The sequence below is a fragment of the Ixodes scapularis genome, unplaced genomic scaffold (genome assembly GCF_016920785.2).
Source record: "Ixodes scapularis isolate PalLabHiFi unplaced genomic scaffold, ASM1692078v2 PGA_scaffold10__122_contigs__length_95168666, whole genome shotgun sequence".
NCBI lineage: Eukaryota > Metazoa > Arthropoda > Arachnida > Ixodida > Ixodidae > Ixodes > Ixodes scapularis.
This window is the reverse complement of record NW_024609836.1, coordinates 19,598,269-20,171,381: the sequence shown is the minus strand read 5'-3', so window position 1 is coordinate 20,171,381 and position 573,113 is coordinate 19,598,269. Positions and strand designations below refer to the sequence as shown.

The following is a 573,113-nucleotide window of genomic DNA, read 5'->3' as shown; positions in this document are numbered from 1 at the left end:
TATTATTAAAACATTTATAAAGTGTTTAGCGCTTTACTAACTTCACGACAGGCTAGTTTTGAAAAATGTGAACTCGCCGCTAGTTTTTTAATCAGCCGTGCTTTGTCGATCTCCATGTATTCTCCCATAGGGCGGGCCGCCTCCTGGAACCCTGAGTACCACGTGACTCGCGCCGAGCCGCTCTGTCGGCCATGTTGTCGGCAAAACACGGGGTTCAAAGGATTGCGCTACTCTGCTCCGTAGGAGCTATATAGTGCTCTAGCTCTACCTTTGTGCGGAGAATGAGCGTTCGGCGATGCCTAGTTTGTTTTTGCTGTGAAAAAGACCGTGTAAATTTTCTTTTGTGACACCCTGTACTTCGACTTCCACCGTCAAAATATCTCAAAAACTTCTAACCTCCTTGTTCAAGGGACCATGAAATGACTTTTTTACTTTTTCCAGATAACTTTTACATTAAACCGTCAATGTTCACTGAATGCCGAACAGGCATCCGTTTTCGTCTCGGTTTATTAACTTCTACACAAAAAAATTAATGAAATATCGACTTTTTCTTGACCGCAAAACAAGCCGTGACGTACGCTGCTTCCGGAACCGGAAGTTCTCTCGGCAGTTGGAGATGGGAGCGTTAGCGGCGACGAGTTGGGGTGTGCCGGTAGGTTTTACTGCTTGTTAAAACAGAAGTTCGGGCGAGTTGGTAGTTCATGACGCACGAGGACACAGCGCACACGTAACAAACACTAGGACAGGGTGTAAGATAGACAGGTGGGGAAACGAGAGCGAAATGAGCGACCGGATTGTGTCCCCCTCGGGTTTCTCTTTTTCTGTGGCGCCATCTATGTGGAGCACCGCGAACTCTCACTCTGGGTGGGCGACCGGTAGCGACCGGCTAAATTGACGGAGATAGTTTCTCGTGGCTTTTCAATGAAGGACTGTCGTGCTCTCAGTTTATTTTGCACACTTTCCCATAAAGTTCCATGCAAATACGAATTCCGATTTTTTTCCTCTCGCCGCAGCGCCATCTGTCGCAAATCGAGGGTACCCGCAAGCAGACGAGTACACAATCCGGTCACGGCGCTGCGGTAGGCTTCTATGGGCCGTTTCCCCACCTGTCTATCTTACACCCTGCACTAGGACAACGTTCACAGTCACACCAAAAGAAAGGGACACTTACACAGCGCTGTGTAAGTGTCCCTTTCTTTTGGTGTGACTGTGAACGTTGTCCTAGTGTTTTTTTATTTTTATTTATTTATTTATTTGAAATACTATCGGTCCTACACAGGACCAAGATAGGAGTGGATTTTTCACAACACAAAAAAAATACACACGTGTTTGTTACGTGTGCGCTGTGTCCTCGTGCGGTTTTACTGCGCCGATGTCACCGACGTATTTTCTGAATCGGCGCCTCTCATCGCCGCATCGCAGCTGAGCGAAATTCAATGAGATACGTTGCGCTACAGCGACAGCATGGGACTAGTCCCATACGCCGTTATGCCTGTTGGGAAGTGCAGCGAGTCTTCCGGTGAAGACTCCAGAAGTTAACCCAACTGTCATTGTTGGTAAAAGGCGGCCAGTGTCAGTCGTTTGCAAAGCGACGTAGATGGAAACAAATTGCCGCGGCGTTTTTCGCGGTTTTGGAGATGCAGGAGCGAGCCGACGTTAAAAAAGATACGTTTGAACTACGAGTGTCAGCAAGAGCCACGTAAATACCTGTTCACACTCGGAGCGGACGCGCGCGTTTGATGGAAGTGCTGTATTCGCGCTGTTGGTAAGCGCTTCGGGACCTATCTTTTACGATTGCAACTCGATACTGACGCGACACTCGGCAAAGAAAGGTTGGACCGGTATTGCGCGTATACCTCCCACGAACTGTTACAGCTCGACAGTGACGTGCAGTCTGTCAGAATAAAAATGGCATACCAATAACAAAGTGTACATACCGTGTTACGAAGGTAATCCATACAGCGTTTATTTCAGCTCTATATCACACAAAACAAGAGAGAATTGACGAGGGTCCCTTTTCGACGAGTGTTCGTCAACCCTGCCTCGGAAAACAAGGGGAAGAGATTGACCTCACCTCTTAACCTAAAATTGAGGTCAGCGATCAAACTATAATACGGGAAGGGTCCACAAGGGTAGCGCGGGCATATTCCATTCAGCACGCCAGCCGGTCGTAGGCAGACAGACGGTCTTGTGACGAAGCAACGCTGCGCCGAGTCGGAGTGCCTGCTAGGCCTATATCCTGAGAGCTTCGTAGGAGCGGGATTCGCGGCTGTTGTCGCTCTTCTCGGGTGTTTGTGGATCCAGCGTTCTTGTTCGTCGTGATCTGTTTTAAGTACTTTTTTTTCTTGCTGCTTGAAGTCGGCACGCGCGAGATGAAGACGTAGAAAAATAAACGTTCAGTCAGTCAGAGTTCTCAGAGGAAGGAAACCAAAGGAAATCACCGTTCTGAACTCGGCCCTACCCTACTACGCACGCGCAGTGGTTGCTTCGTTTACCACACGATAGATGGCGCTTGGCTCTCAGCATTATCAAATTTGGCAATTTTCGCCACATATCTCTAATTATGCTACAAAATGTGGATCTGAATATTATTTAACAAAACTTTTAGGAAACATTCGCCGGCTATTTATTGTTTACGATCGCGGTGCTGGTGAGGTAGGCTTTTACCCAATAGGCGACCTGGATTTGGCTGACGTACTCCATTTCCGCGGATGCATCGTAGTGAACAGGCGAAGGAAGGAAGGCGCAAAAGAGTCCAGTTTTCTTTTAAAAGTTCTATAGCAAATAATTTTTTTTGGCTCCCTAGTTTTGTGTTTTTGTGTTTCTTTTCACACCTTTTACGACGTGCGGTGGATGAAATTCGATTTTAAAATCATTTCATGGTCCCTTTCAGTGCCGCCAGCCGTCGCAGTGGTAGTCGTTTTGTGGTTGCGTTGGCTGCGTTCTGTTTAATTTCTGATGGTGTTGTGTTGGCGTTTTGACAGATAGACTGACACGTTGTTTACAAAGAAGCCCGCGTTCGCCCACACCAGGTGTGTGCACTGCGCGTGCGCACAAACCGAAGCGAAACCAGCGAAACGGCCCTGACGTCGACAGCGCCACCGCAGTTGCGTGACATCAGGGCCGCGTGGGCCGCGGTTTGGTTTCACCGGTTTCGCCACGTTCGAACCAACGTTACTAGTTGGTTCAAACTTGGTTTCACCGTTTCACCTCAAGACAACGTTACTAGAACCACTCAGTTGGGAAACTGCCATAGAGACTGCTCTGAAAAAGTGGCTCCGACCTGTCCTCGAGTACCGAGCTAATGACGAACACAACGCCGCCATTTCTCCCGCCGCGGCCACCCCAGGAAGTGTACGTGACATCTTATTTGGGCTTTAATCAGCCATTTTGGCGCCGAAACAGATGCTGCGGAAGAAGTTACAAGGGTGCCACCCCCGTCTCCCCGGCGGACGCGCCGCATCTTACTACAGAAGTTAAAATGCACCTAGGTCGGGACGCGCTACATGAAAGCACCGCTGAGGCATGGTTGTATAAAAACAATATGTACCGGCGTGCGTTCGTGTATCACTACTGCGTGGTGCACGTTAAAGACCCCAGGCTAGCGGTTGTACCGCACTGGCTAAATTTCTCATCTACAGCTGGGAGACTCGTCGCCCCTGTGAGGCAGACCAAGTTCTAGGCTGTATAAACATACATTCAACCCAATTAAAAAAAAAAAAGCAATATTTATCGTGCCGCAAAACCTTGCAAACTAAAGATTTTAAAAACATTAAGCGCCCTTCATTTTGTACTAAACTCCAACATATTTCATACAAAAAGAGTCTTTTCCGTTTGTTTTTACGCAAAAACAGGCTTTCTAAAAGCTCAAGTTGACCACATTACAGACAAATGATAAAGAGTGGTGCGATGCACTCTGGGAGAGAACTCGAACGGTGCCAGTGCGTGTGAAACGAACTCGCTATTAGTAACGTTGCCTCAAGAAGAAAGCAAGTTTTGCGCATTGTTTAAACGCGGCGCAAAGTAGTTCTTACGAGATTTGGTTGTTCAAAAGAAAAAGCGATAGTTCTGGGCGAGCGCATCGCCACGCGCTCGCTCGGCGATGCGCGTGGCGATATCACGGATACAAGTTACAAAACATTTCTGGGACAGAGATAAAGGGGCGGCGGAGAAAAGCTCACCGGAGAAAGGCTCACCGGAAAAAAGCTCACCGGAGATAAGCTCACCGGAGAAAAGCCCACGGCAAAACCGGCAGATGCGGAGAAAAGCTCACCGGCCTTTGAGCAAATGCAAAAAAAAAAGCTCACCGATTTTTTTTTTTTTTTTAACTTAGAGGATTTTGCGTCAAACGTGGCAATCTAAGACAATTCGCATTCGTCACTTCATTAGAAATATTTCCTATTTTTTGTAATATTCTTGAAGTTCATTGGGAATATTTAATAATTCCTCGGAAATTTGTAATCACCCATTCTGTATATTAATGAAGCCGCATGGGTATAGTATCAGAACATCGTGCACCGGTAAAAAAAATACAACGCTTTATTGACAGCTGACAGTGCGCCGTCAGTAGCTCTGTCAGATAAAGAGGTTTGTTATTTGCGAGCTAATATGAATAGCGGTATGTGAACCATTTCAGCTCCAAATATTATGTAGTGCGTAATAGGTAAGTAGGTGTTTGTTGATGTAATCAGTGTCAGCTAAGCTGTTTTCTTCCTGTTAATTTCACTAACAAAAATTTAGTTGCGAGAACAGCTTCGTCCTGTCGTGTTTGTTGTCTTCACTCCGTCGTCGTCGTTTGAGCGGTTTTCATCCGGCATGTCCTTTACCAACTCGCCCTATTCGCTACCTTACAGAGGACCACTTCTTATATAGGACACGAGTAAAAACGGTGCCAATGTGCGGCTCTGAAAGTCATGGGTGGCTCGCCATAGGAGGGCACTATCACACAAAGGCAACGTGTGGAAACACCAGCACGAACGGCTAAAAAACGTGCATGTCCGTGGAAGAAAGCAGCCTTGATATCCTACTGACTGTTTTATCCTGTTTTCAAAGGTTAACAAAAGCTTCAAAGCTAATTTCAGGCACCGCGTTGTTGCGCATGCACTTTCGGATTTTCGGCATTTACAGTTTGAATTTTTCGGTTTTAGGCAGACATATCATTACGTTTTCGAACTTTTTCCTGTTCTTCAAGTTCACAAAGTTTTCAAGGCTTTCGTTGCTTAGAGAGTAAGTCACAGAAAACACTCACCCGCAATTATTGATGTGGCTAAGCTGAACAAATGTTACAAAAAAAAAAAGACATTTTATTTTTACAAAGCCGGCCATTTTTAATGATAATAAATTGCCATATGTTACGCGTAATTTAACAGCCTCTATATAAAAAGAAGAAAAAAAAATCGGTGAGCTTTTCTCCGCATACGCTCAATGGCCGGTGAGCTTTTCGCCGCATCCGCCGGTTTTGCGGTGAGCTTTTCTCCTGTGAGCTTATCTCCAGTGAGCTTTTCTCTGGTGAGCTTTTCTCCGGTGAGCTTTTCTCCGAGATTCGAAATAAAGAGGTCGCTTTAGCTATAGTGAAATAGCTGAATATCACGTCCTGCGGCGCACCTTAGACGCACCGTTTAACTACAATCCATTTTCCCTAAATGGGGAGTTCACTATAAACGAACTTGGGATACTGATATGAGTGAATGGTTAACAAAGAAAACCCAGATAAAAGCTATCGGCAGTGGTCGCACCTTCAAGTTGGTTGCGTTCAGAAAGGCACTCAGCGTTGGGGGGCGCTTTGTTGGGATTTTGAGAAGTCATCTAGCTTTTAGCTCGTTTCCTGTCCTGTCCTCCGCTTATCAAAGTTCGCTTACCGACATTGTCCGCAAGAGCAATAAATGCCGGACTGACGACAAAAAAAAAAATAGGCAAAAGGAAGCCTAGACGTTTTGCCGTAGGGGGGTCAAATATATAACAAGCAAAACAAAAATGCTTTCTTTTTTTTCTGTCCAATTCTCTCTTTTTTTATTTGTTATATTCTTGACACTCAAGTCTGCATTGTTGTCATAGGTCGTTTCTCGGTCTGCGTCGCGCCTCAGTGTGGCATTCAATCCTAACTTCCGTAAAACCGCCCCTTTTGTTTGAGGATTTTGAGGGGAAACTCTAGGAAACAAAAAGCGCCTTTGGGAAGGCGAGGGGAAAAAAATTCATTGTACGAACTTTATGCTGAAATATGAGTCAGAATCGGCAAAAAAGTGATGTTTTTCTTACGAGCTCACCCAAAGGGGTTCACCAACCAAGGTCATCTTAGCTAATCGGAGCTAGCAACAGGATATGGTTGCTCGAAAGAATATTCACGTTTGCTCGTGCCACGCCCACGCCACTCCACACCGAAAAACTCGAAAAATGGCGGAATGTCAAAAATGTATTTGAGATAAGAAGTATAAGATACTCAGAAACGTAATTAAGATAGAGTATTAAATACTCTCCGTCAAAAGTATTTGCAAGATACCAAGATACTTTAAAAAGTATTTGCAATACAGTATCCTGTGTAGAGTATTTGAGATAGGCACAAGTCTGGCCATGTAGTGAACGCAAGGAAGTTATAATGGACAAGAGGTGTAACGGAAGTAGGCGTGGCCACGAAATGTCCCCATCAATCCCTCAGATATTGAGATGATTTCTTTTTTTTTTTTTTTTACTATGTTACTCGCGTTTTTTTTTACCACAGTCTCGGGTAGTTTTCATTATCATCAGGAAACTCAGTTAAGGAACGCCACCATAAAAAAAAGAACAGGACAAAGAACCGCGTTGCCATAGCACTGCCAAGCCAACGCAGTTATTTGCCCCGTATTTTCGTGGCGGCGTCCACTGAATCGGGGTCGAACAGGTGAGATTTGGAACCCAACACTTGCCTGAACAGTACACGCAGTCGGCGTGTAGAGAAACTCGACACCGCGCCGGCAACGTCATCTAAGCGAGTCGTCATCGCGCGGCTTTGGAAAGCGATCGTGTCAGGCGTCGTACGAACAAATGACACCCTGGTTTGAGAAAGCCGTACAAGCCCTGCTTTCAGCAGGTGTCAGCTGCCCTCCGCAGTGATCAAAATGCGGGTTCGCATCTTCGTTTTGTGCTCCGATCGTATCGAAAGTCAGCTGCGACAGCGGGCAGTTGAAGCAGACCGCAGGCACGGAGCAGACGATGGGAGTTTGGTTGAGGGCCCGTCGGTGCTCAAGGAGTCTGGGATTGAGTTCTTTTTTCGGCGTCGTTGAGCCTGACGTCATGCCGGGTCCAGCCCTATTTAAACGTCCTTGAGTAATAATATTAATACTACTTTTATTGTTTTAAACATTTACAATGTTGGAAAGGCGACAAGGGAAAAAAGCTGTGAACAGAAACGCCTAAACCGGGAACCGAGAGCAACTTCACAAAAGCCGCTAGGTCCGCTGACAGCCGAGCAAGCTACTGGGGCCTATGGTGGTGGCCACTCTTTGTGTTACACCCTATGCGTATGACAACTATCCCCCTGGCGGCCCAATTCCCGAACTAATTGCTTGAATTCATGGGCTCACACGACGTGCTGCAGCGGGGTAGGAACTGTTAGATTTGTGCCGCACAAAATGTGCGGAAGTTACGAAGGACTTTCTTGGACCCGCACGTTTATGCAGTCATGCCAGGAACGGCCGGGATACATTTATCCGCGTGGCTGATAAAAAAGTACTTGGTTTTCCTGCTGTCCCTAATTTATACTTCTCGACGTTATTCACCCACTTTTCAGGATTAAAAGTGCTAAGAAACGAGCCCAGTAAAAGAAGACACACACGCAGTAGAGTGTACTTGCAGCTGAGGTTTAATATGACTTAAACCAAAGAAGAAACATATATGCCTTATCAACAGCCATTCACGTCATGTACACACATTGTGTAATAATCTACATATAAACTTTCTAGCTTGAGCTAACAAAGGACTGTAGATGCGCCACTTCTGAATCGTACAATGCTATCGATGGCGCGCTAACGCACGTGTCGCCGACGCACTTCCTAATGAAAAGCGCCTCCGAAATTTCTCTAGTCATTTTGTTACGATTCCTACTCAGGATAATAGTTTCTTGAAGCCTTGTGCCACAGTCGCATCGGTTGCAGTGCATCGCAATATTACCCGAGGGCGAAGATCTTACTGCCAGTGCGTGCTCTCTTAGTCTGTCGTTGATGCACCTTCTGGTTTGTCCTATGTAAAGCCTCCCACACGTTATAGGTATTCTATGCACCACCCCTTCCTTGTATTCCACACATTTAGTGCCATGCTTCTTCTTACATATACCCACCCTTAAATCTCCCTTTTTTATGCTTGCACACAGTTTACTCAATTTTTGAGGCGTTGAGAGTAGTACCGGTACTCCATGTTTTCCGCCCGCTTTTTTCAGACTATGGCTAAATTTGTGCACATATTGTATCACGGTCGGTCTAACATTCCGCGTGACCTTTTCACTACCCTTCCCCGTCCCCAAATGTTTCGTAACAATCCTTCTGCCGCATGTTTAATAAGCGTAAGAGGGTATACCCTCCATCCCCTAGTTTCTTCAATTGTATACCACCAAAGCCGTTCTCTATTTTGTGTGAGCAGGACTTAGTCAGCGAGGCTCCCAAGCACGTAGTGGCAATACCTCTTAATAATTTTAGAGTGGTTTGAGTCGTAGAGTAACACCGCTTTCCTTGCTCTGGGGGAGTACATCCAATATTCATGGGACGGCAGGAATATCAGTTTCAGGTCCAAAATTTGTAAAATGCACTGTACAGGACCTTCTTAGTGAACCTCAGACCCTGACGGAGCAATTCTTAAAAACATCCCACTTTTTTTTTTTTTTTTTAATAGACTCTGCTCTTTTACTTCCTTCCCCCGAGGGGAACAGTACCAGGTAGTCTTCTACATACCTCAATAACCGGATGATATTACTATCACAGTATCTAGTTTAGCTTCAATATCTATGTCACTGGTGGTTGATAAGGAGGGTAACTTTGTCCTTGTCCCTGAGGGTGATTTTCTAGAAAGAAGTAAACAGGCGGCCATAAAGAATTTAAAGAAGGGAAAAAGATCTCCCTTACGAAGGTAAAGGATAGGGCCGTCGAAATGTGTCGCAGTCTGGGCCTTGACAGGCTAAAGACCTCAAGAGTACGGACTAAGGATCTTCATCTTAAGATTTTTTTCTCAGTAAAACACATAAAGAGAGTATGCCATTCAGGGCCATAGTTACACAGAGGGGATCATGGAAACTACAGATGTTATCTTCAAAGACACCTGTCGCGTCTTCAGTGCCAGGACCCTTTCAAGGTGTGTAACTCAGAGGGTGTAAATCAATTTCTCAGAAACTCTAACCCTGGTTCCTGTCGAGCGGTTTCCTTTGATGTGGAAAGCTTATTTTACTCGATACCTCATAGGGAACTCTTCGAAAGTGTACGAGAAGCAGTCGATACGTACGGGGAAGTTAAGTTCCAAAATGGATGTAGTATCCATGGAAGGAGTTTCTTGGAGATGTTGAGCTTCTATCTGGAGTCCACCTATATTGCGTTCGAAGGTTCGCAATGCATACAGAAGGAAGATATATGTATTGGGACGAACGTGGCTCCAGTTCTGATTGATTTATTTTTGGCAAAATGCGACAGAGATATTGAAGCTAAACTAGATAGAATATCATCCGAATATTTAGGTATGTAGATGACTACCTGGTACTGCTCCACTCGGGGGAAGAAAGTAAAAGAGCAGAGTTTATTAAAAAAAAAAAAAAAAAGTTGGATGTTTTTAAAAACTGCTCCGCCGGTCTGAGGTTCACTACAGAAGACCCTGTACAGTGCATTTTACAATTTTTGGACCTGAAACTGATATTTCTGCCGTCCCATGCGTGTTGGATGTACTCCTCCAGAGCAAGGAAAGCGGTGTTACTCTACGACTCAAACCACTCTAAAATTATTAAGAGAGGTATTGCCACTACGTGCTTCGGAGCCTCGCTGACTGAGTCGTGCTCACACAAAATAGTGGACGGTTTTGGTATACAGTTGAAGAAACTAGAGGATGGAGGGTACCCTTTTACGCTTATTAAACATGTGGCAGAAAGATTGTTACGGAAACTTCGGGGAGGGAGAAGGGGTAGTGTAGTGGGAAGGTCAAGCGGAATGTTAGACCGACCGTGATACCATATGTGTACAAATTTAGCCATAGTCTGAAAAAAGTGCACGAAAAACGTGGAGTACCGGCACTACTCTCAACGCCTCAGAAATTGAGTAAACTGTGTGCAAGCATAAAAAAGGGAGATTTAAGGGTGGGTATATGTAAGAAGAAGCATGGAACTAAATGTGTGGAATACAAGGAAGGGGTGGTGTATAGAATACATTTAACGTGTGTGAGGGTTTACATAGGACAAACCGGAAGGTGCATCAACGACAAACTAAGGGAACACACACTGGCAGTAAGATCTTCGCCCTCTGGTAATCTTGCGATACACTGCAACCGATGCGATTGTGCCCCAAAGCTTCAGGAAACTGTTATCCTGAGCAGGAATCGTAACAAAATGACTAGGAAAAGTTCGAAGGCGTTTTTCAAAAGGAAGTGCAACGGCGACACGTGCGTTAGCGCCCCATCGATAGCATTGTACGATTCGGAAGTGACGTATCTACAGTCCTTTGTTAGCTCAAGCTAGAAAGATCATACATAGATTATTGGACAATGTGTTTACATGACGTGGATGGTTGTTGACAAGGCATATATGTTTCTTCTTTGATTTAAGTCCGATTAAACCTCAGTTCCAAGTGCGCTCTACTGTGTGTCTGTCTTCTTTTACTAGTCCTCGTTTTTTTTTAGCGCTTTTAACCCTGAAATGTACATACCACCAACTAGCCCAAGTGAATGCCCTTTTATTGTTCACCCACGTCGTTTGCAGACGGTGTAGGCGTTGATTTACGATCATCGGGGCCTTTAGCACCGAGCGTCGCCTCCTATTTTGAAGCTCTGGCCCCTTGCCAACAGCGCCACGAGTGTGCTTTCCCTGCTCGACGAGGGACGTGGAGTTTCAGCCCCGGGCGTGACAAGCCCCGTTTGGAATAAGAAAGGAGGTATGCCAGAGCGGCGAGGACCGCGCTTCGGCTTGGTCCCATTACAAGACGTGCCGACGAACCATAAGCGCAGCAAACAAGTTGGCCAGCCTGCGGAGTTAACCCCCGCTCCTTGCAGCTCGCATTCTCGTGACATGTGACGTTGGTTTCGTGCTTCAAGACCCCCTGGATACCTGCGCGATTCTGGGACAACGTGAGTCCTGCCTAACGTGCCTGCACAACATCCGCAAGCTTGTGAAAAGTTCGACTGTGATTTTTTCTGTGCTAACTGGCGAGGATCTCTCGCCTTAGCCGCTCTATCAGAATCAGCTGCATTACCCACCCTGTGGCGACTGCGATTTCTTCTTGTTTCAACCGGGAGTGTAAAAAACTGACTTTTGTATGAGGACAGTTCCTACGCAGAAGAGGAGAGCTCAATCCTCCGTTATGTGATATACAGGGTCAATGGACTTTTTTCATTCTTAAGCTGTCATGTGAAGGAAAGGAGCTGTGCCACCGAAAGGAGATTATACGGTGTTTTTTTTTATTGCCAACACTAAAGTGTTTGTAATAAGTATAGTTTCTACCGGAATCAGTTATATCCGGCAAGGTATTATTCTGCGGCTGTAAAACTGCGTGTCGGTTGCGCATTGAGTACTCGACGATTTGAAATGCTTGGTGACGATATCGTGTAATTAATTCCTTTGACATTGTCTTCAGATAATGTCGATATCTGAGTCGTCTGTCCGGAGAAGATATCAAATTTCTGCAGGAAAGCATTCATCTTTCCTAATTTCATATCCATTCTTTTTAGCTCCCTCTAGAACCTCCCCAACGCAGTACCCAACCAGATTTTGTGGTCCCTTCCGCTTTCTTTTTTCCTAACCTCATGTGAACCGGTCCCGATTCAGGATCACGTTTCGTTCTAAAGAAGTATTAGTTCTCGTTGAATTAAAGTGTCTTCTTTAGCAGCTCACAGGACTCTCCATTTAAAGGTATCATGATCGTCTATGGATCCCACTGAGTTTGAGTGAGGTTTAAGTGCAGTTTGTGTAGTCCTGACGGCATGATCTTTCAACTTAACTGGAGACTGTACCAGATCACTTCAGTAACAAAGCTCTAGACATTTCTATCGGGCCATTCTTCATTTGGTTTCCAAGAACACCCGTCTCGAGCTGTTGCAGGTTTAAAGGGTTAGTAATTGAAGAGGACTAAGAGACTGAAAACAATATAATATTCAAAGGTCAACATGAAACCTCTGTGTCTGTGAATGAAGGCTCCCAAAAAGTGCATCGTCGAACTACAGTGAAAGATGTGGCTCCTTCTGGTCGCGGCTTCTGGTGTGGTCCTGCTCGTGTGCCGTTGGCTCCTGGACAGATCGGAGCAGCCGCGAACGAATGAGGCCGACTTTGCACCGGGACCCCAGGGGCTACCCCTCGTGGGATACTCTCTAGGTGCACAACCCTTAGAGAAGCTGAACGTCCTTGCGGAGCAGTACGGCCCCGTGTTCGCGTTCAGATTCCTGGGCCGGGACTACGTGCATCTAGGGACGTACTCCGCCATTCGAGAAGCCTACATCAAGCTTGGAGACTGCTTCGTTGGGAGACCCAGGATTCCATCGGCCATGGCTTACCTCCTGGACTGCCAAGGTATTCGCAATTTTCATGGCCTATAGAGGGCGCACTTGTTTCTTTTCAAAATGGTTGTCATCTGGATGATCACCGCAGAATTGTGGTGACTGGAGCGTGTCTTCGACTGGTGTGTTTAGCGTCCAATGCTGCCCAAGCATAAAAAGTGTTTCCGAAGGGGCAGAAAATGACGTCACAGAAGTCCAAGTGTCGTGCTGTTGCATGTTACGATCCTGGCGGTTGGTTGTAGAAATGCTAACGAAAGGCTGCGAGTAGCACGAGTGAACGTGAGTGTCGCTTTCGTCACCGCGTCCCAACTTCTGGCTGCCGAAGCTCCCGTGGACTGCCACACTGGAGAGGGACCTGCAGCAGAACAGGCGTCTGCCACATGCACCACAGCTATTCAGACGTCACCAGGATCACGACCGGCGACAGCGTGACACTCCTATGACGTCATCGGGCGGAAATCGACTACAACTTCTTTTTTTGCATGCGGTAAACACACCAGTCGAAGACGCCTTCCAGGCACCATAGTAGAACAGCAGTACGAGGTTGGGTCTGGAAAGCGTAAGTAAATCCAACTTAGTGAATTACGAGCGATATAGGAGCCTTATATCATACTTCCACGTCAGTAACGTGTAAGCGAGCACTTTCATTCTGAAGCCAATCACCCAGGAGCTGGGGACTGTCATTCTCACACCGCTGTACCACCATCACTGAAGGTTGCGAATGACGATGCAACGTTAAGATGGTCCGCGTGTTTCCAGCTTAGGGTGCCCGTCGCGCGAGCGCTCGTGCAACAGAAACGTGTGCCAGGTAGACAAGGTCGTGCTTTTTGTTGCCAGTGTACTGCTCAGTCGGGGTAAATCTAGCATGGCATCAATTGACCCCGTGTGGCGTCACTGCTCCAAACAAACCGTTGCTAGGGGCCTTGCAATAGACGAATACGTGAGACTGGACTTTGCTCCGAAAGAACCATTGTCCGGAAATCGGACATGTAATTTAGACGTCTAAAAAGAGTAGATATGGGACGTTTAGATTTTAAACTTAACAAGACAAAAGTTTGCCGAGAATCGGCTCTTTCTGAAAAAAATTACAGGAGGACACTTAAGACTGCTTACGCGCGTAGGAATGCAGAAGCATTTCCCCACGCAGATCATTCCTACAAGCAGCGCGCCCCACTGTCCTCCGCAGAGGCTAGCTGGGCGGCGCGACATGGCTGAAAGCATAGTGTAGAACTCGTGATACAGTAGTGCACAGGGAGAGGGAGTGGGAAATTCCCGCTCCTCCTTCTCCTCGCCCCCCTCTTCCGGCCACGTCTGACACCATATCTACGGCCGCGCGCGTGCCAGCCTCTCCCTCCTTCTACCGGCGGCCGCAGCGCCACGAAGAGGGCTTCTCTGTGGGATGACGTTCCTTGGAACTATGACACCTCGCAGTCAGTGGCTCTATAGGTGCCTTTTCACTCAGCCAATGGGAAAATGGGAATTTAGGTGGTGTTTCTCGCTGTTTAGAGGCCGCCCGCTTTGCTCCATGAGACAGTTAAAGGGGCCCTCCGGAGCTTTCTGCGATCGTCTGTTTATGTTGTTATATTGCGTAGTAGGTGCAAGTTAATATGTATACAAAGTTTTAGATTACAAAACCGTTTATTAGGCAGATGGCAGAAAAAATAAATCGGGACTATTTTCTCTTGGAAGACAATCCCCCATTCTTTGCCCGCTAAAACTTGACCAATGGAAATGCTGCATCTCGCGGTGAATGCGAGCGTTATTATTGAAACACTTTTTAAGCTTGTTGTAAATTAGAGCTTGAGAAAAACGTAAACTGATTGTGGTGCGGGATACATAGTCCGCAATTATCGCTCCAAAACCAGCGAACTAAGTTTTCTCCGCAAGCTTGTTGCTAGGGGGTGATGCGTCGGCGCGTCGTCTCGTCTGCTTCCCGGGGCGTCTACAGGCGTGCGTTTGCGGGACGCGTGTTCCTCCTTCCCGTGGATCCCGACTCCGAAGCCAGCTTTGCGATCCTTCCACGTCAACGAGTCAAACTTTTCCTTGTCATCTGTGGAATGCGACTGCGTATTGCAGTAGCAGCGCGACGGTGCGGTGCGACGAACGACGGCTGCCGAGCACAAAGTCCGCAGAGATTCCTCCGCGGGTCGGCGGTCGGCCGCGTTGGTGGCGCGCAGTGACGCCGGAATCCTTCGCTTGCTATTGGCTGACGCGTAAAGAGATGCCCCTCCCGTTTTCCGGGGTCATCTCAAAAAGAGAGGCGTGCCGGGGACTTTGATAGCAATATTAGTAGGGAAATCCGCCGCGCATGACCGTAATTTTATGATTTTTAGGATTCTTAGGGCCTGTAGATTGAGTTACCGCCATAAATAGACCATCGCAGAACGCTCCGGGGGGCCCCTTTAATGCTTTCGCAATAATATTTGCGGCGGCAACTTTCGGTCCTCGAGACGTCTCAAGATGCATGCTGCTTACGACAAACGCGTGCCAGTCTTCCCTTGTGAGCTCTATGTCTAATTTTCGATCCCAAAACCTGATAAAACATTGAGATAGTCGGTAACTCCATATTTGGACACGCTCATCGCGTCAATATTAAAATGTGCCTTTAGAAAGAAAGAAACGTTCGTCCTAAAAGCAGGGCAGCAAAGTTCCTACGACGGCTGCATCTCATTATGGCGGCCCCGAATCGGGCCAATCGAGCTCAATAAGGCATAACGAGGACGCTACGTCTATTGAACGGGGCGAGAGGAGCAGCAAATAAAAGCGTAACAAAAGCTTTCCGCGAACAGTATTTATTTCCGAAGTCGGCTTCCTCCCGTAGTTAAAGAAACTTGCGTTTTGAAAGCAGTCACTCAGTCTTCTCATCGTCAGCATTCCGATGTTAAACGGAGACAACCGGTACCCATTTACTCCGCGCACTTTACGTTTCACCTTTGCTATTCCTCGAACCACAATTCCTTCGTCAACTGCACATCACGGAGGAGTGGTAAACCATTCGCAAAACCAAAAACCGCTCTCAAAAGCGCTAATTCGATGCAGCCTATTGGACGGCACCGCGAAGCCTGAAAAGAAGGTTAAATCGCTCGCCACGAATGACAGTGTCAAGCAGAGTAATTGCAAGTAGCTAGGCCAGGTGGCAGTAAGTAATGCCCAATTTATGGGCTATAAAAATAATTTCATTGGCTCACGCCACCATTGCGCTTCGGGTCCTTCAAGTACCTTTGTGCACCTTTATCATACACACATGTAGATACATTGCGCACACCACTACCATCAGCTGAACATTGATATTGAGCGCCTACACATACACTGCACATAAAAACATCAATTCGCGACTCCAATTTACTATAGGTGGCACCACTCGTTTTCTAAAATGGCGGTTTTAGTGAGGGTCGGAGATGCGTGCCGGTATACCAGCTGCTGAGCCTGTCTACTTTGCTGGCTTCACTGAGCGACACAAACTATTCCTGCTATACGAGGAAGCTAGGGTGTTATAAACACCGGTCACCTCCTAATACTAAAAATAAACGGTGTTTAGCGTAATATTTACGCTAGGAGGAACGCCTTAATTCTGGAAGGAAAGCGAAACTAAACTCTATTTTGAATTTAACTTCTCGGTATTGGTGTTAATTTCGGCTTCTTTTATAAATTAAGATGTGTCTCACAGCGTACTTATTTAGCTAGAGAAGTTATTTGCGGAAAACCTATTTTGTGTAGTACGCCTCCGATCCAGGCAGTTAAAGATACTTTGGAGACCAGTGTCCCTTTTAAGACAGGGCTTTTCATGCCCCTTAGAGGTAACATAGAATATTGAATTTGTTGAAAAAAATCAGTGCTGATATTTGTGTGTTTTTACTACCTTTTCTCGCTCGGATAATTGTCACGTGAAATAATGAACTGCGGGCCTTTTAATGAGTTTGCAGGTATTCATATGAATAATTGCTTTATCATTATTCCCAAGCACAATAATAACAAAATCAATCTGAACTTTACAAAATATCGCCACTGATGAAGAGTTTAGAATATGATAATAAAACGTATAAATCAAGAAACGCTGTTTTCACTACGATGCCCAAAGAAAAAATCGGAGTCAGACACCAAAAGTGTGTTCTGTTTTAAAGCTACGAATAGGAATTTATATTGCATCCAGCTTTGACTTTTTGTCTACCTTGATGACGATTTCATAGTTTTTATATGCTTAAAAGAAAGCAAAATAAGACCTTCCTGGAAAGACTGTTGTTGTTAAATGGCGTATATTTGCGATCGTCTCGTTTATTGGAAGCCTACATTGCCGCAATTTGTAATAATGATAATAATAATAAGAATAAGAATACAATTAAGCCATTTTAATATGTAGTTTTTCAAACTCTGATACAATTTGTTGCCTATAATCTAATTTCAAAGGCTCGAACAAGTATGGCACTCAAAAATGTACAAATTGTCATCACTGGTGTGAACTACAGCATTTTTAATTAACAAGTTATAAAATGAAAATAGTCAATTAATCAATGAGAACATTATATAGCCAATTTGTGAAATCCATGTAAAAATACACAAATTGCAGTGCGTAAAGCTATCAAACTCGCAACTTTTGACAACCGAAAAAACTTCCCAGGGCGCTGTCAATTCTTCCAAAAAATACTTTAAAAAAGACATGATATTTTCTTTCGATATTAATTTTTTTAGAACAATTTGTTTCTTCAATCCTTACGTGCCGTCGTGGTGCCAATTTCAGCCTTTCCAGTTCGAAGGAACGCTTACCCGCTTGCCCGTCTGCTCACTGCAACACGTTTCATTGGCGTTAAAAACCGGTGAAAGAGTAGTGAGTTTTAGTATTGTGTATACGAGCAAACGCAAGTACTGTATGTTGTATTGTCTTTCCTCACATTAAACGAACTTTTAGGGAAACAAAAGACTTTAATACAGGAAAATTAAATTAAAGGTTACACGTGCGGCGAACGCACACTTGCATGGCTTTGCCCGCATTTCCGGCCGTCTGCCCAATGTTGCTCCCTTCGTTTGCGGATTTCGCTAACACTCGGCCACTCCTGGCAGCGAACTGTCCTCAGTTCATGTGGCGTAGTCCTCAAGGTACGAAGGTCTTTTGGGCACACGCATGCTACGTCTCGGCACACTGTCTTCTTCGTCGGTGCTTGATTGGTCTGACGGTTCTTGGCATCTTCCACCCCATCTCTTCAGTTGGCTGATGTGGGCGGTTGTTGAGTAGACCCTCTTCTTCCCATTCATTTCGGTCACTCTGTAGGTGTCCGCTGGGAGTACTTCCGTCACAGTCAGTGGGCCTCTGAACTTCTTCTGGGTTTTTGTTGGGACGCCGGTGTGCTCTGGAATGCAGCGCATGACGACTACGTCTCCAACGCTCAGCCCTTCCGCTGCGAAGTGATGCCTGTCGAAGTACTGCTTCGACTTTCCTTGCTGGGTCATTATGTCATTTTGAGCCGTCTCTTGAAGTTGCTCTGGACATACCCACTCATCATTCTCCGTGTTTAGCCATCTGAGGACACCGTCTTGCATCCTTGGTTGATATCCATGCAGAAGCCTGAAGGGGCTAGTGCCTGTTGAGGCATTATATGCTATGTTTAGGTAGCTCTCTACCTCCTTGATGTTCTGATCCCAATCCTTGTGAGTTGGATCCTCGATTGTAGCCATAATGCACGGTACAAGGGTTCGGTTTACTCGCTCTACCTGGCCGTTCGCCCTTGGATGGTGTGACGAGTTCAGTGTGTGGGCTACACCATTTTCCCGGCAGAAGGCTTCAAAGCTGTGGGATGTGAAACAGGAACCACGGTCCGAAATGATGCGTTCAGGTAGTCCAAACTCTGTGACAAAACTCTGCACGCACCGTAGTACATTCCTTGCTGAAGTGTCTCGCACGGGGTAGAGGCGTACAAACTTAGTCAGATTGTCCACCAGCACCAAGATCCACTGGTTTTTCTTGGAACTTCTCACAAACGGACCAACATGGTCCACGTGTACAACTTGAAATGGCCTCTTCCCAGGCGGTATAGAGTGCAGAAGTCCAGGCTTCTTCCCTTCTGGTACCTTCGTGAACAGACACTCGAAACACATACGGATGTGCTGATGCACATAGCGCTTCATCCGAGGAAACCAATAGAGTTCCTTGATTTTCGACACAGTTCGGTCTGTGCTGAAATGTCCCTGCAAGTCGTGAAACTTGACACACAGTGTTTTACGCATGCTCTTGGGCATCACAAAAAAGAGCCGTCCGTCTTCCTCCACGTAAAACAGCTTTCCATCCTTCAGTCGTAGATTCTTGACCTTGATACTTTCCTCTTTGGTCCTTTTCTTCATTGGCTTCTCCAGAATCTATGCGAGGTTAGCCAAGTCTGCGCCAGATCGCTGGATGACCACAACTTGGTCTTCTAACCCTAAAGTGAGGCAAACCTCAACCCTGGTTTCGACGACCTCATCAAGGGTGTCCTCCGACGCCCCTACGGGTTCGCGACTCAGGTAGTCCACATGAGCCATTTTCTCACCTGCACGGTGCTTCACCTCAAAGTCATACTCCTGTAGTAAGTCAAACCACCTTGCTATTTGTGGTTTAAGAGTCTTGTGTGCATTAAGGTACACGATTGATTGACAATCTGTTACCAGCGTGAACGGAATGCCTAGAAGGAATGGACGCAGTCTTTCCATACTCCAGACTACTGCCATGAGCTCTAGTTTTCCTGCATGGTAGTTCTTCTCGGCATCAGTAGTGCGCTTACTGACACAAAACACCAGGTGCCAGCGTCCTGACTCGTCTTGCTGAAGAATCATTCCCGTAAGTCCATGCATACTTGCGTCCGTGTGGAGTTCAGTTGGGGCTGAAGGGTCAAACAACTTCAGTATCGGGGGTTTTGTTAGTTCTTTTCGGAGCTGGTCGAAAGCCCCCTGTTGCTCAATTCCCCATGTAAAGTTTGTGTCTTTCTTGGTCAGACGAGTAAGAGGTTCTGACTTCAGTGCATAGTGCGGGATGAACCGTCTGAAAAATCCTGTCAGGCCCAGAAACCTCTTGACCCCGTGAACATCGGTCGGCGGGCTAGCTTCCAGTATGGCTTGTTGCTTCACTTCACCTGGCTTTAGGTAGCCCTTCACAATCTTGAAGCCTAAGTAATCAAGTTCATCACTTCCGAACACACACTTGGAGAGTTTCAGGGTTAGTCCGGCAGCCCGCAGAGCATCCAGGACTTGTTTGAGCTGAACCAGCAAGTCCTCCCAGTCCTTGGCTGGAATCATCAAGTCGTCCATGTAGCACAATGCTACACTGTTGCGCAGAGTCCCAAGGACTTTGTTCATCAGACGTTGAAATACAGCCGGGCCATTTCTCAGCCCAAACACCATACGTTCAAACTGTCCAGTCTCATCAGGCGTGATGAATGCAGTTTTGGCCTTCGATTCCTCACTCAGTGGAAGCTGGAGGTATCCGTTTGCACAGTCTAACACACAGTACATTCGTGCACCGGACAGTCGTTGCAGCTGGTCGTCAATGTTTTGGTAATGGGAAGTGTTCTGGCACAGTCTGGCTGTCAAGCCATCGATAGTCTATGACAAGACGATTTTCTCCATTTTTCTTTTTCACGAGTAGCACTGGGCTAGCATATGGCGACGTTGTTTCGGTGACGATACCAGTCGCTTTCCACTCTTCGACAATTTTCTGGATCGCTTCCCTTTCCGCCGCATTAGTCTTGTACGGCTTGCAGCTGACTGGGGTACTTCCAGGTTTTTCTGTGATGGTCATTTCTAGATGGTTGCAACACCCCAACTCAGACAAATTCAGTGCGAAGCAGTCCCTATACTCATTCAGCATCTTCAGCAGTGCATCCACTTGCTGTTCATTGATGTCTTTTCCGACATTCAGCATGCCACGATCTATGGGCTCTTGCTGAGGCACAGTCCTCACTGGGGTTAACTCTTCCCTCTCCGAGAGCAATTCTGCGTGAGCAAACAAACTTCCCTTGAGCAGCTGTTGGTCTTCATCCTTGTCGTTCAACACAGGTATCTCAACCCTTCCGTGTTCAATGTGAAGCAGCATTCCCTTGTCGGTCCCACCAGGTACGATGAGACTTCCTTCACTCTTACCAGTCTCCACTGTCACCCAACACACAGTTTTTTTGGGCAGCACCATGGTTTCCTTGACACGCAGAGGTTCCTTGGAAGGCTTTATCTGGGCAAGGTCGATGTCACAAAACGGAAGGTCATCACGGTAGCCAATCCTGAGCTCATCTCCCATGCGCAGGTACGCAATGTGGTCTTGTTCCGTCCAGGTCCTACCGACCAGCATGTCCACAGGCAGGGCACTGTCGTTGACGACAATCACCTTGACCTTATGGCACACCACATCGTCGATTTCAATGTCGACCTCCGAAGTTCCGATGGACCGCACTGTAGATGTGTCGGTGTTCCCAAAGCCATACAAGTCTTGGCCCTTGCACACAACATGTAGGTTAAACTATTCAGCCGCTCGATGACGCAATATACAGTCTGAACTTCCAGGGTCAATCATCACTGAGAACTGGTGAGTTCCATTGATAAGAGCAGCCTTCAGGAATTTAGCTGGATCACTGTCACCTGAACTCTGATTCACCACAAAGTTGCCAACAGGGTTTGCTGCTGCGCAGTTTCTCGCCATGTGTCCATACTTTCCGCAACTGTAGCGTTTTCGCTCAGCTTGATCTCGCTTCAAGGATTCCGATGTTTTCTTGGGTGGTCCCCCAGCACTTGCCTGATCCGTCGGTTTGATCATGTTACTTCCCTGACTTATTGAGCCTCTGGCCACACTCTTCTGATCTGTGAGGCGTATTCCACTAGTTGTCTGCTCGGTTGGACGTGCAGTAGCCCATGACCTTGAGGTTGTTGACCCGACGCGAGGTGTTGCACCTGGATCACCGCTGTGTGGCTTGCCCCTTGGAGACATCTGAATCCTTGATTCACTTATTCTCTCCAGCCTTCGCAAGTCTGCCAACAATTCATCCTCGTCCCTGTGCTCCTTTGCCGTCAAGGAGATGCACGCATCTCTAGACCGCAGCCCAACCAAAACTTGCTCCTTGGTATCTTGCATACCAAGACCCAATTCCTTGCACAACAAGGTCTTTTCGAGGAAGTAAGCAGTGGTAGACTCTCCCCTCATCTGGATTCTCTCCTGCATCTGCTTCCATTTTTCGGCTGTGCTTGTTTCGCCCACAAAGGTTTTTCTAAAGGCCACCTTGAAGTCCTCCCACGTAGTAAGGTCTTCGACACGGGCCTGAAGCCAAAATCGAGCAGGTCCCTTCATGTGGAGCCTGGCGCTCTCTAGCCTGAAGCTGTCCGGCCAGCCGTGCAGAACTGCCATGGAGTCAATACTCTTGAGCCACGCCCCGGCCTCGTGTGACGACCCCTCGCCGTCGAAGTCGCGAACAGCCTTATTGAGGTCCGGCATAACATGAAACGTTTCTGGTTTCCTCTCGACGTGGTCGAGTAACCTTCGGTTTTGTTCCAGTAGCGCTTGCATTATCTCGTTTCCGTTGTCGTTAGCCATCTTGGGGTTGTCTAGACGTCTTCCTAGGCGTACACACAGTTGCCGTTTTTGTTGTTTGTTTTTTTTCGCCTTCGGTTATGCGTCCAGGCCTACAGACGTCACACAGAGCGTCCGCACGCACGGTCCCCACGAGGCAGCACGAAGACTCGCGTTTCCGCCGTCGGCACCTCACGAAGACGGTACCCGTTGAGACAGCGTCCACATACACGCAGTCTGCAGGCGACACAAAGAGCCCACTTTCCACGGCCGCTACCTCACGACGACGGCACGGGCTCGGCACTGTCCGTAACGTCAATTGAAAAGTCAGCGAGCATCACCGTCGGCGCAATCCGACGACATCGGCTTCCAGGATCACCTCACCACGAAGGTTTCGGTGAATCCCACTTCTGAGATGTTGTCTTTCCTCACATTAAACGAACTTTTAGGAAAACAAAATACTTTAATACAGGAAAATTAAATTAAAGGTTACACGTGCGGCGAACGCACACTTGCATGCCGCCATCTTGCCCGCATTTCTGGCCGTCTGCCCGATGTTGCTCCCTTCGTTTTCGGATTTCGCTAACAGTTGGTGTTGCGTATTCTACACAGCGCGTGAAAAAAAAAAAGCGGTCTTGGCTTGGAGCTTGGCGACGACGCGCAGGCACCAGCGTGGAGCACGCAACTCTAACACAAACGCACAGCACTTTCGTGTGCTTCTACACGCAATACTAAAACTTTCTAATAAGGTACATTCCCATACCGGGTGCAGCACTCCATTTGGGACAATGAAGAGTGTTGTTTGCATTCGGAAATGTCATTTCACGAGCCATGATCGCGAGCAATTCAGCCGTGCCCGCTGAGTGGGGGAGCCGGGTGACCCTCACTGGAGCGCCTCCATTTTCCACCGCGGGAGGGCGAGTAACGAGCTGGAAACGCGAATACACTAGCACACAAACCCGATCACCACTTCCGAGCTCTGCATTTTCGCCTTTTATACTATTTTGAAAGTGCGGATTTTCTCGGTGACCACCTAGGCAATAAATAATATTCCCAGCAAGTTCATTTTTTTTAGTAGTATCCATCTCTGAGGTTATTTTGAACAGCCCAGGGGATGATTCTCTTAGTAAAAAGTAAACGCTTATAACATAATTATTTGAAAGCCAATAAATCAAGCCGCTCCACTGCGGTTCCAAGCCATGTTTTCGCTTCCCCGCACGGCCGTCGTAGCCGTTTTTTTTTTTTTTTCTGTTTGTGTTGTTTGCGTGCGGCTGCAACTGTCGGTATAGGAGGGGGGGGGGGGGGGGGGGGGAGTATTCACCCAGTTGGAATCGATGCTTCACGGGGAGAGAGATCGCTGTCGATCTACTTGAATGCAGTCAAAGCCGCGACTTGCGACAAGTGTTGTACGGAGCTACGCCGTGGTGAGCTCGAAAACGTCTAGCGCTCATCCCAACGCGCCACTTGGAGGGCAGTTTCTCCAGGAACCTTAGTATATTTAAACAAAAAAATAAAAGATAACTTTTTTTTGTCGATTATACTTATTATTTTTCTTCACTGCTGGAATTCAAAACTGTAAATATGCGTACTTTCCGTCATATTCCCGTGCTATTCAGTCCTTTCCTCAGTGCGCAATAGCTCTCGGGGTTGAGACAACAGGACGTCGCAGAGCACAGTCTCATTGGCCACTGTACGATAGGAGCTACGGTTCAGACCAGCGTTCCAACATGACTGCCCGCAGGTCGATCGACTGCACCTTAATCGCTCAAGCGGTTACGGTGCAGCGACGTGACTGTATATATATATATATTCATATTCAACATGCAACAGCCTCACGGGTGGTGGGAGGGGAAACAAGGGGGGGGGGGGGGGGGGCGGTTGAAACAGCTTTATGTGTAGTGGCATGCACCCCCCCCCCCCCCCCCCCCCCACACACACACACACAGACACTGTCCCCCATCCTTCCCGGTTCCGGAGCCCCTGACATCAATAAATCAGCACAAATTTGTTACACACTTCCTTGGATGCGCATGGTCTTTATAAAACCGCATCAGTTCCATGAACTGCCACTGCTTGCGTCTGATGAAGCCGCTCCCGCTCCTTGTCGCTCCTTCGAGGGCGCGCAGCTCCCGGACGTACCGGTCCTTGATGCTCTTTCAGTGTTTTTTCACGTCTTCGACTGAAGTAGAGGTTACATTACTGTGAGGGATTTAGATTTCTGCTTTCGGCGGACATTATAGTTGAGGTTACATTACTGTTACGTGGTTTAGATTTCTGCTTTCCGCGGGACATGATAGTTGTATTTATATTTTTGTTTTTACTCTTTCATGGGATATTTACACGCAACAGAAGAGACGGCGAGAAAGGGTCCCGTCTCTGGCATCCTTTTTTGTGTTGTTCTCTTTTTTTTTTTTTTTTTTATAGATATCTGCGCACTCTGCCGCTCGAAAATCATATCAATGCCGCGAAGGAAGTATCTCTGCCGCGAGGGAAGCATCTCTACCATGAGGGAAGCATCACTTACCGGTCTTGAAAAAGCAGATTACTCTGACGACTTCCAGGGCGTTTTCTTTCCTGATTGAGTCCCTGTACTCCATCGAGCCCATGTCGTAAACAGACGGGTGTTCTCTGATCGCTTCGATCAGCCGTTCCGCTTCTTCAGTCGTAAGGTCGCTTCCACCTCGCGCCATTTTTCGATTTCGCTTTTAGGCGCCCGGCCACCCGACCGGCACGCACTCGCGCGAGGGCTGCTGTGATAGCCTGCGTCGGGTGCGCCGTCGTGGAACGTTTGACATAGAGCATGTCCAAGTCCTGGGTCCGGACATTTCGTCGAACGCCGTTTCATTGAAGCCGTTTCATCAGACACCGCTTCATCGAACGCCGTTTCATCGAACGCCGTTTCATCGAACGCCGTTTCATCGAACGCCGTTTCATCGAACGCCTTTTCATCGAACGCCGTCACACCCTGTAATATTTTTGTAATTTATTTTAATTTTTATACACAACTTCATCTAATTTTTCGTTTTTTATATCACAGGGTGCAGTGTCGAGATAAGTTCCATCGTGAACATTTCTTACTTCGAGAAGAAAACCTCCATGAAACAATGACCCCTCTCCGTGTGACATGAAACAATTAAAAATGAGAGAGAAAAAAAAGAGAAAGCACGATGTTCTTTCTGAGAAGCGGGTAGTGTTTCATTGTCTGACAGCGTGTACGTGTAATTTTGGGTTATGTGAGGATCCTTCTTTTTGGGTGACAGAGTACACCTGCAGGGCTTCACTGTTGTCTGCAGGTGCGGGTTCGCCTTCCAGAAAGCGCCCTGATGATCATTCATAGGCAAAAGGGTCGGCGATAAAGATGACAGTGAAGGGGAGGTAATTCCAGTCCGGGTGTAACCCGAAACAATGTTGGCAGACCCTTGTGCAACTTTTGTCTCTATAAAGTTTGAAAAAAAAAAAAATGAACCAGATAAGTTTAATCTGAGCATAAAGTCGATAATCAGAGCATCATTATATTTTATTTCGCGTGCCCTCCTGGCAGAGTATCGTTATACTATAAATGTGCTGTCCCGGCAGTTAAATGCTTTCCGTGAATAAACCATGAACTAAGCGTAAGGGCGCACGCGCTAGCGTGACCGCGTGCGCTCGTTGACGTTACGACGGAGTATAAACAGCCCTTAAAGCGCGAGACACATGGACGGCAGAATCGTCCGATCCGACGTCCGATCCGACGTCCGATCCGACAGTCCGAACGCCGCTCCGAATTGCCGCACGCGACAGTTTGAGACACACGCTTCCGACCTTGCATGCGACACGACGATCCGTTCGGCTCCGCCCAGGACATCCAAGCACTCCAGGGGAGGTCCGCGTTCATAGATTTCTGGTCCCAGATTGACGGTTTAGCTCGCACGAGCGAGGTTAGGAGCTCGTTCTCGCTAGCGCGTGCATTCTTTGCCCGAGCCATCTGTTTCGAATGGGTCAGCGGGATTCACGCGTCCGGCTTCCCGTCGCCCGTCCCGTTTTCTTATTCGTCCCGCCATTATGACGTTCGCGCTAGCTGTGCTGTCATTGGCTTGACGCTTCCGACAGTCCGTCCACCGTGCGAAACTATCTGTCACGTTGGACGCACGCCGGATCACCGATCCGACGTCTGAAGCGACCAAATTTTTCGGATCAGGCAGTCGTACTGCCAGATCGGACGTCGGATCGGATGGATTTTTCTCGCATGTGTCTCGCGCTTAATTGTGCATGCTTTCGCATTCACAACTCATGAGAAGTGCTTAGGTGTACCTCGAGCATTTTTGCTTAGCGATTGAAGAAACGTTCTGCAGCCTGGTGTTAATTGTTGTAGTCGACAATTATACTTGTCCCCTTTGGAAAAGACTGTTCCCTGCATATTGTTTCACCCCCACCCCATTTCCACCCTTTTTTCCCCCCTGCTCTCTGAACTTTTTTTAGTTTTGTCCGCTGCTTAACCCTAAATCGCTCTGGCCACCCCTGGTTTAGATTATGACAACGGAAGTTATTGTTCACGGGAGACCCGCCGGCAGGAAGTAGACCGTTACGTTACGATGCTTCACGAACTTGGACGGCAAATATTCCTAGAATTTCCGTAGCAGTTCTAGGCAGTTTAGTAAAGAATCATTCGTGTGGTACAAGATGACGTAAAATGCGTTCGCATTTTAACGACAATCTGCGCAGCGATTTCGGGTATCTTAGAAAAGTACCACCGCCTGGGGGAGCTGGAGCACGAAAGAAAGAATTGGGCTCTTTGTGCTGGGCAGCCGAGCCACGGAGTGCTTTGCCCACCGACACAATCTCGGAGACCTCACAAGTCGAGTGTCGCACAAACAGCGAGCCCTCGACCCGGGAAAGACACTTTCCTGGGAACATCCGGGAATTTGGAGCCTGTCAGCCGAACCTGGGGCTGCTTTTAGAACCGCCGGAGTTTCGAGTCGTTTTCTGAAACTAAAAGTGCCAACACCTCGCGACGAGTCAGGCGCTCACGCAGGAGGCCTTATTGCACGTATTGTCTGTTTAAAGGCGACCTCGGGCGTGCGAATAAAAATAACTAATCTCAACGACGTCGCCAGACTGCTGACACTCAGAAATAGATCCTTTCCCAAAGTGCACGCCATCTCTCGAGCGCCAATCATGTGAGGCCTGCCCACTGTAGGCGTGCACCCTGACCGTGCATGCACTGAGCACGAGTGTTGTGTTGCGGTGATAGGGGTCAATCACTCTATGGACAACTCGGATCCCAGGATTCGTGCAGACACTGGTGAAACGTCACACCGGAAGTGACAGCCCATACTCTCGAGGGGTCGGGCGCAGACAGCAATGCCAACTCAGAAAGCAAGAAGTCTTTTTTTAGACCGGTTGGCACGTTCGAATTTGTGTTTTTTTGTGTTTTTTTTTTTTTTTTTTTTTTTTTGTATGACTCGCGCAGTTTGGGAATGTTTGCAATTTTTCGCTGTCGCTCTGGAGGAGGCAGTGGGGGTTGAAGGCCTTCATACAATAAACAACAAACAAACGAGCTCCAAGTGATGAACGAGGAAACCGTTGGTTATACCTTCCGGCTGCGAGAGAGCAAAGCAGTGTAGCGAATCACACGTTGCGCCAGCACGTATTACATTCGCGAGGCGCGTCGGATCAGTTGTTGCAAGAAAACGGAAGGAGAGTAATAGAGTGCCTGTCAGGCCGTTTGTCACTTCACTGAAAGGCACGTTTACCTCTTCCAGGAGCCTCCACTGCCAGCCGATGCACTTGCGCGCGTGGCTTGTTTTACTTATATTATCTGACGCCACTGTTTAGATTACAAAACTGACAAAACTTCGCAGACCTACCATAAAACAAAAACAAATGCTTAAAAAAAAAGAAAAAAAACTGAGATATTATATTATGGCAGCAATGAAACCGCTGACTTGTGGACTGTGAGGATAAAATCATGTCGGAAATAGCTCACTCTGAAAATGCCCTCTCATCGGATATCACTCACGTCGCGCTAACTTACAACTCAGTTAATATTTTCGTCTTGTTCATTTTTTTTTTACTCGTATGAAACTTGATTATATCTTTCTTCTTTGTCCTCTGTACCAAACAAAAGGCGATGTCTTTCACACATATTACCTTTGAGTGTCAAGATATAACTCTTTTTTAGTTATCGTATAGACGGACTATTAAAGGGGCACTGAAGTTGACTCTGGGATCATCCTTTTGTGGTGACAAATCAATCTTGACGCTCTAAGCATCTCAACAAACCCGAAATCACGATCGTGCGTAGCTTTATTGCTCGTTAAAAGCGTGTTCGAAGATCGCGACACACCCTTTTTTAGGAAGAATTTTCTTCCGAGTGAAGTGGTCGACAAAGGGCGCTTGTCGGCGGGTTGCAAGCGATGGCTTCATCCGCGGAAAAAAAGAGGAGTCTTATCCGATTCCATACCTACCAGACTCTCTCCGAAACGAGTTATGATAAAATCATTTGGAGTCTGCGCGTATTGTACGGCTTTCATTGGTCCAAACAATGTAATCCGCGAGAAAAAAGAGTCCACATTTTTTTCTATCGTCCTGTAATGAATAGGCAGTTTTGTAATATAGGGCTTGGTTTATGTGGGAACTAACACATTTTAAACAATATAAGATAAAAAAACTATTTTTTCCAAAAATGACTTCCATGCCCCTTTAACATAAGTATCACTCATTTTAATGATGTTGGCTGCCTCAATGATCTCACGTGTTAATTGGTGATAGTTCTTTCCCATTACGGTGCTATTTTTGAAGTCCGCAGTGCACCCACAGTCACGGCAGTGAATGCCCAAAAGCCCTGAGGTAGCTATTCGGGTGTTGGTATGTGCTCTTAATCTGTCATTTACACATCTTCCACTTTGTCCTATGTACTGTTTGCCGCTTGAAAGGGGAAAAAAATAAACCACCCCTTCTGACCAAGGACAGAACTATCTCCAATTAACACGTGAGATTATTGAGGCAGCTAACATCATGAAAATAAGTGATACTTGTGTTAGTAATCCCTCTATTACGTTTACTGAAAAAGGGTTGTTATAGACGCTTTGCAGCAGCTGTGCATGGACGCCGCCATAACTGACCTTCAGTTTTTGTTTCCTCTTATTTCGTTTATTTCACTTCATCATTACCATAGCAGGCCAGGTTATTGCCACATTAGATTCAACTGTGTCCTTTTCTAAAGCATCGGCCTTTGTAAAGGATCGTCAACTACCGTTTCAGTTGCTCGGCATTTCGGTAAGACAAAAGAAGGTCAGCAATGGCGGCTGTAATTTGGCGCGTGTGTAAAGCGTCTATATCTTGACACTCGAAGGTAATATGTGTGATAGACGTTGCCTTTTGTTTGGTACAAAAAACGAAGAAGTGAGACATAATCAATGTTCATACGGGTAAAATAAAAAGGAAGAAGACGAAAATACAACCATAGTTCTACGTCATAGAGTTATTATAATGTACGCTAGAGGTTCAAGTGGCACTAGTGTGCTGCTGCAAATTGAAGCAGACAGCAACCAGTCAGAAATTGGCTTCCAATAATGCGTTTCTATAGGAAAAAGCGAATGCATTTTTTTCTCTGCGCTCGATTATAAGAACAAATATCACAAATAATTTCTACGTACGTATGCACGTATCATCATCATCAAAGCAGGGATAGAAGCACAACCGCCCTATGGACTCTCCACGTTTGGGCGCGAGACTGCATAGATTCTTGCATCTATTTTGTCGCATAGTATATTGGTAAGAAAACTAAAATTAAGTAAAACGCTCGTGTGGATACGTCGTCTGCTCTAAACAGACGTTGGGAAGCATGAATCACCACGGCGGATGCCTGCCTCCAGCTAAACTGCATTATTTTTGTTAAATATCTGCTTCTTCTAAAATGGAAGTATCGGTTCATCAGCGTGAGAATTAAACAAAACAGTGAACTCCAACCCGGATAACATAATATTGGTACTGTGGACTGAAATCGCAGGTTCTATGCGTTTCAATGATATTGTAGTGAGTGCGCAGGCGAGCTGGTGGAAATTAACCATTCTGATGTTAGCCTGAGACTGAGGCAGGAAAAGAGGTAGTTTCAAAGTAGAAGAAAAAGGAACAGTCGAGGATACGTCTCTAACACAGCTAAAGACAAGTTTATTCGGTCACCCTCTTATATACACTCCACAATCTTCACCACAGAACCTTCGCGACCTCCAAAGCCAAAAGATAACAAAGAACTCATCTCTTTCCACCACAATAATCAAACGACCTTGACAATCCTACAAAGCCCCCTCACCAACACAACCTATCTCCTCTCTCCCGGAAGACGATCGACCTTCGCGTACATAGCACACCCTCCTCCTCTCCTCCCCGGCCCACAATCCCGAAACAACCCGGCAACAAAAGATACCAATCCACCTGATCCAAACCAAAGACACAAAGGAGGAAACCACTTACACCCTTTCACAATCAACAACCACTTAACAAAACTCTCAAATCCGCAAGAAGGTTTTTGCACTGCTGCTAAGCTGTAACGACACTTGACTAATGCAGTTGCCCATTGATTTCATTCTTATTGTTTCCTTTACAACCCTTTTGATGTCGTTTACTTCCCTGTGTATTATTTCTGTTTCGGACCAACGTGGTATACAATTATTACATTCTTGAACATGTTTCGCTATTTCCGAATCAGTCGCGTTGTTTTTGACATTTCTTTTGTGTTCAGTCAATCTATCATTTATACACCTCGACGTTTGACCCACATACTTAAAACCACATTCTAGGGGAATTTCGTATACCACTCCATTATCACACGGAATAGACTTTTCTCGATGCATTTTTGTGCATTCCCTTACACTCTTGTGGAAGGGCGTGAGCTTACTCAATTTATAGTCGGAACTAAAAACCAGATCAACATCGAACTTTTTTGCACAAGCCTTCAAGTTGTGAGAAATTTTGTGATAGTACGGAATTACAGTAGTTCTATGTTTTGGCCTTTGCTTTGGTTCTGCTCTACATTTGTCTGCGAATTTTACGGATAACTGTTTCCCTACGAATTCATCCTGATAACCAGCACTGTTTAGCCTTCTCCACTGCCTTTTCACTGATTCAGCCAAGAAATGAGTACATGATCTATCCATTGCATTTGTGATTAAAGACCTGACAATACCTGCTTTGACTGTTTTTGAATGGCAACTGTTTTTTGATAGCAGCGGTTTTGCGTTTTCTTTTCCATATTCCCAACATAGCCCGTTTTCATTGTGAATCATAAGCTCTAAAAACTGCAGTTTACCATTCATGGGTCGTTCGACTGTAAACCTCAGTTCTGGGGCAGCCGATCTGATCAATGCTTCCAGAGTGTCAGACAATCCCTCCCGAAAAGAACAGATCAAAATGTCATCGACATATCTTTTCACAAAACAGGATTCGGACGTCAATTCTTGCAACTTATCAGATACAATGCAATCCAAAGAATTTAGGTAAATTTCCGCTAACGCCGGTGCTACACTCGACCCAATGCATACTCCCTCTTTCTGTAAATACTTTTTTCCTTGATACTCTACTATTGTTGACTGCAAGTAATAATCAAGAACGGCAAGAAAACTGTCCACCGATATGCCTGACCGCGATTGGAACCTTACCAAATTCATTTCAAGCACCCCTTTTACCCTTTCCAACAGACGACTCTTCTCTAATGAGTAATAAAGATCCTTGATGTCCATTGACAACATATCTCCTTCCTTTCCATGATGACCTTCGAGTACCGTGATCAACTCACTCGAATTTCTCAGTGACAAAGACTTATCTAGAATTGCATGATTTAAACCTTTTTGAAGAAACACGGAAACTACCTTCTGCCAAGTGCCATTCTCATTGATCACCACTCTAAGTGGCATCTCCGGTTTATGATCCTTAATGAAGAACTTTACGCTCAACGCTGATTTCGACAGATTTACCATGGTCTTTGCTACGTCCTTAAATTCGTCTTCCTCTAAAATTGAAACTATATTTTTCTTTAACTTTCCGATGTTTCCACCCCATTCTTGAAACAAGGATTCCATCGCTTCACCCGTTTTCGTTTGAAATGACGATTTTGAAAGAACCGCGAATCTACCGGATTTATCCGTTTGTAGCAATTGTAATGACCGATCCTCTAACTCTTTTCTAACCGAACTGACGACACGAAAATCCCTTTTCTCATTTGGGTATCCAATGCCCATTACGTTTTCCATTCTGCCAACAGCCTGTTCAATAAACGCCGCTCTTTCCTCATGCCTGACCATTCTTGCAACCGACTGTATAGAAGAAAATACATCCACCCTTGACGGTTTTACATCAATACAAAACTTCGGTCCGTTTTCCAACACTGCTTGCGTCTTCCTTGATAACACTACGCCACCCGGATTGATAACAGAACCTCCACACATCCGATCGAAAAAACTAAAAACCCGTGAGTCTCTATCCCTTCCCTCCTGAGATTTCATCTTAATGCTATCCAGAACATGCCTTCGTTTGACATACCACATACGGTTGAAAACTGTCCTCCTGATGCTGTTCCAAATGATGTAGTCCCTGTGCCGCTTGAAATCACCTCCCACCAGGAGCTCCCAAAGACTTTCGGAAGCGCTGCGTATTTCTTTGATCCGGTGACTTGAGGCTTCTCTGTACGCCTTGAGGATCCTCTTCTTGCCGCTCCAATGGCTTCCCGACGCTGACAGATGTTTGAATGCAGCTGGGTCCACGAACCTTTTTCGGAGGCAGATGCCGAAATATGCAACCTCGGCCTCCAGCTCCGCCAGTCGACGTCCCAGTCGGTCCAGTACTTCTACTGCTTGAGAAATCCAGGCGGTCGGTGTCGTTGATGATGCGGTTGTACATGAGAAGGGGACCAAGCCTGCTTCAGGTATAATCAATGATATTGTAGTGAGTGCGCAGGCGAGCTGGTGGAAATTAACCATTCTGATGTTAGCCTGAGACTGAGGCAGGAAAAGAGGTAGTTTCAAAGTAGAAGAAAAAGGAACAGTCGAGGATACGTCTCTAACACGTCTCTAACACCTGAAGCAGGCTTGGTCCCCTTCTCATGTACAACCGCATCATCAACGACACCGACCGCCTGGATTTCTCAAGCAGTAGAAGTACTGGACCGACTGGGACGTCGACTGGCGGAGCTGGAGGCCGAGGTTGCATATTTCGGCATCTGCCTCCGAAAAAGGTTCGTGGACCCAGCTGCATTCAAACATCTGTCAGCGTCGGGAAGCCATTGGAGCGGCAAGAAGAGGATCCTCAAGGCGTACAGAGAAGCCTCAAGTCACCGGATCAAAGAAATACGCAGCGCTTCCGAAAGTCTTTGGGAGCTCCTGGTGGGAGGTGATTTCAAGCGGCACAGGGACTACATCATTTGGAACAGCATCAGGAGGACAGTTTTCAACCGTATGTGGTATGTCAAACGAAGGCATGTTCTGGATAGCATTAAGATGAAATCTCAGGAGGGAAGGGATAGAGACTCACGGGTTTTTAGTTTTTTCGATCGGATGTGTGGAGGTTCTGTTATCAATCCGGGTGGCGTAGTGTTATCAAGGAAGACGCAAGCAGTGTTGGAAAACGGACCGAAGTTTTGTATTGATGTAAAACCGTCAAGGGTGGATGTATTTTCTTCTATACAGTCGGTTGCAAGAATGGTCAGGCATGAGGAAAGAGCGGCGTTTATTGAACAGGCTGTTGGCAGAATGGAAAACGTAATGGGCATTGGATACCCAAATGAGAAAAGGGATTTTCGTGTCGTCAGTTCGGTTAGAAAAGAGTTAGAGGATCGGTCATTACAATTGCTACAAACGGATAAATCCGGTAGATTCGCGGTTCTTTCAAAATCGTCATTTCAAACGAAAACGGGTGAAGCGATGGAATCCTTGTTTCAAGAATGGGGTGGAAACATCGGAAAGTTAAAGAAAAATATAGTTTCAATTTTAGAGGAAGACGAATTTAAGGACGTAGCAAAGACCATGGTAAATCTGTCGAAATCAGCGTTGAGCGTAAAGTTCTTCATTAAGGATCATAAACCGGAGATGCCACTTAGAGTGGTGATCAATGAGAATGGCACTTGGCAGAAGGTAGTTTCCGTGTTTCTTCAAAAAGGTTTAAATCATGCAATTCTAGATAAGTCTTTGTCACTGAGAAATTCGAGTGAGTTGATCACGGTACTCGAAGGTCATCATGGAAAGGAAGGAGATATGTTGTCAATGGACATCAAGGATCTTTATTACTCATTAGAGAAGAGTCGTCTGTTGGAAAGGGTAAAAGGGGTGCTTGAAATGAATTTGGTAAGGTTCCAATCGCGGTCAGGCATATCGGTGGACAGTTTTCTTGCCGTTCTTGATTATTACTTGCAGTCAACAATAGTAGAGTATCAAGGAAAAAAGTATTTACAGAAAGAGGGAGTATGCATTGGGTCGAGTGTAGCACCGGCGTTAGCGGAAATTTACCTAAATTCTTTGGATTGCATTGTATCTGATAAGTTGCAAGAATTGACGTCCGAATCCTGTTTTGTGAAAAGATATGTCGATGACATTTTGATCTGTTCTTTTCGGGAGGGATTGTCTGACACTCTGGAAGCATTGATCAGATCGGCTGCCCCAGAACTGAGGTTTACAGTCGAACGACCCATGAATGGTAAACTGCAGTTTTTAGAGCTTATGATTCACAATGAAAACGGGCTATGTTGGGAATATGGAAAAGAAAACGCAAAACCGCTGCTATCAAAAAACAGTTGCCATTCAAAAACAGTCAAAGCAGGTATTGTCAGGTCTTTAATCACAAATGCAATGGATAGATCATGTACTCATTTCTTGGCTGAATCAGTGAAAAGGCAGTGGAGAAGGCTAAACAGTGCTGGTTATCAGGATGAATTCGTAGGGAAACAGTTATCCGTAAAATTCGCAGACAAATGTAGAGCAGAACCAAAGCAAAGGCCAAAACATAGAACTACTGTAATTCCGTACTATCACAAAATTTCTCACAACTTGAAGGCTTGTGCAAAAAAGTTCGATGTTGATCTGGTTTTTAGTTCCGACTATAAATTGAGTAAGCTCACGCCCTTCCACAAGAGTGTAAGGGAATGCACAAAAATGCATCGAGAAAAGTCTATTCCGTGTGATAATGGAGTGGTATACGAAATTCCCCTAGAATGTGGTTTTAAGTATGTGGGTCAAACGTCGAGGTGTATAAATGATAGATTGACTGAACACAAAAGAAATGTCAAAAACAACGCGACTGATTCGGAAATAGCGAAACATGTTCAAGAATGTAATAATTGTATACCACGTTGGTCCGAAACAGAAATAATACACAGGGAAGTAAACGACATCAAAAGGGTTGTAAAGGAAACAATAAGAATGAAATCAATGGGCAACTGCATTAGTCAAGTGTCGTTACAGCTTAGCAGCAGTGCAAAAACCTTCTTGCGGATTTGAGAGTTTTGTTAAGTGGTTGTTGATTGTGAAAGGGTGTAAGTGGTTTCCTCCTTTGTGTCTTTGGTTTGGATCAGGTGGATTGGTATCTTTTGTTGCCGGGTTGTTTCGGGATTGTGGGCCGGGGAGGAGAGGAGGAGGGTGTGCTATGTACGCGAAGGTCGATCGTCTTCCGGGAGAGAGGAGATAGGTTGTGTTGGTGAGGGGGCTTTGTAGGATTGTCAAGGTCGTTTGATTATTGTGGTGGAAAGAGATGAGTTCTTTGTTATCTTTTGGCTTTGGAGGTCGCGAAGGTTCTGTGGTGAAGATTGTGGAGTGTATATAAGAGGGTGACCGAATAAACTTGTCTTTAGCTGTGTTAGAGACGTATCCTCGACTGTTCCTTTTTCTTCTACTTTGAAACTACCTCTTTTCCTGCCTCAGTCTCAGGCTAACATCAGAATGGTTCTATGCGTTTCCTTTTTATTAACTTATAGCTTTTGCAGAAATATAAATATTTAGTATCAAGAGAAGTTAGTGCTGTATTGGAAATTACCTTGCTATTGCGTTCCTCTGCAGCCAATGTTTCCCTCTACTGTGCCATGGTGCGGGTAAGTTTTCCGGAATCTGAGCAATTCTACTATACGTTGCGATGAGCAGAAAGTGCCTCTTCTAGTTACGATCCGCTAACTGCACGGTTTGCAGGACAACTGAAACAAGTGAAAGAAACTGTTCTAATATATCTGCCGTGACTGTAATAAACGAGTGTGACCGAGCAACGCAGCAATATTTGTGTTGTTAAATGCTTTTCTCGATAGTGTGGGTTCACCCGCTTCAATTATCTTGGTGAGGGCCGCGATTTTCAAGAGGCTAATACCATAAATTTCTGGTTAAATATTCTTCTATTCGAGCAGAGTAGACTCTGCAACTCCAGCGAACAACCCGCACCACGACACAGACAGCATCGGCCGCAGCGATACTCTGGTGATGAGGGCTAGCGACCTTTACGAGACTTTCCGATCACCCTTCGCCCTCACCTAACGTATATCGAGTCTGGGCAGTTCATAGATTAACCTTCAGATTATTCGAGTGATGCTTTAATTGCGATTTTCTTTTCAGTTTAATTGAAAGCTTGTGCTGGAGAAAGTCAAGAAAAAGTAAAAAATGCCTGCTTTAATATTTTTGACGTTGTTATTTCTTTTATGACACAGGCTTCCACGGTAAACCATTTCAGCGTGCTTCTCATTGTCGGTGAGGGGGATTATACTGTTCAAATAATAACTTACAAATTACTTCATTTTAAAAGGCTACCCATGTTCATATTTCTGTAGGCCTCACAACGTGAAGTTTAAAATGGGAATGCAATGTCATTTATGGCGTAGTAAAACTAGTAAAAACAATTGTAGTTTTAACGTCTTTTGTACAATATGACCGGCGAAAAATCAACTACCGTATTTATCGATTGATTATAGTTTATTAAAAACTAGCGATCAGTCGGGTTAATTTTCTGGTGAAACCACAAATCCAATCAACGTTCAATGTTTTATGAAGGCTATGGTTTGTGCGAGATAACAAATATACGTGGGACCAGCGGTGAAACTTAAATGAAAAAATTTAAATACTACACAATTCTTCTACTGTCGATGTGTCATCAGGTGTCCCACAAGGCTCTGTTCTCGGTCCGCTTCTTTTCTTGCTCTACGTGAACGACTTACCAGGCAACATCGCCACTAAAATCCGTCTTTACGCTGACGTCTGTGTCCTGCACCACACGATTAATTCCCCTGGAGACCATAACTTCCTTAACAGTTCATTTGCAAGTTTCTGCACCTGGTGTAAGGCCTAGCAAATGACCATAACCTTTCGCAAAACCGTCTTAATGTCCTTTTCTAAGCGTATGGTTCCTTTTATGTTTACATATTCATTCAATGGCGGCACATTGGAAAGAGTTTCTAAATGCAAGTATCTTGGTCTTTTTTTCTCGCAAGACATGTCTTGGTCAAGACACATCGATTCCACTTCTAACAAAGCACTTCAAAAACTCGGCTATCTTCAACGTACCCTTCGTGTTGGCCCGCAAGAAACCAGACCTCTAACATATAAAACAGTAATACGCCCTATCCTTGAGTACGGTTCAACAACATGGAATCCCTGGAAACAATGTGATATTAGCAAAATCGAATCAGTCCAGGAAAAAAGCAGGACGTTTTATTTTCCGTCGCTACGACAGAGATTTTTCCCTATCCTCTAACCTTTCTGCTCTCAGCTTAAGTCCTCTTTCCAATAGACGTCACACTGAGAGCCTTAAAGTCCTTTACGGTCTGGTTAACTCACCACGTCTCACCTCATTAGACGCATACATAAGGTTTCACATAGAGTCATGAACAAGGAGCCACCATGACCTAAACATTTCACCATTTTATGCACGCACTGACATATTCAAATACAGTTTTTTCTCTAGATCGCTTGAACATTGGAATCTGCTACCCGGTAACATCCGTTCATTACCTCCAGACGAATTTCTGTGTGCGGTTGACAGCGGTTGATCCTATTTTACGATTTTTTTTTCTGTCTTATTCAATATTGAATTCTGTGAACTGTGATTTTTCCCCCCACACCTGCAATAGCCCCGACGGGGCTGCAGTATGTAAAAATAAAATAAATAAAATATCCGTCGGTAATGTTCTACAAACGCCTCCTCGATGTTTGTGCTATCCGCGGTGAGGGTGCCATTTCTCTCGATTTCGGTTATTTCTTTGGACAGAGCTTATCTTTTTTTCAGCTAGCTTGCTTAGTAGGTTGTTCGCCACAAAGAACACCTTTGCGTCCTTGCACGGACCACAGCACCGACATATCGCGCTTTCTGAAAGTGTTCGAGTTGTGCTTTGATATTTTCTATGCCTTTTACACCTTGACCAGGGTTAGTACATTCTGTTTCACTCAGAGCATGTAAATTCTGCTGCAGTTTTTGCTCTTCTGCCCTGGCGTAGAACTTGAGCGTGCTCGATCTTTCAATTTCCGTCATTTTAGCCTCCTCTTTGAACCGCTCCCACCGTTCTAAGGGGCACATCCAGCTTTGCTCAACCATTTTATCAAGGATATCGTCCACTGCAGCTTCAAATGTCTTGTCTTTAAGTAGGCCTGCGTTCAACTTCCATAATCGCCAGTTAAACTTTGACCTCGGGGTTTGGGTTTCTCCAATTGTAACATTTACAAGACAGTGGTCACTAAAGAACACAGGTTTTACGTGATACGATTCGATGTTATTTACAATGTCGCTAGAAAAATAAATGCGGTCAAGGCGTGCGTAAGAGGATGTCTGAAAATGTGTGAACTGAATTTCTTTGTACTTTTTGAAGTTTAAAAAACATCTTGCAAATTATTCTCAGCGATTATTTCACTCAGCACATTTGCACTAGAATCACTTGCGCGCGTGAATGGAGTTCTGTCTCTTGCTTCACAAATGCAATTAAAGTCGCCTAGAAGTATTGTGGTCCGATCAGATTACTGTAATGTGAAATACTTCGGAAGAATGCCTCCGGTTCACTAACCTTACAAGGGGCATAGATGCAAATTACTCTCTACTGTTCTTCCATCAAATTAAAGTCACACAAAATAAAACGCCCATGGACATCGGTAATGACACTCACGTCTGAAAGGGGAACAGACTTTTTCAGGAATAAAAAACAACCCCCTGCAGTTCCAACTGCATGCGTTACGCATACCTCGTACGAGGTAAGAAAAGGCTGTAACGCCCTCGTAACGCGCTCTTTCTCCGCCATTTTTGTTTTCTTGTAAGGCCAAAAAGTCTAATTGCTCCTCGTGAAGCAAACTTAGCAGCTGGTACTGTTTTCGACTAGAGTTTAGTCCTCTAATGTTGAGGGTTCCAAATGTTAAACCTTTAGTGGAAGGGCCAGTTTTTTTTTTTTTAGTCGGAAGCGTTGTTGGGATTGGAGGGGGAAGCGTGCATTGGAAGACGACATATAAACAACCTCACATGGAAATTACATTATGCATAACTTTGCAACTGGCTCTAGTAAAGAGGAAGTGGAACTAAGAAAGACATGGCCTAAAGCGATCGCAGTTTGAATGTAACCAGAAAGTAACCACCTCCTACGAGGTTCGCTCTCATCCATTGCCTGGGGGAGGGCGGGGCTTGCACCGTTTCTTCCTCCCGTGAACTGGAGTCCAGTCAGGCCCCTCCTCTACGAGGTCCAAAGGCCTCTTTGAGGGGTCAGCGCCGTCCTCCATTTCCAGGTCGTCTTCGGACGTGATGTCCGAATGGTGATCGCTCATGCAAGCTGGCTTCGTTAACTGCCCTTTGAGCGGTCAGAGGCAGGACCGTTGACGTCCGGACTGATGCTCCCAGCCGCGGGGTTGTCAGCTCCCAGGCAACTTGTCAAGGTGGTGTCGATCTCCCGTGCTAGGTCTCCCTCTCGACCGGCCAGGGGACTAGATGAGGTGGTGTCGTTCTTCCGGGATAGGTCTCTTTCACGACCAGCTTGACAATTAGACGCCAAAGTGTCGTCCTCTCGTGCAGGAACAATTTGGGACAGTTGGACAACTTGACAAGGTGGTGTCATTCTTCCGTTCTAGGTGTTCTTGTCGTCCGTCTGAAACTTTTGGATCACCGGTAGTGACTGGACGTCGAATGTCGTCTTCGCCTTTCTCAGCTTCTTCATCGATGAAGAACTACGAGTTGTCGTCCCCGGGAGCAGGCGGTGGCATATGTTCGAATGCAGTCCTCCTGCTCGTGGCCATAACGATTGCACTTGTCGCAGTGGGGAACTCGGCACTCCCTGCGAATGTGGCCTGTCCTCTTGCATCGGAGGCAGAGTGGTGCACTCCCTGGAACGACGACCAGGACCTTGCTGCCGAACATAACCAGCTGTTGCGGGAGGTGATCTTTTGTTGTGTCCTCCTTGAGGTTCATTTTAACGAATCTCGTTGTCGTCTGAACATTCTGGAATCCTTCCACCCTCCACGTGTTTCGGGACACTTCGTTCACCTTCCCGTAAAGCTCCAGGGCCCTCCGTACTGCGCGGTCGCTTATGTGAATCGGTGTCCAGTGCAGTCGTAGTCGGACCTCGCATTCATCAGGGTCGATGAGCAAACAACGTTTTTCTTTCACGTCCAGTTCTTTTATCGCAAGAAGCTTCCTCTTCGCAGTCAGAGAGTTAAACCTGAAGAGCCAAACATGGTTCATTTGGTACTGGCCAGCTCCAATCAAATCTTCTAGAACGCCATGGCGTTCCATTTGTGTTTGAAGATCGTCTATCTTGTATGGGCGTCACAATGCGCAAATACAGAGTTCGAAACTTCGGTACCTGTGGGCAGAGACGGCAGAACCACTCGGTAGGAATCCTGAGACATTTCAGTAGATGAACCACGGCCGGTGAAAGCCGTTGCAGACGCTCCTCGGGAGCTAATCAAACTTGCGACCGTTCCGAACGCTGGCACGCGCTTCTCCCCGGCCACTGCTTCAAGAAACGGGAGACAATGATAAATAGGCTGGCACTCTGAAAACGCTGTGGTTTCAAGCAATTGATCTTGACACTGGCTGTAAAATTTAATTTGAAATCTGGCGGAAAAAAAATACCGGCAAGCTTTAAATTGTCGCTTTAAAGGAAGAATTTGATTTCGAATTTATTTTTGGGTGTGCGAGAACCTTAATTCACGATTGGGCTTATACTTAGAAAGCTGAGCAAATAAAATGGTTAGTACCTGTTTGAATACGGCGGCGCGTCTATATTTTTTTTTAAAATTATTTTGCGAACTAAAACGAGCAACAACCAGCATGTCCTCACCGACGCATTCTTCGCCTTCAAAGCAGGGGTGATTGCCGTACTGGTTCTGATCTCTAAAAATGTAGTTTTTCTATTTCCCCGCTGCTCATCAGTAGACCCTCTAGCTGGTGACATGTTCAGAGTTCAGGGGAAGCTTCTCCCACCTTTTTATTTCGGCAGAAAAAAACGCTGGAGAACAGGCGACCAATTCATCAGCGATGACGATAATAATCCCTCGAGAAGGAAAATAAGGAGGGACAAAGGAAAAACACATATCTCCAAACACATCTAGTGACTGGTGCGCACACAGCCAGTCACGTAGCTGTGTTTGGAAATTTGTTTGCCTTTGTCCTCCTTGTTTCCCTTTTCCAGGGATTATTATCGCTACTCTTGTCCAGATCGCTCTAACCTTTTTATTAACTGCATTATCATCATAACCTTAAAATTCAGGCTGTTCACCTTTGTTGGTGTTAGACTGGTGGCAGATGATAAAACCCGTTTGCTCTAATGACGTCTAACCCCTGGTTAGCTCAGTTGGTATTGCGCTCCACTGGAAATGGAGAGGTCCCTGGTTCAATACCAGGACCAGGCGGATTTTCCAGTCACGCACCGGTCACCTAGCTGTGTCTGGAGATATGTGTTTGTCCTTTGTCCCCCTTGTTCCCCTTCTCCGTGAATTATTACCGTCATTCTTGTCCAGCTCACTCGCACTTTTGCATTAATTGCATCATCACAACTCATCAGCGTTCGCTCTGCTAGCTCTTAACCTGGTCTCTAAACGTGCCATCAACTACAGTACCACTCTTCTGCGACCTCAACTCTGGGCGTGCCTACCAACGCGCACGAATTCTCTGATTAAAAAAAAGAAGTTTGTTTTGGAGACTTTTCAGTGTTCGTGAGCAAGGGTATTAGTGTGCGTCTGAGAACACGGGCAGTTTCCAAGACCGCGTGTGCTGCAGGCATCTCTGAGTGCGAGGGCCAGCACTGGACCGAGCATCGGCGGTTCGTACTGCACACCCTGCGGGACTTCTGCTTCGGCAAGCTCAGCGTCGAGGACCGGGTACACGAGGCGGCCGACCGACTCGTGGCTCGCCTGGAAGGCGCTGCGGGCAGGGCCCTGGACCCGGAACCCCTGCTGAACGAGGCCGTGGTCTCTGTGCTGGCTAGCCTGCTCTTCGACGTCCCTTCGAGCGACGACCAGGGAGACCTGGCGCGGCTCATCCGCCTGGTGAACGGGGCCACGCCGTTCCTCCACGCAACTATGCCCAACCTTTGGACATGGTGCGTCGCACCGAACTGCGTTTACTACTAAAGAAGCACGAGGCTGCTTTCTTCTCATTTCAGCTGACGATGCAGCAGACGACTTACGCGCCCAGCCAATCTGTCAGTGTATCACGTGACACCCTCCAAAGTCACCTGACACTCACATGCCATGGGATTGGTTCCGGTGGCTCTCGTAGCATCGAAATTCACTGGATTCTGGCAAAGTAGCACCAAGCTTCCCGTTATCTGGTGTTCATTTTGGTATATTTCAGGGGTGGCCAGGCTGACCCGGCCTAAGAGCCGCAAACAAAACTACGAAACTCCTAAGAGCCGCGGAGAGGGGGGGGGGGACTTTTGTTTAGAGAAATAAACGAAACTCAAACTACTTTCGATCTATCCGAGTCAAAAGCAGTCTAACGGTACGTAAGGTAGCAGTAACACAAGACTACGAAACCACAACCTGTCTTTCGATTTAGGACGCGTTCCATTTATCTTTTTGTGGAAGTGCTCGCGTGACCGGGAGGAAGGTGGGGGTTAGGGGAAGGTGCCGCGAGCCGCACTTTCACACGCGAAGAGCCGCAGCTTGGCCACCCCTGGTATATGGAATGCGCAGTTTCTTCATGGGGGATCTCTCAATTCCTGGTGCGCGGATCATAATTCTCGGTAACAGGTAGATTTCTAAAAAAATTTCTGGTATACCGAGATTTGTTGCCCACAAACCGGGGAAGCACTCCCACTCCTTCGCACGCCACCACATGCGTCATCGATGCTTGGCGCGGTAGAGACGCTTGGCGGCATTGAAACACAGTTTTATTTTCTCAATATACGCAAGAATAGTAATGTCACTGTGAGAGATCTGAGGAGATAGGCATGGCTGATATGTTGATTAAATACACCGCGAACATTTTTTTTTTTTTCGAGTAACGCTTCTACTACAATAACGCTCCATAGCGACCTTGGCGCGACTCGTTCCGAGCGACCCCTTCGAAGATTTGAAAGAAGCGAAATAACCATTGCCGTGGAGAAAAAAAAAGGCCTCGCAGGTTTTGGTTGTTTGTATGTTAGTATATGTTTGCGTCCTGTTAGGAGGCAGGCAAGGCAACAACACTGTTTGACAGGCAGCGTCATTGCCTTGCAGGCAGGTGCGGAAGTGACACTAGACCCTTTTAGTAGACTATTCTAGAGCTACGCTTTGCTAGAGGGAGCTCGTGCCGCCACTTTGGTGTGAAGCATGGATTGAGCAGGCGCCCGCTGGGTCCACTCTCCGCAACGTACGGTTTACTGAAAGTCCCCATTAGTGGCATCTGTTGCAGTCCACCGTAAGGTGAAGCAAAGCAAAAAAAAAAAAAAAGAGGGACATTTTCGTAGGTCATGGCTCCCCTTCCGCTACGCTGTTCGAAATGAAGACGCCGACAGTGCGCGTACAAGCCACTGGCTTTACCTGAAGTGTTCCCGGGATCTCATGGCTGGTTGCGGAATGCGTTGCAGGACGGAAGAAACGATATACGAAAAGTCCCCGTGAAAACGTTTGTTTTAAAATCGAATTATACCGTAATCTCTATTACGAGTTTTGGAAGATAGTTCAGACACCTTGGATAACGACACTCTATCGGCGCCGTTGCATCCCTGTAAAGGCACCTAAGCACAGTAACGTTTTAGAGCGTTTGACTGCGTTGCGGCTGCGAGAAACCAGGACATCCCTGCTTCTTATGTTGCGTGCAAAGCCATTTCTTGAAATCGATTCCACACTTCATACAAAGCACCGATTTGCCGCTTACTCTCTTTCGTTTCTCGACGCAACGCAGTCAAACGCACTCAAATGCTCTCCGACACAAATGTGCATAGAGGCCTTAAGTTCGGCGTGTTTTGTGCAGCGTGACTCCGATTGAGCTGAGTGCGGGCTTCTCGGAGCTGCAGAGCCTCAAGCGGGACTTTCACGCGCTGCTGGACAAGCTGGTGGCCGAGCACGAGCGCAGCCTCGACGAGTCCCGGCTGCGGGACTACATGGACGTGTACCTGGACGAGCGCCGGAGGGCCATGGAGGAGGGCAGCCTGGACGGGAGCACATTCACCAGTGAGCTCCTTCTATCGTCGTCTCTCCAAGGTTCCGGGGGGCTACGAAAATTAGCTTTAACGGCCACAGTATATGCCATATGCAAAATTAATGACAGCTATCAGCATCATGACATTAGGAGCCGCCATACTGGGCGGGGGTGAGGTCTTGTCTTCCAGTTGCAGAGGTCGGCATTTTAGGTCCCCCTCACTCACCCTCACCCTCACAGCCACACTCACCTAAGCCAATTACTCACCCTCACCCTCACAGCTGCACTCACCCTCAACCCCTCACTCACCCTCACCCTCACAGCTACACTCACCCTCAGCCCCTCACTCACCCTTATCCTCATAGTCACACTCACCTTCAGCCCTTCACTTACTTTCACTGAACATCACGGCCCTCTCGCCCCTCACGCACTCGTTGCCCTCATGCCACTCACCGCCCTCACGCCCCTCACGCACTCATGACCCTCACACCCCTCACGCACTCACCACCTTCACGCCCCTCACGGCCCTCACGCCACTCACACACTCACCGCCCTCGCGCCCTTCACGCACTCATGGCCCTCACACCCGTCACGCACTCATACCCCTTACGCCCCTCACGGCCCTCATGCCACTCACACACTCACCACCCTCACGCCCCTCACGCTCTCATGGCCCTCACACCCCTCACGCACTCACCGCCCTCACGGCCCTCACGCACTCTACCCGTCACGCCCCTCATGGCCCTCATGCCACTCACGCACTCCCCGCCCTCACGCCCCTCATGCACTCATGGCCCTCACACCCCTCACACACTCACCGCCTTCACGGCCCTCACGCACTCACGGTCCTCACAGCCCTCACGGCACTCACTCACCTTACGGTGTGGTTTGGAAGCTCACTCACCCTCATCTCACCTGTGAAGATGAGGGTGAGTGAGGGCCCTCATGAGTTAGATTTGCGGAGGTATGTCCAGTTGTGGATGAGGCGCATCTTCATTTAACTCGGTTTTCATAATTTTAGGACAGTGTATCTGGGCACTCACCGCGAAATTACAAGGTCGCAACAAGGTCGCAGCAACAAAGTCAGTGAGTGGTTTTTATGGAGGACGTTCTGTGAAGGGTTCGTACTGGATTTACAGCAGGCGATCATATTTTAGTCATTTGACTCCCACTTTTCTGGGGCCCTTGTCTCTTGGACAAAACTAGCGGTACGGGAACCCTCCAATATGACGGAAATTTGACGATGGATTTTGACTACACTATAGTTCGTTGCAACTCAAAAAGGTAGGGCTAAGTTAAGACGGGCTGGGGAGGAGGAAGCAGACGGAACGCTAAAGGGAAGAGGACGTTTAGCCCTCCAGCGTTCCGTCTGCTTTCTCCTCCCCGGCCCGTCTTACCCTCGCCCTACATTCTTGAGTTGCAACGGACTGTAGATGGCGCTTTTCTTTTTGCATATAGTCACGCCAGTTTCTGCTGCAGAGGCACTACCTCCCCGTTTTTCACCTACATGCCTTTTTACTGCTGGTGACGTCAAATCCCCTGAAATTGCCAATAGCGACGAACAAGGAGGTGCTTTAGCCCTTATAATAATTTATTTAGACTATATAACCGTTTTGTTCAAAAGCCTCTGGCGCCGATGCGGCTCTGGAGCTTGTGTATCCTGTGACATTTTTTTATAACGAAAGCTTTATAGGCCCAGCCACGCTCAAGATCACGTAATAAAGGTCACGTAACGCCCGTGGCTGAAGCGATGAAGGCGGAAGCGTAAGCGCCGATCGCGTAAGCTGGTAAGCGCCGGTACTTGAAGCTTACGTGACCTGACATCCCTGGTGTCATACTCGACGTCGTGCTATAGGTCGTCCGTGAGGTCGCCCTGGACGACATCCTTGACGTAGTCCTCTAGGACGTCGTCCTTGAGGTTCTACCAGAGCTCTTCCTTGAGGTCGTCCTAGACGTCGTTCTCTAAGACGTCGTCCTCGACGTTGTTCTAGACACCGTCGTTTACGTCGTCCTCGAACGTCGTTCTTGACGTCGTCCTCTATGACGTCATCCTCAACGTCACCCTAGACGTCGTCCTTAACGCCGACCTACAAAATCATTTTCCGTAAGCTAGGAAAATCCTCCTCACCATCCTTCTCTTTTCCTCCTCTCCCACTGCCATCTTGACAGCAGGGTGACACCTCCTGTTGCTACATCTTGGGGCTGTATCAGCCGGGAGCTTACCCCAGCTTATCCAGCCCTAACCGCGAGGGCCGGCGCTGGCCAATCGCAGCCGCTTATCAGCAGTCGCGAATGGCCAGCACCGACCCTGGCGCCTTCCTTAAGGCACGAGTACGAGATTTTCATTCATTCATTTAATGATCAGGAAAAAACAGAGAAATTAACCGAAGAAGTCTCGGTTGGCTACTCTGCGTGGGGACGGGGAGTGGGATAACAGAGGACAGGGAAGAGGAAAAAATAAAGGTAGCAAAACACAGAGCGCATACAGTCTGGTGCAAAAAAAAAATCAGTTATCACAGAATAGTGAGAATTTGTAAATATATACACAATGAATGGAAGAAAAAAAAGATCGCTTTTGTAATGCGACACTGTTAGAGTTAAAAAGCCCATCTTCATGTATAACAGTCTGTAGCATTCAACATTGTGTTCTGTCGAGTTCAACCGTGAGGTCTCCGGACACTTCGCACCGTCACATAAGAGATGTCACAATGAAGCAGATATTCAGATATTCCTACAGTAAAGAAAGATGGGGGCTCAGTGACTGCCGTTTCCGCCTCATAAAGTATACTGCACACAGCGTCACTTCCCTGCCTTATCAAGAGCTAGAAGTTATTCGGGAAAGGATTTTAAGTCAAAGACGGCTAATTAGGTCTGTTTTCTCTAAGTAGACCACTAAGGCGTCTATAGCGGTCTGTTGGCTTTTTCGATCGTTCCAAGGGCCAAGGATCTTGTTTAGGCTCAATGGATCGCTACTTAATTTCTGAATAGTGTCGTGAAGTGCGCGTCTCTCAGTGTTAAACAACTCGCACTCACAGATGACGTGGTGGAGGTCTTCAGGGACGTTGCATTGTAAACAGTTCGGACTTGAAATAAACCCGAATTTGTGCATCTGAATATTTGTGAAAGCAGAATTCAAGCGACATCTATGCAAACAAGTTTCCACGTTTCGAGGTAATTTTTTAGGAATAGAGTTTTCTAGTCCCGGGTCGATTTGATGGAGGTATGGGTAGCAGTTTTGGTGGACGACCATTCACCCAGGAAAGTGTTTTTACCGAATGATGCCACATGTCTTGCAGCCTCTTGTCGAGTGAAAGGAATGTTTTCAGATGGAGCAAGGTTATGCGCATTTTCTGCTTCAGCGTCAGCCGACTCGTTCCCAGGAATTCCTGTGTGTCCGGGTACCCATTGAAAGTCAACTGTATGACCCTTGTTTGTTGCTGCGGCATAGTTGCAAAGTGTTTTCATAACCAGCACTGGGTTTGATGATTTTAAAGGTGACCGTTGTAGCATTTGTAATGCCGCTCGTGAGTCGGTGAATATCGTCCACCTCCATCTCCTTGTAGACTTGGTAATGTAGCATAGGGCCATGTTCTGCGCGCAGAGTTCTGCTGCGGTAGAGGAGACAACTCGACAGTGTTTCAGTGCCTCCACAACACCTAGTCTGGGTATGACGAATGCAGATGATGAACTTTCCGAGCGCGTGGACCCGTCAGAGTAAACATGAGTACTGTTACGGTACTTGTCATGTAGAAGGTTTAGTACGTGTTGCAGTACGACTGGTTGAGCTTGAGCAGTCTTTTTTGTAAATCCAGGAATATTAAAATTTACGTGGGGTACGGCTAGAGTTCACGGGGGGCATCCTGAGACTGCATGGAATTCAGCATAATTTGGAACGTTGCTGGTACATATAAATAATATTCTGCCAAAACTTGACATTGGTCGCAGATTTGTTATGTCTGACAAGTGATGTTGACGGTGTTGTAATTTGTGTCTCAAGTGAATACGTAATGCTTCTTGTTTTGCCATAATTGCTAGAGGCAATGCCCTTGCTTCGGCAATAGTGCAGATACTTGATGTGCCCGGGGGTACACCTAGGCAAGTCCTGAGGGACTTACAAAGCTCTGCCTCAATGATTTTTGTGCCCGATACACATATGTTAGTTAAAACTGGCAAGCTATATCTGAGAAGGCTATTAATTAAAGACGTTTGCAGCATTAGCATAGATTTAAAGGATTTTTCCCACGTGGTGCCAGTCAGGAAGCGTAGCACGTTGCCGGCTGAGGCCAGCTTGGATTTTAGTTCTTTTGTATGGTGATTCCAGGCTAGGTGTTTGTCTATTGTAAAACCGAGAAATTTGTGTTTTACAACAAATGGAATTACTCGTCCACCAAAGACGATAGGAAATCGCTTCATCGACATTCGAGTAAAGGCGATGGCTACTGTCTTCTCGACCGACAGGCTCATACCACAACGGTTAAGAAAATTACTGATTTTTATGGGTGATTTATGGAGTCTCCTTTGAGTGACAAAGCGATTTGCATTGGTGGCCCATAAGCAAATATCGTCAGCATATAGTGAAAGGCGGACGTCTTTAGAAACCTGACGGGGTAAGTTGAAGAGCGCGAGATTAAAAAGCAGCGGACTCAGGGCTCCCCCTTGTGGTACTCCTCTTTTTACATTATGTAAGGTTGTTCGGCCCTCAATCGTTTCCATAAAAACCGTACGTTCACTTAAGTAGTTTTGAACCCAGTTGAATATTCTACCTCCAAAACCTTGATTTTTTATGGCGTTTAGGATACAGTGATGGTCAATTGAGTCAAATGCTTTCTCTATTTCTAGAAAAACGGCCGACGTTATCTTGCGTTCATGCAGGCCTTGTTCGATAGAGCTGATAAGTTCAATGACGTTGTCTACAGTTGAGCGTCCTGCTCTGAAGCCAGCCATCTCCTTTGGATATATTGATCTGTTCTCGAGAAACCATGACATTCTTGCGAGTATCATGCGTTCCATGACCTTACATATGCAGCTAGTGAGTGCAATGGGTCTGAATGATCTAAGGTCGAGAGGAGACCGACCGGGTTTAAGGATAGGGACAATTTTTGCCTGCTTCCACTCTGTGGGAAGTGTGCCCGTGAGGAATGATGTATTATAATATTCCAGGAGTCTAAGTCTTGCAGATTCGTTTAAACAGGCCAACGCAGAATAAGTGACCCCGTCTGGGCCAGGGGAAGTGTGCTTTTTGATATCTTGTAAAGCGTAGTTTAGTTCATTTAATGTGAGCGGAAGGTCTAAGGAAGCATCACGTGTTAGGGGCGCAAGATTTTGGAATGGTTGATCTTTAAGTTGTGGGTGACATAATTGTGTAATTTGCTTGCAAAAAGCTTCAGCGATTTCAATGTCTGAGCATCCGTAGTACAGACTTAATGCTCTGAATGGGTGGCGTTGTTGCGCTCGAGTTTTCAGGCCTCTCACGACCCTCCATGCATGAGATAGACCTTTCGCAGTGTCAAGAGAGTTACAGAATTCGCGCCATCGACGACGGCTAAGAGCGTCTAAATAGCGGTGAACCTTTTTTTGTGCCTTCCGAGCTGCACGAGAATCCTCTAAAGTTTTTGTTCGTCTTGCTTTCCGCTCAGCTCGTCTTTGAATAGCTCGCAATCTTTCATATTCAGCATCAATGTCAGTACAATGGAAAGGTACATGTATCTGTTTTGTCGACAGTTTTAGGCAGTGAGCAATAGACGGTGCAAACTCCTCGTTTGTTGTTGCTGCTGTTATACATTTCCCTGCTAGTTCTGAAAAAAGGTTCCAGTCAGTACATGAAAGGGCGTTGGATGTCTTACAACCGGCAAAATCACGAACTGTGAGAAGAATAGGATAATGATCACTACCTCGAGTTTCGAGATCTGTAGTCCATGAAACGTTTTGAAGAAAGCTTGAAGAGACAAAACTCAGATCGAGAGCACTGCTCACCGTTGTTCCTCTATAGAACGTGGGGCTTCCGTCATTGAGTAGCACCAGATTCAATTTTGAGGTGAGTTCGCTAATCGTGTTACCCCGTTTATCATTTCGGGTGCCACCCCAAAGCTCGTGATGTGCATTAAAGTCTCCGCAAAGTATATGAGGGGAAGGAGTGTCTTGAATAAGCCTTTCTAGTCGTTGGGTATCGAATGTTGCTCTTGGTTGTATGTACGCCGATATCAACGTACACTTGCGCGATTTACTTTTAACTGTTATGCAAGCATATTCATTTGTGTCATGAGGTGCCACTTCATGGTCTATGTAACTTAAATCTTTTCTTACGCCTATTAGAACTCTGCTCACCCCATTTGACCTTTGTGAGGTAACGAAGGTATATCCTGAAAGCTTTATGGCATTTTTGTCTGGAATTCCAGACTCTGATATTGTAATTAAAGGAAATTGGTGTTTCCACGTGAACTGTCTTAGATCTCCAAGCCTTGATTTAAGTCCATTAGCATTCCACTGGAAAATAGTCGCTGCATTTAGAATAAGTTCAAATGGGTCTAAATTACCAAGGTGTAGATGTACGGGAGTGCGAAGTCGACTAGTTTAAGTAAAACTTTCGCCCACTCTGATTGGCTGTCATTGAGTAAGCGGCGAACATAATCAATTACGACATTAATTGCTGTCCTACAAAATGACCCTGTTTCTTGTTTAGCGTTATCAGTAGAGGGCTCATTTGTTGTTCGGTCTTTGTTTACCTTAGTATGTTCTTGTGTATTTGATTGCATTGCTGCAGTTGGGGTGCTACGTGGGGGCGTAGGTGGATGTTTCTTGTCCTGCACATTTTTTAGAGCGTCTCTATAGCTACACTGTGGAGGCCCCCTTTCCTTGCGGGGCTCAAGATTGGGTGTCATTGCTTGAGCAGCTGGGTGCTGGATGGCAGTTTCCTTGCTGGCTTGTTTGAGTGGTTGTAGGGGCCTTAAAATCTCTAGAGGTGGCCCCACTTCTGGCGTGTATTTGTGGCCGCTCTGATCGTTGTTGTGAAATCTTCTTTTGTTCTTGGCAAGTTCTCTTTGTTCAACTTGTTTGGGACAGGAAGCTACAAGGGCATCATGTTCACTGCCGCAGTTAACACACAGGGGAGAAGCGTCGCAGCTCGCTCGACTGTGGCTGCCTCCACATCGACTGCACATCTGATTCTTCGTACAGACCACAGTCTTGTGGCCAAAACGGCCACAGTTGGCGCACTGCAAGGGGCGCTCTTCGAAATCCCAAACTTGGTACCTGACCCGTGAGAGCGGCACGTACTTGGGTATTTTTGACCCATTAAAAAGGATACTGACTACTTGAGATTTACCTAGTATTCTGGCGTGGACCACGGGTATCTCCGAGGTTAGCCCAGCTTTTAGGAGAGCATCATCAACGTCGTCGCCAACACCCTTGATGACGCCGACGGCTCCATCGCGGGGTCCGGGCTCGTACGACTTCACAGTGACTCCGCACAGTGATGTTAGTTTTAGAAGCGATCGAGTAGCCTGCCGGTTTCTGGTGTCTACTGCGATCAAGTTCAGTCGGTTGTTTGGGCGTATCATCTGGATGCTTTCTGGGCAGTGGTTTTCCAGCTCGGAGGAAACACTCATGATGCTAAGTTTGGTGAGGGAATCCGTGTGGTTCGCTGGTACAAATATGACAGTTTGTCCTACTTGTGGAGCCTTAGGCGGTGACTCGCTTGGTTTGGGACGCTTTTTCGATGGTACCAGTGTGTAGCGGTCGTGCTCAGATCTTTGAGCTGTTGCAGATTCTTCCATGTCGTCGTCGGTACCACGAGGTGTGCCTTGGCCGGGTGTCAATGACGCTTCACTGCCTTGTGAAAGTGATGAAGGAAGAAGGTCTGCAGCACTAGAATCCATAGGAACGTCATTTGGGTTGCTCGGTTCAGCAGAGTAAGAATGTTCTATTACTTGCTCTGACGAGTGTGTTCCCTGATCGTTCAGCTCGGTGTTTTGCATGGTGTTGAAGAGCCAAAAGCCCCACACGCGCTCAGGGCGTGGGGCGAAGGATTGTAAATATGAAGTGCTGCAGTTGTAGTTAGTAGGCGAATAAATTATACGATTACTTCAGTTGATATGAAGGAAGGGATCAGAAAAGTCACCTACTGTTCTGACTCGTCGTCGTCGTTTTTCCGAGTACGAGAAAATCGCGGAGCTTCATTGTCTTCTTTTTTGGATAATGTTTTTGATGACGTCGACTTGCTCGGGTACGGGCTGAATTCCTTGGGTGTCATCCGGTGGCCTAGAGAATCGAGCTCGTTGACACTGAACTACCCCTTGGTGGGATTCACGACGAGTTTGTATTCTCTCAATTGCGAGAAGAGCTGTCGCAGATGGTCGGCGTGCTTTTCGGGCGTGTTAATTGCTGAACACGAGGATATGCCATCGCTCTAGGCATACGTGAATTACAAACCTCAGAGCGCTTTCTTCACAAAGCACTGGAAGGTCTAAGCGGCGTTGCGGAGCCCAAAGGGCATTCTCAAGAACTGAAACAGCTCAAACGCCATGATGACAATGGTCTTCGGAATGTCCGTCGGTTTAATGGACGTTTGGTGATAGGCTTTTACCAAATCCAGTTTTCTTGAGATCATTCCAGCCTGCAGATTGCCATTGAAGTCTCGGATATGGAGAATGGGGTGACGGCTTGGCATGATACATTTTCTTAATACCCGATAATGCCAGCAGGGGTGCCAGTTTCCGGTTCTCTTTGGGGCCATGTGAAGCGCCGATAACCGTGAACTCGAAGATGGCCGGATGTAACACAGTTCAAGCATGTGGTCGAACTAATTTTTGGTTATCTGGTGACGATCGGTTTCCAGGCGTTGTGGTCTTGCGAAGGCCGGATCGCCCTTTGTTTCAATATGATGAATAATGGTATGTTAGACATGTGTGACGGTGTCGCGTGAACGCTGGAAGAAAAAGGAAAGGAAGAGAAAGATCGAGCTGGAAAAGAAAAAAGAATGTCACCACGCCTCAACGGAGCCGAACATTAAAAGATATATTTCGACGACCAAACGAGCTTCGTCGCACTTGGCGCCCGAACGGGGACTCCGTAATGAGGTAAATTTATGTGGGGACGGCGGTCATTATCAAATCGCCCATTGAGCTCTTCGCATCAACGAGAAGGCTTCACTACAACGTCAGCAACGATGGATGAAGACGGCGCAAAAAGCGGCAGTGACGCGTCGTTTCAAGCTAAAGTTGAGGCGGCAGTTGCACGGAGCGAAGAACTTCAGCAGATCCTTTCGAGGAGGGACGAAGAAATCGCTGAATTGAGGCAACGCATCGCAGAGCTTCTTAGCCGACAACAGACTGTACCCGCACCGACGCCTGCCTATTCTGCAAGTGCTGCTGGGGATAGCGCTTCTCTGAAAGCCATGGAGACCCTGGTGTGCGGATTACTGTCCCTAGTAATCGAGAGACTCAACTGCTTGGAGGCCGCGAGCTCGAGAAGCAACTCTGAAAGCAGCGACGAGGGCTCCAAGCACCAAGGGCAACAGAATATAATATCAAAGAAAAAGAAACGGCAGCAGCGGTCGCTGCATACCGAACTACAAGAGAGCGTTCCAAACTCATGCAGCACATCTGAAAGCAGAGACAAGGGCTCGAACCAGCAAAGCCAGGGGAGAAGACCGGGAGATACCATCAACCATCGAGTTCAGCCATCCACCGCGGTCGTAAGTGCAGCTCCCCTCCTTGCCACTGACGTAATTGGTTGGTTCCATCAGGTCGAATTTTGGCTGAAAATTTACGGGCTGCCGGAAGATATCGCACTGCCGCTGCTGATATCAAAGCTACTTTCCAAAGATTTTGCTTGGATGCGCTTCGAGCTTAACTCCAAGAAGATGAGCACTTGGAATGATGTTAAGTCCGCGTTTCGGCGGCACTACAATTTAGAAAGCCCTGTCGAAAATCAAAGAGCAATGTTCGCTCGAAGACAGACCTCCACAGAAACGTGCATGGAGTACGCTATTCAGAAGCTGCAACTGATAGAAGAATGTGTCTTCACAGGAAGCGAAGCCGAGAAGTGCGAATTGCTTCTTGAATCGCTGAACGACAAGGCAAAGCGGATGTATTTCGATAGAAGCTTCACATCGCTTGATGACTTGCTCGACTCTTTTATGAAGTTTGATCGAGCAAGCGGAAAAGCCAAGAAGCCCGAAGAGAAGTCATTAAAAGTTTCAAACTTCCACGAAGGAGGGGCCGATGAGCTGTGCAGTTTCGTCAAACTTGATCGGCAACAGGAGCCTGGGGAAAAACGTCAGGAATACGATGCAGCGAGCAGTGCGAATGACAAACCACGACCAAGTCTGACCTACCAAAAGGAATTCCGTCGCCAGAACAATGCAGCCCAGACCAAGGCTCAAGGATCCCGTCGGAAAGTACTCAAGCTTTGCCTAAATTGCAAACAGGAAGGCCGCTTTGTTACATGGTGCCCCCAGCCTCTCACGCAAGAATTTCTTGAATGGCAGCGCGCATTTCAAGCGGAGCCTAACGTTCCGACTGACCTGGAAAACTCCGACCTGGTGTCTTCGGAGCCTCCGGGGAGACACCAGTAGTGCAGCGCGTTAGCTGTGAATCTTCTGTGGGCGTCAAACGGGTCCCAGTCTTTATGGGATCCCTGGAACTCAGTGCAGTTTTGGATTCTGGTTCCACCAGAAGCCTTGTGAATGAAGCTGTTTGCCAGAGACTTCAGATGACACCTTCAAAATCTTCCCTGAAACTTGTGGGAGCAAATGGGCTGCCACTTGAAAATAATGGAGAAGTGAGTGTCGACATTACGGTGGACGGAAGGTAATTCCGACAGACTTTTGTGGTTATCCCACATTTAAAGGAAGACTTAGTGTTACTTGGAGATGACTTTATACGCTCTTCAAAAGCATTTATCGACTGGGGTAGAAACACGTTTTCGATCAAACCACTCAAGGTTTATGCAACGACCACCCAAGTAGTACCGCCTCTTTTCCGGAAAGTCATCGAAGTCGTTTTGGAAGTCTCAGACGGCGAGACAAGTCGCGATATCTTATACGTAACAGGTTCTCAATCAGCTATTGAACGGTACCTGTTGGAACTGCAACAGACAGTCATCGATGCAGGAACAAAGACTTTCAAACTTTTTGCTACAAACTTTTCCTTGAGGCCATCCAAAATACCTGCGAGGGCATCTTTAGGATCAGCAGAAAAGGTAAAAAGGTAGAAGCTGTTGAAGCGGTTGACTTGTCTCCCATCGAATGGGAATCAGTCCTGCAATGTTCCAGTTTTTCTGATCTTGAGAACCAGGAAGATGTGCCGAAAGTCCGCAACGAAACGCAGCAGATAATAATTGATGAGTTGAGCTTCAACCTGGGAGCTTCGCTGAACTCCGAAGAGCTGGAGGCAGTAAAACAACTCTTGATGAGATATCGTTCTAGTTTTGCAACTGACACTGCACACCTGGGATCTTGTACGATAGAGAAACATTCCATTTCTACTGGTGGTGCAAAACCAATTGCACAATACCCAAAGCGAATTTCACCGGCTCAAAGAGATTTGGTGAAGGCAATGATAAAAGACCTAATGGATGCAAAAAATTATCCAGCCCTCCAAAAGCTCCTGGGCATCACCACTGGTTCTAGTTCAAAAAAAGGACAAGTCGACAAGGATGTGTGTAGGCTACAGGAAGCTAAATGCTGTAACTGAAAACGTTGTCTATCCACTACCACGAATCGATGACGCTCTGGCGGCATTGAGTGGGAGCAAGTATTTCTCAACATTGGACCTCCTTTCAGGATTCTACCAAACAGAGGTGGAACCTGGCGACACCGCTAAGACAGCTTTTGTTACGTAGTGGGGGCTGTATGAATTTCTGAGAATGCCGTTCGGGTTAAAAGGGGCACCGGCAACGTGCCAGCGAACTGTAGATGCCATTATCGGTGATCTAAAGTATCGCAACGCACTGGTCTACATGGACGACTGCATTGTTTATAGCACAACGTTCCAAGATCACCTTCGACAACTGGGAAATATTTTCGCGCGTTTTGAGGCCGCAAATCTCAAGTTCAAACCGCAGAAGTGCCATTCTTTTGCACCAGAGTGACTTACCTTGGACATATTGTATCCCAGAAAGGTATTGCACCTGATCCAGAGGAAGTCGATGCCGTAACGCGATTCCCCGTTCCTAGAACTGCGGCTGAAGTTCAATCGTTCTTGGGACTGACGTCCTATTTCCGAAAGTTCATTTGGAACCATAGTGCCATCGCAGCCCCCTTGAGAAAGCTCCTGAAAAAAGAAGAAGCCTTCACATGGGGTGCTCCACAAGAACACGGCTTCCATGAACTGAAATCTGCCTTATGTGGACCTCCCGTCTTGAAGCACTTTTCAGAGGACTCTAAATACGGCCTCCAGGTCCACACTGATGCTTCCAGAACCGGCCTCGGCGCCATCCTCCTCCAGGAAGATGAAACTGGGGATTACAGGCCTGTTGTATACCTCAGCCGTTCTCTTCACGGAGCTGAAGAGAACTACACATCCACTGAACTTGAGGCCCTTGCAGTTAAGTGGTCCCTGGAACAACTACGTCCCTACCTAATGGGCAGAAAGTTTCATGTTGTTACAGATCACCATGCGCTCTGCTGGGTTCTTCGTTACAAGGAGGGAAACCAACGCCTGCTCAGGTGGTTTCTCCTGCTCCAAGAATTCGACTTTGAAGTTGTGTACAAGTCTGGCGCATGTCACACTGCCCCCGGTTGTCTGTCCCATATTCCAAGCCGCTTCTGCTCAGGGAAACCTTCGAGTACCAACGGCTCTGGAGAGACTGGGAGGACCTGCACTTGCGATGTGTTTGAGGTCAAAGAGCCCAACTTAACCTCCGAGCAGGAGGAGGACTCGTTCTGTACAAAAATCATAAAGATACTGCAGAAAAAGGCTGGTACAAAGAAACAGCAGAAGAGAGCAAGTAAACAATTCGTGCTTTTTCATAATGTATTGTACAAAAGGGATGCAGGACCAACGCATGAACGATTTGTTTTATGCTTGCCGGCGACGAAGCGAGCGGAAGTACTTCACGAATTTCATGGAAGTCGATTCGGAGCACACATGGGAATCCGTCGCACATACGAGAAAATCCACAGTAAATATTTCTGGCCTCGACAGTATCTGGATGTCCAATGGTTCGTGAAAAGCTGTGACCTCTGTCAACGGATGAAGATGACTACGACGTGCCCTTACGGACTGCTGCAGCCAGTTGAAGTCGATGTGCCATTTCATACAGTTGGACTCGACATAATTGGGCCCTTCCAGGCTTCACGAAGGTACAAGTTTGTCATAGTTGCCGTAGACTACCTAACCAAGTTTGTTGAGGCGAAAGCTGTTCGTAACATTGAGGCTTCCACGGTGCAGAAGTTCATCGAGAGGAGAATTATCCTCAAGCACGGATGCCCCACAGTACTAGTTACGGACAGGGGCACACAGATGACTGCCAGATCAACTTCCGATTACCTCAAGTACCGTGGTATACGTCACGCAACGACTACAGCTTATCACCCAGCTGCCAACGGCCTCGTCGAACGAGCCAACAAAAAGCTCAAACAGATGATGCGAATCATTACCTCATCTGGAGAGAAGTGGGCTGATGTTTTGCCCTATATACTGTTCTGCTATAACACAGGATATCAGGACACAGTTCGTACTTCTCCTTTTTTCCTTCTGTATGGACGTGACCCTGTTTTCCCCTTGGATGTGGCTTATAACAGGAAAGAGCTGCAAGAACTGCAAGCAAGCTCCGAATACGCGGTGCTCGTGCGTGAGCGCTTGAACGAAGCGCGTAGATTGGCTGCACGACACATCAAGTTGGCTCAGGAGAAGCAGAAGAGACTATTTGACGAACACCGAACTGACAACGTTAGAACGAGACCAGTTGGTGCTGTTGAGGGCCCCGCCAGTGGGGCTTAAAAAACGGACAATGTGCACTGGGCCTCATCGAGTTGTGGCCAAGCTATCGCCGGTGAATTATGAAATAGAGTTCGGTGATGGTTCAGGGCGGGACATGGGCACGTAGAAAAACTGAAACCGTATCTAGAGCCTGTTGCAGAATTTTCACTCTCCTAAAACTGTTCAATAGAATACTGTTTTATACTTGTACAGGAGTTGCAATTACCACGTGGGACGATTGTGTCGTGTCTGTACTTGAATGTTGTATTATATATGTACAGGACTTCCAATTACCGCTTCGGACGATTGTGTTTTGCGTGGACTTGAATACTGTTTTATACGTGTACAGCACTTGCAACTATCGCGTGTTTTGTGTGTGCTTTAAAGTCTCTTCATAACACCAGTTTCCTTGCGTGTTGTGTGCGTCGGGTCGACGACTTTTTGAGGCGGCGGCATGTGACGGTGTCGCGTGAACGCTGGAATAAAAAGGAAAGGAAGAGAAAGATCGAGCTGGAAAAGAAAAAAGAATGTCACCACGCCTCAACGGAGCCGAACATTAAAAGATATATTTCGACGACCAATCGAGCTTCGTCGCAACATGTTAATCAGGAGCAAATGGTCGAAACACTGCGAGAAATTTGTCGACAACGCTCTGCCATGGATTGTCCGCTCCCGGTCGTGGAAAAGTGGGACTGAGAGCGGCCGTCTTCGACACGATGACTTAGGCACTCAGTTCCGTCCCGGTATCGAGGAGCATGTTCCTTTTAAAGTCTACAGTGAGCACGAATCTCCGCACAAAGTCGGCTCCTATGATTGCTTACCGTAGATCCGCTATTATAAAAAATTGAGCAAAATGTCCGGCGAAGTCCATGTCCAGCATCAGCGGCTATTCCCCGTATGCCTTTATTACAGATCCGTTCACTTCATAAGGTGAGGAAGGCTCCTGCAGATGTCGACTATCGTAGGAGAACAAAGCAACTTCAGCACTGGTGTCCAACAGAAAGCGGACTTTTCTTCGCGCTCGGTGACCTAAAAGAAACAGTCTATTGTTGCTTTATGAACGCTGGCTGCCTTGATCAATTGCACTTGCCGTTTCCACAAACAACTAAATGGTAAGCGACATATTTTGGCTTGGGGTTCGTGCCGATGATGGTGCCAACATGCTTGTAGCTTGGTAGACATCTTTCTGAGGTTTATGCCGGGTCGGGTTGTGTTCACTCGTACGGTTGGGGACCGAAAGCTTAAACTTGTAGGTCACAGAGTTCGTAACTTAATTCGTCCACCCTTGTCTCCATACGGGGATTGGAATCGATCAGCCGAGAGAACCGGTAAGACCAGGAGGATGTCAGCGTGTGGGGTTGGAGCTCCCTGGCGTAAAGTAGAGATGGCAAGATGGCCTACATTCATGATTTGATCTGCCTTGCTTGCTATAGCAAGCATGGTAGATCAAGTGAATTGCCCGCTGAATTTCCACCCTATGGGGTGGAGATCGAGCGGGCAGTTAACGCACTCAAAATTATCCGCACTTAGCGCTGAAGATGTTGGAAAAACGCTCTCTGAGACTGGATATGTGTATCCATAGTGCCTTGTCCCCGAGGAGCTGTTCCATCAGTCGTGAAAAATTTGGTAGGGTCGCCGAGCTCCTCGGCGGTCACCTGCTGCTGGAGACGCCGTTGATCCGACTCAGTGGTGCGGTGATAATCATCTCTGTTCTCAGTGTTTCGTAGGGCTGATCGCCGCGTTGAGTGTGAAAAATGGCGCGAATGCACGAATGCTTCTGAATGCGGGAGGGCCGAGGTGATGTAGCCGTACTTCATCAGGGAGGACGCGATTCGGTTCTTTCAGAAGATTGACTCCGCGGTCAGAAACCAGAGCTCGGAATCTAACGGCCAAATCGGGAAAATCGATCGATATCCCTGGTCGTCGCCACTGTTGTCGGTGGAGTTCTAAAATATGCATTGTCGTCTTCATTCATGTCGTGGGCGCAAGCTTAGCTAGCAGAGCACCTGGGTTCCACAGCAGCGAAGGGGGTGAAGTCGGGTGCATAACAATTTATTAACAACATAATCGCTTCGTTTCCAAGCATTTGGCGCCAAAGCGGCTCTGGTGCTCGTATATCTTGGGACATTCTTCTTCTTTGTATGATCACTGAAGGGTCCTTGTCAAACTGTGCCTTCAGCTTACTGAAGCCAGGACAAAGTGGAGCAAATACCCGACTCAAGATCCCGAGTCTTTTAATCATGACTCCTTCCAGTTTTTTTGCGTAAGCGCTGCATGGTACACATACATGTTACTATCCGTTGTTAGCAGTTGGACTTTACTGGCCCATTTTCCCTTCACAGTCGTGATGTGATTCATCACTTAGAGGGTGTTGACTTCTAGATGTTTTAACATTCGTACAGACAACGAATCGGACGGCTTCATTCTTTGCTCTGTCGTTTGATTCTGTTGAGCCCTGTGAATACATTCCTGACTAGAATCTAAGGGATCAGTCGTGACGACGAACCGGCCGCAGCTGATCGCGGCACGGGTTACTTCGGGTAACCTACACGGCATGATCTCCCCAACCCGATAGGCCTGTACCGGCATCAGCGTGGTGTAAGTGGCGGGCACAACTCCTGTAAACAAGCTTTTACAAATTCTCTCTCTCGGCGACATGCCCATAGAAGTGATCCCCCCCCCCCCCTCCCCATGCCAAGCGCTTACCTTCAGAACTCTGAAGTGATGAAAGCAGTACCCATGTGGCACACGAACGCAAAATTAACAGTGTACTTCCAACCATAGGTGTCTTCGCGGATCTTCGACTTTATCGCCGCCGAGGAAAGCCTTGTGGCGCGGGAACGCCATCAGATTGCGTCGCTCTAACGTTTTGTTCAACACAGAACGTCCATCAAAGGTCAACCTCGGATTCACTCGGCACGAGGCTGTCGAGTACATTGAGGCTCCACCAAGTTGCTTCAATAGTCAAGCCCTATGCGGGATTCAGAAATTTTGTAGGGGTGCCACAAAATGCAAGAAATGTGGTGAACCATATTCTACCAAAGACTGAAACGGCGGGTACCACCAAAATGCTCGAACTGCGACTGTCAGCACCCAGCAGACTACGCAAATTGCACAGTACATCTGGCTATACTCATCTAAACGAAAACCTCCGTACATACCGGCCGCGACTGACCACATTAAGAATGAACGACTTTGCACCTTTGCCATCGTTTTCGCCACTAGAGGTTCCTTGGAAATTAACAACCAATTTACCACGCAATATTGCGTGGTAATTTCGTGTTTGCTGGAAGTAACCGTCGACGACGGGATGAAACCCCCGTAATGGCAGATAGTTGTCTGCAAATATTTCCAAAATGGACATCCCAAGTCAAGTGTGTAAAAAAGGTAAAACCAAGAATTTTATGTTCATTTCAAATTTGTATTTCTTGTTTGTCATATTTAAGAGCAGTTTCAGATTTAAGTATCTTGTTTATCGCCCGGAAAATCATAAATTTAGTTCTGCTTTTCCTGGTGATGCAACTGTTTTTGTACTTTTCGCAAATTCCGCTATAGAACAAATCCCTGATGTTAATTATTTATGAAACACGCGTTTGTTTTTCACCGCACGCAATAAAAGTCGCAGAAAATTTTAAGGAAAAACAAGCAGCGTTCACGCCCTCAACTCGCAGCCAGGAAAAGCGGCCACATGATCTGGAGCGATTATATGCCTCCAGTGTTGATCATTGTTACGGCCTGGGGTCGGCAAAGCAAAACACACGCGCTGAGTTCCAGACATTTTTATGGTTCGGCTATTGCACGTCATTGCAGCGATTTGACACGGGCCACTGCCCGTGTGCTTGTCCAGCTATGGATTATCACGAGCCCAAAATCGAGTGCTCACACAATGCTCGGGTCCAATCTATGAGCCGCATTCAAATATCGTCACTGAAGGTACTGCCACCGCCCAGTTACGTAATCAAATTTTGCGATGGAGAGACTGAAAAATAACGCTCGCTTTTGTCCTTGAAAGTACACCGCAACAATGGAGTTTCTTGGTCAGTGGCGTTGCGTGCGGGCATACTTGGGTTCCAGTCAGCTCGTGTAAAGTGAAAAACATTGGTAAGTGGAAAGCGCGACCAGTGTACGCTTTCCACTTTCCCCCGCTTCCTCATCTCCCCCCTTCTACCCTGTCCACCGTTGCTTTTTCCTCCTCGCCCATGGTGAGGAGTATCTTCTGCCTTGCAGAATCTCGGGTTTGGTCGTCAGCCGCAGCCGACGCTACGAGCTAATGGGACCAATGAAGCGGAGTCAAAAGTGCAATTCCCTAGGCCGTCTCTGTTTATGATTGGTTTAGCGATGATAGAACACGTACAGAAACATGACGAACACCCTGATTTGACGCTGTTTGATTGGTCCCGTCATCTCGTAGCATCTGCTGCGTCTGGTATCAAGGTGAAACGATGCGATGCTCTATTTCATTTTCACCTTGTGATGTACCGCAGGAAAGGCAACAAGCTCCAGCTCCTTGCTCACATCTCGGCAGCGCAAGCTCTCGTGCTTTAAGGGCAGCTGCCAAGGCTATTAGCTCGCGCTTCTAGCCTTTTCTGCGCTACAACACAAAGTGAGACGGAATATAGTTTCCGAACATAATGGCGGGCGAGACGGAGGAGGAAAAAGAGGGAGGGTGAACCCTCAGAGGAGAGGCTACAGGCCTTCAGAGGGGAGGCTACACGCCGATGGGCACAACAAGCATCTTTCTCGGGGTGCCTTCTTGGCGACTAATCCAATTAGGTCCAGAGGGTGCACTGTACGCGCTTTCAGTTTGTATGTTAGCCTTTGACTGCGCTCTGACTTCCGATTAAACCGAGCGTAGAAATGACGCCTACCATCCCGGAACGATCCCGATGGCGGGGAGAGCTTCTTATTCTGGGACCTGAACGCAGTCCACCGGCTGAAGACGATCTGTCTGGACCTGCTGCTGTCGGGCACGGCGCCCACGACGGCGCTGCTGTGCTGGGCGCTGAAGCTGGTGGCCCGCCACCCGGAGGCCCAGGTCCGCGCCCAGGGCGAGATGGACGCCGTGCTCGCGTCTCCGGACCAGCTGGGCTCGCTCTTCAGCAGGGACAACCTGCCCTTCACAGAGGCGATGGTGCTCGAGGTGCACCGCCTCGCCAGCGTCTGCATGCTGGCGCCACTCAGGACAAACTCCGGTGAGGGCACACGCCTGGGTCGGAACTCGGGTAGCACTCCTTTTCAACTAGAGGACAACTGCGCGTGCGCACTTGTCCTCTAGTAACAGGGACAACACAACCACATATCAAAGATGTGGTTGTGTTGTCCCTGTTTCAGTTGTTTTATTCTTTCTTCATCCATGATATTTCTTACACGCCCTTGTCACATTTGATACACACCAAAGTTACAGCGCATTGACGTTGAACCGACGGTACTAGCATTCACGAGCGGCTTGATAGCTGAGTGGTACAACTTATTCAAATAGCTAATGCACGTGTTACAGAATTAATAAAAAGTAATCGGAGTTTTCTTGGTTCTAGATAAACATATGGATATTAACGGCTGCAGCCTTCTTAACGGCCGGTTGCTTGCGCCACTTCGCCCGAAACTAAACAAAAGCGTGCTTCCTACCCTCCTTGGCAAATGCACTTCTAAAGTGCGCCCATGGTTGCCAAACAAAGCAGTGTGGTTTTTTTTCTGTGGTCTTTGATACGTACTTTAGCTGTTTTATATGTTATATCCCACCGGCATGAAGCCTCTCGTAAAAGTTGGGGCCGTCAATTCGACGTCAGTGCGCTGTACGTCGTACTGAAGTTTTGTAATGTCGTATATGTTACAAGGTGTGTAAAGGCTACACCTTTTTTTTTTTTTAACTGCTCTCCTGCATTGGGCCGCGGCGGTGGCGCTTTGAGTGCGAATCCGGTCGGTGGTGTGGGCAAGAAACGCCATGCCGGCTGGGTTTTCGTATTTAGTAGAAACCAACCTTTTCTCTCAATCTTCCACAACGTTGGGTGGACTGGGGCTGTATCGAAAAAGCTGGGAAAGTTGTTAAGATCCCTTTGAACGTGTTCTCTGCCTGCCCAATCCGTCCGAAAGCGTGAATAGACGCCGTGAAAAGGGAAAGCTCGACGCTGCCGGACCACGGTCACCTGTGCGGGAAGCACGTTGGGGTATATTCTCCCTATCGTTTTGTCAAAACACGCTTTATGGAAGCACGTTTCGTGGACCACTTTTCATGGACACACGTTTTACAGAAAGACGTTTAGTCAACTGTACGATGTTTCGTGGAATACCTTTTTTTTTTTTTTTTTTTTTTTTTTTTTTTATTATTTGTTCCTGCTATTTTTGATTTAGAGTCACTGAATGTTCCCAGAGTACCGAATTCCATTCAGTCCGCTTACCGAAAGTCAATCCCGCACAATCCAGTTCTGATTTGCTGGTTTAGCCCGCGGCGGAAGTTATCAGTCGGTCATTTTGTGGATCGGCCCAAAACGACAAAAAAACGCATATAAAACGTTCCCGCCTTACCACGGCTATGGTGGGTACGTCCGGGTGGGAGCTCTGGGCATCGATGAGTTAGGACCGAACGAAAAGTGCGTTGATTTTTTCTATATATATATTTTAAATATATCAAGCAGCCGCTAATCTGGCTCGCCAAAGAAGATTGCCGGCTCGTTTGCTCGCTTCGGTTGCGCTGGTGCTGCGTCTGAAACTCTACGCCTCAGACGCTAAGCGTAACGCTCGACTTCGATGTGTTCTGAGGCGAGAGAAAGAGACGAGACAGCAAAGAGAAAGTCACGCACCGCTCGAAACGGAGGAAAAAACTCTATTGAAAACAAATTCGTCGTGTTTGTCCTTCTTGTTTTCCCCAGTCTCAGGGTTGTCTTAAATCATGAACGTAAACCAGCTCGCCTGCGCCCTATCACTGATTTCACAAACCAGTGTCGCCATAGGCCAGGGCAGGAAGGTGGATTGGTGAGCTCACTCGAGAACGAACGCTACACTCAACGTTACTAGAACCACTCAGTAGGGAAAGTGCCATAGAGCCTGCTCTGAAAAAGTAACCGATCTGTACTCCAGAACCGAGCTAATGGCGATCGCAACGCCGCCATTTCTCCCGCAGCGGCCACTCGAAGAACTGCACTGAGTACCACATTCGATAGCGCCCACTATGACTCCTATTTCGGCTTTAATCGGTCATTTACATATATGGTGGAAGGGGTTTCGGGGATACCACCCCCGTCTCCCAAGCGGACGCGCCGCTAATTAGTTCCGAAGTTAAAGGGGGCGTCTACCTGAAATCACCGCTGAGACATGGTTGCATGGAAACAATATTCAGGACCGGCCCTACACCATCAAGCTCCCTGGGCGAACTCCGCCCGTGGCGCCCTCCCCTGTCCCCCTCACACTTTTTTTATACGCCTCTATTTACTAGGTACGACATCTCATTGTTAGTAAACATATGAGTAGCGGCCCAAGACAAGCGTTTATAAATACCCAACCTCCCTCCAAAAAAATTAAAAGACTGGCGCGCCGGCACCCCGCTTTTGATGGCGCCCTCGGGGACCGCCCAGCTGCCGCCGAGGCCGCCCACCCTTAGGGCCGGCCCTGACAATATTCTTTGTGCCAAGAAACCTTGCAATCTAAGGATTTTAGAAAATATCACGCGCCTGTCCTTTTGTGCTAAACTCCAATAAAAGTTACTACAAAAAGTTTTTTTTCGTTGGTTTGTACGCAAAAACATGCTTTCTGAAAGCTCAAGGTGGCCACAGTAAAGGCAAAAGATAAAGAGTAACGCTGTTATATTTAGCTCGGTCTCGGTGGACGCCAGCGGCCCAGGTTTCAACGGTGAGTTTTCCAACTGAGTGTTCTATACTCCGCGACAACTTTTCTTGGCAATGGAGTGGAAGGTACAGGCCCGCGTCCCCTCTCCCATTTTGAGTGTACGCAGGCTCTCCTCCTCCCCCATATCCGGGGAGAGGAGGAGAGCCCGCGCACACTCAAAATGGGAGAGGGGACGCGGCCTGTACCTTCCACTCCATTGCCAAAAGTTGTCGCGGAGTATAGTAACGTTGGCCATACCGTACGCGCTTCGCTTCGACCGCACTGGGCGGCGCCATGTTGGGGATCGTGACCGCTGCGCCGGGACTCGGTTTTGAAGCGAAGCTTGGGAGTTTCGGTACTATGGAAAGTCAGTTACTCTAGTTTGGTGGGCAACATATATTTGTTTTGTAACTAAGTGGATTGGATTGGATTACTGGCTTGATTTAGTTCGCTGGGTGCATACCAGAACGAAATGGAACTTACCCAGGCGGTTCAGGTAGATCAAAAACAAATTCGCCAGCCCTAATCCTCACCTTCGGAACAGTCCTAGCTACGCTCAGAATTTGAGGCCCGACCTTGCACCGGGCCTCACTGGCATCGCCAAGGGTTCAGCAAGCTAGGCTACCATCCGGATACCGGTGACAGATTCGATGTGCGCAGAAACACTTTCGACGAAGCGTCGCTAGGTGCCCCGATGAAACGAACGCTGGAACCTTTCGATAGAACGAACTGTCGACAAAACGTCGCAACGTCGACGAACTGATCTGTCAATAAAATGTCGCTCGGCGAACTTATTGCCACCGAATGACAACGGTTCCTAGGCAACGCCAGAGGTACACAAGTCGTCGACATGGTAATAGACCGATATCACAAAGCGTTCCAGCAGGCGTGACGCCACCATAACTGTAGTTGACAGGAAGCAGATGTGAATGAGACAACTCGCGTCCTGGTGATGGTGAAAATAATCCCTGGAGAAGGGGAACAAGAGGGACAAAGGACAAACATAAATCTCCAAACACAGCTAGGTGACTGGTGCGCGACCGAAAAAATCCGCCTGGTCCGGTCGCTCACCAGTCACCTAGCTGTGTTTGGAGATTTATGTTTGTCCTTTGTCCCTCTTGTTCCCCTTCTCCAGGGATTATTTTCACCATTATTGTCCAGCTCGCTTGCACCTTTGTATTTAATTGCATTATAATCAACTCGCGTCCTCTCGTGCTCTGCTCGCGCTGACCCACAGCGGGCTTGTCGCGCTTGCAAAAAGCCTACAGTTCCCACGAGTCATGCCGGCAGTGGGGGCGCAACAAAAATGGCAGCTGACATCAGCTGACAAACTAATTGTAGGCACATAAAGATTTGTAAAGTTGAAAGGTGTTTTATTTTATTTATTTTTCTTCTAAATCGTCTACAGGGTTTTACGTAAGGGGCGTGAGAACATCAAAATAGATGCTAACAATAACTAAAAGAATACAATAAAACAGTTGTTAGGTTGTTCTATTTCAAACATGGCGATCAGAGCATTTCAAAATTGGCTGTCACGTCGAGGGAAATATGACTGGCAGCTCGACATTATGCACCTGTTTTGGGTGGTGAGTGATAAAAGAGGTGATGTAGCGCGATCTGCAAAAATATTCATTCGGACTTTGCAGCGATCTGCAAGAATATTCATTCGAACTTTATTAGAACTAATTTGCAACGAAGACACCGGAATATAAGTTTTCGATAGGAATCTTGACTACGTCCGATACCCCTGCACAAGCAGAACACAACACAATAGTAAAATAAAACCTGAACAATACCACCTAAACAAAATAGGTGCATACTGTTCATTCAGTAAAACAATGAATATCAATGAGGTCGAAGACCCGAAGTTGTTCAGAAATCTATTGAAAAGTTATGAACAAGGTACTGAAGTGGGGAAAATGGGGAACGATTCGAAATTCCTTGCGCGGGATATACTGATTATAGATTCGCGTTTCGTCAAGTTTGAAAGATGAGACAAAAAGCAATACGCCCCACTCTTGAAAACAAATACTATCATAATAAGCGATAGTCATGGACATTGGCAACGACTAAAAATAATGGTTCGGCATGAGTCTCGCATTCCTATTGAGTAAATTCAATAGAATTGATTTTGAGTTTCTAATGATCAAACTCAATTGCATTCCTAATAAGTAAAGTCAATAGAATCGATATTGAGTTTCTTATGATCAGCCTCAATTGCATTCCTAGTGAGTAAATTCAATACAATCAAAATTGAGTTTCTAATGGTCAAACTCATTAGACATTGAGTTTATATCGAGTTTCAATTGACTCTATAGGAACACAATAGACAGTCAATTGAAACTCATTGATCATTTTTGTAAGGGTCGTAGGGAACATCTGCGATGAAACGCAGTCTTCTCCTTAAGAATCCTCAGTTTGTTTATATTAGTTTTATTAGTGGTGCACCAAACCAAATGGCAAGAGGTAATTTGTGAGCCAACCAAAGCGTGAGAGATTTGCAGCTTAAGTAGGCAAAAGAGAATGGCAATGAACGCTTATGAAAACTATTTCCGTCAGTTTATAAACTAAGTATTGTCGACGATTATCACATTGTATATGTTCCAAAGAAAATGACACCGGGCGTTTTGTGTTGGTTTACTTTTTCGATCTGGCTGCTGCCATTGTTTATAGCACAATTTTAAGCAATGTGCTGATTTATGGATCTAAATACAGTAGCCTTTGACTTGGCAAACTTTATTTTAATCCTACTGTTTCTGTTCATAAAATAAATTTCGTCAAGACGGCTTTTTATTTAGCTATAAGCTATTCATATTCGTCGCAGGCAAAAATACTTGCGTCGTCGGCATACAGGATAACACGTGATTGTTGGCAAATATTAACTGTATCATAAATATAAACACTGAATACAAGTAAACTGCCCTGACTCAAACCAGACTTCAGAATTCGAAAAGAAGAAACACAATCATTCACTGCGTTAATGTGTTTTAGTCTGAATATACGGCGAATATAGTTGTGGAGGATAAAAGGAATGGCTCAGTTTTGAATGTCTTCTAGCTTATCTATGAGCTATGATTGATGTGGATTTCGGATGAGTGATACTTATCACTCATATGGAAGCCATACTTTGGGTAAATCGGCTCGCTGTAAACAATATATTTAAGGTGACATTGACCATTGTAACCGGTGGCGATCGCCGATTTTTTATGCCTCTTTCGCATGATCCAATTCTGCATGCGATTTTCAGTTTCGACGTGCGGTACCCCAGCTTCCGTCTATGCCGCCTTTGCTGCCTGATGCCGCTGCATCCATTCAGCGGCCTGCACGCGAAATGAATCACCTTTCGCAACATTATTCACGGAAAGTTTTCGAGTATGTCGGGCCTTGTCAATTCCAACACAAAATCGGTGTAGCACCGACGCAGACAACATCTGATACCAATGGTTTTGTGCGCCTCTTGCCCACACCCCATCTTGCATGCGCGGCGCTGTTATGGGCGCGCCGGTTTGTTTGCAAACGTGAGTTGGTGTATCAGACCACAAGAAAAGAATGTGGTGTGTTTGTGTGTTGGTTTGTTTGTGTGAAATAAATTGAGAAAAAAAATGAGACAGAAATTAGATTAGAAAAGGTGGTTCAAATACACAAATATAAGAATTGTCTGAGAAGGGAAAAAAGAGACGAGAGTAAAATATAGAGAATGAACAAAAGAAAAAGGGAAAAAGTAAAAACAAAAGGAACTCACACAAAGAAATGACGAAAAAGACAAAAGAAAAATAATAATAAAAAATAAAATAAAGAGGAGTAGAGGTGGAATTAGCTCGAAAGAGAAAGAGAAATTATATTTAAAAATATAGAAATACGAAATAAAAAAGAGACGGATAAAACTGAAATAAAAAAACCCAAATAAATCACCTTAAAATCATCATGAGATGCGATTGATTGACTGATTGACTGAAAGTGCCTTTATTTTTCAAGCTTTTCTCTCGCGGATATAGCATATCCGTGAGAAAGAAAAAAACAATTAAATGCTCCATTCGCGGCTCGAGCTGAGAGCGTGCAGGCTGGCCGGATGTGGAATGGGTCTTAGAGGGACGCGTGTCATCCTGCGCAGAAGAGACCACGGTGGGCGGCTTCCGAATCCGTGCCGGCAGCCGGGTGCTGGCCAACCTGTGGCGCGCCCACAGGGACCCCGACTTCTGGAGCGAGCCCGAGCGCTTCGACCCGACGCGCTTCCTCGGAGACGACGGCAGGCCCGACAAGAAGGACGCCTTCATGCCCTTTTCGCTCGGTAAGCGTCCTCCCAGTGGCCGTGGCTGGGTCCGCCTGGGCAGTTTGCATGAGTGCCTGGAACGCGCCTTTGACTCGTGTGTTTAGCCTCCTACCTCGCCCGTACATCAGAAGTGGTCCCCAAGTGGCAGCAAGTGAAGTCACAAAAGCCGACCCGCCATGTTGCGTGATGTCGCGATACCTGGTCGCTCGCGCTAGATGTCCTGGAGGAAAGTTGGAGCGAGAGTCCTTGTCGTCGCGGCGACCCAACCTCTGGCTGATGAAACTACCTTCAACTGTGAAGCAGGAGAGCAGCCTGCAGCAGAACAAGCGTCCGCCGCAGGGACACCACAGAAAAGCACATGTCAAATCACACACGACAAAACAGAACGGTCAAAGCAGCACGCGTCAAAAAAGCATGGCGTCAAAATAGCGCAGCGACGAAGCAGCGTGCGTCAAAATAGCACGCGACAAAACATCACAGCTTCAGAACAGCACACCGTTTATAGACCAAAAGTCAAAATAGCGCAGCGTGAAAATAGTACAGCGTGAAAACGCAAGTTTTCTTCGGCATTCTGCAGGCTTGTGGCAACCGAGCGTGCACATTTTTAACTGCTCAACTTGCCATCGCTCTCTAGCTGTAAACAACTCCGTGAATATATTAAGGGAAGGTGTGATACGGTACAATCCTAATTTTGGTCGGTTCTGCTCCAAGTGAACTATATTAGGTATGCCATTATTATTTCATAAAAATACTACTCTGTGATTTTCCAAACATAACAAAAGGCAACAATGAAGTGTTAAAGGATACTGTTTGTATAATGCACACGCTCTTTACATCTTGAATTTACGTAGCGAGGAAAGGCGGCAGTCCAACAGAGTGCCAGTGAGGGTTTCTTCGTCATACTTCGAGACTACATTTACAAGAACACTACAAAAAATGAAAACGTACTCGTCAAACTAGTTGACTTGAAGAATTGAGTTCTGTTAGAATAACAAATGTAATTGGCAGCATATTCTGCTACTTCGGAACAATCGCCAGTCAAATGCGCGCCACAAGAGCAATTGGTGTAAAACCGATAATGTTAGTAAATGGAAGTGTGGTTGAAGCATGACCGTCAGGCCCAGCTAACAAAAAATTAGAATTGAAAAATAAAAAAAAAGTTTGACAGCATTAGGCTACCATTTACAACCATCGTTTATAAGGCAAATAGTATTGTAATTTGTAATCGCAGTATTTTGTAGGGCTTGGCGATTGATCGATTAACCTTCCAATTAATCGATTAATGTTTTAATAATTATTAAAATTGAACTAGACAATCAGTAAACTAAAAAGCGAAACAAAAATAAAATATCAACTTTTCTTTTACATTTTTCTATCGCCATGCAGTCCATCGATAAAATGCAAAAACTATCCTGTAGGCAGGAAACTCGCAAATCACAGGACCGTTAATCACGGTTGAGGCAAGGCTGGTTCCAGCACGAAGGCCGTGTCCAACTTACGACTATCGGTTATCCTGCAGCGTTGGAGGGCGGCTTTCAGAGCAGAGCTCAAGGACAGTAGATTGCCGACAAGAGGAGGTTCCCCAAGAGGGACCCCGCAGCTTCACTTTCACTAATATACCTGCTCAGCCAGTCACTGGCATACCTGTTGGCATTCTATGGGCCAACCACGCGTCGTACCTCTCAATGCAACGGACCACGGTGTCGACTGGCCAACGGAAAAAAACCTGGCTCTCTATCATTCCACAGCCTGCGTGACAAACGGCCAACTGCAGTGCCCATCGCAGGGCCTTCTCGGTTCTCAAGTGTGTTGGTCGTGAAAACAATTGTCTCTCCTGGTTCAAGCTGTCTCGAGCGCCTGTCTAGTGCAGCAAAGATGATTGTGAGGAAGCAAGAACTCGTTCATGTCACAGAATAACAAAAAAATCCTTCTGCTCTGCCCTCGCCGGCGGATTAATAGTCTGTATCTTTCAACTGTATATTCAACTGCACATCTGTTTATTCCCAACTAAATAGGCTTCGGCGTTTCTTAAAAGAAATGTGCTTGAACTTGTTTGGTGCCTTTATATGCCTCGAAATTGCCTTGATTCATTAAACAATTAATTGATTAAAGGGTGTAGATTAATCGATTGATTAATCGATATAATGGTGTCGATTAATCGGGTCAAAATTTTGAATCGATGTTCTGCCCTAGAATTTTGTTGTCATCCTTCCATTCTCCAGAGATGCCTTGCATTTTTAACGCCACACGCTATGTTGTCAATATGCTGTCTTGGCGCTGTGGGGCATTCGCTGTTTTGTCGTTGTGTTCTTTCGATGCTGTGCAGTTTTCGCAGGGGCTCTTTTGTCGATCTGCCGTTTTGACTTTGTGCTTTTTTGTCGCGAGCTATTCTGACAAGTCCTGTTTTGTCGCTGTGCTATTTTCGGACGCCGTGCTGTTTCGTGGTCTGCTGCTATGTCGTGTGCTGTTTCGTCTGCCGTATCTACCACCGCTCCAGCGACACCGCCAGGACGTCTATGACGTCATCAGGCGGAAATCGAGGTACCATTCATAAGGACTCACAAAACGGAGACGCGTTCCAGGCACCATAGGTGGAGGTACTCCGAACGGCCCCACCTTTCCATGAAGCAACCTCGGGAAAAAGCAATACATTAAAGTGCTTTTTCTTAAACCACCTGAAACTGGGTGGAGAACAAAAAATTTCAAAGTGGAAGAGAAAGGCACAGAATGAGGAAACGTCTCAAATTCGGTTGACTCGTTTATTCAGTAGCATCTTCATACACTCTCAGAAAAAAAAAAGGTGTATTATTACACCCCTTGTCCCATATAATACACCCCAAAACTTTAATTTGACGTACAACGCCCCATAATCGAACAGGTGGCCCCAAAGTTTACGAAGTGCTTGATAGCCGTGTGGTACAACTTATTAAGATAGCTGATGTACGTAATATTGACTACAAAAAAGACTATCGGAGTTTTCTTGGCCGTACCGAAAAAGCTCCGTGTTTTCTTTGTTTGGTTTTTGATACGCACTTTAGCAATTTAATAAGTTATATCGCACCGTTATCAAGCCCCTCGTAAAATTTGGGGCCGTCTGTTCGACTATAGGGCGCTGTACGGTTCAAATGAAGTTTTGGGGTGTATTATACGGGACAAAGGGGTGCAAGGTGATACCTTTTTTTTTTTAGAGTGTACATACAACATTCTCGAGGTCGCCAACCACCCACCAGACATACAAAAACATCCACAGGTTCGGAACACAAACAGACACAAAATACCTGGCATACAACCTGTGATATGCATGTAAGGAGGTGTAGCACGTGATTCCAAGGGGCTTTCTATTTCGTCAGGAGAACAGCACGAAGTTTGGCCAATTATCTGCGTATGCTTTCGTGGTCGAAAGCGGGCACGTCACTGGAATTGGACAGTGAACTTCTAAACGAATGTGTCGCGTGGTGGGCATCATTTGTAAACTCGCCAGAGGGTTAAACTGCTTACTAAAATGAAACCAGCATTTGACCATGTCCGGATGTCCGGCCGTCAAGACATTCGGTGAGCCAACGCTCGAGCCCGTACCGAGGTTGATAGCGCCCGTGAAGATGACAGCACTACACTGTAACAGCACGCTGTCTGCCCTAAGGCTGTTTCACGTCACGTGCCTCCGGCTCTAAATCTCACCGTATGCCAATGTGGTTTCGCTTTTTTTGAGCGGAGGCAACGTTTTGCAGATCGCTCGAGCTATTTTGCGTAGTGATCAACTGCCCCTTAAAAAGGAAGTCGAAGCACCTACTGCCATTCATGCGGAGTTAAGACGACGCTCGAAAAGTGGACCTGCCAAAATCAACCCGTAAAGATGATGCCGGAACGAAATAAAAGGAGTGAGTTTATCAGACCGATTTCTGTCGACTGAGTTCTGTCGTCGATGAGTCGTGACTCGTCGTGCGTGTGCGTTTCACCAACACCAAAAATGAAGCACACAACTAATTGCCTCCACGCAAACAAGAAGGGAAAGAGGCAAATGCTGTTTTTCAACCTGGTGGAACGCTCTTAATAAAATCAGACAATAAGAAATATGCTAAGCCGGATATGATACCGATTTTTTTTTTTTTTTTTTTAAACGATACGCAGAATGGTTGACAATATATTTATATGTCCTCTTTAGTATTTTTCTCGAGAACGCAGTTTTACCAGATGATTGGAGAACAGCAAAAAGAGGTCCGTACATCAGCACAGTGATTGAAATACAGCGTCAAATTTCAGGCCTATTTCTTTAACTAGTACAACATGTAAATTGTTAGAGCACATTATCTTGACACATATTTTATATCACCTAGACAAACATAGACTAATTCATAGAAATCAGCACGGGTTTAGAAAGTCACATTCGACCACAACCTAGCTCATTAAATTTACGCGTGACTTAGCTGAAACAATTAATAAAAGAGAACATGGTGACGTAATGTACTTAGACCTTTCTAAGGCGTTTGACATAGTATCCTATTCAAAATTGCTGACAAACCTCTCTAACATATTTAAAAGCTCAGAAATTTTAGATATGATAACCGCTTATTTAAAGCACAGAAGCCAATACATTCACTACAATAAAATTGACTCTTACAAGTTACTTCGGGAGTAACGCAGGACTCCGTGCTTGGGCCACTTTTGTTTTTGATTTTCATTAACGACTTATCATCTAACATAAATGTCCCAGAGAATGTTCACAGATGACTGTATTTTAACAAGATAAGGAACCACAACGACAACCTTAAACTACAGGAGACTTTAAGGGCAATACTGAGTTGGTCTAAAACGTGGCAAATTAAGCTAAATTATGGCAAGAGTGAGACAGCCGTCGTGACAGTCTCCTGTAAAAAAGAGCGGATCTAATTTAATTATCTACTTGAAGGGCAACCCCTCAGACAAGTCGAGGAATACAAATATTTAGTACTTGTTTTTATCAGTAAATTAAACTGTAACCTGCACTTGGAAGCAACTGTTAATAAAGCGAGGGGCACTTTGTTCGTGTTCAGAAGCAAATTAAAATTTGCTGATTCAGATAAGAAGCTTATTGCCTACGAATGGTTTGTTAGACCTGTGTTATAATACATCAGCTTAGTGTGGCATCCTCTCAACCAAAAAAAAAAAGTCAGTATAAACTGGATTATGGAACAGAAAATCGAACTGGATTTCTTGCTGGAAACCCGACATCCAGTTTGCAGACAAATGTCTGCAAACTGGATTTCAGGTTTCCAGCAAACCATTTAGTTAGATTTTCTGTTCCATACCATAATCCAGTTTATGCTGTTTGTTTGTTTTTTCGGTAGGGTATACTTTTGAATACATCTTACTTTTCTTTAGCCATTAGAGTTGCTTGCTTTTCATTTAAATTTCAACGGCTGGTTAATCATTTAAGCCCTTACCTCCTCTAAAACATCAGCTTTGTTTCAGTACTTAGGTAAATTATTAAGAGAAAAAGAAAACACGCACACGTTAATGGCCATGCACTCTAGAATAAAAAAATCTGTTTTGTCTTAACGCTCGCCCGAAATTGGCCACCGAACCAACACGCCGCTCCCGTAGGAAAGATCATCTTCCACTGCTGGAATCGCGATCGCACCGGCTCCTCGCGGATTGCTTGGCATGTTGCGTATTCCGCGGCGCGGCCATCGCCTCAAACTGACGGAAGGGGGGGATCGGTGGCCGAGTGGGCTACAGTAGCGAAATGTGCGTCGATGCACGAGGCACGTGCAACGTGCAGCCCTTGGGAAGATCATGGCGGCACAGCGCAGCACTGAGCTAGATTTCAGACGCCATGTTCTTCCCAGAAGTGGCGCGTGTGCGTGTCTCGAGCATTTTTACAGCAATGGATGGCGTCACTTTAGCCAGGATAGAGGGACTTTAGAGCGGGCTAGCGTACACCAGCTCGGAGAACGTAGAGTGAAAGCTCGCGCTGCAGAACCCAGCATCCTGGGTTCAATCCTCACCCCTGCCCGTTTCGATATGGATGAGTATAGAGGAGGCTATCGGATGAGCGTCGTATACCGGCGTGCGGTCGAGTGTCGCTACTGCGTGATGCACGTTAAAGACCACAGGCGAGCGGTTGTACTGCACTGGCTAAATTTCTCATCTTCGGCTGGGAGCCAAGTCGCTTATTGAGGCAGACTAAGTTCTAGGCTGTAAAAACGTACACACAACCCCCCTCAAAATGACGACTGGGTATTGCTGTTATTCGACGCTAGAAGTTTGGGTTTCGCCGCCTGATGGAATGTTTTCACAACCCAGAGTGAGGATACTTCACCTTCCTCTGCCGGTGCAAGCACGTGCAATGACAAGCTTCTATCCGCTACGGAAATTAAAACATAACCGCCTGGGGAACACGTGCACCACTACTCATAAAGAGGAAAACAAAAGCGCCCCTATACTCCGTTTCACCTTATGTTGTACCGCAGCGAAGGCTAGAAGCGCGAGCTCATAGCGTTGGCAGCTGGCCTTGGTGCACGAGAGCTTGTGCCGCCGAGATGTGCCCTAGAGCAAGGAGCTCGCGCTTGTAGCCTTTCCGGCGGTACGACACACTGTGAAACAGAGTATAGCGAGCTTCTGGAATGCAACAAGCACGAGAGCACGAGATCACGTGTTGAAACATTCCTCGGCAGAACGAGCAATCGCGCTAGAAAGGCACGCCTGAAAGCCAGGAGTGCGGGCTAGCTCGCACTTGTAGCTATGGCTGCAGTTTATTGTCCGGTGATATCTGGAAGTTACTAAGTTTTTGCGTTGGTCACGTAGAGTGGGCCTAAATATAGTTAGATGTAATATTTATTTCATTAAAACTCGCCGCAATAGGGAGTATTCACTGGCCGCCATATCCGTGTGCGCTGCTGCTGAGCGCGTGCTAACGGCGAGCTTCCGCAGTCCTTTTGGAGCGTGCATTTAGCACCATCAAGGTTGCCGGTCTTAACAGGTTATTAAAGGGCAACTCCACTGCATTTTTACAATTTTTGGGTTATGATCTATTTAGTCGAAGTCGGCGACCCTGAATCACGAGATATAATTTGTTTTTCGGTAGTGTGTATAGTTTTGTAGATATCGCGAATACAAGTATCGTTACGGCGGCACGGCGAAACCGAAACTACCGGCTGAAGCAGCCTGGCAACATTGATACGTGTGGCGCGTCGTCGGCATTACCTAGTTTTGGTCCCGCGCTCCCGTGCCGATGCACCGACAATGTCGGCTCAGTCGCACGTGGAGTTTCAAAACAGAAGGTAAGTTGCACATTTTCTTTTTTACTGCTTCACTTTGTTAATATACACCAAATGTAGTAAGTGTTAGTGTGCATTTATAAATTTGACGGCCAAAAAGCGAATCCGACTGCTCTAAATATGACGCGGTCAGTGCCGGCGCAGCGTGACTGTATATGTTTCTTGCTCGCGGACCGAGAGAAAAAGGAATAATGGGAGATATAGGGACATATGTATCCACAAGCGGTATAAGTTGCTAAGGTAAGGTGCCTTTATGTGCACGCTACTTAGATCAGCCGCGACCTGCTGCGTCCGGGCCGATCGTGCTGGAGCAGCCGGCGCACGGTACGCGAACACTGACGGCACCGCATCGTTCTTCAAAGACGCGTGTTTCGTGGAGAAACACGCAGCAGTCAGCAGCCGCAGATCCCGTGTATAGGTGTCTGACGCAAAGTGCTGGGAGCAGAGCTTCGCGTTGGAACTCGGAGTCAACGGTCTTCCGAAGTCTATCCGGCGAACGGCACCGACCCACACCTTGTGCCTCTTCCGGTCTCTTGGGAACTTGTGGAACCGCAGCTCCGGGTTGAGCACCGGATTGTTGGTGTAACGCACAGCACTACAAGTCGTGCTCGACATTGCCCAACGCGAGTCCGGCGAGTCTTTCCGGCTCCACGACACGCGCGTGAGCGAGCAGCACCGCTTTGTTCTCTTCCGCGCTGTCGCGAGAGCAATGCTGGAGTTAAATGAACAGCCTGGACGCTAATAAAAATAGGAGAACACAGGATAACGCGGTAAGCACCTCTTGCCGTCAGCAGAATCGCAGAATGCCACGGGAAACGAAGCGTTCGCGGCGTCCGTACGAGAGCGGAGGACTAAACCTACGTCATTGCCCAGTGTTGCTTCACTAGCTTACCCGGTGCCAGAGTTGCTCACCCGCTTTCGGGCAGCTAACCGAAACGGGAGAACATTTTAATATTGGTTTTAATCGGTAATGCGGCGTCGGTTTGACGTGATATTTTGGGTATGACCGTATTTTGCCGCCCTAAAGCGATATCAGTCATTTCGATAGGGTCGACTTTCTGTGTGGAGTTGCCCTTTATTGTGAGCTCGTTCTGAGCATGTGCTCTAAACAGCACCCACAAATATGGCGCCCAGTGAATACTCCTTATATATTTGTTAAATCAAGTATGACCATCAATACGAAACTGCACGCCAAATTTCGCAAGCATGCATGGCTGGTTGTTCGGTGACGTCACACCAGGCATGGTAGCGTCAGAGTCGCGGGCGTTGGTTTATTCCCGGCTTTGATCAACATGGTTGATGGTGTGCACAAAGATCATCGTCGAAGAACTTAGCTTCCCTCAATTTCGTAAATCTTGTCGTTCTCAGAATGAAGTTGTTTTACGTTGTTTTACCGAGACAGCAGTCACGAGCTGTCGTAGCTCTCTTGCTCTTCTTGCGTGACGTTACGCAAGAGCTTCCGCTGTTGCCAACGAAAACGCCCCTTGCTTTGAAGGTGCAATCTGAGCAATTTGAGTTTTGTTTAAAATTGAGTTACTTGTGCAGCTGAGGATTATAAGTTCGAATATTGTGCGGACTCATTCCTAAAAGCAATGACAATATAATTTAGCCAAGGAAGGGACAGACGCAAATACAGTCAGTTGCTGACGCAGCAACAGCAGTGACAGCCGCCTGAGTCTCGCACTCTCAAGCTCGGGCTTGAGTGAGCGCGCTGTGCTCTTTTCACTCGCGGTTTTCCCATATATCTTTATTTCACTGCTTTATTTTAAAGCCCCTTAATAAAGAAGTTTCTTTACAATTACCGCCAGCCATTTTTGCGAAAACGTGCGAGACACGTGCTATGAACGGGTGCTCAGCCGCCATTTGCTTCCAAGGGCTGCTCGAGGCACGGGCCTCGTGCACTGGTGCATTTCACGCTACTCGCAAAACTACCGCAAACACATCGATGTGCTGGCACGCCACGTGTCGTGAAGATCTGTGACTAAACCAAAGAAAGTGAAGACGCAAGCTGGCCATGATGTGTACATATAGCGGGGAATACGTTGCAGGCAAGCGGGGCTGTCTGGGAGAGTCGCTGGCCAGGACGGAGGCCTTCGTCTTTCTGACGGAGCTGCTGAAGAAGTTCTCGTTGGCCGTCACGGAGCCCTTCCAAGACCAGGAGCTAGGCTGGAAACCCCCGCAGGGCATCCTGCGCTTCGCCGAGCCCTTCGAGCTTATCGCCACGCCCCGGACTCCCTCGACCGCACTCTGAAGCAGCGCTCACCGCCTGCACCAGTTACGTCGCTGTAGCATGCCCATTGCATCGGGCCATTCGGCTGCCCTTCTCTGGGATCCCCTCGAATACGCCGGAAAGCGTGTCCCTTTGACGTCGCTTGGACGCTAAATAAATGCCATCTGTCTCATTTTTTTTTTCCAGCATGAGAGAGATAGAGAGGACAAGCGTATATTGAAAATCAAACAACCAGGTCAGCCAGCGCTTTGAGCCGGCTTGCTACGCTGTAAAATAATATGAAAACAAAAAGGGGTAGTATAGAAAAAATAGCAAAAAAATATAAAGAAAGGAGATAGAAAGAGATAAACAAAATAAAACCGTATTAAAGGTTCAATTTTATCTAGGGGTATGCTAATAGTGAAATTTCAACTCCTATCGAATTCGAATCGAATAGTGTCGAATAGTCGAACATTGGTAATCACGTTGTATTCACTGTGATTATGGTAATAGAGTTTTAGTAGACCCTACGCTGCTGATCCCGGGCCTAGCGGGAGCGGGCTCAATACGTATGCTTCGAAGTGTCGGCACGAGCTCCCGCTAGGAGCGCCAAGCTCTATACATATATGCTCTACTAAAAGTCCCTAATATCCGTAAAAAAATAATTACGTGGCGTTTATTTATTTATTTTTTTTAATTTCTACAAGACCTATTTTGGTGTTCATAATGAGTGCACCTGAAAAACCGCGGATGTTCCGTTAATTAGAGTCACACGCGACCGTGGGTCACCCAAACATGCGCCCTGGCGTCCAGCCTGCGCTATAAGAGGGAGTTTTAGTAGACCGTGTTTCCCCCGCCGCTAACCCTCCGCTACGAAGAAACCGCCACTGCGCCTGCGTGCCGATGGCCTTGGATGTAGAGTTCCGAGAAGCGGAGGGGGAAACACGGTTTGCTAAAACTCGCTAATGTGTTAAGTGTCTTTCACAGTTTCACAATAAAATGGTGCATTCATGTGAGTTTTTCAGTGTCTCCTGAGTATGATTATTACTGCATGACAGTCGCGTTTCTTTCTGATGTTGAATTCTGTGGCGCCTTTTTGTCAAGTCCAGGGCTTACCACATGTGTGAACGTGTGGTGTGAGAGTCCACGGGGGTTATGAGGCCGCAGTCACAGCCGTAACAACATTAATTAAAATGGAGCCCGCATACAGCTTTACATCTCAAGACACGTTAAAACACACAACACCGCTCTTCAGTTTTATTTAGAACAGGGAGGTACGCCTCGACACAGACGCTGGAACACAAAATATAAACCGTGTCTGTGCGATCGCTTACTAAATGCTTTTTCTAATAATCAAGGTTTTAATTGTATTATTTATGGTAGAGTACAATAGGACATTTTAAACGGATACTACAACAAAATATCGGCGCTTATTTCTTGGTCTATTCGTGTTCATTGGAGCATTATCACATCAGACACACCAATCTCTTGTTGAAAAAGACACGAAAATAAATTTTAAAACGAATTAAACGATTAGCAAAGAGCACCTGGTGGGTGTCGCTAACGCCCCGTTTGTAATGCCCGTCTAGGAACCTTGATAGGTAGTGTCGGTAACTGTCTCGCCTCCGACCATGACGATATAAGAGCTGAAGGAGGAAGTCCTCTCTCACCGAGGCACTCTTTCGTGTGTCCCAGAAGTCGCTATTGTCCCTCTACAAGAATATAGAAGATTAACCCCTTAAGTGCCTTGGACGAGCCGAGCTCGTCGGCCATTTTTGGGCTAAAAATGCCATGGACGAGCTCAGCTTGTCCAGTGGTTTTTTCGGTAACCCTCAATTTCACGGACGAGCAAGGCTCGTCCATGTAGTTCTGCGGCGCTGATCATAGATAGCAGCACTCGTATTAGTTGGCAAATATTTTTTTCACCTCCGCTGATTTTTTCGTAATAAACTTTTCAGATTATATGTGTAATACCAGAGCAATAAAAATTCAAGATAAAATAAAATGGCACTTTTAGCGCACTTTTGTGAAAAAAGAATGTGGCACTTCAGGGGTTAAACCGTCACTCCAAATTCGTACATAGCTTGGGGTTACTTATGGTGGCCCGATTGCTGGTGCACTTCGGCTGCTTTCAGCGGATACGAGCCATCGGGGCCTATCCAAGGCCATGTGAATGTCACGTGACCTTGAAGAGTGGGCACAGCGACGCGCGGAAAGCGTATCACGGGCTACGTCCACAGAGAGGGATTGGCTGGGATAGCTCGCAGCGTCCGCTGCGTTCGGACGTAAGGTCCCGAGACAAACTACGTCACGATTGCGGCGGATGTGACGTGCTCTCCGCTGGCTGCTCTCCGAGCGTTTGCCAGAGTGGGCCGTTTATAACGAAAAACACAGCCATCAGGTTCAAAATACAAACGTGCGATTGACATTTAGGGATATGGTTGATCATATTCATCCTATATGTGAACACGACGGGTATATTTCAAATTTCGTTGAAATATTCCTTTAATAGCTTTTCTTGATTTTATGATTTTGTAGGTTTTATCTCTAGCTTCTTACTTATATTTGTTACATAATACCTGTGAATATTATATTCCAAGCAGCGTAGAATGTCAGAAGAAATCTATTGGCAATGATGGCATGCGTTCATTCCAAACCTGAACGAACCCCCCACATCGCTCGTTTCCTCGAAAGCTTTTCGAGATTAGCACTAATCCGCTGCTGCCCTTGGCACAGCATCATTAGACAGTTTTAGTGGATCGTACGCTAAAGCCTTGCGTACGCAATAAAATTGCGGGTCGGGAGTGCGCGTGCGCAGAACGGAATAGAAGAGCTAGCGTATTGCGTACGCACGCAACGCTGGGGGTTTTGCGTGGCGGGCTAGCGGGCTCTGCGGGACGTTCTCGAGAGATCTCGGACCCAACGAGAGCGCCAGTTTCAAGATGGCGGTTACCTCGACTGGCGTAGCAAAGGCGACGTGGTGTTTTCAAAGATCTGTGTTACGTGAAATTGCGTGGTGTTCAGCTCGGCAATTCTTTCCGGGACCTACGGCGGTCGAATCAAATCGCCGTGCAGCTGAAGAAGTGCACAGTGAAAATGTTCGCCGCTTGGAATGTACGTCAACGCTGCGATCTGCTCAACGCTAAGCCTATTCGCACAGTTCATCGCCGACGGACGAGCGACTCTACACTGTTAGCAAGTCCCGTGTATTTGGCGAATATTTGGGGTGAAAAACACGCTATTTACACAAATTACCATAAATTTACACGATGAGTAACGGATAATTCGTTCAGAAATCATGCGAGGATGTAAAAAACGTGTTTTGGTTCGGTCATACACGCATAACCGTGTAGCCGACCTCGATAACACGCATCGCCCCCGGCGACGACCGCGGCATTGCCGGCTATCGAAGCACCGGAATGCTTGGGGACACACTTGGAAAGGACCGTCGAGACAAATGCCGCGGAAAGAAACATGTCTCGGAGACAGATATGCACCAAAAGCAATTGCGCCATGTCGCAGGACGTTGGCGAAACCCGCGCTTACGTGCTCGTCGCCATCTTCTGGTCGATGGCAATGCGGCTTCCCTCATGTCGCCCATGTTTGTATTTAGTTTAGGGGTCCTGATAACAGTTTCTTAGACACCACACATAAAGTTATGGGTCTAATTATTCGTTCCAAACAGTTAAAATGGATATAAAAAGCGCGTCCTCGATGTGAACACGTGACATTGCAGTTGGTTTCGTTTTTGCTTCAACCTTCAACTGCAAGCGATCTGGCCACGGCGCAAGCGCAACGCCGATGTACGCTGGAAGCAAGCGCCGGTTGGCTTCTGGGTGATCTGGCAAGTACGCATGGCGCCGCTACTGTTTTGGTTTGACGGGACGCGAGAAGCTTCGCATAGAGCTTCGGAGTTTGCGAGCACATAGTGAAGACGTGACCGGAGAAGTGCCCCTGTGATGTTCCTGGAAGACGGAAAGTAGCATTCGTAATCGTCGTGTGTGCTTTGAAAGCGAAGGGAGTCACAGGGTCCACGAGTTCGCAACCACAAGCCAAGGTTCACGACAGCGCGGCGTTGACTTCGGCGATCTCGTTCTGTTTGGTGCAACCCGGCGATGCGAAAAAGAGCTGAAACATTCGTCGTGTGTGGTGCGGTGCTTTGTATTCCGGGTCTGTTTGAACCACGCTTTTAACACGGAGCGCAAATTGTTTGTTGCGTGGTGGGGGTTCAACGGGTACAGTCCCGTCGTCGTCAGCTGATCCGGTCCAGCTGGTCCGGGAGGACGCAGCGAGCGTTTTTAAAAGTAAATCTTCCTTCGTTCCGTTTCAAACTGTGGAAGTATCCCGACACATACCGTGAGTAAGAAGCAGCGGGCGTTTTCAACAAAATTACGTTGTTTTAATTGAATAATGGACTCCGGATTGTTGTCTTAAATCTGCTGTTTTTTATGCTTCGTGTTGGATTCCGTTTGCATAGCGACGCACACCGCTCGAGTAGATGATTCGGTCCTGCAACGAGTTTGTTGCGCCGATCATGCGGCGTGAATAAATTAGGGCAAGGTTTCCTACCTGCCCACAGATGCATGTACTGAGACCATTTTTTATGTTGTGAACGTAGTGCTCTTCTTTATTTTGGAAGACGCGTTGGTGCTTTTATTATGGTACAATCACTTGAGAGTTGAGAAATTGGAGAGCGAGCAAGCTTTCTCAACTTTGTCTCTTTCTCTCTGGCACTGCCCTGTTTCAGTTTCAGTAGGCATATCTACTAGCAGGTACAAATTGCCCTAAAGCAGGTAAAAAACGGGAAGCTTAGGACGGTGCGGACTCCGTGTTTCGCGCTTTTCGCAAGGTGACAGGGTAAATGCTTTTGTGAGATATGCGGAATATGCAAGCGATTTTGTTATGCCCGTCGTTTGCGTCTCTCCAGCAAAACGAATAAGATGATCTACTACAAAGGCGCAATCACAAGCCAAGATTTAAGATAGCAGTCGTTTGCTTCGGTGATCCGTGTAGCTGTATTTTACCCTGCTCTCTGCAACACCGTGTCATGACGAAGAGCTGGAACGGTCACGGTTTGTGTTGGCCTCCAGGTTGACAGAAACCCGCGTCGCCCGCATCGGCACCGAGTGCGCTTGGGCTGTTGATGCTCAAGCCTTTCATCCGCGGCTTGTCGCCAGCTCATCCTGCTGCTCAACGGTGAGGGAGCGGCGTGAGTAACCTCGGAAGTGAATGTAAATCCTCGTTCATTCAGTTATCCGGTGTCAAAGTGTGGAAGATGTCCAACGTGTACTGAGGGCGGGAACTATGAGCGTTTTGCCTTGCTTTTATAACCGAAACCAGACCAACGAGATAACTGCCTTGCGTACTCTAAAATGACGGAAGCAATAAGTTTCAACAGGTCGAGTACGTCACAGGGGATGTAGGCGAGACGGTGCACACTGTTTAAACGCTTGCAGTATCCACGAGTGGTACCAGGAAAGCGACGTCAACAGAGAAGGAGCTCGCGATTCAGCATAATGCACTGCTACGGGCCCGTGTATCTTCAAAGTTCGGGGTGGTGGCAGTATAAAAAAAAGACGCATCAGCACCCCACACCAGTGTTCATGAATAACACCGGTCACAAACTCCCAAGCCCCACCGCTCTTCTCGACACCGACGCGACATACGACAACAAACTGCATCAAAACGCCCCAAAAGTGAAGGCGTCTGCTCCCGTACTGCAACTGCTGCAACTAGCGGAAGTGAAGTGTTGGGCGGATGTCCGGATGTCCTTCACAAAAATATAGAAAAAATGCTTTGCGCAAGGATCATTTTCATTTATTATTGTATACGCAATGACAAAATCCCAATAATTTGTTTTCCTATCTGATTCAAGCTAGTCGGACTGCTCATAACACTGGTCAAGCAAGAAAATAACAAAAATTTGAACTTTTTCATGACCGGTTTAAGATTAATTGTTAACATATCGTTATTTATTGTAACGGACTAACATTATAGATTTTGCCTCCATACTTTTTAAATGCAAACAGTTCTAACACACGGCTGTCCATTGCGCCGTGTTTTGTGTATTCTTCTATAAATCTGTAATGGTCAGCGACCAAAGAGCTCGCCCGCACATGTCAAGCTTATATGCGCCGCGGGGAGAAATGGATATCGAGTAGGAAGTGTCGGGCGTAGTGTCGGTTGTTGTGTTTGTGTACATGTCGGTGCTGTGTAGATGTGTGCTGTGTTGCCTGCGTTGTATGGAGGGTTGCTGTGTAGTCGTGGTCGTTCGCAGTGTTAACAGACTCGTCTTCTTTCTAAAAACAGGCTGCTAGAAATCTCGATAGGTGGCGTAAGTTACCGCCCGATTCTAAATAGTTTGCTCAAGTTATTTATCCATGTGAGTCCGGCATTCGTATTTTTTTCCTTTCTTTTTTTTGTCTAGCGGCTTGTTGAAGCTACCGACGCCGCCGACCGCCGACAACGCACGTACGTACCTTTGCAAGTAGCTACGTCCGCCGCTTGGAGACTTTACTGTGTATAAAAGACATCGAACGAGAACTAACGCGCCCTGTGTGCTTTCAATTCGGCTGAAAGGCGCGCGGCTCGCTGGGCTCGTTTCTCGCCTGTTCTCGGCCGCTGGGCGCCATGTTTCATAAGGAACACGCTCGAAACGGTTTTGCGGAAGGCAGACACGGTGTAGCGTGTTAAGTTTACACAGCACCTCATGTGTAGACGAAAAACACAGATGGCCTCGTGTAAAACGAACACGTTTCGACGTGTCCGCTACGGGACAACGGTTTACACGTCTAGGCGTGTTATTTTTGCTAACAGTGTAAAAGAAATCGCCGAAGTTCTCGCTATGTACTGGACATCAGTGGGTCATGAATTTCATTCCGCGATAGCATTGATAAAAGGTGCCGTTTCAAAGGGAAGATTGACGGAGGCTCCGTGATCGAATTTGGCTACGCACTCTTAAGCCTGGTTCAGACAGTTGCGTTTGACTGCGTTGCGGCAGCGAGAAACCAGGACATCCCTGCTACTTATATCGCGTGCTAAGATGATTCTTTGAATTGGATTGCACGCTTCACACGAAGCACAGATGTGCCGGTGACTCGCTTTCGGTTCTCGACGCAACGCAGTCAAACGCACTCAAACGCAAGCGTCTGAACCGGCCTTTACTCGTAGCCTCTGTACCCCGCAGAAAAGCGCGCTTGACGAGGCAGCTGCGGCTTAGTTTAATTTGAAATAAAATCATTGGACACGTTTTCATTTTCAATATTTCTTTCCAGGAGCATGGTTGCGCTATAAGCACGCGGTATTCTGCAGCTCTAGCAAATCTAACCAAGATCATGCGCGGTGTTCACTCGAAAACGTAACGCACAGCTAAATTCGGTCCGAGCAGGTCATTTTTAGCGTACGCTATACTATTGCGTATTGCGTACGTAAGAGCCAGCAACGCTATACTAAAACTGTCTATTGTCGCCAAGGTACTTTGCGGCACGTTCCAAATTACGAGCTCATAGAGGGAAAGGAGGCACGTCGCAAAATGCTTCCGACAATGTTTTTCCTTCCGGTTTTCGGTCCGGTTCAGGGAAAACGGTTCAGCTCCGGTTCAACTCCGGAGTGAAAAAATAAAGGTTCAAACCGGTTCCGACCCAGTTCGTACTCATATTCTACAAAAACAATTGACGGTAGCAAAAGATAAACTATGCGTATTTTATAAACGTGTTACATATGAAAAGCAAAGGCTCACATTACTGTGTGGAACGAACGAGCTAGTGCTGAAGCACCTCGGGACGTGGCGTGAAAGCGCAGTTCAATGTCAGGCAGCTGACCGAAGAAGCAAGACGTCGTCAAGGATATCCGGGGAAAGACGGCACCTCTGAGACGATAAAATGAGCTTTAGTGCATAAAAGGCTCTCTCCACACTCACCTCGGTCGCAGGCACTCCCAGGGCTACTTGCGCCAATGCGTAGAGTTGTGGATTGCGTTCCCTTCTCTCCGCCCAGAACTGCAACACGTTAGCGTCCATTGAAAGCCGCGGCTCCTTGTCTAGCATTTAAAGGAGCCATGCTATATCAGGGGCGGACCCAGAACCCCGTTTGGGGGGGGGGGGGGGGGGGGGGGGGGGAGACGGAAAATTTGTAGGGATACTATTCTCCCATTCTTTTGTGCGCACCGGGGGGTCCACCCATGTCAAAATGCCCTCCGAGAAGGGGGGGGGGGGGGGGGGGGTCGACTTTGTTTGGGGAGGGGGGGGGGCCCTTGTCGCCCCTTCCCCCCCCTCCCCCCTTGGATCCGCCCCTGTGCTATACCAAGTGGGCTACTGATATTTCGAACGTGCACGCCAGCCTCAACCTCTCTTTTCCTTGAGGAGCGCTTGCAGGGCGTCTTCCGGATCATCTGTCGCCGCCGCCGCAGTTTCAGAAGAAAATGTAGAATGTTGCTCGCATTGCAGAGGTGTCATTCGCCTCCAAGTCTTTGTCAAATGCAACGTCGTCCAGTACTTTGCTCAGGGGCGAGAAGAAGGCGGTAGCGGGGATCCATGTACACTGCTGAACAGAAGACATATATCCATGTCAAGAGGTTGTAGCTCCCTGTTTTTCAGCGACTGGACCCAGGCATTTGTTAACGGCGACGATATCTTGGAAGTGTCCATGGAACATTTCAGCCATGCTCAGTAGAAATCTCCTACATTGAGCTGTTCCTTCTGCAATGTCTTCGTCACCACTTCTGACGGGCGAAGCGATACTGTGAGCATTTCGACTTCTGCCCATACGCCTTCAGTCAACCTGGAGCTTTCTTATTTCGAGAGGAATTCTCCAGCGAAACCTCCTAGTTCAAGTAGCCTGGTGAGCATATTCTGCGTGGATGTCCACCGCGTTGGACAGTCAAGCACTGGTTTCTTCAACCCTAGCTTCAACCCGAATCAGCCGAATTGCCGAGCCGAGGGCCTTGCAGAAAAGCGAGTAAGAAAAACACTGGTACAAAGCTCCACGCTAAGGTGGACTGCAGCGGACGCTAGCAGCTCGCCTAGCATATCCAGTGCTAAGCTAGAGCCTAAATTCCCGGCTGAGCAGCGACGCGCGCAACGTGAGGTCTCTTTGTACGATCATAGCGCTGAATTTTGAGGACGGCTCGTAGGAATGGCCGCGGTTCATCGTAGGTTGAAGCTGAGCATAAAGGGGCATTCACACGAGGGAGAAATCCCGGGGATTTCTCCCCGGCACGCGCATCCCACGACGAAAACGTCAGGCTTTGCGATGTGCAAAAGCCTCGCGTTTTCATCTCGTGATGCGCGCGTGCCGGGGACAAATCCCCGGGATTTCTCCCTCGTGTGAATACCCCTTAAGCAACGAGAGTCATCGCGTCTCTGAACGCGCCTGAGAGTCTGGAAATTATGTACCGCAGGAAAGACTACAGGCACGAGCTCCTTGCTCTAGGGCACATCTCGGCGGTACAAGCTCTCGTGCCCTAAGGGCAGCTGCCTACGCTGTGAGCTCGCGCTTCTAGCCTTCACTGCGGTACAACATAAAGTGAAACGGAACATAGCGATGCGCATCGGCCGCCCGCCGTTAGTTAAAAGACGAAAAAATACGAGAACACGCGTGGAGGATGGAAAGGAAGCAATGTTCAGAAGCGCCGTGCGTCTCGATGTTTGTGTTTCTGAGTAGAAAACGTCCTGGCCCTTGCTATTTCTGCTACCAGAGATTGAAGCTGTTTTGCTGTTTTCTGTAGCTGTAACTGTTGATTGAATCCCCCTTTCCTTACCGGTCAGATTATTAAATCCGCTGAGCTATTTTAAAAGCAGATTAGATGCGCCACATTATGGCAACTAGTGCAGGTTCTAATATATTCGTCGAGCTTGTGTGGAATACAAAATGTATTCCACACAACTCTACAAAATTCAATACAAGAAACACCAAACAGGCTTATTAATTGGTCCCTTTTGCTGACGTACGAACCGGGTATGTTCTAGTGATAAATTTTCTTTGATGAACCATTTCCGGTCTCCAAGAAAAGGTTGGGACGAATGTGGGTATTTGTTAAAGAATTACATAAGACCAAAAATCCAGGAGAATTTATAGTTACTGTGCTCATTTCGTTTGAGTTCTTGAGACAAACTTTATAAATTATGAAGACGGCCGTCATGTGAAAACCTGATAATGGAACGTTACAGAGCTTTTCGCTACGTATTTTTCTCGGCTTTTGACTTCCCACATGAACGAGAAACCGCAAAAAATAATTTATCAGTTTCGTCGAGGAACGAAAAAAAATTATTTCGTTCAGATTCAACTCCGGTTTGCGCGAAAATATTTTTTTTGTTGAATTTGTTTGTTTATTTTTCTGGTTACTCTGTTTTTCGCCGCGCACTTTTCACGTGACTTGACTTTGCGTATGAACCGGAAACCGCATAGAAAACATATCGGTTCCGCTCCGGAACAACTAAAAAAAATTATTTAGTTCTGGTTCAACTCCGGTTCGTGCGAAAATAACGTTTTTTTCCGGTTTTCGGTTCACGGTTCAGGTTCGGTTGAATACCCTGGCTGTGAGGACCATCTGGGGGGCTATGCAAGACGGCAGGACGTTCACTGGACGAGCGACGTCACAGTGGGCGTCGCCCCCTAAGGGCTCGCCTACCGGGGACATCCCGTGACCCTCGGGACTATTCTCGCTCCTCTCTACGCTACCAACCCCAACAGCGGCTGTGGCGTCACGCGAGTTGTCAACTGCGTAGCGTCGAATGCGAATTCGTCTCGGGCAGTGTGGGTTCATTTGATGTTCCTGACGAGATGCGACCTCTGTTCATAGAAGTGTATATCCGCGAGTCTCGTTTTAAGATGGTCCCTTCACTCTCCTTCCCTCAGTCCGCCAGTTCCTTCTCTGACGTCATCGTGGTGCGGCGTTGGGTTGCAATTTCCTTGAGTTTTAGCGAAGCCTCAGAGAGGGCGTCGTCCCATCTCTACCACTCGTTTTCATTGGAGGTGTTCAGAGACGTCAGGATTTATAATTAAAAGCCCTTCGGAATGTTTTTTTTTGTTTTTTTTTTCCAATTTAATATGAAGTGTGTCCGCGTGCCTTGCGCGCCGAATTCGTTTATCCGTGATTTTGCGAATCTTGAGAAATGTCCTAGATCTAGGATGAACGGGAGGGACGATACCTTCCTTTCCGCCGAGTCATTTTCCCCTCCCGGGGAGCGTGACGGCTGCACTGGCGAGAGTTCTGAGATCGTAGGGGCTCTGTGCACGAGGAGCGCTGGGACTCGGAGAGACGGCGGACGTCGGCGGCGAACCCTTTGAACGGACATCTCCGGAGGCATTGGAGGGAGCGGAACTCCGCTCACAAGGTGGAGAAGGCCGTGCCACTGAAGGCGAAGCGCTCCGTACACGTGGAGGAGCGCTGGAACTTCGGGAGGCGACGGATGCTGGCGATGAACCCGCCGAACGGAACTCTTGACAGGCGGTGGAGGGAACGGAGTTCCGCTCGCCAGGTGGACAAGACCGTGCTACAGAAGGTGAAGCGTCCGGCCTGGCATGGGGGCTCCGCTTAAAAGGGCGGTGCAACGATTTTCGGACTTCGGTCAAAGATTTCTTGAAGTTGCCCCCTGACACTTCTGAAGTAAAGAACAAAAAACCGATTCCGCCGGCGTGTCCTAGTTTTTGCGTAAAAAAAAGATAATGATTGGTATTTCGGGCACCCCTCAACTCATTCCCAGTCTTCAGGGTCACACCTGGTCGCACTCCCAGTGACGTCATTCGGAGTGCCGTGTAGCTTCCCGTGTGCTATCTCGGAGGACGCTTCCCCTCCCTCTCTCTGCGTACATTAGCGGGCGCTATGCTGCAGCTTAGAGCCGAGCGAGGTCACGTAATCTTTCCGCCGTAGTTCCTTCGGCTGCCACTTGGGGCTGCAGGTGGGGGAAAAAGCTCGACTTTTGCTTTGCGATTATGCAGCGGAATCGCGACATTTTTAATGAAGGAAGTGTTTTCTCTATACTCTGGGACACGATAAACAACGTAAAAATGACGAGATGCAAATTCTTTTAATCATAAAGTCGTTGCACCGCCCCTTTAACAGGACGCACTCCCGCTGTGGCCCATATCTCCCCCCGCTGCGGCCGATGCGACCACTGCCGCAGGTTGTCCACCGAAGCGTCGGACGAAGGTGGCTGAGATCTGCTCAGTCTGCGTCTGAGCGTGGCAGGTTTAACTCGAAGGCGCAACGTGGTTCTGCCATCCCTGGTGATACCGGCGTCCTTCCCGGAGCAGCACCTGGTGGAGGTTTCCAGCGAGCGGAGCCACTCCGCTGACACTTAGGAGCTGTCCGTCAGTCGCCAAGGCCCGGATAAGCGGAAGGTGGTAGAATGCGTGATCGATGCGGAACATATCCTCAACACGACAGCAGTGCTTACGGAGACGCTTGTTCAACCGCCAGCCCTCCTGATTGACCGGAACAGTTACGACACTTGAGTCGAGCAAAATCTGTGTCTCGGCCGCCCCTTCGCGTGACTTGCTCGTACGCCGACACTTCTTTCAATACGAAAGCATTAACTGTCCCATGGAGCGAGCCGACGTCATCAGCTTTGAAGCCGCGCCAAACGGCACCTTAAATTATTCCTCCAAGTGAATCCAGCTACCAGCTATGACACCACGCGAAACGCCTAGCCAAACGGCACCTAGCTTCCCCGATCCCAAAGAAGCTGAGAAAAGCTGATGGATTTCGGCTTCGGTCCCATTGGCTGGCGCGCGTTGACGAGGGTCCCATTGGCCGTCGCACGACAGCTTCAACGACCGCCACCCCAGAGCGCTGCGTGTCCGTCAGCGCGCCGGTAACACGAAACGTCTAAGGTCAGAGCGGCGAGGAGTGGGCGCGCTCTACCGTCGACGCAAATACGCTGCAGACGAAATAAGGGAGCGGAAGAATGACGTGCATGCTTTCGCATTCACAACTCATAAGAAGTGCTTAGGTGTACTTTAAGCCTTTTTGTTCTGAGGGTGTGGAGGTGCTGGTACAAATTTTATTGAGCTACTTTAGGAAAGAACAGAGGTCGGGGTGGAGCCCTCAGTCCAGGACTCCTGTGGTTTCTGTTGCAGTTCTTACCCGCCAGATCAGGGCGAGCTGGTCGTTGGGGGAGGAGCTGCGCAGCGAAATTTCCCAGACGTCGCGTTCTGATGGAGGAGTCCTCGCCGAAAGGGGGGGGGGGGGGGGGGTTAAGGCCACAGCCCTATGTAACGTGGTAGAGGGATGGGTGACCTCCACAAAGGGGACACTCGATCGGCTGGGTATTGTAGAGGAAAGAGTCTGTGCAATAAAGCTAAGTGTGTGTATGTGTTTGTCTGGAGTTGTCGCCAAGCTGTGGTTTTCTCTCGGGTCAGCGTGTTGTGCGGCGGTGGATACTCTCTTCTGTATTCCCCTGTAGAATGCTAGATGGTCCGTGGCGTGGGGTGCAAGGGAGTGGCAAGGAGCTGTGCCTCCTCTTTTTCTGGGTCGAAGACTCGACTCGTTGAACGGCGGCCGCTGGCCGTGGAAGGAGGGGTGGCCCGGAGAATACCAGTTCGAGCCGCAGCGTGCGCACGCCGGTTTCCCTCCACGTTTGCGTGACCGGACATCCAGACGAGGGTAGCCCTTGGGAGGTTGGGTCCAACAGTTCCAAGCACGTGGAGCGCTTGAGGTGAGATTCTTCGGGCGGGGTAGCGTCGTAGACTGGCTGAGTGTCTGTCAGGATAGTGAGCGACGGTGAGTCTGGGGTGGCCGTGGTGAGAGCTAGTGCGATGGCCAGCTCCTCCGCCACGACCAAGAGATTCGTCCGTAGCGAGGCCGTGACCAGGTGTCCGCCGCACGGTCCGACGATGCATGCCGCCGCTATGGTTTCGGTGTGGTGCGTTGCCGCGCTATGTGTCTGACGTACTCAACGAGGTAGAGGGGCTTAGAGCGATAAACCGGGGTTCCGGTCTGCACTCGAAAGTGACCCCCATAAGGAGGCTGCCATTGTACGCAAATTTGACCACACGTCACATGACCAAACCAAATACGTGACGTCACATAAAAGATGGCAGCGCCCATGCAGCGGCTGGCCCCACCTGGGCCGGAGCTTGTCGGATGCTTTGTTGGTTGTCGTTCGTCTCGGCGAGTTGATTTCAGACGCGGAAGCCGTCATATGAGGCCGGTCGAAAGCGAGTTCAGAGTTCAGCGTGGTTTTTGACGTAGGTATAACGTGAAAATACGGAGAAACGGTGTGCATTTCGCTGGTGACCGACCGGGATATTGCCACGGAAGAGACAATCTGACCTACGTTGCTCGGACCTCGGATTGATTCGGATACCGCTAGGATAAAATTTAAGGCGACGTTTCTGTGCTCTCGTTGACCATTGGAATCTTCGAGGTTTGCAGTGAAGCGTGTGCAATATATTTGGATACACAGTTTAGCGACGGAAATTGCCTGAGTCGTGCTTGGCGGTGTGCAATCGCGGTGCAGCTTCGATCAAATGACCGAGGGCTCACTTCGGTTGTGCGGCGCACCGGAAGACTGCCTTGAAGCTGGTAGTTCCCGTGCCGTGCTGAATGATGCTGTGCTGCTTACAAATTGTTCCGGCGTAGAAGTGCACTTTCACGGAGCACAGGTGTGCGGCGCACCGAAGAGCTGCCTTCAAGCTGGTAGTTCCTGTGCCATGCTTTAGGTGATGCTGTGCTGCTTCCAAAATTGTTCCGGCGTAGACGTGCACTTTCACGGAGCACAGGTGTTGCAGTTGGTATTGATCCCGCTGGTCTGTCGCACGTTTCGTCAACACAAACGTTTCATCCACACTCGTTACGCGAATTGCAAGCTGTCCGGACATTTCACCGAGCGTGTTACGTACCCAGCTTACGCCGCTTTGTGGCAACAGTCTGCAGTGGCTCATTACCAGAAAAGTGGTCCCACATCCATTTCAGTTCAGTTCGTCCATGGCAGTCGCCAGACCCCGAAGGAGAGGATTTATTCGGACAGAATGCCACTAAAGCAATGCAGCTTCTTCAGTGGTCAGGATAGATTCTCTTCTGCTAGTTTTGTTATACTGTTGTCACGGATCCTTGTTCCAGTCCTATCAAAATTAACTGTTGGGCTAGTTGGCTACACATTGTATAAAAATTCAAAAGCGCAAACACCAAAGAAAAGAAGAGGGGCTCTGTCCTGTCCAGTCCTATTTTCTATCAATATTCACTATTCTGGGACACTGCAGGTCATGCTCAGCTGTAATCGTATGTTCAGGTGGAGGTACTGGGCACTTTACCCGTAGCCCTTCACTCTGTGTGAACCCGGCGGCTCTTCAGCCGAGTTACCCGATAATGGGACACGGCTGGCGGACTATTCTGTGTCTTATACCCCTGTCGAGCCGTAGGCAAAGTTCTGACCCGAGCCTGGCAGAACAACCGCAAGACGACCGAGTACCACAAGGAGTAACCTCGGAAGTACACCACGAAGCACCTGAAATCCGAGCCAGTTGCTGCTACCAGGAAAAACCACCGGAATTCGGTCTCCTGTCAGAAAATCCGAAGCTGACTAAGCCAACAATGACAAACCTGTAGCAGCAAACCGTGTCCCCTCCCACCATTGTTTGCATGCCCGTCGCAAATCACACTCCGACGCTTTTTCACGCAAGCTGTATGAAGACGTCAAGGACTGGATTGAACAATATGACGGTGTCGCCCGCCACATTGGGTGGACAGACAACCAGCTCCTGCAGAACCTATACTTCTCGTGGAAGCAACTGCCGGCGCTGGTCTGAGAACCATGGATCCTCCTTAACGTCATGGGAAGTTGGCAAGATCAAGCTGAAGCGTGCATCCGTCAGCCAACATCAACGAAAGAGAGCCGCATTCTTGATTCTGTCCAGGACACTGCCCCAATGAGAGCGCCACCGCACTCGTGGAGGATGTTTTGCGCTTGATCGAGCGCCCACGCCCACGCCCACGCCGAACTTGATGCTACAGAAGACAAGAACCTAAGAATCCCATGCGCCTCACGTGAGGGACAACACCTTCGGCAGCCTTGTCCGCAACCCCCCAACAACAGTCGAAGTGTTCATATTGTCACGGGTGGTGACCAATAGCCCAGCTGACACAAGAAGTCTTTCGTCTCAGCCACACCAGCCGTCGTCGCACCACAGCGTACCACCCTCAGACCAACGGGCTGACGGAAAGACTCAACAAGACCATCGCCGACATGATTTCCATGTACGTCGACGTGGAGCACAAGACATGGGACGAGGTGTTGCCGTATGTCACCTTTGCCTACAACACGGCCGTACAAGAAACCACCGGAGTGACACCCTTTCAACTGGTGCATGGGCGCAAGGTAAAGACAATGCTGGACGCTATGTTACCCCACGAACCGGCTGTCGACGCAAGCGACGACGCCCAGGTGGTTGCCCAAAGGGCAGAAGAAGTCCGTCAGCTCGCCAGACTCCGGATTCAAGCCCAACAACGTATCGACACTGGCCGCTACAGCCTTCGTCGTTGGGACGTCCACTTCCAGCCCGGAGACAGGGTGTGGGTGTGGCAGAGATTCGCCGCCGCGGTCTCAGCGAGAAACTCCTGAAACGTTACTTTGGACCTTACAAAGTGCTTCGTCGACTCGGGGACCTGAACTACGAGGTGATGCCCGACGGAACAAGAACATCATCACGCCGCCCACCACGACCGGAAGTCGTCCACGTCGTGCGACTGAAGCCGTACTACGCTAGATAGGACTGTGGACCTTATATGTTCCAAAGGACTCTTTAGTTTACCATTATTTTTATTTGTTTTGTTCTTGGGTTGCATCAGGTCGATGCACTTTTAAAGGGGGGAGTAATGCCACGCGCGCAGCTGGCAGCGCGCGCGTGGCCTAATGATTATCGCGCTTGCCTGCCACGCGAAAAGCTAGGGTTCGAATCCTGGGAATGACGTGTCTTTTGTTTATTCCTGCAATTTAGTGTTCTGGAGAATTCGAGAATCATGTTGCTTGTTCCAGGCCCGAATGTTCTACGCGTCGAAGTTTCTACGCCGATTATTCCAGAAGACCACTCGTGTACATAAGAAGCTCCGCGTGGCGAGCCACAGTCAGTTTCGCCCCAGCGTTCGACTCTGCTGTTACGCCGACTTCGACACCCGCGACGCTCTCTTATTATCTTTTGTACCCTTTTATTTTTGGCACAAGTTCGCCACATTAAACGTTTATTTATTCCTGTTTATTTCTTGTTTATTGGTCACCACCCGTGACATTTTGTGACGGATTTTGTCATCATTTAATGCCACGCGCGCGCTGCCAGCTGCGCGCGCGGCATTACTATCACTGAGGCTTCCAACATGGAATGTGCACTGCATGCCCGAGCCTGCCACTATGAACAACTTCCCGGCGTCTCGACACTCGAGTTGTCCAGCTACTACTTCGACGCCAGCCTCCCAGGCATCCACGACATCACCCACGACGTTGTCTGGGAGGAGATCAGGAAGCTACTTCCTGCCATCAGTTGCCCGGCTTTTATTTTGATTGCCGAGATTGTTTCGGAACAAGTTTGACAGGTATTTCAACCGAAACTTCTGCGAGCGAAGCGGCATCTGACAAACCAAGGGCAACTTACACCACAATGGCACGACGACTGCCACCGGCTGCCCCTTAGTATTCAATGCCAATTCAATGAGACACTTTAACGCCGAAGCATTCCCGACATCGTGTGTAGATCTGTGCTCAACAAAGTACACCGAGGAAAACGTAGGTGATGCGAATGTGCGACCGAAAACCACTTTGCTACCACTGCATGAAGCCGACCATGTCTACCAAAGCAGCCCGTACCAATGAATTGGTCGGCGAGGGTTCGTGCCAAACGACCCTCGATTACGTCTCGAGGAGCGACCACGGGAGATTAAGGATTACCTTTGGCGACCTTTGTCCCTGATGCCGAAGGTGCTGAATCGAAGATTCTGAATCCCTGATTGCCCCAAAGCTCCTCATGTCCATCACCTCAACAAGAGGTAAGCACTACAAAGCAGGTGAGCGGCGATGCAGTGACAGTGGATTTGGTGTCGGTTGTCGTCCAAGGACAATACCTAAAAATTTGCTGACACCAATTTTCTGTGTCCACTCCACGAAGCACACAATTTCCAACTTTGAGGGAGAATGCCCCTGAGTGACTTGAAGGAATAGAATGGTTGGTTGCTCTCAAAAGTGAACTGCAAGCATCACCAGACTTGGATAGCAAACAAAAATTGTTGCCAGCTTTCAAGTCAACGGTACAGCAAAAGGCACAGCCATGTAAGCAATACATGCCCGAACTTGCTACATTGATGCCGAAAACTACCAGGAAAATTTTCGGATTAGAAGCCAGCCCTGCAGCTTCAGTGCACATGACGTATGATTACAAGACAGCATCAGTCGGTCAAAGTTGCCACCCGACCAAACTGAACACCAACGTGCCAGGAGCGTCATCCGACAACAAGGTCCACAGGTACTACGACTGAACGGCTGACACGAGACTGTCGCAGAAAGTACTTGTTATGAAACCATTTACTAAGAATCAATAATTTTGTAATCAAGTGGAAATAAACATATTTGATACACTAACCAGATAAACATATTTCCGCTTGCCTTCATGCCTTGAGAGTCTACACACCGAGAATCGTGTCCATTGCACGCTCTGGACCTTACGAGGACACTCGCTTCTCTGACCCTTCAATATTAATTAAGGGGTCATACCAGACTGGCAGACTTCTTGCAAGGGGCTGCACTCAATCAACCTTTCCTGAACATGTGGTGCATCTGAAAACCAACTCCAGTGATGTGAAAATGTTATTTATTAATTTATTCCTTCCAGGGGCCTTCGTAGGCATTGCAGAGAGGGTACTTAAAACTACACAGATGATAATAGCATTAAAGCACACTGCTGTAACTTGTTAATTGGAAAAACAAACACACCTCTGAGCATATAGTTTAATAGTATGTGTTGATGCATTGTTATATAGCATGACACTTCCTATATGTATGACACAATAGACCCTTTGCAGAACCTTATCAAGCAACACAACCGTCGCCATTTTTTTCGGCGCAAAGCACACGAATGGGCCCCAGTTCACGTCGAACGCCAATGCAGCATTCGAGTCCAATAGGTGCTGAGCCGAATTCACAGGGATGGCGGACATAGCATTCTTGTCGAACAAATACCCAAAGTATGAAAGCCTGGGGTAATTACAGTAGTAGCTACTGTAATTTGTTTTATCAGAATTTGGCAGACGGCAAAGGCTACGGTCTCGGTGAGTCAATACACACATTGGAAAGAGGCACATGAGAGCATGTCACCAGAGTGCTCGTCTGCACAGATTTGTCACACACCTTCGCTCCGTCTCTCTGAGTGGCTCGAGGGGGCTGTGGCGGTTGGCCTTTTCCAAGTTACGGTGATGCGAAGTATAGACAGCCCACACTTTTAAAAAGAGTCTATTGAAGAGACCGAAAGGAATGGTAGTCAACATTTTTCAACAAGACTGCTCTCCAGGCAAGGGATGAACACAAATATGAATCATCTTATCCAGGTAATTAGAACAATTAAATAATTGACCGACTAATACAATGCACTCTTGATGGAAAAGAGTATAGCTGCAATAAATCCTACAAAACAGAAAAAATGCGCAGTTAATCTATGCATGCACCAAAACAGTTGTTCTTATAGCAAGTCGAATAGCTTTGAAGCAGGTGCCTGCAACGATTTATTCTTCCCCATACTCAATAAAACGCCAGCCTCGTAGCTGAAAATAAGGGTGCACTTCGCACTCACACACACACAAAAAGAAAAAAAGGAAGAAAAGCGATCGAATGTAGAATCGTGGATTAGCACAAAAGGTTAAAATCGCAGGAGCTTCCTCGCTAAAAGTAGCTATGGTTGTTCGGTGACGGAGGGCTGAAACAACTTCCTTTAGGCCCTAACGCGACGTATACATTTCGCGTAGATTCTTAGATAATTCAACGTTCAAACAAAGCTAAGAGAATGCGAAAATTTCATGTTAAAAGCACTCAAAGTTCTATCGATCCTCGGACACATCCCGGAATCCAAGCACCCGTACGGCGATGCTGTCTCACAGGCGTTAATATCCAGATGATCCAGAGCGATCTTGCGCAAAAACGGTATAAAGTCTCATTCCTTCATATTTTCACATTATACCTACATAGCACGAAGAAGCCCGAAGTCGTCGGAAAGCAGCTGCACAGCACGGCTACCGCGCACCGAACAAAGTCGCATCCGCCAGCTCTGGGCGCTGCCATCTTACCTGTCACGTCACGGCTCTTGGGAGGTCACGTGACGAGTGGTCACATTTGCGTAAAATATGGCGGCAACCGGGGGGGTGCCACTTCCGAACTTCCGGTTTATCACTCTAAGCCCCTCTACCTCGTTGGACGTACTGTTCCCGCTGTATTCTTTTGCGACGAATTTGGCTCTCGCCGCCCTCCTAACGGCAAGTAGTGTAGGGTTCATGTTGCGTGGGATATAGGTTAACCTGGATCTTCTCCCGGATTTCCTCCGGGATCTGCGTCGTTTCCTCCATTTCTCTCGGGATGGCGAGCCGAGGGTTCTCATCACGTGTCTGCCTGTTGACGTGGTGGAGAGTCGCATCCGCTGGTTTCTGGCTTGAGCTTCTGCGAGTTTCATGTGCTGTGGACCTCTAGACAAAACAGTTCCATAGTCGACGTGTACAGTCAGCACGAAATGAAACCCGAACGCCGGAACTCGTGGCCGTTGATACGGGCTGCTCCACCTGGAGGGCCCCTGAGAACTAATGAAAATGCGCCGGGGTGCGAGGATGCGGGTCCTACTAAGATGAGCTCGACCCTCGCGCGGCGCATCTGGGAGTTCCGCGTTTCGCCAGTGGCGCGCTGTAAGCGCCGTCACACCCGATACAAGAAGCACTGCCACTCGCTTTGTGTATCGGATTCCCAGCGATATCTCTTCAGCGTTGTTATTCATTATCGCTTCGTGTATCGCAAGGGCGAAATGAAAGTTGAAACATTTCGTGCACAGAAGAACCGTAGCGCTTGATGATGTGCCACCGGAACCACGCTGGGGCTGCGGTGAACAACGCGCCATGCGCGGTTTCTGAGAAATAGTGAAACGCCATAAACGCGAAATTAAATGTGTTTATTCGCACGACACCATACTCTTTATGAAAGAAAAAATGCTGCAACAGACCCAGGCGGATGCCTCAGTTTTTATGAGCAATGCCCACGTTTTTGTGCGAGGTTATCAGTCGAATCTTAAAAAGCGAGGAATTGCTCGCTGACGCTCTCTTTGGTAACCACCGATATACCAGGTGTATCAATTCCGGAGCGGAATAAATTCATCATCCTGTCTGAGCAGGGCCTATCGCAAAGAGCTATAGCCAGGTTAAGCGGCCGCCCGGTGTCGACCGGGCGACAGTGCGGCGACAGAAAAGCACCCCGAGTGACTGCGCTTACAGCGCGCCACCGGCGAAACGCGGAAGTCCCAGACGCCCCGCGCGAGGGTTGAGGACATCTTAGTAGGACCCGCACCCTCGCACACAGGTGCATTTTCATTAGTTCTCAGGGGCCCTCCAGGTGGAGCAGCCTGTATCGATGGCAACGCGTTCCGGCGTTTGGGTTTCATTCCGTGCTGACTGTACATGAGAGGTCCCAGCGCCAGCTGGGACCTCTCATGTGCAGTCAGCACGTACGTGATGCGGTTGAGTATGAGGTGCATACGTGATGCGGTTGAGTATGAGGGCCTGGGTCACGTGTATGAGGTGTTTGCGACGGGTGAACTGGTTCATCATGCGCATTGCTTGATCTGCGGAGCTTCGCAGGAGTCGCATCGTGTGGGTCGATCGGCCATCCTGCTGGAGGTGGAGGCCAAAGATTCGAACCTTTTTCTACACGGGAATTTCGTTGTCGTCCTCGAAATGGAGCTGGATATCCGTCGAAGATTTTCCTTTCCTGCGTGAATTGATGAGGGGGAGTTCGGACTTCTCCGGTTCGCACTGGAGTCCTCCCTCCTTGAGGTAGTCTTGCGTCACACGTATGGCTTCTTGTAGGGCATCCTGCTTTCCTCCGTCCGACCTGGAGGTCGTCCAGATCGTGAGGTCGTCCGCGTAGAGTGAATGCTTGATGAGTGGAATACCGTCGAGTCGCTCGGGAAATTTCCGCATTGTCAAGTTGAAGAGCGTGGGGGACAGCACCAAGCCTCGTGGCGTGCCCTTTTCCGGGACATAAATTATGTCAAGGCGGATCGATTCGACCCCGATGGTGGCCATGCGTGCGGAGATTTTCATTAGCTATTTTACCGTAGTTGGACTACTCCTTTGTGGGGGCTTTGCTAATGTATCTGTTCTTGAGGTGGGTCAGTATTTCTTCGTTGTTTCCTGGAAAGTCGCGTACAATTTTCTGGAGAGTTGGCGAAGTGTGGTTCTTGCTCTTTCTTGGATCAAGGAGATGAGGAATGAGGGACCAAGCCTTCACCATTCTGAGCTTTCCCGACAACTTCACGCAGGTGTGGTGCCAGTTGGATCTCGCTGACTGTGTAGCATACTGCTCCGCTTTTGCCGTGAGTCGCGCAACTCTTTGCTTAAGTTTCCGGTTGAAGCGCTGTTTTCTCCACCGTTTCAGGAGGCCACTCCTGGCTTCCCACAGCTTGAGTAGATGGCTGTCTACCACAGGCGTTTCGGCGGTGATGCTAATGTGTTGGTGTGTGTGTCTGCATCTGCCGGTAGCTTGCCTAGCAAAGCTTCCAGGTTGGATGTGTCTTTTTTTTCCATTTGCGTAGCTGACTGCTTCTCTTGTTCTTCTGAAGGCGCCGCAATGCGTTATGGCCTGCTTTTTTTTATTAATTTATTTTGAGGAGTAACTGCAACCTCTACCTCTGTAATGAAGTGGTCTCTGCCTAGGGTTTCGTTTAGGTTAGTCCAGTCTGTTTCCGTGAATTTTTTCAGGGTTAGGTCGGGGCACGTGTCCCTTGTCACACTAATGCCCAGTCGCGTGGGATGTTCGGGATCTGTTAGGATCGTGAGCTGATTGTGGCATATCGCATCGTGGAGCTTGGACCCTTTGGAGCCGGGTTGCGTGTATCCCTACGCTGGGTAATGTGCATTAAAGTCTCCTACGATGAGAAGGTTTTGGTTTGCCATTTTTAGAGCTTTTGCGAAGAATCTGTCGAATACGTCCTTGCTTTGTTTCGACGAACTGAATATGTTTGGAACGTAGAAGCTCGACAAGTTGCGCCTCTTCGGCAGATGCTCCACAATGACGTGTTCTGTGTTTGTGTTTTCGATCTCGTGTTGTTTCACCGCGTAGTTTTTCGCTACTAGGGTAGGGATGCGTGGATTTTCTCTGCTATCTGTGATTGTTTGTGCGATTACAAATACAGCATGATCCTTCGTGTTTCTATTTTTCTAACACAACGGATAACTGTGCGAGTTGGTACGTATCCGTAATCAGCACAATTGGGTTCGGATGGAGCCGGAAACTGGGCGAAACGAATTCCGCTCAATTCCGGAGATTTCGGCGTAATGAGTGATTTTGCATTAAAAAGCTCTAGTGATAGTATGATGCCTGCAGCGCGTCTTCGACTGGTGTGTTTAGCGTCCTCTGCCGCCCATACATCAAAAGTCGTCCCGAAGTGTCAACAAACGACTTCAGAAAAGCCGAAGGGTCATGCTGTTACATGTCGCGATCCTGGCGATTGGTCGTAGAAATGCTTACGAGAAGCTGCGAGTACCGCAAGTGAACGCGAATGTCGCTGTCGTCACGGCGTGCCAATTTCTGGATGACGAAGCTTCCGTGGACTGCCACACTGGAGAATGACCTGCAGCACAATAGGCGTCTGCCACCACTGACCTCTATTATAATGGGCTGGATGGCGCATTCATCAAACAGGTATGAAGTCACCGGAAGTGAGCGGCTTGTCCCGGAAGTGAGCGATTGGCAGGCTTTGTAACCCTTCCGAGTGCTGGTTGAAATATCGCCGAGGGCGCTGAATTTTCGCTTGTCACCTCAAGAGAGCCTGCTTGTTGCGCAGTGAGAGCGCATGCAGACCCGTGAGGTATCATGGGAAGCCATTCAATGTAAACATTTTGAGATTCTAGTTGATCAAGTGTGTATATGTCCCGAGTTCAAATGCCTCATTTTCGGGAGTTAATTCGGAGCATGATTATTAAAACCCACTCAAAGACACCGGAAAGTACGGACCAAAACATCGGCTGAATGCATTAGGAAGCCCAGCAGACGCCCGACTTTCGGGACAAGCATCAAAGTTTCGGCGGCTTCACTTGCGCCCTGCTCGGAGAGGGGCTATGCGCGGTCCAAACCAACGCGTTTTTGTGCGCCCGAAGGTCGTGCGCTTCCCGGAAATGGCGTATTCCGTGACGTCGCGCTGATTCCTCGCGCCTTCCGGGCGCGCATAAGAAAGTTGGATGATTTCAACTTTTTCTGAACGCGCCAAAAACACGCTGTGATGTAGTAAGGCGCTCCTCTCCCATGTCCTCTCCCGGCCAATCGGTGGAGGGCAGACGACGCGGTGAGGTCACACCGTTCACGTGACCCGCTCCGGCCAATCCATAAAGTCTATCTCTGCTGCGTAAAACAATCGTCTGCTTCAAACGCCATTGCTTTGAAAATTGCCTTCGCAAAATTTTCAAACGCGTCCAGTATTATCAAACTTTGATAAAGGGTTTAGTGCTTTACCAACTTCACGACAGACTATAGTTTCGAAAAGTGTGAACTTGGCATTTATTTTTTAATGAGCCGTGTTGAGTCGATCTCCATGTATTCTCCCATAGGGCGGGCCGCCTCCTGGAACCCTGAGTACGACGTGACTCGCGCCGAGCTGCCCTGTCGGCCATGTTGTCGGGGAAACACGCGGGTCAAAGGATTGCGCTACTCTGCTCCGTAAGAGCTATATAGTGCTCTAGAGGGCACCAGTTCCGGCTCCGCGTGCCCGAAACCAACGCGCACGCTTGTGATTTCGAAAACTCACCGCAAACAGCAAAAATGTCACGAAATACGCAATTTCCGGAAAGCGCACGACTTTAGCGCGCACAAAAACGCGTTGGTTTGGATCGCGCTTTATACAGTTCAGTGTCTGCCAAATGCACCACAGCTGTTGGGACGCCGATAGGATCGCATCCGGCGACAGCATGGCCCTTTTAGGACGTGTTCAAACGAAAATCGAAGGAAAACTTTTTTTGTACGCGGTAAGCACATCATTTGGAGAAACGTTCCAGGCACCATAGTAAAATACAGTATGTTATTTGCTTTGCGAAAAATGTGATACATCTTTTTGTTGCACACTGGCCACTACAGAGGACAAAGTTCTTTATTTTTTAAATAAATAGCCAGCCCGCATATAATACGTATTATGTCCACTTCAGTGGACATTTGTGTTTTCGATTGCCACTCATAGATGGCGCCACCATTTCAGGGGTGTTGAAATATTCAGCATCCAAGATGGCAGCTTCCACAAATTCCAGGAAAGGCACGTGCATCTTCACAAAAGCGTCGCAAACTGTTGCAAAAACTTACTACTCCTCTGTTAAACGTTTTCACGCCTTTGAGGAAGTCTTGAGGTGTAATCTGTATAAATATGAGTGTTGAAAAAGTCTTAATTGTTCAGTAAGTGATGTATTTGTGGCTTGTCCACTCTGGTGGACAGTATGAACAGCAGGATTACGGGGCCATGTACTAAGCACAAATTATTTTTAGTCAGCAGCGCTGTAAATATACTTGATTGGCCAAATTTTCTGTTGTAATGAATAAAGCGTCATAATTTTTCATATTTCAAGAAAAAAATACTATATTTTGGTTGTTTTTTTTCTCTCAGGGGTAAACGCTTTACTAGCAAATCGCCTTTGAAGAAAGCGGACATTGATGCTTTATTGGGTATTCCATTATCTGACTCAGAAATCAATCTTAAAGGCGGCCTGCCGTCAGGAAGTGATGGTGACATTCTAGAGAGCGAGGATGATATCATCGATTATGCAGTAGAGGACGATCAAGGCAGGTGTGAGGATAGCTCGGAAGATGCCAGTCAAAGTGATGACAGTGGTGAAGAGAATCGAGGCACTAAAACCCAAGCTCCACCACCAAGAAAAAGACGTTAACTTAAAAAAAAAAAAAAAAATCCAAAGTTATGGTTAGGGGACGAAAGTAATCTTGTGCTCCCGTGCATGCTGTCCACTGTGGTGGACGTCCTGCAATTAATAAAGTACATCCCTGTAAGCTAATAAAAAAACAATCCTGGACCTCAACTCAATACCAATGGTTGCAAAAACGCAAAATGTTATGATTTGCATGGACGTTCTTGAAGTATGCAACAAAGGGATATATTGTTGAATCTAATTTTCAACGCGAGCAGAAATCGAAACCGAAACTTCGGCTCCGTCCGGCAATATTAGCCCCCGGCCGCTAAGAACATGGCCATCAGGAGGTCTGTTCGATTTGCCTGAACTGGCTGAACTAGTTCAGCAGTGCAGGAACTGGTGCATTCGATTCAACCGGAAGTTGCACGGCCGCTGCACCGGCGCGTTCGATTCATCCCAGTTCTGAAAGAGTTCAGACCCAGATCCTCAAAATCTTGCACCGGCTCCGGAGTCAGTTCAGCGTCGGTGCAGAAGCAGACGACAAGAGCAGACGGCGATAGCAGACGACACTCCTCGTCCGTCTCTGCTCGCGGCACCATTTTTCGCAGCTCTTGCTCAAATGTCTGCGATGTTTAACGATAACGCCGATACGGAGGATGCATTTCCTCTCACTCATGATAATAACATACCCGGGGTAGACGCGGAACTGAGATCATAACAGAGGGTAGGAATTTGCTTGATTATGATATTCTGAAAGCGCTTTAGGCACCTGCTCACGTAGGTTTGGCTCCCTGCGGTAAGTGTCGAAATATTGGCTCACGCAACTTGTTTCTCTTTCATGTTATTTGGAGATCCACAGTGTTGATATTCTTCCTTGCAGACAAGGGGAAAGGTATTGCACTCTTGACGGTCCCCGCCTTCAGTTGCTCTTGGATGCGTACTGACGACTCCGATACATCGCAGAGGTCTGGGATTTAGTAGATTGGCCCTCGCATGCCCCGTAGCTGAGCATAACACCGCATGCTTTGTCCGCTAGTATCTGTGGACGCCCACTCAGCTGGCCTGGGGAAAGCGCCGAGAATCGGCATTGGCTTGGTAGTTCCACGCAGGTCTTTCTTGGGAATCAGGACAAACGCTTCAGCTTGACGCCAAAGTTACGGTCGATAACTGTCTTGGCCCAAACGCTCTCGTTTGGCCTTCGTCTTCAAGGTGACCGCTATATCGACCGCGCGCTGCCGCCAGTGACTCCCGACGCAAAATCATCCTGATACCGCGAACCTATCGTCGAAATGCGAAGCTCTAAAGACTTGGAATGAATCTACTATTGCTAAATGAATGTGAAGGACACGAACGCTTACGGAAACGACAGGAACCGAACGGCCGTTAAAAATGCAGACAGAAACAAATTTCGCGCAGAAAACGTTTTTAGTACCCTCGAATGAAATATATTCACAGAAAAGATTCCGGGCAGTTTGATACTTTACACCCATGTTCCGGATAAAAAAAACAGGACGCGGGATGGCCAAAAGAACATGCTTTTCGTGCAAGGCTCGTCAAATTATGAGGCGCTGGAGAAATGCAGCCTTCTGCGTTAAGTCCTTATTTCGAACTCTTTTTGTTCGCCTTCCGCCCATTGAAAAGCATGCGGGAAGGGCCTTAGAACGCACCTGGTATCGCTGCGCCGCAGCGTTCTTCCGCATCAAAAAGTTCGTCTGCTTTCCTCGCCGTCACCATGGCAACGAACGCCGAATGAATAGAAGCACGAACGGTACCGCCGCGTGAAGCCATCAACAGCTGACGCCATTTTACGAACGCCGTCTGCTAGCCAAAGCCGAACGCGGTCTATCAGATCAACCGCCTCCGCCGGTGCGCCGTTGGCAAAGACGACGAAGCTGAGACACGCCGACGGCGATCGAGCAAGCAACAACACCGCGGGACGACTGCAACGGCGGCATTTGTTCGGATCAAAGGCCGGCTCCGCCGGTGCGCCGCTAGCAAAGACGACGAAGCTGAGCCACGCCGACGACGAATGGGCGAGCAACAGAACTGCGGGACGACTGCAACTGCGGCATTTATTGGGTTCGAAGGCGCGAAATAAGCAAGAACAATTTTTATTTGAATCATAACACCCGATATCCAAGTTGGGGACCACATACCTTTGCTGGGTCTTTCCTGTGAACTTTTTACAGAGACACGGGGTGCCGCATTCAAAACACAGCTCCGTTTGCAAAATATGGGGGCCCTGGAAAGGACCGTTTAGACCGCTACCAGAACCTATAACTGACGTAACGAGCACTTGACGAGCGGTTGGCGCATAAGTCGTCTTTATGCATGCAGGCGGGTGACGGGCTCAGCGCAGCGGATCCCTCGAAGTCACCGGGGCCGTCAGAATCCTCGCCGTGTCTGCGTCGGGGCTCCAGATTTTGGTGGCCGCGGCGACGAACGACTGGAATCTATCAGTGTTTCCGCGCGCCTTGTCTCTCCTCCAAAACATGAACTTTGCAAGGTGACCAGTGAAATAGTGGCTCTCGCGCCGTCCAGATGGAAGAGAGTTTTTGACGTGGGCCCAGGTGCAATCCACCGTATTGGTGTGCGCACCAGTGTTCGCGTCGACAAAGTTGGTTGACGGTGAGGTGCGTGAAGCGAGCGTCATCTGCAAGCTTGCGATAGCCAGCCCAACAATAGTGATTATTCTTGTTTCAGGGCGGACCACTCGGCTATTAGCCCTTGCAGGGTTTTAGCGTCACGGGTCTCCACGGGAACAAAAAAGCAGCACCCGCTGCAACGCGCCACACCGCCGAAAACCCACTGGTACTTGTGCCCGACCGAACATACTCTCGTCTAGTTCTACAGTCACGCCTTCGCCACCAATCATGTCTGAATGCTTAAAGACGGCATTTACCACAACCTTCCGACAAAGGCTCGCCCAATCAGTTATTGTCTTACTTGCGATATCAGCCTCCCGCTGAATGACGGCGCACGGTAGGTTCTGGCATCCGGAGGATGATTTTCATGAGTTGGAGAAGCGTCAGGTGCGTGCGATCCTTCGAAAAGGGAACCGCTCCGTACCGAGACATCGCCCCGGCACTGAACTTTGACACCGGCTTCCTCTTGGCCACCTCACGAATCATCCACACACCAAGGTAGTGCCGCAAGGTTTGCAGCACTACCTTGGTCATACCCGACAAAATTGTCATACATCGAATACAAATTTTGGGTCAGGAAATCTCGGTGCAATTGTTTATGTGCCGGGACTCGTATCTCGACTTCAGATGTTGATGTATATTTCATATACAGGGAACCAGAAATTTCACAATTAACGGTGACACGGCGGTGCAAGTTCAATCGTCCAGATACCAGCAACCACAGTTAATTCTTCACATTTTCTTCCTCTATGCTTGGAACAATATACTGTTAGAGCCAGAATGCTTATGCAGTCAATGGGAAACAAGATGCCACCCATGAGGAGGCCCTCTTTTATTCTCTATTCTAATGCCTCGACGTTTCACTTATGCGGTTTGCATTTTTGCAAGGTTAACCTGCCAAAAACATTGTGTTAAAAAGCTTTTTCAGAAACATCACCTTATTACAAGCTTCCATTTTTAGGTGCCATGCCAAAACTCCGCTTGAACTGTCTTTTAGTAAGAACCACTCGGCAGCCAAAGGGACTTACCGTGTCTACTTGATTTGGCAAGTTACAAAGTATGACAAACCATTTAAAGCGGATGCACACAAGTATATTTCGCAGGTGTGACGAGAGACAAAGCTCGTAGTAGCCTCAACAGCTGCCAGGCTTCAAGTTTGAGCAGGGAGACCTTGGTAGGCAGCACATACTTGCAGAGGTGGCCACCTCTCAGATTTTGAGCACTGCACAGCGTGTCCTCTGCTGTCAAAGCTTACACCATCCTCGGGGTCGGACTCTTGGGGCTCAAGGGAGAGGCCCCAAAATAGAGCTATACAAGCCCGCATTGTGCAGAAAGTCAAATGATGTTGCTGTGCCTAGCACCTTTGCAACCACCGGAACCTGCTTTTCAGCATCCTATTCACTGCTCTACGACAGAATCCTAAGCAATGCTTTTTGTTAAGCTTGGCCTCAGAACAGCAGAGCATCCATTGGGGTTGCGAGGAATTGGTGTGCAAGCATAACTTCAGGGTTTTGCCGCTGTCACCTGCACACAACAGTGAGGCGGTATCTGACATGAATGTTTCATAACCTTTTCAGGTGTCCAAAAGCACATCAAGACTAGATAGAAATTCTATATGCTAATGCAGCCTCTACTTGGAGACAGTAGTTGCGTAGCATCCCAAAAAGGCTGAAAAGGTAATAATAAAAAAGTTGAAAAAAAAAGTGGAGATATTCCACTTGTCTTGCACAATACCCAAAATTATGCCTTCAGAGCAAAGAGGTGTCAATTGAGTTTATAACCTCTTTATTTTCCTTTATATACAAAGGTGGGAGATGGGACATATAATGTCAAACGTCAAGCTGCATGGCTTGCAGCTTGACGAGGCGCCCTACCCGGTGTGGCAGAAAAGCAGCAGAAACGTTTCAGACAACACAAGCAAAGAACAAGATACTGTACCAGTTTGAACCTGCAATCGTAAAATGAAAACGTACACAACGTGCTGCAGCAGAACAATTTCCAGATGTTGAGGCCCGAGACATTTGGATGATACACATGCAATCACGAGTAAGCTTGAATCCGTGCGACTATCTCACACGACACTCATCACGGTGAACGAGGCACCCGTTTTCTGCCGAGAGCTCTCGTGCAAGCGCATTGAGAAAATGTGTATTGAGCACTTACCGACAACACCGCTGAATTCGCATCGCTGAACTTCTTGGTCGTCGTCTTTCCGTCTTCACTTGGCGCGCGAAGCCCACCCACCTTCAGCCCTGTGTTATCGATTATCGCCTCTGTAACATCCAAAGAATGCGAATCGCAGCACACCGACGCACGATGACGTCTTCGTCGCAGCAAAATGTGCCGCCAGCAACGCTCAAAGAGAGCACTTGCTGCTCGGTGGTCACCATATGGGGCCCCTCGCGACGCCGCCAAACCTTCCACGGCAAATGTCAGCACCAGCGAGTGTCGGGCACTATTTCCCGATTACGTCCCTGACGAACCTTGAACGGCGAACACATAAAAACGTAGCGATAGTCCGCTTCGGTCCGCCCCGTCCGCGAGCTTGAACGTCGCCATCTTCATTGACTTGGGCAACTTTTGCTGCCCGACTACTACAAAGTTATCTCCATCGCCAAACTCAATCTTGACGACATTTTGACGTCACCGCGAACTTCATTATTTCAACAGCATAGCTCGAACTCCATCGGAATCCGTAGGGAAAAACTCAATCGCAACGTCACATCACGTGATAAAAACGGCAGCCAATCAGCGACCGATTGAGTTAACTTCATCGTTGAGTTTGCGATCTAGCATAGACAGACAGAACTTTTGCCGAATCAAACAGACCTATTGTACCAACGTTGCGTTATACAAGATGTCACGTGATCCTCTACGTAACGGCGGGCGGGATCGGGGCAGGCGTGTGCCAGGCGCAAGTGCCATTTGCACCGCACTCTTCAACATGTTTTGGTGTCTACGACATTCGACGACGACGACGTCCGCGCAACTGTGGCGTAAGTCTGCGCACGTAGTGTCCATAGTGTGAACGAAACTACGAGAGACTCTAGGGAGTTTTAGAATAACGGACGCGATTCAAGTGCTCGCTAGCGCTAAATTTAGCGTTTATGTTAGCGCACACTACGCAAGAGAGTTTTATAGTATAGCGTTTCTCCACCGCGACGCGAAAGCCCAAGCATCTCGCGCTTGCAACGCCCCCAACACAGTCACGATTTGTATTTCACACGCAAAATGCTGTAACCTGAAAAAAAAAAAAAGAAGTTTTTTGTCCAGAGTAACATTTTAAACTTGTTTAAACACGCGAGCGGTCGATTGGTCCTGTCCGCTTGCGTCACCTCGACAAGAGGTGTCATCGTGTGCCGACCTTCGCACACCGTACCTTCACCGAGAAATGTTCGCGCTTCGCAAGCATCAAGTTGACAGTGATCGCTGCCCACTTTACTGGGTTTCCCAAACCGAGTGCAATGTAATCCCGTATTGAAAACTGCAGTCGCGAGGATGTCGCTCACGTCGCCCTCATGACGCCGCCAAAGCGACCGCAGTCATGGACCTGGGAGACGCCATTATTTAGCTGTGCTCGTCTTGGCTTTAGCCAACCACATCACGAATCCTCTTTAAAGGAGCGCAAAGACTCTGCGTTCCAAGGAGGATAGAAGGGTAGGAGAGGGCATGACGTCAGCCGCGTAGCCTCCACAAGCCATGCTCCCTTGACGCCTCGCCTCTTTCTCATTAACCTCCTTACCCTCCTCACTAATCAGGCCAACGTGACCACATCACCTGACCATAGTTAGCCTTCGTCTAGCCTTCGATCTGATAAAACTTACCGGACGGAGCGCGCGCAAGCCTGCAAGGAAACCTGGACAGTATGTAGCATAGTGTCAAGAGTGTCCAGGTCGCCGTCACCACCGACACCGCCCTTATTCCTCATCCCTTAGTTTATGGCCAATAAACGTTTTCAATCAATCCTTCTACAATCAACCATCTATCCCACAGGTGACATGTCACGCGCACCGATTACCAAAGAGAGCTACTGTCACGTTGGCCACAACATCGTTTAAACTTTTTATGACTAGGCTTTACCGATATTTAGACGTGCCCCCTCCTAGTACTTATAACCTCCTTGCGGCGTACGCACACAATTTCCGGAAAATATCGTACGCTAAAATAGCGCACTCAAAGCGCGAAACGTGGTTAGCGCTCGGCGCATGCGCAGTGACGACGACGCTATTCTTTGCGTACGCGAAACTTTAGCGTGTGCTATTCTAAAACTCCCTAATGAGTCGAGGAGGGGGGTTCTCAATTTCTCATGGCGGTTCCTTTATGCCTTCGTGTCAACCGCCGAAGGGATCTCGAACACGCGGACCTCGAGGCGTATTTGTGGAGTTCTCTTTCTTTTTTTTTTTTCCAGGAGGTACCGTGCTTGTGTGTTGTGTTTACTGTCCGCCCGCCACTCGCCATGACGCATACCGCTTCCTCGACTCGTCTAGTCGGTTGCAGCTGATCGATGTGCAAACGCTGTCCCGTTTTCGGCTATTTCAACGCCCATGTCGACGGGTATACACGTTCAGTGATCTTGTTCCCCGTAACACTTCTGATGACATTCTCCTCGAGACAATGATTACCGCAGGCTTGACTCATGCGTGCCGACATCCCACGTACCTAACCCGCGATGGTCTCCAGAGTCACCTTGACCTGGTGTCTACCTTCGATGTGACACGCATCGAGTCCGCCAATGTGTCTGAGGGCCTCAATGGCAGCGACCACTGAACTGCGCTACGCAGTCTCCTTATTACGCAGAGGCCATTACGCTCGGACGCTCGGATGGTTGAAGTTCAACCAACTGGACTTTGGTCACAAGGCCCAACTCGCCTAACTGGCACCTTGGTGCATGACCACATCAGGGTCCGATTAGTCATCAAACTATGAACTCTGGTGCGATTTTCTTTCCACCATTCAGAAAGACTCTGTCCCCACAACTGCTTGCTGCCCAGGCGAAAATTTTCAATTAAGATCGAACTGGTACCAGTCGGTATTAGTTCAACTGGTTTATGAAACAATTCCCAGTTGCAGCCGGTTTCAGTTCGAGCGGACCCCTGTTTAAGTGGGTCCTAGTTGCAACTGGTCCCAGTTGGAGTTTGTCCTAGTTAAAGTTTGTCCCAGCTGCCACTGGTTCGAACTCCAGCAACAACTAAGCACGGCACAAAGTTAAAGGTTGACAAGTCTTTATTGTCAAAAACTTGGAGAATGAAACCAAAATAATAGGTTCGGTGACGTGCATGCTTCCGGGTTAAGCCACTTGCTTGCGTCGATTTAATTGCCCTTTCAGAGGTAGTATTCGTGCGAGATGAAGGAAGATCGGCCGTTGGCGTAGTTAGCATAAGGGAACACATCCCCAGCTTCTCTTCCAATCATGTGAAGAAAGGTGCTCACCCGTGTTCCCGCGTTGTGCAGGTGAAGTCCTGATACGATGCGGTCGCACTCCAACCTTGCAATCCAACATTTCCAATTGCTTGTGTCACAACAGCCGAACATTTTCGAGGTAGACTTTTCGCCATTTTCGCCATTGTGCTCTCCGCGGCGGTTTACTCTTCCGTCTGGTCTTCCCTGGGTGCGCTCCGATCGCTGAACTGCATCTTTCTATCCTCGAAGTTTACCGCTGCCACCATGGCGTGTGTACAGCTGGGTCCAAAAAAAAGCGCAAATACGGTTTTGACATTTTCAAAAGTGACACGTCTATCAATACGCCAACTTGGGCGATGGCGGCCCTTCTCTATACCGCGTCCGCCCGACGTTGGTTCGGCCTGCGACTAGAGTTCCTCGATATGCTCTCCAGAAGGTGGAGCAGGGTTGCGCATTTGTTTTCCCTAGAGTGCCTCAATGTTGCTTGCCGGCTGCGAGGCACTCTAGTTTTCCCCGCGCCGCCACGCCGCTTATCGCCGAGATCGATCATATGAGGGAGCATCCACCGCCGTGCAGGAAAGCCACCGCCACGGTCGCTCCGCCGACCTTGCACGCGCCCCGGCGTATATTTTATGCTTTTGCCTCCCTCTCATCCTTTTCTATTTTCCATGCGCGTCGGCGCGCGCGGCGCCGCTATTCGCCGAATTCAGTCACGTGGCGAGCAAAGCATTTATGGGGCGTGCAGGAAAGCCGGCGCTACGGCCACCCTCCGAGGCTGAATGCGCAACTCTGCTACCTACGGTAGCAGAGGAACTTTACCTGCTTCCAGCAGGGGGGTGAAGGTGGGTGAGGAGGAGCGGCAAATCCCGTGCGCCGAGATCCTGGGTCCCGATAGAACGATCGCGAAAGAGAGCGACAGAACACGAGAGAAAGAAAGCAACGTTGCCAGCTGAAGGACGACAGTGGCAATGGTAAACGCGAAGACTGAAAACTCTCAGCAATATAAACAGTGATAATTTAACGTTGTAAACTAAATTCTGAGCTATTCTAACGCTTATAAAAAGCAATATAGGCATTATGCTGCATTAACTTCCCTTCTGTCGAAATCTCCGAAATCTGGTGGTTGCGCGGTTTCGTATTCCTCAACCGCGCCCCCCCCCGCGCCCCACCGGCGAAGCCGGGTATCTGGTCTAGTTTAGCGTTGACTCTAGGTCGTACATGTGCGCGATATGCAAAAAGAAAGCTTCGAAAGGAACGCGAATATCTTTCCACCGGTAAGTTCGTGGATTGTTGAAGTTCATGACACTGCTCTGATGATATATTTGTGAAATCGAAGGCAGTTGGTAACCATGTGGGACCCCGAGGGTCTGCCTGCATACTGCGCCGCTTGCGGCAGCCAGAATGCATGGGAAAATGGCGGACCTTTTCCTCTAGAGTTAGTATGTATGATCTCTATGGCTTCCAGAGCTGATGAGAACTGAGACCAGACGACGACGACAACGCACGCTCTTCTGGAGCCGAGTGCGCGAGCGGCGTTGTTCGGGATCCGCCATCATGAAGTCAAGATGTTTATTGTCCTGGCTGTTCAGTTCTTAGCAGAACATATCGCCACACCGGCGATTCGGTAGTACTTTATAACATTGGCGACGAGGAACACGGACAACCACGCTGGAAACGGTCCCCTGATCGGCGGGTCACCACCGGTCAGCTCAGCAAAGATGGCGTACAACGTTCTGCCCTTCAACGAAGTTACAAAAAGGTGGGACTCTTATTTCATTAGAGTCGAAGCCTACTTCGAGGGGAGTAAGGTCACGTCGGCGCCTCAGAATCGTGCGTTTCTAGTCTCGGCGTTAGGAACCAAAGTTATTCGCGTGTTGTCGGCGAGTTGCGCGCCACCACAAGTATCCGAGCTGAGCTACGACGAAACTGTCAAGCACCTGGGGGGCTATGTTGCGCTTTTTGCACTCCCAGGAGACTAGGGAGAGGGAAGTGACGTCAACGACACAGCAAACGCAGATTGGGTGTTGATTTCGTTTTCTTCTGTCAACATCCAATATGCATTTGCTGTGTCGTTGACGTCACTTCCCTCTCCCTAGTCTCCTGGGAGTGCAAAAAGCGCAACATAGCCCCCCTGGATAACTACTTCACGCCGAAGCCTAATGAGATAGCGGAGAGCTTCCGCTTCTTCAGCCGCCAACAAGGAGAAAACGAGACACTGCGCGATTTCCTGGTGGAGCTGCGCCGCAACACGGATAAGTGCAACTTTGGGCCGATGCTCGACCGCATGCTACGGGACCGGCTAGTTTGTGGGCTGCGTAACGAGAAGCTACAGCAGACTCTCTTGGCACGCCGGGACCTGACGCTGGAGTCGGTGGTGGACATGGCAGTTGTTGCAGAAGTAGCCGCAAAAGATGCCACACAAATGGTGAACCCAGAGGGAGAACTCCGGAAGATAACTGCGAGAGGGAGAAGGACCTCTCAGACCCGAACTCCAGGCAATATCCAAGAGAAGTTGAGAGCACCGGAGACCGTTACCCTTGCGGGAGAACCTCACAAACCCCCAAGGACTGCGAGTTTCGGAAGAAGACTTGTTTTCGCTCTGGGAAGTTTGGACATGTTGCTCAGCGCGACACTTCACTCGAGACTACGCCGCGTACAGGGGCCAACGCTTTTTCTGGAACAGAATCTGATGACGACTGTGGTATTGACAGCCTTTTTTCACGACCGTAGCGAGAAGACACCTTGAACCTGATTGCGCCGGTCCGACAGTTGCTCATGTGTGTTTGTGTGTGTGTGTGGGGGGGGGGATGACCTACTCATGGAACTGGACACCGGCTCCCCGGTCTGCGTCATTTCGAAAAGAGTATATGAAGAAAACAAAGCAAGGTGTCCTCGGTTGCAAGAAACCACGTTAAGTCTGTCATGCTACCTCGGTACTGTGCCAATCATCGGGAAATTGAGCTTGACGGTCAGTTATGAAGAACGTCAAGTACACTCTCAGAAAAAAAGGAACCAAATCAGAAAAAAGAGTTCTTTTCGCTAAAAAAAAAAAAAAAAAAAACCCCGATTTTGGGAAAGATCTCTATGAAGCGTCCTTTCTCAGCAGAAAGAACCCTATGCAAAATAAAATAAAAGAAAAAAAAAATGCAGGGCTAGTTTTTGGCCTAGAAAAAGCGAAAAGGGTGCTTGTTGCAGCCAGGAAAGAGAGAAAGCGATCTTTGTAAAACCAAAACCCTCGTAAAGTATTTGGTAAAACGAAGGTCACTTAAGTCTTCTACCGGATAGAGGGACACAATGACCAATCTCGAAAGGCCTTGCACGCGAGAAATTGGGTGACATATTCTACACTGCCGCTTTGCGCTCTGAATTTGTTTTCGTGCCAGTAACGCCTACATGTGTTAGCGCCGATGGGGCGAACTGAAATGCCATCCCACACTCGCGGGTATGCAGTGCCAATTTCGTTCGAGGAATGCCCTCCAAAGAAGTTTCGTCCCCATCGTACGTGTCGATGATCTTTCCGGACAAGTATGGCACGCGATCTGTACTTCATGTAGAAAGATTCGAACGGTAAAAAAAAGTGACAAACATGACTCTAAGGAAAACTACAATGAAACTCGGAATCACTGGAGAATCGATGTTTGAGTATTGAAGTTTATGTAGTGTGCTTTCTTTCTTGGTCAGCCTCCTTTTAAATGTGGAAACGCTGACACCCCGAGTTTTGTAGACAACATTCTCTTCTTCTCGGCTTTAGAGTCACCTATCGCAAAGTGGTTCGAACTGGAAGTATCGTCCAGTGGTCCCTTCCTACCTGTAAAGTGTGCACCTCCCACGATGAGTGGTATTATCTTGACAGCCTTTGACGGTCAAAACCAGTTCCCATTTAGTTACGCCACCCAAACTAAATTTCCACCTGGTTTCGCTATGCCACCTCTTTTTGGTATAATAAGTGTTGTGTCAAGTTACGGTCATGTCAAAGTACCTGTGCGCCGAAAATCAGCACCTCGCACAACAGGTTATTACACAACAGCTGACCGCAAAAGCCCTTGACGGCCAAACCGTGTGTTGGCCGACAACTTTGTTTTCTCGGCTTTGGAACCACCTTCTGTAAAGTTGTTTCAATTGGAAGTACAGTCCACTAGTTCCTTCCTACCTGTAAAGTCTCCACCTCCCATGGCCTGTGGTATTCTTTTGACAGCCCTTTGATGATCGAAACCGGTTCCCATTGAGTTACGCCGCCCAAACCAAATTTCCACCTGGTTTCCCTACGCCACCTCTTTTTGGTATAATAAGTGCTGTGTCATGTTACTGTCAAGTCCAAGCACCTGTGTGCCCAAATCTGCACTTTGCATAGCCCGCTATAACACAACGTTTTGGGTCCAATATTGGATATCACGTAATGCTTTATTTCTTTATTCGTTAGAAACGTAACTTTCACACCTGCTGTCTTAATGAAACTTGGCACACTTCGTGCACAAACGTAGTGAACATCTCACTCACCTCCAAGTATCATCATTATTCCAGCAGTCCTACGTTTACAGCGACGAGCGAAATAAATTTCCCACTCAGAGCAATTATCTTGGCGGCCGTCTTGCTTTTCGGAAAATTGCTCCCACTACTTTTTTGGCGGCAACTAGAGAAATTACCCCTAATAACGACTCAAACTCAATATGTGAAGAACTGCTAAATGCCCTTCTGCCCCAGCACTCATACACCGTCACCCTCAACGTATCGGCTCAAAAAGCAAAAGTTTCGTCCGTGCGCGCTTCCGCCGCCACAGCTTGGCATGCGAAAAGGCGCCCCAGGCTGCTGAACGCGCCCCATTGTCGAACACCAGCTCCTCCGCTAGCGGCGCTACGCGCGTTTTTCAAAGCGTCCCCTATAGGGTGTTTTCACTGACGTAATTTCGTCCACCATTTTGTTGTTGTGCTCTGTCTGGGTGTGCCAAACTCGAGCATTCCAAGGATTTACAAGCCCCCTCAAATGCGTAGAGCACCGCTGACATCGTCTCAATCGGTTACGATGTAATCCTTCAATGTAGTAAATTTGTTTGAAAAAACAAACTAACAACAAAATGGCGAATTGACATCATGTGCAAACAACCTATAGATAGGGCTCTTTGTTTTCGGAGTTTATTTTTCGTCAAATTCGGAGGGTGTTTTTCGGAGTTTATTTTTTGCCGAAGATTCGGAGTTTATCGGAGTTTATATTTTTTTTTCTTCCCAATTCTCCGACATGTGGAGTTTAATTTCGCTGTGTTTCCTATTAAAAATAAATAAATAAATAAATAACTAATAACCGAATGTAGATGTATGCCAGATAAAAAAGAAAACACGCTTGTATTAACTAAAATATCTTCAGTTGAATTTGGCGTTGGTGCCATTGCCATTGGCAATACTAATTTCCCACGAAAAAAGCCGCAAACAAACGCAAACAAATGACGCTTCGATAAACGCCGATACACTAAAATCAATGAACTCCCGGAGGTAGACGCTAGGATACTCGTTGTCATCCCATCATATTCCATCAATTTAGCCCGCGGCCGCGCGAGGTGGAGTGGTTAAAGGCCGACGTACAACCTCGGTTTTCGGCAAGGAAGATAATCCTTTTAGCGTTCCTCCTCTCCTAAGCTGAGAGGGGAGCCAAGTTGGAGCAAGGTAAAAACTGGAGTGGATATAGGGAAGGAGGAGGCGGGCAAGATTGGAAAGCGCGAAGTGTACTTCGGCCTTTAAGGAGGTAATAGAGAGTTTGAATTGTCCCTCTTCCCAATTTTATACAATCCCTATGGTCCATAGCTTTCACTGTTACTAAAGCATACCCTTTCCTTTCTCTAAATCACAAATCGCATGGCCCAAACTGGAAACCCAAAAGAGTGGCTTTTGTCGTGATCCGAATGTACAACGAACGACCTGTTGCCCTGAATCAACCTTGAAGAGACAAGCGGCAAGACCCCTTTTGACAACGGTCCGAGATTTGAAGGATAATTATGGTGGAATTTTCCCATGACCATTGGCTCTGTGCTGATCAAACTGTAAAAAAAAAAAAAAAAAAGTCTAACTTTTTTGTGGACGGGGGGGGGGGGGGGGGGGGGGGGGGTGTAGCATTGACACATAAATATTCGGAGTTTATCGGATAAATCCGAATTGACCAAAATTTTACCGGCAGGTGTTTTTCGGAGTTTTTCGGATTTATCCGAAAAGACGGAGTCCTACCTATAGACCATTTCATTTAGCGCTCTCTGGGTGGCACCATTTTGTTCGACCGCAACGCCCTCTCCACACATCCGGGAAGTTCAGCGGGTTCGGCAGGTGTTGGTTCGGCGGGGTAAAACGAGAGAGAGGGCACGCGCCCGACTCCGCCGGCAGACGACAAACAGGGAGGTTGCCGTTCTCCATCTTTGGGCTGTATCGGCGGGCTCTACCGAACATCGAACTCTCGCTCGTGGCTGCCGTTGTGAAGTGGTTCGCGTTCTTAAAATAGTTGTGGCTACTCCAAAATCAGCCTATAGCTCTCTGTTGTTCTATTTCGGTAAATGATCAACTAGCATATCTTTTTTTTCCGTTACTTAGATAGCAGTTGAGTCAGCCGGCAGTACTACCCTCAACTATTGCGTGTATTGCGGCAGGAGAGCACGTTTTATTTATTATTTCAGACTTCCACTCATGGTCGCTAAAGGCCTACACCAGTACGAACTTTGTATATTAAAAAAGGTACAGCAATCGGATTTACTTTTCGCCAAAGAGACCGGCCAATCTGACACAGTTTTCCCTATTTTTTTTTTTTTTTGCACGCAGGTAACAGCGCAATTGGACCTTGTGAGTATTTTCATCTAGCATAGTATAACACGACAACTGGCATACCAAAATCTGCGCATCTGCGCTTGAAAGTTCCAAAATGACGCGATTTTAAACAGGGTTTGCACGCCGGCCGGACGCTAGCTACAGCCCACTCAGCGGAGCGGACGACATCCGGGGAGAGAGGGGGAGTGCATTTTTTTCTCTTTTACCCTCTCTGCTATGACCCTAGTGGAACGGTGGGTAGCGCCATTTTGAAAGCGAGAGAGAAAATGGGAAAGGGCTACCGGCGCTTTCCCCCTTTCTGGTTGTGTAGAAAGTGTGAAAGTCCCGGATGGGAGGCTTGGCCGGTGTTGGTTGTCTGCTGTGCCCCAACTTCGTTCGCGCTTTCTTTTCTGTTTTAAACTCGCACACTTAATTAGAGCCACGGGCTTCGATGGCAACAGTCCCTCGGTCATCGGGACACCATCGCTCGGTCATAGGGTGCACGAATAACGACAGAAAGCGTCGAATACTGCCCAAGGACCTCGTAGCTTGCATGAAATCCGGCAAGGCAAGTGCGGTTGCACCGCTTTCCGCATGACTGGAAATGATGAACCATTCATCAATTTTTGCTTGCAATAGGCCTATTTCAACGTAGCCGATTTTAGTAATGAACAAGCGATACACGAAACGGGAACCTCAATTAACTTTTGTAAACACCCGGAGCTGCTACAGATCGTTTTGCTGCGCTGCTTTTATCGTGCGTGTCCGTGTTCTTATATTTCCTTATGGATGAACGACGAAGAGGTCCTAGATGTACCTATATCGAACTGCAGAAAGCCTCAAAGCAGCCAGGAGTTATTTTACTATTTGATGCAATATTTTAAGTACTAACCTCCAATTTCTATCGCTGACACGTTCGCTGCCGCTGTTTCCCCCGTCGCCGCACTGGCGGATGCCATGACTCGAAAAAAGAAACGTGCACACTGGGCTCGAAAACGCAGATCGCAATACACGAGACATACCCTGCACCGATTATCCAGCGCTTCAAAGCGCCCAATCAACGGAAACAATCCAAGCAACCCACCAGCGGCACTCCAGGGAGCGCTTTTGCCGGTTCTCTGTTATCGCTCGCGCAGGAGATCGCGATTCAGGAAAACCGATAGAACTACCTTTTCAACAATTTCTAGCCTCACCCGGCGGCGGAAATGAGCCTTCAACTAAGTGTTGCAGATGATAAAATCGAGTCAGTTACCATTGCAAATTATCAATATTAAGATAAATTCACTTACAAAATTTTACAAGCTGAAACATCAGTTATCATGAGAAAACTCGCACGCACATTGCGAGCGTACCCCATGTTCATCGGCGGTACAGCGTTCGGTGCGCGCTCCATTCACAAAATTTTCCGAGCAAAGTCGAGAGGATGGCGTTTAGGAAACGTCTTTTCGGTTTACGGACGCAATTCACTGCCGCCGGAGACCGGGGTCATGTGGAAAGCGATGTGCAGCCGGTCTCGCCTTGCCGGATTCCTTGCAAGCTACATAGGTCCTCGGGCAGTATTCGACGCTTTCTGTCGTTATTCGTGCACCCTATGACCGAGCAATGGTGTCCCGATGACCGGGGCTATGTCGCCATTGAAGCCCGTGGCTCTAATTAAGTTTGCGAGTTCAAAACAGAAAAGAAAGCGCGAACGAAGTTGGGGCACTGCAGACACCCAACACCGGTCAAGCCTCTCATCCGGGACTTTCACTCTTTCTACACAACCAGAAAGGGGGAAAGCGCCGGTAACCCTTTCCCCTTTTCTCTCTTGCCCTCTTTCAGTAAAACGGTGGAGCGTGTGGGATTTGCTAGCTACCAACTAACAGGTACCGATAGAGTAACGAAAGGATTGTCTCAACAGCGGCGATAGCTTTCTGTCGTTATTCGTGCACCCTATGACGGAGCAATGGTGTCCCGATGACCGGGGCTATGTCGCCATTGAAGCCCGTGGCTCTAATTAAGTTTGCGAGTTCAAAACAGAAAAGAAAGCGCGAACGAAGTTGGGGCACTGCAGACACCCAACACCGGTCAAGCCTCTCATCCGGGACTTTCACTCTTTGTACACAACCAGAAAGGGGGAAAGCGCCGGTCACCCTTTCCCCTTTTCTCTCTTGCCCTCTTTCAGTAAAACGGTGGAGCGTGTGGGATTTGCTAGCTACCAACTAACAGGTACCGATAGAGTAACGAAAGGATTGTCTCAACAGCGGCGATAGCTTTCTGTCGTTATTCGTGCACCCTATGACCGAGCAATGGTGTCCCGATGACCGGGGCTATGTCGCCATTGAAGCCCGTGGCTCTAATTAAGTTTGCGAGTTCAAAACAGAAAAGAAAGCGCCAACGAAGTTGGGGCACTGCAGACACCCAGCACCGGTCAAGCCTCTCATCCGGGACTTTCACTCTTTCTACACAACCAGAAAGGGGGAAAGCGCCGGTCACCCTTTCCCCTTTTCTCTCTTGCCCTCTTTCAGTAAAACGGTGGAGCGTGTGGGATTTGCTAGCTACCAACTAACAGGTACCGATAGAGTAACGAAAGGATTGTCTCAACAGCGGCGATAACTTTCTGTCGTTATTCGTGCACCCTATGACCGAGCAATGGTGTCCCGATGACCGGGGCTATGTCGCCATTGAAGCCCGTGGCTCTAATTAAGTTTGCGAGTTCAAAACAGAAAAGAAAGCGCGAACGAAGTTGGGGCACTGCAGACACCCAACACCGGTCAAGCCTCTCATCCGGGACTTTCACTCTTTCTACACAACCAGAAAGGGGGAAAGCGCCGGTCACCCTTTCCCCTTTTCTCTCTTGCCCTCTTTCAGTAAAACGGTGGAGCGTGTGGGATTTGCTAGCTACCAACTAACAGGTACCGATAGAGTAACGAAAGGATTGTCTCAACAGCGGCGATAGCTTCCTGTCGTTATTCGTACACCCTATGACCGAGCAATGGTGTCCCGATGACCGGGGCTATGTCGCCATTGAAGCCCGTGGCTCTAATTAAGTTTGCGAGTTCAAAACAGAAAAGAAAGCGCGGACGAAGTCGGGGCACAGCAGACACCCAACACCGGTCAAGCCTCTCATCCGGGACTTTCACTCTTTCTACACAACCAGAAAGGGGGAAAGCGCCGGTCACCCTTTCCCCTTTTCTCTCTTGCCCTCTTTCAGTAAAACGGTGGAGCGAGTGGGATTTGCTAGCTACCAACTAACAGGTACCGATAGAGTAACGAAAGGATTGTCTCAACAGCGGCGATATCTCAAAGGAGACGTCAAACCTAGTAGCCCGCGGTCCCCACATCTCCGCGGCAATGTAGACGACGTTTAGGGCTACATTACCGCGGGTCGGTTCTATTAATTACCTCCGTCGGTGCCAATGATCGACTACCTTGTCTCACTCTCTCGAATATAGCGGAAGAGAAGACACACGTACCAGAGTAAGGACAGAGTCCAAGAGAATTTATTAGAACACTCTTAAAATGAACTACAATGTCCCCATCCAAAATGTCCCCCGCGCCCGCAAGGTAAGAAAAGGTCCTTACCTGCCAGACGCGGGGTTCCGGAAAGCCAAGACCGGGGAAGCATCGGAGAAGTCGCCGACACACGTCCTATCTCTTTCGCGGTCACCCGGACGAGTCCCCTCCCGAAAGCGGGAAAAGTCGAGCGAAAGCCTCCTCGCCTGTCAGCAGTGATCCGCATCCGAGCGGGGTAACGGAAATCGGTCCCCCCGATAGAGAGTGAGAGGAGAGCCCCCCAAGCCAAGCGGCCCTCCGCCTCACGAACAGGTCGGAGCTCACGGCGAAGAAGGCCAAGCGTTCCGACCCGCGGCCGTTATCACAGCCATCGGAGAAGGGAGACCAGGGGGGCTATGTTGCGTTTTTTGGACTCCCAGCTCCCAGGAGACTAGGGAGAGGGAAGTGACGTCAACGACACAGCAAACGCAGATTGGGTGTTGATTTCGTTTTCTTCTGTCAACATCCAATCTGCGTTTGCTCTAGTCGTTGACGTCACTTCCCTCTTCCAAGTCTCCTGGGAGTCCAAAAAGCGCAACATAGCACCCCAGAGGAATCCCCACAAGCGTGAAAATAAAATTACATTACAATTACATTCCAAGCGGTAAGGCGATGAATGAGACGACGACGGCGGTTGTGACGTTGTTGTTGTAAGCGTCGCAGGAGAAGGAGACGCCGCGGGACGGCTCCCAGGAAGCGCACTGCGAAGGCGCCGTCACGCTAATCACAAGGACACCGCTTGGCGCCGAGAGGAAATGTGGGCGACGTCATCCGTTGCGCCAGCCCGGAGAAGTGAAAACAAGCAAAAAGGGGCAATGGTGATGACGTTTAGCTCAATGTTGGCGACGCCCACGCCGTAGCCTTGACTAGGGATGTCGCTAATCTGCCCAGGTTCGAGGTCGACCAAGTTCGACTTTTTGGAACTTTCGACGGGGTTCGACGAAGGTTCAACTGAAGTTCGGCGTTCAACTTTTGTGCGCATGCGCGAAAATTAAAAATAGAGAAGAAAAGAAACTCTCTACCTGGCGGAGGAAAAGTGCAATATTTGTTGGGTGTATTGGCACAAACATTGATTGGCACTAGAGCACTGCACGGGCCCGGGCCAGCCCCAAAGCCCGAGCCCAGCCCGGCCCGCGGGCCGGGCTCGGGCCGGGTAGCACGTATTTCTTCGGGCCCGGGCCGGGCTCGGGCTTGAACAAAAAAGTTCTCGGGCCGCGCCGGCCCGGGCCGGCCCGGGCCGTGCCTGGGCAATTTTGTGCTCTAAATCATAATCTGTTGCTGATAGCAAGAAGTTTGCTCATTAATCTTTTAGGTTCATTGAATACAAAAAAAAAAAAAAAGCGAAGTGCAAATTCACTACAGCGTCGTTAAAAATACTAACTAAAAGACGTCTTGAAGCTGGAAAGCCTTCAAGCTTTTTCCGTGTGAGCGAGGGTTCAGTGTTATAAATTGTAAACAAAATAAAGTCCCAGTCGTATGCTTGTCAACCTGTCTGATTCATCGCTCTCAAGAATATCTAGTTCACTATTAGGAAGATTTAGAAAAAACGTACGCAAGCGCTTTGGGTACCGTAAAAATAGCGTTGCGATGTAAAACCTATGGCGATGCTAATTTTAGCTTGCCCAAAGTGCTTGAGTACGTGTTTTTATGTTTATCTCATAGAATCAAAACGCTGTTTTCAAAACTATTCGTGTTTTTAGAAGTGCTCATCTGGGCCAAAGACCTAAGCGGTATACTTTGGTGCCTACTAATACCATTTCGATGAAAAATTCAGAAAAAGAGCCAACGTCGTGTTCGCGGTATCAGTGTCGCGCAGTGTATATAGTCCGTTGTATATTGGTTGTATATTTTAAAGGGATACTGAAGCGAAACTTGAAATACACCTATTATGGTCAGAAATAGGTTCAATATGATCAATGATATTCATAAATCATAATCGCGCGTTTGTATTTTGAACGGATGGCTATATTTTTCACCCTAATAAGCCCGATTGGGCGCGCGCTCAAAAATCGGCCATCGGAGAGCGCGATGCGTCTTGGGATATTGGGCGCATTCGTGACGTCACTTGTGCCAGTCGGGAAAGGCTACGGTGGCTACGGCGTGAATGTTGTGGTTACGAGCGTTGCCACTTGGTGGCGCGTCGACGATTTACGACCTGTGACAACGTGGCCGTTTGAGATGTGCAAGGGCTGCACGCACGCTGCACCACGGGACCACGGCAAGTCGGCAACCACGGCAGCACTGACAAAACCAGCTCTGAGGCCGGATTCTCAAAGCGAATTCACGACGAAAAAAGTGCGTACGACAAATTTGAGAGAAAACCCGTGCTCTCGAAACGAAATTGTCGTAACCTTTGCGCAGGTTACGACAGAATCCTACGACAGCTCCGAAGCTGTCTTACGCACTTTTTACAATCAAATCAACAAGGCCGACAGCGTCGCTCAGTTACTTGGTATCGGCCACCAACGGACATTTATTTTTCTTCGTGCTCTTCTCGTGCGTCCCGACTTCAACCAGCAAGAAAAAAGGAAGGAGTACTTAAAACAGACCACGACGATCAAGAACGCAGGATCCACAAACACACGAGAAGAGCTACAGCCACGATTCTGCCGACCGAGCGAGCTCGGCAGAATATAGTAGGCCTAGCAGCAACATCGACTCGGCGCACCGTTGCTCCGGCGGTCCTTGGCCAAGACCGTCTGTCCATGACCGGCTGGCCTGCTGAATGGAATATGCCCGCGCGACCCTTGTGGACCCTTACCGGATGAGTAGTTTGATCCCTGAACTAAATTTCAGAGGTCAATATTTTCCCCTTGTCATCTCGATCTCCTTGTTTTCCGAGACAGCGGTGACGAACGCTGTCGTCGAAAAGGGACTCTCATTGATTCTATCTCCTTGTTTTGTGTGATATAGAGCTCAAATAAACGCCATACGGATTACCTTGGCAACTCGGTATGTACACTCTGTTATTAGTATGCCATTTTTATTCTGACTCGACGCTACGTCCGACACGCGGGCTTGACGTCACGGAGCTGCGGCGGCGCTGCGATCGCGCCGGAGCCGGGGGGTGTGGGCAAAAGCGCGCACGTTTCGCATGGGCGTCATAGCATTTCAGCATGCCGCGAAGCTGTGTTGCCGTTAATTGCACCGAAATGTACAAGAAAAGCACCGGAGTGAGTTTCCACAAGTTCCCGGCAGACTCTGAAACGCATAGAAGGTGGATCACATCCGTGGATCGAAAAGAATGTTCGCCTCGCGCGAACGACCGTTTGTGCGGCAAACACTTTCTTGGAGGCAAGTGCGGCTTCCATTTCAATCTCCGTCCCGAGGCTTGCATATGTGCAGGGAAACCGTTGTCTGATTGAGACCACCCGGATTTTGTTTCCACGGTGTTCGCGCACAACGCACCCGGGCACCCCCCAAGCGCTCGTCGGAGGCTCGCTACGCTCGTGCTACCGAGCAGAAAGGGATCGACAACAGAACGGCAGTGTTGTAGGCGTTACCAAAAAAAAAAAGTAACGAAATACGTTACTCGTTACTTGAAAATAAAAGGTACGCGTTACTGAGCTACGTTATCTAAAAAAAAAAAAGGACGCGTTGCCGCTACCGATAAAAAGTAAGGCACGTTACTTCTGCGTTACTTTTCTAAATTAAGATGTAACACATTTTACGGTTTTGACGATACAGGTCATATATCAAGAAACATTATATTCATGCAGAAACTGAACATAATTACTTTAGCTCTTTTCACGGTTTCACCTAAACACTTACGAGAAAAAACGCAAAGAAAAACATGGCTTGACGCCTAAAACACGGAAACAATTGAAGTGTAATTTTTTTATGACTTGGGAAGTAGTAACGACTAACGTAACTACGTTATTTGAAATAGTAACATAAGTACGTTACCCGTTACTGTGCCGAAAACGTAACGAGCAGGTTACTACGTTACTGAAAAACGTAACGCGTTCCTGGTAACGCCGTTACTTGTAACCTGTTACCGTCAAGACTGCAGAACGGACAAACCTTTACTGGTTGTAATGCCTTGTGGTCATGAGGGTATGAAAAATATCATACCTTGACTTGAAGACGCTCTGTGTATTTAATCAATTAATGAATACACACACTTCCGCAGACCCACAGTCTGCTGATCCCGCCGGCAGTGCGGAAACCGACTCGATGTAATCGTAGACCTCGAGAAACTTGTACGCCTGCACCGTGTCGGCCGTGAACTGGCTTTGCGAAAAAACTAAATAAACGACGACCTGAGCCGTTGACTTCCGTGGCAGCAACTTTACGTCGGAAGTCCAGCAGGCCTTGTTTACGGCGTACGGATCCTCGTAGGCAACGCCGTCCACGCACAGTTTGTTTCGATACCGCTGCCGTTCAGGCTCGGGCAACGAGCTCAAATAGTCGGGCATAGCATACGACATACGTTATGAGGAAATACGACGCACAAATGAAGCTAGAAGCGTCCCTACAACGTCAACAACGAGCGCACACCATAGAGCGCAATGGCGAAAACACGGACAGCCGGGCTGCTTTTGCCCACATAGCTACCGCGCATGCGCGGCCCTCCGGCCGTGTTGGTAAACAGAGCCGCTCCGCGTGTCGGTCTATAGCAGTTCGTGGGAGCTACGCGATGTCGGTCTAACCTTTCTTTGCCGAGTGTCATGTCAGTATCGAGTTGCAATCGTAAAAGATCGGTCCAGAAGCGCTTACCGAAACGCGGTCTAACAGAGCGAATCCAGCACTTCGATCAAACGCGCGTGTCCGCTCCGAGTGTGAACAGGTATTTGCGTGGCTCTTGCTGACACCCTCGTAGTTCAAACATATCCTTTTTAACGTCGGCTTGCAGCTCGCGACTCGCAGCAACTAATACCGGCCGTGCCAGAAGCATGCTCGGGCCGTGTCGTGCAAAGAGCCGCAACGAGAACGAGCTCACTGTGGCCAACTACGCTTTGGCTTTTTCCGCCAAAGCTTTGCAAACGCTTAAACCAGCTGAACTACGAAATTAGGGAGAAAGGAGTAAAGACAGGTGATCGCTGGACTACCAACCTTTCTCCCTAATTTCGTAGTTCAGCTGGTTTAACCGTTGTAATATGTACCACCAACTAGCTCAGCTTCTACCCCCTGTTTGCAAACGCGTTCAGGCCTAGGCGAATTCTGCCGGCACGCCGTATTGCCGCAGAACGGCGCTGCTATTTTGGCACAAGTGATGTCACGAGAACTTCCCCCCATCCACCAGATGAGAATTTGAAATCGTTTAATTATGTTTAAAATTAGTTCTCCTGTGTTTTACAGCGCAATATTTATATTTCCGAGGTGGTGCCTGTCACTAGCCCATATTTATGCAACAAGATCGGCGCTAAAATTTCGTTTCACTACCCCTTTAAGAACGCGTTGACATGTAAAGCTACTTGAGAACATATTCTTAAACAGAAAAGGTGCGCAGACCAGGCTTAGAACCACAGCTTAGAACGATGGAGACTATTTGCGAAGAGGTTGCGATGTGCAGGGCCTTATAAAAGTAGGTTGAAACGGGACGCGTTCAAACGCAAAGGGCGTTTCGGAAACTGGTTCAAATAAGAAGGGCGTTTAGGGAATGGGTCGAAACAGTACAAGTTCAAACGAGAAGCGCGTTTAGGGAACTGGTCGAAACGGGATGAGTTCATATGGGAAGGGCGTTTAAAGAATGGGTCGAAACAGGACGGGGTTCAAATGGGGAGCTCGTTTCGGGAACGGGTGGAAACGGGACGGGTTCAAACGGGAATGGGTTGTTTCGGGCTACAGCCATCGGGCCGGGTCGGGCGGGGCCTAGAAATTGAAATTCTGTCGGGCTCGGGCCGGGCCCGGGCCGTGTCTCTTCCGGGCCGGGTCTGGCCGGGCCTAGAAATTAAAAATTCTGTCGGGCACAGGCCGGGCCCGGGCCGTGTCTCTATCGGGCCGGGTCGGGCCGGGCCTAGAAATTCCGGCCCGTGCAGTGCTCTAATTGGCACCACTGGTTCACATTACTAACTGATGAGAGCGTTAAAAGCGCATATTTTCTCTTTCAAATGGTGTAAACATTGGTAACCATTTTATAAAATATAAAATCAACTACTTTCTAAATTATATGCTTCCCAAAATTCTAAATATTCGTGTGGCAGCCGGGCAACACTGTCCATAAGTCGAACTTTTTCGAAGTTTAGTGAAAGGTCGGAGATTTGGCGAACCACTCACACCTTGAGGTTCGACGTCAAAATCGAGGTCGACAAAAGTTACGACACCCATACTTGAAAGGTTGAAGGTCGGCGAGCCAGTTGTACCTTACGATTCGACGTCAAAATCGAGGTTTGATGAAATATCGCCACACTGTTGGTTGCACCCAGTTGTGCCCACTCGAGTCAGCCGAGTTCGGCAACTTGGCGAGTTTTTGCAATGTTTGCCCGACCGTTTAAAAAAAGAAACATTTAGCGATAACTATGTCTTGATATTTGACGCGTGGTCTTTCTATTTGAGACTCAATGGGGCTTCATTGTTTTTTCCAAAAACAAAAATGAAGCGGAGCTGTCTTTCAAGCCGGTTAAGTATTTCAACAAATTTCAACACTCGGTGAACGTAACCGACGTGACCGACGGGCCCGATGATGGTCCCTATTTTGTCGTCCTGTCTCGTGCTGCCATCTACGGACGCGCAATGTAACTAGAAGTTGAAATATTTCCTTATAGATGGCGCGTCGAACGCAAAAAGAAAAAAGGAAATTCACAACAAACGAAAAAAAGAGCCGCACAGACACCTGTAGGCAAAGTTGAGTGTTCGAGGGGCGCGCGTTTCCAGCCCCGCACGATTTCGGAGTGTTCCCTCGAAGAAGCGCTCGGCCTGCCGACTTCCCCGTAGCGCCGACGTGAAGTCAACGCATCCTCGTCCGCACGAGACCGACGAGACCACGAGCACGGGAGCCCCGTCCACGTCAGGCATTCGAGGCAGCGACCGCGGCTGCGCACAGCCAGCGTGTCGACCACGCGCGCCTTTTGGATACGACGCCGGTGTTTTGTTCTCGCGGCCTGTGGTGTGCACGGTGTCGGATGCTGCCGTCCGAGTGTCCCCGGTGCAGCAGTGTCCAAGGGCCGCCGAGGAGCTAGGCCTAAACGTCGAACTTGACCGCCAGGTAAGTGGTCCGGCGGCGGGGGCACGGGGGGCGTGGGGCACCCGGCCGGCGGGGGAAGGCCGGCGGGCCAGCTCGTCGCCGCCGCCGCGCGCCCTGTGTCTAGATCACGGCCCAGGTGTGGCTCAATCTACCTCGCTACATTTATTTTCTCACTCCGAAAGTAAGCCAGGCGGGGGAGGGCATCGAACGACAAGCTTGGCGGGGGCGCCTTGAACGACGGATCGGCGAAAACCTTTGCGCCCATCGGTCCCACGTTCGATGCGAAGCCGAACCTCTTTCATAATCGCGCTCCTGATCTGCGCCGCGTCCACCTTTTTAATTCCGCGCGAAGCCGGTTTTTCTAAAAAGGAAGAGAGATGCGTTCTGCCGGACGTTCGGGAAGTCGAGACTCGTATCGGATGGAACTTTTGAGACGTTCTGGACGCCGGAGTAATGGTCCAACCGAGCGGATCGCCTAATCCGATCGCCGATGCTGCTTTGGACGGCACTCCGATTTATTTCGTTACCGTTCTTCGTCGCCACTCGCATCGCAGAACTGGTTTATAGTAGTTTCTTTTTATATCCTAATTTAAATCTACATTGAGCTGGGTCTGCGTGGTGCCATTTATTTGCAGTGTTCGAGGTTATGAAGCTGGTGCTACTTCTCAAGACGGAAGAAGTCTGCTTCGTAAGGAACTTGTCTAATGGTCTCTTGAAGTCCCCTTAAAGTGATCACGTCCTGTGGAAGGAAAATAAAAAAAGAGGAGGAATTTAAAGAAAATCCCGCAACCCCAGAGAAGGATAAAAGCGAGTTCCTGCAGTCGATCGAGGTCAGTCGAGCTATTTTCGAGGAAAGCGGTTAATCCTGTCCGTCTTTCGAAAGCCGCCCCGAGGTAAACTTCGTTTATTGGGTTCCTGATATGGTTGAAAGAATACAACATATGTCGATTTTTCTTTGTATCATTTTTTATTGAAGGATAGGCACTTCCTGCCGTCAATCCTTACTCTGTCCTTGTTTTGTGGCGCTTTTAGTACGTGATGCACAAACTAGTCCAACTCACCATTTTGCTGCAAGGATAGGCGAGTTTTCAACCAGAGCGATTGATTTATAATTTATCAGTCTTCGGCTTGCCTTAACGTCAAGTTCCGTCTGTCCATCACCTCTTCCAAGAACTCCCTCGGGTTGATTCATTGCTATCCTTTAAAAGACGAATCCCATGAAGTCGTATCCGCCTAAATGTTGACTAAATCTTCAATGTACGCGCTCGTAACGATCTCTTTTCTTATTTGATCGAAACGGTCGAAGTATCGGGAAACGCCCTAATTTTCAAAAGTAGCCACGCCTTTTTTTTTTCCTCCCGGTGTTGTTGATGTTTCCTTCTGTGTCACATTTCACCCAGCGATTTTTTTTCTCTTCTCTTTGTTGGTATTATTTTCTGCTTGGAGCGACCCGCCCCAGACCACCGGCCGGCAGATTTCCCTACCGAGACATGGATTCGTGATACCTACTGCGGTCATTGCTGACTTCTGAGAGCAAAGCTCAGAAAGGCCAGGTGACTTGAAAGCGGTGGAAAGCAGGACGCTTCATCGACAGATCGTTTCGTCAACACTGCGACGTTTCATCGAAAGGTTCCAGCCTTGGTCTCATGGACACACCTTGCCACGTCTCGTCTAAAAAATCGTATTTCTGCGCACATCGCCTCGATCGCCGGCATCCAGAGCCTAGCTTGCCGAACTCTTTGCTGTTGCGATAAAGCCTGGTGTGTAACATCGTGTCTCTGATTGTATTAAATGTTCACCGAGGGAAGCGAAGCAAGAGGTGTCCGCGCGTGGCGCGGTCTGTTCGGTAGCCTTAGGTAGCCTGGGTTTAGGGCTCGCGAGTTTGCCCTATCGGAGCCGCCTGGGTGAGTGAACCTTAGTTCCTGTATGCTTCTAGCGACCTAAATGAAACCAGGAATCCGCGACAATTCGCTTAGTAAAACATATATATATATTGTCGACGAAACGTCGCAGGAGCATGTGTCCATCGAACTGTTTCTACGAAACCTCGCAGCTTCGGCGAAACGTGTCCATAAAAAGTTTTCCGCAAACTGTGGTTTACGAAACGTAGTCCACGAAATGTGTTTCGACGGAACGATGCGAACCCAAGGGGCCATTGAAGATTGTTGTGAAAAACGTCCGTCATTTGTCCCAAGGGGAGAGAGGGATTAGGAGTGAAACGAATGGTGGTATGGTCCTTGCTAGTTGGGATTTCGTTTTCCGCATCGGGACCGTGCCGCCTTCTCCGACTTATGAATGGACATATGAGCGCGCAAAGCAGGTGCACTTCACTGCCAGGCGCCAGCAGCCCCGTACACGCGGTACATACATGCAGTCACAGTTTCCTATATACTGGCAAAGCCTGGCAAATCGCCACGAGAAGGGCCGCCGAATTGGAAAAGGTGAAGCGGCAGACAACGGATGAGAGGAGAGCCATATGTGACTGGCGCCCCGCTTTGGCGAGACGCCGAAACACTTCTCCTAACTGAACAATTGTGTTTCGGGTCCTCGCCGCTGCAAAAGCTGTGCGCTGACGTCCAGGTTCCCCCAGAAATGGCTCTTTGATGTTCTGTGCTACCAGATCCTCGCTCTCCGAATCTGCGACCGGGCACTCCATGGCTCCGTCGTCGAGCTGCCAGGCTATGTGAGTATAGCGGAGGCTATGGCGCATTCCACCACTATTCAGTTTTGGGACCTGGAAAGACGGTGCTGCATATCTACGATGATCGGAGTTGATCAGAGACACTCGTGTCCGGTGTTCGGAAACGTGGCCAGAGATCGCGATGGCCGAGTTTCTTGACGGTCACTCGGTTACACTGACGACGTCGTAGTACGCCGTGTTTCGTAGCGGACAATGGTTCGAGACACGCATCTGCGAGAATGGTGATGACCCCCCTCGTAGGCCTTCGCTGTGTTGCTTGGAACGGTTGTCCGGGTTGCCCTTTATTCGCACCGCTGCGGATGTGCTCTTCACTCGGTGTGAGATGGGCGTTGCTGGGATGGGATCTTCCCGAATGGGCCGACGCAAGGTCTGATGTCGCCTCTCTGCATCATTCTGCGCGAGCTGCATGGCCAAGTGAAAAGACGCAGAGTCGTCAAGTATCTCTCGGTGCCGAATTTTATCGGGGTTGTTGGTTTCACGAGGTGCTTTTGCAGACGTGCCTCCTCTGCAACCGGCACAAGTATGGTGGGCTAGAACGGGAGTGTCTTGTGGTCTCCTTCCCTCGCTGTAGTCGCTTCCGCCAGACCTCCCTGGAGGTCTGCTCACACGCTCTTGACATGCTCGGGGATCTACTGATTTTTCTGTATAGTGATTACGCCTCGCAACGGTTGCCACTGCATCCCGCGGGTGCTTCGACATCTCTGTGACATCTTGTGGATATCGAAGCAGCCCTCCCGGTGACTCCTTTGAAGGCTGCGACGCGCCCATCTTACCGAAGTATACCGGAGGTCATTACGCCTTCGCGGGAGCGTTCTAGAGGCGCAGTTCGGTGATGTGGCCTCTAGCCACTTTATCCCTTACTCAGGCAACCGCCGTTTACGCTTCGAGATGAGGGGAGAAAGCTCGGCAAATTCCTCGTCCAAGGAGCGTTCTTCGAGCCTCTTGTTTGTTAGTCACGTGACTGGGGCGTATGACGACACGCTGTGCAGCACAGGATATGCGTGCCTCGTGCATGGAAGGACTTGGGAAGAGCCGCGTCAGAATACTCCGGTATGCCGCACATGTGTTATCTTCGGTCCGTCCGTAGTTGAAACGGTGCTCCGAGATGCGGCTTCCATGCACCACGTAGTTCCTTTTCTGCTCGGCGCTAATCTCGCCGTCGGCAAGCTGCCTACTTGCACGTCCCCGGAGAGATATCGAGGCTTTCGGAATTTCGCCGTGTGCCGTTAAACGTGAGCAGTATGTTTTATTATTATGCGTTGATAAAAGAAAAAAAAAAAACAAAAAAAAACAAAAAACAACTAGACACCGTAGACGCATGTCCGGCGTTCATTTTATGACGTCATTCTTTGTATACTTCATGTGAGAAATAGCTAAGTTTGTACGAACGTCGGCGACTGCCAGAATGACGCCGCCTTTCCGAAGGTACGAGTTCGGAAAGGTCCGTGTCACGAAGGCAAAGAGAGGAGCTGTTCAATAGCTTCTCTCTTCGCTTTCGAAGAGAGAAGCCCACGTCCCACGTCTCGCTCGGTTTTTCGGGGAGGCCCCCGAACTTTGGTTATTTTTCTTCATCCGATTGTTTAGGCCGGCGATTCCAGATTTGAGAGTGTCATATTTTTCGCGTGTACAACCAATTCCAGCTTTGAAATCCTGAACGAACTCTTTCCCGTATGTGCAACAATTGCCATTCTCCGTGTGCAGCAACAAATCCAAATACCAATAAATTTGGCCCTGAAGGGGGCTCTCCTCCGTAAAAGACGCCTGAAGACAATTTTTGCTCCGCACACTGCTTAATTTCCTCAACTGAACCACTCAAAAGCACAAATCGAAATGTCATTAACGTACCGGCGTGCAACAAAACTCGCATTCGGCGCACAAACCAGAAACGTATCAAAGCTCCTATCTAACTCGTTCGAGTAAATTTCAAACAAAATTGGCGTAATCTAAGAACCGACACATACTCCCTCCTGAATAAACTGGACTCTTTCATACCCTATTCCAGTGGTCCTTAGATAAAACTCCAAAATGCGTAGAAAACCGTCTACATCAATACCAGCGGCAGATTGAAATTTTGCCAACATTTCCTTGCCCCAGTCTCTCACAGTTCGGCCTGTACCATCGAATAATATAAATCCTCGATGTATAACGTCAGCACATTACACGATTTCTGGTGATGTGGCTCCATCAATTCAATCATCTGCTCCGACTTCTTTTAGGGACAATGGGCTAATAATTTCTACGGCGAAACATTTCTGAAGAAACGCCGACAAATGCTTTTTTCCATGGTCCATTTTCCTTCATCTCCCTTTACCAAGAACTTACCTCTTAGCGTCCACGCCATTACTTCCCCCAACTTTCTAACACCAATTAGGGAAGTTTACATTCCCTCAACATTTATATTAAATTCCTCTGGGCTTTCTTTGTCACAATTCAAAGATGACATAGTGATCGCTTTGACTGCCTTCACTTTGAACATCCCATCCGGTTGTATGGCAAAACCTCCCGATTGACCAGTCTGAAGCAACGTCAACTTCTTCCTTTGAAGCTCATTTTAACCTCATTGTTCCCCAGGCTATAATCTGCTCTGACCATTCTAACCTAGGTACTGCTTGCGACTAAGCATCAATAAACAAGTTACTTTTTTCTTGGCCATGAATTTTCTTCGAAATTGCGAACACATCCGACACAATGTCGACTTTAGACGGCTTCACGTTAACCGAGAATTTTCGACATTTTACTGAAAATACCACCGTTCATTCTTCAAGTTCCACATCAGACAATTTGACGGGTTTTCCGACTTGCCGCTGTGCAACTTGTTGCGTCTTTTGTCCTTGATACAACTTTCAAAACATTTCTAATATTTTTAATTATTATTTAACAGTCCTCTTTCTTTTCTGAGATTAACCACAACCATGATTAATATTCAACGGTACACTGAAAATCCTCGGGTTTTTTTTTTCACCCCCTCGCGGGTGTATTTTCACTTTCATCGTTAAAAAAGAAAATCGTCAGAAACAAAAAAGCAAAAACCCCACTAACATTTGTACATTTAGTAAACAAAGTTTTCTCGAGAAACAAACTACTCGATTTTTTTTTAATGCACTGGGAAAGAGAAACTGTATCTGTAGAAATGCCACGAGAGATTGAGAGAGAAACTAGCTAGTGTAAAAATGAAGTCTGGCGTACCACGAACCCAGGTGCGTATCGCAGCTTCCATCAGGCAAAGCGAAGTCATCTCTTCGTGGCTCGTCTTGGCTTCTCTCGCTGGGCTTATCGCGGGAGCGAAAAACAGCAGCGAAAAACAGTATGCAGAGCGACGGTGGGGCCGTAGCGCTCCAACAAGTCGGGACGTGCTTTAGGGCATCTCAGCGTTGCCCTTGAACGTTTCTTTTTCTTCTTGTAGATTGCTGCAGTGTTTACCTCTGCGCGTCGTTCTGGGAACTCGTAAACGTTCGCGGAGCTCGAAAGAAAGCCAGTGTCGTAAAATAGAGCTGACTCTGAAGGAAGAGTTCACGTCGACGAAGAAAGCGTCAGTGCGCAGCCGCGTGGGGGGAGGTCTAAAGAAACTGACGCCGATATCTGTTCTCGGGGTGTGGGACGAAATGGTATCGAACGAAGTGGTCCCGAACAAAGAGGTCCCGGAGAAATCGTCCCAAATGTAAACCGGAGAAAAATGGTCCCGAATGATGGTTTTAGTGAACCGCTACACATAAAGCTTTATTGGACACTTTTGTAATGTATATGTTTGAAAGATTAAAGCTTTCCGTTATATATATTTTGAGACAGCTAATTACGACCTGAAAAATTGATTACATTTTTGTTATCGGCCCCTATTCACAGAGGTCAGATGTGTACAAAGCTGGATCGTAGAAGTGGCTACACAAATGCGTACCCGTAGACTAAAAGTGAAAGCTGCCGACGCGCATTCTGCGCTCGGTTCGACTAACCGCTGTTAACATATACGAAAAGGTTGACGACATTTTGATTTCAGCACTGTTTTATCAACTCGTAGCTTCGGCTGCACTCTTGCTTGAGTGAAACGTGATGAAAAGAGTGGCATCTTACCAAAGCATTTTCTTAAATTTCAAATTAGACCAACGGAACGGAAAACAGATGCCTGTGCACGATGAATCAGACATTATCATGCGCACACCACATATTTGTAATGCTGCGTTATGGAACGGGTTTTTTTTTTTTTCCTCGATCTAAAATGTTAAGTGTTATGGATACATTATTTCATATATGTCCTTGAATAGTATCTTTATATTTTACCTTAGTCTTATCCTTGGCCCAGCTACTGACATGCGGTGTGTTTTAAATGGAATGTCTGAAATTTGAAATGGCTCGCGTTTCCTAACTTGGGTATTCGTTAAAAGGTTTTTTCTCGTCTATGCTCACTTTGCATGAGATACAAACAACCGACTAACCTCCGAAGGGTAAGCGAGCTATATACGCTGCAATATGTACCTGGGACCATTTTCTCCGGGTTTTCGTTCGGTACCGCCTTGTCCGTGGCCATTTTGTCCGTATCCCGTGTTCTCGATACGTGGATTGTAGAAAACAAATTGCTTCAGCGAGTACGAACGTACCTACAAACGCATATTGTGTGCACTCTGCTTCTCTTTACCGGGGTGTCTGCGATTCTGCCGCCTGGCGGCTCCATGCCAAAGCACTGACCTTACGGATCCCGGGTCGGAATCTCGGCCGAGATGCACCGTGGAACCGAGATTTCGGGTTGCGCGTCAAAATGTGCTCGAAATGAATTCCTCCACTGGGGCGTGCGCCGATGCCCTTCGCTGGTTTGGCATGCCCCAAATTTTTTACTCGGTCTACCGGCCTGAAAAACGGGGAAAACCGAGAATTTTGCGAATCTGAAAAAGTCGGGGAATTTCCACCCGTGTGGCTACACATTGTCTGCGATTCAGTCCGCGTGCCGACGCAGCTCTCTGCCCGAAACAGTCTTATCGGAATCTGAACCGCATCCTCTTGAAAGGCGTGCATCAAGACCAACTGCCATTCGGCAACCTTTACCGTTAACAAGCTTTAGTTGAGCTTGTTGGTGTGTAATACTATAATAGGGCCTGTTGAACTTAGGAAAAAGGTTCCCAAGTTCAGCTGGCCCTATTATAACTTCACTGTTAATCTTGTGTACTAGATTCTCCCCTCATGTAGTGCGCTTCATCGAAGTGCCTTCGAGGTGTGTTAACCTGAACTTTTCTCCTTGTGTGCGCGCTAATACCTTCTCCCAGTGATTTTTATTAAACGTGACGGTTTTTTTTTTTCCGACAAAGCAAAAATACTTAAAAGGCAATAGAGTCGGAATCGGCCACTGCCCCCGTTGACCGTCAAATATACCTGCGTTTTCTACGCAAAAACTGCACTTCCGGCACGGTCACGAAATTTCTCCGAAGTCGGGGAAAACCTGGAAAAAGTCCAGGAATTTGGAGACATTCTTTTTGGCAGGCATCTTGCGTATACGCTTTTCCCACGGCGTCAGCATCTGTCGAGCGCAGCACACTCCATCACTTTTGTTTGCCCGACTTTCTCGCGTTTCCATCCCGGGGAATCTACTTGAACGGGGCTGCGGAAGGAAGGGTTGTGCCGCTGACACTCTCTCGAAGACGGATCGCTCGTTTGTTTGTGTTTCATCCGAACCTCTTATGGCCAGGGATCTCTCGTCTCTTCGATAATTAAACTTTCGCGATTCGGCGTTCGACGGACTATGTTTACGCATTGATGAAAGGCGTTTTGAACGCGTGAGCCACGAATGTAGCGCTATAGCAGACGACCGGGTAACGCGCGCGGTGGCAGACGATGACGGAGCTGAAGCAGACGGCGTTCAACGGTGGCTGCCAGTCGACGGACGCAACGCCGACATTGTACCTTCTCTCTCCTCGCTCTGTCCTTTGAAATTGTTCGCTCTTTTTCGTTTGTGTGCCTGTCTCGAGATGCATGAAAGGAAAGAACGGAATGAAGTGGGAGTAAAGGGGCAAGGGTTCTTCCGCTTGTCAAGACTATAGCTCGCCGGACAAAAGCTCACCCATTGTTTGACGGATTCGCACTTACAACACTTATCAATGAGTTTCAATTGAGTTTCTATGTATTCTTATAGAATACATCACAAACTCAATTGAAAGTCGTTGATAATTTTTGTAAGGGCGGACAGAAGCTCGCTTCTTTTTCTTATTTATTTGAAAACCAAACCGATTTTTCACCCGGCGTAAAACGGGCTGGGGTAAGCTCTGCATGCCTTGAGGGGGACTGAGTTATCTCTTTTGAAAGAATATAGTTGCAAAGTTTAACATGTCGGTCCCACGAATGCTACTTAGGCGCATCGACTCCAATCCTCATTGGAGTGAATCGTTTATGTAAAAGCGCATCGTTGTACACGGCGCCACGCCGTGTTCCCTCTCAACAGGGCCGGCGTTATGCACGGGCGACTGGAACATCGGGACCCGCTGTCTTCCGTCATCGAGCTCGTATCTTGATTGGACCCAAGTCAGCACTTTCTAGCGGAGTGGACATGCTTTTACGATGTATCGGAGATCTGAATACTTCTTTTTTTCGTGGACATCTCATTCCGATTTATTGTTCCCTACTACAAGTACTGATCTTGAAACTCGAGCAAGTCTTACGGTCTTTTTCATTAATGAGCAGTTTTGGTGCAGCACTTATGTTAGTTATTATACCCTTACAAATATATTCGGGAAATGTATTAACCAAACCTCCTATTAACGAAGAAAAAAATATGGCGTGTTTATATGTGTGATAAATCTGGCGAGCTTTTTTTGTCAGTGAGCTTTTTTCTGCGATTGGAAAATGAGCGTGATGAGCGTGGCCTGGCGGCCGGAATGTGATATGGCAGAAAGGGGATTCAATGAACGGAGGCATAAGATGTCATTGTAACGCGCATTCGCTTCCTGCGTCCGTAGAACACAATTTACTCTGGCCTTTGTTGTCGACATTTGATTTATATTTTCTTCTTTTGTTTTTGCACATTAGTAGGAATTGTTGAAGGTTTTCGGAAAGAGCTTGAGGAGGCAGCACAAAAGGAAATGAATGAAGACCGTGAACAGAGACGAAAGCTCGTGGAAGGTCTCTGTGTTTCGTTTAACGATGCTGTCCGATGTCAGGCGTTACTAATCCCGTTTCCTGTCGGCCGACGTTTTTTCTTCCATTCTTTCTTCTTTGTCTCGAGGAACATTAGGCGGGCCGAAAACACAACGATGGCGAACAGACATCCGACCAAAACAACCGTCCAGTAACGATCTCGCTTCGTGCATGCAGGACGGCGAGGTCTCTGGAACTGCCGTCGACACCGACCACTGTGGCTCCTCCGACTCGCACGTCATTTTGGGTGCGTTTTGTTTTTTTAAAACAAAAGTCGCTGCAGTAAGCAACCTGCGCGCGTCTGCTGTTCCGCCCCATTTACGATTTCACGAATCGCACGCGCAGTTTGGTTTCGGCGGGGAATCCGGGAGTTTGTGTTTGCCCGTCTGTTTTTGCGAAGCTCCCTCTGCGGCGCGGATGTTGTTGACACCGCGGGAGCAATTTGTTTTGTTGAGCGAGCTTTTTTCTCCGGTGCTCGCCGCGGCTGCTCGGAAGGAGACGCTCCGTACGTTGACCCTGTATGCGTTCTTTGTATAATACGCATCGGCAGTTAATTTCTGTCTACACTTTCTTGTGTTGCGAGGTTTTCGCGATTGGACTCGGCGACTAGCCGCGTTTCGTACTTGGGGTGCGAGACAGCCGGGTAACACGATGTGCAGACTACAGCTCCCCGATGTTGCCGCATGCTCGGGGGTTGAGGATGTCGTCGTTACGTTCGGATCCATTTCGCAGTGCGGTCGCTGGCAGTTTCGGGACGCGAGTGCTTGCTTTCGTTGCCGGTTGCTGTCTGGTCGATTTCTGCGCTCCGTAACCGGTGTCGTCCTCTGGCGTCGTGGGGATTCAGGAGCAGGGAACTCGGTGGGATTCTGGAACGACAACTTGATTCTCTGAGAGAGCTCAGGAAACTACTCTTAAAAGTTTCGGGAGTCCTCCCATTTGTTTCTCCTCCGCCGAAGCTGACGGCAGGAGCAATGCGCCTACCGACAGCTGACTCAGGTTTATTTCTTCGTTTGTTTGAGAAAGAACATCGAAGCAGCAGCGAGCAATCGCTCTCGCTGACACACGCCGACGTTGTCACAGCGGTTTTCCCGTGGAAGGGCGACTTGGGCGAATGCTTTTTGAACTGATCGGGGAATTTCTACCTGAGGGCTCGAAACGTGCGGCATCAGTGTACCAAGTGCACTACTCTCAAAGTGCGGCTTAGAATCAGATGGGTTACAGTTTATAACATTCCCCACGTTCTTCTTTCTTGTTTTTTTTTTCTTTTAGTATCGCCTTATACGTGCAAAGTGCTTTGGTGTGCGTTCACTTTGAAGCGAGAAACGTTTTTTTCTCGCCGTCATCTCACTTTATGCGCGTATTTTAAATGTAGTCACGTACGCATTTCTGAAGTTATATTTTATATCTAGGACGTAGGACTTTTCAGTTAAACGGGAAGAACACCGATCAATATCTGTCGTTGTAAAGAATATAAAATCGGTCAAGACCGAACAACACCAATGAACATGCGTTGGTGTCAAAAATACTACAAAAATACTATAACAGAAACAACACCGATTTCTGAAAATATTGGCTCCAGCTAGGACTGTTTTTGTTGAAACACGATTTATGTTTATCCAAATTCCAGGATGACGCACTTTTGGCGCCGATAATGTCACGGCATGTTGCACGCCCACTCTTCACCGCTTAAATCTAAAGCTTACATCAGCTCCAAAAAAAAAGGCAGTGCTCCGCGAGGGGCCGGGCTCCAGTCGTCCGGCGTAGAGTGCCTTCATGTGCGCTTCGCATGAGCAAAGCGCACATGAAGGCTCCCTAGTCCGGCGGCTTCGGCGGTGCCATGCGCGATCGTGCGATGTGCTGGTCGTTGTTAGGACGCCCGCATCTGCAGCAAGAGCGGGTCACTCGGGGTTTCCGCGTTGCTCCGCTCCATCCACATCCCTCCAAACATCCTGCCAATCTTTTTTTTTTTTTTTTTTTTTTTTTTTTTTTTTTTTTTTTTCCCGATGAGGGATTTTATGTTCGAGCGGATTTAATTTCATTTCGGTACGGAACCGCTAGCAGGCGACTCTAACCCGGGTGCGACTGGTTCGACTGGCTTGCCAAAACCTAACTTCTTAGCAAAATTCGACAAGTTCCACTTACTGAAAATGTCACCCAATTTAAACGAAAAAAAAAGAAATCCAATTTTGGGAAACATATTTTATGAAAAGGTTTATTTTATAAACTGTCTACCAATGTTTACGCGGCGTTCTCTGTATATTTAACGCTTCGGTTAGTTCGATAAGGTTGGAACGACGCAACGGTACGTGGATATTGCGCTTTTTGTCAGTCAGGTGGCGTCGGCTCATTTTCAATATGTGCGCAAAAGCTCGGTCCAAGTTTTGCCAAACTTTGCCTCACAAAAAAGCCTCGGTTTGTCGAAGTGGAACCGTGGACGGGTTCGCGATGTCCCATTGGGAGCATTCTGATAACGGGTATGCGCAGTTGGCGTGCGACGCCTGCGCAATAGCTGCGCTGGAGATAGTCTATTTATCTACGTCCTCGCCCCGAAAACCCCAAATTGCACTCGTATTTCCTATTAAAAATCTGGTCATTGATCACGTCCAACGAGGTAGAGAGGCTTAGAGCGCGATAAACTGGTATCCCGTTCACCAGGCGAAGGTGACCCCCACTTGGCTGCCACCATGTTCTACAATTTGCACCTCTAGACACGTAACCGCATCAAATTTTGAGGCTTTTACGCAAAACTGAGCTGAGATTTGTATCACGTATACGATCGCTGCAAAAAACATGATAAGCTATTTTTTCGATACTGTTAGCCCCACATAGCGCCGTTAAAAGCCCGAAATACAGCACCGCGGCTGACGGCTTCTAGCGGAGGCATTGAGAAGCTGCCCGAGTTTTTTTGTCGTAAAAGCAGATTTGGGACTTAAAAGAAAAGCATAAATTATCTCGTCGGTACTGTTATTCAAGATCAATAAGCAATTATTTGTGCACGGTACTACGTCAAAAACTAGACGTAAAACTATAAGGTCCCGTGTCTAGTTGTTTGAAAATGTGCAACATGGCGGTAACCAATTGGGGCTCACTTTCAGCTGGCCAGTTTATCGGTGGAAGGCCCTCTAGCTCGTTAATTAACGTCCCTCTTTCTGCGTTTTTTGGGCAGACACCGGACGGCGCCGCGAGACAGCGTTTTCAAACAATCGTTGCAGCATTACGTCTCCTACACCCAAAGATTTGACGTTCTTATCAAAATGTGACGTCTAAAACACGCAGTTATAGGAACGTTCGGAATCTCCCCGCAATTAGCTGTTTTTATTGGTCCGAGTTTATGCAGGTGGTAGCGACCCGAGGATGCCTACAAAGAGAATATAGTTCCCGTGTATTTCTATCGCTGCGAGTTTACAAGGACATCTTGCCATCGAGAACTGGTCATTTCAATGGACCCGTTGCTCTCGGGCAGGGGGCGCGAGCGCGTCCGCAAAACGCGACCATGTTATGCTGTCAGCACTAGAGCCTAGTCAGCACTATCCAGGCGGTACTATGACGTTCAATTTTGCACGTGCAACGTTCGAATGCAAGCATCTGTCAGCATCTGTAGACGCGCGATAACAAAACGTCTAAAAAGAGAAAAACTAAAATAACAAAAAGAATTATGGAGCTCGTGGACTTAGCGTCCCATTCAGCTTTATTAGTCTATTGTGCTCTTTCATAGCTTCCGCAAGCCCGTACGCTTCACTTTACGTGATAGCGAAGCTGAAGCTGCTTGCAAAAACATGTTTCCCTGAACGATGCTCGCAGTGCACGAGCGCGCGCGCTTGGAAGGGACACTGCAAGCTCGGAGCTCGCTCTTGTAGGCTCTGCTACGCTAGCGGTTGTAATGGAACGGAGTAGAAAAAAAGTGTAGTGGGGAAGCGTGATGACGCGCGTTCGAAACGCGAGCCAAATATTCTATTTTGCTCGCCTGGAGCGCTGCTCAAAACTTGAGAGCTACGGGCCTATTGACTAAAGCCCAACAAATTTCATGCCATCAAAACAAGCCTCTTCCACGAAAAGCACTCGAGTGCCCCGTTAGCGTTCGCAGTTTTTCGGCGCTCTTTTAAGCGATGTAAAAGGAGACGCGTAAACCCGCGTTTTTATGCTGGCCAGCGGGGAAGCGTCGGAAGACCCGAGTGCACCTGCCGGACATTCGAAGGAATAAACCGAGTGCGGGGGCGTTGCCCAAAGGAACGCCGCGGGCTGATTCCTTCTGGCGCTATTGTTAGCATGCATCGTATATCTCGAGGACGACGAAGAGAACGGACAAATAAAGAAGTAACAGGTTGGCTCTCTCGCTGTTCAGAACGACGGCTGATCGTGAGCCATCGAGAAAGCTGTAAACACAAATGTAACGGCGATGGAAGAAAAAAGAAGCTAGAATCGACCAATCGGAACGGGGTCAGCGAATCGGTATTTCTCGGCGGCTGCAACCGCTACCTTGTTTAATTCGATTTGCTTTTCGCTCGTTTCGCGGCGTCTAATCCAAGGAGCGTTCCTTCTTGTCTGGCACTGCACGATTGTGATTTTTTTTTCCCCCCCGCATGGCACCGAACGTCGTGCGGACCGTGGCGCCGGCGTGTATAGACAATGAAGTGCGGGGCCGTAATTTGAGTGGCGTGAGAGGGCGATGGCATTTCCCTTTTGTTGGTGGTGGTGTTGCGGCGGCGCACTGTGCGGGCGGCCTGCGTGCAAAGCTCTGCTCGCTTCCCGTCATTGTTGGGACGCTGGGAACGCCGGGAGGAATTCGTTTCGGCGTGCGGACTAATCCCCCCTCTTCTTCTTTTTCTGCGTGTTCGTCCAACGTGCGGCGGAAGTGACGTCCGTTCGGGGTCTCAGTTACGTCTAAACACTAGTCGCCAACGTATGTGCCACGACGTCACTTCCTCCTCGTGCGAGTAGGGTTCCAGCATCTCGGGTTTTTTGTCTGGATCATACTTTGGCGTTTGAATGGCATAGGGTGCTTTGGAATCTCTCGTAACCTCTTCCGGCTAGATAACACTCTAGCACTCTGGCGCCGTCTATCTTACGGCGCCTAGGTGCTATCGATACTCTAAGAAAAAATGTACGAGAAAAGTTTCGGGCCTAATTGTTTGCAGTGCCATGTTTGGGATTTTTCTTCTTCTTAGTTTAGGCCCGTAAATGTTATACATAATTTTAAATTTTGTCGGACTAGATTACCCTCAAACGTATGGAGAACCTGTCGCGAATAGTTAGGGTTTGAAGGGTTTGAGTCCGAGTCCAAGATGTCGCAGACGACTATCAAATCCCTACCGTCCTTCCCCGCTCCTTTGGGATTCGTAATCTTTCCTCCTGTGTAGGCGGGTGAAAACATACAAAAATAGCAGATTCAAATTACGAATGTTCGTTATTGCCCGAATCCACATGAGGAATAATTACCCGGTGATATTTCACTAATGACGATCCGCAGAGATGCCCCGTTTAGGTTCTTTCGACGTCTTTGTAACCTATATTATATATATATATATATATATATATTTAAAGAAGGCAAGCAAGGCAGGAAGGTAGCGCTACTTTGCATGAATGACCGGATGAACGTTGCTGTGTACTGGGCTTTGCGCAAGCCTCCAGCCTTTTCTTTTTGTTTTTTGTTGGTTTTGCCGGTTTCCTGCGAATTCTTAACCGGCATAGCTTTGTCTTCTGGCGCTTCGTGTTGACGTCACTTGACGCGACCGCGCTCCACGCAGCGTGCGTTGAACTTTCCGTCTGCTTCGTTCCAAGGTGAGATAGTTGCCTAGAGTCGGGATACTTGCGTCGGAATACTCGGTACTCGGGTTACCTGAATACTTTTTCGTAGGACTGACCGACCATTAAGTGGCCTTCTTTTAGAGTGGCCTGTTTTGTTGGAATTTAAACAATAAAGCACAAACTAAAAAAAAAAAATAAAAAAATTGTGAATTAATGGTAAGGGCGCAAAGGAGCTGGTGGTGGTTAAACATTTGACTAAAACCCCCGAGACTGGGGAGAGAAGGGATGGACAAACGCAAGGTCTCAATTTTGAGACCTTGTGTTTGTCCGTCCCTTCTCTGCCCAGTGTCGGGGTTTTTAGTCAAATGTTTAACTACCAAAATTGTAATGGAAGAAAAAAGATATATACTATATATATATATATATATATATATATATATATATATATATATATATATATATATATATATATATATATATATATATATATTAAGCATGCTGAACTTGAGCGATATATGAAAGCATCAATTTGCGTAATTTATTTGTCAGCGTAAGCAATCAATAAAAGCCTAAACTTTAAATCCTTTGGAAGACCATGGTTGTTTTACGTGGCTTTAATTTGGAGTATATATTATCAAAAAGTCTCCCGGAGAAATCGGAAGTTTTTGACGAAATTGTCTATAAAAGCCAATTTAGGAATTTTGGGGAAGGAAAAAAAAAGAGTAAACTAAAACTAATCAACACAAAATAAATTCGTTTTGTCTCGCTAGATGACCACGTACCATAGAAAAATATATAAAATTTCTCGTTTATGGTTTTGGGTTCGAGCGTAAATAGGTATGTCATCGACGACATTCCCGAAGACCTTGTGGTCCTTCCCGACACCTTGGGGATTTGATTTCTTTAAAACTAAGCATATCTCAGAATATACGAGCCACATCTTATAAAATACGAACAAATATGTGCGAATGTACCGGCCCCATAGCCTGCATCCATATAAAAGCGCCACTTCAACTGCCGTTCAATCAGTGAACCGTGTGTGAACTCTCAGCTCTCGATGAGGCCACGCGAGTGTTTCTTACCTCGGACTTGGTGATTCGTTTTCGTACAGCAGCGGGAGTCCAGGACGAGTATATAGCTGTAGTCCGCAGGTCTCTCGACGGTTAGGCGCTTGGCTCCATGGAGTCCCCGCCCTTTGCGCGGAAAGCCCCGATACAAGCAGATTCTTGCTCCCCGCAATGTTATGCGCCATACGTACACTTGTTGGTTTACCATGCTCGAAAAAAATCTCCTAACGCTTCGCCCGTTTCACGGGTACAGAGACTATGGATATGAGCTAGAATGCGCAAACGGAGGCAGTACAGACTGCGCGGTCCGGCGGGCAGCGAGCGGGGAGCAAGCACGGTAGCCGTGCGACAGCGTGGTTTCTACTGCCTGGTCGCCGGTCGCGCATCAGCTCATATCACTAGCCACTGTATACTCCGGTGCATTGCTTTAGCTGTCCGAGGTAAGTTCGTGGGCGACTATACCACTAACCTAATTGAATTTGCTCAATATGTCCACGTAAAAAATGCGGGAAGGTTTATTTGTGGATTCTTAGGGAACTCGTTAGCTTGACCCTTGGAAATGCCACACACGTACCACTTTGGGAAACGCTGACGCATGACCCCTTTACTTTTCTCATTTGCTCCTCTATTTTTTGCTGCCTCTTTTTGACCTTTTTACGGGGTCAGTGTTAGCGTTTCCCAATTGGGACGTGTGTGGTGTTTCCCGAGGGTCATGCTAACGAATTCTCTACGAATCCACCGATGATTCTTAAGATTCATTGGTGAACTCTAAGAATCCACCTGTGATTTTTTTTCACCCATTTTCTTTATTTTCCCTGTCAGAGTACGTCGACGCCCTTGGATACGGTTATCCATATCACTCGTGGAAAGAACCACATCCATAGCACTCGTGGAAAACACCGTATTCATGTCACTAGTGGAGGGATCCGCCATCTCACGCAACGTCAGTGCTTGGGGGTATTGAAAACTAATTTTACTGTCTGGAAGCACGCAAGAAGAGCAACATAATTGTAAGAGATCCGGGGAAATAAGCATGAGTGATAAGTTTATTTCATGCACACTGCCAGAGGCGCTCATATTGGCTGAGGAACGCTTTCAGATGATGCTCCATAGCGATCTTGGTGCAACTGGTCTTGACTACGCTTTCGAAGCTTCGAAGGGGTCCGAATTGGCGATTTCCATGGCAGCCGACAGGGATGAGCCACTCACATTGAGAGGTTTTGTTGTCTGTATGTTGGTATTTGTTTTGTCCGTGAGCAGGTGGGAAGGCAATGGCGCCACTTTCCCAGATCCAGTAACTTTAGCTTTGATAGGCGCTGAAGTTCCGCGAGAACGGAGATTCCGAAAACTCCTTTTATGACGTAACGCTCCGGGAAGGAGGGGCTTCGGCGGTACATTGAAAGTAGGGGTGTCGCGAACTTTTGTCGAACCGGATTTTTAGGTTGAACTTTCGGGGTTTGACTGGGTCGAACCGGTTCGACGAAAGTTCGAAACTTTTACCAGATTCGACCGGTTCGACTTTGTGGACACTGTGGCCAGACCTTAATACAAGCATGTCTAGGTTTGGAGTATTTTTTTTTTTGTATGCAATGGGTTATTTTATTTTATGAATGGTTGCAATTAAAAGAAATCAATTCTTATCACTGAAGAAGTTAATAACTTAATTTTTTTTTTGTACTGAATTAACTGAAAGAACAAATCAGCGCTGCCCTTGATTCATCCCTCAGCCATCACCATCCAATCCGAAGTCAACTGGCCAGCCTGTCGCGCATGCGCACACGAGTCGAACCTCACTACAAGGTTCGCCGAACTTTTCACTAAAAGGTCTAAAAAGTCGAACCTGGTCGAACTCGAACCGCGGCCGGTTCGCGACACTCCTATTTGAAAGTGATTTTCTGCAGCCTCCGTGCACCAAATTGAGAAATAATCTCGATATTCGTGATCTTGGAGACCAAACGAAAACGAGGTGTTTTCACTCCAATACCGAACCGCTTCAGCTTCCCTTGAATGCAGAATGCAGTAGGGCTGGCACCTCTCCGGTCCCCAACCAGGGGCGAATGCCAGCCGAACGATGACGCCGCGCTCGTCCAATGACTGATTGGACGCCAGAGCCAACCGAATGTCTTCCTCGAGTGCATCCATGTTTCCTCTGGCGGGTGGAACGGTGTTCGGCCACACAGCGGCGCCTTGTTCCGTAAAACGACCGCGCTCCGGGCTTCCACAGAGAAAGAGAACCAGAGAAAGCTACAGAAAACCAGAGAGAGAAAGCAGACGCTTCATCGTGCTCCCTTTGCCGCGAGGGCAGCAACGGGTTGAGGTGTTTGGTTCTCTCGGTTTCTAAATGCGAAGCGAACATTGTGATGTTAGGGCCACGCGAGTACGGCAGAGGGGCGACTGCTAAGCTGGAGCGTGTGCGCATGCATTCTTTGTCAAATGCTCGAGACGTCATTAATTCCGCTTGATTATTTCGTATTGTTCGAGTGCGCTTTGGCCGCGCCCCGACGTTTTCTCTCGTGCACCCAGACGGCAGCCAAGGTCGCCTCCCTTCCACTCGACCTCATTCGCCGAGTCAGGCCGACGTATCGCCTGAAGGGAATGTGCACCGACTGAGCCTTTCGTCTTCACAGACCAAACTATTCTATAAACGTTTGGAAGCGGGATCTCGACTTAATCTCGAACCGCGCTGCGAGGTGAGGCGGACCAACTCTCCAGCTGCAGGACGTTCGCTGCTTGTCGTACAATGTTGCCGAGCGTCTCTTGCCCAGGCATACACCTCTGAGCGCGAAAAGAAGTTCGTAAAATAATTATAAAACATATGGCTGTTGTCTTCGACCTTGAAAGAGCGCGAGCAATTAAATAAAATACCTCAACCAGCAACAAATAGAAAAATTACAAAAACATGTCTAAAGTCTCAAAGCGCTCGTCAGAATGTTCCAGAGGCCGCATGGCAATTGCATCAACGATGGCTGCGCACGCGGCAGCTCTAGCTTCTACGACGTGGTGGTACAGAGGCTGCGATCGTTATTAAGTCACGTCCAACCCTTAAACATCCCCCGTTCTATACAACATTTGTTGCGGTTCTGTGTGGATACCTCCTTCTGCGTTCCTAAACAGTAAGTGTGTCGAGAACGCTGGCCGTCGGCGGATACAGCAGACGCCGCCATCTTGTCATCGCGCACCCCAATGACGTGCCCCTGGCGCACTCCACAGCATCGCTCAAAATGGCAGCGCACAGGAATCTTTCATCCAAACCTGTAGGCCACCAAAGCTGCTGGCGCGAGCGCGTGGCTCCATCTATGGTCTCGTTTGCGCGAGAACGCGTGCAAATGATCCGCGAGATGAAACCCCATTCTCGCGCCGGCAGGTTTGATGGCGTTGCGCACCAATTATGAGAGTATAGACATTTGCAAACACGGGTTCCCGACTGCTGCGTGCAAGTATAGATGCAGCATGCGCTTGAAGGTGGCTTTGGTAGGCTTGCACGTGCTTGCTCACATGAGCATGGCGGCGGCTAGATGCCTCGCTTGCAATCCTCTTCTAAGCTGTGTGTGCGGCTGCTGGGCCCGTGCTGAGGGTGAGCTTAAGCAGTTCTTTTGCAACGTGCATTCCGCACCATGACGGTTGAAGCTCTTACCTGGTTCTGAGCATGCGCTCTAAACATGGCCCTCAAATATGGCGTCCAGTGAATCTAGCTAGTTGAGAGAATATGATGGAGGCGTGTCTTTGGAACCTTCCTTCCGCCGTGCTCGAAGGTACGAAGCTCGCGCTGGATGTGGGGCAGCTGCTCCCCCTCAGTGATTTTAGCCCGAGTGCATAACCGGTAGGATTATGCTGCGCTTTCTACTGTTGACACTGCGCCGGAAGCTCCTCTCTCAACCTCATTACCGCCAGCCATTGTTCCTCCGCGATGCTCAAAGAGTCCGAGACAGGCTGGACGCAAAACAAGGGTTTAGAACCCCTAACGGTTCTCTCCAAGGGCTCCCAACAGTTCTTTTTCACGAGCCCACATGCCACTGAACTCGCTTCTGCCTTTCTTGGTTTATTCCCCGCTCTTCCGACCCGAAGGAGCATACAGTACCGGCGTGCGGTCGTGTATCACTGCTGCGTGTGCACGTTAAAGATCACAGGTTAGCGGTCACACTACAATTTCTCATCTACGGTGGGTAACGATGTCGCCCCACTCTGGCAGACTCCTGCTGTCTCTAAAACGGCTCATTTCTTTGTGTTTCCCGGTTGAAGGAACGGAGTGATTCGATACCGTGGCTGGTACGAGCTGGTGTCTATAGTTTGCGCATTCTTAACCTGTATCCGACGATAGGTATGGTCGGCTAGAAGGAGAGGTGTGACTATTGGACGGGCCAGAGTGCGGTCTCGCGATTCATGCCCATAAAGCGCAGCATAATCGGTGGAAGCAGCGCCACCTTGCATTCTAGGCCTGTAAAAGAAAAAAAAAAAATGCCAACAAAAATGGGCGAGCTTTTTATCACACTCGTAGGCTGGAAGCGGTGACTCACTGCCTCTACCTCAGTGATTCTAGCCCTTGTGTGCAAGCGTAACCGGTATGATTTTCAGGCGTAGATGGGATTCCATTGTTTTACTACTTTTTAGCCTGCTCCGATCTATTTAGAACCCGATTTCCGAGCTTTGTCATGGTGACGCTGCTGTCAGCTCTACCGACGGTGCCGCGACTAGATATGGGCACTGATGGGACCGCTCTTGGCCGCTGGAAAATGCGAGCGATGGCCTTCCCTTCCAGACCACCGCCTGCCGTCACTTTCGTCTGTAAAGCGTCTGTGCGAACAAGCAGCACGAAATACGCCACATTTCGCGTCCCTCGCTCATCAGAGAGACTCGCGGATGCAGAAACGCTGGCGTCGTTTCGCAAAATGCCGTCCCCATTCCAGGGAGCACAAAGCAACCCATAGACGACGTACGGGGGACGTGGTATATCGTGCATTTGAAGAACGGGCTCGTATCATGGAGTCCTCATCTCTGGACTGGCATGTGGGAGGGGTTCGCCGACTGCGTCTTCCTAGGCTCCGGTGCTTCTCTTATCGCATTAAAATGGGCCACGCTTTGTCCCACGCACCGAACCACTCAACTTACCGAATCGGGCGGCAGATGGCGCCACCTCGTCGCTCCAAATTCAGCGCTTGGGCCTTGTCACACGACCTCGCGACGGGGTACCGCGACAGGTGGAGGCGAAAGGCCACGCGATTATGTGGTGGCGATGTCTGATTGTACAACTACAACACAAAAAACGACAACGCAGCGGTAGTAGGCCCCCGAACCCGAAAGCACCCGCACCAACGCTTCTTCTCCAACTGCACTGAAACTCCGAGCAATAGCCGAAGCTATTACCTCACACGCCGGGAAAGCTGTCAAAGACAGCAGACACACACCCTATGCGCGCGTTATCAAAAATCGCGAGAGAACGCCAACGTGTAACGGTCAGGCCCTGTGTTAGTCGTAACACCTTACATGTAACGGTGTTACCGGTAATTCGTTACATTTTTATGTAACGTAGTAACGCGTACTCGTTACTTTTGAAGACAGTAGCAGGTAACGTACTTGCTTTACTTATTTCTAGTAACGGGTAACATACTTCCGTTATTCGTTCCACGTTCTTCCGAAGACCTATATAGAGCTGATGATCAGACATCGTCAAAAGGGCACCATCATGTTGTTTGTCATGTTTCTGTACGTGCTATGTCATTGCTGAATTAATAATAAACATGAAAGCCCCATTTGCTTTTGCCGCTGCTTGATGGGTCCCACTAGCTCGTAGCATCGGCTGCGTCTGGACTGAAAAGTAGGGCTGGTGAATTAATTAGATTTAAACGCTTTCACCACACAGACGCGGAGGGAGTACACCTGTATGAAGGGCTGACCTTAGGTAAAATAGCAATCAAAAGAACATTAGGAGCGGGATTTGTGACTCCATGGATCAGTGCAACGTAAACGATAAGGAGGCCATAAGGACCTTGCCTAGTCAGTGTTAGCCCAGTTCTTTCCCGAACATTCTAGGTCGAATATTCGAGATTACGAGCACAGCAGATAAAGAGACGAGCGCAGACTTGCAGATTCATTCACTCCCGCGATAGCCAGCTGTGATGCCGACGCGCCGTCGCTCGCTTCTACCGCCGTCGACGCTCGCTGCTGCCCTCTCGACGTGTGTTCCTCCCTTTTGTTTCTTCCACAGGTTAGCCGTTTAAATCTTGATTAGACGTAAATTAATCCTCGTCTCGTCGCCTTCATCCGTGACATTTCTGGTGGAGGTGCGGGGTAGCTACGGGCCCTTGGAGGGGTACGCATTATGGCTTCATTTTTGTTTCTGGTACAAGTTCGCCGATTAAGCCTTTTTTTTTTTCAGTTTATAATTTATCTTTTTGTTGCTTTCATTTATGGCAATATTACGGCCAAAGCTGTCAATGTCGTCCACTATGCACGCTTCTTGAAATCGCACAGATATGTTTACACAAGGATTCGCAACTTCCGTGTGGAGATATTCGAGCCATGTGCACACTTCGCAACGACTGAAGCTTCATGGCGTATTCACGGCCTGAAGCGGGCGGCGGAATTCGGGAGGAGGCAAATTTCCGAGACGGACCAGAGCGGCACCGACCCTTTGCATACAGTACGAGGAAAGCAGGACTGTGCCTTGCGTGCATGTACCACTAACCACCTCGAAAAAAAAAATAGCAAAAGTGTTCGCACGTCGTTGATTACAAAACACTTGCTTTTATAAGCGGCGCTACGCGTGTCTGTCTTCCTTGTTTCTGAATGACAGTTGGCGCCGCGATCTTTCTATTGATTCAGACCGCCTTCTTCTCGTGAACGTGAACGAAGGCGGAGGAGGAGCATAGTGTCAAAAGACGGACGCGTATCTTTGTCGCGGCTCCGGCAGGAGGAATACACACGCGACAAACAAAAGCGGCGTATCGCACTCAATTCCCCCGCGCGGAAGAGAGGCGGCCCAAGTGTCCAGCTGGAGTTGCAAAACAAAGGCGAAAAGACGCCTCAAACATCAAATAGGGAGGCGCTGCGATTGAACCACTGAACGGCGACCGCCAGTCGGTGTTTCTTATGTAACTGTGGAACGTTGCAAGAAAAAAAAATATAAGTGGAACAGGAAAAGAACCGCGTGCACTGAACACTGAACTTCATTGAACCACTGAGATAACTGGACGGCGGCGGCGCAGAACGTTGAAAGAGAAAGAAGAAAGGAGAATGGAGAGGAAGGTGTTTGCTTTCGGAAACTTCATTTTGTGGCAGTTGTTTCTTTGCTGGATTTGTCCCTTGCTCTAATATAGTGAGACCTTTCTGCTAACAATGAGTGACAAAAGGACGAGGCTCGGCGATAATGAACATAGGAGACGTCCGAAGAAAAAGAAAAAGCTGATAAAAGTTGGATTACTTTCGTTCAGTAACAAGGTTAGGGCTGAGCGTCTGCCGGTTCTTTAGCCATTCTTTTGTTCATGTGGGCTCGTCTAAGCATTGAACCCTGCCCCCTCCCCCGCCGCCCCCCCCCCCCCCCCCCAAGCCTGCAAATTACGGGAAAGGGGGGGGGGGGGGGGGTCATGTCGGGCTGATCCGCGGACGGATTGATCCCGTGACGGCATGTCCGCGGTTCGTCCGTCTCCCAAGCGCATCTCCACGAGGGAGACGACGAGCAGACGCCAGCGAGGAAGGACCGAACCTGTGCGCCACCCCACAGTGCCGCAGAACTCCACCATAGCACAGTGGCACCGTTGTCTAAGAGAGAAATCGACGTTTGCTACCGCGATAAATATATGTACACCGCTGTTCCGTACAAATCGAGACAAAGTCCTCCTTGGGTTAGCGAAGCCTTGGTTAGTGAAGTCATGCCTTGGGTGAAGGTTAGTGAAGCCTTGGTTAGTGAAGTCATTCCTTGGGTTAGTGAAGCAAGTCGCGCGAAGCGCTACTTGCTTCACTAACCCAAGGCAGGGCTGTGACAGAGGCACGGTCCTGCTCTAGAAGGGTTCGGCGTAGAAGCGACGAAGTTCTGGGCAACACTCGAGCACACCACAGCCACAGGAAAGGTGTCGCACGGTGAATGCCTGATCGGACGTGCAAGAATTATTACGGCGTGCTAGACAAGTTCTCGACACGGACCCGGAGGAGTACCGGAACCTGCGTCGCGTCAGCCGGACAAAGTTTCTGCAGTTTCTTTCCCGCGTGGTACCAACAATCGCGCCACAAAATGAACCAACGAACGCACAAAACACAGTGGTGAGCCATTTTTGTTTTAATCGTTCGAAAAAGAAAACAACAACAAGAAAACATTGTACCGTTGCCAGACTTAGAGCTTTTAATAATAATAATAGCTTTATTTCCAACAATGAGGAGCCGCCTCGGTGGCTCCGAGGGGAGAGCGCCGGCCTACGGATCCTATACAAGTTTAAAAAGTTTTTACTGCATCTAGCTGGCTAAATAATTTTTCCGTTGGAAATTTTGGTGAACCATAGCAAATGCTTCGTAATATCTTTTTTTGTGATAAAAATATCTTTTGTAGATTTGTATGAGTGGTTGTTCCCCAAATTAAATGGCCGTAAGGAATTTGCGAGTAAATTAGCGAGTTTCAAGTCAGTATCCCGCGAAAAATCCGCGAGTGAAGAAGGAGCTGGACTTTATCAGTCCGTGCGTCCACGGGCGGGATGCGGATCGCAGGAATCGGTGACGTGACGGTCACGTGGGACACGGTCCGCGGACAAAAATCGTGATTCGGTCCGTCGTGTGACTCGGCTCTAAAACGCCCACGACGAGGATCCCAAACCGATCTTCCGACGCAGCCACTGGATCCTTGCCAACGCCAGATCACTGCTCAGTACGGCAACGATGCGCTCCAACTTTACGGGCGAGCGTTGACGCACCCGAGCAACGCCGCGGCACCTTTGGAAGCCGGCGGCCGCGAACGGGGGGAAAGTCCACGACAGAGCAACGCCGAGATAGCGGCTGGGTGCCCCGAAAGATACCGATACGCGCCCTTATCCTTGCGTGTACTTAGTATCGAGACGAACGCCACCGCATTCAGCTATCCTTCCGTTGTTGATCTGGCCGGCTGCGCTGCGGGCACATGCCTGGCTTCGATGCGCGATTGCCTGCTTGCTGTCGGGGCGCAATCCGTATACCATGTGTTTGTTTTCTTCGCGGGGATTGCATTCGTGTGTCTTCGACTCGTTTAGCGGAATAAAATCCGCGTAGGGATACATCAAATCTGCCGAATGGATGCCTGAACAGCTCGGAAGTTGTCTCCGCTCGAGGGTACCTTGAGCGGATGCTTGCGCAAGGCCTGCGTTCACACGGGACAGGCTTTGTGGTGTGGACAGCATTTGCTGGACGGAGGTTCACCCTCCGTTTCCCGCATTTGCTTCGGGACGGTTTCTGCCCGGGAGAAAATCAATTTCCGCTAGCGTCCTTGCTCAAAGCCTGGGAGCGTGCTTATTGTCGTAGAGCAGGACGGACACACTCTGCTGGCTGTTGTCAAGGCCTGCGCTGTTGTACCCAGTCCCTAACATTTCGAAAACAAGAAAAGGAAGGAGACGAAAGCGAGGAGAAACGCCGTGCTATTTGCGTCGAAGTATTCGCTTTTAAATGCGTTAGTATTTATTGCCTTTGGGTGCACCTCCCCGGGAGCCACTTCCCTAGTGACGCCATTGCTATCGAGTCATATGACTGGAGTGCATGTCCGGTGACTAAGCTCGAATGAATGAACGACAAAACTCATATATCTAATGAGTAAACGCAATGCGTAAATCCGCTCGGTCCTCTCCTTGCACGAGATCCCCTCTTTCTGCCTGCTCGCAAATAGTGTACTAGGAGCCTGAGGATTCGGTCTACTCCGCGCGTTCGCATTAGAGGGCGTTTCGCTGCTGTCTGAAGTAGATGCGATAGTTGCACGTTTTCAAACGCGTCTAATTATACGGTCGCGGACGGAGTCACTTTGTCGAATATGGCGTAGCGCCGACCGCCTAACCGCTGTTCCCGTTTCAAAGGTGCTGCAGAAGAGTGAGGGGGCTCAATCGCGTTGCCGTTCGACGTGACGAAGAGCCCGGCAACCGTTCTTTTAATCTTCTTTGCTCGTCGACGGCGTCTGCAATGCAATGCCGTTTGCTTTGTGCGCGGGCAAGGTCCGCTCGAGGCGCGAAGAGTGAAACCCAGATCCGGCTTTTGACCGCCTTCTGCCGCTCTGGGCGATCACGTGCACCGATTATCTTCCACCGCTCTTTTCGAGCCGGGAAGTATGGCGCCGCATGAATCGTCGCACCTTTTGAGACGGGACAGGCGTGGCAATAATTCCTGTCAGCATTTACAACATATTTTGACACTTTACTCGCTGCCCTTTTGTTTTTCTTTCTTTTATTTGTGACAGCTGATTTTTTTTTTTTTTTTTAGCATTGACTGAATTAGGAGGCTTTGAGTAGCGATAGGCCGAGAATACGAACTTAGGCAACAGTTAAACGTTTATAGAGCGAGTTAATAGTCTGGTATAAGTTCATTTAGTAGCACACACACACAATATATATATATATATATATATATATATATATATATATATATATATATATATATATATATATAACAGGCATGGTGGCGGGAGGCCGAAGGCGTGGGTATAAAACTGAGAAGAAGAAAACCCTTAGTGAAAAACAGCAACAACGGACGATTTAATCTTCGACGTTTCGACCGGAGTCCGGCCTTCGTCCAGGAAGACGGAGTCCGGCCTTCCTGACGAAGGCCGGACTCCGGCCGAAACGTCGAAGATTAAATCGTCCGTTGTTGCTGTTTTTCACTAAGGGTATTTTTCTTCTCAGTTTTATATATATATATATATATATATATATATATATATTTTTTTTTTGTTAATTGTCTTGACTGCTTTGTTTTTGCAAATAGTTTAGTGAGTTATGCACGACCTAAGGGCTAAGCAATAGTTTATTTTAAATAAAGCGCTGGTTTGAACAAACAAGTCACAGTGCGTCGGCGACACATTTTCCCCTGTTATGAACGAATAGTATCTTGAGAGTTGATACATTATTATTATTATTTTTTTTTATGGGAACGTTAAAGGCTTTCAGACTCTTCCAAAAGTCGGCGAACAAGCGCACGCTGCTGCATGGGGAGATAGCGAGCTGATTCGCCGATTCTTCAGATAAGATCGTTCTGAAGAACTTTTAGGTGCGCTTAAGAAAGGGTTATTAAAGGTGTGCGACGAAGGAGTTATGGCAATAATATCAGAATCCCGCGAGGAAGACCTAGGATGATCCGGTGGACAGAAGGCAAAGTCCGAATGGAACTAATAGTAGCAGAGGAGACGTTCGTATGGCTGCTAAAAATATAGTTCTAGTAAGGACAATTCGAATCAACGATGTACGACAAAACAAATTAACAATAAAAGCGATAGGTTAACGGCACACTCCAAACGAGAGTAAGCTTGTTATACTCGGCGACAACTTTTCTTGGCAATGGAGTGGAAGGTACGTCCCGCGTTCCCTCTCTCATTTTAAGTGTACGCAGGCTCTCCCCCTCCCCCATTTACGGTGAGAGGAGGAGAGCCTTCGTATACTCAAAATGGGAGAGGGGACGCGGGACGTACCTTCCACTCCATTGCCAAGAAAAGTTGTCGCGGAGTATAACAAACATTTTAAACGAAGAAAAAAAAAAGTTTGACTCGCCTGGCACCGATACTAGCAACAGTTCAAACATCAAACAAACAGTGTTCCCCTTGTCCAGGGATTATGTTATTAATTGTTGTCCAGCTCACTTACATCTTCGCATTTAATTGCATTATAATGAATGCCTTAGTTATTTAATGCGATATTATTATTAAGCTTTTCATTTGTGTATATTCTGGCCTCAAGTACTTTTCCCCGCTAAACTTAACGGATTATTTACGTCTGGGGTCCTATGCACTAACTCAATTTCCCCGCTAAATTTAGCGGAAAATTTACGTCAAGTGACCTCTACACCGATTCAGTTTTCTCGCTATATTTAGCGGAAACTTTACGTCATGTGACCTATGCACCAATTCAGGTTCCCCGCTAAACTTGACGGCAAACCTAACACCTGCCCGTGTGTGCAACGATAAATGCTGTCGCACTCAATGGTAATCGTTTCTGTGGTTTCTATAAATTGGCCTCCACCATCAATTTTTTTTTTCTATTTTTTTTATTATTTGCAGGTCTTTATGCCGTCCGATGCCTGGGGCCCTAAACTCGTCAAATACAAATTTGCAGCAGAAAATTCGTGGAGAGCTCCGATTGGACGTCGGCGAAAAAAGCGCCAAGTCATCGTCGTGATAGGCCTAGGGTGCCTTCATGTGCGCTTCGCGTAGGGTGATGCCAACTGCCTGTTTCCCTTTCCCACACCCTCTTCCACCGCCATTTTGTTCCTATCATTGTTTCCCCGTGCGCCGGAAAGTGGCCTTTGTGTCCATCGGTCCTCCCATCCGAGGGGGAAAATGCTAATCCTCCCTCCGTGGGTTCCACAACGCTGCTCCGAACTTGTGAGATAAGGTGCTTGTTTCCGGGAGGGTTATAAACCCACGGGTTATCGCCGAGGACCAGAATGGCTGCTGGTTTGTCGGCGAGTGGTATTACAAAGGGTGGCATCACCCTAGCAAAGCGCCCATGAAGGCTCCCTAGATAGGCCTATCGGTGCGCTCCGTCAACTTCGTCCCAACTTTGTGTCTGGCGAGTTTAGAGGCCCTGGGTGTGTTGATTGGATCAGAGGAATAGCACACCCCAGGCGCATTTTCGCAAAGACAAGCTGGGTAGAGATTGGTTAACTAAGAGTAAATCGGCTTGGCGGCACCCGCGGAAGAGCCGCCTTGATAAGCTTTCCCTTTCGCTATTCACTGCGAGATCGAACCGTGTCGCCACCGTGCGGCCAAGATTGGTAGCAGGCGAAAGCGGGGATACCGCCGTGCGTCGTCTGCTATGCGAGACACCTCCGTGGCGGCATTTGCCGTATGTGGGCACAGCGGCTAGCCAGGCTTGCACGCCAGGCCACGCGACGGCAAGTATACTCGCTCGGGAATCGGGCCGCCAGCTCTCCCGTAGTCGGCGCCCGTGTCGCCTGTCATTCAGTAGCACTCGGACATTTCAACCCCGACAGTTACTCAAGTTACAAACTCTCCCTTTTCTATATCGTTTGAATGAAGGCACTCGTAGGCGCATTCGAGATCTGTTATACATTTTATCCAAACTCACCCGTGTCAAACGCGTACTGTCTTTGTTTTTCGTCAGCCTACCATTGTAACATCTTCGCGCAGAAGGTATTCGTCTTGGCCGGACAGTGAGACTCAAAGCTCGCGTCCTCTCGAATTTTCCACCCACCATGTTCTCGGTTTTTTGCGTGATTTCACAGCAGGGGGACGTGCCGGCAGTCTTCTTTCGTGCTCGGCGATGCCGACTGCAATCTGTGTCGCTTACACGGAGTTCGGATCTGGAGACTGATCCCTAAAACTGGATTTGTGGCACGACGGCGGTGCTTTTTCTTTTTTACGGCTTTAAGTTATCGCGAAGGTATGCTCGTTGATGTTGAGATAACTCGGTTATTGCGCGGCCAGTCGCTTTTTGTTGTTTTTTTTGTTTGCCCCTCCGACGCGATCTCGACGGAGTATCTGATAACAACCGTTCTTGCGCACACAGGTATCGCCGGTATCCTGGCGCAGCCGACCGTTACGCGCACAAAACTGTGTTTTTTTTTTGTTTTTTTTTTTGTGCGTGTTTGCTTCCCCGATGGCATGCCTGAAAGCTAATCGGAAGGAATTTATGTCGGATAGCGCGGATGGATCGTACCAGTAGCCGTGTGTCCTGGCTGTCCGACTACGATGGAGAAAGAAGGAATTTCTCGCGTGAAGTATTTGCTCGCTTTTTCGTGACGCGCGTGATTCTTGGTTTACCCGTACCGTGATCTATACCTGGGTTCGACGCGAGAATGCCGCAACATTATCTAGAGGGAATAAAAACCTCAAATCTTTGCATTCACATCCTAGTCATGCGCTACATAAAGTGTATCTCAATTGGCTGCTCGAGAGGGTATTTCATATTCTACTAATAATTTATTTACTAAGAATAACTTAAAAAAAAGAAAAAAAAGCTAATGAAATTATTGGAATTATACGGTAGAGTGGTGAATAACTTATATTTCTGCCTGACATCTCGTAGCGACTTTCTCACGCTTTAGCCACGCGTTTTCCCGACAAATTTCTGTTAGTTTGGCCTTCTTCAAAACCCCCGGAGTTTTGATTTCTCCGTGTGGTATCGTAGACAGCCGTGCATCAGTGTGGGCGGGAAGAGCGGCGGTACGGGAATTCTCTCCCTCCCGTGTGCTGGACATCGTCGCGGCGCGACTCCGGGCTCGGGCGGGGCTTCTGTGTCGAACACTGGCTCGCTCTGTCCCCGATTACGCGACGACTCACGTCGGTCTCTGCGTCGTGTCAGCGACAGGACGGCGCCCGTCGCCCCTTCGGCGCGCGCTTCTCCGGAGTGTTCGTGGCCGCGTCGCCTGCTCTGCTGTGCATGTGCTCCGCGTCCAGTCGTCACAGAGTCATCGAGGGTTTACGCTAGCGAGTTGAAACGCTTGGATTGGAAGCCTCCAAAGACTACGGCTGTTTGTGTTCTCTTACCTCTTTTTGATTTGGGTAAGTGGAGATGTTTGAGCCTGTTTTGAACTTTCGGGGTCTTCGTAGATTAAGTTTTGTTGCGGAGTCGTTCAGCGTCGTGCGGTGGGCCAACCCGACGACCACGGGCGATAGGGTATACGTACTGCGTTTGATATTAGTCCAGGTTTGAAATATTTTTGGTACATTTTAGAAATGTGAAACCGAAGGAATATTTTGTTCAATGTTTGGATCAAGGGGGCCTAGCTTTTGTATTTTGTGAAATAAAATAATTATGGTTGTTTAGTTCATTGTAGAGCAAACGTTCCAATGATAAAGTTGTACAACGCCCTCTGAAGCATTCTATTCGGTATTTTTTTTTTTTATCAAGATATCTTTAAAGGCCCACATGCCAGTGCCCACACTCTTGCGACCTCTTAAAACTGGTCTTATGCCGAGAGGACACACTGGCGCCATCTATTCGGTAGCAGTGTAAACTTGGCGGTCTGGCATATTTTCGATTTCTCTTCGCGCATTATCCTTTCTTTCTTGGCTCGAAAAACTTTTTTCAACGTTATAAACGAGCCTTTCTTATAGGTATTACTTACATTTGACCTCGAAAATCCCGCAAAACCTTCGCTCTTGTGGAATGCAGTTGCAGGGTCACCGCATAGATGGTGCCAGCGTGTCAGTGTGTTCTCTCGTCCTAAGAAATTTTAAGAGCTTTTAACAGATCTCGTCTCTCTCGGTCGTACTTGGTTGCAAGAGTGTGGACGGTCCTTTATACGGTTCGTTTTTTCCGGGCTTCAAAGAAAGCCCGCGAGTTGCGAAAAAAACGCGTCACTTCACGAGCCAGAGTATCGCGTTTCTTTTCATTTTGCCGTCAACTCTGTATTGGCGGAGAAGCGGTCACGTTCGCCGAGCTGGATCCAACCTTCGTGGGAACATGTTTCCCAATAATCAATAGGCAGTTTTAGAATAGGGAGTTTTCGTAAACCGTTTTCACCATTCCGCAATGCCCTCCGCAACCCGCTAGGATACCCGGAACTCTACAGACGAGGCTATCGGCGCGCAGGCGCAGTAGCAACTTCTTCGTTGCGGGGGGCTTAGCGGAGGGGGAAGCGCGGTCTACGAAAACTCCCTAATAGTGCACGCTAAAGCTTGATGTAGGCAAAGAATAGCGTCATCGCCAAGCGCGAACGCAGACTACGTTTTGCGCTTTGCGTGTTATTTTAGCGTACGCTATTTTTCGGAAATTGCGTGCGTTCGCAAACTGTTTTCGAGCTCCTCCCAGGAGGATTCGTGATGCGCGAAAAGTTGGCTCAAGCCAAGACGAGCACGGTTAGAAAATGGCGGCTCCCAGACCGCGGCTACGGGCTGTGGCGGCTGCCGCTCCTTGGGCGGTCGTCGTGAGCGCAACGTTGGCGGCGTCCTCGCCACTGCGATTTTCAATACAAGACGATATTGCACTCCTTGCTTGCGGCGCGCGAACATTTCTCGGCGAAGGTACGGTACGTGCGAAGTTCAGTAGACGACACCTCTCTTGACGAGGCGACGCAAGCGTACACGAACGGTCGACCGCACGCGTCGCATTCTCATGTTTAAACAGATCTAAAATGTTTCTCTGGGACCAAAAAAAACAAAAATCTCTTATTTTTAAGTTGCAGCATTTCGCGCGTGAAATAAAAATGGTTACTCTATCTTGGTAGCGTCGCAAGCGTGATATGTTTTGGGGTTTTGCGTCGCGGCGGAGAAACGCTATTCTAAAACTCTGTTGCGTAGCATGCGCTAACAGAAACGCTAAATTTAGCGCCAGCGTGCGCTAAAATCCCGTACGTTATTCTATAACACCCTAATATTAACATGTTTGGTTTTTCCTATTTCAATGTTTACCACGAATAGCTCCCTGGACAAGATCACAATTTAAGACAGTATTCGAGTAAATCCACTATAAAGTAAAGCGTTTATAGTTTCTTTTTCCGGCAAAATTACGGACGACTTCAGTTTTTCAAAATGGTAATTGCTAGCAGATACCTCCTAGCTTAACTAGCGTAATCCACGAACAACTTTAAAATAAGCGCGACCACCATAAAGTATCAACGAATACAACAGCACGCGTCTAGATCTCGGGTATGTCGAGTCACGGTACTATTTTACAATCGATCTATTGTAATTTTAGATTTTTTTGGGGGGAAGGCGAAATGGGACGGAAGCAATAAAATTCGTGCAAATGTGAAGTCGATAATAATATCTCGTACCTCGCGATGCGCTTAGTAGATGTTTTGGTATGTCACTCCAATCCACTCGTCGGTCGAATCGTTTTCGACTGCGTGCGCAGAACCTTTCGTGAAACACGAAGCTTCCCTCGAAAACTTAGAGAGCAATGTTGCGGCAACATTCCTTCGTCAAACCCGCTGAACACGCCAGCGATGCAAAAGAATCATTGATCGAGATATGAACGACCCCAACGTGTAGAATTCCAAGCGGCTGTTGCGAACTTTTCTCCGCCACTTCCTAACCAGATCGGACACATTGCGGTCCTCCATTTCACCACCCCAACTAGAAGAGACCACCCGGATAGCCCTCGACGTGAATATCTATAAATCAACTGATGTCGAGTGCCCCCAGTCCCGACTGAGGGCTGTGTTTCAATTTCAAGAAGACGCACAAACAAGCAGAACGACACGGACGTTTCGAGCGAATACTCTTTCTCGAGTGACTGGACCCGAGAAGTGGAACAATGGGAAAAAAAAAAAAAAGTGGGTGACGGGAAGGGAGAGCAAATGCGCGTGAAGTCGAGACCTCGCAAGGAGTCTCGACTTTATACGCATCTGGGAGTTGGACGATTCAAATTTGAGTGGAAGTTAACGTACGCTTGGCGGCAAGAAGACGAGGTTCGGAAAATCGTTTGGGCCGTAAGCCTGCGGTTGTTTGGGGCGACAATGGCCAAAAACCGTGCTCCGCGAAAAGCACTCGCCCCCTCCGCCGGACGAAAAAAATAGAAACGCTTAATAGACGTTGCGCTTTGTTGCACTTGCGTGCGTCGTGGGCGTCGTACCATACACGGTGGGTACGGACACAAACGCCCCCATCCTCCCGGTTAGCGGGACCAGCTTGGCCAAACAGCGTCACCCAAAGTTTAATTTTTTTTCCTCGTGTTTTACACGGTTTGTGCAGCAGTTTTTGCTGTGCCCTTTCCATATCAGGACTTAGGACTCTCTCACGAGTTGCGACACGATTTGGCGATTGTGTTTGCAATGCTTTAGCAGATAAATCTGAGAAGTAACTTCGACGACGCTACTTTTTACATTAGGGAGTTTTCGTAGACCGCGTTGCCCCCTCCGCTAAGCGTTACGCAGCGAAGAAGTTGCTACTGCGCCTGCGCGCCGATAGCCTTGACTGTGGAGTTCCCGCTATCGTAGCGGGTTGCGGAGGGCCTTGCGGGACGGCGAAAACGATCTACGAAAACTCCCTATTTACCTTCGAAAAACAGTAACCCGGTGACACCTACAAGTTTCTTTTTTCGCTAAGCAGTAACAAGTTCCTGTTAAAAAGTAAAAAAAAAAGTAACTAGTTACATGGGAGGGTGGTACGGAGGGGAAAGTATGCCCCCTCTCCTTCTCCCCTCCTCCTCTCCTCCTTCATCCCCTGCTCTCCCCTGCTCCTTCAATTCAGTTTGCCGCTAAATTTAGCGGGGGAAATGACGTCACATGACTCGGTGTCGCGTCACCCATATACGCGGATTTTCTGCGACTCGAGCTCCTAAACGCTACCGCGTTAAAATTTTAAGTGCTCGGACCGGACTTTCGAAAAATTCCTGGTATACAAAAGAACCGACAAATACCTTACTTCATTCGTGCGAGCATATCTGCGATGCAACGAGAACTGAACTGCCTCGTCAATCGACGCCGTGGAATGTTTTAACGTAGAACACGTTCTTCGACACTTTTCAGCGTTAGGAATAAAGAAGAGAGGGTAATTTGAGGGGGATTTCGTTGAGTGCATGATCTCCAGAATGCTGGTGGCCACTGCAATAGCGTCACCGCCGCAGCGGGGCTCCCCCGCGGGAGGTGCCTTCTCCAGGTAACAGGCGATCGTGTGAGCGACAGCTGATACTATATAGTTGCAAGTCGCGGAATGCACGTCCACGAATGCATTTTACCAATGACTATTTCTTCAGAATTGTATCGACGCAGTTCCGCACATGTGCGCACGAACAGGCTGGGCACTTGGCGGCGCTCTCATCCTAAACGCAAGCACGCCGGTATGTGTGTTGACTTGTCCGGCGAGGCGGTCCTCCGTGCAGCCCGACCCCAGCGATGTCCGATTCGGATCACGTCGTCCCGAGACCCGGTCGGGCGCGTGTTTCGAGCTGAACTTTATCCGAGACGACGGCGGTGCCGACCGCCGCCCGATACGGGTTGCAACGACAAGAGATCGGCTCTGGAGCCGTTTTCCTCATTTTCCTCCATGTCCGCGTTTTGGGGGGGCTGTCCTCTGCCCTCTTTTCGATAGACCCGTCGCTGAATAGACTACTTTCATAAATCCGTTACCGCGCATGTTGCGTTCTAGGAACCCGCGGGCCAGGAGCCGGGCCCGGATGGATTTTGCTTCCCACTGATTCCCCACAATGCATAACGCGGCATTACGTCGCGATGTGGCGCTTCGAGTTTTGGAATAAGTCTATTACCCAAGAATCCAGGAGAACGCTGGGAATGTGAGTACACGGGCTCGCCTTAATTCCCCGTAATTCCGAGTAAATAAACACGGTTAAAACTTTAAAACAGCGACACGGACGAGAAGGTAGAGGAACAAGTTTTGTGCTAACATGTAGTATAATGTCAGAGTCCCACTAGAGCGACAAACAGAAACAAACGACAGCGACGAGCCTCGAACACATGCAGCATGTTCACGATGGTACCTTTGGCAAGCGTTTAGTCGTTCGGTGCTCGTGAAGTAAGCACGAGTGATTGCGTGCCTGCCAAAGTTACCCTCGAGTGCATGATGTTCGTGTTCGAGAATAGCATCCTTTATTCTACAAAGCCTGTCAAATCTCGGAAGACTCTGTTTCGAGGCTTGTGACTGTTGTTTGTTTCTGTTTGTCGCTCTAGTGGGACTCCGGCATAAATACTGCAACGCCAAACGAGCAAATGGAGAGGAAAGAAGCAAGATTCTTTATCTGACAGACAAGCTTCAAGGCCCAGGGTGGATCGTCCCCGAACCACCCGATTGCAGTGGACGCCCGCGGTGGCCCCAAGTTCCCACCTGCGTAATAACCGAGCACAATATGCCAAGCGGGAAAAAAAATAAAAAATAACAGGGCCTCGGTTTCTGCTTTTCTCGCTTTTTAAAGTAGAGTATAAGGAGTATTCACTGGGCGCCATATTTGTGGGTGCTGTCTAGAGCGCATGCTCAGAACGAGCCCCCATTAATAGGCTGCTAAGACCGGTCATTTTGACGGTGTAGAATGCGCGTTGCAAAAGAACCCTGGAAGCTAGCCATCAGCACGCGGTCAGCAGTCGCGCACACAGCTATGGCCGCCAGTGAATACCTTCTATACAAAGAGAAAAGGCAGCGAAAAAATGTCTGTAAATCCGGTGCCACAATGCTTATACAACTTAAAAAAGACTATACAAAAGACAGTCTGCGTTCAGAATCGAACCAGAGTCACCGCGAGATCCGTGCTTCGAATGCCGCATGGCAATGAGTTCAAGGAGGAAACTTGGCGCGCGGCATTCGAACTACGGATATTACGCTGACTCGTGTTTGCAGGCTGTATGCTGTATGAGCAGCGTGACCCCGGCTGTCGAGAAACGGCATCCGAGAGAACCACTTGTGGAGTGCGGGAGCTTCCTCCCCCGGTGCGGACGCGGTCGCGGGGGGCGCCTGTTTCCCACGAACTTTGGAGCGACCGGGTCGCGGGATGGGGCAACATGGGAGCAGTGGGCCGCGTCGCGCTCGGCGTCGGAAACGTCGTCGTCGTCGCGACCTTGGCAGGCTGTCCCCTCCGCGCTGTGTCGAAGAATGTCCGCCTTGTCCCACACTGCTTCCGAGAACGTACAAGACGCGACCTGCGCTGTGCCGGGTCGAGGAGTTGCGCTGCTACCGACTGCGTGCGGTCGTGTCACCCGGGATCCGCGCTGTAGCGTGTCAGCGCGCGCCTGCTGGTAGCGGGGAATATACGGACGGAGGGCACAGACCAGCGTCTCCGTGTCGCGGCCCAATCCCCGAATCCGAACGGGTGGAATGTGGCAATGAGAAGCCGCCTTCTAATGCACCATTGAAGCTCTTTTATAGCCTCGATACGCGCGCCGCAGTGATGCAGGCGCGACGAAATGTCCCTACAGCGTGCGATTCGCCTAACAAGTGTCGATGAAACGATCGTGTCAACGAAATGTGTGTCCATGAAACAAGTGTTCATGAAAAGTTGTCCACGAAATGTAATTACACGAAATGAACTTCGGCGACATGATGGGTACCCGCCGCGCGCCAGCCAGTGGGAGCTTATCAATCAATTCACCTGATAACGCCGGTTCGCTCCAAAGTACACCTTGCGAAAAAAAAAAAAAAAAAACTATAAAAAATAAATAAACAAATAAATAAAAACGTAACAAACAAGTTTCCGACAGTCTGAAGGCGCGGTTTGTAAAGTTTCGGAATCTCGTCCAATCAGGTTGAGAGGTTAGAGCAAACAGTAAAAAATGAAAATTTATACAAAAAGGTAGACGAGCATTGGAAGGGCGAAGAGGAGTGTTGCAACACGACTGTTGGAAGTAAGGCGGTGTGAGTCGTGTTCACGAGACATGCTGCTTCTTCGCCTCGATATTATAGAGTAGCACGATTTACTGTTAGTGGTACCAACAGACAAGCTAGAGAAGAGGGACGTGAACAACTCATAAAGGTAAGAGAATAATTTCATGGACGATAAAAATCCTCAACCTTGACTGAAATTTGTAAGCGAATATGGTAGCGGCGAGAACGCGTAAGAAGAACCTCGAACCAACCTCCCCGCCTCGACCGGATGATGTGATCCGTGAGCCCAGCAGGAGACCGATTCAACGACGACAGGAACGAAAATGGACACGAATATAGCCCTCATTTATAAAATTACTTCTCAAAGTTTTCATTACATTGTTTTACAGTCTACAAAACTGTTCATTCCGTTCTATTCCAGCCAGGGACGGATGAAGGCATACTAGAGGGGGAAGAGGGTCAGCTGTTGTTCGGCGTACCGTGTGTTTAGGAACCCGCCTCCACCGTTTCCACGCCCTCAATTTTCACACATGCAGAAATCAAGAGGGGGGTCAGGGTATCCGGACCCTCTAAATCTGCCACTGATCTCAGCCTATTTCCCATTCCTCCTTAACCTCCTTTTGGGCAGCTTGGGATACTGTCTCTCCCCTGTCGCTTTGGCTGTACTGTCGTCTCCGTGGTCAGGGGGGAAAAGCGCCGGCGCCGCAAAATCTTGCAAAAGTAATTGTAATTGCGCCTGAAATTTTGCAATTGCTGACGCTAGAAATTCATTATATATTTCAATTACAATTCGTGTTAACCAAAAGTAATTAATTACAATTACAAATTACCAGGAAAACTAATTAAATTACAGTAATTTAATTACTGTAATTGAATTACTACCCAAGTATGCTTGCTCCACACTAGAAGAAAAGAAATGCGGGTGGAAGACTTCGTTTTGTAATTCGAAAGAGGGAGAAATCCCTACCGAAAAAGCAACACCTTCCAGATAAGAAAGCCTAAGTGCCGAGGAACATTCCGTACTAAAGGCCGATTCTCACATGCAGCAAAGCGCTGATGTAGCGCTCCTCACCTGCCGTCAGCTACTTATCGTCTGCCATGAGCAACAGTTTTGACGGTGCGATACAAAGCAGGTGAACGCTCCCGTCAGCACGCGCTTGGCGCGAGGTCAGCGCTATGCTTGTAGCGCTCCGCTGCATGTGTGAACAGGCCTTTAGGCTTTCTTATTTAGGAGCTGTTGGAAAAAAAAATATATATATAACTTTTCACCATCTTGATTATGGAACTGCAATTGTTCCTGGAAACCTGAAATGCGGAATGCAGACAAAAGAACAATTTCTGAAAGCCTAAAGTCCAGATAGAATCCCGATTGATTTCCAGTCGCACAACGCAGCGCAACGTTCTCCCGGTTCATTTTCGGTAGGGATGGCGTTGTTAGGCCACTCGGTACGAGAGCTGCATCTTTCAGACGTCACGTAAAGGGACCTGCCTCCTTTCAGAGACGTCTTTTCAACTTGGCGACGCGCTGCCATTTCGGGCCGCGAGCTTGCGTCCAGCAAAATCCAACGCGCGTTCATCGTTCCGGCCGCGCCCTTCGCCTCGCTCAATGAGAACGCCTTTGTAAACATGAGACCGAAATCACCGCTGTCGTTGGGCCGATGCTCGACGAAATGCTCCTAGTATTTAGCGCAGGGCTTCGTTGTCTTCGGTGAGCCAGTCTTTTCTCGTCGTAGGTTTCGGATGCAGTCGGCCCGGCTGAGTACGCGCGAGAAGACTCTTTCCCTCTTATCGGAAAGTGGACCTAACGAGCGAACCAACAGAACGAAAGAGTCCACGGTCCAATCGAGTTCAAACGAAATCAAAGACGTCTGCGTACATCGGGGCAATAAATGCTAACGCATTGACGATGAAACGCGAGGTCAGCATGTGCGATGAACAGCCTGCACGTTTTTAATACTTTTTTTTTTTTTTTTTCTGGGTGCTCGTCGCTTCAGCGTTCCGGCGAAGCCTCTTCTCCGTCGGCTGTTCGCTGACCCTGACTTGCGTCGAGCCCTAGTGGCAGCTGCGATCCCGTTCCCGATTCATTTTCGCACGCCTTGACCGATCTTCTACGAGTGCGTCGGGGAGACTCTGACCGGCTATTGTGTTGCTTGCTGTTCGTGTTTGTCTTTACCGCCGCTCTTTCTGCCTTCCCTTCACCGGGCCGCCTTTCGAAGGGTCGGATGCATAGGCGTAGACTACGGGGGGGCATCGGGGCTCGTGCTCCCCCCCCCCCCCCCCCCCCCCCCTGGTGTCCCCCCCTCCCCGGGGCCATTATCCTTACCGAGGCGCTGTTTACGTGGATTACTGCTTCAGAAGCACAGGGGCCTGGGTTCTACGGTCCGTCGCGATGAGGGCGGCCAACCCAGTCGCGGCGCGAAGGTCGAGAAAGCAAATCCGTACACGGATTACGGGCTCGAATAGCGATGTCGTTCCGGGCCCACACTTGATCTAAAGGCCCTGTCACACTGAGGCAACAGTTCGACAACTCTATCCGGCAACACGGGGAAGTCCTGTTGCCGGCGACCCTGTCACATCGAGGCAACACCAACAGTCGGGCAACATGTTGCTGCCGCCCGGCAACAGTGTTGCCCGATTTGTTGTCCGACAACCCTGTCACACCGCGCTGACGGCGAGGACAACACGGGGAATACTCCGCCATCTTGATTGTTTACCTTCGTGTGCGGCGCGGAATCGCTGGAAATGTGACTCTACAAAGTGCTAGTGCGTTCGAAGGGCCGGGAATTACCACGGTACGACATCAACCAGTGGCTGTAATTAGAAAACTTGACACAGGGAGTATTTTCCGCTCTTTATTTTATCGAAATGTTCTTCATTCGCTGACAAAGCAGATAGCCCTAACCGAGGAAAGTGGCATCGCTGATGTATTTTCGGGATTTACGCCACCGTATGAAGTGATTCTGTCCGGTTCTTTCATGCAATTCCTATTTCTACTGTAAAATTGCGTTAGCACCGGAAGTACCCCAAAGCGTCTTTTGTAACGTGGTGTTGAGCTGAACTGACAGTGCTTCAAAACTGCGACACCGACACCATCGGCCTTCATAACAATCGGTGAAATAAATATTTTTCAACGCTGTCTACTGGCCTACCGCTGCTACGTGATCGCTTCATTCCCCCAAAACTTCCTGGGTATTTTTAAAACAAATCAGGTGTCTGGTAGCGGCTGTTCCCAAGTTCCAAGCATCAACAATCATGATCAGAGTGGTCGTTTTATGCTTCGATTTTTTAATCTTAGGTTTTCTGAGTTATTTTTATTATACTTTATTAGTGGGTGGGTAGGCATGCCATTTTATTTCACTATCCGTAATGTGCGCTGGTCTCTCGGGAGTTCTATTTTCAAAACCAGTCTGAACGTTCACGACCGTAGCTGTGACCATTTCGAAAATTGCTTTCCGTAACTACGCAACCAAAACATTAATCGAAAATATTTTAGCTGCACGCCAGCCCTAATTATTGTTATATAACGTTTTCCAAGCCTTTATTTGAGTAAGACTTTCTTGATAGGGGACTAGCTCTACCATCGAAGCAATCTATGTTGTCGTGTTGCCGGCTCGAAATTCGCTCAGCCAGCGATCAGGGCAACACTCGTTGTCCAACACAAGTTGCTGCTGTTTTTGTTGCTGAAAGCTGTCATACCGAAACAACATTTTAGTTGCCGTCCATGTTGTCGTGCTGTTGCCGTGGTGTGACAGCTTTGTCGGACAACACGGGGAGCGAGCAACAAGTTGCCCGACTGTTGGACAACGTGTTGTGTTGCTGTTGCCGTCGTGTTGCCTCAGTGTGACAGGCCCTTAAGTGGGCGAAAAAACACGTTGCGCTTTTCACTAAATCCCCCCCCCCCCCCCCCCCTTCAAAAAAAAAAAAAAAAGACTAGTTTACTTATGTTGGGTGAGCTCCGGTGACGCTATGTCCCACTTGTGGTTAACATGTTCAACGAGACGCCCCAAAAGGTGTCAAAATGTCCAAACAGCTCGAAATGTGCACTTAAGGCTCTGTTATACTCCGACGTAACGCGCGCGCAAGCGAACGCTGGCCGAAGTCGGCTACGTCACGTCGGTCACGCCGCGCGCGTCCAAAATTCGACCTCTCTATACTCCGGCGGCCCTGGCGACTCCCGCGGCGCGCGTCGGTGGGTCGCCAGCGCGGCGCATGCGCAGAATCTGGCTACGAGAGCGCGCTTCCTGCGAGAGTGCGCCATTTCCGGTTCCTTTTCATTTCGAATAGCAGACGAGAATTCTCGCGCTTCTTGAGCGCCAAGTTCGAGCGATGGCGTGGACGTACAGGTACCTTGCCCGACGAAAACTCGCGCTTGCACTGTTGGTGCACCGCCTGCGCCGCAAGCGTAGGTGGTAAATGTTTATACCCTACATCTTTGACAAGCGCACGGTCTCGTGTCGTGTCGTGTCGCACGGTCTCGTGTCGTCCTCACCTGTGTTCCTCGTGTCGTAGAAACACAGGTGAGGACGAATTCCCTCGATCAGCTTCTCGACCCCCGACCGAGTCCGATTCTTCGAACATGGCGCCACACGAAGTGCTCCCGTCGTCTGCTATTGCTCGTATTCGCCGCGCTTCCCGTCTGAGGGCTGCCGGGAGCCAGCGCGTGATGCATCCTGGTCCGGCGTCGCCTGCGCGGCCGGCGCGGAATACGGCATGCTCCATTTTGGCGTCGAGGTGGTCAGGCTGCGTCGAACGCCGCCGGTCGCGTCGGTTACGCCACGACGCCGGAGTATAGAGCGTCGGGTTTTCGCCGACGTGACGTCGCTGTGACGCGCTCGCGCGCGCGCACGCGTTACGTCGGAGTATAACAGAGCCTTTAGTTGTCCATGCAAGTGAAGTTGTCCATCAAGCTCCGGTATAATGTGCTGCTCATGGGCTCCGATCCGCTTATCAGTTCAGCCGTCGTCATAAGGGACCTACGAACTCGCCACGAGATCCGCAACAGAGTGGCGCGTATACGCAGTATCTTGGTTGCCCAGAGCGAAAGAGAGAACATTCTTGGGTTGTCATTGCCTTCACAGTTTCCTCCTTGGTACATCACTCGCCGCAGTCTTATAGATAATGGCAGCCATATTTGTTTCCTTCCACCGAGACGCCTCGTTCGACCGCACTGGACAACTGAAACGTTGGCATCGAGACATTCTCTTCACTCAATAATTTTCCTATCTTGCCGAGTCCTCAAAACATGCTGAAGTTCGTTGCAACCCAAGAAGGTAGGGCGACGGTAAGACGGGCCAGGGAAGAGGAAGCAGACGGAACGCTGGCGAAGAGAGGGGGAGAGCTCATTCTCTCATTAGCATTCCGTCTGCTTCCCCCTCCCCGGCCCGTCTTACCCTCGCCCTACCTTCTACAGCCTTCGGCGCTGCGGCACTTTCAATTGCATCGCGTGCCGCCACGAAATGGAATGAGATATGATTTGCCACAGGACCCAAAATGTGTGCATCTTCGCTTAGACACGTCTCCATCAGTACCGGTGCCAGAGTTTGAGTGAACGACCGACCGTCGAGGGTCAGAATCTCAAACGGGTCAAAACGTTCATCCGAGTTAAAGCGTCTAGCGAGTCGTCCATGAAGCGAAAATGTCCAGCCATCTGAATAAGTTCCGGACGCTCGAGATATTCGACATTTCGACCCGTTGGACGTAAAAATTACTCTTGCGGGAGTCAAGTTTGGTGTCTCCGCTGTATGCGGAAAGAAACCGAGGGGGAGGAGGAGAGCTCTGCCGGGAATGATAAGTGGTGCCGACGACGGAGCCATTGAGCAGCCGGTCGCAGATTTGGCGCGTGAGGATCTGGTAGCACAGAGCCTCAAAGAGCCGTTTCTTGGGGAACAGGGGAACCTGGACGTCAGCGCGCAGCTTTTGCTGCGGCGAGGACCCGAAACACGGTTTTCATGCCCGACGAGGTAAGAAGCGGTAGTGCGGGGAACGCGTGGAGCACGAGCGGACATTCCATCGGTCGGGACAAGTGGTTTTCGGCCTCTCGCCGCAGCGGGGCGCCCGTCACGTGGCTCTCCTCTCATCCGTTCGTAGTGTCATTATAATGTAATCTAGAGGTTCAAGTGGCGCTAGTGTGCTGACGCAAATTGAAACAGGGAGCAACAGGTCGAAAATTAACTTCCGGTAATTCATTTCTATGGGAAAAAATTGGTGCATTTTCTCCCTGTGATCGATCATAAGAGCTAATATCCCCAATTATTCGTGCATACTAGGTAGCTTGGAACATTTCTCAGTCAGGCAGACGAAATTGGTCAGTTACGGCGTTTTTCAAATTCATTGCATTAAAAACGGCGCTAAAACGGCTTCAGACGTGTACTATTTATGCGCACTGTCGGACACTGTTAGCGCGAGCACGACGTCGGTGCTTTTCAGCGTGGTGAGCGAAGGGCATGTGGAAAACCAAGAGAAGCGGCAAGAACCATGCAGTAACGCTGCAACTACCCGTGCATGCGGGATAAAAATAAATTGAAGGCCACGTAATATATTCCGATTTTAAATAAGTAAGTACCGCTTTATTCTTTCTGCTTTGCGCGAAGATGCTCGTTTGAAGTTCAAAACATTACCCCCATGCTCGAAATCTTTGAGAACAAGTTTCCGATAGAAGCCGCCCGACAGAGAAAACAATACAAAGAGACACCTTTCATAGCCCATGTACTTTATTCTTTACGTTTTGTATGTTTTTATCCGCTCATGCACGACGGGGTTATTTTCGTATAGTGACAGGACTGGCATATTATCAATATATAAGCCGTCACCGGAATGCTGGCGAACCTTGAACACACCCTTACAAAAATGATCAATGAGTTTCAATCGACTTTCTATTGTGTTCCTATAGAGTCCATTGCAACTCAATATAAACTCAGTGTCTAATGAGTTTGATCATTAGAAACTCAATTTCGATTCTATTGAATTTACTCATTAGGAACGCAATTGAGACTGATCATAAGAAACTCAATATCGATTCAATTGACTTTACTCACTAGGAATGCAATTGAGTTTGATTATTAGAAACTCAATATCAATTCTAATGAATTTACTCATTAGGGATTCAATAGAGTTTTATCATAAGAAAGTCAATATCGATTTTATTGAATTTACTCATTGGGAATGCATTTGAGTTTGGTCATTAAAAACTTAATATCAATTCAAATGAATTTACTCATTAGGAAGGCAATTGAGTTTGGTCATAAGAAACTCAATATCGATTCTATAAAATTTACTCATTAGGAATGCAATTGAGTTTGGTCATAAGAAACTCAACATCGATCCTATTGAATTTACTCATTAGGAATGCAATTGAGTTTGGTAATAAGAAACTCAATATCGATTCTATTGAATTTACTCAATATGAATGCAATTGAGTTTGGTCATTAAGATGTGAATATATATTCTTTTGAAATTGCTCATTAAGAATGAAATTGGGTTTGCTCATTAGAAATGCAATACGCCTCGCAAGTGGGCTCATTTTCGTCTTCTGCGCATGAGGAAGGAAGTAGCGGTGACGTCAGAACGCCGAGCCCTGATTGGCTGATCACGACCCATCTATCTCAGCGTCGTCTGCTCCTTTGCAACGTCGTCTGCTCGCAACATCGTCTGCGACTGTCTTACCTTTCCTGCGACTTTCGGAAGTGCAGGTATTTACGAGCGAGCTCGACTTCGCCTTTCAGAGAGGGCAGATCGACGAAATAACTCGAGCGGTACGTTGTTTTTGTCTAACAACTAGCAGACGCGCATCAAGGAGGGAAGTCAAAGGACTCACTGGCGAGGTGTCCCGAGGCGCCGAGGTTTGTTCGCTAGTGTCCGCAAGTTCCCTCCCAAATACTTTTTCCCTCCTTTCGTGTGCGGCGAGACTCCTCGTTCTTTAACGGCGACGGCGGGTTGGCGCAGTTAACGTCGTCTGCTTTACGTCTGCTAGTCAAAGCGATGGCTGCTTTACCTTTCCTGCGTCTGTCGGAGATTCACCGCTTTTTCAGCGGCGTGACTGTGCAGTGCAAGCACCGTGCTCACTAAAAGTAATATCTGCTTTTTTTCTAGTATGGCCGGTTTACATCAATAAATAGTTGTTAATTAAACTGTACTTAAAAGGCAACTCCGGTTAAAAATGAAACCAAAGTCACCGTTGCCTCGGGAAACAGGGAGATAACAAGAGGAAGAAATTGACCTCTTAATCTAAAACTGAGGTCAGCGATCAAAGTATAATACGGGAAGAGTTCACAAGGGTCGCGCGGGCATATTCCATTCAGCACACCAGCCGGTCGTGGGCAGACGGTCGCCGAGTCGCGGAGTGCCTGCTAGGCCTAACTGCCGTGCTCGCTTGGTCGCGTTCGGTGGAATCTTGGACGTTGGAGCCTTTCCCGGGTGTTTGTGGATCCAGCGTTCTTGTTCGTCGTGGTCTGTTTGAAGTACTTTTTACTTTTTTTCTTGCTGCTTGAAGTCGGGACGCGTGAGAAGCGTACGTAGAAAAATAAACGTCCGTGGGTCGTCGCTACCGCGACGCTGTCGGCCATGCTGATTTGATTGTAAGAAGTGCTAAGACAGCTTCGGAGCTGTCGTAGGATTTCGTCGTAACCTGCGCAAAACTTCCGAAAATTTCGTTTCGTGAATACGAATTTGTTCTTAATGTCTTACGCACATTTTTGGCGTAAGATCGTTTCGTGAATCTGGCCTCTGCACTTTCGAAAGTCGCAGGAAAGGTAAGACAGACGCAGACGACGTTGCGAGCAGACGACGTTGCAAAGGAGCAGACGACGCTCAGATAGGGGGTCGCGATCAGCCAATCAGGGCTCGGCGTTCTGACGTCACCGCTACCCCCTGCGCAAGAAGCAGACGAACTTGCCCTCCGCATATGTATTCTTTAGAATTTACTCATTACGAATGCAATTGAGTTTGGTCATAATAAACTCAATATCGATCCTGTTGAATTTACTCATTAGGAATGCAATTGAGTTTCGTCATAAGTCAATATCGATTCTATTGAATTTACTCATTAGGAATGCAATTGAGTTTGGTCGTTTGTGGATTACTGCACCCGTGTGCACCGAACGATTATTGCTTGTACCAATGTTTTTCTATTAAGGGATAGAGTCCAATGACGTTGAAACGCTGTTTATCATTTATGAGACTTCCAAGGAGGAAATAGCATATTGGGAACCTTAGTAGATGCTGAGGTGGTCACCGGCCAAATGAATACCTTTCTTATGTAGGGTATATAAGGCGGTGGGGTAGTCAAGGGGAGTACGATTAGTGGGTTGTGAGTGCTTAGTTACGATGTTTGTGTTCGTTTCCTCTATGTGCTTTGTTTCCTTCATGTTGCATGCTTTAAAGAATTATACAAAGAAAATTCTCAATCAGAGCAATTTTTTTTAAACGCAGTTGCAATAAATTCTATAAAACACGTCGCAAAAATTCAATTGAAAGTCAATTGCAATATTTGTATTGAAACGCAATAGCAAAAGTTATATTGAAACACTACTGCCGCAATTCAATTGAAATGCAATTGCTAAAAATTCAATTAAGACTCAGTGGCCAATACCCTGGTACGGATCAATAGCGACTCAATAGAAAAAGTCAATTGAGTTTCAATTGAGACTGAATGCGGTCTATTGAGTGAGTCCTTTACACTTTCAATTGAAAGTCAATTCATTTCATTCAAAGAAAACAGTGCACTGTTTTCTTTTGGATTGTTATTTTGCTTTGAATCGTCGCTCGTTTTTACACACCTGCTGCGGGAACACATGTTTGGGACTGAAATGTAGTGAAGTTAAACATCGTTCACTGATGAAGAAAAGTGCGCTAACTAAAGCAGTTACACTTTTACAAAGGTAATCAAGGTACATACTATTCGGTACGACCCAAATAACAAGTGTTCCACTTTATTTTCCGGTGAAGAGACGAAATGCACGCCCGTTTTCCCATAGGAATGCACAGGAGCACCGCTAAAGTAGACTGGTTGTTTCCTGCTTCAATTTGCGTCACGGAAGCCGCATAGACACTAGCGCCAGTTGAACCTCTCGCGTACGTTACCATAACTCTATGCATCCGTAGTCTGCCGCCCCACCTTTTCCATTTCGGCGGCCGCTTCTCGTGGCGATCTGCCAGGCTTTGTCAGTATAGAGGATGCCAGCGTGGTGCATTGCCCGCTAGAACGCAGAACGCCGCCGTCTGGCGTTTAGCTTTCGTATTCGAGCGCCTTCCACGAGTGCAGCTGCTTTACGTCTACCCACTTCATTTCATCCTGCGTTGAACCACCGCTGAAGGCTATAGGGGCTGTGACACGGCTCTGGCGAGGCATTCAGCATTCTTACGCATCGCAAACGAGCGCGTCAAAGACTTTGATAGCTAGTACAAAGCGCATAGCCTTTGTCCTGGCGTGATTATCGTGTTTCGTACCAACGATACTTTCTGTTCTAATGAAGCTATGAAACGTGACATTACATATATGTATATAAGTATGTAGCACGTTTGAAGGAATCAGACTTCTGGTTGGCAACGCTGTCGTTGCTATAACGTTCTTTTATTCGACATTCTGGCACCGTGGGCGATGTGAGGTATTGCGAGGAAAGATTTCTTCTAAATGAAAGTTTTCTATTTAAAAGTTATTATATCCAAACTCAACCTGACTTAGATATTTATCGGACGTAATACTTTGAACTTCAAAAATGACCTTGCCGTTTGTTTAAAATGTCACCTGACAAATGTAACTGCGCGACTGTGCTCTCGACCGCGGAATCAGCAGGCGCGTCTCCGCAGGGGGCACCTGTGTTTCCTTTGCCAGCTCGCTTCCAAACAGTTTTTCCGAAAAACTCCGCATTTGGAAGAGAAGCGCTGTAAATTGTCCTCAACGTGTACTACAAGCTTCGTTCCGACTCTCCGAGCGTGTCATACAGAGCGATCGTCCAAAGAACGTCCGAGCTGTTGTGAATGGGGGAGTGCCACTACTGACAGTATGTCTGGTGCCGCAGGCAAGACGACGCTTATTTGTCAGTGCCGCGTGCCTTTATTGCCGTTGCAAAAAGGACGAAAAAAGCTTCTTTCCGCCGCGCGTGCCTCGTCGGTCACTTCCCGACGTCCGTTACTCGAAAAATGTAATGGATTACAATTAGCGGCGAGATGTTTTGGTGGCGCCCTCCTATGGTTCCTTCTCGTGACGTCATTACCCAATTGCGAACAACAAGTTCGATGGTGTTTGTAATGAGCGTGGTGGACGCTTAAAATCATTGCGCTCTCAAACTAAAACTGCCAACACCGTCATAATTGAAGTTCTTACATTCCTCTTATTTCCGTCGATGAGAAATCCTTTGCTCACGTCAAAGTCAGCATTCGGCCAATCGTGGCGCACCGACCACAGCGACGCTTTCAAACGCGCGCGTCGCCAATAGACCTATATTGCTATATTACCCAAGCATGAAGGAGAATGCAGGGACTGGCGTTCCACGCGCCGCACGTGCTGGCCTCAGCAGTAGTAACTTTTCTGAAGCAAATGCGGAAAACAAAATTGCATCTTGCACGCGCGTTCGTCAACGCTTTATTTTGGGTATTTACTTCGAATCTTTTATATGGAGAAGGCGTGCGCGCGTGTGGCGCGTGGAACACCAGTCCCTGCATTCTCCTTGATGGTTGGGTAATTTAGCTGGTCTATTATAAATGACAAATTAATGGTGCAGGCATGAGAAATAAACCTCCCAAAAGAAAAAAAATAGATTCGTTATGTTTCAAGTGGGTGTTGTGTACCAGATACATCGGTGATGTGTAAAAGGGTTTATATCGGACAAACCGGTAGATGTGTTCACGAAATACTTATGCCACATGCCCGGTCCGTCAATTCGTCACCGGGGGGGGGGGGGGGGGGGGGAGAGGGAGAGGGGGAGGGGGGGAGGGGGAGTGGAGGAGGAGGGGAGAGGGAGAGGGAGGGAGGGGGAGGGGGGAGGGGGGGAGGGGGGGAGGGGGGGGAATGTCTCGATTCACTGTGGTAGGTGCGGCTGCAGTCCAATTTTAGAGGAAACGACGGTGCTCGTGAGGCATGCAAAGATGAGAGAAATTTTAGAGGCGTATTTTCTTTCCCGGTGGGAGGACGGAAGCTGTGGCAGTGTGCCGTCTATGGCTTTGTACGACAAGGAACTGGTGTTTCTCCGGGAAGTTCGATACGTGTTAAAAAAATAGCTGACGATGTATGTTTGGAAATGTTATGTGCATCAAAACGATCTTTTATATATCTTTCCAATAAAGTAACAGTTGTAAGTCTGTCTGCCTTCATCTACACTCGTCCCTCGTCCTTTTTGGTGTTGTTTTTAATTTTCACAAATACCAAAGTTCCAATATAATGGATAACCTTTACGAGTTACTTTCACTGAAAAGTAATGGATTGTACTTGACTCGTTACGTTACAAATTACTTTCCCGATACTTTTCCCGTACACTTATAAAAAAAAAAAGAAACAGTAAACATATTTGGTGTTTTCAAAAATGTTCCGCAACACTATTTTTCATTTCTCATAGGCACGAGAAGAAAAACACGATGGAATGCGATGGAAAGAGCCAGAGCCTACTCGGTGTTGTCTTCTTGAACTTTGTCTTTCGCATATTTGTATAAACCTCGCGAACCTTCCTAGTGGTTCTAGCGACCGGTCATTCAAAAGATCGCATTTTCTCATCGGTTATTGTCCTCTTCAAGATGTTTTCTATTTTGTTGAACTTGCTATCTTTATGCTGATGAGTTGCCTGCTCATGTTGACCCAGTCTCTGTATTATGTTAATATCACTGAAGAAAAAAAAAAAAAGAAAAGCGGGCTGTCGGAACTGGCTTTGAACCGGAACATAACCCGAACCGAAATGAAGGCGCGCAAGAGTAGTGACATACACGACTTCACGCCGGCACGATGCTTATCCAGACCGAAATGGGCAGGTGGGGGGGTTTGGACCAATGACCCCTGGGTCATGCGGACGTCTCGTTGACCATTTGTACGGGACGGGCAGTCGTCGCATCCGACGAGCCTCGGTCCTGTGGGCGTCCCGCTGAATGCCACACGGGGCAGCGTGAAAGGCGTCCGTGTTTTTCGTCGAGGGGCGGCCGGTTCTGCCCCCCGCTCGGAGCCTCCCCGGTGGCCTTTGCTCGGATCGTGTTCGTCGTGCGGTGGCCATTGTCCGACCGGGAGCAGTGGCCAACTTCCGTCCGAGTGTGCCGCGTATAGTCGTGACGGCCGCCTCTCCCTTTGCGTCCTCACGGAGGAGCCAGGGCGACTTCGGGGTTCCGCGCTCTCACTCTGGATCCATCGGAGTATTATGTTCAAAACGTGTTTCTTCTGTTTGGGAGATCGAGAGCGCTCTCTTAATTTCTTCAGTCCAGGACCCGAGCGACCGTGTGGAGCCGCCGTTGCGGGCTGACCGCAGGGACTGTGTGCGGCGTTTTCGGCAGCCGTCCGCTTTCCCTCCCGGTCAGCGATATCGGACGCCGTTTCAAGACGACCGGATGGGGCTAAAAGAAATGTTTGGCCTTTGTCGTGCACGCTGAGCGCTTTCGTGTGCCCCTTTGCGGCTGCTTCAGGCTTTCGCCTTTGAGTCTGGCCGAAGCAGACGATCCAACGTGAGTGTAACTTTACCTTCGGCAGAGACTCACAGCGCTGGATCGGTTCGGATGTCCCGCCCATCGCAAGTTGTGTTCAACCTCGAGGCGGGAATATCAATTGGTTCGGCTTCCAACTTTAACCAAAATGCGACCATGTTTAGGCGTCGAATTTTGACACAGAAATTTCGCATAATTCCGAAAATAAAACTTGCACGGAAGTTCGTTTTATATTGTACACATCACGAGAGGAAAGGCTTTCGATTATTCGGTTGGTTTCGGTATTGTCAAACCCCATTAATGTTGCGCCCCCAACTCAGTTAGGTGGCGTCATCTTGTTTTTCCTGCAACTTCAGTCGAACCTCGAGCTGTGCAACTTGGCTCTAAATGGTCGAACTCGCACGTCGGCAGATTCGCCACGTCCCCGATTGATTGGCAGCCGAGCGTCGCAGTTGAACGCGTCCCAGTTGGTCCCACTCAAGCGCGAATGGCAGCATTTGGTGCATCGTCCTGGAAATACGGCAGCCTCCTGTTGGCACGTTGACTCGGACGATCGAAAAGAAAACAATTCTAGCTGTATTTTGATCTGTCGATGGAAAGCGGAATAGACCTTTCCGGAAAATCCCACAAGGCGTCTCGTCAATCCCACATTGCACTGGACGGCGCGGGGAATTGCGGGCCGGCTCGCACGATCCATACCCACTGGCTCAATTCCTGTTCTCTTATTCCCCACGGGGGAGAAATGGTTCCCTTTGCTCCCTCTTGCGCGAATTGGGTTCGCGTGCCTGGGCCGTGGCATCGGGTTCGCTTAAGAGGGCATAGTACCTCCAAGCGCCATAGAGAATACATGTAGATTTTTGACGTTTTCAAAAAATTCCTACATTAAAACCGCTCTTTGTATTTGCTTGAAACTTTTACGATAAAGAGAATAATACTTAATTGTTTCATTGGGGCAGATCATATCTCTCAGTATTTAGTACAAATATATATTTTTAAATCGTGAAATCGACTCAAAACGGTAGTTTTGACACTTTTGGGTTTAATGACGTTTTACATAATCTACCAATTTTTAAAAAAACAGTTGTGTTCGCGCAAGTGCCTCTAAACTTTAATACGGAATCGATTGGTATAAAAATAATTAGTGTAGGTTAATCCGTTTGGAAATTATAGCAATATTTCCGCAAACAAGTTTCTTTCTTTCGGAAAAGAAAAAAAAAATTGGTGTGTTTTGCATTTTGTTTTCTAGCGTTGTTGCGCATGTCGTCCGGGAAACCCAAAGGAGTCTGATAGTCGTCAATGCCGTCCTCACCCGGTTTTTGATTCCACGTCCTTTGTGTTGCATCCACCCATTCAAGAAGCATCTTTATTATTATTATTTCTTACTTTTTTTGCTGGAAGGAGTTTGTCATTTTTTTTTTTTTTTTTTTTTGTATCGAACAGCCATAATCGCGTATCGCCGTTTCATGTATACGCATCCATTTTTCTACTCTCGTCAGCTCGCACCGAGCAAGGATGTCGAGAGTGTAACGCTCAAAGCGTCTGATAACATTGGTATCCCCCTGGGCTCCCCGCCGTTGGTGCCATGAGCCGGGAAGGAAGTCCCGCTGATCTTGGATTGCACCAATCACTGATGTCACGCACATCCTTCCCCGAGAAACGTCTCCCGTGGGAATACCCCTTTCCCAACGCGAGCTGAGAAAGCAGAGCAGATACCCACCGTGTTCTGCTTTCGTTGCCTTCTGATATCCTAAGGTGCTAAACAAACATGAACCGCTCCTTCTGTGTATGGCTACTCATTTTGCGCGCCATACTTGGCATGGCCGTCGCGAGGGCGATGGGAGGCACTGCATATTTCCGAAATGGTCTGTTGCATTTTATGAAAACAACGCGACCGACGCTCTAGTCCAAAATCCGGCCGTCTTTTCGAAACGTCACCTCGGCGGCGACACCGAGAACGCACAGACTGAGGGAAAGTAACCCGTGACGTCTCGTCGACACGCGCGAGCATGCGCAGTTGGTGCGGCACGCGACGCGCGCTCTTGTCAGAACAGGCTGACGGACTGAGGGGATATTCTTCCGTTTAGGCTGATGACATCAGTACCCTATGCCGACAGCACGCGCTAGGAGACGCTCTTTCACGCGCTTCGGAACAAAAAATAAAAATTCGCGGGGTCTCTTATGTGATCCCTAAGACGACTTGAAGGGGAAAGCCCAAGCGCCGATGCATTAAAGACAGACACATGATTTACGAACGTAAATCATGTTCCGCGTCGGACTATCTGAACGGAAGGTCGCCGGTTCGACGCCAGCCGAGGGGCAAGAGCGAAAAGTCTTTTCGGAGGAATATTAAAATTCGCAGATGTCACGTAAGCGTTTTGTTATACCTTTCGTATCGCCGACGTGTTTTCGCTCAAGAATTGATAACGATGAGACATCTAATGCTTTCGCCTTAAACAAAGAAGCATTCGGAGCAAAATGGCCAGATGTCATCAGGCTAAGCCAGCCTAAACGCAAAGCACGCATGAAGGCTCCCGACCCACGGGATGCGCCTCGGGTTTCTCCTTTTGGAACGCAACGCGCGTTCCCTCGCGAAATTCAGAGATGCTGCCGGCAACGGAAGGCCCGCGATCTCGCAGCGGTGCCGAGGGACGGCCAGAGGAACCGTGACCTGCCAGTGCACCCTGCATCGGCGGCGCGGGAAATCGTCATTATTGTAATGGCGCTCCCCACCGCCCCTTTCACTCGTCGGGGATCTCGCTTTTGAGTCGATGCCCCTCGTGCGAGGAAGACTGCGTTCTCGTGAGAGCTGCTCGTTTTGCCGTCCAGCGAGTCAGAAATTGCTCCGATTTCTCGACTCACCTCAATCGGGGACGCGGGAAAACACGAGCGCCGCCGCTGCGTTTCGTCCGGGGTTCTTTCGGAATTCTGTTGTAAGATTTTTAGGAAATAGAATTATTTTCGCCGGACCTGAACTTGCTCTCAAAGCTTGGCTTTGAGAGTAATTTTCGGACTATAACTGTCGGGCCGGTAATACGGTAGATGGTCCAGCGAAAGCTTTCTGTCTTCGACACAAGGTGGCACACACCTCCATAGCCCGTGTAAGGCAGGGAACGCGTGCTGGAGGCGGGACTGCTGTCGCGGACCTATTATGGGAGCGAGACGTTTGCTTCCGTATCGACGAAAACAAATCAAAAGAACGGCTCTGGCCTGGTAGAAAAATCGCGTCTTTGCTCATAAAGATGCGCTTATTTCACCCGACTAAATACTTTTGCGCGTCTTCTTCCGTTCATCTCCGTGGCTAATAAGCGTTTCCCGTGACCCCGAATACTTGGGCGTCCAGAAGCGCCTGTATTCTTGTTGCCGATGATCGATTCGATGGCCCAAGTGGCGAGCGGCGGGATCGCACGTATTACGGAAGAATGCTGCCGTCCATATGCCGGCCGATTCGACACGCGAACCTAATCCCAGCCGCTATTGTATCCGCCTGCTTCATTGGACGCACTCCGTTCCCAAATTTTATTCTGGGCGCCGCCATTTGGGTGCTGAATGGAGAGCAGCCGCTATTGGCGATCGATTAAACAAATGTCACTTTCTGTGTTTTAGATGAGGTGCGTACGAGCGTCTTCCCCTGCCGCAGATTCCATGATCATATCCGAAGGGCGGAAGATCGTTTCTGTATTATTCGTAGCCGGCCAGGAAACAAAGCACAGCCGTTCATGTTAGCTGAGTAACTCTTTCTCGTTCCCCTCATCCCCAGGGCTTATACCACATCTCCCCCTCTTAATTTTGTTTTGTTTTTGTATTTTCTTTTGTATGTATAGGTTCAGTCTCTGGACCGGCCTTATACTGCGCTTCCGTTTCTATGTGACTGGAAGGTGGGACCCCGGCACGACATTTCTTGATTGCAGACGGTCTCCTCAGCTTCTTGGGCGTTCACTACGAATATTTCCATTGGGATCAAGTGGAATCTGTTCCGTCGCACTTCCCCTTTAGCAGTTTTTCCTATGTAAGACCGGGGTGGTCCTGCAGCTCTCTTCACGAGTCCGGCGGTCTTCTGGTCAGTGATCCGCCTTTTCCCCTTCCTCAATCGGCTTCAAGGGCCGTGCACCGGGTCCCTTGTCCAAGTTGGTTTTCGGTGTGAGTTTGTCCTTTTCCATTCACTCCCGGAGCTCTGTGTGATCGGGAGTTTTCGGCTCCAGAAGATGGTTTGCCACTGGAAGGGACGTGCGAATCCGGCGCCCCACGAAAACTTCTGCAGGGCTGAAGCCATTCCCCAGTGGCGTTGCTCATGCCTGCAGGCATCATCAGTTTGTTTTCCAGCTGGCCTTAATTATCTTCACGCGAGCTTCGACAAAGCCATTTCTCTGCGGATGCAGAGCAGTGGCAACAGCTGCGTCGGCTCCAACAAAATGGGATAAAAACCGTTGTAGCTGACTCTGCAGTTGTCATAGCAACCCGTCGTCGAAGCCGTTCCAGTCCCACTTGGTCGCACTGGACGCAAGTGTGTGAAGCGCCCTTGAGATAGTGTTTCTCCGCCGCGACGCAAACACCGAAGCATCTGGCGCTTCATACGCCACCAAGACACAGTAACACTTTTTATTTCACCTACAAAATGTTTTTTAAGCAATTTATTTGTTGTTCAGAGCAAGGTTTTAACTTGTATAAATTTGTGTAAGGCGAGCGGTCGACCGGTCCTATCTGACGAGTCCGCCTAAGCTAGAGTCTGAATCTTCCCAGAATACCGAAACTCCCAAGCTTCGTTTTAGAACAGAGTCGCGGCGCAGCAGTCGCGCTCCAACCCGTCTCCAAAATGGCGCTGCCCTGTGCGTTCGAAGCGATCGAAGCGCGTGCAGTGTGGCGTTCGTCCCCGTGTGAACTCTTCAATCCAGGTTTCTGGCCTGTGGCGACACTGGCTTGTTTTTATTAAAGTTCTTTCCCTCGTTTCGAGCGTTGCGTGACCTGCTCCTCACTGTCTCGTCTCTCTCTCTTGCCTCGAAACACCTCGAAGTCGAGTGTTAGGCTTATCGTCTGAGGCCTAGAGTTTGAAACGCAGTACCAGCTCAACCGGAGCGAGCAAACGAGCCGGCATTCTTTGCCGAACCAGATTAGCGGCCGCTTATGGCCGGCTGATAACTTCCGCTGCAGGCTAGACCTGCCAATCAGAACTGGAATCTGCGGGATCCCCTCTATACACCAACTCATGTTTACAAACAAACCGGAGCGCCCCTAGCGGATGCCACCGGCGCCGCGCATGCGCGATGGGGGTGTGGGCAAAAAGCTCTCCGTCGCCCATAAACAAACCATTGAAATGCGATGTTATCGGCGTCTGTGTGAGTCCCCCTGCCCTTTTTCACGTTCGAATTGTTGATTCTACGTCTTCCTGGAAATGTCTGTCTACTTGAGCGGCCTCAGCGAAATTAACCAGGCTCGTTACACCGCAAAACTTCGCGTGAATAATGTGATACGCGGCAATTCATTCCGCGTGGACGCCGTAGAATGTACGCTAAAGCCTGATTCGTATGATGAGATTTCGCTCGGAATTTCCAGTCGCGACGTCGCTCGGGCTGCAAAAGCGTGAACCGTAGCTGAGATGGTCGACGTCGATATTGAATCGGACCATGCGAATCAGGCCTAGCAAGTCGGTGATGATCGCTGGTAACAATGATAAACATCTTTTTGTATCCACTGTTTACATCGAGCCTGCTTACCAACCTTCAAATTTAAGTCTTTTCAGCCGTGCACTTACTTCTTATCGCGAGTACCGGGCCAAGATTTGGTCTACGGGTCGGCGTCCTCTAAGAGAGCAGACGGCAAGCAGAAACGTTTGAAAGAGCAGACGACAGTTCGAATGAACTTGGAAGACGCACTGAACGTAGTCCGCAGGTGGTCCGCACAACTTCACGGTTTTCTGGCATTCACGTTGGAACAAAACAAATAAATCTGATGAACACAACTATCCGTGAATTCAACCCAATGTGCTTCCCGCCCAAGCAATCGTTGTCCGACGGCGTTTGGTTTTCCCTTTTCACGGCACATATCCATATTCTCGGACGAACCGAGCACGTGAAAACTGACCGTCAGGCCTTTCTCGACACTTTTGGAACGGCCCCAGTCGCGGCGTTTTAACGAGAAGGCAGGTTTTTGACTGGTTCCTTTCAAAACAACGCAGAAATACACGTCTGGCATGGGGACTTCTGCCCACAGCTCCAGACCGGAAGTGCGACCGACGCGCCGTGACGTAACAGAGATGAGTTCGTGTATACTCACAAACCCCGCAGTTCGACGACGGAGCCATAGAGTGCCCGGTCGAAGATTTGGAGCGCGAGGATCTGGTAGCACAAAGCATCAAAGAGCCATTTCTCGGAAATCCTGGACGTCAGCGCACAGCTTTTGCAGCGGCGAGGACCCGAAACACACTTGTTCGCTCGGGAGAAGTGTGTTTCGGCGTGTCGCCAAACTCCGCCCAAGAAACGCACAATGCTCTCTCCCTTGTCATTTTACCAATCGTGTTTCGATGTCACTTTTCCAAATTCCGCCCAAGTAACGCACGACCGCCGCAGCGGGGCGCCAGTCACGTGGCTCTCCTCTCATCTGTTGTCTGCCGCTCCACCTTTTCCATTTTGGCGGCCGCTTCTCTTGGCGATCTGCCAGGCCTTTTCAGTATATAGGAGGCTATGGCACAGCCTACCTTCGCCTAAAAACGTTCGCTTGTCGCAAGCGGCAAGTTGACGTAGATCCTTGGCCACCTTGCTGCGTCTTCCAAAATTGGCGACTCCCTCGCCGGAGGGAAAAAAACGGGGAGTGATGTTTTATTTTTTTATTTTTTTTTTGCTCGATTGTCGATTTCCTAAAGGTTATCCTGGTGATATCCAGCGGTGCCTGGTGGTAGGGTGAGAAAATTGGGTTAAAAGGGCAGGAGGAATCGTATGTTTGTCTGCTGAGACTTACCGTATTTACTCGCATATTGGTCGATACGTCGTATAGGTCGACCCCCTAACTTCGGGACCCCCGAAAAAAAAAAAAAGTTGAAAAATATAATACCGGGATTCGCGTATTGGTCGACCCCCCAGTTTTGATGAGGCGATTTTTGAAAAACAGGTCGACCTATACGCGAGTAAATACGGTAGGTTAGCTGCCGCTCGTTGCAAAGAGTGCAGCCATCAACTTCCATTCATCTATCCATCCATTCGGTTTGTGAGGTGCACTTTCCCGTAGGAGTGCGATGTCGTCCCGTATTGACAATTGCAGTCGCGAGGATGCCGCCGACATCGCACTCGCGACGACCGCCAAAGCGGCCGCAACCGCGGTCTTGGGAGCCGCCATTTTCTGCGGCTCTTCCTGTCTTTGGCTAATTCGTTGCGCGAATCCTCCACGAGGAATGCAAAGACTCTTCGTGTACGCGCGTAATTTCCTAAAAATAGCGTACGCTAAAATAGCACGCGCGTAACGCGGTTTGCGTTCGGCGCACGCCAGTGGCGACGACGCTGTTCTTTGCGTTCGCTATTCCAAAAAGTTCCTGTTATCGCTCCGACGGACGGCATTTCCTTTTCGAATCCTCTCCTTCGCGAACTCTATTTCTTCCCGTCCGCGGCAGTGCGCTGTCTAGGACTGTGACGTCACGTCGTTGGAATCCTCCTCCTCCTCCTCCTCTGCTTGCCCCTTAATCCGCTGGTTTTTAAGTTTCTTGTTCTGTTATGTCTTACGTCTTCTCTGAGCGAGTTCGTTCGTGGTGTTTTTTCATTCGTGTGCGTGTGCTCAGCGCTGAGATGTGCGTGCGTCTGTATGTAAGCCTGCACGAAACCAGAGTTATGCGCGTGCGTGCGTAATCTACGTGCATGCCTGTTCCGTCGGACCTTGAAGGAGGGGAGCGCAATAATTATGCGCTATCGCGGTCGACGTCGCCGGCGCCTTCTTCCGCGCGTTGTTTTCTTCTTTGTTTTTTTAGTCGGGTGGCGCTTTGCTTTGTAGCGGTCCTCGGGCCCTCGCTGCTTTAGTTCGTAGCCGTGGGCGATTCGAGGTTGTCCGCTATCGCCGCTATGCGTTTTCCACGGGTGCGTGCAGACTGCAGTCGCTTCTCCGGCTCGCTTCCAGGCGACAGACGTCGCGAGTTCGGCGACTGCATAGGTCTTGTGAAAGGAGTGGGCGGGAACGGGGGCTCTTTACGCGCGTGCCCATTGTGCGCGGTTTCCTCGTCCCAGTTCCCTTCGTGGCTTCTCGGACAAGCTTACGTGCTTTAGGACTAGTAAGCAGTGGACCGCTATGTGGCCTATTGAAATACTCGTGCCACAGTGTGTCGTGAGCGTCTAAAAAATTGACGAGCTGTTCTGACCACTGGCCAAGGAAAATAAACGAAACTGTACACGCGAATATAACGCGGATAAAGGTATACCAGCACTGTACACCTATGGTGTTGGCGCGATGCTCTTAAGATGTGTCCAAAAATGCAATTGCGTTCTTTTTTTTTTTTTTTTTTTTTTTTTTGAGCCTACGTTGAATTGGAATGCGCAGACGGTTAGACGGATATCAGAATTTGCCGGCCCAGAACTTAAATGAACGGCATATAATATGTCCCCGATACCACCAACGGTCGAATGTGCATGCATGCCCAGTTTGGGAGCCATTCGCACGAGACAACATTTGCAAAATACAATTCGTCTGGGCCCGCATCGCACCGGTGCAGTGCGGTTCGTGGTACACGGAAGGGGAGAGGGAAGCTTCCTTCTCTCCCCGCCAGCCTTTTGTATACTAAAGTGGAAAACGTTTGCTGCATTGGACGGGTCCTGAGTGCCCCAGCGAATCGGCCAAAAGTAAAGCTGCCCGACTTATTTTCCGTCGCTGTCGAATCACCGACTCCGTCTCCCTGCTCAGTCCGACCACGATGATGTCGACTCGGATGAAAGTATTTTTTTACTCGCTTCGGTCACTACTTTATCGACATTCACAAATATGTTACGTATGCAAACTTTGATAACGCTACTAGAGCGAAACAAAACAAAATTGTTTTTGTCTCGTCGCTTTAACGCGTTTTTTTTTTTTTTTTTTTAAATCGCCGTTGAATGTATCGACGAATAGAACTATCCATCGGCAAATGCTCTAAATATTGCAAATGTCTTTTAATTTCTTTTCCCCTCGGTGATGCATCGAGTATTAGACGACACTTTCGTACCGATCTGCTTCCACCTCACGGCTGGCAGTACATTTAAAATAAATGATAATGATAAAAAAATTCTGATGGTTCTTTGTTCCCCCGTTTGTTGCTTTATTGTTGGCGATTTTATCTCGCGCAACTCTTCGGGTACTTGATTAGAAATCTCAGACGCATAAAGCTAGGCAGTGGCAGTACCTGTAGGGTGAGCGCCGGTTGTCTCGACCAGTCGGAGACCTATCGGCGGCATATGAAACGAAAGACTCGAACTGGTTTATGCAGAAAGCGACACATACGGTGTTACACTAACCGACTTGGCTGTTTTGTTGTCGAAACTTTTCCAAGAGGGGTTGCGCAGCGAGGTTCATTGGGTCGGCTTGGTTTTAGCGATCCTCTCCTCGGCGGTGCGAGGGCGCGAGTTAAGGACGGGTCGGCGGCCGCTCATCCGGAACCTGGAATTTCTCCTGCTTTCGGTACTCGTCCCAGGCCCAGCGATCTTTCCGTTCATTGTCGCACCAAATCTCGTTCACCGGTTCTTTGCGCGCTGTGACGGAAGCGGACTGCTGTAAGCTATCGTATTGAGGCCGTTTTGTAATTGGGAGTTGAACCATTGATGGACGCAATATCGTAGCGCCGTATCTTAATCGTACCCGCGTTTCTTTTTACTTGGGAAATAGATTTTATGTGCACTGAAACAAAAGGAATTGCGTCATTTCCGCAGTAATTAAAGTCGTTCAGTCATTGACAGTCAAACCATCAACGCTTTGGGTTGCTCCCCCGAAAGACTGCTTATTTCATTTGTTAGAATTTTTTTCCCCGCCTGATCTCATGCTGTACTTCTGATTACTGTAAGTGGACCTTACAACAATTGGAAGCGCTCTGCCATCTGCATATTTGAAAAATGTGTACCCGTATAAAGTTTGGGAGAGATGTTTTGGTTCGTTACTTTCGGTGGTGTTGGGGGTGTTTGCCTGACGTGAGGTTTTTCCCATTAGTTGTTGCCTTCCAACTTGAGACGGAGTACAGTAGGGAATCCGGACTCCAATTTGTTTCGTCGACGGCATATCTCGGTCATGGGCACTTCGGTTTGTGACGAAACGAAACAGCTGCTACTCCTCTTTTGCATATTTTCTCGCTTGTCTCTCAAAGTTTGCATGGTGTCCTTACCGATGCGTTAACATTGCACATTTAGGGCTGGAGAGAGGTATGGTATTCATTGTGCTTGCATCTTGCGCCTGGTATGCGATGGTGTACGCTGCGGGAATCGTGTTTGGTGTATTGTATGGGATTACGCTACTTGAGTCACATTTGACGCGGCACTTGCTACAATACTTTTTGTGGCGCAAAAGAATTAAAATAAAACGCATTGCATTTTTTTTTTTTTTTTTTTATGGAACAGGTTGGACGTTTTACGTGTTTACGCAGCGAGAGGTCGGTCTGCCTTTTGGTTGCTAACCTTTCAGTGTTCTGCACTCGTGTGCACTGCGCATCGGGTGAATCGAGACGTTTTGGTAAAGCACGTAAAGGAGAGAGAGAGAGAGAGAGAGAGGGAGAGAGAGAGAGAGAGAGAGAGAGAGAAAGAGAGAGATAAAGAGAGAGAGAGAAAAAAAGTAAGAAATACAGGTGCTTGGTATTTGCCAAGATCTCGAGCGAACTTGGTGCGTGTGCGTTTTCGAGTTTCGACAATGGTCCCAAACATGAGCCCGGGGCGGAGTTTGTCACACTTCCACCTAACCGAGTCCGTTGGGGCGCCGTCTGCGAACGCCTGCAGCCTCCGACGCGGGAGCCTCGTGCGGCAGCCAAGGCGCATCCACTTGCACGCTCCGGTGGTCCCGAAAAAAAACCTCGAACGAAGGAAAGCAGCCTGTTGCGTGACGCTGGCCTGGCTCGAGGAGCGGACGCCTGACGTAGTCGGGGAACCCGGAAATGAACTTGCCCTTGCCGTCTGCGTCTGGCGCTCGCTATTGTTCGCTGTCTCGCGCGTAACTTTTGTTTTACGCCTGCTGTTGGACGATGCTGCAACTGCCGATTGGCCTCCGGAAATGACGTCACCGATAACAATGCGTATGCTATTTCCATACCGAAGCAAACCCATCAACACTGGAAACAGAAATACACGGAAGACCCCCACACCGTTAAATTCAAATTCACCTTTAATTCGTGGTGTTCAAATTAAATTTAAATTCGAAAGAAAAGGAGCAAAAACGCGCCATCGCGACATGAAAACGCTCCGAGGAGGGCCTGGCTCAACTTCTCTTTGATACGAGCTGAATTGAACGGAAGCACTGTCGGGGGAGTGTCTTCCCAGCCCATAGCTGCACCCGGAAACTACCGTTATTCGCGCGACTGCACAATGCATTTGGAAATTTGTTAGGGACAGTATGTAGTGATTTGCAGATAACCTATCGCATGCGGCTTTTATGGACTGGGAGAAGACGGGTGGGCGTGATAACCCGCGGTGCGCAGTTTGAATGCTTCCGAGGCTCGGGCGTTGTTCTTGCGAGTAGTTTGTGTTTTCAACCGATTCTCGTTCCATTGCGCTCGTCTGTGAATAGCGCTGTGTTTGGCGCTCACCTGTTAAAGAACACGTGATTGCGACGTCATGCGTCTGCGGTGGCGTTTTAGGGCTCAGACGCTTATCCGGTTTGTGCGCACGCACAGTGCCACACCTGCAAACTCGGACTTGTTTGCAAGTTTTGCACCTTTAAAGGTGCAAAGCTTGCTAACAAGTCTTCTATCTCACTCAGGCCGACGACACACTCTAAAGGGAGTAGTACTTCCTGCCTTAAAAATGTTTTCTTCAGTCTTTTCGTTGTTTATATCTGCTCTATGTTTGTGCCGGCGGTCCATAAACTCTATCTTAGACTAGTGTTTCTCGGCTGTAGGCAGAGGAGTCGAGAAAACTAACTTTAAAACGAATTAACAGGTCTGTTAAGTTTCGTTGGAATGCTGCCACGTCGTAAGTTCCTAAGAAGCAGTGCCATTTCGCGGCAGTGAGACTCGCTCGTGGAGCGAGCGAGTCATACTGCCTAAATGTGACTTGACGTAGAGCCACTAAATAAGCTGCGCGTAGAGTATCGGCACTCCGTTCCCCGACATTGTTGTGGGCGCCGCCATTTTGGCTCGTATGCAAAACAGACGCAACGGCCGAGCGTCATGATTCAAAAGTGCGACTTCCTCAGCATTAGATTCGGTGTTAGGAAGGTCATGTAATACTGCTTTGCTCTGTCGCGAACGGTTTAAACATTTGTGGAGGGCGGAAAAGCATTTCCTGTGATTTTAGATAAAGCTTCAGGTAACTGGCAACCATGATTTTAAGCCACAATATGGCCAAGTGTCGTTACTCTGAAGCGTAGCTTATTTAGTGGCACTAACTTGACGGAGAATGGTAGCGTGCTTGCTATTGAACAGAATGGTGGGGCGCAAACGAGCTGGTGATGTTTTAATCATGATGAACTATAACCCCGAGACTAGGGAGAAAGATGACGATGAAGGAGAGCAACGACGGGACTCTCGAATTTGTGTGTGTCTCTCGCCTCCGCCGAGCGAGAGAAGTTTGCTTCCTCAAAGCAAACTTTGAAAGACAAGGGAAAAGGCGGGGACCCTCGCAGACGACCAACGCGTTCCTCCTCGCAGTTCGTAACCACGTGACCGCGACTGAGCAGTTGGAAACATCACTTATACTTCAGCAATAGAAACGGGAACAAAATATTGTAAGTGGGATAACATTCAGAAAAAAAAAAAAAAAAAACACCGCCCATCCACAGAGTATTTGTAAAAAAATCACAAAGTCAGAAATAGCGTAGAAAATGCAAAACATATGAAGAGTAGATAATATGTTTTCCAATAACAACTTAAATCAAGAGAAAAAAAAAGCTCCACGTGCATGTGATACTAAAACGCTTTAAATATAAGACCGTAACGAAGCGAGAATAAATATAAGACCGTAACGAAGAAGATTGCAGCGTGGACTGATCGTGATGGTGGGCGTTTGTGTGAAAGCAGAGAGAAGAAAGGGGACGAACAGAACACTGCCCCAAAACAAGAAGCGCTGCTTCACGGAGGCTGTTCGGAGCATCTTTCTTGGGTTTTGTTCAATCAGATCTAGAAAGTGCACCGTGACAACGCCTTTTTAGCCTTCGACAGCGTTCTCACTTACGGTTACACCGAGGGATCCTGGGACGATCGGGAACGACTCCGAGAAAACGGATAATTCACTCCTCACTTTTTACGTGCAAAGTTTCTGCTCGCTCCGCGTGCTCTGAGCTGCGGTAGCCACCGATCACCGACCGCACGTTTCCGCAAAAGGTACGAGGCCCAAATAACCAATAGACCGATCTCACCAGCCAGTTTGACTACGCCACCGCTGCCGCAAAGCATCGAGGGAACTTTAGTCTTTCTGCGCGTGCGACAACCTCGCTGGAGCTCTGCGCGTGCAGGCCACGGACAGTCTCGTGCACTGCCAATTGCCGCCTGTGAACTAAAGTTATGGCTGCCTCGCGCATGCGCCGAACGCTTGGTGAGATCGGTCTATAGAGGTTTGCAAGCAGCCGCGCCTCGACAGCTAGTCTGGCCACCGTGGACGGAAAACGCTTTGTTTTGGCGCCAGCCTGGAAACTGTCGGTACGCCTAAGAAAGGCTTGACTTTCAGACGATCTACCGACACTAACAGCAAGATGGCGGCGCCCAAAAACAAACATCTTAAAAAAAAAGAGAGAGATTGCGGGGGGGGGGGGGGGGGGGGGGGAGGAGGAGAATTGTTCGTGTACAAGACTGGGTGTGAACCACGCCCTCGGTGCTGCCATCGCGTTGTAGGCACGCAATATATAGTCGTTTTTTTTTTTTCCTTTTGACGTGCGTAAGGTCTACGGTGCCCCCAGGTTTTCTGGGACATAGACCAGCGATCGGTTATTGCCCAATGGAAAGGCCACGTATTTCTATCACCGTGGCCAAAGCGATAAATGGCATTCCCGTTAGCTTTTGACTCGGAAGCAGAGATAACTGCGAGGAAAAGTAAAAAGAAGAACAAATATTGCGATACATTCCGAGTGATCATTGTGCGAGTCGCTACTCCAATAAAAGAAGAAAGAAAGAAAGTTATAAAATGGTTTCTTTGAGCGTGACTCGATTAGAAGTTCGGTGCACGTTCCCGATTCCCAGCCCGCACACGCGGTGCGCGAACAAATCACCGGGCATTTCTTCTTCTTATTATCTTTTGTTCCAGTCTGGCTGGTAATTCTTTCACGTCGCCTCGGCGATGAATTCCTGCTGAGGAGCTTTGCCTCTTGCTCAACAATCGGTTTCCGTCGTTTTGCCTCCGGCCAGCTGAGCTTTTTATGTTCTGGTCCCTTTTTTGTTTCGTGCGTGCGGTGTATTTATTTCTCCTTCTGGCAGTCGCCAAGTGCTCGGACGCTACGTGTGCCCCGAAGGGAGTGACCCTGTATGGTACCCGCGTGCGCTGCCGTCAAAGAAGGAAAAAAAAAAAAAAAAACTTTACAGTTGCAGTGCGAAAGAAGTACGTCGATTTCTCTGCGCGAAATGTAGTCGCCCGTGCGTCTCTTTTTTTTTTCCTAGATTCTGACGTCAGGCCGCTAAGGTGGCGCTGCTGCTGTCGGCGCATGCGCAGAGACGTCAATCTGTCTGAGACCTGCTGGTGTCGCCAAACGCGGGCTTGTTTGCAAACAGCGCCATTTTTGAACTTGAAATTTGTTTAGTCTCCCTTCACGTTGCCTTTGTTAAAAGTTAAAGGCTGCCTAGAGCGGAAAAATGCTAAATCTGCCTTTTGACGGAATGGTTCGACTAAAAGTGTTTTCTTTTCCTTTTTTAAGCTGAACAAATTCGTTTTACAAAAAAAGCTGTGAAAGTTACACTAATGCGGTTTGTGTAAGTGAGTTATACGGTCAGGGTGACATAGTAGAGTGGGCCGTAGCCTCCTCTATTCGCGACTCAAGCAAACTATAGAGGGCGCGCTGCTCAGGCAAAATGGCTGACGAAACGAGGTGGTTTTCGTCGTTCAGCACGCGGACCACCACAAATTCCTGCACTGCAGAGTAAAATCAGTGTTACATTTCAAAGCAAAGCGATTTTTCGACGGTAGAAACCTTCTTCTAGTCAGTGCGTAGGATGGACACGGCGGAATCATAAAAATAATTACTGGAAGCGATGTTTGTTTCTATGCTGCCTACGAGAACCAAGCAGCGATAGCAGACGACAGAGTCGAAACGACCTCCTCTCCTGAGCTTCTCGGCGCTGCCGCTACGCGGCGTCGATTTCGCTGGAGTCGCGAATACTGACAAAGCCTGGCAGATCGCCACGAGACTCGGCTGCCGAAAGTGAAAAGGTAGAGCGGCAGACAAGAGTCTAAAGCCTCTCTTGGCGCCATCCATTGTTCTAGAAATCCTCGAGGCATGTGCCGCGCGCCACTTCTGGGAAATTCATGGCGTCTGAAATCTAGCTCAATGCTGCGCTGTGCCGCCATGATCTTCCCAAGAGCTGCACGTTGCACGTGCCTCGTGCATCGACGAGCCTTGCGCTACTTTTGAAACATGGAAGGGGCTTTACAAGAGTCGTGTAACGGGCGCCCCGCTGCGGCGAGATGCCGAAACACACTCGTCCCGAGCGATGGAATGTCCGCTCGTGCTTCTCGGCTTCCTAGGGCTACCGCTTCCTTTCTCGTCGGGTTTGAAAACCGTGTTTCGAGTCCTCGCCATGCGCCTTTTTAAAACTATCAACTTCTTCTGTTGGCTTAAATATTATCGGAAACGAAGGCAAATGAGGGTGGAAATTGCGACGATGAACTTTTGACGCTGCTTGATTGCATTCTTAATCGAAGCGTCGGATGCGTTCCGTGTGTTCCTGATGTCATCAAATCCTTCAGTCTTTCCACTCTCGCGAAGAAGGAAGACCAGCGGAGCTGTACTCGATACACTGTCTGCTTCTTCTTCGGCGTCGTCTGTTTTTCGCGCTGTTTCCTACGATGAATTCCTACCAGAAATTTTCCAAGAGAACAAGGCACCCATTGGAGCCGACGTTCTGCCACCTTACTATAGTATAGACCAGGGGTGGCCAGGCTGGCCCAGACTAAGAGCCGCAAACAAATCAACGACACTTCCAAGAGCAGCGTGGGGAGAGAGGGGAGGGGGAGGGAGGGAGGGAGAGGAAGGGAGGGAGGCAAACTTTTGTCCAGAGCAATAAACGGAACTCTCGAACTACTTTCAATCTATCCGAGTCAAAAGCAGTACGAAAGGTAGCAGTTGCACAAGACTACCTGTCTTTCGATTTGAGACACGGTCCATTTCTCTTTTTGGGGAAGTGGTCGTGTTACTGGGAGGGAGACGGGGGAGCGTGTGTGTTTGGGGGGGGGCTAAGGAAAAGAGCCGCGAGCCGCACTTTAACACGCTAAGAGCCGCAGCTTGGCCACGCCTACTATAGACCCTCTCGATAAAAGAGCGCCATCTTTCGCACGGAAAGGCAATTATAGCCCCCGACGCCATCTTGAAGGATACCGCGTCGCTCATGCCAGTCTGCGCACGTTTCAGTGTTGCAATGCTAGTCACAATACGTTCGCGTTTTGTTGTTTAAAGTCAGATGGAGAGTGGTTTGGTTGCCCGAATTAGTGACGGAGTTGTATTTGTCTTGTTCTGCCGTGATGTCCAAAGTAAAAGGCAACCAGGATCGGGGTGCCGACTGCCCGTTCGACGTGGCAGTGCACGTTTGACGCGGAGTTTTGAAAGTGAGACTGATACTCTACAGATAGAGTTACTATTCTTATTCATAAAAAGTGTGCGGCTATCGGTTTCGAATACGGTTTTATTCGTGTCTAGGCGCGGGCGGTGTGTAAAACTACGGCCTCGCATACTTGTCCGGCAGATTTGAACAGCTGATTAATGACAGCGTTCAGACTGCTGAGTACAATTCAGTGGGACATTGTAATAATATTTTTGTAGTTATTATACGTGTATCAATTGTTTTCTAAGGATTGATCGTTTTAGCAACTACGTTCGACGAGTCGTGGGGAAATTATTCGGCCCTGAATACGACTTATTGAACGATAAATTAAAATTTATATCGTGCAACAGATTTAACCGCAGGTACTTTATTTGTGTGTATGCCATTGTTAGAATCTCTGGCAGAAGTTAATTCCGATATAAATCAAATTTGTCTTTTACATCACCAGTCTGCACAGGTGATGTACTCGCCATCCAAGCAAACGGAAAGAGACACTGATTTCGCTAAACTGCTTCTAGACATGAACTCTACCTGCTTAGCGTGCTGTCTGCAACCTTCTAGCGAGTTAGTCACTCAGAGGACTTCCAAGCTCATCGACTAGCAGTTGGTGGGCCCTTAATCACCGGACCACCAACAACTGTGCACTGCGTATTACATTGGCTCTTAACTGCTCGGGAATGAGCTCTAGAATAACACGATGATGCAACCGCGAGCCTTTCAACTCGCAGCCACGAACTGACTTATCTTGCACAACAAAGTGGCCTCGAGCGCATCACCGAAACACACAAAAGACGTCCAAGGAACTATACAGCGACTCATGTTTACAAACAAACCGGAGCACCCCTAGCGGACGCCACGGGCCCCGCGCATGCGCGGTGGACGGTGGGCAAGAAGCTCGCCGTCGCCCATAAACAAACCATTGAATTGCGTTGTTGTCGGCGTCGGTGTGAGTCCCCGTGCTCTTTTTCGCGTTGGAATCGTTGATTCTACGTCCTTCTAGCAATGTCTGACTACTTGAGCGGCTTCAGCAAAATTAACGAGGCTCGTTACACCGCAAAACTTGCGTGAATAATGTGACGGGCGGCGATTCATTTCACGTGGACGCCGCAGAATGGGCGCTAAAGCTTGACTCGCACGATGAGATTCTGCTCGCTATTTTCAGTCGCGACGTCGCTCGGGCTGCAAAAGTGTGGACCGTAGCTTAGATGGTGGACGTCTATACTGAAAACCGCAAGTAGAATCGGGCATTACAAGTCGGTGATGGCCACTGGTAGCAGTGATCAACATCTTGTATCTACTGTTTACACTTAGCCTACTTACCCCAATCAATCTTCAAAAGTGTTTTGAGGCCTGCACTTACTTTTTATTGCAAGTACCGGGTCAACGTTTGGTTTACGAGCCACTGTCGTTTGAACGATCTGACGACAAAAAGCAGACAAGCTTGAAAGAGCAGACGACAGTTCGAACGTATGCGCAATAGAGTGCGGGCAAGACGCACCGCGTCCCGCGTCAACAAACCATTGGAATGTCACGTTGCACGCGTCTGTGTGAGTCGGCATGCTCTTTTTCGCGTTGGAATTGTCGATTCTACGTCCTCATAGCAATGTCTTACCACTTGAATTTCCTGAGCGAAATTATCTAGGCTCGTTACGCCGCTAAACTTTGCGTAAATAATTTTACGTGCGGCGATCGATTTGCATGAACGCCGCAGAATGGACGCCAAAACCATGATGAGATTCTTCTAGCTATTTTCGGTCGCGACGTCGCTCGTGCTTCAAAAGTGTAGAAGGGAGCGGCGATGATCGACGTCGATACTGAAAATCAGAAGCGGGAACAGACGAAGCGCAACAAGTCGGTGATGGTCACTGGTACCAATGATCAGCATCTTGTATCTACTGTTTAGTAAATACAAGATCACTGAAATCCTTTTCTTTTCCGTCCTTCCATCGTTGCCTCAAAAAGCCAGGGCCGCGGCCAGATCTGTTACCCCTCAGGGAGGGCAGAACGAAGCCCCGTGCACTTCAAGACCAAGTGCTGTAGTGTCTCGCTCGAATTAGGGCAGGCGGCGCATAATGTGTCTGTCTCATGAAACTTAGCCCATGTCCTCGTCCCCAAGACTCCCGTTCTCGCCTCAAACAGTAAAGAACTTCCCAGTGAACTGCCAAACTTATTTTACTTTCTTATGTCCGTTTTTTGTGACATGTACTTGGTTAGAGCTCATTTTTCCTGCATTCTTACCTTTTACATTTTTCTTTCTGCCTCTTTCACCCCCGTTTCCGCTCAAATAGGCTGCTCACTAGTGTGTAGGTATGTAAATATAAGCTTTCAAGTCCGGTTTCTTTATTTTGTGTTTAAACTTTTCACGTGTAAATACTCGAATACCTTCCGTGCCCACCGCGTATCACCCATTTCAGCCAGATCTAGCTTTTTTTTTTTTCCCACTGTTGTCAGACTTTTTGAAAGGGGCCTGTAACGCCTATAAGAAAGGCCGTTTTTTCAATAAACCGAACAGCGCTTCCGATGTTTCGGACGGGGTACCATTCTCATTAGGGTTCCGAAACGGTCTCTTCCTTTTCCAAGTGGTGGCATTTGCACATTCCGGCCGACGACTCGCCGTTTAACGACCCCGGTTGTTTGGACGAACGTCGCGGAAGTGGACCGAACCGACAGGAAGTTTCCGGCGCGAAGACTGCAGCGTCTGCTCTTCCGGGTGCCGTCGGTGCGGGGACGGGACAGGCCTAATTAGACGCGACCGCCTTTGTCTTCGGGCAACTGCTTTCGCCCCATGGAAGGTGAACGAGCGATGAAAAATGGCAACAGAAAGCTGCTATCTGCGCTCATCAAGGGATCGTTTCTGAATCCCGCCTTCATAAAAACAAAAGAAGAAAAAAGCCTTTTTTGGGGAGGTTAGTTAGTATTCAGGAACGATGTTTTTGCCCTGCAACAGACCTCTGGAGAAGTGGTGCCTGTTGCGCCTCTTCTTCAGAAATGTCAGTAGCTCCTAACACGGTCTTTGTGTTAGTAAAATGCACGCTTCCGTCGATGTCTGTGTCTCGTGCTCTTCGTTTTATTCTTTCTGCTAGAGGTGAACTTATACCGACGCGCTCATTACGAATACAATTCCGGTGATGTCGCTCGCAGGATTTCCGCTCGGGTATCGGTCGTTATCCGGATAGTGTTACGTTTATTGTCGCAAGTTGTTCCAGAGTGTGCTCTGCTGCAGTGATTCCAGTGGGGCAGTTAGTAAAGCGTTGCTGGCTCTTGCGTACGCAATACGCTAAAGTGTAGCGTACTGCGATAAAAGAGCCACCTGCCCTGACCAATTTTAGTCGTGCGTTCCTTGCTGCCCTGGGCACCCGCGCTATAGCAGTACGGCAGTTTATTTATTTATTTAATAATGAGTACCTGCAGCGCCTTATAGGCATTATTGCGAGGAATAGGTCTAAAAAAATTGTCGGTGTAAAATGCAGGTGGCAGCATTCCATTCTAATGCTGTACGAACAAAGAAACGATTCGCGACAAGAGTGAACAGTTGCAATTTTAAATTAATCATCTACTCTTTCTGACACGTAGAATGGACTTCGAATTTAGTTATCTCTAGCGATACAGGTTGCACCATTATAAAAAGAGCTGCAAAATTTAAGTCTTAAATCCTTTCTTTTGCGAGACAACAGTTTCGATTTCAATTGCGATTTAATTTTTTGTGATGCTCGCTTTGAACGCATAATCATTAAGAACAAATCTAGCGCAGCGACTTTGCACTCGTTCTAGTTTATCAGAGAGACATGTTGTTCTCGGGTGCCAGACTATGCACGCATACTCGAGGACAGAACGGACAAAATGAAAACACAGTTTCCTTTAGTTCTGAGGGGCAGCGCTGGAAATTCCGACACGAAAAAACCCAACGTGCTGTGTGCCTCTCTTGTTTTTTTTTTTTTTTTTTTTTTTTTGTTATCGCATTGATATGATTGTTTCATGAGCGCGGTCGCTCGAAAAAGTAACACCGAGATAACGAATTGAATTAGGCAGTTCTGTCGATGTTCGTTGTTAATAATATATAGCTCATGCCTTCCGTAGCTTTTCTTTTTCCCGAAAACCTTACAGTGGTACATTGTAAGAAGCCCATCTTGGACAATTCTAGGGGGAGCTCCTTGTTGTTCGAGGCGAGGACAAAAGTGTTGCGGCATAAGACATATAGGGCTAGGTATCAGGAAGTAGATATGGTGTTTGGAGCTTGTGGAGAAGAGGAGACGGCTGAGCACTTGATACTTTAAGGGGCTTCAGCCTGATGAAGCTGAGGTGCTACATGCGCCTTCGTCGAACGGATCGTATATATAGATTTTAAGAATAAATATCGAAATAACTCCAAGTTAAATAAATGTAAAAAAAAAAAAAAAAAAATACTGGCTAGGTGGCGCAAGTCCCCGCCCTATTCAAAGGGTTCAGCCGCATCCATCGCGAGGACGCCGCCGACGTCGCGCTCACGGCGGGAATGCGACGCTGCGGCGAGCGCTGTCCTGGGAGCCGCCACTTTCTAACTCGGCTCTGGGCTTTCACCAGCTGCTCGCACATTGTGAGAGCAACGCGAATACTTTGTGGCGAGTTTGCGTAACGGTTGAGAGTTGAGCTTGTTGGTACATACTCGGAAATATATCAGCTTAAACTATAGAATTAAACTTCAACACGAGGAGAGAAAGGACAGTTGTGTGTCCTCTCCTGTCCTGTCCTCTCTTTCTTCGTGTTCAAGTTTAATTCTAAAGTTCAAGCTGATATATTTACGAGTTTGCATACGCGCGCAATTCCCGAAAAATAGCGTACGCTCGCAAAGCACAAACCGCGGTTTGCGGTGGGCGCATGCATTCGCAGCGGCGACGAAGCTATTTCTTTGCGTATACGTAAAGTTCTTCGCTCACGCTATTCGAAAACTCCCTGCTGTTGCGTGACACCGCTTCCTCTGTCGCGAGGAATTTTCTCTCTTGGTTTCATTGTCTTTCCTCGAAATCACTTGTGCGCATGCCTGGGGTTGACGTCATACTCCGCGCTTTAAAGCGTGCCGAGTTTCCGTTTCGCAACCTCTCGGAAGACCGCATACCTTCTTATTCGTCACTATGAGTAACTCGTTGCGTAGGCGAGCCAGCGCGACTCCTGGGCGTGGCTCGGCCGCTCGCCGTGCTGCGACCAGCTCTTCTCGTAACAACGCTTTCCCCCGGACAATCGACGCCGCCACTTTGTGCCGCTCGTCGTCGAAGAATCGAAACCTCACTCGCCATTGATTTCGCCGATGCATGCTCGTTTTTGTAAGTAAAGCGCGTCGGGAATTCCCGTAAGAATTTAATTATAAGTATTTTAAACATCCAACGCGATTAGTTTGCGTTCTTGTCTTGACGCTACGCAGATCGCGAGGCGGTGTGCGGCTTCTGTTCCACATCCGGTTTACCGATCCACTCAACCCGGGGAACAATTCCGCTTCAAGTGGAGCATTCTTTTTATTCTTTTTTTTTTTTTTTTTAAGACCGCGCAAGCGGCATTGTTTAGTCATGTCAACAATCAGCGCTTACTTCCCTCCATGAAACGTCCTGTCATCGGAACGAATAAACTATCTCGGGGTTCACTCCGCACTGTCTTACACCTGTTTCGCGAAATAATGCGGAGCGAAAGTTCGTCTGCTTGCTGCACAGGCGTTGCGATGATGTCAGAACAGCGAGCTCTTATTAGCTAATTAAAAAAACAAAAAAAAAAAAACAATAGTGGGTAGATCTTGAGGCATCCAGCATCGAGGTCTCCCCACTATCCTTTCAATCAAAGCCAGTCAGAGCTCGGCTTCATTCTGACGTCACCACAACCCCTGCGCGAGAGGCGGACGACTTGCTCTCCGCATCGCCAAATAAATGCAAACTCTATCGTGACTCACGCAGTCGAAGTACACGACCGCTTATGGACGCTAGAAAGCGGGCGGTAACCGTTAAAAATCCAGGCAGAAAAGCATTTCGTGCTGAAAACGTTTTTAGTACATTCGAATGCGGAGTGCAAATTCGTCTGCTTTTTTTTTACAGCGGTTGCGATGATGTCAGAGCCCCGAGCCCTCATTGGTAGATTAAAAACAAAAAAACAAAAAAAACACATATATATAGTTTTTCATTTTAAAGCACCTACTATCAGGGTCTCCCCACTATCCTTTCAATCAAAGCCAATCAGAGTTCGGCGTCGCTTTGACGTCACCGCAACTTCCGCGCAATAAGCAGACGACTTGCTCTCTTCCTAAAGAAAGGTCCGCAGAAAATGTTTATATATTTTAAAACTAAGGAAAGGCGACTGGTGTCATCAAAATGCGAGGAATTATACGTAGCATACAACGTGGCGTCAAGAAACGAGAGCGAACCATATAGGTATTACAATGTACGCTAGCTAGGGGTTCAACTGCCGCTAGTGTCTATACGACTTCCGTGACGCAAATTGAAGCAGACAGCAACCAGTCTACTTTTGCGGTGCTCCTGTGCATTCCTATGGGAAAACGCGCGTGCATTTTGTCTCTTCGTCGGAAAGTAACGCGGAGCACTTTGGTTATTTGGGTCGTACCGAATAGTATGTGCCTTGATTAACACTGTAAAAGCGTAATTGCTTTAGTTAGCGCATTTTTATTCGTCAGTGAACGATGTTTAACTTCGCTACATATCAGTCCCAAACGTGTGTTCCGCAGCAGGTGAGTAAAAACAAGCGACGGTTCTAAGCAAAATTACGGTCGAAAGGAATTAATGTTCGCCAGCATACCGTGACGCTTATATATTGCTAATATGCCAGTCCTCTCACTATATGAAAATGACCCCGCCGTGCATGAGCGGTTAAAAATATTCAAAACGTAAGCAATAAAGTACGTGAGCTGTGAAAGGTGTCTCTTCTTATTGTTTTTTCTGCACGGCATTTTAAGCATGCACGCAGTCACTTGTTCTCAAGGATTTAGAGCGTGCGGGTGATATTTTGAACGTAGAACAAGCATCTTCACGCAAAGCAGAAAGAATAAAGCGGTACTTATTTAAAATCGGAATAGATTACGTGGCCTTCAATTTATTTTGATCGTACGTGCACTGGTATAGTTGTTACTGATCCAGCGTTACTGCATGGTTCTTGCCGTCTCTCTTGGCTTTCCATATGTCCTTCGTTTGTTTGGCACGTATATCTCTCATGGTCAAAGGCGCCCACGTCGTGTTCGCGCTAACACTGTCCCATAGTGCACATAAATACACGTACGAAGCCGTTTTAGCACCGTTTTTAATGCAACGAATTTGAAAGAAAAACGCCGTAACAGACCAATTATTTCGTCGGCCTGACTGAGAAGTGTTCCAAGCTACCTAGTTCGTACGTATTATTCGGGATATTTGATTTTATGATCGAGCGCAGGGAGAAAATGCACTCACTTTGTCTCATAGAAAGGCATTCCGGAAGTCAATTTTGGACTGGTTGCTGTCTGCTTCAATTTGCGTCTGCACACTAGCGCCACTTGAACCTCTAGCGTACATTACAATAACTCTATGGAGCGAACAGATGCACGATGATCAGCTTCCTGCACTTCCGCTCCGGAAGCCGATCACAGCGCCAGTCCTAACGCGGTGGCCGCACCGGTTCTGCGGCGCCACCTGCACGACTCCCGCACTCCTCCGCACTCGGAGCAAAGTAGTTCACAGCTCTCTGGCCGAATCGAATTTATCTTCACCGCGGTTATGTTATAATAACTGCGTAGTCGACGGCGACGCACAGATTGCGAGGGTGCATTCCATTGCTTCGGCGGTCAAAAGTGACCCTTTTGACTCGAATGGCCCCGTCGACTCGGCTCCCACTTATCATGAAACACTCAGTTTTTTCAAGTCCCAGCAAGATCCAGCGCCACTTCGTTCCGCCTTCGCTGCTTTTCTCTGGTTGCCTCACAAAGTGCTCGCGGGCAGTCTGGACTGTAGTCTGGACTAGGGTGCTTCGAAGGGAGCGCGTTTTTTGCCCTGCAGGAGGCAAAGGCCGCCATGGGTCGTTGGAAGCGGGCCACGCCCCCCTGGTCGCGCTGCCGTCAATAAAAGTTGTTCCTTCTCCTCCGTGGATCGACCTCTTCCCTGTTTTCATCTTGTGAGCGGAACGGTTGACAGGGGATGGAATGCGTCGAGAAGCAGGTTGAGGCGTCCACGTATCGTACGGGCATTGCTAGTGTACGGGAATGCAGTTTGGAAAGAAAACAGCCTTGACAGTTCTCCCTGCTTTCCTCGTTTGTCTGTTGAAGATCGGCTTCGCTTGGACGATCTTATGGTTAGGGTTCCGTGCGAGTCGGCCACGAAGAACTCTAGGGGTTGTTCAAATTTATCATTATTTTTCTTTTCGGAACGTGATAATATATTCGTAAACAAAGTAAAGAAACTATTTTTGGATGAGGCCATATCTATGGCTGGAAAAGTCTTGGTGCTATAATCTACGAATCCCGTTCGGTCTCGTCAATTTTTTGGACCGGGCATTGTTTCATTGCGGCTGATGTTAGCGAGATCTTGGTGCAAAACCTACTGGGGCGGTTGTGTTCGCGAAGCGGACATTAGATTCAGTTTTCGTATTTAGACCGCGCATGTAATTGAGGTTGTCGCTCACTCTCTAGGACGTCCAACGTCTAGAACCCCTTTTTTTTCTATATATAATCAAAAAGGTACCCCCGTGTCATTTTCAATAATTGCGTAAAACGCGTGCGGAGGACCGCCAAGCTCAATTCAGTTCTGTGTTCACTTGACATGATGGTGATTAGCTTTCATGTTTTGACACTTGCTACTTCAGGAATAAATAAATTACAAAAAAAAAAAAAAAAAAAAAACATTGAACTTGTATCTCCAACTCTAGTCTGATCATTTTGACGCACTAATTTACCGAGTATGCTTGTACATCTAAAAACTAAACGACAGAAAAACTACATAAATATTAGAACAAATGACTTTCGGCGAGCTTGGTTGGTGCCTGTCTCTGTCCCGAAGAGTCTCTGTTTATTTATTTTTTATAATAGTTTAATATGTCAGCTTGTTCATTTGAATTCAGTATGCCTTAGCAATTCCCTTATTTAAGTCTTTATTTAGTTATACAGAAACGGTCCTAGCCTGTATTTGCGCTGCACAGCAGGTACACTGCCTGACACTGTTTACGTGAACATGCACCATCGCTGCTTTTTTTTTTTGTATTTTACTTACTATGGTAAAGTTTACTTCGCCCCACGTACGTACGATCCATAGCAGCCTTTTATTCACAACCTTTCGTGCAGAAAAAAACAAGTTGATCGGTAGAAGTTATTTACATTGCGCTTTGTTCAATCTAGACGATACGAACAGACGGGAACACGTACTCATATTAATAAAACTCTACTGTACAGGTCTGTCAACTGAGGTTGAAATGTTGTCGAGAGGTCGTTATATATTTAAACGGCAGCGTTGCCATTTTTGCCGCTTTAGTTGGGTCATTCCACTCCAAACCACCCAGGCCCTCACGGATTCGTTCTAAAAAGATTGTACATGTTATTGGTAGTGTAAAAGTGCATTTTCCAATATATTTTTGTTATAACTTTCTTATATATTTTGACAACGCCTTGAATATTTTTCTTTTTTGTCGGAGTAATACATTTAGAAATGCGTTAATTATCAAAATTAATACATTTTAGGGCATTTTTAACGCATCGCATCCTTAAATACGCTCGGAAATGCGTGACAAAGCCTATTGGATAATTTAGAATAAAATATTGACCTACTAAGAACAGTGTTTATTTCGCAGTCTCCTCTCAAACCTTTCTCTCTCTCTCTCTCTATATATATATATATATATATATATTAATTAATTACCTTTTGGGGTTTGTGTTCCGCAGAATTGAAGGTGGCGTCAATAATGTGTACATAACGTTAGAACAAAAATACGAGGTGTGATCAGAAAGTTCCGGGACTGATTTTGTAGCGTAAAAAGAGAGGGCAGCACAGTGATGCGCGCGCAGCAGTCGAAGGAAGGGACCTTCGTGCCTCGTGATACCAGAGGGCGCCGCTCTGTGAACATTTCTAGAGTAACTGTATAGGCTCTGCTTGCAGAGCCAGAGTATCGCGTTCCTTTTCCTTTCGCCGCCATCTCCGTATTGGCGGAGGAGTGGTCACGTGCGCAGAACTGGATCCGAACTTCGTGCGGGAAAGCGGCCTTTCAGAGCGCCGCGAGTTTCGGGGGAACATATTTTCCGCTTTGAGTTCGCCAAATATAGATCCTAGACTAAAATCGAACGAACCGAAAGCTTCTTAAGTCATTGAACATTATGTGCGTCAACTGGGTACAATACAATCCTGTTTTTTTTTTATAACGCGAGCGATGTTTTAGGACATCCGTTTCCAAGGTATGGGAAGCAGACGACACGGACGACGATCGCGTTGCTCGCATCTGCGGCTCTCGCGGAGTGATACGCGATTCCCGACCGGCACATCCGGCCATTTTGGCGAGTCGGCGAGCTCTCGTGCGAAACCGAGGGGACGGCGTTTTCGTCAGCCGCTGCGTCATTTACCGCAATGAATTGGCGACTTCACTTCACACGAGACCCGCAGGATCCGCGGGTGCGATTTGTGCAATCGAGAGGGAAACAGGAAACGACGGGACAACGATGGCGGCGCCTGCGCGGCTCGTCGCCGCACTATTTTCCTTCCGCAGCGCGCCGCAGCACGCCACAGCACGCCGCCTCGCGTCTGCGCCTTCGCGTCCCCTGCAAAAACCGACCGTGGCTTCCCGCAGTGCTTGGCTCCAGAATGGCACCATTGCGGTACTCTGCTCCGCAAGCGGAGCATATACAGTTACTCTAAACATTTCGAGCTGCGTTTCACGAGTCTTTGTGACCACGTGCGTGGGCACAATGGCGATTTCGCTATACACTACAAACCAGAGCGAGGGCGAACGTCAATTTTGCGTCAAACTCGACAAATATAAAGCAGAGACCTTCGATATGATTCAGCAGGCTTGTGTAAAAAAGCAGTGAATTTCGGGAAGTTTTTTTAAGTGGCTCTCGCGCCTCAAGAGCGACAGAACATCGCTGGAAGACGAAGAGCGGTAGAGTGACTTTATCCGGCCTCTCCTTGACTTCGGTGACGTTCTGCCATTCTTGAGGCGCGAGTAACACTCAAAACACCTGGCACACCTCACTTTTTTTTTTTTTTTATAAGCGTTCTAGAATATTTTAGAGGTCTCTTTTTATGTTTGCTGAGCTTGACGTAAAATTGAAGTTCGTTCTCGCCTTGGTTTGTAGTGTATGGAAAGAATGCCATCAAGCTCGTGCATGTGGTCAAACAAACTAGTGTAGCGCAGCTCCAAATGTTCACAGAGCGACGCCCTTTGGTATAATGAGACACGAAAGTTCTTTACTTCGACTGCTGCGCGCGCATCACTGTGCTGCCCTCACTTTCTACGCTACAAAATCAGTCCCGGAACTTTTTGATCACCCCTCGTATATCGGAAAAGGTGGTTTTTCATCACCAATAACACCTGCAACGTTTTAGACCGATTCTATCGGGGTTCAATTTATGCCTGGATCGTTTGGGTGACCCGTTTGCATTTGAGCGTGAGCGGTTGCTTCCGACGAGACGATTGCTATGGCAGCAGAGGTTCACGTCGTAGCTAGTTTACTTTAAGGGGTCGTGGTCACACTCAAGTGCTGCATGATGAAGCAGCCGTGCAACGACATGCAGTTTGAATCAGTTTCCAGTAGCTTCCTGGCACTCGCGCGCAACGCCACTGACCGGGAGCTCTTTGTCGCCGTGTTATTTGGACGATATGAGGGGATTTTTCCTTTCTCAAACCTCGATGACGTAGCCGCGGGGGTCTCTTCGTGTGGTCAGGGATATTACCCCGTGGTGAGGATATTTGAACGCGCTCCCAGATCGGACTCGATTTGAGCTCGTGGCAATCGTTGCAATGACGAGAACAGCCTATATACGCCCAGAACTCGCAGTGTGCTCTGAGCTTTGGCTCCCCCAACGTGTGTGGCTACGATGGGCGTCATAGAGTCGGCGGCAAACCACGTGACCGCTTGTTCTGGCCAACGTTATTTGATTAGCGCAGTTACGGAACTGCTCATGGACGCTGCATGCACCCCAACTATACCCCCTTCACTCACCACGACTCGTTTCCCGTCGGCCGACGCGCGTCGGACGGCTGCTATGGTAACTGCAGTGTATTCTATGGAATACATGCGTTTCGAAACACAGCGTCTAAATACCGTTTAAGGTCTGCTATTTAGAACATGCAGTTATGAGACGAAAATCTAGACGGCGCTTCAAACGACGGGAGGCGGACTGAAGTTTAGTGAGGGGGGGGGGGGGGGGGGGGGTTACCCCCTTTCGCGGGAGTTCCACAACTGAGGTAATTTAGTAACGTTGGTTCGGGCTGCGAGTTGAGGGGGCAAACGCTGCTCGTTTCTCGCTCCCGCGACTGTCGTACGAAGGGAAAAAACAACAAAAACGAACGCGTGTTTTGTAAGATGAAGGCCGAGGAATAATTCTAAGCGCTATTTATTGAAAGTTCTCCGTGTAAAGTGAGCGCTGGATGTGTGCGGACGCCGGAATCCAGGGCCGGCGCCAAGGTGATTCCCGGGCCGTTTAAGCACTTTTAGTAGACGAGCCAAACGGTTTTATTTTTCGCAGTCAAGGTCTGGCGCCGGGAAGGCAAAACGCGGTGTGTGTACGTCGATGAACGGGGACGAACACGGCAGCCTCAAGTGGAAGGCCGTTCAGGAACCGACAGGGAAGGTTTCTCTTTCTGACGCACGCTTAGCTGGACTCGAGGTTTCAGAAACGGACGATCCGAAAGTTTTCTCATCTATCTTTTCCGTCGATGATCCGGCGAGTCATCGTGAGGTTTTTCTCGCTCGGGGGCCGTGCCTCCTCGAGGCTATTTTCTCATAACGTTTCGTTCTTTCTCTCGTAGGACTCGCGGAGATGATGTCGTTGTGGTCCCCCGGAGGCGGACGAGCAAATAAGCAGTTTTTATCGGTTTCTTCTGTCTTAGTTATTTTTTTCTTCCTTCTCCCGCCTTTTCTGCACAGCAGAGGAAAATACGTTCCCCGTTGTTGCTCGTGTTTGTGGGAAATAATGCGGAAACGCGGATGAAATTGGTAATCTGATTTGCCTTTCAACGCTACCTGCCAACTTGACTCCGGTATCGCATGGCGCCGACTAAAGTGCTCAAAAAGGCGCGCTAAAACTTCCAAACAAAACAACAACAACAACAAAAAATTTTATTATTATTTTGGTAAAGAAGGAAGAGCAGCGGAGCTGTAGCTTCTGTTCTCGGCGGTGGCTTTCCAGGCGAGCAATCTGCTCTTCTTTCGCAAGGGAATCTGAAGCGCTCGACGCAGTGGAACTTTAGGCGATAGCGGCTTCGCGGCGGTTGCGGATCCATTTGCGCTGCTGCGCACATCGCCGCTCGTTCTGTTCCCGCTCTTCTTCCTCCGAAGAAAGGTTGCCGCCATCTATGAGTGACGGCGCAACCAGTTGTCTGGTTGCCGCTGTCGCTCATAGATGGCGGTAGCTGTTCAGAGTTCGGTGTCTTCATTTCTAATCCGGTGGACACGATCCTGGGGAAACTTGCCCTTAACAGCTCCGCTGCAAAAAACTGCTGCTGATGGTTGCTGTTACCGGAGACTTGAGTGTTTTCCTGCCGACAATCGCAACTCCACTCGAACGCTCGTTTGGCGCGCCTGGCACGCGTCCGTCCTTCTAGTTTAGGCATGGAGCCTCTTCACGCATACAGTGTAACGTTATAATTCAGCGCTCATATCTCTGATTCTGCGCTACATGAGCTCTGTATCAGCCCCCCATTGCGTGGCATGTAACTGAGCCCCGAGTCCGCGCCGATGCAGCGCTAACTGAACCTCGGGATATGAGCCGGCATTTAGCTCCAAGAGGGTCCGCAGTGGTTGAAAAATTTTACCGAAATTCGGATTTCGCAAAATAAGGTCGTAGAAGCGTTGAACGGAACGCTACGAACTCCAAAACATCGCTCATACATCGATATCTCAAACGGATGGCCGTACTTTTGGAAAAGAAGGGCGCGATCAAGCGAGGTCTATGACGTCATAGTCCTCCGAGAGAATTTGAGAATGAGGGGAAATAGCCTCGCTTCCATCCTCCTCGCTTCGGTTCACCAGTTCGACGGGATGTAGCGAGGAGGGGAGGGAATAAGAATCATGACGTGACTTCTCTGGTCGGCCTCGTCCGCCGTGTTAAAGCGCGCACCTCTTTCCCCCCCCCCCCCCCCCCAAAAAAAAAAAAAAAGAAACAAAAAAAAAACAACAACAACAACAAAAAAACACGGCGATTTGTTAGAGATATCGCTGTTTGATGTTTTTTGGGTTTTGAGACGTCCCGCCTATCTCTCCCGCCTTGTTTTGAGAGCTGGAAATTTCGGTTCAGTATCCCTTTAACGTGCATCGTGCAGTATAGTGATACGGCGCGATGCTTTCGCTCTACGTGCTCCGAGCTTCACGGCGCTATCACTTCCTCCTGGTCCTTCTCCGCCTTTTAACGATGCAATGTAAAACTCAACCTCCGCGGCTGTTTCCCTTTTTTTTTTTTTTTTTTTTTTTTTTTTTTTGGCGTTAAAAAGATTTGAATTTGCGTACCGACCACAGTGTCTCTTTCGAGGGTTCTCCGACGCAACGAAGGCGGCGGCCTCTCAAAAGGAGCGTTCTTTTGCGGCTCCTTGCCGAAGCTCGGGCGCGGACTGCATGTCGCCGACAGGCTGTGCTTGTTCGCGGCGGACGACACTGGAGTGCCTTCGAGTGTGACGAATGAACGGCGAGGCCACGCTTATTTCTTCGCCGCAACAATCGTATCAAAGACATATCTTCTCCGATAGCGAAATGTTGTAAGGAGTACTTGGCACATCCACTTGGAGCGCAGCCGACGCTGCGATCGCATGGAGACAATGAAGCGAGACAAAAAGGGCATCGTCACGGCGCCTGTCTGCGTTTCCCGGCTGTCAGGCTCAGAGAAAGGATGTACGCGTGATAGCCGGAAACATCAAACACTCTTGGCGCTGCTTCATCCACTCCGTCGGATCGTCGGCCCTTTCCAATGCCTTCTGCGCGCCTTTTTCTACTGACCTGTGGAAGGCGTTCTGAGCGTGCGCTCTCTGCCACGAAATAGAAGAGACAACCCAGCTACTCGGCATTTTTCGCGCCGCTGATAAGCGCTGGAAAGCTCTCTATATAGCCACTCTAGTATACACACACTTGTTCTTTTCTTAACTTAACAACCAACTGTTTGTTTGTTTTCTTCTTATATTTTTGTACGCGTATTTTCGAGCTAAGCAACAGGTAGCTATCGCGCCTGCTCGTCATTGCCGGGATCTTGTCACGTTGTGATGCTAGACAAGGTCCTCCCGTTTGTTGTTTGCGTGCCCTTTGGCCGGGCCATTGTTTCGCTCGTTTGTCCGCGCGGGAGGTGTGGAGCGGGACGCCTTGTCTGCCCACTCGTCGCTGCGCTTTGGCCCGCCTCCCGTTTGGCCCGGGACGCGTCTGAAGGGCCGGGGAAGAAAGAACCAGTCCTGGGAAGAGCGAAAGAGAGTCTCGGTTCTACATTGTACGCTACTCGACCGCGTGTTTTTTTTCGGGATTTACTTAGAAAACCCGATACCTGGCGTACTTCGGTGGCTTAGAGAGCTGGCCAACGGATTCGCGACTTCGAATTCCGTCCGAGGTGCCCACAATCGGACGGGGGACTTTGGTTGCGCGTCGAAAGACCCCCGATGGTCGGTATTCTTCGTCGGTCCTCCGCGTGTCAGATCGTTGCATTGGACCCGCAGATTGGACTTTTCGGGTATTCCCTCCGTCGACTGGCCGGAACAAAATCCGATTGCCAACGCGCCCCACTTTGCTCGGTCCATTGATCTTTCGATCGTCGACAAGGTTGCTCGACGGAGCCGGAGGGGGCGATGGGAATCAGATGTCACGCGATTTAGGCGTGCAAAATCTACGAGTAACATCTGCCAAAAACAAAGCAAGGAATAATGAAGGTATAATTGGCGCGAGAAAAGCAGTGGCAGACATTTCCCCCTTCTTTCCACGCGTGCAACGGCAGAAGAGCTGTTTTCCTCCGCGTCCTCTTCACGCGGCGGCGCGTGCATTGACGCGCTGCCTAATTTCCTAGGCGGGTCGGCGGGCCGCGGGACTCCCACGGATTCTTCCAGAGGGCCGCCGCTTCATGAGCGAAGACTGCGGGGCCGGACCGGCACACGTGCGGCGAGGCCCGGACGGAAGACGCGGCGAGGAAAGTGGTTCGAAACAGGGACAGCTCTCGGCCGCGTGTCCTCCTCCGATAGCGCGGCCCGAAGATGTTGTCCAACTGGGACATCGTGGCATCGCTAGGGGCGTCTGCTTGGGAGACACGAAGCGTATTTAGAACGGCCGCCGGAGGACACGGGGCGGGTGTCCTCCCAGGCGGTCGTCGCGTCTCCCGTCGGCTCGGGAGGGAGGGACCTCTGAAACCATGTCGGTTTGGTCTACCACACGTGTGTTGCGGGCATCCCCTCCTGCTGGTAGACATATGAAACCGTCTATTTGGTCGAAAGCTACCGTCCCCGATATAAGGAACAGTCGGCCCCAGAGAAAGACTGTCGCGCATATGTCAACATTGTTTCCTGCAGCCACTCCGACGTTGCGCGGGCGGAGTAATATGACTGAACGACGTAGGACACATCGAGGGCGATCAGTTCTTTCGTTCTTTTTTTAGAGGGGGAATCATCGTAGAATTACCCAAAGCTGCGGTAACGACAGAAAAAAAAAAAAATCTGCAAACGACCACACGAAGTGTTGTAGACGGCGGTAACCGCTGCTTCGTGAAAAGGCACGTTGAAGGAGGTTTGCCTTCAACCAGCGTGCCGTCCTAAGTTTGCAATGGGTTCTGGGTTTACAATGGGTACTAGACAGAGCAGCTCAGACGAGAGGAAAGGAAGCACTGCCAAAGCCAGCGTACGAGCTGAACGGGACTCAAGTTCGCGCGCCCTAGCCTTTGCACTCCCTTCTTTCATCCAGTCTCGGCTGAGACGCTGTTCTAGCAAGCCGGCCCAGATGACGGGACCTGGGCGGCGGCAGTGGGGAGGCGAGGGAGCGTGTCGCCACACACCACCTCCTAGAAGCCGTAGTGCACAATGAGATGGCGTCATTAGAGAAGGCCAACGCTGAGAGGACACGACAATTGCGTCAAGGTTCGGCTCAAACTTGACTCGAAGCTGAGCGCTGACGCGGCACTCTTTGCCGTTCTATGTCCAGCGTTGACCTTCTCTGATGACGCCATCTCATTGAGCGCTACGGCTTTGTTATCTAGGAGGTGCTGCGCCACAGCGCGAACACGTGGGTATTTAGCAACGGCGGCTGCCGAAAGGGGGGGAGGGGAGGGGGGGGGGGGGAGGGGAGGGGGGGGGGGGGCGGGGATTGAGAGGATGAAGGAGAGGCGTCGCCAGGGGTACGTGGATCTAAAGAAAAGATGAGGGCGGAGAGCGCTCTCCCCGTCACGAGGGTTCCTTGGAACAGCCGCAGCCTACAGGGGAGAAGGGGGGGAAAAAGGGGGCGGGGGGGGGGGGGGGGGGGGGGGTGGAGACAGCGCCTTACCGCAGTTGGCGTAAAATAGTTTGTTGTTGGGCGAGTTGGTGAACGTTTGGATACATGGTTTTGCGCAAAAAAGACGGGCACGAGAGAGAGAAAAACACGAGCGCGCTGGTGTTTGTTTCTCTCTCCTGTGTCCGTCTTCTTTTGCGCAAAACCTGTATCCTAATGCAGTTGGCGTGTATGTGAGAGGAACGACGGGGAAAAGAAGAGGAGTGTAGAGTGGGGTTTTGCGTTCATACATGAGCTTGCTACCGCTGTAAAGCGTTTTTCTGTCTTCACCGCCGGGTAACTAATTATATAATAATAATAATAATAATAATAATAATAATAATTTATTGTTTTCTTTTCGTTTTACAAAGTTCGGGTCCGTCAAAGCCCATGAGGCTTGTATGACGTGGCCCGGCAGTCTCAAAACTAAATTAAGCAAAAGCTGCTCCTCGCGTTGAACAAAATCAGAAAAAAAAAAGAAAAGATAACTTCAAGCCTAGTACAAAAGAAAGGACAATGACTTCCATCTGCAAAGAGCAAAACAACAAATGACAAAAGTTCAAATATACATTCACTAATCTGAACATCTGATACATCACAAAATCTTAGTTCCTGTAAGTGCTATATAGCAACTGAAGCATAAAGGACACAATTCGCACAATAGAGACAGGCATTATTGAATTAAAATACTTGATAATTTGAACACATAAATTCAGCACATATACCAGAGTACAGAATTATACAATATAAAGAGATCATCGGCGCAACAAACATAAGGATCAGGAGGATATTACTTAAAATTCATATATCTAAATACGTATACTGTAATCACTGTACAAGAGGCATCAAGGTCAGCACACAGGAAGACATAAAACGTTCTAAATATACTTTTGCAAGCACCATGCTCTAAATTTGTCTTTTACTGATTTAAGAGACCCTAGGTCTATAAGTTCTTCGGGTATATCATTGAAAGTGCAGGGAATGTAGAAACCTCTTAGTCTTTTTCCGTAGAGCGTATGTATTCTTGGCAAATAGAACCTTTCCGCCTTTCTGAGGGGCCTTTTACGAACAGGTTGTTTGAATTCCGTTCTAGAGAAATAATGCGTTGTTATAACGATGTATTTGAATAGAATATGCAATGGCATTATGTTAAATGATTCAAGTTTGTGAAACAGACCTAATTGTTGAAACTGAGTCCCATATGAAATGTTGTTTACTATCCTAAATATCAATTTATTTACTGTCTGCAGTCTGTTATTTGAGCAGGACCCATAAACTAATATACCATATCTGAGCACAGATTCTCCAAGAGCACGATAGATGTTTTGTTTTATAGCGGCACTCGCTGCCGTACCAATACGATATATGTATGAAGAAACAATTCTCAACCTCTTTTTTATGTAATCCACGTGATATTCCCAGGTCATGTGTTCGTCAAAATGCAACCCTAGATATTTTACGCTGGTCTCATAATTAATTTCGGTATAAATTTGAGGTCCCTTTTTTGGTTCACATAGGTATAAAAAACGATCCAAAACTACTCGCTTATGTGGATTCCTAAAACACATACATTTGGTCTTTTTCGAGTTTACAAATATCCTATTTTCATTAAACCAGTTCATTAATACGTTTATATCATTTTGAAATATTGTTACTGCAACTTCGTAATTTTCATGTGGGAGAATTAAGGCCGTATCATCCGCATACATAAATAATTTCGATTGTAAATTGAGTGTGCCCAGGTCATTAACAAAAATATTAAACAACAAGGGAGCTAATGATGATCCTTGCGGTATTCCATAATTTACCATTACAGTTTTGCTCATATAATTCTTTATCTTAACTCTCTGCGTTCTGTTAGAAAAATAGCTCTTAAAGAACTGAAAAAAAGGTCCTCTCAAGCCCAAAGCAAAGAGCTTCTGAAGCATTTTTGGATGGTCAATTGTGTCAAATGCCTTTGACAGATCTAAAAACAATGCTAAACCAATGTTATTTTCATCCAGAGTTTCGTTCACAACATCAGTGAAATCCTCAAGAAGTGATGTTGTGCTTTTCCCTTTCCTAAAACCGTACTGCGCTTTATTAATTAAATCAAATTTATCACAGAAAGAGTTTATTGTGTTCGCAATGTGCTTCTCCATTATGTGGGAGATTACTGGCATAATCGATAGGGGTCTGTAATTTCCTACATCTTTTTTATTTCCTCCTTTAAATAACGGCCTTACAATCGCACTTTTAAGCCCAGCTGGAATAACCCCCGTCTCGAATATGCCATTTAGAACAGATAGTAACACAGCCTTTAGCTTATCAAAATTATGTACAATATCTCTTAAACGAATCTGGTCAATTCCTGCCGGCTTTTTTATCGACATAGTGTTTATGATACAGCGCAAATCTGCTTCAGTCATCGAAGGCAGATATGCCGACTCCAGGTTGTGTGCTACATTTGATATCTCGGTTTGCTGCTGGAAGTTCATTTTAGCTTTAAGTTCCTCAACATCGGTTGCAAATTTATTACTGAATGTTTCACATAACGATACCCAATCAGCTGATTCACCGAAGTTTCTTGCGATTGTATCATCAATGCTTGTTTTTGTTTCTTTTCCTGTTAGCTCATTTACTAGGTTCCACGCTGCTTTAGAGTTACCTTTAGTATTATTAAATTTTTCTTTATAGTAACTGCGTTTTGCAAATCTGAGTTTAGCTGTCAACTTGTTCCTTACTGAACGGAATTCATCTTTTAAGGACTGATTTCCCGGATTTTGTTTACACCTAGTCCATAGTTTGTCCTTGAGTCGACACAGCTCTAGTATGTCACTGTTGATCCATACTTTACCCACACTTCTCTGTTTCAGTCTGATAGTTTTCTGGGAGTTTTTGTATATATTAGAGAACACTCCAACCATAGTTTCATATATGCGAGTGTGAGGAAGATGCTTTAAAGAGTTCCAGTCGAACTCCGAAATCAATTTATCTACATTCTTGTTGTCCAATATTGTTATTTCTTTTTTATCATTTTTATTTTCTGCAGCTATGTTATCCAGCATTGCGACACAGACAGTAAAATAGTGATCAGAAAGCTTTTTACGAACTACACCAGCCACTACGGACATGCAGTCTAGTCTGACCAAAACATGATCAATGCAACTTTTTGTTATTTTGTTTCCAAGATGCCCCTCTCTAGTGTAGTCCGCAATCAAGTTTTCAATACCAAAGCCTGCTAACATGTCAAGATAGTCATTGACGCCACTTTTTGAAGCATTTCTCACGTCTATATTAAAGTCACCGGCTAATAATAAAGCTTTACACACATTTAAACTACTTAGCATATCCGAGAACTCAAAAATGAATGATCCCACATTTAAATCAGGAGGCCGATAAACAGCACAAACTGTAAATGAAACCGTCGGATTACTTACTTCAACCACTAACAACTCTGCCTGTGTAATGATTATATTAAGCTGATTGGTTAAATAGTTATCATTTATGAACATTACGATACCTCCTCCTTTACGGCCTTGTCTACAAGCTTGATATCGATGAAAGCCCTCTAAAGTGAACATCTCACAAGTTTCTTCATCAACATTTACTTCAGTAAGAATTATCACGCTAAGCTCAGTCAATCTATCTGCAAGATAAACGTTTAATTCATCCCAGTGCTTTCTCAAGCTCCGAATATTAACATGCAACAAGTTCAGACCAATAACACCGTTTTTATCCTGAAGAGCGGACTGTACGAACGCGTCCCACTCTTGAAAAGACTGATACGTCCCTGCCATTTATCTTATCTTGTTATGGTCATTCTCGTTCTCGATTCGTATGACAGGACTGGTTTCTTTTTCTTTAACGAATATCTTTCCGTTGCGCGCCCAAACAAATTTGTAGTTCTTTTCCCTGGCCTTGGTCTTTGTGCTCCAGAAGAGGTTTTTCAGTGTCTTTGTCAAGTTTTCATTTACATATATCCCTTCCTCTTTCAAGGAAAAACGTTTCTTGATCCACATGTCCCTGGTGCTTCTCTGGGTGAATCTGACTAAAATGGGAGCGATTCTCCCCTCTCTGGCCCTAAGTCTATGTGCCGTTTCGATGGTTTGACTTGTTGGAGGTGGGAGGTCAAGTTTCCTGGCTAGGTCAGTCACAACCTCTACCAAGTTTTCGTTTTCACTTCCTCTGACCCCATGTATCTCAATGTTTTTACGCCTTGAGTACTGTTCTGCGTTGTCAATAGCAGTCTTGAGGCTCAGGATTTGGTTGTCCCTTTCAAGAATTAGTGCCTCCAGATGATTCGTTTTCTTGTTTAGCTCCTCGATGAGTTTTGCCTGACTTTGGGAGTTTGCAAGTATCTCCGGATACTGCTCCGATAGCTGGTTGACGGTTGTTTCCACTCCCTCAACCTTTTTTTCATTCTCATTTAGTTTTGTGATAATGCTGTCATACTTCGGTCCATGCGCTTCTAAGGTTTTCTCAATTTTTTCTATCCTATTCAGCACTGTCACCAGAGTTGAGTTCATTTCAGAAATTTTTGCCGTCAAAATGTCGAGACCAAGTCCATACGAACTATCAGTCGCTTCTTTACTTGGCCCAGATACATCATCGTTCGACCCAACCGACTGCCTTTGACGGTGGAGTTTACAAGTGTTGCAACTCCAAGAGTTCAGATCTACCGGTGACATATCTTTCAATGCTTTTTTCCCAACGCCGGAACACTTGCCGACGTGATACTTGTTTGAACATTCCGCACATTTTAAATGAAGACAGTCAGGTGACAAGGCTTTAAGGCAAGCTAAGCAATCGCTTTCCGACGACATGTTACATACAGGGCAGTCCAGCGGAATGTTAAAGAACCTACAGTAAGGAAAAAATGTCGGAACCTTACCTAAAAGAGCAAGGCGACAGCGTTACACACTGCAGTTCTCATTCCGCCGGACTGCAGCCTGCCGAACCGCCGCAGTTACTTTTGTAGCCCTTCCAGGTGACGTAGTTGCCCCGGGCATGCGTCGATGCTCTCCCCGATGATCTTGATACGGCTGTGGTGCGGCCGCACCGCCGTCCGCTGACTGGCAGCTTGAAGATATCAGGGAACCCTTGTCACCGACGCAAACTAAAAGAGCAAGGCGACAGCGTTACACACTGCAGTTCTCATTCCGCCGGACTGCAGCCTGCCGAACCGCCGCAGTTACTTTTGTAGCCCTTCCAGGTGACGTAGTTGCCCCGGGCATGCGTCGATGCTCTCCCTGATGATCTTGATACGGCTGTGGTGCGGCCGCACCGCCGTCCGCTGACTGGCAGCTTGAAGATATCAGGGAACCCTTGTCACCGACGCAAACTAAAAGAGCAAGGCGACAGCGTTACACACTGCAGTTCTCATTCCGCCGGACTGCCTATTAGTGCCGAGATGTTTTGGTGGCGCCCGCCTATGGTTCGCTCTCGTGACGTAATTACCTTGCGACCACAAATTCGATGGTACTTGTAATTAGCATGGTGGAGGCTCGAAATTGTTGCGCTCTCAAAGCAGCACTGTTAACACCGTCAAAATTTAAGTTCGTACATTACTGTTATTTGTGTCGATGAGAAAGCCTTCGCTGGCGTCGTAGTCAGCATTCGGTCCATCGTGGAAGGCCGACCACAGCGACGCTGGGACCCGGAAGTGGTTGGGGGCTGTCTGCCCACTGGCGCCATCACGTTTCAACTCACGCGAGAAAGAGCGAATAGGTAGTATTCCTTGGGCGCCATACTTGAGCGCAGCGTTCACAGCGCGTGCTCAAAACGATACCCCACTTATCTACCGAGAAGACTCACAATCTTGGTGGTGTGAAGTGCACGTTTCGGACGCGTTGTGGAAGCTCATCGTGAGCACGCGCTCTGCAACAGCGAACACCGCTATTAGCGATGTGCGCGTCCGAAAGCGTCGCTGTGGTCAGCTTTCCACGATTGGCCAAACCATAGGTATATGAGCACTGTCAAATTGTCAACTTTGACGGTGTTAGTTTCGGATTGCGATGGCTCCTAGCTTCCACTGTGCGTTTTAAACACACCATCGAACTCGTCGGCGCACCCGATGGTAAGTAGCCAGAATGACAACTGGTGACGTCACGGCGAGGCAAATCCCAGTTGTGACGTCACAGAGGGAAACCATAAGAGGGCACCACCGAAACATTTCGGCGCTAATGGCCGTCAGTAAGTACCTATGGGGTTACGTTTGGTGTTATGGAGAAGAAACAACACCAAGGCCTCGGACCTATGTGGTGTTAATACTTCTTCCAAAAATGCTTGCATGCGACACTGCGCGCGTTGCCTTATGGGACCTCTTTGGCCATGGAGAGGAGCGGCATGGTTTCGATTTCTATTGCCCCGTTGACGAAGTACAGGGTGTCACAAAAGAAAATTTACACGGTCTTTTTTACCGCAAAAATAAACTAGGCATCGCCGGGTGCTCATTCTCCGCCCAAAGGTAGAGCTAGAAGAGGTCACAACCAGATGCCAAAGTTTCAGCCCGATCCGATAACTTAATCAAAAGTTAGAAGTGATTTTCTGAAAATTTAAATCAGAAAATGGAGCCCATTTTTGCCCGTTTTCGGTTTCTGGTGCCATAGAGCCCCATGTGTTTGAAAACTCCGTCGGCCGCCATTTTCCCATTGAAATTTTGAGATAATCACTTCTAACTTTTGATTAAGTTATCGGATCAAGCTGAAACTTTGGCATCTGGTTGTGACCTCTAGTTCTACCTTTGGGCGGAGAATGAGCGTTTAGCGATGCCTAGTTTATTTTTGCGGTAAAAAAGACCGTGCAAATTTTCTTTTGTGACACCCTGTAGTCCACCTCAGCGCTCGCTTGCATTGCACTCATTCATCTTCGTGAGAGCCCCCGTTGAAGCACGGACCTCCTCCAGCGGCCGTAAAAACGTGCCTACCTTCTGACGGCCCGACCACCATCCCAGAGCGCAACATGACCCTCTCTGGTCACGGATAATTTAAGAAGCGTACGACAGTGAGACGATGGAATAGGATGATCGCCCCAGTACACATCTTCCTTTGTTTACCTGCGCACGAACTCGGGTACGTCGGAGCCCCAGAAAACCTATCCCAGCGTTCTATCCGTATTGACAGGCAACGGCATAGATTTAAGGAAATTCGCATATTCGAAAGTGAATGCGCTGTGTTTGGTCGTGGTGGCATGCGTCGTGAATTGAGGCAGGCAAGTCGAAACCGAAACGCTGGCCAAAAGGTACCCAAGATGCTTTGCGCGGCACTACGCTGCTAGGATCTCTTCGATTTTGCAGGTCTATGTAGTTGTCTCTAGGTTTCTGTCAGCCCAAGTTACCGCAGTCTCGGGTAATTGTGCAATGATGAGCTTACACCAGCTCACCTTCTTCTCATAAATTGTGTCCTCGTAAAAGCAATTCCATCGTCGTAATTTCACGGTTCTACGCCAGTGTCAGAATTGCTCTTCGATGGTACACGGCAGTTCGCCACCCCGTTCTTTTAACAATTGCCAGTTCGTTAAAGGAGCTGTGCAACGATATTCAATTGGAATGTATCTCTCTATACACGAGCTTACTGGCACACCTGGGACTCAAGGATACTCACACGCAACGCCATTGGCCAAGAAACTCCTTTGTTGCGGTGTAATTTCAAGGACAAAAGCGATCCTTTTCATTCAATCTCTCCTTTGCAAAATTTGATGACGTAACTCGGGGGTCCCAGTACACCCAAGTGACGATATTTGAATGCGGTTCATAGATTGGACCCGAGCATTGCGTGGGCACTCGACTTGGGCTCGTGACAATTGCTAGCTCGAGAAGCATTCGGGTTTTGACCCGTGTCCAATCGCTGCAACGACGACAACAGCCGAGCCATAACAATGCCTGGAACTCAGCGCGTGTCCTGCGCTTTGCCAACCCCAGCGCGTGGCTATGATCAACACTGGCGGCATATAATCGGCTCCAGATCACGTGGCCGCTTGTTCTGGCTGCGAGTTGAGGGGGTGAACGCTGCTCGTTTTTCTTAAATTTTTTTCTGGAACTTCTATTGCGTGGGGTTAAAAACGAACGCGTGTTTCATAGGTCATTAACGTTAGGGATCCGTTTTAAGCGGTATTTGCGCAAAGTACAAATATTGTTGCATTGGTCCTTTATAGGGGTATTCCGTGTGTATCAGATTCTAGTATCGGCGCGCCTTTTTGTTTCTCCATACCTGGTAATTTACGTGCACCTCCTCGGCTCTGTGTAGTCCCGTCCGAGACTTTGTCGCGGCTAGGGTGACCACCTTCCTGCTAGCGAAATGCGGGACATGGGCCGGGGGGGGGGGGGGGGGGGGGGGGGTGGGGGTGTTGAGGAAATTTATTAACACACACACCACGAACCGAGGCTTTATTAATACATTTAATGTCATGTGCTGTTTACACACCTGCTAATTGTATTGCGGCAATTAAGCTCAATTAATTTTTACTAAAAGTAATATATCTTTTATGGTAAATGTGTTATTAAATGTGTCGAAGTTGAAAACATAAATATCGACTGTAGCAGAACTCAATGCATCAGATAAAAATAAGAAACATTAAATCTCTTTCGGGTTATTGTTTCCTGTCAACCCTTACTTTTATCAACATAGTCAAACACAAAGTTTTAACATTATGTCCTTTTCCAACCGTTCCGAGTTGCAGGCTCTGCCTTGTGTGGCTGTGTTCACTAAAACAAAGATCCACAGCAACCCTTTTGCATTGACAGAGCGATTTGAAAATAATTAAAATATTTTATATTGAAACTTTTGGCAAGCAATCTTTCTTAGAATAATTTGCCACCAAGGGGACGTCGGTTTTCCTTCAAGAACGACGGTCGCTTCCCGGAATGCTAAGATAGAAAATGGCGTACCATTGCGATTCACAAGATTACCAGCGACCTCCGGGCTTCCCCGTGCCCCGTTGTTCGGCAGCGCCATAAGTTGCAGAGTGAATTTTACGACAGTATGAAATGCGGGACATTTTGAAGATTTGGGAATTCGCTTGGCGGGACGTGGGACACAAGCCCTCAATGCGGGACAGTCCCGCGAGTCGCGGGACGGGTGGTCACCCTAGTTGCGGCGTCGGCTGTCCCCATGCAGGGTGTTCGGGTCGCGGTGTGCCTGTGCTCAAACCGTTGCATGTGCAGTCTTCCATAATACTTCCTTAAGTTGTGTATCCTCGTTGTTTAGGTACACAAGCAGGATAGAAAAAGTTTCGTCACGAAACGCGCCATCAAACAGCCCCCGCTTCTCGGTGCGGGGTCTTGCCAGCAGGGACGTCTCTCCTTTCTCCGAATCGTTTACGAAACCCCTAGGAGGGAGGCGATCCGGACAGTCGCAGCTCTTTTCTGGCGCGTCATAACGCTAGGCTGCTTTGTTACGGAACGTTATTGATAATTCGAAACCTCGCTCAATTGCGACGCGGAACCGTTGTCATTCACCTTTGGGGCAGTTTCGACGTCGGGACACTCTTCGACGGATGTCGCTGCAGATGAGTGAGCTTTTCTGCGCATCCACCAAAATTCGTCTCTTTCCCACCTTTCGCCGGTGAGCTTTTCGTGCCGCTGGGCCAAGTTCGTAGGTTGTTCGTCACATGTTCTGTCAACGGAGTCCGGCTTTTACCCTGGTGTCTGACTTCCGTGCATTGGGCCTTCGCCGGCTGCCTTGGCAGGGCGCCAACACGGCTGACTGAGTTCTCGTCCAAATTCGTTCCGGCCATGTTTTCATTGCGCCTATCTGAGCTCTTGGGCTGAGGAAGTCCTGCCCAGTTGTGGACTAAGTGCTTGCCCTCTGGCGTCATGGAGAGGAGACGGCGCGAGGAGGGGCCCCAGGCTGCGTGGGGCCGCGCTCGACAGAGATGCGGCCAAATGGCTCGGGTCGTTGACCCGAATTTTTCGTCCTTCCTGCTGCTCGTCTGTCTGTCTGTGTGTGTCGGAATTCTGTGCGTGCACGCCTCCACTTTGTACCGGCGCTGCTGGAAACGCCAAAGGGAGATGGGAGAGAGGGAGCACATTGTTGTCTGCGCGAAACAATGCTTCTTTTCCTGGTTCTTTACGGCCGGCCGCCCTCTCCCTCGCCAGCTTCTTTGTGCCCTATGATGCGGGCGGGAAGAAGACAACAGCATGAATTGAGGTCGTCCACATTATCGGTTCCTTTATTAATATTTTGGCCACCGCAGCAGGAACCTCGTCGGTTCAGGGGTCTGTTTTGACAGTAGACTTTGGTAGAAGTTCCGAGTGTTATTTTTCGGGCGAGAATGAAATTTCCGAATTTATGGCTTCTGTCAAGGTCCAGAGAAAAAAGAGAAAGGTGTGGGCTTGCTTTGGGGGGTTCGGTGGCCGATTGTCTTGAAGGCTGACCAGCAGCCAGAAAGGAGGACACTCCCTTAATTCCTCCTTTCCGTCTGAGAAAGAGGGAGACCCTCTTTCCTTCTTGCGCGGAGTAGCTTAAAGACCCGTTCCCGTGGGGAGAGGACGGGGAAGAGGGCGAGGGAATGGAGAGAAGGAAACTGGCAATCGGGTTTCTGCCCGGCAGAAGACGATCGTTCAGGTCGGCCTTTAACGTACAGCAGCTCGGAGCTTATAGAGTGAAAGCTCGCGCTGCAGCACCAAGGGGGTTCAATCTCCGCCCGTCTGGATGAGCATCGTACCGGTGTGCTGCACCTTAAAGACGTCAGGCTCTTGCTCCACTGGCAAAATTTGTCATCTACAGCGGCTACAATGTCGGCATACTCTGGCAGACTAAACAACAAGCGACTAATTTGTTTACGGGCGAATCGCAGCGCGGCCTGAGGTTCTCGAAACCAACTTAATAGGGTGAAGATGTGGAAATATTAAAGAGAGCTAAGGCAGCAGTCATGTATAAAAACGTGCGTACGTTCGATGGCAATGTACCGAGAATGCACCGCTCGCGTGCCGCGTCGGCGCACAAGAAATGATTTATCGATCCAGCGGGAGGAACACTGCACCGTTTGCACGTCGTCTTTTCACGAATGCGTGCAGTAGCTCTTCTGGGGGAGGAGCGGACGTTCCGACGCTCCGCAGCCTGGTCCGATGGAAGGACACAGAAGTCACGCCACGGCCATCGTCGGCTTCTCGAGGCATGCGCGCCATTCCCAAATGGAGAGCGAAGCAGATCGGGCCCCGCCTAATCACCCGTGTCTCCGACGGCGTCTGTTGGCGCTCGAAGGCGACGAGAACTGTGCACGCGACCTTGACTTGCCAGTCGATTTTGCCTTTCGGAACGGCTGTCGATCTGCACGAGTGGCGTCTCAGCAGACGCAGACGGGTGCCAGAAGCGTCAGTTATGGAAGTGCCGCGCTATTTGCGCCAAATGCGCCGGGAACGAAAGTCAGCTGCATCTTGCGCCGAAGTGTCATTTTTGCTAAGAATTGCACCACACCTTCGCCGAAATCAGCAAAGATAAAAACATATTGGTTGGCTCTAATACTTAGAGAACTAGGAGGGAAGGAAAATAATACAAATATGTATTTCAGAGCGTCTCTACTCGCCGTATAGTTTGTTTTATCTTGGGTCAGAGTACATTCGAAGGCTCGAACACATACAACCATTCGCCGCGCTTGATTCGTTTAGTCGATCAAAGACCCAGGAAGACGGACGAATGCCATGACGGCGCGCTCTGGCGCTGGTTGGTTCCATTTGCTCGTAGCAGCGGCTGCATTTTAAAATAATCTGAAACCAATTGTTGAGATTGCTCGTCAACCGCGCTGGTTGGTTGATTGCCTACATGGTCTAAATTTCTAGGCTATGTCGGTAATGTGAGGAGCTAAAAGTTGCGAGAAAACATAGCCAAATTGTAGGATGGTGGCTCCTGTGATAAGACAGAACCAGGTTCAAACACTCCTCATGAGATCACTTAATTATCATGTCTGTCGCATGCCTCCGCGCTGCGCCTCTCACCAGCGTGCACGTGTCGAGCTTCACCGCTTTGCACCGAAGTGCTAGGTGCATGCAGCGGCTGAGATGGGTGAGGGCTTGTGTTAGCGCGACGGGCGCATTAATTACGCTTAGTACTATTCCTGATCTACTTTTTTTTTGTCTTAATTTTAAAAGTTTCCGCCGAGGGGAAAAACGAAAAATCCGGCTCTATATTTCCAGGTTGTTCCCGCGCAGGTGTCGATCCAAAGAACAGCGAACTTTGATTTCACTCTGCTTCCTACGCCACTAAGGAGCAGTGCCATTTGCACAAGTGTAGGTTTTCATAATATTTGGGGGCGGTTGTTCTGGCAGTTGATAATATTAGTCCTTGAATTTGGTAGGTTCATAAAACTTGGGGGACGCATTTTTTATAATGAAAATATACGCAAAAAAAAAAAAAAAAAAAAAAAAAACCGAGGACAAGAAGATAAGTAGCACACAGGACAGGGCGTAACTTTCCACTGAAATTTTTTTTTTTTTTTTGCGGACACGAGATTCTGCAAGGCAAAAGATCCCCCTCACCCTGGGGGAGGAGGAAACAGGCAATGGTGGACAGGGGAGAAGGGAAGAGAGGAGGAAGCGGGGGAAAAGTGGAAAGCGTGAACTGGCCGGCAACACACTTTTGTTGGTAGACGGGCTGGTTTTTGCAGGCATTTTACGGAACTTAATTATACACGCTAAATAAACCACGTACTGTAAAAGTGCGAGAGGGGAGAAGCTATATCGCAACTGAAGTATTACGCAATGATTCATTTTTGACCAATTTTTTTGTACTCATTGTAAATGGAACCTTCTCTGACTAGAGCCCTCTTTCTAAAAAGAATGCTCTATGTTCCTTTGGCGCCCTGTCTATTCTTATTACGAAGGGTAATGAGTAATATGCTCCAGTATCAAAGAGGGAACCTCAGACAAACTCATTTAGCGATGCAATTACTTTTTTTTTTTTTTTTTTTACTTTCCGCTGACTTTAGTGACGCCACTGCAAGAGGTTCTCCGGAGATTCCCCCTCCCTGCCAGCCGCGAGTACAATGTTGCGAAGCGTCGGTGCCAAGTGGTGAAACTCGACGCGGGAGCGCGAAGCAAGCTTGACGCGAGCTGCTACATTTCAAATTGGGCCCTGCCATGTGCCGCGTCTACTTTTCCACTCTGAGACCCGACCAGCGCCCGTCTCCCACTTTGTCCCGATTATTTGGGTTGGCGCCTGCTCGCACATGGCAGTCCCTAGCCCACTGCCGACTTCTGGATATCAAGCCAAGTTGTATCCGGAAGGCTATAATTAAGCGTGCACCGCACCCTCCCACCTAAAATCTCGATTTGAAATGCCTCTGGGGCAGAGTATGGCAACGCTACGACTCTTAGGAAACTAATTGGAAGGAATATACTGTACATGCCGTGTCTTGAGTGGACACCTAGCTCTCAATCTTTCTGCTTGGCACAAACAATGGGGCTCTGATAGGGACCTGTCAAGATGATTGAGCTAGCATTATCTTGTTATCTTTGATCCACACTTAGTCCTGCGGAAAAGTACAAGCATCCCAGCATCGATTGAAAATGTCGCTGCTCCTTCTTCACATTGTGACGAATCTCTTTTGACCTTTGTTCTGCTGTTCTTTCTTGTCGTCTGTCTTCTTGTGTCGTAAAAGTATCACCTCGGAAGAGCTTAATTTTGTTTTCATTATTTTCTAAATTGTGTAGGGATGTATTACTGAATTCAGGTTATACTGTTTGCTGCAAAGGTATGATGCAGAAAAAAATATTGGTCAGGGTGGAGCATCAGTGGATTTCGTAAGTGATTGTCTCAGTAGAAACTTTTCACCTTTCTGGATCTCTGCCTAAAGATAACCTAAAACCCCTTTCCTTACATACCTGCAAGGAGGCAGAAAAGCTTTTTGAGGGTTTCAGGAATGCTTTACAGTAGTGCATGAGGCCATGTGCATTAACATTGACATTGCAAAAGGGGGAAAGGGACAAAAAAAGTATTCATTTTGTAATTCTGTAGCCTAAAAAGCATGGAGAGAAATCAATACATATTTTGTTTTTAAATTTGCAGCACCTATTGTTTATGCACCTTTCTAGCTTTGCTTGGAAAGGGGAAACAAAACTAGCTTCAATATGCCACATGGAGTCCAAATTATGAAAAGTCATCCTATTGTCAAAAGAATGCAAAGAATGCTTTCTTCTCGAACTGAATGCCAAAAAACAAGCTCACGAGGAAGGAAGAGACAGCACGTGTTGTCTTTTCCTTTCTTTTGTCCTTGTTTTTTTGGCGTTCAGTTGGAGATGAAAAACCAACCAACCCAACTTACTATTTTGCAGGAATGCTTTTCATGTAATTTATCCCTATATGTAATGTCCTTGAATGAGCTTTTTGGAGTATTGCAAATAAATAAAAATAAATAAAATAGTAATGATTTAACAAATGCCAACATGGAAAAAGCCATACCACTTTTATATAAAATGTGTATCTGTGCAAACAAGGGACAACACAGTTAAAAGTTATCTCGGCATGAAATGGGTGTGAAGGGTGACCGTTATTTCGAGTCTTCAAATGATGTCATGCCAATTCCGCCAGGGTCCTGTACAGTTACATTTGGGAACTTTAGTATGCACAGGATATGATTTGGGCTGGAATACATTTAGTTTCAGTTGCCCTTGAGGCTGAACCATTTTGAAAGTGATTATTTGGTGCATGGCAAACTCTGTTGGTCACAAGTGAGTGAAGGAGTATGCCTTTCTTTTCAGGTCTGAGATGACGCAAGGGTGAGAGAGAACGGCAGGATGTCTCAGCGTGCAGATGCCCTGGAGTTTGAGAAGGGCCGCATCAAGGCCCTTCAGGAGGAGCGGTTACACATCCAGAAGAAGACCTTCACCAAATGGATGAACTCCTTCCTTCAAAAGGTGGGTCCTACAAAGCCTCTCAATGCCGAGGAGTTTCTGAGTCCCGGAATTGCTTGTCTGTCCAGAGGTCTGATGCGTCTCACGACCATGTGGTACTCCTGGGGAGAGAGTACCCTATACTTGGTTTCACCCTTAAAGCAAAGTGGGTTGCTAGAAAGCATACAGGTGCCATTGCGTAAACTAAAAGTGCAAGTTCAGGGCGCATTTCTTGCGCTATTAGCCAGTGGCGGCACACACGCAAAAAGATGAAATTTTGGCGGTGCTTGATTGGCCCATCAGCTTGTAGTGTCGGCTGCGCTCCAAATTATGCTGAAGCAGAATATAAAAAGAGTTCTATGGACTCTTGTGTTTCCCTAAAATCTGGAACAGAAGATGAATGCAATTTTCTTACAATTTACAAAATCATAAAGTGACACAACTGTGCATAGTCTTTAATTGTAGGAATACATATTTTATTTTTTTTAAATCCGGTCCAAGCTTCTTTTTGAGTCTTAGCCTGCCAGGATCTCCAAAAACCGTAAAGCACCCTCATGCCATACATTAATAATTGGAGAACATTGTTTGGGAACAATGTTCTTAGTTTCTCAGAGGTATAAAAGAGTGTTCTCAAAGGGCCAATAATTTGATGTACTACCTAAGAATACGAAGCAGGAACCCGCAAAAAATTTGGAGATAATCATGTAAAACTGGGAGATGGGTGGAGTGCCCATCTCTCAGTTTTACATGATTATCTTAGGTCAGCAATATGTAATATACATTGTTTTTGTTTTTTTAAACTTTACAGATTTGTTTTAAAAAAAGCCGTGAAAGCTTGGTTTGTGCGGGTGAACTATACGGCGAGGGGGACAAAGTGTATGGGGCTGATCATAATGATCAGTCGGTTAATCAAGTACAATATGTTAATCAACTTTTTAATTAGTGAAAACAGACTTATGGTTCTAATTAGAAACTTGCTGAGTGTCATCCAAAACCACTAAATCAGTCACTTTTAGAAAGACTTTGAGCGCGTGAGAAGTGTAGTAGTGTGCTGAAGTTACCCCTCGTGCAGCAGGTACAAGGCTGGGGCTATGATAAGGGACGGAAAAATCACGCGGGCGTCTTATCGCACCGGTAGCCTTGCTGCTGCTGTACGAGTGGTAATTTTAGCGCACTACTGCGCTTCTCACGCGCTCAAAGCATTTCTTAAAATTATTGATTTAGTGGTTTTCGATGACGCTCAGCAAGTTTCTAATTAGAATCAAATGTATATTTTAATTAACTGAAAACTTCATTAACAAATTTTACTTAATTAGCCGACGGATCGTTACGATTAGCCCCCTCTACTATGTCCCCCTGGCCCTATAACTCACCGGCACAAACTGCATATCTGTAGCTTTCTCGGCTTTTTTTTAAACAAATATGTAAGCTTAAAATTATGTCTTTCGTGTATTTTCCGAATGTTACAAAACAAAATTGAGGGGTGGGTTCTCATTGTGGAATGAGTGGATGCTCAATATTTTATGGTATATGTTAATTTGATAAATATTACCTATGTTTGTAGCTATCCACTCTCACTAGCCTCTCCAAACGTTGCCACTATAAAGGCCCGTTCACACTCTTGCGACCGACTTCGACCGAGAGAGACCAGACCGGTTTTGAAGCCTCTTGCGATCTCTTAGGACCAGCTTCGCTGCATCGCATCCGGTCCTAAGAAGTCGCAAAAGGCTTAAAAACCGGTGTCGTCTCTGTCGGTCATACTCGGTTGCAAGAGTGTGAACGGGCCTTAAGTCTCAAAATGTTAATTGTCTTTTCAACATAACCTGGTCCCATTGGTTATTCTTTTCCAAGCATAGTTTGCAACACTGTCCTTCCATCATTTATGGTATGTCACTGTGATGTGGCTGATTAGACATTTTTAAACCCTAGAATTGTGCTGTAGCTGCACTACTTTCTTCGGGGACTTTGAGGAAGGCTTGAGCATGCAGTTCCCTTTACATTATGAAGTTACGAGGTCCTTAGGTTACTTTGTGCCTGATCTCCGTCTGTTCTTTTTTCTGTATATCCAGTTTGAGGTTTTGCATTGATATGAGCTACCTTCAGCTTCGCTTAAATCTGTTTTGTCATATTTGTTTTTTTCATAATCTATTTTGACTTTTTTTTTTGCAAGTCCAGAGCACTTGAATTAAGAGGTTGCGTCTCACTGCTGGTATTCTGTTTTTCAGGAATTTCTTATTCAGATTTCTGAAATTGAATATGGAATATTTGTCTATTAATTTTGTATCATTATTTTCATGTGGAGACACAGTTCGTACCTGTTGGGGACTATGCACTCTATGTTGCTAGCGCAGACATTACAGCTCGACAGGATGTTTTACATTAGTCTCATTGAAGGTTGTTGCAACTGTCGCGTACAAAAACAATCTGCAGATGAAAATGAGACATACATACTAAAATTATATTAATGTGGCAATTTGGGCCAGTTTGTTCATGATTGTAGACAAGCGCCGGAAAAATAGTCAGGGTCAAGAAGCTGACATAAACACTGGCGCACTCATGACTAACATTTATTGAAAAAGAGTTTTAAGAGATATTTTAATAAGTGTTTGTTGCAAGTGTGCCAGTGTTTACGTCAACTTCTTGTCCCTGTCTATTTTTTCGCCGCTTGTCTACGATACTAACATTAAGCGGGAAAAGATACTTCTTGTGGTAACTTTTTTAAACTTAATTTTTTCTTCTTTGGCGGATTGGGTAAGATTGAATACTTTCAAACCTCTAAGGCTTGTGATTGTCTATAATGTCTCGTGCCGATTCTCACAGCTGTGCCCGAACATTTCGGCTGTTTTTAAATCCTTTTTTTTTTTTGTGGTAGCTTAGTTTTGCTACTTCCAGCAGTGCAGGTGAATAGTGTTGTCACTCATATCGGTCGCCGGTATCGGAGATACAGCCCCTAAGTATGTCAGCCTCTTTCGATTCTTCTTCTGTCGGCTTGACATGCACGGAGAGGAGAAAGGAAGCATATCCGGTATCCACCACTTTTTATCTTCTCGGCTGCAAGGGTTGAAAGAAGCCCCGACCACTTGAGGAGCCTTCCGCGATTCCAGGCGCTTAAGGCTTTCCGATAAAACAGTGCAAGGATGAGGAGGTTAGGTCCAAGCTGGTCGGGGCACTGGCAGGTGGACAGGTCTGTCCGAGGAACGTCATTCCCTTGGTCCTTCTTATCTTGGAGTGTCTCGGCATTAAAAAAAAACGAGTCACCTTGCATCATATTGCTAGCTCATACCTGGTTTTGTAGGATGGTGAAATTGTCGTCTGCTTTTTTTATATTGGGGATGCTGTTCTTTCATCCACGTCATTGGAAGAGCAACTCACTGCAGCCGCTGGGGGAGACTTGCTGAGAAAAGGCTACGATTGCGCTCAAGTATGGGTCTAGAAAACAGAAGTTCATAGCCTAGAATCGCCCTTGAAGATGAGCAATCAGACAGACATGCAAGGTGAAAATAAGGGCGGCATTCACTGTTCAGATTATATAAACCTGCGCTGTGTCACGTTGGTGCATGTCAGAAATGAAACAAGAAAAATCCAATATTCTCTGCTTTAAATAATGGTCAATCAGGGCATGTTGAAGTTTGAACATTGTTCATCACCTTTTACACTTCCCAAAAATACTGCTTACACAGTAAGTGTTTGCTGGCCATACATGGAGTGCCTACAAACTTATTGAATGAGCAGAGCTTTTATTCACCATTATAAAGAAGTGAGGTGTAAAGGGGAATGCAAAAAAAATGCTGGTGTTGCAGACTGATAATTCTCCTATGCAAATGAGCAGTAACAACAAAAAATGCAGAAATGTGCAATCCTAAAGGGGTGCTGGGGGCAGCATAATCGTTAATATGGTTGGAAACTCTTATACTGCGAGTCAAAAGTATCTCGTAAGATTGCACACATTTTATATACTACTGTTTCACTTCTTCATTCATATGCTGGCAAGGACCATAATTCTAATCGGGGAAAGCCCCAAACCATGCAAATATATAGGAGAGTCTTTCGTTTATTTCGTGCAGCTTTTGCACATTGTTCAAAGGTAAGTCTGGCTCTATGTGGAACGAGTTTTGCACATCTGTTGCATAGCCTTCGACGAATAGACAGACTAGAAAAGGGCTTCAGATGCCACCTAGGGTGAACCTCTTATAGACTGCATTGGAATCTTGACACACTAAATGCACTCGAGGGAAAACTTTAGTATCGCTGATTGGGACTGTAGTCAAAGGAGCACTAAAGATATGGACCCTGGCGTCTCTTGATTTCGGCCCTATGAGGTCCTAAAAGTGTCACGCTGTCGGCAGACGCTCATTCTGCTGTTACGAGTTGCTTTCTAGCTTGACATTCCACAGAAGCTTTGGCAGCCAGAAGTCGAGACGCGGTGACGACAGCTGCGCTCGCTCCTGCTTTTCGCCAACCACCAGGATCGCAACATCCGACAGATTTTATGTCGTTATTCGCTGCCAACTTGGGGACCACTTTGGATGTATGGGTGGAATGGGACTCTAAACGCACCAGTGGAGACATACTGAAAAAGTTTTTTACTCTTTTTTTTTTTTTTTTTTGGACAAATTCAATGTGCATGCTCCAGAGGTTTAAAGAACTTTGGAGGCAGATGTGACGAATGGACTCGGGCCACTCATTCCATGCATCTGGGGGAGTTTGCGCCCCGTTCGGGTGTGCCCAGCACTGTTTGAATGCTGCCTTGTACTTCTTATCCTTCTTGTACCACCCTCGACAGTCAGTCTTTGATTTGAGTAGAAGTTGTTACGTGTGCAGGAATAGCTTCTTTTTGGAACTTTAACAGTATGTAGATCAAGGTAATGGCCTAAGCAGGCAAAGTAGAAGATCCCTTGGTGCACTTTTGAATTAGATGCATCAAAAGTCTTTTATGTCAGATTATAAAACAAAATCTGTCCGTAAATACTAAGATTCTTTTTAAACATTGCGATGCATCTGATATCGAAACTTAATGCTTCCATTGATCTTTTGATTTCCTCATTTATAGAAACAAACGAAAGAAAACCCTACCATAGTGTCTCATAGGATAGCTATGAAAAACAGGTGCAGGAGTACTAATCCTAATCAGCCTTCGATGGTTGCAGGAAAAAATAAGGAAGCAAGGACATCATTATGACACACTTAAGCTCGGACTTTGCTCGAATGATTTGCTCTCCTTGGTACGTAAAAAGGTCTCTGTGAAGTCTGATGCTAATATAGCTGGTTATTATCGGTACTAATTGTGGAAGCCTGTCTGTAGGCATCTTGTTATAATGTGCATATGCAATGCTCTTTCATCTTGTGTTATTTGTTTTTGATATTTTGTGTAACTTTCATGTTCGTTTGTACTCTCGAGCGTCCCTGGAGTTAAGTCGGGACGTCTGCTTAAGCTGCATATCCTCCTGACCCCGGTTGCAGGCCCGGATGGAGGTGGACGACCTCTTCACGGACCTGGGGGACGGCCGCAAGTTGCTCAAGCTACTCGAGATCATTTCGGGCGAGAAGCTGGGGAAGCCCAACAATGGCAAGATGCGAGTCCACAAGATTGAGAACGTCAACAAGAGCCTGGCTTTCCTTCATACCAAGGTGAATGCAGTAGAAGTTTAGACTTCCGGACGTCTAGTGTCGTTTTTTCTTTGTACAGCTGGAAATCATAATTTGGCATCCATTTTACCAAGAAAACATCTAGTAGTTGAATCAGTGACAATTTTTAAGGGTGGTGACTTCATTTGCGTTATTCTCAGAGTTTTTGGAGAATAGCCCTTTAGGGACAAATGCATTTAGAAAATTTTCGAACACCATACTTTTAGGAAGACTTACAAACGTCCTCAAAAAAAGACGCTTGAAAAAAAATGTACCTTTTGTGGGAACAAATGTCTAACCATGGCAGCCTTTAGGACTTTCAAAGACATACTAATTAGGAGAATAATGACCTAAAATTTTCTAAAACCCTTTTAATCGGTGAAAATAAGCATGTGGTTCAATTTAGAAATTTTCTGAGTGTCGTCAAAAAATTATAAATCAGTAAATTTTTGGACAACCTCAAGCACTTGGGAAATGCAGAGTTGGGCTAAAGTTACAAGTTTTGTGGCAACGCATGGCTGGCAATGCGGAAACGTGGTCAATAAGAATATTGTCTGCGTTTTCACATCGCCAGCCTTTCACCTGCTGCACAAGTGGTAACTTTAACACGACCCCCCATACCTCTTGCATATTTCATATAGGGGCTTCCAAAGACGCTCTGTAAGTTTCTTTTTGGAACCATATGTCTATTTTCATTAATTGAAAGTTAATCTATAAATATTAGGTTATTATTTTGCTAAATAGTATGTTTTTTGCGATTTGTGACGCCCGCCGTGGCTGGCAGTTAGTTTCGAAAACAGCTTCTTTTGTGAACCACTATAGGTATAGGAATTGATAGTTGTTGCAGGAACACCCAGTGTATAAAACAAACTGAAAGTCTCCTAACTTGTTCAAGCCTGTTAGTATCTTTCTTCATGAAGGGGTCCTACATGGTACAAGAATGACCTAACCTAGACCTTTATAGTGTCAGTAGTATAAGCCAGGAAAGGGGGGGGGGGGGGGCATATGTTTAAGTTTGTGCCTCACCAGTTTGCGACGTGCAGATGCACAAACACATTCAATGTGTGGGGACCAAGATAAGTTGTTGGTTAAACTGTCAGTTTGGGAAATGTGGAAACGTTTTGTTAGTGATACGCATGATCAAGGATTTTTCTTGGTTAAGTCTCATTTCCAAGAGATTACACCAGTTTGAGATTGCATCTAGACTTTCATTCAGAATGACTTGATCACCAGTAGGATTAATAACCCTTAAGGACAAGCAGTCACCTGCAAATAAATGAATAATCCCTTTCCTCATTCGAGTCATTAATAAAAATTGAGAAAAATTGGGCCAAAGACACTTCCTTGCGAAATACGAGGGGATAAGGTGTCAGTGCACTGATTGTCTGCATAAACGAAATGCTATCGCATTTTCAGATAAGAGGAAATCTGTTTTGCAACTATAGAGGGAAAGCCGTTTTTGTTTAGTTTGAATATGAGACCGGAATGGGAAGCCCTGTCAAGTGCTGTTATGGAGGGTGATGTCAACTTGACCAGGTTGGTTGACTACATATTGAAGCAATGAATAGTAGAAATAAGCTGAGTGGTAGAGTAGATAGGTCTTTACGGAAGCCAGGCTGAAAAGGCTAGGCTATCTTATGCTGAGCTAAGAAATCAGTCGTGTAATTAGAAATAATTACTTTGCGAGAGCTTACGTGACAAGCTGGTGAGCAATAGGGGCGGTAATTAGACTCCGTTCACCCCTAAGCCGAGACTGCAGTGGGAGGGTGCTACGTGCCCGCCAGACCAATCGGCCGCCTCCCTTTCGTCACCTGACCTTGCCCTCTGTGCGTGGGTATGGACGAGAGCATGATCACGTCGGAAAGGGCTCGTCCAACGAGGACATAGGCCCACCGCAGCCTCAGCTGAGGGGGGGGAACAGGGCTTACTTTACAGCGTACAATCTCCTCTTTTGGAAATGAGCACGACACAAGCGATCCGCCAATCTGATGGAACAACAACCACAAGGATTCTGTTTGGGCTCTTTAAGGGGGGACACTACCCAGAAAAAACAATTTCTGCAACAAAAGGTTGATTTTGAAAAATGCCATATTTACATCCACCAACATCTAGAAGTATTCCCAGAAAGTTTCATTAGTTTACAGTGTATAGTTAATTTTTTTATAAATTATTTTCGGTCCACCGACGCTGAAGGAAAGGTGGAGGTTGGAACACTGAACAAATTATTTTCCATTCCACATATTGGCATAAATTTCACTTTAGGAAAGCTATTGTTTTGTTATTACATAACTTGGATTCATTTTTATGAGTTTTTCTGGGGTGAAATTTTTAGAGGAACATAACTATAAGCTATAAACTATAAGCTTGTATCATTTTTCATGCTCAATAACTAAAATTGTGGACAAAGGATGGCAATCTAAAAAAACAGTATTTGTGTTTATGTGGTTTTTTGTCATGAATGATGGCATAATATAGAAATATAGCTCCATAGTTACCTGCTCTGAACTGTCCTAAAGCAAGATAACATATGAAAACAACAAATTTATAAGTAATTTCAAAACAATAGTTTTTCCTATGCAGACACGCCCACTTTCATCTTTGAACATTTGCAATTTTTTTTGTACTTCACCCAGGTTAACAAAGCTTGGCAGAAATGTTCTCCACATCAACAGAAACAAGCCCTGTAAATGGAATTTAAATCAGGCAAATGGTTTAAACATTCACTTTTTTGGGTAGTGTTTTTCGAGAGTTAGTGTTTATATTTTTACGTTGGTTTTACAATGAATGAGAAAATTTCCTATAGATAGTATGGTGACTAACAAAATTTTCATTTTATTTTAATCCAATTTTTATATAATTTCAGTCTGGTCTTATTTGAACTTGACAATAAATTATCATACCTTAGGAGCCCAGGAATTTCCCCAGTACCCTCACACATTCCCCGAGCTCCGCATTTTAACTGAAACATTATTCCTATTTGAGAACGACCTTAGTAGATTCATGCATAACTGTGAGCTGTACATGCCTTAGTATGGGCATTATTGCTTATAAGGTCTCTTCTGCTCTCTTTTATGGCTTCAATGTCAAGACCGGTAGGGCTTCCTCGGCGGCAGCCATTCTTTGCAGGCTCCTAAAGATAGCCAAGTTTTAGAACTTCTCAGTTAGATAATTGGTCGCTTCTCTTTGATTGTAAGTTTTTATTTTAAGTCCGATCAATAATTTTATTTTATCGAAAGTATCGGAGCTCGAAATCATATTACATAATTGCTCGTTTTCATTGTTGGGGCTCATTTTTGTTTGGAGTCACTTTTTTGAGCCCTTTCGGAAAAGGTCTTTTAACATTTAGTTCCAGAATTTCAAGAGAAACAAGAAAGCGAGCCAATCATTCGCTTGAAGAAGTATAATGGCTTATTAGCATCTTACATTATTGGGAGATTCTTTCGATACAGCTGGGCTTTGTATTCTTGCTTGGTCTACTTACGTGAGTTCGCAAATTTAAGCAATTTGTTCCGTTTACGGTGCTTGTTATTGCGACGGGTACCTCCGGAAGTGGACGTCACCTGTGTGCTCCGAACTGTGCCCAGGTGAGACTGGAGAGCATTGGGGCCGAGGACATTGTGGACGGAAACCCTCGGCTCATCCTCGGCCTCATCTGGACCATCATCTTGCGCTTCCAGATCCAGGACATAGAGATTGACGTGGTGAGTTTCTCTTGCTTGCCTCCGCCTCTCTTTATCATTATTTGCCGTTAAAGCTCTTCGTATTAAGCTCGCTTAAAAATGAAAAAAAAATACTATGGTATGTACAATTACTAACAATTACTGTATCCTCGGGGGCTGGTACTGGTAAACTTGGAAGGCCTGTAGAGGCACTTTAAATGTGTGTGTGATGAAAATACTGATAGCAGCTTGTAGTGCTGCTACTATAGCTTATGTTGCATATGCAGTCAATTGTAGCCAAGTAGTTACTCCCTTTGTTTGTCTATCACTCTACTAATTTTTCATGGGGGCTTAAGAACGGTAGTATCTGGCTCTGAAGAAAAAATATAGAAATGCAAAGTATATTACCAATCTTAACAGGGGTACAGAGAATTGGCACGGGTTCAGGCTTGATGCGGCGGCTGACATTGCGTGCTAGTTGTACTACATACTAAAATTCTAGAAGAAAGCAGCTACCCACGATGATTCTGCATTGTACCGTAAAGTTCCACAGATGGTACAAACTTTTGCTTGCATCTACTTTCTCCCACGGCATATATGCAGCCCCATCTTTCTCTTCGGCAGGAGAGAAGCGAATGACCAGATGCTCATTGTGTTCTGCAACGAAAATAAGACCTTATCAGTTCCCATCACTCAGTGTAAACAATAGTGATTGACTCTTCCCACACTCGTCGGTAAAGTAGACTTGTGGCATTTGTTCCAGAAAAGCTTGTATCATCTGTGAGGATTTTACGGTAGTTTGTAAAAAAAATTATGGGCAGGTGCTGTGAGTGGACACTTTATAAATTGCTTATAAAAACACTGATTGTTAGGGGTGTGCGAATCGTGCTGCATCATTCATAGCCTTTATAGGGCAACTGTAAGCCATACCAACTCTCTTTGCGGTGCTTGAGATGACACTGGGCCATTGAGTTTAGATTCACACTCGCCTACTGATCATAGAAGGGGGTCAGTGATGTTCTGGGCAAGCAGTTTTCAAAAGGTATTTCTTCATTGAAGCCCGTTTTGACTTTGTTCACTATAATTTTTGCTTTCTGTGTGGATTAGTATGCCATTCACAGTTCCTTTGTGTATTGTTGTATTGTTGCAGAATGAAGATGACGAAAGCAGTGAGAAGAAGTCAGCCAAAGACGCTCTGTTGCTTTGGTGCCAGAGAAAGACAGCAGGGTGAGCGGGATCGACATAGATTATTTTCATGCGGAGTGCATTTTAACAAGAACAAAGTTGAGATTTGCGTCACATAGCCGTAAGGTATCCTGGCGTGCCATTTTAAAAATGCATTTCTGCCGTCCCGTCATTTTTTCTCAGTGAAGCCTCGTATCTAATTTTTTGCAACGTTCGTGGATAGTTGCGAAATGAGTCTATGCGAGTGGAAGAATAATACACTCGCATAGACTCATTAATACATAATACATTTAAAAAAAAAAATGAAAGCCGTTTACAACTCCCCGTAACACCGTATTAGAGCGCAGCTCTTGAGGAGGAGGAGGGAAGGGTACTGAGGGTAGGGTATACCCCCTCCTTCCTCCCGCCTCACCTTGTCATCCTGTCTGCTACCCCTCCCCCCGAGTGGCGTCGCCGTCGCCTCACAAGGGTCACATGACCTCACGGGGGTCATGTGACGTCACCGGGGTCACGTGACTTCACGGGGGTCATGTGGCCACTATGAGGTCACGTGACGATGACGATGACATCATCAGTGACGTCACCAGTGACGTCACTGTTGACGTCATCATCCCCAGTAACATCATCAGTGACAATGACGATGCGGATGCCGATGACGTCATCAGTGACGATGACGATGCGGATGCCGATGACGTCATCAGTGACAATGACGATGTGGATGCTGATGACATCACTGATGATGTCATCAGTGACGATGACGATGCCCATGACGTCATCAGTGACGTCACTGATGACATCATCAGTGACGTCACGCGTCCCATGATGCACCGCACAATTACGCCGACGGCGACGCCGACACCGCTCAAGCTGGAAACGGGTGCCTAAGAGGTGTGCTCTAAAATGTTACCTCCCATAGAGCAAATTTAGAGCTCTCTCTGTGGTTCCACCTGTCAATACGTTCTGTTTGCACAGACAAATGTCTGTGTAAGCAGAATGTATTGACAGAGAAAGCTCTTTTACATATCACTATTACATATTACTTTTACATATTACTATATTTCGTACACATCAGTTTAAAAATTAACAAGAAAGGTGCTTGTGTACTGAACTGAATGAAGTGCTTGGGAAAGTGTGCATTTTTGAACTGAATAGTTCTTTCGTACGCCAAAGATTACGGTCACCCAACAAAGCAGTGACCTGAGCCATACCGTGCCATCGTCCGCTAAATTTATTGGGCTAACCTTCAGCTAAACTTAGCGGGTCAACGTTCAGCTAAAGTTTGCAGGCCAATATTTAGCCAAATTTAACGAGATAAAGTTTAGCTAAAATATAGCGGGCCGACGTTCAGCTTAATTTAGTTGAGCCAACGTTCAGCTAAAATTAGTTGATTAAGATCATCTGGCGGGCTAGTTGGTTGTACATACGGAAATATACAGAGTGCAAAACAACAAGGAAGGAAATACTAGAGAGACAGGAAAGAGCACTGCTTCGCTCTTTCCTGTCTATAGTACTATCTATGTGGAGAGCGAGTTCGTCTGCTTCTTTTGCAGGGGAATTGTGGTGGCGTCGGAACACCGAGCTTTGTTTGGCTCTGACTAAAGGATAGTGGGTAGACCTCAAAGCAAGCTGCCTTGAAGTCTACAGACTATCCTTCAATCATAGCCAATCAGAGCTCGGTGTTCTGACGTTACCACATCCCCTGCAAAAGAAGCAGACGAATTTTCACTCTGCATAGCGCTGTCTATCTATAGCTAGTATATAAAGAAGCCCTGTTTATAGCTATAGTGCTCTCTCCTGCCTCCCTCATACTTTCTTTCTCGTCGTTTTTGCACTTTACTATCTCAAGAAAATGAGTAATTTAAAAGACAACTCGTCTTCATTTTTTTTTTTTTTAAACAATGCAGTGTTTTCTTTTTATCGCCTAGGAAGACCACACATCAAGTATGACGACCTAGTTCTCTCCAAATGTTTCTTAACCCCTTAAGTGCCAAATTTCTTTTTCCAAAAGTAACTTAAAAGTGCCATATTTTTTATTTTGAATTGTTATTCCTCTCGTATTACACGTAAAATTTGAAAAGTTTATTACGCAAAAATCAGCGGAGGTGAAAAAAATATTTGCCAACTGAAATGAGTGCTGCCATCTATGATCAACGCCGCAAAACTACTTAGACGAGCCTAGCTTGTTCGTGGAACTGAGGGCTACCAAAAAAAACACCGGACGAGCTGAGCTTGTCCACAGCATTTTTAGCCAGAAAGTGGCCAACGAGCTCAGCTCGTTTAAGGCACTTAAGGGGTTAAACAGTCCAGCAAACTCTGTAATGCGCCAAGTTTCCGAAATCGGCAGACTCGAGCGGGCAAATTGAGGTATAGCCAACAGGGCAGTCAAGGCTACGGCTCGGGCGTAGCCAACATTGAGCTAAACATCATCACCATTGCCCCTTTTCACTTGTTTTTACTTCTCTGGGCAAGCGTGACGGGTGACATCAGCAACATTCCTTCTCGGTGCTCAGCGGTGTCCACGTGATTGGCGTAACTCGCCTGCGCAGCTCGCTCCTCAAGAGCAGTCTGGCCATTCCCACCGTCTCCCGCGTCTCAACCGCCGTCGTCATCTCACCATTTATGATTATTGTCCCTTGGAGTTTCGTTAACACTACAGACACTATGTGCGCAGACTTATGCCGTAGTTGTGCAGAAGTCGTCCAATGCCGTAGACACCAAAAACGTGGTGAAGAGTGCGGTGCAGACGACACTTGCGTCTGGCACATGCCCGTCTTGATCCCACCCGTCGTTGCGTAAAGGATCACGTGACATCTCGTAACCTGTAGTAGCCATGTTCTTGGCAGCCCGAGGCCAATGTTGCCAAACAGAGCCGAATTTTCGGTTTCAATTTCTGCTCGTGTTTCAAGCAAGATTTAACAATATACATCACATTTTTCGTGAGGAAAATTGTTCAGTGTCTTTTATTAATGCTTTTTAATGTGAAATTACTCATTGTCCTGAAATCTTCGAAATTGAGTGAAGTTGCCCTTTAACATTCAGCTAAATATAGCTGGCCAAAGTTTAGCTTAATTTAGAAGGCTAATGTTTAGTAAATTCATTGGACTAACATTTTGCTAAAATTTGGAGGTTAACATTCAGCTAAATTTTATTATTGAATGTTACCAGTCTAACACAGAACTAAATTTAATGGATCATCATGAAGCTAAATTTAGTGGGCTAACATTCTGCTAAATTAAGTGGGCTAACCTTCAGCTAAATTAAGTTGGCTAACCTTCAGCTAAATGTAGTGGCCAACCTTTAAATTTAATGGGCTAACGATTAGTTTAATTCTAAGCTGAATTAATGCATTTTTGATTCGGTGCCATGACTATACCAGTGTTGAAAGGACTTCTCAGCTGCATTCACAACATTGCCTTTGCGTCAGGCAAAAAAACGTTCAGCCTTTCCACTCCCGTGAAGAAGGAAGACCAGCGGAGCTGTACTCGATAAACTGTGTGCTTCTTCTTCTTCGTCGTCGTCCGTTTTTCGCGCTGTTTCCTGCGATGAATTCCCGCCAACGCGCCCAACTATCCATTCTTCTATTGTAGCTGGAAAGGTTGCCGCCATCTATGAGCGACGGCGGAAACCATACTGGTTGTGTGCTTGCCGCCGTCGCTTACAGATGGCGGTAGCTGTCCAGGTAGGTTTGTGTCGACATACACGGACTCAATCCTGGGGAACCTAGCTTTTAACGGCTCCGCCGTAAAAGCTTTGTTTCACGGGCGCTTGCGCATCCACCACTGCGTGACATTGGACAACGTGCGCACATTTGTCCCTTGTCAGGCAGTTTCGTCTTCTACGGTTGGCGGGGCACACCACTAGACATTCCTCTCCGTAGAACTTGGTTTGTGTCTACTATCAGATCTAAAGCACTACTCATCACGGTCTTGATTTAGCTTTAGGCAAGGGCATTAACTTGTGTGTGTATTCCCTTCCCTGCATACCTCGGTGACCACAAGACTGTGTGGTGTGTGATCTAGTAGTATGAGAGCAGTATTGATAAAAGTGAACTGCACTCAATATTAGGTATTGCTGTCACTTCTTTGCACACTGTGGTGTAAAGATGGGCAATTTGTTTACTGCACATTCCCTTTAAAGGTGAGACTAAACTGTCGTGTTCTAACTCGTCCAGGTATCCATCGGTGAACATCCAAGACTTCAGCTCCAGCTGGCGCAGCGGCATGGGCTTCAACGCGCTGATCCACGCACATCGGCCGGACCTGATTGACTACGACGCGCTGCAGCCAGCCGACCACATTGACAATCTCAACAACGCCTTCAATGTTGCACAGAGGGAACTGGGCATCCCGAGGCTTCTCGACGCCGAAGGTTTGGATGGCCTCTGCCTAGGGGTAGCTTTATGGGTCAGGCTTGGGGCGCAGCAGTGGAATCACAGGCAGATTTAATCTAGTGAGCGAATGTGATGTCACTGATCAAAATAATTGCTATTTCACCAATAATGATGCATTTCTTCCTTAAATTGAAACTAGCTTGATCATGCTGATAAAGGCTGGGGAGCGCAGAATGTTGTAAATGAGCTCAGTGCATGCTATGTGTGTGTGTGACATCATGAGGTCATGTAATTGGCATTGCACACATCATGATGTAATGTGATGTCATGGTGTCACACGATATGATGTCCCGTGACATGACCGAGTCACATGTCATATCACATGACAGTCACATAACTTCATGATGTCACACAGCACCTTGGTGTCAAGTGACATAGTAATTCTGTGTGACATTTTGATATCACAAGGCACCAGGACATCATGTGGCACTGCAATGTCACAGTCGTGTGACGTCATGGTGCCGGTAACAACATAATGACAAGAGGAACTGTGATGTCGCATGACATCAAGATGTCATTACTCACCAGGACGTCATCTTGACATCACGTGGATGTCAAGGTGACGTCCACATGGTGTAATTACGATGGGACATGATGATGATGTCATGTGACAATGATGTTAGGATGTTCACATAGCATCACAGTGATGTCTGGATGACATTGTGGTGACGTCACCATTACGTCATAGTGGCACCGTGATCTAACTGTAATGTCATGACAGTCACATGGTGTCATGTTACATTATAACATCACGGTGACATTGCTGTGACATTTACACTTTCTGTGTTAAAACTAGTGTGTTTCTTGATATAAAAATAAGTTTGCTTGGGGAGAGGGAGGGGGAGGAAAAGGAAGAAAAGGAGGAGACAGCCACCCCCCCCCCCTTCCCTGCTTCTGTCTGAAAAAAACTTTTGGGGACATGTACAAGGTTTGCGGTAGTAATTCGGGGTGCAGACAAAACCATTTTACAAAAGTAATTGTAAACAATTCTGTTTTTGGCGTGATGCAAAAAACAACAAATTTGATGTTTCTTTTTAAACATTTTTAAACAGCGCAAGTCTGCTATGTCTTTGTGGCACAGTAACACTAGTTTATGCTTTAGGTAAGATATTTAGTCAGTGCAGCACCACTGGTAGCCTGGGGTCTTCAGCGTGCATCAGGCAGTAGTGGTACGCATCAATACACCGGTGCGATGCTGATCCAGATTGCAACGGAAAAAGTTGTTCTGTTAGTAAACAAAAAGAGGCAGTGATCTTGTATCACAATTCACTTTCTTTTCTTGTTTATGTGTGATCAGCACTGTGCAATGCACATTAAAAGGCCCACCAGGTTAACAGCCATACTGCACCGCCAAAACTGCCTGTCTACAGTAGTGAGACAAGTTGCCTTATTTTGTGGCATTAACTTTGTGCGACCTGAATATCCGTTCAACCAATTTGACTTGACATCTACGAGTGTGAGGTGCTCGGTGAAACTTTGTCGATCTTATATTTTTAAGTTATCAGAGTAATGAATGTGCAGGTAGCTTTATTAAATATCGGAATCATACTTATTAAGGAAGCAGGAATGCATGGTGCTTTCTTTTGGCCAATGGTAAGGAAAAGTAGGGAGCTTTTACTATTTTAGCATACTTATGCTTTTTGCTTTATGAAGACACCCGGAATGTTTCCAGATATATTAAGCATAATTAGCACATACCGTAAAATACTGAGGGAGTGCCCATCTCAGTTTCACTGAAAACTAGGTTATTTTAAACATGGGTGCTTCTCCCGGCAAATAGGGCACTTAACATATTATTTGCAGAATTCCCAAATTTGAGAGATGCTAATAGTGGGTGCTTGAATGAAGTGAACGCTTCCACGGTATTTAACAATAATGTATTTAATAAACATATCTTAAGGGCCTTTGTTATAGCTTCGATATCCAGATATATACTATAAAAGTTGTACCTAAGAATGAGACTTTGATACTGGAAGTTTTTGCTGTCTCATATATTCCCCTGCCTTTACACACTCCCAGACATTGACACCAACAAGCCCGACGAGAAGTCTGTGATGACGTACGTGGCGTCATACTACCACACGTTTGCCCGGATGAAGAACGAGATGAAGCAGGGTCGTAGGATTGCCAACGTGAGTTCATTTCTCTCGCGAGTTTTTGAGCGTTACTCAAACCACATGTTGCTAGGGGTGGTTTAACTAAAGACAAAGCTACGAATCATGATTTGGGCGTTTTGGACGATTTGGCACAGTGTGCATACGCCGCTTTTAATTAAACATCCTTCTTTTGCACTCTCAGTAGCTATGGTTCCGACTAAATAGTTCCCGGCCGAAGTGCCTGCGATCTGACGGGCTCATTGCGGTTTATAAATGTTCCACACACCTGAAATCGGTTGCGCGGTAAACATCTTGAGGGGGTTCGAATTATTCCTTGGGCTTGTTACGAGGCATACCAGATGCAGAATCTAAACCCTTGACATTTTGATGCGAAGCAACGTTTGATGCCCTCCTCGAGCTTTCTCCGTCCTCCGCAAATTGGTGACTTTGGCCGCTCGCCGGCGCGTCGCCCGTGCAGATTGTGGCCCAGATGATGGACGCAGACCGGCAGAAGAGTTGGTACGAGCGTCTGACGTCCAAGCTGCTCGAGTGGATTCAGGCCAAGACGGCCGAGCTGCAGGACCGCCGCTTCCCAAACTCCCTCGAGGGCATCCAGGGGGAGCTGCTGCGCTTCAAGGAGTATCGCACCGTCGAGAAACCACCCAAGTGAGCCGCAGCCACACGCTGCTCCGGCGGCATTCCCTACACGGCCCATACTTGACGTCGACTGTCTTCTGCTATTTTGTCGAAAGCTTCCTGCTACAGAGAGCACGGGGCCTCGTCTGGCGCCTCATTCGCGCACACTCTCGCGCGAAGGAGGCGCTGAATGAAGCCACATGCTCGCGGAAGTTGCTTTGACAGTTTTGCGGCACTGCAGAAACTACGCTAGCCTCATCAATATAGCGCGAAATAGTTGATGTGGTGTGTAGTAGTGGATTGGTGTGTTTCCGGCTGACATTGTAGATTGAAGCCATTGCTCGTTCATTGTAACGAGCCGTTACTAACATGACCCTCTATTGAGCAAAGACGACTTTCAGACTATGTTTTAAGTGTAGAAAATCGAGACCTTCATTTCTTTTATACTTTCCATATTTTATATTTATCTTTTATATTTTCTATATTTTATATTTGAGGAATGCAGAAATGTTGGCCCTATAGCATTGAGGCTCGTTCGTTGTGCTTATTGTTCTTCCCCTCCCGTAAGTTTTCGTGAACATGCTCGGAAGGAGTTGCAGTGGTTTAAAGTTTGAAATGCTTCTGAATGCTTAAACTTTAGTTGCCACAAATGTGACCACTGTGGCTACATACGAAGGGATCGGAAGTCTGAAAAATGAATGGTCCTTCAGCTACTCAAAGGAACTTTATATGGCTGGCAAGTTTTCCTGCTCCTTGCCCCAAGGGCGTAGTGACGTCACGGTGCCGAGCTCTGAAGGATATATTGGGTGTCTTCACCCTCCTTTTCTACATTTGAGAAAGAGGCAGAAAATTAATTACCTTGAAGGGTAAATACTTTTTGTCAATTCAACGGCTACCAAACTCGCTACAAGGAACATAAGAACTCGCGGTCGAGACATTCTTTGCTACCCACTGAGGAGAATGCCCTTCTGAGAGGGCGGAGCTCCGTCGCGCACAGGATCACCCCCTTTCACCTTTTTGCACCTCCTCTCCCAGGCGCATGATTTAGCAGTTCTGGCTTAGCTGGCTTGTTGCCTTCCTCTGCCAGGTGGCGTTAGCTCGTTCTTAATTTCTTCTCGCATGAATAGTAGTCAAACTTTTGTAGGTTGTGGCTCGCATCTCGGTAAATTTGCTCACACTAGTTTTTCCCGCATAACTCGCCAGAATTAGGGATGTCACAACCTTGCAGAGGTTCCAGTTTGACCAAGTTCAACTTTTTTAAATTCGTAATGCAGAGTCCAACAATAGTTCGACCTAAGTTTAGCTATTATACGTGTGTGCACAAATTGAGAATGAGCTGACGCCACCTGGCAGATGGGGCAACGAACTAGCTAATCCATTAAAATAATATATGTTTGCTTTATATTGCATCAACATTTGTAATCATTTTCTAAAACTTAAAAGAATCTACCGCACAAAATAATTTTTATTCATTTCGGAATTTTCGCATGCAGGTCAAGAAATGCTGATAAAAAAATTAATGTCGTTGAATTTCGCTGGAAGTTTCGAGAGCCAGTTTCACTAGGTTGGATGTCTGATGTTAAAGTTTGCCGCGTCCCTAACCTTGTGCGGCTCGACGAGAGTTTGAGACATTGGCGCTGCCGGCACGCAGGTACAAGGAGCGCAGCGACATCGAGGCCCTGCTGTTCGACATCCAGACGAAGCAGAAGGCGCTGGGGCGGCCCCTGTACAGCCCGCCCGAGGGCAAGATGGCGCACGACATCCAGCGGGCCTGGGACCAGCTGGAGGAGGCGGAGCACGCCCGGGAGGTGGCCCTGCGGGAGGAGCTGCTGCGCCAGAAGAAACTGGAGAACCTGGCTTGCCGCTTCGACCGCAAGAGCGCCGTGCGCGAGGGCTACCTCAAGGAGATGATCCAGGTGCTGTCGGACCCCCGCTACGGCAGCAACCTGTCCCAGGTCGAGGCCACTGTCAAGAAGCACGAGGCCATCAGCGCCGACATTCTCGCCAGGGTGAACCTCTTTCTGGACGCATTTCCGAGCACCGTGCACTCTCTGCGACCACGGCTCAGTTTGTAATTGACAAAGTGGTCTGCACGCGTGTGTTATTTACCTGCTTCGAGTATGCATACGGGGTAATAAGCCCGACGAATAGGATGCGACATATTAGCTTGCGAACGGCAAGATAAGGACGAGGCTCTTACTATCTTGATCTACACATTAGACTACAAAGAGCCTGCCAGGCCTGAAATGTTTCGCCTAGCTTTATTCGCCGCTGCCTCCGTCCCTTCGAAACTTGACAATATTGTTTTGATTCCTCGCTAGAGCTTGCTTTGATGGTCCTGGTAGGTCATCTTATGTTTGTATCGATGTAGCAAGACATTTGAATTGCAGTAGTGCTACAACTAAAGTCGTCGGTTGGTCACGGGAGGTTCGTCCGCCGAATGTAGACAGTTAGATATTTTTGGAAATTGGTCTTAATGGGACTAAAAACTTCGTGGACGAAAAATATTTCTGGAATTTCCGCGGCAGCTTCTAAGCGGCTTAGTAAGGAAACATTAATGCGGTACGGGACCGTGCGACGCAGTGATTTTGGCAACAGGTTTTTGTGGAGAAAAGAGCATACTAGGCATGGTAGAATTTACGGCGAGAGCGACTGCTTATAGAGATGGTAGCTCAACCAATCGTGGAATGGTGTCTTGAAGGAGGGAAGACGAGCAAACAATGAATGATGATTGCCAATGAGCATCGGAACGTACATGGCTATTATGGACATCCTAGGATTGTGCAAATATCCTAATTTTTGAGTAGTAGTTCTGTATAATACGCCGTTTGAGATTCCCTTTGCGTTGCAGTCACCAACCAATTATTTATGACTTTGCAGGGATCGAAAAAACATCCGAATAATAGAGCAGTCCGAAAAATTGTCAGATTAAGAAACTTGCCTTTATTACGACTAAGTGGGCTAAAAAAAGCCGTAAATAGTGCCTTGCTTCAGGTCATGCTTGCACGCCTCGTTTTTGGTTATGCCTCTGTTTGCATTCGGCAACTTTCTATTAGCTTGAGAATCGCTGCCTTCTTTTCTAGCATTATGGTCGAGTACTTTCTGCGCTGAGCGACACATCGCGGTGGCGGAAGAACAGATGGGGCAATGACGTGATGGTGATTCCCGCTGATCGCTCGCAACGATTTTGTCAGAAAAATTTAACTTTTGGACTTCAATCTGTCAGAAACGTTGGCCGTGAATATGCACTATTTCCCCCTATCGGGTAAATCACAGTTCCTCCTTAATGTCAGAAATATCCAACAAGTCCAAATTATCAGCATCCGGAAAATCGGTCGGCGACTGTATTTGCATTTTTAAGAGTGTTGATTGTGCTGGGTTAGCCTCGTTGAGCACGCTTCTTACCAAGCACCGGTGCAGTGTGGAGAAAAGGCACCTATGGAGCTAACTTGCCACGAGAACACTGCGGCCGGCACAAATATTGCAGCCGTGCCCTTATTAGAAAGGTGCCCTTTCAAAGCGGGATGATGCACGCACGCACCATGGTGTAGAAACTGGAACTTTAATTATGTTCATATTTATATTTTGTAAAATTTTCAAAATTAAACTCTGGGTATTCTGTGAGAATATATGTCAGGCAGTGGTTCCTGGCAACCTGCGTTCATCGTTATTGATTTTAGTTTTTTCAAATTTGTGACTGTAGAAGGAATATCTGCATGTAGAAAAATGGTCTTGTAAATCCACTTAATCAATCGGGCATAGCTAAGCATCTTCATAGGTTTAGTTTTATGTCAAATCCATTGTCTAGTTGCCATCTCAATGTAGGCATTGGACTTTCTGAGTGCACTGCCCATATAGTTAGATTAAAATTAACCTAGCTTTGAAATTGACATAGCTTGGGAACAACTATTCACCATTCACTTTAAAAACATTCGGCCCTAACAACTATTGTCTTCGAATTCCCCGGGAACTTAAAATCCACTATTTGCAAGTGCCTAGAAAATCCACCTGTTACGTTTTATGTGCTAGTCCCGAATTTGAATTATTCCTACTCTGAGAAGTTGTCTTTCAAGTGTTTCTATACTTTGCACGGAGAGAGCAGCGACGGAAAATAGTTTGATATATTTGATAGTTGCTTTCTTTTTTTTTTTAATAGGAGCTATTGAAAAGAACTTTGAGCACTGGTTAGCTTCATATGGAGCCCACCGAGACAACCCTAGAAATTGCTGTTGCAGGAGGAGCGATTCCAGAACCTGACAAAGATGGCTGAGCAACTTGAGAAAGAAAACTACCATGCAAAGGATCGCATTAGGCTCAAGTGAGTTTCCTTTCCTGGTGAACTCGCAACACTGCTTTCAGTTTTTATTTCTACAAATACTTTCGATTTGAATGTGATCATACGACGGAGATCAGTCATGGTTGTGTTCCCAATTAGGGTTTGGTTGGACGTCCTTTTTAATACTTTTGATATGTAGAGCTTAATTGAATCTTCTCACGAGCAGCACCTGCTTTAGCGAAGAATATTAGCTGTTTAAGGTGAATGAGTTGAGGCTGCAGAAAAAAAAGCTGGAAAGATGTTTCTTAGCTATAGGAACTCTCTGAGTATGGATATGTTGCAACTTTTCAGAGACCAAAAAGGGTCTTTTATCGACTGATGTTTCAATGCAGGATGTGTTTACGGGCTGGTTTTGCCATCAAGAGCGCCACTAAAAAGTGTCACGCAGGTTCCCTCGGCGCATATGAAACACTTCATCCCCTGCCAGGAATTGAATTCTGAACCTCTCACTTCGCAGTGCGGTGCTCTACCTTCGATAGAAATAACAGAGAACATGCAGGCGAGCTGGTGGACTTTCAACTTTTTAATACCCAAGAACAAAAAAATTGATGCGAGGGGAGAACTTTTTTATTATTATTTATGATAACTGAATGAAAATTTCACAGTTTATAGTGCTTGAGCTCCTTTTTAAAAGTGTGGTGTTAGTTTTGACATAGCTTGTTTTTTATGTCCTGGATGCTAGACAAATGCAGAAAGAACCATATTTCTTGCAGACAGATGGGGCATGGCAACAGACTTAAGAAATAAGCTAATCTGCTCCTTTTAAGCACTTGAGTGCAATGAACAACAAAGATAATGTGTGCGAGACCTCTTATGTTTAATTAATTGAAAATTACAAAAATGCATTTCCAAAGAACTAATAAAAGTTTCTTAAATTTTTCATAAATATAAAAACAAACATTAACTAAATCTAAATAGTTGCACTCTACATATTCTAAAACACATGCTTTAGAATGTGGTTGTCTTAGGATAATATTTGGTTGTGATAGGAACCTCGATCTAATGAACCCCAATCTAACGAAAACCTAAATTTAACAATATTTTTTTTTTCGTCTCCCTATCTTGCTTCCATTGAAGACAATGTATTTTATCTCTCAATTTAGCAAAGTACTTTTGCGCCGCTGTTTCGATTTAACGAAGTCTTGGAAAATTGCATATACACATATCAACAGCCTCCACGAGAAAAAAAAAAAAAATTAACAGCAGCAAAACATTACTGTCGAAAACTAAGCAGGAGTTCTTCAAATGCTTATTTGACTAATTTTACAATTATAACCGGTCTCTATTATTTTTATACATAAAATATAAAGATTCATAAATAATAAACCACTAAAATCCTAAATTAAATTTTTTGCAAACTATTGCCGTTTTCTTACCTTTATAGGGTGGGTGGTGCTCTTAGTTCAGTAGGTGCCTTGGATAAAGTTTTGTATGGAAACAGATTACGTCACACCATTGTCTCTTTGGGAAGCTCGCATGCTTCCCTTCAGCACCACTCGGATTGGGATCCTTTGCACTGAATCTTTTGGGTCACCAAGGGAGGAGCGGCACACTTTCCTGCCCTTTCCACTCCTCCTCGCTCCACGCACTCTTTCTGCACCACCGGTTTCTCCTTCCTCTTTCCACCCCGCTCCACTTCACGTGCTTTCTCAAAACCCCTGCTTCTGCTGCTCCTCTCGTTCCTGCATGCTGGGTCCGTAGCTCAGTCAGCAGCATACTCGGTTTCATGCCGGTGACCTGAGTTTGATTCCTGGCACTGGTTTCCATTTCTTTTCAAGATTGTTTAGCAGTTACGGACTGGCCGACTTGCACTATTCGTGCTTATGCGGCTCCTGAGGTTGGTCCGCCTTATAAAACTACCCCTTTAAAAAGTGGACCTTTGCACTAGCAGATTGGCTTGAATGTTTTTTGTTAGAGCTGCTAGCTGTGTATTTGTTTTGTCTCAAAACATTTGTCACCCCCTCATAGGGACAAATAACATGATGCCATGTGATCACCTATTCACTATAGACTTCATGATCTTGTAAGCTATAGTTACGTGATCATGTGACCACCATAGATGTCACTCGATCCACCAGTTACATGATCATGTGAACTAAGGTAACCTGTAATGCTTTTTTGTAATGCTCTAGAACAGTGGTTTTCAAATAGGGGTCTGCGGACCCTTGGGGTCCACGAAGGCATTCTGGAGGTTCGCAAATTCCTGTCTGATCGGACAAGTCTGGCCATAAAAGTTGTATTTTTTCCAGATTGAAAAAAAACAAAAAAACGTTCAAATGTTCGGGTGAGTTTTCTTGTGTGTGTGTTAATGAGAGAAGTCTACTTCACACTAGTCATTAGTTACATCCATTTATTAAATCGTTATCGTAATTAACCTATATCTTTCCCTTCCCCTCGTCACGAACGGGATCCTCCATTGTCTCCGCCGATCCACAAAGGGTCCGTGAAACATCAATGTTTGAGAACCACTGGTTTAGAAGGCAAAGCCAGCTCATAAAAGCATTTTGCTTTAAAAAAAGGCACAAATGAAATTGAACTAGGTTTTTGCACACAGATTGAGAAGACGTCGGAAAGAAATTTAAATGTTTCTATCCTCTGGATGAAGTTGGGAGAGACACAATGTGCAACATGTTTCAAGCTCGTAGCACTATACCAGCAAGGTACATATGGAGCAACTATAGCCACGCCTACCAAAGCACCTCTACTAGCATAGGGGATAGAATATCATATTACATGGCGAAAGGTCAGTGGTTCGATTCACACAAAATGGAAAGTCTAAAAAAAAAAAAATAACCGGCGGTGCTATATTACAGCGGAGCTGTTAAGGGCTAGTTTCTCCAGGATTGTGTCCCCCGCAAAGAAATGTATGTCGACACAAAATCTAGACAGCTATCGCCATCTATGAGCGACGGCAGCAACCAGACAACCCGCTTGCCGGCTTTGCTCAAAGATGGCGGCAACCTTTCCAGCTTTTCCACTCTGGTTTTCACTAGAGTGGAAAGGCTGCATTTCTCTAGGCGTCATCCTAGATGTCATCCTTAAGGTCGTCCTAGATGTCGTCCTTGAGGTCGTCTAGATGTCGTCCCTGAGGTGGTCCTAGGCATCATCCTCTAGGTGTCGTCCTCAAGGTCGTCTTTAAAGTCGTCCTTGAGGTCGTCCTAGACGTCGTCCTAAGGCGTAGTCCTTGAGGTCGTCTGACCATAGTACAGCTTCGCTGGTCTTCCTTCTTCACCAGAGCGGAAAGGCTGAAAGTTGTTTTTGTTCCGTTTTGCGATGCTCTGGACTTGAAAATCAGCCACCTACTCAGCGTTAAAGCTTGAAGGGAGTAAAGTGGAGCGAATAAATTTAGTGGAGTGGGTAAAGCGGAGCGCAGAAGAGCGTGCAGTTGGAGGCGTCTGCCGCCTCCTGAGCGTCGGCTGCAGTGCCCATCCACCCCTTAGGGAGGGAGAGATCCTGGGGCGCTGGGGGCTGCTGCTGGAGCTGCTGGAGAAGCACCGGCTGACACTGTCGAGCGTGAGCCTGCTCATGGGCCTGCTGCGGGAAGCGGACACCCTGCACGCCGAGATCCGGGCCATGGAGGCGGGCTTCCTGTCGGACGAGTATGGCCGCCACCTGCTAGCTGTGGAGGACCTGCGCCAGAAGCAGGCCCTGGACGAGCTCAACTTGGCCTCCAGGGGCGAGGCCATCCGGCGCCTCACCCTCCAGGCGGCTCCGCTGCTCGGCCACAGGGAGGGCCCTGTGCTGCAGCGCAGGCTGGACGAGCTCAACGCCGACTTCGCCAGGTCTGGGGACACTCCTTCTCTCGCAGGGACGCCCTGGGCACTTTTAAAAGAAAGCTGAAAAGGCGATTTCCATCTTGTAATCGCCAATTACAATTTCAACGTAGCCCCGCCCATCGTGGCACGCCGAGTGCAGGAGAGTACGAGAGCGGAGAGAGAAACTAGCAAAAGGGACATTGGCGGTGGGGCCAGATGTCCCTTGCCCGCTACTAAGCTGGCTCCGGGAGGCCGACGACGATGTCACAACGTCATTGACAGATAAAGGGTGACGGAGAGGCTCACCGCATGCACTGCGAGAATCGTTGCGCACAATTAACGGTATAGATGCGGTTCACGTTTACTTCTGCACAAGTGCAATAATTGAATTCTGGGACAAAATGCTAGAGAAGTCCACTCCTAACTCAGATTTATTGAAAAGTGCTTCAGCTTTTTTTGTTTATTTGTTTATTTTGTGACACGCATATCCGCACTTAAATAAGTGTTTCTGAGCTTTGATAATTTCTTTATAAGGAAGAAGATGCGTAAAGGATAAGACGAGACAATCGCTGCTGCAAAAGCAGTCGTATACCGTCCAGTCTATTTCTTACCGCCGTGCCCCTTTTATAGAAGCGATAGCCTGGTTGTGGACCTGCCCGTGCTGAAGTGGTCCCGTTTCTCCACAGCCTGGGCAAGCTGGCCTCCCAGCGGCGGCGTCTGCTGGACGACTGGCGGGCCTACTTCCAGTTTGTGCAGGACCACGAGGAGGAGGAGGCCTGGGTCAAAGAGAAGCAGCGCATCTGCAAGGCTCAGGTCGCCGGCAAGGACCTCCTCGCCCTCGTGTCGCTCCAGCAGAAGCACAAGGTGCGTGTTTGCTCCAAACCAGAAACCACTCTTGGGGCATCTCGTCACGATCCTTAAAGATTAACCATTTGCCGGTCTGGAAACTCCGGCAGTTTCCCCCCTACTCCGTCTGACCTTACAACTGACCATAGCGGATGCTACGAGCTTTTGTAGCCAGTCCAAGGCCATGTGAGTTTTACGGGACCTTGGAGAGAGGATGCAGTGACTTTGCATAATTCACGGATCTGGATTGACTTGTATGGCTCGTATCGTCCGCTGCATTTGGACGAAAGGTGAAGCAGAGTATGGTATGTTCTGTCACATCAAGCAGCGCTCATCAATGTAGGAACAATTGTGAATTTTTTTCGATAGGTCCACAAGGTTTTACAAAGGAGTAAACACATTTAGTGACTTTCTTCCCGGTGGCTTCTCTGAGCTTTGGCTTACCCACTAGGTTCTTCGAGCAATTTGACTGCTTGACTCCTAATGTCAGCAGTGTGCCTCTGGTGCTTCCATTTGTCCCTAGGGAAAACATTCCCATAGCACGACGAAAACCTTCCAGACTAGGTAATCTAAAGAACATAGTCTTTTCTACGGGAGATTTCTTTCGCTTCTCAATATAACTTTTTATCCTTCCACCAGGTGGCGCCACTTTCCCGGTGCCTCGCGTGTCTCATGCTCACCTGTTGATTGAGTGTGTGGTTTGGGGAAACTCGACAAATTGGTGGGGATGTAACGGGAGAGAAATGCTTGGCTTCATGGTTCCCCTTGGGTCGTTTCTCGTGCGAGAAGTGAGCTGTGCAGTAAACTTATTTTTCTATTGGGTTTGAGGAAGACATAACTGAGGCCTGTAAAACTTTTAGGTAGGACTGAAAAAAAAAAAAGGGTGCCTTTTTTTACCCACAATGGTGCGAAAAAGTAAAAGCGATCACTGTAGCGCATTCGCACAATGCAGGCAAAATGTTGTCATTACGTACCTGATGAGGGAGACGCAAAGTGGTTAATGCAAATTGCCATCGTGGTTGGCATCGTGAATGCCACTGACGACTGCCACGAGTGCTCGGGGATCGTCAGTAAAGTAACTGGGCAAGGTGAGACACTGGATGCGCGTGGCAATGTTGCCGTGTAAGCGCCTCTCCTTCGTGCTGTCGTACCTCAGATCCTCACGTCTCCGTGTACGTGTGGCACAGGCAACCTCTTGTTGCTGGTCAGCATGGGCGCAACACTGGTTGCGAGCCGCGGAAGCCAGCTGTTCCCCCGCACTCGCTCTTGGGATGGAGTGTGGCCTTGGCCCAGCGCGCCATCGGGAAGAGTCTGCGGCAGTGGTGATGCAAGCAAAGGCATAGGCTCTCCCACTGTTGTGGAGCAATGAAGGGATGGTGTAATGGTTGACGTTCAGCGATGAGCGGAGAGGGGGACGCATGCAGATAAACGATGCGAAACTCGTTCATCTGCATGCGAGTTTTGGGCGACGAGCTTTGGCAGAACATATATTTCAAGTTGGATTCAAGTAGTAGAGAAGTTATAATGAAATTGAACAGGGTAGAAGTTTCTAAAACACTCCAACATCATACATAGCAACTGGATACCGTCAAGGTGGGTTTCATACAAAGTGAGTAGTGTTTCAAAACACTTATTTTGAAGTTATTGTTAGCAGACGACGGGGAAGGCGCTCTGCTGACGCTTCCTCGTCGTCGCGCCATTATCAGCATGTTGTCGGGTATCTTTTCCCTCTTCGGGTGGCACGGCCAATGGGAACACCCGACTTCTCTCTCTTCGCGCCACGAGGTGAGAGAAGGGTTTTTTCATCTCCGCTGTGACGATAGGCAACAACAAACGCCAACACCGAAATCCCTCCAAAGTGTCGCCTGTAAAGCCATTGCTTTAAAATGACTAAGCAGAGATTGTTTGTAACGCGGAAAGTGCGTGGCTTAACTCACTTTTTTTATGTAAAATCTGTTATATGGCTGGCACCTAACCGTTTCCGGTTCTTACTTGAGTGACTGCACCTGAAAATGTGAGTGCAAGCCAAACGCTGATGCAGCACTTTTCTCCTCACTGATTGGACACATGTGCCAGCTATGCCTCTTGCTGAGTAAATGTGAGTTCAATGTGTCACATTATGCGATGAAACATTGTTGCCAGCGATGCATCCTGCTCTTAGCATGCTCTGAACGAGTGAGCTCTCGAGGCTTTCAGCCTTCCTGCCATGTGCACGCTCTCTTTTCTTTCTTTTTTACAGTCATTGCTATACGGGTGACACTTCGCAGGGATTTTGCTGTCGGCGTTTGTTGTCTGTTGTCACAGTTGAGATGGAAAAACCCTTCTTGTCTCACGTTATGGTGTGAGGACAGAGAAGTCGGGTGTTCCACATAGCTGGCACAAAGCGAAGAGAGGAGAGCCCCAACGGATTTGTTGATAACAACGCGATGACGCGGAAGCGTCATCGCGTTGTCAGCAGAGCATTTTTCCCTGTCATCTGCTAACAATGACTTCAAGACAGTTGTTTTCAAACATTTTTGCGTTATACGAAATCCCACTTTGGCAGTATCCAGTTGGTATGTGTAATGTTGGAAGGTTTTAGAAACTTCCACTGCGTTTGATTTCACTACAACATCTCTACTTTCTGAACACAACTTGAAACATAAAATATGTTTTGCCAAAACACGTCACCTTGCACCTGCCTTTCCCGCAGAGTTTGGCCTCGTTTCTCTGCTTGCCTCCCCCACTCCGCTCATTCCTGAACATCAACGTTACCCTCTCACTTCACCGCTCAACAACCCTGGGAAAACTTGCGCCTTCGCTTGCATCGTTACTGCCGCAGACTCTTCCTACGGGCGCCGCTGCGCTAAGGTTGTACTCTGTACCGGGAGTAAGCACGGAGGGAATGGCTGGCTTCTGCGGTGCGTGCGACCTTGTGTTTAGAAGGGAGATTGACACGCATATTTGGTGACTCGCCTTGCCCAGTTAGTTGTCCGATCACTGAGCACTCGTGGCAGTCGTCAGTGGCATCCACAACGCCAACCTCGTGGCAATGTGCATTAACCACTTTGCACTTCTGTCCTCAGGCATATGACAACACCACTTTGCCTGCATTACGCAAATGTGCTACAGTCATTGCTTCTACTTCGGTGCATTTTTTGGATAGAGCCGTTCACGAGGAGGCCGTGGTGTTCCTGGAGTTATGGTGCTGTAACTGCTGCAGCGCCAAAAACGGTGGCACTATGATCACCTCTAGTTCCACAACTGCATCTTGATCTGTGTTACCACTGCTTTGTTTTCAGTAGAATGAACTTGGTGCATAACATCTTTCGTAAAAGCTCCAAAGTAATTCAATACCACCGTGCGAGTGATGTGGTTAATGGGTTGTTTGGTTCGAGGTATAAATGCCAGGAAGAAGAACGATAAATATAGGTATGCAGACTCCACAAAGTGCTTTGAGATGTCTGTTCACGTACATTTATAATTTCTTCTGTACAATACTGCACACAAGGGGCGACAAAAGCAGGATTAGAAATTATAAACTGACGAGGTAAACATTAAAACAAGTTTTTTGCTGGCCCGAGAATTTCCGTCTCGGTTCATTCTGTATCCCCTCGCATTCTTGTCGGTTTTATTCGGAGACCGGCAAGCTGCGACAGGAGTAGGATATTTATTTCCACCGGGTTCGCGACGGCACATTTTATTTCGGCATTATTTGTCGCAGCAAAATAATTTCGCATGTACAACCTTTCAGGCATTGGAAGCGGAAATCCGAGGCCACGAGGGACGCATCCAGAAGCTCGTCCAAGCAGGGGATGCGCTAATTCAACAGCGGCACAGCCAGAGCCCCGACGTGGAGCAGCGGCTGGAGGCGCTCCACGCCCGCTGGGCCGAGCTGGCTGAGCTAGCCGCAGGAAAGCGAAAGCGCCTCGAAGACGCCTACGAGGCCTTCCAGGTGAGCCTCTCCCCACACCTCGCGACGTCGTGAGGTCACGTGACTCGCGTGCCGATCGAGTGCGTCATTTTTTCCGTGAGACCCGGCCCAATAACGTATTCCCCGAGTAGGGGTGTGTGCATGTCGCGGGCGCACACTCTTACGGGTTGTCACTCCCCCGCTGCAGTACCATGCGGACGCCAACGAGGCGGAGTCGTGGGTGCGGGAAAAGCAGGCCCTGGTGTCGAGCTGCGACTATGGCAAGGACGAACCGAGCGCCCAGGCCCTGCTGCAGCGCCACTCCTGCCTGGAGAGTGAGATGAACGCCTACGGCAACGACATCCGCCGCCTCCGGGACCAGGCCGACCACATGGCCCGCTCGGGGCTGGACTCTCTTGCCATCGTGAGTGGTTCCTTCCTCTCATCTCACTCGGGCGCTGCAGCGGCGTTCTCTGCACCGTCCAATGGAATTCCTCCGGGCTCCGATTTGAGGCGAGGCGAGAGCGAGAGATTTCTTGGCTGGTTGTTGGACCTGGCGTCGCAGCTTTCTGCCGGGTGCACATCGTTAACCGGCGAGACATTTTCTACGCACGTGCGAATCGATGATGAAGCGATATTTTGGCGGCAACGTTTTGCCCGTTCAAGAACGGTGAGAGAGGCATCATGGCTTCTGACGAGCTCGTCCCGAGCGCTCCTTCGTCCAGCGGTCGACGTCTGCTCTTTTACGTCGACGAAACAACTTGAGATTTGCGAAGGAATAGCAGGTTGTCGAATACTTCCTACTAGAATAGCCAACGTTGACAATTTCGTCCCGTGTCCGATCTCGCCTTGCGGACTATCCACTTTTTTCAGTTTTGTTAGCCCTTGGCAGACGACTTGCCATGTTTTCTTATTCATTTTTGCCCGCGAATCACATTCCGCCGCAGACATCTCCCATTCTTCACTCGCTTAAGCCGACGAACCATCTGCAAACGATATCTCGGCTCCATGAACAGAGGCAAATTAGATCTCGCGGTGACTAAAATGAGACCCCAAGGCCGTTTCGCTGGTGAATGCGGCTATCTCTCCCGGCTAGTCATGCAACCGGCTCGGAGGGCAGGAAAAACCCTGCATTCCAGCATTACTCAGCATTTCAGCCGAAAAATTAATGTCGTTAATTTTTCTTCCTCTTCTCTTTTCATGTGCACCTTGCTCCATTTATTGAAACTCACAAAACTATTATTACACCCTTGTAGTACCTCGATGAAGAAATATTTGATGCGAGTGCTGCATCAGCGTTTGGCTCGTGTGCTTTTACCACTTGAACATATCGCGTTTGGTTGAAACAGTTAGGGTTGAGCCAGTTGGATTTTGTCCCCAATAGTTGGCTGCTATTTGCAAGTTCTAGGTGCAACATAATGGTTAGGGTTCGGAGTTTTCGGATCAACCCAAAAAACTCGAAAAGACACTTGCTGGTGAAATTATGCATATTTGATTTTATTAGAAGAACTCATAATTTTAAGGTCAAGATGGCAAAATAAAAACCAAAAAGATGGTGTTTTACGAATAAATTTTGTGAGAGCACAGGGTCAGTGGTTCTGAGGACTGGCCACCTCCATTTTCCTTTTTAATCTTCAAACTACTTTTTAATCTTCAAACTACTTACAAAAGGGTTTGCCGTTTATCTCGTCAAGGTTCGGACAGAACAATGGATCATAGTACTTCTGGGTCACGACAAGAGCCACTGTCCCTGTTTCCAATTTGGAGGAGCATACTATCCTATAGACGCTTTGCAGCAGCTGTGCATGGGCGCCGCCATAACTGACCTTCAGTTTTTGTTTCCTCTTATTGAATTCTCTTCACTTCACCATTACCATTGCAGGCCAGGTTATGGCCATCTTAAATTTTATTACGTCCTTCTACCCAGCATTGGCCTTTCTGGAGGCTCTTCAACACTTGTTTCAGTGGCTCAGTATCTCTATAAGATGAAAGAAGGTCAGCAATGGCGGCTGTAATCTGGCGCGTGTGTAAAGCGTCTATTTCTGCTTCTTGGACGGAGGAGGGGTTGTGTTTTTATAGCAGTGAAAGCTTCAAACTTGTACATTTCGTAGGAGGGGTCAGGGCAGCTGGGGCTTCTCAGCTTCCCACCGACTACGTCGACCAGTATGAAGTTATTTCAAAGTACCATATTTCCTCGAGCAATAGCCACACCGTTTATGAAGAAAACCTGAGGGTCTGCTTTTTCACGGAGCATGCAGATCACCAATCGCCACGATGGAAAGCACGATGCCAGTGATTTATGGGATAGAGATAACATCTTCACGCGAAGATACCATCTGTGAAAATTGCATTTACGAAGAATCCTGTTTTTGACTTAGTTATTCGCTATCTTATTTATGCGCAACGCAACGATTAACTGTATATATGTTCTGCAGGAAAGTAGACGCAAGGGCCTTCTTCATAAATAGTGCAGCTACTACTCAAATAAATATGGTATTGACATTAATTGAAGCAATACTTTTTTGCGAGAATTGTTGCGGGACTGTTAGTATTACGAGTGGTAGGGCACCAATGCCAAATGCAGCCGCGAAAGTATTATTCAATACAGGTGATTTTAAAGAATTGAGGGTAACGTTTGTGTGTGGATATCCTTTATTTTAATTTTAATGCGATAGCATTACTCGGCTACTACTCCAGATTCCTGGCCGTGTTTTCAGGTTCCCTGCTAAATTTAGCGAAAAACTTGCGTCACATAACCTATGCACCAATTCAGTTTTCCCGCTAAATTTGGCAGGAAAATTCATGTCGCACTACCTCACGTCACAGAACCTACAGACATATTCAGGTTCCCTGCTAAATTTAGTGGAAAATAGAAGTCGCGTGATCTATGCGCCAATTCAGTTCCCCTCCAACCTGCCCATGTGTGCAACGATAAGCACTGTCGTATTCATAGATATTCACCCCTGTGGTTTCTACATTTTTTAATTTTTTTATTTAAAATTTGTAAATACACCGAAATCAAACTTGAAAAAATTGGGAATAAAGAAATTAAAAAAAAAAACTCCAATGAACCTTGAATTTTCAACCAGAAATGCACTCTGAAAATATGAAACCCTAATTATGGTCAAACATTGTTTTCCTCGTGTCATAAAAATGAGTTACGTTAAGGTTGTCGCTGTATTGAGTATCTGAATGACACCGAGATGTGACAGTTTGTTTGATAAGGGAAATTTAATTTACGGTTCTCTCCAGCATTGATGTGGTTTGGGTTTTGCTTTTCCTCAGTACCTGGATGCTGTGAAGGAAGATGCGGAGGAGTGGGTGGAGGAGATGGTTCCTTCGGAGGAGTGGGTGGAGGAGGTTGTGGAGAAGGAGGCACTCCAGACGCTGGTGGAGGAGAAGCAGGTGCCCCAGGTGCGGGCGCTCTACCCCTTCAGCGGCCAGAACATGCAGGTGCACAAGGGAGAGGTACGTCAGTCTACGCTTCTTCGTCTCAACGACCCTCGCCGGGAAGCATAAAACCGAAATGTTTCCACTTAAATGGAAAGTACAATAATCTCTCGTTATAACAAAGTCAACAGGACGGCATAAATTCGATAAAAGCGGTAATTCGATAAAAACGCGAGAGCTATAAAAAGATTAACAGTAACCTTGAAAGTACACAGGAACAGTGTGGACGACTTTTACAAATATATATTCAATGAAACAAACCTTGCTGATTATCCAGGCTTACTGAGACATGAAAAAAGAAGGGAAATCAGTTTGCCGGGCCTTTTGGCCAGGCATTAAAAAAAGCCTCTTCCAACTGCCTCAAGCACCTCATGAGGTTGTCATCGCCACTGCCGCACTCCACCTTGTTGCGAAGAAGACGAAGCATGTTTTGTGTATCTCCAGTCGTGGATACCTCTCGGGGTTCCTCATCTGACGGCTCTTCGTCTTTGCCCTGGCCACACACGAGGTCCACGATCTCATCATCCGTGACAGGAGCGACAACCGAGATGTCCGCATCCACAAGCGCAAGCGAGTCAAAGTCGTCTTTGGGAATTGCACCGACAATCTCGTGCACGGTTCTGTAAAGGGCCGCCGGCACATTAAGCACGCACGCGCGGGATAAGCCGTCGACAGCGTCGATGCCGGGATGTTGAATTCTTTTGCAATTTCCAACTTCTTCGGTCGACCACCTCAGTTCTCGGATCAGCTTGACTTTCTGTTTCAGGGTCAAACACTTCCGCGCAGGCTTTGGCGGCGCCATCAGCGGTGAAGCAGGTTGCACGCAGCAACTGTACACGCGGCAGACGGGCTGTGCTGCCTTCGCAACGGAGAACACGATGCCAAAGACGCTGCCTCAACGCGCACGCGATCCGTAAATGCAGCGTCGACTCAAGCTGGCAAACACGTGCATCGCGTGCGTCGCCGCGTCGTGCGACCAAGTCGACCAAGTTAACCACAGTACAGCCAAAGCTATAGAGGAGAGGGTGTATCCCGCCCTCGCCCTCGTACGCTCTCTCCCCTGTAGCTTTGACTGCACTAAACGGTTTTAGTGAGACGGAGTTTTTCTTTTTTATTTTTATACATACAGTAGACTCTCATTAATTCAAACTCCAGAAAGTCACAGATTTTAGTTTGAATTATCAGAAGTTTGAATTATCAGAAGTTTGAATTATCAGAAATTCGTCTAAATATGATACTAGACAACATTATGATTTGTTACATGGATAGCTACACATACAATGATGATTTTTGCCAGTTTCCTCTACATAGGCCTAATAATAAGCAAGTACAGGCATAACACATTGTGAAAGTGTTAAGTTTATTCATCAGGCAAAAACATTGTCGATTGTGGACTGTTTAGTCTGCCCACGAGATTTCAAAACAAAATTTTCAATACCAGCCAACGCAAGTAGCTCTTTACGGGACTCTTCCTTTGCAGACAGAAACTTCCGGAGCTGAGCGATGTGCTCAAAGGCCTCTGCAGCTGCGACAGTTTGTACTGGGTCACCCCTTTCTTTATGGTCATCTTCACTCTCACTGCTGCACTGTGCTGGAATTACTTCATGTACTATGTCCTCTAATGAGTCATCACGACAAACACACATCGTCGTCAAGACTAGCATATTCCGCCAACTCGGCGTTCACATTATGTGCTTCAAGGCCAGAAAGCAGGATGCCAGTGAGCTGTTCCTCATCCTCGATGTCGTCTTGGTCATCATTGCTAGGTGCAGTCTCGGCGCAGTCAGTAGTAAAAGCAGCATGTCGAAAGCAGTTTTTTATAGTGTTTGCAGTCACTCAGTCCCATGTATCCGAGAGCATGCCAATGGCAGTAAGAAGTGTGATGGTGTATGGCTTGTCATTGTCCATGCACAGCAACATTCTCTGTAGAAACTGCCTCCTGTTGTACACTTTCAAGTTTTTTATCACCCCTTGGTCCAGGGGCTGAAGAGCAGCTGTGGTGTTGGGAGGCAGAAACTCTAACTGGATTGCCTCCAGTTCCTCAACATGTCCATGAGCTGGGCAGTTATCCACCACAAACAGGACCTTCCTCTTGGCACGCTTAAATTCACCATCAAGCTTGCGCAGCCATTTCTCGAACAGAGCTTCGATCATCCAGGCGCACGTGTTCAAAGCACACATGACTGGAAGCGTTTGGATGCCTTTAAAACATGTCGGACGCTTTGCCTTGCCAATTACGAAAAGTTCAGGCTTGTGACTTCCGTCCATGTTTGCGCATACCATGACGGTCACCCTCTCTTTGCTCAGCTTGCCTCCGGTGCAGCGTTCACCACGACGACACAAAGTCTGGTTAGGCAAACACTTATAAAAAAGGCCCATCTCGTCCGCGTTATAGATGTCACCTGGGGCGTGCTCCCGCAGCAGACACTGCAATCTTGTTTGCTGCCAGCTGCTGACAACGCCTAGATCCACCGCTGCCACTTCACCGCTGACAGTCTTAAATGCCAAACCATGCCGTTCTTTAAACCGCGAGATCCAGCCATCACTGCACTTGAAGCTTTCTAAATTCATCCGTGAGGCCAGTTCATCAGCCTTTTCCCGCAAGATCGGCCCACTCACAGGAAGGTTGGAGCTCCGTGTTCACTTTAGCCACAAGAGAAGTGCGTCTTCGAGCTCCGGGTGCGCCGCTTCTCTAAGCCTTTTTCGGTCTGGTGCAAATTTGCTTGCCTTCTCCCGAAGCTTGTTCTTGGCTTTCACAATCGTTGTTAGCGTGCTTTTGGTGATGCTATATTTGAACGCCACCTCGGTTTTCTTCACGCCTGACTCAACTTCTTCAATGACAGCTAGTTTCTCCTTGACCGAAAGCGCTTTATACCTTCCACGTATGCCATGTCGATGATGAGGAGCGAAAGCAAAGTGCGTTGCCACCTAGGCCTAGCACACACGACATCGAAGTATCGAAGACAATGGTGGACTAGATTGGATTCGATAATCTAGCGGCTGCGGCTACAGCTTGTAACATTGCCAGACAAGAACCGAAAATGGCTCCATTTAGACCGTAGAAACGTCGTACAGGAAAACGAAAAGTATGAATTAAGCAAAAACGCCGCTCGAATTAAGCGGCTTAAAATACATTAAAAACATAGCGGGACAATGAATAATGAATAGTATGAATAATCCGAGTTTGAATTATCGCGAGCCTACTGTAACTTGGGATGGTGCTTCCAAAGAGGTGGGTGCCGGTAGGGGATGTGCTTCCCTGACTTGATTCCGACGAAAGCCGCGCCGCGAGCACCACGGGCACTGTGTGAAGTGCCGGAACTGTCGCTCAACATGGTGATGCTGCCGCATCCCTCTGCGCGCACAGAGCTCCCGAAGTGGCGATCTCCCGCCTTCTTTGCTCCCTTGACTTGACAAGTTGGAGTCGAGGGGCAGGTGCGTCGGGGCTCATAAGAGGTAGGCGCGACAGACACTCTGCGCTCCTTGCGCATTTATAGCAGCGAAAGACGATATACCTTTCGCAGCTAATGGCTTTTGCGCACACCTTGGAAGGGTTGCGCTAACTTACACACTGTACTTACGGCGGATCGTCCTTTGTATGAAGCATGTCCAGCCGTTAATACACTTCGAATAATCCGGTCCAAAATGCATGCATTGGGATCGGGACCGCAACAAACTTAGAAAAATGCGTTAATTTGCGAGGATCGTCCTGCGTAATAAGCACCTCCAGCCTTCGGTACACTTTGAATAATCCAGTTCAAAATGCATGCGTTGCAATTGGGACCGCGTCAAACTTCAAAAAATGCGATAATTCGTAAAAAGCGATTTCGTTACAACGAGGAATTACTGTATGTGGCAAAGCTACCCTCCGTCAATGAGCATTTGCCTCCCGCCCCAACGTAAGGTCGGGGCAAAAACAACCGATGACAGGGCGCGGTAGGTAGCCTTGGCTTTTGCCGGGGCTATTGCGTGGATGGCGTTGCGACATCGTGTCTGCGTAGCTGCTCCGGTTGTTCGACCCTCATTGTCTTTCTGACGTAACCTTTCCTGGCGATTGTTTTCGTCCTACAGGGAGGATGTAGTTCGGTCCACATATTCTTAACTACGGTGTTATGGCAAACAGCTAACGGATTTATCCCCATAATTAATGCACGCGTGTAATTCGTGCGGTTTGCAGTCACGGATGATGGCTTTTCTTTTTCTCCTCGCATAATTGCCATAAGGAAATATCTCACGCGAGTTTTCTCAACTTGTTTTTATTGTTACCAATGTGCCCAATTGAAGCAGGCACTTTGTCTTTCTTTATGAGCTACTGTTCTGATTTGGTTGGTGCAAAATATTTATCCCGGGCGTATAGTTTTTTTTTTTTAAATGTAAACATTTTGGAAGAATCAACGAGGTAACCTTTTCTTATATTTTTTTCGTGTACTCCTGAATTCGTCTTTGAATGGTACGAATGATGTGAACATGGTCATTTATCAGTATGGGTTATTTCTGTGCCTGTGTCAGCTAGTTTGTAGCTGGCATAAAGCCTTCTTGCCTTTCCGACTGATTGTTTTTATAGTGCTTAAACTCAGCCTTAGCTGCATAGAAATGTGGACAGACAGTCTACAAAAGACGACACCACTCCTAAACTAATTTTCTTTGTTTTTCATTCTTTTTTCATTATTGGTTGCATACTATGAATCGAAATTAGCATGGCGTGCTACCTCATGGTATTGGATGCTGAAGATAATTGTTTTACTTACACAGCCCAAGTTTTGAGAACACTCTTCAAAACTAAAAATTTTGGTTGAATACTGTAAATCATTATCAGTATATATGGCGCCACATTGGATGCAGAAGGAAACTGTTTTACTGACACACCTTGGATATTGAGCACATTTTCAAAACAAAATTTTTTGGTTAAATGATAGGAACCAAAATTGGCCTGGCATGGCATTGGATACTAAAGGAACCTTGAAGTTGTTTTACTGACGCATAGCTGAATGTGCAGCATCGAAAGTCCACGCATCCTCATGAAGACATTTTTTCATTATTTCTTGGATTTTATTTTTTTCCCCAAACTTGCGCATGGGGAAACTGATGCAAGGAAAAGGAGAAAAAAAGAAAAGAATAAACAGTTGTTCGTCTGTGCCCATTCATGTATATTGTGTTTCTCCTCATCTCAATGTAACTCATTGTTTTCCTTTCATTTTCTGATCATGCGTTTGTTCTGTATGTAGAACTTCGCAGCGCAGCACATTCAGCTATGTACTACAACCAACTGGTCCAAACCCAAGTCCTAGCTTTATTACTGACACAGCTTCGATATTGAGAACATCTTTCAAAGCTAAATGTTTTGGTTGAGTGCTATGAATTAAAATAGGCCTAGTGCAGCATTGGATACTGGAGGAAATTGTTTTATTGACACAGCTTGAATTTAGAGAACATCTCTCAAACCTAAATTTTTTGGTTGAATACTGTGAATCAGTATAAGTATGGCATCACATTGGATACTGAAGGAAGCTGTTTTACTGACACAGCTTGGATTTTGAGAACATCTTTCAAAACTAAATTTTTTTGGTTAAGTGCTATGAATCAAAATTGGCTTGGCACGGCATTGGATGCTGAACGGAGTTGTTTTACTGACACAGCTTGAATTTTGAGAACACCCTGCAAAACTAAAGTGTTTGGTTGAATACTGTAAATCAATATCAGTTTGACACCACATTGGACACTGAAGGAAGCTGTTGTAGTGACACAGCTTAAATTTTGAGTTCGCCCTGTAAAACTAAATACTTTGGTTGAACTGAAGGAAGCCGCTTTACTGACACAGCTTAAATTTTGAAAAACACCCTGCAAAACTAAATTGTTTGGTTGAATAGCTCTAAATTAATATCAGTTTGGAACCACGTTGGATACTGAAGGAAGCTGTTTTACTGATGCAGCTTGAATTTTGAGAACACACTGCAAAGCTAAATTGTTTGGTTGAATAGCTTTAAATCACTATCAATATGGCACCACATTGGATACTGAAGGAAGCTGTTTTACTGACACAGCTTGAATTTTGAGAACACCCTGCAAAACTAAATATCTTAGTTGAATACTGTAAATCAATATCCGTTTGGCACCACATTGGATACTGAAGGAAGCTGTTTTACTGGTGCAGCTTGAATTTTGAGAATACCCTTCAAGACTAAATTGTTTGGTTGAATAGCTTTAAGTCAATATCGGTTTGGCACCACTTTGGATGATGAAGGAAGCTTTTTTATTGACACAGCTTGAATTTTTGAATACCCTGCAAATCTAAATTGTTTGGTTGAATAGCTTTAAATCAATATCCGTTGGGCACCACACTGGATTCTGAAGGAAGCTGTTTTACTGACGCAGCTTGAATTTTGAGAACACCCTGCAAAATTAAATAGTTTGGTTGAATAGCTTTTAATCACTATCAGTTTGGCACCACATTGGATACTGGAGGAAGCTGTTTTATTTGTGCAGCTTGAATTTTGAGAACACCCTGCAAAACTAAATATCTTAGTTGAATACTGTAAATCAATATCCGTTTGGCACCACATTGGATACTGAAGGAAGCTGTTTTACTGGTGCAGCTTGAATTTTGAGAATACCCTTCAAGACTAAATTGTTTGGTTGAATAGCTTTAAGTCAATATCGGTTTGGCACCACTTTGGATGATGAAGGAAGCTTTTTTATTGACACAGCTTGAATTTTATAATACCCTGCAAATCTAAATTGTTTGGTTGAATAGCTTTAAATCAATATCCGTTTGGCACCACACTGGATTCTGAAGGAAGCTGTTTTACTGACACAGCTTGAATTTTGAGAACACACTGCAAAGCTAAATTGTTTGGTTGAATAGCTTTAAATCACTATCAATATGGCACCACATTGGATACTGAAGGAAGCTGTTTTACTGACACAGCTTGAATTTTGAGAACACCCTGCAAAACTAAATATCTTGGTTGAATACTGTAAATCAATATCCGTTTGGCACCACATTGGATACTGAAGGAAGCTGTTTTACTGGTGCAGCTTGAATTTTGAGAATACCCTTCAAGACTAAATTGTTTGGTTGAATAGCTTTAAGTCAATATCGGTTTGGCACGACTTTGGATGATGAAGGAAGCTTTTTTATTGACACAGCTTGAATTTTTTAATATCCTGCAAATCTAAATTGTTTGGTTGAATAGCTTTAAATCAATATCCGTTTGGCACCACATTGGATTCTGAAGGAAGCTGTTTTACTGACACAGCTTGAATTTTGAGAACACACTGCAAAGCTAAATTGTTTGGTTGAATAGCTTTAAATCACTATCAATATGGCACCACATTGGATACTGAAGGAAGCTGTTTTAATGATACAGCTTGAATTTTGAGAACACCCTGTAAAACTAAATATCTTGGTTGAATACTGTAAATCAATATTCGTTTGGCACCACATTGGATACTGAAGGAAGCTGTTTTACTGGTGCAGCTTGAATTTTGAGAATACCCTTCAAAACTAAATTGTTTGGTTGAATAGCTTTAAGTCAATATCGGTTTGGCACCACTTTGGATGATGAAGGAAGCTTTTTTATTGACACAGCTTGAATTTTTTAATACCCTGCAAATCTAAATTGTTTGGTTGAATAGCTTTAAATCAATATCCGTTTGGCACCACATTGGATTCTGAAGGAAGCTGTTTTACTGACACAGCTTGAATTTTGAGAACACACTGCAAAGCTAAATTGTTTGGTTGAATAGCTTTAAATCACTATCAATATGGCACCACATTGGATACTGAAGGAAGCTGTTTTACTGGTGCAGCTTGAATTTTGAGAATACCCTTCAAGACTAAATTGTTTGGTTGAGTAGCTTTAAGTCAATATCGGTTTGGCACCACTTTGGATGATGAAGGAAGCTTTTTTATTGACACAGCTTGAATTTTTTAATACCCTGCAAATCTAAATTGTTTGTTTGAATAGCTTTAAATCAATATTTGTTTGGCACCACATTAGATTCTGAAGGAAGCTGTTTTACTGACACAGCTTGAATTTTGGGAACACACTGCAAAGCTAAATTGTTTGGTTGAATAGCTTTAAATCACTATCAATATGGCACCACATTGGATACTGAAGGAAGCTGTTTTAATGACACAGCTTGAATTTTGAGAACACCCTGCAAAACTAAATATCTTGGTTGAATACTGTAAATCAATATTCGTTTGGCACCACATTGGATACTGAAGGAAGCTGTTTTACTGGTGCAGCTTGAATTTTGAGAATACCCTTCAAGACTAAATTGTTTGGTTGAATAGCTTTAAGTCAATATCGGTTTGGCACCACTTTGGATGATGAAGGAAGCTGTTTTACTGACACAGCTTGAATTTTTTAATACCCTGCAAAACTAAATTGTTTGGTTGAATAGCTTTAAATCAATATCAGTTTGGCACCACATTGGATACTGAAGGAAGCTGTTTTACTGACACAGCTTGAATTTTGAGAACACTGCAAAGCTAAATTGTTTGGTTGAATAGCTTTAAATCAATATCAATTTTGTGCCGCATTGGATGTTGAAGGAAGCTGTTTTACTGGTGCAGCTTGAATTTTGAGAATACCCTGCAAGACTAAATTGTTTGGTTGAATAGCTTTAGGGGGAGACACTTCCTAGAAAAAAATATTTCGGCAAAAAAACTTGATTTTGAAAAGTGACATATTTGCATCCATCAACATCTAGAGAGTATCCCTAGAAAGTTTAATTAGATTACAGTGTATAGTTGATTTTTTATAAATTATTTTTTGTCCACCAAAGCTGAAGAAAATGTAGGGTTTGGAGCACTTTGAACATATTTTTCTCTGTTCCACTTTTTGGTATAAATTCCATTTTGGTCAATCTATCATTTGATAATGGCAATACAGGGAAGGCTAGTTCTTCACTTTTTTTTACTGAAATTTTATAAGGAATGCGGCTATGGAATTTTTTTCTCACTTTACGAATGTCTTTTATAAATAATGTTGACATTTTGTTGAAGACACAGAAGACCAAAAAGTTGACCAATTTTGCAAAAGAGAAAGTTTATATAAATAAATGACTTTTTACGAAAAACTTTCCATTGCCGCACCCCCTAGGCATTCTGCTACACATCTAGCGAAGAAAGATCTTGAACATTGTTATAGTTTAAACAATGTAGGCATATTGCTGATAGAAGCTGCTCTAATTTCCTTCCCATTTAACCGACAGACTTCAAATTTTGTTATGCACCCTCTAGCATGACCACCAGCCTACCCTGTAAATTTAATTAATTTTAACCCAAGGGTTCAAAAGTTGACCCTCCCAGGGGGTGTGTCCCCTTCAATCAATATCAATTTGGTGCCATATTGGATGCTGAAGGAAGCTGTTTTACTGGTGCAGCTTGAATTTTGAGAATACTCTGCAAGACAAAATTATTTGTTGGAATAGCTTTAAATCAATATCAGTTTGGTGCCACATTGGATGCTGAAGGAAGCTGTTTTACTGGTGCCGTTTGGATTTTGAGAATACCCTGCAAGACTAAATTGTTTGGCTGAATAGCTCTAAATCAATATCAATTTGGTGCCACATTGGATGCTGAAGGAAGCTGGTTTACTGGTGCAGCTAGAATTTTGGCAATACCCTGCAAGACTAAATTGTTTGTTTGAATAGCTTTCAATCAATATCAGTTTAGCGCCACATTGGATACTGAAGGGAGTGGTGTTACTGGTGCAGCTTGAATTTTGAGAATACCCTGCAAGACTAAATTGTTTGGTTGAATAGCTTTCAATCAATATCAGTTCGGCACCACTTTGGAGAGTGAAGGAGGCTTTTTTACTGGTGCGGCTTGAATTTTGAGAAAACCCTGCAAGACTAAATTGTTTGGTTGAATAGCTTTAAATCAATATCAGATTGACACCATATTGAATATTGAAGGAATCTCTTTTACTGACGGTGCTTGAATTTCTAGAACACCCTGCAAAACTAAATTGTTAGGTTGAATAGATTTAGATCAATATCAATTTGGTGCCACATTGGATGCTTATGAAAGCTGTTTTACTGGTGCAGTTTGGATTTTGAGAATACCCTGCAGGACTAGATTGTTTGTTTGAATACCTTTCAATCAATATCAGTTTGGCATCACATTGGATAGTGAAGGAAGCTGTTTTACTGGTGCAGCTAGAATTTTGGCAATACCCTGCAAGACTAAATTGTTTGTTTGAATACCTTTCAATCAATATCAGTTTAGCACCACATTGGATACTGAAGGGAGTGGTATTACTGGTGCAGCTTGAATTTTGAGAACACGCTGCAAGGCTAAATTGTTTGGTTGAATAGCTTTCAATCAATATCAGTTTGGCACCACTTTGGAGAGTGAAGGAGGCTTTTTTACTGGTGCGGCTTGAATTTTGAGAAAACCCTGCAAGACTAAATTGTTTGGTTGAATAGCTATAAATCAATATCTATTTGGTGCCACATTGGTTGCTGGAGGAAGCTGGTTTACTGGTGCAGCTGGAATTTTGAATATACCCTGCAAGACTAAATTGTTTTGTTGAATAGCTTTAAATCAATACCAGTTTGGCACCATATTGGATACTGAAGGAAGCTGTTTTACTGGTGCTGCTTGAATTTTAAGAATGCCCTGCAAAACTAAATTGTTTTGTTGAATAGCTTTAAATCAATACCAGTTTGGCACCACTTTGGTTACTGAAGGAAGCTGTTCTGCTGGCACAGCTTGAATCTTATGAACACCCTGCAAAACTAAATTGTTTGGTTAAATAGCTTTAAATCAATATCAGTTTGGTACCACATTGGATACTGAAGGAAGCTGTTTTACTGACACAGCTTGAATTTTGAGAACACCCTGCAAAACTATATCGTTTGATTGAATAGCTCTAAATCATTATCAGTTTGGCACCACTTTGGATACTGAAGGAAGCTGTTTTACTGACACCGCTTCAATTTTGAGAACACCCTGCAAAACTAAATATTTGTTTGAATAGCTTTAAGTTAATATCAGTTTGGCACCACTTTGGATGCTGAAGGAAGCTGTTTTACTGACACAGCTTGAATTTTTGAATACCCTGCAAGACTAAATTGCTTGGTTGAATAGCTTTCAATCAATATTAGTTTGGCACCAAATTGGGTACTGAAGAAAGCTATTTTACTGGTGCAGCTTGAATTTGAAGAACACCCTGCAAAACTAAATTGTTTTGTTGAATAGCTTTAAATCAATACCAGCTTGGCAACATTTTGGATACTGAAGGAAGCTGTTTTACTGGTGCAGCTGGAATTTTAAGAACAAAAACTGAATTGTTTCGCTGAATAGCTTTAAATCTATACCAGTTTGACACCACTTTAAATTCTGAAGGAAGCTGTTTTACTGGTGCAGCTGGAATTTTAAGAACAAAAACTGAATTGTTTCGTTGAATAGCTTTAAATCTATACCATTTTGGCACCACTTTAAATTCTGAAGGAAACTGTTTTATTGACACAGCTTGAATTTTGAGAACACTCTGCGAAACTAAATTGTTTTGTTGAATCACTTTAAATCACTATCAGTTTGGCACCACATTGGATACTGAAGGAAGCTTTTTTACTGACACAGCTTGAATTTTGAGAACACCCTGCAAAATTAAATAGTTTGGTTGAATAGCTTTTAATCACTATCAGTTTGGCACTACATTGGATACTGGAGGAAGCTGTTTTATTTGTGCAGCTTGAATTTTGAGAACACCCTGCAAAACTATATTGTTTGTTTGAATTGAAGGGGTGTGTGAATATTCAAAACTTTGAAAACTTGGCGAATAATCATTGCTATTCAGTTTGATTTGCTTCACACTTTCACTGTTCGAAGTACTTGAGTTTTTTTAATACTTCGAAAACTATGAATAACACGAAACTCGCTGATTAATGTTAACTCGCAGTCGAGTTCCTTGTTTTGTTTTTGGACTTCGCACGCTGACTGGTGACGAAAAGTATGCAGCAGACGAAATAAGGAAGTGGACGAGAGGCTTTCATGCTTTCGCATTCACAACTCGTAAGAAGTGCTTAGATGTACAGTGGGGACAGCGCACTTGGGAAGCGGTCAGTCAAGTCAACATACACACAAAAGAAAGAGACTTACGCAGCGCTGACTGACAACTCTCGCTTATATTAACACTTTCTCTTCTTCTATTTGTATTATAGGCTAGAGCCAGGGAGAATAATTGGTCTTTTTTTCTTTTATTTCGATATGAAGCTAAATTTAAAGCTAACTAAATTGAAATTAATGTAAGGCTAGGTACTCTGATTCTTTTTGTGAGTACTAACACATCTGCCGTTATGTTTTGCAATGTTCTCTGCCTCAATAATTTCTTTTGTGAGCTGGTTGTTGTGCTTGTTAAGTATGGCGCAGTTACTCAGCAGCAGTGAGCAGCCACAGTCTCGACGGTGAATGCCTATATGTTCAGAGTTTTTGTTGGTGTGTGTTCTTATGCTCACGAGTGCGATCGTTGAGGCACCTTCCGGTCCGACCTATGTACAGTTTTCCACAAGAGAGGGGAAAGGAGTATACCACCTTCTCTGTACAAGGGACAAAGGTGTTCTTATGCTTCTTTTTGCAGCCGACAGTTGTAATTGGTGGGGTATTTACTTTCTTGCACAAGCTGCGAAGTTTTTTAGGAGCTGAGAAGATGACTTCCAAGTTTACTCGGTTAGCTATTTTCTTCAGTCCGTGAGAAAAATTATAAATATATGGCACAATGATGGGTTTCTTTGTTTTGTTTCTTTGCTTTTGTTGAGTGCATACGTCTTGCCTGCTTTCATTGATAAGCTTTTCGGCCACTGATGTTAATAACGAGATTGGGTATTCTGCACGCTTTAGTCTTGAGACTTTCCCTTCAAAGCTTGTTGGAATGGAATGCGAGCAGGATTTTGTGAGTGAGTTTTTGAAGCATAACCGCGCAATGCTCCTTTTAACAAGTTTTGAATCGGCCGAGTTTAATGGTAATAGCGTTTTTTTTCCCCTGGGCTCAAACGACCAGCATAAATGATGGGGTAACATAAAGAGTCAAAGATCAAGGAATCTTAAAGAGCGCTCTTTTGGAAGTTCATGAGTGATTTCCAAATGACTCATGCAGGCTTTAAAACTGTCGAGGACGTCGGCAACCATGCTGGTAAAGTTGTGATCGTCGGAAGCTAGAACAATTAAATAATCGTTGATGTACCGGAACACTCTTATAACTTTGGAGGTGTCTAATGATTCTTTTAACTTCCTGTGGTGGTGCGCTAGATAGATATTGCTGAGGACAGGGGCAATGCAGGATTCGATGCAGATACCTCTCTTCTGTAGGTAGCGAAGGTCGACTTGAGGTAGATGTTGATGAAGGTCAAAAACTTACTCTGGGATAAGCCGACGCATTTTGAAAGGCAATAGCACCGTAGGTGTCTATGCTGTCCTCTATGTACCTTAGGAGACGGTTGTAGCGCAAGAAATAGTACAGATCCTTAATGTCGATGGAGGACACCTTTAGGTCTTGGTCACAATGCTCTTCTAAGAAGTTGAAAACTTCGTGGGAGCTGCGGATCAGGTATGGATCATCAATGATAAGTAGGTTTAGCTGTGTTTGCAGAAATAAGGCAACAGACTTTTGCCATGTTCCCCTTTCCGAAACAGTAACCCGGAGGGGGCAATCTACCTTGCGAGTTTTGGCACCGAAGAATAATTCTAGACTCAGATTTTTACTGCGATCGATGTAGGAGCAGAGTTGTTTTAAATTGTTTGAATGACAAAATTGTTTTGCTTTCCTTTTAACTTTTTTTAGAGAGATCTCAGAGTGCTTGTTGAAAACAGATTCGACTGCTGTTAATGCCTTTTCCCCAAACGTGTCCGTATGCATGAGGACAAAACCTCCTTCTTTGTCAGCGGGCAGAAGATATATTGAATTCTCTTTCAGGTACGTTATTACTCTCTTGATGGGCAGAGGAGTAGATGGTGGTTTGTAACACATAAGCATGTCTACACCTTCAGAGGTGCAGCAATCCATTTCGGTCTGCGGAGCTCGTCTTGAGACTTGTCTCACAAGGGAAAGTAACTCCGGTGCCGTCTTCTTAGGTTCCACCACAAACTTAGGGCCTAGACTGAGAACCTGCTGTACTGAGTTTGGTATATGGATGTCTCCTATTGTGCATACAGGGTTACTCAACGCCCGTTCTTCCTTTGGTCTGTTCTTACGGAGATGTCACAAAGTGAGTCTCCACAGATGGTTTGTCGTTCTGTTTGTGAGGGAGGCGATTTCTCGCCTGGTCCGTCTGCAGAAGGGACTTGTCAGGTTTTCACGCAAGTGCACAAATAGGTAGTTCCGGTAGTGCCGTGTTTGACGATGCCACTCGGCTTGAAGGGTTTTGCAGATTCTCTTTCCATGTCCTACGGATGGATGCTTAGGTGTAAGCATTCATCCGTAGGACATCCGTAGGAGCGCAAAACAACTTCCGTGATGGAAGCTGTTTTACTGACAGAGCTTGAATTTTGAGAATATCTTGCAAAACTAAATTTTTTGCTAGCATACTATGAATAAAAATTATGGGTGTGCGAATATTTGGAACTTGGAATACGAATAGAATATTTTCCCTATTCTTTACATATTCGATTTGAGGGCTGCATATTCGAAATTTCCAAAATAACCGAACAAAACTTTGAATATTCAAGTAAATGAGGAATAATCGGCACACTGTGCATGCCCTGAACATTCTGAAGTGTATCAGAATGTTTATTTGCCGAAATATACACATGATGCATTCATTATCATTTCTGTATCAGCTCTTTCTATTTGTGTATGAATTTTTTAGCAATATACACTATGCATTCTTTTAGTCATAAAGATAGGCAAAACAATCGGCTTATCTCGAGAAGGTTTACTGAATATATTTATAAACAAAAAAAGAAAAAAGAAAAAAATTTAAAAGAAAAAACACTGCATCGCCACCGACAACAACTCAGCTACCTGGCAAGATGGCTACCTCTGCTTTGTGGGTTTTGTTTGGCAATTTATAGGCCACGCTAAATGCTGTAGTCAATGCTGGCACTGTCCTTGTTCGAACAGGTTCTCAGAGTATGGCCTCAGCAGCATTTGACGAGCCGCCGAGCAAATGAGGAACAAAAGCCAGAAAAAGTCTTCTCTAACTGTACCACACAAAACTCTCTCGCCGTTGACAATTCGCTGCAAGTTGTGCGAAAGTGTTCTTGAAATGCAGACGGGCACAGCAACAATGCTTCAAAGCAACTTGAAACAACACCCTTTGTTGATGAATATAAAAAGGACACTGCGAGCAGGCTCTTGGGGAGTCGGCAAACACTGGATGATATGGTTCAATGGAGGAAGCAGCCCTTGTTGCAAAAGGCAAGGCTTGTTGCCACTTGTTAATACTGCACGCATATTCAATATTAAATTCAATATATGAAGTTAGTTCTTTACATATTTCTAATCGATTCATATTAGAAAATTTTAATCTTTGCACTTTCCTAATAACAAATTGCTCTGACAGGGTATTGGATACTGAAGGAAGTTTACTTACTGACACAGCTTTTACTTACTGATGCAGAATTTAGCGTGCGCTAAAATCCATGACATCGCAGCCACATAACCTCGTCCGGGAATTTCAAACAACGCTCAGGTGAAACGTAAAGTCACGCATGGGGGATCTAAAGTGATTAAAACATGACACGTAATGTGAATTAAAGGTTGCTCCAATGATTTCACTTAATAAACTAATTCATTTGCCTTAAAGAAAAAAATTTGAAGAATTTTAGGCGGGATTTGAACCCTCGACCCCTCGGTGCAAGCATGCCTTGCGTGGCCAAAAAGGCCACGCAAGGCACGCTTGCACGGTGTGGGAATGAGCCGGAGTTTATATGTTTATACGCGTGCCCTTGACGCCGAATTGAGGCGACAGCAGCGACGGGACGATCTCGAGATGCAACAGCGTCTCCGGATCTTGGCGCGCACTCGCGTCTCCGAGCTTGGCAAGCGAATGAGAAGGCAATGTGAACAGGGCCCGATAACGCTATTGCGTTTTGCTCTTAAAGGCGAAGCTTAAGTGTCCTTCATGTTTTTGAGAACATCTTGCAAAACTAAATTTTTTGCTTTACTACTGTATGTCATAATTGGCCTGGCACCACATTGGATACCGAAGGAAGTTATTTTACTGACAACCTCAGTTTTGAGATCTTGCATAACTAGATAGTGTGAACTAGAAATTCAGTAAAAGAAAATGTGAATGGCTAATTTCTGTTTTTAAACAAATTCTTGTCTAAATTATGTGCACAAGTGTGTCATCTCTTGTGTGAAGGTTTCAATTTTATGTTCATTCGTTTAGTATTAATGCCTTAAAATGTCACCTATAATGTTTTTGTTTTAATTGGTGTTTTTCTTGGTCAGCATAATCTTCGATGTATTGGTTTTTCGGAGCTGTCAGTGTTGAGTGCTTGATATGGGCTTCCGTGAATAGCGCAAGAGATAAATTTCTCAGCACAACTTGCAATTGGTTCAGAGACAGCCTTATTTCTTGACTAGAAGACTACAAAACCCATTTCACAGATGTCTACATGACTTGGCTCCAGAAGTTCCCTTTGCAGTGGAGATGGGCAGTTGACCACACATTTTTAGTTGGACCATTCAGGTGTGAGGGTGGCGATGTGGGCTAGTTGGTTCATGATGACAAAAGGGCAAACGGCACGCAAAATATAGGGACAAAGTACTGCGCTGCGTTGGCTGTGGGTGTCAACCCACCTTTAAAGATGTGGAGATTATTGTCAAAGGCAGAAACCAAATGACTAGGAAAATCTTACAAGTCTAAGCGATTCAACAAAAAGAAGATACGAAATGCGTCAGTCAGACATTGCTATACTTGCATAGCAGAGAGTGATTGCCTGTTGACATGTGTTGATTGACCATCTCATGACTGATGTGTTTGTAATTCCCGATTTTGTTTGTATTACATGTTCAGTTGAAAGTCGGCGGTTGTCCTATGTGCACTTATTTTACTTTGCCCTGTTTTTTTGCGTCCTGTTTTCCCTTTTGTCCATCACATGTCTTTGTCTCTTTATAATGAGAAATGATTGCTTGCAGGGCCATGAGACACCTTTGACATAAACATGAAGTTTCTGTGATATGACAATGAAACGTGTGTATAATACATTTATGAGGTGTAATGTTGCACGTAACTATGAGATTTGGCTGTAAGATGTAATGAGATGACTTTGAGGTGCAGCTTTAGTTGTTTTCTGAAGGCACTCCATGTCTAGGAAATACCCGAAATGCATAGTTCAAGTCCAAGCAAGATGTGCACTTTGTAACGGTTCATCGGGGATTTAGGCTCCATGGGTTCCTATACCTTCCTGCGCGTGTGAGTCTACACAGGGCATCCTGGAAATTCTTGAGTCCAATGGAGTAGACAAAAGGATTTGCTACTGATGCCAGAAACTGAATGATCGTGGACATCATATCTAGCCAGTTGGGGATGGCCTGGGGTCCTAGGAGCACTTTCACCAACTTGGTAAAGCAGAAGGGGATGATGCAGACGAAGAAGATGACGATGACCGTCAGGATGCTCAGCAGGATCTTCTGGCTGTCCGAATGCCTGCGCACCAGCGGCGGCCGGCCGGACGAGCACGTCGCCCCGTTTGCGACGGGCGCGGCGACCATCTCGCGCAGTCGTCGCACCGAGAGAAGGATGCGCGCATACTGCACGAGCACAACGACGGCGGGAGCGGCAAAGCACAGGGAGAAGGCGGCGGCGTAGTAGATGACGTGCTCGTGCCTGGGGTGCCAGTCGACGTCGCACACAATGTTGTCAAACTGGTAGGCGGTCCAGTCGAGGCAGGCGGGCACAAGCGCAAACACGATGCCCAGGGTCCAGGGGAAGGCGACCATCTGGGCGACGCGGCGCCAGGTGCTGCGCTGGACGTACTCGAGCGGCTTCTGGATGGCGAGTCCCCGGTCGAGGGCAATCATGGCCAGAGTCAGGCTGGAGGTGGACGTGAGCCAGTAGTTGAGCACACCGTGAAAGGTGCAGAAGGCCCGGTCGCCCAGCGGCCAGCCCTCGTAGGTGAGGGCACACGCGGAGGGCACCATGACGAGGGTGGCGCTGAGCAGGTCTGTGACCGCCAGGCTGACAACGAGCAGGCTGGACCGGTGCCGCTTGACCTGGTCGTCCCACAGGGACACGAAGAGGACCAACGTGTTGCCCGTCACGGAGACGCACGCCTCGGCCGACACGACTATGGCTGCCACCACCCGATCTGCCGAGAGGTCGGTCGAGGGTGCAGTGCCGTTCATCGGGGCACGCTGGGCACCTGGACCCTAGACGGGCGAGAGGGGGAAATCGTCTAGCGTTTGTTGCTCTCCCACTTCCGTGGTATCGCCGAACAGGACGTCGCTCTGGTCACAGTTATGTGCACAAATTGGAAGGTTAAGTTTCGTACCTATGTTTTTACAAAGAAGCTGGGATTACTGAACCTCGTGATGACCAATATGACCAGTTGAAAGGTGCTATAAAAATTCCAAGGAACTTTTCAACAGATGTCAAAAGACAGCTTTGTTTACAAGCGCAAAACACCTCGTGGGTGCTCGAATGGACACGGAGATTCCGCACCCCTCGGACATAATTTCACCTAAATTTCTCCAGCAAACCGAGTTTTTCTTTGATTTTTGTAAAAGCTACCTCAAGATTCCAAAAAGGGCTTTTTGTATTAATTTCTTTATTTTGCGACTGTTCATTTTTTGTCTAATTTTATTGTTTCAAGCATCAATCTTCCTTTTAAGGGAGACAAGGAAATTTTCAGATACCAAATATTTTATTGCTACCCGTTGCCATTGACCAGCAAAATAAGGCAGTTCCAGACATTTCCTGCGAAAGACTACTATCTGAGATCAAGGCAAAACAGCCAGGCAGTCCTAAGTGCTAAGATTTGCCCTGCCCACGCGTGTCTCATCCAGCTATGGCTTTCGTCCGGAAGCCAGCTTGCCCTCTTGCCCACACAGTTTGCTGGCCAAAGAAAGGCCGATTCGGCACAATCCCTTCCAATGAATCTGCCTTGCCGCGAGCATCCCACTTCCTCAGAAAGCGTGCCAAGGGCGACGAGCACGCTTCCGAGAAGCTCCGGAACCAGCGCACGAGAGCGGGTTGCGGATAGACTGCGTACTCACCCGAAGCCTAGCAGGGGCGACGCCACATTCCGCAGGGCCCGGCGTCAGCTGCCGGTCTTTGCGAGGCGGGGTGGTACCGAGGCAAATGTTTTGTTCTGCGGAAGCATACTGGCCGTGTTGATGGTACCGTTTTCGCCGTAAGCCCGACTACACGGGCGTCCGGTCTCCCGCGCGCGCATTGCTGCCGAGCGTGAAGCCGTTGCGAGATAAGCGTTCACGCTCCATCGGCCGTCGCCGTCGGCCGGGCGGGCCATAAACAGAAGCAGCAGATGCCGCTAATTGCGCCCCTCCCACGCGGGGGGGCTTTCCCCCTCCCCCGGGTTAATCTATAAGGCGCGCTGCTCGGCCCGGGGTTGCAGTAAAAGGACGGGCCGTTATCACCGCGGCTACTGCGCTGTTTGTTTCCCTCCCCTCGGGAGGAGGGACATTCCTTTTTCGTTTCCACTCGTTTCCATTGTTCGGTAGTGGTTGGGTTCTTGTAGTTGGATAATATTGCGGCAGGAATAAATTGGGAATACTCGCTCTGGCTTTATTTTATTTGTTCAGGCCCACCGGTGGCTCCTCATTTGGAGTTTTACGTGGATGGGGTCTGATATGGAAAAATAATCTTTTGTCTTCTGCTTTTGCAGTTTGACGGCAAATTGCGTAAGAAAACTGTTTAAATTGCTTGGCGAAGTACAAAGATTTTTGTTGGGTTTGTTAAAATATGTTTCTATAGTAGGCAAGGATCTGCAGCGGAGGTACAGCCGGAGAAGCGTTTCAGCCGAAGGAAGGGGGGAACGAAGGATGTAAATAATGCGACAGAAAAGCTTTGTGAGAAACTTGGAATCTGGGGGGTGTTTGCAAGATGTCTTCTTTTCTATCTGCATTACAGAAAAAGGTGGGAATCAGGGAGGGGTTTCTTACGCTCGTGGAAAGAGCTAATGGAAAATTGGACCAAAGAAGAGACAAAGGAATGGAGGAAGAATGGGACATTAAATTGTCTGTTTCTTTGGTATACATTTAAAGGTCTTTTGTGGCGTCATGGTGTGACCAGGGTTCATGCAGATTTTTGAAAATCTAGAATAATTTACAAAAATGGATTCACAAGGGCCTTTGAAATTTCCCTAATGTAGAGGCACACCTCATATTTCTTGAAAATTTTCTTGAAAAAAATCAATGGGGCTTCATGGTTTCGGTTCTACGTACACGGCACACCAAAGCTCACACTTAGCCATAGTTGTTTAGTTGTCTGGAATCCTACTCTTTTCTGGAAATAGGTGATTCCAGGCATTCCCCATTATAAAGGATACAGGTGCTACTTTTTATAAGTTGCAAGAGAAAAATGATTACCTGCAAAGAATGTTGAAGGAGTTGCAAAAATCTGCAGATAGCTTTTCTGAGGATGCCAAATCTAGAAGTGTCATCAATTTTTTGTCAGTTGGTCAATGGTTTGGGACGAACGGTCAGGGAAATAAAGGCAGAAATTGCAGCTATGGATGGAGAAGTCCCTGCTAAGAAAGAGTCGAAGGTTTGCTAGGTCACATGAGACGTCTGTTTGGACCTTTGAATTTTTCTATTTGGCATCCTTGAAATCCCTGAATTTCCCTCGAATTTTGGTTAAATTTAATTTGCACGAACACTGGACCTGACGTGTCACGAAACATTATATCACTTGACCATAGGTCAGGTGACACCGTGACATCATATGTTATCACTGCGTCGCGTAATGTCACGGTGCCACATGACTTCGCGGTGTCATGTGGCCATCAGGAAGGCACTTGGTCACATGACCATTTGATGGGATGTTAGTGTTGCATGGCATCATGCCATGGTGTCACAAGACCATGGGGAAAGCACAAGGTCATGGGGCCTTGCGTTACGTGACCCTGTGAAAGGATGTCAGATTACGTGATAACACTCGACGTCGTGGTCTTTCGTCGTGTTATGTTATGTAACCACATGACGTGATGTCATTGTGTCACGTAAAATGTCTGCTCGCTTGCTCGTACTGACAAAGACTGAGGGACACAGATTGTGCTGAGCTACCCTACGCATGAATCGCGTCGGTTGCACATGCTGGTTTGTAGGGGGAGGGGGGGTGGTTCGGGCTGACTCTAATGTTATGTAACAATTTCGTGATTAGACCCTTGTGTGGATAGGGATACTGATATCTGCACCTGTATTGCTATGAAATTTTTTTTCTACGTTTAGGTTTGAATGGCGTTTTTGATACTTGTTTGCTTTTGCCGAGCAGCTTTTGTGTTTAACTCTGATGATGTTGTTTGAAGATAGTGATGCTGAGTTTCGAGGCAGTATATTTGGCCGATAACAAGGGTAATGTCTGAGCAAAAAGCTTAGCATATTGTGGTATTGTCATTCTGTGAAGGGGCAGAGTTTCTGGAATGTACTACAGTTTGTGACCGAAAGTCTCGTATGGTTCACAGAGCATCAGGGACTGGAATTTGGGGAAATGGATTTAAGCAAAATGCATTTGCTTTTATATCAGTGAAGTTGAGGCACATAGCCTTCCCCACATAAGGCAGTTATGGCTTCAGAAACAGCATCCTTACTCCTCTAACATATTCATATCCCCGTCGTATATGTTTGCCATAGAAGTTTTGGTGTTTTCATTGATGAAAAATCAATTGATGCTTTTTTATGTTTATTTATTTTTAACGTATTGGTGAATTTTGGTGATCTGCTTTGGGTGCACGCTAAAAACGATAATTCTTGGTAAAAAAAAAAGAACTCATGAGAAATTAAGCATTCTAGTTTTTGAGGGGAGGATTTCGACAGACAATCCTAGATGGAGCAAAAATTTCAAGAAATCTGTGTCTTTTGGTTTGAATCGATTTTGTACTTTCGACACCCACCGATCTATATCGACGTCCTCGGGTTTTAATCGATTTTGTATTTTGACACTTACAGATGTTTATTGATGTTTTTCGGTTAAAACTGAAAAGTCTACGGTCTACTTATACGCAAGCTTTAGGGATTGCATCCAATCTGCATCCATGCTAATTCTATTTGCAACCGATCCATTATTCACAAGATATTTTATATCTTTACCTGCGTCCAGTTGTGTGGTTGATTGTTTGTGCCCCCAGATATCTGAGGAGTTTCATTCTAAGAGTCAGATCCATGTGAAGCGAAATGGAGATAAACAGGAATGTGTGCTTATAAGACTAGGTTTGAGCTCCGTACCGTGGCCACCTTTACAATTTTTTTACTCGCATAGTATGACCGATTTCAGATTGCCAGAATCCCGAGGATAGCTCACCTAAAATCAAAAGCAAATTGGGTGAAAATAATGAGTAAATTAACTTTTAGCATGCTATAAAAAAAAAAAAAAAATTCCGTTGACACATATGCACTTTTTATGAGTTGTGAATAGGAAAGCATCCTGGCTCACTGGTGACTGGTGCGCTGCTGGGTGAGGCAGTGGAAGGAGTGCGAAGCTTGGCGCGGCGTGTGCTGAAATCATGTGTCCTCTCATCATCATCATTGGCCTAGCTGCGGGTACCGGTTGTTGACGTTAGACCTCAAAGCGTATTGTTAGGCCTAACGTTAGGCCTGACGTCAGGCCAGTACAATACCCGCATCCCCCCCCTCATGTCAAACCGCTGTGCTATGGCACCTGGAATGCGTATCCGACTAGTGTGGTTACCGCATCCAAAAAAGTGGTCTCTCAATTTCCGCCTGATGACATTGTAGAAGTGTCACGCTGTCGCCGGTCGCAATCCTGGTTGTGTCCCAGCAGCGGTGGTGGGTGTGGCAGATGCCTGTTCCGCTGCAGGTCTCTCTCCAATGCGACAGTGCACAAACGCTTTGGCAGTCAGAGGTTGGGATGCTGTGACGAAAGCGACACTCACGTTCGCTCATGCTTTTTAACAGCATTTTTACGACCAACCGCCAGGATCGCGACATGCAACAGTGTTACACTGCGGCTTATGTGATGTCATTTGTTGCCACTTCGGGATCACTTTTGATGCATGGGCAGCATAGGACGTTAAACACACCAGTCGGACACTCGCTCCAGGCACTATAGCTCCGCGCACCGGTTGACGACGGTAGACCTCAAAGCGTAACAGTAGTCCTAACGTTAGGTCTACCTAACGTTAGGCCTAACATCAGGCCAGTGCATACCCGTGTCTTCCCCTCCCGCTGTACCGCCAGCAGTTTGGCTGGCACGGTAGCAACGATGATGCTGTTGCTATGGGGCCACATGACACGTCGCGGCCAATGGGAATTTAGGTCCCGCTTCGCTCGGGGGAATTTAGACGCCGTTTTTAGCTGCTACAGACGGAATTTAGGTGCCATTTCGCTCAGCCAGTGGGAATTTAGGTGGCGCTTATCGCTGCTGCAGACAACGATAATGCCTGCCACACTCGGATAACGCCAGTTTGCTCCATGAGATAGTTAAGGCTTTTGCATCAAAAGTTGAAAAATGCTAGTCTTAGATTTTGTGACCTGCGAAACTTCTGATTGCAGGGAGGGGCAGTGAACCTAATTTGACTGTCAATCCCAGTTAGCAATGTTCGCTTATCTCCCGTCGTAATTAAGTAACAACATTTCTGCCGAGGTCACCATTGATTGGCCAGTGCCCTGCAATTACGAGAAGTGGACTATCTTTCTATGTTTTTTTATTAAATAGTAAATCATGCAAAAAAATATGGGTGGGTTATGTTTCGGGGGTGGGTCATCTCTCGGAATGTTATGGTAGTACCTACCTTTTGGAAATGGTGGACCCTGAATTTCAGCCAAAATTGGCATAGTTTCAGGTTCTGGATTTGGCTGTTTTAAAAACTCCTTATTTGTGAATTATCTGCAAGTATGCAGGCTGTACATACCATTAATCTGCTATATATTTTGTTATTGTAGCTCTTACCAATAATGTAAATGTTTATTACATGGTCCAGTGTGCCTGTAACAAATATTCTTACATGCCAACTTCCGAATCTGAAGCAACTCTAAATCCAGTGCCACTGCTGGGTTGCTCAGATATTTTGTACTAAAGAAAATGTAGATGTCAAATAAAAGAAGGTTGTTACTATTTTATAAATTGCTTTCACATATGTCAGGCCCATAAGAGAAGTGGGTTATTCGATAGTTGTACACCTTAACGATAAGATGAATTCAACTATTACAGGCACCACATCAGCAAACAACAGAGGCAAAAATAAAATCGTATCTCTTATCACAATTCACAAATGTTGCACATCACTCGTGCCAGAGACGAAGAGCTCATCAGCAATGCTAAGAATACCGTAAGAGGCACAGGGAGGATTTTGTTTTTGATTATTAATATTAATATTGTTATTATTATAGATGTTTCTGAGCCTTTGCACTCGTCTGCAAGTTTTTCAGCCAACCTGGTCAATTGCACATTCTCTTAGCTGAGGGCTGCCAAAATCTCTGTAGAAAGACTGCTTATCACTTTTGGGGATTTGCGTCAGAAGACTGACCCCTGGACTGGCTCTTCTGAGGAGATAACCTGCTCTTGTTCAGGGAGATGCAATCTGGTTCTCTTCTGTTTGCAAACAGCATTTCTTTGTTTCCTTTTATGTTAGAAATCATAGGGCGCCATCTGTTGACCTATATTTAGTTTGCAGACCTGTTTGCTTGTGGAATATGTGGCAGAGAGGGAAAGAGCATGCTAGAAGTTTAAGCAGTAAATAAGGTTCCATTATCTCCGCAAGTTGCCTTCTTTGTGTTTGCCAGGCACACCATTAGTGACTGCCAAAATGAATCCGTGAGATGCCTGTTACAACTTATATTGTATTTTTAGTATGTATTTATTTGTTGTTTACTTTCCCATCATAGCAATTTTAGGAGAACCTAAAAGCTATTGGTTCTAGGCATAGGTGCAGCTTCTAGTTGCATGTAAGGGTGAAACACGGAACATGTTTGGTAGATGGGGCCTCTTAGCATATCAAAGCTGGTGTAGACCCACGTGTAATCTAGCTATACATATTAACGCAGAATGTGTTTTATCAGCCGACTTTCATGGAGATTCGTAAGGTTTTGGGTGTAACGTTGACTGGAACAAAAGGCCGGCACTGAAAGCGTTACGTACATAGAGAACCACATAAACAAACTTCAATCACCTGGCAGGATTTGAACTCACCACCTTAAAATTGTGAGTCGTGCTTTACAGACTGAGCTAACGAGGGATGGCGTTTATTCTCGACGCCAAAAAAAATCCTTTTGTGCAACGTTCGAAGGTTGCGCGCCCTGCGGCTTTGAAAGCATGTGGGTATGTTGCGCTGTACCATCTCACAACCTTTGTCAGAGATGGGAGCGAATCTTCGACACACTTTCTCTGTAGTGATGCCGTGCCGTTCAGATGCCTCTCTCTTAAGACTTAAGAAACGGCAGGGGCAGCAGGGAGAGCCTTCACCAGGGGGCCCCGTAGACGAACGCCAATAAGAATGCCTATCACACATTCTGGGCTTACCTGTCTTTGTCAGCATGATCGAGCTTGTATAATTTTTTTAGGGGCGAAGCTCCTTAGGGTCTAGCCTTGTCCGTCCAGCGTCCGTGCTCACATAGATCTTGCCGGTGCTCGTGCTCGTGAGCTCACGTGCTCACGTGCTCGTGTAGGGTAAAAAAAAAAAAATGTTTGCGCAGTTGACCGGATTTGAACCTGTGTGGGGAGACCTCAATGGATTTTTAGTCCATTGCCTTAACCACTCGGCCACGACTGCGGAACGAGTAGGGGGCTCCGAGATGTGGTAGTAACTCAAGAGCTGGGGTTGTCATGGATAAAACGTTGCATGTAGCCGCTCAACGTCTATACAGGAGAGGGCACTGCATTGGCTCAACGTTTATAGACGAGAGGGCACTGCGGTCAAATGCGTATGTAACCACGTTCCATACCACACATTCTCTTTCTGACATGGATGAAAACGAACGAAAGGCTCGGCATGCTGCGGCTCAGCATCTATGCAGACAAGCACCACCAGAGCTTCGCCCCAATCAACATCATTCACCACGTGGAGATGCAGTCATTTTTTTCTAAGATGACTGAGCGTCTTTTATAAGTGTACCTGTAGTTTGTGACAGGTAAGAATTTAGGGGAAGCTCCTCTCACCTGTTCTTACTTTAACAGAGCGAAAGACGGATAGGAGGCGACTTCCTCTCCAAAATTTGTTTTGCTAAGGTGGAAATGGGCGGGAGGAGCCTCCCCGGAACTCTTTACCCTGTCACTGACTGTAGAGTCATATTTTTTTATAATGAAGTGTTCACTCATTTTCTTTACACATGGGAACAGGTTCCGATGGATAAGTGCAAGATAAAAACACCACAACACCTATAGACGATCTAATGTTCACTTTGTTTTATGGGTTATGTTTCATACTGTTGGAAAACAGCAGATTTAGAGTGAACCTCACTTTTCTGAGCATTTATTCATTATTCCGAGCTTCCCAAGATTAGGTGAATCTGATATAAGTTTTCTTTAATACCAATGAACTTCCCTCACTTTTGTCTTCCTTCATTTGCTTTTTTCTTTATAGAATTCCTCTTACTGATTTTATCAGCCGGTTTTTTTTCAATCCCAAAATAAATTATGATGAGCACGAAAGTAGCATACAAAGTACTACCGTGAAACTAAATAAAATGGAAAATAATGAAGCCCTTTTCACATTGTTCAGAGACATAAAAAAGTTAACTCTGGCACGCCAAAAAAAAAAATTTTTTTTTTTCATGCTAGGCGTTAAAATGGCATGTCAGGACATTACAAAAAAATATTTTCACTATAGAGTTGCATAGTTTTTTTCATAAAAATAGAAATAGGAGGCCCAATTCAAAGTTCCCGCCAGTGCACTGTGACGTAACAGTGTACTGCAAGGTGTCGGGGCGGTCAGAAGGGAGGCATCGTCCTACGACATTAAAGGTGGGTTCGCAGGAAGTCACGTGAGTTTCACTCCTCGTGCTCTCCGCGACCGTGCCTAAGACTTTTTTTTTCTTTTTTCTTTTTTCTGCTCGTTGTACGAGCGATTGTAGGAAACAAAGTTTCAGTTCCTCTAGCTCTTTATCGCTGCACCGTTGGTTAGTTTGCGTGCTGTAAAGTTGAAGACGAAGACTCAGTGGATCGACGTGATGGAGGTCAATGATGAAAGCGTTGCGAGTACAAGCCAGTGTACGAGTGCATGCCGTCAGTCCGATGATACAGAGCTATACTGGGTACAAAAGAAGCTATCAAGTTTTGAAGAAAAAAATTTTTTAGAATGCTCGCAGAAATTAGGATTGCTAGTCCGATCACATTGCTGAACGTTCGGACACCGAGGTCGTCGAATATATCCAGGCTGAAGATGCCTGCCGTCTCTCGGAAATGCATGCAGTGTGATCTCTTCTTCAGTTGCTGAAATACCGGGACAGTGCCTCACGCAGCACCTTCTATACTCCGTTTCACCTTATGTTGTACCGCAGACAAGGCTAGAAGCGCGAGCTCATAGCATTGGGAGCTACTCCTAACGCACGAGAGCTTGTGCCGCCGAGATGTGCCCTGAGCAAGGAGCTCGCGCTTGTAGCCTTTCCTGCGGTACATTATAAGGTGAAACAGAGTATAGGCATTGTAGTTGATCACGTCAATTCACTGACTCCTCTTCTTCTACCTTTACAGCAACATTAAGCGATGAAAAGCAAATAAAAGAAACCTTGTCTGCTTGGGTCGCTCGTGGAGGTGCGGAGAACAAAAATATTTTAAAAATATTACACGCGCTCGCGGTAAGCACGAGAAGGGATACAACTCACGTGACTTCCGGCGACGCCTCCCTTCTGACCGCCCCGACACCTTGCGGTACACTGTTACGTCACAGTGTACTGGCGGGAACTTTGAATCGGGCCTCGTATTTCTATCTTTTTATAAAAGAAACTACGCACCTCTATAGTGAAACAATTTTTTTGTAATGTCCTGACATGCCGTTTAAACGCCTAGCATGAAAAAAAATAATTTTTTTTTGGCGTGTCAGAGGCTTTTTAATGGAGTAGGGGGCTGCTGAGCGCCTCTTAAATTTCACCGCTGACTGGTGAGACTATTTATGGATAAAATCGGGACCCTTGTTTCAGCCACTTTCTTAGCCTCATCAGGAAATGTTTTGGGAGCTTTTGCTGATTTGCTGACATGTTTTTTGTATTCTGCGTAGGTGATGACTTTGCTGAACCGCACCAACTCGGACTGGTGGAACGTCCGGCAGCAGAACGGCGAGGAGGGCTTTGTGCCGGCCAACTACGTGCGGGAGGTGGAGCCCAAGCTGGTCAAGAAGACGGTCAAGAAACCGGTGGTCATCACTGAACGGCAGCGCGTCAAGAAAGTTGTCATGAAGCCAAAGAAGAAGGAGAAGCCACTTTCACCTCGTGAGCTTTCCTTCTCCAAAAAAACTCACTATCTCGAAGGAGCAGGTGGCAGTACAGGCACATTCGAGAACTCGAGATGAAAGCGCAAGTCAGCAGAGACGGGGATAATCGCTGACCATTGCAATTATAAATTGACGCTATTATATGTCCGCACAAATATCCAGGAGTGACAATTAAATTTCAGAAACCCCAGTTATAGTAATGCCGAGGCTTTATGCTTCTTTTGGCAAACAGGAAATTGGGGAGGTGGTGAAATGCTTTCTGAAAGTGTCCAAAGGTAAAGTTGCACTACAAAGTTGCATCGCTACATTGACAACTTAAGGCTCTGTTATACTCCGAAGTCGAGCGTAGCAAACGGCATAGCTCAGCGCACACAGATACTGATTGGTTGCATATTTCGAGTTCCTGCCCTCCAGCAAATCGAATGTGCACATTCTGCGCTACGCTGAATTCGCTGCGCTGAACCTCAAAGTATAGCAGAGCCTTAAAAAAAAAATTAAAAAAAAGAAAAAAAAAAAAAAACACAAGGACTATACACCTTTCCAAAAACCGCTCCTAGGCCGCCGCCATGTTGTTGATGCTGATGCGGCTGGTGCGACTCTCGCGCCCTCTATCAGCTAGAAATTTTCTGCCACTCTCTGGGACTGTGAAGACCCGCTCAGCGCGGTTCTCTACCTACGTTTTTGCGGTTTTGCATTCAATGATTTCTCGCCCCTCTTGAAGTTTTCCACTTATTTTTTTTATGCGTGCTGCGTACCCTTTCTGTGCTATCTTCCATTGTGAGAAATAAGGCTGGTAAGTGCCTGCCATTCAAGCTTTTCTGCTCGACATTCACGGGCAACGAAAAAGGTGAAGGACGTCGAACGACCCTCGACGCGATTTTGCGAACATTGTTCTCCCCCCTCCCAGAGATAATCTGCGTAAGATCCTCAGCCATCTCCAAAAACAGTTGTCCGGGTTGGGGTGAGAAACGGGTCAGTCACGTTTGTTTCTTTGCCTTGGTGCGGTTGTGAAAAAAGGAAGCTCTCCTCAAAACGTGCCCCAAAACGAAGTCATCCCGGATTCCGTCCGATCGTCAAGATGTGACTGTCGTCGACTGTGACTGTGTTATTTGAGATCTTTCTCAAATAAATTCTTTTCGGGTAACGCTGCATCGTGTGGTACGTACGAATGTTAACACTTCCTCAATTGTATGTCCGTGTCCTGTCCATCGGTAAACACGTTATTTGTGAGCGTGAAAAATGCATGCCTTTCGGCCCTCTTCTGTTGCAATTTATTTTTGACAGCAAAGCCCTTTGTCGTTTCACATGCGGCGAATCCCGCGGTGCCGTCAAAACTTATCGCAAGAAAAAAACAAATAACTAGAACTATTCATTCCTGTCGCATTCGTTCTGTCGCGCGTGTACCCAACAAAAATAGTTTAGATTTTTTTTTTTACTTTTTTTGTTTTATTAAATGTGGCAGAATGCTTTCTCAATGTCCTCGGGAAAATACATGTACCATGAAACACAAAATATAGCGGGAAAAGTCGAGAATTTAGCCGCCAGCAGCGTTTGAAACTGCACCTACGCAGGCTGCGCCTATAGAAATCACAGTCCACTCGGTTAGGGTTAGGAGGGACGCCGGTGAGAGTCTAGCCTCAAACTCAGTGACTGGGCTCACAAGCGGTTTGTTGCCCCTGGGGTCGAGTGTTTTTTGGAAAGGTGTATAGGAAATCATGCACAAACACAGTGTTAAAAAAAAAAAAAGTCGCCCCTTTGCCGTATTAGCGTGGCAAAGGCAGTGGTAACACAAAATGCAATGTGTGTTACCTCTGCAAGTGCTGGGTGGTTGTCTTACTTTTGGCTGCCATTTTCTGTGGTTGCACACTGAATGCGACTTTCGTGGAGCCTGTTGAAGCGCGAGACGCAGTAGACGGAGTGTGCGGAAAACAGAACAGTTGGAATGTGGCAGTGCTGAGCAAAGCCCTGGCTCCAGTTTGTGGTAAACGAGAACCAAACGTTCGGAACTACCTCAATCTATTGCGGCAAAGGAGTGTGCTTTGTTTTCTCTGCTTTTCTGTCGCTCTCCCTAGCACTCTTTCTCCGGGGAAACCCAGAGTGCGCTCGTTTTACGGAGTAGGGCGCCGCTGTACGTCTGAACACGTGATGTTTTACCCCCACCGGGAGCAACGCAGAGGCACTCGAGGAAGGGGTTTGGCTGGCACTGTAGTCCAATCAATGAGGAGACGGTCAGTCCGTCAGCGTTCGACTGACTTTCGGCCTATCAACTTTTGTAACTGGCACCTAACGGAGTATGGTTAGGTACCAGCCACGTAACATGCGCTGCATTCAAAGAAAATGACAATCGAGAGTCAGCGCCACATTTGCCTGTCTTCCTCTTGTCCCTGTCTTTTTTTTTTAGCGTTTTCTTATTTATTTTCATCATGCACCGATTCGCCCAACTACTCGCCCCATACCACCTATCTCTCGCTGTCACACTCTGCCGGTTTTTAGTGTGTTTGGGAGACCGCAATGGAGCGCGAATATCCTAACCTCGAATCAGGACACTGCCAAGCTTCTTCTCTCGAAACGCCGGTTGGACAACCCGTAGTCGACTTGGTTCGGCCTCCCTTGAACCGTGGCAAACTTTTCTCTTATTTGCAGAGAAAGTGACGATGACAGCGAGCACTACCCCGAAGGACGGAAGAGGTGTGCAGCAGCGGCAGGCCTCCATCGACGCTTCTTACCAGAACTTGCTACAGATGTCAAAGGTCTGCACGCTTACCTGCTCGCGACTCTGCCGCGAATTTGTCTGTTTGCGTGGGCGTTAGGAAATGCGGAGACATTCTTTAATTGCGATCTTCTCCGCCGAATGTTCAGGAGCGAAGAAGTTACCTGGAGGACGCCATTTGCCTGTTCGGGTTCTTCAGGGAATGCAGCGACTTCGAAGCGTGGATGGTCGACAAGGTATCACAGCTCTCGTTGTCTCTCGAGTGACGGTTGCCTGCAGTGATTCGATTGAACAAAAAACGGCTACATTTTAAGCTTTTCTTGTTTGCAAGTCATTCTCAGCCGAGCGTTTGTGGCTTTATTCTGTAACATCCGGATATGTGCAGGAGAAACTTCTCACCGTCGAAGATCCAGCCGAGAACGTCGAAGTGCGCAAAAAGAAGTTCGAGGTAAGTGTAATTTTGTCAAATTTATTAGCTTGAAAGCTGCTTTTTTTTTCTTAAACACGGTGCTTAAAGAGCGACTTACAAGATAATTTACTGCAGGGTGGGAAAATACTTCTTGCCACTTGTTTTCTTCTCTCCCACTGGTATCTGGGCGAAGGGGGAAACCTTTTGCTCGGGAGCTTAGCCCGGCTTATCCAGCCCCAAGATTCAGCAACAAGAGGAGTACCCGCCTCCCCCCGCAACAAGATAGCGGGGGGAGAGGAGAAAACAAGAAGGGTGGCAAGGGAAATTTTTTTGCCTTGCAGAAAACCTTTTTGTAGGTTGGGCTTTAACCTTAACTTGCTTGTATTGTTTGTAAAAGCTTTCTCACAATAAGTGACTATCGGTAGTGCAGAAAAGTTTCCTCAAGGACCAGTTCAGCCAAGAAAAGGCTCTATTATTTCGTTTATGAACTGAAAAGTTTACACTGCCCAACTTTGTATAAAATCTTTTACGAAAGATTAGCAATATGTAGAAAAGTAGGAGCAGGAATTGCATTTTTATGCTTCCTTTTTACATGGAAGAATCTGGATTTCTAGATTAATTGCACAAATGATCATATTCAGAGGGTGATTTGGATTTAAATGTTTTCTATTTTTGGTTGAAATTTTGGTGACATGATCAGAATTCTGTACAAGTGTGTTTATTATTTTGCTAAAAAAAAAAAGATTATAATGCAAAGGTGCAAGCGAGCTGAACAAGAATGACGAAAATAATCCCTGGAGAAGGGGAACAAGAGGGACAAAGGACAAACACAAATCTCGAAACACAGCTAGGTGACTGGTGCATGGCCGAAAAAATCCACCTGGTCCAGGTATCGAATCCGGGACCTCTCCATTACAGGTGGAGTGCTCTACCAACTGAGCTAACCAGGGGTTAGACGTCAGTAGAGCAAACGGGTCGCGCACCAGTCACCTAGCCGTGTTTGGGGATTTGTGTTTGTCCTTTGTCCCTCTTGTTCCCCTTTTCCGGGGATTATATTCATCATTCTTGTCCAGCTCGCTTGCACCTTTGCATTGAATTACATTATAACCATAACCTTAAATTGCAAGCTTCACCCTTGTTGGTGTTAGATTGGTGGCAACTGATAAAACCCGTTTGCTCTATTGACGTCTAACCCCTGGTTAGCTCAGTTGGTAGAGCGCTCCACCTGTAATAAAGACCAGGCGGATTTTTTCGGTCGTGCACCAGTCAGCTAGCTGTGTTTGGTGATTTGTGTTTGTCCTTTGTCCCTCTTGTTCTCCCTCTCCAGAAAAACAAAGCTTTTTATTTACACAATTTCGGTCATTTTTATTTTAATTTAAATAAAATTATGATATCTTCTAGTTTCATGTATTAAGCATGTATATTAAGCTTATTATTGCCATTTTACTTTTAAAGAAAATTGCAGCTTCATGGCAGACACCTCTTCCACACTTTTTCTCAATAAATTCATTAAAAAATTTTTTAAATTTTTACTTTTTGTACAAATAACAAAAATCAAACCTCTTAAAAGAGGCTGCTGAAGGAGAAACCTCCTACCTCTTTCTCTTTACTGGAGTTGCAACTAAGGTACTATTGCAGACAACATGAGCTGAAACAGTCCTTGGCGCTTCTTTGGCCTAGCTTTTTGAGAGAGCTGTGATTTGCATCGGAAGTTGGAGTCCCATCCTTCGGACTGAATTACAAATTGAGAGATGTAGAGGGGATTGCAGACGCAGAAAAAGGTCGGACCGGGTGTTTCAGCTTATGGGTAAAAAATATTTAAATAAATATTCCGAGGAAACAAAATTTGGAAATACTATGATTGTAAACAACCTGGACATGCGACTTAGAAGGACTGTAGATAATTAAATGTGAATTTTCTGACGGCTACGAAGGATGTATATTCTGTCACTTGTAAAACAAGAAAACAATATTTTAAAGCGTACAGGCAACATGTTGCAGAGATTTCGAGGCCGTCAGTGACTATCGCCTCTATGGAAAAGCCCTTCTCTCCTCTCTTGGCGAGAAGTCAGGGAAGTCGGGTCTTCCCTTTGGTCGCGCTGCGCAAGGTGGGAAAAGAGGGGAGCCCCAGAGTCCCGGCTGTAACTGCGTGGCGAAAGAAGGGCCTTCCTTTCGTCTGCATGAAACACTTGTTTCCAAAGATTACTTGCGTTATACAAAATCCCACTTTGGCAGCATCCAGTTGCTACGCGTGATGTTGCATGGTTTTAGAAACCTCCACTGCGCTTACCCACTTACTTTACGGGTCGCCGAGTGCTTGTGGCAATTGCGAGTGGCATCCATGATGCCAACCACAACAACAATGAGGACTAACTACATTGCGCCTCCGTCCTCAGGTACAAGACAACACCATTTTGCCCGCATTGCGCAACCTTCCTACAGCTATCACTTTTACTACTTCGCACATTGTGGGCAAAAAATATGGCTTCTTTTTTCTCGTAATTTGTACTTTTCAAAGTTAGTAGTGTCTTTCCTTTAGAGCTGTGCGGAACTTTCCCTTTGCAGAACTTTGTGACGGATCTTTCTGCAAGCAAGGTTAGGCTGGACGAGATTGATCGTAAGGTGGGAGAGTTTGTGGAGAACAAGCACAGTCAGCTGGATGCGATCCGTACTCGAAGCAGACAGATCCATGGACGGTGAGTTTGGCGCTTGCAGTCGGACTCTGCTCTTTACTCAATCACATTAACTCGAGCGTGCAGTGAAGCGGCATTTTACTTACATGTGTCTCACTCTTTCTCTCTGCATTTTCAGATGGGATAGGCTTAACCAACTCAAGCAACAGAAAGAGAGGAGCTTGGAAGGGGCTACCAGGTTGGTGCTTGCCTAATGCCAGTTCACTTTAGATTGTTTCTGAGCTCACAGTATTTAGAGTGGAATCTCATAAGAGGGATGTTGCGGAGAGATTTCGCCTCCACACGGAAAGGCCCCGGGTGGTCAAAATGAATCGTCAGTCATACACTGGGGCGTGCCAGATGCCCTCTATTGGTTTGGCACGTGAAACTAGCTTCCAAGTTGATTTTTGATTGATTTTTTAAATGGAACTTTTAGGGTCCAGGCAAGATTGCTCCACTTGGTAGAAGTTTGCTTTATCATACGTTCAACTATCCAAGAAGGTTGGAAAACGCTCTGCTTTGAAAGCATGGGAAACCATGACTGTGTTTTGGCAAAGGTTTCGCTTACCCAGACAGTTCTATTAGTGCGAGTTTCTCCTCGGGAGTTTTTGCTCGGTAAATATTTGGAAATGTTTCAGGCCATTATAATTTTTGTGCAAATTCTCAATCTGTGAGCAACCCATTAGAATGGGGTTCATATTATTGCAGTCAGGTTTGGGTGATAATGGTAAAAATAAGTGGCTATTTAGATGCCACTTATAGCTTCTGATTTCAGTATATTCAGGGTTGATTTCGGTACATTCAGGGTTTTCAGTGAGCCTAAATTACTATAAAAATCTTAGGATATTATTTCTTAAAAATGAACTCAATATTATCGAGCTAAACAGCAGTAATAATTGACAATATGCACAAAAGACATGCTAGTCGTTGGTGAGCTTATTTAATGGACAAAATGTATCATGCTTGCTTTGCCAATGAATATGTTGTGGCAAACTTTTGCGACTTCTTATAGATGTAAATTTTTTCATGGCTCTTTTGGACAAACAAATATATTTACCATAAAATAGCAGGGGAGTGCCCATACCACTTTCACTGAAAACTATAGGTTAATCAAGACATGGGTGCATGTCCAATCAAACCAAGCGTATAATTTGCAGAATTCTCAAGTTCGAAAAATGTTGATAGTGGGTGTTTGAATAAAGTGGGCGCTTCTGCAATATTTTACAATATAGGTTACTTTTACTGACATACTCTGAACCAGCGAGCATGAAACCGTTTTGTTCTTAGCCCGAGACTGAGGCAGGAAAAGAGGAAAGTTTCGAAGTAGAAGAAAAATGAACAGTCGAAGACACGTCTCTAACACAGCTAAAGGCAAGTTTATTTGGTCACCTTCTTATATACACTCCACAAACTTCACCACAGAACCTTCCCGATCTCGAAAGCCAAAAGATAACAAAGGTCTCACATCTTTCCACCACAATTGTCAAACGACCTTGACGTTTTCCACAAAGCAATGAACATTGCTTTGTGGAAAACGTCCATTGCTTGTTCATTGCTTTGTGGAAAACGTCAAGGTCGTTTGACAATTGTGGTGGAAAGATGTGAGACCTTTGTTATCTTTTGGCTTTCGAGATCGGGAAGGTTCTGTGGTGAAGTTTGTGGAGTGTATATAAGAAGGTGACCAAATAAACTTGTCTCTAGCTGTGTTAGAGACGTGTCTTTGACTGTTCATTTTTTTCCTTCTACTTCGAAACTTTTTTCTTTTCCTGCCGCAGTCTCGGGCTAAGAACAAAATGGTTAACATCCACCAGCTCGCCTGCGCAATCACTACATTATCATGAAACCGTGTTTGAGAACTCGCTTTGTATAGTTTTGCAAAAACATCTGGGCATCAGTTAAAGCTTTTTACTCAATTATTTGCTACATATTAATTAATTAGTTGAGGCATCAAACTACAAATTTTGTTTGTAAGATTACTCGCTATGTAATCATTGGCAGAATGCATAGCCTGATTTGAAACTTGGCACTGCCCACAAAAAGGACACGGTCAAGCAGTTTTAAAAATGAAATATTTTTACATTCGTATTTCAACCATGTTACCACTCTGGATGACAATGGTAGGGAATACTAAAATGTTCTACCATTAAATACAGCGGTGCTGCCTCTTAAAGTGGATGAATCCGCAACAATGCGAGCTTCTGCACACGGTGTAACATCCGGCGAATGAGTGTAAATTTCTCTAGAACCGTCCTCCCGTCTTTTTCTAAGAGTTCATCCCCTTTCTTGTTCACTTATTCATTTAATGACGGTTCCTTCCTGCAAGGAGTATTTGAATGGAAGTACCTTGGACTTCACTTCTCCCACAGTATGTCTTGGTCTAAACACATTTTCCTAAATGGTTAAAAAAATGTATCATGATTAATGCCTTAATTGACTAATTGAAATTGGTTAATTGATCAATTGCCCAGCCCTAGTAGATACATATACCGAGTGTGTTGTGCAAATATTAATTTTTTCCGACGGCACCATAGCTTCAAATAATGTGCCTTTTGATGTTCATCTTGCATCGCAACAGTGACCCTTTAAAAGTGTCGGCAAATGATGGTCATAATGGGCCAATGCTTGGCGTTCGTTTCTGGTTCGTCTTAGAGAGAGAAGTGTAGCGCAAGTCGCACACGTGCTTGCAGCGCGGCCACATCGCTGTGTTTGTACTGTCGTAGCCGCACAAAGCGTCGACGCTCCTTTAGATAGTCCATGTCACAATGAGATTGCAGCATGCATCAAGATATGTAGCAACTGGCCCATCTTGGCAAAGGACGTAAGTGTGCACTTGCAAAAGGTGCCGAAAAATTTGGCTGCGCGATTGACATGGAGCCAAATTTCCGATAAAGGCTTCTCTTGGAATCTTGGCACATCCAACAGATGCCAGGAAACATGAACAGATCCCTAGGTGCCTTACCGTCTGCATATGCAAAAGGTCTATGTCACGTTAAAAGAACAGTGACTAAAACACCGCCTAGTCAAAAAGAGGATACAATGTTTCCTTATTTACGAAGACAAAGAGGTTGAAGCTGCAACTGCCCCGTACGATCTATGGCCACCCCCGAAAAAGGAGCCAAGTAGGCTTCGAAACGTCGATTACTTTTTTTTACGGTTTTGTGGTTGGAGAATTCTCTTTTAATTTAGTAGTTTAAAAATTAAGAAATTATGATTATAATCTTGTTGGAATATAATTTTATTCATTGGTAAGGAGAATGTTAAGATGCAACCATGTTTTCAAGTGAGATTGAGGGTGTTATAAATCTGCTAAAGCACTAGATTTGGCTGTATGAAAGTTTAGCGATGCCTGGGACCTCTAGGCATCCCGGTTTCTCTACAAAAGTATTGTCATCTATTGGCTACTCTCCATATCACTTCAGGGCCCAAATTCGTCCACCAGTTGCTCAAGGGGGGAATCGGTGACCAAGTGTGTTAGCGTACACCAGCTCGGAGCACGGGGAGTGAAAGCTCGCACTGCAGAGGGCTTCAATTTGTACCCCTGCCCGATCTGGATGAGCACTGTACCGGTGTGGGGTTATATATCAGTACTGCATGATGCACTTTAAAGACCCCAGGCTAGCGGTTGTACTGCACTGGCTAAATTGCTCATCTAAGGTGTAAACCAGCGTCGCCACATCTCAAATGCAGACCGGTCTTGCGGTTTGGCTTTTGGGCGTGGCGACGTGGAATTACGCCGTGGATGAGAAATTCAATGCAAGCATTAAATTCACTTTTTTTTCAAGTGAGCCCAAGTTTCTTGCACAGCCTATTCCATTTTTGACTAAAACGTTTTGCCCAAAATTCCCCTCAAACTTAGACTCCGCTTTTTGTGGTTGCCTAGTATTGGTGACAACAGCAGGTAGCCATCCCCAAACTTGCCCGTAATGGACCTTTTCCCAGTAAGCTTCCGCACATGCGTACACCCCCCCTACTGGCCTTGCTTCCCACTGTCAGCATTTTTGCGGGGCAAAGTTCCGGTCGACCAACATATTACCTATCGTAGCGCGTATTTCATCCTTTTTGGCCATTCTTGTTTGAGTGTACGCTAGTATGGGTCACAAAAGGCAACGACGATCAATACAACAGCACGATGCCAGTGTGTTTTGATGGGCGCAGGCAAGTTGGGCTGCCCTTCGTTCGTAGTTCAAAGACAACTCCTCAGACGGCGCTCGTTACTGGTAAAGGGTCCATTACACCTCGTGTATTTTGGAAGGGTGCTTCTTCGGTATTTTTGCGACGGACCGGAGCAGTATGTGCATGTGGGAACATAACTTCTCTGCAGCGTGGAACTCTTCCACCGCACTTGCGACGATGCTCGAGACTGGATGTCGGAGAAGATGCAGAAAATTGACACGGACGAAGTGGGCCGCGACATGAAGACCGTGCAGGCGTTGCAGAGGAGGCACGAGGTACGCTGGCACGGCTGGGATTGTCCTCTGGTGGCTAAAGAGTGCTCTGTTTCCTCGCAGAATCTCGAAAGAGAATTGGCGCCCCTCGAGGAGAAGTTCAACAGAGTTAACCTCCTGGCTGATTCGTAAGTTGAAGCCATAGTACCGGCGTCAATTCTTGCTTCTTTGAGTTGTCCGTTAGCCACTGAATGTGTCAAGAGCGTCGGGTTATACGACATTCGTTGAGGGCCAGAAATGAAGCCGAGTCTTAATGGTTGCCTATATCGCCGCATTAATGAAGTTGTTTTAGGTGTTGGGATGTATTTAAAGAGGTTAGGACATGAAAATTAAATGGGTAGATTATTCTTGAAATGGAATGCTCATAGACTGCTTAGTATAAACGCCCATGTTTTGTTATTTTTAGAGCTCTGGTAATTGCAATTATCATTTTATGAGTGTTGATAATTTTTTTCTGGTGACGAGGCAACACTCCTTAAGGGGGTACGGAGACCAAATTCTGGAGCTCAGCTCTTTGCTTAAGCATCAAGTGGGTTAAAGTAGAACTTCACAAACACCAATATTTCGTAGGATAACACGAGAAAACATATTTTAAACTGAATGGAACGATAAACAAAAACCACCTTGTGGATGTCTGTGAAGCTTCGATGAAATGTTTTGACGACGACAGGTTAGCAAGAGCAGTGCCACAATGGGAAGTACGCTCACTCATAGAGATTGCTTAGGCCTGAACGTAGTACAGAGGTGCTTTGGTGAAGAAAGTAACAGCAGAGTTGGTTCCTATTTGTTTTAGTATGTTTTAGCACTGTTTTATCTCAGGAAGTTGCTTTGTTTTGTAAATATTTAGAGACTGTCTGTGCACCTAAGAGAACCTACAGTTCACTTGTCTAAGAATTGTAATAAAGAAAGCTTTGCTCCTCGTGGAGCAATACTCATTTCCTCCTGTATGTGCTGAATTGAAATATGGGCATTAAAGGCCGACATATAGAATTCTCTTCCGCGATGGTGAAAATCCTTTCCCAATGTTCTTCTCTCCTTTCTCCTTCACAGTCTTTCCTTCTTTCTCTGAGCTACTCTTTACAGAAGGGAAGGGGTGTTCCCTTTTTAGTGGAAAGAAGCGATTTATTTATTTATTTATTCAAAATAGTACCCCTAAAGGCCCCTCTGTATTTAGGTATTTAGCTAGGTATTTAGGAGGGCCTTTGGGGGGGGGGGCGGGGGTCGTGCAAATGCATCGTACTACACACAAAAAAAAAAACACAAGCATTCAAAGGCAATATAAAAACAAGGAATAAAATCGAATGCTAAGTATTAGTATAACTGCGCACGAGTTCTTGGAAGTTATCTAGTTCAGTTGCAACTTGAGCCGGTAGGTTGTTCGAATCAGTTATGGTTCGTGGTATGAATAATCGTGCATAACTAGATGAGTGGCATGTGAAGTACATTACTTTGTATGAATAATCACGACGTGAAAAGATAATGGGGGGTGTTTGAAAAAAATTGTCGTGAAGCGATGCATGGTGATTGAGCTTGTGTCATAATGACAGACGGGCATGTTTATGGCAGCATGATAGGTCTTGCAACTCAGCTTGATTTTTTAATGCGGTGACACTGAAAAATGGAGAGTAGTCGGAAGAAATGAGACGAGCAGCACGGTTTCATGGGCAGTTTTCTTTTTCCTGGCTGCTTGTTGGGCTTCAAGATCACTGGGTTATTTTATCGAAACATACACATTTCAAATACAAAAAAAAGTTTTTTTTTTTTTTTATTTCATCCCAGTCCTATAAGAACTACCGTATTTGCACGAATATAACGCGACCACGAATATAACGCGAGGGCAGGTTTTGATGCCCTCAAAAAGAAAAAAAAAATATTATTACTATTATAACGCGAACCGAGGCCGCGTCAATTTCTCGCACTCGGGGGCATAGCAGATGTGAAAAGTCAATGGAAATAGAAGAAATATCAGTTTATGTTTTGACTGCACTTATCCTCACAGCTCAGGTCCTTCCGTTTACAATCCACTTGGCGACTACGCTGATAAGCAGCAGCACGGCACCTGCTTGTCTGGTAGTTCCTTTTTCTTCCCTGCGAGCTCCTCGGCAGCCCACAATCCAAACAAGGCACGAAGCAGAAGCACCAACACAAAAACACCGGATCACTCTGGAGCAGAAACTAAACAGTGCGCAGCAGAAAAAAGACTGCTGAATCCGATACACGATCATACTTCTTGTTCTGGTCCCTCTGGATAAACAAATGCCTCGTGTTGCACGATTGCGTAAACCTTGGCGTAAACGCGGTTAGTGGTGTTGGCTTGGCTTGTGTTGACTTGACTTGGCCCGGCTTGGCTTGGCTCGAATTGGCCGGTGCCCGCATTCTCGCATAGTTTGTGCGCGCGCCCGCGCGCTGAGTTTCTGCGGCGTGCGAGCGTTGTACAAACACAAAAATGATAAAAATGCTTTTTTATGTTTTCTATTCGTCCTTTCACGTGGCCCAATAGCTAATAAATTCTCTTCCACACTCCCACTTCTTTTCCCACCGGATATTTTGCATTGAGCCGAAGGGATGGCTTTCTCTTCTGGCTTTCTCCAGACTCGCGGGCCTCGTGGCTGAACTCGATTCCGAATATAACGCGAGGTGCGTTTTGGAGCACGTAATTTCGGAAAAAAACTCGCGTTATATTCGTGCAAATACGAGTGGCATGTGAAGTACATTACTTTGTATGAATAATCACGACGTGAAAAGATAATGGGGGGTGTTTGAAAAAAATTGTCGTGAAGCGATGCATGGTGATTGAGCTTGTGTCATAATGACAGACGGGCATGTTTATGGCAGCATGATAGGTCTTGCAACTCAGCTTGATTTTTTAATGCGGTGACACTGAAAAATGGAGAGTAGTCGGAAGAAATGAGACGAGCAGCACGGTTTCATGGGCAGTTTTCTTTTTCCTGGCTGCTTGTTGGGCTTCAAGATCACTGGGTTATTTTATCGAAACATACACATTTCAAATACAAAAAAAAGTTTTTTTTTTTTTTATTTCATCCCAGTCCTATAAGAACTACTTTGAGCAGTGTTACTTCTCGATGGTGCAACGGGTATAGACAGAGACTGGCGCTCAGGTTCCCGCTGCCTCTTCCAGAGTGAAAGCCTCTTACCCAGCTGAACGCTCAAATGTTGCGAAGAGGCAAGCAGAGCTCCAAAGTATCTGGGACCAAGTCAAGGTGAGGAATGCTCGGCAGAGGCTTCCTCGTAACGCCTGCTGCTGCTCAATGCTGATTTGGCTGTGTCGTATTAACGTGTCTCGCACATTTTTCACCAGGAACGTGCAGCTGAGCGTCGGTCTAGGCTGGAGGATTCCATGGGTCTTCAGATTCTCGCCAACAGTGCCAAGAGTTTGGTGAGTCCGTCTCTTCTTTTGGATCCTGCGACACTTTTTTTAACTGCTGTAATTTAGGCGTGCAAACTTTTGCATTTGATCAACCTAGCACCACTATAAGTAAATGTAATTTTTTTTGCACGCTGTACAATCTTTAATAAATGAAGCTCACACTCTTAAGGCCCGTTCACACTCTTGCAACCGTGTACGACCGAGAGAGACGAAATTTGTTAAAACTTCTTAAAATTTCTTAGGATGAGAGAACACACTGACACTTTGGCACCATCTCGGCGGTGACCCTGGAACTGCATTTCATAAGAGCGAAGCTTTCGCAGGATTTCACAGGTCAAATATGCGTAACACCTATAAGAAAGGCTCGTTTAAAATGTTGACGAAAGTTTTTCGAGCAAAGGAAGAAAGGATAATGCGTGAGAGAAATAGAAAATATGCCGGACCTCCAAGTTTACACTGCTATTCAATAGATGGCGCCAATGTGTCCTCTGGTTGTAAGAGGTTTTAAGGAACCCATTTTTTATAGGTTGCAAGAGTGTGAACGGGCCTTTACTCTACCACAGAGCCAATGTAGACCAATCATTGCCACTTCCGAAAGAAGGGCAATGAAGGATGAAACACCGGTAGCATTGGGGCTTAAATTTTTATCTTTCCAGGGATTCTTGGGTCAGGACATAATGGACCCAAGGATCTCCCATGAATGGCAGTGATTGGCTCTTTGCCAATCACTGCTGTTTGACTGGCCATCATACTTTTACTGATTTTGGAGCACCGGGCAGGTCACAGTGCCTCTACTCGGTAGCAGGGAAATTTTTAAGTGCCCTGGTACATGCGCTGACCTTGGGCTAATTTGGACAAACCATTGCCACGGGATGGCACCACAGCCGCACCGGCTGCGAATACTGCCCAGGCAAAAATCAGCCCACTTCCAGCTGAATTATGAAACTGGTCCCAGCTGGAAATGAGGAAGTCCAGCTGGAATCCGGCTGGACTGCCTCATTTCTAGCTGGGACCAGTTCCATAATCCAGCCGGAAGCGGACTGATTTTCGCCTGGGTGGCTAGGAAACACCTTCTGCAAACTCCGACAGATGGCAAGCAGGGTGCGGGTGCGTGCTTTGGAAGCCCTCGGTAGCTCGTGCCGCCGGGTTTGGAGACCTGTGGAGGCACATGTGCTGCGGTTCTGCTCAATTCGGCCCAACGCATGCGTGTGAGCCCAACTGATGTAGGGCACCGTACGATGCCGCTCGTTGTGATGGGGAACTTCAACAATAAAGTTAGAGGCGGACACAACCGGTGGCTGCTAGAGCACATGCACTCTCGGTACGAACTGACACTGCGCATGGACACTAACAAAGCCATGTCTCGCGACGGCACCACTATAGGTATGATCTTCAGTCGCCATGTACATATGTAACATTCAAACGGCATCAAAGGTGGCATACTTCACGTCACACAGGCGACTCATTTGCACAATCTATCCACCACAGGATTAAGCACACGGTCACGGTGAAGAAATACGCGCAATGAAATGGCTCTGTCGTTTTACATGCATTGCACGGACGTCCTTCGTGCACACGCTAAGGGGACTGATCCACCTGCACCAGTGAGAAGAGGAGTTTTGGGAACGTTCATTCCGCAGAAAATAACTGAGAGGTTGCATTCACCATGCTTAGTTATATATAACCGTTGCACGAAATACTAGCGCATTTCTTCGAGAATCGGCGTTGCTGCAGCGGCGATTTTGGCCCTTTTTTTTTTTTCCTCTCGGTTGTATGCATTGGTGCTAAGAATGTTTATCTTTTACGAATATGTATTGGGATATTTATGCTTAACAAAGAGGTTGAGTCAGAGGCCTTGTCTCTGGATTGAAGTGGACTGAGCGTGCTTGCACCTTTGCAGCTGGCCTGGGTGAGTGAGGTGAAGGTGGCACTGAACAGCTTTGAGCCGGCCCGAGACGTCGCCACGGCTGAGAGCAACCTCAAGAAGCACCACTACCTGGGCGACGAGATCACGCGCCACGAGGACGAGTGAGTCCCCGCCGTCGCTTCAAAGGCGCAACATCCTCGCACGTGTTGCCCAAACGCGTACAATCAAGTGCCGCGTCCAGTATTCTCATGATGAGTGCAATGTTTTTCCGAAAAATATATTAGAATTTGAGGGATATGTCTATTATGCGGGATGATATTTCGAGCACATATTTTGAAACGGTGAAATGGGACGGGAAATGGCCTTTATTAACGCAGAATGTGTTTTATCGGCCGATTTCTATGGAGTTCCGTAACGTTTGGTGTCAAAGAAAACAAAAAACGGTATTCTGCAAGTAAGTTTGTTCGGAGCATGATGGCAGCACTTCTGTAGCGGCACCACTCCAACTTTCTTCTTTTTTTTTTTTTTTTCATATCTTGAAATATTGACAAAGGGGATGTACCGCTTATCTGATCAAGGTTCGGTCAGGGCAACGGGTGATTCTACTTTTGTTTCACGACAAAAGTCACGGACAAGAAATGGGTGTTTATCCGGCCTTATATTAACAGGTCATTAGCGTAGGACTCACCCCACCTCTAGAGAACATGTGTGCGACCTAAATATTCAGACTTGGAAAACGTCCATGAGGGTTCTGGTTCCCTAACAGAGAAATAGCCTCGTGGTTAGTTCAGTGCAGCTGTGTTCCAAGTAGATCCAAAATAAATTTGTAGTTCAAGATGGTTTCCTACCAGGCTAGAGCTTTTCATATTGAACCTTGAAAACTTGAATTCAGGGTTCCTCTTTTTTTCTGATTTTGAGAAAACCGTGGATAGAATTAATCTTTGGGGTTTGTTGGTATTTACCGGAAACACTGAACCCCATTCGTAATGCTTATCCAACGAGCCCACCTCAACATTTTGGATGAGAGGGGAGAGATATGCACAGGCACGTCCGTCGCCCGCTTTTGCGCCGGTTGAGCCGCCGTTGCCCTTGCAGGTTCTCCGACATCCAGAAGCTTGGCCAGAAGCTGCTGCTGAAGAACAAGGACGGCGAGGAGATTCGGGCCACTTTGGCCCAGCTGCAGGAGGAGCAGAGCGCCATCCATCGGGGCTGGCAGGAGAAGCTCGACTACCTCCGACAGGGCGTGGACTTGCAGGTAAGGCGCTTGCTTGAGGCTCCCTTTCTGGCCGGTCTGTGGCAGGCAAAGGAAACCGGGAAAGGCCTTTGCCACGAGGCTTGCCAGGATCGCTTACCTCTTCTTCAGTGTCCGCTCTTTTCTAGAAAAAGAGTGTGTCATCTGTTTGGCCCCTTACCTGTTTATTTCTCTCAATTATACCTTGTAGTCCTCAGACAATCTGCGTTTGGGAGCATTTTACGGATGAATACTTAAAGGCACGCTTGGCATTACTTTTAATTTGCAAAATTTTTTCTTGATTTAAAAAAAAAAAAAAAAATCTACAGTCAACTTTTGGCAATTCGAAGCTCACATGACCTGTAAAACACTTCAAATAAAAATACAGTCAACTCTCATTAATTCAAACTCGAGGGGGGCCGAAAATTTGTTTGAATAAAGCAAAGTTTGAATTATCAGGAGTTTCTTCCCATAGAGATGCATAGGATGGGACCTGCACGTTAGTTTGAATTATCCGAAAGTTTGAATTAAGAGATTTTGAATTAACGAGAGTCGACTGTAAATGGTCAAACTGCAAGTTTAACTAATTCTTTCCTGCCTCCATTAATGGAGATGCACTACTTGAACTGTGCTCTTGCAAATTGCATATCTTCCTTTGGGCCCCTTCGGAAGTCCAAAGAAAATGTGAAAAAGTACTTCATGGTGCCACGAGCAGTTTCATTTATTTATTTGGGACTCGTCCGGGAAAAGTTTTATGCTTGCCTCCGCTAATGGAGGTGCACTGCTTGAACTGTGTTCTGCAAATTGCAAATCTTCCTTAGGGCCCCTTCAGAAATCCAAAGAAAATGTGAAAGTACTCCATCGTGCCACAAACAGTTTTCGCGGCACTCTGCCGCTTTGCACGGAAAGCAAAGGTTTTAGGGTTAGCCACTTGTACGATTTCACTGTCCGAAAGTGGACCACAGATCATGGCATGTTTGTTGACATCATTATATTTCAATGGACGAAATATCTCCTGGTCTAGGTATGCCTCTAATTGTGCTTTGTTGGCCATACGTAATGCGCGGCCATGCTTGCCTTCGTAACTTCCACGGGGACGACAGCGTAATGCATGCGCCTGTGGCCATGCTGACTTGGCTTGGCTTGACCGCGAAGCTGGCTTGGCAGCTTAACCTACTCAACCGCCTGGCAGCCTAGTTGCATGCCGCACTCTTGACCTTTTCTTCCGACCGTGCACACAGTGAATAAAAGCGACAAAGTGTGCACGAGTGGGATTCAGCTTGGTCAGTATTATCGCAAAACTTTTTCGTTCTCCCAGAGTTATCGGACTTCTTGTAAACGCAAAAAAGCTATTCCTTCGAATTAACTAGTCCCAGTGGTTAAACTTCAAATAACTGCACATTTTTTTTTTCATAGACTCGTATGGGTGATTGGCAGGACTGCACCTCTGCTTCAAACTAACCAAAAATTTGAATAAAGCGACTGAATTACTTCAACTGTATATCGCATATCAGGCACTGACTCTTCTGTGTCAAAGCATTACTTCCCTTATTGCGGCTCCTGAATGTTCCCTTTCTAGCAGCAGGCATCTCGAATAAAGAGCATGTCATCTGCTTGGCCCCCGACGTGTTCTATCTCTCTAACATGCAACAAATGTGCCTACTTCCTTGTCAAATCCTATTCCTTGAAACTTGTATTGGCAAATATTTTGTGCATTAGCATTTAGCAACACTCTGGGCTTACTCTTACTTTGTAGAGATTTCTCTAGTTTCATCGAACCAGTATGTGTTTCTTTACTAGGCACTGACTTCTCACTCGTTTATATGGAAAGGCTGCAGTTGGATAAATTGATTGGATTGTATAGAATTATAATAGTGACCTGCAAAGAATAAAGATTGCTTCTATATAAATTTATAGTGCTACAGTCTAAGCTCATTATAACAGACCTGGTTACAACAGACATTTGGATATAACATACCGATTTGTGAAGTTCGATTTGTGTTCCTCTATGCGCCATTGACTCAACTTCATATCTGCATACAGCAGACCAAAATCTTGGTCAAAACCAAGGTCTGTTATAACGAGCTTAGACTGTATTTTCTACGATCCAACCGAATTTCATTGTCTAAGATTATTCTTTCTGCACAGCTGTGCACGCCACCCAGGATCAGATTTCTGTATGCAAATAAATATTATTATTATTATTATTATTCTTTTTTTCCTCGAAATACTGGTGTATAGCCAACTTGTTTTTTTAAATTTAATTTCCAAATTGCCGCGTGCAGGCATGAATCTTGCTCCTCAGAAATATAGTATACCCAGTAGTATGTAGCATTGAAGGCATAGAATAGCTTTTCTTTAAGACAATGATTTTTCCTCTTTTTATTTCAGATGTTCAACCGCGAGGCCGATCAGATTGACAGCATCACGAGCAGCCACGACGCTTTGCTCGACTTCGAAGACCTCGGAGTGAGTGTTGCTTAGAACTTCCAGTGTAGCCATTGCCTGTCGAGTGCGTTTGTTCATGCCCACGTCTCGTTACTTTTCCGGTGTCATCCAGACAACGTTGGACGACGTGGAGGCCTTGTCGAAGCGGCACGAAAACCTCATCAACACGTTGGCCGTGCAGGACCAACGTGTTGCGGCATTCAGCGAGATGGCTGACAAGCTGATTGCTGCTGGTCACTGTGAAAGCAAAAAGTAAGTTGCATTTTTCGCCGGTTCAGGGTTGCCATGCTACCTCTCAACAGTAGGGCTGACTTTAGCTCGGCTTGTGGCTGCTGAGCACGTGTTGATGCTCAGCTTTTACAACGCTTCCACACATTCAGTATTGTTAATGTCAGATGATAAGGGGAAACTCGTTCCAGTTTGTGCCGTGAAGAATAAATAAAAGAAGCAGCTGTCCCAGGAATCGAACCTGATGCCACTGCGCTAAAGCCAAGCACGATAACCAATCGGCTACGCAAGCCTGGTATTTTTAAGGCAATGTTAGTGTTTGTTAAGGTATCTTACAGACATGCAAGGCAACCCACCTGGAGCTGCACTTTTCTGTGCAAATTTTCACACTGCAGGAAACTGAAGGATCCACAAAAATGCACGATGCACAGCATTTTGCTGGTACAGGTATAAAGTACATCTTTGTGAACACCGTAAAAAAACATCAGTAAATATCGTATTTACTCGCATAATGAACACACTTTTTTTCCGAAAAATTCCATATTTGATGGGGGGGGGGGGGGGGGGGGGGGGCATTACGCGGGGTAAAATCTTTGCATTTACATGTGTAGCAGCCGTGCCAGCTGTACCACTGGAGCGAAAGAAAAGAAGCCGAGGCGCACGAGAGGAGACCACGAGACACGAGCTTTGCGATTCGGCGACCGAGCGGACCGGCGGCTAGATCGGACAATGTTTTCTACTGTTTCGGTTTTCTTGTAAATATTGTATATAAAAATATGTTGAGTGCCACCTGACTGGTACCCACATATGCTTTGCACAAATGTCATTTCAGGTGCCAATATGACATGGCAGGGTACTGGCATGTCTCCAGTGACGTAGGCGCACCTACGGCTGGTCGTGCGTGCGCCACAGTAATCATGCTCTATAAATTGCAAACCTTTTTTAGGGCGGTTTTGGCGTGCCTTTTGGCAAAGAAAAAGCACCCTACGAAGCTCACTCAGCACGGAGAGCAACGCAACAACGCGACCGTTCTTAGGCCTAACCACTTTCACTCACTGTCCGAAAGTGGACCTTAGACGACGGCGTGTTAGTTGACATCAATGCTTCCGATAGGTGAATGTCCTGGGCTGGGCAATTCCTCGACCCCAGCTTCGTCAGATGTGCGCGCCGCTTGGTTTTATGGTTGATCACTTCTGCAGCTACACACTTGCGGTTGCTTGCAGCCATTACAAGAGCGGCTTGGCTTGGCTTGGCTTGACTTGGGCTGACCGCTTGGCGGCAAAAGAAAATTGACTTGGTGGCTAGCTAAATTGGATGCAATTCGAGACTTGAGAAGCCGAAAATTGGAAGTGCATTCATTATGCGAGGGAAAAAAAGAACACTCAAAATATTGGTACCCGTTTTGGGGGGTGCATTTATTATGCGAGTGCATTCATTATGCGAGTAAATACGGTAAACAAGGAAACAGATGTGTGCGTGCATGCTGAACCAAGGAGGTTGTTTGGCGAGGAGGGAAACGTCTTATCTCTCTCGAGCTTGGCCTTGGTCTCTACTCGTTTAAGGAGCTGGCTTAGCTGCTGAGCGTCAGGGTTAGGGGTAGGCATTCGGCCGGCAAGGAGCAAAGAAACAAACTCTTTGTGCTACAAGCGCTTGCATACGAAAGCGTGCATGGGGATGCCGTGGGGAATTGCACTCTCGGCGGGTCGCACCTTAACCTTGAAGCACATTACTCCTTCTCTTTAGGTTTCCTGGTCGCTCTTTTTGTTTGCATGCCGGTACAATTTTTATTTTAAAAAGTGGTAATCGAGCTTAAGATGCTTGAATTCAACAGTGCAAGGTTTCGCCCCACTTGCTCCGAGCTGTGATATGCTAGCAGACTTGGCCACAAATTTTCAATCTACAAAACCTCGTTTCTGATGTTGCTCATATTATATTTGACACTATTCTTTTTCCTAAGACACCTCGAATGCCGCGCCGGTACGTCAATATGGGATAACACAAATTCGGTTTTGCATGATCGATTTTTCATGCTCAACTACTGCGAAGCTACCTGTACTACAAAATCTTTCGCCGGGCCACCAGGGCTAACATGGGGATGCTGAACCCATGACGTGCAGTATGGCAAAGCCAAACATGTCTGGTTCAAACAAGCTTCAAACAACAAACTTTCTAAAAGAAACAAAAAATAAAGCGGAAAAAACCTAACCGCTGCAAAATTGGTCAACAGGGACGTTTTATGTGTTGCGGAAATAAGAAGCTTCTAGGTTTTGAAACTTTTTTCTCCTATCATTGAGCTTGTGTAGTTTATTTTACAGCAGTAGCTGGCAGTAGTGCCCCTTTCCGGCAAGAAATGCTCATGTATGTACACAAAACCCAACTCTACAGCGGAGGCTCTGCTCTCCCTCTCCCAGTCATTCCTCGCGCACTGCATGGCTCTCTCTCACACCCCCCTCACTTCCCCCCTGTACCTCGCCGCTGTTCTTGCTCCGGTGGCGCTCTCCCTTCTTCCCTCCCCCACCCCACCTCCAGCAGCCGTTGTTGCAAAATACCCACGTGGTCGCGCCGTGCAGACACGCTGCCTCGCCTCCCTACTGCCGCCGCCCAGGTTCCGTTCTTGCATGCTCTGCGAGGCTCTACAGAACAGCTCGCGTACATACTTTCGCTTCTTCCACCACAGGGCACCCTGTTCTGAAAGAGCGTTCCAGCCAAAAAGAAAAAGCACGTCTTCCTGTCTTTTTCTAACAGATACAACATCTGGCACGGTCGTTGCACCAAAGCACGCATCTGCTCACACACGTCTCCTACGTCGATTCCATTGAAAGCAAAGAACTTTTTGCAAACATTGTACAGCACACTGGCTGAAGGCAAACCTTCTCGACGTGCCTTTCCACAATGCAGCAGCTACTGCTGTTGATCGCAACACACTTTTTGTGGTCATGGGCTTGAGTTGAGCTAGTCTGTGCATAACTAAAATAGGGCCAACTTGAACTTGGGAGACGAAAAAAAACGTAAAAAACTGCAATAGAACCTATTGGTGTGGTCTTTTGAATTTTGTTTAAAAGTAGATTCTAATTACACTGAAAGTATTGAACCATGCACTTCAAACAAACATTAGTTTCTTACGTACAATATTTAACTATTGGCGAGTTTGGTACAGGTGGGTTAGAATGTTCTAGATTATTTGTGTGTTTCTGAATGCTTGGAAGAGAGTGGCAACAGAGGGAGGAAAACCTGACTTTCTGCAGGATTGACAAGCGCCGGGACCAGGTGGTAGCCAACCGGCAGGCGGTGAAGGACAAGGCACAGAAGCGAAAGGAGCTCTTGGAGGAGTCTCGAGCGTACCACGAGTTCAAGGCTGAATCGGAAGAGGTGAGACGGGAATCTCTTCTCCGCTCGTAACTTTCGCTATCACCAAGCCACAGCTAGTTTGGTGAAACAACTTTAGCTACGTGTATAGACTTCCTTCATCTTTAATTGTTTTGGTCATGTGTGTATTATCTAGGCTGCTAGAGCGTCTGTGTATGTTACATATTGTGGTGCTGACTGTATTCTCACGCTTGCCCATGTCTTTTCAGAGTATCTGCATACTCTGTAGATACTGCCGTGTTATTGTTCGTCTCTATGGGGTTGCCACAGGGTACAGCAGTGTACTCTAGGAAGTTAAGGGGAGACTCTGGTCCTGGGGAGTAAAAATTACGCAAAACAAAAACTGCGCTGCCTTTTTGTGGTGCTTCTTTGCAGACTAAGGGGAAATGCGAAAGCATTTTGACGTGTCTTTTTTTTTAAGGGAATATAGTCGCCGAGTGATCTTTCTTACGCCGATAATTCAGACTTGTTCGATATTTTGGGCGTAAAGAGGAACTGTGACCTACCCAATAGAAATAGTGCATATTCACGACCAATGTTTGAGACAACTTGAAGTACGAAAGTCTGATTTTTCTGACCAAATTGTTGCGAGGAATCAGCGGGAAACGCCACTGAGAAACTGCCATTTTCGATTCTATGTTGTCTGCACATGGATTGGCCTGGTTTGGCAGTGCTACATGAGTACTGCTTAGTCCTAACGTTAGGTGGCGCTATGCTACCACTTTTTTTTTTTTCTAGCTGCACGTCATTACCATCATCATTGTTACCATTTTGCTTTGTTAATTTGCCATCCTGCAGTTGTGGACTTGCACCTCTCATCTCGTCTCGGTGAATTGTGTTTTGGACTACACTGGCTTGGATGTCATGGCCCCGTCTGTTCTTCTGCCGTCACGAAGTAGCAGAACGCTAGAAAAGAATGCAGCAACTTTCAAGTTGATAGAAAGTGGCCATATGCAAGCTGAGGCATAACCGGAAGCAAGGCACTATTGATAAGCCTGCTTACACGTAAAAAAGGGAAGTTTTTGTAATCTGCCGATTTTTCTAACTGCTCTATTTTTTTAGACGCTTTTTTGGTCCCTGCGAAATCTGAGAAATCAGTTGGCGAGTGTATTTTGCCGATTAAAATGAAACGATCCTCGTTTTCAGACTCGGCCCGGGGTTGTAGCGGAACGAGCCCACCTCGCTTCTTTTGGGCCCCAGCCTGATGCTGTTGCTTCTCTTTTCCGGCGTCTCATTGGCATAATGAACACGCCGAGCCTCAGAGGGCTGCCACCTCTGTTCGGCAGTGTCTTTTTCAGTCCGCTTCGTTCCCTTCGATACATTGTAGACTACCATAGCACTTCCAGCAAGCGTATAAATTTTATCGTAGACCCTTTTTGGAAGCGTGTCCTCCGTTGGAAGCTCTGGAATCCCTGCACAGTGGCGGACACAAGCTCGAGCCCCTTGCGTTTGATTGCGGAGGCAAAGCTCGAAGCTGCCGACTCTCGCTACTTGCACGTTCCACGGTGTCAGTTGGCAAGAGAAATAGAAGTTAAATAACACTTTACAAGTTTCTTTCTTGTGCAGTGGTTGAGCGTCGTGCTCACAATCTCGGGGTCATGGGTTTTGTAGCGTTTCCAGTGTTGAGGACAGAAGAGACGGTGCGACCGACTCCCAGGTTAGGTGAAAAAGTTGCGTCTAATCTCGCACCGTCGGGCTCGTGCCAGGGAGTGGCATTGCTGTTGCCTTCGTCGGCAACATTGGGTTGACGGACTGCCACAAATTTGGTTCTGGGGAGACATTTGGAATTTTGCTCTTCTCAGTGTTTCAACTTATCACTCTCCTGTAGCATAGGTTGCAATTACTGCACTTACGAAGTGCACATTTACTTAGTTACATTGATCCAAAGGTCCATACCTATGCTGTTTACAAGCATGTTTTCATAACTTATATCTTGTTTTTTCAAAATTAACTTTTTTAGTGACAACACGAAGTTTGGCCCTAATACCTTTGGATCTACTATTTTCACTGGAATGCTTTTTTTGAGGTTTGAATACCTCATATATCAGACAGTGCAATGAGTCTAAGCTTTCTATAAATGTTAGGTACAGGATTTTTTTAATAAAGACTTTATTGACTCGTTTTCAATGATCAGTGAAATATTTGTAACATGATAAATTTTTATAAGACGCTGCTAAAGTTATAAAAATGGCATTTTTGATTGCGGCGGGTTGTCCCGTTGAGTGCGCTTCTTACCGAGCACTGGTGCACTGCGGAGAAGCAACACCCGCTGACGTCGCTTTCGCGGGTGTTGCTTTTCCGCAGTGCACCCGTGCTAGGCAAGAAGCGCACTCAACGGGGCTAACTCGCTGTGGTCAACATTTCGAAAAATGCGACTAATGCAGTTCATCTCGAAGCGAATATCGAATTGTGTAATATTCAAAACTACTATTCGAAATACTGAATTTATGCATAACACTACATTATGGCATCTGCTCTTTGTCTGCAGCTGTTTTGTGCTTTGCATACATGTCTCATTAACTTGATTGCAATATTGCTATCTGCAGATGTCAACATGGATCCAAGACAAGTTGAAGATGGCGACAGACGACTCTTACCGCGACTTGACGAACTTGGAACGGAAGCTGCAGAAGCACGAGGCATTTGAGGCCGAGCTGAAAGCCAACGAAGCTCGTCTGCACGACATTGACTCGGTTCGAGTGCATCCTTGTCCTTCTTGTAAAGTCTTGCAAGCTCTCCATATTTATGCTGGTCTAGAACTGGGTGATCACACGGGGGGAGATTTGGAAAAAGTGTATCTACTACCAAGTTTCATCCAGTCATGGGCATGTTACCAGTAAAAGGTAATAGTGTTACAGTTTACTTAGGGGGAAAAGTAACTCTGTTACAGTTACAGTTACCGGTTTCAAAAAGTAATGTGTTACGGTTACAGTTACCCTGTTACTGTAAAAACAGTAATGCCGTTACTTTCTCGTTACCATACAAAAATTGGACTCAAGGAATCACAAACCAAAACAATATTATTTTATTTGCTACACTATAGTTAGAAGAAAGGTAAACTAAGAAATAAGAAAAATTTAAACCCAAAGGGTGTTTCTTTTTGCGTCTTTCGCCGTTTTAGAATTTTAATGTGCAAAATTTATTTGCAATGATTGTTATAACTTAGAATCAACTGTTTTCCAAAATGTTCATCGGCCCGCGTCGGTGAACGTTTTGGTGTATTTTTCACTCCGAAACGAATAAGGACAGAGATGGCCACATAATTACCTTATGTCATATACTCGGAAGCAAGCCTAAACATAGCAGGTCAAACAGCTTCCAAAGAATAAAGGGGGAAAATGAGACAATTAGCTTCTGTTGCTCTACAAGTGTACAACGACCACTGCGGCATCTGTGTCCGGAACGCCAACTGTGGAAGTTGTGTTCAATAGACTGGCTTCGAAGAGAATGATTAAGTTAAATAAGCGCTGGCTTTCTGCACAATATGGGGACGACTTCCTTGAAAACTAATAAGTTTGAGGAAACGGCAAATGGCTGGGTGTAAAAATGACAGCACGGACATATCCAAGACACAGCCCAGACGAAATACTCCGAGACATCGCACGACCACCGACACCCGCAGGTGGTCCCTGCAAGAGAAGAGTGAGCCAAAGTCGGTGAAACAGACAGTGTTTGCTGCCCCTACCACCGCGGGCGCTGCTTCCTTCATCTCCCGGTTTCGTGCTGACTCGTCCCTCGTCCATTCTTGGTCGTGGGCTAAACCAGGCGATTGTTTGTTTGTTAAATGAGTGGCAACGCTTCTCATTTAAAAAAGTAACTGTAACGGCCTAAATAATTACAGTTACCAATAAAAAAGTTACAGTGCTACAGCTACAAGTTACCAGTATTAAAAAGTAACGCGTTACTAGTAACTAGTTACTGCCCAAGACTGGTTCCATCCTTGTTGAAGATTGCAGCACACTCGGGGAAGTAACTGACTTGTACAGCCCAATCAGCAACACAGTCAAAAGAAATTCCTGTATGGAAGTCCACTACCCGGGTGTACCACTGTACAATGTAAACATTTTCCTCATTAGTTTTTTTTAGCTTCATAACAACACTGCCCTTAGATTACCTTCAACTGGAACTCCCCTGTCTCGCTGTGGGAGAGCTTTTCCGAAAGACGAAGTGGGTATGCCGTCAGCCCCAGGAGGACTATCTGATTGGGCAATGGTTTGCCGAGAAAGCTAGAGAGATGTACGTGCTCATCTCAAAGTTTCATAGCATTCGAAACACATTTACGGTTTTTCAATTATTTTGAGAGACGTCGTAGATAGTTGGCACCTTTTTCGGCACTCCCAGAAATGTGTTTAAAGTTATCAACGTGCATGAGTCGTTACTACCAGATGCTGTTGCAAGAAAGAGACAATGCCTACCAATTCGTGTAAGCGCACACCGACAGCAAGAACAGAAAACCAACGGTTTAATTTATTGCAGCAACTATTTATAGTATTAAAAGGTTTTTTGTCAAAACACACGAGCAGTATGATTTCAAACTGTTACAAATAAATTTTTGTCTATTTGTTTTAAAGAAAACTTTTGTTCTACACCAGGGGGGTATGCCAGTGCTGTAGAAACTTACTAGGGTAGAAAGCGGCAGAGGTTGCAGACCAGAGACACCCGAGAGCCGCAATAATTTTAGTGACTGAATGGGGAAAACCCGCATTGTCGCCCAGAATGGCCGCAGCCTCATAGCGGGGCAGCACTATGCATCGGAGGACGTTGCCCGTGACCTGTCCCGGCTGGAGGCGCAGTGGGCGGAGCTGTGCCGGCGCTCCAACGAGCGGGGCCGGTGCCTGCGGCAGGCGGCCAACCAGAGGGCACACAACCGGGCGCTGGAGGACGCTCGGGTCAAGCTGGACGAGCTGGAGGCCGCCCTCGCGTCAAAGGACCTCGGACACGACCTCCGCAGCGTCAAGGACCTCCTCAAGAGGCACCAGGTGGGCTCTCAGGCCCCTCGACCGCTCTAGTTGCCGACAGAATGAAAACGGCGGGGTTTTGGTCGCCCACCTCCGGCTCGAGTGTCCTACCTTCTGTGGCGACGTCTCGCGAGACTAGAGTCTGCATGCGCAGTCGGGTGCAGCGGAAGGCAACGAGCTCATGCTGGAAACATTCAAACGCCCCACTGTTCTCATCTTGTCGGCGACTAGAGAATTGCATCATTCGTGCAGTCAATTATGAACCGGAAAGCTCAAATGCGAATCGTGTTTCGGAGAGTTTTTTTGTGCTCTGTATAGCAGATGGCGGTGCTAGCACTATTGCTGTGCCCCTTTTTGGGTTATTTTGTAGTTTGTTCTTGATTTTCACACAGAAAAAGCTTCAACGTCCCAGGAAAAAACAATTTCACGTCTGCAAGCAACCATGGGGAAAGGCAAGGTGGCCTTAGTTGTGAGGTCCACTTTAGCCGATGAAGAAATACGGAACCTTTTAGTTGAAACTGACGAGTACTCCACAATTTCTGGTGACTAGTCATTCCACCTCTCTGATAATTCGGAAACTTTGTTCAAAATCGGCAACTTGCACGAAAATTAAGGGAAACTATCAGTTGGCGTTCAGATGTTGTTTGTTCCACTTTACCTTCCCAAACGTTTACAACGGCAGCACGCAGTTAAGGACTGCTGAATGGACAAATAGCATGGCCAGGATTTAATAATAAAAGCAGCAAACAATATCTGGAGGCCAACTGAATGTTTTCTCAAATTCTTTATCCTGTAAATGCCGTATTATTTTGGCTTAAATTGTTTTCTTTACTCCTCAATTATTCGTACCTTCACTCAGTCCCCGTTGAGCTAAAACTATCTCCCCTTAGCTCATTGTGAACTAGTGTGCGGTGCCTCAGTTTTTACAGGGACAGCCGTTAATGGAGACCTCCTGGGGAAAATGCGCGGGTATCCTTCGTGGAAACTCCTGGTGACGTCGTCAATTACGCGACTGCCCTCAGCCGCCTCCGGCGAATTGTACGAAAACAGAAATTTGCATCTGCCAAGCCGGATTCGAACCGGCTACCTATGGATGCCAGCTATTGTTTCCTCTACAATCGACAGCCCTACCAACCGAGCTACCGACGAGACATATTCCGGGGAATTAAAGGCTGCATTCATTTTATTTCTTTCTACCTTCGATAGTGCTTGGGCGTCTGGTGAGCCTCGGGTACACTTCCGCGAACGGCATATCGCGTCTTGCAGCATATCACAACGAGCGCAACCTCGGCATGCGGTGACGCCAAGACGGAGGCGTCTGCCGTGTCGCGGCAGCTTTTGTGGAGCTTTGGCGTGTTTGCCGCTTGGAGCGCGGATTCACCGGCGACGGTGTCACGCGCGGACCTCGTCTTCTAGAGGCCGTTAACCACTCCGTTGTGCCGGCGCACGACCACCTGGGCATACCAACTTGCACACCATGTGGCTAGACCTCGGGAAGTCTATAGCAGATCTGGAGAGCGCGAATTTCAGTCGCAGCGCATTTGGGAAGCTCGTCGTAGACAGAGCACGGACGAAGTGCGGGAGTGGAATCGAGAGCGGAAGCAAAGATGGTGCGAAAATTCTTGGAACCACGCTTGGGATGCGGCGCAGAAATGACAACGATGCCGCAATGATAGTGATTTATGCGAGCAGCACTCGAATTTTTAAGCGAAGGTTTAATCCCTCGTACGCTCGAATGAGTTGCGGCTAGTAAAACAACCAGTTGGGAAACTAATGCCGAAAATGTTTTGCTCGTCAGGCTCTCGAGGCGGAATTGATCACGTGGGAGACAAAGGTCCAAGACCTTGTCTTGTACGGAAAAGACATGGCAGACAAAGGTCATTTCGACGCACCAAACATCCTCAAGGCCACACGGACCCTCAATGACAGGTAAGGCACTCCGGAACTGTGCTCGCACCCAAAACTCACTTTTCGTGGGCTTTACTTTCTTTTCCGCATCATCTGTGGCTCTTTTGTGACTGCTTAACACGCTGGAACATTAGCACCATCCATTGGGTAGCCTCCATTTCTGACCTGCGTGACTAGAGACTAGACTGAAGCTTTGCAGTATTTGTGAGATAAAATCTCCACACTGTCTATGAAAAATAGTTGCTTATAACAGTGTCAAGTTCAGGTTCACAATAAAAAGATCAAGCATAACAAAAAAAAAAAAATATGCAGGCAGGTCGGAAGTGTTTGGAGGTTAGCCAATAGATGGTGCCAGTGTGCTAGGCAGAGAGATTACAACGCACTCGGTCACAGTCAAACGGAAATGTGTAAAGTAGACTTAATGTGATTGACGTTACAAACGACAATCAAATGAGGGCTGCTTTGCACATTTGAGTCTGACCCTGACTGATTGTGAAGGCGTCACAGTGCTATCCAAGTGCTATTACTCGGTGCTAAATATGGCGCCGAGTACGTTGAAGTAAGTGCCGCATTGGCACTCTCTTCACGGGTTAAGAATTGGGTAAATCCTCCACCTCTGGCGTGAGCCGTCTGCCTTTGATGACACTTTGTCGCATGTACAGCGAATTCCCGGCATGAGGCAATAAGTGCTTAGCGCTGCGAGGTATCCGTGAACCGACCTCGGCTGGGCGCGTGCCCTTCCGGCAGGTTTGGGCGCCTGCGAGAGCCGGCTGAGGAGAGGCGTCGGCAGCTCGAAGAGTCCCTGAAGCTGCACCAGTTCAACTTCGACGTGGACACGGAGAAGCAGTGGATCACGGAGCACCTGCCGGCCGCCTCGTCCCTTGACCTGGGCCAGAACCTCATCGACGCCCAGAACCTCTTCAAGAAACACCAGGTTGGGGCTTCTCGTCTCGGAGGCGTCGGTTTCTGAGAAACTAAGTAGTGCGGCGCCTCGAGTGCATCTCCGACTGGCAAGTTTACCGCATCCTCAAAAGTGATCCCTCGATTTCCTACCGACGAAGTCGTAAAAGTGCCGCAACGTTGCCCGTCACGATCTTGGTGGTGGCACGGCGGCACAGATAATTGTGGCAGACCCTCGTCTTGCTGCATTTTCTTCTGCAGCCAGACATTCGACAGAAACGGGAGTAGATACGAGACAAGATACGGTGACCCTCGCGTCTGCTCACCTTTTTTGCCAGCACTTCTCACGACGTCTGATAGCACGATGCGCGGGTTTCCGCGACGCAGTTCGTGGGCGGGATGGGGGCTAAATGCGCCGGGGGAAGATAGGTCTCAGGCACCGTGGCAGCGCCGCGGAGCGATCTGGAGTGAACCGGAGTGGGTCTGACCTAAGGGCACGCTGCTTGCAGAAACTGGAGCGTGAGGTGCAGGGCCACCAGGGGATGGTGGACAAGACGCTGGCGGCCGGCCGGGCGCTCGTGGATCAGCGCCACTTTGCCTCGGCCTCGGTCAAGGACAAGTGCCACGAGCTGCTGGCCTGCTGGAACCTGCTCGGGTCAGAGTGCGCCAAGCGCCGCAAGAAGCTGGAGCTGCAGCTCAAGGCACAGACGGTGGGGCATCCGAAATCGGGGGTCACTTTGGGGGGCGCTGCTTTGGACTGCGTCTTTTCGGGGCCTGACGCAATCTGCTCTTTTTGTCGAGTCTACCGGTCCAGAGAGTGTTACATTCCCTTTCTCTAAGGCCATACCTTTTTTTCTCCTCCAAATCACTGGAAGGAAGGATTCATTACGTTCTCTTTCTTGGTGCAAAGGATGCGATTTAGATGGCGTGTTTTGCATCGAGGCAGGATGTATACGCCTAGAATTTGGGGATTTTCAAACTCTGGAAGTGGGTGGGTTACGAAAAGGTGGAAAAAAGACAGTCAAATATGCTGCAGAATAATTTGTTGGCCTAGTTGGTTTAACATTACGAAAATAAAAAGCGCAAAAGACAAGGACAAGAGGAGGACTACACAGGACAAGCGCCTTCTTGTGTAAGTGCTTGTCCTGTGTAGTCTTCCTTTTGTCCTTGTCTTTCGCGCTTTTTATTTTCAAGTATGCTGCTTTGGTGCATCTTTAATCTTTCTTTACAGCCTTTATTGTTGTAAATGCCTCCTTTTCAAGCTCAGATCTTCGGTGATGGGGAAGAGAACAAGCACCTCTTTGAAGGAGATGTGATAGAGCAGGCTCAAAGCTGGGATGTGTAACCTCGAGGGGCACAAACTTTACATTTATCTCTCGCTGGAGCACTAGCTTCGGCAGATTTTGTTTGTTTCAGAGACTCTACCACGACAACATTTCACAAAATCCGTACCAAGCTCACGCGTGAAAGGTTGCCATGAATCGACGCGCTATACATTTTCTGCTATCGCTGCTAGCGACTTTAACGCATAATTTGTCTTATGAGCTCTTTTCTATGAGAAAATCATCCTGAATGAGTGTCTTGAATGAGCATCATGAATGGGCGTCAGGAATGAGCGTCATGAACGAGTGACAGTCTCAGAGCGTCACAGTCCTTAAGGTTATATATAAAGCTTATATGTAAAGTGCATGCCCCAGTGGGTCTTAAACTTGGGTGGATGTGGTGGCAGTCTGATATTATAGCCACTGAGCTACATAGCACAGCTGCTCTCGCAGTATCGAGCTCCCGGCAAAACGTGCCAGGGAGCAGTGCGACGTCGTGCCGTGCGACCGCTTGCCTCATTGACTTCACGCATCACGCAAGAGCCATATAAGGTGGCACTTGAGTGGCGCACAATAAAAAAAAACTGCCACGAACCACACAGTTTGCTAGTGTCCCGTGATCCTGTGCAACGCCCGAACACATTTTAAACTGCCTGCTCTTTGTCAGCACATTCAGCGAGTGAGAATTTCTCAGTTAATTTTTAGTTCATAAATTTGGTTGACTTGAATTTGAGGAAACAGAGCTAGCAGGGGCTAGTCATTTGAGCTTCTCGTTGTGGGGCCTGTTGCTCCTGATGCAGTTCTACTCTGAAGTGAACGAGATCGAGGCCTGGATGAACGAGAAGAAGGCAGTGCTGACCAGCTCCGACTTTGGCCGGGACGAAGACGCCGCAGTCAAGCTTCTCACCAAGCAGAAGGTGCGCTTCTTTTTTGCCTGCCATCCTTCGGGTGCACGCACAAATGCCCAGAATTTGTCCCAGTGGGATTTTTTGAAGGGGTTGACCTCGCTTGCGGCATCTACGCCGTGCAGCAACTTCGTAATTGCCTCTGCTGCTCACTTGCCGCACATGGGCGCACGTTGGTATGCACCAAACAAACACCTTGTGATTGACGAAGTGCCTGACACTTCTCTTCCGCTTCCCCGGCTTCGTTTGTCCACTCCCTCGCTGCATGCTCGTATCTTCTTTTGTCTCTTATTTTCTATTCTGTTTACTTTTGAGCCCATAACATTGCAGCATTGAAATGTGCTTCCACGGAACAAGCGTTTACACTTTGCATCATTTTGAAAAGCGTCAATCAGTGGTGTTTGTGGCGCGTATGGAAGCTACGAACTTTGCGATAGTAAAGCATTGTTTCACGAGCATTTCTTGTCTAGAACAATGAAACATTCGGCAAAAGTCTTAAAATGGCTCCCTTGCATAACCTCTGTGGATCACTATAAAATGTCAATAATATCTGCGCTTACGATAGCGTTAAGTAAAATGGTCATCTATCATAAAATATTAACGGCAAGAGAAAAACAGTTATTCATATTTTTCGCCGTTCCGCCGTTTAAGAAAAGATCATTGCATATATAGCAAGTAGATTTAGAAATCCCCTCGATTAGATATAGCTGGAAATTTCTATAGGTTTAATTTTATGCTAGATGCGTCAATTACTTATCATCCCAAAGTAGGCATTGTACTTTCTGAGGCCACAGTCTATAGATATAGACTGTCTCAGAAATGGACAAGTGGAAGCTTGGGAGCAACCTCATAAGTTCAGCTGGATTTTCGTTTAGGCATGGTGCACTACTGAGAGGCTTGGAAAAACTGATATTTGATTAGAAAATACTCGGCCCAAACAACTATTTGCTTCGATATCACTTCGAATTTGCTTCAAATTTACTTCTAATTTGTTTCGAATTTAAAATCCACTATTTGCACATGCCTTTATGGTGGTGGCTGTCACAAGCTTTCCTGACTGCCAGGTATTGAGGCTGCTAAAGAATGTTCCTGACCCTTGCAGTGTCCTCATACCTCCAGTTGTTCTACCTACAGATTCTACTTGTTGTGTGTTTGGCATTCTTTGTGTTGTCCATTTGATTTTGATGACTTTGTTTGAGCAACTTGGCGACTTGTGGCATTTTTCAGGCACTGGAGCTGGAGATTGATACTTACTCCGGCCTCATTGTGGAGATGACGCACCAGGGACAGACAATGATTGACCAGAGCCATCCCGATTCTAAAATCATTGCAAACCAGATGGTGAGACTTGAAATACTTTCTTTGCAGTCAGCATGTTCATTAAGGGGGGACATGGCCTCGGAATTCAAAATTTTCAGGAAAAAACGTTTTTTTCAAAAATGATATGTTTATGCTTATTAACTTCCAAAGAATGGTTTCAGAAAGTTTCATTTAAAAACATGCAGGATTTATCTCAGAATAAATTATTTTCGACATGTCGGCAGCCCTCCAAGTCAGCAGGAAGGAATTTTTTTGTGTTTTTTATTTAGCACTGTTTCATACTCGTTTAACTTAGCCAGAACATCTCACCCTCATTGGAAGTGCCATTTACTCTAGATTTAGCTCGTAGAAGCTTTCGAAGTTTACAAGTATCAAGGGCCAGGAGGACCCAATACATCCAAAAAGAAAAAATTCTGAAAATTTGGTATGAGCAATTTTATTGGTTGACACCTGAAACAGGGTTTACGGTTGGTCCCTCCCAGTGACGTCATATTTTGTCGCCTTCATTTACGCCCCTTTACAGTATCTTCCACTTCAGATCCTATTCCTGCTTTGCTGCTCTTTCTCAGTGTGATTTGCCTCTTAGTTCCTGTCAGCTTATCTGTCAGGGAATGCCTGCTACAAAAGTTATCATGCCTACAAACAACACAAACTGGTAGCTATTGCCAGGGGAACAACAGATGCTCAAAGACGAAGGGGCTAACAATGCTTTAGGTGAATTTTGCCTACCTCGGACTCATAAAAAATAAAGAAACCTAAAGTTGAAACTTCAAATGCATTTTTCTCAGTTTCACTTTTTGGCAGGAAATGTGGTATGAGGAAATGTATCATTGGACATTTTGAAAGTGTAAAGATTTCATTCAGTGTTGTCCTTGACTGAAATTTACCGAGGAACAAGTTAAGGTACTCATAATCTGAAAATGCTAAATTCTTCATGACAAAAACTGAATATTTTAAAACTCACAAATTTGTTAAAATCATTCGCTCTTTTTGGGTGTTATTGTTTTTCTCTAGAATGACATTTTCTACGGTTAATTTTTACCTTAACTTGCACTATGGGTATTCTACTTCACATTAAACTAAACATTTTGTGGATTTCAATTATTATTTTTTTTAAATACATTTCCTAATAAAGTAACTTTTTTCTGGAGCTTGCTAAGCATAGTATGCGGTAGAATTGGCCTATAAGGCTGAAACTTTAGATGTCATCAATCCTAATGGGGTTCAATTCACCCTGAAAGTTTGAATCACTTTGAGACAATGGTTCAAAAGTTGACCCTCCCAGGCCATGTCCCCCCTTAAACTAAAACAGTTAGATGCTTTTTATTAAGTTTTTTCTACACCTCTCTAGACTTTTTTGGCAGTTGGCATCAGGGGCATCAAGTATAAGCTGTGACATTTATTTTCAAAGGCAATAGATGTCTTCTGTACAAACCTTCTTTCGTTAGTGGCACTAAAATTATGCCGACTTGGACAAAACAAATTTTTTCCCTGTTTTGCGTGAATTGTATTCATTTGATATCTCTAAATATATTATGTGTACAAACTTAAATGCTATTTCTAGAACAAAACACAACAACCACAAATTACTTCATATTGCTTTAGCACAGAATATTTTAGGAACTTTCGTTAAATCCATCAATAAATTGAACTGCCTGTCAAAGGATGTTGTTAGTGCGAGCGGGTTTGCTCTTTGTCAGAAATCTTTTGTGTTCGAGTTTATTGGGGCTAGCCATGAGTTTATCCTCCTGCTTTCTCTTTGTGATTGGTAGTATATCCAAATGAATCAAATACAGTAGAATCTTGATGATGCAATTCTTTCAGGATTGCAGAAAATATTAGCAGCATCCGAAATTCGTATTATCTAAAACAGCCAAATTTTGTTTACAAGATTTGGTTGATCCAAAACAACCAAATCTTGTCATGCATTCTTGTTTATTTTTTTTACAAAGAACTATGTGTTTCTCCGTGCTTGGAAGGGGGTGCAAAGTTGGGAGCTCGATGTCACAAAAACTTGGTCATGGAAGTGATGTCATACAGATAACATTGGAGCACCAACCGATTTGCATCAGCGCGCTTTCTGACGGCGCGCCGTGCCTGCCGCCGAGAACCGTGCAGTTAGATACGCGCAGTAGAACATTTCAGTCCACGTTTTCAGACTCCTTCACGTTTGCACCCTCTTTGAAGGACTGAGTACCTTGACATCGTCCTAGAGGTTGTCCTAGAAGTCGTTCCAGACGTCGTCCTTGAGGTCGTCCTAGAGGTCGTCCTAGAGGTCATCCTAGAGGTCGTCCTAGAGGTCATCTTTGATGTCGTCCTCAATGTTGTCTTAGACACCCCTGAGGTGTCCTGGCAAATGCTATCACAAATCATAGACAACCAACACTAGAGGTCTCTGCAGCAATTTCTTGTCTTCTGGCTTGCACGTTTGCTCACTTCAATGTGACACGCTCCTGTCTGATTGAAATGGCGATAGATGCCACACCAGCAGCCGTGATTCCACTATCTTCGCTCATCGCTCTGGACAGCTGCCGAGTAGCCAAGCTAGCGTCCTGTGCAATACGGGCAATTCACGCGAGTCTCAAGCGCGGCTTGGCAAAGCATTAACCCCTCTCATTTCTTGTGCCACCCACACACAGTTGTGCAGAAATTTATGCAGCATACCTATGCACCGACCAAATTTTTTTTTTTTTTTTTTTTTACTTTGGGTGAAGAAGGTTGTTACTCTTTTCTGGCATTTTTTCCCCTCGATATCACTCCTCTGACTTTTTTGAAACGAGTAAAATCGCACACTGGTGTCCTCACTGACATTTACCGGGCTCACGGGCCGCTGTAGAATGTCGAGTGCATGCAGAGGTTCGCCCATCGATGGCGATAATTTCTTTAAAGCATCTCAACAGGATTTCCTATAGCGTCACATGTTGAGCAATCTTTGCTTGCATGACGTTTACACCGAAAGCATTGTGCATTTTTTATGATAACATTCTGTTTTCCAACAATGGCACACTGTGTCGATGGTGCTAAGCCTAGCTCCCTTACTAGGTCGGTGTACTTCCTCTTCGGTTCTTCGTCGACTTGAGGATTTCAAGCTTCTTATTAAATGAAGGTGCTTTCCGCTTACATGACATGATTCGTCGACCAAAAGTGATTCGTTTGTTGGCTCTGGCAGATGCATTTTCTCTTCCATAGGAGTACACTTTAAAACGACCTGCACTAATGCGGTGATGACAGAATGACTAACCGCTAACGGCAAAGCAAGAAAAAAAAAAAAAAAAAAAGCAGCAGTTTCTTAATATTTTTGTAGACTAATGAGATACCAGCAACTGAGTGACGTAGGATTGCCAGGCACACGGCGCAAGGCATGGGGTGGGCGCTGCATTGTTTCGTCTGCGCAGACAGCGCAGACGGAACAATTGTCTGTATCGTCCACCGTGGCCTGAGAAAGCATTCATACTATCCTGAAATGTAACATATATTGTACACAACACACTGGGCGGGACTTGTAAAAAATTTGTATCATCTTGAAATATGAATTAACCGTGATTGTATCATTGATTTTCTACTGTACTAAAAGAATCAGATCAAATCACCTTAGGCTGATATATAGTAGGCCCTTAACAATCACTCTTGTTTCTGTTTTTAAGTAAGGGAGACAGCGTTGCTTGAGCTAGCTTAGGTGAGCTTGAATAAGATTCTTCTGGGTCTTAATTCAGTCAGGTTGCTTTAGCACTCCTTTATCTTAGCATTCTTTTTGCAAGACAAGTGCTGTCCCCCTTGAGGTGGGATGAGGGTACACTAGCTTGTACATGGGTGGCCCTCTGCTCAGATGCGTGTCTCTCCTTCAGCACACGGTGAACCAGGAGATGAAGAACCTGCAGAGGCTGTCGAATGCCCGCAGGCAGCGGCTGATGGAGGCCAAGCACACCCACGAGTTCTTCCGGGAGAGCGACGAGCTCGAAGACTGGATCAGCGAACAGACCCAAGCTGCTCTATCCGAAGACTACGGCAAGGACTACGAACACCTCTTGGTGAGAGAACTCGAAGCTGGTCCTCGCTTACTTCGAGCGTTACAACTCCGAGATAGTCTTGTGTCGAGACGAGTGTTTATTGCTGCGCTTTGTTTCCAAAAGCTTGAACTTGTGTTGAGGGAAAGAATTAAAAGGAGACCAATACGAAGTATGTACCACCTAGCTCAATTGAGGCCCTTAAGGGGGGACACTACCCAATAGAGTTAACTTTTTAACCTATGGCTTAATATCAATGAAATTTAGAGTATATACTGGAAGTTGTAAGGCAGAATGCAGTGCAAAGTTGCATCAGTGTACATGAGTTGTAAAATAACTTGTAGTAATTTTTATCAGGAACACACCGACTTTGTTTAGGAAAACTATCATTAGGAAACTAATGTAATACCGAACATTTTTCTACTCTGGATCTGCAGTAGAATGCCTAGAGAGTGCAGCTGTGAAAAGAAAATTTCCAATAAGGAATTTACTTTATGCTAACATCACAGTGAAAAATCAAATAAATTTTCTTGCCTTTTATGTCAAGCACAAGATCTTAACATCTTTTATAAAAGACATCCACCAAGTCAAAAAGCAATTCCATAGTTGCACTGCCCATAAAATTCCACTTAGGAAAAACAATAAGCGAGTCTTCCCTCTTGTCCCATTAACAAACGATAGTTTTCCTTAAATGAAATTTATGCCAAAATGTGGAACGGAGAAAAATGTGTTCAAAGTGTTCCAACCCCTACCTTTTCTTTAGCTTCAATGGACCGAAAATAATTTATAAAAAATTAACTATGCGGTGTAAACTAATGAAACTTTCTGGAAGTACTCTCCAGGTGCTGGTGGATGTAAATATGCCATTTTTCAAAATCAACTTTTTTTGCGGAAAATTTTTTTTCTGGGTAGTGTCCCCCCTTAAGATTGGAGGCATGGTTCGTCTCAAACCGTGGGGAGCGTTTTTTAGTGAACAGCGGATGCCTCTCATAAAGATTGGTCATGAGTGCACATACGCTGCATCATAGCGGGGCAAGGAGGGAAGTGTAGACGTTTGCGAACGATCCATGCATTCCTTGCAGCTCGTATCGCAAACGCGGCCCATAGGTCGAGCGGTTGGACACTCTGTAATACAGGCTCTCTCATTGGCATGCTGGTGCCACTTATGAGGTGACCCTGGAACAGCACTTCACTAGCGCGAAGGTTCTGCAGTATTTGGGAGATCACATATAAGTACAATGGAATCTCGTTAATTCAAACTTGCAGATAATTTAAACTATCATGCAGGTCCCATTCTATGCATCTCTATGGGAGGGAACTCCCGGTAATTCAAACTTTGATTTATTCAAACAAATTTCTGGTCCCCCTCGAGTTTGAATCAACGAGATTCGACTGTACTATATCTATGCGAAATGGTTGTTTGTACCATCGTCAAACGTTTGACTGGGGAAGCAAACAAGTTTCTGGTTATGGACGATGTCGTTCACTGAAGGTCATCCTCAAAGTCGGTATGAGTTCGTTGCATGTCTATCGCGCATTGGCATTTTGTCCCCTTTATGAATAGTACTCACTTCGAAAGAGTAGCTAGTATGATTTACAAAACACCTCTTTGTATAGTCTTGTCTGTACCGGATTTGTAGTCGACTTCGGAACTTGCATTGTCTACAGACCATGTTCTGGAAGCTATGGTAGTACTTTGTTTGTCGTAACGTGTCGCTTGTGGCTTTGTTAATTGTTGCCAGGTCTTGCAAGCCAAGTTTGAAGACCGGAAGCTGGTGGTGGACACGGGGGAGAAGCGGCTGGAGCAGTGTGCCGACCTCGGGAGGCGCCTCATCACGGCAGAGGTGGCCCGTTCAGGCGAGATCGAGAGGCGCCTAGATCGTCTGGAGTGAGCACCCTCGTCTCTCTCTGTTTTCAGGCACGAGCGCGCGCCGAGTTGCACCTTGCGTGAAACGAAAAGTTGCGTGCAACAGAAAGTTTTGTCTGAGTGCATATTGCACGTGACTTTCCGTTACGTGCAATGTGCTTCCCAGGCAGCACAAAGCGGGCAACCTGCCAAGAACCCACGTGGGTTCATCTAGCGTAACTTGGGAAGCATCAAAAGGCAGCCATAATAACTTGTTTCACGGTGTCAACACAATGAGCAAGTCTTTGCCGCTGAATCCGTGTCAACAAAGAGAAAAAAAGCTCCTTCCTAATGACAATCTGTATGCTGGATCTCTAAGGGATTCAGGGGCAAGTTTGTGAATGTCTTTTTTTTTGGGGTTGTTTAAAACGTGACACATACTTTAAAGGGGTACAGAAATGAAAATCAAAATACAGTGGAACCTCGATTATGCTGGTGAAGGCGAGCGGGTTGAACATGGATACATAAAATTGAAAGAATAAAACACGGAGGACAAGCACAGGTGGTTGTCCTGTGCTTGTCCTCCGTGTTTTATTCTTTCAATTTTATGTACTTGATTATGCGTCTCCAGTTTATGCGGTATCCCGCATTTTGTGACGAATTTGCCTGGTCCGGACAAACTCTCCATAGAAGTAATGTATTAAAAGTTTGGTTTACGCGACATGATTCTACGCGTCTTGCATCATATGACGTTCGGCGGGAAACGTGTGATGAATTCAATGGCTACATCAGGAAGGGGGCGGCGGTGTGGTAACGCGGAAGAGTTCTGCGCGGTGTTTCAGAGGATCCAAAAATACGTCGCCGGCAGCCCTAGACAGCCACCGTGCCGGGAAGGAGCAGGAGACAGCGCTTTCCCTTCTCCTCCTCGGGTTGTGAAATGCCTCGGCGTTTTCGCTCATTCCATCGTTCTTTCGTCTCTCGTTTTCCCTCGCTCTCCTCTGCGCGGCACTTTCTCCAACTCGTTGCTTCTCCCGTGTGCTTCAGTTTGAAAACTTTGAATGCACTTTAGGAGTGTTTCTCAAGTTCTGCAAAATTGAAAAGGCAGGACTTTTTAATTTTGCCTTTTTATTGATTTAGCTTTCAATGTGAAAGTTCAAAACTTTCTGATACAGTCCTTTTTTTTGTGTCTAGCTTCAGCTGGGTTATAGGAAATGAATGGGAGGAAGCTGGCCCATTAAAAAAACTGTCCAGTCAAGAATATTCCTTGGAAAATTCTTAGTTGACGTAGGATATTGTGCTATATAAGCAAGTTTGAGGCAAATTTAATATCCCAGTAAACTAGCCCACAAAATCCACTAACGTAACCCGCCAATAGTGCTTTGCTCGATAAATATCTTTGACTGATATTAAAGGAAAATTTGTGCACTTTTCTTTGAGAAAAACAGAGTGGGGGAAAGTGCAGTGGTGGAAGTTTATCATAACGATGTGAGACAGGGGCAAAGAACCCGGAAACATTCAAGTTGGAAAGATAGGCATAAAGGACAATGTCTAAATTCAAACATTGTTTGTCTATCTTGTTATGCCTGTCCGTTCCACTTTCAAATGTTTTCAGTCGTCATAAAATGTGGGACGTCGCATAAGCCAGGGATGCACACCGTAAAACCCCGTAAGGGCACCCTTCCCCGAGAGATCACCCATCCCGTTTTTCTGGCTAAATATCCATAACGTAAAAATACCTAAACATCGCCCATCCCCCGATTCCTGTCAGACATCACACAATGTCCGATGGAAAGCACGTCAACTGCTCGGTTTGCGGTACTGGTACGTGTGACAAGCGGGTTCACAGCAGGTTCCCCCGTGTTCGTCCGCAATCTTTGCTTGCGATATCTGTCCTTCGGCGCTTCTATTTAGTCATAAACCAACTAGTCCAACCAAACATTTTGCGCATTATCGGTTTCCTTGACATGCGAGTTCATAGCAGGTTCCCGCATAATTTGTCCATGATTTGCACGCACGATATCGGTTCTTGTGCCGCGCAAGTTTTCGGTTTTTGCGTGTTTATTGCACTACGAAGCACAAATCTGCTGCATCTGCAGTCTGCAAGATCCTTTCCCCTTGACACAGAAGTTTGTTGCGAATTCCCGAGTGTTTATCGCTTTGTTAGACGCTCATTTGCTGTGTCCGTGATTCATGTTATCAGCTCCCGTGTCACAAGGTTTGTAGCAGGTGCCCCTTGTGTTTATCGTTAAGGGTAGCCAAGGTTCCTCCATGACCTTTGGATAACGTCTAGTTCTAAAAATGTGGCACTAGATCGAAACTGCTAGTGCTTCGTTTAGGTGGAGACTGAGCATTTGGCGGCGCATGGTTTATATTTGAGCCGAAAAATCACTCTAAATTTTTTCGGCTACACGTTGTAACTAGTTTGTTTCCATAGTGCGCGCGATTGTTGCAAAACGAGGAGGACGGATGGGTTGAGGATGGAGCGACGCTCCCTTCCAGGGAGCTGTGGCGTGGCCTGAGCGAGGCGCTGGCGTCCCGAGACCAGAAGCTGCAGGCTGCGGGGGAGATCCACCGCTTTAACCGGGACGTGGGAGACGCCCTGAGCCGCATCCAGGAGAAGTACGCCGCCATCCCAGAAGAGACCGGCAAGGACCTGGACGCCACCCAGGGCATGGTGCGGCGCCAGGAGGGCTTCGAGAACGACCTTGTGGCGCTCGAGGCACAGCTGCAGGTGCGGGGGCCGCTTTTTCTCGCGCAGGGGGCTTGCCGGGAACGTGGTGCTTAAAACGAGTCTCCGTCCATTTCAATGATTGATAGCTTTTGTGACCAACGACTAGTAACAAATATTCCTTTAGCGGATGCAATGAGCTTAACAAGTACCTTCCAATCACCATTTCTAGGTAAGGATATATTCAAGTATTTCATTTCAGCACGCTGCAGTTGAAATTTGCCACTCTTTGTAATTGAAAGGGCAACGCACATGACATTGTCGTCGAGGCAACATTCTGAATGAATTCAATCTTTCCTTCAATGGCAGTCGCGGCCGCTTCCGCGACCACGACAGAGTGGACCTTGAACTCGCAACGCACATTTGCAGTTTTGCTTCATGTTATTTCAGGAAATTTTTCTCGTCAATGTCACCTTACCTGGCTCAGTAAACGCACTCAGCACCTTGAAACTCCTCTTTTCCACCAATCTCTTACAATTACACATTCATGTACTTTGAGCCTCATCCAGAAACAAAAAATACCTGCGTTGTGCTACGCAAACCCTCATGTCTTTCTCTGGGAAATGTAACGCTGACCTTGTAACAAAGCGAAAAAAAAGGCTGCAAAAAATAGAGGAAGCAAACAAGAAAAGTGAAGGGGTCAGCGTTAGTGTTTCTCAAGGGGGGACATGTGTAGCAAATTCCTTAAGGGTTATGCTAACACATTTTCTAAGGATCCACCAATGGATCGTCCTTTCATTTTTGTACTCAAAATTTGTGAATGTAGGTTTTATTTTAAAAAAACATTATGCAAAAGAAAAATATATCATGCACAGTGAGAAAGACAGACGGTGTATGCTGCTACTCTTAGATGAATCTACTTTTGGGTCTCAAAGAAGCTTTCAAGATTCCATGTAGTGCCCTTTGTGAGTCATGAACCAGACCATTTGTTTCCATTGTCATTCCTGGAAATAACTGGAGTTTTGGGGCATTTTTTTTTTCCAGACACCTACGCTCATGTAGTTTGAGAGTGGGTTAAATGGACCGCCTAAGATACAGTTTTGTGAAAAGCTTCCTTGCCCCCCATTCATTGGCTCATTTGTTGTATGCATCCTCAGTAGCACTCTGAAACCCCCTCTTTCTGCTTCATGTGCCCAGAGTCATCCTTGTCCCCCCAATGCAGGTGCTGGTGGACGACAGTGTGCGGCTACAGGCGGCCTACCCGGGAGGCAATGCGGAGCACATTGCGGAGCAGCAGCGCCTGGTGGTGGACCAGTGGTCCGCACTCCAGGACAAGGTGGCCAGGCGCAAGGAGCAGCTCAAGGAGTCTCTCCAGTTCCAGAAGTTCCTCTCCATGGTGCGCTCGTTTTGTTGTCTAGAGCGCTCCGGGCCTCAGCCTGAATCTTTGTAGTGTGATGCATTGGGTGATGTCGATCGGGGCTTTTCAATCATTTTGAATCTCTAGGGATCCACAGCCATTTTTTCCAAAAGCCAAAAGAATTCCTCGTTTTCTTTGTTCAGTTTCATGTAATGGAACTTGTTTACAAATTTATTGGTTGTATTAGTTTGGAGTGCCACGCTATACATAGCTGTGGCCATGGGTGCTATGATTTTGTTTGTAGGGATACTTCAGCAAACAAACGTTGGTAAGCTTTTTGTTAGGACATGGAATACAGAGGATTGGGGCAGACAAGTAAATTTTGAAGTATTCAGTAAACCCATTGGTCCCAACCAAGGTGTTGGGACCAATGGCCCGGTACTACAGAGTTAAATACAAATACAAAAAATGTAAAGAGAAATGTTGGATAGTGACAAAAGCAAGGACGCTGAAAAAGATGGCGAGAGGAAAAGTTCTAAAACACAGCATAACGATGTGGTGTAATATCCCAGGCAGGTGGCCTCCCAAAAGTCGGCGATAATGATAAAAAAACGGGGGCACAGGCACTTGTAAGGTCCAAAAGCGAAAGTGCAGAAGAGGCACACAGTAGGGTAGGCTTCACAGCTTAGCACCGGCACGCGTGCATTGAGCTTCATTGCGTCCATCGGCGTGCTCGGAGAAGCGGCCGACTTTGAGGAGCATCTCGGTCGGCTAAATGGGCTCAAAAATCCGAGGTGAGCGCTTATTGCGACGGTGGGTGCATGCTCGATATCTTAAAGCGACGCACCTCGAGGAAATTGCCTTGTCTCGAGAGCCTTGCGTTATTGAATTTGTTGCGGGTTAAGAATAGCAACACAAGCTCCTCTCACAAAGCCCTCTCTACACTTTAGCAGAGGGAATACTGGATGAAGACACCAATCGTGGCGAGCAGAGAGTTTAGTGGCCGGGGCCGCTGTTTGGGTCCTGCAATGAACTGTAGGCAATACCAGCTAGAAGAACAGGTCTGCGCACAACGCCATTGTTAGCAGATCTCTGACCCGCTTCAAACGGCAGATGCACCGAAGCTCGATGGGAGTCGCCGCAAAGTGGCAGGCACGTCTGTCTCGACGTCGCCGCTTGCTAGCATCCTGCTCGTTGCAAGACGCTGCAAAACACGCCGGCGGCGACGTCGACGCTAGCTAGGCGGCATTGCGTGGATTCTCTAGCGAGAACGTTTGGGGCAGAGGCGCAGGCCCGGTCCTTGGCTGTAATGCCGTAGGCTTCGTCAGATGCATTCGTCGCAGATCCGAACTCTGGCGTCCGATGCTCACTGCAGGTCCGCGACCTGGAGACCTGGTCTCGCGGGCTCTGCTCGGAGCTGGGTGCCCAGGAGACGGTACGGAGCGCCACGGGGGCCCAGACGCTCAAGTCGGAGCACGACCAGGTCATGGCGGAGATCGAGGCCCGGGAGGAGACCTTCGGTGACGTCCTCAAGTTTGGCAAGATGATGATGGACGAGCGGCACTACGCCGCCGCAGAGGTACGTACCCCCAGCTGGGATTTCACCGTTGTTTGGGCCTTGGAAAGTGAGAATTATGAAGAAGAAAAACGATAATCGTTGTTCAATCACCTTTAGCGGGCTCGTGAAGACTCCAAATTTTGAATGCGAATAGAATATTTTTAATATTTGATTCATACTCGTATATATATTTCGTGTCCGTAGTCAAGCATTCTATTAATTTACAAATATTCGGGTGAATAATGAATAAGTGCCATGCGGAGTGTGTCACGAGAGTGCAGGTATAGGAGATACACAAAATTGCTCGGACATCTGGCAACAGTGAGCGCATACATCCGGTCGGTCATCTTTCTTAGGTTGAACTCGGAGAGCCATGCCAGCGCGTCGATCCAGCGTGTAGCCCACCAGAGAAACGACGCAACGATTGCATTTTTTGACGTCGGACCATAGCATGTGGCGAAACAATCTGGAAGCTTTGCCTGTCCTTTCCGATGGCACAATCGCAAACTCGAGCGCGTCGACAGTGATGTCGTCTTGCCAGCAGTGCAAATCATACACGTTCGCCGTCGAAGCATACACGCTGCCCTCATCGGTGTCGACAAGCAAGGTACATGGATACTCTTGCATATGAACGTGGACCAAAGTGGTTCCATTTACTAAGAATGCTATTTTATAAACAACGCACAGTCTAGAAACAGGTCGCTCGTACGCGCTCTCGTCAGAAATCGGGAGCACCCTACTTCAGATTGAGTCGCCACATTTACTTTGCGGGCACGTCACCAACTTTTCACCGTATATGTCATCTCGCAAATTGCGTTAAGTGCACGCGAGGGCACGGGTTTGAGTGCATGGCTCTGCTGAATGCACTCTTTGCACGAGAACTCACGCAGGGAAGACTTTCCAAAGCGTCTCGCTTGCAGCCGTGTCGGCACTGAAGACGCCTTTGCAGTTTATTTGCACTTGGGACATCATAGTGGCATTTCGGTGCACTGACGAGTTGTAGAGATGCGAAAGGGTAAAATGATCAGGAAGCACATGCTCCCAAGGGGCTCCCCATTTGCTGTAAGCTGTAGTAGTACGTTCGTGGGTTACCAGCATCCGCAGCCACTGAATGGTAACACCGGAGCTTACAAGTGCTTCACCTTTGCTCACTTGGCCCTCTAATGTAGATATAGCAAAAGGAGACATTATTATACTGATTTCAGTTTAATGCTTCTGTTCAATAGCAAAGCATATGCTTATATTAATCAAGAAAAAATCTTTACTTTTAGTTTGCAATGGATTGTGTGCTTCCTACCATGCACATTTTTTTTACCATTTTAACTGAAAGGAAACAAATTTAGGTACTAAAATTATTGTATTCTAACAATATTTCACTGGGATTCTGTACCTAAAATAACCATTAACCACAGCAACTAAACGGCTAGTTCTGTCTTTGGGAGAATCGATCCTGCTGCGCGATCGGTGCTAAGAAAAGGTTGCACATTTGACAAGGCAAAGTAGACACTGCCTAGTTGAACAGGTCAACACATGAATCTTAACATAATACCGTAAAAACCCGCATATAATATGAATCCGTGTATAATACGAGGCATAATTTGAGGACCGCGATGAAAAAAAAAAATTTTTATCCGCGTATAATATGAAACAATTTAAGGACCGCGAAAATATTCTGCGTAAAATGCAACCCAGGAAGTCTTAAGAAAAACATATATTTGTGTCGTAACTGAACCTTAATCACTGTCATCACTTCCATCAGACTCCTTGTCCGATGCCTCCTCCCTAAGGCAGTCGTCTTTAGTGCCGTCGAGCACATTTGAAATTCCGTACTTCTTGAAAGAGCGAGCGACGGGCGTGCACCGACGCAGTGAAAGCCCGGCGCGGCGTGTAAAGCGAACAACCCAGTGTACCCAATGTCGGCTCATCAAAGTTCTCTGGCCCTCTCTTACAGCAGCTTGATGTCTATGGCGACTGCTCTTTTACAAAGTCGCCGAGACTTGCCTCGATGTCGGCGAGCAGTCCATTTTTTGGGCCTCCAAAGCTTCTTCTCGTTCCGTTGCACGGGAACAGAGCTTGATTTCGTCGTCTCCATCCGCGGATGCCGCCTTCATTTTCGGCGAATTGTCGCCCGGCAGCACTGTCGCCGATGTCTTCCGCAACCAAAATTACTTTTCTTTTGAAGGCGGCCGAGCATCGTTTTCGGCGATTCGCACCGACGCCATTGCCTAGCCTGACCGCGGACACATGGTGGCTTCTCGGACATTGTGATTTTAATGATGATGATAGCTGTTTTGAACGCTAAAATTGCTACGAAACCAAAACCACGTCAAACTGCGTCAGATCACGCCTCATAGAAGCTGAAAATTGTTGGGACCCACGTATAATACGAACCGCAAATTTTACATAACAAAATTTGAAAAAAACCTCGTATTATATGCGGGTTTTTACGGTATTTGCAGCGTTAGGAATTAAAATTAGTGCGCGCTTATGCTTCAAAAGCTCTTTCCGCTGCTCCAAGAGCTGCTGCAAAACGACTCAAAGCAATCTTATCACTGGGTGCTCGAAGGCACATGCTGGCAGGGGCACAGCCCAGCTAAGCCGTTTGCCTCCAAACCCGGGTGCGCAGATCCAGGAGCGACTGGCGCAGCTGTTGCAGGCCCGGGACGCCCTGCATCTGTCCTGGCAGCGGAAGAAGGTCTACCTGGACCAGCTGCTGGACCTGCACTTCTTCCTCAGGGACGCCAAGCAGCTGGACACCCTCAGCGCTCAGCAGGAGGTGGGGACCCCTCTCATGCTCCGCCATGCATCCGTACCTTCTATCGGATCAGCCCTGCAGGGCATCCATTGATCCGGAAAACTTGGACTTTTCCGGGGAAACCCCGGAAAGGTCGGGGAATTTGAAAAGAGTAATTTGGTGGACAGCCTGGCCCCGAGATGGATGAGAGGACCCGTAACTCGACGCAGAGGGACATTGGGTAGGGGGCTCTCAAACTTCTATATTTCGAGGACCTGCCTCGACCCACAGCCAAGGAACCCCTCCCGGCCTCAGAATCGATGTGCTAAAGCAGTTGGGGAGCCTACGGAGCTAGGAAACAATGATGAATGTACCGGGGAATGTGCGACTCTAGACGTGCGTCGATCGATAGGTGGCCTAGATTCGCTAAATATAGTGCTTAAGCTGGGGCTGTCTCCAAAGTTTGGGAGCTGAAGGAATCCTTGAGAGTGTTCTGGGACTGTTCCTAGGAACCCGGTTTGGTAATCCGTGTTTTAGAGGACGAATTTTCATACATACTTATTTTTAAAAGCAAAATAGACCAACCACTTTTGGAGTTGTCGGCCTGGTGCCACATTCGTTTTACTGTGACTGCTTCATAGATGATAATCTTGCTTTGCCTTCTAACTTCTTATTTCCGAAATGCTAAATGTAATTGTAGCGTGATTAATGCATCATTTAGAGATCGCTGCATTCGACGGCAAAACTGGGTAACGTACCAAACGCTTCGCAACATCGGAGCTGTGGGGTTATCGTGCATTAAAACTCACTCCTGCATGTTTCAGTATCGATGGATGTTGTACGAACGTGTATTTGGATGATTGTTACTCGAGGGTATTGAAAGGGATACTGCATCAAAATTTGGATTTCGCAAAATGAGGGCGCAGAAGTGTTAAAGACGCTACGAATTCCAATACCTCACTCATGCATCGATATCTCAAACAAATGGCTGTATTTCTGCAAAAGAAAGGCGTGGTCAAGCAAAGACCTCTGACATCACAATCCTCCTGGAAAAGTGGAGAATGAGAGGAAGCGGCCTCGCTTCTCTCCTCCTCGCTTCGGTTCACCAGCTTGACGGGACGAAGCGAGGAGGAGAGGGAATGAGAATCGTGATGTCACATGTCTCGTCGGCCGTCTTCAATCGTGCAATTCTTTTCCGAAAATACGACCATTCATTAGGGATATTGCTGTATGAGTGGTGTTTCTGGGCTCTGCAGCGTCCTGACTGTAGCTCCAGCCCTATTTTGTGAGCTTGAAATTTTAGTTCACATTAGTGGCATTATACGTGTAAGCTTACATTTTTTTATTGTGACTTCACTATGCATGGCACCAGGAATGAACTCGATACAATCTCCAACCAATATTTGGATTCGATTGGGATCGCGAACAAGTCCGAATAATTGAGCAGTCCAGAAAGAAACCCTCTGTATTGGCACTTTATATACTAAATCGTTGGAAAAACAGGTCGGTAGCTTGTTGGACGGTGCTTCACCTCTTTGTGATCAGATCTTTTTGCATTTCAGTGGTCCGCATTGGACGGTCGCACAACGGCCCGTAGGAGTGCATTTGAATGGCACGACAGTGTCGGTCAAGTTGTTCATAAACGAAACTATAAACGAAGAGCAGCAATTGATGTCAAAGCGGTACCCAGACATTTAAATGACCCTCTGTGAACATCTGAAAAAAAGAAAAAAAAAAAAGCACCGATCAAGTCCATCCTAATTTCGAGAAAAAGAGGCAATGATTCCGGTTATAGGCTTAATCAAGCTTCTGTATTGCATGGACGGCGCCCCCTGGCAAAGTACATATGTAGAACGCAGTGTCGAGACTACAGGATAAACCGAAACAAACAAAAATGGTGGCTGTTCGGTTCGTGGTGGTAGTATGGTGGCTGCTCAAAACGTCCAAAAAAGCGAGCAACAAGGCATACACTGTCCGGATTTCCTGCCGCTATTATACAGGGAGTTCTCAAGAAAAAAAATGGTGTTTTTCGGCTCGGATAAGTAAACTATGCATCGCAGAAAAATCAAACTTCGTGAGAATGTGAAGCTAGTGGTTGGGATAGAACACGAAAGTTTGAGAAGATGACGTTGCCTGGAACAAAAGATAATTGAGAAGAACAAAATTTTTCTGAGCCGACGTCCACCTAAGCGCTAATATTGTTGGAGGAAGAAATTATATTGTGAACGCTCGTGGGATTTATATCAGTGAAAAACACTAACAAATTTGTTTCACTTTAATAGATGTTACAGGCACCACCAATGTCTTTTTTTTTTTATGAAATTAGGTTTAGGCAGGCGTCGGTTCATAAAGAAAGTTTGTTTTTCTCAGTTATCTTTTGATTTAGGTAACGTCATGTTCTCAAACTTTTCCATTCTGCCCATACCGGTAGTGTCACATTCTCACGGAGTTTGAGCGTTGTGTGATGCATGGTTTATTTACCTGGGCTGAAAAACACGGGTCTTTTTTCTGGGGAACTCCCCCTACATTAACTCTATGGGGGTGAGTGACGGTTCTGGAAAATTGTCTGAATAATGAAGCCTGTCTGAAATTTTGGCGTCCAATAAATGGGTCGGCTACTGTACAGGTAAGTACGAAGCACATAGGGTGTCTGTAATGGATCCTAGCACTGCAGAATGAGTCGTAAAAATTGGCGCCTGAAAATAAAAAGCTCAAACCGGATGTGTATTTAGTGGCACATTTTATCTGATGAAAACTGCTGGCGTAGCTTTCTTGCGAAAAATTAGGCCAACAAACTTGCCAGGGTCAGTGACAGACGTGTTCGTGGACTTCTGAGTTCACAATGGTTGTAACTTGTGATGCCATCTCTTGATAGCTCGATGGCTCGTTCCACAGCTTTAGGATCTATTGTGGACACCTTACATATTTGACTCTCTTTAAACGTGAGTCCTGAAAGGAAACCAAAAGACTTGGACATTATATTTTGTGTTCTTCAGCCAATCTTTTCAGTTTGGTTCAGTGACATCTTCCCCGGTTAAACGTGCCTTGTCAGCTCTTTTTGCATAGTGATTTAGGCATTGCAGTTGTTCCAGGTCGCTCGAGAAACTTGTGGCTGTGCAGGTGTACCTCTCTGGCACCGAGGTGGGCACCACGGTGGAGGAGGTGGATGCCAACGTGAAGAAGCACGAGGCCTTCGAGAAGCTCATGGCCACCCAGGACGAAAAGGTCTCTGGGCACTCCTGGGAACTGTCCTTGCGCAACTCGCCGTTTATAGTTGCTCTATGGGGAACCTCTATCGCTCTATGAGCACCCTCTATCACTCTCACGAACAAGGTTTCTTGAATCAAAACCAATTAGGGGGAAATGCTAAAAAAAAAAAAAAAAGTGGCACTGAAAGTTTAGTTAACTGTTTGGTATTTACCGCATAATCCCGATTGAATGCGGACCTTGTCACGTATTCTGTGTTTTTGGCTCTGCATTGGTCAAAAGCTTGATTACTGCCTCAAATTCATGTGGTCTCCAGTGGGACTCTCTCCAGCTACTGGTTAAATTAGACTAGGATCCCAAACTGACCAGACTATGAGGCTGACTGTGCTTCCGAGAGGAATAAATGCACTGTGTTTTACCGCAATGCGGCATAGCTATAAACATGGTAAACATACTAAAACTGCAGCGAGCAACTTTTCTGGATTAGTATTTTATTTACCGGCACCACTGCTTTCAGCAGTGCGTGCCCAGCAATTTTTATAATACTAAAAACAAAAGAAATGGTGGCAACATACGTATGAGTGGTCCACTTTTTGGGCAATGGGTTGCACCACTTAGCTGATGGTGGCAGAGACGTGTGTGTGGCCCATTGGTCTTTGTTCCGCCACTGTTGTCGGCTAGGTGGCACAAGCTGCCACCCAATACATGCCACGTATGCTGCCATTTTTTTAGAGCAATAACTATTATGGAAACCTCCCAGCTGCATTTGCAGCGTTGGCATTGCACTAGGCAGAAAACTACAGTTCACCCGTCGGCCGAGAGATGGTGGACGCACCTGTGCGCCCATCATCTCTCATTCGAGGGAACCATGAGCGCATGTTGGCAGGGGCACTCTGCTTCGGGCCCGTTCTAACCACCGGCTCAATGCTAATGGCCAACGGAAGATGGAGGGGAACAGTGGAAACTATTGAGGCGAGGCTAAAGCTGGTGGCTGCTGGCACAACAAAGATAACCCCACAGACTAGGTACCTAGCACTGCGGGACCACCCAATTAGAAGAACCACAAATCATCAGTCGTCAGTGGCAGCGCTGCGGCACTTGCCTCGGGATGTTTATAAGGGAGGAGCACCTCTTGCCAGTTCCCCTCTGGATTTCAGCGTGAGCACAGGGCCGCAGAATGTTAGGGAGACTTCCGATGAGAGGGAATATGAGACTTGCGGTGTCCAAGCAGAATGCGTCTGCTCACTGAGCCGTATCTTCTTTTGCACAATATGGTGGAAAGTTGCGGGTTTTTACTGTTAACTATCAATGGCCGATGTGTGAGCTGCTGATGCAAGTATCAACTGCCACGCAGACTGTTGAAGGTTGCGATTGTTTCACTGCGAACCTGTTTATGGCTAGGGTTTCATGGATTTTTCAAATGCAGTGACTAAAAGCTTTACGCTCACACTGCCGCATGCGCATGCCTTCCCCGTATAAAAGATTCTAAGTATAAATAGCCAAAAGTGAAGCGTTGACGAGCTAGCGTGCAAGATGACATTTGTTTTAGGCTTTTGCTTTAGAACACTTACTGCTACAGACGCTGGCACTTGCAGCATGCGGACCATTATTCCCTACAGCATGCGGACCATTATTCCCTAAATTTTGAGACGAAAGAACAGTCGTCTCGACGAAGCCACCGTGCATGACCAGGAGAAAACTCTGAGCTGCATACTGCCATATCTTGGCGCTAGTAGTTGCGAAGGTGTTAATGGTAGGGTTGCCCGAGTGTGGCAGATGTAGTCCAGCAGGATATGAAATTTTTGTCGAAGCTTTCCATCCTACGCAACAGCTCCAGTTTGCAAAACGAGACGCAGCTGTAACCCAGCCTTGTCGTACCAAACTTCTCCCAAGTTAAGCCGGTATGTCACCATACTCTCCTGTGTTCACACTGTGCATGCTCATCTTTCAATGTCTTGGCCCTGACGGTAAAATAAACCGACTGATTACTCCTTTCTGCATTACCGAGGTAAGCCGGGTAAGCCGACAGTTGCCTCCCCTTTGTTTCCAGCTCCAGACACTGGAGCAGCATGGCGCAAAGCTGGTTCAGCAGAACCACTTCGACAGCCCCACCATTCGCAAGAGGATGGAGGAAGTTGCGGCCAGGTGAGACGCCTCTCTGCTCCTCGAGGTTGACGTCTGCAGTGGGGGGCTAGTTGACTGTCGTCCCTCAATACAGTGAAATACCACTCAAACAAACTCCAGTTGGACAAATTGTTCAAATGAAAAAACCCGCTGTGTCCAATGCATTCAGTTGTGTGAACTTTCACTTAAGCAAACTTTTCCTCAGGGTCCCTCAAAGTTTGTTCGGGGGGTATTTCACTGCAAGGTTACTTTAACCAGATAAGGAAGGAGCAACGAGGTTCCTGAAGTAAACAACCACAACATGCTACTTTTACTTTTGTGCTGACTATGAATACCTTTTCAGAGAAAAGAGATTTGGGCGTTGGAATAAATTTTTCCGCCCCCTCTGTATGTGGTGAACGTGAAGGGCACCCAATTTTGGGTATGTTTTTGTAAAATTTTAAGGCAATGGGCGAGGGATGTGCTTTGTAAAGAAAGATTGGTCAAAATGTGCCACTGATTGTACCGTGCGTACTCGAGTGTAGCTTGCTCTATTTATTCAAGAATAGCGTGCGTGTCTGCTGCAGCACTATTACTTCAGACTCGAGAGATATTTATCCTTCGGGTGTTTGCGACCATAACTGTTTTGCAGCTTTCTAAGATAAGTGCCACTAAAGAATTGAAAGCTATAACTGGGGCTTTTAGTACATAAGTGAAACAGTCCATTAATTGCTGTTGTACTGGCAAACTGACATCATTGGACGTCACTAATAAGACTTATCGGGATTTCGTCGTAGTTTGGCTGTGCATTCTAAACACTCAGGCCTAGCACAGGGGGGTACCGAATTTGAAAGCGAGAGAGAAAAAGTGGATAAGATACAACTGCTCAGAATAAAGGAAATTAACTTTACTGAATTCACATCAGTGGTCCTGCCTGTTAACTTGATGGTCCAAGAAGTCACCGTTTTTAAAGTAAGAATAAAACAAAGACTTTATTACGGTCAGATAGGGTTAAAACAATTACACAAAGGGTACATTGAAAGGTTTCCGACGCGAACGTCTTCCATCGGTGCCTGGAAGCTGAGTGTCCTCTTTCACCTTCCCGGCCAACGCCCAGAGCCCGCGGGGGTGGTCGAGGCCCCGCGGCAGCAGACGCTCAGCGAACGATCGTCCTCCTCTCTTGTCTAAGCACCCCTCCTTGCCAGAGGTATAAACACAGCTGGCCCCCCGTCGGAGTTGCGGTCTCCCCCTCCATGTCCGCTGGGTCGGAACTCATTCAGAAAGAAAAATAAGGCGCACTGTTGTATATTATTTTAACATGCCGGCGAAGAGCACTAGCGGGGAGCCTGTCTACGCTCGATGTCGACTTCCTGTGCCTTGGTTGTCGACCCTAGTGTAGTTTCCTTGGTGCCACAGCCCCGTGCTGCTGTACGAGTACAGTATAGACCACTTACAACGTAACCGCTTATAGTGCAGGACCGGGTATAATGCGGCTTTTTTAAACCACTGGTTCGCCTCCCATAGAACTTCATGTAATTACATACCGCTTAAAATGCAGGCGCGCGAAGGGAAATACCGGTTATAGTGCGGTTTCTCGAACAGCCCGCCGACCGCGCCGACACTAGATAACGGCGCTAGCCGCGAGCGGCACTTGCGGGGCAAGGAGGTTGCTCGAAGAATTGGGGAGAAGCGAAGAGGGAGGCTTCAGTTGCCATAGCGACGGAGGGACGCATGCACGTGTCGTTCACGTGCGTGCGTGCGTGTGTGGGGCGTCCCACACGACCAACAACCGCAACGACAGACCAATCACAGGTCGAGGAGAAGTGCTCCTGCGCGTTGCATGCCGGTCGCGGGCCGGCTTCTATCCGCGAAAATGGCGTCGGTTGTGATCGTCGTCGTAGACGGCATGGTGGAAGTTCATCATTCCGCGTAAAAGCGCTATCCTTGACTGTGAATTTTCGTTGTGTGTCGCTATGATAACCCAGCACGTACTAGAAGGGAGGATCCACCTACTCGTGCGGCGATGTTGTGGTGGCACTCTCAAGACGGCAGAAACGCCTGTGTCGTCGTGTTTGTTTACTTCGACTACAGTGGTGCTTTCTAAACATTTGTGTTTTCGACCATCGCCCGGATTTCTTATTTGGAGCATTTCGTGCCTGTGCTCAAGTTTTGAAGGTATTACTGGCGCGTACCGTATAAAGGATGCAAATTTTCACGCGTTTTCATCGCCAAAGAAAAGTGATTAGGGTTAGCATTCCCGAACACTCGCAACGTCCGTCCGCTGCGCGCGATGCCGTTAAAAGGCTGCGCCAGGCTAAAGTCGCTCATTTCTTTCAAAATGTGTGACACACTTGAGAGAGGAGTGTACTAGTCTGGTGAAATAAAGACTTTCCTCAAACTAAGCTTTATTTTTCATCTAACATAGAAATAAATTCTTTTACAAAGGTAAGTTGTCTGACGGCATGTATTTTGGCCTGAAAAATTGATGTTTTGGTTATAGCGCGGTACCGCTTATAGTGCGGATTTTCGCGACTCCCGCGACATACGTTATATGCGGTCTACACTGTACTTGGCTTCGCCTCTCGCCTCATTCACGCACCCTTGCACGAGAACCTTTGACAGCGGCGGCGCGGAAACTGTCTTAGCCTCGACGATGTAGCACAAAAAATATTGGCGTCAAGCTGAAATGCATGGGAGCACGGATGCAGTAGTTGGGCCGCAACTCCTCGAGTGAGGAAACCCGATTATATCTCGTTTCACCTTACGACAAACTTCTGCGGACGTTACGAGCCATCCCAACCCATCCAGCACCATGAGTTTATCGGACACTAAAGTTCAAACTTCGGCAGGTTTGTACGAAATACTTCAGAAGATGAAAACAGCACAAAAACTACGGACCGGATGAAGGTAGACACAGCACCACGAGTGTATCGGGCGACTAAGCACCTGGCATGTTGCCGCACCTTTCTCGAGGGAAAACGACACTTGTGCGTCATTGGATGGGCCTGCACAGCTCCTAGCAACCTTTGCGGTCCGTCGTAAGGGGAAACAGAGTTTGGTTCGAACGGCGGAGCTCACCCGCACCCGGTTGCAGGCGCGCCCACGTGAAGGCCCTGAGCGCAGCCAAGCGAGGCAAGCTCGGGGAGGGCCTGCTGCTGGCCCAGTTCCGGCGAGACGCCGCAGAAGCGGAGGCCTGGGTGGGCTCCCGTCGCAAGCAGCTGGAGGCCCAGGAGGCCTCTCTGCAGGCCGAGCTGCCCAGCTCCCTGGAGGAGAAGGTCAAGCAGCTCCAGAAGCACCAGGCCTTCCAGGCGGAGCTGGCCGCCCACGAGGGAAACATCGTGGCCATACGGCAGGCGAGTTCTCTTTTCGAGGCTGCCGAGGGGCCTCCGTGGTTCGGTCTTCCTTACGGGCAGAAGCCCTCAACGTTCTCCTGTCAAGGCCCGTCGCGAGGCCGCTCTGTTTCATGTTTGCATTATAAGGCATCGTTTCCAATAGATTTCACGATCCGAGATCATGACGCCCGGGGCGATGGCACGATGCCGTGTCAGGAATTCTCGGGGGCTATGTTTGAGGGTCGTGTTGCAAGCTAATCTCGGTAAGTTTGGGCTTTAGGACTTTGTCAGTAAAACGTGCCGCTAGATGTCTAAGTTCACGTTATGGCGGCCCTTTTACGGAATCATGGTGTTAGAGTTCCTTTGCATTGTTGTGTTTCCAAGTAGGCCGTTATTGAGGCTATGTACCAGGAATTGACTTCCCTAAACACATCATTGATTTTTTTTTTTTTTGGGGGGTCTTGCACAGTTTTGTAGTGTCGGCTGCGCTGGGCTTGTACTGGGCAGGTGTTGTCTTTGTAAAAACAAACTGCGCATGCGTGCGTTCATTGCGGCTGTCTTTGGTGCCGGGAGAGAGTGATTACAGTAGTGATACCTTTGCCCATTCGCTGATAAAGATCACGGTTGAGGCGCGGTGCATTCGGTCGATTGTGATTGCACTGGGGATCGTGCAATTGCGCTCCTCACCACTTGATCTTTCTCGCCTTTGGTTGCCCATTCTCTTGGTGCTCGGAGCCTTTGCACGCAAGAATGGGGTGGCCGAAGTGTACGCCGAAGCAAGTGGCGCCTGCTCGACGGCATAATGTGCCTTTGAGAAAGAAAGTTTTTGACATGTAGGCACCGACAGTCTCACACTGACTGTTCGGATGGAACTCATTCAACGTCCTGATTGCGCTATGCACGAATGTGAAGCGGCACATAGGAGAGAATGTCACAGAGCTAATGATAGACACGCTAATGCGACCGAGCAATTTGTGCAGCGCACTGTACTATGGTGGGAATGAAGTAATGGCCGGCCGCAAGTCGGCAAGCCAGAGTGGAAAGGCTCGAAAGGTTGCCGCCGTCACTTATAGATGGCGGTAGCTGTCCAGAGCTCTGTGTCATCAGGTCATTTGTGGACGGACATGATGCTGGGGAAACTAGCCCTTAACAGCTTCGCTGTAAAAATGTTTTTGTGCTAGAAGAGGGCGCAAAATGCTATCGCATTTCAGTGACAGTTCGCGCAGCCATTTCGGCAACTATTTTGACTTGTCGGATTTTAGCGCGTGGTTGCCCTGAAGGAAGGCCTTCCTTCAGTGCCATGTGTGGCCCCCTTTGAGTTCTCTGAAGAATGCTTTGATTGCAGAAAGGGGAGACCCTGCTGGAGAAGCGACACCCGGCCTCAGGCGAAGTGCGTGAGCAGCTGGAGCGGCTGCTGGGCCTCTGGCAGGAGCTGCTCGCGGCGCTCCGCCGGAGGGGGAGGGGCCTCGAGGAGGCTCAGGACATGCTTGACTTTGAGAGCCAGGTGGACAAGGTCGAGGCCTGGATCCGAGACAAGGTGCGGCGCTTTGTCCTCCGGTCAACAGGTGGCTTTGCCACATTGGCGTCGTCTCGTGCCTCTCGCTCTGTCTGTTTCAGGCTTCGTAAAGCCGTTTAGCATACGGTAACACTTTCTTGATACGTTTTTCAGGAGACCGGAAAAATTAAACGTACGATTTGAGAAAACGTAAGGAACAAGAACGCCATTCAGGGGGTGCAAGAGATGAGACAGATAGCAACTGTCACGAAACAATTTATTGTATGCAAACATTCGTAGGTGTGAACTCAAATTGGTTCAGGAAAGGTTTGTAAACATTCGTGGGTATGAACTGATATAAGCGTGCTGTAGAAGTTCATAGGTGCGATCTCAAATACATTCAAAATATGTTTGTAGACATTCGTCGGTGGGAACTCAAATATGTTCAGAAAACGCTCGTAATTTCCACCTGGCGCTTTCGGGTACAGGAACGCGGGCGAACGAAGGAGCCTTTGGGCTTGCAGAGGAACATTTGCCGATGTCCTTGTTGGTTCTCCCCCGCGCAATCGGGCACGGCACTTCAGTACACCCAAAGGTCTTGCTGGATTACAGGAGTGCACGTGCAGGAAAGATTGCAGCGCGCTAGACGAGTTTTGACAGAAGCTTCTTTCCACGGATTGGTAGGAGTGCCAGAACCTGCGGCGCATCAACCGGGCAAAGTTCTCTCAGTTTTTCTCGTGTGGAACCAAGAGCCCTCGACAACACGGAGTGCACAGACCAGTAAACGAACAAAAACAAAACAAAGCACAATGATGCACCATCTTCGTGTTGCTCAGTAAAAAACAAAAAAAGTTTTTTATTTTTTTTTTGGTGTTAGGTTATTATGTTTGAAGTAAAACATGTGCAAGTGGAAAGGCACTCGGCTTTTTCAGTCCACCCTTTTCACAAATTTTTGGCAGGGATTGACTCGAAAAGTGTTCTGTCCGGCAAGAATGTACCTTTTTTACATGAGCAAAACAGAGGTGGTGAACCGTTTCATTTCGTCTGTTCCATCCGTTTGCTGGTTTGTTTTGTTGCGCGATCCTTGGTTCCACGCTTGAAGAAAGCTGCAGCAACCGTTTCCGGCCGACATAGTGCAGGTTCCAGTACAATCCCCCATGACTGCGTCGGAAAGCTTCCGCCAAAACTCGTCTAGCACGACGCGCTCTTTCCCGTACGTCCATCCAGTCTCTTGTCCAACAAGACAAAGACTATACGAGGTTGGGCCAGGCCTTTTTGCACCAGTGGTGCATCGAAATGTTGTGCACAGAGACGAAGACACTGGCAAATACCCCTTTGCAAGCGCGAGACTCTGTCGCTTCTACTCCGACCCTCCTCGAGCCACATCGTGCTCGTGTTATGCCTCAGGTTAGTAAAGCTAGTGGCCCTAAGCCTCTCACGGTGTTCCGTCTGTCGTCCACGTAACAACAGCGCACAATTATTTTTCGTGTTAGCGCAGTGGCGCCATAACCGTCACGACAAATAGCTCTTGGACGACAGTTCCACTGCACAGTCGTTAAGTGATTGATGCTCGCTGTCCCTCATCTCCGTGCGAATGCGCTTGGGAGGTGGACGACCTGCAGATGTATCGTCACACGATCAATCTGTCCGCGAACCGGTTTGTCAAGGGAATCAAGTGGCATCGTTGGCGCCATGCCGGCAGTTTTTTGGACGTAAGAATCTGGATAGCAATCGCACTAGGCACGAAATAAAATATCTGCGTTCCTGCGGGAGCTCGGCAGGTCCGGCGCTTCTGAACGTATGAGCGGGTAAAACCGGAAATCCGAGAATGTATCGACGAGGTTCCACTGCATTTGCCTTTGACTGCGATCGCGTGCATTGTGATCTCGCTACCGCGGACGACAAGAGACCGCACGGGCACGTTGAGTAGCCTTGGAATACTTCCGATATGCCTTTATTTGCAGATCTTTTACACACTGTTTCTTCGCCGTTGACTCTAAGTGATATAAAGTGCGCGTTGATTCAATCTTGCAGATACCGCAAAACCTTCAGTCTAATTATACACGCATGACGGGCTACAGGTGCGTTCTCCTGATGTCTGGTATGTTCCCTCGTCGTAAATGGTCATAAGGGGTAGCGATGCGCTCAGTCAAAGCCAAAAGCAAATGTGCGAACCAGTTTTTGTGTGTGTCGCGCAGCAGACATTCCAGCTTCTTTTGACGAGACATCGCATTATGCAATATGTGTGAAACGCGAGACAAGTAGACATTGTGAGCTTCTATTGCCACAAAGGCTAGCGTTGTTGTTGTCACAAAGGCTAGCATGTCTGGCAAAAATAGTGTACTATTGTGTGCAGTGTACATTTGTTTAGCCCTTGCGGAAATTGTAAATGTACTCGGATAATATGACGAGTTTAAATCTACATACTTTTCACGTTCATATTGAAAACTATATTATAATCGGCCACAGGGTCTCAAAAACAATACAAGTTTAAATGAGACCCGTTGTTGGAAAGCAGGGAACGAAGGGGAATTTATTAGGAATCAAAATTGTATTGTTGTCTTCTCTCGACAGATTTGTTGTAACACTTACTTCTTCATACGAAGTCACCACCCCTAAGCGCAGTATGTTTGTGTCATAGTGCATCGAAAGACCTTGCTTATCGGGTCTGTAATAGTATACCTCAAACGTATGAAAATAATGCGCTCGAACATTGTGCAGAGTATAGCTGTACTCAAATATTGTGCCAGGCATAGAGGCACTTAAACATTAGGCAACATATACGTCTTTGGTTGTATAATTATCCTGCAGCCGAATTAAGTGTCAACCTACCTTTTCAGGAACTGATGGTCCAGGCAGGGGACACCGGGGAAGACTACGAGCACTGCCAAGCGCTGCGCAGGAAACTGGACGACGTCGATTCGGTGCGTGATGGTATTCCAATATCCTGGAAACAATGTGCCGTAGAGGAGCTGCAAAAATAATCGGTTATATTATTGTCTAAAATGTATCGTAGTTTAAGTAATATGCGCATATAATTTATCTGGGCGACACCATTTTCTTACGCTGGAAAACAAAGAGGGAAAGGTGCACGATCAGTCGAGAAGTGCCGACGTGAGTGGCGCGGAACTCCGGAGAGGTGTTGCGAGGGGTCAGTCTCCCACGTTGGAGGATGCATTTCTTAACTTAGCATTTCTAGTCAGCGACAGGTTAAGAGTTGGGGGGAAACTCCTCTTCCCACTTCAGTTGCTGGAGAGGAGGTGGCCTCCTCTCCAGCATTTGCTCTGCTAAAGTGGGGAGAGGAGCTTCCCCTGATTTCTTAAGCAGACTATAGGTAGTACATGTTTTACAGAAAACAATATTTCAGTGACAGTATGGCTCGACGCACACCATAGCCTGTTAATAGTCCATTACAGTTGAACCTCGTTTATTTGTTTTTCGGGGGAGCAAAAGGGAGCGATCTGTGAAAGCCTAGCAATCGTTAACGCTTTTGGGGGCTCTCTCTCGTATGGCATTTTATTTTGCATGGACTCGGACGACTGTGGACTCCTTCCAAATGCAAAGTGTGGCTTCTTTTGTCTTCTTGCAATCGGTTCTGTCTGATTGGTTAATGCCACAATCTCATTGACTGCAATGAAATCTGTTCACCACTCCCTGCACTTTTTGAGCAGTAACTACTATATCAAATCATATACCGGTCGACTTTCTTTTTTAAACCGTTATATGAAATTATTAGCCTATCTATAATCGGAACCAGAGAATGTCCACTTATAAGAGGGAGCAAAATTGGAAAGCCCAGGGAGCTGGCCTAAATCCTCCCCCGTGTCGGTTGCAGCACATTGTTCAAAAAGGTAAAGTTCAACGCACGATTATGAATAGCAAACTTCATAGAAATGAATCTAGTGGGCAGTCAAAAAAGCAAGCGCCACATACGGGAAATGATCCCTACAGGCATTGCACAGGGCCGTTGATCGTGCCAGCCAGGGTAAGTTGTCTGCGAGGCTCTACCACAATTGCACATCTATAATCCTTCGTGATGCTCTCTTTGAAATGTTTGCATCTGCTTGCTGTGGTTCTTCATGCATCCTTTGATTTTTGCAATTTTTTATATAAACGTTGAGAAGGACCTAGGACTGTGCGACCAAAAACCTCTTACATTGGCGCCATCTATCGCGTAGTCATGAAACACTTTCAGTGTCTGCCTATTTCCTTCTTCCTTTCATTTTTTTCTTTTGCTCAAATAACTTTTGACAATGTTACGAATGACCAGATCTCATAGATATTAGTACATACATCTCGCAAATGACGCAAAACCTTCGTTCTCGCAAAATTTTAGGGTCGCCTCTTAGATGGCACCAGCGTGCCAGTGTGTTCTCTGTGTTCTCTCGTCCTAAGAGTTTTTGAAAGGGGTGCAAGGTCCTAAGAAAACCATTTGTGTGTGCACGGACCTTTAGCCTTAGCTCGCGGTATCGGTGATCCTGCAGGACATGAGAGTCGACGACGGCCGCATCAAGAACATCAACACCTTGGCAGACAAGCTGATCCGCGAGGGCAGGCCCAACACCAGCGCCACCCAGCAGCGGAGGGAGAAACTAAACCGCAAGTGAGTGGATTCCCCTATGCTCGGTTTGCATTGACGGGTGATGTTTAGGTCAATTTTCTGTTGCTTTGATGGCCCCAATTTTTTTTTCTTGCTTCCCTCTCAAATTCTCCTCTCCACGCAGAAGCGGGTCTCTGAGCTACTCCCTGCAGAAAGGGTCTCCCTCTTTCTGGAATGGGAACGAGGAATCGGGGAAATGTTTTCTCCTTTCTGGCTGCTTGTCAGTCTTTAACTGGAGCATGTGACGGTGTTCTGTGTCTCAGGCTTAATCATGCTGTGTAATGCTGTAGCCTGCCTAAAAAGACCCAAAGTAAATTCAGCATTAGTCCAAAGGTATATTTTTCTAGATCGGCTGTCAGCTTGTTGAAACACCTTTATTATATTTATTTTTATTATATAGCGATACAGCAAACCCCAGGGCAGTTCAAGCAGGACAGGTACATAGTCAATTAAATTAATGGCACTTTTTTACTCCTTATAGTAAGGTAAAAAGATGTAGCATATTATGCGGCACAGCCAGCACAAAGCAACAACAAAACACCTAAGAGAAAAAGAAAGGCACCAGTCTACGCAGAAGCATACGACACCTCAGTCTGCATTTTTGTGAAGATATCAACTTCACACTAATCTTCTTAAAGTTCAGATCTGTACTTCATTTCGCCGTGCCAACACTGAACGTTTATATTTTGTGTTTTGGGCAGGTGGAAAGCTCTTCAAGGCGCACTCGACAGCTACAGAGCTAAGCTGTCGGCTGCACTTGAGGTGCACGCCTTCAATCGTGATGTCGATGACACATATGACCGGATCAATGAGAAGGTGGGTGCCACTTTGATTGTCACAATCTTTTACCTGTATCGAATAATAACTATGATAGCCTTCAACCATAAAATACCCGGCATGCAACCGTGTCACAATACGTTGCCCACAAGCCACTTTTGAAACGTATGAAATGTAAGCAAGGGACGAACGAAGGACCCACCTCGTTAACAGGGATGCACCTCCAGATCAAGGCACCCACGCGAAAAGTGGTGAAGCTTACACTACTGTGGTACCCCTTCTGCATTTTTGCTCCGGGATATAACAAACGCCAACAAATTTTGGTGGGCACTTGCTTTATATTTTAGTCGTTTCAGCCATTACGATTTTTTTTCCGCAGCTATTGAGAATTATTGTCTGCCAGTCTCATTTATAAAAGATATTGGATTTACTTGTTTGTGAAGCGACTCATTTCGAGGCAATCAAAACTTTTTGTTACAGTTAGACTTTGCTCAGTGGCATCTGAAGCTATTGAGCCTCAAGCTAGTCGCCTCAGATAATCACAAATCAATCATTTATCTAAGTCGCGTCGGTATTTTCCGAGAGCTTAATTGTTTGATGCAACAGAGCCCAACAGTAACTCGGTGTCACGTTTCCCTCTTGCTTGTACTACTCTTGCTACACCTTATATGATGTCATTTCATGCTTGGTTATGCTTAATTTACTGTATTGATCAGGAGCACCAATAATGCTTGAGTGTTCATTTCTTTACACCTGGAAAGGTTGTGTGGAAATAAATAAAAAATTAAGACTGATAGTGGGGTATAAGTTGTATTAATCTTAGGTTTAGAAATATCCGAGGGTATCTTTGTCAAGTGGCAGGCCAGGGATGTAATATTTGCCCCCGGTGTGCCGCAGGCGATTGTCATGTCGACCAAAGAAGAAAGCAAGAGCTTGCGGGCTGTGGAATCTCTCCAGCGCAGACAAGACGCGGTCGAGCGGGAGATGACCACCATCGATGCTAAACTCAAGGTTTGTCTACTTTACTCTCACTTGCTGTCACTTTTTTGTCCAAGTTAACTATTACGAGATCAATAATAAATGATTATTGTACCTTCTTGACTTCCTACTCTAGTACTTTAGAAATCGTAATACAATTGAACCTCGATGTAATGAAACTCAACGTAACGAAATAAACTATAAATCATGATCAAATATAGTTATTTTAGATAAATTTTTGCGACGACCGCAACTGCTGCCGGGTTACATCACGGAGACGGGCCTCCCGGCTCCGGCTTGGCCAGCTCGCGGCGAGAGTTTGCCGTTCGTTCGCCCCATTCGCGTCTTGAAAACTCGGAGCAATAATTTTGCACATTGCTCAAGTCACTAGTGCAGCCAACCGTAGCCATGCCAGTTGCAGACTTCGTCATCTAGAGAAGCCGGAGAGCGTCGACGAGACGAGTTTGTGCACGCTTCGAGGCATTTGCGGCTGCCGCAGTCATGGATAGTGGTAACAGAAAGTTCTTTCATGCATTGAGAAAGTGAAAATACTGCTTTGATTTAGATGCTTAGAACACCCGACCGCTCGTTTCCTGCAATCTCGAAAACATCAACTGCCTCCACGGGTGTTCGTGGAGGAGGCTGAAGTGATGGTCGCAGCAACGAAAATGAGAAATCAAGGATTTCATCGGGAACAATGTGCTACGAAACATCCAAGAGCAAGTTTCGTAGCAAATCTTGGGCGTTTAGATTTTCGAAGCACATATCACAATACAATGAGGATCAGGCTGCTTTTAAAATATTCTTTTTGTGCTAGGTACGAAACTTAGTCGTAACAAAAGTTGAATGTAACGAAGTAAACTGTGAACCTTACTGGCTTCGTTACACTGAGGTTTAACTTTCGTACTATTAACCTCGACGGGACGGATTTATATAAATTTGTTGGAGGCTTTGTTGTATTACAATTTGCACATTGCAATGGGATGTTCGTCGTTTAGGAGTGTAATTATCTTTTGGGTTTCTAAAACCTCGCTAGTGTTGCGTCGTGACTGATTGGGGGGTTTGCTGTTTTGGCAGGACCACGAAGCCAATTGCGAACGCCTGATGAAGAAGCACGGAGAACTGGCGGCGCCAATTCGTTCCAAGGTGTCGGACGTCCAGGAGAACTGGAAGCGGCTCATGACGCTATGTAGCGAAAGGTGACGGCTCTCCCGTACCAGTGCGACATTGACCGTGAAACTGTAGTGGAAAGGAGAAACGATAGAGGTAGATGGCTTGAACATTGCATCACGACACTTCTGTGTTGTACACCTACTAATGCAGAATGCGTATATGTATCTGTTGGTTTTTCACGAGGAACTGTCACTCGATTGCCACACTCAACTGTAACTCTGGACTGTTACGCATAGATTGAAGTCATGGAGGCACTTTAATACACAGATGCAAGAATACTCCCGATGAAGATTGAACAGGGACCAAGTGATTCCCAGCCAGATACTTCTATACTGACTAATCTAATCAGAGCAGGTGCGTGAGGACAGCTAACGGTTGGTTTATAAGGTAAAAAAATTACACTAGCTTGCTCGTGCTGACAAAGACCAAGAGACAGAATGGGCCGAGCTACGTATGAAGTGCGTGGGTTGCGCATGCTGTCTGTGTGTGTGATGGGGCTGATGTGTGTAAGGCTAGTACAACCACACACTTCATGTGTATGGTAGCTCAGCACATTTTGTGACCCCGATCTTTGTCGGCATGTTCAAGCTAATGTAAATCTCTTTGTCACTGCTCCCTTTTCATCCCAGCCTCAGAGTCAATGTCACTATGTTTATACTGTAGAGCATGTTCTCTTGCCAAGAGGTTTTCCGAAGGAGCGCAGATTCATGGCGTGTTTCTCTCCTGCTTGCTTGCTCAGGAAGCAAACCCTGGACAGTGCCTACCAGTTGCACAAGTTCCTGACAGAACTCAAGGCTCTTGTAAGTTTTTCTTTTTTTAAGGCTAATCTGCAGCTGCAACACTTCAATCTTGGCAGTTAGTGTTTGAAAATTTTTCGACACACTTAGGAAATGTGGGTGATCTTGTGCATTGAAAAACAAACCAAGGATTGATGCACTGTTATAAGCACAGAGGGGTGTTTTATTGAAGCGGTAAAGTGCATCCTTGTTGATATGTTTTTCAGTCGACCTTCAGGTCTTTTGATCTGTATATTGTATTGTATACACTTTTGCAAGTAAGGCCTAAAGCCGCTGATCATCTTGCTCAGTTGGGGTGCACTTGGGCGTGGCCATAATCTGATTACGACGCCTTTGCAAAACGTCGTAATCAGATTTTGGCCACGCCCAAGTGCACCCCAACTGAGCAAGATGGCAGCGGCCTTGGGCCGTATTTGCGTGTACACGCAGTTGCGCATACATGTACACGCAGTTGCGTCAAAAAAAGAGCAGTCAGAAGCGAAAGGCATATTGGTGCATATTTGCAGTTGCGTTGTCACTGCATTCCTACAAACCCGTCTGAGTGAGCCTGATGTTTGTTGCCAATGTTGCAGGAGGCATGGGTGAATGACCTGATTGAGCGGATGAAGTCTGGAGGACTGGGTTCCAACATGCAAGAGGCCGAGTCCCTTCTGGAGTTGCATCAAGAGCACAAGGTCTGTTCCCTTCCCGCTTTGATGAGCAGCTATGGAGCCATTGGGCTCACTCAACTGAGATTGGTGGCCATTTGAGCCCTGTCACTAAACTGCGTGGCCCCTAAAAACTTCTCTTTTGTTATGTGTGGGACTACAGATAGGCCTCATCCTTTGCATCTCCTGTCAAAAGCTAGGTCACGAGACGGCTCTGGAAGAAAAGCGGAAGCTCATGTTCTGCCTGCAATTATACTCCTTTACCTAAACAGTGTTTTGCCAATATGTATATCTTTTCTTTTTATATGTATCATATACAGGGTGTCCCAGATAACTTTACACAAAAACGAAGTGCTCTGTGGGAATGGAACCAACGGTATGTCGTTAGAAAGCATTATAAAAAAGTGCACGAAATGTTTTTAGTGTGCCTTGTTATTTATTTAATTAAGACTAATGAGCTAACTTTTTAATTATTTGTTTAAGGGCCGAGGTGTGAATTGAAAATTTGTAGAGTGCATTGAGAAACACCCAGATAAGGTGTTTGCTACGTGATACACTTTGCATTCTTCTTTTTATCAGCCTTAAAAGAAAGCCCGCAAATTATTATAAAAGACCACGTGACAATACGCCCGCGCTTCGTGCTTGCAGAGCTTTAAGACATGCTCTGAAGGAACAAATTAGATTTTATCACTGGCACCCTGTCCGAGACAGGGCTTTGTTTTGGGATGCAGTCCCCAAGAATAAGCACAAGCACCTGGTGCTGCTAAGCCTTGTCTCGGACAGCATGCCAGTGATAAGGTGGACTTCGTTCCTTCAAAGCATGTCCTAGAGCGCTGCAAGCACGAAGCACAGGCACATTGTCACGAAATCTTTTTTAGCGTGAGCTACACTGGCCGAGGTTGAGCAGTTTCGCGTGGCTCGCATAATGAGCTGTGCTCCGTACTGTGCATGCGCAAGGAGCTGTGACGTTGCACGGCGAACAGCTGGCGCGCCGGAGCCGCTGCCGCACACGCCTGGCCGGTCTGCGCATTCCAGAGGAGGGACGTCATAGCCGCGGCAGACGCACTGGCGCCGCCGCGTGCCCAGCTGTGCGCCTCCGTTGCGCAGTAGCCAAATCTGACGCTGCACCGGAGCCGCTTGATTGTGCCTTTCATTTTGTGCACCTAAGCTCACGCTACGCATATCCTGGCATAGCCGAGCTAAGCCACCACAATTTTTTTATATTTTGCGTTTTTTTTTTAGGCTAATAAAAAGAAGCACGCAAAGCGCATCAGATAGCAAGCACCTTATTTGGGTGTTTTTCAATGCGCTCTCTGAATTTCCAGTTCACACCTCAGCCCTTAACCCTTACCCTAGCACGGATGTGCTAGGTTCATCCGCTCTGTACTGCTCCTCCCGAAGACTAGTTGGGTTCGTCCACGGTGAATAAAACACATATCCCTCACCAAAGACGAACTAGGCTAGTCGACATGGGTCTAGTGTTACGTGCTGTCAAAAGATGGCGCAAAAGATGTGGTTAATTTCAAGATTTAGCCGAAAATTGACTCAACGCTGGCAACAAGGGCTTTAAAAATGCGCCACAAGTAAAATGTAAGATAACTACTGCTAGCACCCAATGTATGTTCCTATAATCCTGCTAAATTTGTTTTGAAAATGGCACAATAGTTTCGTGCATAAATCGATTCATATGCGGGACCCTCGGATTTGCCCCATTTGGAAAGACTGCTGTGGCTGGTGGGCTGGTGATGTCGCCAGCCCACTGCATGGCGTCCCGTTGCATGCACTCGCAGACTTCGCTTTCTCAACATCTTGAGCTTCGGCTTCCTCGTTTACCTTCCGCATTTCGAGCATCCGGTTCGTAACGATTACGTCTACGGCATCGCTCACTTTGTCGAAGTCTTCAACACTGATCGCAGCAGCGGTGAGAGTGATTGTTATCCAGAGATGTTGGAAGTTGTTCATTTTGAGTGCGACCCGCTGACGACTAGCTTCCAGTAACGACGAGTCGCAGACTAACTTGCCATTGTCGCCGTCGTCAAGGGCAATTTCGCAAGCGCATGCAGGGTGGAAGGTCAAAGGGCGGGGGGCAAGAGCGAGAATATCGTTGGGGCTTCCGAGTTGTGTGAGCAGGTGGCTCACCTACGTTGGATTTCATAGTTTTCGAAAACACCGCCGTGCAGCATGTCCAGAAGCTAGTTTGAGATTCTCGTAGTCTGCACCGGTAGAGAGTTTGCACAGTGTAATATTTGAACTTTTAAACATGTACGGTTCGTGGACCATGGTTCAGAAACTGCGGAGACAGAAGTGGCCCGATGGCCTGCTTGGGGTGCGCAGGCGGAGATGGAGGGGCGCCAGGAGGCCTTTGAGCGGCTGCAGGCATTCGGGGCCAAGCTGCTGCGGGAGAAGCACGGGGCCTCGGACGTGGTGGAGGAGGGCTTGGGGCGCCTGGCGGCCCTGCGGCGGGCCCTGGGGGCGGCCTGGCAGGAGAGGGCTCGGCTGCTGCGCCAGGGCCGGGACCTGCAGCTCTTCCGGGAGCAGGCCAAGCAGGCTGAGGCCTGGCTCTCCGCCAAGGAGGCCGTGCTCAACAACGAGGACCTGGGCGTGAGTACACCTACACGCTCTGCTCGCCCTCGGTCATCTCTGCACTCCGGTGTACAGCCATGTTTCGGTGTCGTTGGAGCATTGAGACGTCGCCGAAGGTTGTCTTTCACGTCGTTGGAGAGCAATGGGGGAATGGTACCTTACATAGGACAAAAAGATTCTGAATTTTTTTAATAAAACGCGGTGTAGGTTGGGTTTCGCAATTTCTGAGTTTATTTTTTCTTGTTTATTCGGAGGATACTTTTTGGTGCTTTCTTTTCGCCAAAAATTTGGGTTTTGTCAGAGTTTATTTTTCCTAGATTCCCAATTTCCCTAAATTTGAAGTTTAATTTTGCTATCTTCCCACTATTTCGAAACTTAAAATAAAAAAGGTTACATTTTTGCAGTGCCTCGCTGCAGACTGCATCGTCATGCAGCGGCACGGACATGTTTCTTTTATGAAGGCGACATTCCACCAAATAAATGGATACGAACCTTGTTTTCTCCCTCGGCCCTCAGTCGTACCAAACGCGCCCTGCTTCTCTTTCGCTTGCCTAACGCTCCTTCGTCTCTTCTGGCGTCTCATTTTTGTTTTTAGATAAAAATACTGTAGGAAAAATGGGTGTACTGTCACGCATGCTACCTCGAAGGACAGTGACCCACATCTTTCTTGAAAGATCGACTGAACTCGGCCTGTACTGTGTTTTTAATTAATGCACTTGACATCTTCGATAGGGTCGTACCTCCGGTAATCATTTATCTGTTTTTTACAGCGATAGCCATTATGAGCTCTTCCCACCTCTGGAAATGACATTCGTTGTTGATGTTGTAGTTGTTGATGTTGTAGTTGGCGATGTAGGGCATTCGTCGTCGACGTTCCGAAATCCTTGAAAAAGTTTGCCCGCCACCCACAGGAATCCAATCGGGTTCTGCTGCGTGCGAAGCGTAGGCGTTAGCACTAAGCTACACCACAGCGTTAACAACCCGCTCTAAACTTGGGGTTTCTGTAATACCCAAAGCTCGCTGCACGCACTCTATGGAAAAACAAATAGTCCATAGCAAAATGTCATAGTAGCACTGTCAATGCCAAGAGCTTTTGCCAGGAGACGCACTTTCACACACTCCAGGACAAAAAGAAACAAAAGTGGTGGGGGCAAAACCAATATCTGTTTTGTTCCGAACACTTTTGTTCATGCACCCCACGGTGCGTGAAGGCGACGCCGATACCTAACGATTGTGCCGTGACTCTGCCGTGAATCAACGCAGGACTGCTCAATTTTTTCTTTTAAATAGGTTTGACATGTAACCATTTCTTTGATTTGGGATTTAGAAAATGTATTCGGATCACATTTTGATGCTTGTGCCTTATGAGGCTCTTGATTTTGGCGTGCCATCCGCCTTCGCCTGTCATGTGCATGGACATCCAACCCTAGCCCGCTCCTTGGGCCCCTTGGCGGCCTCTCCTTGCGCAGGACTCCGTGTCGAGCGTGGACGCCCTGATGAAGAAGCACGCCCAGTTTGAGCAGACGATGAAGGCTCAGGGAGAGCGGCTCAGCCAGCTGGAAGAGTTTTCCCGGAGCCTGGTGGAGGGCGGCCACTACGACGGGCCCGCCATCCAGGCCCAGTGCCAGGCCCTGTGCTCCAGGAGAGAGCGGCTCAGGGAAAACGCCCGCCTCAAGCACAAGCGCCTCGGCGAGTCGCGCCAGCTCCAGCGTTTCCTGCGCAACGTCTACGAGGTGAGCGCCTTTCTTCCGAGGGTGGCCAAAGGAAGGCACAACCCAGTGAGAATGGAGTTTATGGCTCCGGCTGATACACTAAATTTTGACACGTGTGAGTACCGTAAATGACTTAGTTTTCGCCATTGCCTAATTTTCGGGGTCTAAAAATATTGCACAAAATTATCGCGCGAATATATTACCCCCTCGGGGGGGGGGGGGGGTAACTAATGCATTGTGTACTACTGCCAATTGAAAAATTTTATGCCTGTGCGATATTCCCAAAACACACACTTCACACTTCAGAAAATTCTCAAAATATTTAGACCGCCGAAATAAAGCTGGTTACACTATTTGAGACATTGAAATACTGATTTGAGTACTGTAGAAACTCGGTGTTACATACTTCTAAGGACCGCGCTAAAAATGATGTACAATCCTGGAAAGCTTGAGAGCTGATAATGCTCTCGGGAGGCCCGAGATAAGACTGGAAGCACCACTCGTGAAATTTATTTCCACTCCGATGTTGCCAGTCGCGACTTCTTTTATACGTATGTAATGTTGTCTAGAAGTTTCTGAACAGGAACACATGGTATGTTCCGAGATTCTACTCTAAAACATTCTAGAAGGGCGTCAAAGGTAAAACGAAGACCCTTTGGCGCGGTTTGAACTTTGCAGCTTTGCGCGCGAGCCACATGCAACACCAAGTCGGCCACGCAGGCAACAACACGTCGCCTCGCCTACGCTTCATTCTTCTCGCTTCTCTAACTTCCCTCACGTGCAGCTTGGACCGACACCGGTCCAGCGTGCCGTCCAGGAAGATAGAGGTTTGCATTGCCCACAGTGGGGCCTAACCTGAGCCCTCTGTGCAGGTCGAGGCGTGGCTGAACGAGAAGCTGCAGGTGGCGTGCGACGAGAACTACCGAGACCCCGTGAACCTGCCGAGCAAGACCAAGAAGCACGCGGCCTTCGAGGCGGAGGTGCAGGCCAACCGGGGCCGCGTGGAGGCCGTGGCCGAGGAGGGCCAGCGCCTGCTGCAGGGGGACCACTACGCAGCCCCGCAGATCGCGACACGCCTCGAGTCTACCGAGAAGCTCTGGGCGCAGCTGCTGGAGCAGACACGGCTCAAGAAGGAGCGCCTGCAGGACTCCTATCAGGTTGGGCTCAAACTTCCCGGGTTGGCCGTAAAATACTGAACGTGCTCTCGTGTCGCGGCGAGTGCCCACCCCAATCTTTGGAAACAATCGAAAGAGAAGCGAGGGATGTGTCGAGCACCCCGGCTAACTTTTCGGCCCGCAGGGCTAATGGAGGTACTCCTCCATGTCTGCTGCTTTTCCAGGAAGCCGGTGCAAAGTGACCATGCTTCACATGCATGCGCCAGTGCAAGGCGGTGATGCTCGATGCGAGAGCATCGATGAGAAGCAGGCTCGAGGAAAGCGGTGCGGGTGCTTTAGAAATTAAGAGTTCTGCCAGATTCCTCCACTGCTTGCATACTATTCTGTAGGGTTGAACGAGGGCCGACCCCACCGTGTGCCCCCTTTTTTTTTTCCTGATGTCGAATGAGCCCTATTGTAATTTTTTTGCAATTATCTCTAACTTTAGGATGGGCACCTGTTCAGTATTTTACTGTAATTCTTACTGCAGTCTGGGTCAATATTATGTCATTGGTGTCGCTTTGCATTACTTTAATTGATAGGTTGTAATTATGTTTGTTTATTTGGTACCCACAGTGTATTTTGACCTTTAGTCGGAGATGGGGGTGGTTACCTAACAAGAAACGGAGCAGCAGCGATTCGAGTCTCGTTTAAACCAGGGTGTCGAACTGGAACGGAACCGAACCGAAAACCGGAACTGAACCGGTATTTTTTCCGGAACTGAACCCGAACCTGAACCGTTATATTGTTATCGCGATGAACCCGAACCGGAACTGAACCGGAAAAAAAATAATGGTTACCGGCTCATGTCAAAATGGTTCGGCCACGCGCTGTTGACAATGGATGTGCTATCAATGCCATTTGTTTTTTAAGTGCCGTCAACTGACACACACCTCGCTTACATATTTTTCTTCTCCACTCAGTCTTAGGAATATAAACGCTGCATCCATGAATCTTGAAAAACGCTGCATCCTTTAGACGTCCAGGTAATATAGTGTGCGGTGTAGTTAGTTTTGTGCGAGTGGCGGCCGCTGACGAAAGCCAGCACCATGATGCATCCGGTTTCGTATAGGCACTTAGAAGCTAACATATTTGTGAGACAGCGAACTCTTCTATTTTAACATTTATCCTATTACGTCCTTCTGGCGTTGCGTTCGGTGAAGTGTTTTTCATATTCCGTATCTTGTTTAATGAAAACTTCTTTAAGGGTCTAATTTGAGTTACCGAAGGCTAGTTCAAATAAGGAAAGCTGTATTTTCTCCCCACTGTTCCTTCAATTGCTTACACGCCGAGGTGGCGGGATAGTTAGCGAGTTCTACTTGTTAGTGGGTTTGTAAGGAGGTCGCGGATTTTACAGCTACTGCGTCGGACCCAATTAGATGAAGTCCGAATGCATAAACGTCGGTGAGGTAACCTTCGAGTGCACATAAAGAAACCATTCCTGGTAGAAATCCCTGAGCCTTACACTACGATGTATCCCGTTTCGTATGTGCTGATTTCAGATGTTTTATTTGTAATTTATTTTGATGTTGCAATTTGTCATTTACAATTTCCGAACTGGTTCAGCGCCCCGAACTGGTTCGCGAACCGGTTCGCGGATCGAATTCATCGAACCGGAACTGAACCGGAACAAAATAAATTTACCTGAACCGTAACCGAACCCGTATATTTTTCGGTTCGACACACTGGTTTAAACATATTTATATTTCCATTCTAAATTCTGAATATTTCCACGTCCCTTATAAATAATAGTTCTGTCATTATTCCTGGGCTCTACTCTGCTGATTTGCATTAGGTTTTGTTTTATTGCTTTGAAGCCTACTGGAATGTAAGTTTTGTTTCTCAGTGATGATTTTTCATTCTGAGGTTATTGATTATTGAACCTTCAATAATCTGTCATTAAATTTTCATGGGGGGATGATTTACATTGGCATGTCCCTGCACTCACTGTGTTCCCAAAGAAATTCGTACTTAGCGGTGGGTTATGGCCACAGGTGAATGTTTAGGTTGGCACAGCTGTCAGAAAAGTGAACCAGAGGTTGAACCGCTTCAACAGAGGGCCTCTCCACAGGCACTGCTGTTCAACTGGATGCTGGACGACCTGCAGACGTGGATGGACGACGTTGAGACGCAGCTCCAGTCAGAGGATCACGGGAAAGATCTCACATCTGTTCAAAACCTGCTGAAAAAACAGCAGGTACAGAAGCACTTTCTACAGTGATACTTGTTATGGGTCCTTCCCACCACTGGAAATGATGTTCGTTGTTGATGTTGTAGTTGCAGTAGGTTGTAGTTGTAGCTGTTGTCATTGTTTATGTTGTAGCTGGCGTTGTTAGACGTCTGCCTTCAATGTTGCCAAATCCTTAAAAAAAGATTGCCCGCAGTTCGCAGGAATCGAATCCGGGTCCGCTGCATGCGAAGCGGGGTTGTTCACAATAAGCTATGCTGCAGCGTTAAAAACCTGCTCTATACTTAAGGTTTTTGTACTACCTGATGCCCACTGCACATGTTCTCTGGAAAAACATATAGCCCATAACAAAATGTCATCGTAGCACCATCAGTGCTAAGAACTCGTGCCAGGAGGCGCGCTTTCACACGCTCGGAGGCAAAAAAAAAGAAAGAAGAAAAAACAAACAAACAAAAGAAAGCTTTGAACCAGGCGAATCTTTTCGGTCATGCGCTAGTCAGCTAGCCATGTTTGGAGATTTGTGTTTGTCCTTTAATAATTGTCCTTTGTCCCCCTTGTTCCCCTTCTCTAGGGATCCTTTTCATCATTCTTGTCCAGCTCGCTTGCACCTTTGCATTATTGCATTACCGAATGCTTATACAGTCTAAGCTCGTTACAACAGACCTGGCTACAACAGACATATGGATATAACATACCGATTAATGAAGTTCGGTTGGTTTTCCTCTATGCCCCATTGACTCAACTTCATAGCTACATACAACATACTCCTCTTAGAACAGACCGAAATCTTGGTCAAAATCAAGGTCTGTTATAACGAGCTTAGACTGTACTACCAACATTACAGCTTTATCACTGGTTTGCTGTAAAACAATAATACTCCTGTTTGAGATTTGAATAGAAACTAGATGTCAGAAATATTATACTATATCAAAAATTTTAAATGTTGACAACTTAAGAAGTTATGTTTCTTGATATACATGTATGAATTCAATATAAAAATTTGTATTCATTGTGAAAACTTTGGTACTCTCATATTGTAAGTAGCTCTGTACCTGGAATGAAGGTTAGACATTTTGATTATACATCTTCAATCGATTGAAGATGCATAATCAAAATGTCTAACCTTTTTATTTGTCAATTGACTCAACTTTTTAGAGATGATTTTATTGTATGTGCTCACTCTTATAGTTCTTGCAATCTCTGCCTTTGGCTCTTTCTGGTATTATTGTGTTTCTCCTCGTCTCCATGTAACTTCTTTTCCTTTCACTTTCTGGTCACACTTGTGTTCTGTAGAACTTCACATCGCAGCAGAGTTAGCTATGTACAACCAACTTGCCCAAACCCAAGCCCAAGCTTCGTATTATCTAAGTCCATTACACATAATGAGAACAAATCCTTTTCTGATCTTTCCAGCTGCTTGAGACGGACATCACGAACCACGCAGAGATGATGGAGCAGGTGAAGGAGCAGACGGCAAATTTCGAAAAGAACAACCATTTCCTCAAGGACGAGATTCAGGAGAGAGCGGACAGCATTGTCAAAAGGTGACAGAAATTTCCCACATGGCCCTCGCTTCATAGCCCTGGACCGTGCAGTTGTTGAATACTTTAAATTTTAGCCCGATACAATTGTATTGTGTATAAGAAAAAATGACCGCATCTCCACATGGTGAATGATGTTGATTGGGGCGAAGCTCTCGTGGTGCTGATGATACTGATTTTATTTTTCATACGTAGTGCTGATGATGCTGATTTTTTTTTATTGCTCATAAATAGTGCTGAGTTCCGGGTTGCATTTTGACTTCATTATTACTGCTTTATGATCGGTGAAATGCAGAGCCAGTGGTACTTCTAGCGGATCAGCTTGGATCCGCTAGAAGCCGTGGGAACGCATCTCCTCCGCTTAAGTCAACGGTCCATGTCAGAAAGAGAATGTGTGGTATGGATCGTGGTTATATACGCAGTGGAGCATTTGACCGCAGTGCCCTCTCGTCTATAAATGTTGAGCCAATGCAGGCAAAGTTTAACGTGATTTTTGACCGCAGCGCCCTCTCCTGTATAGACGTTGAGCGGCTATATGCAACGCTTCATCCATGACATCCTCAGCTCTTGAGTTAATACCACATCTGAGAGCCCCCTACTCGTCCCGCAGTCGTGGCCGAGTGGTTAAGGCGGTGGACTAGAAATCCATTGGGGTCTCCCCGCACAGGTTCAAATCCTCTCGACTGTGTCAACATTTTTTCTTTCTTTTAAGAAGACAGATGGGATGGCAATTGATGTGGGCAGGGACGCCGGACGGACAAGGCTAGACCCTAAGGAGCTTCGCCTTTAAAAAGACATCTATTCTCTCACATGTTTCTCTTACAACTTCGGTGCCCATTTATCAATATTGCCAGACTTTAACAAAAAAAATTGCATTGCTTAGACGTTCTGTCAAATGCAGTGAAAGCCTGATAGCACTTGACCAGGTTTTTTTACGAGCGACACTTTCTATTGGAAGTTAGAGGATATATTTCCCGACTAAATTTAGCGGGGAAATTGTCGACTGCACTGGTCACATCGTTGTCCACTTCCAGAACCGCATGCATTCAGGTCATAGTAGTTGCGCTGCTTGCATCGAGCTTCACCAGTTCACACCAGTACTCTTGCATGAGGCTTCACTGCTTTGCATTGGTGCATCGCATCAAGCTTCATTGCTTGATGCCAGCGTGCTCGGAGAAACCGTCAGCTGGAGCAGCGTGTTCTTCTCAACTCTATGGGGTCGGAAGGTTTGCTTATTATCAGGTGCAATTCGGCATTCTTTGGTCACGATAACGGGTTGACCCCTCATTTTAAAAGCAAGTTCGGCGGAGAAATGCGGACATTAAAGAAGTATAATATGTGTAAGGCATAAAATATTAGCAGCTGTAATTTGATCTTAAAATAAAACTGTCACATGCAGAATTGAATTTTACGAAGAACCCAGCGGATAGCGATTTCCAGTCTCAGCCTTTATGGTATGCGTCGCCGTGTTTTTGACCGTCATTACATCCTCCTTTTTTACCTTTTCTATATTTTTCTCGTCGTCTTTTAAGTTTTTGGCAGCTGGCAAAGCCTTTCTGAAGTGTGTGCAAGATCTCAGTGTCTCCTCTCCTGCACCTTATGTTTTATTTTTAACGCAGAAGATGTTTTATTAGTCGATTTCCACGTACTTCCGTAATGTTAGGATGCAACGGCCGGCTTTATTGGCCGGCTGTAGCGGCCAGTTGTAACGAAGAACCAACACCGAAAAACGTTACGCCCGTAGGGAGCCAAATAAGTTGAGATTGTGAGTCAAGTGCTTTGCCGACTGAGCTATCCGGGGTTGGTAATACGGACCATTCAAGAGAGAGTTCATTTGCGCGACACGTAAATGAGTCAGTGGCTAAGATCATACGACGATCTAGTTGGTTATACATTACGCAAATAAAGGTAGGGCAAAAGACGAGGACAAATAGAAGAACACACAGATGTGGACAAGTGCTTCACGGCCTTTCCAGTCACGTAGCACCATCTCGCAGCGTGTGCAAGAAATTGAAGCAAATCTCGGGTAGACGGCACCGTTTAGACACTCTTCTCTTGTTCCTTGAAAAGCACATTTTGTGCTTATCAGTCTTTGTCAGCACGATCGAACTCGTGAAATTCTTTCGTCGTTGTTGCCTCCCGACGTTCTTGACAGCTGGCCAACTCCCACTGTGGTAGAAGAGGATCTCAAAGTGACGCTTAGAAATTTGAGCTTTCTTCCATAAGAATGCAATTTTACATTAGGAAAGATTTGTTTGGCTCTACGGCCAAATGAGGGCATTTGCGAACATTGGAAACACCATCCCAGAGCCCAAAGGCTCCTCGGACACCCACCTGAGAACCAGTTTTGCGAGTAATAGGGCCGCCGAGGGAACGTGTGCGTCAGTTTTGTCGTCGGAGCCATGTGACGCGGTGGTAACGTCCCCGCAGGTACACGTCGCTGCACGAGCCCCTGCAGATCCGCAGGGAGAACCTGGAGGAGGCCCTGCAGCTGCAGCAGTTCCTGCGAGACGTGGACGACGAGATGTCCTGGATCCGGGAGAAGGAGTCCCTGGCCAGCTCGGCCGACCTGGGCTCCAGCCTCTCCTCCGTCCAGAGCCTGCAGAAGAAACACCAGGTGGGACCCTCTGTGTGTTGTGTTGTAAAAAGTTTTAATCCAGAACACGCTAACTGTCAAGAATGAACTCGGACCTTCTAGATTAGCAACAATGGTAAAAGGAACTAGGACGGCGAGGTAACACCTATCTAAAAGGCCCCTTCACACAGCACCGTTATGCTTACTTTGCATCATGTTACGGGAGCTTGCGTCTGCTTACTTGGACAGTCACCGGACATCCATCCTTGGTAAGAAGCGTAGCAACAAGGGGTAGCTTTGCATGCGACGTACGAAACACAGATCTCTCGGCGACCCGTAACATAACATAATAAAAACATAAGCAAATGCTCCTGTTTGAATGGGCCTTTAAAAGTGATGGAATATTTTGTCACGTTTGACGCAATCATCTTGTGCACAGTGTTTATGACAGCCTTTTCACGAGATGGAAAGAACGAAAGGAGGCAACATTGTGTGTATGTGACAGGGCCTGGAGGCGGAGATCCAGGCTCACGAGCCCCTGGTGGCGTCGGTGGGCAGCAAGGGCCGCCAGATGATGCGCAGCGGACACTTTGCGGCCTCCGAGGTGGAGCAGCGCCTGGCCGAGCTGCAGACCTTTTGGGGACGGCTCAAGGACGCGGCCAGCGTCCGCAGGCTTCGCCTCCTCGACGCACTCGAGTCGCACACCGTAAGTGTCTGTTCTAAGTGCGACGACATCTACAGGGCCACCAAAGAGTGAGATTGTCTGCGACTGCCCATAAGCAACTCGACGGCGCGTCCACTCTTTGGTTTAAACCTGGGGGAGAAGGTGAGCTCGTGGGGCGGGCGGAGGGCTGCCACGATAGATGAAACGTGTTTGAACAGTTGAAGCGCATTTGAATCGCAAAATAAGCGGCTAAGTCTTTCTTGTAACAAATATTATCCCTCTCAGATTGTTTAGTCATTGGGAATGAAGCTTTTGCGAATGCCGAGATCAGCCTCGACGGAGACTGTGTCAGATGGGTGCTGTGCTGGCGCGAGGAGCAGCAGTCCCCTACTCCTCACTAAGTCTACGGACGCCACGCGGCTTGTTGTTTGCTCGACGCGATGTAACAGAAAGCCAACTTGGATTCTGGCAAACAAAAATTTCTTTTGGATCAAAGTGATGTAATTTCAATCGCGATACACTGGTACTAGAATGCAATTATTAATGTTAAACTCCAATGAGCAATTGTGTGGTGGGCTACCATCAGTCTACTTTTGCCTATGTGCAAACTCCGACATGTTGGGAACCGGAATAAGAGTGCCCCAGCAATTTTTCTGCCTCGTTTGGCAATGCCTGCAGTTTTATACATTTATGAGAAGTCGCATATTTAAAAATGCGAGCAGTGTATTTAGTCGTGACGTGACGTTGTGAAGTTAAATTGTCCATTCAGAACTGAAATTTCTGTGGCCAACCGGTACCCAAGATGCATCGCGTGGCACCTCGCTGCTAGGGTCACTTGGATTTTGGAAGAAGTCTATATTGAGAAGACATTTCAGTTAGGAACATATTGAAGAGATTCTGTCATAATGCCTGGGATTTTGAGGTATCACCACAATAATGGAACCAGCAAACGTTCAAAAAAGGTAACTTTCATTCGTATCTGCATTCCAGGAAATATGAGCAGCGCCTGATCAGAGCTGCAGTGTTCACTATCTCGTTCATCAGCCGACGATAAAGCTCCACCTCCTATGCGGAGAGCAAGTCGTCTTTTTCTTGAGCAGGGGTTGTATTGACATCAGAAATACACCGAGCTCTGATTAGCTCTAATTCAAGGACAGAAGGTAGAGCTCAAAGCAAGCTGCCTTGAAGTCTACCCACTATCCTTCATTCAGAACCAGTCGGAGCTCGGCGGTCTGACGTCGGCAACAACCCCTGCATAAAAATCAGACGAACATGTGCTCCTCATAGCCTGGAGAAGGAGCTGCAAAGAGAGTGAGACTGCAAGAAACACAAATCCTGTTGTGAACAGACAGGGTTTGTGCTGTGTGTTCATTTTTGTAGCTCCTGCTAATCGAGAGAAACTAAATTGTAATTCTTTCTACAGCAATAGCTGTTAAAGGCTCTTTCCACCAGTGAACATGAAATCCATTGTAGTCGTTGATGTCGTAGTCATATTAATAGGGTGTAGGGACTCCGTCGTCGATATTGCTAAATACTCGAAAAAGATTGCCCGCCGCCCTTAGGATTCAATCCCGGGTCCGCCGCTTGTGAAGCGGGCGCGTTACCTTGGAGCTACGCCACAGCTTTGACAGTCCTCTTTATATACGGTATTTGTGTAACAAGCATGCGCGTGCAAGTCTCGTGTAGTGCCCGCTAGATGGCCACAGTTGCTGCGACGTCGCGATAGAAAGTTCTTCGTCATTCTTAATTCATTTCGAATTTAATCGGAGTTAATTTTGAAATGAAAAGCTTCATCTGGGTGTCGCGAGCCGCCGCCCAATTGAAAGGGTTCAGCCGTTACTGGAAGCTGGCTATCCGAACGCGCTTTTTATGTCAGTCTGCGAAAAGATCTGCAAGAATTTGAAGTGTGGTCCGGGAAACATACAACAAACAAAAGAGAAGCCTCGAAGCCCCATAGTGGTAGCACCATATCTTCATGGCATCACCCACAGGCTAAAGAAGATAGCAAGTTGGCAAGGGGTACACGTATGTTCCGCGCCGATGAAGCATATTCCATGTGTGGCAATGTCAACAAGGTACAAAATACACACAAAAAACAATTCGACATAGCACACGAGATAAAGTATGGCCAATGTCAAAAAAGGTCATCTATAAGATTCCCATGACGTGCGGGAAATGTTATATAGGCCAAACAGGACGCTGCATAAATGATAGAACAAGAAAACATGCCGCATCTTTAAGAACCTTAACAGCAGCAGGACACCTAGCAGCTCACTTCCAAACGTGCGAATAATATGAAGCAAGACTACATGAAGTTGACATTGTGGGAACAAACAGAAACCAACTCACGCGTAAATTGCTAGAAGTCCTAGCCATCAAGGACAAGGGGAAGGTATGGGTCAGTGCCCCTTCAGGTGCACTGCACCACATGGAGGAAGCGTTCTTGCGGGGGGAGCCACGGCGTCCGGGCAAGGATAAAAGAAAGAAGATTGTGCAACCGCCTTATCCCAAAAAAAGCAGAAATCGGAAGTGGCTTAAAGAAAAAAAAAAAAGGAAATGAATTATGCGATAAAAAATAAAAATAAAATATTAATTATTCGAAAAGAGAAAAAGAGGAACATTAAACAGCTGCATGTCCAGCAGTGTGAATGGTGTTTTTTGTGTCTGTGTGATGTTTGTTCAGCTGGCACATCGAAAGGAGAGTACCGCTTTATTTTAATTTTGTAGTAGTATCTGAAATCATGGGGCTTCTATTTTTCTCGAGGGCCACCAAGAAAGTGGTGGTAGAATATTTACAGAGGGGCCTGTTTGCATTTAAGTGTTGATAGAATATTTATGGAGGGGCTTGTTTGCATTTTGAGATTTATGTACATCCTCACGGTTGGTCTCTCTTGAACCCAGTTTTACAGCGAGGCCACAGAGGCAGAGGCGTGGATGAAGGAGAAGCTGCCTCTGGTGACCAGTTCGGATCTCGGAAAAGACGAAGACTCTGTGCTGGTGAGCATCTCACTGGGGCCCAGTGCTGTTCGCACCTTTGTGCTGCTCACACTCTTTTTCCGCATGAAGGGAAGTAAAAGCCTGAAGCTTACGTCTACTAGAGGTAAAGGCTGAAACATTGGGTAATGGTTGCATACTTTGGACATGAAAGGAAGTTGGGGATAAAGAATTTAACAAAATTATTGCTGTCTGCACAGTTTCATTGGCTTACAAATTGCAGAAAATTGCCTCCATTCAGATGTTTGCAGAGGATCTCAGAGTGTACAAACATTTCAACTTTCCCAAGAGGCTTTGGTTGAGAATAAAACTTTTTTTTTGAGCGTGCAGTACTTGGATATAATTTCATTTATTGTTCTTAGCCAGAGTGAAACCTCTCTTCGGTGAATTCTACAAAATTGTGGTTGTAGTGAAGCAAAGTTGAATTACTATACCTATAGCAGTGGCACAGGCATTTGACATGCTAATATGTTGAACATCTTAGTATGTTCAACATACTAAGATAGCAAAGATTTTTCCTGAAAAAACTAGTGCGTGACGGTTCGACATATTTATTAGGGGTTTTACCGAACATGATTGTTAAATGAAAATGTCGGAATCATCTTCTGTGGAAAAACCAGTAATGGCTTTTTATGTCGAGTGTAATCAACCGCTCTGTTGGCAGGCTCTTGCCAAGAAGCTGGATGGAATCGATCGGGACGTGGAAGGCTTCAGCACCAACATCTCCCGCCTGATGAAGCAAAGCAAGCAGCTGGTGGACAGAGGCCACTTCGACAGCGGAAACATTGACGAGAAAATGGTGGGAGCTGCAATTGAATGACGGGCAATGATGGAGTATCCGAGAACCGCCTAATAGAGTAAAGCCTTGTTAAAACGCAGTGGTAAAAACCGCGGGCGCCGCTGCTCGCGCGCTTGTGGCTGTAATCTCAGCAGCGCGTATGACAATGATAATTTATAAAAAACTAAAAAAAAAAAAGAAAATTAGACGCGTAAAAAAAAAAAAAAATTCTTTATCGATAAAAAAAGTACTGTAAAACCCTTCATGTTCGCGAGCCCTTTATTTTTGCGAATTTCGGGAATTGAAAAATTCGCAATATTTAAGAGCACGTGTGTGGCCGATTCACGAAAAATTGGGCCGCGAAAATGGAGGGTTGTACAATATATCTAACAAAAAAAAAAAAAAAAAAAACCATATAAAATAGGACAGCAAAAAAACAAAACAAAAAAGAGCAAAGCAAAAACAGCATACGAGGTCCGTGGGCCTTTGTACCACTTAAAGGGGTACTCCACCGATTTTTTGAGCTACCTCAACTAACTATATTTTCTGACTCCCCGGCCTTTACTCTCTCCGGTATGCTATTCAGAATCGCGAAATTCATAATAGTTATTGCGAAATCGGCAAATGAAAATGATGCAAAAACGAACATTCAAATATACGCGCGCTTTTCAGGGCCCTGACGTCAGTGGCAGGCAGGCTTGCCAGTCGAGCAAGCAGCCAAAAAATAGAATATGCCGATCATTTGCTCCGTGCTGGAGCGCGGGTACTGCAGCGAGCTTCCCAAGCATTCATTTGACACCATGAAACTGCTTCGAATCAGTTTAAAACAAAATCTACAGCCCAAAGAGTGAACCCCTGCCTTCCACTGACGTCACTTTTTCACTGTTGCCAGTAGAGACTTCGAGCTTGAAAAACACGGTGAGGACCAAAACTGTAAATTCAATAACTTCGCGAAAAAACAATATTTTGACCTAATATTTGGGATACTATTTTCGCGATGTTTGTTGGTTAGTTTAGCAAAATTTCTAGCAAATCGGAGACAATGAAAAAATCGGTGGAGTAGCCCTTTAAATGTGGCAGTGCCAAAGCAGACACTGTATCCTCGGCTGTCATCCGAAGCAAACGGACGTTACGTAAGGTAAACGAGTTTGAAAACTCCTGTTCTACACAATTGTCGGTAGTTCCGTTCCTCGTTTGGTGTTGAACAGGGTTGCTCGCGGGAGACACATATTTCCCCACTTTGGCGTGTCTTTTCCCACAGAGGGAGCTGCAAGAAATCTATGTGGCATTGAAGAAGCACATTGCCGAGCGTCGCTACAAGCTTGCTGAGAGCGCCAAGTTCTACGCGTTCCTGAGGGAGACGGACGAGGTGCAGCACTGGATCCAGGTGCAGACGGCCATCGCAGGCTCCGAGGACTACGGCAACGACCTTGAGCGGGTCGAAGTGAGTCCTCTTTTTTTCCCCAGTGAACCCCGCCATTCTTTTTCTGCGCTATAGTCCACATCCAGTGTATAGTCCAAAGGGGGAAATTTTGGCTAAAAAGTTTTTTTTCAGATAGTCTACACCTGGAGCATTCTTTATTGGCTTATAAAGAAACTTGTATCATACAAAAAACATTGTTAACATACTCTGTCATTTCAAAAATTTCTTGTATTCCGTCGTAACGAACGATCTAGAAAAACGTCCTCGTACAGTCCGTGCACCCACAGATAGTCCACACAATGTAAAATTTAAAATTCTTGACATGTATAGTCTGTAGACTATAGACTATAGACCTTTGCAAAAAGAGCGCTTTGGCCGCCGCCATTTTTCGAAGAGAGCGACCCCTATCAGCCAGAAATTTCTGGCACCCGCCTGAGCTGTGGAAACCCGGTCAGCGTGACTCCCCACCTGCATTTGGCATTCGGAGTTCGCCGGCTTTTCTTGGAAGTTTTTACTTTATTCGCCTGTTTAGGATGCTTACCCTTTGTATGTTATCTTCCACTGTGAGAACCAGATAATACCAAGGCTCGTAGCCTCCTCGGCCTTCGCAGGAAACGAACGAAGAGAGCGAACTTCAAGCAGCCCGCGACGCAGGCAGTTCGACGTTCTTGGAGGATTATTTCCGTTGAGATAATCTCCAAAAGGCCTTCCCGGCTGTGTTCCGGGTTTTCGCGAAAAATAGCTGATAGGGTCGGGCCGGGGTGTGGGGACGAGATAGACACGTTCGTTCATTTGCTTTGAAGCTGTGCAAAAAAGCTGCTCTCTTCTACATGTTCCTCAAAACACGCTGGATTCCGTCCGATTGTCGTGAAGTAACTATCGTCGACACTGTATATTGGATATGCTGTGTTATTTGAGACCATTCTTCAATCCTGTTCGGATAACGCGGCACCATGGGGTATGTGCAATATATGTTGTTCGATTGATGGGACTCATTGAATTTCATGTTGTGGGCGGGGAATATCCATGCAGTTCGGATATCCTGTGTGGTCAAATATTTTGACCTATATAGATTGACAAGGCTGAGTGTACGGTGCCGTTAAACGATGAACATAAAATTAAACAAACATTCCAGTTGCATTTCTTCTGTCGCGCTCGGACTCACCAAAACAGCTTTCATTTCTTTGTATTTGTTTCCAAAAATAGAGCACTGCTTTCTTAAATACCTCTATAAATTATGTTCTCCACAGAACACAAAATAAAAAAGAAAACGCGGCGATTCAGTCGTTACCAGCGTCCGAAATTGCGCCTACGCAGGCTGCCCCAGCCCACTGACGAGAAACTCCACAGCTCAGCGCAGTCGGGTAACACTGATGTACACTCTCATAACCAGGGACGCGCGCTATAAATCGCTTCGTTCGAGACTGCCGCTGGAAAGGTCTATAGTTAGGAAAATATGGTACAGTCACTAAGTCTTTGACTTAAACCTAAAACCTCGCTTCGATTCGAGCAGAAAAACAAAATATCTATACTTTTGAACGTGTTAACCTTTGGAGTCCACATTCTCAACCCACCTCCACATCCTCAACCCACTTCAAAACCCCAGTTATGCATCCCCAGTTTATGCGACGTCTTGCATTCGATGGCGGTTTGGCACGGCCCCAACAGACTTCCCATTAAACAATAGTACTTTAGAAGATTGGATTTCATGACTCGCAATTTGTCCTCATAGCCGATGAATTTCGGCAACTGGATGTTACCGCACTTCCAAGGCGTCGGCTCCTGCGTGCACGCCTCGGTGTCCTGTTGTAACGGTGTGTTCAGGAGCACGTCACGCACACACGAAGACAATAGCTCCCGGTCCATGGCACTGCCGTCCGTCTGGGCCAGCAGTTCGCTGACCACGTTGTTCGTGCTCATGTCGGCGCGCTGGCGAGATGAGGACGTAAAACTGCCTCGCAGGACTTGCCGTTGGTCTAACAGGGTAGTTCGGGTTCAGAGGACGAGCCCCCCCTTGTCAGGGCCCAGCGAGCTTCCGCGCTAGCTCACTTACGGTTTCAGAGCAAAGGCATTCTCATAACCGGAACTCCTTTATTCCCGAGCACTCGCGGCAGCCCCGCGCGCTCCGCTCGCCGTCTTTTGTCCGTCCCCCGCTCCCTGTTCGTCCGCCGATGTCCCCCGCACCGCCGCGCATCCCGCGCGCCCTCTCTCGAGTCTCGCGGAAGGCGTCCTCGCGATGCCGCCGTGGCGCCATCTTGTGGCGAGGCATGCAACTGCGTGCCTCTCCTAACAGATGCCGTGCTTTCGGAAAGCAAAAAAGGCTTCGAGTTTTTGTGTATTCTCAGCGTATAATTTTCACGTTTTCTACAGCAGTTCGCATGCTCTCGGATAACGGCATGCCATGCCCAGATGAGCTCATCATAGCCCGTGAACCGCGTCTCATGCCAATGCCAACATTTGCGTCCGCGACGCGGTGCCGCTTGATGAAGTCGTCAGAAAAGGAATTTCCGCGATGCTGCTACTTCGGACGAATATGGCGGTGTGCAAATGTCACATTTGATGGCATTTGGCACTTTGGGTACACTCAAAATGACATTGCTCACCTGCTTCAAGAGGTGGCGGCCCCCGAAAGGAAATTACCCATTACTTTTTTTGCAAATGAGGTGGATCCCTACGGAATGCAATAGCATGACCCTTGAGAAATGCCACACACGTCCCCTTTTGGGGAAACGCTAACCTCTTCACTTTTCTGCTTTCGCTTTCTCTTTTGCTTCCTCTATTTCTTGCTGCCTCTTTTTGATTTCGTTATAGGGTTAGTGTTAGTGTTTCCCAAGGTTCATGCTAACGCATTTCCTAAAGATCCATTAATGAATCTTCCTTTATATTTTCTAGCACAAATCGAGGCATTAGTGACTCCGCACACCTGCAAGTTCAGACTCGCCTCAGCATGAATGCACGCATTGACTTTTGCCCCGTGACGTCACCTCCCTCTCACCTTTGTCCTTTGCTACTTTCCTCCTCTCTACACAGCGTGCATCAATTTCTGCTGTTCTGTCCACAGACGGACACCGTCGCATTTTCCCTGTCATGTCTGTGCTAATACTAACACACTAATAAAATATTATTGATTCCTCTACCGCACCACGCTTTTATTTACTTTTTTTTAAATTTATTTTAAGATTTTATTGCGTTTTTTTTTTTTTTTTTTTTTTTTTGCCCAACAGGGGTTTGCTTCAGAAGTAATTATAGAATTTTTTTTTTCATACAGGGAAAAGCCCTAAGGTGGTAATTGTTTCTTGGACCATACAACTCACAGATTACTGTTGAGACCAGTTATAACGAAGTCAGCGGGAATGCACTATATCCGCTTCTTCGTTTTATCTAAACTCCATAAAAGTTACACAAAAAAAAAAGAGAAATAACATGGGCCATCACGGGCAGATGTTTATTGTGCCTCCAGAAAGCGGTCGAGACTTCCCTGCGCACTTTCTGCTAGATCGGAGCTGCTTCTCACCAACTGCGAAAGGAAGCTTTGATCGAGAGGAGATCCCGCGAGCTACGTACGGACCGTGTCTATAGCTGCAATGTCTGTCACGGAGGACACCGGTGGTGGAGCGGCACTTGTTACGTTCATGCGCACTTTGTCGAGAATGGCACGTTTTTGTTTTAAGAATATTGCCTTTTTCCTCCCCGTCGAGGTGCGTGCTGTGTCGGAACTTGGCGCATTTGCCATCGTTGAGTGGCGATGCTTCGTTGAATCGGTGCTTGAGTGAAGTTAGACTTTTGCGCAGAGAGCGACCATGCCGACCAGCAATGCCGACACGGAACTTGAAGCAAACAAAGAAGCACTATTGGTACCAAGTTGACGCTCAAGTTTGTTTTTTGTCGGTGTAGAGAGCCTAGGTTTAAGAGAGGAGCGAACTGGTCGATCGGGGTCACGTGGTTTATAAGGTATGCTCGCAAAACGAGCTGCAACCTGCAAGGGTTCAAAAGCGTTTATCGTCTGCAAATGTCTCCACCTTTCCGCCCGGTATCTTCGCCACGTTGGCCCCGCGACGACCCAATGCATGCTCACTTGTGCCAATCTACCCAGCAGGTATCTGCCATTACATTGCAAATGCTCTCCATGGTCGGAGTTCCTTCCTCTTTTAAATCTTGGCTCTCTTCGTCGGTACACTGTCGCTAGGGCTCCGAACACCCTTACTGACATGCCACGACGGCTCCTCTGCGTGCAGTGCAGAAAAGCCCCTTCCTAGGTAAGAAGCGAGGAGCAGACGACGATGCAGAGGCTGCCGCTGCCGGCCTTTGCAGCATCGTCTGCTGCCCGTTCTGGGTGGCTGCTTGGTTGCAGCAGCAAAGTGTGGCGCTCTGCAACTTGGTAACTTTTCTGAATTTAATTATTTTTTTAATTATCCCAAAATTTGCTTGCGCTATATCCAAGAGAGTCGCTTCATTTCCTTCTTTAAAAACAGATGCAGATACATTGAAAAAGTGCAAAAAGGAATGGGAAATCGTGATCGCTTCACTATAGCTGCCATTTCTTGATAACCAACTTCGTTATGAGTGGGCGTGACAGTTTACATTGTTTTCTCTCAGTCCCGCAAGATTCACTGTGGTTAATTGCAGATATAATTTAACTTTGAAACGGTGACTTTGGTTCTTCCACAACGGAAACCCTTCTCTGTAGCTGGGGTTCCTTAGACCTCTCGAGCAGGCGTGAATCACTGTATGTAAGATTTGCCCGATTGAGCCCAAACATGGTTCCTGGGGCCCTCTGCAATTGGTTAGCAGCACGGCACTGACCAATCGCAGACGGCGGTGATGTCTCGGATTTTCCGTCCCACTTGGTCCCGCCGTAAAGCATAGGAGACCTAGTTACACTTATCGGACTACGAGGACGAGACTGATTGTCAGAGAAAACATTCTTGAAGGACGAAAAACAGAAAGTTGCAGTTCATGAATGACCCGAATGGAACGCTAGGGAATTCAGATTGTGAATAAATTAAGCTTTCAGGATTGAAAGTGCAATGAATTCGTCGAGTGAAAGGTGATTACATCCATAAATGAGAATATGTTTTGCCATTCAATACCATCTTCCGTAGTCGGTAGACAACGTACCAAGCGCATTCGACGCTCGGTGCAAAGCCTCGAATGCAGTTGCGTAACGAATACCTCCCTGACTAAGTTTTGGGTGTTGCTCCGGTCTTCTCGAAATGGCTCTTTTGGGAACAACCGGGGCTCTGTTTCCTCTCTTGCAGATCCTGCAACAGAAGTTTGAGGCGTTCCTGACGACCCTGCAGGCAAGCGAGGAGCGCGTGCGGCGCATCCAGCAGCTGGGGCGCACTCTGGCAGCCGAGCGCCACCCGCAGAGCGACACGGCCAACCGGCGCTGTGCCGAGGTGGCCCGGCTTTGGGAGGAGTGCAAGGAGTGCGCCGCAGCTCGCCAGGACGTGAGTATGGGGCAGGGAATGCAGCTCAGGCTGGTGCGTCGAGCGTGCTATTGTTCTGCCCATGCCTCGGAAGTGGGACGAAGATGCAACGAGTGGCACCACAAAAGCCCAAGTGTCATGCTGTCGGATGTTGCAAACCTGGTGATTGGGCGTAGATGTTCCGAAAGAAGCACGAAAGAATGCAGTGTCGCTGTCGTCATGGCCTCCCAACTCCTGGCTGCTGAAACTTCCGTGTCTAGCTGGAGAGAGACCTGCGGCAAAACGTCTGCCAGATCCACCACTGCGGTTGTGACGCTACTGGGGTCGCGGCAGGAGACAGTGTGACACTTGTGCGACGTCATCGGGCAGAGCACTTTTTAGGACACGGTAGTCGGGGGCACGTGCCAGGCACCATAATCGGAGTGCCGGCCTCCTGCGCTTGCCAGTGCCGGTGACCCTTCCGGCCGCTCGTATGCGGCACTTGCAATGCCATGGCTGTCGCTTCGCTCCAATGCAGTCCGGTTTCAAGCGCTTGGCAGAGGGAACCTAACCAACTTCAAAGTTATTCCAAGTTATGTCAAAATAATTTTACTTTTCAAGTATCGCTAGAAGCAGGGAGACATTTTTTTTTTTTTATTTTTAATGCGATGGGCATTTCTTAGTGAGTTCACACGGTTTTCGCAATACGGTATCTGGCCTCGAATGCACTCTGCGTATGCACCGCAGAGCAGCACGGCGCCTTCACATATGCAGGATGTCCGCATAGCCAGGACAGCCACATGTGCACGACATATGCATACAAAGGCGCTCCACGTACCCAGACGTCGTCCTAGGGGTCGACCTTGAGGTTGTTTGAGACGTCAACATTGATGCCGTCATCTAGGACATTGCCCTGGATGTCGTTCTTGAGGTCGTCCAAGAGGTCATCCTTGAGACTACCCTAGAGGGCATTCTAATGTCAACCTCTGGGACGCTGTCCTAGACATTGTCCTTGAGGTTGTTATGGATGTCCTTGAGGTCGTCCAGGGGGCATCCTAGACGTCGTTGACGTCGTCCTTTAGGACGTCGTCATAGCAAGCAGATAAATCCGTGCTGTGCATACATGGAACAACAGTATGCACACATCCACATTTGTGTCCAAGCTACGAAGTAATTATCGGTTAGATTTCAGCTAGTTGGTGTATGGTCAATGATGGTGGTGAAACAGCTTGAACATTAAATGAATACACAGACACAGGACAAGACACACATACGCAGTTACAGTGATTGTGGGGAAACAGCTTGAGCATTAAAGGGGCACTGACACCCCAAAGGTCGTATTAATTTTTATTGTCTAAAACGATGCAAGTTGCAGCCATAGACACGCAAAAAAAACCGCATCGCGAAAAAAAATTTTCTTGCGCGCGCCTTTTTATTTTTGGCGTTTGATTTTCCCGCCTCTTGCCTCCTCGCTTCTTTTGATCGGTGACGTCAAAAATCAGGAAATTTAGAAGCTTTGTAGGCGGCATCTTTATAACATTTAATGACGGCAATCCTAAAACATGTTTTTTAACGCAATTGCGAACGCACTACGGCCCTTCTTTTTGAAATACCAAAAATCGGGAGTTTGTTGTGGTGCCGTCTCCTGGATTTGTATCCTCCAACGGAAAACAGGCGACACCGCTCAAAACCGGTCCGCCGCAACGCCGGCGCTAGCCGGCGCTCGCTCCTATCCTCCTCGCTTTGGGTCGCCATGGCAACAGCAGGGAGTGGTGACAGGAAAGTGGACTCTCAGGTCTCCCCAATTTTTGACGTCAAGGCACCGGCGCCGATCGCGCGGGAACTTCGAATTCGGCATTTGGAAATTGCTTTTTTACTTCACAAATACTGAATTCCCAAATTTCAAATTTTGAGGGTAATGTCCCGGCATCGTTTTCAACCGTTTCGGATAATAAAAAAAAATATGATTTTGATGTGTCAGTGCCCCTTTAAACGATTACAGAGACAGATTAAACAATTACACACAGACGAAGCAATCGCTCAATTTCAAGGTGGCGCACTGCAGTGGCGCTGACGTCCATGATTGCATCGTAAACCATTCACAAAATAAAGTGCTTTCTCAAAATTTGTGTGGTCGCATTCAGTGAGCTGCATCGTGAGTCTCATGACAAATGCTATTGCAATTCATAGACAACTAACAATATTGATTTCTGCTGCCTATTTTTTCTTGGTGGGAGAGACGGAAGGCAATAACACAAAAGGCCATGCTAGGAATTGTTGCTGTTTCGACGCAACGAGCAAAACTATTTGAGTCGCGTGCCAAATAAACTTAGTTTTAGACGTGAGAAAAGTTTGATAGGGTCTCACCATATAATCGGAGAAAAACTGACACCAAAGGTAATGTCGATGTTTGCAATTAATGAAAAAAATTTATGCGTGGCTTTATCATATTTGGTAAACTCGGAGGAGGCGCAAAATGTGTTGCGAATGAGCTGGGCATATGCTGTGTGTTCGTGACGTGATGTGACAAAATATCGTGACATCGCATGATAGCCAAACTTGAGAGCTAGTCACTCGATGTCATGAAGTCACCTGACGTCACAGTGTCGCACGACACCCTCGCTTGAAAATCATATTACCAATATTCCCCCTGTGCTGCTTATTGCTTATACGACCTTGACTTTGTGCCGGTCGAGTGTGTCGCTTTTGCACGAAACTCAGTCTTATAACACATTCTGCGTTAAAAACACTTTGTACTATTGACAGACCTTGGCTGTCTGGCCTGTTTGGATTAGTGCGTGGGAGAGCGTGAAGTCGCTTTACGCCTTCCAAATGCGACCAAATTTTCCTGGAGAGTCTTTGGCTGTTTCTCAGTGCACAATAATTTTGTTTGGCAAAAAAAGCTTTTAAATGTATTTTCAGCACCCTTTGGAAACCTTTAGTTTCAATTTGACGAATCGATTTGCGCTGGAAATTTAGAAACCGGTTCAGAAATGGCAAAGTTACGAGCATGTGATGACAGTGTGAAACCCTCTGACTTACTCCTTTGGGGACAAGTAGGCATTCGGTGACGCACGTACCACTTCCGTTTCACATTTTCGTCGCGTCAGTCCCACAAATTTATTACCGCGTCACCTTCTAAGACGTCTTCACGTTCCGTCTCCGCAGTAAAGGGGCAGTTTAGCCGACGCAGTAAGGCTGCCAACCTGGAACCTTCAATGCGCACAATGCAGTAGTGGTTACCGTGTTTTCTATTGGTTTCTTGCCAAGCTCTCCACAGCACCATTTGTTTTCTCTCTGTCTCCATTTAGAAAGCCTAGATTTAAGGGGGGACATGGGTATTTGGAGCCAAAAGAATTCTTAAAACTGAATTCTTCTGAAATTGGCGACGTTGACCTCTACAGCTGTTCTTCTGAATCTAGTAGGCTTCTAATTTCGTGGATGAATATTTGAGCTATAAATCAGTGTATAATGTCCATGTGGGCTGAATGTGCGTTGAAGTTTACTCCAAAACATTGTTTTCACAAAATGCATTTTATTGACTCGTTGAAACTTTTCAGAAGGGATATCTCAGCACCTAGAGCAGATAGAAATATAACCTTTCCTGAAACGTGTAGCTAAATGTGTGAACCATACAATGTTGAGAGTAAATTTTTTTTAAATAAGTCTAACGAATGTTCTTTTTGATCTTTTGTTTTATTACTTGTTAGCCATGCATTGAGCACTGAAATTCAGTGTGTGGTAAAATCACTAATGATGGGTTTATCTTAAAAGTATTTTCAACATTTTATGCTCTACACTTCGTAGTATCTAGCCATGTGTTAAAAAGGATATTTTGTTGAGCAGTTTTCTCTTTATTGTTCCTCGAAAGAAAGGCAGGCAAGTTTTACTTATCTTGAGGACAATTCTACTGATATATGAAATCAGCACATAAAGCTGAACAAGCATGTGCAGTTTCATTAAGCTTGGTCATAAAATTAGAAAAAAAAAGCTCCAAGATTAGTGTCCCCCCTTAAGAGAGAGAGAGCAACTGAAACTGTGGAGATAGTTGGCAATTGAATAGCATACGCCTCCTCGGCAGATCGGTTGCAAGTGCACATCCGTTCCATCGTCGCGTGGCAAGGAGGTAAGTCGGTGGAGAGGCGGAGATGGGCACTTCCTCCTCCTCTCCTTGGCTCATGTTGCAATTGATAACCATGGGACCCTGATCGAGCGGTTGCAAACACTCTGAAATATAGTACCACTAGGTTTCTGGCGACTTTGCAACTGACGTTTTGCTCCCTTGGTCCTCCAGGCGCTTGCGGGAGCCAAGCAGGTGCACACGTTTGACCGCAATGCGGACGAGACCATCAGCTGGATCTACGAGAAGGAGGCCATGCTGCTGAGCGACGACTTCGGACACGACCTGGAGAGCATCCAGGCATTGAGCAGGCACCACGAGGGATTCCAGGTAGCCGGGCCCACAGGCTCATTGCACCGTGTCCTAAGGCACGGGTCGGACGTTGAAATCGCTGGTTGCGAGTCGGAATGTCTATATTCATGCAGAGTTTGGCTTCGGTAGGGAACTGGTCGAAAGAAAGGAAGGGTTGTATATAGGGAAAGATAAATTAAAAACGAGCCTTCCGAAAATGAGGCTAGGCAACAATGAATGAAGAAGAAACTTGTTGCACGATCATCTGCCATTAACAGATTGTGGTCTATGTTTAAAAGTTGTGAGGTTTTGAAAAAAGTTCATACCAGTCTGTAGTGATTGGATGAATCATTCATTTTTAAAACTGTCACCGAGCACAGATAAAAACTTTTTATGTAGTCGTGCCCGGATATATCGAATTCAGGGGAGATTGTAAAATAGTTAGATATATTGATAATTCAATATACAAAATTATGATAACTTAAGCTCCTCAGAAAATTTCTGCCCATCTTTGCTAATACCAAAGATTGTGACAAACGGGAGTTTACCAAACGGAGCATCTAAAAACCGCTAAATACAGTAAAACCTTGTTGAAGCATTATTGTCGAAAACCGTGGGCACCGCCGCTCGCGTGCACATCTCCACGCTCACAGGTGACGTAACACGAAAGTAAGAAAAAAGAGTTAAGTAAAGAAATTAGAAGAGAATGGTAATCCCGTGTTATACAATGGAACTTCCATTGCGGGACCGCGTAAGATTGTTGTATAATCCGCAAGTCGTATCATCCAAAAAAAAACTAATTACGGATACTGTCGAGACCGGTTATTCGCGTCTCCAGCTCGACGCTCGCCCTCCCGCGGCGGAAACGGGAAGCGCTCTAGTGAGGGTCCCCCCGATTCTCCTGCTCAGCAGGCACGGCGGAACTGCTCGAGATCATAGCTCGCGAAATGTCATTTACGAATGCAAATAACACTCTTCATGGTCCCAACGTAGTGCTGCTGCTGGTATGGGGTTGTACCTTACTGGAGGGTTTTAGTATTGCGCATAGAAGCAAACGAAAGCCGTGTGCGTTTGCGTTAGAGTTGCAAGTCCCACGTTGTGCGTGCGCCTCGTTGGTATGCGCCATCCAAGAGCGCAATTTTGGGCTCCGCGCACGCGCAGTGTGGAACACGCAAAGCTAACGGAAACACAAAGCAGTTGCGTTCGCTCGTATACGCATTACTAAAACTCGCTACTGTTTCACCGGCTTCCAACGCCATCGAAACGTGCTGCAGTAATCAGTCGTGCAAGCAAGTAGGTGTTCCTTCGAACTGGAAAGGCTGAGATTGGAAAAACCGACGGAGCGTAAAAATGAAAGTAACTAAATGTTATAAAAAAATTAATAATTATTTTCTAAAATCTTATGGGCATTTGGTCTGGAAGGATATTGGCGGCGACTTACGTTTTGTTGATTGTAAAAAGTGGCGACTTTGATACAAAAAATATACTTTAACCACAGTTAATGTAATTTTACATGGATTTCTCACTTTAGCTAGAATGTTTTCATTGACTTCAGACTAGCTTTATTTTATTAATTGATAATTAAAATTTTGCAATTGGCACCAGTGTTGATAATTAGCACACTTTCGGTTGTCATATTTGTTCGCGCGTTTGAAATTAGATCATAAGCAACGCTTGAAAAATTACGTATTACAATAGCTGAATTTTAATATTATTATTAATACCAATCGCGGCAATGTATGCCCCCAATTAACGCCAAGATTACGAAAATACGCCATTTGACCGTATTAGTCTATAGAGAAAGGTATGATTTTGTTTTCTCTTTAGCATATGAAGAACTCTGACATCGTTATCAAGATAAACAAACAGTCAAACACTGGATGTAATATAAAGTCCTATGCGTCACGCGTTACTATAAAAAAAAAACACACGCACACACTTCAGTTGTCTGACTCGGATTCCGTCTTTGGGTTGTTGCAGTGAGAACAGCGTTTATTAATTAACATGTTTTGTGGACATTTGTAAAAATTGGAATTTTTCTCTTATTCCTGTTTAACCTATTAATTATCTAAATACCCGAAAACCCATCAAAAGGCCCGCAGTTTAAAATTAATAAAAAAAAAGGGGTTAGTTTCGGTTTCGCTCCAGACTTAAAACGCCCATCCTTGCGTAAATATAAAGCTAAACACCGTTCTTGCTTTCAGGGTAAAGAGGTGACCTGCGCCCATAACACCCTAGCTTCCTCGTATTACCAGAAATAATTTGTGTCGCTCAGTAAAGCCAGTACTCTAGACAGGCTCAACAGCGGCACGCATCTCCGACCCTCACTATAACCGCCATTTTGGAAAATGAGTGGCGCCACCTATAGTTAGTTGGAGTCGCGAATAACGAAGTCCACGGGAATCGGAAATCACTTCGCTATATCCGGTATTTCGTTATAACCGACTTAAGTTATAACGAAGAGCAGAAGGGAATGGGAACTCGTGATCGCTTCGCTGTGGCCGCTATTTCGTTATAGCCGACTTCGTTATAACCGGTCTTGACAGTACAGTGATCAACCTCGCATGAAAAAGACAAGTGGAGGTTTTAAACGATGTCTGTTTGTGAGACATTGTTCACCGCCATGCACAATCGCGACGATAGGATCCTTGTCACTTCTCACACTTTCCGAGAGCGGGAAAGGTGGAAACCAGCGGAAGCGTGCTTAATCCTGGGAGAAGCAACTAGTTGGAGAAAGTGGCACGCAGAGGAGAGCGAGGGTAAACGGGAGAACGATGGGATGAGCGGAGCAAGAATGCTATGTGAAAATGCCGAGTCATTTCACATAGCATAGGAGAAGGGAAAACGCTGTGTCCTGCTCCTTTTCGCGCTGCGGCTTTTTTTGGGTTGTCAGCAGCGTGTTTTTGGATCCCCTGAAACGGCACGCAGGTGCGCAGAACTCTTCCCCATTTCCGCACCGCCGCCCCCCTCCTCATGCAGCCGTCAAATTCATTGCGCATTTCCTGCCGGAACGTCGTATGACGCAGGACGTGTAGAATCGTTCGTCGTGTAAACTAATCTTTTAATACATCATTTCTAGGGAGAGTTCGTCGGGACTGGGCAAATTCGTCGTAAAATGCGGGATGTTGCATAAACCAGGGACGCATGATCGAGGTTCTTCTGGAATGAAGTCATTGGGATGGCAAAAGTATTTTATATAAGCTTTATAAAAGTGAAAGAGCCAAAAGAACAGCAACAGCAGCCTTGAAAGTGGACGGGAACACTGCAGAAAAGTCTGACCGTATATTTAATTAAACCTTGGCTATAAACAACTCACTGCAGTTTACTGAGTAAATAAATAATTAATTGGATCAGTGAGTGGTGCAGGCGAGTTGGTTCATGATTACAAGCTGTTAGCAGTGCGCAAAAAATACACAGACAAAGGGAGGAATGGACAGGACGAGCGCTGAACTTCAACTGAGTGTTTAATGAAAAGTAAACAACAAGGTAAACGACCACCGCGTCAAGACGTGGTACAAAAAGTTATATCTTCCTTGTGTAAATAAACCATTGTCTGGCTGACACAATTATCACCCTCCTCTCCTATCTCGTAAGCTTCCAGCAATTCCCTCGTAGTTTTGTCAGCCCCTTTGCCCAAAATCGTGATGCCGTCAAATTTCGGCTGACACATGCATGTGACACAGTGTAAATAAAGGTGCCCCCCAGAGAGGTTGCGCAGGGAGCCCAGAGAAGATTATTTTGAGATCTCCATCAGCTGCACGTTGAAGATCCCAGGATAGCAGTCGTACTGCAATGTCCAAAGTTCTTATCTGCAGCGTAAATTGGGGTCACTGCACTTCAAAGGCAGAGCGGCCTTACGTTGTCTAAACACGAATGTCTAATTTGCTTTGTTCTTTTTTGCATAACGAGAGCCATTGTTGGCTAATACTATACCTGCCGCAAGGTGGTAAGTTGGATTAGTTGGTGATTGTGGAACAGCACATTTGTCTCGCATTCCTACCTTTTGTCCAGTTTCTTCGAGCGCTGTTTTTCACTGTGTTGAACTGCCGTAAGAAAACGGGGGAGCGCCCAGCCCTTCTTCACTGAAAACTGGGTTAATATAGACATGAGCCCTCGTCCAATGAAATCAGACGTCTAACGTAGAATTTGCGAAATTCCCAAGTTTGGGAAATGTTGGGAAACGGCGCTTGAACGAAGTGGGTGCTTTCGTGGTATTTTACGGCATACCTGCCGGTTAAATGCTGAAAAGGTTAATTGTGATGCTGTCATATCCGCGGCAATTGCGTCCTGTCGTTCTGATGCCCATCCCGTGGTGGCTGTGCAGCGTGACCTGGCAGCAGTGCAGGAGCAGGTGGAGGCGCTACTGCGGGAGGCCCGCCGCCTGGGGGAGACGTTCCCGGACGCCCGGGAGCACATCGAGGTCAAGCGGGAGGAGGTGTCCGAGGCCTGGAACACCCTGCTGGGCCGCTCCCGCCAGCGGGGCGACAAGCTGCGACAGGCAGAGCAGCTGCAGGCATACTTTGACGAGTACCGGGAGCTCATGTACGTCTTGGTGCCATTTATAATATTCAAAATCTTGATTTCCTTCGCTCGGCAAGCGAAACACACGGCAAAAAGCTGCAAATGTGCAGCTTGACAACAGCCTAATGGCAGAAAGTGTTGGAAAAAATTTTAATGAATGAAAAAATTAAATTCTAAACTTTATTGAGTTATTACAGGGTATACTATAAAAACTGATTTGATGCAGCATGTTATGGCAATCTGACATGCAAAAAAATAAATGGCAAACAATAATAAGTCTGGTTACCAAACAAAACACTAGAGGCGTTATTGTGCATAGAGTAGAATACCGAATATTTTCTACTGGCTTGTATGTACAGGAGGAATTTTGAATGTTTTTTTACAGCGGAGCTGTTAAGGGCTAGGCTCCCCAGGATCGTGTCCGTGTATGTCGACACAAACCTACCTGGACAGCTACTGCCATCTATAAGCGACGGCGGCAAGCACGCAACCACTATGGGTTCCGCCATTGCTCATAGATGGCGGCAACCTTTCCAGCTATCATAGAAGAATGGATAGTTGGGCGCGTTGGTGGGAATTCATCGTAGGAAACGGCGCAAAAAACAGACGACAACGAAGAAGAAGCACAGAGTGTATTGAGTACAGCTCCGCTGGTTTTCCTTCTTCATGAGAGTGGAAAGGCTGAACAATTTTTTGTTGAGCTTGTACCTTAAAGGAAGTGGTTTCCTAGAAACATGGGGGTTTCCCAGAGTAGCATGCTGAGTTCTTTGGGCTCCCAAATTTTCTTGGCCACTGCTCCTGTAAACAAAGCACTTTGCTAGTTTTGGGACTGTTTTAGCGAACCTAAGCCACCCACTGATGCGTCGCTCTCGGCCAAACACTCCTCAGTATGTGTGTCATTGTTTATGAGCTCCATAAGCTTTTGTGCTGCTCGGAGTCTTGGCGAATAGAGGTTCGTCAAGATGAAAAGTTTAAAAATCGTACTCGGATCACAAAAAACATTTCCAAGTTCCGGGATAGGACACATAAGTAGGTCACTAAACCTAAAAAAAAACATCCAAATTAATTATGTTGCGAGACACAAACATCGAGCTAAAATACCATTCTGAAAGTTCCTTTTATTCCGGTGTCAATGTCTCGAAATGGAGGCACGTTTCAGAATTGCTCCTAACTGTAAACAAGTCTGGCGTGCAACATAAAAATTGCGATAAAACTTTTTTTTTTTTTTTTAATGACAGCAGTGGAAGTGCTGTTTGTGATGTTACAGGCAGCCTGAACCCGCCAGAATTTTAATGCAGTAAGGAAAGAAGGGCGGCACCACAAATACAAAATCGGTTCTGGGTGAAATTGGCGAAGACGATACGAGGGTGCCGGCAAAAAAAAGTAAACACGTTTCTTGCATCACGAAAACAAACGATGCCTCGCTTCTTTCTCTAACTCCGTAACGGTAGAGCACAACCGTGGCTCGATCCTCGGACAAATTTACGTCGTCATTGTTTCTGAGAGCAAATACCGTAAGTGCATTTGTACAAAGCAGTCGTTTAAATGGGTTACGGCCGTTGAGAATCCCCCACCGGACACCTGTCAATTGCCTCCTTGCCGTGCAGGGCGTGGATGAACGACATCACGGCCCGCATCACATCGGACGAACTGGCGCGGGACGTGGCCGGGGCGGAAGCGCTGCTGGCACGGCACGGCGAGCACAGGTCGGAGATGGACGCCCGGGCGGACAGCTTCAAGCGCTTCCTGATGGCGGGCGAGCAGATTGTGGCCAGCGGGCACTTCATGTCGGACGAGGTCGAGGACCGCATGCGGCGCCTCTCGGACTCCCGGGCCGCCCTGGAGCACACCTGGACGCGGCGCAGGGAGGTCTACGACCAGAGCCTCGACCTCCAGGTTGGTGCGCCTGGCAAGGGTTTGGGTTTCTCTCTGCGGGGCAGCTTCACGCGACACGCTTCCGGCTCGAAAGGTTGCTGAACGCCGTGCCGACCAACTTTCGCCCTACCCGTAACTAATAACTCGATTGACCGATAAAAACTGCTCGTTCGAGTTATTTTGCGCCGCGATCGACTGCGTCGGCCGGTGTAGTCAGCGGCATAAACGTGTGTTGGCTGGTGTACTCGGTTTTCAAACGTAACTCCTTTTATTCCTAGTTAAGGCGGGCCGCCGCTCCAACAAGCGGCACGTCGGAAATTAAAATGTCGCCAGCGGACACACTTGACGCGAGTCGGAAGGACAAATATGGAATAAATAAGGGTCGTGCGACCCAACTATACATCCCCTATCCCACTTATTGAGTTCTGTCGTCGACAGGCTCGCTCACCCTGCTTGTGTGTTTCACCAGCATGAAAACAGTGTCCACATAACTAAGGGTCTGCATACAAACTGATGGGGGAAGTGGTGGACGCTGTTCATCAACGTGGCTTACCGGAAGGGAAAAAGCGTTTTGTGAAACCGTCCTATAGACGCTGCCAGGATGAAAGAGAGGAGTTGTCCCGCCTCCAGCGCAGGCTTTCTACCTTCTGTAATGCTTAGGCGTCTCAAGAGTGTGCACGCCCAAAAGGGATGTTGTTCTCAACTCGCCAGTGACTATTGCTGGTTCCTCGAATGACTGGCCACATTGGGGGTTCTGACAATTAGTTTGTCGTGGAATTTATAGAGCAACTTATCGACGGCGATTGATTTGTCGAGTTACAAACTTGGTTATTGATTGACGAGGTAATTCATTTAATAAATAATTTAATGAGTGCTCATACCGTGTATGGTCATTGTGCTCTGCGTTGGCAAATTAGAATTAATTCAATTCTGCGTTCTTTGCTAAAGAACATTTCCTATGATTTATGCCTTGATAAGAACATTGATGTGTTTAAAGCACTGCATTTACCTGATTTTAACTCGCTCTTGATGGAAACTGTTGTTCATAGGCATTTTCGGGATAGTCAATTTGAAGTTCCATATGTACCTTCTCGTATTCTTAGACCCAAAGAGCGTTACCGGATACCTCGATGTTCGACAAGATTTGGAAAAAGAGCTCGGAGTTACTATGTACCAGCATTTATGAACAAACTACCTTCTAGTATTCTAAATTTAAGAACAAAATACAAGCTCAAGAAAGCCCTGAGAAATTTTAGATCGTAAAGTGCTCACTAGTTTGCTTTTGTTATTCTGATTTTTTGTGTGCATCTTATTTTACATGTTTCCTTTTGCAAACGGCATGGTTTCACTGATTTTAAGACGCTGCCAGTCAAGCCCAATGTGGCTTAGGCAGGTCAGACTTAACATACGTTATGTTCATTTGCAATAAAATTATTATTATTATTATTATTATTAAATTATTTTAAGCGTGGTTTATCGGTAAATCAATAAATTCTTCTGATTATAACTTTGTACGGGCTATGGTGATAATGCAATTATTGTGAACGTGTGAGCCAGCTGGACAAGAATAATGATAATTCCTGGAGAAGGGGAAGAAGGGGGACAAAGGAGAAACACAAATCTCCAAACACAGCTAGGTAACTGATGTGCAACCGAAAAAATCCGCCTGGTCCTGGTATTAGCCCCGAGAAGTTCGCGTGGCGCCCCCTTACGGCGAACCGGGGTGACGTCACGGCGAGGAGAGAATTTTTCCCCAACTCGCCCCGGTCGCCCTGTGGAGGCTGTGACGACGCTAGCTGTCGGCGCGCTCGTTTCTATTTAATCTTTTTTTGCGTGTTTTTTCGTAGGAAGTGTAAATTATTATAAGTGCCTTTATTGAGGTATGGCCTGTAGCTACAGGGGAAACTTCAACCAACATTTTAAGCATGGTTGACAGGGCAGGCAACGCATGAATCGCAGCTGGTATATGGAAATGAAATAAGGCCACAATTGCAGGAGCATCACTATAGATTTACATTTCGCACAATACATGCTGATGATGGTCTGAATAAATTAGCAGGCTATGTATACTATTTTTTTTGGATCTCTGTTTTTAAACAAGATGTCCGAAACAGAAAAGCTGCATGTTGTTCGGGCAACATACTAAATACAGTCTGGGCCATGGAGAGAGAATCACAAGTACGACAGCCCAATTGCGGGGGCAAAGTAAATAAACAAGGAACATTTATAATATACATTGCTCGCATTTGACCTTGGTTGGATTCGGATAGTATTTCAATGGACTACATGGGTGGTATCTGTAAACTTGTTTATATCAACCCTTGAGTAATGTATAACAAACGTAAGCGAAGGTGTGTAGCTTTTTATTAGTCCCTTAAGCCCTAAAATTGAGATTTTACTTAAATCGAATTGTCCTGAAGCTAAAATATCAAAAGCTTTTCTCACACAGACTGTCGCCCTTCACAGGTTCCACGTTTTCTGCTACTAGTGCTGCATCTACCACTGGACAGCCGTTCGAATGCTTGCTTTTACTCCTGTTTTCCTCTGCTGTCTGAGAGTCCAGCTGTAGGGAGTTTGGAGGCTGAGGAAGCCTTTGGGGACCTGCAGCAGTGTCTCTTTTAATTGGAAATGACAATTCAGACTCAACGCTGTATTTTCCGAATACCAAAGGCTGGGATAAAGAATGTCAGAAAAAAGTATAACCATTCCAAATTATGTCACTATTTCTGTGCATATTTTTGGCAGTTCAATACATATCATACAGGCAACTGGGGGCAATTCAGCCGTTTTTGCTGCTACAATACAAACTAATTTCCAGTAATTGTGCATCTTCTAAGAAATATGCCTGCATACGTGTATAAACTATATAATTAATTCACGAAGAAGCTACATTTATGTAAAACAACGCTGTTCCACGAGCACTTCAAAGATCATCAGACGCAGGGCCTTTAAAACATCTGCGAACCAGTGCATACAGAGTGGCAGCGCAGAGTCGGGGTCGCGAGCTAATTTGCCGACCACCCAAAGGCCCATGATATAAATGCCACTTTAAATGCCTTGAAAGCGGGATGTAATATCGTCCTAAATCATGAACATGCAAGGAACAGAATTCTAGCTTCTGAAACACTCGCGCCACCGCTTCACTGACCCCTCGCAAGATTGCCGTGTGTCTGGACGGACGAGGAGGTTCATCGGCGGAATTGCCTCCGCTGATAGCTTTCGAGGTTTGAAACCCAATTTTAAAGGTAGTAAAAGGGACGAGCAGGCTTATAAAATGTACGGAAGCACGTCAATATCGGCCTAACTCAACGCCTCGTACACCGGGTAAACAAAGTCCAGCTCCCCGAAGAGCTTGCGGCACACAACGCCAAACTGGCCAAACCAGGAAACCGGTGCTGGGAAGCGAGCCGATGCAAGGTCGCGGAGCAAAGTACTCCCCCTGACGTCACGGTACACCTCACCCAATCAGGGCGCGGCGACCGCAGCGACGCTTGTGTTCGCTCTCGGGGCTAATAGAACCCGGGACCTCTCCATTTCCAGTGGAGCGCTCTACCATTTGAGTTAGCTTAGTTGGTAGAGCGCTCCACTAAAAATGGAGAGGTTCCTGGTTCGACACCAGGACCAGGCGGACTTTTTCGGTAGCACATCAGTTACTTAGCTGTGTTTGGAGATTTGTGTTTCTCCTTTGTCCCCCTTCTTCCCCTTCTCCAGGAACTATCATCGTTAGTATGTGCATTATTTATGTATAGGTGAGACACTGAGCCTGATTATTGATTGAATAATTATGGAATGGATTAGATGAGTGCCTGACCTATTCGGGCACAATGTTTTGTTGAGCAATTTATTAATTTTTACTATAATTTATTACGAGGTAACTTCTTTTAGGCCGTTGGTCTCATTTTTGTCGCTTTTATTTATTATTAGATTGATTGCATAAGGAGTTGTTGATCAATTTTATTTTATGACTGAGCAAATGAGTGAATCAGAATCGGTAAATCTATGGGTTGGTTGATATTCATTGAACCAGTAACTTGCATTCCAGTTGTGTTTTGTGCTTTGAGCGAGAGATGCTACTGTCCCCCGTTGGTTCAGCAAAGGGCACAAAGGTAACTTTCTTTGTGCGTATAATGATTTATCGATGATCCACCGAGCTGCTTGGCCTATGTATGCTCAAGTAGAGGGCAGCATACTCGAGATTTGTCCACAACCAAGCATGCTTCATCTATTCATGAGCGCTATTTTCTTTCACTGCCTTCCCGTAGCTGTTCCTGCGTGATGCCGACCAGCTGGAGACGTGGTTGGCGGGACGGGAGGCTTTCCTTCGCGACGAAAACCACGGCGACTCCATCGCCGCAGTCGAAGAACTGATCAGAAAGCACGACGACTTTATGAAGACCGTGGAGGCACAGGAAGATCGCTTCAACACTGTCAAGCGAATTACAAAGGTAATAATTTTTTTGGGAGTGTCCCCCCTTAAGTAGGATGAGTCTAGGGAAAAATGAAAGAGCAATCAGAAGGACGATTGCTCTCGGCGACATTTGCGGCCTCGCGTTATGTTTTGCTCCAAGTCTTACAATGAAACCCGTTTAGAACGAACCCACATACAGCGAATGGTTGTCGATATCGACTCATGGAAAATTTAAATAAAAATTGATGTATAAAGTATGTTTTATTACGAACAACATATTGGCTGTATCGAACTTTTTTTCCCCCGGGAAGGCTTCCGAAAACGCGAAAACAATTGTCTTCTAACCTGTCCCATTCCCCAAAAAAGAAGTAGGAAAGAAAGGAAATTCCAGAAGCTCAAGTTGCGAACAAAATTGAGCGAAGAGAAATGACTCAGCAGGGGAGAAAGTTAAAAAATACACCCTTCACACACGCACAGAAAAAAAAAACTTTTTATCCCAATATGTGTGTTCATGAAGAGAGGCGATTCAGAAAGGAAGATGAGCTAAAAAAACTAACAGCGCCCGCATGCAAAAAAAAAATGCTTTTTGGCGTTTTGTTACAAGGCGGAAGTGAAGATATAACAAAGAAAGAGAAGCTCTCGCCTTACAACGAACTCATCGTGGAAGTTTGCTGTAAATGTTTTTTTTCTATATCAAACTACTTGCAATATTGAACTGATCGTAGCGTTTCTTGCTGTTCGTTATGAACGGGTTTGACTGTATACCCTTAACAAGGATTGCGCTAGAATAGAGATGAGGAAAGGTGTCCGGTTGTGTTTCAGCTTGAGGAGGCGTTCCGTCGCCTGAAGGTGGAGGAGGAGGAGATGAAGAAGGTGGAGGTGCAGAAGAGAGAGCAAGACAGGGTGGACGCGATGAAGCGCAAGGAGCAGCAGAGGATCCTCGACGTGAGTCTCACCCTGCGGGGGCCCGGTCCCTTTCACCTTCTCCAAGCTGGCACTTCTTTGGGATATGGAACCCCGAGTTGCCATACATTTAGCCTCAAATCACTACAGTACTCTTCTCGGTTTTGGTTTCAGAATCACTAAGACAAGGACATTCCTGAGTTGCTAACCTTCGCATCGGAGATGCTTTCATGCCACAGATCTGATCCACAAATTGATGAATTTCTGGTGACACAAACAGCAAAATTGTTTTAATTCCACGATTGTACGGTCACTTTTTGATTCATATTTATGGTGGTGAAGAACCAGGTTCTAACCATTGTAAGCAGTCGAGAGGTCGGTAATTTTGATAGGAATACATCTTTAATGACAAGGGAAGCTTCTGTCTTGGTCTTGGCATGGAAGGAGTGAATCAACGTAAAGAATAATGCGGGTGTTTAGCTGTTTCGGTCGACGAGTGGCAGAGGAATCGGCCATGGTTTTGGAAAATGGAACTGTTTGTGGCTAGAATCTGAAGCGTCTCAACGGAGCGGCGTGCTCAAGCATGGGATCGTCGCGTGTGCAGGAGCGCATGCGAGAGGACGGCATTCGCCGGGGTGGCCTGCTGGACCTTCCGCCCGGCGACAACGGAGACGTGGGAGGGGGCCTGTCTCGCTCCGCATCGCAGAAGTCTCTGGACAGCGGGGAGACCCGCAACCGGCTGACCACGCCCTCTTCGGTCAAGCGGGCCGAGAGCATGAAGGTGGAGCTGGGCAAGAAGCTCAAGCGCACGCCGAGCTTCACGACGCGTCGGAGGGCGCAGAGCTTCCGACGCTCGGCGCGGAGCAGCGGCGGACTCCCGCCCGTGGAGATGGAAGGGTTCTTGGACCGCAAGCACGAGCTGCAGGCCGGTGGAAAGAGGGCCACCATTCGCTCCTGGAAGACCTTTTACACGGTGCTGTGCGGACAGCTCCTCTGCTTCTTCAAGGCAAGCCAGTCTTTTGGGCATTCTGTGGGTCATGCGTTGTCCATGCATTTGCTCTGTCGTCAGGCTATAAGAAACAAAGAGCAGAGATTGCTAAAAGAATGCTTGCCTCGAGTTTGTGGTATTCTTAGTTCCATGCGGGTTCATCCTTACTTCTGGATGCTGCTATAGCTTTTAAGAAGCCACGCTGGAGGCGCCGCAAGAAGTCAATCAATGACAGGGCCTGTAGACACTGCAGTCTAGCTAAATTAATCTGTCTCTTGAAACTAAAACATTCATGATAGGGTTATTTGTTGGTATTAGCATAGCATACATAAAGTAACTTTTGAAAATTTCATTGTGCACTTCACCGTCACCATATTTTCTTCGATAGTCTCTTTCAAAAGCCGGTATCCCATTCCCTTACGAACGTCTCTTGAGGGGTTCGCATTTCTAATTCCACTCGCGCATAAGGCTCTAAATAGAGCTAAGATCTTTCCACACAAAGCCTTCCGCCGTCCGTTTCCCTCACATTTTTAACTCGCCCACGACGAAGGAGCAACTCGCGCTGCCACAAGGAACTTGTGGGTGATGCCCACGGTGCCTAAAGTGCGTTTCCGACCGAAGCGTCTGCCGCATCCTTGAAGGCGTTTTCTCGATTTCTGCTCGACCACGGCGTAAAAAACATTGCACCGTCGCCTGCCACAATTTCACTGGTGGCACAAAAGCGGATGTGGACGTGGCAGACTCTTTGCCGTTTCTTGCTCCGCAGCCTGACTCTCAACGAAAACCAAAACAGACACGAGTTGGGACGCCGCGACGACTCTCACATCCACTCGTCTTTTTTGCCGTCGTTTCTATGACGAAACCGCCACGACATCCAATGGCCCAACAGGTCGCCTTCCACCACGCATTTTGTTGTTGCTTCGTGACCGCTCTCGATGGGTGGGCGGAACGGCGCCGGCGGAAGACACGAGCGTTGACGGCCTCTTTGTTTCCAGGACCAGCAGGGCTTCGCGGACAGCAATGCAGCCTCCCCGCCTGTGAGCCTGCTGCAGGCCCAGTGCTCTCGCGCGACGGACTACACCAAGAAGAAGCACGCATTCCGGCTGCGCCTGGCCGACGGGGTGGAGTTCCTGTTTGTGGCCCACAGCGAGGCCTCCATGAGCGACTGGGTGAACAAGGTCTCCTTCCACGCGGCCCTGCCCCCGAGCCTACAGCTGCTGAGCTACGACGAGGCCCGCAGGAGTGCCGGCTTCGACCCCTCCCAGGGCGTCGCCGGTGAGTTCACCTCGGCCGGCGCCCCCTCGGCCTTTCGGTTCGATTAACACTCTCAAATTTTGTCCTCGCTCTCCATCGCGATTGTCTGACTTCTCCGAAAGCTCTCATCCTCTTTTTTTTGCTTCCTCGAAGTCCACTTGGTGGAATGTTGCGTAGGTATGGAGAAAAGTCCCAGTTCTTCGCCGTGTCTTGCGAGTGGACTGAGGTGATGGTTGAGGCTCTGCGCGTGACTATGCTGCCACGGTTAAATTTAGTGGATTTACGTTCCGCCGAATTTAGTGGAGACATTTCCCTGCTAGATTTAGCAGACCACGACGTACATACGCACGTGGGATCTACTGCAAAACCTTACCAGTATCGGCTATCGCTGTGAAATCCTACCCATTTCTCGCTTTGCAATGAACAAAAAAGTTTATTTTTAAAAGAGCATAGATGGGACATTTTTTTTTTTCGTAATTTTTCCCATTGAGAAGAAAAAATGTTTTGTGCAACATTTACACCGTTAGATGCAGTTTAGGTGGAGGTCATGGCCCGCTCTAAGCCCTGCCCACAAATCAGTTGCCCCGCACATTACTACTGGATTGGCTTGGCTGCTTGGCCGGACACACGACAAGCCTGGTGTCTCCCTTTCCCGACATTTGGCGCGTCTGGCGCCAGATGTCGGGGGGGGATGTCGGGACACCTGACAACGCCTACTAGTTGTGCGAGCAGGCATGCTACAAACTTCCAGCATCGTTTGCTATTTCACCACCATCTATCGGCGTCTGCCATGCGCAATGGACGCGGACATATACGCTGCTTGTCGGCGTCCGTTTTCACCTTCGTTCGTCTGCTATTCCGCCACCCGTCTAAAAACTTGTACAACGCTCGCAAGACTCGACCATAAAAGTGGCGTTCTAGCTTTCCATCATGCACGAGTGATGGTTCAATACAAGCATCTGTTAGCGTCTATCGATGTGCGGTAAAAGGCGTTCGAGAGGACTAAAAAAAAGCAACAAAATAAATATGCAGTCATTTCAGCTTTTATGTACTTGTTGATAAGGATAGATAACTGGGCGAGTTGGTGAGAGTTCATGTTGAAAAGCAGCGCGACTGGGACGAGGACACAAAGAGACGAAGAGAACACAAGACAAATCGCTGACTATCAACTGGTTTGTTATTACAACACAAGGAAGAACGACAATAAAATGAAAAACATGGAGTCAAATGTTTGCGCGCTTGCTTGGTGCCTCGTGGAATACGTCCCTTTCTTCTTTTTTCTTCCGATTGTTGACTGGTTTTTTTTTTTCTTTCCTCAGGAGCTTTTGTTACCCTGAATCCAGATACGAGGTGAACGTTGTTTTTTCAGCCCAAAACAAACTAAGTAGATTATGTTCCGCTGTACGTGCACGAAGGGGGTGGAAAGCAAGATAAGAATATAACACATGTAAGGTAAAGCATGGGATAAAGTTTTTGTTGTGCGTAAAAGGCGTGGTTTACCGCATTCCCTTCTCTTGTGGGCACTGGTATATCGGGCAGACTGGCCGGTGCTTAAACATCCGACTAAGAGAGCACCACAGCTCCTTGAAAGGCACCGCTAATTCACATCTGGCGATACATTGCAGAGATTGCGGTTGCGAATCACTATTAGAAAACACCAGTATATTATTTCAACACCACGACCAAACATGTCGAGAGATGGTAGAAGCCTGCAACATCACAAAGAACAGCAGTTCATGTGTGAGCCAACCTTCGGTGACTCTGACTCCCAGCGAGATGAAGTTTTTGGATTCTGGGTAACAAAAGCTCCTGAGGAAAGAAAAAGGAAAACCAGTCTACAATCGGAAGAAAAAAGAAGAAAGGGACATATTCCACGAGGCGCCAAGCAAGCGCACAAACATTTGTCTCCATGTTTTTCATTTCATTGTCATCCTTCCTTATGTTGTAATAAAAAACCAGTTGATAGTCAGCGCTTTGTCTTGTGTTCTCTTCGTCTCTTTGTATCCTCGTCCCAGTCATGCTGTTTTTCAACATGTACTTGTTATTTTTTTAGCGTGGCATCCACGAGCAGGATGCCATTTGGCAGGCCAGATGCATTGCAAAACTTAAGAGCCACTTGCCTTTCGAAGCACAATGACGGGAACATACCTAGACTAACTTGATGCGTGCCAAACACCCGATTGCCTCCTGCCAGTTGGCTCGCAAATTATTACCTAAGTAGGTATCTAGTTGGGTATTGAAACCATGGTCGCAACCACGACAGTTCCACAATTCACAAAGCAGCGGGCCGCTTTTACGGGGACTAACATCTTTATTCACCATCAACACTGTCAAAGAAAGAAACCGAGCTAGATTGATCAAAATAGTGAATGTGGGACGCTAGGCTTAGGCCAGTCCCGCTACGAAAACAGTTCTGCTCAGCGCTTCCGAAGGCACATACTTGGGACAGTTGTTTTCGGCAAACTATGTCAGTTGATGAGATCTTCCTCTAAACACCTCTAGGAACTCAGAACGACCCGCACTCGTAAAAATTGACGAGTTCAACTAGCTACGCTCGTTCAGCACTTTGCAGACGCCGGCAGCCATGTTTGTTATCGTCTGAAACCGAAGTGGAAAGGCAATCTTGGGATATTTTTGGAAACAATAATGACTCTGTCTACATTATTTGTTCCTGAAACATAAAAGAAGTTGATTAAAATACTATTATGGCACGGAGATACAAATTTACAACCAGATTTTCAAACGTCAACCATCTCTCTAGCCGATGAGAGATCTAAGCACTTTGTACACTTGGGGCGGGGCTTAGTGGGCTGCGACCTCCACATTCTGCACCTAAATTGCGTCTGGCGACATAAATGTTGCTCGGAAAAAATTATTTTTTGTGGTGATATCTTTTTTATTATATGTGTCCCTTTAGAAAAAAAAAAAATATTTTTTTTTATTGCAGTGTCTCTTTATAAGACGTCCGATTGTGACATTAGGAGCGGTGATAATGCTTTAAAATTCAGAAAGTGACGTTACCCAAGTCGCCAATCGAGAGATTCTCAAATATTTGCAGCGAGGCAGTGGCTTTTTTCGTCACCAGCTGACACGAGGTGCTTGTCCTGAATTTATATTTCTTAAAGGGTCATGGTGCATGTCATTTTCTTCTACTCAATTTTTTAGTTTTTGCTTTTAGCATCCTTTTGCTCGGATGATAACGTGGGACCAAAGTCATCATCGCTGCTACAACTGCCTTGAGGCAAAGTCTAAACTTTCTGCAACGCATTGTGCATAGCACATGAGACACAGCAAATTTATCTCACAATTACCTCACAAGTCTTCATAACTTGGTTGTTGGAAGAAATTAAGATGTGATTTTCACATAGCAACTTGTACTTTTTAAAAACATAACTGAGAGCTGTCATTAAAATCACGTATACAATTACAGCTTATAAGTTGCACTTTCTCTGGAAATTAAGAACTTTTTGCTGACAGCCAGATGTTTCCGGTACAGCTCTGAATTATCGGTAAAAAAGGCTAGCATAGGGCGTCGAAATTCCAACCTAGCCCACTTGTTGGCCCGGGCAAAGTTAGTAAAATCTACCTTTTTGTCACGGGGGTGCAGGGAATCACTGTTACTTATTTGTGTATGAGAGCACGTAGGAGCCATCTAAAGTTTTCTGAAGTTGTCTGTGTGTTCTTTGTTTGTGAATGTTAAATGCGTCTTACATGTTCTCGCAATGTTAGCAGCATATTAGCCACGTTTGAGTTGTGCATGTGCATATGCTCGGGATGGTGCTTTTCTGGCTGTGGTGTTTGCATGCTGGGGTTTGCTTGTCTGCTTCCTTTATTGTGCCACTACCACGCACTCACACACGTCTGAGGTTTGCTCAGGACTGCCAGGGTGCACAGTTTCAGAGCTTTTAACGCACTAGGGATGGAGCATGCACGTACGGCTACCAAATACTGCCGGACGAGAGTATATGCCTTTCCTCTCTTATGCCATCTACCGGAGTCTAAATAATTTCTTGACCTCTTCGAAACCATTCCTTTCAACGTTACGGTGTTCACTTCTGACCAAACGCATCAACCAATGGTTAACCTTAGCCGGTGACCTGCAGCACACCCAGGCAGCAAAGACACCGCTTACACCGCACAATGAACGAGCACGGTTTCCTGCCTCTCGCGTTGGACGCTCTCGGTTTGCTCGCACTGTTGCTCCGGAGCGCACGTTGGCTGTCGCTTCCTCTCGTTTTGCCCCTGGGAAAGTGGCTTGTGGACCGCACCGCAGACACTGCACGGACGCCACTTCTGGGCAACGCTTCTTTCTCGCGTCCGAGGGCTTGGGAAGAGGAGAGGCCATTCTGTGCCCTCACCACGCTCCTTCTCTCTTCCCCTCTTGACACCTGCAAAAACACCAGCAGCGCCATCTGGAAGGCCACCATCATCCGCAGACAGCGACAACAGTGGCACGCCGTTGGCGGATCGACATCGGCGCGACCTCTCGAGCACCCCAAGCCCGTGCTCTTCCCCCGAGCTTCGCCACGGAGGAACTGCGGTGTCCTCGCACCCGCGCGGCTCTGCCGCGACGACGGGCAAGGATAAGCCCCCGGTCCCTCCGCGAAACTCTTCGGTTTCCAACTCGGGCGATGCATTGGACGGAGGGTCGGTGAAGAGCAAGATTCAGATGTTCCAGCAGGGGCAGGCTTCGGGGATACCCCCGCCGCCGTCGCACGTGGGAGCAGCCGTGCCGACGACGAAGGGCGGCGTCCACTCGGGTAGGGTACCCTCTTTTGACTCTGGGCGTTGGACGTAAGCTTTTGCGTCTGCGGTGAATCTCGACGACGGCCTCGAGCCATCGCAACAAGCGGCGAGCGAAAACCACACGCGTGTTTTCTCGTCTTTCTGCCCATTGGAGAGTGGCGTGTGCTTCGCTTGGAATAATGTCACCGAATCTGGGGAGTTACATCGTTACCCGCCGTACATAACCAACGTGAACGGGCAAAGGGCTGCTCATATCAGCTACTGCCCAGGCTTACACGATGGTACGCGATTGCCACTCGACCTTGGAAGGCACATAGGTTACCCCAAATCGCTTCTTTATATATAACTAGTCGTCACATTCTGGTACCGCACCATCTGAATGAGAATGTTTCCCATCATTTTCTTTGCACTAAAATTGTTAACATTGTGGTAGTACTGACCTACCTTTGGCAGTCTTCAAAAATACAGTCGTTCCTTCCTACTTTTACGTGATTTTGCTGCCTCGTGCCTCTAAACCTCTAGCGCAGTTTGTGCCAGCAGCATTAACCACTGCCCGTTTGGCTTTGCTTCATCCGAAATATTCCTTTTGCATTAAAAAAAGGGACAAAATGTTGACTTGCTCTTGGAGATTGTCGAAAGATTTGCAGTGTCACAACTTGAAAATGATCTTAGTGCAAAGAAAGAAAACATAATGACGAGAACTTACTGAAGCTAGCTGAGATTGGGGTAAGGCGGTTGGGGGGAGGGGGGGGGGATTTTTTTGAAAAAGTGGAACTGAAGTCTAAACATAGTTTCCACTTTCCCAGATCAAGTGACCCTAGCTCTGAAGACATGCTTGCAAGCTCAATTCAACTGTCCTAACAGCAGCTTCTATCTTTGTATGCCGTAGTGCATATAGTACCCTTTGTCTGATGTCTTGTTGCAGTGTTAATAGTGTACCACTTTGCATTTGTCTGCTACACCACGACTCATTTTGTTAGAAAGCTAGGATCATTGTTTTATTACCACCTCAATGTTTTCAAGGTGCAGTTTAGGGGGCATGTAACAGATTTTTGTTGCAGGTTAATCCTAGGTGGTTTAAATTAATGCAGAGCTTGTACTCTGTTTCACCTTATGTTGTACCACAGCAAAGGCTAGAAGCACGAGCTCATAGCATTGGCAGCTGCCCAGTTGAAAATTTCTATTAGATTCCAATTGGAGTTTTCCCATTGGTACCAGTTAGGTTTTCAGACAACCAATTGGTCACTGCCAATAGGAACCAATGAAAACCATTTGGAACCCATTCAGGTTCCAACTGGAAAAATAATTCCAATTGGTGAGACCCATTCGCCATTGTGCTTCCACTTGGAGCCCACTAAAACCAATTGGTTGCAATTAATTCCAATTGGATATAATGTGAATTTTTAGCTGGGTGCCCTTACGCACAAAAGCCTGTGCCGCCGAGATTTGCCCCAGAGCAAGGGGCTTGCTTGTAGCCTTTCCTGTGGTACATCATATGGTGAAATAGAATATAGAGTGCAGTCCAGTGGTGCCTCCCCCCAGCATTCAAGCACCGTCCAGTGTTACTCGTACCAAGCGATTCGTGAAGAACAACAAGTTACTGGGCCAAATTGAATGTGCCTACTTCCTCTCTGCCTTCTTGCATCACATTGGCCAATTTTGAATATACTTGGCCATAGGTATTTCTGATATCATTTTCTTTCATAGAAAATACATGAGAAAACCAAAGAAGCATATTTCTAACTTGCTCTGATGGTGGAACAGTTGGCACGCTTGGCTAGTGATCTTTGTTCTCAGTGGACTATACAGGTTGGATACCACGTGTACGTCTGAGAGATTTCTAAATTTCTCCTTTTGATGTGTCATTGTAGCCGCCGTGGCCATGGTGAGGAATTTGAGGCTGGAACATTCTCGAATCACACAGTCATAACCTTCGAATTTGTACTGCGTCGCAAAAAAAAGGGAAGAGACTGCACGCACGGCAGGCGTGGGCTCGCTCCTGCGGTATTTGCTTTTCTCCCACTTCACGACAAGTCGGCGGTGGGTGATACCAAGTGTCACTCCAGACTTGGACCCCTAAATTGCCGCTCGCACACTTAGGAGGTGATGGGCCCTTCTCCCGGGGACATGATGGCCTCCGGCCCTTCTAGAACCTCTGCACAGTGCTTGAACGCGTGCGTGAAACGTCGTGGGGTGGCGTTCTAGGCACGGCGTAGGCCTCAGTTCTTTGCTGGGGCATGCCAGTTGCCCTACATTAGTTTGCCACGTAGACCAATTAGCACCTAAAAGACCCGCACCTTTCCTCCCCAAACGTCCTCACTAGTGGATCCACACAGTGCCGCCTTCCTTACATTGGCATTGCCACCGGCGCATTTGGCAACGCCTCGCAACGAGCGCGACGCTCGCACGCAGCATTGCCAAAACAGACACGCTGCCACTTTCCGGCAACTCTCGTGGAGCTTGGGCGTGTTTGCCGCCGGGTCCGCGACCTACTAATGACGACGTTGTGTGCAGGCCCTGCCTTCTACTTGGTATTGGCAGACGTCCGCCTCAGTTTTATTTTATTTTGCTTCTTTTTTTCGTTTATTCCATTTAACTTCGCCTTTGTGTCCCGACCGTCTCTAGTAATTCCGTCCTTTTTTTATGGGACTCTAGGTAGACAAAAGGGCAAACGCGTAGGAAACAGGGACAGAGTAGAAGTGCACACAGGACAAGCACTGACTCTTAACAGAACTTTAATGAAAAAAAAAAATCGGCAACACCTAACGCATCACAGCGTGGTGGATCAACGCGTGCCTAAAAATGCAGTCTCTTTGGTGCGTAAATTCAGTGACATCTGGCTGACGCATTTCATAACCTCTTTTTTAATTGCATAGGCTTCTAAGATTTGCCTAGTCATTCGGTCTCTGCCCTTGCCAATAATCTCTGCCCTTTTAGAGAAGGGTCAGCACCCACAGCTAGCACAATGAAGGGGTAAGTGACCCCCCCACCGCTCCCACTTCTGACTTTAACGACGGGTCATGCTCCCGCAATCTGTGGTTAGCGCATCTGCCCGTCTGACCAATACTATAGGCTTTTTTACGTGTAAGCGGAATTTTATAAACAACTCCCACGTTACAGTCAACATACTGATTTTCGTGCCTTACCAAGCAAGTGGGACCATTACCTTTCCTATTCGCAACTCTGAGGCAAAGTTGCGCCAACTTGCAGGGAGCAGAAAGCACCAAGGGCACATCGTACCGCAGCGCAGCTTTTTTCAAGTTGTGCGAAATCTTGTGTATGTACTGAATGACAAGCAATCTTTTGCTCGGCCTTTCCCCTCTGGGGGCGAGGTGCTCCCTTTAGTGTCCTTAACAAGGCCCCTGCAACGTTCAGTAATACCGATGTTGGGAAACCCACCGCTGTCAGCCGTTCTACCTACCGGTCAAAACGTTTGTTAACCGCATGGTGAAATGACTTCTTGAGGGCAACCTGTAGGCAAGAAGAAGCTATACCGTAACATCCCAAGTCATCGCCCACCCCTCCTGCCACCTGAAATTCATAAAAAAGTGGGGTGGCCGATGTCTCAGTGGGTAAGCTCAAAAAGTGTAGAAAAAACTAAAAAATTAGCACCAATTTTAGTGTGTATGTAGCGCGGCTACATAGAAAATATACAATAAACTCAAAACTCAAATTAGTTTCATTGTTTTTTTAGAAGAAATGCTCATAAAGGGATGTTTTACTATCGCGAAGTCCATTGCTTGCATACGCGCGATGAACACCACCGATCGGCATGCAGCGCAAACGCTTGTTTTGTGAAAGCATATTTCTAAAACCGCTATATTTCCTTCACTAAGCTCGCTACCCTTTGTTTATTTGTAGATTACAAAATAAAAGAAGCAAAGAAAATCAGTAGACAAGAAAATAGAAAAACCAACCTGGCACAATGAGCGAGTGCTCGGGCGAAAGAAGCGACGAAGAGCGATGCTAGGGGAGCGGGAAAGCCGGCGATCACGTTGGCAAATACTTTGGCGTCGGGTCAAGTCGGGCTCTTTGTCATTCGCAAGCTGTTGTGCAACTTTCTTGTTTGGTGCATACATGCGTGCATCCATGGACGGCACCACGAACACGGAGCTCGAAATGGGACACTTTACAAAAGTCTGCGTGTGGCATTCCATCAAATTTTTATTTCACACTGGCTTTGTCTGAAACATCGCACAACCTTACTAACCGTGTTGGCAACATACCTGGAGAAGGAGCGGGTTCGCGACGACATGATTTCGGTGCAGATGGATTTTGACCTTACACTTTGCGGTTATACTCCAGGGTATGAGGCGTTCGCTGACCTCGCGATCCCTGAATGTGTTACTGCTTGTGTTATCTTTCTGATAACACAAGCAGTACCGACTTATTTCTGAAAACTTCTAAAACAGACTTGACGACTCTTGCCTCTGACGTATTCTCAGACTTATTATTGTTTAATAAGTTTTCACAAAAAAGTAAGAGTGGCTCATGTTCACTAATAAACTTCAGGATGGGGATTTTTTACAATTTTTGGATTTGGGATTGGAATTCACGGTTAGACACGTCCGCTGGTTTTATCGCCCACATTTGAAGAAGGGTCTTCTCCCATTTAATTTGTCGCACTCCAAATGAGTGAAAAGAAAGATACCGTATTTACTCGAATATAAGTTTAAGCCTTTATATTATATACACAAACTCAACTCTGTGACGTCACGGCGCGGTGGTGGCGCGTCGGTCGCACTTCCGGTCTAGGGCTGTGGGCAGAAGTCCCCATGCCAGACGTGTATTCCTGCGTTCTTTTGAAAGGAACCAGACAAAAACCTGCCTTCTCGTCAAAACGCTGCGACTGGGGCCGTACCAAAAGTGTTGAGAAAGGTTACAAGGTCAGTTTTCACGTCCTCCGTTCGTCTGAGAATCTGGATAAAGGGGCACTTACCCCTTTACTAGCTGTGGGTGTCGACCCATCTCCTAAAGGGCAAGGACAGTGACCGAATGACTAGGGAAACTTTAGAAGCCTATGCAATTAAAAACAAGGTATTAAATGCATCAGCCGGGCACCAATGAGATTACATTTTTAGGCACGCGTTGATTGACTGCCCCGTGATGTGTTTGGTGTTGCTGATTTTGTTTTTTATTCAAGTTTAGTTGAGAGTCAGCGCTTGTCCTGTGTGCACTTCTCCTACTTTGTCCCCGTTTTTTGCGCGCTGTTTGTCCTTTTGCCAGTATGAACCAAGTACCCCACATCGCCATCCTAATTCACGGTCGGTAGACTTCGATTGGCTTCAGCTAAGTTGCCGGTTGAAAAGTGGGAGCTAAAAAGTTGTCATTGTTTCCTCCGTTGCAAACCCGCTGTGGGGTGCAGCCAGCGCAATAGCTGAGGACGCAGTTCAGAGGTCGTCTGGCAGCACCCACTCCCCCAAGAGTGCCCAGAACGGCTACGGGAGTCGGCCCGAGTCGATGCTGGGGACACCGACCAGCAACAGCGCCTACCGGTCGGTGGATAGCTACAGCTCGAGCGGGCTGGAAGGTGCGTTGCCGGCACTCGTCCACTTCGGGCACGTTGCTGTGTGTTCTTTGACTCGCGCTCCGATGTCCGGAGTGTGAGTCGGTCAATGCAACCGTGTGAATGAGCCTTAATGTGCATACTAGGAAGCGTTTGGCTCATAGTTGTGCACCAAAAAGTAAATAGTTGTTTATACGGAGGGAGGTTAGTCTGCCTGAGCATGGCAACATTGTTACCCACTGTAGACGAGAAATTTAGCCTGTGCAGTACAACTGCTAGCCTGGGGTCTTTAATGTGCATCACGCAGTTGTGATATACGAGTGCACTCTTGTTGGAGAGTCATTCACATTGAGACAGGCAGGGGTGGGACCGAACCCAGGATCCCTGGGTTCTGCAGTGCAAGCTTTCGCTCCAGATGCTCAGAGCTGGTGTGCGCTAGACCACTTTGCCACCAATCCCGCTTATGCATCAAAGGGTGTTGCAGAACAAAGTAGATTTCAAGGGACGTTGAGTAAAGGATTAAGAAGATCAATTGAGATATAAGAGCGCAGGGACCAATATTGAACGGGACCGGCTTATGCATAAATATGTAAATATCTTGCACTTGTTAAGTATGTAGAAGTGTTTTGTTTGGGCAACCTGACTGAGAAAGATTAATTTCACCGTAATAAAAGTCCGAGATCTGCTAAACTGAGAACGCCCTTTGCTTAGGGGAACCCTTGGGAATACTCTGGGGATACCCTGTGTTCCAAAGCCCCAAGTTAATATGCTACATATTTAACAGTTTTCGTCGACAGAGGCTAGAGATTGTTTCATTTCAAGTGGTTTGGAAACTTTTCTTTGTGTCCCTTGGTTGACCCGACTTTGTGGCACAGATTCTCCGCCGTCGTTTGTGCTTCCACCACTGCCGGACCAGCCACCGCCCAAGGCACGACGCGCCGAGGACTCGGATTCCGACGTGGCAGGCACCTTGTCTGACGGAGACCAGGAGTGGAGGAGAGGTGACTGCCCTTCTTTCCCTTTGTTCCTCATATATTTAGTTCTTTACACCTATACTCGCTGCGCTGTTAGGCATCGTGCAGGAAGGTACACGAGTACAAACGTGGAAAATTGCATGCACATAACGAGCAAAAGACACGTTTCACTCTACAATAATTAAAAACGAGCGTGTTGGTGAATAGATATGAATACTTGAAAGGATAAAACATAGAGGACGGGGACGTAAAGAATTCCTGTTTCCGTCCCCGTCCTCGATGTTTTATATCTTTTCAAGTATTCGTATTTGTTAACTCTGCAGCTTGTAAATTAACGCTTTTAGGGCACTTGAGACGGCCTGCTAAAATCGGTTTCTCAGCTTATCACGCTGCAGATGCTGCAGCTTACTACAGAGGTGCAAGTAGGTGGTGAAATTTCACAATGAAAAATCAAGAAATGCCTCGTTCAAAAAAAAAAAAAGAAGGAACATCTGTTTTGGGCTTTTTATGCGGCCACTTCGCAGACGTTACACGCGTATAGAGAAATTCTGCCGACGGGTGGTGTATGCCACGTCGAGGGAGCACTGGCCGATTTGGATGGATAGGGAACGATCTTGCAAAAGAACCTGAATCGGCCAGCGCTCCCTCGATGCAACGTACGGCGTCTGTCGGCAGCACTTCTTTCTATGCGTTTATCGTCTGCGAAGTGGCCACATAGCTATTTTGGCATATATTGCCCAGAACGGGTGTTAATTTTCTTCTTTTTTTTTTTTTACTTTTGAACAAGCTAAATTTATTTCTTGATTTTTTTCAATGTAAACTTCTCCCACCTGCTTGCACCTCTGTAGTAAATTGCACATTCGGTGTGAAAGTTTGAGCCTCTTATGTGCAGACGGCAATTTTTCCAACTCGTTTTACAGCGGAAAGTCTGCCTCAGACTATTTATAAATCTCCCATCTAAACACATTAAAAAAAGATGTTTTGCATTACAGCATTAGATGGCAAGAAAAGAAGTCAACTAAACACCATAAAGTTGATTAATAATGACTGATTTTCACATTGGTGTGTTCTAAGGTTGTTCCAACCAGAGCTCGGTGTTCTAAAGTCCCCACGCGGTCTCCTCTTCATTAATTTCTACCCGTATATTGCATCAAGGTCCTCTGGACCGTGAGGGAACCTCTGCATCCATAAAGAAACAGTGTGCTAGCTGCTTTGATGAGGGATCCATGTCCTCGGCTCTTGACCCTCGCAAATGTTCCTTTTTTGCTCTTTCAGGTTACGGGAAAGGTCGTGCAGACGAAAAGGTGCAGTACAGAGAGGTCAGTACATTTGTCAGAATCAATGGTTGGCTGTGATTCGGTGATTGTAGCAAATTGTAGTTGCTGGCCCTTTGAACTGTAAAATTGCAGCATCCTTTTACTTACCTTTGACAATGTGGGGGTGAAATCGGCTTTCACGTTGACGATGCACGATTATCGAGGCACATTGACAATGCACGCAACTGCTTTACTGTCGTCCTCATGACGAGGCTTCAGTGTGATAAATTATGCAAATAGCGGTCCTGGGTCGTGTGGTGTTGTTATTCACTTATGCAGAGTTCTTTCAGACTTTTAATGGGACAGTTACAGGGTCTCTAATGCCTGTGTCCCACTAGAGCGACAGACAGAAAGAAAAGACAGCGACAAGCCTCAAACCCATGCAGCATGCTCGCGATGGTACTTTTGGCAGGCGTTGGGTGCTCGTGAGGTAAGCACGGGCGATTGCAAGCCTGCCAAAGATACTCTCGCGTGCGTGATGCTCGTGTTTGAGCGTAGCCTCCTTTATTCTGCAAAGCCTCCCAAATCGCGACAGACTGTGGTTTGAGGCTTGTCGCTGTCGTTTGTATCTGTATGTCGCTCTAGTAGGATACGGGCACAATGCATACGAATAGTCTTTGAAGGCCAAGAAAGCTTAGTGCTTCTAGTGGTGTTTCATGACATCACAATGGCAAGAAAGTTTCTCTTTTTAAACTGATGTTCGAGCGTGTAAAAATAACAATTACACACTTAGTGTGCTTGACTGAATTTAATAAAGCTTCAGGCATTAATATTCAGCTACTACAGCCAACTCTCGGTAATTCAAAGTCGCTTTATTCGAATTTTCAATACATACAAATCTATGAGAAAAAAGTATGTGAAAATTCTAAATTTAACCTCTGGGCTGGTTAATTTGGATGATTTATTTTGGGTGCTTGAGAACTCCGGCAACTCTGGGAGCATGAAAAAGCCTCGCGATTATGCTGAGCAAGCTTAAATTACACCCTTGCATGCTTTATCTCTATATATATCTAGCGTATGCGCAGTCGGGAAAAAGAGAAAAAACAAGCGTGGCAGGTGAAGGTGCCAAGCGGCAAAGTTAATTACCATAGAATACTGCACATCCGCCCATTTCACACTAACCACCCATTCCGAAATTTGTAAAATCTGAGAAAATACGCACAGTACATTTATATGTAAAATTGATGGTTGGACAAGCGCCCTTCCCCCATTGTTTCGCAATTATCTCCAAATTTTGAGTGGTTGCTTGCCCGGTATTTTACGGTAAGTGGCCAAGCCCGGCCACACCAAGCCAAGTCAAGCCAGCATGGCTGCCAGCGTTCGGATTGCGGTGGTATTCCCATTGAAGTTAGGGAAGCGAGCGCGGTCGTGCGGTGCGCAAGTCCAACAAAGCTTGGTTTGAGGAATTACCCAGCCATACAAGATGTCTTATTTATAGCATATATTGATGTCAACAAACGTGCCGTGGTCCAGTTTGCTTTCGGACAGTGACATTGTGCAGTCGAATAGGCCTAGGAACGAATATGTGTTTTTCCATGGCGAGTGGCTGAGTGCCGAAAAAATTGCTTGTAGCACCATGGAGTATAGTTTTGAGTTTTCTTTCGCCAAGAAACTGCTGAAGACACCCTAAGGTTTGCAATTTGCAGAGCAAAGAAGATGCGGAGCATCTTCGTTAGTGGAATGCTGCACATCTCTGTTAGGAGAAGGGAAGCAAAACAATTTTATCGCGGTGAGGCGGAATAAAAAACAAACAATTGAAATTTTTTTTTTTTTTAAATTCGAAGTATGCTTATTTTGAAGCGTTTTGTTGTCCCTGTGAGCTTTGAATTATCGAGTCGACTGTATCATTCAAGTTCGAGAGTTTTAACGGTAAAAAATTACAATTTCACCCGTGGGGAGATTTAAAGCTTAAGTTCTTTAAGAACCTAGTGAAACATTGCTATAGCTTTCTTTCTTTGAGACATTTTGTTTCATTCTATTTGCCGAAGAAGTGAGGCGAAGAAAGGGGGAACTTTTTGCCTAAATTAGCCTCCGTAGTGCAGTGTGGACTACTTGCCAAGTCTAAAGAAGGACAGTAGGAAACACTCATTAAGACTGTCAGCTGAAAAGAGACTAAGAAAGGCGTCCTTCCGTGTTGGCAGTCGTCGTACCACCCGCAAGGGAACACTCCGTCGGGGGCCACGGTTGCGAGGCACGCTTCCCTGCCAGGCAGCGGCGCCCCTCCCCCCGGACTGGCGGCCCAGCACCAGTACTCGGCCACCCTCGACCGCCACCAGAGGGCGCCCTCTTCCGAAGGCTCGTCGGAGGGAGACACCGTCGACAAGAAGTCGCGGGACAAAAAGAAGGGGGTGCTCTCTCTCTTCCGAAAACGATGAGAGCCCCAGTCTCGCGCGCCCTTCTTGCCTGCCCTTGGAGAGCTTCTGCAGAGTCGCGCTAACACGCCCACGCGAGGGCCACGCGTTCGACGGTTGAGCTTGTGTCAAACGGGTTGTGTGCATAGCCATTTAGTAACCCTCGTCGGTGCCGTAGTTTAACCGGTTCGCCAGCCGAAAACTGCGAATGCGAGCTCGTATCTTTTTGGCGTTCTACCGTCAGACGAGTGTGCAATAGTGAACGTTTGCCGCATTACGATCGGCAGTCTACGAAATCTTCCTAGTTTTGGGCTACTTACCGAGCATGACAGAGGCTAGGCGCTTTACGGCACTCGGAAGGTTAAGAGACGAGGGTTTTACATTTGTCTGCACATTTCATTGAGCGTCTGTCGTCGGTCGAGTGTAACGAAAGGTGCGTCGAGCCAAACCAGTGTCCTTTCATTTTTTTGTTTGGGTGGAAGCGAAGATTAAGTTTAGTGTGGCAGTAACCTCCATTGTGTGAAGGAATGTCCCGGAGGTCCAGGAAAAGACATTTGTGTCGGGTTGTGACCCAGCGAAGTAGTTGGGCCGGTTGGTTCGTCGCCGGGGCTATGTGCACCAAAAAGACGAACAGGACGGAGAAGATGCGATGCAACTAACACCTCGTGTTCCGTCCTCTTTGTCATATTTTTATTTTAGGTGTACGTAGCCCCCTCGCGATGCAAGTTTGCCTCAAACAAGTGCAGCTTCGAGTGACTTACGCCATGGCTTGTTAGAGTGCTTGTCATTTTTTAGTTCTAGTTTCTTACGAAAGTGTGTTCAGTTTGTGTAGCTTCTCTGTTTTGCCAGCGTCTAAATGTATAGATGGTGCAAGGAGTGGCATGCCTGAAAGAGGGCAAGCGTCATTTGTTGATTTGAGCAGAGTGCACTTGGGGAGCTACTTTTCTGTCTGGCTCTGCTCATGGCACGTGCTTCGGGCAGCGAACGCATTGTTACTTCTGAAAACCTTGATTTGGATTCCGTCAGAGCGTCAGCCAAGGCCGCACGGTGAACCCGGCAGCTTTAGGACACGATATGAATGCAAAGTCCATAGTTTGGAAAATGTTATGTACACAAAGACATATATACATAGTTTTTATATATATATACATATATATATATATATATATAAATACCTATAAATATTATACAAAAATTATACTCATAAGCAGCAGCTGTGTGCGTGCCTTGTTTACAAATGTTACCGTGGTCTCGAGAATGGTTGTGTTATATAAAAGAGTGCTTCCCCTCGCAAAAACTATGAAGTGTATCGGACGAAGTACAAAAGCATTTGAGAGCATGGCAAGAGCGCTGTGGGTGTCCGGGCTCTAGCGATAGCCTACTTCTAGGACGTCAAATTTTCACGAGTGTTTCAAGTGTTTCCCAAATCAAAATCTTTTGTGTCGGTGCTGCGATATATGGGGCTTAATTGATGCAAATGTTACCTCTTTCTCACGAGTGCTTTGAGCCTGGGGGGTTTCTCTTGAAGCATGTTACCTTGTAGAGTGTATAGTTGTACTTACGTTCGAGAGGTGTAGGATAATGCAGAAGCAAAGGAAAGCTTCTATTCTGCAAGTGCTAGTGTAGGCGGCCCAAAAATAACAGGTAACTGAGGGACCAAAGGCATCCAAGTGTTTCACACTTCTCAAATACGGGACATGTGTGTGTGCTCATCGAGGAACAACTTTGTGTCTAGAGAACATGGCTCGTCGAGCTGCTTTCTTGCATCTTGACAGACTACTTAGAAGAATGGGACCAAGAAAATGGGCTAATGGCCCTCGTTTATTTTTTTATAGATGAATAAAAAAAAAGAACCTAACAGTCGATGCACATTTTCTTACCTTTAATCCCGGTGTGCCACAGTCTTCCCGGTGGCGGAAGGGTGGCTCTGCTTGGTGTGCCCTACAGGATCGAGCTAAGCCCTGGAACAACAAAAAAAACTTTCAGCCTTTCCACTTTGGTGAAGAAGGAAAAGCAGCGGAGCTGTAACTTCTGTTCTCGGCGGTGGCTTTCCAGGCGAGCTATCTGCTCTTCTTTCGCAAGGGAATCTGAAGCGCTCAATGCCGTTGAACCAGTTGTCTTGCCGCCGTTGCTTATAGATGGCGGTAGCTGTTCAGAGTTCGGTGGCATCATTTCTAATCCGGCGGACACGATCCTGGGGAAACTAGTTTCTAAAGGCCGACCCACAGAGGGCGTATTTTCAACAAATTTACGCGCGTTTCAGCGGGTGTAATCGCGGGATTTGGCGGGCGCGTTTTTCACAGAATTGAAGAGGGGAAGGTCGCCAAACCACACACGACGCTTTTCGTCGACGTCTCCTCGGCATTTGGTACACTGTAGCCCTACTCACGCCTTTCATGAAAGGAATCAAAATTTTGATCGGCTGCTATATTATTGCGTTCTGCAAGGGGACATAAAAAACTAAATCTTAATCAACCACGAAAGCCTAATTTGCTAACGCCTGTTTTATAAATGTGCCTTGCAATCGGAAAGTTGCAAACAAGTCCCGGCAGGAGGACGGCCGTGATCTCTGCTCAAAACAATTCTTTTTGTAATTTTTTTTCACATCGCCCGCAACATAGGTGGTATTTTCTTCTGTCTCAGTCGTTCATCGCTCGTTTCAAAGAGATATAGCAATTTTGTACATTTCGCCAATAAACCAGCGAATGCGGCAAGCAAACTCCCATTTCGGTGGCTGAGTCAAGGCAGTCAGCTGGCCGCATAGCTAAGCAAGCTGATTCCCGAGCAACTTCCGGCTCTCTACTCGGGCGCTGATTGGCCGGTACCGCACCGTATGCTTCCGGATACGCTACGCCGAAATACGCCGATGCGCCGAGATCTGTCTCGGTCGGATTGCCGAATACGTGCGTATTTACGCCGACCTCTGAAGCGCTCGTCCCGACGCCCGCTGTACGTCGGAATTACGCCCGCAAATACGTCGCAAATACGCCTTATGTGGTTCGGGCTTCAGGTGCCCGTTTCCGGCTTCAGCGGCGTCGGCGTAACCATGCAGTGCATTATGGAAAATGTCCCATAATGCAACGCGCGGGACTCGTGATGTTACACGTGACGTAACAAGGGTCTTGCACGTTGCATTACGAGAAACGTCCCATGATGTAACGCACGGGGAAGAGGAGAAGGGAAGAGGGGAGGGGGAGAAGGAGGGGCATACCCTCCCTCAGTACCCTCCCCTCTTCCTCCTCAAGAGATGAGCTCTAATTCGGCGTTACCGGGAGTTGTAAACATCTTTTATTTTTTAACTAATGCTTCTATAAACTAGCTGCCCGAGTCCTTTGTTTGAAACGCTGACTCCAGAACAATGTTAGCTGGCTCTTACTTAAAGGGGCACTGACGCATCAAAATCATTTTTTTTTTCATTATCCGAAACGATTGAAAACGATGCCGGGACATTACCCTCAAAATTTGAAATTTGGGAATTGAGTATTTGTGAAGTAAAAAAACAATTTCCAAATGCCGAATTCGAAGTTCCCGCGCGATCGGCGCCGGTGCCTTGACGTCAAAAATTGCGGAGACCTGAGAGTCGACTTTCTTTCACCACTCCCTGCTGTTGCCATGGCGACCCAAAGCGAGGAGGAAAGGAGTGAGCGGCGGCGTTGCGGCAGACCGGTTTTGAGCGGTGTCGCCTGTTTTCCGTTGGAGGATACAAATCCAGGAGACGGCACCACAACGAACTCCCGATTTTTGGTATTTCAAAAAGAAGGGCCGTAGTGCGTTCGCAATTGCGTTAAAAAACATGTTTTAGGATTGCCGTAATTAAATGTTATAGAGATGTCGCCTACAGAGCTTCTAAATTTAATGATTTTTGACGTCACCGATCAAAAGAAGCGAGGACGCGAGAGGCGGGAAAATCAAACGCCAAAAATAAAAAGGCGCGCGCGCGCGCGGGAAAATTTTTTTTCGCGATGCGGTTTTTTTTTGCGTGTCTATGACTGCAACTTGCATCGTTTTAGACAATAAAAATAAATACGACCTTTGGGGTGTCAGTGCCCCTTTAAAGCATGACTGGACTTTTCTCCAGGGTTAAGGAAAATAGGGCAAGGCTTATTGCCTTCAAGCGTTCATTCTTCAAGGTCGATAGAGTGGTTTGTACTCTCAACGTGTTCAGCCAGCGTGCCTCCCTCCTCGAGAACTGCGCCATCCTCAGAATGGAAAGAAGCTGACGGAAACGCCTTCTGTTAGAGTCGTGGCATATTCCAGTCACACATGGCAACGTGAACCGGTAAACAGGGACCCTTCCCAACAGCTATGTTTCAGGGTTAAGAGGGATAATCCAGAGAGCGCAAGAGGTTGTTGGGGTTCGTGGGCAGGCTGTTCCGCGGGACAGAAACAGTTGCCCGTAATCAAGGGGCCGAGTTGGCCCCGAAACGTCGGGGGTTTTTTGATTTTATTAAAGGAGCTGTGCAACGGTTTCAGTGCTTTGCTTAAATAATTTGGGAGTTTGTGTCTCGACGTTTCTGAAGTAAACAAAAAAACGCTTTTAACTGCATGTCCTAGTTTTTATTTTAAAAATTGACAAAGATTGAGGTTTTTGGCACCTCTCAACTCCTTCACCATCTTCCATATCACCTGCACCGCGACGTAAATGGGGGATGAGCGGGGTTCCGGTGAAGCTCTCTCTCCAGAGCGAGCAGTGAGAACTCACCCGCTCGCAACCACGTGACCACATGCTTGCGCAGCGTAACATGGCGAAAGGAGGGAAGTCTCGTCCGGGTCTGGCCCACTAATCTCTCTTGTACTAGGCTGGTTCACGGATCAAGAGCCCGTTGGTGTCGCCACCGGCGGCCATTGCTTGACACCAGGCAATACACTCAAGTCTATGGGAGAAATGCACAAAAGTAAGAATATTGAAGCATGTAGGCTGTGCTCGGAGGCGGGAATTTTATGGTGTGCCGCAATCCTTAAGTCGTGTGTTCGGAGATTGAATCGGTAGATTAAAACAACCAAACGTACAGAAGCACCTATGGCTGAACTGGCAAGCTAGTTCTCGTAGTGGAGTAAACTGCGAGGCACCTCTTCGCTGGTTGTCTTGGTCACGACTCGCACGCAAGCAATCTCGCTTAAACACTTTATATCTCTCACGTACTCGCGCTGCGGTATCGGCAATAGAGTGTACTAGAAAGACGGAGTGCGATCACCGGAGTGCTATTTTGGTACCTGCGCATGTGGAAAAGACGGCTAATCCAAGCCACTTTGCTCGTAGCGCCCCCGCGGGCGCTACAAGCGAAGTGGTTCGGAATAACCGCTTTTTATGAAAAATGCGTTTCATTCGAACGCCAAGCTCGACCAGCACACTGGTCATGGTCATAGAAACGATAAAACGCCGGACTATCTTTTTTATAAAACCTAGACGTCGGGCGTCACATACATAAAGTCACTGCGACGTCGCAACGCCATGCGACATCAGGACGCCTTGATGTCAATATCGTCGTTGACGTTGACAACATGCGTTACACGACATCAAGACTGCGTTCTGACGTCATATTGCGTTGACAACGACGACGATGTCATCGTTGACGTTGATGACGACGACAACGTCACGGGACGTCCAGATGATGGCATCTTTGTCAATGCAATGTCATAAGGACACTTGGTGTCGGTTCGTTGACGTCATTGTCGACATGACGCATGAAGATGTCCCGACAGATTCACGACGTCATCGTTGACGTTACACGGCGTCAAGGCTTCGTTGTGACGTTGACGTTCACGATGACGCCAGGACGACGTTAACGTGACGTCATAGCGATGTTTGGCGTTGTGTGGGGCGTCGACGTCAACGTCGGCATTGACGGCCACGTCCACGTCGTCCTCGATGTAACACGCAACGTCATGACCGCGTTAAAACGGCGACTTGATGTCACGTAACGGCGTCGTCCTCAACGCGGCGCGATGTCACGATCGCGTCACAACGGCGACGATGTCGTGTAACAGCATCGTCCTCAAGGCAACGTCACGACTGCGTTAAAACGGCGACTTGATGTCCCCAAACGGCGTCGTCCTTGACGTGACGTCACGATGGCCTTACGACAGCATCTTGGCGCCACGTAACGTCGTCGACGATGGCGTCGTCGTGTCGTGGTGCTTTGACGTCACCTCTGGCGTCAAAATCCTAAAAATTTCAATATAGCCCCCAGGGGGCTATATTGCCCATATGACTTTGACCTTTGTCGTTGCTTGATCGGAGCGAAGGTGGCGCTGCGATCAAAGTGGCCTGGTTCCACCTGATCGCTTTCCAGATTTTGAGGTCCAACTGAAAGCATGAGCAGAGCCTATAGCTCGTCCCACTCTTACCTTCTAGTACACTCTACCGGCGGTATCGCCGGTGGAGCTAAGCCTCGCCGTTCTCTCACGGCTTTCATCTTCCTCGTAGCTCGTGGTGTCGGGCTCGGTGCGAAACGTCTACAGCAGTTGCCCATGCAATCTGAGAGGTGCGGCCAATGTTACGTGCATGCATCATATGTGCGCTTTTCCTAACAGTCCCCCCCCCCCCCCTTATTCTGTGCATGTACAGTTCCGAGAGAGATAGCTAGGTTCAACATTGTACATGTTCCTTTTAAAAGTACACGGAAGTGACGTCTTACGTCTGATTGGTTGGAAGCAAGAGTGATGTAATTCCCCTAGAAAGATGTGGGCGGAGTCAGCTACTGGACGTGACAACATATTGATGTTTCATTTTGTACTTCGTACGTTTGGAAAGGTACTAGCTCCTAAATAGGTGTCTTTCATTGGTCATATTCTCCAAACCGCGTCGTCGTCGGGTGATTATGCCACTTTACGACTAATTTAGTTACTGTTTTCGCCTGCGCTTGCGATATGGCGACGCTGGTTCATGATGTAGCTGAGCAATTAGACCGGTACAGTACAACTACTAGCCTAGGGTCTTTAACATGCATCATGCTAGTGATTTTGTGAGCACATGCCGATTTAAAAGTAGTCCGATTTGTGAAACTTGAAGCCCCAATATACAGAACTCCATTCAGTCATTTTTACAAATGGACACTGGTGTTTAACCTCCACTACTCTCGCACTGGGGTTTTCAAACTTTTTCATCTCGAGGAACCCCTAGTTCACTGACAGTTGACCAACCCCTCTTGGTTTTGGCATTGATACGGACAAGTTCAGAGGCCTATAACCTAGGTAGTTTGGCACGCAGTTATAGAAAAATATTTTTGTAGCCCTGTTTCTTTTTTTTCCTTTTTTTTTTTCAAAAGAATGTTTTAGTGATTTGGTTTTGTTTTTAAGACGATAGTACAAAGAGTAGGTCAAAGCACGGGTTTTTTTAAAATTGTCTAGTGGGAGCACATACAGAGCTTGCAAGCTGTCCTGATTGAGAGGAAAAACTTAAGGTGAAAAGTCTCAATGGGAAGAGCGGTCACTCCGTGGCCACTACAGCCGGAGCAGCCGACGTGCAAAGCAACCATCTCGAGTGTACGAATTTGGGGGAACCCTCGAGCTTACTTACCCTCGAGTTCCTACGAACCCAGTTTGAGAACCCGTACGTACCAATATGCCTCTTAAAGGGAAGCTGAAGCGGTTTTATATATGAGAAAAAACACCTGAACCTAGTTAACGAGACCTCACCTATCACGAATATCTGATTCGTTTGGTCATTTTCTGCGCGGATTAACCGGAAAAGCGCCTTCAAAGGAGCGCCCAAGCCACGCCTCTCCGAAGCAGAGGGAAAGGGGAGAGAGGAGGAAGCCCGACAGCCGGCGTCACAAAAGGACCGGCTGGGGGACCCCGCCGCGGATGGCCGCGCTTTCCTCGTAGGCTGCTAGTGTCTTTTCGAGCCGTCGTCGTTCTGCCGCTGCATAGCGCTTGCTTTTATCCCTCGAGTGGTCATGCTATTGACTCAATCGCCTGTCGTGTTGATTGTTTTCTTGTTTGTTCACGGGTTTGCGGAATTCTCGTGGCACCGAACCAAGTGACTCGTGCTGTGTTGCACGATGCCGTACTCCTGTGTAGCCGCCAACTTTCACGAACAGCGCTCGTCGCAATTGTTCTTCCCGCTTACTGTCTTTTCCACTTCGTCACCGAGATTTTAAAGGGGTGGGTGGGTTTGAGCAAGTACACCGTTTTTTGTTCGAAATGTGTTTCGGACGGCGCATATGAAAACTATGTACGTATGGGTTTGGGTCTGAAGAAGGCTCGCCTGAATCCGACGCTCTGCCGACCATCTTTGAAAGTACAAAGGCAATTCAGCGCATTAAAAGTCACAAGCCAAGAGGAAACGTAACTGGCTAGGAATTGTAGGTCGACTGTTCTAGAAAAAAACTATTACGTTATTAGAACTGTGCAGTGTGCTAGAAAAGCCGCGATGATTTAGCCGAATAGCGGGTTTCTATTCGCTCTCTTGTGTTAACCGCCTTATATTAGTGTTAAGTGTTGGTTTCTTATGTTGAAGTTACCATATTTTCCAGACCGACTTCGGTCCGGGAAATCTGGGAAACAAAAGACAACAATCTTGGGTAGCCCAAGATTATTTTCTTTTGCTTTTAATCTACTCGGCTACCCAGTCACTTGGGAGAGGAGGGCTTGCTCTAATAAGTAGTCATGCAATTCATACTGCGACTTTCACGGTGCAACTTGTTTTAGCATAAACTTTTTTTTACAGTTGCTGACATTATTTGAGGTCACATAATTTTTAAACGTAAACCTAAATTGTGTTAAATTTTCCTTCCAAAGGTTCATATTCTCTTCAGGAGAGCGTTGTGGAAATACAAAGCATGTGACCTTCTGTTCTGAATTGAGTTCTTTTTTTACAAGTTACGCAGTGTTTTCCGTATAATGTTTCTGTAATGCAACAATTCTTTGTGCAGTATAAATGCGATCGGACGATGATAATGCTTGGTGGCGGTGTGATGCAGTCAACAAATCTTGGTAAAAGTATGCGAATGTAGAGGCCCAGGAAGCTTTAACGAATTCGACATAAAATTAAGGGGTGCGGGCACACATCTCCGCTTTAGTTTGCGGCAAACAAACTAAATGCAACAGAGGGTACTGCTATGACAAGGATAGACCTTTTGCGCAGTTATACGCATAGTGCCCAAGGACATGGCGTTGGCAGAACGGCGACCCAATTTTATCACCCGTCTCATCTCAGGGGAAGCTCTCCCGTCGCCCGAAGCCGATTATACTATCCCTTCAAACCACTTCAGCCTTGATGAACAACGCAGTCTGCACGCTCACGCGTCCAGCAGCTGGCAAGCACGAAGGCCGATGTGTGCAGAATTCCTGTCCTCTGACGACCGTTTTGGGGAGGGTCACGCTAATCCGGCTTGAGGCGTCCCGTCAATAGCACTCCGTTTATTGTCAACGTTTTAGGTCACAATAAGTAGCGGTCAGTACATTCCTGAAGGTACAAAGCCGGCCATGTCGCTCGCGTCCGCGCAAGCGGTTCCTCGTCTGTGTGTTTATTACTGCGGGGGGTCATTTTCCTACTTCGCCAAAGGCAGAAACGCGTACTTTGTCACGTCGAGGGTCGTTTGGACACATTCCTCTTTCGGATTCACCGAAAGATTTCAAAAAATCAGAAGCCGAACCCGATTTACGAGAGCAGAAGACCCGGCGCCCGGCTACTTCCGCAAGCGACGAAGCAAACGAGAATCGAGATGGTCCTTTTATGACGTAGTGGCGCGTCACGCGTGGCTAGCCAATGGCGTGCCGCTGCGGCGATCGCTTCTGATTTCTTCGCTTTTTTTCGCGTTTAGGGATTATTTTGGGTCAAATGGTTGTGATGTTTGGACTCAGCAGGCACAAACGCGTCAGAATCAACCATTAACTCATTTTTTTCGAAAAGCTCTTCAGCTTCCCTTTAAGGAGGCTTCTCCTTACATATGCCGTGCACTGCGGGGGATTGACAGTCACAACAAAGTTGCTGCAGGTCAACGCAGTGGAGCAAGCGCAGAACAGATCCGTAAGTATGGGAAATTCTGAAGTTTGTAACAGAGTATTCGAAGGCAGTTATTCGCACCGATAATGAATTTAGAATATTAGCTCATCTATTTTTAATGTTCTAGTCAAATGCGTGTGCACTGGCATCCTTGAATGTAATTCCTTGTTTGTAAACAGTGCTTGACTGGCATTTCGTTTCCCACTTTTTAGGGGCGAAGCTCATTAGGGTCTAGCCTTGTCCGGCGTCCGTGCTCACATCGATTGCCATCCCATCTGTCTTCTTAAAAAGAAAAAATGTTTGCGCAGTCGACAGGATTCCAACCTGTGCGGGGAGACCCCAATGGATTTCTAGTCCATCGCCTTAACCACTTGGCCACGACTGCGGGACGAGTAGGGGGCTCTGAGAAGAGCTGGGGATGTCATGGATGAAACGTTTCATGTAGCCGCTCAACGTCTATACAGGAGAGGGCGCTGTGGTCAAATGCGTATATAATCGCGTTAAACTTAGCATGCATTGGCTCAACGTTTATAGACGAGAGGGCGCTGCGGTCAAATGCGTATATAACCACGTTCCATACCACATTCTCTTTCCGAAATGGACCGTTGACTTAAGCGGTGGAGATGCATTGCCATGGCTTCTAGCGGATCCAAGCTGATCTGCTAGAACCACTGGCTCTGCATTTCACCGACCATAAAGCAGTAATAATGAAGTCGAAACGCAACCCGAAACTCAGCACTACCCGAGCAATAAAAAAAAAAATCGGCACCATCAGCACTACCTATGAACAATAAAATCGGTATCATCAGCACCACCAGAGCTTCGCCCCAATCAACATCATTCACCATGTAAAGATGCGGTCATTTTTTTTCTTTTTTTTTCTCCAGGATCAAGGAGATGCTGGGGCATTGTTACTATGCTGACCAAGGTTCCTTCCAATTCTCGAAACTATTTTTCTATGCTTCCTGCTCTCTTTTCTGCAAAGTGTTGCGTAGTCGGGGACTTGAACCAGGTGGCATGCCAGGGATGGAGTCGGAGCATCTTCTGCTGCCGGTCCTTAGGTAGGGATTTCTTGAGCCATCGTTTGCTGGCATCCAATGCCCGCTGCTAACCGTCTCTCTTGCCTTAGCGTACACAGTGCACCCAGCCGGCAAAGCTGAGTCACAGTCCGTTGCATTACGAGCCTGGCGGTGGTCGACTTGAAATAGTAAGATGCATCACGCAGTGAATTTCAACACAGAGCAGTGGGTCACATTCACGTCGGCTGATGACGTACCCTTGAGCCGTGCAATATAACGGGCTGGCTGCGCCCGTTATATTGCACGGCTCAGGGGTAAGTCATCAGCCGACGTGAATGTGACCCACTGCTTTGGTGATCTGAAACCCAGGAAGGAGGCCAGACGTGGCCTCCTGTGCCGTCGGCTGATCTCGAGCGCGCCCCGTGACCTGCGTCTCGAGCGCGCTATTTCTCGGAGAGCTCGTACCTGTGCCGGCAATATCAGGTCGCAACTCACAATGTCTATGTTTCGATGGTGCTAGGCGAAACTTGAGGGCTGCAATCCATGCATCGGTGGCGGAGGGTCGCCAGGAAGGACCTTCACTACAGGGATGCCACTGCAGGCACGTAGCCAGGGGGAGGGGGGGGGGGGGGGCATGGCCCCCCCTGAAATCTTTCATTTTGCTGGGGCCTCCTCCCCCTGCTCCCCCTCATACAGCATTTTGTCATGGGCGGGCCCCCCATGACAAAATCGAGCCAAAAATAGGGGGCGGGCTACCCATCGGGGGTGGGGTATCTCTCGGGATTTTATGGTAGTTGCACCTTAGTCCGATACTATTTTACTGCTTGGGTGTAAAAAGTTTCGCGACTACTCAGTCCACTGTAGAACGAGGAGGTATTTATTTTCTTCCTCGTTTAAAAACGGAAAAAAGCATTTTACATACGGGGCACAAGATGGCAGCACTAATCGAGACAAAAGCTGGAAAGAGGAAAACTGCACTAACACTCGCATGTACAACTTTAGGCACCATGACTGACATCACACCTATACAATGCACAACGCCAGAGTTTTATAAAATCGAGCGTTTATTACATAAAATCTTCCCAATCTCCCAAAGTAAATTATGCCACCAAATAACGAAGCGAGTGTGCAGGAGCTCCCTTCAAAACAAATGTCCACCCAGAGGATGTGTCATGTGACGACGTCCGTTCTCTGCCGCAGCAGGCCTCGCCACACTTCAAAGTGGTGGTTGAGTCCTGGCTGCACGTGCAACTTGCGACACGTGCCCAGGGCACCCCACGGTGTTGCTTGGCCGTAGAACACTCGCCGAACCCTAGAGTGTACCAGTGCCATTCCACACCTGCAAATTGGGTGAGGGGGTCCTCGTCTCGGCAACTTCTGGAGTTCTACTCTACCGCTACGGCGCCTAGAACGTATCTGGGATTGGCACGTTTACCACATCCTCATTCCTGACCCCTCCATTTCCTCCTGGTGACGTTGCACTTCTGCCACATTGCCTGCCCCCATCTTGGCGGTGGCGCCATGGAGTTAAGATAATCTAGAGAAAAAGGTCCCGCCCATTTTGGCTGCTTCGGAACGGAGGGACATGAAGCAGACTTTGGTGGTATGGCTGGCGACACTCTGATATACACGAGGAAGCAGAAAAGCATAAGGTTTGTAGACAGCATGACCCTGGGACTCCCGCAACATAATTTGTTGCCACTTTGGGACCATAATTCTTCCGCCATCGGTATGCTAAACGCATCAGTCAGAGGCACGTTCCAGGCACCATAATATTGCCGAGATCCTTTTTCCGAGAGCTAATGTAGTTTATATCTGGAACTCTGGGGCCTCAATTCTATGCAGAGTTGCGATCTATTCGAGTGCTCGGTAGAGTTTAATTTACTGATTTTCCGTTTTTCTTGCCGCTATTTAGCGAAACTCTCGAGCTACCCTCGTGAAACGGAGATCCTCGAAACCATCCATAATGACGACGATATTGCACCGAGTTATTTGTTTCCTCACGGATGGGGGTAATTTTGGAGTAGATTCTTAAAGGGAAGCTACGGAGCTTCTTGGAAAAAATGAGTTAGAAGTGAATTCTAGTGTATTTTTACCCCGTGAACCCGAATACCCAAACCATTTGCTGCGTAAGTATTGTTAAACGCGAGAAAAACGCGAAAGACAGTCGCTGTCCGTGACGTCATCGACGGCTCTTTTGGCTGCCCAAGGCTAGGGGGGCGGGGCTTCAGCCCTATTTTGAAATTGCTCTTGTGGCTCTCCGGCGCGTCGCATTGAAATATAATTTTGATATCTGTTATTCTAAAGGCCAAATGAACGCAATTCAAGTGTTTTTTCTCAAATGTAGAAGTGCCCCATCTTCCCTTTAAGCATTCATTTGTGTTTTATGCAACCCAAGTAATGGACGACAGTCACGGGCATGCAAACAACAAATTGAGAAAAGGTTTTTCAAATGCCCGTCGAAGAAAGCGTGCATCGAGATTTCTAGATTTCACGAACGGAAACTATCATTTTACCCGGTTGCTTTCCTGGATTTTTTGGGTCATCAATTTATTTACGGACGATACCAGTTTCAATCTGTTCATAGACCTTACTGCTATTTATACTTAATAATGCTTAAGATGTTTTTTTTAAAATAAAAATTATTTGAAAAAAAAAAAAAAAAAACTTGTAAATAAATTACTCACGCAGGACGACGTTATTGCCCGTGACGGATGTCGGCACACAAGTACGAAGAAACAATTAGTGGCTTAACTTAAATTCGCAAACTTTTCAGCTATTTTTTTTTTTTTTTTTGACTGGCATATTGTCATTGGAGATTTCCTGCTTGTCCTTTGTGAGCTGTTATATTTTAGAAAAAAAACTTTCGGCCTTTCCACTCTGGTGAAGGAAGAGCTGTGGAGCTGTACTATGGTGAGACAACCTCAAGGACGACGTCTAAGACGACCTCAAGGACGACCTAGAGGACAACGTCTAGGACGACCTCAAGACGACGTCTAGGACAACCTCAAGGATGACGACTAGGATGACCTCAAAGACGACTTCTAGGACGACCTCAAGGACGACCAAGAGGACGACCTGAAAGACGACTTCTAAGACGACGTTGAAGACAACGCCTAGAGAAATTTAGCTTTCCACTCTGGTGAAAACCAGGGTGGAAAGGCTGGAAAGGTTGCCGCCGTCGCTCATAGATCGTGGTAGCTGTCCAGAAGTTTTGTGTCGAGATTTATTTGTCCACGGACACAAAGCTGGGGAAACTAGCCCTTAACAGCTCCGCTGTAAAAAATGATTCTTTGAGTTGTGATGTGGTGAGCTTCGGTATCTGCGGCAGTGCACAAACGAGACTCAGCCAGCAAAAAGTGCAAAATGCCCAAAAAATACTGCCCCCAAAAAAAGGCGGTGTTTGGCGACGCATTGGTCTGACTTTTGGTGTTTTATGCTCTTTGCCATCTTAGTCTCGTTTCCACACTGCTGCAGCTACTGAAATTCGCCGCGTCATAACTCTAAGAATATTTTTTTTTTTTCCTGGAGTTTAGTGACTCATTTGGCCTATATTTAGGCCAAATGGCTGCAAATCTCCAATTGATGAAGTGCAAATCTTCAATTGAGATAGGTCAGCTAAAAAAAATAGCTAAAAGTTTGTCAGCAAATTTGAGTTAATTAGGCCATAATTGATTCTTTATACTCGTGCCCCGACATTCACCGCAATCATCTATGTTATCCTCCAGGAATAATTTCTTTATTTATAGTGTCCCTTTTGTTTTGAATATTTTTTGTCTTAGGAAACACACCCCGTATATACTAGGCCGGGAACGAACTCGTGGCATGACTGGACAACATCTGAACTACAGTAGTACTAAACAAGATAGCCCAGTTTCTTCAATAAATAGCCAATAATAGATGAAAGGTGAAAGGATCACTATAGGACACAGTTGAAATGGGCAGACTGACATTTAGTAGTGTGCAGTCCTAAAAGTCTGAAAAGACTGCTCCGCTTGGACCCTCAACAATTCATGCGGGTAATCTAAAGTCTTGTCTTTCCGAGGGCTGTTTGTTCTTACTCAAAATGCACGCATACCCTAAGCTGCCACAGACTACGCCATGAATGTTGTTCTCTGACCGACCTTACAAGATCCTAATAATCTCATTTGCACATTCCCCTTGAAAGTTTAAAATGGAGTAGTTGCCATTGCTGTGGAAGCACCGATCACATCGCGGCAATGATCCAGACCCAGGCAATGCGATATCTAGGAGAGCCGTGGCACCTTTCATGAGGGGAGGTTTCCAATAATTTTTTTACTTCCTAATTTCTCCAGCCTTAAATTAATTTTCAACCATTTGTACAGTTTGGATAGCAGTTTTTATTAGGGATGCCGCGAACCACCCTAGGTTCGATTCGAAAAGTTTCGATATTTTCGACCATACGGAGGTTCGAATTCGAAAAATTCGCAACTTTCCAAATTCGTGGGGTTTTGAATTCGAAAAGTTCGAAGCTTTCACGGTTTCTAAAAGTTTGGGTTCGATTATTTCGAATATCTGTTTACTTGAGGTTCGATAAATTCGAAGATTTCGAATTTTCCCTAATTTAAAATTCGAGAGACTCGAATATTTCGAATTTCTTGGGATCTAAAGTTCGAAAAATTTTAATGTTTTGAATTCTTAACAACATAAAAGTCGTTCAATTCGAAGATTTCAAATTTTTTTCTACATAAAGTTCGAAAATTTCTAATCCTTTTTAAAGCTAAATTTTAAAAAAAAGAAAACTTTGAATGTTTTCGATTTCTTTGAAGTCCAAGTGCGCAAAGTTCGAAGTCCGGTTTTCATGTTCCGCCACAGTCTCAGCTTCAAATACCGTTTTCACGTCTCACTGGTTTTCACGAAACCAGGTTTAGAAAAGTTTGGGTATGATATTTAGACTGTGCGAAGTTGGTCAGGCAATTAAATGAGACGACGAGTGTCCAGGATGCGCTGGAATATTTTCCAGTGCAGAGTGACCTGTGACAGTAGATCAGTAATTGTGACCGCCAGCCCGGGGTGGTGCATCACGAAGTAGTGATCCTACGAACGCACTGTTTAACGATACTCATCCAGTTCGAAACGGCCAGGGGCAGGCAGGTGGTTGAGGCTCAGAAAAACCTTGAAGGGATCTGGCAAACTGCCCCCCTACCCCTTTGCACGCTGCTAGTAGTCCGATCGAACGCCGCCGGAGTGACGCTGGCATATAGTAAGTTTAGTTTGTACATGATGCAAAATCCTGAGACTGGGAATGAAATTTCAAAAGAAAAAAAGTTGTTTGCAACTCCCTGTAACACCGAATTAGAGTGCAGCTCTTGAGGAGGAGGAGGGAAGGGTACTGGGGGGGGGGGGGGGGGGTGAAGTGACCTGGAGGCAGGGGTGGGCAGTATTTTAAATACAAGTATTTGAAATACGTATTTCAAATACTTTGTGTATTTTGCATTTGTATTTAATTACAAATTGGGTAATGTATTTGACGTGTGTATTTAAATACTAATACGTGGGTATTTCAAATACGATTGTAATTAAATACAATTTTGTGGGTGAAAATACATCTTGTTTTTATGCATGTGGTTGTAAGATGTAATCTCCATTCTTTATTCGGCCATGGGGCTTTTTTTTTCTCCTCCGGCTTCATTTTAAAGGCACTGTCCAGAGCAGGAAGAAAACTATGTTGTGCACTGAATGCAGTGTTTCTCAATCAAGCAGAAGCGTTTAGTGACTTTGTGATTACGGTGCTAGTCCAGGGCAAAAACAGTGACGAAATCGACGTTCACAGGCAGACTGGCTAAATAAGTGCCTGTGACACCTTGTGATGCTTTCCAGCCCGATTTCCATCCATATTTTTGCCTGGAACATTCTAAATGCGCGGGTCGTCCAGATTTTCGTAACTGGTGCGAGTTGCAACAATAAAAAATCCTCTAGATAGTGCTTCGCGTCTTGGTCGTCTCGGTTCTTTGTTGGTCTATAGCAAAATCTAATCGACAAAAAAAAGCTGCTTGAAGCTCTGTACTTTTTTCACCTATTACGTCCAAGCCGATTACATTTTTTTGTGATTATATTTCTATTACGCTACTAGGGGTTCGCACACTAACTCCCGAGTGTGCGATGCAAAATTAAAATGAGATACCCAGAAACCCGTTGTGCCCTGAAGTCGCTGACGCAAATTTTGAGGAATGTATTTGGAAAAGTATTTGGAGGGGAACAAATACATTTGGTTGCATTTGTATCTTGTATTTAAATGCTTTTTTGGAAATGTAATTAGATTTGTAATTAAATACATTTTTGACGAAGTATTTTGTATTTGTATTTCAATACATATTTGCATGTATTTTGCCCATCCCTGCCTGGAGGGGTCACGAGACCTTGGGGGGTCACGTGACGATACCGATGATGTCATCAGTGACGTCACTGACGACATCATCAGTGACGATGACGATGCGGACTCCGATGACGTCATCAGCGATGATGACGATGACGATGCGGATGTCAGTGACGTCATCCGTGATGATGACGATGCAGATGCCGGTGACGTCATCAGTGACGTCACTGATGACGTCATCAGTGATGATGACGATGCGGATGCCGGTGAGGTCATCAGTGACGTCACTGATGACATCATCAGTGATGATGACGATGTGGATGCCGGTGACGTCATCAGTGCCGATGACGTCATCGGGGAGGTAAACGTGACCTCGGCGGGGGGGGGGGTCACGTGACTTTGGGGAGTCACGTGACCTCGGGGGGGGGGGGGGGTCACGTGACTTTGGGGGTCACGTGACCTTGGGGGTCGCGTGACCTTGGTTACTCCGACGGTGACGCCGACGCCGCTCAAGCCGGGAATGGGCCCCTAAGAGCTGCGCTCTAAAAAGTGTAAGAAGACAGAAAAAAGTGAAAGCCGTTTACAACTCCCTGTAACACCGAATTAGAGCGCAGCTCTTGAGGAGGAGGAGGAGGGAAGGGTACTGGGGGGGTGAAGTGACCTGGGGGGGGGGTCACGTGACGATGCCGATGATGTCATCAGTGACGTCACTGATGACGTCATCAGTGACGATGACGATGCGGACTCCGATGACGTCATCAGCGATGATGACGATGACGATGCGGATGTCGGTGACGTCATCAGTGACGTCACTGATGACGTCATCTGTGACGATGACGATGCGGATGCCCCCCGAAGTCACGTGACACCCCCAGGTCACGTGACCACCCCCAGGGTCACGTGACCTCCCCGATGACGTCATCGTCACTGATGACGTCACCGGCATCCGCATCGTCATCATCACTGATGACGTCATCAGTGACGTCACTGATGACGTCACCGGCATCCGCATCGTCATCATCACTGAGGACGTCATCAGTGACGTCACTGATGACGTCACCGGCATCCGCATCGTCATCGTCACTGATGACGTCATCAGTGACGTCACTGATGACCTCACCGGAATCCGCATCGTCATCATCACTGATGACGTCATCAGTGATGATGACGATGCGGACCCGATGACGTCATCAGTGACGATGACGTCATCGGGGAGGTCATGTGACCTGGGGGGTGTCACGTGACTTCGGGGGGCGGGTCACGTGACCTCGGGGGGTCACGTGACCCTGGGGGAGGGGTCACGTGACCTTGGGGTGACCTTGGGGGTCACGTGACCTTGGGGTGACCTTGGTTACGTTGACGCCGCTCAAGCCGGGAACGGGCCCCTAAGAGCTGCGCTCTAAAAAGGGGACAGGACAACGTCTCAAACTCAGCTCAGGACGTGTCAAACTCAACTCGGCTGAAAACTCGGCTCAGGATAACGTCTCAAACTCAACTGAGCTGAGTTTGAGATGTTGTCCTGTCCCCTTTTAGAGCGCGGCTCTTAGGGGCCCGTTCCCGGCTTGAGCGGCGTCGCCGTCGTTGTCGGCGTAACCAAGGTCATCCCAAGGTCACTTGACCCCCGAGGTCACGTGACCCCAAGGTCACATGACTCCCCAAGGTCACGTGACCCCCAAGGTCACGTGACACGCAAAGTCACGTGACTCCCCAAGTCACGTGACCCCCGGGGTCACGTGACCCCCGATGACGTCATCAGTGACGTCACTGATGACGTCACCGGCATCCGCATCGTCATCATCAATGATGACGTCATCAGTGACGTCACCGGCATCCGCATCGTCAACATCACTGATGACGTCACCGGCATCCGCATCGTCATTGTCATCATCACTGATGACGTCATCAGTGACGTCACTGATGACGTCACCGGCATCCGCATCGTCATCGTCACCATCCGCATCGTCATCGTCATCATCGCTGATGACGTCATCAGTGACGTCACTGATGACATCACCGGCATCCGCATCGTCATCATCACTGATGACGTCATCAGTAACGTCACTGATGATGCCACCGGCATCCGCATCGTCATATAGCATCCTCGATCATCCGCACCGGTGCGCACCGGGGCACTGAGGTGCGCCCCTTCATCTTCGATCAAGTGCACCGGTGCGCACTGCACATCCTCGATCAACGAAGCGCACCCTCCCGGTGCGGCTTTTCGTTGCCCCAACGCGCACCAAGAAAATCGGCGGTGCGCCGGGGGGGCAGTCCCATCAGGCTTTGCGGCCAGGAGCGGGAATCGAGAAGATGGCAGGAGTAGCAGACGCGCAGACTATCGAGATGGCGATCTTGCAAAAACGAACACGCCTCGCAGCTCCACTAGATGATTTCCTCGGGTCTTCTGACGGCGAGACGACGAGCTTCTCACCATCGCCGCGATTACTGGCGATTGCTGCGGCGGCAAGGAGCGCCCGAAAAGCACGAACTTCGTGGAAAGCGGCGCGAAGCGTTTCGATGACAGCGAGGTACGGCTATTATCTGGTGTTTCGTTTTCTTGAACCAATAATGATGGCCAACATATACATGTGGAATTGTCACCCGCTTCGTGACCCCATCGACAATCACGTCCACGATGTTTATTTCTGTGGGACCGTCAAATCCGCGACTAAAGAAATTGACAGCAGACGGGCACCGTGCGCTGACCTACGCAAGAAAAAACGAACAAAACGCGAAGTGACGCAAGGTGGAGCTCGCCGCGGTGCTTAGGCGCGGCGCAGTTTGTCCTCGATGTTGCATCGACATCGCGCTGCACGACCGAGGAGCGCTGTGCACTGTGCTGGTTTCAGGGCGATTCCGGTGCGAGTTGATCGAAGATGCTAATAGTCATCATCACTGATGACGTCACCGGCATCCGCATCGTCATCGTCATCATCACCATCCGCATCGTCATCATCGCTGATGGCGTCATCAGTGACGTCACTGATGACGTCACCGGCATCCGCATCGTCATCATCACTGATGACGTCACCGGCATCGTCATTGTCATCATCACTGATGACGTCATCAGTGACGTCACTGATGACGTCATCGGTATCCACATCGTCATCGTTACTGATGACGTCATCGTCACCGTCACGTGACCCCCACCCAAGGTCACTTGACCCCCCCCAGTACCCTTCCCTCCTCCTCCTCAAGAGCTGCGCTCTAATTCGGCGTTACAGGGAGTTGTAAACGGCTTTCACTTTTTTTCTTTCTTCTTACACTATTCTTTGCGAATTTCATTCCCAGTCTCAGGATTTTGCATCATGATCAACATACACCAGCTTGCTTGCACCTCGACAATTTTTTTGTTTGTAATTGCTTTGGAGGTTTATTTTCTGTGGCGGAAGAAACGCCAAGCAAAAAGCACAGAAGCCGACGCAACTTGAGGTCAAGGAGTGTTCTACGATGCCAGTGGCGTCGGAAGAGGAAAAATGGGGGGGGGGAGCTCCAGTCTCTCCTTCCCCTCCCCCTCCCTCCCAGATATTTCGGACTGTTAAAGAAAACAACACGGGCAAAGAGGGCATGGTCGAGCTTATTTTAATCTGAAATTATTTATGCATATGTGTAGCTACTGTCGCTCTTCATTGCATAAATGATCATGTAGATGTTCTTAGAAACTCGTTGTCGGAAGGCACTACTCGTCACATGCTCGGTGGCTCAAAAGTTTAAAGCTATGTCTTTTCGACCTAAATAACTGTGCCATTGGTAAAAAATAATCAATAAACATAACAATAAATGCAAGAATAAAAAGCTGGAGAAAAAAAAAAACTTTCAAACACCCGCCGGAAGTGTTGTATTTTTGCAAATTCAGAGGGCCAGAGCTATTAAACAAGTTTCTCTTACCGAAATGTGTACAGGCCAACAGAAACACGTCCCAAAAACATAAAATGAGAAAAAAAAAAATTTTATGACGTGCCAAACTTGAATTATATTTAGAAATCTTCCCCCATGAGTTGATTTATTCCTCAACGTGAAAAAAAACAAGACATCATTTTGTATTCTGCAGATGGTAATGATATGTACCGTCTCTAGTGTTAATTTAAATGCGATACCTCAAACAATGTAGGCGAAACAAATTACCAAGTTTAGGGCATAATTGCCCGTAGGTACATGTTTGGGTATTTCTTCGAAACTTGTCTTGAACAACAATAATCATGTCTTAAGACGGCACTCACCTTGGTTATATATAGATCATTCTTAAAAAGTTTAACATCTCTACCATAAATAGCTTCGGCTATAGCGCACTTCAAATATGGCACAAACGACAATTGTCAAAAACCCGTCGTCCTTCCTTGCACCTTCGGGAATCTGTTTCTTTAAAACCAAGCATGACAGATGATTGAAATAAACAGCATTGTCTTTCGCATGGAATTCGGCACCGCATGTAAAATTGGGAAAAAAATATTTACGAATGTACCTCACTGCTTGAATCCAAATGAAACCGCCCGCTGATCTTTCGAAGTTCGACGAGCTTCGAAGTTTTACTTTAAAAGTTCGAAGTTCGTCGAACTTTTGACTTTTCAGGAATCGAAAGTTCGACAATTTTCGAATTCTCTTCATAAATAAGTTCGAAAGTTCAAAAATTATCGAATTTCTTAGCGTAGGAAGTTCGAAAGTTCGAAAAGATTCTAACTTTTTAGTGCGAGAAGTTCGAAAGTTCGACAAGCATCGAATTTTGAAGCGTAATAAGTTCGATATTTCGAAAAGCGTCGAACTTTTTAGTTTAATCAGTTCGAAAATTCGAAATCTTTCGAACCGCTTGATTCGATTATCGAAACTTCGATTCGAAAAAAGTTCGCGGCATCCCTAGTTTTTATGTTACCTATAAACCATCCATGCCAGTTCTTTGCTAGACTTGCCAACAGCTTTTTAACTCCTTGTTTGACTTTTCCAAGGGCCTCGTTTTCTAACCACTCAATTAAAAGTTTTGTATTGGTCAATTCAGCTTATAAATAGTCAGATACAGCATAAGACAGCGCAAGGGGAAAAAGGCGCAAATGAAGAAGCCGTTGTGGAAGGGAGGTCACTCCCCTCCACTTTAGCTTTCCACCCTGTTCCCCCTCGCACTGCCTTTCTTATGTTGTATCTGACTAGAGCTACTGCAATTAATAAAAGTACCGCCACTGAGAGCTCTTCACCTTGGGTAATGATTGCAGTCTTAAATAATAATGATAGCAATAATGACAATAATGATTATGGCAATAATAATAACAGTAAAATAATAATCTGTTTTAATTATAGTGTCCAGGAACAACTGAAAGCTCTGCAGCCTTGGTCAAGTAGCTGTCTTAAATAATGATGATGAATATGGTCAATAATAATCATCTTCATTGGCTCAAGAAAACCGTGGCAGCATAGAAATGCAAGAGCCTGTGCCACGGAGGCCTGCAGTGCCTCATTTGGGAGGGCAATTATGCGAACGTGCAAGTTTTACCCCAGAACTTTCCACTCACATTGTGCATGGTTCGTGGCTGATGTAGAAGTCGTAGCCAGTGCAGAGATACGGCACCTTGCTGCCCACTTCCAGGTCGCGCCGCGTGATGCTGCACATCTCGCCTGCCAAGGAGAGCCACAATGCCTCGAGCCCCAGTCCCAAGACGGCACCCGACAAACCAGACATCCCCAGGTTTTCTCTAGGGTTTTTTTTTTGTATCAAAGCCAACCCTTAACCTTGTCCGCAAAAAAAAAAAAAAAAAAGGGCAGCCATTTGCCTGTCGGTGAACGTAGTCTACCGACCAAACTCGATTCGACTGCAAGGGACTAGAGTAACGATATATGCTTTGCTTGCGGAGCATAGCATCGCAATGGTGCTCCCAGGGCGACCATGTTGGATCCAAGGCTGCACTATGGGGAGCGACCATCGCTTCTGTGGGAGACCCCGGAGGTGCGGATGGTGTGGCTGTGAGGCAGCATGCGGAGCCGGGAAGATATAGTGCGGTTACACGCCGCGCGTGAGTCGACATTCCGTCATCTGTTGCCTGTTTCTCTCTGTGCGCTCGGTAGAATGTACTAGCCGACGAAAACATTGCCCCTTCGCAAAGCCGTAGCTGCTCGTTGCCGTCTGGACAGAGATGTCCGGATGTGCCGGTCGCGTATCACTCCGCGAGCGCCACAGACACGAGCAAGGCCATCAATCACCGTGTTGTCTGTTGCCCGGACTTTGGAAACATGTTTGAAAATATTGCTCGCATTATAACACAATGCGATCATACAGTAACCAATGGCTACACATAATGTTCAACGATCAAGGAACCTTGCAGTTCGTCCGATTTTAGTGTAGGATGTGAATTTTGCAAATGCAAAGCGTGAAACTTGATTCGCCCGAACATATGAAGCTGATAACTATATATGAGAGGTGACATAAAAAATAGACTTATAGAGCAATTCATATAAATCTCGCGATACCCACGTATCCTTTCCAAATCTCTAATGTGAAAAAGATATTGTCAGAGCAACATAGTCTATCGCATATGCTAACCGCAGCTTCATTCAGAAATTTTCGCTGCAACGTAGAGTTATCACATCAACACTTACCAAGCTCTTTATTAATTTCTTTGTTTACACTCAACACCTGCATATGTAATGTTCCGCCTTAGAGGAATAAGTTGCCCTTAGCACTATGCTGCACTGCAGCAAAGCAAGATTCTCAAAATCGCAATGCCTCCCCAACGTGGTTGTCACTTCACTGCAGCACATCAATGCAAGATAAGAAGCGCACTCAACGAAACTAACTTTCCAAAACGGACCACGAAACTTCCAAGCACTATCAATGTTTGATGCAGAGATATTAGGTGATAATCGAAAGTTCCAGAAATTCGCACGAGCCTACCGTAACAATTCGGTCGTGTAGTGGGGCCTGGGCTATTACAATTTCAGTATTAATAACGTAAAAGTAAATTTTGGCGCAATGTTGATGCAAATTCCTCACATTCGAAATGTAGCACGATCTCGTAGCACGGTAAGCACTTTGGCACAGCAATCGCTTCACTCTAGGTTTCATACACAAAAACAAGTAGAAAAAAAGAAAGATAGAACTCTAGTATTTGAAAAGATTAGAAATATGTATAAGCACTTTTTTTTTTTTTTTAAGTTTCCCATCTTACTGTTTAGATTGTATCCCCAAGTGTTGATCAGTATGCAAGGATACGCTCTTGTACGGTGACTGCCGGGAAAAAAGTGATTTTTTGTTACTAAAGCAACATTTCCTTTTAGTACACGTTTAATATTTTCCAGAAAAAAAAAAATGAAATGTCCGAAAGCTTTGTTCAAACACTAGGTTTACACATCCTCGTTCAAGTAAAATAAAATTTGAGAGAAATGGTAGTTCATTCGAGAGCTGCGAGAAACCGAAGTTTCCTTGCCCTTTGGAGGACAGAGAAAAAAAGCTTTTCTGAAGAAGATCGTCACGGCGCCCCTTGGCCTAACCTAGAAGACCGGGACCAGACAACGGCCCCGCCAAAACTGAGACATAGACCAGACTCACATCCGGGCGGGACCGGCCATGCGCCGCCACCTTGCTGCCGTGCCACCAGGTCGATGGCAACCATGGTGGCATGTCTCAGAGGATGTTTCCCATCTCCCACGGCGACCGCCAACACCCTGTCGGTGCTGGGGTTAACCACCGCCACTCCAATGCCTGCCTTTACAGCAACAAGAACGGGTGTGCCATGTTAGTGTCCCTGAGACCGATATCGGGAAGCTGCGCTTTGCAATCTGGTGCTTTAAGCACTCAGTACACAGGACTCAACACTGGGAGAATTGGGCAATGCTTCCGAGACCGCAACTGGGACATCCATACTGTGCCATTGGCAGAGAAGAGAAGCGTTAATGCCTCTTGAGAAGGCAACACGGAAAAAGTAATGATCGGTCGGGTTTTTACACCTGGTAGTCCCCAAATTTGGGTGTTTTTGAAGATAAATCCGGATCCGCAATACATGCCATATTTACTCGCATAATGAATGCACTCACATAATGAATGCACCCCCCACAACAGGCATCAATATTTAGGCTTTTCCTTTTTCTTGCATAAAGCACACACTTTTAATTTTTGGCTCCGCGTGTCTCAAAGCCTATTTTCTATTGCTGCCAAGCGGTCAGGCCAAGCCAAGCCAAGCCAAGCAAAGCCGCTCTCGTAATGGCTGCTATTGCGTGGTTACGGAAGTGATCAACCGTGAAACCGAGCGGCACGCACACCTAGCAAAGCTGGGGTCGAGGAATTGCCCGGCCCCGGACGTGCTTCGTCCATCGGATGCATTGATGTAAACAAACACGCCGTCATCTTGGACAGTGATATCGTGAAAGTGGTTAGGCCTAAGAATGGCCGCGTCGCTCTTCGTGCTGAGTGAGCTTCGTAAGGCTTTTTTTTTTTGGCAAAAGTCACGCCAAAAGTGCCCTAGAAAAGGTTCATTTTAGAGCATGGTTACAGTGGCACGCCCACAACAAGCCATGGGTGCGCATCCGTCAGTGGAGACATGCCACAGTACCCTGCCGTGTCATATTGACACCTAAAATGACAATCACGCAAAGTGTGTAAACGCAAAAATTTTACCCCGCGTAATGAACGCACCCACCAATGTGCCAATTTTTCTGAAAAAAGTGTCTTCATTACGCGAATAAATATGGTACTTTTATCGCCGAAAATCACCAGAAATGCAGAATCCTACATGTAGATGACATGACACAAGAAACCAAGTGCTCTAGAAGATGGCAGGTGCCACCATCTATAGAAGAATCTCTCTCGCAGGCATACCCTAGACTCCTGGGCCGCTGTGACAGCCAGTGCCATGTAGTTCTCCATGGTGGCTCGCTCTTGATCGGAGAAGAGCTTCCCGCTCAGCACCCTGGCAATGCTGCATCAAGACGAGGCATTGCGGGTGACTCAAACTTCTTCCCGCACACACCTAAGGGTGTATTCGTGCGACAGATCTTCATCTCCGAGGAGGAAAGGCTGCGAGGAGAAGTTAGTTCTAGTTGGCGGCGGAGGCTTTTCATGACGGAGCCGCATTGAGTTGAGCCAGCAGTGTCTTTAGTTTCCTAAATATGTTTGCGACCTTCGGTGGCTCGTAGAACAAAACGTGGAAAGAAAAGAAAAATTGAAAGATGTGGTTGTGTTGTCTTCGTCTCCACTCGTTTATTCTTTCTTCAATCTCGACCCGCACCAACACACTCTTTGTCCATTAAAAAGAAAAAAGGCACCCAATGGATCAATGCTGCTGATCGTAATCCTTCCCAGAAGATGGGGCAAGCGTATGCTTCGATGAGATAGTGGACACTCTGTAGGCCGATCGCGAATCCTCTGCAGCTTAATTCTTTCCTCGAAGAAACACTCCGTCGGGACACCATAATCTACTCCTGCAACGTAATAATCATTAGCTTTTGTTCCCACTCCGCCTGCATGTCATGTGCACCTGTGCAATCACAATGCACATTAAAGGCCCAGGTTAGTGGTCATACTACAATGACCAGACTACTCCTCAACATAGGTCGGCATTTTGAGTTGGAGTCATTCAATATCATCTCACTTTTACAAACTCATCCCCGAATTCACTCACGCTCATATCACAAATTTTTCCACCATCAAAAAATCAACATGAGTCAGATCAAGAATTTTACCAAGGCCTCAAATTCACCGAGACTCATCTCGGAGAGATTAATTATATAACTGATATCACAGCAGTCAATCTAAAAAAAATATCACCAGAGTCAAACTCAAAAGATATCAACTCGAGTAGGTCTCAAAGTAAAAATATATCACCCAAGTCAAACTCAAAACAAATATATATCATTGGAGTCAAACTCAAAATATATCAACCGAGTCAAACTCAAAATATATCACTCGAGTGAAACTCAAAATATATCAACCGAGTCAAACTCAAAATATATCAACCGAGTCAAACTCAAAATATATCACTCGAGTCAAACTCAAAATATATCACCCGAGTCAAATTCAAAATATATCACCAGAGTCAAACTCAAAATATATCACCTGAGTCAAACTCAAAATATATCATCCGACTCAAACTCAAAAAGATATCACAAACTATCACTGATATCTACTGATATCACAGGAGTCAAACTCAAAAAGATATCACAGGAGTCAAACTCAAAAAATATCATTCATATCACCGGAGTCAGTTCACTCACGAGATCACGTGACATCTCTCTGAACTTGCTGGGCTGGCCTGTCCTTCACCGCGCGGGAAGAGGCAGTCACACCCCTCTCCGCTCAGGCGAATTAGCGTCCGGTGGGGTGGAAGGGAGAGGGGGGATCTCCAGCTGCGGAGAACGCTTAGGGAAGACAGCAGAGACGCCGCTCGTTTTGCTTCTTTATTTTGTTTACTTTCTTTGATTCTTGCGATTAAGAGCCAACGCCCGTGTTTTGATCTTTTTTCCTGTTTTGTGAAGGGCTTGAGAGGAAACGTGTTCGGGAGACCACCGCACTAAGGAAGTATTCGTCTGGTTCTGCTTGTTATTTTTAGAGGTTGTTAATCTTAGTTAATCTCATTTTTGTTTATTTTTGCGTTAGGTTGGAATATTACTGATATAATAAGAGGGGATTCTGCAACACTGAAATTAATAATAGTTTGTAATGACAAAAGAATGAGGTAGTGTGAATATTTTCAGTAGTAATTAAGTCCACGTTATTGGACAAGTTCCTCTAAAGGTCAAGTAACTCGAATTTTGGTTACTTACAAGTACTATATCAAGATGAACTACAAGGAACGGCGCACCTGCTTTCGAATTGGTTGGTATTGATGACTGAGAGACAGAGCGGTTGACCTGGACGTGTGTCATACTCGGCTACTTTGTACTGGGGTGGAAGGGCAGTCCTTTCGACTCCCAAGTCGTCATTATATTCACCACCGCTGAAACCTTGGCGCGCACTGTTTTCCCCACGAAAGTAGCCGTCAGTACGTCGTATCTCGCACTTTTTCTCGTGAGGATCTTCCGTTCGTGGAAAACTGGAAGCTTTCCACTGGCGTGATATTGGTTTGCTTAGTTGTGTCAAGAAATAAAAATAAAAAATAAACACCAGGCAAGGGAGAAGCTTACGGATTGTCACCTTGTCTAATAACACGCTTTCTGCAGCTTTGGAAAATGATCAGGCTACGAAATCGCTCCTACTCTGGGGGCCGCACAATACCCTCCCGGAAAGCAACAACAAAGAAACGAAAAAAAAGAGAGAGAGAGAAAAAAAACAGATATGTAACGCAATTAACGTTGTTGAGAATGAAAGCGGGAATTAAAGGAGGGGGTAAAAACGCCGCCTGTCCTCGTCTTCTTTTCTTAGTGGGCGGACGATGCCGCCGTATACATAGGTATACAAGCCTTTCAAGAGAAACTACTCCGTGGTCCAGTGTCCAGATGGATGCCGAAAAATGCTAAAAGCCGTAAAACCAACAATAACCATCAGCAAGCAAAACAAAAAAAAAACAAAAAAAGACGGAGAACATTAGCTTGTCTTTTTCCCATGTGCACCGGCATTTCTTTCCTCCTGTTTTCTTAATTTTTTCGTTTGTGTGTATGTACGCCTGTGTATATAAATGTGTCACTGTAAAGTCTCAACTCCCGTTTTCGTTATGCCGTATTTCTCTCTCCTTTCCCCAAGTGAAATCAGCTATGCCCGCCCGCAGTACGGAGGCTGACATTTTCTTGCAATTCAATCTTTTCTTTCTCTTTTTTTTAAGCTTTTCTTTTTTTTTTTTCGTTTCACTTTTTAGATGTTCTACTTACCCACTACCTAACTTAAATTTAGGAAGAGGACGGTGGCTGAGTGTGCCAGCGCGTGCATCGCTACGACGTGATGCACGTTACACACCTTTGGTCAGCCGTCGTACTGCACTGGCTAAATTGTCCATCTACAGCGTTTAACAATATCACCATACCTGGAAGACTAAGATCATGCAGGCTGTTTATACAATAAAGACAAATTTTCTTTTTAGTTTTGCTTAAATTTACAAATCTTCTTGAAAAAGTAGCCAAACTACAGTAACTTGAGTATAGTAATTATATTTCGTGAATATAATTTGTGATATACTTCATCCTACAGATTGAAGAAAAAAAATTGGGTTGTGTGGATGTCTAGACAGCGTGGAGTTTACAGCCATTTCAAAGAAGGGACGAGTCTCTCGCTGTATATGAGCAATTTAGCCAGTGCGGTACGACCTTTGACCTGGGGTCTTTTATAGAGAGTTTAAGCGAGTCGTTTCTGGCGCGAACGGTTGCGAAACCACGAACGGTTCGGTTAAACGGTTTCGACAGTCGTAAGCACCAGACGACGGTTTTTAGTGAGTCGTAGAACGAGGACGAACGATACGAAATGACACGACCAAATCAGCAATGATGATAACTGCTTGTTTGACACATAGCGCCATCCCCTAGTGCAGTGGTTCTCAAATGGTGTTCCGTGGACCCGAGGGGGTTTGAAAAGACGTTTCGGGGGTCCGCAAAGCCCTCCCTCCCTTTTTCATAAGTCAAGCCCGCAGTAAAAAGTATTTCTCAGATTAACAAGAAATGTTACGATTTTCGGTTCAGATTTTTTTTTTGTATGTCAATGAGATACGCCTACTTCACGCAACCCTTAGATGTATCTATTTATTATATCATTATCATAATTCAACTAAACCTCTCCCTTGCCCCCACTATGACCGGGGTGCTCCATCATCTCCGCCGACCCAGAAGGGGTCCACGAAAGATCAATGGTTGAGACTGTTCTATAGTGCAAAGGAATACTCTTTTTTTTTTTTGTGTCATTTTCAAGCTTTCTACAGAATCAGTGGCCGACTCCGTGTCGCTGTTAACTGCTGACGTCATTTAAACCACAAAACAAACCAAGGCAGCGGCAATCGAGACATGCTCGTCTCCTAGCGCTGGTTTGCTTACCCTTCTTGGGCAATAAAATGCCGATACCGCCTAGAGCAAAACTGCCTCCAATACCCAACTTAACCCTGGCCAGGACAACCGCCCTTTTCGGCGGTGACCACGGTGTAACGGTGGCAAATAAAACAGCATCGATTAAAAAAGAGACGGCCCATATCCTTAACGGCACGCCGGAGAAAGGATTGTAGCGTTAGCCTATATGTGGTCTTGGCAGTCAGGAAGGAGGTAGAAAAATTTTAAAAAGAGCCACGCAAAATGCTGAAAGCTATCCGCGCCTCCAGAGAGGCAAACCGCACAAAGCATTCTAAGCTTAAAGCTGTATAGTTAGGGTCTCGTGCCTAATTCATCCTCCTGCATCAAAACCTCTGGTCGCGCTGCGATAAAGCTGGAAGCTGTCGAGTGAGGGTCTGCAAACACTTCACTGCAGCTTCACACACATCGCAAATTGCCGGCACCTCGCCCAACATTGACATTTCTACAACTGTTAGGTATAAAAGATCCATAAAGTGTATGTACCGCATAGTGTAAAGCAATTCCGTACAGCGTTTATTTTACCTCTGCACCGCACAAAAAGGCACATCCTGTCGGGAATGCTAAAACCACTTTGCGGAGAAACTGCGTCAATCACCAAACCCGATGCAGCCGCCACCACTTTGAATATCACAATTCAACGGCGAGGGGGCACTTGTAATCATCAAATCGAGTTCACGCTATTCAAACAGGAAGGAGCCGGATTCACTGAGCCCACTGAAGAGGATTGCGGGCACCCACTTTCGCTGATCCATCGGCGCGTCTCACTGTTACCCGCATTCTTGCGCCTCGTTAGCCCTTGTTGGCTGCGTCCTCCATGTTTATACTGGTTAAGCATCCTGGCATCAGTGATCACCGTCCACCTCGCGCTGTCCTGATAAGGATTCACGGGAACCACTTCCCGCAGCAGCCAAATGTCTGCTTCCACGGTGGATCGAAGATTTTCTTTTAGGCCGCTTCGAGCTCGCCTTGACCAGTCCGCCATTTTGGAAAGCTCTGAGTCGTGCTGAATTATTTCCATTTGCGCGAACGGTTCCAGCGCCATGAGTCTTAACGATTCGAGCAAACCGTTTGCCAGCTCCCGAACGACTCACAGGCGCATGCGCAGTGGCGTCGGCGAGTCGTGTTGGGGTGAACCGTTCGCCTCGAAACGACTCACTAACACTCCCTAATGTGCCTCACGCGCTAGTGATACAAGAACACGTGCCTTCACGATGCTCATCCAGATCGAAACGGGCAGGGGCGAGAATTCGACAGATACCTGAAGATCATAATTATATCTTCTTTCGCTGTTTTTTTTTTCTCGAAAGTCTTAACGAGATGCGCGCAGGAATGCGTATGTGTGCGCACTGCGCACGTGCACAGTCCGTCAGGGTTGTCATTTTTCTGCTATCGTGTTTATGCGCGTATGGAAGTTCTGCCGCAGGTTTTCTGTTTGTGGAGCGTTCAAAACTAAAAATTACCGTTGCTGCTTTAGTCAGCGAAGTGGGGATCACGAATGGCAACGATGATTAAGCGATTAGTTGTTTTGTGTTAAATTTCATGAGATAGAGCGGATCCGTCACACTTTTCATGCATTGCATAAGCGAAACTTAATATGCAGGCGAATCTCTAAAGCAAAATGGTACCTTAATTCCGATCCGTATATAGTTCAAAGAGCAATAAAATGAAGAGACGGGCTTGTTGGTACATAATTAATGTTTTATGCAGCAGCTAGCCTATCAAAGAGATATGTGGACACCATTGAGCGAGCTCTTGCTGAGCTTTCGTGCCCAGTCGCTGAGATGCGTGCTTACCCGAGGGTTACACTTTTCCGTTTCATCTGTTAACCATAGCGCACAGCACCAACGGCTCATCGTGTTTTCCGAAAGCACAAGATACAGCCAAATTAGCCGCTGAAATGATATGATGGCGTCCACAGCCGTAGTGATCCGCACGAACACCCGTACAGTTGCCAGGAAAGGGAAACTCGATTGGGATACTAATTTAAAATGGGTACGTTAAACCGAAAGGCTGTGGTCAATAATCTGGTGGCATCTTTAGAGGTAAGGCTAATATGCAACCGCCTTGAACAAAGCCATGGTTATGTCAATACTACTTTTATATATTTGGCTGTTAGCATACGTAAAGAAAGCGAGCATAAGCCATCAGGTTTGTTCATAATGATGCGATCAAAATAAAACAGCCTTGAAGCCTTTGTTATTGTGGCGGCGTCTGTAGTAAACGCCCTTGAAATACGTGGAGCTGTCAGAACTCATAAGACAAGATTGCGCCAAAAAAGAAAAAAAAGTGTGCGGGCACTCCTAAATACAGAAGGAAAAAACATTGCGTTAGTGGGCATCATGTGGCACACGAATCGAAGATACCGGCATGCGTTGTATATTGATATACCGTAATATCCCGAGTCATCGCCCATCCCCGAGCCATCGCCCACCCCATTTTTTGGGCCAATATTGATTTCCGAAAAAACACCACCGAGTCATCGCCCACCCCTTCAAATACCCCAGCGCGGACTCTGCGATCCGCGAACACTCGTCCTACCCGAATGACGCGGTCGCGGACCTTACAGTTGGAGGACGTCCCTGACAAAGTAAAATGAAGGAGGGAAAGACACTTCCTTTTGTTTACGCATTTCCTCCGTGAGAGACCCCAAAGTGGTCGTGTATCCGTGCGAAAAGAAAACGATGGAGATAACAAAACAAGAGTTTGTTAACGTAACCGCGGAGTGTTAGGTCAAAGTCTGTCTCCGCCGAAGTAAGGTCAGCGCGAACCCGCTCCTTCTTCCCGCCTGTCGCGACCGCGGTTGTGCAATATTTTAGGCAAAGCCAAAGCGTAAATAAAGCTTTGCTGGAACGTCCTACACAGACGTTTGCAGAGCGTCCCAACCGTGCATTGATAGCCCGCCGTGCACGGACGCACGTATGTACGCACCAAACAAGTTGCGCAAGAGCTTGCTTGCCCGACGCCGAAGTATTTGCCAACGCGACCGCCGGCTTTCCCATCATTGCTCTTGGTCGCTTCTTTGGTCCGCTCGCTCGCTCGCTCGTTGCGCCTGGTCGGTTTTTCTATTTTCTTGTAGACTTTTCTTTTTTTTTTACTAACTAGGAGAACATAATGGTGACATTCTTTCACGGAACAAACGTTCGCGCTATATGCAGATGGGCGGTGTTTCTAGCGCGTATGCAAGCAACGGACTTCGCTATAGTAAAATATTCTTTCGTGAGCATTTTTTCTATAAAACAATGAAACTAAATCGAGTTTTGAGTTTGATGTATCTCTTGTGCATCAGCGCTAGATACGCAGAGAAAAATAGGCGGTTTTTTCCGCTTTTTTTCAAGTGTTTGTGCTCACCCACCGAGACATGGCCCACCCCACTTTTTTAACGAATTTCAGGCGGTAGGGGGGTGGGCGATGACTCGGGATATTACGGTAGTGATATCTTCCACAATATTTTTTGTCGGAGGCTAAAGAGTTTCTGGTGCCCACCACAAGTAAATACTAAAGATCCGTTCGTTGTAAGTAAGTTCAATAAAAGACGGCGTCATTTTAATTAATACAAACACTTGTCACCAGACACGAACCTACCGCTCTGGACTGGGGTTGCTATCGCGAACACATACAACAATTCGAACACCAAGGCTTCGTTCATAACTGATTATAATTTAAAGATTCGTACCGGCAAATTTCCGTCCCAAATTATTAGGAGTGAAATAATCCAGGCTTGTACAGGAGAGTTGTATGAGTTTAGGACATTTTGGTGTCGTTACGTTTCGGTGCAGGGCATGTCGATGGGGTTTAATAACGCACGGGCTTTTCTGTGCACAAACGTTCCGGTGGGCGGATGTTTGCTGTATGAACGCTTCAATAAACACGCCTAACATTACTTGTTAATATTCACGTTTTTATGCAGAGAAGATAATGTTTCTAAGACTAACACATCCCAGTTATATGGTTCGTTTTTCTTTTAGATAAGAATAGCTCTTTAAGTGCTACAGAAGTTGTGTAATTAACTAAGTAATCAACATCCAGGAAAAACAAACATAAGGTTCAATGCAGATTTTCGAAATACATAAATTCTTTGGGCGTATTTATCTAGATTTGAGTAAAACATTTCGTGATAATAAGACACATGCACAACAAGATGATTTCATTTGTGATTTGTGTGTTGAGACTGATGAGTCTCGACCATTATCCTCCTGCTTCAAAATATCAGAGATAGCACAAGTAATATTACTCAAGCATATATCTGGCATCCCTTTGTTCGAAGAACTCTTTTATAACCGCTCTTTGCCAAAATACCCTCCAGTCTAACCTCGTCTGTCGGAATTAACTGGTACGCAAAGACCCTTGACCGTGACTTTCTCGCAACTCGAAAGCTGAACCGACCAAAACGGCCAGAGTCAACAATGACTTCGCCCACAAACCTTCACAATACACGCGCCATGGCCGTCAAGAGTGAATGAGTCACCTAAATTCGGTAAGTCTGACTCCGAGGGTCGCTGTAATACTAAACCGAGGTCAGACATAGCCCAAACCCAAACATCACCTCGCGTGCGTGCTCGAAGAAAAGAAGAAACAAAACAAGCATCCACTCCAAAAACGAAAACCAACTTAAAAAAAAGCACACTAATCCGAACGCACGGAGGTTACAGCAATACCCCCTCTGCAACCTTCTGGGCATCCCAGTGGATAAGCGGGGTCCAAACAACAATACAACGCGAGAAAAATAAAAATATCACGAAAAATACGCTGGAATATTGTGACAGCGACTCATTTAGTTTTCCTGGAATTCCTTCAGGAAATCGGGAAGCAGATTCTCGTGGAAGTGGGCGGGACTTTCACGTGCCCTGTTCTTTTAGAACCTAATCATTTGAAGTAGTTGGTTTTGAGCCGGGTCATGTATAGAACCTGGCTGTCAAAATGGGACATGCGCAGGATGCAGGGATTCCTGGTTTCGCTATTCACGTCGATCTATAGTACCATTTTTGAATATGTGGGAAGTTCGCAAGATGGAAACAAGACCGTGCTTCGTTGTGCAAAGTTTTATGTTGACTAAGGATTGCATTCTTACGCCTGTAGTATTTCTTGCTTGATAGGGCAGTCTACACCTATTTTCACTTTAGGTGCGAACAAAGTCAAAGCTAGAAGCGCGAGCCGTGCACACGCCAACTTGTACGTTTTTGACTCGCACACGAAATTGTGCAGTGCATGCGGGCATTGAATACTGGCGGCACGCTTGTGTTTTAAGCTTTGGCTTTGTTTGCACATAAGGCGAAACGAAGTATAGACCTTTTCAGGCATCTGTGCACGGACGCGGCTATAACTGACCTTCGCTTTCTGTTTTCATCTGTTCCGTCCAATTCACTTCATTACTGCCGTCCCAGGCCACGTTACTGAAAAGACAAGAGCGCTGTGACTACAGCGTTCTTGATTCTGAAGCAGGCCCCTTATGGGCTTGTAATTGCTTATTTCAGCGTCTGGGCACTTCGGCCGTACAGCAGAAGGTCAGTAATGGCGGCGCGAATCTGGCGCGTGCTAAAAAAGACTATGAATGCTCTTAGAAAAAAAGAAGAGGGAGTCTGCTTGGTGATATTGTTAGAGCAGACCGCCCGTATAGCGGGGGCAAACACACAAAAATAATCATGTCCAGGAGGAATATTTTCATGCATTGCATGCACTAAAGCCTATCTTAGAGAGGAAGCGAGCGAGAAGGCATGTATGGTGGACAGCACAAAATTCCCACGTGATGCCGAAAAGGTCAATTGCACAGTGCACGGCAGGCGCACGCAGGCGCAGCCCTTCCACGTATGGTGCGGCAGCACAAAACGCGTCCCTCATACGCCTTTCCTATGAGTCGCCGTAAGGTCTTCAGTGCGACGTCAGCCTTTGCTGCCGTGCCCGCGACCTGGGAATGATCGAGGGACCCTAACTTCCCCTTTCTCCTCCCCCTCTTACAAATCAAGAATGGTCTGACTCTGGTTGCCCCACCGGCCGGCATTTCAGCTGCAGCAACTTCTTCCCCCAGACTGCACCTATCTTAGAAACGTTCCCACCCCAAGGTCAGCCACATTCGTTCCAACAAGAAAAAAAAAAAAAAGCCCTAAGCACTTTGCTTTGCAGTTTCCAGATCCAAATATAGCACATTCTGTTTTACTTCAAAAGAGCAGTTGAACGCACAATCTCAACGCGTAGTCACTCAATATCATCTCACGGGCTCAAGTAATATCACGGAGTCATTCGATATCACCTCACGAACTCAGATCACGGAGAAACTGAAATCATCTGGCGGACTCAGTCATATCACGAAGTAATTCTATGTCATCTCACGAACTCAAAACTCATATCACGGAGTCATTCGATATCATTTCAGGAGCTCAAAGTGATATCACGGAGTCATTCGAAATCGTCTCACGATCTCAAACTCATATCACGGAGTCGTTCGATATCATCTCACGAGCTCAAACTCATATCACGGAGTCATTCGATATCATATCACGAACTCAGTCATATCACAGAGTCACTCAAATTGACTCAAAATTAGGCAGTGAGTGTGAGTGAGCGTGAGTGAATGAGTTTGTGAGTGAGTTTGTCGAGGTATGCTCCTCAACAGCATAAGGTGGCACTTCGAGGCAGATTCACTATATATTTGAATCAAAAGTCAAAAGCCATTTCGGAAATTGTGAACTGGCTAACATTTTAGCTCAGAGATTTGCAAAGTGGAGGGTCATGACCCCTAGCGGGGTTGTGAGACTATTTGTGGGGGTCGCGGGGGCCTCAAGAAGCCAAGTCACTGTTAAGTATAATTGGAGGGGAGAGGTCGCCGGACGGCATTGGGGTATTCTAGGAGTCATGGGCCTGAAAAGTTTGCGCACCTCTGCTCTAGCTCATCGCATTCAACATGCATCTGCTGATTTTCTGAACTTTGTTAAGTGATAAAGACATTAGTAATGGGGCACAATCATAGAAGTACTACACAATAACTTTGGAAATTGTTTCTTTTTAAAAGAATGACATTGCTTCGAGCCTCGAACCAATTATGGGTTTTTCATGAAGGGAAGTGCAGACGTTGGACATGGACCACTTCACAAGTAGAAAGCCTTCTTTCCCTCGAGAATTTCTCACTCGCCCCTCCTCTCCATGAGTCTCTCCCTCTTTCATTTCAACGCTAGCGCCTCCTAGGCTGCCCTTACGCCGAGCGCCGCAACAGGTAACTGCTCGCAGACCCTTGCTAGGTCGGTGTTTTCTGCGCGATTTTAAATCGCGGCTTTTGTGTTTTCGTTAGGATACACGAGTTGCCGGTATCCACGACGTCTTCGCTACTGGGAATATCTTTCCATTGCTTCCGTCTGGAGCAGGCACGCGAGTTTGGTCGAGGCTTCGGCTGTGCGTCTGCTCGGATCATTTCCAAAACAGCCAACAGCAAATATCATCACTTGTTGTGCCTTTTTGTTTCTGCCTTTACACACCGAAGTGACAACGAGATGAAACAAAAACGTAATGAGTGTTTTGTAAACACGTGCAAGTGATGTAGTGACGCCATGTCATAGCAGCAGCTCGACGACGTTTTTAAAAGCAAAACGCTCGACATACGCTCTACTGATAAAAAAAAGCTTCCACAGGAGGCCAGCAACGTAGTATTTATATATATGTACGCCGCTGGAGGATGCGAGGCCGTTACACGGTAGGGCACAAATGGCGGACGGAAATGGCAAACCAAAATAGGCCGGACGCTCAGCCAATCAGTGGTAGTGGAAAGGGGAACTTGAAAGAAAAGGAGGAGGATTTTTCTAGAAGGTCGGAGTGTGTCCGAGGATCCATCAATGGCACTACTTTTAGTATAGGGGGCAATGCAACAACTTACAAGAAACATTCGACAGTAGCGGCAGCTCTACATTTCGTGGTGGAGTGCCATTCACTGAATGCTGCTTTAGCTGGAATTCTGCACATTCTTGGTATATTCAGACATCTTTCTATGCACGTATGCAAGTTGGTGCCTTGTTCCCTCCCATATTAATCTCACCCTTTAAAAGTACATACGTCACGAGCAAAATCACCATTACTTTCATTGACACGAAGAAGCATGCTCCAGTTAAGACTGTAAATGAGACACAAAACATAGCAGACAAGGAGGAAGCAGCATCCCTACTGTTTGTCTTCGTGGAACTGTGTAGGCCAGAGGCAGTTGGACTGCTCAAACTGGGCTCTGGTCAGGGGCGGGTGCCTGGGCACCTGCACAACTCTCACTTCCGCAGACAGGCCCTGGGCATCAAATGCCTCTCCCAGGACACCCTTTAACGTCTGGGTTCTGGTCAGGTCATCACCTTTTACAGCGTGCAAGATTATGTCCATGCCTGCAAGGAGTTTTAAATACCATCGACTGTATGTACACCAAATTACGATACCCGTGGCAAGTGACGGAGAGTAAATGTTAGGTGCACTAATTACACGGGAATGGTCTACAGTGTTGCCAGAAATGAAACCTGATTGGACAATGAAAATAAATATTTTTTTAATAATTCGCTCGTTTATCGGCCTGCCTCATGTACCCTTTATGGTGGATCCCAGCTGCTCAAACTGTCCCAACATAATTCCAGTCCTTCACATCTGTCATGATAATCTGGCATTCCAAAAACAAGAAAAAAAGAAGTAGGAATACTGCCCCCTGCCCCAGGTAAAAATGTCCGTCAAAATCTCGTATCTATTCGTCAACGGCAGATGTATGAAAGCTATGGTGCTCTTCGCTGTACAGTTTTTTCTTTCTCTACTATTCGTTTCAGTTTCAATGGTGTCAAGAAATTACCACTCTGTACGAGGCGCATACTTGAGTAAATCCCTCGATAATATTTGCCACATTTGATTGTCATGAGCTGTAAGGGACACGCCGAAGCCGAGCTTACAAGTCTCTTCACGCTGACATCGAACCTTAAACGCTCAGACTATGCATCAGTGCCTGGTCTCAAATTCTTCCTCCATCAGCCGTCAAAAGGCAGACATTAGCATGTACAGGTGGTAATAATAGTTATCGAAGTTCCAAGTTCAAAAAGGGTCTACTGGGGTTCAACTGGAATGACCAGCTGAAGGCCACACTGGTCATAGTCATTCCCAACCGGGAGTCAACTGGGAGCTGACATGGGACCAAGTGGTCAGATAGATTCCTGGTAAAAATATGAGTGGCCTTAGCCAGAGGAGGCTATGGCTTAGCAATTTCAACTGGCTCAATCAATCATAGAGTATGATTCATGTAAATCAAGGCTCCTGACCCTCGCCTGTGCAGCGCACCCTCTTCAGATGCTGCTGGTCTCCCAGAGGCAAGGCATCTGAAAGAGATCTATGAAAATTACTTTCAGGAATTAAGTTGTGAACAATAGTATGATCAAAACGCAACAGTTACATACTTGACCAGTTTGGAAGTCTGCCTTCGATCTTCAATTTTCGCAATGTACACAGCAACTGGGGAAGAAAAAAATAAAAAGTTAAAGTCAGTTTGCTGGCGGCCCAAGCCCGAATAAGGCTAACGACATCAATCTTAGAGTACTGATTATACTCCGTTCACCCTTAAAAGAATATTGCAGCTCCCCAGGCCCCATGTATTTCCAATGGCAACTTTTTGATCCGACTGATCAGCAACCACCAGACGGATAGACTTGGGATGGTTTTATTAAAAGGAGGATAAAAAAACAATTTGTAATGTGGTCGCACATTTACCGGTTTTGGGGCTAGCGATTTTCTACGGGAGCTTGGATTCCTTCAAACTGTCCTTTTTTTTCAACCTGCCATACATGAGCAGTTCTGAAAGAAACAGAAGCACTAATCGATTTTCTGACAAGGCATTGCGGAAGGTAATTTTTTTCTTAACATATCTTCAACAAGATCTTCTTTCCATGTATTTCAATAAGGAAATAGGAGGATCAAGTTTGCACTTTGGTGGAAGCCTGAAAATTGCCTTTCCCGATAGATTTTTGCTATCTATCCCGTGCTATCTACCTCTGAGCAACCTTTCATAGTTTTTTTCACAATTGCGGTCATCTTGTGTTAGAGCGCAGCAACGGACTACTTGCATGACCCCGTTTCTTTCAACCGAGTTCAAGGTTTCGGGGTGTGCGCACTGCGAATTATATTTCCTTTTGTGTTTGTGTTTTTAATTAGGGACGTGGGCAGAGCTGTGAGTAAATCACGCAGCCGCCGTTTCTGCAAGCGCCGTGTGGAGGAATGCAAACTTGGCGATTTTTTTCTTCTTTTGGTTTACCCATATCCTTTTTTTGTGTGTGTGCGTGTAATGCTGCGCACTGTTTGCTCAAGTCAGCGGTGTAGCCAGGTATTTTTTTGAGGGGGGTTGATGTGGGTGGAGTGTTCATGATTTGGGTGCCGGGGAGGGCGGAGGGGTGTTGTAGTCCCATAAACTGATCTTGTTGTAGTAGATTTGATCGCAGATAGAGGCTTGTCTTGCTGGGGTTGAGTGGCACCACCGGCAGCCATCGCTTGACGCCAGCTAATGAATGGGACTCTACGGGAGAAACGGGGGAAACTGCAATTTCTCATCTTAGTAGATTGGTCTTGACGATGAAACCATTATCGTGTTTTCTGGGAATGTCAGTTGATGTTCTAGGCACAAATATTAAACGCGGTAGAATACAGATTTTTTTAAAATAAATATTTCGCCTTTGTGCGTCGAGGGATGCGACTTTGTTGGGCGTAAACTGTGATGCGGTTCAATGAGACAATGGTTTCCAGGTCGTGTGAGTCATCGATAGTTTCTCGATATTCGACTAGAAACATTTTTACGATGGTCGACTATTGATAGCATATGCTATTGAGTTTCATGATAGTCGACTATCGATAGTTTTATGATAGTCTACTATCAATAGCACTATCTATAGCTTTTTCACTATCAATCGATAAATTTGGCTTCCATTATCGATAGTATTATCCTTGCATCACTACGTGCGAGTCGTCGTCATTTGTTGGTGACATATCTGTGCTCTTCAACATACATCGTTCCGCGAAAACCTAGCTTGGTGCGTAATGAAAGAAAAATAAATACAGGGCAGCAAGTTGTTGGTTGACGCGAATTTGTAGAAACCACAGGGGCAATCATCTATGAATGCGATAGCATTTATCTTTGCACACCGCCAAATTTTGGGGGAGTAACTGCATTAGTGCATAGGTTGTGACAAATTTTTCTGCTAAATTTAGCGGAGAAACCCCCCTAAAATATAGCATCGTCGGACGACGCTAAATTCTTGTCGTCCTTAATACCACCCTGGAGGTCGTCCTTAAGGTCGTTCCTGGGACGACGTCAAAAACAACATCAGGAATTACATTTAAGGCGAGCTCAAGAACGTCCTCCAGGATGACATCGAGGACGGCGTCAAGGCCGTCAGGTTCTTCGAAGAGGGTGCTAATGTGAAGGAGTGCGTACTGCCGCTTTGCATACGTACAGCACAATGGGGAGCAAGCACTGAGCTGAAATGGACTACTGCGCGTACCTACTGTGCATTAGGCAGCCAGATACCAGATAGACAGAAATTTGTGATGAGTAGCTTTACACACCACCAAATTTAGCGACCAAACTGCATCAGTGCATTGGTCGTGATGTCAATTTTTCCGCTAAATTTAGCAGAGAACTCCCCGCTAAATTTAGCATCGTCCTTTAGGACGACGCTAAATCCTTGTCCTTGATATCACCCTAGAGGTCGCCCTTGAGGTCGTCCTAGATGTCATTCTTAGGAAGACGAAAGAGGTGACATCTAGACTCACCTCCAAGACGACATTTAGGGTGACCTCAAGGACAAACTTTAGGATGACGTCCTAGAGGACGTTCTAGGCGACGACACCGAAGACGACGTCAAGGTCGTCAGGTCCTTTGAAGAGGATGTAAATGTGAAGGAGTGCATACCGGCGCTCCACATACGTGCGGTCCAGTGGGGAGCAAACACCGAGCTGAAATGGTTTACTGTGCATACCTACTGCACATTAGGAGGCCAGATACCAGATAGACAAAAATCTGAGATGAGTAGCTTAATAATGCCATCGCATTAAAAAAATAAGAATACTGTAATATCTTGAGAGATAGTGCACCCAAAATCTATAGGAAAGTAGATGAAAATAAGGTGTGGGCTACCTTTCGGCGTCCCATAAAAAAAAAAAAAAAAGAAAGAAAAAAAAAATGCTTGTTTTAGATTTTGTGATTGTTGAAACTTGTGATCGCAGGAAGGGGCGATGAACCGAAAACGAGAGTCCTTCCCAGTAAGCAATGTTTGATTATCTCCCGCCGTGGTTGAGTAACACTGTTATTGCCGAGGTCACCATTGGTCAGGGCCCTGCAATTACTAAAAGTGGGCTATGTTTTGGTGTTTCAGAACAAATAGCAAATCATGCCAAAAACAGAGGTGGGCTATCTTTCGGGGGCGGGACATCTCTTGGGATATTACAGTACGCACTTAGCAGCTGAACGCCGCAGGCCCTACATAAAAAAGAAAACTTTTCGTTGACCCTTAAGCCGACAGTGCTGTGGGAGCTATGCGCTCACCGAACCAATCAACCACCTCTCTTTCATCACCTGACCCCTTCCTCCGCGTGTGTATGGACGGAAGCGTAATCATGTGGCTAAAGATAGACATAGGACTGATCCGACGAGCACGCACCTTTTGCCATACTGACTAATCCCTGTTGTTCAGGTTTGGGGTGCGAGAAGGACATAAAGAAGTGAGAACAAAATTGGAGGGAGAAATGAAGGAAGTAGGAGAGAAATCTGCCAGAAAGAATTTCTTTTTGCACATCGGGCATGCTCCACCTTCAGCGCGAGCTTTCCGCCTTTGCTAACACAAGTGTAAACGCGCAGGCATGCACAATCAAAGCATTGCGGAAGCCAGTGAGCTCGCGCTGAAGGCGGAGCTCACGACAGCACGAGCTCTCCACCCCCCGCTTCAAAGTCGGCCAGCGTGAAGCGCAATGTGCATCGCGCTCGCGACGTCAAAAGTTCTTGCACGGTCAAGGGTACTGTAGTTGGAGCCTTGCCACTTGGTGGTGTCAACGCGTGACAATCTCGCCTAGCGGTAATATCCGAGGACTGTGTGCCCTATGGCCTATAGATGCTTTAAACAAGCGCCAGATGGAGCCGCCATAGTCGACCTTCTTTTGTTTTACCGAGATGCCAAGCGTCCACAGAGGCCTATGCTGGGGAGAAGAACGCAGTAGCACCTAAAGTGGCAATAACCTGTTTTGCTGTGGTAATGATGAAGTGAAGCGAACGGAGTAAGAGGAAACAAAAACCGTAGGTCGGTTATTGCGGCGCCCATGTAAAGCTGCCTGGAACCGTCTATACATAGCTTACCCGTAACATCATTTGTGGCCATGCCAGTATTTTATGTGCCATGAGCATTCGCTTCACCGTATTAGTTTCACACCGCAGAAGTAGTGCCTTGAGGGCACCAGTAAGTAGAAATAACCGTCAGTACCCAGAAGTGGCGGTTAGCCTGACAGAGGTCCCCGCACCCTCCATATCAAGCTCCTACCTAACGTCTGCAAAGAATGGCGATCTCGATGGTGTGGAATGCACGTTACAGAAGCACTGTAGAGCTGAGACCGCAGCCAATGTCACAACCACGAGAGCTCGAGGCCGCTGCTTTGAAGCGTTGTTTCACAGAACGATCGAGCGCTCGCTCTAGAAATCAAAGTGGACTAGCTCGACTGCACTTGTAGCTTTGGCTGCAGTCTCAGCTTATGAGCGCTCTCCGCCAAGTCACATTCAGGACTAAGTAACTCCACAAGAGAGCCATAGTGCTACGAACTGGTCCTGCTTCTTACAAATTCATGACGTGACAACATTCCAATAGAGCTTCACAGACCGCCACCAGACGCAATTTTAAAATCGGTTCACTTGTTTTAAAATTAGTTCTCTTAACTCCTTTGCCTGCAGCCGAGAAACGCTAATCTAGGCTAGTATTTCTGGGCGGCCAGCACAACATCGACCACATCTAAACAAAGAAATAAAAGCGCAAACATTTAAGGGTGAACGGAGTATGCGCAGCGCAAGTTCGTCTAGCTGCTTCTTGAGCAGGGGTTGTGGTGACGTCAGACAGATGCCGAGCTCTGATTGGAGGATAGTGGGTAGACCTCACAGCAAGCTGCCTTGAAGTTTACCCCCTATCCTTCAATCAGAGCCAATCGGAGCTCGGCGTTCTGACGTCACCACAACCCCTGCAAAAGAAGCAGACGAACTTGTGCCCCGCATAGGATCACTTGTGCCATACCTGTGTCAACAGTCCGAAGATATTCATCTGCTAGAATGGGCTCTAACGTAGACCTCTGGAGCTCCATGCTAGAATCGGTGGCTTGCTTCTTTACGTCGTTGGTTGGCTCGACACCTTTTTTGACACAAGGAGAGAACTTGAGCACATTTGGCCAGTTCACGTCTTCACCGCAAACCTTCGGAAAATGCTATCTTACCCAAAAGTTCTGCCGTGGCTTTTCTCTTTTTCTCCATGGCCTTGTTGCTTGCTTTACATTACGGGCTAGCTCACAGTCAGCGTGTTGACTAAAGTCTAACTAAACCTAAAAAAAAAAAGAGAAATTGAGTTTGATGATTGTTCAAACGGCTCAAACCAGAGTTTTGACCAGACGCTCAAACCGCTCAAACCAAAGCACATACTCGCCTGACGTGCTCGGGAAGACGGAACCAGGGGAGCCAGGGGAACCAGGGACGGCGAGCAAGGAGTTAAAATTGTCAACTCCATTGAGTCAAAAATGGTCATATGACAGATATGACGAATACCTGCTTTCGTTTGGTTTGTTTGCTCAGTATTTAAATTAATTTTATTAATAAGTATAATACTTACCACTTATTTCTGGTAACAATTATGTGTAAGTTGCGAGTTTTCTGACTACTGTAGTTTTCCACCAGGTGCCTTACCTCAAAATGGCGACTTCCATTTGTTAGAAGGCGGCTTGCGGCGGAAGCCAAGCGGGAGCAGACAGGAGTGTTTGTAGCTGAACGCCTGCAAGATTGCTAAACGCACACATTTTCGAAACATGTATTCCTCCTTTGCGCCTCACGTTCGAAATTACCTGCAAGCACTACTTGAGTACGCAGTACAGAACCTTAAAACCACGCATGCAGTTCGTGTCATTAGCGCGGGCGAAGGGTGAGTGTTTACAAATACCTCTCGGCCCGTAGAAATGTCAGATAGTCAGATTCCTCGCTGGTGACGACCTTTGCGCGGACTGTTTTAGAGAAACGTTAATTGCCTAATGTGGTTTACATTTGAGTTAAACTCGTCACTCCGCTTTCGCCTGCAGCGGACCCAGAGATGGTACGAGGCAGTTTTGTGACCGGTTCAAACTGCTACTGCCTTACGCTGGCCAGTCGGTGACATGTAAGTTGACGTCGATTGTGCCGTCGTTTACGTTCCTTAAATGATGCGAGGCACTTCCTTCTCTTTCTCGCAAAGGGGAGGTGATCTTCCAGGCGCACAGGCCGGAGTTCCCACCAGACTTCATCTTCGACGACATGTCGTTCCTGCCGAAGATTGAGGACATACCCGTGAGTTTCCAGCAGTTTTGGCGAAGCCGAGTGACGCTGTCATCGCGGGGTCCCTATCGTTTCGTTGAAACTTTTTTCGTGGAATTACGTTTCGTGGAGAACTTTTTATGGACACAAGTTTCGTCGACACTAACGTTGTTTCGTCGACTCACTGTAGGGACATTTCGTCGCGCGTGTTTCACTGGGGCGCATGTTAACCGATCGGGCGCCCCCGTTTACGACGCTTCGCGGCGACAGTCTGCGGCGGTTCATTAAAAAATGGTTAACTCACCTGACCCACCCATACACGCTGTTGCGCGGCGACAGTCTGATGATGCAGGTTATTACAGAAAAAAAGCTAATCTGAGCTGTCGATGAAACAATTTGTCGATGAAACAATCTGTCGATGAAACGCCGTTCGATGAACTGATTGCCACCAGTCGTCGCGGAACATCACAACACGGATAAACATTGCAATTTCGACACTGCGAAACGGGCAATACAGTCACAACATTTTCCAAGCAAAGCGCAAGTGCGGCCCGAAAGGGTCCGTGATGTTTTGTCGAAACGTGTAGAAGCCCTTTGACAAAACAAACTGTCTATGAATCATCGCAGTGTCGACGAAACAATGTATTGATGAACTGTCATTCGACAAACTGGCAGGTCGTTAAGTTTCAAGATCAGTGTGCAAGGCACTGCGTGCAAATGCATCCAGCCTGGCCCACTTTGGACGAAGCAATTTATTTGCATCGTCTTGATATTGCGACGTGGACCTCCTGCATTTATGTGCAGAGACTTGTGCAGAAACTCACATCAATTTCGTCGACAAGTCGACACAAACACACGACACATTCAACGTTGGTAGTTAATGATGCACAAATATTGCTTTTGTGCAGAGGGACATGAATGATATTGCTATCTGGTGCCCATCTTTTGTATGTGCCGAGTTTATTATATTTTCGTCTCGTTCGTCTCAAATTCCCATTACTCAGTGCTGTGGTCTCAAACTCATTTAAGCACGGGGCCAGATAGCCGACACTGGGAAGGCCGAGGGCCAAAGTTGGATAGATGGGGGGGGGGGAAAAGGAAGGAAAGGGAAGGGGGGGTTCAAGATTTAAAAGAGAAGACACCTCTTGCTCTATGCTTTTCATAAACTCAGTTTTGCAGTGCCATTTTTACGTTTGATTTCTGTATAAGACTTGGGCCCTGACCTGATGTGATAACAATAATTTAAATGACATCGCGCTGCCAGCGTGCTTGCTTTTTTAATAAAACAAGAGAAACAAGTGTATAAAGAAAACAGCGACAAGGCAGTCATTTTAATCCTCTATGGGTGTGCAGTCTGATAATCATTATTGTTCCTAACACAATGATGGTGTTGGAACTGTGATCTCCAATGGCTCTACACCGTGGCTGATCTACTGCCAGAATCTTTGAGGCTAGGAAAGCATGCTGCTCAAATTTTAAATCAAATTTTAAAATCAAACATGAAAGGATGCAACAGGTGAAAGCCATCTTGGCTTTCACCTTGGTCTGTGACATTGTGTGACATCATGACACGACGTTGGGTCATGTGACGGCTTTATAAATTTACAAATTGCTGGCAGCGTGTCCTTCAGTGGCCTCCTTACTGTGCCCGCAGAAGAAATGCGATGAGGCCCTTCAAGTGCTGTGCATTTGGATGCCTTTGGGAAATTAAAAAGAGACTGGCAATTTTTTCCATTTCACCGGTGGAAGTGTTTCTGTGTCGGTCGCTCGTGGCACCAGCTTTTGAGCGCGTCTCAATGCCCACGTCCCCTGACCGGTCTCGCTCTGGTCTCCAGGGGCTCTGGGACTGGGATGCAGACGACGACGGGGCCCTGGTGAAGGTGGTGTTTGAGATGCTGGACGAGTACCGCAAGCACCAGGCCTCCCTACTGGACGACTTTCCCCGTCTCCAGTTTGAGTACTCCTCTCTTGTGCACCAGTCCGACATCCCAGAGACCAACATCCAGGTCCACCTAAACAGGAAGGTAAGGGCCCACACACTCTCCAGGCTGTCCAAAAAACATTGTTGCTCAAATCTCTGTGCCGATTGTCCTTCAAATGTAATTGTGTTTTTCCCAATCTTGTACCACATGAACATTTCTTTATTAAAACTAGTGATGGGCCGAACTTTTGCCGAATCGAAAGTTCGGTGCCGAATCTTGGGATTCGGCGAAGCCGAACTTTGGCCGAACTTTTCTAAAGATTCGGCAAAAATATGTTGTTACCGGACTCGTTGATATTTTGTTTTTTTCTGGCGAAAAAAAGGTTTTTTGTTTCTTTTTTTCTTAACTTAAATGCAACATGTTTATTACATAAGGTGAAATTCTGCAAGATAATTGTATCGGTGTCGTTATTGTGTGTTTACTGGCAATTTTAGTGACTCCTTGCAGAAGTGGCGTGACAACGAGGTTGGGTAGAAACGAGCGTGGCGCAGTCACGAATCACGCTACGAGAGTTTCGGTTTTGAGGCATCATCACCACAAGCCTGCATGTGTGTGTACATTGCTGAAATGAAGGCAATAACGCTGCGTTCTTGCTTTCTCTGGGAGTCACCGTTTTGTGTGCGAAAACGAAAGCAACGGTTGCTGAGCCTTCACCAGAAGGGAGAAGAATAATATTGTAAATATGCATGTTCTCCGATTTGAGTCACTTCGCGTCAGCTTTGCATGAGAGTGTGCGTCCCATATTCGCAACGTCTCGTTTTTTAACCTTTAAAATGCCTGTTTCTGGTGTTAGGACAAACACAAACGTTTCGAAAGATAGAAAGTGCAGGGGTGGAAGCGCTGCGCCAATTGCGCCACCCTGCGCCAATTCACTTCCCTGCGCCAGCCTGCTCCAAAACGCCAATTTCAACTTTTTTTTTTTTTTTTGTGTTTTCTCTAAATTTAGCGGAAAACGGTTGGCCACGGGCCACCATGAGGTGTGTACTTTTGCTTAGGTGTCACTGCGGGTGACTCGTACCAACTCGACTGGGGCTCCGAACCATGTCTAACCTCAGGGCGAGGCGTCGATTTTAGTTCATCGAGAGTGCGATGTCGTTTTTTACTACAAAGAGTTTATATACGAACACATCGGTTTGCCATTTCGTCGTTTACCCTGAGACTGGGGGGTTTTTCAAAAAAAAAACCAGTCTCAGGGTAAACGACGAAATGGTTGACTTCCACCAGCTAGCCTGTACTTTGACTCTTTTCTCGTACATCGGTTTGGTTTCGGGCATAGTTGGTTGGCGCGGTTGGAGCGCGCATGCAGTTGCCCGTGGTCCCGATTTGCCGTGATCGTGGGAGTTGGTGCCTCGGCACCGGTGGGCTACCTTGGCCATTAACATGAGCAGAAGTAAGTGGTCTTTACTAGCTTTACCTGTTATTTGGTAGCCTACCATATTTGGACGCTTAGCCGTGAAGAATCGCGAGCACAGGCACATCCGTTCTCGAGCTCAATTTGTCTTGTCAAAACGAAACCAAAACCATCATTGTGTGCGCGAATGTGCACGCTCTCGTGTGTTGTCTACCGCCGTCAAACCACTGGCGAAAACAATACCCGCGATCTTAAGGGAGTTGGTTAATTGGCAGTGCTACACACTTTTTTGTTTCTTTCCTTTAGCGTGGAGGAGTGGGGGTTACATCAGAAATGCCGTACAACACTCCCGCGCTGCCGATTCCTGTCAAGAACGCACCTTAACTTGCTATAGCCACTCTACTCGTATAAGTTTCTGGTTGGGGAGGGGGGGTTGGGTAGGGTAGGGAGAAGTTGGTGGGCTTTTTGTCACGTAAGAAGGCAGCCTGCCCCGCAGGGATCAGCGCCTGATCAGCTACATCTCATTTCCAGTCTCGTTCAAACTGTCTTCTCTTAAAGCACTTCTACTGAGTGCACAAGAACTCATAAGCAAGGATGAGGCAGTTAAGGACATGGACAAGGTGGGGAGTGGGCACCTCCTGCTAAGAGATGTGAACTCTAAACTGCCCAAAGTACTCGAGCGCATAAAAGAAATTGACTCTGCTCTTCAAACTGTGAAAAAAAAGGTGAACTTTGAGACTTTGTGTTTGTCCGTCCCTTTTTGTTCCAGTCTCGGGGTTTTTATCGAAATGTTTAACCACCGCCAGCTCGTTTGCGCCCTTACCTTTTGAACTTCAGTTGTATCTAAATTACACAGATTCAGCTTAGTCACAACCCTTTTTTTTTGAACATGGAGCCTGTGGGCTCTTCTAGTCAGTGTTTATGCTGCATATGTATTAGTGGCTGTGATATTTTTAAGACAATATATTTTTCCATCCAAAGTAATTAGATATAGCTTTGTATGTTAACTTGGGTGTAGGGATTACTGTATTTTATGAAGAGGGATTAAGAACATTTGTATTTAATGAAAACAGGTCAGCAAGGACTGCTTTATTCTGAAACATGTTGTGGTACCTTAATTTTTTTTATGGAGACACGCAATGCACAGCATTTTATGGAGTACATAAGGTTGCGTTGCTCTTCTAGTCGATGCTTAAAGCTGCATATGTACGAGTGACTGTGGTAGTCTAAAGATATAAAATACACATTTTATTTTGCATCTGAATTTTTGTCAAATGTCAGTAGCCTTGTATTTTGTTACTAAACTTGATATAGGGCTTTTTAAGTAGTGATTGAACATGTGTATTCTTTATTAAACAAAAACTGTAGTCAGCGAAGGTAGTTTATCTGACTCCTTGCAGTGGTTTAGTTTTCTGGATACATGTTTACAATTGGTCTATTAAGTAGACGGTTTTGTACTGGCGTGGCTCAAGTTAGGCTTTTATTGTCGGGGCCTCCCATATAAAGTCTATCATGACTCTGCCTGCTGCCGGAATGGTTCTCAAAGCCTTTCCTGTGCATAAATTGCCAACATTCCATATTTCAATGCAATAGAAATAGAAAAATGTGTATGTATGTTGCTTGAAAATTATTCTGGGATGTGCATGCATATATTTTTGCTACATTTTCACATTTAGAAACAACAAATCACTTTTAGACATTTGTTTGACCTCTGTGACCTGCTGCAAAACCTACTTCTACGGCTACAAAACTTATTTTTGCTGCTCCCGAGCTGCTCTAAAGCGAGCGTTTTACTGCTCCAAAACTGCTCCAAAGTAGGACTTTTGCTGCTCCCAGCCCTGATACAAAAGGCTCTAGCCCGCTTCCACCCCTGAAAGTGAATGTCGGATGTGCATGTCAAGCATTATAATTCTGTGGTCAGTTTTATGCAGATACATTAAAATCGCGAAATAACACCAATTGAAAAAGGAATATGATTTTGTTTTCGCACAAACAATACTTGGGAGCCGAAAACAGAATTGTTATAATTGCGAGGAGAGCTTTAAAGTAATTGTCGGCCAATGTCTCACTTGTGAGTCGAAAACGTAAATTACTGGTCGATCTTCTATTCTTGTGGCAGAAAATATTGAAGAGAACCACACTCGCTCACAAACGCACAGTTACCGTGTTCCTTACCCCACACCGCGCCGTAACCGCTGGTTGTACCAACCTGCACGATGGTAACCGCACGACTGCACCACTGCACGGCGTCTATTTGCAATCCAAGGCTCCGTCGGCTCCGTCGCGTTCTCGCGTGTGCGCACACATTTGCCGAACTTTTGTCGAATCTTTGCCGAACTTTCCTGCAAAAGTTCGGCATGTGCCGAACTTTGCCAAATCTGAAGTTTGGCAGATTCGGTCCATCACTAATTAAAACTGCTTAGCAGCTGCCGCACAAATTATAAGGTTATTTATTTTTTGTCGCCTTCCGCAAGGTCCGTTATCACATTTAAATCCAATTCGCACAATTTATTTATCTAACCGTCTACTCCTGCAGATGGGCCTCCCGGGTGACCGATCAACGGATTTTGTTGTATAATTACTGCAATTCAAATGTTTCTCTCTCACTTTAGGAGTATCAATAATATGTATATAAACACTGGCTGGGACCTTCGTCTAGCTGTTACTTTGCAGCTTTTTGTCCGAGTCCCCCGTTGTCATCTAAAATGATGTGACAACAAATAAAATTTGAACTTGAATAATAACCTTGGCAACTCTATTTGTCAATTGGAAGCTAATATATTCTATCGCATTTGTTAGGCACATCATTCCTGTATTCGCAATCGAAGTAGGCATATGATGAATGCATGCCCGCCTGCTTCGTTGGTTACAAGCCAAGCCCCAGATGCAAAAGTGTATGGGGTTTGCTCAGAAATGCTGGCACATTTAAAAGGTTTAACTCCCCAAGCCTCTGAAAGCAACGAAAGTTGGTGGGCAAACTGTTTTATTGCATGGGGTTGCATTTTACTGCATTTGGGTAAGAGGTCTAGCAGGAAGTCATGTGACTGGAACCCACTGCACATGTGCCAGTCGAAGCACATGGAACAAGCGTGAGCCCATTTTCGTGGCTTTTGTGGGTTTTCGAACGTAATAAGGGTTGCAAATTCTTCCAGCGTGCAGAGCACTCGCAATGCAATTAGAGCTTTATGCTTCACAGTTTGGTCGCGAGTGATATTTGGGCAGATAAATTGGGTTCTTCCCTTGGTAGGCAGCAGTGTCTTGGTTGCCCATCGGTTGAATCTGTGTCCCACCTGGCTGATGACTCTTGCCATCTCTGAGTCTCAAAGGTACAGTCAAGCCTATTTGTAACCCGTCCGGGAGTAGCAAAATATTGGATATAACGAAGCAATGTTTGTCGCACGCTCCTATTTGTATAATTTCAGCGCAGTTTTAGGCCATTTATTAATGAACAAACTCGCGAATATTTGGACGTGTAAAAAAAGGGTTGACGGGTCTATAAACAGTATTATCAAAGAGAGATCGCGATGGTGTATTGATGGGTATGAAAGTATGTTCTTCCATCCACCAGAAACTAATGATGCCGAGACCTTGCTTTTGCAGTTCACCTACCACCTGCGAAAAATTGGTCGTGCTAACAAGTCGGACGAGTTGTCATTATTGCACAAACAATAATCGGAGTCTTTGCTTCATTCAGCATCACTTTAAGTGAGCATGAACACGCATTCATGTGTTCACACATTATTTTGTGTAGGTTCCCTAGCAGTATTAGCTTTACCGTATTTACTTGCACAATGAACACACTCGCGTAATGAACGCACCCCCCAAGTCGGCTCTCAAAATTTAGACTTTTTTTTTTCACTTACGTATTAAACGCACCCCCAACTCGGACGTCAAAATTTTGACACCTTCCCCCCACGCACGTGAAATGAATGCACTTTTCTATCCTGGTGCAGCGAGGTCGCGAATGCATGGGCAGCGTGGGCGGACAAAACGCCTTGCAAAAGGCATTTAAAAAAATCCAACGGAAGCAAGAAAAAAAACATGGAGAGGAGCTTAAACAAAACAGCTTGCGAAAGGCGGCAAAAGAAAAACAAAAAACAACCCACGGAACTAAGAAAAAATAAAACAGAGGAGCTATTCTTTTTCTTTTTTTTGCACAGCGCAGTTTGGTTACGGGGTCGCACGCCGCGCGCAAGGAGGTAAGAAAGAAGCAGAGAAGCCCTCGCCTAAGCAACGCCAAGCAAACGGAACAGCTTGCAAAAGGCGGCAAAAAACAAAAAAACACGGAACTATACTTCGTTTCAGCTTCCGTCCGAGCGCAGCCAAAGCTACGTGTGGCCGGAGCCAATCACACGCCGGCAATAGGTCACGCGATCTCGCCTGCACTTTCGTATCACTCCGCTGCGCCGCCGGTCGGCCGCGCCGCCCGCGTTCGCCGAGTATTTCGTCTGCTTCGGGTGTATCAACGATATCGTCTGCTACAGGTTGAAAAAGTGCCCTTTCACGTTCTGAAACTTAATCATAGGGGATGTCAGTACGTAGGCTGGCCGCTAGCATCTGTGTCCGAGCTTTCCACCTGTTCGGCATAGTTTCGAGTTGTAAGTACACGTTGCAAGGTCCCCGATGACCCGGCCGTTGATGTTTCCTTGTATTGTTTGGATATACCAGGACTCAAGGCACAGTCCTTTCCACCAGCTTCTTGGCGTTCAATGTGATCGGCAGGTAAAGGGGTGCCCTGATTTCGCCGTGTATCCGAATAGTTGAGGCCCGGACGCTTTGCTTGTTTACAACGCATTTGCGGTACGACGCGGCCGGAGTCTCCTGCCGAATTTGAAAGTGGACGTTCATCACGACTTCTCGCGCCTGACGCGCAAACGTGCCTTTGCGAAATGACGTTTTGAAGCAACTCGGTCAACTCGGTGAGGAAGGCAGCGAAGCACATGATTCGGCGATTGCGGGAACGAAATCACGCAGAAAAACCGAGCTCTGCAGCAGTGTTGCCAGCAGATATACATGTTTTCACCAAACCACATGCATTTACATATATTAATAAAAACATAAACTTCAGAGATTTGATTCCTTTAGTTGCAAATCATTCTCAGCAGTACACATCTGGAACATTGTGCAGTTTTTACGCACAAAACAGTTATTTTAAAAGAAATCACTTTTGTGAACTACCGTATTTACTCGCACAATGAACGCACTCGCGTAATGAACGCACCTCCCAAGTCGGCTGTCGAAATTTCGACTTTTTTTTTTCACTCGCGTAATAAACGCACCCCCAACTCGGAGGTCAAAATTTTGACCCCCCCCCCCCCCCCCTCCCACGCGCGCGAAATGAACGCACTTTTCTATCCTGGTGCAGCGAGGTCAGCGAGGTCGCGAATGCATGGGCAGCGTGGTCGAACAAAACGCCTTGCAAAAGACGTTAAAAAAATTCGCAAAGATCCAACGGAAGCAAGAAAAAAAACATGCGAGATGAGCTTGTTTTTTTTTTTTTTTTTGAACAGCGCAGTCTGGACTTTGGGTTCGCGCGCCGCCCCGCGCAAGGAGGTAAGAAAGAGAAGCGGAGAAGCGCTCTAAGCGAACGAAACAGCTTGCGAAAGGCGGCAAAAAGAAAGAAAAGAAATCCACGGAACTAAGAGAAAACAAAAATAAACGAGCTTTTTTTTCCTTTTTGTTTTTTTTCCACAACGCAGTTTGGTTATGGGAGGTCGCGCGCCGCGCGCAAGGAGGTAACAAAGGAGCGGAGAAGCCCTCTAAGCAAACGAAACAGCTTGCGAAAGGCGGCAAAAAGAAAAACAACCCACGGAACTGAGAAAGAAAACAAGAAAAAGAGGAGCTTTTTTTTTTCTTCTTTTCTTTGCATGGCCCAGTTTGGTTACGGGGGGGGGGGGGGGGGGGGGGGGTCGTGCGTCGCGCGCCGCGCGCAAGGAGATAAGATAAGCGGAGAGCCCTCGCCTAAGCAACGCCTAAGCAAACAAAACAGCTTGCAAAGGCGGCAACAAAAAAAACCCAAGGAACTAACAGGGCTTAGTTTGGTTACGGGGTAGGGCGCCGCGCGCAGAGAGATAAGAAGTTACTTCGATTTTTCAGGATAAAAGGTCCGTTCATTATCCGAGTAAATAACCGACGCAAAAATTTTACTTCGCGTAATGAACGCCCCCCCCTAACTTTGCATCGATTTTTCGGGAAAAAAAGTGCGTTCATTCTGGGAGTAAATACGGTACTTTGTGGTGCGTAGGAATGCTCTTCTCGAAGTTGCGAACCGTCCCTCAGCCTTTGGCTGGTTCGGATGGAAGCTGAAACGAAGTATTAGCCCCGAGAGCGAACACAAGCATCGCTGCGGTCGCCACGCCCTGATTGGGTGAGGTGTACCGTGACGTCAGGGGGAGTACTCCGCTCCGCGATCTCGCATCGGCTCGCTTCCCAGCACCGATTTCCTGGTTTGGCGTTGTGTGTCGCAAGCTCTTCGAGGAGCTGGACTTCGTCTACCCGGTGTACAAGACGTTGAGTTAGGCCGATATTGACGTGCTTCCGTACATTTTATAAGCCTGCTTGTCCCTTGTCCCAAATTGGGTAACAAATCCTGAAAGCTATCGGCGGAGGCAATTCCGCCGATGAACCTCCTCGTCCGTCCGCTAGACACACGGCAATCTTGCGAGGGGTCGGTGAAGCGGTGGCGCAAGTGTTTCAGACGCTAGAATTCCGTTCCTTGCATGTTCATGATTTAGGACGATATTACATCCCGCTTTCAAGGCATTTGAATTGGCATTTATATCATGGGCCTTTGGGAGGTCGGCAAATTAGCTCGCGACCCCGACTCTGCGCTGCCACTCTGTATGCGCTGGTTCGCATATGTTTTAAAGGCCCTACGTCTGATGATCTTTAAAGTGCTCGTTGAATAGCGTTGTTTTACATAAATGTAGCTTCTTCGTGAATTAATTATATAGTTTATACACTTATGCAGGCATATTTCTTAGAAGATGCACGATTACTGGAAATTAGTTTGTTTGGTAGCAGTAAAAACGGCTGAATTGCCCCCAGTTGCTTGTATTATATGTATTGAACTGCCAAAAATATGCACAGCAATAGTGCCGTAATTTGAAATGGTTATACTTTTTCCTGACATTCTTTATTCCAGCCTTTGGTATTCGGAAAATACACCGTTGGGTCTGAATTGTCATTTCCAATTAAAAGAAACACTGCTGCAGGTCCCCAAAAGCTTCCTCAGCCTTCACACTCCCTACAGCTGGACTCTCTGACAGCAGAGGAAAACAGGAGTAAAAGCAAGCATTCGAACGTCTGTCCAGTGGTAGGTGCAGCACTAGTAGCAGAAAATGTGGAACCTGTGAAGGGCGACAGTCTGCGTGAGAAAAGCTTCTGATATTTTAGCTTCAGGACAATTCGATTTAAGTAAAATCTCAATTTTAGGGCTTAAGGGACTAATAACGAGGTAGACACCTTCGTTTATGTTTTTTATACATTACTCGAGGGTTGATATAAACAAGTTCACAGATACCACCTATGTAGTCCATTAAAATACTATCCGAATCCAACAAAGGTCAAATGCGAGCAATGTATATTATAAATGTATCTTGTTTTTTTACTTTGCCCCCGCAATTGGGCTGTCGTACTTGTGATACTCTCCCCATGGCTCAGACTGTATTTAGTATGTTGCTCGAACAACATGCAGCTTTTCTGCTTCGGCGATCTTGTTTAAAAACAGAGATACGAAAAAAAAAATAGTATACATAACCTGCTCATTCATTCAGACCATCAGCAGCATGTATTGTGCGAAATGTAAATCTATAGTGATGCTCCTGCAATTGTAGCCATATTTCTTTATTTTCATATACCAGCTGCGATTCATGCGTTGCCTGCCCTGTCAACCATGCTTCAATAGTTGGTTGAAGTTTCGCCTGTAGCTACAGGCCATACCTCAATAAAGGCACATATAAAAATTTACACTTCCTACAGAAAACACGCCAAGAAAAGATTAAATAGAAACGAGCGCGCCGACAGCTAGCGTCGTCACAGCCTCCACAGGGCGACCGGGGCGAGTCGGAGAAAAATTCTCTCCTCGCCGTGACGTCACCCCGGTTCGCCGTGAGGGGGCGCCACGCGAACTTCTCGGGGCTAATAGGAGAAAAATACAGAGGAACTTTTTTTTTCTTTTTTTTTTGCACAGCGCAGTTTGGTTATGGGGTTGCGCGCCGCGCGCAAGGCGATAGGAAAGATAAGCCGAAAAGCCCTTGCCTAAGCAACGCCTAAGCAAACAAAACAGCTTTAGAAAGGCGGAAAAAAAAAAAAACCAACGGAACTAAGAAAAAAACAAAGAGGAGCTTTTTTTTTTTTTTTGCACAGCCCAGTTTGGTTACGGGGTCGCGCGCCGCGCGCAAAGAGATAAGAAGTTGAGATAAGAAGTTACATCGATTTTTTAGGATAAAAGGCCCCTTCATTATGTGAGTAAATACGGACACAAAAATTTTACTTTGCGTAATGAATGCCCCCTCCCCCCCAACTTTGCATTGATTTTTTGGAAAAAAAAGTGTGTTCATTGTGCAAGTAAATACAGTAAAATATAATAAGCTCGTGACATACCTTACCTCTGGTTGTCTCGGTCACGAGCAATCTCTCTAAAAACACATAATCCTCTCACTAACTCGCGCGCAGCGGTATTGGCGGTATCGCTGGTATAGCCAAGCCTCGCCGTCTCCCCGCGACCTCGTTTCCCTCGCCTTCTCCCCACTGCCTCCTCTCTCGCACCACGGCCGCTGCGCCATCTCTCATGCTCAGCGCAAAACGGCTACGACGGTCGCTCATGCAATCCAACAAGTGCTGCCCACGTTACGTGTATGCATCATCTGCGCGCTTTCTCTAACAAGCTATGAATCGGAATGCATGCCTAGCTGAACAACTCTATTCTCCACCGTCGACGACGTTTCTTGCCAAAGTGTAGTCTGGTCGTATTTCGCCGTCACCCTCCCAAGGCTTCTCGAACAACTGCTGCAACCGCGCTCTCTCTTGCTGTCTGAAAAGAATGTTGCCACTAGCTTGCCTGCACTTGGACCATTGTTTTGTTGCCTGTAGACTAATCTGGCGGATCCGCTACAACCAAGGTGCGGTGCGCAACCAGCCGCAATGCTTCGATACTCTGTCTCAGAGGAAGCGCCAAGATGGAGCTCCTTCACTTCGTTTTCGGACTTGTGATGGCAGTCCCAAGGAGTTCGACCCTTAAACCACTTGTACTTGGCTACAGAAGATTACCAACCTATCGTTGTCATTTATCGTCTTCTTCATACGTGAACCCGAGGACGGCGTCCGAAGCGCGTCGGACAATATTTACCACAATGATTTTAGCCCGAGTCTCGGGTTAAAATCATCATTGTGAGCTTCCACCAGCTCACCTGCACACTGTCCGTAATTTCGGACAATATTTAGTTGTTTTTTTACGATAGCTCGTCACGCTACAAAGGGGCTCCAGGATTTTCTATACCTTCCGTCTCTCAAAATTGAGTACCCCTAAACTAAACCAAAAGTCTGGCTTTGGCCAAATGTATGAATTGAGCTGAAAAGGCATAGATAAAAGTATAGTTCTTTTTATTCTGCCACCGTGTCACTCTTACACACTGACCAGTAGAAAGGGGTTTTCACCGTCCTTAAAACCCGTCTAAAGGGGTTTTCACCGTCCTTTTATTTACAGAAGTCAATAAAATAAGTGACCAGACTCTACTAAACACCTGCTTGTCCAAGATGTTGCACTGGTGCGACTCGTGGCAGATGTCATTGAATGTCAAGAAGTGTGTTCGAATGCATATAACTCGTAAATTAAGCCATCTCTTTTTTATTATTCCATTAATAGTACTTTACTAGCCGAAGTTACTTCTAAATACTTGGGTGTCATTATATCGAATGACCTACGCTGGAACACTCATATTATGTCTAGTGCGCGCAAAGCACTATCCAAGTTATGGTACTTAAGACAAAATTTAAAGCATGCCTCTTCTGATAACAAATTGACAGCCTATAAAATTTTTATATTACCCATCCTAGAATATGCTTCGGTGGTTTGGGGTCCGTTTACAAATACCAACATAAATGTCCTTGAAAATGTTCAAAGAAAAAGTTTACGCTTCATTCATAATAAATTCCAGTGAAGATATCCCGTCTCTGAACTGTACGCCCTTTCTGGGGTGAACTTACTAAAGCATAGGCGCATGTTTACGCGAATAAAGTTTCTATTTAATCTATTAAACAACCGGTTCAAAATCAACATCTCTAAATATATTTCACCCCCACCTCAAAATTATCCCACGCGAAGTTATCATTGCAAAACGCTCAAAGAATTCAACTGTCGGATTAATGCATTTAAGTATTCTTTTTTTCCAAGGACTGTTCACGACTGGAACTTCCTGCCAAGCGATATAATAACAGCATCACCAGAGTCGTCCTTCTTTCATAATCCATTTTGAAAAACAGCGCGAATAACACACGGACAAGAAGGAGAGAACACACAGGACGAGGCGCTGTCAAAACACGGACACTCCTTCTTGTCCGTGTGTTATTTGCGCTGTTTTTCAAAATGAATTCATACCAACTCGCCCAACTTTCCATTCTAGTAAGCTTCTTTAATAAACTCCGCGATTTTTGTGATTCTTGTATATCTGATGCTCCTTTATTAATTTTTTGCAATGAAGATAGTCTTTGTATAACACTGTTTTTTTTTTCTTTTTTTTTTTTCACATGTTTAATCCTTCGTGTGTTTTTGGATCAGCTAGAATGAATATCCTTGTGCTTGTTACGTGCTGTTTTTTATTCTTGTTTTTGTGTACCATATGTTGTAAACCACTCCTACCACGTCTCCTGAAATAGGAGACAGTAGTATCAATAAATAGATAAATAAAAATCGCTTTGCTTTCACATAAATTGTTGATTCCATGCCGAAATGTAATAAATCTAAAGTGCTTCGCCTGCCGAACGATGAAAGCGGCCTGCTTTTGTCCGCCATTGCGCCCCCTCTATAGTCCGCCAGAGTACTTGGTGGCTGCTCGCCATCCCAAAAGTGAATGTGTGCCCTTGGTTCTCGTTGCAGAACCCTGGCAGCGCAGTTCGGTTCTGGATCACACTGCCGGTCGACTTTTCCAGGCTCCCTCCAGTCTTCACAAAGGTTTCTTATGTTGCGTTTGCGATCGCTCCACAGACTTTACTCAGTTAAGCATAGATAGACTGCAAAGGGCTTGTACCTCAATTTTTCTGCACTTGCTTTTCTCGTCTGCTTCTAGAGCATCTACTGTGCAATCTATTTACAAGAGCCCAACTTATCAGAACCAACCGTTAAAAATAAAACGCCCTGTATATAAGATAATACTTGGCTAGCGTCGGTGGCAGTCCACTTATAATGAGCTATTAATATGCCAAACATTTGTTAAAATGGATGTTTGTTGTAGTAGTGGGTTACTATATACATATTACTTTTTTTCGGCATAAAGCTCGTCATTTGTGGCAAACGAGGGTATATTAGTTTCAAGAACCGGGTATTTGTGAGTAAATAGAGCCGTGTCTTTATCACTGCCAAAAAGAACTGTTACGGTACTTGTTGAATGCTTAGTCTCCGGCCAAATGTTACGCTGGCGGTTGGGAACAAATGGCGGATTCTCGGAACTTATTGTTATCTGATTCAAAAGTTACAGAGTGTTGAGCGATGCATAGATCACTTTTACGATGAGAAATCCTCAGTTTTTTTTTGCTCCCAAACACCCGGTACATCTAGCATAATAGTTTGTTTGTACATACACTTTGACTTTCTTCTATGGTCCCTGTCATTAGGGTGCACGAAACATTCCTTTTTCTCTCTGTTATGGCTTTGCATATTTCGGCCAGTAGATTTAGGCCGGAGGGCAAAAAGGCAACGGCTTTTGTAACTGCCTACTTTCAAAGCGCGTTAGCTGTATGTGCACCTTTCCCCTTCAAACTCCTATTATAAGCCTTCTCCTTTTCTGTGGTGAGTGCCACTGTATTTTTGAACAGTTGTCACTCTTTGCTGGAAGATACTAACATGGTTATGTCTGTGTTGAATAGGTTTCAGTAGTTATAAATTTTTTTAAGCTCCTGCCTGCCCTAGAGTGTGGATGTGCACATTCCCCGGGGTTTTTGGTGTGACACGTAACACACACTTCAGTATAACATGCCACCTTGCATTCTCAAAGCAAATAGTTATACTAGTAATAGAAGGTAACTCTACAAAACCTTATTAAGCTGGATAAGAATGTGCAGAGACCCTCAATCAATTCCCCAATATTCGTGCGTTCAGCTCCGACTGCTTGTTTTTGTGGTGCGATGCATAAGAAGCAGCATCAACTCAAACATTGCTCTGAATTGAGTTAACTGAGTGGAGTAGACTATTGGGCTAGTTGGTTTTGGAACTTGGAACAGATTTTAGCACTCAAAACACAAAGACGAGAACACATTCTCGTCTTTGTGTCCTTGTGTTTTGAGCACTAAAATGTATTCCACGTTAATTGAGTGATTGAAAAAAAATCTTTCACATCTCCTTTTCATGTACAACTAAACACCATCACTTCTTCGCATCTTACTTCAAAAGGGCTAATTTTACTTCTTAGGCTAGTGTCCCAAATGAACATCTGCCACCAGACTAGTAGTTTTGACAATGACCTTTCAATTCTGAGGAAAGAAAAACAAAACTGCCGCTCGCTTTTTTGTGTTAATGGTGTTGTGCTGTGTATGTATTATATGCTGCTGTTTCTGGTACTTTGTCTCAAGAGCTGTTTTTGTGGCCCCAGGAAAACTTGTCGGAAGACACGGCCATCCTCCAAGTGACGTTCCAGACCCCCGAGGGAAGCCGTATCTTGCCTCAGCTTTTCCTTTCACCACGTGTTGAAGAGTACGTCTTCTCTTTCCCAGTTATTCACCGTGCTGTGTTTACCAGTGCGACACGCAAAAAAATTCATGGTATGTCGGAGAAATTTATTTATTTGTCTATACTCTCAGCATTCTATAGACCAGGGGTGGCCAAGCTGCGGCTCTTCACAAAGTGCGGCTCGCAGTTCCCCCCCCACCCCCCCCACCCCCCCACCCCTACCCACCCTCCCGGTCACACGAGAACTTCCCCTAAAAGAGAAATGGAATGTGTCTTAAATCGAAAGACAGGTTGCGGTTTGGTAGTCTTGTGCTATTGCTACCTTACGTACAGTTGGATTTTAACTCAGATAGATTAAAAGTAGTTCGAGTTTCGTTTATGGCTCCAGACAAAAGTTTGCCCCCCGCGCGCTCTTGGAAGTTTCATGGTTTTGTTTGTGGCTCTTAGGCCAGGTCAGCCTGGCCACCCCCGCTATAGACGTTTGCAAGTACGGCCTCTGGGCGCCGCCATCTTGCTGCCTGTGTGGGTAGCTCGTCTGATAGTCAAGCATTGCTGAGGCGTACCCACGGTTTCCAGACCGGCGCCCAAGCAAATCGTTTTTCATCCACGGTGGCCAGACTAGCTCTCGAAGCACGGCTGCTTGCAGACGTCTATATAAACACCAAGACAGGAAAGACATAAAACAAAAAAGACTAAACAAATTGTAGCAATGCAATGCAGGCAACTACTGTAAACTTTTGTTATAACAAAGCGAATGGGATACACAAAAAAAAGAATTATATAGGGTTCTCGCACAAGACCATGATGCAACGCTACTTCTGGTTTCGGAAATCTCGCCGGAGCCTGCCGGAATCCATGTTGGAGGCGTTCGTCGATGTTATGCTATGTTATGTGTGCTTTGGGCCATGTTCGCGCCATAGTTTGTCCGCTCACTCAAGGATTAAAATGGTCAGTTGCACCGACAGTAATTGTTCCAGCCGTAAAAGTCGGCAACAAAATGGAGCTACGGCCAGCAGTATTGTTTCTTTTAGAACTCCAGCAATCATTAGGAACCAGGACAAGGCGGCGCTGGGGCAATCAGCTCGTCGGCATCACGAATGGCTCCGAGGGATACGCCAGCACAATCTTGACAGAAAAGCTTTGTACTAACTAAGGGTTTGTGGACTGTACTTCCTGTCAGGTGAAGAACCTCTTTGTGATTGGCTGGGACAAGTAAAGCGGATGAAATTACTTGCGCGACAGTTTCTGTCTTCGTCTGTGAAGCCAGTCAAAAAGTTGAAGGACTGGCTATAGTGCCGACAAGCTGCGCACAATATCCCCCAGTGATTTCACGTATACGTAAAATTGTCAGGGATTGCCAAGAAAAATGAGAAGAAACTGTATAATTGTCAGACAAAATCAGGGGAACCTGGGGAAATGTCAGAAAAATTAGGAGAACGGGGAGATCGCCTGGGAAAATCAAAGAACCCGGAAACTTCTCAAGCAAAATTAGGAGGACCTGCGAAATTGTCAGGGAAAATTGGGTGAACCTGGAGAATGTAGGAAATTCAGAGAACCTGGGGAATTGTCAAAGAAGGTTGGAAGAATGTCAGGAATTGTCAGGGAAACTTGGGAAATTGTCAGCAAAAATTAGGAGAGCCTGAGGAATTATTGGTTAGCGGTGCACCTAAAGCATGTATTTATTTATTTATTTATTTATTTATTCAACGTGAAGGAACTTCAAGAAACGAGTTTTAGAAAATATGTAGAAATCAGATTGTCTTAGTGAACAAAGGAAGAATTATTACGAAATTTAGACAGGCTTGAAAAATTTGGACTTTTATTGTCAAACCTGGAGAGTTCGGCAACTGCCGGGGAATTTTGGTGAATCTAAAAAGTGCTGCCCTGTTGTTACCTTTTTCTGCCAAAAAAAAAAAATTGGCTTGCTGTGTATGTTTATGCAGCCTTGGTGGAGATACGTCTCAACAGCTAATCGGTCTCTTAGCTGTAGGTGAGAAATTTAGCCAATGCAGTACAACCACTAACTTGGGGTTTTTAACGTGCATCACGCGGTAGTGATTACACGAACGCGCGCCAGTATGAAACTCATCCAGATCGAAACGGGCGGGGGGGTGGGGATCGAACCCAGGAGGTTCCCAGCGCAAGCTTTCTCTCCATGCTCCGAGCTGAGACGCATTAGCCCACTCGGCCTTTCCTCCTCTTTCTGCCAGGGTGATGCCCTTTCATTTAAATAAAGCCTCCTAGTGTTTTAAGGGCGAAGCTCCTTAGGGTCTAGCCTTGTCCGTCCGGCCTCATATCGATTGCCATCCCATCTGTCTTCTTAAAAAAAGAAAAAATGTTTGCTCAGTCGACAGGATTCGAACTTGTGCGGGGAGACCCTAATGGATTTCTAGTCTATTGCCTTAACCACTCAGCCACAACTGCGGGACGGGTAGGGGGCTCTGGGATGTGGTAGTAACTCAAGAGCTGGGGATGTCATGGATGAAACATTGCATGTAGCCACTCAACGTCTATACAGGAGAAGGCGCTGTGGTCAAATGCGTATGTAATCGCGTTAAACTTTGCATGCATTGGCTCAACGTTTATAGACGAGAGGGCACTGCGGTCAAATGCTCAACTGCCTATATAACCATGATCCATACCACACATTCTCTTTCTGACATGGACCGTTGACTTAAGCGGTGGAGATGTGTTCCCACGGCTTCTAGCAGATCCAAGCTGATCAGCTAGAAGAACTATTGGCTCTGCATTTCACCGACCATAAAGCAGTAATAATGAAGTCGAAACGTAACCCAGAACACAGCACTACCTATGGGCAATAAAAAAAATCAGCACCACCTATGAACAAAATCAGTATCATCAGCACCACCAGAGCTTCGCCCCAATCAACATCATTCACCACATAAATATGCGGTCAATTTTTTTTTTTTTTTGTTTCTTTTTTTAATCTTAAACCGACAGACACGAGTCCGTAGGTGCATGATACAGATACCAAAATGGCGAACGTAAACAAACGGTCACGATGGTGATGGGGCTAGCCACCCTATACCGAGCATTGAGCTTCTCTTGAGTTAAATACAGAGTTTGGAGTTTGCAAATATCGAATAAACGAACGCACCTTGACGTGAGGTTGACTTCCTGCTTTTCCTTTTCTTCTTCCGGCGCACGCACAATCGGCAGATTACGCGACCCGGGAGGGCGTTTTTACTTTTGTAGTTGTGTTTCCTTCCCTGCCGCGCCATCGTGGAAATGACCTTGAGCGTCTCCCAGAGTGCTGTGCCCAGAATGTAACTTTTTAAATTTTTTTTTTCTTTTCACTTATTTTTTTTTTTTTCGAAAACAAATTTTGTGTTCGTTATAACGGTATGATGCTTTGAAGAACGGTCTTTTTATCTGGACCAATCTTAGCTGGTTGTTATAACCGAAAGGTCGTTATATGTGGGATCGTTATAAGTGGGTTTGGCTGTAATGCCATAGTCACCCTCCTCACCCTACAACCCTACACACTTTCCTCCCCTCGTCTCAAGGCACACCACCAATGTTTGCCATTTTCGTGCAAAATATGTTTTCAAACACTGCCTACCCTTGGCAGGGCCACATAATACTTGGAAAGAAAAGTACCTCTCTTCAAGCTAAACAAAGAAAAGCAAAACAAGCGGCGTCTCTGTCGTTACGGAGCCGCAGTGCGCCATTGAGTCTGGCAGCCCCTACTTCGGCTCAGCTTTGAACGGCACATACCAAAACCAGACCGAATGACAGCAAGCAGCACCGTGAGGTGAACCCGCAGGATCTTTCTGAGTGGGTGATAACAGTTATATTTATGAGTCTGTGATATTTCATACCGTAGAAGTTGGTGACATCGGTGATATTTCTGAGTCCGTCATATTTCGTGATGTTTTTAAGTCTGTGATATTTCCTTATATTTGTGTATCGGTAATATCGGTGATGTTTAGTGAGTTGGTAATATCTGATATTTGTGAATCTGTGATATTTCGTGATATTTTTTAGTTGGTGATATCGGTGATATTTGAAAGTCTGATTTTGGTGATATTTGAAAGTCTGATTTCAATGATATCTATGATATTGTTCATGATGAAAGTCTGAGGTAATATGAGTTAAAGGGGTCATGAAACGCTTTTCCAACTTTTTCCTGTTTAACTTTCCTCCTCAACTCATAAATCGCGCATTCTACCAAACAGTTCAAGAAGACGGAAAGGGGGAGTCCCCTCTTGCTCGGACTCTCGTTTGTGTAATCCGGACGCATCCATTCTTCTCCTAGAAGATTAGCCCGTCGCTCAAAATTCAGACAAAAGTTGCTTTCCCCAACCCGTTCACCCCGAAGCTGACAGTGCTGTGGAAGCTACGTGCTCGTTGAGCCAGCCAGACTTGCCACGCGATCATGCTCCTTCACGCATACCCACGCGCAGAAAATGAGGTCAGGCGATGAAAGGGAGGCGGCTGGTTGGTCTGGCAAGCGCGTAGCTTCCACCACAATGTCAGCTTAGGGGTGAAGGGAATAAGTGAGGTCCGGTTTCGTGTGACGTGCGTTTGGACCCGGTGACGCGCTTTTGGGACCGCGGATGTATCACAGTGAAAAGGCAGAGAGCTTGCGAAGGGGAGGAAACATGAAATAGTCCGCTGTGTTTTCAAATTTTCGCACTGAAAGTCAGGCTTTTGACTTTCTATCTTTTTTCTTTTGGCCCACTGAACCGATGTGCTATTATTAAAATCCCAATCTAAAATGATTTATCCCAACCCAAACTTTGTTTCATGGGCCTTTTAAGGTGGCGATGCAGGCGAGTTGGTTCACGACGTAAGAAATTAGGAACATAATATGAGTGGCAGGAATTTTTGAATCTAGACGAACTTTGTGATATGACTGATGGTGATTTTTGATTTTGGAAAAATTTGTGATACGAGTGTGAATGAATTCTGGAAAATCTTTGTGAACGTGATATGATATTGAGTGACTCCAATCCAAAATGCCATCCTTTTTTATCGATAACAGGAGGTTGAGAGGTTTGCTGCATGCCCTGTGGCAATTACTGCACATTTATTCTGAAATGAAAGCGATTTATGCTGCAATTTAAGTCAAAGCTGAAGTTTTGGAATAAATCATGGGTTCTAGATTTTGCGACGTGGTGGGATCTCAATATAGATTCCAATGTGTTTACATTTTACCAAAATTGTTCGCAGGACCTATTTTTCGCAAATTGTAGGCGATTTGCGAAATTAGGTCCTTGTGAAAATTAAGTCGTTTACAGTATGCTAAATCCTGCCCAATTTCAGTTCGATGTCAGAGTACAGGACACAAAAAAACGAGAAGGCCGAGGGAATTCTAACAAGCTGCAAGCATTTGGGCAGTGTACAGCAAATTTGGCTGAGGCATAAATGAATAAAATCCAGCAACTCCCAGCCCATGTCTTTGAAGGTCATCCAGGTGATATCCCACACTACCTGGTGAAAGTCAGGGGGAGAAAATTGGCTTAGAAGGGTGGGAGGAATCATGTGTTTGTCTTTCTAGGCTTAGTCTAGGTGGTGCAAGCTTTTGCCCGTTACAAAGGGTATAGCCATTAACATCCATACATCCAGGTACATGTAGAAGCTGGACTGCTCCTAAACGGTCATGAATCTTACTTATGAATAAAGAATGGTACAAAGATGAATGTATCAGTGGAAGTCAAAGTTTATCTCGGTCCACAAGCAACGACAGTATTGCAATTTGACATGCTGCTGTTGTCCTCTTGAATGACTGCAATGCCTCTTTCAGGGGCCTGGGCGGCACCATGTCCTTAAAGATCCCTGCCTTCAGCAAAGATGGCTGCCTCATGGACTATGTGCCGCTCGTCAAGCAGCTGCTTGAGAACAAGGTGAGAAATGCCACACTGAGCCGGTACAGGGTAAGGCAGTAAGATTTAGTATTTTCAAAGACTACTCCCTTCACACGAGTGGCATTCGACTCTAAATAGGTGCCAAGTGACCTCTACCTTCTATAAGGCGACCAATCTTGCTGCTAACTTTACTTCCTATAGTTGGTGACAGGTCAAGAGCCTTGGGCGAGGGAGAGGAAGGCTGGGGAGAAAGTGGAATGCTGGAGAGAAGGGGATGTTTCCTCTTCTCCAGCATTTCATCAGCTTCCTCCTCTCCAGCCTTCCCTTCCCTTGCACCCCCTAGGTTCTTAACCTATCACCTACTATAGTAGAGTAATGAACCCTCGAAACTCAACCTCCTAAAAGCAGCCCATTGAATTCTTTCGAGACTGCCGTAAGATTCCGTAACGGCGCCCTCAGCTTAGAGATCGGCCATCCCTTTTTTCTGGCTAAATATCCCTATCATAAAAATTACGAATCGTCTCCCACTCCCCACTCATCAACCGCGTAATCTGCGGTGTTGGTACGTGTGACAAGCGAGTTTGCAGTGGGTTCTTGCATCTTTGTTCGCGATCTGCGCGTGCATTGGTTCCCGTGACATGCGAGTTCGTAGTGAGTTCCTGCATTTTTTGTCAGCGATCCGCGAAGTTTGTTGCCGTTTGGGTTTTTTGCACCGTGAAACACAAATCTATTGCATTTGCAGTCGGCGGTATCTTTTTCTGTGACACAGGAGTTTGTAGCAAACTCCTGCTTGCTTATTGCGTTGCAAAACGCGAATTTTCAGTGTCCGCGATCTGCGGTATCTGTTCCCGTGCCACGTGGTTTGCAGCGGGTGCGTCTGTGTTTATCATTAATTTTTTATAAAGTTTTGCCATCTCGTCCCCAAAGATAGCCTACCTCATGTTTTTCACCATTTATTTCTCAATTTTGGGTGTGTGCCCGTACGGGATTTTACCACAAGCACAAACTCAAAGGTTTTCGCAGTCGTGTCATACACTTAATTTTTTTGCAGACTCCCCTGTTAAAGTTGGCAACTGACAGCTGGAACAAGCTGCCAGCAGACTTTAGTACATACTTTTAGAAAGTATCGTAGCTTTCACAAGTGCCTGCGTAATATGTGCTGCTATCACAGAAGCAAGGTGTGCAACTGCATACTTCTGCGTGGAATTATTTTGTAATTTTAACTAGTATACGTGATACGGTGTAAACTGTGCAAAAAACGCGGGAGGAAAAAAAACTAGCAACACGGGACAAGCGCTTGTCCCGCATTGCTTACTTCTTCCCCTCCATCAGTGTTTTTTGTGCCATTTAAACCATATATCAAGTATGAGGACTAGCCCAGTTCTCGACCGTATTGTGATTTTAACTTCCATACTTTCAGGTAGAGCAAGTGTCAACATCCTTTGCAAAGCGGAAGGAGTATATTTCGGCGTTCCTGAGCCTCTTCGGAAGGTACTTGTCTCGCATCAATCCTCATTGATAGCATTCCCTCAAGTTGCGAGAAGTTTTTTTTTTGCCTGTTTTCGGGCTGCAGGGCTCACAGAGTTCGTTTGACCTTTTCTTTTCAGGAGCTTGATAGAGTTTGACTCTGAGGGCTTTGGGAGCATCTCATTCCTTTTTGAGCATGACGACTTCTTCTTCATCCTCAACAGTGAGTCAAACCTTGCTTAGAAAGCGGACTTACAGTGACTTCTTAATTGCAGACTACCAGAAATGAGACCTCGTTTGTTGTTTGCATACAACTGTTTATGTTAACATAGAAGGTATCGCATACTGTCATTAGCACGAGCTGTGGTCAAAGAAACTTATTGTCTGCTATGAACGATTGTTTTGGCGGTGTGAAATGGAATGTGCAAATGCTCGGCTGTCAGCACATGGTTAACTGCCCCTCGGTATGTCTTCCCTACAGTGCGTGGGTTGAGCATAAATGCTGAACCCACGCACGAAAAAAATTTAAATGGGGAAACTTCTGAAACACAAATTTTCAGCGGTGGGTCTAAATGTGTCGCCCCTTGATTTCTGATCAGATACTTTTCTTTAGAATCCTTCATGTGGCTTCTAGGTGCAACAGAACGGATAATAACCAAACTGAGATCTCCAGGAACATGCAATATAAATATTTTGGAAAAATAAATAAAATTTATTTGATTCATAAGTATAAAATGAAATGTTAGAACCAGGCAGTTTTAGTCCTAGAAGATATACCTGCTGTCTTTTTTCTCAATGTCTAATTATAATCTTCTAATTGTTGCCATACTGCTGTTGTGTTCTACATTCTCTCACTTCCATTCTTTACAAAAAGCTGTGAAAAAGTTTTAGGACTTCACCACAGTATTTGTGCAAATTAGTCTCCGTCACTTATAAAATGCAGAAGAGAAAATACTAGTTTGTGTTTAAAAAATGAAGACTCGAATGATTGGTACTTGCCAACTTGAATGAAGCAGAATTCAGTTTTCAGTAACTTGAGAATCACTAGGGCCTATTTTTCTCACTGTACAAATCTATGTTCTAGAGGTGCTAATAAGACAAATATTTTAAAAGTAGATTGGCGAATCTTGGGGATTTAGCCCGCCAATTATTGCGTCACACTTGCACTCCTGCATCAGCCACTGTCGACATTATCCCTAGGGAATTGTATGTGTTCGAAGTGCCCTTTTGGATTTGTTACCTTATCTTGAATTTGGAGAAGCAGCGTTATACAGGGTGCTTTATTTCAAGCTTTTAGAATTGGTGTAATAAAAACCGTGAAAGGTACATTAAAGTGGTCTGTGCAGACAAGTTGTACAGCCAGGCGGACACACTAATATAGGGGAATAATTGTCTCAATAAGTCTATTAATTAACTAATTTTTTTTAATTAGTTATATAGTTATAGGTAGGGTTTCGTGTTTTCCGTATATACCGATAAACACCGAAAATTAACCACCGAAGCGGTTTTCTCTGAATCGGTAAATACCGAAAACCCCCAAATTTAGACTGTCCTCAAAGTAAAAAAAAACGCCAGCATCATGCAAAAAAATATTTTACCCTCTTTTTTTTTTTTTTTTTTTCGTTGACCCGGGACAGCTGTACTGAACTGTCCCTAGGGCTGTTCCTTTGTAGCGAAACCCCATTCCTTGCCCCGTTCCCTTCTCTTATCTTCACCAGCATTACTGGAGAAAATATAATTTATAACTTATAAATTATAATATTTTTTCTAGTAATTATACAGTCGCTTTGCAACACCAGCACAATAAACGCCGATTTCTCTCCGGCATTGAAATTAGACACCGAAAACACCGATTCAAAGAGAAAAATATAAACACCGATAAATAACCCCCGAATTTGAAGAAAAATAAATACCAAAAACACGAAACCCTAGTTACAGGAGGTCAAAACATAATTCCAATCAGCAACTTGCTGAGTGTCATCGAAAAAGTACCGAAAGTGTAAATTTCTTAGAAAGGTTTTGGGTGCTTGAAAAGCGTGGGGATGCGCTAAAGTTACCCCTTGTACGACAGGCGCGAGGATAGTTATGCAAAAACCTGCCTGTGCAGCTTTTCTGGCACTTGTCACCCACGTTTTGGCACCGTCAGCATTGCACCCATTACACGAGTGGCAACTCGTCTGCACCATTGTTTTCAGTAATGAAAAAATTAACTAATTTTAGCTATATTATTCTACTTATTGCGATGATTAGCCCCCTATATGATGTCCCCCTCACCATATAAAGCACCAGCACAGACCGCATAGTGCAGCTTTCGCCGCTTTTTTTTAAAACAAATCTGTCTAAAACAAAACACCTCGCATATGTTGGCACTACTACGTGCGATGGTGCGAGAGACCTGGCCCTTCCACCCCTTGCCGCAGTCTCGATCCCGAGATCGTTCCCGCACGACAAGCCTTCGCTGACGTTCCAGTCCGCGTACCATGCGAGTGGGGGCTGGCCCTACACCATCACGTGCACCGACTACCCGTACAGTCCGCGCTGGGACCCCGGTGAAATGGCCGATCGTGCTAGGTGAGGAGCGCCTTCTTTGTTGGCAGTGTCCGGCGGTAACGCTTGTTTGCGTCGCTGGCTGGCGACGCTTGGGCGCGAGAAAAGTTACCAATAGGATGCATTTGATGTGCCTGCAAGCGGAGATTTTCGGACGTTTGTCTCGCTCGATTACGCTGCAAGGAGAAAGGTAGAACTATTGTGCTCGCAGTCGTGCGTCGGTAAATTGTCCGACCGTGCACAAGTTGAGGCTGGTGCTCGTGGTCTCGCTCGAAAATTCAGCAAGTGCAGACGCTTACCGGTGGCAATGCCTGGTTGGATAATTGAGACAACTTCAGTTGTGGCAAAATATCTACGACGCGTCTCTATGGCTCGTTACGGACGTCTGCCTGATTTACGGCAAGAGCTTTTATAAAAACTCCGTGGTGTCATCAAATCGCCTGACAAGATCTAACCGGTGTAGTTCGCCTCTCAGCCGAGATATGGCCGGGCAGTGCCATGGGACCGGCACCCGCCCCGGGCTGGAGAAAAACATTGTTATTATAGCCATAGTTACTGCGATAGCTGAATGGTACCTGTTTCCTTGCCTACATGCTTCGGTGACCACATTCTTTGCAATCGAGTAAAGAGAGTGGATATGCATAGAAGTGGGTGTTGCAAGACGCAATAACCCCTACAGAAGATTCGGATGCTCGGTTGAGGTCACGACGACGGGTATCATAGAAAAGGTTCACGGTGTTGTCATTGAACACCTCTGGACGAGATTGCCGAGACTAGAGCTGCTCAGTAAGCTACGCATTAGAGTAGCGACACTCACCTTAAGGAAAGTTGAATTTTTTTATTGTAATAATCGTTCATTTCATCCACTCTAGTGGCCCTAGCAGACGGTAGGCATCTCAACTGAACAGCACAATAAATGTGTTGCGCAAATGGTGCCGAAACTGATGACTAGACCGCGCGTGCGAAAGGACATTTCAGTGCAGGATTTGAGTAATGTTTTATTGCAGTCCGCCCAACTTTTTGCGTCGATTCGTGACCATAGATGAAAGTTGGATTTATCACCACATACCCGAGTCAAAGCAGCAGTGACCGGTAAGAGTGCACCGAAGAAGGCGGAGGTAGTTTTATCGGCTGGGAAGGTGATGGTTATTCTGGGATACATGAGGAATAATCCTGATCAGCTACTTGGAAAAGGGTAAAACAATAACGGGAGCCTATTATTCAATATTAATGGACCGTTTGGAAGAGGAGCTAGAAAGAGCAGACTGGCACGCAGAAAGAGCTTTCGCCGAGGCACGCACAGTCTTTGCAAATCGATCGTTGCAATGGCAAAATTGCAAAAATGGGCGTTAGAATTGATTCCCCATCCACCCTATTCTCCGGACTAGGCCCCGTGCAACCTCCTACTTCCAAAACTTTAAAATATGGCTCAGTGGGGAGAAATTTTAATTGATTTGAGGATGTCGTCGCCGCCGCACATTTTACGGCCTTCGAGAGAATCTACTTTTCTGACGGGATAAAGAAAACTGAAAACGCGCTGGACTAAGTGGACTCACTGAGGCTGTAGGTATGTTGAGATATATAAAGTTGATTTGTTCCCAAAATGGCGTTTACCTGGCTTATTTTACCATACAACAAGCCTCATGATCTTGCAGATAAATCTGGAAACATCTCACCAGCTCAATGAACCTTTTCCAAATACCGACGGCACCAGGCGGTGGCTGCACGAACTAAAAATCAAGGAAGTGACCTACCTGCGCTACCATCGATAATGGGAGCTACGTTACCAGTTGCTTCGCTCTCTGAGCAGCGTCGCGTGCCCAATGCAACGAGGTAGGTCTAGCGCGACTTTAAAGAAGGAAATTCGTAGCGTCCACCCAAACGTCGTGTTTTTCTTTCCGTCCACTTTCTTTTTTTGTGTAACACAATTATATATATGCTGCAATTACGTGTTCTACTCGTCGATTTACAGCCTCATTCCGAATTTCCTCGATTTTTTCGTGCCGACTTCCACCGCTTGGCATCGGGCGCTCGCGCGTGCGCAGAACGCTTCTCGGAAAAGGTCCATTTGGCTATGCCACCGCTGCCACGACACAACCTCGCTGCCACCTTGCACATGCAGAGCACTGCCGCCTGCCTTCTGTGCACGAGTTATGGCGTCGTCGAGCGTGCATGGAACAGCTACGGCTGGCTGACAAAATGTGCATTTTGGTGTGCTGGAGTGCATTGTATTTTCTTGTAATGCTTACGAGGAGAATACACTGGAAAACTATCGGCTAGCCCTGAAACTGGGTGAAAGTAGACCACAGGTTTCCAGTATTTGCGAGATCCAATCTATGCACCATCTATGAGAAACGGTCGCTTCTAACGTTGTCTGAATCGTTCAAACAATTGACAAAAATATACTAAAAAGATATGTATGTTTGCAGGGCTACCCAATAGATGGCGCCGGTACATTCTCGTCGTATATAATAACGTGTATTGGGTATCTCAGAAGTCTTTTATAGGGCCACCACTTCTTCGAAATTCCAAAAATTGTTGCCTGCTGCAAACAACACTTGGGCAGAAATGGCTAGTTTTTGGAGCGGACGCACATTGCCCTTGTGATTCACTCATGCTGCATTTCTCTCGCTTCTTTTTGCAGAATCTTCGTGACGGAGTACGTGCCCAACTTTCAGAGCAGCTCTGTCAAGAACCGCTGAAGGTGTACGCTAGTGTTTTTACAAATAAGCACGAGACAGTCTTACCTGTCCCTTCGTGACCTTTTGAAAAGGGGCTCCTCACGCCGGATCGGAGTATCCTGGGATTTGCGGAGACATCACCTTGTCTCTGAAGAATTTCTGTTGTTTAAGATGAATTGGTTATTTTATTATTTTTGAAGTGTAAGACGGAAACTTTTTGCTTCAGAGTTGAAATAAAATATTTAATGCGGATGTACAGCTCAGCTGGTGCGATCCATAGATGCTTCTTCACTGTCCTTTTCCAAACTTGCCATCTTCGCCCGAACTTTCACAAAGGTCTCGTGACAGAAGTCCCTCAACACGGCTGCAACAGAGTCTTCGGTGGCCGAGCGAAAACCGTCGTCATCTGCACGTTGCGTTACAAAAGTAAATGGCAATCTGTTAGAAAAAGAAGTTAATTACTGTATTTGGTCATCTGGTTGCCTCTGTTATTTCACCTTGTAAAAATATTCTTGCAAGTAGTATTTATGGAATGTTTGTTCTTAAACCGACGTGTGAAACGTCACCCAAGCCAACTAGGTCATAAGGAAAACGTTCACTCTACTGCAGGCTCACTATACTTTGAAGTTCTGGCAGGGGATTCCTTAAATTAGTGAGTTATTACAAAATATTAGATAGTAAACTGCCATTCACTTAATAATGTGAGACTTTACTGCACCTTCGTCTTGTTCGATCACAATTTTGCAATGATTGCTTTTTTGTGTTGCGGCCATTTTTTTTTTTTTTTTTTAATGTAGTTTGAGACAGAAACAGCAGCACTTGCTTTTCATTGGCAGGTGTCCTCCAAGTTCGCAAAGGGCCACATTAAATGCAGACTCGTCCTTGGCTCCTGGATTTGTGTGAGGGAAGTGTTAGTGACCTCAAAATACCCCTGTTATGGAAAATGCTTGTCAGCTGTTGGTTTGCTCTGCCCCGGCTGACCATGTCTGCTGAGGCAGAGCAACGAGATCCTATCCCATCTTCATCGCCACTGTTATGATGCTGCAGGAAACATGACGATAGTGACTGGTAAGCAACAATGTTTATTCCTGCGCAGCTTGCACTCTATATACCGTATTTACTCACTTAATGAACGAACCCCCCACTTGGGCATCAATATTTTAACTTTTTTTTTCCTTCGCGTAATGAATTCACCTCTGATTTTCGGCTCCGCGAGCCCCGAACTGCGTCCAACTTAGCTGGCCACCAAGTCAATTTTCTTTTGCCGCCACGCGGTCAGGGAAAGGCATGCCAAGCCAAGCCATTCTCGTAATGGCTGCCAGTGCAGCCATTACATTTCATTTGGCAAAAGGCATGTCAAAAGCTGCCTAAAAAGTTTGAAATTTATAAAGCATGGTTACTGTGGCGCGCCCACGACCTGTCATGGATGCGCCTTAGTCAGTGGAGACGTGCCACAGTACCCTGCTGTGTCATATTGGCACCTAAAATGACATTTTCACAAAGTCTATAAATGCAAAAATTTTGCCCCGCGTAATGAATGCACCTTTCAAATATGTGTAAACTTTTGGGGAAAAAAAGTGTGTTCATTAATGCGAGTAAGTACGGTAGAAGCCAGGTGAGGGGAAGAAGAAAGGGAAAGGCGATCTTCGCAGCCCAGCATGCACAGGCTTGTGTCTTTGGAAAGTGAGGAAAACATGTGCCATGTGCACAAACTCTGAAGATGACGCCTGCCTGAAGCTCTTTATTGGAACGGTCTGAACGCCATATTTGAGTACACTATTTTAGCGAGATCTTTGCGCAAAAGAAATATGTTTTGTGGAGCTTTGGGCCGCAGGGCAACCTAAACCTGCACTACTGTAGAATACCGTGCATCCGCCCATTCAACATTAAGTGCCCATTACCAAATTTGTAAGATCTGAGAAAATATCCGCGGTACATCCGGACAAGTGCCCATGCCCCATTCTCTCGCGATTATTTCTAAATTTTGAGTGGGTGCTCGCCCGGTATCTTGCAGTAGTAGTAAGACGACTCTTCTGTTTCCCTGCATCAACCCTAAACTCGCGAAATACAGACAAGACAAAGGCAGGCAGACACAAAGCCTCCCCCTCCAGCGGTATCCGTGCTGGTGCAGTCTTTTTCTCCCTGTCTAATCAAAAAAGAATGAAACCCCCCTAAAACCCAGCTCCTTGGCTTCTAGGTCAAACAAGTTAGACGGGACCGTTTTCTTTATTTTTACAGCGATAGCTGCTTCTTGTCGTTGATGATGTTGATGTTGCAGTTGGCGTAATGGGGCGTATGGCATCCGCCATGATATTGCCAACTGCTTAAGAAAAGATTGCCTGAGCTCTCTGGAATCAAACCTGAATCTGTTGCGTGTGAAGCAAGAGCGTTACCACAGAGCTCTACCGCAGCATTGGCAATCTGTTTTATTACACGATTTTTGCAGAACAAACGTGAGTATGAGTCTCAAGTACAGTCAAACCCTTTTACAACGAATAGCAGGAAACGCTACAATCAGTTCGATATAGCAAAAACCATTTACAACGAACTTCAACGATGCGTTCATTGTAAGGCGAGGGCTTCTCTTTCTTTCTCATCACTTCGCTTCGGCCTTGTAACACCGCGCTAAGAAGTTTTTCTTTTTTCGCATGCGTGCAGTTTTTTTTTTTTTAGCTTATCTTCCCTTCTGAATCGCTTCTCTTCGTGGGCTACCGTTTTTAAATTAAAAGTTTTTTTGTTTTTTTGCGTGCGTGCAGTGTGTATTTTTTAGCTTTCTCCCCTTTTGAATCGCTTTTCTTCGCTCAATTTTGTTCGCAACTTGAGCTTTTGGAATTTTCTTTTTTTCCTACTTTTTTTTGGGGAGGGGAGGGGGAGGGACAGGCTAGAAGGTGATTGTTTGTGCGTTTTTGGAAGCCTATCCCACGGGAAAAAGTTTGATATAGCAAATATGTTGTTTGTTATTAAAAGTACTTTTTACATGCATTTTTAGTTAAATTTTCCGTGAGTTCGATATCGACAATAATTCGTTGTACATGGGTTCGTTCAAAACGGGTTTCACTAAAGTGCCAACTAGATTGCCACAGCTGCTGCGACGTCGCGATAGAAAAAGTTTCGTCATTCTTAATTAATTCTAAATTTCATCGGAGTTAATTGTTAAAATTAAAAGCTTCATCCAGGTTGCGCAAGTACGAAGCCAACTGAGCCAACGACTTCGCCGTGACGTGTTGCAGCTATCGCCGTGATTGTACTGTGGATTAATACAGGACTCCTCACTTTTTTTTATAAAAAGACGAAACTCTTTCACAACTAGCGTAGTCTGAACTGGTTCCAGCCGTAGTCTAAACGATTCCAGGTGGCACCCACAGTGCCACCTGGAATCATACATAAATCCCTATTATAGTTGATATTCAGCTGCGACATCCTCTTAAGCGATGGACAAATGTGTGCTGCATCTATGGAGATCCATTCTGTGGAGCAAATTGAGTTCAACGCTGTCGTGACATGCTACCGGCTTTGGTGTCATCATTTACTAAAACAGCATGTTCAATGATTTTAGCTCAAAAAGCAAAGTGGCTCGTATAATGCATGCTTTGGGCAGTCTCGCAAAATTTGTTAAAAAGGCGTTTGACTGTACTGGGTGTCCTTGAGAAAGAAGAGCGGTGTTTTTCGATTCACATAAATGAACTATGCATCGCACAAAGCTTAACCTCCGTGAGAATATGGTGCTAGCAATTGGCATGGAATGCAAAAGTACGAGAACATGGTATTACCTAAATCAGAATATAAAAGAGAAAATCTAAATTTTCTATGAGCCGACGTCCACGTAAGCCCAATATTGTCATAACAAGAACTGACATGGTGGATGCATGTAACATTTATGTCAGTGAAAAATACTTGGCAACAAAAGGATATTGTTTTCCTTCTTGCTGGCAAGCTTTTTTTTTTATTAAAATTATTTTACTGAACAATGTCAATCCTCATTTTGACGATACTAGGCCTAGGTGGACGTCTGCTTATACAAAAATTTGGTCCTTCTCTAAAAAATCTTAGTCCTTCTCTTATATCTTGTGATCTAGGCAACTTCATGTTCTCAAACTTTTGCGTTCTATCCCAACAGGTAGTGTCAAATTGTCATTGAATTTTGGCTTCCTTCAATGCATAGTTCATTTACATGGGTCAAAAACACTGTTTTTTCCACTAGAACATTCGCTCTTTGTGTTTGCATTGCACAGGAAAATACCATCTCAGCCCAATGGTGAGCCTTGTACACATAAACGCGTCCCCGCTTACCGTAGCACGACTTCCTTGCCCAGAGGTAGACCCTGACGACCGAGAGCCCAACACTCCCCTCTCGAAAGGCAGTGCCCCTGGTGACAAACAGGTTGTGTGCGGTCGAAGTCTCCAGAAGCACGCCCACCAGTGCCATGATGTGTCTGCAGAAACAGGAGCACACAGGCTCAAACTTCTGACCAGCCCACACGCTTTCACGCGGGGTCATCAAATGTGCGAGGCACAGAAGGACGTCTATAAGGCAAAAGTGAAACCTACAGAAAAGTTAGCAGCTGTACTTTGATCTGTCGATCAAACCGTCGTTTGCAGAATTGCAATGTATGACATACTATCACTTTGTACAATATTCTGTATTGACACACTATGGGGTTTGCATGTTCCTTAGAAACAGCTCCATCATGGGTCCTAGTTTCGTGCTTCCACGGCAGCAAGAGCAGTCTTATGGAAGTGCTAGAGGCGCCAAGCACAACACGTCCGTCTTGCGCTCGGGGCAGATGCCTAGCAGAAAGCGGACTGCTTGGGTACTGTGGCAACGAGGTGCTTTTCGTTTTCAAGCGACAGACAGCTTGATGCGTGACACTTTGCGAGGATTTCAGTGTCGGCCTTTGTTGCTGTCTGCTGTCGCAGCAGAGGTGTAAAAACCCTTCTTATCTTCCCTTGTGGCACTTGGAGAGAAAAGTCGGGCATTCCCATTAGCCACACCTACCATGGCCGTGCCACACGAAGATGGAGGATTATGCATCCCCCTCTCCGCTCATCGCTGAACATCAACCCTCCCTTCACCGCTCAACAACACTGGCGAAGCCTTCACTTGCGGCGCCGTTGTTGCAGACTTCTTATTGGTGCCGCCGCCACGCCAAGGCCGTACTCTGTCCCAGGAGCAATCGAGGAGGCAATGACTCTGCTTACGGTTGGCTTCCGCGTTCCTCGTGGGCGAATACCTTCGACGTGCCCAATCGCAGTGTACCTTCCACCAATTTCATGCTTCACAGATTCTGTGCTTTGTGCCGCAACAACGTCCCACGCGTCGTAATTGGCGACTCCAACGTCGGTCCTGGCAGCTACAAGAACGAGTGGTTTTGCAGCCTCGTCTCGGTGGAATCGGGCCTTTGCATGGTGTCCGATGTCGGAGCACCGAGAACGCACACCGGCACCACCATCAACCAACATTGACGCACGTAATTGTCACTCATAAAATATGTCCTTTACGACAACTGTAAAGGCAATACACTGCCGACTTTAAAATAATTCTTACTTCGACAAATAAAAATCTGAAGCCGGAAGTGTTAATGATAAAACATCGGCCGTCTCCCAGCCCCCCCCCCCCCACCCCTTTTCTTCATAGTCTCAATACGGCGCGATACCGGAAAGTTCATCTGATTGGTGGCGTGTTCCAGTTGAGGTTGGAAGTCAACTCCCATAGATTTGGATGCATTAAGGTTTTTTTTGGAGTCCTCATCGACAAAGCGGTGCGAACAGATCAGGGGGTGAGACTGGGCCCTGCAGCTGTTCTCTTCGAGGACTGCAGCCAACCACGCATTATTTTGTGCTTCACCTTTTGGAAACTTGCGTGGCATAGCTCTATTAGATTTGGTAGTACTGGGACAGAACTTCACGCAGCACTTTGGCGACATCGACCCCTTACGTCGCTTACATGGGCCTGCTACACATCATTTTCTTCCTTCCTTTTTTTAAAAATCGTTTTAGACTGGCTAACACTGCTAAAATAAGAGGAACTGAAAAGTGACGTGCTGTTTGAATGCAAAGAAATGTCTCCCAAAATACTTTCACGGTTCGCCAGGTGGCAGGTGTGCATGCCCATGATTGATGAGAGGGAAAGAGAGGAAGTTGAACGACACTTCCTGTGTGAAATCATAAAAAAAGGCATGGAATGCACCATTTCACTAACTGTGTCAGATTGGGGCGGGCCTTTCAAATCGAGCTTCCTGAAAATACCTTTTTTTCTTAGCAAATATGCAGTTTTCAAGCTTGATATTTTTGGGGAGATTACTAGAAATCATTTTCAGTCATTTGCCATAATTAAAAAAAAAGAAGATTAATGTTGGGGTTGTCAGTGGCCCTTTAAATGTTATTCGTAGCAAGCATTAGAAGCTCGCCACAACTTTCCTTGACTGGTACGAGCATTTGAAGTTACAAAAAATAAGGAACATGGTACGAGTGTCGATTAGCACAGCCACTTTTTTTACTAGTGAAACTGCACAGTGTGGTTTCTGCGATGACCCAACAATGTGGACGTGCTCGCAGAACAGGAAAAAAAAAAAGATGTATAGAGAAGCATCCACCGGCAACAGTGATGAAAACGGCAGTTTACCTTTTGTAGCAGGTTCTGTAGTGAGCAAAATATTGTTTTGGAGCAGCCACTGAAGCTTCTGGAGCAGATTCAAACATCTGATAGCACATCACTTTAAAATGAAAGAGTGATTGCATCGTTAAATGAGTTCATCTTTGATAATGACTGAGGGTTCTTTATTGATACCGGACCATATTACCTATTACTTTTCGTAACAAGAATAGATTGAGTGCAAAATGAGCAGTATTTTTTTTTTTTTTCAGAAATAAGGGTTTGGTTAAAGTAGGTGTAATTTACAATGGGTACTAAAAGATGGTTTAAAAATAAATCATATAGTGCAACACTTCAGTTGGGATAAAGTCTCTCTCCCCTCCCACTTTTACACCAGGTAGTTTATTTAGCCTGTAAATATGATTTCTGTAAAATGTGTCCAAAAACCAGCATATCTGCTAAAGTATATAAAAATGTGCCCCCCCGCACCCTTAAGTTCTATGAACCTACTAAGCTCTTATAAGCAAGAAAAACAACCAACCAGAAATATGAAAACCTTGTGCTTTGAAAGTGACAGTGCTCTTTAGCACCGTCGGGACCAGAGTCAAGTCACTTGGCTGTTTCGATAGGCAGCTCCACAATATTTATTGAAATATAAAAAAGCAGTAAGTTGGGATAGTTTTTTTGTTTTTCTCGACCTGAATGCCAAAAAATACAAGAATTAAAAAAGAGAGTGACTCTTTCCTCCTTTTGTCCTTGTTTGCTTGGCATTCAGTTCGAGATTCAAAATGTAGACCCACATTTTTTTCTCTTTCACAACGCAGTTTTTCCAAATTAAAGATAAACCTACAATCAAGACCAAAGAAGGTTGACCTAAATGCCGAGTGTAATTTTTGAGCCTATCACGTTAACCCAGGCACTTGCCCATGTCGACCGCTGCTCCTAGCGCTCCGGTGGAAATTGGTGAACCTTGATACATGTGCTTGTGAAAGGCACGGAGGCATGCGGCAGATCTGACAATCAAGTTATCTCATTAGGAGTACAAGACCCCAGTTCTGTCTTATCACAGCAGCCGCCATCCTTCTATTTTGTAATGTTTTCTCACAATCTTTATCTGCCGATATCGTCTGGAAATTCAAACGATGTTGGCGATTGACTTGCCAGAGCATCAACCGGCCAGCACGGTTGCCGAGCAATCTCTAAGCTTTGTTTCCCCTTAAGTTGAAGCGCAGCCGACCCTACGAGCCAACGGGACGCACCAAACGGCGTCAAAGTGCGACATCATGGAATTCATCCATCTTTCTGTAAGTGTTCTTTCATCGACTAAACCAGTCAAGTACACAGCAAATGTCCCATGACTTGCGCTTTTAGTATATACGGTTATATGTGTTTGAGCCTTTGACTGTCCTCTGACCTAAGATGAAATTAGCTATATGGTGAGTAGAGACGCTTTGAAATACATATTTGTATCATTTTCCTTTTCTCCAGCTTCTCAGAATATTCAAGTTGACCAATAATGAAATAGTTTTATTTTTTGCTTCGCTTAAGCTTATTTCGGCGTAGGTGCGGTGCAATTCTTAACAAAAATAGAATTTGGGCACAAGATGCAGCAGACTTTTGTTCATGTCACAATATGGCACAAATGGTGCAACAGTTCCATCAGGCACAAATGGTGCAACACTTCCATCAGGCACAAATGGTGCAACACTTCCATCACTGCAGCAGAGGTTCATTTGTTCCAAGAGCCTCTAAAAGAGCACATATATATTTTTTATGAACTGCCACTGTACCACACTGTGCTTAACTGTAGTTAATTTGCTCCGTTACGAAGTTCATAACTGCTCCTGGCTACGAGTGCTGAATAAAAAGCGTTGACTGTTTTTTTTTTTTTTTTTTTTATTCAGAATCCGATGACTCCCCAGGTTCTAACAATTTTATTTTCCGAAGTAGCATCCTTCACACTCAATACATTTTTCAGGATGTTTAAAAAAATTATAGAGATAAATGCAAGACTGTTTTTTAACATCCCGTTTTTCTAGGCATGTGCAAATAGTGGACTTTGAGTTAGAAGGGAATAGCAGTTTTGGCCGAATATTTTCTAATCCAATACAGAATAGTTTTTTTAAGTATTTCACTACTGCAATATGCTTAAACAAAAACACAGCTGAGCTTGTGAAGGTTGTTGCCAAGCTTCTACTTGTCCATTTCTAATATAAGTTAATTTTAATCTAACTATATTTATTGACTGTGGCCCTCGGAAGTCCAACACCTAAATTGGGGTCAAAATCAATAATGCATTTGACATAACATTAAACCTATCACCCAGCTATACCTAATCAAGGGAATTTATAAATATTCTTGGTATATGCAAATATATTTTCTTCAATCACTTATGATTAACACAGATTCTCAAAGCATCTCTGGCCAGTTTAATTTTGAAACTTTTACTGCAGTGTAGATAATAACGTTCATGAAGTTTCCATTTCTTTCTAAATACATCAGGCACGCGCATGCGCCACTCCACTTTGGAAATGGGCTGGCCTCCAAAGCACGCGGCTGCAATATTTGTACTTTTCCAATAGACCATCTGCTAAGTCGCCCAAGTGCCCCGGCCCGCGCTAAAACAATCATAGGAATGGTGTTCCTTCAGCTTATTAGTGATTGGTAATTTCGACCTTATCCTTGGTTACACAGCTTTTGAGTGTAATTCGGAGACACCCTGAACAAGCACCTGATATACCCCAAGGACCTATCATATCGCTTTTAAAATTTCTCCTTGATGTCAGCGTTTTTGATAGTGTGCATGCTATCCACCCTTCAACCTGGATGGGCTGCAGAAATCTCTTACAATAGTATCATTCTCGTACAGCTTCAAAGACGCTGATATTAAGTTAGAAACACTAAAAATGCTATGAACAGCCCCGCTGACTCCGAGCTAAATCATGATTTTTGTTGTTGTGAATTCTCGGCTTTTTAAGCAATTCCTGTTAAAACAACAATCACGAGAATGATAATAACGTAAGAGATTTCTGCAGCTCAGCCAGGTTGAAAGGTGAATAGCATGCACAGCATCAAAAATGCTAACATTGACAAGAAATTTTAAAAGTGATATGACAGGTCCTTAGGGTATATCAGGCGCTTGTTCAGGGTGACTACGAATTACGTTGAAGAAGTGTGTAACTATGGAATTGGTCAAAATTAGCGATCACTAGGGAGCTGAAGGAACACTGTTCCCACAATTTCTCGAGTGCGGGCCGGAGCGCTTGGGAATATTGCAAATGGTCTATTGTTGATAGTGGTTGGTTAGCCCCGTCGAGTGCTTTTTATTAAGCACCAGTGCACTGCAGAGAAGCCACACCTGCGGGTGTTGCTTCCCCGCGTTGCATCAGTGCTTGATAAGAAGCGCACTCTACGGGGCTAACCAGCCGCGATCAACGCTTAGAAAAAAATGAATGTCGCAGTTCATCTCGAAGCGAATAACAAATACCGTACTACCTTATTTATTTGAATATAAGGCGAGGTTTTTTTCCAAAATTCGTACTCTCAAGGTCATACCCCGCCTTATATTCGAAGCTCAGTATAGCAATATGACATTTTTTTTCTTTTCCTTGGGTCTTTCAACTGCCCCCTCGCCTTATAATCGTGACCGCCTTATATTCGAATAAATACGGTACTACTCGAATATCGCCCAACACTACTTTTTCTCATTTCATCACCTCGACTCTCAAGAGAACTTGTTTCCGTGCAGTTATTTCTTTGAGCATTGGAAATTTTCCCGTGAAATTCAATTGCACACCTCTGCCATACTCTCACAGACACACTGACAGAACAGTCTAGCTACAGGTTAAGACCTGTGGGTGCTTGACCTTCACAAAGACTGGCACGGTGTTGCCAGTCTACATCCGTACGAAGAAAAACATCCCTCTCAGCCCCCCCCCCCTCGTATATTAGAGTAGCCTTGAGCAGAGCTGGCTTTTCCAACTGGGACACATGTTAGCATCTTGCCTTCTGCCGCAGCAGTTTCCACCTTCCAGTGCAGGCTGGCTCTACCGAGGCTACGTTCCCGAGAGCAAACTTCTTGCTGCCTTATTGGTGTCTTGGCAGGGCACAGCCTATATTACCTGCCAGGTGCCAGAGAAAGGCCTAACTTGGCCAAAGTTTGGCAATTCTAGAAGCCGAACTTGGGCCTAATAAGGTTTTGCTCCAAGGCTTTGGTTAGGGCACTTTTCTTTGGCCCTATCTTGCCAGAAAAATGCTAAGTCTGGTTCTTTTGCTGATTTGCCACTTGACAACTGAACAGCAGTGCAGCCTAATTTTGGCACTTTCTCAAGAGGCCCTAAGATGACAACCAAAAAAAACGGCAGTGAAACTTAATGTTGGCACTCGCTTGGTGATTTGGGCTCAAAGACGTAACAACCAAACAACCACAAGTGAAGTCAATTCTGACTTTTGCTTGGGACCCAAAAGGGTCGGGTGATAACTAGGCAGTGAAGCCAAACTCTGGCACTTCTTCAGCGAATTTGGGCCAAGGTACCCAGATCTGGCATTAAGGTTTGACTCGGCACTATGAAGTCTGGCTTCTTTGGGCTTTTAAGGACTCTAAATTGCCAGACAAAAACCAAATTCTGGCCCAGAGAACTGCGTTACTTAGGCTCCCAAAACCCACCAAGTGGGGCATCTGAACAGCTTCATTGTACCCTGTGGTTTCTCACCTCACCACAGCTTCCTTGTTCTCTCTGGACACCTGGAATGCAAAACCTTCGGCCGGGTAGTCTTGCAACTCATGGTAGTCTCCAAAGATGCGGGTCACTCGCTGCGAGAGGAGGAAAAGGGCGTTCCTGGTTCGACTTCACACGAGCATTACAAATTGTATGATTGGGTAAAAAATCATGCAAGTGGGCAACACGCCTCCCGCAGAAAACGGAGTGAAAGAGATCAAGATGAAGCTGGGTTAAAATTAACTGTGGGGCTAGTTGGCTAAACATCTTAAATAGAGAAGTGCAACGGATAAGGACAGAACAAATATACAAGCAAGGAAAAGCGCTTACTATCAACTAAGTGTTTAATGCATGATAAGAGAAAGATGAAAATGATAAAAGAAAGACAACAATAAAATGCAGAACACATTTGCACAAAAAATATTCCAAAACAATGTATGAAGATATTTTTTTTGTGCAAATGTTTTCAGCCTTTTAATTTTGTCTTTCTTTTATAATTTTCGTCTTTCTCTTTTCATGCATTAAACGCTCAGTTGATAATAAGCGCTTGTCCTGTCCTTTAAAGAAAAAATGCGGAAGCCAGGCAAACAAAACATGAGGAAGATGCATTTCTTTGATTGGATATGTACGCAGATGAGCTCTTTGCTGTTAGACGCCAGGGCAGAGGAATGTCAAGAACCCAGACATACACAGCGCAAAGTTTGAGGGCATAAACGCTTCGACAATGAAGCAATAAAATGGGCAGTTTTAACATCATCAGGCACAATGATGGGCAGGTAGGGTTTAGACAGAAGTTTCTGCCACACAATTGGGTGTTCCCATTCAGTACTTTACGAAATTATAGCGCAAAAGACTAGGACATTACAGAGCACTAACTCAGAACTGATTATCTACTGTTCGTTGTCGTCATTTGAGTAAATGCTACAAATCACTGAAAAAGAAGAAAGAAAAAGAAAAGGAAGAACATGTGTTTTGCTTTAAATGTGCATAAGCACACCTTCTGTAGCACTGTCTCAAAAAGATCAGCATTATCTAGAATCGTTCTTAAAATCTAGCGGGTCACTGTGATATTTTTAAGTTAATTTCTTCTTTCCTCTCTCTTCTTTTCTTTTAATTTCTTAGCTATTCTTTACTCTCATTTCGTTTCTATCCTATTTCCATGGTGTATTTTGAGGTGTTCATTATAATGCACATTTAAAGCAAAATGCGTCTTCTTTATTTGCTTTTCCTTTTTCGGTGATTCATCGCATCTATTCACTTAATTTGCTTCGTTCACCTTTTTCATTATACAAGCAGTAAATAGTCAGTAGTTAGTTAGCACTTTGTCCTGTACCATAGGTGGTATTCACTGGATGCCACATTTGAGGTGATTGCTCATGGAGCATGCTCGGGATGAATTCTTCTTTATGGTCTCCCAAAGAAGACAATCTTGATGGTGTGCAATGTGCATGTTGGAAGCGTTGCAGCAGCTTGCCCTCAACACGTGATCGGCAGCAGCGAGCTTAACTATGGCTGCCAGTGAACACCAGCTATTGTTTGTTCCTGTCCTGGTCTTTTGTGCCGTAATTTTGCAATGTACAGGGAGCTCCCGAAAACGACAACCGAGTTTGCCGGCCCAGGTAAATAAACTATGCGTCGCAGAAAGCTCAAACTCTGTGAGAATGCGACGCTAGCGGTTGGGATAGATTGCGAAAGTGTGAGCATGACGTTACCTGGATAAAAAGATAATCGAGGAAGATTAAATTTCTCTACGAGCCGACGTCCACCTATCCATCGTCAAAACAAAACATGACATTACGGACGCTTGTGGGATTTATATCGGTGGAAAACACTTGTCAGCAAGGAAGGGGATGTTGTTGTTTTTGCATTGAAGCCGTTATGTCCTAGGATCTGGAAAAAAATATGCCCATGGATGTTAACAAAAATCGCCAGTTTAAACGGCGCTCCTTCGTTCCAATTGGTCGTGGCAAGTATAGATAAAAAGAGGGGGCAACTCGCGTGAGTCAGCCTTCCTTGGCATTATTAGATAGTGAGGTCCTGATCCCTTGCTGTTATCTAGTCACCAACTTATCTCAGCTAAGAGTGCACTGTGACGAGGCTGAGGGCAGAACGCGCCGATCTAACCTCCTTTTCTTTCGCATCGACGATGCTGATAAAGAGACTTGGGCTCAATCAGAACAAACTGTCCTTAAGTGTGCCTCTAAAAATTGGGTTTAGAACTTGCCCATAAGTGACCATAAGGCAATGATTACTTTATTCACTAAGAATTAAATAAAGAGAATTAAACAATGAAGTTATGTATGTGTCTTCATTGCAATCATATGTAACTTGTATAGATGTCGTAGAGTTATCGTAAAGATAACAGCTTCGCTGGTCCTTCATTTTCAAGTGAAGTGGATGGGTTCTATAATTTTTTTAAAGAAAAACTGACAAGTTTTTCTTGTCACTAAAATACCATATTTACTCACATAATAAATGCACCCCCCACAACGGCTACCAATATTTGGACTTTTCTTTTTCCCTCAGATAATGAACACACCTCCAATTTTTGGCTCCGCGAGTTTCAAATTGCATTCAACTCACCAAGCCAATTTTCTTTTGCCACCTAGCGGTCAGGTCAAGTCAAGCCAAGCCACTCTCATAACGGCTGCAAGTGTGTAGTTGAGGAAGTGATCAACAGCGAAACCGAGCGGCGCGCACATTTGACGAAGCTTGGGTCGAGGAATCGCCCAGCCCCAGACATTCTTTGCCTGTCGGATGCATCAATGTTAACAAACACGGCGTCATCTGTGGTCCACTTTTGGACAGTGAAACCGTGAAGGTGGTGAGGACTAAGAATGGTCGCGTTGCTCTACGTGCTGAGTGAGCTTCGTAAGATGCTTTTCCTTCGGCAAAAGGCACCCTAAAAGCAACCTATAAAAGGTGTGCAATTTATAAAGCATGGTTACTGTAGCACACCCCCAACCAGCCGTGGGTGCGCCTCCATCAGTGGTGTGTGCCACAGTGCCTTGCCATATCATATTGGCACCTAATATGACAATTGCACGAGGTGTGAAAAATGCGAAAATTTTACCCCGCATAACAAACGCACCCCCCAAATATGTGCCCATTTTTCAGGTAAAAAAAGTGTGTTCATTATGCGAGTAAATATGGTAAAGCTTTCGCCTTAACAGCAAAAAAAGAAAAAGAAATCTTGCCAGAAACAGAGGGACTTCAAAGCAGATGATTAGGTGGCACAAGCCACCATCTGCTACGAAGGGCCCAGCAGTTATACTATCCCCATTCACCCATCCAGGTTATCTCATTGGCATCTCTTTGTAGTGGGAGAAAAAAATGGGGGTGTTTATACAAGGTGTTTTGCTATGCTTTACAGGTTGTTTAAAATCGAAGCCGTTAAAACTGCTCACTTATATGGTCTGTGCAGGTGAGTTATATGGCCAGGGGGACAAAATATAAGGGGGCTAATCATTGAGATAAGTCGAAAAATAAACCCATATTTGTTAATTAACTTTTTAATTAGTGAATATAAACATATTGTTCTAATTAAAAGCTTGCCGAGATTCATCGAAAATCACTATAACAGATTTTTAGAAGGGTTTGGAGCACGTAGAAAGCTTGTGGTGCCCTAAAGTTATTGCTTGTGCAACAGAAGGTTGGCAGTGAGAGAATGCGAATGATAAGCATGTGCTGGTGTTATATATCTGTGTTTTAGCACTGCCAGCCTTGCACCTGTTGCATGAGCGGTATCTTCAACCAGGGGCGGATTTAGAGGGAGGGTCCGGATGTCCTGACCCCCCTCTTGATTTCTGCATGTGTAAAATTTAGGACAAAAAACGAAGGAGAGGGGGAGGGGGTTCCTAAACACATGGTACACTTACCAACACCTGACCCCCCCCTCAGAAAATTCCTGCATCCGCCCCTGTCTTCAACACACCACTTTGCATCCCACGTGCAGCCTTCTTAAAGTTTACTGATTTAGTGGTGCTCAATTACGCTTCACAAGTTTCTAATTGAAACCAAATGTCTATTTTCACTAATGAAAACATTAATTTTAATTATCCGGCTTATTGTGGCGATTAGCCCCCTATATCATATACCCCTGGCAGTAGAACTCCCTTGCACTGATATTAGTGTGGCTTTCCTGGCTTTCCTAAAACAAATCTGTAAAACCTAAAAAAAAAAAAATAAATAATAACCTGTACATATGCCAAGCTTATGACCAAGTTCTGGCAGAATCCAGCAACAAACTGAGGGTTAATGCAGATCGCATGAAAATCCTTAATGCAACATTCAAAACCTCGGTCAGGCTGAAGGCACCTGACCAAAATTTGGGCTCTCAAGTCGGCAGTCTAGAGGCAAGTACTCTATCTCAGAGCCACTAAAGGAGCCAGTAGAGAGTGATGACGAATTTCCAAAATAACCCCCTGGATGCCAGTTCCAGCTTTTATCAATGAAATGTCGCCAGTCAAAGATAACTAATTTCCAGCATTTCAAAGTAAACCCACCGCTTTTTCGAGGTGTAGCCTGTGCTCCAGGTAGTAGAGGTGATAGTGTTGGTGGTTGACCGACGCAAAACCTCCCAGACTGTTGAAGCCGACCCTGAGAGCACTGCAGATCGGGTTCAAACAAAATGTGTTAGTACATACATACATACCTTATTATTCAGTGCCTCAGAATGACCAAAGTCTCAATGTGGGGCAAATATGTCCGCTCAACATGAACACATACTGTAAACGACTTAATTTTCGCAAAGACTAATTTTCACGAATTCCGCGAATCGCCTACAATTCGAAAAAATAGGTCCCGCAAACAATTTCGGTAAAATGTAAACACATTGGAATCTATATTGAGATCCCAGCGCGTCGCAAAAATATTTCGCGAAAAATCGCGAAATATTGAGCCTGCGAAAAATAAGTCGTTTACAGTATATAGGAAAACTATATGATTATGAGGTGAGAAGCAAGGTTTCTAGTTCGCGTTTAAAAGACACATACTAGTCTGTAAAAGCATCCAAAGAAGTATTTGATGATATGGCATTAAAAGACAGTTGAATATGTGAGATCGGACAAAGTTTCTCTTAAGAACCAGGATAAACAAACTGGCGCTTCTACTGGAATGTAGAGGCATGTGAAAGTTAAGGCAACACATTGCTGTCTATCTGGCCTTCTACTGGAACGTAGAGGCATGTGAAAGTTAAGGCAACACATTGCTGTCTATCTGGCCTTCTACTGGAACGTAGAGGCATGTGAAAGTTAAGGCAACACATTGCTGTCTATCTGGCCTTCTACTGGAACGTAGAGGCATGTGAAAGTTAAGGCAACACATTGCTGTCTATCTGGCCATGAATTATTCGGTTTAACAGTACCTAGTAAGCCGCGCCCAACTTTTTGACTTATACCATTTGTAAGCCGAGAGTCTCGACTATGTATGCGTAGTCATAAAAACACCTTCGTTTAAGATATTGATCATAGACGTACGATTCAAATAAACCTCTTATGAACTTTTTCAATTTTCAATGCATCGGTTGCTGTGAGAATTAATTAGACTGCAAAATAAGCAAATAATACACAATAAATTTTTAAAAAATCTTTGGTCAAATGAGAAATTAATAAAACTCTGGTTGGCGCTAGTAGGTACATATCGTTTAAAAGTTTAAAAGATGCAAACTGAAACAGAACGAAAAAAGATACACATACGATAAGAAATCAAGCCAGCAATATTACAGCTGATACAACAATTTGGGAGACTTGGTAGGAAAAAGAAAGATGATCATCAAAATAAACGCCAAGGTCGCAAAACCCCAGACACACGCAAAATGGTAGTGGAACCAAGAACATAGGTATTTAAAATCGACTCCCACTTTCTACAGATTGATAGCACTTTAGTTTTATTGGGATTGATTAACAAAAATGTTTGCAGAGCACCAGTGAGGCATGCGTGACACGTTGTCTTGTAAGAGTGCAGTCATTGAGTGACCAAATCTAAAAAACAGCTTCAGACAGAAATTGTTGGTGTTGAGAAAGCAACGGTTTTTCTTTTTTCCTGTGACCAAGGAAGCATGTTGGGGCATCATGAGTAAGGTTTTGGTTTTTTTTCTAGGTTTATTTTTCTTCACATTAGGTGGTGTTTCTAAGGAGTTTATTTCATCCCCCAAAGGAGGTGTTTTTTTTATGTATAATTGCAATGTTGGACAAAATATTGTTGGAGAAAAAATTGGGGCTTATGTTGAAGAAAACAGGACACAGGCGCAGGATTCCTCAACCTCCAGGAAACTTCCGGTACCGAAATGAGAAGGAAACCACGTACCCTGAAGAAAAATGTAGTCTTGGGAATGGTTCAGTGTGGGCACTGAAGTATGTACCAACTCGCCCAAGCTTCAACTTTAGCACGAAGTAAACACAAAGGCGGTGATAAACGTCGGATTGGTTGAGGGTTTTGCAGTTGAGCAGTGTGTATATGCAATGTTTGCTGATTAAACAGTTGAAAGTTAGTGCTCTGTTTTGGCTGTTCTTCCTCTGTCCTTGTCCTAAAGCGCAATCATGTTTTCTAATGCACAATACCAACTCGCCCAACGGTCAGCACTAGTACAAAAGAAAACTCAAGATTTCTTCCAGTGAAACTTTTGTTATTCAAGGGCAGCGCCAATTCGAGTTTTTCCGTTTTTTTCTGTTTTTCCCGATAATGGTAAAACTGACTGAGGGGTTCATATTCGGAGTTTATTGATATTTACTGAAAACATGAAGCCCTATCCACGAGCAGTTGAATCTTCAAAGCACGAACGACTGTTTACGCATTAGCATCATACTATACTTCTCTCGTCCATCAATAAAAAGGCAACAGTGCAAGGTGTGGTTGAGAGGTTACTACAACTCAACAACGATAACACGAAATGACAGAGTTAGTGCCCGCTACTTCACGTCTTGTCCGAGGTCGTAGTAATGTTTTAATGACTGTGCGTACCATAATGGGGGCACAGATGCGGCCGGACAGGTTGCAAAGTAACCTCCAGAGCTGTGTGCTTGCACCACCGCTTTCTACAATCTAATACCCAACCTCCAAGGCCGTAGTAGTCAATTTCATTATAATGTGACCCCATTTGTCCATCTGATTTCTGTTGAAGTGCAGAGTCACCACACACTCACCTTAATGCTATATTTTGTTGTTACTAAGAGGCTCCTATAATAATGATGCAATAGCATTGTTATTGAGTGAGTACCCCAGAAGCACTAAGAGGTTTCAATATCATGGAACCTGCAGCAAAGTGGTAAGTTGGGATAGATCCTGATCATTGAACTTGATGAGAAACTGCTCAAGGGAAGAGGAGAAAAGGGAGAAAAACATAAAAAAACATGCTGTTTGAATGCTGTTTTTCATCATGTTCATGATGCATTTGCACACTTTACAAAAATGTTTAGTTGAAAATAATAAACGAGCCAACCTTGTGACAGAAAAAGATGGGAAAGTTGCAACACAAACCACTTACGGACTGCTGCTGAGCAACACGGCGTCGATGGCAAGCATCAGACCGTCGGGTGACAGAACCTGCAGAGAACACGCCGACAGGCCCGTCAGCCGTTTGACTGGTGGCACGCTGACCGAGAGGCGACCGCAGCATACCTGTGGCAGGCAGTCCGCAAGGCTTGGAACGAGCAGGGCGTTGCAGTACTCCAGTGGGCTCACATTGATCACCACACAATGTCCTGGCTATTGAAGTATGTACAAAACAGGTTCGGTAAATGTACAACTGGCACTTGTGTGTAGAGAACAGTTTCATCAAGCGACAAACTCAGCTCTGCACGTGTCTGCCTGCTTCGAATTAATGAGCAGACACAAATAAGCTCGGAAATTGAATATCAATGTTGCCTATGCGTTGTATTTCGCAGCTTATTTTGGCCTTTTGGTAGCTCAATAATGTTATTGCTTAGCCTGCCTTCATATTGTAAGGTAATTGTTATAGGCCAAGGAGCCTTCATGCAGTTTGTCTTGGCATGGCTACTCTAGCTCGTTGTGCTCCCCATGTTATGCATGTGTTCAGGACCCATATGCCAAAATATCACTTTTAAAAATTATTGGTGCTTAAACTCAACCAAAAATAACTCTGCTCAAAGGTGTATTTGAGCGGGCACTTTCACCCATAGACATTGAATATAAATCCTGGCACTGTTGACCAAACTCCCCACAGTTTAAAAGAACACAGTGTGGTCACTCCCATATTTCATGGCCCATGCTTCGGAGACATATTACATTTTGGCAAGCATTGTAGACATGTATGTTCAGTGGTGCAAGGCATGTCAGCATGCTAAAATAATTTATGCAGAAGGAAGGTCCACATTATGGCACCCCAATGCCATTTCAGGTAACAAAAGAAGAAAAAACCTTAAATCCCAAGACCAAGGTCAGAAAAGTGTGGATTTTATGTGTGAAAAGTACAGGGCATCTCTTTCAAATGCCTCTAGCATGTGCTCTATGCCGTCAATCGTGCTTCGGCTACACATGCTGTCGTTATGGACGGTAGTAAGCTCGCACCGGGGCCGGGACAACTCATAGACCTCCCTGTCGTAAGAGAGTTTTAGTAGAGCGTAGGCTGCAGAGGCTCCATGCATGCTCCAAAGTGACGGCACGAGCTCCCGCTGGAGGAGCGAAGCTTTAGCGTACTAAACGTCCCTATCCTTGTCTTGAAAGGAAGCAGAATATAAAGTAATTTCTCATTATAACAAAATCGCCTTTTTCAAATTATCGCTTTTTTTGAAGTTCAACATGGTTTCGACCGAAATGCACGCGTTTTTAACCGGATAATTCCAAGTATATCGGCGGCTGACCACGCTTATCACGAATCTTGAGGTGCAGAAAGCACACAAGCTTACAGAGGCGCATGAAGACTTTTGCGTTCCCTCCCCCTTCTCCATTGAGGCAAACAGCAAACTGGCAAAAAGGAGTAAACGAGTGAAGGAGGGCAGAGCGCACAGAGTTCCGCTTCCGATGGCGATGCGCCGTCGGAGCAGCGGGAGCAGTGTCAACGTTCCGACGCTACTCACGGCACCCGCGGCTGACGCTGCTTGACTCCTGTCGTAATCGGGTCAAGGGAGCGATAGAGTCAGAAGGGATCATCCCATCGGGAGCCCCAAACGCATGTGCCTGCAGCGTACTCCACGCATACGTGCATCGTATGGGAGATTGGGAGTGTTTACCAAAAGTCACTTAGATCTGCGAGGTTGAGGAAAGTGGCCGGCCCAAATACCAAATCATCAAAGAATTCTACCATCCAGCATTGGCTGTTTGACACTGTCCACCATTTTGCAGAACAAGCAAGGAATATTGGATGGGTTCGATAAGTTTCTCATGCAGAAGAAAACGCACCTGCGACTCAAGGATGAAAGACTGACAACTGCTTTGCAAAACAATTATTTTTTTACTCAGTAAAGCTGCCGCAAGATAATCATAACCAAGGTTTCTTTGAATAAATATATGGTCAGAGTGTTCCGCAGTGTACCCATTCACTTTCGAGGCTGCTGGCACTGTTTTTTAGGCTCTATCGCTTTTATCGAAGTACCGCTTATATAGAATTTTTTACCGTCTTGTTGACTTTGTTACAATGAGGGATTACTGTACTCACCTTAGTAGCTGTGGAACATTTGTCAGTTTTCCTCAATTCAAATAGGACCTGTAGAGAAGCAAAAGATGGTTGCAGCGTATGCTTCCAAGTATGCACAACATGCCTGCTCAATGGAACCGGACACACCTCGGAGTCTTTAACCCTGGTGAAGTTGAACAGGTCAGGGTTGAAAGGCATGACCACAGAGGACACATGTTGGGGTTTCCTCCTCTCCTGAGCCCTCTTTATGTTCAGCTGCGCACAGTCATTTCGAAAGACAAAAGAGAGTGCACATCAAAAAAAGGATTCTGCAATGGACACCGGGTCTTTGTCTTAGATGTCAAGTATTTAATCTATCGCACCTTTTAAGACATTGTTAATGATAAAATGACTTTACTTGGGCTTTCCATCCCACAGTTTCACCATGTAGTGTATCGTACTGGCGTACCATACCACTGTTTGTCCGCATTTCTCGTTATAAACTCGGTTTTAGAATAAAATCCCTATTACGATATTCGTTAGAAGATAAATTACCCTTTCCCAAAGTCATTGAACAACCAATTACACTGATATCATTACAGCATCATTGTCACAGAAGTGATGGCAGCTAATGATGCTACTAGTAAGTACTATCTAGCTTCACCAGTACTCGAAACTCCTCCAAAAACCAATACGAGCAGCGGCAAACAGCTGGAGTCTCCGCAAGCAGACGACGCAAGGAGAAGTGTAGGCTCCCCGATGTTCTCGAGCTTTGCGAGCCCCTTTTCCTATCCCAAAAGCTCAAACTATTAATTAAACTCTACGTATTTGAACGGCGGAATTTATTCATTACAACCACAACAATAACCAAATCATAGAGCACACAGAAACGAATTTTACTTAATTCAATATGCAGGTCGACACCATTGTGAGGATTATGCACGTTTGGTCCGCCTCTGGGAAGTGGAAAGAAGGCTTTAGCTACTTGAACTGCATTGTAAAAACTTACTCTTTATGTACTAAGGACAACGCGATAATCATGTGCTTCCTACCTGAACAGGTGATGACACAAAAAAGGCTCGAGGTACACCTAAGCACTTCTTATGAGCTGTGAATGTGAAAGCACGCACGCCGCTCTTCGCTCCATTCTTTAATCTGCGGCGTAAAACGCGCTGACCTTGGGCGTGAAACGGTAGCCGCTGCCTCGCGAACACTCAGCACCATCGGGTGAGCGATCGTTCAAACTGTCGTGTGCCTTGCGGCGCGAGGAAGGAACAGACAGCAACATAGCTCCCAGCAGAACGAATCCCTTGGTTTATTCCATGCGCCGTATATATTGCCAGGAGCCGTAAAATCGATAAGAGGCGAGCGAATGCGGTGATCAGTGATAACACAACAGTGTGATAACACAGTCAGCATGACACCACACAAACTGACGCGCAGCAGCCAATGGGAGCCTCGTCGACGCGCGCCAGCCACTGGGACTGAAGTGTAAAAGGTGCCGTTGGCTAGCTTTGCGCATGGTTTCAAAGCTGATGACGTCGGCTCGCTCCATGAGACAAATAATGCTTCCGCATTAAAACTGTCAGAGGTAGTGGAGGCAGGCTAGCAGCAGACATGTTCACACACACACCTCTCCACAGCAAAAGTAAAATTAATGTGCAAATACTTGACAAACATTGCAGTTTTCGGTGTGAAGCATGACTGAAAGCAAAAGAAACATTTAGGAGGCTCAATTCCAGACAGATAAAAATAAAAAGCAATTGCGAACAAAAAAAAAGTTTGTAGACCACACAAATGTCTCGGCACGGTCAGCTAGCTGGTTTGTGCCTTCCTTTGTCACTCCACCATAATAAACAAAACTGTTGACTTTGTAAGTGGACTTGTTAAAGTCGTATCACTGTTTTAGTTTTATCTCATCCAAAATGGGAACTCCAAATGTCAGGGGCTTTGTTGTGCATCTACTTTTGTATAGCTCCTGAAGCCATATTTACATGGTAGTATGCCCCTTAATATGTGTCAAACAGCTCATGCTTGGCAGTGGCAGCATTTTAAGGTCGTTTAGCAGCTTGTATGCCCTTAGACTTGTAATTCTGACAAGCACACAGTTGAGCAACCATTCTGCACTGTACTTCATCCCACATGGTACTTTTGCTTTGATCTGTTGAAATGTCATTAATGCGAGCCGTTGCAGCGATGGATGGCCGCCTAAATACTTCTCAACACACTCCTCTGAAGTCTTCTCAAGTTTCTCCCTCAGGTCCAAAATCCCTTTCTTCTTTTTTCCACGAGCTGCCACCGCTCGGAGCAAAGCTCTTCTTAGGTTGCGTGTCTTCAGCTTTCCAACATTCTTTTCTTTTTGTGTGATAGTTTCGCTTGCACCATTTTTCTACACAGTCCCAGGCACTTAGGGCAGATCTGCAGCAGTGACAAAACAAAAGCATCTCTATGGTGCATTTTTTCACTGCTAAGTGATTTGGGCTTACGCCTTCAGATTTTCAGTGCATTTGCGTCAGTACACTTCTGACGTGAGCAGTATCTTTGATGTCATATGACAGCTGCTTGTGACACTTGCTGTAGCCATTTACTATGCAGTGTAAGCGTTCATCAAAAACAACAGTCTTCTGGACAAGTAGGTCACCTTGCACAAGGTGACGGGTGTAGAATATTCCACAATTCTTGCCTGCCGCTTTATCATCCAACGGTTGAAAGGCCCACTGCCCTGATGGTAAAATGACAGTTAATAAATGATCCATAGTAAGAGTAACACCGGCTTTCGAGCTTTCAATCGCTTCTTGTTTCTGAAGGGCATCGCACGCATCCGAGAAATTCTTTGCCGACGAATTCAACCCCGAGTTCACACATAGTGTAGCGCATTTCTTGGACGATTTTCTCTTCAATGTCGAGCGTTTGGGCTTCAACAAAGGTCTGAAACAAACAAGGGATTGCACCTGGAGCTTGCTGCCACTTCATACCAGGAACAACTTTACCACCGATAACATGACGGTAGTGCTCTATGACATCTTCGAAGTTCACGTCACAAACTTTACACTTTGCAGTGAGTTTCCCGTCTTTTCTGAGCAGAGCTTGTTCCCACCTTTTCAAATCAACAGGGTCTCTCGGCGGCCCCCAAAAAATGGCACCGAGCTGAGGCATCGACGAGGTAACCACTCTCGCACCTCGGCGCAAAACGGATTAGCATGGCACACCGTGTCGGAGTTGGGACTAGGCTACACAAAACACATATTTCAAAACGCTCGCAAGATGAAGTAAAATGCGAAGCTAGCACAAAACAAGCAAACAAAGCAGAACAAGAGGTGCAAAAACGAGCATCCATCGCACGCTCAGCAGAGCGGCTCTAGGAGCCAGAACCAATACTTGACTGCAGCGACACTAGTTCTCGCGATCGCCGCGGAGCCCACGTTTCCAGGGGAGCTGTGTAACCGAGCTAGTTCTAGTAACATTGCTCTGTAGCGTCCTTTTTTTTGCACGCGTGAAGAGCTGTCTAAACAGGACACATTTCCTGCAGTCCCAGCATTTCCTTATTTGCTTGACTGGAAGTGAAGGTTTTCCTCCAGTTCCAATCCACTTTAGTATGTTTTGCTTTGTTTTTGCTGGGGGGAAACTATCCTTGAACTAAGGCTTGGAGCATGCCTGTCAGGCGGGTCCGGACAGCCACTCACATGCTTTGTTTGCTGCCGTCAACGTCTCCAAGGAAAGCCATACTATTTGTGGGGTTGATGTCGTTATGTATCGAGTGGTACGGTGGCGCCATCTAGCGAACAGACGGCAGATCCAAAACACCGCACCACCCTGCGGAGCCGGGGCAAGTCATGTTTGCGCGGGCTCGCACTCATGGACGTGGCAGCCAAGCTGTCCATTGTTATTCTGTAACCATACATTTTCCATGTTTAAATAAACAGTTATGTGATCCTGTCATACTATTGTTGCAGCCAGGATCTAACAGGTGTCTTAGCTGAAAGTGTACACGCCGGAACTTTCACGCTTTTCAGGAAAAGCATGCAGTTTTTTTTATTGTGCATGGCATTTGCTGTATCCTGTTTGGACAGCCTTTGAGTCACTCTTCTCTTCTCTTTTTTCTCCACACGTGAGAGTGGCGAGTTTTTATTTAAACTTAGTTTCTCGTCAATTGAGCAAACAAGTATATTTATCCGATAATGACCTCACACCCAGCAACGGTTCCTGCTGTCCTTGACCTCTTCAGTTAACGACAGTTGTGGCGAGATAAGCCAACTGCCTATTTGGCAAGACAGGAGCAAAACATTCCTGAAGAACAGTGATATCAACGACAAAAGTTTGATGGATTGAGCAATGAGAACGGCATAAAGATAAATTTGCTTCTTGTCTCCTGTACAGAAACTGTGATATTAAAGCGCTTTCTTAGGAAGAAAGGTTAAATTCCACACGAAAAGCGGTAATACGATTCTCACAGAAAAAGTATGTCCTGTACTCATGCACTTGTAATTGTTTTCTATAGCAATCAAGGGGCGAAAAGCTGCGATAGAGCTTTTTTCTTCGTCAGCTCGCACGGAGAAAGGCAAAGCCAATGAATGCATTGTGAAGAGTTAGTCTGCTAAGGGAGACTCCAAGCTCACCAGGAGCACTGTTTTCCACCTTATTTTTGCCTGTGGCACAGGAGTTTCCAGCATTAGCCTTTAAGGTGTTTGGTACTACTATTTGTTGTAGCTGTCACAAGCCATTTGGTGCTGATATTGTTTGTTTATTTATTTATTATTCAGTTACCTACAGCGCCCTCGCTAGGGCATTACTGTAGGGTCCGGGAGACAGTGCAAAATTTACACAAATGCAAAGTACATATAAAAAAACAGAAGACTGAGTGATGTGGGAGGATTCATAATGACAGCAATAGCAAAATAGGTAGATGACAACACCACAGCATCTTTACAATAAAAACACCAAAAAAAGAAAATAATGAAGTATTAACAGCAATCAAAATACCTACTGTAAAATACCGAGCAAGCGCCCACTCAATATATGAACATAATCGCAAAAAATAGGGGATGGGTGCCCATGTAAGGTCACCAATTTAATGCTGTACTTGGTTTCACATAATGATTGACCGCGGAGGATGCCACGAGCCATTGAAGCCAATCTAATGCTGTGTAAGAATCAAGGTGACCTTTGGGAGCGGCGAAGAGATGTGTTCACGGCAGTATGGGTTACGCGTTACTGTAACTTCGTTACTTTTATTACTTTTATCTGTAATGCGCTATTGTTTCGATGTGTAACTTGACTCTAGTTCTGTTACCTTCTGTGAGGTAATGACAAGAGTAACAACATTACTTTTTGTTACTTTTCACAGTTTCTTCAGCATTAATGTGTCACTGAATGAGTACAATCTAGCCATTCCTTGCGCTTTTCAAAGTCTGTGTTCCGACATTTTAAGTGTCGAGCTCGCCTTGTGCCAACCTGCACCAACTTTGCTTGCACCCTACTTTTTTTCTTGATTTGTAGTCTTATGGAAAAGTAACTTAATGGCCGCCACTACTACTTTCCAAAAGTAGCTTTACCTGTAACAAATTACTGTTTTGTTGCGATAACTGTAACGGTAACTTTGCTGCTTTTATCTGACAGTGACTATAACTGTAACAAATTACTTTCTGAAAGTAACTTACCCAAGGCTAGTACACAAAACTGGAGTGGCTAGGTCGGCTCGTAATTTGCTGCGGGTCATCGACCGGAGTATACAAACAGTATCAAATGGGAACTGCCTGTGTGGATCTGTGTGACCCCATTTCTTCTGACCTGGTACTTTTAGCACTTCATAAAGAGGGACTTAGCTTGCTTTGTTTTTCCTCTTTAGGTATGTTTTGGGGACACAGGTCAGCATGTCAGTATATAAGCACACCGTCATAGGTTGGTTTGATTTCTTTAGTACCCGGAATAAATTCCGAGGCAAGCTCAAGAAACATGCTCCGAAATGGGCAATGACCCAATCTAAAGATAACGATGGCGGAAGTGCAAACAGAAAATAAGGATTGAATGCCACTCCTCTGTTGCATCTCTTCCGTGGCGTAGCCAGGGGTGCTATGTTGCGCTTTTTGCACTCCCAGGAGACTTGGAAGAGGGAAGTGACGTCAACGACTAGAGCAAATGCAGATTGGATGTTGACAGAAGTAAACAAAATCAACATCCAATCTGCATTTGCTGCGTTGTTGACGCCACTTCCCTCTCCCTAGTCCCCTGGGAGTGCAAAAAGCGCAACATAGCCCCCAGGGGGGAGGCTCTCCTCCGCATCCCAAGTCATGGACACCCCCAGCCCTCTCCTCTCCTCTCCCCTCCCTCCCCCCGAAAAAAACTTCCTGGATACACCACTGCATCTCTTCGTGTAGACATTTCGATCCTCTGCCGGTGTAGCGATGCAAGCAAATAAAGTACAGTTTCTTAGTTAATTAATACCGCTCCTCTTCCTTGCAGGCCATTCGTATTAAGAGAAAGAAGCTGAATACATTAAAAATATGTATGCGAACGGTTAGGCTGTGCCGTCCGTGATGGTTACCTGAGCCACGAACCTGTATTTTCCGGGCAGGATCCTAGTTTCCAGCTTGTCCAGCCTGTACCAGAAGTGGCCCTTCTCCATCGCGTTGTCCCACCGCGACCGCAGCAATCGGTCGAACCGAGACGGGCTCGTCGGAGAGGCATTTATCTCGTAAACCAGGTCGTCGTCGTCGTACTCGAACATTGCCAGCTGGATCTCGATGTATCAGGTCGCGACAGCCTTGGAGACGATGCTACGGCGTATTATCAGTATTATGCTGAAAGTTCGTGAAATGCTAACGTAGCCAGTATAACGTAGGGCACTGCAGCAACCCACAAGAGTTTTTGATCGGTGATGTCAACGTGCAGTGGTAAATAACAAATCGTAAACGCAGAAAAAAAAAATAATAAAATTTGATTTTTTGGTTGGATTGGATTGGATCGAATCGAAGACAAGTTTCGACCATTTGGTTGAAACTTGAATCGAAACTATGGTGGCTCGTTTTTCCCCTCCTATCCTCTGGCACTTCTCTTTTCCCTCAATCCCTGCTGACTGGCCCAAATCACAGTTCCCGGGAGTTCGTTTCACGACCATCTCTTGGTCGTGGTTCGTTTTATTTTCATAATCGTGATGATGATGATGATAATAATAATAATAACAATATTATTATTATTATTACTATTATTATTGTTATTATTATTAATTGTATCTGCGCTTGGAAGGGCGCGGGTGGTATGTGCGGTGGTGTGCGGGGCTGGACAGATAGGTGAGAACTGCCAGCCTGCCACCACCTGCGAAAAAACAAAACAGTAACATAAACAAACTAATCACTATAGGTTGTTTGCACATGACGTCAATCCGCCATTTTGTTGTTAGTTTGTTTTTTCAAACAAATTTACTACATTGAAAGATTACATCGTAACCGGTTGAAATGATGTCAGCGGTGCTCTACGCATTTGAGAAGGCATGCAAATCCTTGAAATGCTCGAGTTTGGCACACGCCACACAGATCGCAACAACAAAATGGTGGACGAAATTACGTCAGTGAAAACACCCTATAACACACGTAATCACTGTGATAAGGAGGGGGGTGAGCTTTGTGTTGATCACAAGAATGCCAATGAAGCCCATACACCGCAAATAAACTGCATGAGCTGCACACCAACCACCGCTCGCGTTACCTCTCATAAAAGCTCAAAGTATCGCCGACACGCGATAGCTCGCAGAAAAAAAGTTGCAGCGCTGTCGAAGGACTCGCCAACTTGCTCCCGAAACGCATGTCGTACTACACCTACAATCGCAAGCACAACACCCCCTCCCCCCCCCCCCCCCCCCCCCCCCCCTCCTTTTTTTTTTTTCACTATGTTTTGGAGTTGGGGCTTTTTCGATTTCGCCAGCTGCAAACACGCAGCCTGATTTGCTCGCATTGAAACTAGCGCTTTCGATGTCACACAAACGCGTTTGGCGTGCGGGTCGTCCTTTCACCGAGACAAGCAATTTAATTGGGCGGGCGGACACCATTCTCTTCCTCAACCTCCTCACATCGGCGAAACTCGAAAAACAACTTTGCGCGTTCGCTTGTTCCGCGTTTTTCCCCACGTGTCTAGGGTCAAAAGGTTCTTCTGCCTGCCTTGCGATAAGAAAGCGAATATGCTGTAGTGCATTTTGGCTGTACGCGCCACGTACGCGCAGTCGACCATTCCGAGCAATAAACTCCTGCGTCGTTGTCAAGATAGCACGCTAACATGACGATAGTCGAAACTTTCAGTGCACTCGTGTCAAAGAACAGGGGGTCTTATGATTTTTCGAAGCCATCTCGAGTAAGTGCGTTATTATTACTTCAATTTTGTCATTTAAGCGAGTTCGGTGAGGTTTTCTCCTCCGTCGTCTGCTAGTTTGTACCTCGTGGCGGCAGGATCGTACGATTGTCATCACCATCATCACTCCCGTCTGTCTTGTTTAATCTTTCATTCTTTTTACGGTGCCGGCATTCTAGCGCGATGCCAAATATGCCGCATAATCAAATGGTCCGAAACACTGCGATTGATGCGAAATCACTCTTCACCTTGTGATTTTATTAACGCGGAAGTTTGACCACCGTCCAAGATGCTCAAGACCATCTTTGGTAGATCCACGACCATTTACGTGAGTGGGGTGAACCAATTGGGTGAACTCGTCCATATGCGCCGGGCGCTCGCCGTATTTGGGAAGAGGGGAAAAAGAAATTGCAGATCACGACAAACAGTGGCTTGTATCAGTCGAGGGAACGAGACGTGCGTTTTGGCGACCCCAGCAGTCTGTCTCTCCCTTGTTCACAGAAACTTCAAAAGTTCGTTAGTGGCTGCAACCGGTAAAAGGAAATCGTTAAAAAAAGAAAAAAAAAAAAGGGGTTGCTGGCGTTTGTTCGAAAATTTATGATTTTATTCGCCGGCATTACAAAGCAAGCTTAATGACGGGCGTGTTATTATACCGCCAATTGTCGGTTAAGCGTGCCAAAAAAATACAATAAAATAAAGGTTTTTAGCATTAACATGCCTAAAGCACAACTCCACGTAGCTTCAGCGTTTTTTCTGCTTGGAGCGCACGCTGAAAAGCTCTCTGCGCTGAGTCGGAGCGTCTGGATAGAAGATGCTGACCATGTGGCGCTCTCCGGAATGCCTGCATGCACAACCGTACCTGTCGCGAGCCGTCCAATTGTCCTTTCTTACGCCCACTGGCTCCGACTCGAAATTTGCGCATATCACGGCGGACAGCACAATACGTCTTCCAACGAAACGCGACGTGCTGCAAGAAGTGGCCGTGCAAACACCACGTGTTTTGCACGACCGATCTAAATTTGAGGAATAAACCGAGGATGAAACGACTTACCTGAGAGCAGCTGGGGATTCGAAGGCAGAGGAGGAGGGTACGTACGGCTGTTTGTTTTAAAGCACGAGCGTGTGCCGGCCTCGGTGGCGTGGCCCGTCAGCTGCGCTAACGCGGGCGGTACGTGTGGAGCGCTCTTCTAGCGGGTTCCGAGTTCCCGCCTGGTAGGATCCGCCTCCTTCCTCGATAAAAGTCGCTATCTCCCTTCGCATCCGGCGCTCTTGAAGCAAAAAGGAGAGGTTGCTTCGAAAGCTGTCTGGTGAGCATCATGGAAAGATCATCACCCGGCACCTCAGAGTCTTCTCTCATTCTAAAGGATAGCCTAAGCGGTGAACCTGCCAAGTATGGATCGGTGAGTGATTGTGGGGAGCTTGTGACGAGGTCAAACGTCATTGATGTCCCTCGGGCGCTTCTAGGAGCCACGGCCAAGAGCTCTCCTTAATTTCCATTTTGGAAGTCTGTCAGTATTTTAAATGCTAGTCCGGAAGTTTTGAACATGTGAAGAGCTGTGTGCGGAGCTGCTTTTATGAGAAACAGTGCAGCTGTACGACTGATAGCCTCCGTACACATTGTAGTCTGCTCGAAGGGATCTGTCTAACTCTTGCAGTATGTTTTTATATATGTTAATACCAACAGTGTAGCACACAGAGAGAGATGAGTAGTCAGGATTGGTGAATCGACTTAGTGCAGCTGGCTTCGGAAGTTATTGCGGGGTGCTTTGGCAACAGTTGACGGAAATTCTGAGAATGGAATAACCGTGGTTTCCTGCATGCGATCGAGCTGTACTCATAGTTTACATGTACATCCTTTTCTGTTGTACCTGTGTCCATGCTCTTTTGTCACATTATTCAAGCTGATGGAAAAGGAAGAGTTTAGCAGTGTTTGAGGAGAAAGAAGTCGGCTCACTGTCTTCCTTTACAATATATTATTAAAGTATTTAATGTTTAAAGGGGTACTCCGCCGATTTTTGAGCTACCTCAACTAACTATATTTTCTGACTTCCCGGCCTTTACCCTTTCTGGTATGCTATTTAGTATCGTGAAATTCATAATAGTTATTGCGAAATCAGCAAATGAAAATGATGCAAAAACAAACATTCAAATATACCCGCTCTTTTCAGGGCCATGATGTCAGTGGAAGGTTAGCTTACCAGTCGGGCGAGCAGTCTAAAAAATAGAATATGCCAATCATTTGTTCCGTGCTGGAGCGCGGGGTCTGAAGCGAGCTTCCAAAGCATTCATTTGACACCATGAAACTGCTTCGAATCAGTTGGGAACAAATTCTACAGTCCAAAGAGTGAACCCCTGCACTTCCAATGACGTCACTTTTTCGTTGTTGCCAATAGAAACTTTCAGTTTGAAAAACACGGTGAGGACCAAAATTGTAAATTCAATAACTTTGTGAAAAAAAATTATTTTGACCTAATATTTGGGATACTATTTTGGCGATGTTGTTTGGCGAGTTTAGCAAAATTTCAAGCAAATCGGGGACCATGAAAAAATCAGCCAAGTAAAAATGGAAAAAAAAAAAAAAAAAGCTTTGAGTTGTTTTTGCAGCAGTTCTTCCAGTATCCAAACTTTAGCTTGAATTTTACTCCTCTATTTGCTCTGAGTTGAAGAGCAGTGTTACAAATTGTTTCAACTTCCACATTCAATGCAAGAAAATGGTTACAAAAGTTCTACACTTTTTAGGCTCACACTACCTATCGTAGATAACCCCTAGGCACAACTACAATTGTAGTAAAGCAGCAAGTGTCGAACTTTGGACAGAGTGACACCTCTTCTGAAGTAACACTTTTATTTGTTTGCGCACGCATTTAACTTGGGCCGGGAGCAAGACACGATAAGGAGGCCATAGCGGCCACAGGCTGCTCGCGAGACATCCTGTTATTCGTCCGAAACCTCGCATTGCACAGGTGTAGGCTGTCCCGCACGCTTCCAACCAGGCTCATCCATTTCTCGGCTGAATATAGCAGGGATTGTTCTCGCGCTCGTTGACTGTGCAAGTGCAAAGCTGGCAGGTTTGCTCTTGGAGCTGCGAGGATGCGCTGTTCTTTGTTTTCTTGTTTTCAAGCTACACGCAAGTTGCTGTTGGTTCTGTTTGTTAAGGGATCACACTCTCAATAAACGATAAAAGCGTGCACAAAAAAATGCAACATCGTTAAGAAATAAAGAAAAAAGGCGATTAGTTAATGCCTCTTTAAATAGATAAATCGACCATAGAATGCTCAAAAATGGTTCCACTCGGGTGAAGTTCTCGGTGCGAAGGAGTCGATGTAAGCTGACGTTTCACAGTGAGGTGTGCCAACATTAAAATGGTGATAGACACATTGAGATATCATTTGAGGGGTAAAGAAATAGTTTGTTTTTTAGTAAAGCTTCAGAATTATCAGTTTTGTAAAAAAGGCACAAACGTCAATGTAGGTAGGCTTCCTACCTACCATGACGTTTTGTCGTCTGGTGCGCCTGGAACGCGCAGCCAAAGCACGACTGGGCCGGAGACCGGACGCCTGAAAGACACACCCTGCTGTTCTCACTAGTGCTGTACGAAACGGTGTTCCTGGAACACCTTTCCAGGAACACTTAGAAGGAAGGAAGGAATGCCGCCGTTCGATTTTGCATCGGTGGAACTAAAACGAGAACTCGTGACATTTTTACTGGAACTGAAAAAGGAACAGCATTCCTTTTTTTCGTCCAGTTGTGTAATTTTCATTTTATTTCTAAGAGGGAAATTCTAAACGTATAAAAGCAATATTTTTACGAAGAGCAGGATCTCAATAACTTTTTGGTTATTTATCCTAGGGTTTATTTTGTGTGGTCCTCGCTTGGTAACAGTGGGGTGCAGGAGAGATAGTGGACATTGATTCTTTTTCACTGCCTGAGACTGCGTACAAAAAGCAAAACTTTTAGTCGAAGGAAATGAGGGACGTTTCAAACTCAGCTACTTTCTTTGCTTCCACGAATCGTCATGTACCCAGAAATCTAAGGCCGACTACAGCCATCACTGAACTTCCATAAAGAGACCTACAGTTAAAACAAAGGAACAGGTTATCAGACATCGAACACACCCTTGTATCCCGAACATACTCAAAAAGTAACCTTTATTCCTTCTCCCCTTGTTCCCCACCTTCAAACTGCATAACGAATCCAGCCTTCACAAAGAAGTTTTCATAGTTTTTAAGACTGACCTTCCCAAAGCCCAACAAGGTAGAGGGGCTTAGGGCGTTAAACTGGTATCGCATTCACTAGGCAAAAGTGACTCCCACTTGGCTGCCGCCATGTTGTATTATTTTGACCACTAGACAGATGACCATATTAAATCCTGAGACTTTTACGCAAAATTCAGCCAAAATTTGTATTGCGATCGCCGTAAAAAACATGCTAAGCTATTTTTTCAGTAATGTAAAACCCAGAGATCAGTGTCTAGCTCCGAAAAAAACCCAAAACACAGCACCGTGGCTGACGGCATCTAGCAGAGGCATTGCGAAGCTGCCAGAGTTTTTGTCGTAAAAACACATTTTGGACTTAAAACAAACGAAACATAACTTATTTCGTCGGTATTGCTATTAAACATCAATAAGTACTTCATCAAAAATCAAGATGTAAAACTATAAGGCTACGTGTAGAGTGCTCAAAAATGTGCAACATGGCAGCGGCCAATTGGAGGTCACTTTAAGGCACTCCACCTTGTTGCGAAAGCCCTACCGTCTTCTTCACTTGCTCGTCTTGCGGACAGCTTCGAGACGTGGCTCGTCTGAATCGCTCACCACAAACAAGAATATAATTAAAATCTGATATTTTTAAAGGTGATATATCAACAAATGAAACCCTGCTCCCACTTGTTTTCTTCTCCTGGTGCCCTTCCATCACAACATTCGAATTCATATATTTCCATTTATTAAAATAAATAAAAAAAAATTTTTTTTTTTTTTTTTTTTGACGGTTACGTTACATTAGCAAAATGCCGGTGTAACGTATAGACCTTTTTCGCAAGGACGCCGCTATCTTGAATTGTCGTCACTTCCAGTATGGGCGAAAACATTGTTTTGCTGTCGCCACCCCCAATATTTTACATTTGGGACATAAACGTAACCGTCACACATTCTCGTTTTGCCTCCCCTCTATTTTTTTACTGTTTGCGGGTTGAAACGTTCTGATATTTTTTCGTCGCCCATACCAGATATGCCTACTTGGCGGTCGGGTGCGAGAGTAAGCGGAAAAGGTCTATACGTAACAATACATTCCCTCTTTTTAACTGTAACGGGAACAAGTTCCTTTTTCACATATGAAACTTGTAACGGAAACGTGTTCCAAAAATCAGAAGGAACGAGAAACAATCTCTTGCTCTTTTTTTTGAAGAATGTGTACAACACTGGTTCTCACTCTGGTAATGGCTATATTGGTACGATAATTATAGCGCCAGAGTCGCCGCCGGGAACCTTTCTTCCATCATTCTCCCTTCCAGTTAATTCGCTCCTTAAAATTCTGTAAGTTACGAGTAAGTTTCGAAAACTGCTCAGTCAGTCCGCTCTACAGGCCACCTGACTCTCGGGCAGAGTTCATTGACTGCCTAACAGAAAGTCTAAATCAGGGGTGGCCAGGCTGACTCGGCCTAAGAGCTGCAAACAAAACCACGAATCGTCCAAGAGCCGTATGGGGGGGGGGGGGGGCTTGGGCGGGGCGGGGCGGGGCGGGGCGGGGCGGGGCGGGGCGGGGCGGGGCGGGGCGGGGCGGGGCGGGGCGGGGCGGGGCGGGGCGGGGCGGGGCGGGGCGGGGCGGGGCGGGGCGGGGCGGGGCGGGGCGGGGCGGGGCGGGGCGGGGCGGGGCGGGGCGGGGCGGGGCGGGGGCAGGGCGGGGGCAGGGGCAGGGGCAGGGGACAGGGCAAAGGCAAACTTTTGTCCAGAGCAATAAACGAAACTCGAACTATGTTCAATCTATCCGAGTCAAAAGCAGTCCAACTGTATGTAAGGTAGCAGTAGCGCAAGACTACCTAACCGCAACCTGTCTTTCAATTTAAAACGTGTTACATTTCTCTTTTTGGGGAAGTGCTCATGTGACCGGGAGGGAGGCAAGGGAGTGGGGGGGATAGGGGAGGGAGCCGCGAGTCACACTTTGACACGCAAAGAGCCGCATGCGGCTCGCCACCGCAGCTTGGCCACTCTTGGTCTAGATGGTATACAATTGAAGTTCTCTAAGATACCTGTCTTATTAGCGGGAGATGTTAATTATTTTGGTAGCAACTGGGCAGCAAATGAGGTCTCTAGCAATTGTGCAAACAAGAGAATGGTTGAAGGTTCTTCAAATGGCAAGTTATTTCTGGGCAAATTGTCAAATCTCCAACGCGTGGTGATGATCATTGTGTAGAAAACCCGAGACTGTGGTAAAAGCAGGGAAACATGGTCGAAGAAGAAAGACAGGGGAAAAGAATGTCTTAAACTCAGCTACTGCGTTTATTTCCTCAATGTCTTATATATCTACAACCTAACCACCGACCACCGACGTCATAAGGTCCAACCTTTGTTATCTATACAATCCTACCCACACTGGTCTTCACCTCAACCGTAAGCGGTGACCTCAATCCCAAACTGAAAGCTGAAAACGGAAAGCTAGATTAATTTTTTTTACAACTCGTCCCGAGTTACTGATAAAATAAGTGACTATCGTGTTGTATATGATATGTTTGTCTTCTGAATTGAAAAATGTGACTGTTTAGGGAAACAAATTTTTGATTATAAGAGCGCAAACGTTTTTGATGTCAAGGGTGTCCATATTTTCTAGCTCTTTTCTGAGTGGGTTTGATAAGCGCTCAGTGAATGAAAATTGGGTGTTCAGGAACGAGGAATCAGACTGCCTGTAGTTCTGTAGAAGACATAGCACCTAGGCTCTTTTTGCTTTATAATTAAAATAAAATTAAGCATACGAAAGTGTTTATAGGGTCCTGCGAAGAACCCTGGCAAGGAACATGACTGGGCCCCTTATCATACACATTTCTTGTGCTTCAAGAAAGAGAGTAAAGAAGCCAAGCAAAATATTTTTGATGTTGATGTCTTAAAAATGTTAAGGTCTGACTTGAAGAAATTTTGGAGGGTTGTAAACCCACATCCTGCAAGTGTACTTACACACTTGAGTACTGATTGCTCTTTACTTAGTGATTCCCAATTGGCTGATCAGTGTCACAAGCATTGTTGCGGTGTTTTTACTGAGGAGGATACCCTTTTAGACTCGGGTACATTACAAACGTCTGTTCAAAAGCAATATGAATGGTATAGTCATTTCTTGCCATAGGGTGAAATGTGCCATTGATTGCTTGCCTACTAGCTCTAGTTCTGGTCTGGATGGCATGTGCACTAAGTTATCACAACTTACCAAAGAATTATCTGTCCCTTTTCTACGAAAGTGGTTGCAACAATTCATCTCCACAGGTGGATCGCCAGATGATTGAAAAATGTCCATATTATTTGTTTCTAAGCCGAGGGATAAAAACGCTGTTGATAATTACAGACCCATCTTGCTTACTTGGGTTTCATGCAAACACCTAGAACATATTATATTGTTGCGAATTATGACCTACTTTACTTCCCATCAAGTTCTTTTTACTAGCCAGCGTGGCTTTCAGCTTGGTCGTTTGTGTGAGACACAGTTTGAGTTGGTAGCTGATCTTCATAATTCTGTTGACTCGTCTAAACCAGAGCCGTATATGTAGAGAGTTTGGTCAATGGGAGGCGCGGGCAGAGCCAGGGCGTGCGGCAGACTCGGAAAGAGGGCTTGACATGCTCCCTTGACCAACCAGAAGCCGAAAAGGATCGCCTAGCGGTAGTAGCGAGAAAGAGTTCTGATCAAAGGTCTATGTTCGTACATGGTTTTAATAAGCGCGTAAGAGTGAAGTGTAGTAACTCTTCGTGGTTGAAAATAGGGTGCACGTGTTGTTTTGATCATGATCATGCAGAAAGATGTAAGAAACGAATGCGCCGCTTAACTCTGTTTTGCGCGGACAGAGTGTTACCGCTCGGACGGCAGATTCCCGGCCCTCGGCGCTTGGCGTACGGATTATGTCGATCGTTCCGCTAGTCGCACTCTTCCACCATCATCTTGGATGACCGTGATTGAAACATCACGTGTACCATATTTTCAGCCATAGAGAGTTACTCCAATGCAGTTATCAGGTTTGTTTCTCATGACCACTGCCAGGGTATTATTTCCGGCTTCTGGTTGGTCACATTCGAATTTCTGAAGACGCCCTAAAACACACCCAGCCCGCTTTCGGCCAATGGCGCCTCCGCATTTGTCTCCTATACTTCCCAACGAATGGCCAAACTCTCTACATATACGGCTCTGGTCTAAACCTACAGATAATATTTTTATTAATTTTGCGAAGGAATTTTACGGCACTCCCCATCACTGGGTAATGCATAAATCAGTGACGGGACTGCTGTTCCATTTGTGCCAAAGTATGCCAAAGTGCTTACCCTGCTACATCCTGCTACTTTTTACCAAAATGTTAGGAATTTGCACCAGCATTGTGCCAAAACTTAATTTCACTTTATTAATACTGAAAATATAATAGCTTCACTACCCGTCCAGATTGTTTCGATAGGCTTATGCGAGTTTTAAGAACTTTTGATTGTTGCCTCAAATAACACACTATTCTATTGCATTTTGTATCAAGGATGAAAAGTACTCAGAAGTTTCGCAATAATTGTTATGTGTGGTCTTTTTTGGCAGGTTAGTCTTGTTGAGTGCGCTTCTCACTACGCACTAGTGTACTGCAGAGAGGCGACAACAGCGGAGTAGGCACCACAATACAACTTCGGCTTCTATATATGATACCTGTTTCCAGTTCGAGATAAGCAAGGATACTTCGGTATTGCAGGAAGTTATATATGCACTCTTCTGTAGGTTTATCTGTTATGCCAACTCTTTCGTTTAGTTATCACTTTTATAAAGGTGTGAGTAAATTAGAACTAAATTGGCAGGAGCAATGCCTGGACGCTTGGGAAGAACCTCAACTAGTTCAGCGGAATGGTTTTCAAGAAGGCATATTAATAACTCACATGCCAAATTTTGTTATGACATTCTTCATAACTGTAATTAATGTTCATATTCAAATGTCAAGGGCTTTATCTTTATCTGAATTATAATTTGAAGTTTTATTACAACCTCTACAACTTGAAGGAAACATTAATTTAGGTGCTCGAAATTATTGTATTGTAACATTTCGGTGAAACTCTGTGCTTAAGAACTCCACCAATTTTTTCGTAGTCTTCGATTTTGCTGGAATTTGACAGACCACACCAATAACCCTTTCTCAAATGATAACCAATATATTTTATAAAAATAAAATTTTTCCGCAAAGTTATTGAATGTTAAGTTACGCCGGCCGCGAGGGTTCCAGGAGGCGAATCTTTACTGCCAACAAGAAAAAATCCCTACTTCTTCCTACCCGTGTATGTCACTGGCAAGCAGGCGGACGAGCACTGCAGGCAGCCGGGAAGTGGCTTTTCGGGTGCCAGCGATCGAGATTATTTTTTCATGGCTTCAGGATTAAAAGTTCCTTTGCAATGGGTAGCAATCTGCTCCACGGTAAATTGTAGGAACAGTGCCAGAAAAAGCTTCTTTTTTACCCTTGGTTTTGTGGGAGAAACAAATGTGCTTCCTGGCAGCAGTGGAGGCCAGCCGCGTCAAGGAGCTTTCGCGCGAGCTGTGTGCCGAGAGAACTAGTGTCACATGGAACACACTCTCTTATGCTCGGAGTACTTTATGGCCGTGTGCTGCAAGTTGAGTATCCTTCTACAGCTGGAACAGCTTCAAGAGAGGCAAGTGCAGACTCGAGCCGGCTGTGGCCACTACAATATTCGTCCAAACAGGAGCGCTAACAATATTGTGAAAAAAAGTGAGGTGCAGTCAGATTTGTTGTTCACAATTGCCCCAAGTTTTTTTGTTTTTTTTAGAAATATTACATATTTTTGTACATCGAATCTAGCTCTGTGGCTACTGTCGGAGTTCCACTCATGCGGCCGGTCGGTTGAAGACGAGAAGTGAAACGTCTAAACAAAGTTCAAGTCCGAGTTCAGCATGACTTTCGACGCACTGTTCTTTGTGTCTGGTATTACAGAGGTTTAGGGAGAAGGTGTTGAGGCTCAATTCAGCTCCATTAATATACGATAAAGCTATTGCCTTGTTTGTCGAATGGGTGGCGTACAATTTTCTCACAGAAGAGGTGGTGGAAATGTCTTTATTTTATTCTATTGTGGACAAATATTATGTAGGACTGAAAAGTTATTAAAACTATGAATCTACAGCTGTTGGAGGCTGTTCGAAACCCAATCGTAATTAACAAAAATATTATATAGAATTACCCCCTTCCCATGTGCACTCTCAGATTAATGTTTGAGTGTGTTAAACTCAAATCCGGCAGTAAAAAAGAAACAAGAAAAAAAAAAATGGTATGGGTTGCATATGCTCGAGCACACAGGTGGCTGCTGGCTCGTAAAAAGATTGTGCACCACTTATTATGGACACTGAAATGCTTGGTTCAGCATCCTTTTAAGCACCAAGGAGCATAGGCATACTACAAGGGTAGTTACAACTGCGACAGTAACTTTTCTAAACAAATTTTTAAAAAACAAATGGCACGTTCCTTGAGGTAAGACGAGCACATGGGGCAGCTGTACCCACATTCTGAATTCTCCGTGGTGCTTAGCTAATTTTTCAAAAAATGTATTGCGCGACTCTCTGACCTTTTTTCGTCAGCAATACTGCTAGCTTCTGATAGTAGGAGAACGGATTTGCTAGCGATTTCACAAAACTAGGGAGCGACGGCTTGAGCGTACCGAGTTGTAAAAACAGTTTTCTGAAAATCCCAATTGCTTCCGGTTTTTTAGTTTTTACAAATATAGATTATTATCAACTTGAGATAGTTTGAACGCCCATTTTCTCGTTGTTAGACGCGAGAAAGGCGGGCGCGGGCATACCCTATTGAAGTCACAGCAGATCATGCTGTCCTTCATCAGTCATCTTGTTACCGTGTCTGGTGCTTCTCCACATAACTAAGCACAAGTTCTGTGTTTGAGGGAACCGCTCCTGCTGTGCAAGCACCGCTCACAAAGGCTTGCATGTAACTGACAAGGCAAAGTAGTTGGACAGGTCAACACATTAATCTTAATATTTGAAATGATATGAATGAAAATTAAGTGTGCGCTCACGCTCCACAATTTAATTTTGGCTGCTCCGAGAGCTGCTCGTCGCTGACTCTGGTCGCTGTCGCTCGTCTCGTCGCTCACTAAGTCGCTTACATGCGATTCGATCTTCAAGGCCTCTCGTTCTCACTCCCCGTAAGGTCATTTTCCTGGAAGGCACTCGGTCCAGTGCCTTTTCTCTTTTTCGTATACCATATTTTCCGGGCTATAGTCCGCACCCAGTGTATGTCCGCAGGGGCGAATTTGGGGTCAAAAATAAAAGTTTTTGCTTAGCTAGTCCACACACGGTGCATAGTCTGCATTTGGGGCTTAGTCGACACGAAAATCTTCTCATACACGGCACACCCTGACAAATGTCTGCTTTCTTAGTTCACAAAGAAGCTTGTATCGTACAGAAATAATCATTAACATACTCTTTTATTCACAAGATTCGTTATGTTTGCTCATAATGAACGATCTTGAAAAACAAAATTCCTGCATAGTCTGTACGCATAGATAATCCGCACAGCCCAAATTTTTAACTTATAAACATGTATAGTTTGCAGACTATAGCCCGGAAAATATGGTACATTAATGCCCTTCATTTCGGCGTCGAATCTTGCAGTCAACAGACGGTTTCCAAATATATCTCGCCAATTATATCTGACAGATAATGCTAAACCTCTTCAAAACAGAGCTGCTAGATTCATAGCTTGCGGTTATTCCCATTTTGCCAGTGTAACCAGTATAAGACCCATTACCTTTCCATGCAAGAAGGCACCTTGAATGCCATTTATTCGCAAGCTTTACCACAGTTCCTCGCATTGTAGAGTCTTTTCTACAGGCTGCTCACTATATATCGTCCCGTTTGGATCACCCCCTTAAAACTAATACCACTTTTGCACACACTAGTATACTGTAAACAACTTAATTTCTGTGAATTGCCTACAATTCTCAAAAAATAGGTCCCGCGAACAATTCCGGTAAAATGTAAGCACATTGGAATCTATATTGAGATCCCACCGCGTCGCAAAAATTAGAACCCGCGAATTATTCCAAAACTTCGGCTTTAACTTAAGTCACGAAATATTGAGCCTGCGAAAAATAAGTTGTTTACAGTATGTAAAACAGGGTGTTGAGCGACCGGGAAAACCATAAATGATCAGGGAATTGTCAGGGATATTGTCAAAAAGCCAGTCCAAATGCAAATGAGCCAGAAAAGCCATCAAGTGCCCTGAGCAAAGACTTGAGAACTTGGGGGCAGAAAAATAGGCAGTAAATTCTCCTTAGAGCGGAGCGCGGGCTCTGCTGACCCGATGTAGAGTGTGCTACTTGATGCAAAGGGAGCAGCCGACAAATCCAGTCTAAGCCTTTCCTTGCCTTGGATTGGATTGGATTGGATGGGATTAAGGGTGTTGCACTAGGCTAGATATGGTTTGAGCTACTAGATTTAGTAACAAATGGGAAAGCCGCTGACCCCAATCCAATAAGCCGAACGTATCTGAAAGTGTGCATCTGGCGGCCATGCGGTTATTCAGTTTTTGACATGTGTGGTTGAGTGTCGTGCTTTCATTGTGCTTCCGGAAGTGGCCTCTTCATTGACGATGTCGGCGGCAAGAAAGTGCTTGTTTAATCCAGAATGGACGAACTTGAATGTCTCGGAAAATGCAAGTTCAATTAAGCCCGTGCAAAATTATCCTTACACTGCTCAATGCTCAGTGTCTTGTGTTGTAATGGTCTTATATATCTAATCGCCTCTATAGTGGTCAGGGAATTTCACCAGAAATTGTCAGGGAAAACCCGGGAAAGTCGGGGAATTTCAAAATAATAATTTGCTAGACACCCTGTAAAAATTCACTTGTGGCCATTTCGAATTGAAACAACCTCTCCAAAGAAAGTTTTTCCATCAGTGATCACCTGTCCTTTGTTTCGGCTCTTGACCTGCTGCAGCTTGAATGGGTTGTAAAGTCCGATGTCAGCTGACCTGATTGTGCATTTTTTTTTTATGCATGTTTCTTTGTTCCTTTTTTGTGTTGCGTTTTCTCATGGCAGAATAGACCATTTTCTAAATTTAGTCTGGCCACTTTGATCATCATTATCATCATCTGGGGAACGACATCTGTGCCATACTAGTGGCAGCCTTCTAGTGACCCATGAAGAAAGAGGTTGAAGATGCTCCTAAGTGGACGATGCGAGTTTTTTTACATTCGAGGGGGTTGGTAGGATGCGACGCAGAAATCGAACACAAGAGCGTAGTGTTCATTCCTAACTCATATTCAGTCACTCCGCAAGCGGCACAGTATCGCCTCTAAACCCCTTTGGCTTATAGAATTTTATAGAGGCGTCTATGTGGGTTGGAGCTTCCTTCTGACCGGTTGTAGCTTTGTCACCATCAAAACTAAAAGTGATTGAGAAAGAACTGCAGAGTGAACACTTCTTCGCCTGCCGTTGACTTGCAAAAGTGACGGTGCCTGATAAAATAATACCGCCATTAGTATGGCAAGAATGATACTGCTATACGAGCCAGCAGATAGCACTGCATTTTGGGAAGGGTTTATTGCACTGAAAGAGTGTTTTGTATGTTTAGTTTTTTGGTTTTTTTTCGTTTCCTTATGTTTAGTTGTCTGCGTCCTACTGTCACAAATAAAAAAAATAAACTTGATGAATAAAACTTAAAATTATTGTTTAATGCGGCTAACTTCTCCCGAGAAACATAAAGCAACTGAGACCGTACATACCTTGACGACCGACTCAAGCAGCCATGCAAAGCTCTTTTTGGAAGCGGATGGGTATCTAGAAGTTTCTCAGCTTGAACAAACAACAATATTCTCGAGTCATTTGGAACATTCCAGTCATGCAAACAAAAGAAAGATAAAAAAAATGAAAGACGTTTACAATCCCCTGTAACGCCGAATTAGAGCGCAGCTGTTGAGGAGGAGAAGAGGAAGGTGCGGAGGGGAGACTGTGCCCCTCCTCTCCTGCTCGCCTCCCATTTAGGAGAAAATTTTCCGCTAAATTTGGCGGAGAGTTTTTCCCGCTAAATTTAGCTGGGAAATTTTTCTGCTAGATCTAGTGGGGAAATTTTTCCGCTAAATATAGCGGGGAATTTTTCTGATAATTTTGGCGGGGAAAATTTTCTGCTAAATTTAACGGGGAATTTTTTTCCGCTAAATTTAGCGGGGAAATTTTCCGCTAAATTTGGCGGGGAAATTGTTTCGCTAAATATAGCGGCGAATTTTTTCCACTAAATTTAGCGGGAAAAGTTTTCCGCTAAATTTAGCGAAAAAAGTTTTCCGCTAAATTTAGCGGGAAACATTTTCTGCTAAATTTAGCGGGAAACATTTTCTGCTAAATTTAGCGGGGAAATTTACCCATAACGCACCGCGCAATTACGCTGACGGCGACACTGCTCAAGCCGGAAACAGGTGCCTAAGAGCTGCGCTTTAAAAGGACAAGTGCTGGCTGGGATCAAACCCCAGACAGGGGTGTGGGAGTCGATCACGCTGCTAACTCAGCTATTCGCACGCAGCAGCATTGCGTTTTTCTTCTCTCTTTTGTGTATTTGTATAAGCGATTGTAATATGTCCCTCTATGTAATGCCTAACCTCTGAGGTACGTAATTAATTAAAAATAAATTAGCGTTGCTGCAAATTCCTGACATCTCGGGGAAATGTAGCAGGGTAAGCACTTAGGCACAGCTGGGAGTTCGGTGGCCAAGTGTGTGCTCGGAGGACATGGAGTGAAAGCGCGCACTGCAGAGCCGGGGGGGTTCAATCCCCCCCCCCCCCCCTGCCCGACCTAAATGAGCACTGCACCGGCATGCATCACTACTGCATGATGCACGTTAAGGGCCCCAGGCTAGCGGTGGTACACTTGAAGCTTATTGCAGTCTGTTATAACGAGCTTAGTCTGTATTACACTGGCTAAATTTCTCATCTTCGGACGCCCATTGAAGCTAACTTCTGGTTGTCTAAACGTGCACACAATACAAGGGAAATTTTAATTACCAGTAAAAATCAGGGAATTGTCAGGGAAATTGTCAAAAAGCGAGCCCTGTCAGGGAAAATGAGCTGGAAACACCATCAAGTGCCTAGAGCAAAGACTTGAGAACTTGGTGGCAGAAAAATAGGCAATAAATTCTGCTTATATAGAAGTGGGGGCTCTGCTCACCCGACGTAGAGTGTGCTACCCGATGGAAAGGGAACAGCCGACAAATCCAGTCCAACCCTTGGAATAAATTGAGGGCGCGACACTAGGCTAGATCCAGTTAGAGCTACTAGATTTAGTACAAATGGGAAAGCCTCAGACCCCAATCCAAGCATTAAGCCGAAAGTATCTGAAAGTGTGCATCTGGCGGCCATGCCGGCCATGCTGCCATTGGGTTATTGACGTGTGTGGTGTAGCGTTGTGGTTTCATCGTGTTTCTGGATGTGGCCTCGACGATGTCGGCGGCGAGAAAGTGGTTTAATCCGGACTGGACAAACCCAAACATTTCGGAATATGCAAGTGGGGATAAAGCCTGTGCAAAATGACCCTCACAATGCTCAATGCCTTGTGTTGTAATGGTCTTATTTAACTTCCTCTACAGTTGTCAGGGGATTTCACCTGAAATTGTTAGGGAAAACCTGGAAAAGTCAGGGAATTTCAAAATAATAATTTGCTAGACACCCTGAGCAGATGATTGCCAAATGTACCTGACAGATAATGCTGAATCTCTTCAAAACAGAGCTGCTAGTCATAGCTCGTGGCTATTCTCACTTCACCAGTGTAACCAATGCAAGACTACCTTTTCATGTAAGAAGGCACCTTGAATGTCATTTATTTGCAAACTCTGCCACAGTTCCTCACATTGTAGCTTTTCTGCAGGCGGTTCAATATATATTATATAGCTTGGATCGCCCCCTTAAAATTAGTCTAAAGTTTGCACAATTTCGACATCTTTTTGCAGGTAGAAGTGGCCAACAACCATGCGGGAGACACGCTGGCCTTGGCACCGCCCGACACCCGTGCTGCCGGCGACTTTGGCGCCGGTGGAGACATGGAGCTCGTGAGGAATGTCGGCGGTGCCTTGGCCGGCCCAAATGGCGCGGCATCGGAGTCCCCCAAGCGCTGCACGTGCGCAGCGGGTGGGCCCAAGTGCACCGAGTGCATTGCCATCGGCCGCGGCGCCGTCAAGGTGCAGATGGAGTCGTGGTCTCCGCAAAAGACGACAGTCTTTGGCGTGATCCTGGCGGCCTTTGTGATCTGGGCGGTGGTGTTCGGGGTCTGCCTCAGTGTCTTCAAGCTCTGACATATCCTGGCAGGAATGCACACGTGTCTGTGGCCTCTCGGGCTTTGTGTAACGTTGCTGTTCCTTCTTTCCATAAGACAAACGGATCGACATTGCCAAAACACTGTTCAGAACTGGGTTACGCCAGGTGTAGCGATACCCCAATCCTCCTAGTACATGCAGAAACATCTGGGACAATGCTTGAAAGACTGCTGACAAAGCCTTTTTCGAGTTACTTTTGCTGCTTTGTGTTCTGCGCATCTGGTGCCGCATATTTTCTAAACTCTTCGCAGATGGCCACCGTACACTTTGGCAGCTTGCCGCTGTGGTCGCTCTGTGTTTTTGCGGCTCTGTCAAATAGATACACGCATTAACTCGTGACTGTAGCAAGTTTCATTAGGCAACCTGTGAAAGTAGGCTGGAAAAGTGTTCAGCTGCAGTGTCTGATAACAGGCGAGGTAGGCATCTGCTCCATTGAATGGAGCAGATATGGAGAACAGAAAAGGAGACTCTTGACAGTATGGTTGCTGACAGACACGTCGTGACAGTTTCCTCGGTGTTGCGAGACGCGCTCAATTAATTATCTATCCGACGACAAAATACCATTTTCAGCCAAGAAATTAACTCTTTTTCGGGAGTCGTAGCCACCTTTGAATTCTGTGTGGTTAGTCCCCCACTCGGATTCTTTGGGGGATAATCCTCAACACAACTTTTTATCCCTAGGTTGATTAGAACTGGCCATTCTTTTCAGCTCGATAACTGCAAATCCACTTCCTTGGAAGGTTTTTTTGTAAATATCTTTGGCAAGGAAGTGTACTGCTCCAAGTTCCGTTGCATTCAGTTTCAAAGTCCCTCTTCCGGTAAGCCTCTTTTGACTCAAAACTCAAAGCACCGGTCACTGGAGGGAGTACTTTGTTCTGAAGACTGTGGTTGTCAAATTATTCGAAGACAGGGAATTGAAAACACTGAGGTATCATATTTTCTTTTAAGATCGCCCTTTTATATTCCTGAAGCTGATACCAAAGTACTAGTGGGTGGAACTGTCCCCGTGTTGCGACTAACACCAAAGAGTGCAATGGATAAAAGGTGTACTAATGCATCAAAGGCCAAACGGCACAGGCAGCATGTATAGCAAAAATGTCTGTTGAAGGGTGATGGCAGCTATAGCAGGATATGTATAGTTTGATTCTTGACCGGTTGGATCCGAGTGACAATTCATATTTTTTCTAGTCCAAATAGGGGGTATGCATGCCCCTGCAAAATATTGCTGTATGAAACGCTCGTGACTTTCAGGGGAGGCAACCTCATTGCACCGGCGGAGGGACGAATCTGGTGTTCTCTTATGCGGCACCTGGTTTCACATAGCAATTGTGTAAATGTATAAATGTGTGCTTTTTTCATTGAAATTTCTCGTGGAACTTGCGCTGCTATTAGGAGAACCTGAACTAGTTGATTCAGGTGTCGTATTTATATAGGTTCAGATGTCAGCACAATCTAAGGTGAAACTTTGGCTTTGACAAGTACTGATCATTTTAACGTAAAGTGTTCTTTGGCTAGTTCAGAATTTTGTGAAGCCTGATAGATGTGGCTGTGAAGATTGATGCTGATTGGGTAATGGGGAGGTCACGTGACCAGAGGAGCAGTCGAGGAAGAGTGAGGTAAAAGAGGAGAAGCTCGAGAGTATGGAAGGCTCTTGAAGATCGCCAGGATGATCTATCCGATTAGCGGAAGTATCACTTCATTCTCCATCAGATTAGCGGTTGTATCACTCCATTTCACCTTACGTGCGGACTCTACGAGCTATCCTAGCCAATCCCCGCTCTGTGGAGGTAGCCCGTGATATGCTTTTCACGCGTTACTTTGCCGCCTCTGCATGATCACATGACGCACGGCCTTGGATTGGCTCCGATGGCTCGTAGCATCTGCTGCACCCAGACGTAAATGGGAAACGGAGTATAGGAACAACTATCGAAGGAATTGTGTTGCATACGTGAAACTCGAATATTGCTAAACGTTTGTGATGCTAGAACATTTCACGTAAGCAACAGTTGCCTAGCAACTTGCCATACATTTTTCAATCTCAGATTCTGTTGTCTCTGTTTATTTCTCGTTGTGGCTCGTGCTGTTTGGTGCGATCATACATATTGTGCCCGCTGCTAGCGATTGGACAGGTGCAATTGCAGAGAAAGGATTTGCGGTGCAGCGATTCTCCAGAAATAAATCTCTTTCCCGAGACAGGGTGCTGGTCGTGTTGCTCAGTCTGCCCAAGCTGAGTGTCAAAGTGCCCCAATGACCTTTTGGAAGTGAGAACGGTTTATTCAAGCATCTTTTCTTCGTGGACTGAAAGAGTTGCCGGGCTTCAAGAATGGCGGCAACCCTATGATCCTTGCGCATCCCAGGTAGCCGAGACCTGTTGTTTCGGGGGGCAAAACAAAAGAGGGATTGTTTCATGTTTACATAGGCCTCAGTTCGACAAAGACCACTGCATAAAAGGTTGGAGAGGCGTGGCAAATTCTAGTAATGGGTGACATCCACCTCGTTAGGTTGTTAGTCTGTTGCAGTTGTCACTGATAATTTAGAGAACTATGCTCTGCCCCCTGCACATTTCTAACGGCACACTTTGTGTTCTATACTCGTCACTTCAAGAGAAAAAGCAAGTTTTGTGAATGGTTCATATGCTGAGGAAAGTAGTTTTTACAAGATTTAGTTGTGGGAGAAAACAACAATGCTTTTTGCATTTCGAAAGAAAAAAAGCTTGCGTTGCTCGATATAATTACTTCACATGCTAAACCAGAGTTAACCAGCCCTTTTAGACCGTTCTCACCAGCCAGTTTGGCTACCCCACTGCTGTTGCAATGCATCGAGGGCACTTGAGTCATTCTGCACGTGCGACAACCTCGCTGGAGCTCTACGCAGGCGAGGTTGTCGAGCTTTCACACTATGGCGGAATAGCATCACAATGTTCATGCGCACCTCTGAGTGTCGGGACACAACACTGTCCTGCCTTCGTTGTTCATTCATTGGGAAGGCAAAAACTGGTATTGTGCTATGACACCTAGGCTCACATGCTTTGCAGCCCTTCGCACAGCAGAAAGGCATTTTTGCTCATGCATTCCACGCTCCATGGGACGTCTAGCTTCATCGTCTGCTATAGGGAGTATTCACTGGCGGCCATAGCTGTGTGCGCGAAGGCTGAGCGCGTGCTGATGGCAAGCTTCGACAGTTCTTTTGCAACGTGCATTCTGCACCATCAAGAGTGCCGGTCTTAGCAGCCTATTGATGTGAGCTCGTTCTGAGCATGCGCTCTAAACAGCACCCACAAATATGGCGTCCAGTGAATACTCCCTATAGCAACAGGCACTTGGCGTGAGCGTCTGTTTTATTATCTGCTACGAAAACCACTGAAGCAGGCGATGGAGCAGATGATGTAGCAGACGATGGCGCTCATCCGGGCTACTTAGGGAGCGCTGGGTGAATCAACTAGTGAGGACGTTTAGAGGAGGAAATGTGCAGGCTTTGTGTTCCAAGTTGTATTGGCTCAGCTACGGCCGCCAGTGAATGCCACCTATTGCATGTGGTGAAAAACGAATGCATGTTTGATAGGCCAGTAATGTCAGGGATTCGCTCTAAGCGGTATTTGCGCAAAGTACAAAAAACCTTTGCATCACCCCTTAAACATGCTACAATATCTTTTAGTAGGGTACCGTACGTTGTTGGGCTAGTTGGTTCATCTTAGTAAAACATTTAAATTGCGCAAAAAAGACAAGGACAAGGAGTATACAGGACAGGCGCTTTCAACTATAGTCCGTTGCAACCTAAGAACGAAGGACGAGGGCAACACGGGCCGGGGAGGAGGAAGCAGACGGAACGCTAATGAGAGAAGGAGGTTTCCCCCTCTCTTCTCCAGCCTTCCGTCTGCTTCCTCCTCCCCAACCCATCTTACCCTTGCCCTTCGTTCTTGAGTTGCAACGGACTATAGTTTTATTCAGGAAAAGTAAACAGATATATACACATGACAGGCAAAGCAGCACCACGTAAAAGTTGATTAATTTTTTACCCGATCACTCAAAAACTGAAATTCATTACACTGAAGTACAATAGAAGTGTCGCTGACACATGTCGTCCCACTTTTTTTATGAAAAAAGCTTCCAATAGCTCTCGAGCGACCGCCTCACAGCTTCTTCCTAGTATCCTTATCTGCTGAAGTCGCGGAACACAGCCACACGTGTTGCAATGCATTGGCAAATGCGAGCCATATTTATTTTTTACTGATAATGTGTGCTCAAGTGCTCGGTCATTGATGCACTGCCCCGTCTGGCCGATGTATACCTTTTCACAGCTCGGTGGGATTTCGTAGACCGCACCCACTGTGCAATCCACGTAAGGGGTGACATGTTTCTTATCACACGGTGATTTTGCCTTCTTATCAGAAATGTGGGTGCGCAACCCAGCCAACTTCCTTGGGGCAGAGAACACAGCGGGAACATCGTACTTGCTTGCAACTTTCTTCAAATTGCGGGCAATCTTGTGGGTGTGTAGAACAACTTCTGGTCTTTTTGTTCTCTGCCTCGTTGGAACCTTTCTTTTCTTTTCAACCCCTTGTTTTCTGTGGCAGAGACCGCTATACAAAATATTAAGGGGTTGAAAAGAAAGGTTCCAACGAGGCAGAGAACAAAAAGACCATAAGTTATTCCATACATTCACAAGGTTGCCCGCAATCTGAAGAAAGTTGCAAGCAAATACAATGTTCCCGTTGTGTTCTCTGCCCCAAAGAAGTTGGTTGGGTTGTGCGCCCGCATTTCTGATGAGAAGGCAAAAGCACCGTGTGATAAGAAACATGTCACCCCTTAGGTGGATTGCACAGTGGGTGTGGTCTACGAAATCCCACTGAGTTGTGAAAAGGTATAGATCGGCCAGACGGGGCGGTGCATCAATGACCGAGCACGGGAGCACGCATTATCAGTAAAAAATAAATATGGCTCGCATTTGCCAATACATTGCAACACGTGTAGCTGTGTTCCGCAACTTCAGCAGATAAGGATACTAGGAAGCCGAGAGACGGTTGCTCGAGAGCTATTGGAAGCTTTCTTTATCAAAAAAAAAGTGGGACGACATGTATCAGCGACACTTTATTGTACTTCAGTGTAATGAATTTCAGTTTTTGAGTGATCGGGTAAAAAATTAATAAACTTTTACATGGTGCTGCTTTGCCTGTCGTGTGCATATATATGTTTACTTTTCCTGAATAAAACTAGTTGAAAGTTAGCGCCTGTCCTGTATACTTCTTGTCTTTGTCTTTTTTGCGCTATTTTATATGTTTTACTACAATATCTTCCTTGGTGCACGCTCGATTTACCCTACGCTGCTGCCCCATTATTTAGCCCATAACCTTTTTTAGTTTCGGAGAATTTCTGAACCTCAAGTGCATAATTGTTGTCTTCAAATTACATTTGCGGGCTTCAAAATCAAGTTTCTAGCCACAAGCAAAATGGGAACAAAATCTTAAAAATAATTCACTGCTGCCAATGGCAGCGACAACTGGCATCTGCTGCGAACCGTCACGTGATTTTTGACATTGTGGTAATATATTATGTTTTTAAAAGATTAATTATATATAAAAACAGTAACTAAGGCAGTTCTTGAGCCTGGGGAACCGGCGATCACGGTGTCAAGTGTAGAATCGGTGCCATCGGGGGCATCGTAAGCTGTAAAGCGAAAATTAAACAGCGGACAACAGACGCATTTTATGGGCAGCTGCAGCCCGCCGAGGAACTTGAAGATCGGCGTTGCAGGGGCAGTGCAAAATCGAGTCCAGGCGTCGACGGGACACTTTGCGAAAACCCTCTACCTTAAAAAAGAGACTTTGGCTTCAATCGTTGCAGGAACAACCACGGCCAGAGACAACAGTGGGTTGGTGGAATGCAGCGACTGTGGAAGATGGGTGTTTTTGGATAAAATGCCCTTTAAATCGCTGAAAGAAACTGAAGCAGTGCAATACGTCTGCACGCTGCGCACAAAGGTTAAGGCTACCCAAAAGGTGCTAACGCAGGCTGTGAAATGCAAACGCGAAGAGACAGAACTCCGCGCAGTGCTTCAAGAGGAGATCTATGCGAGAAAACAGATGGAGGCAGAATTGAGAGAAAATCTGGAAGAAGAGAAAACAGCAACGAGGAAAGCAAAGACAGAAACCACGAAAGAAAGAGCCAAGAGGGAAGAAGGAGAAAGATGCCTTGCAGAGGAGAGATTAAGGTGAATTGGGAGATTGAAGCGCACTTGGAACAGATGTGTAGCCCAAACAAAGACGACCAAGAAGAAGTACCCAGAGCCAAAGAACTGAAACAAAGGGATGCAGCGACAATGCCAGCGGGGCAGCGTGGGTCGGGGGCAAAAGCAGCAGGAGGAGGGCGAAGAAACCTTCCCCAGACTCAAGAACAGCAGCCAAAACCTGCTACAGAAAGAGGTAACAAAGAGAACCGATAAACAGGTCAAGACACTAGAGGGTGTGATCCTGGTAGGTGACTCAAATATGAGGGGGCTAAAACTACTACTCCTGGACAGGCTGAACTGGGACTGCAGGGTAAAAGTAACTGCCTTGTCAGGAGTGAAAATGCAGGGCATAATGGAAGCTGCAGTAATCCGACGCCCCCAAACACCGGAGTGGCCTCAACAATGTTCTGAATAAAGAAGACCCAAGCGAAACTGCAAGGAGCACAATGAAACGAGTGGAAAGGTGGCTCGAGCAATCCCCAACAAGCCGCTTTTTCCTCTGCTCGGTCCCCTTCACCAAAGCGAGAGGTGTGGAGGTGGCGGCCAACATAGCTGCCGTAAACAAAGCCCCTATGCGGGAATGCAGGAACCTGGGCCAAAGAGTGGAGTCTGTCAACACATACTGGATGCTGCGAGGCCTGCCAGCCAGGGCAATGGACGGCATCCGTTGCACGCCAGAGGCAGCCCAGGCAGTTGGCGAGGTGCTGGCCCAGTGAGTAACAGCTTTTTTTGAGAAGGAGCTGGGCACGCAGGGAGAAGCCCTCCATCTGGTCCAGAAGCTGTGCCAGCTCTTCAAGCAATCAAGAGGGAACCAGCTGAAGCCACAAGCCAGGGGCTACTTCTACAAACATGCAACCAGCAGAAATAAAAAAGGTGAAACACGAACAGACCATCGGAAGGAACAACGATGTACAGTCTCTTCTAGCATGCTCAAGAAAAGAAAAGAAAAGAAAAAAAAAAAAAGCGATGAAAAAGGGGCAGCCAATTTGGGGAAATCACCATTGGGACCATAAATATGCAAGGGGGAGCCAATTAAAATGGGCCGAGATTCAGACAAACACCAGAGAAGAGGCCATTCAAATCTTTGGAGTAACGAAAACCCACCTGAGAAACAATGAGAAACCATACTTGGATAATGAAATGGTCGATCCAACAAGTAAGGCCAAATCAAAGTCTCACTGCCTCAGTTGCCTGGCGTTCCTATCCAGCAAAAGGTATGCCAGGCGAATGTACCAACACATCAGGTACCACGGAATTAGAACTGGGTGGATTAAGAGAATCGTGGCCATAGACAGCAAATTTAGTGCGGGCACAAAACGACATGCCGCCACTGGCGAGAAACGGTGGATGAAGACTACCCGAACAGAAATCACAGTGATGGGAGCGAGTCTTTGGCAAGAGGCATTGAAAAGAAAGCGGTTGCTCGCCCGATATCGGGAACACAAGAGAGCACCAGCTCCCTATCACCACTATCGGGGAGACGGAGTGAGCACCCTTCTTTTCCAGGCCCGGACCAGTGCACTGCTCACGTGGAAAAGAAGGCAAGAGCTCTTTGAAAATGACGACGCGACATGCAGACTATGGCCCCTTGGGGACAAGGACATCAATCATATTTTCAGCCATTGCCCACGCCTACAACCAAGCGAAACGCCCAGAACATGGACATCGGCAGAACACAGGACCGCCACAGCCTCCGCTCAAACTACGCGAGGCAGAGCTGGTGGAAGTGGAGAAGCGTCATCTCGCAAGGTGGCGAAAGTGCTGCCACGCTGCTGAGGAGTCTGAAGCCGGAGCCCTCCCAGCCCCAGCGAACCGGGACAGCACACAGCCTACTCATTATAAACTTTCACCGAGGTCTGCACAATCAGTTTATTTCGGTGTTGTGACTTCACAGAGGCTGCAGTGGCTGTGGTGACCTGTTGCAACTAGGGGGTGTCGCAAACTTTTATAGAACCTAACGTCGAACATCAAGGTTTGACTGGTTCGCCGGAACTCTGACCTTCAGTAAAGTTAGAAGAATTTTGACTTATGGACAGTGTTGCTCGGCTTCTACAGAAATATTTCGAATTTTGGGAAATAAACAGTTTAAAAAGTAGTTTATCATCGAGTTCAGCCATCCACTGCGGCCGTAAGTGCAGCTCCCCTCCTTGCCACTGACGTAATTGGTTGGTTCCATCAGGTCGAGTTCTTGGAGCAGGAGAGACCACCTGAGCAGGCGTTGGTTTCCCTCCTTGTAACGAAGAACCCAGCAGAGCGCATGGTGATCTGTAACAACATGAAACTTTCTGCCCATTAGGTAGGGACGTAGCTGTTCCAGGGACCACTTAACTGCAAGGGCCTCAAGTTCGATGGATGTGTAGTTCTCTTCAGCTCCGTGAAGAGAACGGCTGAGGTATACAACAGGCCTGTAATCCCCAGTTTCATCTTCCTGGAGGAGGATGGCGCCGAGGCCGGTTCTGGAAGCATCAGTGTGGACCTGGAGGCCGTATTTAGAGTCTTCTGAAAAGTGCTTCAAGACGGGAGGTTCACATAAGGCAGATTTCAGTTCATGGAAGGCGTGTTCTTGTGGAGCACCCCATGTGAAGGCTTCTTCTTTTTTTAGGAGCTTTATCAAGGGGGCTGCGATGGCACTATGGTTCCAAATGAACTTTCGGAAATAGGACGTCAGTCCCAAGAACGATTGAACTTCAGCCGCAGTTCTAGGAACGGGGAATCGCGTTACGGCATCGACTTTCTCTGGATCAGGTGCAATACCTTTCTGGGATACAATATGTCCAAGGTAGGTCACTCTGGTGCAAAAAAAATGGCACTTCTGCGGTTTGAACTTGAGATTTGCGGCCTCAAAACGTGCGAAAATATTTCCCAGTTGTCGAAGGTGATCTTGGAACGTTGTGCTATAAACAATGCAGTCGTCCATGTAGACCAGTGCGTTGCGATTCTTTAGATCACCGATAATGGCATCTACAGTTCGCTGACACGTTGCCGGTGCCCCTTTTAACCCGAACGGCATTCTCAGAAATTCATACAGCCCCCACTGCGTAACAAAAGCTGTCTTAGCGGTGTCGCCAGGTTCCACCTCTAATTTGGTAGAATCCTGAAAGGAGGTCCAATGTTGAGAAATACTTGCTCCCACTCAATGCCGCCAGAGCATCATCGATTCATGGTAGTGGATAGACAACGTTTTCAGTTACAGCATTTAGCTTCCTGTAGTTTACACACATCTTTGTCGACTTGTCCTTTTTTTGAACTAGAACCAGTGGTGATGCCCATGAGCTTTTGGAGGGCTGGATAATTTTTGCATCCATTAGGTCTTTTATCATTGCCTTCACCAAATCTCTTTGAGCCGATGAAATTCGCCTTGGGTATTGTGCAATCGGTTTCGCACCACCAGTAGAAATAGAATGTTTCTCTATCGTACAAGATCCCAGGTGTGCAGTGTCGGTTGCAAAACTAGAACGATATTTCATCAACACTTGTTTTACTGCCTCCAGCTCTTCGGATTTCAGCAAAGCTCCCGTGTTGAAGTTCAACTCATCAATTATTATCTGCTGCGTTTCGTTGCGGACTTTCGGCACATCTTCCTGGTTCTCAAGATCAGAAAAACTCGAACACTGCAGGACTGATTCCCATTCGATGGGAGACAGGTCAACCGCTTCAACAGCTTCTACCTTTTCTGCTGATCCTAAAGATGCCCTCGCAGGTATTTTGGATGGCCTCAAGGAAAAGTTTGTAGCCAAAAGTTTGAAAGTCTTTGTTCCTGCATCGATGACTGTCGGTTGCAGTTCCAACAAGTACCGTTCAATAGCTGATCGAGAACCTGTTACGCATAAGATATCGCGACTTGTCTCGCCGTCTAGGACTTCCAACATGACTTCGATGACTTTCCGGGAAAGAGGCGGTACTACTTGGGTGGTCGTTGCATAAACCTTGAGTGGTTTTTCGGCTTGGATAGAAAACGTGTTTGTACCCCAGTCGATAAATGCTTTTGATGAGCGTAGAAAGTCATCTCCAAGTAAGACTAAGCCTTCCTTTAAATGTGGGACAACCACAAAAGTCTGTCGGAATGACCTTCCGTCCACCGTAATGTCGACACTCACTTCTCCATTATTTTCAAGTGGCAGCCCATTTGCTCCAACAAGTTTCAGGGAAGATTTTGAAGGTGTCATCTGAAGTCTCTGGCAAACAGCTTCATTCACAAGGCTTCTGGTGGAACCAGAATCCAAAACTGCACTGAGTTCAAGGGATCCCATAAAGACTGGGACCCGTTTGACGCCCACAGAAGATTCACAGCTAACGCCCTGCACTACTGGTGTCTCCCCGCAGGCCCCGAAGACACCAGGTCGGAGTTTTCCAGGTCAGTCGGAACGTTAGGCTCCGCTTGAAATGCGCGCTGCCATTCAAGAAATTCTTGCGTGAGAGGCTGGGGGCACCAAGTAACAAAGTGGCCTTCCTGTTTGCAGTTTAGGCAAAGCTTGAGTACTTTCCGACGGGATCCTTGAGCCTTGGTCTGGGCTGCATTTTTCTGGCGACGGAATTCCCTTTGGTAGGTCAGGCTTGGTCGTGGTTTGTCATTCGCACTGCTCGCTGCATCGTATTCCTGACGTTTTTCCCCAGGCTGCTGTTGCCGATCAAGTTTGACGAAACTGCACAGCTCATCGGCCCCTCCTTCGTGGAAGTTTGAAACTTTTAATGACTTCTCTTCGGGCTTCTTGGCTTTTCCGCTTGCCCGATCAAACTTCATAAAAGAGTCGAGCAAGTCATCAAGCGATGTGAAGCTTCTATCGAAATACATCTGCTTTGCCTTGTCGTTCAGCGATTCAAGAAGCAATTCGCACTTCTCGGCTTCGCTTCCTGTGAAGACACATTCTTCTATCAGTTGCAGCTTCTGAATAGCGTACTCCATGCACGTTTCTGTGGAGGTCTGTCTTCGAGCGAACATTGCTCTTTGATTTTCCACAGGGCTTTCTAAATTGTAGTGCCGCCGAAACGCGGACTTCACGTCATTCCAAGTGCTCATCTTCTTGGAGTTAAGCTCGAAGCGCATCCAAGCAAAATCTTTGGAAGGTAGCTTGGATATGAGCAGCGGCAGTGCGATATCTTCCGGCAGTCCGTAAATTTTCAGCCAAAATTCGACTTGGTGGAACCAACCAATTACGTCAGTGGCAAGGAGGGGAGCTGCACTTACGGCCGCGGTGGATGACTGAACTCGATGGTTGATGGTATCTCCCAGTCCTCTCCCCTGGCTTTGCTGGTTCGAGCCCTTGTCTCTGCTTTCAGATGTGCTGCATGAGTTTGGAACGCTCTCTTGTAGTTCGGTATGCAGCGACCGCTGCTGCCGTTTCTTTTTCTTGGATATTTTATTCTGTTGCCCTTGGTGCTTGGAGCCCTCGTCGCTGCTTTCAGAGTTGCTTCTCGAGCTCGCGGCCTCCAAGCAGTTGAGTCTCTCGATTACTGGGGACAGTAATCAGCACACCAGGGTCTCCATGGCTTTCAGAGAAGCGCTGTCCCCAGCAGCACTTGCAGAATAGGCAGGCGTCGGTGCGGGTACAGTCTGTTGTCGGCTAAGAAGCTCTGCGATGCGTTGCCTCAATTCAGCGATTTCTTCGTCCCTCCTCGAAAGGATCTGCTGAAGTTCTTCGCTCCGTGCAACTGCCGCCTCAACTTTAGCTTGCAACGACGCGTCACTGCCGCTTTTTGCGCCGTCTTCATCCATCGTTGCTGACGTTGTAGTTAAGCCTCTCGTTGATGCGAAGAGCTCAATGGGCGATTTGATAATGACCGCCGTCCCCACATAAATTTACCTCAATACGGAGTCCCCGTTCAGGCGCCAAGTGTGACGAAGCTCGATTGGTCGTCGAAATATCTCTTTTAATGTTCGGCTCCGTTGAGGCGTGGTGACATTCTTTTCTTTTTCCGCTCATGTTCTTCTTCCTTCCTTTTTCTCCCAGCGTTCACGCGACACCGTCACAGCGAGGCAGAGCTGGTGGAAACGGAGAAGTGTCGTCTCGCAAGGTGGCGAAAGTGCTGCCACGCTGCTGAGGAATCTGAAGCCGGAGCCCTCCCAGCCCCAGCGAGCCGGGACAGCACACAGCCTAATCATTATAAACCTTCACCGAGGTCTGCGCAGTCAGTTTATTTCGGTGTTGTGACTTCACAGAGGCTGTAGTGGCTGTGGTGACCTGTTGCAACTAGGGGGTGTCGCAAACTTTTATAGAACCTGACGTCGAACATCAAGGTTTGACTGGTTCGCCGGAACTCCGACCTTCAGTAAAGTTAGAAGAATTTTGACTTATGGACAGTGTTGCTCGGCTTCTACAGAAATATTTCGAATTTTGGGAAATAAATAGTTTAAAAAGTAGTTTATCTTATATTCTATAAAATGGTTACCAATGTTTACACCACGTAAAAACGAAAATATGCGCTTTTAATGCTTTCATTCGTTAGTCCAATCTGCCAGGGCTTCCCAGCCCCAGTGCACGGTGCAGCCATTAAAGACCACTCTGGAGGGCTTGCCCAGACACTTCCCCAGGTTCAGCCAGACATGAGACCGGCTGAAAGATAACTGTCCCAGCAAGCAACTCGCTAAACAACATTGGACCCACATCACTCGTAACATTATCCCGCCACCCTCGCTCACAAGCTTTCAACATCGTCAGCACCTCTCTGTCATCTGTACACGATCTCATCACATCGTCATTAGATGTGGCGCCGCAGGCCTTCATGGTATGGGCCACTTGCCTTTCTGTGGTGCCGCGGTTCTCATGAACCAAAATAAATACTGTAAACGACTTAATTTTCATGGGCTCAAATTTTCACGAATCGGGAAAAGCCGATAAATTTGAAATTATTCGCGGGTTCTAATTTTCGCGAATCGAGTGTAGCTTCCGTAGCGTTCACATATTGCCTGAATTGTTCGCGGGACGTATTTTTCGCGAATTGTAGGCGATTCGCGAAATTCGTGAAAATAAGGTTTTTGCGAAAATTTTGTTGTTTACAGTATTATTATTATTATTATTATTATTATTATTATTAGTAATGTGAACCAGTGATGCCAATACACCCAACAAATATTGCACCTCTCCTCAGTCAAGTGAAAGCAACTGTCTTTTTTTTTTCTTTTTCATTTTGCGTTTGCGCACAGAGGAGGCGAAGCCGAGCCAGGGTTGGGCAGAAATACTCAAAAATGTATTTGGAAATAGAAATGCTGGGATACATTAAAATAGTAGCTAAAATACTGATACTGAAATATATCTGTAAAAGTATATCACAATACATATCGGAAATACATTTTAAGTATAGGCAGAAAGTATCTGGAAATACAAATACAGGAATACATTTTAGGGAGGGCAGAAATACAACTACAGAAATACTGATACTGCAATCATTTTTCAAATCTGTTTAAGACGCCAAATGAGATGAAGCTTGAAATTGGAAGTGGAGGTTTTTGATCTTGAAACTACTTTCCCGTAGGCTTGGCACTTTGCCTTGAAGGTAGTGATTTCGGACGACGGGTAGTCTTCAGTGGGCTCAAAAAAATGTTTCATCAGACTGACCACGGTAGTTCCCAAACATCCTGTCTGTCTGACGAGAAATGCGAAAAGACTTCGACCTCTAAATAAATTCTATGTCATCCTAAATCCCATCAAAATGTCACCATGCCCCTGTCCAATAAGGACTCATCGCATGACGTCACGGTGGAATGAACTGGTATTCTTTGTCTGTAGGTGTAGCCTTGAACATGAAACTTTACCGCGCTGTTGTATGAAAGGACAATACATACTCTCGTTGTAGGTTACATTGTTGAAGATCATGCAGGCAGTGTCATTTGGAATTTTCGAGAATAGTGGACCACCTGAAACATCCTGGAACACATCTCTTATCTTCTGTTACGGTTGGTAAAACGATACGGTGGCATCCCTGTTGTGAAGGTCCTTCCTACTGAACCTCTGCCACCGACGCATGGATTGCAGTCCTCAAGTTTCGTCTTGCATACTCCAGATAGACACCTCGTGGATTGCGATCTGATATTGCCGGCACAGATGCGAGCTCTCCGAGAAACAGCGCGCTCGAGACGAGTCGCAGGTGTACGAAGCCTGGGTCGGCACAGCGAGGCCACGTCTGACCTCCGTCCCGGGTTTTGGATCACCAGAGCAGCGGGTCACTTTCACGTCGACCGATGACGTACCCTTGAGCCGTGCAATATTACGGGTGCAGCCGCAGACGCATTAGAATATGTGCTGAACTTCACTGCGTGAGTCATTCTACTATTTCAAGTCGACCACCACGAGGCTCATGCTGTAATGGACTGTGAATCAGCTTTGCCGGCTGGGTGTACTGCATACACTTAGGCAAAAGAGACGGTTAGCAGCGGGCTTTGGATCCCAGCAAACAATGACTGAAGAAACCCCTACCTAAGGACCTGCAGCTTAAGATGCTCTGACTCCGCTCCTGGCTCGCCACCTGGTTCGAGTCCTTGACTATGCAACACTTCTCAGAAGAGAGAAGAGGACGCATAGAAAAATAGTTTGGAGAATCATAAGGAACCTTGGTCAGCATGGTAACAACGCCCCAGCATCTCCTTGACCCTAATGTCTTCAGAAGTAAAAAAAAAAAAAAAAGCATTCAAATTTGTATTTTTTTGGGGGGGGGGGGGGGGAGGGGGGGGGGGAAGAGGTATTTCTCAAAAAACGTAACGATATACATTTCACCCTGATTGTATCGCGCTACAAAGAAACATTCAAAATGTATTTCGATACACGAATAGAGATACTGGTGAAAAGAAGGTATCGCGATGCAGAAATACAGATACGAAATGTATGTTTGAAATACTATCGCGATACATTTCTGTTTGTCTTCAATATCCCTCTTTCCTTATTGTAAATTAGAAACCAACACGCTCGACCATCTACAGTGAATTTCAGTCTAACCTTTGTGAAACATCCCGTTGAATCTTCGAAAAAGTCGAACTTGGTCAAACTCTAACCTGGGCAGGTTCGCGACATCTAAAGGCCCGTTCACACTCTTGCGACCGAGTACGACTGAGAGAGACGAGATCTCTTACAACTTCATAAATGTTTTTAGAATGAGGGAATACACTGACATTGTGGCGCCATCTATGCGGTGACCCTGGAACTGCATTTCACAAGAGCGAAGGTTTTGCGGGATTTTCGAGGTCAAATGTGCGTAATACCCATAGAAAGGCTCGTTTATAACATTGTCAAAAGTTTTTCGAGCCAAGAAAGAAAGGATAATGCTCGAGAAATAAAAAAAAATATGCCGGACCGCCGAGTTTACACTGCTTCCCAATAGATGGCGCCAGTGTGTTTTCTGGTTTAACAAGTTTTAAGGAACCCAGCTTTAAGAGGTCGCAAGCAGTCGCAAGAGTGTGAACGGGCCTTAAGGAGGTGAGATGGATGGTTGATTGTAGGATTCCTTGCATGCTTGCGCGCACTCTGTCCGGTAGGTTTTATCAGGTCGAAGGCTAGATTGTGGTGTATTCTAGTACACCATAGCTAGATGAAGGCTAGCTTAGAGCACTATATAGCTCCTACGGAGCAGAGTAGCGCAATCCTTTGAACCCCGTGTTTTGCCGACAACATGGCCGACAGAGCGGCTTGGCGCGAGTCACGTGGTACTCAGGGTTCCAGAAGGCGGCCCGCCCTATGGGAGAATACATGGAGATCGACATAACACGGCTGATTAAAAAACTAACGGCGAGTTCACACTTTTCAAAACTAGTCTGTCGTGAAGTTAGTAAAGCACTAAACACTTTATCAAAGTTTTAACAATATCGGATGCGTGTGCATATTTTGAGAAGGCAATTTCCAAGGCAATGGCGTTTGAAGCAGACGATTTTTGCTCGCAGCGGAGATGGGCTTTTCGGGTTGGCCGGAGCGGGTCACGTGAACGGTGTGACGTCGCCGTGTCGTCTGCTGCATGATGCCGCTCAGGCAATTTTTAAAAAAAAGTCAGGTCCTTGCGGGGCACAAAACTCAGCGCAAATTATTCTAAAGTGTTCCATTATTATGTCAAAAATGATTGCGATTTCGTACATTCCCACAATACTGGAGAAACAACGATTTTCTCACGTTCTCCATGCATTTCTGACCGCAGTTGGAACCTCCGGGCGTTCGCCGCTAGTCGCCGAGAGGCGGCGTTCTAGATTGCGCTACTCTGCTCCGAAGGAGCTATATAGTGCTCTAGGCTAGCTATGGTCATGTGATGTGGTCACGTTGGGCTGGACAAGTGAGAGTAAGGAGGAAAATGAGAAAGAGGCGCGGCGTCATGCCCCCTCCTATTCTTCTATCCTCCTTGGCGACATCCCTAGTTGAGACTTGTGTGAGTGGCCAAGGTGGACAAACAAGTCACTTGGGAGCCAAGCCAGGTCAGACCGTCTGGAACGACGGACCAAGTTGTGGACACACACTTTGGGTTCTCTTTTCTATTTTGATTTTGTTTTTACTTTTTCTTCATTCGCGTCATATCGACAACAATTTTTTTATTTTAAAACACGCCTGCGACGTCCCTTTGGCAGCGACCGCCCTATTGCAAAACGGCTTGGTCTATCCAAAACGGTTGAGCGCGTGGACCAAGGTAAGCAGACAAGCTATACTCGTCCTGAATGGTTTGGGGACGGCTCCATGTTGACGAGCTAGGCTCGCCGAAAACGGTCAAGGGGCTAAGGTGCTGTAGTATCTTCCTTAGTATACGGTCGATCATGGCCGGGCTAGAGTGAAAAGGCCGCTGTTCCGCCCGGCTGTGGCTCGATCTACTCTACGCGTTCCAAAAGTTGTAACACCTTTAGCATTGCGTGAACATAGCTCTTGATTCAGCAAAAACCTCGACAGCAGTACTTACTCGCACTGAACACGTAGTAGAGTGTCCTGCCCAGGCACCCACGAGCGAGCCTGCTGTAGTGCAGGACGTAGAGTGACGCTGCTACGAAACCCCCGCCTCCGATCAGACGGCACGAAAGGCAGTCCGTGCCGGAACCTGCGTCGGTGCCTGCCATACTGTTTTCGATCTTCGTACTTCAATAACGTGCCTTGGCGTCATCTGGGTTACTAGCAAGTCAATGAACTAGCAGGCGACATAAACCATTAAAAACAAGTGCCGCCATTTTGTTAAAATACTTGGATTGGATTGGATAAAATGGAGTCTGTAGAATTATTTTTTGAATCTCGAATCTCGAATCATGTGAATCTTGAAAGAATGTAGTTTTTTTTCCCTGAAAGTTTGACAAAACAAGCAACGATGTCTTCAATCAGCGTAACTTTAAACGGTCATATGAGCCGAGCCAGCCGAGCCGTTAAAAAAACCAAGCTAGGCCAAGCCCAGCCAACAACACCAAAACTACGGCGCGCTGCCGCATAGCGTTTTGGGGCCGCCGCGTCAGCGTTTTGAACCTTTTGAACTGCTTGAGCCGGCTCTGGCTGTGGCTTGAGCAGGCTTGAACCGCCGCCGAGGCAAACTCGGTGGCGCGACTTTCAAAGCAAATACTGAAACCTTGCTCAAGCCGGTACTGTAACCGAAAACCGTTTAGGAACGAAGTTTTTTCAGTAACCGTAACCGAAACGAAACCGTTATTTGAAATTTGTTAAAACCGTAGCCGTAACCGTAACTTATTTACCGGTAACCGATATTAGGGAGTTTGAGAGTAACGTACGCAATTTTAGCCCACGCTAGCGCTAAATTTAGCGTTTGTTTTAGCGCACGCGACGCAAGAGAGTTTTAGAATAGCGTTTCTCCGCCGCGACGCAAAAGCCAAAGCAGTTCGCGCTTGCGACGCCACCGAGGTACAGTCACAATTTTTATTTCACACACGAATGCTGTAACTTTAGAAAACAAACAAGTTTTTCTGGTTCAGAGTACTATTTTAGATTTGTTTAAACATGAGAATGCGACGCGAGCGGTTGACAGGTCGTGTCCGCTTGCATCGCCTCGGCAAGAGAGGTCTCGTGTACTGACCTTCGCACATCGTACCTTCGCCGAGAAATGTTCGCGCGTCGCAAGCGTCAAGTTGCTGGGGTTCGTTGCCAAACCGCGTACAATGTCGTGCCGTATTGAAAATCGCGGTCGCGAGGATGCCGCCGACGTCGCACTCACGATGCCGCCAAAGCAGCCGCCGACATAATCCTGGAAGCTGCCATTCTTTAACTCTGCTCGTCTTGGCTGTAGCCAACTTCTCATCACGAATCCTCATTGGAGAACCGCAAAGACTCTTTGCGTACGCACGCTGTTTCCGAAAAATAGCGCACGCTAAAATTGCGCACGCAAAGCGCCAAACCTGGTTTGCGTTCGGAGCATGCGCAGTGGCGACGACGCTATTCTTTGCGAACGCAAAACTTTAGCCTGCGCTATTCTAAAACTCCCTATTAACCAATATTAACCGAACAGTCAAAATATTAGTTTTACTCAAAAATGACCTCGAGGAGAGAACCTAAACCCGTCAGCGAATGGTGCATCTGGTAATACGGGTAATACATTTCCGTTCAATCTAAATTTGGGATTGAGAATACAAGTTGGAATCAGTGGTCGACCTCTGTTTATAGGTCGGCATTTTAGAACCCCTTCATTCACCATCACATCACAAACAAAATCACGTCTTCAAATTCATTCACATTCACGCCACAAGGTACTCCGACCTCCCATAGTCACGGCCCTTCACATCCCGGCGTTCAACTGCGCCAAAACTTCATCCCCTTCACATCACGGCTTTCAAACTCCGCCGAGAATTCATCCCCTTCACATCACGGCGTTCAACCGCGCCAAGAATTCATCCCCATCACATCACTGCCGCCCCCGAGTTCACGGAGTCATTCACCATCACATCACCAATTCACGAAGTCATTCACCATCACCACGAATTCATCGGAATTAACCATCACATCATGAATTCATCCGAATTCACAATCACTTCACGAATTCATCAGAATTCACCATCCCTTCACGAAGTTCATCCGAATTCACCATCACATCATGAATTCATCCGAATTCACCATCACATCACGAATTCATCCGAATTCACCATCACATCATGAATTCATCCGAATTCACCATCACTTGACGAAGTTATTCACCATCGCGGTCAACACGAATTCACCGAAATTCTCCATCACATCATGAATTTCGCATCATTCACGAAGTCATTGAGGTTCATTCTGACTAAATTCGACTTCACGGCTGGTAGCCCTTCACGAGTTCGCAGTTCTTGCGGAATAGGACTGTAGTACCTTTTTTGTGTCAGCCACTTGAAACCAGGACCTGACTCCGTTGGGGAAGTGAGGTGTTTCGAGTGTGCGTCAACCCAGCCAATGCTGCGCTGCGATCGTGTCAAGTGAATGTGCTCCGTGCGCCGCCTCGCGGAACCGGCTGGTCACGTGATATGGTTTCGGCGCCGGATTAAGTGCGCCTGCTCGTGACGTCGGCTTCGGCTCTTTTGAAACGATATATGGCTGTCACGGTCCGGTGCGGAGCAAGAGGGGAAGCGCGCTCGCCGCAGACCGGAATCGGGGGTTCGGACGCCCGCTATCCCACAGTACGGGGGCTCCAGGGACGGGGGGATAAATACAAGGCACGTGACGAACAGAGCAGTAGAAACATTTAATAAAAGGCTGGTAAGATGGTGACAAAATTAAAAGGATAATACAGACACAGTCTCCATCAGGCGGAAGCATACAAGAGAAACTTAATAGCTATGGGCAAGACAGAATACACCGCAAGAGGAATAGGGACGATACCGCACTTTGGCGCAATCCGGCACGACGAGGCTCGCAGAGGCGTGGGAGCACCTGAGGTCGGTCGCTTGCGATGGTTTCTGTCTCGACGTGGCCGCGGTGCGCCAGAGGTGGTGGTTGTTGGCTTCAGACGCTGTCGCGTCACGGACGGTCGACGCACTGGGGCAGTCCGGCAGAGGAAGGCCGTACAGGGTAGGATCACAGAAGTAGCTGACGTTCAGTGTCCAGACGGGTCTTCCCCTTTACCACGGTGCCCGAGGCTACGCCCGGAGCCGATAGGAAGAGCGGGTTGCGCTCTCGAACCTCCCAAGTCGACTGCCGCGCCGTTTCCCAGTTTCAACCGAACGGCGCTCTTTCCTAATAAAATAATCAAAACACACCCGCTCCCCTACAATCGCAATACACTCGCACAAAAAAAAAAAAGAAAAAAAAAAAAAAAAGACCGTCACAGCGGCGAAAACACTTGTTTCCGAATTCCATCGGGCAGAAGCATCGGGCAAAAGCGTCCCCCGAACGGGAGTCGGAGAGGCCATAAAGAAGTGAAGTTAGGGTCCCAGTCGGGACCGGCGAGGTGCTAACTATAGCGCCAACCAGAAAGTGTCACACAAGGCCCCGCAGGCAGGCGACGTGACGCCATTTACAATACGCGTGGCCCGGCGGAACCAGGCCGGTTTTTGTGACAGTACCCCCTTCTTAAGAATATTAATGCGTTAATATTTTCCACGTCACAAAAACAAAAAATACGACTGGCATATACTCAATGTACTCTGGACCGTAGCAGAGAAGGTAAACTCAAACGCTATGACATAGACACAGCTGGCACAGACACAAGAAGAAGCGTATTTGCAAAACATTCAGCACAAGATAACAATAGGATCGGAACGTTCTTTCGTTGTAAGTAACGCCCTGACAACAGTACAATCGCTAAAGAAAATACGTCACTGAAGCACTGAAACTCGCGGAAAGACTGAAGCTCTCATTGCATAGTCATTAATTCGTACTTCCACTAAATATACTGGCCTAGCCACGAACCTCGTTACTTTATACAGGAGGCGTTTAAGAAATCTACACAAAAAGAAACACAATAGAGGAGCTTCTAATTTACATTACGAGACAAGGCGTCACACGACGGTAGCGCCGGCGATCGGCGGTTACTCAACGCGACTCAGATAGTCGGCGCCGACGTTTTCTCCCCCCTTTCTGTATTCCACGCGGAACTTGTACTCCTGAAGCTGGAGGCTCCATCGCAGCACCCTGCCGTTCAGGTGCTCTTCCCTGTTGATGTGTACTGAAGCGGCTGGTGGTTTGAACTCTGGAGTGTTAACAGGTACTCCCTCCATTCGGGGAGTTTTCAAATGCGTCCGGACATTTCATCGAACGCCGTTTCATCGAATGCCGTTTCATCGAAGCCGTTTCATCGAACACCGTTTCATCGCACGCCGTTTCCTCGACCGCCGTTTCATAGAAGCAGTTTCATCGAACGCTTTTTCATCGAACAACGTTACAGACTGTAATATTTTGGAATTTACTTTCATTTTTATACACAACTTCATCTAATTCTCTCTCCTTTGTTTTCTTCTTTTGTTTCTGTTTCTATATCACTCGGTGCAGTGAGCAGGATATGTTCCATCGTGAACATATCCTGCTTCGAGAAGAAAGCCTCCATGAAACAATGACCCCCCCCCCCCCCCCCATGTCACATGAAACAATTGAAAATGAGACAAAACAGAACGCACAGACACTTCAAAGTGTTTTAAGTGTCTGTCTTATTTTCAGTGTCGTGGTTTCAGTCATGCATGTACATCAGTAAGGCGTTTCAGTAAGTCGCATACCCAATTGTTTTTATTTCTTTTTATACCAATTGTTTTTATTTTTAGTAATTTGACACCACCTTCAAAACTATTTCACAAGTGACTACCTTAGTCTTAACAAATGCAAGGTGAAACATCTATAAAGCACTGTTATGCCTTAAAACTCGGTACAGAGCCATAACAGAGAAATTCGATGAAACGGCCCTTAGCGATTCGATGAAACGGCGTTCGATGAAATGTCGGCTCATTCGATGAAACGGCTTTCGATGAAATGGCGTTGGACGAATTGTCCGCTACCCGTTTTCGAACCCTGGTGTTTGGGCTTCTTCCTTTTCTTCCTATTTCGCGTCTCTACCGCCCCCGCTGAATCGTGACCCTTTTTAGGTTTAGTGTTCTTGGCTTGTTTCTTCTTACTCGTAGGCCTCGAAACCTCGTCTGGGGTCAGGACCTTGTCACCCTGGGCGTTCGGCTTCACTCCGCCGGCCCTGATGTCGGAGTCGGGAGGGTCGTCCTTTTTCTCGGCGTCCACCGCAGGGCTGTCGGGGTCTCTGACTCCGGTGATGTTCCCGAGAATTAGATCGTACAATGGTTCTTTCATGCAGAGGGCCGTCACCACACCCCGAAAGTAGAGGGTCGATACCCGAACTCTCGCCTCGGAGAGCATCTTCGCGGTCCCATCAACCAGGTATACGGTCCTTCTAATCTCGGTTATCTGGTCGTCGTCAACCAGGTCTCTCTTGATGATTACCGTATTGCTCCCCGTGCCGCGCAAGACGGATATCTTCCTCGTCCCTACGTTGCCCTCTACGACGGGCATTTCCTCAACAACGGCATTCACGACAAGAATCTTCACCCATTCTTCAGCTCCACGAAACGGTTCCCCTCTGCTGCATTCATCGGCCCCACTTTCGGAGCACACATGCACGAGGCCTGAGGCCTCCCCACCACCCGTCGAAGCCTCGGCACAGCTCGGTTTTATGCCCCCTGCGGCCATACTTCCGGCACGTCGGCACGTTCCCAGCGTTGATACCGCTACGGCACTAACCCGCCAGATGACCGATTTTGTTGCAAATGTATACCTCACCCCCGGCCTCGGCACCTGTTGCACGGCGTTCTCGCGCACGTTATGCTCTGCGTCCTCTGCCTCGCTTCTTCTAGATTTTCCAGAGTTCCCATGAGACTGCGCCTCCAAATACTGGTCAGCCAGCTACAGCAATCCCTCGAGACTCGGAACCTTCCTCTCCCTCAGATACAGGGCCAGACTCGGGTGGCCTCCCCTCAGGAACTGGTCCTGTAGGACCAACTCGCGGAGGCGTTCGAAATCTCTCGCGGTGCTCGACAGTTAATTCAACCCAGTAGTGTCCGAGGCGGGGGGCATACTGAGTAGCGGTTTCACCGTCGAGCGGTCTCCCCTCTCGGAACTTTTCCCGAAATCCGTCGACCGTGAACCAAAACCTCTTCAGCAAAGACGCCTTCACCTTTCCGTAATTCGTGGCGTCCATATACGCTGAGAGCCTGTCCGGTCAGCCAGGTACTGAGCGCTGTAGCCCATTGGCCCTCGGGCCATTTCTGACTGAGTGCTATACCCTCGAACCTGCGGATGTACGCGTCCAAGTCATCTTTCTTTTCATCGAAAGCGACCAGGAGTTTACTGGGGCACAATTTCAGGGCGCTCTGCCCTTCTTGTTTGCGCCTTTCTTCTGACACGTTACTGGCACGCTGACTCTTTCTTCCTTGTCCAATTGAATCTTAAGCGAAGATTTCAATTTCCCGCTCTGCGGCTTCTTTAGCAAAAACCCTTTCTCTCTCTGCTGCATAAAGCGCAGCGTCTCTATCGGCAGCTTCTTTCGCAGCTCCCCTCTGGGCGGCGTTATCCACCCACATTTTTATGTCGGCCCCAGCCAACCCCAGCTGAGTCCCCACTGACAACAACCTCTCCCATTCCATCTTTGCACCACACGCAGTGACGGAACAATTACGCGAACCGCGCTACATCAACCTTCCCTCCGGCAACAGCGCGTGGACGACTTGTAAGAATAAAAGCTTTTCGTAAGACCCGTCTCCGTCTCGCGGTGCCCGAAAAACGGGCGTCCTGTCGCAGACGCCAGAAAATGTCACGGTCCGGTGCGGAGCGAGAGGGGAAGCGCACTCGCCGCAGACCGCAACGGGGGTTCGGACGCCCGCTATCCCACAGTACGTGCAGCTCCAAGAGTACAGCATTATTATCATAATTATTATTATCAGCCTTATGCACTTGTCAACATTCGATGCATCAACGAATGCTCGGCCTGTAATGGCACTTATCACTTGCAACCAACGAGTTTGATGGCGTAACTACGAGGCACAGTGGAAGCTTGGAGTCGTCGCACTCCAAAGCCAACACCAACAAAGTTGACATTCTGACATTACTCCTTATTTCTTTCAATGAAGGAAAAATTAATCAGACTGACCACTTATGGAATGGCAACCATGTCAGCAAGAAGGCTATCACCGGAGCTCAACATTTTATGACGATTGCACCAGATGCAGAGGATACGGACGGCTAACCTGGCGACTTCGAGAAGATTGGGAGAACTTCCGGTTTTAGTGAAACACTAGGGATGTCATGACCACACAATTTCTCGTTTCACCTGAGTTGAGGAGTAAAGCTGAAGGGAAAGAAGTTAGAAAATCATTTCATGCTCCCTTTTAGAATTCAGTAGATGCCTTAAAGAAGAGCTTTCTGTTTATGATAATACGGTTGTACGCACAGCCAAACCCTAGCGGAAGACAACAAGCATGTGCTGGAGGTAGAGGTCCTCCTGGATTCTCAATCTGTCACTGACTATAGTAGAAGCTGTGGAGCTGTGGAGTGTTCCTTTCTAATAAAGCTGGTTCAAGTGGGCGACAGCTCTGACCGTGACTTCGTGAGGGAGCACCAGTTGTCGACCATGCCTTGTGAAAATAAAATATCCTTGGTGGAGATGTTGAGTAACCACCAACCCAGACTTGCACATAACAGAGATTTAGGACATAGATAATAATTGCAGTGTTTTTACTTTTCTTTCACGTGTGGAGCACAAAGATTTTATAGAACACACTACAAAAAGGCATATATGCAGATAAGTACTCTTAAGGCTACTGAATTGTCCGTTAAGGTTCAGAAAAATGCTGAAATACATCTAATCATCTTGAAACATACTGTAAAATTCTCAACAAAAAATAATTTAATCATGCAGATTTTATTTGGTGAGATGAAGATCAGAGAAATCAACTTAGTTTTTGCTGTTTTCGCACAACACTCTGAGATGGTAGCAATATCAGTGTAAACAATACAATCTAAATTTAAAAAAAAAACATGAACAAAGCATGTACTTAATGCTTCAATACAAAGCAATACGATGTACAAACAAAATAAATGGCAACCGATAGTTGAACCTTTTTAGTTTGCTAGGTGACCCACTTCATTTTCACACTTTCCAAAGCATGCACATGACAGATGACAAAGAAAACCTTGTATTTCACGAAGTTGCAGGTGACAAAATTATGCCAAATGTAATATGTTGGCATAATGAAGTCAAACATTCAATGTATTATATACATGTAAGCTGTGGTTCATTTCAGGAGGAAATGAAACACACAAACTAGCATGACAAAGTAGAACAAAGCAAAAATAAAAATACTGAAAACTATACTAAAAATGAACATGCAGTCAACAGAACGAAAGGAAAGAACTGCTAGATAGGACACATGACACAATATACAAGAAAAAAAGCACATACGTAATTAGGTATTAGAACATGGCTTAAACATTGCAAGGAGAAATGGTTGTTCTAGGTGTTCAGCAGAAGTCACAATCAAGTCTCTTCCTATTTGCAGCTTTCACAGAACCAATCACCGGTAGGGACAGATTTCTTGCCCATAGCAACACAAGGCCTGTTGAAGAAAAAAATTAATACGCTCAAGGAATGCAGTTTCAGAGAGCACACTACTCGTGCAAATAGCCAAGAATCGCACTTGTACTTAGTGTCAATCAATTGCAAATAAGGCAAGAGAATACTTATGTTTATCGAGAATTTGAAGGGGAAACACCCCATCAGTTCAAGTAGGCAAAGCCTTTGGGAGTAGCTTCCCTCACCACATGCAGTGTCTGTGGCTCTTATAACTTCATCAGCCTCATAGTCGAACACAGCACAATATTGTTAGCACAGACAAGCAATTGCTAGCTTTTACTGCTTTTCTCTTAAAATTTAATGACCGCGTGACAAAGGGGGATTGGTGCCTGTCATTACTCTGAGTAAAATGAAGAATAGCACTGATGTTGTCCTTGTGCTAACAGTAACACACAGATCTCATAGAGGCGGGCTTTTAGAAACTTACCACTGATACCACTCCAAGCACAGGTCACATGATATCATTTTGATGGAATGGTCATCCTCAATGTCATATTTGGGACAAATCCACAGGCCTTGTTCTTTTTCTTCTTCACTGTTGCGTTAAAAAAAAAAGATAAAAATGGAATTAGCTAAATAAGTAAAAAAAAAATGTGCAAAGAAAGAAAAGTTTTGTTAGAACTGCAAACTTCAGTTCTACTTACCAAATTCGGTGACTTTCGACCAGGCACCTCTAGAAAAGTACTTCTTCGACGTCAAAATAGGAGCTCGGGTGTCTAAGGCACCACTCGACAACGATCGGTACATGACAGATATGTCCCTCTCCTGCACACAATATCCATGCTTTAAAGTGTCCGATGCAGTCTCTTCATCAAGGAACCAAAGCAACACACCTGTAAATAAAAGCAACGCTTAGATTGACATATATAATTTCAATATGTCGTCAAATAGATGTTCGTGGCCTGAACTTACGCAAGGTTTTCTCCTTGGTGGAAAGTGTAAGGAATGAGCGACTGGACGATCGCCGATTTGTCTTTTTTCTCGAAGGAAATCGGACCCCTACACGAGAGTCTGTTGAGCCATTGGGGTTTTCTCGTGGTCTCTTTCAAGCTGACACTCTTACACCTTCCAGCGCAAGGTCAACTGCTGCACTTGCTCCTCCTGTCCCAGAAGACTAAATAAAAGTAATGTTAGAAATCTTCCCAGGAAAGTGGAAACTAATGCATACTTCACAGCCTTGATTTAAATCCATGGATGGAGGCTTGGTCAATGATTCTGCAATTACACTTGCTGCACCTGAGAGCTGTACAGGAATGGTTAGAAAAGATCCAAAGAATCAAAATTAGACTCCATACTTGGAAGCCTTGACTTTGTTTATTGGGTGGAACCTTATCTGGTGAGCTCTGTCCTGCTGCCACATTTAAAAGCTGCAACAACAAATTTGGTTAGAAAAGATCCAAAGAATGGGAACTGTGTTCCGTACCTGGAAGGCCTTGACTTTGTTCAAAGGGTGCAACCTGATCCGGTGATCCCTGCCTTGCTGCCACACCTGAAAGCTGCAAGAACAAATTTGGTCAAAGGCTGACCAACGGAATCGTCTTCTGCCGGGCAGAAAACCCGTTACCAGTCTCCTTTTCCCCTTTGCCTCCTTCGCTCTTCTACCCTCCACTCCCTAAAGGAGCGGGTCTCTGAGCTACTCCCCGCTGAGGAGGAGGGTTCCCTTCTCTCCCCCCAAAGGAGAGCAGAAATCTTTATTCTTCTTTATTCAGAGATTATCCCGCCGTGCCCGAGGGCGTTACAGCAGGGGGGTTACAATGCTGAAAAAAACACATCTTCATTCTCACTGCACACTTGCAGCTCCGACAGCCCATTCCACTCTCGTATTGTTAAAAAAAAAAAACGATTTGGCGTACATGAGGGCTGTTTCCTCCTTTCTAGTTGTTTGTCGGTCTTTAAGAGAAGACCCAAAGGACAAGAATCAAACTCGATACCTGGAAGCCTTGACTTCGTTCAAAAGGTGGAACCTGATCAGGTGAGCCTTGTCCTGTTGCTACACCTGCAAGCAGCAAGAACAAATATGGTTTAGGAAAGATCCAAAGAGCATAAATTGAACTGTATACCTGGAAGCCTTGACTTTGTTCGAGGGGTGGAACCTGGTCCGGTGAGTCCTGTCCTGCTGCCACATCTGGAAGCTGCAAGAACAAATTCGGTTAAGAAAGATCCAACAGAACTTGGGAATCCATACCTGGAAGCCTTGACTTTGTTCAAAGGGTGGGACCTGATCCGGTGAGCTTTGTTCTACGGCAACATCTGGAAGCTGCAAGAACAAATTTGGTTAAAGGGCAACTCCGCTCAATTTTGAAAAATGTAGGCTTACATGTGATTTCATTTCGCAAAGCCTTACTAAACAGCTCTACATCTTCGGATTCGCGAAATGTGGAATATTATTTGTGTAATCCTAATTTAAACATCAGCTGATACCGAAACCGAAACTTCGGTTGCGTCAGGCAACATTGCTCTCGTGCTGTCAGAGTCATGGCCACGTCACGTCAAACCACGTGGTCTTGTACGTTTGGGCGGGGGGGGGGGGGGGGGGGGGCGAGGAACAGGACACGCGATGCGGGCAGGTCGCTTCGCATGGCGTGGACGGTGATGGCCCGGGGGAGAGGGGAAGGGGAGAAGACGAAAGAGGAGGGGAGCGGAGAAACAGACCGATAAGCGCGCAGGGCAGCGCAAACTAGCGCATCCGCGTTACGGTGATCACGTGGACGCCGTTCAGTCAACACCGGGAGGAGAAACTCATGACGTCATCGTTCAATTTCGCTCTGAGAAGTAAAAAAAAAAAAAAGTGAGAATGACGTAGTCATGCCTCTGACGTAGTGGCTCAGCGTTTGCCGCTCCAACTCCGTCGCATTGACTGCGCTGACGATTGCGCCTCACGTCGCACGCTAGAGTTGGCAGATTTCGGCGACTTGGCTCATTTAAAAGGTTGCTGGCCAGTTTATTAAATATATCGACAGAATTAGATTGTAATATTTAACATGGGGTCTTCCTATAGGATAATGAAGAGGGCTACATAGTTTTCTAAATATCAAAAATGAAGCGGAGTTGCCCTTTAGGACATGACCGAAATAACAGGAAATGGACGCTATACCTGGAAGCCTTGACGTGGTTCAATGAACAGAACCTGTTCACGCGAGTTCTAAAAAAAGATACAAAGAACAGAAATTGGGAATCCATACCTGGAAGCCTTGACTTTGTTCAAAGGGTGGAACCTGATCCAGTGAGCTCTGTCCTACGGCCACATCGGGACTGCTGGGTCGGCGGCTTGCTTGCGAGCGCAGCGGCAGGAGTCCTTACGCAGGAAGACAAAGAAAAAAAAAAGTGGATTAATGGCAACCAAGGAAAAGAGCGAAGGTCTTAGTAACCTGGAGTCTTGGCAAAACTGGCTGAAAGAAAAGGGGATTAACGGCGACCAAGGAAAATAGCTAAGGTCTCGGTACCTGGGAATCTTGGTGGGACTGGTGGGTCGGCGGCATGCTCACAGGCCCTGCTGCTGTTCTTGCACCTAGCGTCAAAATTAAAAAAAAAGGCAGATTAAGAAGGATCAGGGGTAAAGGTGAGAAATTATTTACCATGTTGCTAGTCGGGCATGACATAGCAGGGGTGATGTGCCTGCCTGCTCCTGCTGCTTTGTTGTTGCAGGTCACTCTCTTTTGGAGATGCTCCCGGATTGTGCATGCCAGGTTCTCCGAGTGAAGTCCTCATCACTTTCACTAAAGTCGCTATTCCAGAGCTCCACCGTTTTGTTTGCCATCCACATCGCTTTTAGCTTCTTTTTAAATCCATTCGGCGCGTGAACTCCTCAGACCCACATTCTGCGATCAGATCACCAATGTCCTTCAAAAGACAAAGAGCATGATTATATTTAGCTCCTCTCGATGCTGTGCTGTAGTCGAGATCTTTGAGCCATGTGCGTTGAAGCTGCACTGTGCCCTGATCGCTGGCCTGGGCAGGGAGGTATGGCTACGATGCTCTCAGCCTCCTGGAGCTGGTTGCACTTACAACATCTATGTCACGTCTTGTCTGTTATGATACGAGAATCATGTGGCGACATACCACTTCCATTGTTGCAAATGTTCGACAGGTGCAGCTTGTCAGTGAGTATGACGCTACGTAGTGACCTCTCTGTGTCGTGACGGCATAGTCTTCATTAGAGTCAGAAATAAAAGCTTCGGGCATGATGTTTGCCTTCTGTTCTTCGCAGACGACTTTCCCAGTTGCAAATGGTGTCAAAAGTGAAGAACACTGTTGAATGAGGTCTGTGTTGCTGTTGTAGGGAAAGAATGATGAGCTGGCATTGAGGGCATGCAGGTGTTCAGACTCAACAATCTTGATGCTGTGTAGCTTCAGCATGGACTTCAGAGTGACGTGGATTTTGTCACTAACCTTGAGAACTGCTTTCAGTTTCGAGTTGTGGCATTTCACCCGATTTGTAGTGTTATTCCCGATGTTGAAATGCTGGTCGCAGCGATAGCGGACCCACACGTTTTGCATCTTGTGCCAGTTCTTCTCGAAGTATGCTTTAAAGCCTTCACTAGCAGTTTGGTCAAGCTCTGCCTTCAGAACGTCGTAGGCCTCTTCATTCGGTGCATGAATCATCTTGACCCAGGGACCGTTCAGCCTGTCCTTGTCAGCATCATCCTTGCTGCTGGTCACAGCTCTTTTCAGTGCTTTTTTTACGTGAGACTCACAAAGCTGAACAACAGCATCTGACGAGAAGTTTTTTCGGATAGTCCTAATCCCTTTGAAGTCCTCGTCGACGATGACACATTTGGTCTTCTCAACTCCTTGGAGGCCAACAAACGTTTGCATCATAGAGTCCATGTGTGCACGATCTTCACTGCTGACGAAGCAGTATTCAACGACTTGGCTGGATCCATTTCCATCAACAACCATGAAGACAAAGAGAGCCATCTTCAAGTTCGTCCTGTATGTGCCGTCTAGAAGCAGCACGTCAGGAAATTTCTTGTAGAACTCAGCCATCATGCTGGTCTGGATGAGGAGAAGCTCCATCTCATTTGAGTCATTCGTGCCCAGAGTGACAGCTGCTGTGGGGTCCTGCCAAAACAGCTCCTTGATCTCCTCCCCCAGTTGCTCGATGTCTGGCTTCTTGTTCCCTTTTAGGCGTGCCACCATATTTTCTATGTCCTTTGCAGTGAGTGGCTTCCCTGTCTTGCTTTGCAGGAAGTTTCTCAGAAGAGAGGGGTTCACCTGCAGCTCGGTTACAGGCTGCACAAGCTTCTCTTCCTCAGTGGTGAGGCGGCGATTCTGTGGATAGTGCCGGTATACGCCTCACTCACCTCGTGCTGTGCTGGAGGCAGACGTCGACCACCACAAGCTTCTGCATTTCTTTGCTGGACTTTCACTTTATGTATGCTGTGCAGTCCACCTTCGCTGTCCTAGAAGAACAAAATGTTGACTATCAAATAAGCCACTCAATAACAAGTGGGTTGTACTAATACCATAAAACACTCAACTTCTATTATATTCCTTTTGTCTTTAACAGCTTTTTTGCTAACGACCGATAATAAACGGTACTTTTTCTTGATAAATTATGTGGAATAATATAATAATATTTTAATAACTTCCGTGGAAATGGTAATAAAAAAAACTAATTTTCATCTTCTGAATATTTTCCAAGCAAAACGAAACCTGCATAGCCAAGACATCTTTCTTTTTCTTGTTAGTTTAGAAGTAGTTGAAATTTGAGCCTATTCACAATCAGTGGCATCTTTTGTGATTGTCTTGTGAACGAAATGTGAACAGGATGTTTGTCTCGCTTCATTTAGATGCTCTGAAATTATTTGCTAATCTCAGAAATAATGAAACCCCCATAATTAGGGTTCCATGTATTTTGAAGTTATTTTGGGGTAAGTTTAGAGAGTGTTTTTCTGAGTTTATTTTTAATCGAAAATACCGAATTTAGTTTTGTTTTATTTCCAATTACTGTAAACAGCTTAATTTTTGCTGCGAGTGAGTTTTAGGAACATTTTGCAGGCACAAAACTTTGCATTTCAGAGTGGTATGCTAGAAGTATATTTTTTACCATGGGGTAAATTTTTCACCACACTTTTCAAGTCGTGAAAGTTAGGCCTTTACGCGACTCATGCAGTCTACACTATCTGGAATTCAGCCTTTAATTGTTATATCCTCAATTCTGAATAAAAATAAATAACAATAAAGAAAGGCGAAGCCGCTGAGAACTTTTGTTTTCTTTTTTTCTGTTTTGGCAATTTACAGCTCTCCAAGAAATGTCCTCCTTGAAGTTGCCACAAAAACATGTCGTAGTTACCAGTGGCGTAGCTAGGGGGAAGGCTTATAGGGCTTCAGAACCTCCAAAACCCAGCCGACCCTATAATATATACGTCCATTTTGACCCCCCTCCCCACTTATGGGCATCCAAGCCACCTCAACCAACACCTTCTAAATAAGAAGGCCTAAGTGCTGAATTTTCCTGCCTCACTAAAAAAGAAAAACCTTAGGCCAGCGATTGGACACAACTGCGGCATTAGCGGTCGGCTATGAGTCGTATTTTGGGTGATTGGACACGAGTTCCAGCTGAACGCTGACGCCATAGTCGTGTCCAATCGCTGGCCTACGGTGGTCTTCTTTAGTGACGCAGGGAAATTCAGCACTTAGGCTTTCTTATCTAGGAGGTGTTGCCTTAGCCCCAGCCCCCCCCCCCCCCCCCCCCCCATATATTTCTGGATACGCCACTAGTAGTCACGCAGGCTGAAGAAGGTGGTTTAGGAACATCAGTCGCCCCACCTCTCCACTGAAATCTATGGGATCATTGCCTCCACTGTAATAAATACACTGCTCCTCCTCCTTCTAAAAGGGCCAAATCGCAGGGGCTACTACCGGCGGCCCGGCGCATTTACCAGACTAATGTGAAGTACTACGCAGTTGTTTATTTTTTCATTGTGATATAAAAAATTCGGGTTTTTATATCACGATGACAGATACAAACTTTCAAAAAAATTGTGGCGAGTGTTTATCTCAATGTTTTTTGCATTTATTCCAAGGTACGCGAAGCCACCCACAATGTAACGGCATCCAAACTCGTAACAAAAAAAAAACAAAAAAAATTAAACACTGAAACCAACACCTAAATAAACTTCATAATTTTATACAAAACCACTAGCAGTTTTGGGGATTTTGTTTGTCCCCCCAGGTAGAGGGGAGGAAAGGGGGGGGGGGCAAATTGGTCGAAATAACAGATGTTGGCTGTAATAACTGTCTAATCACCTTCTACATAGATTGAAGGTAACATCATTCGCGGCCATGCCAGTATTTTATGCGCCGAGAGCATTCGGTCTGTCGTGTTAGTTCAACACCGCAGAAGTTGTAGTTCGAAGAAACCAGTAATATTTCCCTAGATATGAACCAATTCTAGCCCGCTAACAAATGTTACTCGAAACCAGTAAGTAGAAATAACCGTCAGTACCCAGCAATGGCGAGAATTGCAAGCTATGTGCTAGCATACAGCTTACCGTTCTCTGCAAGCAGTACAAGGATGTCAAAGGGAAAAACGTGTCAGCTACTGGGCAAAGTCATGTTTATGGTTAAAATGCAGAAAACAAGTCGTGCAGAATAAAAGCATGTTTAGATGGCAAGGCAATCACGCTTGGACTATTTTGTTCTTGGAGGCCCCCTAACAACAACGCTGCAGTGAAATTTACCGTTGATTAGATCGGGAACCCGTTCCTTCTTTCACGCCACCCCGCCATGCTTGCACTGGAATGTCACATTACCATACGCAAGTTCTTGTTTCAGCGCATTGCGTGGGTCTATTCATCTGTTGGCTACTGCGACGGACTTTAATCGTTTCACCACGAAGAGCTGGAATGTTGTTACTTGGTAGTCCTTGAAAGCCTTGTCGAATGATTGGAAATCGTCAAAGGCAGCACCGATTCGTACAACTTCAGCGACGTCATCTTCTAGTAGGTCCGAAGTACCTGACACGGACATGGCCGGTACAGGCACAGCTTCAGCGATGTCATCTTCCAATATGTCCGAAGTACCTGACACGGACATGGCCGGCACAACTTCAGCAACGTCATCTTCCAGCAGGTCCGAAGTATCGGACATGGCTGGCAAAGCCAGCGTGATTGAAACGTGCTACGATCGAAACGTTGACGTTTGCATTTAGGCGGCAGTCTCTGCCTGATCACTGACACTACGCCTACAAGATAGCTGGACAGAATGTATAGGTAGGCACTGCCAGAGGCGAAAGCGTCAAGGGACCGGGGCCCGTGGCGTCGTAGACCACGATGAACTGATCAGTGTGTAAGGCACTACCAGACACGTGTGCGCGACTAGCGAGGCTGACCAGGCTGACCGACTGACCAGACACAGACTGACCACTGACCGTTTTGAAATAAACGCGCGGCGCGCTGCGATCGCACTTGGAGCTTTGGAGTGTGCATAGAATCTAGCACCATCCGCGCTCGGAG

General features: G+C 46.5%; 8 protein-coding genes, 1 non-coding gene and 1 pseudogene across 13 annotated transcripts; 4 read left to right on the top strand and 6 right to left on the bottom strand.

Annotated features, from left to right (window-relative positions):
* The first annotated feature begins 10,802 nt into the window (after nucleotides 1–10,802).
* Nucleotides 10,803–80,394, top strand: LOC8039976 (cytochrome P450 2J3). The gene is made up of 6 exons (XM_029966716.4): nucleotides 10,803–12,715; nucleotides 42,398–42,719; nucleotides 44,576–44,775; nucleotides 63,591–63,857; nucleotides 70,595–70,771; nucleotides 80,058–80,394. The coding sequence occupies exons 1-6, from the start codon at nucleotides 12,379–12,381 to the stop codon at nucleotides 80,258–80,260; spliced, it is 1,506 nt and encodes a 501-aa protein (XP_029822576.2). The 5' UTR covers nucleotides 10,803–12,378; the 3' UTR covers nucleotides 80,261–80,394.
* Nucleotides 17,748–22,296, bottom strand: LOC121833822. Its single transcript, XM_042287500.1, has 2 exons — nucleotides 22,017–22,296; nucleotides 17,748–18,259 (listed from the first exon to the last, which is right to left on the bottom strand). Exons 1-2 carry the CDS (start codon nucleotides 22,235–22,237, stop codon nucleotides 17,773–17,775), a joined length of 708 nt encoding a protein of 235 aa, XP_042143434.1. The 5' UTR covers nucleotides 22,238–22,296; the 3' UTR covers nucleotides 17,748–17,772.
* On the bottom strand, nucleotides 30,703–33,168 carry LOC120846390. The gene has a single exon (XM_040218122.1). The coding sequence runs from the start codon at nucleotides 33,166–33,168 to the stop codon at nucleotides 30,703–30,705; it is 2,466 nt and encodes an 821-aa protein (XP_040074056.1).
* A 50,983-nt stretch (nucleotides 80,395–131,377) lies between the features above and the next one.
* LOC120846391 (spectrin beta chain, non-erythrocytic 1) lies at nucleotides 131,378–420,551 on the top strand. Its single transcript, XM_040218123.3, has 77 exons — nucleotides 131,378–131,790; nucleotides 232,544–232,699; nucleotides 238,136–238,303; nucleotides 241,885–242,001; nucleotides 243,110–243,186; nucleotides 247,316–247,512; nucleotides 249,554–249,666; nucleotides 250,109–250,296; nucleotides 251,918–252,275; nucleotides 254,502–254,584; nucleotides 258,043–258,384; nucleotides 259,044–259,221; nucleotides 262,937–263,137; nucleotides 263,304–263,519; nucleotides 266,381–266,563; nucleotides 294,855–295,065; nucleotides 297,711–297,817; nucleotides 297,927–298,013; nucleotides 298,163–298,225; nucleotides 300,752–300,882; nucleotides 300,998–301,057; nucleotides 305,180–305,306; nucleotides 305,367–305,431; nucleotides 308,443–308,524; nucleotides 308,623–308,700; nucleotides 310,592–310,719; nucleotides 311,654–311,813; nucleotides 314,181–314,258; nucleotides 314,350–314,489; nucleotides 317,711–317,834; nucleotides 320,378–320,524; nucleotides 322,547–322,810; nucleotides 324,588–324,718; nucleotides 325,445–325,631; nucleotides 326,107–326,307; nucleotides 327,720–327,836; nucleotides 329,052–329,165; nucleotides 332,990–333,172; nucleotides 334,891–335,036; nucleotides 337,494–337,725; nucleotides 338,885–339,058; nucleotides 340,395–340,598; nucleotides 343,204–343,353; nucleotides 346,432–346,536; nucleotides 348,569–348,663; nucleotides 351,716–351,974; nucleotides 353,299–353,490; nucleotides 356,289–356,372; nucleotides 357,933–358,051; nucleotides 358,750–358,864; nucleotides 359,723–359,836; nucleotides 360,881–361,002; nucleotides 361,716–361,776; nucleotides 362,346–362,447; nucleotides 364,755–365,021; nucleotides 366,473–366,736; nucleotides 367,588–367,872; nucleotides 369,941–370,066; nucleotides 371,471–371,601; nucleotides 374,029–374,215; nucleotides 374,679–374,879; nucleotides 377,739–377,834; nucleotides 378,496–378,630; nucleotides 379,871–380,053; nucleotides 385,291–385,482; nucleotides 389,735–389,890; nucleotides 394,176–394,393; nucleotides 395,980–396,268; nucleotides 400,510–400,692; nucleotides 401,478–401,600; nucleotides 402,163–402,564; nucleotides 403,542–403,821; nucleotides 408,204–408,560; nucleotides 413,912–414,076; nucleotides 414,928–415,053; nucleotides 416,302–416,345; nucleotides 418,484–420,551. Exons 2-77 carry the CDS (start codon nucleotides 232,580–232,582, stop codon nucleotides 418,715–418,717), a joined length of 12,444 nt encoding a protein of 4,147 aa, XP_040074057.1. The 5' UTR covers nucleotides 131,378–131,790; nucleotides 232,544–232,579; the 3' UTR covers nucleotides 418,718–420,551.
* Nucleotides 292,331–292,412, bottom strand: Trnaf-aaa. The gene has a single exon. It is a non-coding gene; the product is annotated as a tRNA-Phe (tRNA).
* Nucleotides 420,552–430,597: 10,046 nt separating the features above from the next.
* On the bottom strand, nucleotides 430,598–463,608 carry LOC8042674 (probable inactive tRNA-specific adenosine deaminase-like protein 3). 2 transcript variants are annotated; one of them, XM_029966729.4, is made up of 9 exons: nucleotides 463,401–463,555; nucleotides 463,205–463,318; nucleotides 458,348–458,402; nucleotides 458,213–458,269; nucleotides 457,099–457,303; nucleotides 444,793–444,892; nucleotides 443,527–443,683; nucleotides 441,497–441,599; nucleotides 430,598–431,000 (listed from the first exon to the last, which is right to left on the bottom strand). In XM_029966729.4, the coding sequence occupies exons 2-9, from the start codon at nucleotides 463,229–463,231 to the stop codon at nucleotides 430,832–430,834; spliced, it is 873 nt and encodes a 290-aa protein (XP_029822589.2). In that variant the 5' UTR covers nucleotides 463,232–463,318; nucleotides 463,401–463,555; the 3' UTR covers nucleotides 430,598–430,831. The 2 variants fall into 2 exon arrangements, with proteins under 2 accessions (XP_029822589.2, XP_029822588.2); XM_029966728.4 differs by having other exon boundaries at nucleotides 430,600–431,000; nucleotides 458,213–458,280; nucleotides 463,401–463,608.
* A 238-nt stretch (nucleotides 463,609–463,846) lies between these two features.
* On the top strand, nucleotides 463,847–493,451 carry LOC8042669 (BRISC and BRCA1-A complex member 2). Of its 2 annotated transcripts, XM_040218127.2 has the most exons (11): nucleotides 463,847–464,095; nucleotides 464,250–464,326; nucleotides 464,402–464,493; nucleotides 466,296–466,484; nucleotides 478,889–478,963; nucleotides 480,597–480,697; nucleotides 486,444–486,543; nucleotides 487,925–487,995; nucleotides 488,112–488,194; nucleotides 490,392–490,542; nucleotides 493,163–493,451. In XM_040218127.2, the coding sequence occupies exons 1-11, from the start codon at nucleotides 463,983–463,985 to the stop codon at nucleotides 493,218–493,220; spliced, it is 1,110 nt and encodes a 369-aa protein (XP_040074061.1). In that variant the 5' UTR covers nucleotides 463,847–463,982; the 3' UTR covers nucleotides 493,221–493,451. The 2 variants fall into 2 exon arrangements, with proteins under 2 accessions (XP_040074061.1, XP_040359665.1); XM_040503731.2 differs by lacking the exon at nucleotides 490,392–490,542 and having other exon boundaries at nucleotides 463,870–464,095.
* LOC8042675 (GDP-D-glucose phosphorylase 1) lies at nucleotides 493,421–521,265 on the bottom strand. Its single transcript, XM_029966740.4, has 10 exons — nucleotides 520,622–521,265; nucleotides 514,249–514,356; nucleotides 514,123–514,170; nucleotides 512,127–512,213; nucleotides 511,993–512,051; nucleotides 509,015–509,117; nucleotides 504,504–504,604; nucleotides 497,490–497,632; nucleotides 494,023–494,088; nucleotides 493,421–493,605 (listed from the first exon to the last, which is right to left on the bottom strand). Exons 1-10 carry the CDS (start codon nucleotides 520,802–520,804, stop codon nucleotides 493,460–493,462), a joined length of 1,044 nt encoding a protein of 347 aa, XP_029822600.2. The 5' UTR covers nucleotides 520,805–521,265; the 3' UTR covers nucleotides 493,421–493,459.
* Nucleotides 521,266–522,278: 1,013 nt separating this feature from the next.
* Nucleotides 522,279–541,149, top strand: LOC120835957. 3 transcript variants are annotated; one of them, XM_040218125.3, is made up of 2 exons: nucleotides 522,279–522,420; nucleotides 538,588–541,149. In XM_040218125.3, exons 1-2 carry the CDS (start codon nucleotides 522,346–522,348, stop codon nucleotides 538,927–538,929), a joined length of 417 nt encoding a protein of 138 aa, XP_040074059.1. In that variant the 5' UTR covers nucleotides 522,279–522,345; the 3' UTR covers nucleotides 538,930–541,149. The 3 variants fall into 3 exon arrangements, with proteins under 3 accessions (XP_040074059.1, XP_040074060.1, XP_040074058.1); XM_040218126.2 differs by lacking the exon at nucleotides 522,279–522,420 and adding an exon at nucleotides 522,527–522,745; XM_040218124.3 differs by lacking the exon at nucleotides 522,279–522,420 and adding an exon at nucleotides 523,195–523,817.
* Nucleotides 541,150–568,300: 27,151 nt separating this feature from the next.
* Nucleotides 568,301–572,748, bottom strand: LOC120836019 (annotated as a pseudogene).
* Nucleotides 572,749–573,113: the final 365 nt, after the last annotated feature.

Excerpts from the sequence above, each read along its gene's own strand:
- LOC8042674 (XM_029966728.4), bottom strand. The coding sequence starts at position 463,437 with ATGGAGAAAAAGAGAAAAGCCACGGCAGAACTTTTGG. Across the intron at positions 463,319-463,400 it reads AGCCACGGCAGAACTTTTGG|GTGTCGAGCCAACCAACGAC; the intron begins GTAAGATAGCAT and ends GTGTCAAAAAAG. Across the intron at positions 458,281-458,347 it reads CAGACTTCCAAACTGGTCAA|ATCTCTTTCAGATGCCTTGC; the intron begins GTATGTAACTGT and ends TAATTTTCATAG.
- LOC120846391 (XM_040218123.3), top strand. The coding sequence starts at position 232,580 with ATGTCTCAGCGTGCAGATGCCCTGGAGTTTGAGAAGGGCCGCATCAAG. Across the intron at positions 297,818-297,926 it reads ACTTGCTACAGATGTCAAAG|GAGCGAAGAAGTTACCTGGA; the intron begins GTCTGCACGCTT and ends CCGAATGTTCAG. Across the intron at positions 358,865-359,722 it reads ATGACCGGATCAATGAGAAG|GCGATTGTCATGTCGACCAA; the intron begins GTGGGTGCCACT and ends GGTGTGCCGCAG.
- LOC120846390 (XM_040218122.1), bottom strand. The coding sequence starts at position 33,168 with ATGGTTAATTTCCACCAGCTCGCCTGCGCACTCACTACAATATCATTG.
- LOC121833822 (XM_042287500.1), bottom strand. The coding sequence starts at position 22,237 with ATGGCTAACGACAACGGAAACGAGATAATGCAAGCGCTACTGGAACAA. Across the intron at positions 18,260-22,016 it reads GGCTGGCCGGACAGCTTCAG|GCTTCTGCATGGATATCAAC; the intron begins GCTAGAGAGCGC and ends TAGCCCCTTCAG.
- LOC120835957 (XM_040218124.3), top strand. The coding sequence starts at position 523,734 with ATGGAAAGATCATCACCCGGCACCTCAGAGTCTTCTCTCATTCTAAAG. Across the intron at positions 523,818-538,587 it reads AACCTGCCAAGTATGGATCG|GTAGAAGTGGCCAACAACCA; the intron begins GTGAGTGATTGT and ends ATCTTTTTGCAG.
- LOC8039976 (XM_029966716.4), top strand. The coding sequence starts at position 12,379 with ATGTGGCTCCTTCTGGTCGCGGCTTCTGGTGTGGTCCTGCTCGTGTGC. Across the intron at positions 44,776-63,590 it reads GGACGGGAGCACATTCACCA|TCCACCGGCTGAAGACGATC; the intron begins GTGAGCTCCTTC and ends ACCTGAACGCAG. Across the intron at positions 63,858-70,594 it reads GCCACTCAGGACAAACTCCG|AAGAGACCACGGTGGGCGGC; the intron begins GTGAGGGCACAC and ends CATCCTGCGCAG.
- LOC8042669 (XM_040218127.2), top strand. The coding sequence starts at position 463,983 with ATGTATTCCTCCTTTGCGCCTCACGTTCGAAATTACCTGCAAGCACTA. Across the intron at positions 464,096-464,249 it reads GTCATTAGCGCGGGCGAAGG|CGGACCCAGAGATGGTACGA; the intron begins GTGAGTGTTTAC and ends TTTCGCCTGCAG. Across the intron at positions 487,996-488,111 it reads TTCCTGAGCCTCTTCGGAAG|GAGCTTGATAGAGTTTGACT; the intron begins GTACTTGTCTCG and ends TTTTCTTTTCAG.
- LOC8042675 (XM_029966740.4), bottom strand. The coding sequence starts at position 520,804 with ATGTTCGAGTACGACGACGACGACCTGGTTTACGAGATAAATGCCTCT. Across the intron at positions 514,171-514,248 it reads CCAGGGTTAAAGACTCCGAG|GTCCTATTTGAATTGAGGAA; the intron begins GTGTGTCCGGTT and ends GCTTCTCTACAG. Across the intron at positions 497,633-504,503 it reads AACAAGGAAGCTGTGGTGAG|ACACATCATGGCACTGGTGG; the intron begins GTGAGAAACCAC and ends CTGTTTCTGCAG.